We start from the raw sequence: 576716 nt of genomic DNA, 5'->3' as shown, positions 1-576716 counted from the left end.
GAGCAGCTTCTTTACCTCCGTCATCAGATTCCTGAATGGTCCATAAACCCATGAACACTACCTCATTGTTCCTTTTTTTTGCACTATTTATTTATTTTGTAACTTTTTTTATGCCTTTGCACCGTACTGCTGCTGCAAAACAACAAATTTCACATCATATGTCATTGGTAATAAATCTGATTCTGATTCTGAATGTGGAACTCACTACCACAGGGAATGGTTAAAGCAAATTGTACAGATGCATTTAAAAGGAGGCTGGACAACCATACAAAGGAGAAGCAAATGGATGCTTCTGCTAATTGATATAGGTGATGAAAACTGGAGGAGGCTTCAGCGGAGCATGGATGGTCGGACCAAATGGCTAGTTTCTGGGCCATATTTCCTAGGTAATCCAAAGATCACAAAAAGCAGAAATCCACATTGCATGGATCACAGATAAAATTTCTTTTTTTATATAAGGTTTCTTTATTAGTCACATGTACATCAAAACACACAGTGAAATGCATCTTTTTGCGTAGAGTGTTCTTGGGGCAGCCCGCAAGTGTCACCACTCTTCCCGGCGCCAACACCTTAGATAGACACATGAATGATAGAGAAATGGAGAGCTATGTGGGAGAGAAGGGTTAGATAGATCTTAGAGCAGGATAAAATGTCGGCACAACATTGTGGGCTGAAGAGCCTGTACTGTGCTGCAGTGTTCTACGTTCTATGTATAGCATGCCCACAACCCCTAACCTGTACGTCTTTGGAATGTGGGAGGAAACTGGAGCACCCAGAGGAAACCCACGCAGTCACGGGCAGAACGTACAAACTTACAGACAGCAGCCAGAATTGAACCCGGGCCGCTGGCGCTGTAATAGTGTCACACTAATCCAAGGCAACTGTAGGTGTCATCAACATTTACAAGGTCCTGGCCACTGCAAATGTACTCCTACTGCCCTTTAGGAAGTACATTTCAGATAGTAAGACTTTATGGCTTGAAAACATCTCTCTTTTGTGTCAACTATTCAAAAAGGAACTGAATAAGTAATTAAAAGGAATGTATTTGCAGATCAATGTTGAGGGGGCTGGGGAGGAAGAGTGGGACTGGTACCAGCATGGATTTGATGGTTCGAATGTCCTCCTTGGGTGCTGGGATATTTCTGTAATTCTGATTTCACTCCAAAATGGCCACTTATGGCAGGTATAAGTTGGCAGCAGATGCTTGTGTGACGTCCCAACATCAGTCAATATCTTTGGGTGCAGCTGGCAGGAACAGAAAGGTGGTTCAGCCCTCGGACAGTTCTCCTCACCACCACGTCACCATTCCTTCACCCACCAATTACGCTTGACTCTGAGCCCATCAACCATTAGCACGGAATATTACATACAAGCTTTCCACCATGAAGCCTTGGCTTGAGCCCAAGCTCAAACAATGTAGTGATATTTCCTCAGTATTCTGACTAAAGATTTTGCATGAGTTGTGTTGCCAAATTTCACCTCACTGTGCAGAGGGCTGTGTCACATGTTTGTAATCTGGAGCAAAGGCATTTTTTGTACTTCTGTTTGTGATTTTGTTACTGAGATCAAACAGAGGAACACTTCCTGCTAAACTTGCAAACTCATTCAGAAAGGTCTGAGGATGATTGCTACGGGCAACCGAAAAATTCATATGGGGGCAGTAAGTCTGGAGCTGACATAGACTGTAGAGGTAGAAGAACTTTACCATGCGTGTTTTACCTGACCTGGGATTGCACAATTCTGACACATCGGTTCCAAAATTAAAAGCACTCCCTTCCTCAGATATTATTCTTAAACTAAATGGCAAAGATATTTAAGTAAAAAAGCAACTTTGTTCTCCATACCCAAGGAAGGATACACAGCAGTAAAGTGTAGATTCATTACATTGGGAGTTAGATGGGTGAGAAGGAATCCCACTGGGACATAGGAATCTGAGGGAGATTAACAGGGTAATTGCTGAAAGGCTGTTTTCTCTGACTGAAGAATCCAAAACCGTCAGTCATCGAGCATTACAGCACTGAAAGGCCTTTTGGCCCATCTAGTCCATGCCACCTGATCATCTGCTAAGTCCCATCTACCTGCACCCAGACCATATCCCTCCAAACCCCTCCCATCCATGTACCTGGGTGGGGTATAGGGAGAGGAAGAGTAATAAGGTCAGCCATGTAGGACTGAAATAAGGAGAAATTTTACTATCAAGCAGGTAAAAGCAGTTAAGAGCAAGGTCAGATCAGCCTTGAACTTATTGAGTGCCAGAGCAGAATGGAAGGTCCGATTCCAGTTCTGTTCTTATGTCGTAAGTTTTTTTCAGTTGAAATCTTTTGGCATTTTCTCATCATTGGGAATATTCAAGACTACGATTCTTTGGAAATTGAGGGAAATAAAGGATGGGAGAATCAGGCAGGAAAGTGGACCAGTTACAGGATCAGCCGGCATTTTTCTAAACAGAGCAGAAGGCTCAAGGGGTCTTGTGGCCAAAAACCTATCCTATTTCCTTTGTTTTCGTGAGGCTCTGCATCGATTCCTGACATGCTTCCAAAAAAGTTACAGCAGAAAACCAAATAAATTTCTGTTTCAGTTTTTACCAAAGCTCTTGGTTTAGAGGTGAATTTCTTACCAGTGGTGCCAGAGATCAATGCCCTGTAGTGGGATCTTGCTACATAGAACCAGGGCAGTTGAGCTTTCCTGCAGTACAACAATGACTAGGCTTCTAAAAGGTAGCATTTATCTGTAAAGAACCCTGGGAGCTTTTGAACCTGTAAAGAGAATTATATAAATGCAAGCCTCTCTTCCTTTTTATAACTTGGTTTACATGTCCCTACTGCTGAGAGGAAGCATTGTGTGGAACTGGTGTCAGAAAAGCAAGGTAAATGATGCCTATCACAAAGCCACACTTAATGTGCACCCGAGACCCAAGAGCTTGACAGGAAGACCTGGCAGTTGTGAGTCATTCCACCACAACCGGCTGAGACATCCTGTGACTGCGGAGCTGTCAACATTCAACTACTTCGTGAAAAAGCTTTCAAAAGAGTTTACTGAGTAAGAGTTCTTAATCCTGTTGATTGCAACATACTTTAATGCTATAAAAGAGGTGCAAGCAAAAAGGTGTTAGCAATTCCTCAGCAGCATTTACGATTTCAGCACACCCCAATATGAGTTATAGTCAGTGAAGTACTTTTGAGATGCAGTCACAATGATGCTCTGGGAAATATGGCAGCCAATTTGTGCACAGCCATCTTCCAAAGAAAGCAATGTGATTAAGATCAGATAATCTGTTACGAGTGATAGAGTCATAGGATTATACAGCACGGAAATAGGCCCTACAGCCCAACCCCTCCATGCTGACCAAGGTTCCAACCTGAGTTAACCCAACTTTGTTCTTCCTTTTTTTGCACTATTTATTTATTTTGTAATTTATAGTAACTTTATGTCTTCGCACTGTACTGCTGCTGCAAAACAACACATTTCACATCATATAAGACAGTGATAATAAACCTGATTCTGATTCATTTGCTTGCATTTGGCCCACATCCCTCTAAACCTGACGTTAGTTGAGGAATAAACATTGGCCAGGATATTGGGGAGAACACGTTTGCCTTTCTTAACAATATGAGATCTTTTATATAAGATATCTTTATTAGTCACATGTACATTGAAACACACAGTGAAATGCATCTTTTACATAGAGTGTTCTGGGGGCAGCCTGCAAGTGTCGCCACGCTTCCGGAGCCAACGTAGCATGCCCACAACTTCCTAACCCGTACGTCTTTGGAAGGTGGGAGGAAACCGGAGCATGCAGAGGAAACCCACGCAGACACGGGGAGAATGTATAAACTCCTTACAGACAGCGGCCGGAATTGAACCCGGGTCGCTGGCACTGTAATAGCGTTACGCTAACCGCAACATGATCGTGCCTGCCCTCCACCCTACCATGTGCCTGAAGTAACACAGGATCCCGTTTTGCATATTATTTAATTAGTTTTAATGGCTCATTGTGATTTTGAGTATAATTTCCATTCAGGATTATTCAAAGTATAATTTCCGTTTCTGAGATAACATGGCTGGTTGAAAGCTACAGGCATTACATGACAAACGCAAGAGACGACAGCAAGAGAATAAATGCCTGGGGCTAGTTGGCCTTTTCACGCACACCTGAGCTTGTGTTTCCAACAACAAGAGATAGGAGAGAACATTGACAACCATCTACTATTACAATTGAACCATGCAATGAATTAAAACAAGCTTGGTTCCTTTATTCCAAACAAGCCAAACAAGAGAAACTGCAACAACACAGAAGGGTTTGCTGTAATAACTTACTTCATGGTGTGGCACATCGTGGGTGGAGATTTGAGGGAAGTCTAATTTAGAAAACAATGTTAAGTGCTCTATAGAAGCTTGTGGACCCCACCTTGTTTTTCATTGAGGCAGCTTAATACCATTTCACCCAAATTCAGCTCGCAAAATAGGCCTATGTTCTTCAAAAATATGCGCTCGCTCATGAGACTGATTCTATCCCATTTCGTCCATTGCCACACCAACCCCCGTAGCTGTAGGGTTACCAAAAGTCCCAGGCAATACCAGGGACAACCTCAAACCCTTCAAAGGATCTGGCAAAAGCAGATGGGGACAACAAGGGGTGTTCGTGTTTGGCACTCCCTACCTCAGAGGCCTGTGGGTGTGCAGCTCCTGGGACTATTCCAGGATGAGATTTTAGGGCAGGGAGGAAGTCAAAGGGATCATGCAGGAAAGCAGAGACCAGAGATAAACCTTAACTCTTTCCCCTACTGTTGACCACCTGGGTCCCCAGGATCTGCTCGATGCAGAGCCCAGGTGTTGTGAGAAATTCACATGGCTGTCACGTGACAGTAACGACACTGACCCCCGCTGACCGGAGGACAGCATTGCTCCTCTGATCGGAAGTCATACCACTGTCAATCAAGGTGCAGCTCCACCCATCCCTCAGGTGTGAGAGTACCCTTTGCCTCTGAACTTGCCTGACCAGTACCCTTTGTCCCTGAACCTGCCTGACCATTGGCTGTGGCAGGAACCTTTGTCTTTGACCGACCCCCCCCCCCCCATACCATTGGCTCTTTTAAATCACAACAGTGAGGCTCCACCCAGCCTCCTAGCACCATAAAAAGAGCTGCATCCACTAGCCCTCCCTCTTTTGACGACCCCAGGAGTAGTGAGACAACGCTGCAGAGATCATTGGTAAGAGTGCATCACCACATGGTCAAGGAGCATTTCACTCAGACTCAGGGAGCGTTAAGGGCCAATGCTAGTGTGGGACAGGAATTGAAGTGTTATATCCTGAAGTTGTACATTGCTATTGTGTGCTTGTTTGTATCAGTGTGTGTGTGTGTGAGTGTATTTTACCCCAGTTGCAATTTCCCTCTCATGTTCGTGATATCCTGTGCGTGAGTGGGCTTGTGTCTGTTCCCATCCATTCTGTCCCGCGTTTGCCTTTGTGATTAAACTAGTTTTGGTCTACAAAGCTCGTGTTCAGAGTCCTTGATCCTTAAGACAGAAAAGAACGATTTCACACAACACCAGGTCAACGCATAAGTGCTGGGGATCAGTACTGGTGAGCACTGGTCTCTCACTGTACAACACTGGGTACAGTACAGGTTAGCACTGGTCTATCACTGTATAACACTGGGGTACAGTACTAGTGGGGACGGGTCTGTCACTGTATAACACTGGGGTACAGTACTGGTATGGACAGTCTGTCACAATATAACACTGGGGTACACTACTGGTGGGGACGGGTCTGTCACTGTATAACACTGGGATACAGTACTGGTGGGTACAGATCTCACATTTTATAAAACTGGGATACAGCACTAGTGGGGTCGGTTCTGTCACTGTATAACACTGGGTTCAGTACTAATAGATACAGGTCCATCATCGTATAATCCTGGGGTAGAGGTACAGTACTGGTGGTGACAGATCTCTCACTGTATAACACTGGGTACAGTACGGGTAGAGACAGGTCTGTCAATGTGTAATACTGGGCTTGGTACTGGCGAGGATAGGTCTCTCACTGTATAACAGTGGGGTTCAGTACTGGTGAGACAGGTCCCTCACTGTACAACACTGGGGTACCATACTGATGGGGATGGGTCCCTCACTGTATAACACTGGGGTACAGTACTGGTGAGACAGGTCCCTCACTGTACAACACTGGGGTACAGTACTGGTGGGGATGGGTCTATCACTGTATAACACTTGGGGTACAGTACTGGTGGGGTTGGGTCTGTCACTGTATAACACTGGGGTACAGTACTGATGGGGTTGGGTCTGTCACTGTATAACACTGGGTGCAGCACTGGTGGGGACAGATCTGTCTCTGTGCAAGCCTGGGTAAAGTACTGGTGGGGACAGGTCTGTACTGTATAACACTGATACAGTAAAAGTATAATAAGTAATCACTTCACCTTTACACTGCAATATTGATAGTTATTCTGCTATTCCAATTTACATCCCCTCTAGCCTCACTTTTGATCTTTCTCTTGTCCCATTACCCTACCTTTCTGTTTTGCACCATCACCATTTCTGTTATTTTTCCAGTTCATCACCCGTTTTGATCTTTCCTTCCCCTCCTGTTTATTTGACCTGCTACTTGCTAAAAATAACGACTTCTATTTCTATAACCCCTTCAATATAGCAAAACATTCCAAGATGCCTCACCGGAAAGTTAAAAAGAAGAATTGGCACGAAGCTACATAATTTAGCATTAAGGTAGATGATCAAAAGCTTGTCGAAGAAGTGAGTTTTAAGGAACATATTGAAGGAAAGAGTGCGAAAGAGGTGGAGAATTTTAGGTCAGGCATTTCAGAAATAGCGGATCTTGTTACTGAATGTGGCACAATTAAATCTGGGGATGATCAAGGAAGGGACCACGGTGCAGCTAATAGCTGCCGCCGCAAAGTGTCAGTGGCTGGGTTCAGTCTTGAGCTCCGGCACTGTGCGGAGTTTGTACATCTTCCCTGTGATCATGTGTGATCATCCTCCATTGTGGAATTCCCAGGGGTAGCCAATAAATCAGACACATATTGCTAATACAATATTGAAAATCTATGAGCATGATTCCTTTTTAAGAATGCCTTCTATACTTGCTGAAAATTACATTACAAAGTTACCTTTGTTCCCTGACACTTGAGTACCTTAGTTATAATGGGACATCTCAATTGAGTAAAGCATTGTGGGATTTCTAGTCACAATGAGCAAACTATTCTACTTAAACAGAGGATTGTTGGATGGAAAAGTATAACCCTTACAAATGTTTGAGAAATCAAATCCCAACATTGTTTTGCGAGCCTTTTTGCCTTCTGTGACCCAAAGTTTCCAATTCCCAGTAATGTTCTGGGCCATACCATCTTCCCGCAGCTACCATCGGGCAGGAGGTACAGAGGCCTGAAGTCCCACACCACCAGGTTCAAGAACAGCTACTTCCCTTCAACCATTTGGTTCTTGAACCAACTGCCACAACCTTCATCACTTTGCACTAAAATGGACTTTGATTTTTTAAAAAAAACTTAAAATCTTTATTTATACAGCAGGGTAACAGGCCCTTCCGGCCCAACGAGCCTGCGCTGCCCAATTACACCCATGTTAACCTACTAACCCGTACAACTTTAGAATGTGGGAGGAAACCGGAGCACCCGGAGGAAACTCACGCAGTCATGGGGATAACATACAAACTCCTTACAGACAGTGGCAGGAATTGAACCCGGGTCACTGATGCTGTAATAGCGTTGCACTAACCACTACACTGCCATGCCACCCACCCAATTTTGTTTTGGTTCCGTTCTTTCTTCTAAAAAATTGTGTATAATTTATGCTTAATTTATGTTTTTCTTGTGAATGCTGCTTATCTGATGCTATGTGCCTGTGATGCTGCTGCAAGTAAGTTTTTCATTGCACCTGTACTTGTGCAGATGACAATAAACTCAGCTTTGACTTTGAAATTATGAGAGACCCAATGTCAAATCTGCACAGTTTCTGGGTGTGGTGGTGGGAGGTGGAGATGAGAGTTACTCGGGGAACTGGCACTGTATTACTGGATCACATTAATCTTCTCTAATCTTTCCTAGTTCTGAAGAAAGACTGTCCACCTGAACCATTAACCTTGTTTCTCCCCAGATGATCACCATCACACTGACTTTCTAACATTTCCTGTTATTATTTCAGATTTCCAGCTTCTGCAATATTTTGTATTCCTTCCTATATTAATCTCTGTTTACAGCAATGGAAGGTTAGAATCAGGCAACACGAAGTCAGGCAGGGGGCAAAATTAGCACTCAAACCAACACGTCAGGACGACACAGTGGCACAGCTAGTACAGCCACTGCCTCAGAGCACCAGAGACCCGGGTTCAATCCTGACCTCAGGTCCTGTATGTGTGGAGTTTCCCCGTTCTCCCTGTGACCGCATGGGTTTCCTCCCGGTGCCTCAGTTTCCTCCCACATCCCAAATATGGTGAAGAGAATGAAAAATGGGATTAAGATAGGATTAGTGGTTGATGGTCAGTGCGGGTTTCAGGGACTCCGGGAAGATACTGGCTATGAAAGTACCAGTCGTTTCTGTGTTCTATCGTGGGTTGCAATGCAAGAGGATGTCTGCTGTTATAGGACCTCTTGAACGATAAAAATGAACTCTTGATCTCTCAATCTACCTCGTCGTGGCTCTTGCACTTTATTTGTCTACCTGTACTGCGCCTTATCTCGAACTGTAACACCTTATTCTGCATTCTGTTATTGCTTTTCCTTTTATACTACCTCAATGTTTGGACTGATCTGTCTGGATGGCATGCAAAGCAAATCTTTTCACTGTATCTCAGTACATAATAAACCAACTACCAGTTACCTTGACCAGATAATGTCCTTCGCATCTTATCCCCATGGTCACCCTGGTTTTACCCTATCGGACACCACCCCTCCCCTCACTTTCCCTGCAGCTTCACGAGCTTCTTTAGTTTCCTTCCCAGATCTGGTGGGTCTTCAACCTGAAATGTTAACTCTGTTTTTCTTCCCACAGATGCAGCCCAAACTGCTGTGTATTTCCAGTATTTTCTGCTTAATTTTAGATTTCCAGCACTTACACTTTTTTTGATTTTCACAATAAAAAAGCTTGTATTCTTATCCTACTTAATGGGAAAGGAAAGGGTTGAAGCAAGAATATATGATTGCAGGTGAATTGTTAACATCAATGAAATCGCAAAGGAGCGTTTGAAGAGAAGACAGCCATGAAGCTAGACAAAATGTCAATGTTGAATAACAGTGTCAGGAGACGGAGTGTTAACCAGCATTGATTGGATGTCTGACCATGACTTTTCTATTCATCTCAATGAATACATACACTACGGAATGGTAGTGTAGCGGTTAGCATAACACTATTACAGCGCCAGCGAACTGGGTTCAATTCCAGCCGCTGTCTGTAAGGAGTTTGTACGTTCTCCCTGTGACTGCGTGGGTTTCCTCCGGGTGCTCCGGTTTCCTCCCACATTCCAAAGACATATGGGTTAGGAAGTTGTGGGCATGCTATGTTGGCACCGGAAGCGTGGCGACACTTGCGGGCTGCCTCCAGCACATTCTCAGTAACGCAAAAAGATGCATTTCGCTGCGTGTTTCGATGTACATGTGACTAATAAATAAATATCTTATATATGCCATTTCTACTCTGTCCCATTTACTTGCCTGTGCTCAGTGTGTGTGGAATAAGGAAATAAAAAGACTTTTTGCTTTTGCAAAGAGTTCAAGATAACAACAAAGTCCAAAAATATTACACTACTTTGTAATAATATTTGTAATAATATTACATGAAAATCACCTGGGCAAATTGGACTGGGGTCTGCACTGACAGGGCCGTAACAATGTCCTGAGCCACTCTAGTGTGACGCAAAACCTAATTGGCTCTTGCACACATTGCCTTTTACACAGAGAGGTACATGCTACGAAAGATGTCGAACCAGTTCATCACAATGTTGCATACATCACAAGAACCCCACCTTCAAAGAAGAGTTATGTAATTTTATAGCTGATTGGAAACCTGAAATTGCTGAGGTGTTGAAGGATGATGTTCATGTACATAAACTGAGTTAAAAAGAATCTACTGGAGGAACTCAGCAGGTCAAAGGAATTTCCTCCCACAGATGCTGCTCGACCTACCAAGTTCCTCCAGGAGATTGTTGTTCCAGCTTCCAGCATCTGCAGTCTCTTGTGTCTCCAATGTAAACTGAGTTACCTTGCAGGCCTATGCGGTGGGATGAACAAGCTGTGTACAGTTATGCAATGTGGAAGAAATGTTTGTCCCCAGCCAGACTGAAATAAACTGATGCATTCAAAAGGAAACTGCAAGTCAGGGAAATTCTTGCCTGTTGGTAGACTATTTCATTCAAGAAAGGAACGTTATCTTTGAAGTAATCAAACCACAGCTGGTAACACTTCCTTCTAGCCTATTCAACAAATTTAAGAATTACTTTCCGGAATCTGTTGCAGCCCTCCACTGGGAACATTGAAGCTGAACTGCTAATCTCTGTCCCATCAAAGAGCTTGCTGGCATTTTATCAGACAAATCCAAGTTCAGCAAATTGTTAAGAACATAGAACATAGAACACTACAGCACAGTACAGGCCCTTCGGTCTACAATGTTGTGCCAACATTTTATCATGCTCTAAGATCTATCTAACCCTTCCCTCCCACATAGCCCCCCGTTTCTCTATCATTCATGTGTCTATCTAAGAGTCTCTTAAATATCCCTCATGTATCTGCCCCCACAACCTCTGCAGGCAGTGCGTTCCATGCACCCACCACTCTGTGTAAAAAACATCCCCCTTGTACCTTCCTCCAATCACCTTAAAATTATGTCCCCTCGTGTTAGCCATTGTCACCCTGGGAAAAAGTCTCTGACTGTCCACTCAATCTATTCCTCTTATCATCTTGTACACCTCTATCCCAGTTTGTTTCTGCTTAAGTTTGTTCATGGGGTGTGGACATCACTGGCAAGGCCCCCATTTATTGCCCCTCCTTTATTGCCCCTGAGTTGAAGAAGCAGTTAACGAGACGGCCTGGAGACAATTATAGATGGGCAGATTATATTTCCTGAAGGACATCAGTGAGTCAGATGAGTTTTTAAAACAATCATAGTCCATTGTTACCAACACCATTATTTTCATCCAAAACTTTTTGTTACTTGAATGCAAATTTCCCAGCTGCTCTGATGATATTTAAACACCATGGATCTAAATCTCTGGATACCAATTAACTGCTCTACTAATCTAATCCCACAATGAGAGTACTCTGATGAATATACCTTCATTTCTGTGCAGTTAGAGTGTGCTATTTAGGCTAAGACTGTTTTCCCTGGAGCAAAGGGTGCTGAGGGACCTTATAGAGGTTTATAAAATATGAGAGCCTTGGCTAAGGTGGATGGTCACAGTTTTGTTTTCCCTAGGGTAGGGGAGTCTAAAACTAGAGGGTATAGATTTAAGCTGAGAGTGGAAAGATTTAAAGGGGACCTGAGAGGCCACTTTTTTTCACAGAGGGTGGTGGGTATATGGAACAGGCTGTCAAGAGAAATGGTGGAGTTGGGTACAATTACAATGCCTAACAGACAATTGGACAGGTACATGGGTAGGAAAGGTTTAGATGGATATGGGTCAAATGCAGGCAAATGGGACTAGCTCAGGAAGACACCTTGGTCAGCATGGACAAATTGGGCTGAAGGGCCTGTTTCTGTGCTGTATAACTCTATGACTCTAGTGTAAACAATGTTGGATTTTTTTACCATTGAAAACAAAGTTCAGAGTCAGGGAACAGTGACAATAAGATGGGCATGTGCTTCTCAAAGATACCTGCCTCTACACCTTGATGGCGTCAAGTTTAACATTAAGTAAGTCAACATAGAAGAGGACAGTGGTCTTTGCTCTCTGATGTTAACTGGCTGTGAGCGTTGGTGTGAACACCCACCACAACCTTGGTTGCATTAAGTTCAGTAGAATTTTTATTACACAGGTGGAGGACCGCAGAAGCAAAAAGATTCGGAACCACTGGTGTTCAATTCAAGTCGAGTTTATTGTCACGTGCACAGGTATGGTGAGGTACAGGCACAATGAAAAACTTGCTTGCAGCAGCATCACAGGCACGTGGGTACAACACACAGAATACAAGTTATACATAAGTTATGTAAGACAATGATGAGAAAAAAAAAGACTGCGCAAAAACAAGAGATTAGTGCAAAAAGAAAGACACAGTCAGAGACAAGTCCATGGTAGTGCAAGAGGTGGTCTGTCCATAGTGTTCCACTGGTGAGATAGGGTTGGGATTGTGCAGGTTGGTTCAAGGGCCTGATGGTTGTAAGAAAGTAGCTGTTCCTGAACGAGGTTGAAAATAGAACATAGAACATTACAGCACAATACAGGCCCTTCAGCCCACGATGTCGTGCCGACATTTTATCCTGCTCTAATATCTATCTAACCCTTCCCTCCCACATAGCCCTCCGTTTTTCTACCATTCATGTGGCTATCTAAGAGTCTCTTAAATGTCCCTAATGTGGGACAGTTGGGTTGTGTGGGACTTCAGGCCTCTGTACCTCCTGCCTGACAGTAGCAGAGAGAAGAGGACGTGACTCGGATGGTGGGGATCCTTGATAATCAATGCCACCTTCTTGAGGTAGCACCTCCTGTCGATGCTGTCAGTGGTGGGGAGGGCTGTGCCTGTGGTGGACTGGGCTGTGTCGACTAACCCCTGCAGCCTCTTGTGTTCCTGTGCATTGGAATTGCCGTACCAGGCTGTGATGCAACCGGTCAAACTTCCATGAAATGCTACACTGTGCTATCAATCTAAAATAAAGAGAAATGAGACAACCAGTCCTTTCATGGTGGTTCAACTAATTTGTAGCCATTGTTTCAAACAGTTACATTTGGCCTATAATTCATAGAATCATAGGATCTTACAGCACAGAAAACTGATTTCAAGTGTGTACCAGTAGCTAATGTGAACTAGGTTGGCCTGTTTTTAACTTTCCTCTGGACAAGATCAGGAGAAAAGAGGCGGGACAGGTTAGACGTTAACTGTAACAACTGTACTCCAGACCTCTGAGCAATGTCATCAGATATTTTCCAGTGTTTTAAACAGTATAAACCATAACTGGGGAAGGGAGAGAAGGTCTGGAGGACTATTCTGTGGAATGAATAAGGGAAAAAAAGTCAGAGAGCAGAATGAAAAATGTAAAGTCCGTATTAATCAGTTTTTTTAAGTGGGAGTGAAGTCGGGATTTTGCAAATCGCTTCTTGGCTTTCAGTTAGCCCTGCTTTTCACAGCACACCCTCTGAAAAGATGTCTTTGCAGTTGCTGAAGAAAAATGTTACGTGGCCAACTCAGATGATTGATGACGATAGCAACGAACGTTCTGCCCCGAAGGAGGAATGTGCTTCAGTTTTCTCAGATACCCCTCCCTTCTCAGCTTTGACTGGTTCAGACAATTTAACTCATTACTCCACAGATGAACTGCAAAAATCTTTGCAAACACTTCCCATGATGAAGCGATTCTAAATCACATCTAAAGCTGTGCATAGCTGTGTATGGATTATACAGCCTGCCATAATCAACATTCAACTCAAAATACATGTGCTTTTGAAAGTGAAACCCACAGCTTTCTTAAGTAAATAAATAGAATATTCTTCCCATGTAAGTACATTTGATTGCAACGCCCGTCAGATGCAAGTACTTTAGCCTAGAAATTCACCTGCATGCCTCAAGCATGCTGAAGTATCTTTGCACAGCCCACCAATTGTTATTCAGTCTTCAACCCCTCCAACCTCTTCAACCTCACCAATTTTCATAGATGCACCATAGAAAGCATCCTATCCAGATGCATCACAGCTTGGTACGGCAACTGCCCTGCCCAAGCCCGCATGAAATTGCAGAGAGTTGTGAACACAGCCCAGTCCATCACGCAAACCAGCCTCCCCTCCACTGACTCCGTCTACACTTTCTGCTGCCTCGGGAAAACAGCCAACATAATCGAGGACCCCTCCCACCCTGGTCATTCTCTCTTCTCTCTCCTCCCATCAGACAGAAGATGCAAACACTTGAGAACATGTACCACCAGACTCAAGGATAGCTTCTTTCCTGCCATTATCAGGCTCTTCAACAGACCTCTTGTACGCTAAAGATGAACACTTGATCTCTCAATCTACCTCATCATGGTCCTTGCAATTTATTTGTCTGCCTGCACTGCGTTTTTTCTGTAGCTGCAACATTATATTCTGCACTCAGTTTTTGTTTTCATTTCTTACTACCTCGATGTACTTATGTATGGAATGATATGTCTGGATGGCACACAAACAAAAGCTTTTCACTGTATCTCAGTACACGTGACAATAGTAAATCAATTACCAATAGTCCTCCCCTCCCAACGACAAAATCTGGAGACTGCACATTCTCTCTGTGACCACATGGGTTTCCTCCGGGTGCTCCGGTTTCTTCCCACATCCCAAAGATGTGCAGGTTGGTAGATTAATTGGCGGCTGTAAATTGCCGACCAGCGTAGTAAAATCTGGGGGGAGTTGATAGGAATGCGGAGAGAATAAAAATGGATTAGTGTAGGATTGGTGTAAAAATGGGTGTACTTGGGGTGCACGAAGTTGGCATTGGGATGGTGTGGACAGTGGGCCTGAGGGTCTGCTTCTGTGCTGTATCACTCCATGACCCTCTATAACTATGCTTAGGTAGTCCCAAGGCCTCAAACAACACTAATTGTCTGCAGGACATTTTCTTTCATGCACTGTGAAAGGATAATGTTAGGCCTTGTCAGAGCCTGGGAGAGAAGGCCAGAGGTCAGGGGCCCACTCAGGGCCAGGGAGAAGATGTGATTGGTGACTGGAGATCAAAGCCTGATTGGGTGTCTAGAAATCAGGAACTGGAGGGTGAGCGTGCCTAGAGACCAGGGCTTTGTTTCGGTGAGGTGAGCAAATCTAGGCCTGGCCTGCCAAGCTCTTGTGCCTGTGGGAGTCACCAAGAGGACTGAGGGGTGTGCATCAGGACAATGAGAAGCCTGAACACAGAGGGTAAATCAGAAGATTACAGGAGACATACCCAGGTCAGGTGCTCAGAGCTGGGCTTGGATCTGCTCCAGGAAACATGGTTGTTTCAGGAATGACCTAAGATGTACTCCTCGGTGCTATTTTATGGAGATACGAGAGACTGCAGATGCTGGAAATCTGGAGCAACACACAAAGGTGCTGGAGGAACTCAGTGGGTCAGGCAGCATCTATGGAGGGAAACAGACAGTCGATGTTCCGGATGGAGACCCTTCATCTGGACTGGAAAGAAAGAGCGGAGAGAGCCGGTATAAAAAAGTGGAGGGGAGGGGTGGAGCAAGAGCTGGCAGGTGATAGGTGGATCCAGGTGAGGGGGGTGATAGGCAGGTGGGGGAGTGGGGAGAGTGGGAGTGATGTTAGAAGCTCGGAGGTAATGGATGGAAGTGACAAAGGGCTGAAGAAGATGGAATCTGGTAGAAGAAGATGGTGAAACATGGAATAATGGGAGGGAGGTGGGGAGGGGAACCAGTGGGAGGAGTGTGTGGGCGATGGGCAGATCGAGAGGATGGAGAGGGGATAAAAGATGGGGTGATGGGGCCAGTTGGATCAAGGGGGATAAAGGGGGGGGGGCAGGGGCAGAGTGGAGTAGTTACTGGAAGTTAGAGAATTTGATGTTCATGCCATCAGGTTGGTGACTACCAAGGCAGAATATGAGGTGGTGTTCCTCTAATTTGCATTTAGCCTCCACCTGGCAGTAGAGGAGGACCGTGGACAGACATGTCGGTATGGGAATGGGATGTGGAATTGAAGTGGGTGGCCACCGGGACATCCTGACTGTTGCAGCGGACGGAGCAAAGGTGCTCGACGAAGCAGTCCCCGAATCTGCGTCGGGTCTCACCGATGTAGAGGAGGCCGCACCAGGAGCACCAGATGCAATAAATAACACCGAGGGGTTCACAAGTGAATGACTGCTTCACCATGAAGGACTGTTTAGGGTCTTGGATGGTGGTGATTGAGGAGGTGCAGGGGCAGGTGTAACACTTAGCATGGTTGCAGAGTTATATGCCTGGAGAAAGCAGTTTTACCTTATTTCACAGCCAATGCTTCAAAAGTAATGATACTGTCCCGTGTGCGACTGACACACAAATTGTATTGTCAGTGGAAGGATGAATTGCAATGGCCAACTTTCTGGTATAACTCGATTTGACCCAGAAATGGTAACAATCATGGTTCACTCTGAGAAATAAATGATTTTCTTAATTTCCTATGTCCTTGATAGAACGTCAGTGAGTATGTGAATTATCCCAGACAGATTACTCCCTGTACAACTACCCTTCCAACACCATCAGCAATGTTGGAGACCCTGGAAAAAAATGTATGAATTATATCATAGCACAGAGTTAGTGCTAACCAGTGAGGGTTGTTTTTTATGTTTTATTTGAGAACTGAGAGTTAAAAAAGTGAAAATTATTTACCTCGAACAACAACCTCTAACTCCTGTGCCTCTAAGATAAGATATCTTTATTAGTCACACGTACATCGAAACACACAGTGAAATGCATCTTTTGGGTCGAGTGTCCTGGGGGCAGCCCGCAAGTGTCGCCACACTTCCGGCGCCAACATAGATGCCCACAGCTTCCTAACCCGTACGTCTTTGGAATGTGGGAGGAAACTGGAGCACCCGGAGGAAACCCATGCAGACACAGGGAGAATGTACAAACTCCTTACAGACAGTGCCGGGAATTGAACCCGTGTCGCTGGTGCTGTAAAGTGTTACGCTAACCGCTACACTACCGTGCCTGCCTTCTATCTCTACGTCTCCACCGTCGCAAGACAACTCAAGATGCTACACAGGAATGCCATCAAGCAAGATCTGGCACCAATCTTAGGTGACCACAGGCTTAGTCAAGGAGGTAGGTTTTACAACAGGAACAATATCATCATGTATTTTCAGCTCAGCATCTGCTGATTCCAAGGGCAGTCAGCAGTTTCATAATGTAATCTGGTTGCTTAGGTTACATATTCACCCAGCTTTTCCTAGGGGAAAAATTCTTGAACCTGTATGAACATCGTGACAGCTGTGCCTTTGCCTTTTTGTCTGCAGTTGCATCCAAACAGCTGCTGGAACACCTTATAAAGTCAGAGGCTAATACAACTCATCAAGATTGCAATTCTAGGAGCTGGGTCTAATAAAATGTTGGCCTTTTGATTCTCATGCCCCTTATTCTTTGATGTTAGCGGTCGTCTGTTGCTTTCTCGGCAGCATCCACAGAGAGGGATGCCTGCGATGTTTTATCCTCACAGTCAAAGGTCCATTCTGTACAGTCGAGAGTGGGCTCCCCCTAGAGGAGCTGCAGCACCTCACTCCCTTGTAAATCATTTCCCTGTCTGGGGAATCTGTTCTCACAAGAGACAGGAGCTGCCCTTGCAGTGTTGAAACCTTGAAGCTGGGCAAAAACAGATTAGCCCCACTCTGCTAAGTAAAGACAGTGGGGATGTGAGTGTGAGAATTTAGCATAAAGGGGATGGGGGGGGACTCTGTTATTTAAACTAGGGGACAATTGTAAATAAGTAAATATGCAAATAATCATACCATTTAAGACAGCAGATACATTGCTGTGGGTCAAGTTGAGTTTATTGTCATGTACACAAGTACAGTGCGGTATACATAGAACATCAGATAAGAATAAAGATATCTTTATTAGTCACGTGTACATCGAAACACACAGTGAAATACATCTTTTGCATAGAGTGTTCTGGGAGCAGCCCACAAGTGTCACCAAACTTCCGGTGCCAACATAGCATTCCCACAACTTCCTAACCCAGACATCTTTGGAATGTGGGAGGAAATCGGAGCACCCGGAGGAAACCCACGCAGACACGGGGAGAACGTACAAACTCCTTACAGGTAGCAGCCAGAATTGAAGCCGGGTCACTGGCGCTGTAAAGCATTACACTAACTGCTACTCTACTGTGTCTGCCCATAGAACAGTACAGCACAGTACAGGCCCTTCGGCCCATGATGTTGTGCCAACATATATAAACCTTATCCACATTTTATCTACCCCCTCTCTACTTCACCTCCCATAACCGATTTTTCTTTCATCCATGTGCTTACCTAAGAGTCTTTTAAATGACCCTATCATATCAGCCCCTACCACCACCCCCAGCAGTGCGTTCCAGGCACCCACCACTGTCTGTGTAAAAAAACCTACCTCTGACATCCCCCCTGAACTTTCCTCCACGCATCTTAAATGGGTGACCTCTAGTGTTGGCCATTACCACCTTGGGGAAAAGATGCTGGCAGTCCACTCTGTCTATGCCTCTCATAATCTTATATACCTCTATCAATTCTCCTCTCATCCTCCATCTCTCCAAGGAGAAAAGCCCTAACTTGCTCAATCTATCCTCATAAGACATGTTCTCCAATCCAGGCAGCATTCTTGCAAATCTCCTCAGCACCCTCTCCAAATCTTCCACATCCTATGTTCTATGTTCTATCCTTCCTATAGTGTGGACTAACCAGGGTCTTATAGAGCTGCAACATTACCTCTCTGCTCTTGAAATTAATCCCCCAGCTATTGAAGGCCAGCGCACCATACACCTTTTTAAGCACCCAATCAACTTGCGTGGAAACTTTGAGGGATCTATGTACTAGAACCCCAAGATCTCTCTGTTCCTCCACACTGATAAGAATCCTGTCATAAACCCTGTACTTTGCCTTCAAGTTAGATCTTCCAAAGTGTATCACTTCACACTTCTCCAGGTTGAACTCCATCTGCCACTTCTCTGTCCAGCTCTGCATCCTGTCTAACTCCCGTTGCAACCTACGACAACCTTCTGCACTATCTGCTACACCACCAACCTTTGTGTCATCCGCAAAATTACCAACCCATCCTTCCACCTCTTCATCCAAGTCATTTATAAAAATCACAAAGAGCAGGAGTCCCAGAACAGATCCCCGCAGAACACCACTAGTCACTGACCTCCAGGTTGACTACCCCCCTTCAACAACCACCCTCTGCCTTCTATGGGCAAGCCAATTCTGAATCCACTCAGCCAATTTTCCATGGATCCCATACCTCATGACCTTCTGGATGAGCCTACCATGGAAAACCTTGTCAAATGCCTTGTTAAAATCCATATATACCACATCCACTGCTCTAGCTTCATCAATCTGTCTTGTCACTTCCTCGAAAAAATCTATTAGGCTCATGTTGACTATCCCTTATAAGACTATACATCTCCAAATGCTCATAAATCTTGTCCCTAAGTATCATCTATAATAGCTTGCCCACCACTGACGTAAGACTAACTGGTCTATAATTCCCAGGATTATCCCTTTTACCTTTCTTGAACAATGGAACAACATTTGCCATCCTCTAATCCTCCGTTACCACTCCTGTGTCCAGGGAGGACTCAAAGTTCATCGTTGATGCTCCAGCAATCTCTTCCCTCGCTTCCCATAGTACCCTGGGGGGATATCCTATCCAACCCTGGGGACTTAACTATCTTTATTTTTCAATCTTTTTATTAGTTTTCAAATTAATACAGATTGATATATAGCATCAATATTTATACATGTAATACAAAGAGATCAGGATAACAATCATAGCATATATAATCATAAAGAACAATAAAATATTTTTTAAAAACCTGTAGATCCAACGATCTCTTAGTAAATGAATATAATATAAAAGAAAGGAAAGAGATAGATTTATTATATAAATTTTTAAAAAACCCAAATCAATAGAAAAAAAATTATAAACAATATAAACTAAACAAAAAAAAACTTTTCAAAAGAAAAACAAACAACAAAAAAAAGGGGAAAAAAAACTGGGCTAAACTTTCTCAGTAGAAACAGAACAATATTATGTCGTCAAGTCCGTTCCTCCAAGTTGGAAAGTTATTGAAAGGGGATCTACATCATGTGAAAATATTGAATAAATGGACTCCAAATATCTTCAAACTTAAGCGAAGGATCAACAGTACCACTCCTGATTTTTTCCAAGTTTAAACATGATATAGTTTGAGAAAACCATTGAAAAGTAGTAGGGGGTATTGGATCCTTCCATTTAAGCAAAATGGATCGTTTGGCCATTAATGTAACAAAAGCAATCATACGGTTAGCGGAAGGAGATAAATGGCCAAACTCTATCCTTGGTAGTCCAAAAATTGCAGTGATAGGGTGAGGTTGTAAATCAATCTTCAATACGTTTGAAATAATGTTAAAAATGTCTTTCCAATATTTTTCCAGAAGAGGACAGGACCAAAACATATGTGTCAAAGAAGCCACATTCAATTTACATCTATCACTTATAGGATTTATATGGTTATAAAAACGAGCTAACTTATCTTTGGACATATGGGCCCTGTGGAGGGACTTATCTATCCTAGTGCTTTTTAGTAGCTCCAACACTGCTTCTTTCTTAACGTCAGCATTTGCCTGTTCTACGCTAACCTCCCCTTTGTCTAAGTCCCTCTCCTCGGTGAACACTGAAGCAAAGTATTCATTTAGCACCTCCCCTATCTCCTTCGCCTCCGGACACATTTTTCCCCCCTTATCCCTGAGCAGTCCTACCCTCACCCTAATCATCCTCTTGTTCCTCACATATGTGTAGAATGCCTTAGGGTTTCTCTTAACCCTACTTGCCAAGGCCTTCTCATGCCCCCTTCCTAGCTCTCCTAAGTCCCTTCTTAAGCTCTTCCTGGCTTCCTGATGAAAAATTTGCAGCAGCGTCACAGGCATGTGATATATATACACACAGAATATAAATTATACAAGACAGTGAAGAGAGAGAGATAAAAAGGGCTGTGCACAAACAAGATCTTAACGCAAACTAAAGACAGAATCAGAGGCAGTGCCTCCCGTAGATGTTGTCAGTGGCGGGGAGGGCTGTGCCTGTGACGGACCAGGCTGAGTCCACTAGCCTCCGCAACCTCTTGCATTCCTGTGTATTGGAATTGCCGTACCAGGCCATGATGCAACCAGGATACATTGTGCCAATTTTAAAAGAATTTCAAATTGTGCTAAATAAAAATCTGTTTTGCATAAATATTAAATAGGAATAGGACTCTAAATTAATTATACAGACAATTTAGCAAAATGATTGGACAGCTGTGAGCCATTATCTGTAAAATGAGAACTTCAGGAATTTTTCATGCCTCTTGGACAAGCATGTGATCAGAAAGTATCTTCAGTTGCTCAAGGTCAGGATTTCTAACCTTAAAAGGTGCCTGGAGGCTCCACAGGCAACACGAGGAGGATCTGAAAATTAATTGACGATCCGATAAAGCTGTTGCATGGGACAACATGCTGTGTAAACAGTGGACGCAGTGTGCCATGAACTGATCTCAGCAATCCCAGAGTTTATCAGAATTCACACTTCAATAAATTCCACGCACTCAGTGATGGTACAGCCCAAGATGTCATAGAGTCATGGAGCACAAAAACAGGCTCTTCAACCACCGAGTCCACATTGACCATTGAACACCTATTAACACAAATCCCATTTTATTCTCCCCACATTCTCAGCAACTCCCCCGGATTCCACACTCACTTTACAATTTACCAACCCAAAGATGTGAATGCCAAAGACAAAGCTGAAGCTGTTTCTAGATGACCTTTCTTGGCTTCACCCCCAAAATCCCCAGCATCACAGCCAATTCAATCCACTCTACATGGCACTTTGACATGGTTATGTTCATTCAAGCTCATTTGAAGATTTGTGCTTCAGAGTTACCTGCACCTCTAGTGCAATACAGACGCAATTGTTAGAAATTTGCTTGGGTTGTCTACCCATAAAAAACAGGACAAATGTAAATATTACCCATCAGTTTACTCTTAGTCATCAGCAAGGTTGTCTAAGGTTCGGAATCATACAGCATGGAATCAGGCTCTTTGGTCCACTGAGTCCACACTGACTATCAAGCACCCATTCACACCAAACCTTCTATAATCTCATTTTGCTCTCCCACATTCCCATCAGCATCCCCCAGTTTTTACTACTTACCTCCACACAAAGGGCAATTTACAGCAGCTAACTAACCCACCATCCAACATGCCGTAGGGATGTGGGAGGAAACCGGAGTACCCGGAGGAAATTCACACAGTCACAGGAAGAACAGGCAAACCCCACATGGAACGAACCCAGTTACCAGGCTGCAGTTCTGCTGGCTGCACCCTTGTTTCTGCATGTGTTTGCATTCGACATGAGCCTTCTCCTGTTCCTCATCTCACCTTGTTCTATTCCCATTCCCATTCGCGTGCATATCCAGCTTCTCCTATCCAAATCACCTCAACAATTTTGTTTAATCACAAGTTTCCACATCATAACTTCTCTCTGAGTGAAAAAAATTCCTCCCACATTTGCATCTGGACTTTTCATGGCCATTTTACATGTGCGTCCTATTTAGCAATGTCTTCTCTGTATCTAATGTCAAATCCCTTTTAATAACTGGATTAGTAAAACCAGTACTGAGAGAATACTTACATTGGAGAGATTAAAGGTCAACAAAGTGCATTGGTTTATACTAAAACATAATGCTGTATATCTGAGTTTGGTTACTTAACAGTGAAGCTACTGTCAAATGAACAATTGCATCTTTGAAGGTGCAGGTGCTGGTATTGACATCATCCCACACACCGTACAGCTTTAGTATTGGTACTGGTATTGGTATTGGTTTATTATTGTCACTTGTACTGAGGTACAGTGAAAAGCTCGTCTTACAAACTGATCGTACAGATCAATTCATTACACAGTGCAGTTACATTGAGTTAGTACAGAGTGCATTGATGCAGTACAGTAAAAACAATAACAGTACAGAGTAAAGTGTCACAGCTACAGAGAAAGTGCAGTGCAATAAGGTGCAAGGTCACAGCAAGGTAGATCATGAGGTCATAGTCCATCTCATTGTGTAAGGGAAACGTTCAATAGTCTTATCACAGTGGGGTGGAAGCTGTCCTTAAGTCTGGTGGTACGTGCCCTCAGGCTCCTGTATCTTCTACCCGATGGAAGAGGAGAAAAGAGAGAATGACCCGGGTGGGTGGGGTCTTTAATTATGCTGGCTGCTTCACCAAGACAACGAGAAGTAAAGAGAGTCCAAGGAGGGGAGGCTGGTGTCCGTGATGCACTGGGCTGTGTCCACAATTCTCTGCAGTTTCTTGCGGTCCTGGGCAGAGCAGTAGCCATACCAAGCCATGATACATTCTAACCACTCCCAAACCGGCAACTAGTAAGAAGCTAATTATCAGGTAGTAGGACCCAGTTATGTTTACTAGGTCTCCAACCTTTGGTCAATCATGTTTTACTCATGGCTCACTGAGCAGCTCTATTGTGAATGAAATTTGGAAACTCTGATCCCAGTTAAGTGCAAAATCAAAGCTGATACTCTTCTGTAATAATGATTGGAATGTTTCACTGCAGGAGGTCCTGTCTTTCATATGAAGTTTTAAATTGAATAAGGTACAGAAATGATCCACTGGATCTTCTTTGAAGAGGAGCAGGGGAGGTTTCCTGAACAATAGCAGCAAGGGACAAAAGAGAGGGTAGATACTGGAATCCAGAGCAAAAAGCCGCTGCTGGAGGAACTCAGCGGGTTCAGCAGCATCTGTTGGGGGGGGGAGGGGGTGGGGGGATGCAGGTGGAAGGAATTGTCAATGTTTTGGGTCGAGATCCATCATCAGGACTTTTCAGCCCTTAGAAAACTACTCGAGAGCAGATTATTCAGTCTTGTGGAAGCTTGCTACATTTCTTCATTGGAGTAAAGTCCATTGGGATGTCCCGAAGTCATGAAAGCCACTGCATTGATGTATGACTTTTCTTGCTCTTTACATTGCTCAAAGTCTTCATGCCACCTACATTACGAAGAGTAGTTCAAACAGGGTTAATTACAGTGTACATTCAAATACACTGTAAAGATTCACCTTTGTGCTAAAAAGTATCCCTGGGGGGAAGTGTATGGTGGACATATGACCATATGATTTAGGAGCCAGAGTAGGGCACTTCGTCCCACGACCTTGATCTGCCATTCAATAAGATCTGATTGTATCCTCAACTCTGAATGGGATTAATGTAGAATTAGTAAATGGATGGTTGATGGTCAGTGTAGACTAAATGGGCCGAAGGGCCTGTATCCATACTGTATGTCTCTATGGCACTGCCTTCCCACCTACTCCTGGTAGCCTTTCACCCTCTTGTTTGTCAAGAATCTTTCTACCTCTGCTTTTAAAAATATTCAAAGGCTCTGTTTCTGCCACCTGCTGAGGAAGAGAATTCCAAAGACTCACAACCCATTCGCCTACATTTTGTGGCACGGTGGTGTAGCGGTTAGCGTAACGCTATTACAGTGCCAGAGACCCAGGTTCAATTCCCACCGCTGTCTGTAAGGAGTTTGTACGCTCTCCCTGTGTCTGCGTGGGTTTCCTCCAGGTGCTCCGGTTTCCTCCCACATTCCAAAGACGTACGGGTTAGGAAGTTGTGGGCATGCTATGTTGGCGCCGGAAGTGTGGCGACACTTGCGGGCTGCTCCCAGAACACTCTATGCAAAAGATGCATTTCACTGTGTGTTTCGATGTACACATGACTAATAAATAAATATCTCATCTTACCTCCTTGCTTAATAAAAATCTGTCTACCAGTGCCTTAAAAATATTCAAAGACTGGAACATCAGAGGCTGAGGGGAGACTTGATAAAACTTTATAAAATTATGAGAGGCATAGATAGGGTAGGCAGTTGGAGTCTTTTTCCCAGGGTAGGAATGTCAAATACTAGAGAACATGCCTTTAAGGGGAAAGTTTAAAGGAGATGTGCGGGGCAAATTTTTTACGCAGAGAGTGGTGGGTGCCTGGAACGTGCTGACAGGGGTAGGGGTGGAAGCAGATATGATGGTGGCATTTAAGAGGCCATTAGACACATGAATATGCAGGGGATGGAGGGATATGGATCATGTGCAGGCAGAAGGGATTTAGTTTAATTAGGCATTGTGCTCGGCGCAATGTTCCTGTGCTGCACTGTTCTATGTTCTATGACTGCTTCCACCACCCTTCAAGGAAGAGAATTCCAAAGACTCATAACCTTCTCAGAATGAAGGTGATAGGCAAAAAAAACATATTCATCATTCCGGTAACCCCATCCCTTCTTTTTCTCCCCCCACCCCCCACCCCTCTGTCTTCCCTTATTCCTGTGGCTCCCTTCCCCCGCCTTGATGACCTGCCCATCTCCTCTCCTCCCCTCCCCCATCCTTCATTCCACGGTCCACTGCCCTCTCCCACCGGATTCCTTCTTCTTCAGCCCTTTGCCTCTTCTACCGATCACCTCTCAGCTTATTACATCTTCTCCTCCTCCCCCACCCACCTACCTTCCCCCCTCACCTGGACTCACCTATCAACCTGAACTCACCTGTCCCCTGCCTGCGTGTGCTCCTCCCCCTCCCTCCACCTTCTTATTCTGGCTTCTTCCCTCTTCCTTTCCAGTCCTGATGAAGGGTCTCAGCCGAAACGTCGACTGCTTATTTCCCTCCATGGATGCTGCCTGACCTGCTGAGTTCCTCCAGCACTTTTTGTGTATTGCTCCAGATTCCAGCATCTGCAGAACTTTTTGCGTCTCTGCATCCATTCATACGTATATGTTCATTCAAGGGATGTGGGCTTCACAGGCTGAGCCAGCATTTATTTACCCATCCGTAATTGCCCTTGAGAAGGTGGTGGTGAGCTGCCCTCTTGAACCACTACAATCCTTAAGGTGTGGATATACCCACAATGGTTCGGGAGAGAGTTCCAGGGTTTTGACCCAGTGACGGTGAAGGAACGGTGATATATTTCCAAGTTGGGAATGGTGTGTGGCTGGGAGGGCAACTTCCGAGTGATGTTTTTGTTGCCCTTATCCTTTGAGATGGTGGGAGGACTTTTTTATGGGAGTGTAATGCATTGCCTGGGAAGTAGTGGAGGCAGATTCGACTGAATGGCCTCCTTCCACTCTGTAATCATTCTTTGATTTTGTGATTATGTGTGAGAGTATTCAGCTTCCACAAGTGCAGCTTCACTGAAGTTGGAATAGAGTATAACTGGCCAATACTCCTACATATGTCTAATCTGGCAATGAGAGACGTATTTCTTTCCCAATAATCCATAAATAGATTTTTAACGAAACATATTATCCAACAGGATGACACAAGGGAAGCAATAAAAATAATTATTTTTCCACCCTGTCCCTTGCCACCCTGACCCACTGCCCCCATCTCTGCAGTTAATTCTGATATCAGGGACAAGCGCAGGGAGGCTGCAGTTTGAATGGACATTGGGGAAAAAATGCAATTGGAATTCTTTAGTGGGTCAAATAAATTATTCATTTTGAGAGGCAGAAGCAGACTAGTCTTCCCTGCGAATGTATCAATTAAAGCAAGATCTTGAGGGCAAAAGAACATTACATGGAATGCAAAATTCCAGCCACTGTGTGAGGTGCCTGCTCAAGAGCAGCCATGTAAGATGTCATAGCAAGGTGTCAAATAGCAATTTCTTTTGCTAGCAAGGTGTGCAAGCAATAGAAATAGCTGTTCTATTTACAGTAGAACAGCTACTCTTTAATCATTTCCTTATGTAAATGTAAATTCGGCAATAATGATTAAAGAGTAGCTGTTCTACCGCAAATATGAAGATTCAGAAACCTTTATTGAATTTCAGAATAGGAACACAATGGCTTCAAATTTCCCAGACCATTTTCTATATGCATGAAGCACAAGATCAGGGTGAGTACGTTCCTTGGAGGAGAAGGTTTTCAGCCTCAAAATCAGTCACCCAATATTTGCTCAGGTGGCTTGTCTGTGCCAGCTCTGCAACAGGAGATATTTAAATTCAAAATCTTCACCATTGAGTTGGACAACTTGGGTTGTTTTCTCTGGAGTGGTGGAGGCTGAAGAGAGACCTGATAGAAGTTTATAAGATTATGAGAGGCATAGATAGAGCAGACAGCCGGTATCTTTTTCCTCAGGGTCAAAATGTCAAATACCAGAGGGCATGCATTTAAGGTGAGAGGGGGTAAATTCAAAGGAGGTGTTGGGGGGGGGGGGGGTAAGGTTTTTTTACACAGAGGGTGGTGGGTATCTGGAATGCGCTGCCAGGGGTGGTGATGGAGGCAAATACGGTGGAGACATTTAAGAGCCTCTTCGATAGGCACATGAATGTGCAGAGAATGAAGGCTTATGGACATTGTGTAGGCAGAAGGGATTAGTTTAGTTAAGCATTTAATTACTAGTTTAATTAGTTTTGCACAACATCATGGGCCAAAGGGCCTGTTCCTGTGCTGTACTGTTCTATGTTCTATTGTTTTTAAATCCTTCATTCCTGCCTTTCTCACTAACTTCCTTTAGGTTTGCAATGATGCCAAGCTCTCCACAATCCTTTCCTCTTGCACATCTCCAGTTTCATTTGCTTCGTCACCAGTGGCTGTGCCTACAGCTGCCAAGGCTTTAAACCCCGGAATTCTCTCCCTAATTCCATCTAATCTATCTCATCTCCTTTCTGATGGTCCTTAAGCTTTTGTTCAGCTGTCCTAACATCTCTCAATGCCACTCCATGCCAGATTTTTGTCTGATTTCCCGTGAAGGCCCTGGGAAATGTTACTGTGCTTGGGGTGTTATATAAATGAAAGTTCCCTCTGTAAATTGGGCAAAGTTACACAGGAGTTCTCTGGGGAAGCTGCTTGAGGAGGTCTCCATCATCCAAGCATTCCTACCAATCTGCTGATTCTGTATCATTATTTTCAAAGACAGTATCTGTATTCTAACGTCAGAGCACTCTGAGTGAGTTACCTTTGTTCTACATGGAACTTAAACTGAAGCCCTCCATGAGAAATGTAAACGACTTTCTCCTCAGTTACAGCATCAACTTGTGCTCGGTATATCTTTCCAATTTAAAATGAAGTAATATAAACCATTTAATCACAGTTACATTAAATCTATAAAATATGTAAAATCAACATTATTTATTAGATATACAAAGGAATTCTGTAAAAGTTGAATGAACCTTTCCCTGGAATGAAGGTAAAAAAATTCACCCGCATGTTCCTTGTTTCTCAGCCTTTGGGATAAGGGATAATATCCATTATCAATAGAGTCAATGGAAACACACAGCATCGAAATAGGTCCTTCAGCCCATCTGTGTCTGCACTGACTGCAAACCAGCACTTTGCACTAAACGTACATTAATCCTGTTTTTCTCTTCTCATTATCGATATTCTCATCAACTCCCCCCAGATTCTGCCACTCACTACCTACTAGGGGCAATTTATGTTGGCCAATTAACCCACAGAGAGAACATGCAAACTCCACGCATACAGCACCCAAGGTCGGAATCGAACTCGAGTCTCTGGCATTGTGAGGGTCTACTACCTGTGCCACTGTGTCACCCATATAAGAATATTCTTCCAGCTTCGGGATACGTTCCAAATATCCATCAGGGGAGGCTGGTTGGGCACATAGGGAGAAAGGAATAGAATGAGGCATTGAAAGGTTGAGGTGAACTGGCGAAGAGGAAGACAGGAGACACGACAGAGACTGCAGATACTGGAAACAAAATGCTGGAGGAACTCAGCAGGTCAGACAGCATCTGTGGAGGGGAATGGACAGTCGACGTTTCTGATCGAGGCCCTTCATCTGGACACAATGAAGGGTCTTGTCCCGAAGTATCGACTGTCCATTTCCCTCCACAGATGCTGCCTGACCCGCTGAGATCTTCCAGCATTTTGTTTGTTGGCAAGAAGGAAGCTCATGCAGAGTTTTTAAACACAATAAGCAGATGAGCCAAGTGACCAGCTTCTATTCCATAAATCTAATACAAATTTCCATCAGTTAGTTATGTGAACTTCTGTCATATTCTGGTCAGCAAACGAATAGTGGTAAACCAAGCAACGTCCATGAGAAATGCCACAAGAAATCTAACGAATGCGTCCAGCTATAAAGCAGGTACCAAATGCAGCTGTCGAGATCATTTCAACCAGTTCACAGCTTTTACTACCAAGGTTAATCGCACGTTAATTTTTGTAGGTCAACTTGTTTCTTTTTCCTTCTCCATTAAAGTAATTAAAGTAATCCGTCAGACGCTTATCTTTCACCAAAATAACGGAACGTACCCTCTCCCATGCAACCGTGTCCAATGGCAAATTTACTACTGCATTCTTTTGCTAATTCAGTCTTCAAAACCAGCACAAGGATTCAATCCACTATGATGCCACTCTGGCCTAGATCCACTCCGTTAACCACCACATGCACACAGCTGAAGCTGCCATACATTAAGTTCTGGTTTCCACAAAGACAAGGGCGATATTTGTGAAGTTGGTGTTGCGTTTCAGCAGATGGGGAACCAGCAAACTGAAAATCCAGCACACCTGTCAAGTTCCTGTCTGACTTGCAATGTGATCACACTTCCACTGGGACTTTTCAATTCACTCCTGCTCCTTTCGAGTGGAGCCTTAACTGTACGTCCACCCGGTATATAACGAAGGCCCTTTAAGCTGCATAGTTCCAATATTTGGACCCAGCAGGGCTTCTGCCTGTTCTGAGCTGCTTTTAAGAGAAGCATCTGCTTTAAATCACAGCTTTAAAAAGAAAAGAATTGTAAAAATGTACTTTAAATGTTTCTGATTAATTTATTGTTGGAACATTCCTTTTTATATTGCGTTCAACAGGGGTGGGTTTGAGTTCAACTTGAATGAAAGTTAAGGAGATTTGTAATGGCTGCTGATAGGTGTACACCATTTTAGTATTGTCTCCCAATCGTTGAACTTAAACTGCTCCCAAAATTTCTTTGAATTTTATGAATAGTGTGTGTGTGTTATGATGTTTGCATGAGATTCTGGAGAATTTTTAAAATGAGAGAGATAACAGTGCCATTGTTATCAGCATCACAGAGAAATTGTCTATAAAGAAACTATTTCCAAGATCTGTTGAACCAGAACATAGAACAGTACAGCATAGGAATAGGCCCGTCAGCACACGATGTTGTGTCAAGCTAATTAAACGTAATTAAATGCCTAACAAGACTAATCCCTTCTGCCTATACAAAGTCCATATCCTAACATTTCCCTCACATTCACTTGCCTATCTAAGAGCCTCTTAAACACCTCTATCATATTTCCCTCCACTACCACACCTGGCATCGCATTCCAAGCACCCACCACTCTCTGTGTAAAAAACTTACCCTGCACATCTCCTTCAAACTTACCCCCTCTCACCTTAAATGCATGCCCTCTAGTATTTGACATTTCTACCCTGGGAAAAAGATACCGGCTGTCTATCTGTCTCTCATTATCTTATAAGCGTCTGTCAGGACTCCCTCAGCCTCTGCCGCTGTAAAGAAAATAAGCCAAGTTTGCCTAACCCCTCCTTATAGCACATAGCCTCTAATCCAGGCAGCATCCTGATAAATCTCTTCTGCACCCTATTCAAAGCTTCCACATGCTTCCTTTAATGAGGCAACCAGAATTGAATGCAATACTCCAAATGCGGCCTTACCAGAGTTTTATAAAGCTGGAACATGACTTCCTGACTCTTGAACTCAATGGTTAGCCTAACACTATTATAGCGCCAGCAACCCAGGTTCAATTCCGGCTGCTGTCTATAAGGAGCTTGTACGTTCTCCCCGTGTCTGCGTGGGTTTCCTCCGGGTGCTCTGGTTTCCTCCCACATTCCAAAGATGTACGGGTTAGGAAGTTGTGGGCATGCTATGTGGCGCTGGAAACCTGGCGACACTTGCGGGCTGCCCCCAGAACACTCTACGCAAAAGGTGCATTTCACTATGTGTTTCGATGTACATGTGACTAATAAAGATATCTTATAAAGGCAAGCATGAAGATCATTGATAAGGGAATACGAAAGGAGTCTCCAGAAATAATAGACCCGATCATGCTGGCCTAATTCCCTCACCTAAAATTGCTGCCCGCAGGTTCCTTACCCCTTCTTTTATCTGGGTTGGACTCAGTGGATCTACCTTAATGGTCTTCCACTCCCTGGAGTCCAACAGCAAGCATCCAGATATGATGAGCCTCAGTGACAGAGTGGGCAAGCTCAACCCCCCGAAAGCCACTGACAGGGCATAGGTTTTAGGTGAGAGGGGAAAGATTTAAAAGGGACCTGAGGGGCAACTTCTTCACACAGAGGGTGGTGCATCTATGGAATGAGCTGCTGGAGGAAGTCCTAGAGGCAACAGCAATAACGGCACTTAAAAGGCATTTGGAAAGGTACATGGATAGGAAAGGTTTAGAGGGATATGGGTCAAAGGTGGACAAGTGGGACTAGCTTAGATGGGCATCTTGAACAGCATAGACCAGTTGGGCTGAAGGGCCTGTTTCCGTGCTCTATAACTGGATGACTGTACGACCCTACGACAGCTTGGAGGCGGGACTTGCCAGTTGAGAAGGTTGACATTGATTTTAGTGGTTTCTAACTATCTTGAATATCCAAAGACATTTAAAAATAGATAATGATGAAGTAAATAATTAAAAAATAAAAAATTATAAATATTTAAAAACCTTAGCAAAGGGCTAAAGCCTCTTCTACCTATCACCTCTCACCTTCCCCCCTCCCCCAACCACCTATCTTCCCCTTCTCACCTGAACTCACCTATCACCTGCCTGCGTGTGTTCCTCCCCCTGCCCCAACTTTCTTATTCTGGCTTCTGCCCTCTTCCTGTCCAGTCCTGATGAAGGGTCTCGGCCCAAAACGTCGACTGTTCATTTTCCTCCATAGATGCTGCCTGACCTGCTGAGTTCCTCCAGCACTTTTTGTGTGTTGCTCCAGATTCCAGCATCTGCAGAATCCCTTGTGTCTCCATACTGACAGACAGTCTGCATTGATTGGGTGGTGCATCTTAAACTGAGGGAGGCGATGCCAATGTTGTCCTGCAATTCACAGGCAGTTTTGATCTCTTTTAGAAGGATGCACTGATGCTTATCATCAGTTCAAAGGATATGGTTTGGACTTTGCATCATGATTGGAGCAAGGTTGACCCATTTTATGTTTTTTACACAGATGAATGACGAAACCTAGCTACACAGTTAAAGCTTTTGGGTGCAGCTCACACAGGAGGGGTGTGGTATCCCGAGGATCAATAAACTGAAAGTAGAAAGGAAAGGACTAGTAACATCTGGGCAATCCTGCATTGTGATCTAGTGAGCTTCTGGCAATCATCTAGCTTTCTCGGGACAGGACTAATCAGTCTCAGTGTCCTGTAAATTCATGCACACAATTATGGCAGCAGGCTGTCTAACTAATGACTAAAGCTACAATGCAGACTTCAGCCTTGTAAAATCAGGCCCCAAGAGAACATGAGATCCATTCACATTGCTTTACAATTCACACATTCCTGTGCACACCACACCTTGCTCGGTGACTGTGTGTCTCTATATAGGCACAGGTCATATACGAAGTGTTCACCTTTTGAGCTAAGCACATACCCTTCTGAGCTATTGGTGTAGCAGATTATCTGACATTAGACAGCTAGTAACTTGTTTCTGTTTGATAGAAGTAGATGCTTGGATAGGGAGAAATGCATTTCACTGTGCATACCTTCTCATTAAGCTGTTATCCACGCTAGAGGAATAGTCTGTTGTTATTAATGGTGAATTGCATCAGAATTGACACCCCAGAATCCAGAAAGGCAATGTTTCATCAGAGTTTTTATCAGAGCATTGATCAAAACAAACTTCTGAAAATATCACTGCGGCAATTATCGAGAGAGGATATCCTGTTCTGTATAATCAATTACGAGACACTAATCAGGGCTCAAATAGAGAACCATCTTATCATATCTTTAATATTTATATGCCATTTCATTCTCTAGTCAATTTTTAAACCCACCCGCAATCTGCTCAAAACATCACTTGAGTGTTGTAACGATTGAAAATTAAACTCATTGCAATGGATCATGCTGTGTACTGTGTCTGTCTGTTTGAAGTCTACTGACAGGAAGTCTGTCTGTAAACATGACCTCATCCAAAAGCCTTTTGCCCCTGTCCTAACTCACTGAGTGCCATTCACCCATGGCCCCTGGACTCAGTGACCTGTATTGACTCTCAGTTTGGCAATGGTGCAGCGTTAAAACTCTCCGTCTTATTTTTAAATCCTTCCGCATGCTCACGTCTCTCGATTTCTGGAAATTACTCCTGCGAATGTCTGTGCTCCTCCGAATCCAGACTCTTGCCCTTCCCATATCCATCACTGACAGACAGCCTTCAGCTGTCAAGGTCCACAGCTCTTAAATTCCCTCCCCAAACTGCTACACCTTTTTCTCTTCCTTTAACGTGCTATGTCTTTAACCATGATTTTTCTCATTATTCCTTCTTACCTAGGAGATATTTGACCCATCAGGTCTATGCCAGCCCATAGAGCAATCGCACCCTGCCCTAATTTTCCCCACATGCCCATTAGCTCCCACCTCTACCACCCACTTACACACCATGGGATATTTACAGTGGCTAACTGATCTACCAACCCGCACATCTCTTGGATGTGGGAAGAAACCGGAGCACCTGGAGGAAAACCACATGGCCACAGGGAGAATGTGCAAACTCCACACAGACAGCATTGGAGGTGGGATTTGAATCCAAGGCTCTGGAGCCGTTCTTGTTCACAAGTCCTAATATTTTCTTACAAATTCAGAATCAGCTGCATTTGACAGTACTTCTGCAAACCACCACAGGATGTTTCATTATAACAAGATGCCATATAAATGCAAGTTGTGGTTGTAATTGAACTATTGCTGCATTATGTAGCTATTTTTAATTGTGTGGTTTGACACTAAATACTGGCACCATCTGGCTGGGCAGATTTTTGAGCTTTTAGAAAAAATATTTTTACCGTCTTATATTTTGGGGGGAAAAGTATTTTTCACATCAACAGTCAATAATGTTTAACATGGCTGAATAACATTTGCTGACTTTCAGTGCAACTGAATGTAACTGTAGCAGGGCTAAAAATTAACAACCTGTTTGGCTTTAAAAGAGAGCAAATACATTAATTGATCATTGCAGCAGGAAAAGATGAAAGAAAGCATGAAAGTGAGATCAGTAGTGAGATCAGAGGTGAGCTATCTGCACTCAGCTATAGGTCAACATATCAGCAGGCACTCACTGGCCTTCCTGTAAACACTGAGAGAGACTAACCCCTTAAAGCTCTAAGTCAACAGACCCTTTAACAAAAATAACAATAACCTTTCATTTACATTATGCCTTTATAGTGCTTTTGGACTTTATTTCAAGACAGATGGACCACAATTTTTTACAGGGCTTTTGCGAGTCGGTACCAGGGTGGAGCGTACAGCTTTGATCTCCTTATTTAGAGAAGGGTATATTTGTACTGGAGGCACTCCAGAAAGGATTCACCAGGATGATTCCTGAGATGGGCGAGTTATCATATGAGAGACAGTTCAGTGGGATGGACTGGCACTTGTAGTTGTGGACACAGCCCAGCGCATCACAGAAACCAGCCTCCCCTCCTTGGACTCTGTCTTTACCCCACCCACCCGGGTCATTCTCTCTTCTCCCCTCTCCCATCAGGCAGAAGATACAGGAGCCTGACAGCACATACCACCAGGCTCAAGGACAGCTTCTATCCCACTGTGATGAGACTATTGAACGGTTCCCTTATATGATGAGATGGACTCTGACCTCACAATCTACCTTGTTGTGACCTTGCACCTTATTGTCTACCCGCACTGCACTTCCTCTGTAGCTGTAACATTTTACTCTGTACTGTTATTGTTTTACCTGTACTGCCTCAATGACTGTACTAACTCAATGTAACTGCACTGTGTAATGAATTGACCTGTACGATCGGTATGCAAGACAAGTTTTTCACTGTACCTCGGTACAAGTGACAATAATAAACCAATACCAATAAACCAATACTCATCAGCATGTAGAGGAATGAATGATCTTAATGAAACATGTAAGATCCTAAGGGTCTTTGAGATCTTCAAGGTCAACAGTGTAGATGCTAAGATGACGGGGAGAATCTAGAAATAGGGGGTCCACACAAGAGGCTGCAGATGCTGTAGTCTGGAGCAAAACAGAGAGTCTGTCCTCGGCCTTGTCCACAGCCAGGTTGAGACCAAATGCAGACTGGAAGAACAACACCTCATATTCCACCTGGGTGGTCTACAACCCAATGGTATGAACGTTGAATTTTCCAACTTCAGGTAATTCACACTCCCTGTGTTCCTTTCTCTCTCCTTCTGATCTACACAGGTTCTCCGCTCCCTCACTCGGCTCTACCTGCCCATCACCCACACACCTTCTGGGCCTTCTGCCCCCTCCCCCAACTGGTTCCAAATGCCCATCATCCCTCCCTTATCTGGTTCCACCTATCGCATTCCTAACTTAACATATTCCGGCATCTGCAGCCTCTTGTGTTGCCTCTTATCACCTCCCAGCCTCCATCTCCACCTCCACCCTTCCCCTTCTCCTGCCTGGCTCCATCTGTCCCCATTTGTTCTCTCTCTATCTGTCTCTACCTATCACTTCCCCCCCCCCCCCCGCCCCTGTCTCCCACCTCCACCTCTCCTCTCGCCCTCATCCTCTCTGCCCATCATCCCCCTCCTAACCTGGTTCCACCTATCACCTGCCTGCCCCTGCCTCACCCCTCCCTCACCCCTCCCTCTCACCCTGGCTACGTCTCCTCTACATTCTCAGTCCTGATGCACGCTCAATCCGAAATTTCAACCATCCCATTGCCTCCACAGATGCTGCTCAACCCGCTGACTTCCTCCAGCAGTTTGTCTTTTGCTCTAAAACTAGGGGGCATAGTTTTGCCAGTTAAGAAGCAACTTCTTCTGATAGAAGGTTGCAAACCTTTGGAATTTTCTACCCCTGAATCATTCAATATATGCAAGGCCGAGACAGACACATCTTTGGACACCAGGGCTGTCAGAGGTCATGAGGAAAGTGAAACAGAGACCAAGATCAGATCAACCATGATATATTGAAGAGCAGAGTAGGACGAAGAGGGTGTATGACAAGCTCCTGCTCCTATTTCTTATGTTCATATGTTACTCTGTTCTTTAACACAGAAAACATGTCCCAAGATACTTCACAGGAGCATAAACAAATAATAAATCACTAAATCACATAAGGAGATATTAATGTAAATGGCCAAAAACTTGGTCATAGAGGTAATTTTCTTTTTTACTTATTCTGGGGATCTGAGTATTGCTGACAAAATCAGCATTTATTGCCCATTCCCAATTACCCTTCTTGAAACCACTGAAGTCCTCCTGTTGCAGGTGTTGGGGAAGAGGGTTCCAGGATTTAGACCCAAGCAAAAATGAAGAAACAGCACTTCAGGTAAGTGTGGGTAGAGAAGCAGCAAGCTCAAGTTGCCAGCCACTCTGAGGCAAGCCCAATTTAAACATCCTGTGGGCCAGAGGTTGTGTGCTGCTAGACTAAGGCATAAAGGGACACTTCTAAGTCACAATGATGTGTAAATGGAAGGGAACCTGCAGTGCTGGTGTTCCTATGTATCTGCTCTTCTTGTCCAGCTTAGTGGTAGAAGTCATGGGTTTAGGAGATGCTTTTGTGGAGGTTTAAGTGAGTGACTGTAGTGGAATTTGTAAATGGTACACACTGCCATCACTGAGTACCTGTAGTGGAGGGGATAAATTGCTAAGGTGTTCGATCAGAATCAGAATCAAATTTATTATCACTGACTTAGGTGACGTAAAATTGGTTGTTTTGCAGCAGCAGTACAGTGCAAAGACATAAAAAACTATAAATTACGAGATAAATAAATAGTGCAAAAAAAAGGAACAATAAGGTAGTGTTCATGGAATCATGGACCGTTCAGAAATCTGATGGCGGAGGGGAAGAAGCTGTTCCAGAATCATCGAGCGTGGGTCTTCAAGCTCCTGTACCTCCTCCCCGACGGGAGTAATGTGAAGGGGGCATGTCCCGGATGGTGAGGGTCCTTAGTGATGGATGCCGCCTTCTTGAGGCACCGGCTCTTAAAGATGTCCTCGATGGGGGACTAATCAAGCAGGCTGCTTTGTCCTGGATGGTTTCAAGCTTCTTGAGAGAGGTTGGAGCTGCACTCATTGAGTGGCAAGTGGAGAGCCTCCATTACACATTGAGAGTAGTTATGTGGCCATCCAGGCAATGGATTCTTCATCTTTCCCTGCAAACCACTTCCTCCTTCTGTTTCATGTAGTGTGATCCACTCCTAATGCTTATTAATTGCAACTAGGGTGTATGTAGTTGGCCAATAGTGAGAAGGAATAACTCTGGGCCAATGGCAGTGATGATAAGGTTCTCTGTGAGGTCTACCGTTACAGAAGATCAACAAAGGTCAAAATGCTGACCAGGAGACAGCTTCATATAGAACTTGTTTCACACAATCTGTTGCATTTGTGCAGCATGTATGCCTGGGAGCAATGGGGAACCAGATAAGGGTCTTGACCTGAAACATTGCCTATCCTTTTGCCTCCCCAGATGCTGCCTGACCCGCTGAGTTCCTCTAGCATCTTATTTTTTTGCTCCAGGTTCCAGCATCTGCATTCTCTTGTGTCTCCAGATGTGATAATTGGCTGGCTTAAATTCTGAGCCAAGAACAACCCATTCACGGCACCTTACCCCCAGTTTTTCCATGCTTTTATATTAAGATCAAGATGAAGATATCTTTATTAGTCACACGTACATTGAAACATACGGGAAATGCACCTTTCGTGTAGAGTGTTCTGGGGGCAGCCCGCAAGTGTTGCCATGCTTCTAGCGCCAACATAGCGTGCCCACAACTTCCTAACCTGTATGTCTTTGGAATGTGGGAGGAAGCCGGAGCACCCGGAGGAAACCCACGCAGACAGGGGGAGAACATACAAACTCCTTACAGACAGCGGCCGGAATTGAACCCGGGTTGCTGGCGCTATAAAGTGTTACGCTAACCGCTACACTACCATGCCTGCCCTCATTTACTATGGTGTGGATTTACTGGAATGGTCCCAGAGGAGGGGGACTTGTGGATAAACTGGAGAAGCTGGAATTGTTCTTGTTGAGCAGAGGAGGTGGAGATATGATTTGACAGTAGCGTTGAAATTCATCATTATTACTTTATGTGCAGCTGGTGATTTTCAGTATTAGGTTCTTGACAACCTGACTCTTTTTTGTGGATTTCGTTACAATCCTGCTCTCAGACAGGAGATTAAAATCAGGGCAGTGACTGAAAGTTCAAAGTTCCCCGTAACCTGTCCGATTCACTCATTAGGCAGGATCTGGGACTGAGAACAAAGAGGCACAATGGCGTCTCTATCAAACTAAACAAAGGGACGAGTAATGATCAAATGAGGGACTCATAATTTCTGACATAACGTAATGTTTGGTCTAAGGCTTTTGACCATCCTTGTTTCAGCATAGTGATGTTATTACACAAATGCGTTATCATATGTCTACAGTAAGAATGCTTTTGGATAAATAAAAGGTTTCAAAAGAATAAGAACATAAGGAACCAAAGCAGATGGAGGCCATTCGGCCCCTTAGGCCTGTTTTATCATTCAGTGAGATTGTGGCTGATCTAAAGCAACAAACAATCTTGCTGGAGGAACTCAGCGGGTCGAGCAGCATCTGTGGGAGGAAAGGAATTGTCGATGTTTCACGCTGCATCAGGTTGAAACGTTGACAATTCCTTTCCCCCCCACAGATGCTGCTTGACCTGTTGAGTTCCTCCAGCAGATTGTTTGTTACTCCAGATTCCAGCATCTGCAGTCTCTTGTGTGTCCTCTGGGGCTGATCTAATCTTGGTTTGAGCACCACTATCCCACTCTCTCTTTGACTTCTTGTAGTCCAGATGTCTGTCATTCTTTGACTTGAATATATAGGGTCAGAGAGTCATACAGCAGGGAAGCAGGCCCTTCAGGCCACTGAGTCCACACTGACCATCATAGGGCGGCACAGTAGTGTAGCGGTTAGCGTAACGCTATTACAGCGCCAGTGACCTCGGTTCAATTCCTGCCACTGCCTGTAAGGAGTTTTTACGTTCTCCCCATGTGTCTGCGTGGGTTTCCTCCGGGTGCTCCGGTTTCCTCCCACATTCCAAAGACGTACAGGTTAGGAGCCGTGGGCATGCTATGTTGGCGCCGGAAGAGTGGTAACACTTGCGGGCTGCCCCCAGCACGTTCTCAGTAACGCAAAAAGACGCATTTCACTGTGCGTTTTGATGTACATGTGACTAAATAAATATCTTAAATATCTTACCTCAAAGCATCCATGTTACACCAATCTCACACTATTTCCATTTTTATTCTCCCCACATTCCCAAAAACTTCCTCCACATTCTAGCACTCACGTACATACCAGGGGCAATTTACAGCATCTGCAGTCTCAGGTGTGTCCTCTGTGGCTGACTCTGACTCTGACTCTGTAGCTCTATTTTCAAGGCATACCAGGGCAATTTACCAGGGGCAATTAACCTGTATGTCTTTGGGACGTGGAAGCAAACCAGAGGAAACCAGTGCGCTCACAGAGAGAAAGTGCAAACTCCACCCAAGGTCAGGTTTGAACCCAGGTAGGTAGAGCTGAGAGGCAGTGGTTCTACTAGCTCACAGAGTTGCACAGTGTCACAGTGATTCTGCCTCCACAGCTCTCTTGGGGAGACAATTCCAAAGTTCCATGGTCCTCTGAGAGAAGAAATTCCTCCTCGTCTAGTGACACGGTAGCGTAGCGGTTAGTGTGATGCTATTACAGCGCCAGCGATCGGGGTTCAATTCCCACTGCTGTCTGTAAGGAGTTTGTACATTCTCCCCGTGTCTGCGTGGGTTTCCTCCGGGTGCTCTGGTTACCTCCCACATTCCAAAGAAGTACAGGTTAGGAAGTTGTGGGCATGCTATGTTGGCGCCGGCAGCGTGGCGACACTTGCGGGCTGCTCCCAGAACACTCTACGCAAAAGATGCATTTCACTGTGTGTTTCGATGTACATGTGACTAGTAAAGGTATCTTATCTTATCATCTCCATCTGAGATTGGCATCTCCTTATTCTGAAACAATGACCCCAAGCACTAGATAATGCCGCTGAGGGAAACATCTACACTGTCAATCCACTGCAGAATCAGTTACTTTTAAATAATATTGCCTCTCATAGAATCACAGAGTAATACAGCATAGAAAGAGGCCCTTCGGCCCAACTTGTCCATGCTGACCAAGGTGCACATTTAAGCTAGTCCCATTTGCCCATGTTTGGCCTGCATCCCTTTGAACCTGTCCAAATGTCTTTTAAATGTTGTTATTGTACCTGCCTCAACCACTTCCTCTGGCAGCTCGTTCCACATACGCACCATTCTCTGTGTGAAGAAGTTGCCATTCAGGCTCCTTTTAATCCTTTCCCCTCTCACCTTAAACCTATGTCCTCTAGTTCATGATTCCCCAACCCTGGGAAAAAGACTGTGTGCATTCACCCTATCTATGTCCCTCATAATTTTACACACCTCTATAATTCACCTCTCAGTCTCCTACTCTCCAAAGAATAAAGTCCTAGCCTGCAGAAACAAAGGACTGCAGATGCTGGAATCTAGATGCCAAACACTATGATGCTGGAGGAACTCAGCAAGCCAGACAGCATCTGTGTGCTACCTGTCCTGCTGAGTTCCACCAGCATCATTGTGGTTTTCAAAGTCCTAGCCTGCCTCACATCTCCCGATAACTCAGGTCCTGGCAACATTGTCGTAAATCACCTTTGCCCTCTTTTCACCTTAATGCTCATCGTATAACAAGGTGACCAAAACTCTAATTCATCACTCTATTGAACCTGTTCAGTCTTTCTTCATACATCAGCTCCAACATCCCAGGAGTGAACCTGGTGAAGCTTCTCTGCACTGCACCAAATCAAGTACTTCTTCCTTTAAATGAGGAGACCAAAACTGTGCACGGTATCGTACACGACACCATTACCCCCAATACCATTTGCTCTTATTTTGTGAGTAACCTTTAAAATGTACCTTATTGAATCCCTTCTGGAAATGCACATACACTACACCTACGGGTTCCCTTTAATCCAGTCTGTTTAAGATTTCTTTATTAGTCACATGTACATCGAAACACAAATTGAAATGCATCTTTAGTATAGAATGTTCTGGGGGCAGCCCACAAGTACTCTACCACATTTGTCAAACACAACGTCCCTTTCATAAAATCATATTGTCTCTGTTTGATTGTCTTATTATTTTCTGACTGCCCTGTTACTACCTCTTTAATAATGGATTCCAGAATTTTACCCAGATGTAAGGTGAGCTGATTTCTGTCACCCCCTTTCTTGAACCATGGCATTATATTTGAAATTTTTCCAATCCTTTGAGAGTTCTCAAGAATCCAGTGAATTTTGATACATTCCAATCAACATATCCACTCTCTCTACAGCTGCTTCCTTTATGACCCTAGGGTGCAGGCTATCAAGGTTGATGAGACTTCTTGACCTTTAGAACCATTAGTTTAGCTAGCATTCTTCATCTAGTGATAGAGATCGTCCTCCCTTTCAAAGTCCCTTGATTATCTATTTTGTTGGGACGTCCTTTGTGAGTTCTGTTGTCAAGATTGATCCAAAATAATTATTTAGAATCTGTGCCATTTTTCTATTTCCCCTTATTAGTTCCCCAGTTTCATCTTCTAAGGGACAGAAGACTTTAGTTTAGTTTTTCTTTTTTTATACATGCAGAAGCTCTCTTTATATTATTTGCTCATTTACCCATTCTCTCTTCTCCCCCTTCCCATTGAGCAGAAGATACAAAAGCCTGAAAGCACGTACCACCAGGGTCAAGGACAGCTTCTATCCTACTACCCTCCTATTCTACCCTTCTATAAGACTAATGAATGGTCACCTGGTACGATGAGGTAGAGTCTTGATCTCACAATCTACCTCGTTATGCCCTTGCACCCTATTGTCTACCTGCACTGCACTTCCTCTGTAGCTGTTACACTATATTGTGCATTCTGTTATTGTTTTCCCTTGTACTACCTCGATGCACTGTTGTAATGAAGTGATCTGTATGGATGGTATGCAAAACAAGTTTTTCACTGTATCTTGGTATATGTGACAATAATAAACCAATTTACCAATTTACTCCAGCTTCTTCTTTTTCTAATTTTTTTTAGTCATTCTTTGTTGGTTTTAGTCTTATTGCATACCACTAATCTCCATCTTTGTGAAAGATTGGGGGCTATGGGGACCTGGCAGAGAGGAGAAGGCCTAGGGTAGATCAACCATGGTCATATTAAATTGTGGGGTAGGTTAGAGGGGCAGAATGGCCTATTCCTGCTCCTATTTTCTTGTGCTTGCAGCATTTCACAATATTGCATGCCTTCTCTTTCAGTTTGACATCATCCTTCACTTCCTAGGTTATCCACAGATAGTGCATCCTGTTTGTAGAATCCTTCTTCCTCTCTGGAATATACCTTTGCTGACATTTATGAAGTAGCTTGTTCAATGTTTTAATGTAAGCAAAGGGATGGCGCATTCACAATGGGCTATGATTCTAATGGAAGATTGCGCTTCAAGAAAACAATAATGGTCCCACAAAAGATCACAGAATTATAAGATAAGATATCTTTATTAGTCACATGTACATCGAAACACACAGTGAAATGCATCTTTTGCGTAGAGTGTTCTGGAGGCAGCCCACAAGTGTCGCCACACTTCCAGTGCCAACATAGCATGCCCACAACTTCCTAACCTGTACGTCTTGAGAATGTGGGAGGAGAACGGAGCACCCGGAGGAAACCCACGCAGACACAGGGAGAACGTACAAACTCCTTACAGACAGCGGCTGGAATTGAACCTGGGTCGCTGGCACTGTAAAGCGTTACGCTAACCGCTACACTACCCTATAGAATCATAGACTAATATTGCACAGAAAGGAGGTGCTTTAGCCCTACAACTTAGTGACAGGTCTTTCAAAGAAAAAATCCCCTTTGTCCCACTTCCGCTTTTTCCTATTTAATAACAGCATTTAAAAGACAATTGGACGGATACATGGATAGGAAAGGTTTAGAGGGATACGGGTCAAAAGTGGCCAGATGGAACTAGCTTAGGCGAGTATCCTGGTCAGCATGGAGAAGTTGGGCTGAAGGGTCTGTTTCTGTGCTGTATGACTATTTGACTCTATTTCCTTATAACTTACTTAAAGACTCGTCAAAATCTATTTTGAGAGCGACTATTGAATCTGAACCACCACCTGTTCAGGCAAAGAATTCCAAACCTTAACCTTGTGTTACATAAATGTTTTCTTTCCTTAGGGCTCTCCGGTCCTTTAGCCAATCACCCTAAATCATGTAGAGAAACAAAGGACAACAGATGCTGGAATCCTGATGAAAAAAAATAACACGATGCTGGAGGAACTCGGCAGGCCAGGCAGCATCCGTGGAGAAAAACAGTCAACATTTCAGGTCCTGCTTCGAGGGTCCTGACCTGAAACGTTGACCATCTGCTTTTCTCCACGGATGCTGCCTGGCCTGCTGAGTACCTCCAGCTTCTTGTTGTTTTTTCACCCTAAGTCATGTACCTTCTTCTTATTGATATTTCAACCATTAGAAACAGTTTCTCTAAGTCATGATAACTTAGAACACTTCTATCAAATCTCTAAGCCAGTTCAACATTCTTGAGAACAACCCCCAGCTTCTATATTCTACTCACACGATCATAAACTCAGCTTCCTCTTACCAAGCCATACTTGGCACCCAAGCCACCATCCTAAATGTTCTCTCCCTCTACTGCCACTGCATTGCGGTTGCAGATTGTGACAATTTTTGTTCAGTTCCTATTACTCTATGAAATTTCCTCTTAGCTTCCTCTACACTAAGAAGAACATCTTTAGTATCCCTCTCTCCACAGGACTATAATTCCTGGACCTACATTTTAGGAATGCTTTGTGTAGGACAATCCGTTTCCGAAACAAAACATTCCTAAAATGTAGGCCCAGGACTTGGCACAGTGCTCTGACTGGGGCTGAACTTGATTTAGTATAACACCCTGGCTGTGGTACTATATCACTCTATTTGTAAAGCCTGAGGTCACATGTCCTTCATTAACTGCTTTATAAATCTGTCCTGCTGCCTTCAAAATATTTCTGTACAAATGTCCACTGTTTTCTCTCTCCTTGGACCCCTTTAAAACATTAATTGTATTGCATTGTCTTTCCTCCTTTTTTCTACCCTTATAATTTTTTGATAAATTTTATTTGTCATCTGCCCACTAATCCATCAGCATGGTAATGTTCCCTTTAAGTCTGTTACCAGCTTCCTCACTGTCTACTTCTCTGTGCCATCTGCAAAGTTGTGTCCTGTAATCTGAAGTCTAAGTCACTGATAAATATCAAAATCACCAATGGTCCTAGTTTTGAATTTTATGGAACTCCATTAGTTACCGACTTCATGATAAGTTTGTCATTCACCAAAATTCTCTCTGCACACTGGTGCAACAAGTAGAGCCACTGCCTCACAGCGCCAGAGACCCGGGTTCAATCCTGACCTCGGGTGCTGTCGGTGTGGAGTTTGCACGTTCTTCCTATGACTGCATGGATTTCCTTTGAGTCCTCTGGTTTCCTTCCACGTCCCAAATTTGTGCAGGTTGGTAGGTTAATTGGCCACTGTAAACTGCCCCTAGTGTGTTGGTGAGCAGTAGAATCTGGGAGAGTTGACGAGAATGTAAGGAGAATAAAAAAATAACTCTGTGACTATACCTTAGTCAATCTGCACCTACATTGCTCCTACCTCTTAGTTATTTCCTTATTCATTTTTTGGGATGTGGTGATTCCTGGCAAGATGAGAGTTCATTTCCCATCTCTGTCTACCCCAGAGAAGGCGCCGATGAGCCATTTCCCAAACTGCTCAAGTTACATAGCAGTTATAACAAAACTAAATGGTTTGCTGGGCCATTTTGGAGGGCAGTTGAGAGTCAACCACTTAAATGTAGCTCTGAAGTCACACATAAGGCACACTGGTAAGGATGGCAGAATCCCTTCCTTGTAGGATATTAGTGAACAAGATGAGTTTTACTGACAATCCAGTAGTTCTCTGGTCACCAGAAGAGTTTCAAGTTCCTAGGTGTAAATATCACCAATAGCTTGTCCTGGTCCAACCACGTAGCTGCTGGGGTCAATGAAGGACAGTTTCCATTCTTGAGCCTGATGGTGCATGTTTTCAAGCTTTTGTGATAAAACTCTTAAACAGACCTCTTGTGCGATAAAGGTGAACTCCTGACCTCACAATCTACATTGTCTTGGCCTTGCACCTTATTGTCTGCCTCCACTGCACCTTCTCTGTAACTGTAACACTATCTTCTGCATTCTGTTGTTGTTTTTGCCTTTGTACTACCTCAGTGTACATGTTTGGAGTGATCTGTAGGGATGGCAGGCAAAACCAAGTTTTTCACTGTATCTCTATATATGTGACAATAATAAACCAATTACTAATTACTGAGACTAGTTTTTTTTAAAATTCCAGTTTATTTAATGTTGAATTTTAAATATCACACTGCCTTGGTGGGAATTAAAACTACATCTGTATTACCCTAAGCCTCTTGATTACTTGTCTCAAGCTTAAAATGTAATATTTTAATGGAGTATAGTTCTTTTAGCCTTAGAAAATGGAGCATTCATCAGTGTCATTCATGATCTTGGTGGACTTCCTCTTGCTGGCCTGATAACCCAGTATAGAATTGCTGCTAATGGTCTCATGTATACATATGACACACACCTAGTGTGGACGTGAGGACCATTTCAGCAGCCTGGAGTCCAGTACCATGGTCTGTGTGACAACAAAGCCTCAGTGGCACAATGTGAGGTCTCCACCCCAGAAATGAGGAGGTTCAAATTGTCACCGAACACTCGAACAAACCTCTACAGATGTACTGTTGAAAGTATCCTGACTGGTTGCCTCCTGGTCTGGTACGGCAATTTGAATGCATAGGAACGTAAGAAGCTGCAGAGAGTAGTGGTCTCAGCCCAATGCATCATGCGTACATCCCCCCCACAGCCTTAAGTAGGCAACATCCATCATCAAGGACCCCCACCATCTGGGCTGCGCCATCTTCTCACAGCTACTATCAGGCAGGAGGTACAGAAGCCTGAAGTCCCACACCACCAGGTCAAGAATAGCTACCTCCCTTCAACCACTGGCTTCTTGAACCAACCGGCATAACCCTAATCACTACAGTTTAGCAACACTATGACCACTTTGATCACTTTGCACAAAAATGAACTTTGTATTTTTGTGTTCCAATATGTAAAAAATGTATATAATTTACATTTAATTTATGTTTTTCTTGTGAATGCTGCTTATCTGATGCTATGTGCCTGTGACACTGCTGCAAGTAAGTTTTTCATTGCACCTGCGCACACATGTACTTGTGCAGATGGCTATAAACTCGACTTGAAATGCTTTGACATCTGGAACAACCCACCTCCAGTATATCCCCTTTTACCTCCTAATCCAACATCTGAATGTATCTTGTCTCTCCAGGCAGTGTTGACTGGCAGGCTCCTCCATCACCAGAGTTCTGTGATTCAGCAGACAGGCAGATTCAGCTTATGGCTAAATGGCTCTAGGTAGGCAGTTCCAAACAATCTGCGAGATTTGGCCCTATATTTCTTAAAGCGCTTAACAGCAGATGAAATAGGTTTGAAGTGTGGCTGCTGTTACATGAAAGATATGCAGGAGACAATTTGGGCAGAGCAAGATCCGTAAACATCAACAGATAAACTGTTTTTGTGAGCAAGAAACAGTCTGCTGCAGGAACTCAGCGGGTCAAGCAGCATCTGTGGGGGGAAGGGAACTGTCGATGTTTCAGGCCATCAGGATTGAAAGTGGAGAGGCAAGATGGCCAGTACAGAGAAGGAGAGGGGGAGTGGTGAGATAGGAGCCCGGGCTGATTGGTGGACTGAGGAAGGATGTGAGGTTTTTGTGATACAATGCACACAACATGCTGGAGGGACTCAGCAGGTCAGCAACCATCTATGGAGGGAAATAAACAGTCGACGTTTCGGGTCGATGAAGGGTCTCAACCCGAAACGTCGACTTTTCATTTCCCTCCATAGATGGTTGACCGGTCACGTTCCTCCAGCACTTTGTGTGTGCTGCTCCAGATTCCAGTATTTGCGGAATCTCTTGTGTCTCCGTCAAGGTTTTTGTGATGTTAGCTGAGGGATGAGTGTTGGCCAGGACATCAAGTATTAGTCCTGATCAACAAAGAGTACCGTGGGATCTCTTATCAAGAGTATAATGGATGAAAAAGATCCCTTGGTACTATTTTGAAGAAAACCATTGGAGTTCCCCTTGGTGTCCAGACCTATGTTTATCTCTCAGTGACATCAGTAGATAGATTCCCTGACCATTATCAAATAGTTTTGTGGGAGAATCAGCATTTGGTGGTGTAAACTGTTTGTCATGTTTCCTACACTGTGACAAAGTCTACTGTTCAAAAAGGTCTTCGCTTGCCATAAGATATTCTCAGATGTGAAAAATCCTTTGCAAGTACAAAAGCAGAATGCTGCAGATGCTGGAAATCTCAAAATAAGAACAGAAAAATGCTGGAAATCCTCAGCAGGTCAGGCAGCATTTGGGGAAAGAGAAAAAGAGTCACCATTTTAAGTCAAAGCCAGAATACGAGCAAGTTGCAGAGAAGGGGGAGGGATGGAGAGGGTATAATGAATGTGTATGACAGGGTAGGGACCCAGACTGTGATGCAAATAGACAGCTCTCTGGTGCTGTCTAAGAGAGTGTGATGAAGGCTTGTTGCTTGCAGGTCACCTCTCTGGAGATGTAAAGGAGAGACACAAGAGACTGCAGATGCTGGAATCTAGAGCAACAAATAATCTGCTGGAGGAACTCAGTGGGTCAAGCAGCATCAGGCAAAGGAAAGGAATTGTTGACATTTTGGGTCGAAACCCTGCATCAGTCCTGATGACGTCGACAATTCCTATCCTCCCACAGATGCTGCTCGATCTGCTGAGTTCCTCCAGCAGATTGTTTGTTTCTCTGGAGATGTAAATTGAGGAAGGAGGGAACAAAAAGTTTTGGAACTGTGTGATGTTAAACGCTGCAGTTGCTGGAAATCTGAAATAACAGAGAATGCTGGATATCAGACTTAAGGACAGCTTCTACCCCACTGTGATAAGACTATTGAACGGTTCCCTTATACAATGAGATGGACTATGACCTCACAATCTACCTTGTGACCTTGCAGCTTATTGCACTGCACTTTCTCTGTAGCTGTGACACTTTACTCTGTACTGTTATTGTTTTTACCTGTGCTACGTCAATGCACTCTGTACTAACTCAATGTAACTGCACTGTGTAATGAATTGACCTGTACGAACGGTTTGTACGACAAGTTTTTCACTGTACCTTGGTACAAGTGACAATAATAAACCAATACCAATACCAATACTAATCCTCGGCAGCTCAGACAGCATCTGTGGAGAGAGAATACCATAGTGATACCACCTGACCTGCCAGGTATTACTAGCATTTTCGTTTCTTTTTTCTATGTATATAAATCTTCATTTGGGATCAGGGTCAGACCATTTAATCCCTTGAGTTTGTTCTACCATTCAACTGGATCAAGGTCTATCCATAATCTTAACACCCTTTAACTGCTTTTGATCTGTTACTTTTAACACACTTGACAAACAAAAGGTAACAGCTTTTCAAGAGACAGCAAGTGCTATGTTATTGCTACCTATAACTTTCAGGGAAAAGATTAAGTACTTTTACCATTCCAGTCTGCATAACGTGATATAATACAAAATGTAAACACACATATCCCGTTCACTGGTAGAGGTGTTGATTGGCAGACATTCCCTACCCATATGTTTAGAAACTCATCACCGCATTTTGTTCTTCACGAGAATGTGATCAAGTATTTCCAAGGAACACTCAGAGTTTTTGCGCAATGCTTTGTTTCGAGTGACTATCTGATTTTGTGATTGGCAATGCTATCAGTGACGCTCCACAGAGACACGATCAATGGATCAGATAACTGCGACCAGGGCAATGATTATTGCAACATCTTTACAAAGGTGAATGCTTTCAGGATTTCTGTGTAACCAATTGCTTAGGACATGTTAGTAAACTAGTTTAATTCAGGGACATCTACATGGGGGCAATGGAGAAAGAACTATAAATACAGTATTATAGTCAGGTCAAGTTTGTGGTCACATGCACAGGTACATGTGTGCACAGGTGCAATGAAAAACTTACTTGCAGTTGCATTACAGGCACACAGCATTAGACACACAACATTCAGAAGAAAAACATAAATTAAACATAAATTATGCAAGAATTGTACAAGAAAGAACACAGTTAGAACCAAAAGAATAAACAAGGTCCATCGTAGTGCAAAGTGGTCACAGTGTCACTATACTGAGGTAGTGATTCGGGTTGTGCAGGTTGGTTCAAAGGAAGTAGCTGTTCTTGAACCTGGTGGTGTAATAAAGACCTACTGAAAATACTGTCCGAAACAGTGAACTCATTCAAGACCCAACGGCAAGGTTCCTTGCGTTTCCCCAGTCTTGGAAGACATGGGCGATTCCAAACAGGATCCAATGTGATGACAATGTGTAAATGACAAGTCACAAGCCACCTATGCCTGTGAACGTGGCAACCTGGAACAAACCTTGGACTATATCTTCACACCCTGCCCTTGATATAAATTCAGCAAAGATATCTTGGAGATCAACTCCCTGTCTAAAAAGGCCACACAGTGGTTTATGAAACTCAGTTTATAAAGGCTTCTCCAGCTAGATGCAGGAAGAAAATGTACACTGAAATGATTATTAATAGAAAGGAGGGGGTTAATGCAAGATGGGCATGTGCCTTTAAACTGCTCTAAACCTTGTTTCACTGTTATTGTGTCAGTGCATAAATAAATCTTGCACAGTAACCATTTTCTGAGGCCAGCAGCTTTAAACAAAGTGTTAACAGATGTCTCTTTAAGTCTATAAAGTTTAACTGCCAGTAAGTAAATAGTGCTGAATTCATAAAAATGTCAATTACGAGACTGCAGACATAAAGGAGGGAACTTTAACCAGATTTAGAGTATTGGGTTGGATGGGATGATAGATTTTTAGCCCAGGCCGCCATTATTTTCTATTGATTTTGACTTGTAATGTGAACCCATTTATTTTTCAGTGTGTGGGCTGGGTTAAAATTATTCCCTCGGTTCTATATTTCTCGATCTGTTCCTTTATTTCTTTTCAGAGGTAACACGCAGAGATATAATCTGTACTTTCTGATTCCTACAACGGGAGGTCTACAGCGGCCCTGATTTTTCCTGAGAAATCCAAGCAATTCCAGGTGGAAAGGCAGACATTTCCCTCTCTGAATCTCAGGAATTTTGGGCATCCCAAGGAAGTGTGAACCAATGAGAAGCTCCCGAACGTCCTCAGTGATGGTCACTGGCATTTTCACATTTGTGGTCTGACTTTGGTCTTCTCATGAGATCCAGCGGTAGAGGGTTACACTGGGAAATCCATCTGCTGAACCAGCTCCTGGTGTCAAACTGTCAAAGTAATGACACTCATTCAATTGAGTGGAATAGATGCACAGGAGAGGGGTGAGTTTCAGGCAGTTTACCCTTTTCTCAAATAACTAAATTAACTGAAATATATTGAATTGTGTTAGTGTTTTCCAATGTCTTTGTGCCTTTAATTTTTTATTTAATTTTTAAATTTTTCAAAACTATTTAATGGTTAATTTTTAATTGATTTTGACTATCAGAGACACTCAAATCATCCCAATTATTTGACAGCTGGTTGAGCCTGTTTGGATTGCTTAATCACCTGCAAAAGCATTTCCATGGGCAGGGCTTGTTGAAGTTCATCCATGAACAGCCCATTCTGCATAAGGCCTCACCAATCATGTTGGAGACAGATTTATTCTAAAAGTTGCATGCCAGGTAAATGAAGACTCAGCAGGCAGGAGACCAGAAAGCAGCTGGTCATGGCCATGAAAATCCAGGCCAATATCTTATACTCATGTTGACATAATGTCTTTCTTAATCTCAGGAAATCCCACAGCATTTTAAAACCAATCAATTACTTTTGAAATACAGCCATATTTGTAAGCAGTAATGACAAGGTAATCTATTTAATAATGTTAATTGAGGAGTAAATATTGGTTATATGTGCAGATTTATTTTTGATAGTGCTTTTACTCCTACCTGATGGGGCAAGAAGTGCCTTAGAGGGAATAGGTTTAAGGATAGATAAAAAAGATTTAAAAGGGCAATCTTTTCACACAGAGGGTGGTTGGTATATGGAACGAGTTGCCAGAAGAAGCTGTAGAGGTGGGTACAATTACAGGTTAACAGATATTTAGACACGTACATGTATTGGAAAGGTTCAGAGGGATATGGGCAGGTAGACAGGTAGACCTAGCTCAGGTGGACAACTTGGTCAGCATGGACGAATTGGACTGAAGGACCTGTGTCCATGGTGCGTCATTCTATGACTCTATGACTCCATTTTAACATCTAATCGAAAAATCAGCACTTTGAACAGCACAGCACTCTATCAGTCCAGCAGTGGAGCACCAGGATAGTTTTTATGCTTAAGTTATTGGAGTCCATCTTGAACTTAACAACCTAGAGTCTGCAAGTCCATTCACTGAACATAGTGGGCACTGTCCACTGTGGTAGAGGGGAAGCCACAGTTCAGGAAGAAGGAAGACACTTCAGAGGCATTTGTGCAGAAAATATCATGATTGGAGCAAATGTAACAGAAACAAAGGATCTAGGAATGTATCCTTTATTTGATCAGGAGAGCAAAATCATACACAATACTCCTGGTGTGGTCTCACCAAGGCCTATATAATTGTAGGACGTTTACACTCTTATACAGAAAAACTCTAACAGTAAAGGCCAACACACTATTTGTCTTCCTAACTGCCTGTTGCACCTGTATGTTGGCTTTCAGTGACCGTGTATAAGGATGCCTTGCTCCCTTTAAACATCAACACTACCCAATCTCTCACTATTTAAAAGATACTTAGTATTCCTGTTTTTTAGCTTTTTGTTTTATCCTGTGATTTATCATGTGCTTGGCAATAGGGAAACATGGTTCAAATATCATGAACATGATGAATCTTGTCATTTTGTGGTCTGCAACTGATAAGAAGATCATTGTGAAAGTCATTGTGAAATCTAAACGAATCCTTCTATGGTAATCTGACCTATCAAGGGCATAAGTGAATATCACCAATGGCCTGTCTGGGTCCAACAACATGGACACCATGTACCAGTGTACCAGTGCCTCTACTTTCTCAAGAGGCTAAAGAAATTCGGCATGTACCCGTTGACTCTCACCAACTTTTATAGATGCACTATAGAAAGCATCCTATCCAGATGCATCATGGCTTGGTACGGCAACTGCTCTGCCTGAGACCACAAGAAACTGCAGAGAGTTGTGGATGCAGCTCGGCACATCACAGACACCAGCCTCCCCTCCATGGACTCTGTTTATACTTCTCGCTGCCTCGGTAAAACAGCCAACATAATCAAAGACCCCACCCACTCCAGACATCCTCTCTTCTGCCCCCTCCCATCGGGCAGAAGATACAAAAGCCTGAAAGCATGTACCACCAGGCTCAAGGACAGCTTCTATCCCACTGTTATGAGATTATTGAATGGTCCCCTTGTACGATAAAATGGACTCTTGACCTCACACTCTACCTCATCATTGCCTTGCACCTTATTGTCTGCCTGCACTGCACGTTCTCTGTAACTGTAACACTAAATTCAGCATTCTGTTATTGTATTCCCTTGTGCTACCTCAATGTACTGTTGTGATGAAATAATCTGTATGGATGGCATGCAAAACAAAGTTTTTCACTGTACCTTGGTACATGTGACAATAATAAACCAATTTACCAATTTTTTAGGTAGTTAACTCTGGTGAGCCACTAGTTGTGCGGCCTTGCCCATATCCTGGGAACAGATGCTAAAAGTCGAATGTTTAAATTTTATTTTAGAACACGACAGCACAGTACAGGCCCTTCGGCCCACAATATTGTGCCGACATTTTATCCTGCTCTAAGATCGATCTAACCCTTTCCTCCCACATAGCTCCCCATTTCTCTATCATTCATATATCTATCTAAGAGTCTCTTAAATGTCCCTAATGTATCTGCCCCCACAACCTCTGCAGGCAGTGCGATCCATGCACCCACCACTCTCTGTGTAAAAAGACAGTCTGACATCCCCCTTATACCTTCCTCCAATCACCTTAAAATTAAGTCCCCTCGTGTTAGCCATTTTTGCCCTGGGAAAAAGTCTCTGACTGCCCATTCAGTCTATGCCTCTTATCATCTTGTACACCTCTGTCAAGTCACCTCTCATCCTCCTTCTCTCCAAAGAGAAAAGCCCTAGCTCGCTCAACCTGTCCTCATAAGAAATGCTCTCCAATCCAGGCAGCATCCTGGTAAATCTCCTCTGCACCCTCTCTAAAGCTTCCACATCCTTTCTATGAGGCGACCAGAACTGAACACAATACTCCAAGTGTGGTCCGACCAGAGTTCTATAGAGCTGCATCATCACCTCGCGGCTCTTGAACTCAATACCCCGACTAATGAAGGCCAACACTCCATACGCCTTGTCAATTAGGCCTTGTCGATTAGGCCTTCAATTGTCAATTAGGCCTTCAAAGTTGGGCATTGTGGCTGTGGTGGGATTAAAGAAAGAAAAAAAGAAACAAAGGAAAAATTAAAGTAACTTTCAGTTATATAACAGCTCAGATTATTCCATTGAGCTTCACAGCCAACAAGATATTTATGAGCTGTGGTCACTGTTGCAAAGCAGGAAATTTTGTGGTCACCATGTGCACAGCAAGCTCCCACAGACCAGAATCTGACAATCATCTGCTTCCAGCTATTAGTTGAGAGGTAAGATATGGGAAAACCCCTTTCAGTACACAAAACAAGCACTTTTAAAAGCTTGAGTTGCTGTGAGTCAGACACACCTAAAAAATGGGGATCTTCTGCCGACAGGAAATTAAGAGGCGGTGAACCTCTACCGCAATTTGCAAATGTTGGCAGAACCAATGAAACAGCTAATGGTGCTGATTGTGACCTGCGAACTTTATTGAATACATCACGTAACAAAGCCACTTCAGTTTGGTTGCTGCAAACAGCTTTGGAGAGCAGTGATTTATGGCCAGAATGTTGAGTCATTACTTAGATATGCAGTCACATCTCGTTAACAGAAACACTAATGTCACACATTCTGGTCAAACAAGTCTGTTGTTGACTGCTGAATAAGAGATAATCACAGGAATTTATGGCAATTTTTTTTAAGTTGGTGCAATGTGTATTAAAGTCCTCTCTGTGCTGACATTGAAGCCCTTCAAGGGCTCCCTCTGATGGTTCAAGTGAAGATGACAAATCTCAGACTATTATCATGGAGACACAAGAGATCGCAGATGCTGGAATCCGGAGCAATAACGAAGTGCTGAGAAACTCAGCAGGTCAGGCAGCGTCTATGGAGGGAAATGGACAGTCAATGCTTAGGGTCGAGACCCTTCATTTGGACTGGAAAGTTAGAGGGGAGAGAGCCGGTATAAAGAGGTGGAGGGAAGGGGTGGAGCTGGCGGACGAAAGGTGGATCCAGGTGAGGGGTGGGGGGGTGATCGAGGGGGGAAGAGAGGGAATGGTGTAAGAAGCTTGAAGGTGATAGGTAGAAGTGACAAAGGGTTGAAGATGATGGAATCTGATAGGAGAGGAAGGATATGTTATTGGTTATCATAAATTATATTATTTTATCATTATCGTTTATCATAATTCCACCTCCTGAAGCTGCTCCACTTATAGAGTCATAGAGTTATACAGCAAGGAAAAGGGCCTTTCGGCCCGACTGGTCCATGCCAACCAAGATTCCCATCTAAGTTTGTCTCATTTGCCAGCGTTTGGCCCATATCCCTCTAAACTTTTCCTATCCTTTCCAAGGGCAGGCACGGTAGTGTAGCAGTTAGCGTAACGTTATTACAGTGCCAGCGACCCGGGTTCAATTCTGGTCACTGTCTCTAAGGAGTTTGTACGTTCTCCCCGTGTCTGTGTGGGTTTCCTCCGGGTGCTCCGGTTTCCTCCCACATTCCAAAAGACGTACGGGTTAGGAAGTTGTGGGCATGCCATGTTGGCGCCAGAAGGGTGGCGACACTTGCGGGCTGCGCCCAGAACACTCTACGCAAAGATGCATTTCACTGTGTGTTTCGAATGTACATGTGACTAATAAAGAAATCTTATCTTATCTATCCAAGTACCTGTCCGAGTACCTTTTAAATGTTGTTAATGTACCTGCCTGAAACATTTCCTCTGGGAGCTCATTCCATGTACTGACCACCCTCTGGGTGAAAAAGTTGCTCCTCAGGTTCCCATGATACAATGATCCTATGATACTGTAAAAATCAGTTTATGATACAAGCAAACTGATTTTTACAGTCATTTTCAGAACTTTGTCAGCCTAAAGAAAGAAAACAAAAACATGTATTTAAATGGAGATTTTCACAGCTCAGGCCTATGTAAATTGGTCCTCAGGCTATGTTTTCACACAGGAGTAATGTTAGAAATGCAGCGACTGACATGTACAAACTAGTGTGACATATAACAGAAAGTCTCATTTAAGGTTTTGGTTGGTAAATATTAGGGGGATATTGGGCAGAACAGATTGAACAGGGGCAGCAGGTAGAACGGCTGCCTCACAGCTTCAGAAACCTGGGTTCTGTCCTGACCTTGTGTGCTGTCTGTGTGGAGTTTGCACGTTCTCCTTATGACCGTGTGGTTTTCCTTCAGGTGCTTCAATTTCCTTCCACATCCCAGGGATGTATATTTGGTAGGCTAATTGGCCAGTGTAAATTGTCCCTAGTGTGCTGATAAGTGGTAAAAATCTAGGGCAAATTGATGGGTGTTTGGGGAAAATGAAGTGGAATTAGTGTAAGTGGCTGCTTGATGGTCATTGTGGACCTGGTGTGCTGAAGGACCTGTCTCTGTGCTAGATGATTGTATGACCAACTATTGGCTTTCCTTAAAATACCTCATGGGAACATCTGACATTCATTGGTTACACCAGACAGGACCTTGGCTTAAGGCCTCATGTGAAAGACAGCACCTCTGAAGCTGCAGCACTCTGTCAGCACTGCCCTGTAGTATCATCTTGAGTCAGCAATGCCAGAAGTGAAGGACTACTGGTCTAGAGTAAGTGAGGAGCTCAAAGAAATCAGAACTAGTGAAGAGCTAGCATTGGAGAAATGAATGGGAGTGAAGGTGATAAATCCTCAGATGACATGCACCCTAGGGTTGTAAAGGAGGTGGTTATGGTGAAAGTGGATGCACTGGTTGTCATGTTATAAAATTGTGCGGATTCTAGTACAGTTGCCACAGATTGGAAGAAAGCGAATATAACCCTACTTTTTGAGGCAGGAAGAGGAAAGAAAAAATGGGAATTATAGAATGGTTAGCTTGATGTCAGTGGTAGGGAAATTGCTGGAATCTATTACTAAGGAAGTGGTAACAGGTTACTTAGAAAGTAGTAGTAGGATTGGATAGAGTTAACATGGAGATCATGTTTGACAGACCTGTTAGGTCTACTGAGGTTGGTGCTCATAGAATAAATAAGGGCAAACCAGTTAATCTGGTATATTTGGACTTTCAGATACTTTTGATAAGGAACTACACAATAGATCATTGAACAAAATTTGAGCACATAGTGTTTGAGGGAGTACACCTGTGTAAGTTGTAGATTTGGTTAATGGACAGGAAATAGAGAATAGAAGGAAACTGGTCATCTTCAAGTTGAGAGGCTGTGACCATTGGGATGACAAAAGGGATCAGTCCTGGACCCCGGATGTCCACAATCTATATCGACGATTTGGATGAGGGGATCAAATATAACATATCCAAGTTTGCTGATGAGGCAGTGTGGATTGTGAAGAGAATGCAGAGAGGCATTGGGAGATAAAGACAGGCTGGGTGAATGGTATTGGTATTGGTTTATTATTGTCACTTGTACCAAGGTACAGTGAAAAACTTGTCTTGCATACCGATCTTACAGGTCAATTCATTACACAGTGCAGTTACATTGAGTTAGTACAGAGCGCATTGAGGTAGTACAGTTAAAAACAATAACAGTACAGAGTAAAGTGTCACAGCTACAGGCAGGTGGACCGTAATGCGGAAATATCTGAGGTCATCCACCTGAATAAACAGTAAGGCAGAGTATTTTTTAAATGGTGAGAGATTGAAAAGTGTTGGTGTTCACAGGGAGCAGGTGCCCATGTACCTGAATCGCTGAATGTTAATGTGGGCATTATCGCAAGCAATTAGGAAGGCAGATAGTACATTGGCCTTTATTTCAAGAACATTTGAATAGCTGCATAGAGATATCGTGCTCCAATTATACAAGGCCCTGCTGAGACTACTTCTGGATTACCAAGCACAGGGTCTGGTCTCCCTACTTAAGGAAAGATATACTTGCCATTCACAGAATGAGCAACCACTAGATTGATTCTGGGGATTGTAGATTTGTGAGAGATTAAAAGCAGACTGCCTTGAGTTTAGAAGAATGAGATGTGATCTCATTGCAGAGTTTCTTTGACTGGGATGTCTTGAACGAGAGACCACAGTCTCAAAATGGGAGATTGGCCTAGTAGGATCGAGATAAGAAGAAATTTCATCACCCACAAGGTGGTGAACCTCCCAACCAAGGTGGCTGCAGAGGTTTGGTCCCTGACAGAGAATAATGCATTTCTAGACTGAGAAAATCAAATGATATGTTAGTGCAGGAAAGTATTGCTGAGGACAGATCAGCCATGGTTTTATGGGATAGCAGAGCAGCACTTCAGTCCAAATGGCCTACTCCTGCTTCACTTCCTGTTGCCACCAATATGGTTGACTCTTAGCTTCCTCCTCAGCTCAAGGGCAATTAGGACTGGCAAACAAATGCTGGCATTGTTGGAGGTGTCCATATCTTGTGATTGAACAAATAAAGAGAAGAAATAACACGAAGAGTAGGTCATACAGCCCCTTGAGCCTGCTCCACAATTCAACAGGACCTTGACTGAACTGATATCTCTGGTCTATACTGCTGCTCCCTCCTCATCTGCAGAGCAAATGATGTAGAACATCCCTTGGTTCTTTCGCTGGGATCTAAGGGACACGCAAGGACTCACTGTTGATGCAAATTGTTGGTTTCCTAATCTAGATATAAACTTGCAAAAGTTTTTGCAAGGCATGTGGAAGAGGAGAAAGAAAGCCTGCAGGAAATAGGGAAAACAGTTGGGATAGTGGGAACAGAATAGGACCAAAGATAAGAGAAGATATAATGAGCGGTAATTATGCAGCGAAGATTTAATGGTTGAAATTAAAAATAGAAAATAATTTAAGACGCTAATAGGAATTATATACAGGCAATCTGGTAATACTGTAAACTGGCAGAAAATATAAGTGACTCAATTAAACAAGTGTGTAGTAAAGTCATGTTTGTTTTAATGAGGGATTTTGCAGGTACAATTAAGGCATTTAAAAGTCATTTGGGCATTTGCACGGATAGAAAAGGTTTAGAGGGATATTGGCCAAATATAGGCAAATGGGACTAGCTCAGTGAGGCAACTTGGTCAGCATGGATGAAATGGGCCGAAGGGCCTGTTTCCGTGCTGTATAGCTCTATGACTCTATCTTAACTTTCACATAGATTGGAGTAAGCAGACCAACTCATGCCAGAGAGGCAGTCAATTCCAGGAATCTGTTCTGCAAGAATATGCCCTAAAACCAGGAAGGTAGTGATGAGTAATGTCTTAGATAATCAGTTTATATCCCTAAGGGGCCACAATTTTACTTGCCAAAAGAAAAACCCTGTTCAACTAAAGAGGGAAGAGACAACATAAAATTAAAAGTAAGTGAATGTATAAAAGATAAAAAACTGATGCCAGATCCTAACAAATGGGAGGGAAGGAAAGAATCCTTGCTGATACCTCACTATAATCTTCCAAGGTTCTCTCAATTTGGGAATCTCTCCCCTAGATTAGAAAATTCCACATATGTACTACTTAAGAAATGTAAGGGAGGGATATCACGGAATCATATATCAACTAACCCAAGTCTAGATATGAATTTGCAAACGTTCATATCTAGACTAAGTTGGGTAATGACCAGAGTCTACAATTAAGGATGGAGCGTCTGAACATCTTGAAAATTTTCAGTTGATTAGAGTGTCAGCTTGCATATGTGAAGGGTAAATCATGCCTGATGAACCTGATCAAATTTTTATGAAGAGATCACTAAAGTAGTGGACAAGAAATGTCTATGGATGTTATTTATATGCACTTCCTGAAGGCATTCAGTGATGATCCTCATAAAAGACAATAACTAAGTTTGAAGATCAGGGAACTGGAGGTAATTTATTGACCTGATTAGAAAATTAGCTAAGAGGCAGGAGACAAAGAGCAGGGATGTGGGCAGATACCAAAATTAATAGTATATCACGAGAGGTGCCTCACAGGATTCTGTGCTACAGTCAAAACTACTCATCTTATTCATACATGATGTCAATGATGGGACAGAAAGGTACATATTGGTATTGGTTTATTATTGTCACTTGCACCGAGGTACAGTGAAAAACTTGTCTTACAAACCAATCATACAGGTCAATTCATTACACAGTGCAGTTACATTGAGTCAGTACAGAGTGCATTGATGTAATACAAGTAAAATCAATAACAGTACAGAGTAAAGTGTCACAGCTACAGAGAAAGTGCAATGCAATAAGGTGCAAGGTCACAACAAGATAGATTGTGAGGTCAGAGTCCATCTCATTGTATAAGGGAACTGTTCAATAGTCTTATCACAGTGGGGTAGAAGCTGTCCTTAAGTCTGGTGGTACGTGCCTTCAGGCTCCTGTATCTTCTACCCGATGGAAGAGGAGAGAAGAGAGAATGACCCAGGTGGGTGGGGTCTTTGATTATGCTGGCTGCTACACCAAGACAGCGAAAGGTAAAGACAAAGTCCAAGGAAGGGAGGCTGGTGTCCGTGATGCACTGGGCTGTGTCCACAACTCTCTGCAGTTTCTTGCGGTCCTGGGCAGAGCAGTTGCCATACCAAGCCATGATACACCCAGATAGGATGCTTTCTATGGTGCATCTGTAAAAGTTGGTGAGTGTCAAAGGGGACAAACCAAATTTCTTCAGCCTCCTGAGAAAATAGCACTGGTGAGCTTTTTGGCCATGGCCTCTACATGATTTGACCAGGATGTTTGCTGATGACAAAAAGATAAGCAGATTTGTACGTGGGACAGATTTAATCATTAAATTATGATTGGATAATAATAAGTGAATGGCCAGAATGGGCAGCACAGAGACACAGCAAGTAAAGCTGCTATCTCACAGCTCCAGTGACAAGGATTCTGGTGCGTCTGTGTGGAGTTTGTATGTTCTCCTAGTGACTGCATGGGTGCTCCAGTTTCTTCCACATCCCAAAGGTGTGTGAGTTGGGAGATTAATTGGCGACTGTATATTGTTCCTTGTGTGTAGGTGAGTGGTAGAATCTGGGGTGAGTTGATAGATATGTAGAGAAAATAAAGTGGGATTAGTTCAAGTGAGTGCTTGATGGTTGGCATGGACTCAATGTGCAGAAGGGCCTGTTTCCATGATGCAAATTGATTTCAATGTACGGAAATGTGACGTCATCCACTTTTGACCTAAAAGTGAAAGAACAGAATATTTCCTATAAGGTGAAAAGTTTGAAGCAATCACAATCCAAAGACATTTTCTGGATGAAGTGGAATTTGGAGAAAGGAAGGAAGAGCATATGGACATAGATCACCATGGTGTCATAGGGAGGTCCAGCGGAAAGTCATAACTGCTGGAACACAAGGGGAAAATGGTTAAGGCCCTGGGTAGAACACAACTGGAGAGTTGTGATGAGCAGTCCTGGGTACCACGGTTTGGGAAGGATACTGCAAATTTAAGGATTCCCAGCGGAATGAAACCCTGGACAATATGGCTTGAATTATAACATGAGATTACACAAGCCAGGGTTGTATTCAGTGGATTTTGGAAAGTTAAAGAATGATTTGATCAAAGGTTTTATCATGGGCAGTTGATACGGTGGATAGAACATTACTATTTCTGTTAGTTGGGGAGTGTTGGTTTGGGGGGGGGGGGGGGGGGGCTGCAGAATCAAAATATTCAAGCTGTTAGAACCAGGCCTTTTGGAAGTGAAGTCAGAAAGCTTCTGATGCCAGATCCATTTTAAATCTGAGATGGACAGATATTAGTTAAGGGATATTCGGAAGAAGCAGGCATATGGACTTGAATCACAGATTTGTCATCACTCCAGTGAAAAGTAATGCACAACAAACTCATTCCTTTTGCATTGTTCCTAAATGTTTTACTCAGAGTTGCCAGATCCAGAATGCTCCACGCAGCACATAAATCATTTTTAAAAGGAATTGAACAGGTTCCGTAGGATGGGGAACTAATAGAACTATGGAGAAAAGAATAAGAGCATGGGACTAGGCATTACTACTGCCTCCAAGAGTAGGCAGACTGCAGTGGGTCAAATGGGCTTCCTTCGTGCCGAATGATTCCATGAGTTGCTCAGATGAACTCATTCATAGACAGTACAGCTCTCCCTTTCCAGAACAAAATTGAGGTGGTGTTGGCGGCTTGCGAATGTCTTTTGCGATAGAAGCTGAACACATTACTTTGCTCTTCTCAATAGTTGGAGGACAGTTCTACGTCCAGTGAGCGATACCTTGATATTTGTGAGGATGGCATACAACAGGCTGATACGCTGGGGCACGTCGATGTGAGGAAAGAGGATGTGCTGGAACTTTTGAAAAACATTAGGATCGATAAGTCACCGGGGCTGAACAGGATATATCCAAAGTTATTATGGGAAGCAAAGGAAGAGATTGCTGCGCCATTGGCGATGATCTTTGCATCCTCACTGGCCACAGGAGTAGTGCCAGATGATTGGAGGGTGGCAACCGTTGTTCAAAAAAAGGGAGTAGGGATAACCCTGGGAATTACAGACCAGTGAGTCTTACATCAGTGGTGGGCAAATTACTGGAGAAGATTCTTAGAGACAGGATTTATGACCATTTGGAGAAGCATAGGCTGATTAGGGACAGTCAGCATGACTTTGTGAGGGGCAGGTCGTGCCTCACGAGCCTGATTGAATTCTTTGAGGATGTGACGAAGCACATTGACGAAGGTAGAGCTGTGGGTGTAGTGTACATGGATTTTAGTAAGGCGTTTGATAAGGTTTCACATGGAAGACTCATTCAGAAAGTCAGGAGGCGTGGGATCAAGAGAAACCTGGCTGTGTAGATTCAGAATTGGCTGACCCACAGAAGACAAGAGGGTGGTGGTAGATGGAGTGTATTCTGCCTGGAGGTTGGTGACCAGTGGTGTTCTGCAGGGATCTGTTCTGGGACCCCTGCTCTTTGTGATTTCTATAAATGACTTGGATGAGGATGTGGAAGGGTGATTAGTAAGTTTGAAGATGACACAAAGGTTGGTGGTGTTGTTGATAGTGTAGAAGGTTGCTGCAGGTTACAACAGGACATTGATAGGATGCAGAGCTGGGCTGAGAAGTGGCAGATGGAGTTCAACCCAGAAAAGTGTGAAGTGATTCACTTTGGAAGATTGAATTTGAAGGCAGAATATAAGGTTAATGGCAGGACTATTAGTAGTGTGGAGGAACAGAGGGATCTTGGGGCCCACATCCATAGATCCCTCAAGGTTGCCATGTAGGTTATTAGGGTTGTTAAGAAGGCGTATGGTGCGTCGGCCTTCATTAGTCAGGGTATTGAGTTCAAGAGCTACGAGGCAATGTTGCAGCTCTATAGAACTCTGGCTAGACCACACTTGGAGTATTGTGTTCAGTTCTGGTCACCTCATTATAGGAAGGATGTGGAAGTTTTAGAGGGTGCAGAGGAGATTTACCAGGATGCTGCCTGGATTGGAGAGCATGTCTTATGAGGATAGGTTGAGTGAGCTAAGGCTTTTCTCTTTGGAGAGGAGGAGGATGAGAGGTGACTTGATAGACGTGTACAAGATGATAAGAGGCAGAGATCAAGTGGACAGTCAGAGACTTTTTCCCAGGGCAAAAATGGCTACACAAGGGGACATAATTTTAAGGTGATTAGAGGAAGGTATAGGGGGGATGTAAGAGGCAAGTTTTTTTTTAAAAACACAGAGAGTGGTGGGTGCGTGGAACGCACTGCCGGCAGAGGTTGTGGGGGAAGATACATTAGGAACATTTAAGAGACTCTTAGATAGCCATATAAATGACAGAAAAATGGAGGGCTATGCGAGAGGGAAGGGTTAGATAAATCTTAGAGCAGGATAAAATGTTGGCACAACACCGTGGGCCGAAGGGCCCGTACTGTGCTGTAGTGTTCTATGTTCGTCCAGCACAGAATCCATGTGTCTGTGATGCTGCTGAAAGGAAGTTTTTCATTGCACCTGTACCTCACTGTACTTGTGCACATGACAATAAATTCAACTTAATCTAGTCGGTGGAGACATCTGAAGGAGTGTTGATGAGCCAGAGCTGAACATCTACACCGTGCGTGTGAGAACTGATGCTGTGTTTTCTAATGATGTAACTGAGAGAGAGTTTCTAGATGAGAAATAGGAGGAACATATAGAGGGGCCACAGGGGGTCTGCAAGTTGGAAAGGAAATCACTGCTTGTGATTCCTTTTTGTTCTCATTGTTCTAATTAGAACAAAAATGCTTCTTCTTGTTCTAATTGTGTCCTTTAGAACATAGAAAATAAAACAATTACAGCACAATTCAGGCCCTTTGGCCCACAAAGCTGTGCCGAACATGTCCCTACCCTAGAAATTACTAGGCTTACCCATAGTCCTCTATTTTACTCAGCTCCATATACCGATCTAACAGTCTGTTGAAAGACCCTATCGTATCAGCCTCCACCACCATTTCTGGCAGCCCATCCACGCACTCACCACTCTGAATAAAAAAAACTTACCCCTGACATCTCCTCTATATCTGCTCCCAGCACCTTAAATCTACGTCCTCTTGTGGCCACCAATTCAGCCCTGGGGAAAAGCCTCTGACTATCTACCCCATCAATACCTCTCATCATCATCTTATACACCTCTATCAGGTCCCCCCTCATCCTCCATCTCTCCAAGGAGAAAAGGCCGAGTTCCCTCAACCTGCTTTCATAAGGCATGCTCCGCATCCCAGGCAGCATCCTTGTAAATCTCCTCTGCACCCTCTCTACGGCTTCCACATCTTTCCTGTAGTGAGACGACCAGAACTGAGCACAGTACTCCAAGTGGGGTCTGACCAGGGACCTATATAGCTGCAACAATACCTCCCGGCTCCTAAATTCAATTCCCCGATTGATGAAGGACAATATACCATATGCCTTCTTAACCACAGAGTCAACCTGCGCCACCACTTTGAGCGTCCTATGGACTCGGACCCCAAGATTCCTCCAATCCTCCACACTGCCAAGAGTCCTACCATTAAGACTATATTCTGCCAACATATTTGACCTACCAAAATGAACCACTTCACACTTATCTGGGTTGAAAAATTTCTTGTAAAAATTGTGTATAATTTATGATTAATATGCTTTTATTGTGAATGTTGTATATATGATGCTGTGTGCCTGTGATGCTGCTGCAAGTAAGCCTTTCATTGCACCTGTGCATGCATGGACTTGTGTATTTGACGATAAACTCAACTTTGACTCTGTGGGAAGTCAGGATTGAAACCAGTTCACTGGAGCTGGGAGGTAGCCTTCTCTTGGTGTCCACCCTATCACAGACATTGTTCTCCCCACCCCTCCAATACATAAAACATGCTGGATTCCTAGTTCTGATGAAAGGTCCTTGACTTCAAACATTTTTTTCTCTCCACACATGCTGCCTGACCTGATGAATATTTGGTAATTGGCAATTGATTTATTATTGTCATATGTACTGAGATACAGTGATAAGCTTTTGTTTGCATGCCAGACAGATTATTCCATACAGGTACATCGAGGTAGTAAAAAGAAAAACAGAATGCAGAATCCAGTGTTACAGTTACAGAGAAAGTGCAGTGCAGGTAGACAATAGGGTGTAAGGGCCATAATGAAGTAAGTTGTGAGATCAAGAGTTCATCTTTATCGTATAAGAGGTCCATTCAAGAGTCTGATAACAGCAGGAGAGAAGCTGACCTTGGGTCTGGTGGTATGGGGTCTAAGGATTTTGCACCTTCTGCCCAATGGAATTGGTAATTAATTTATTTCCAGCTTGTCCAGTTTTTATTTCATAAATTCAGCAGCTGCAGCCTTTTGCTTTTCAAACCTATTTTAATAATGCTGGCAGAGGGATAAATATCGGACAAGACACTGCAATTACCCTCCTACTCATCTTCAGCATAGTTCTGCAAGACCTTTCACATTTGTCTTGAGGCCTCAAGTTTAACGTCTCCTTCTAAAGACTGAAGTGGTTATGGAAGGTGGACAGGAAGGAACTGTATCCAGTTTACTGAGGTAGGAGTGGGAAAAGTTTACCTCTAAGAGGAAGGAGAAATTGTGAACAGCTAACTTTCAAAACAAAACACTTAGCTTTTATCTGAATGGCTGAGAGTATTCACAGAGTTTACCACTGGATATATAATAACATACACTTTGAGGTCTGCCTAGGTTTCAAGAAGTGGTTGACATCAGGAAAGGGTAACTGGCAGAATTCATATTTTCTTCCCCCTCTTATTTACTATCGTTTTATACAATGTCCACAGATACAGGAAAAACGATGGCTTTTGGAGCTTGTGCTGTTCCTGGGATCTCTTGGGCCCCACCTGCAGCAAGCTTCACACACAAACCTTGCCTGCAATTAGGGGGTGGGGCTGTGTTTGGGGGTGGGGTTGGAGGGGGCTCCTTCAATTCATTAGAAAAAAACTAGAGAAACAAAAGGACTGCAGATGCTGGAATCCAGAAGAAAAACACGATGATGCTGGAGGAACTCAGCAGGCCAAGCAGCATCCGTGGAGAAAAGCAGGCGGTCAACGTTTCGGGTCAGGACCCTTCTTCAGGACTGAAGATAGGAAAAGGGAACATAGAACAGTACAGCACAGAACAGGCCCTTCAACCCACAATGTTGTGCTGACATAGCTATTCCCTCCTACCTACAGAATGCCCATATCCCTCTATTTTCCTCTCAATCATGTGCCCATCCAAGCCCCTCTTAAATGCCCCCAAAGAATTTGCCTCCACCACCCTATCAGGCAACACATTACAGGCACCTACCACTCTCTCAGTAAAAAAAACATACCTCTCACGTCTGTTCTGAACCTACCCCCTCTCACCTTAAATGCATGCCTTCTGGTATTGGATCGCTGATCCAATGAAAAACACGATGATGCTGAAGGAGATTCTTACCTTTTCTTCACCTTTGACCCATCCCCCGGTGGATCTGCTCTCCCCTCCTCCACCACACCTGCCTATCACTATCTCTTACCTGCATCTACCTATCACCACCCTGTGCCCACCCCACCTCCCCTCTTTTGTCCACCTATCGCTGCTCTGCTTTTCCCTCCCGTATATTGGGCTTCCCCTTTTCCTATCTTCAGTCCTGAAGAAGGCTCCTGACCCGAAACGTTGACCACCTGCTTTTCTCCATGGATGCTGCTTGGCCTGCTGAGTTCCTCCAGCATCATACTGTTTTCAATTCTTTGTTTACTCAGGGCCCCATTTAAACCTTAATCGAACACTAACTGTGCTACATCTGTCAAAAGAACAAGATAGAGAAAGTACTGGGAAGAAATTAATTTCATTCTCAAACAAAAATGCAGCAGACTTGGTAACGGGTTGGAAGCTCCTGTGATATAAAAATACAATATAGTTCTACTCAGGTGTACACAGAGTCATCTAACGGCTTGTGAAAAATGGAATGTCCAATCCACAAAAATTCTTATCTTCAACAAAAACAGAAATGTTGGAAGAACTCAGCCAGTCAGGCAGCACCTTTGGAAAGAGAAACCAATTAATGTTTTGGGTCATGGATCCTTCTTCAGAACTTCCTAATCTTTAAAAACTCAGTTAAAAGGAATCTTCTAAACAGGTTTGCCAGTGTTGAATTGAAATATACAACCACATAGTCCCATTTTACTTCAGAGGACGTTGTAACCTCATTTTACATGCACGGCGTACACTTACAGCTGTAAAGGAAGTAATAACAGGAAATAGCCAGTGCAGGTTGCTACAATCCTCCAGCAGTGTGCAGCTTTGCCTCCAGAGGGCACCACATAGTCAATCAGACCAGAGCAATCCTGGCGTCTGTTCCAGTTAGAAAATCTGCAGCCAATTAGTCAAGTGTCTACCTAGAGTGGATTTCTTTTTCTTTCCCCTCCCCCTTTCTTGGGTGCAAGTCAGAAATTAAACTAAGTCATAACGAAAGACTGCAAAAGAATGCTCTTTTTAAGACTTAAGGCAGCAGAATTAAAATGACAAAGTCAGAAGATAAATCACAATGAATGTCAAAGTTTATACAATGGGGATTGAAATTGGAGAAGTGTAAATCTAAGAGTGATAATTGACACTTAAAATAGATTATCTGGTCATTATAACATTGCTGTTTATGGGAGCTTGCTGTGCACAAATTGGTAGTATTGGTAGTAAAGCACTTTAGCCAAGCTGAGGTTGAAAAAGTTGCACTGGTTGCTTGGAATACCCTAGGAGGCAGGATAAACACTTTGGTTGCATTGGAACAATTGACATTGTCCAAATTGGGTTAGCTAGATGGGCTGAATGGTCGTTTCTGGCCCCTGATCTCTCTTGATGTTCTCAGGACACTTGATAAAGGGTTTCAACCTGAAACGTCAACAATTGTTTTTCTCCCACAGATGCTGCTCGACCAACTAAGTTCCTCCAGCAGATTGTTGCATCTGCAATCTCTTGGGTTTCCTAATGTTCTGACTGATGGTGAGTAGGCAGAGAGTGAACTGAGAAATCTTGCCTTGACTCTCCGCAGCCTGGTGTTGACTGACCTTCCCTGGAAACATGCCTAATGATCAGAGAATATCCACAACACCAAATCAAGGGACTGACCTGAGTGTGGACAGTTACTGGGAATGAAAGGGATCAGCCAATCAGGGTTGTTGCTCTGGGAGAACCAGCAATGGAGTCACAACAGAAGGTCAGAAGAAAGACAATGGGCTTGTTCAAAATGGATCTGATATTTTTCTTTCCGAAGAACACCACTCATAATTTTTGTACAACAGCCCATGCTAAAGAGTACTCCATTAAGTAACCATTGAACCAAAATAAAATTGTTTCACTGCAAGAAGAAATAGATTGAACTTCCAATCTGCCTCAGCAAGCTTGATTCGGGACAGTCAGTCTGGATCCACCCTGTATTGACCACTGCAGTTCTCCCTTTTTCAAGTAACTTTTCATATTGCAAAGATAGTCCATAATTAAGGCAGTTTCCTGCCCTATCTATTGCTGAAACCATCAACCATTTTTTGGGACCTCCAGTACTAATTCAGTGCTCTTCCAGTTAGCATCCTACCTTCCTCTCTCCATGGATTTAAACTATTCCAAAACTACATACACTCTAACCTTACTCACAGCAAATCCTTTTTACCAATCGCTCCTGCAATTGCCAGTCCATTTTGGTTTCTGGTTCAACCATGCCTCTATTTTAAATTTCTCCTTCTTGTATTCAAAATGCCTCTTGCCTTGCCCTCTCTATTAGAGAAACAAAGGACTGCAGATGCTGGAATCTAGATGAATAAACAAGATGCTAAAGGAATTCAGCAGGTCAGGCAAAATCTGGAGGAAAAGCGGTCAACGTTTCAGGTCAGGACCCCTGTTCAGGACTGAAGATAGGAAAAGGGGAAGCCCAATATATAGGGGGGAGAAACAGGTTAGTGATAGGTGGACAGAAGAGGGGAGGTGGGGTGGATACAAGGTGGTAATAGGTAGATGCAGGTAAGAGACAGTGATAGGTGGATGCGGGGGAGGAGGGGAGAGCAGATCTCTCTCTATTTGTTTAATTCTAGCCTCATGTGCAGCTTCACTGCAGTCACTCCACTATTGACGGCAGTATCTTCAATTATCTTGGATGTCAGAATTCCTTCTTCAGACCTCTTTGCTTCTCCATGTCCATCAAGATCGTGTTAGAATCTCACCTCATTGACCAGCCGAATATCACCTGCCCTTCTTCATCTTCCATTTAGGCAGTCCTTACTTCCACTCTGGTATTGTGGGTTCTGAGGTGGTTATTAAGATTTGCAGATGGGGTAGGTGCTGTCCAACAGGGTGGCAAGTGAATAGTGTATGAGATGGTTGGACCACACTTGGAGTATTGTGTGCAATTCTGGTCACCCCATTACAGGAAGGATATGGAGGCTTTGGAGAGGGTACAGAAGAGGTTTACCAGGATGCGGCCTGGATTAGAGGGTATGAGCTATAAGGAGAGGCTGCACAAACTTGGGTTGTTTTCTCTGGTGCATCAGAGGCTAAGCGGAGACCTGATAGAAGTTTATGTAATTATGAGAGGAATAGATATGGCAGACAGTCAGGATCCTTTTCCCAGGATAGAACTGTCAAAAGCTAGAGGACATACCTTTAAGGTGAGAAGGGGAAAGTTTAAAGGGGATGTGTGGGGCAAGTTTTTTTTTGTTTTTACACAGAGGGTGGTGGGTGCCTGGAACAGGCTAACAGGGGTGGTAGTGGATGCAGATACAATATTGACAATTAAGAAGTACTTAGACAGGCACAAGAACAAGCAGGGAATGGTGGGGTTAGACCAGTTATCTAGTGGTGGAAGCAGATGTGATAGTGGCATTCAAAAGATTTTTATATAGGCACATGAATATGCAGGGAATGGAGGGATATAGATCATATGCAGCCAGAAGGGATTAGTTTAACTTGGCATCATGCTCAGCACAGATATCGTGGGCTGAAGGCCCTATTCCAGTGCTGTACTGTTCCATGTTCTATGGAGCTGTCTTCCACTGTTTACGCACAATTTCTCTGGTGCTCGCACAGCAATGGTCTCGAGGTTCTCAATGCCACCCTGAACAGCCCTTCTCCACTTTGAGTGGTCATGGGCCAGAGATTCCTTGCAGTCACCAGGTTTGAGTACATCCTTGAATCTTTTCCTCTCTCCACTTGGTTATCCCTTCCCTTTGCAATCTGTCTTCTGAAATCTAACAAACTTTCATCTGCATTAAAATTACTATCCAGCTGTGGGAGTACCTTCATTGACTTACACACAGTCAATAAATGTCAGTAGAATGTCAGTACAACTAACATCCTATGTCCTCTAGACGCCTCTGCTATGGGAAAGAGTTTCCGGCCATCTATGTCCCTCATGGTTTTGAATACCTCTATTAGGTTCCCCTTCAGCCTCCTACACTCCTAGGAAAACTAATCCTGTCTGCCCTACATACTCACTTTGCTTACACGGCATTTAGCACAGGTGGCTGGATGCACCATGATGGCATCGTTGAGGTCCAGCATCCTATTTGTCAGGTCTGGGCAGGTAGACATGTCTCATCAAGGATGTTAAGAAGAATTCAAGACTTAAGGACAGCTTCTACCCCACTGTGATAAGACTATTGAACGGTTCCTTTATACAATGATATGGACTATGACCTCACGATCTACCTTGTGACTTTGCACCTTATTGCACTGCACTTTCTCTGTAGCTGTGATACTTTATTCTGTACTGTTATTGTTTTTACCTGTACTACATCAATGCACTCTGTACTAACTCAATGTAACTGCACTGTGTAATGAATTGACCTGTACAAACAATATGCAAGACAAGTTTTTCTCTGTGCCTCAGTACAAGTGACAATAATAAACCAATACCAATGTTGCGCAGATGTTTTCCAGAGAGGGTATTCTAGGATAACAAAACCCTTTACACCCACCTCATAAATCCACTGAATGGACATTGGCAATGGAGACTTTCAATGCCAATTCACCAGTCACGTAGATGTTGTCACTCAACTGAACTAGAGGGCATAGGATGCTGGTTCTACTGACAACTCTCATTGACTGTGTGAATAACTGTGCAATGAAGGTACTCCCACAGTTGGATAGTAATTTCAATGCAGATAAAAGTTTGTTAAATTTCAGAAGTCAGATCAACAATTGCAAAGGAAAGTATCTGAGCTTTGTGCTCCACACCTGTCCCCTTCCATTCCTGCGACCTCCTCAAACTTTCAGCACTTTTTCCACTCTTTTTTCTTTCATCCTTCTGAAAGCACCTGTGCTTTGTCCTTGTGGTACCAAGTCACATGTCCTTATCATTCTCCACATTGCTCCTCTGCTGGATTAGTTGGTAATTAAACCCGTATCTAGAATCTGCGGCAATTTAATGGCCTGATTTCTATTGCAATATTCTATTGCTGACTTCTTGTACGTCGATACAACTTAACATTTAGTAAGTACATTTACAAGTACGTAATTCCCTGAAAATGGAAACACAGGTAGACAGGGTGGTGAGAAGTTATATGGCATCCTTGCCTTCGTCGGCTGAGGCATTGAGTATAATTGGGACACCATGTTACAGTTGTACAAAACGCTGGTTCTGCCGCATTTGGAGCATTGTGTGCAGTTCTGGTCACCACACTAGAGGAAGAATGTGCTTAAGCTAGAGAGGGTGCTGAAAAGATTCTCAAAGATGTTACCTGAACTTCCTGGATGTTACTGTTTCTTCCCCTCTGCCATCTGATTTTTCAATGATCTATGAACCCTACCTTATTATTCCTTTTTTTTTTGCACTATTTATTTTATTTTTTATAATTTATAGATGTTTATGTCTTTGCACTGTCCTGCTGCCACAACACAAATTTCACAACATACGTCAGTGATAATAAATCAGGAGAGATTGAATAGGCTGGGAGGTGACATGATAGAGGTATATAAAATTATGAGAGGGTAGATAGCCAGTGTCTGTTTCCAATGGCAGGGATGTCTAAAACTAAAGGTCTTCAGTTTAAGGCAAGAGGAAAGTGGTTTAAAGGAGATATGAGGGTCAACTTTTTCCACAGTTAGAATCTGGAATGAGCTGCCAGAGACTGGAATAGTAACAACATTTAAGAGGCTTCTGGGCAGAAACTAGAATGAGTAGGGCAAAGTCAGATATGGTATTAATGCAGGCAAGTGGGATTAGTATAGATAGGCATGATGGTCAGCATCGATGCAGTGGGCTGAAGGGCCTGTTTCTATGCTGTGCAACTCAATGACTTTATTTAGTCACTAAGTACCAATATCTGAATGGTCTATATGCCAGTTTAGTAAGTCCTTTAATCTGTTGTTAGCTGGCCATTAATTATATCATGAACCAGTATTTTACCAAATAAATTAACAAACCAACAGTGGCACTGTGAAGGAGAAGAAGAAACTTAAGGGGGTTCAAATTTGACAAGAAACTATTCAAACACAAGACAAATTGCAGACACGGGCAGCAGTTGGTTCAGAACACTGGAACAGCCACCTGCTCAATGAAAAGAGTTTATCCGTTTAAGAGGATTGTGTGGAGACTATGCTGCAGTGGTATTGCTAATTTATTTGGTAAAATACTGGTTTGCAATGTAAATAATTGGCCAGATAACAGCAGATTAAAAGGATTTACAAAATTAGCACATAAACTGTTTAGGTATTGGTGCTTAGACACTAATGGAATGTTAAGTTGTATATACTCATATGAACTTGGCAATAGAATATTGGCAAATTGAAGCCATTAATTTGCTGCTCAGGAATGGATTATGCACATTTACTGAAAAGCACTAAATCTGATGATCTCAAATATTTGCCTGTGTAAAAATTGACTCCTTAAGTTCAAAACAAGGTTTTGAAACAAAAATGAGGGTTCAAGATGTTTTCTTTAATTTCCAGTCATTTTTAATAAATCTTCAGACGAAATAATCGTTTCTCTCTTACTATCACTCTGTCTGTTTCTGATAATCTCTTCAGACTCTTTCTTTAACAATGTATGTGTATCTACACTTGATTATTGCTTGTTCCTGTATTTTTCTGCACTCCAGCTTCCTCCTGAGATCCTGACCACCACCGAAGCCAGTCTTCAGTCAGTCTGATCTACTCCATGTGATATCAAAAAACAGCTGAGACAACTGGGTGCAGTAATGGCTACAGGATCAGACAACGTCCCAGCACTGAATATTTAACTCCAGAACTAGCTATGTCTCTAAGTAAGTTGTTCCAGTACAGTTACAATACTGGTATCTATTCAACAATAGAGAAAAGTTGCCCAGGTATGTCCTGTTAACAGAAGCAGGACAAATCCAACCTGGCTAATTATTGCCACTTGGTCTACTTACAATCAAAGTGATGGAAGCTGTCATTGACATCAAACAGTACTTACTCACTGATAGAGACAAGGAATTCTGCAGATGCTGGAATCTGGAGCAATACGCAAAAAGTGCAGGCACAGTAGTGTAGTGGTTAGCATAACACTATTACAGAGCCAGCAACCCGGGTTCAATTCTGGCCACTGTCTGTAAGGAGTTTGTATGTTCTCCCATGTCTGCGTGGGTTTCCTCCGGGTGCTCCGGTTTCCTCCCACATTCCAAAGACGTACGGGTTTGGAAGTTGTGGGCATGCTATGTTGGCGCCAGAAGCGTGGCGACACTTGCGGGCTGCCCCCAGAACACTCTACGCAAACATGTATTTCACTGTATGTTTTGATGTACATGTGACTAATAAAGACATCTTAAATGCTGGAAGAACTCAGGTCAGAGGATGATGTCTGACCTGCTGAGTTCCTCCAGCACTTTGTGTATTGCTTATTCACCAATAGTCTGCTCAACAAATGGCTGATTTGGGTTTCACCAGGACCACTTGGCTCCAGATGTCATTACAGCCACATCACATCAACGTGGACCAAGGAGTTGAGTTCAAGAAGAGAGGCAAAAGTGATGGTCCTTGACATCGAGGCATCCTGGTAAAACTGAAGACAATGTGTATCGGAGGGGGGAAAACACTTCAGTAGTTGGAGTCATACCTCGCAAAAGGAAGATAACCATGGTTGTTGGAGGTCAATCAACCCAATCCCAGGATATTACTGTAGGAATTCCTTAGGGTATTGTCCTAAGCCCAACTGTTTCATCAATAACCTTCCTTGCGACGCAAGGTTAGAAGTGAGATTGTTCACTGGTGGTTGAACAATATTCAATTCCGTTCACAAGGTGCAGCTCATGTCTGAATACAGTTTGACCTAGATAATGTTTAGGTTTGGGCTGATAAGTAGTAAGTGATATTTGCATCACTAAAATACGAGACAATGTTATCTCCAATGAGAGAAAGTCTAACCACCTATCCTTGACATTCAATGGCACTGCCATTACCAAGACCCTCATCATCAATATCCCAGGGATCACAACTGACCAGAAATCCTACTGAACCAGCCACACAAATCACAATGGTTACAACAACAAGTTAGAGGCTGGATATCCTGTGGCAAATGACTCACATCCAGATATTCCATGACCTTTTCTCCATCTACAAGGCACACGTCAGGATTGTAGTGGGATTCTCTTCACTTGCCTGAGGAGCACAACAACAACAACTCTCAAGACACTGTCCAGGACAAAGCAGCCCACTTCTTTGACACTCCATCAACCACTCCATCCCTCCACCATCAGCTTACAGTGGCTTAATGTGCGCCATTTACAAAATTCATTGCAGTTACTCACCCAGGCTATTTTGACAGCAATCCCAAACCATGATCTCCACCTCCAAGGAGGACAAGGGAACATCACCAGCTGGAGCTTTCTATCCAAGTAGCACACTGTCCTGACTTGGAAATATGTTGGCAATCCTTTATCATCTTTCAGGCCAAATCCTGGATTGAGGAGCATTGTGGAAGAACCTTTACCAGAAGGACTGCAGTAGTTCACCTCCTCCTTTTCAAGGGCAATTAGAGATAGACATTAAATGCTTGCCTCACCAGACATGCCCGGATCCTGAAAATGAATAGAGAAAAATAATATTTCTCTATCGGCTTGACCCAACTTTTTCCTGCGTTTCTCTTACGTTACTGCAAAACCTTGTGCCCTTTCTTTCTCAGACCATTGACTGTAAATGTCATAAAAAAGCAAACAGCTGGAGGAACTCAGTGGGTCGAGACCCTGCATCAGGACTGGACTAGCGGTCTCGACCTTAGACGTCGACCATCTCTCCGCTTCCGCGGATGCTGCCCGAACCGCTGAGTTCCTCCAACAGTTTGGTTGTTGCTCCAGATCCCAGCATCTACAGTCTTTTGTTTCTCCCTTTCTCTTGTCCCTGTCCTGGTTTTAACTGTAACCCTGCAATTATGAAACACATAAGCAAAGAAAATGCAAATTTAGAACATAGGTACATTCGGTAAGCTTAAAACTAGATTTCTTGTTGACCTCAGGAGCAAGTTGCCAACTCACGTTGTGAGCGAGTATTCGTCACGACGGTTAAAATGCTGGTCCTGAGTGTGGTCAACACCACTGAGGATAGAAGGTAGATGCCTTCCACGTGTCTTTCTTTATCCTCAACTCTGGATTCTCTCAGGCTCGGCCAATAAGCCCTTTGACTGTTTCCAAGATGCCAAATAGTGAAGACGTTGGAAATCTGAAATAAAACCAGGAATTTCTGAAAATACTCAGCAAGTCAGAGAGCATCTGTAAAGAGAGAAACAGAGTTAACATTTCAGGCTGGTGACCTTTCATCAAAAGAGACATTACCTCTGTTTCTATCTCTACAGATTCTGCCTGACCTGCTGAGTATTTCCAGAATCTTCTGTTTTTATTTTTGATGAATGAGATATTACCCAATACAATGATCTGGAGCTGCCTTGATCACCTTTAAAGGGTTGGAGGAGAAGTTCCCAAAATTTGATGGAGGCATGACTATTTCCAGTCAGAAATCAGAGGACTGAATAACATGCGTATCTGTCTTGCTGTGTGAGTGACAGGGATTGATTCATACAACTTGCACCATGTAGTTCCTCTCCTTTAATGCATTATTTTGCAGAGAATACCATTGGCAGCAGTTTCAATCACCCTTGAATTCAATTTTCTGCTGCTGTTCTTAGAGACTCTCTGCATTGTTTGCTCTTTTTTTTGCATAGCTTGCTATAAATTAACTGTTTGCTATGACCCTGGTATAAGGACAAACCCACCTGCCAATCATTGATTGACACAAAGCAACTTATGGATTGACCCAGTGCAATATATTGAGTAGCACTGTGGAACACATTGAGACATTGCAACTTAATGGCTAATGCAATCCAATTCATTGATTGATCCAATTCAATGGCTAATAGCCCAACTCAATGATTGGTGTAGTACAATTCATTGACTGACACAGAACAGTTCAATGTGTTGCAGTGTCATTCATTAACTGGCCCAGTGTGACATTCTAGTTTGCACAGTGCAACTCATTGATTGCAATCCAATTCAGTGACCGATCGATGTAGTGTGACTGAAAACTTACAGTCCAATTCAATGACTGATACAGTGCAACTCAGAGACATGGTGAAATTTATTGATTGACATTCCAACTCAAATCACCAACACAGTGCAGCTCAAGTCTGACACAGCACAATTCAATAACTCTGCAGTGATACTCAATGATTGGTCCATTTGATTGATACCTCATTGATCAATGCAGCACATCTTATTGGCTAACACTCCTAACTCCTGTTGACAAAATGCATCAAATCATTGAGAACCCAATTCAATAATTGACACTATTCAACTCATTGGCAGGTACAATTACTGGCTTGACTGACATGGTATGTGTAACTTATTGGCAAATACATTGGATGCAAATACCATCTTGTTAACCTAATGCTTTTTGGCTGTCTCTGTTTTGCCTCTCCAAGAACATCGTGTGGCTGGAAAATGGATTAGGCCAAGTATAATAGAACATGGAACATATTACAGCACAGCAACAGACCCTTCAGTCCATGAGGTCTGTGCCAAATTAAACTAATTCTCTTCCACCTGTATATGATCCATATCCCTCCACCCCTGCATATTCATGTATTTATCTAACAGCCTCTTAGACGGCACTGTCGTATCTGCTTCCACCACCACCCCTGGCAGCCTGTTCCTGGCACCCATCACTCGCTGTATACAAAAACTTGCCCCACACATCTCCTTTAAATTTTCCCTCTATCACCTTAAATGCATGTCCTCTAGCATGAGACATTTGGACCCCAAGTAAAAGATATTAGCTGACTACTTCTATCAAGTTTCCCCTCAACCTCTACCGCTCCTTAGAAAACAACCCTAGTATGTCCAAGCTCTCCTTATAGTATGTGCCCTCTAAACCTGACAGCATCCTGGTAAACCTCTTCTGCACCCTCCCCAAAGCCTCCGTGATTGAGCAATACATATGATCACAAGATAAGGGAGCAGAAGCAGGCCATTCGGCCCATCGAGTCTGCTCCAAGGAAAAGGGAAAAAGAAATGGGGTGGGAAAAAAAAGAGAGAGAAAAAAAAACTATTCTAATCCCATTTGCCAGCCTTATCCCCATATCCCTTGATACCCTGACTATTTAGATATCTGTCTATCTCCTCCTTGAATACCCCCACTGATCTGGCCTCCACTGCTGTGCGTGGCAAGGAGTTCCACAATTTCACCACCCTCTGGGTAAGAAACTTCTCCTCATCTCTGTCTTGAAACTGTACCCTCTAATTCTAAGATTGTGCCTCTGGTCCTGGACACGCCCACCAAGGGAAAACAGCCTAGCCACATCTACTCTATCCTTACCTGTCAACATTTTAAATGTCGCTACGAGGTCCCCTCTCATCCTTCTGTACTCCAGCGAGTACAGTCCAAGAGCCGACAAACGCTCATCATACTTAAGCCCTTTCATTCCTGGAATCATTCTCGTAAATCTCCTCTGAACCCTCTCCACGTCAGCACATCCTTCCTAAGATGCGGGGCCCAAAACTGCGCACAGTATTCCAAATGAGGCCTCACTAGCGCCCCGTAGAGCCTCATCAACACTTCCTTACTTTTATACACTATACCTCTCGAGATGAATGCCAACATAGCATTCGCTTTCTTAACCACCGATCCAACCTGGTGGTTAACTTTTAAGGTATCTTGTATGAGTACCCCCAAGTCCCTTTGTACTACCGCACTATCAATCTTCTCTCCTTCTAGATAATAATCTACCCGCTTATTTCTACTTCCAAAGTGTACAAACTGCACATTTCTCAACATTGAATCTCATCTGCCATTTCCTTGCCCATTCTCCTAAACTGTCTAGGTCCCTCTGCATTCTTTCTATTTCCTCTATGCTCCCTACTCCTCCACTTATCTTGGTGTCATCCGCAAACTTAGCCACACAACCATTTATTCCATCATCCAAATCATTGATGTACAAGGTACAAAAGGAGGAGGCCCCAACACCGACCCTTGCGGCACACCACTAGTAACCGGTACCAACCAGAACGAGATCCTTTTATTTCCACCCTTTGCTTCCTGCCAACCAGCCAATTCTCCACCCATTTTGCTACCCTGCCCATAATTCCATGACCTCTCATCTTATTAATCAGTCTCTCAGTGATCTCAGTAACCAGTAATCTCAGTGATATGTCAGAAATTTAATATTTGGCCAATGCCAAATGAAATTGGTAAATTGTAAAAAAAATCCAAGATTGTCCAACCTCTCCTTATAGCTCATACCCTCTAATCTAAGCAGCCTCCTGGTAAACCTCTTCTGCACCCTTTCCAAAGCCTCCACATCCTTCCTGTATTGGGGCGACCAGAACTGCACGCAATATTCCAAGTGCAGCAAAACCAAAGTCTGATAATAATGGCGTGATAAGACTGGTAAGATGGGAACAACAGGATGTCCAGGATCCAATCAATTGTAAAGTTGATTCTGGACTGGAAACATGTCTAAAAGGAAAAGAACAGATCTGCACATGTATGATTCAACAAAAAACTCATGCCCTAAGGAACAAGTGGTGAGAGGTAATAGCACAGAAGATCCAGAAAATCGGTGATAACCTGGACACGTGTGGATTCTTCTGCACGGTCAAGGCATCTGTATCTAAACCCCTGAAGACCACCCTGCTGAAAACCAAGAACAGAGGAGACTTTATCAAAGACAGAGGCAGTCAGTGGCCCCTGGATGGAGCACCTTGAGGCTCAGCTGAGACTCGTCTTTGACCCAAGTGTCTTTGAAAACTATCTTTCACAATCTTGGTACTACCCCAGTTTGGCAAGGTGCCGAAAAAGAAATCCAGCTATTGAAAAACAACAAAGGTCTTGCAGCAGATGAAACATTAGAACATGGTGCAGAAATACTTCTGACACAAATTTGTCAGCTCATCTCCCTCTTCTGAGGAGAGTTCAGTATGTCATGGGTGCTCAGAAACAGTATAACTACAACCATCTTCAAGGAAATGTCCAATTACAATGGCGTCTCCCTGATGCCCACATGGATTCTCCTCCAGCATCTCCTCCTTATGGCCACAGAGTTCCTCCTGGAATCACCGTGTGGATTCCACCCATCAAGAGATACAACGCTATCATATACATGGTGCAACAAATATAAGAAAAATGCAGAGTACAACGACAACCACTGAACGTGGCCTTTCTCAACCTCAAAGGTCTTCAACTCCGTCAGCCATGTGGAATCCTTCTCAAATTTGGTGGTCCTCAGAAATTCATTACCATTTCATCTTTGCTACATGATGACCTCAGCCTCGGTCCAAATGGGTCCATCACAGACCCAATCCCCAGAGGGGAAATGTGGCCAAGGAAGATTGTGATATTATGCCAACCTTTGCGAACAAGCTTCCAGCTGAAGTGGTGTTAAGCTATGGAATGAGTGGGAAACCCTCATCAGCTCCACTCTTCATCATCCCCGTAATGTTAAATTACAGTGCACAATGTTTGCAAATGAGTGCGCAGATACTGAAGTCAAAGCCATCATTGATTGCGTCACTGACGCATAAACAATTATGGGCCTTAACCCAAAAGTTCTCTACTGACCTGCTTCTGCAGCACAACACGATCCCCTAACAATTGAGATTCTTGGGGAGACACTGGGATGTGTAGATCATTAGAGTCATAGATTGGTAAATTGGTTTATTATTGTCACATGTACTGAGGTACAGTGAAAACCTCTGTTCTGCACGCCATCCATACAGATCATTTCATTACAACAGTGCATTGAGGCAGTACAAGGGAAAACAATAACAGAATGCAGAATATAGTTTTACAGTTACAGAGAAAGTGCAGTGCAGGCAGATAACAAGGCCATAATGAGGTAGATTGTGAGGTCAACAGTCCAATTTATCATATTAGGGGACCATTCAATAATCTTTTAACAGCAGGATAGAAGCTGTCCTTGAACCTGGTCATATGTGCTTATAGGCTTTTGTATCTTATGCCTGATGGGAAGGGGGAGAAGAGAGAATGTCTGGGGTGGGCGGGGTCTTGATTATGTTGGCTGCTTTACCAAGGCAGTGAGAAATGTAGACAGAATCCATGGAGGGGAGGTTGGTTTCCATGATGTGCTGAGCTGTGTCCATAACTCTCTGCAGTTTCTTGCGGTCACGGGCAGAGCAGTTGCCATACCGAGCTGTGATGCATCCAGCTAGAATGCTTTCTATGGTGCATCGATAAAAATTGGTGAGGGTCAAAGGGGACATGCCGAATTTCTTCAGCCTCCTGTGGAAGTAGAGGCACTGGTGAGCTTTCTTGGATGTGGTGTCTACGTGGTTGGACCAGGACAGGCTACTGATAATGTTCACTCCTAGAAACTTGAGCAAGGAAACAGGTCCTTCAGCCCAACTCGTGTGCCAACCAAGATGCCCATCTAAGCTAGGCTCATTTGCCCATCTCTCTAAAGCTTTCCTATCCACATTCCTGTCCAACAGTCTTTTAAATGTTGTTATTCCACCTACCCCAACCTCTTCTTCTAGCAGCTCATTCCACATACACATCACCCTCTGCATGAAGTAGTTGCCTCTCAGGTCCTTTTTAAAATCGTTCCCCTCTCACCTTAAACCTATGCCTTCTAGTTTTTGGCTCCCTTTCCCTGGGAAAAAGACTCTATTCACCCTATCCATGTCCCTCATGATTTTATACACCTCTAAGGTCATCCCTCAGTCTCCTTCATTCCAAGGAATAAAGTCCTAGCCTGCCCCAACCTCTCCCTATAACTCAACCCCTCAGGTCCAGGTAACATTCCCACAAATCTTCTTCGCACTCTTTCCAGCTTAATGACAACTTTCCTATAACAGGGTGACCAAAACTGTACACAAAACTCCAAGTGCAGCCTCACCAACATCTTATTCAATTCTTAGGAGCCATTACTCGGAGAGAGTTGACAATGATAATAAAATTCACTCCAGTGGACCAGCACAGCTCTCAGCTGACCAAGGGAAAGGTTATTCAAATACAAGGACTTCAAATATGATGCTAAGTTCATGGTCTGCTAAAAAGCAGTGAACCACACCCTCCTGTCTGCTTAAGAGTCATGGACAAATTACACAAGACAGTTCACAACACTGGAGAAGTACCATCGATGCAGCCTCCACAAGGTCCTCCAAATTGATTGGTAGAAGAGGTGAAGCTACATTGGTGTCCTCTCCCAAGTAAATGTCCCCAGCACCAAGGTTCTGAGCACCAACCAGGTCCTGCAGTTGCACAAATTCCTCAAGCCCCACTCCCAAAATAAGGACTATACTGAACTCTGTCACAGGAGAACATATCTCAAGCCCCATTTATAAAACGTAACATCCTCACTGAAACATGGTAATCTCTGTCCCATTCCTACCATAGCTTAACACCACTTCAGCTGGAAGCTTGTTCGAGAATGTTGGAATAGTATCACAATCTTCCTTAGCCACATTTACCCCTTGGGATTGGGTCTGTGGAGGACCCATTGGACCAAGGCTGAGGTCATCATGTAGCAAAGATAGCACGCTATCTCTTGATGGGTGGAATCCACACTGTGATTCCAGGAGGAACTCTACAGTCACAAGGAGGAGATGCTGGAGGAGAATCCATGCAAACCCGGGTATCCGGGAGACCCCATTGTAATTGGACATTTCCTTTCTTGACAATGGCCGTGATTATACTATTTCTGAGAACCCATGTCATACCACCCTCTTCCCAGCTGAGCTGACAATTTTGTGTTAGAAGTATTTGGAAAGGCACTGAGCTCCTCAGATCTCTGCAGTGGGAGCATACATAGCCATACACAAACAGTGGAAGGGCCACACAATATCCCAGACTACCTGTGCTGTCAGCCACCACCCAATCCCTTCCTGAGGCACATTCTGTGGATTCCACATTGGGCTCCTCATAACCCACAGAACAGAGTGGGTGCAAATCATCCTCAACCCCATGTTTAAGTAGTAAAGGTTACATCATAGCATGTGTCAGTACTTTTTTTAAAAATCAGCCACTTCTCCCAAACTTTAGCATGAACCAGACAAAAGAGAAAGCCTTCATCTTGGTGAAGCAGCCAGCATAATCAAAGACCCCACCTACCCAGGTCATTCTCTCTTCTCTCCTCTTCCATCAGTAAAAGATACAGGACCCTGAAGGCAAGTACCACCAGACCTAAGGACAGCTTCTACCCCACTGTGATAAGACTATTGAACGGTTCCCTTATACAATGAGATGGACTGTGACCTCACGATCTACCTTGTTGTGACCTTGCACCTTATTGCACTGCACTTTCTCTGTAGCTGTGACACTTTACTCTGTACTGTTATTGTTTTTACCTGTACTACCTCAACGTACTCTGTGCTAACCCAATGTAACTGCACTGTGAAATGAATTGACCTGTACGATTGGTATGCAAGACCTGTACCTCGGTACAAGTGACAATAATAAACCAATACTACTCAGAAATACTTCTTAATTATTACAAATGGATAAAGAAATTTTTAAGCATTTAAAAAAGTTATTATTTACAAGAAAAATCACTTAAAATTACTTGATGTAATTTTAATCACTCAACACACCACAAATAATTTTCACAAAAGGAACGCATCCTTTCATCCCCGCAGCCCCCATTCAATCAATGGGGCAGCCAATCTTGCACGCGTTTATACCTGGCATAATATGCTAGAGCTAATTCCCCAGCGCAAGCTTGTCGGACCACAGGACGTGCATTTCAGCAGCTATAATAAGTAGACAGCGAGTCATGATATTCCTTTAACACTTTTTTTAAAAAAATGCTCCGACAATGCACAGATCACAGCCACTTGCTGCAACTCTGCCTCAGTTTTAAATGAATTTCATCTGCTCCTAAATTGGCTTGAGGACCTTTGCAGAATGCATGCATCTCATGGGGATGGGAGAGGTGACGTCAAACATCAGATTTCCAGTCAGCTGATTGTGGCATTCTCCTGGCAGCAGCCTTGATTGGACGTGCCCTCCCCCCCCCCCATACCAATCCTCTATCCTGGTAAATAAGCGTTAGACACCAGAGATAATGACAGAAATCAATGCTAATTAAACGTGAGCTTTGGCGAGTGTAGAACGGCTGCTGAGCTACATCCGTTGTGTGTCACATGAGATGCAAGAGGCTTCAGACAAAGACATTTTTCTACCAGTTGAAAAGCAATGATTCCTGGGGTGTTCAAGATTTGAAGGAAAAAAAGGAGTATCGAGAATCAAAAAAGTTAGGAATGAGTCCAGTGATGACAAGGAGGTTGTGGGAGTGTTAAAGGGAAAGGTATTAATGGACATAAAGGCAGGTTAGACATATATATATATAGAAGGCTTTGCAATTGGGCAAAATGAAGTAAGGTGGGGGCTGGCAAACGCTGAACAAAAATGCTGATACTGTGGTATGCACAGAGACAAAGAAATCGTGTTTTCTGAATTTTTCAGAGCCATGTTATTGGTCTTCCTACCTGGAGGTGGCGTCCACCTCATTATTAATTCTGGCTGCAGCTTGCTCACAGTGGTGTTAAGGTAAGGTGATTTTTCAAAATATGTTTGCCTGAGAATCAACAACACTCTTATTTCCTCTCTAATAAACCGGAGTAGAATAAAGAGTGTGGGGGCAGCGTAGCTCTTATTCTGGTGCATAAAGTAAACACGCATGTTATTTCTAAACTGTGAGCCCTCACAGCCAGACGCGAAAGCAGTGAAGGGGTTGTCCTGCAGATGCTGCTGCACAGGGAACAGCTGGTGCACTTATCCACAAGTCTCTCTTTTTCCTGGATGTGTCAGACATACCAGACCTGACTGATGGTGTCTTAAGATAATAATCTCCTTTTGTCTAGGCTGGGAAGTTAAAGCAATGGGGGTCAAACTGTAGGGGGACTGTTACCAGTTAAATCCTTGAAAACGTGGTTATTTCTTAACAACTGTTAATTGTTAACTGATCTATAGTCAGCGATATGCTTCCTGTCCTTTAAAAGTAGGCATGAGATTTATAATAATATTCAACTGTTTCATGCTGTATGGTTTTTATTTCCATTTTAAGTGCTTTACATGAATGCAATGAGCTGCTGAACAAGAGACCTGCCATCTGTACTGAAGAGAACTGTGGCACTACATTGTACCCCACTGCAGCTTTTTCATTCATCTGCACTGAATGCTTTGCCAAGTGTCAAACTGTTTCAGCCAGCTTTGGAGTTCAGGGCATCCCCTGTTTCCTCTCAAAGACCTTTCTGCATAGAATTTACTTAAAATTTAGAGCGTAGAAACGGGCTGTTTGCCCGTCTGGATAATGCCAGTGTACGTGCTCCACATGGTCTCCTCCCAGTGTTATCAACTCACCTTATCAGAATAACTTTCTCACCGTCATAGGTCTAATTGCTTGCTCCAATTCCTGGAACTCCCTACCCAACCGAATTGTGGGAACACCTTCAGAGGTTCATAGGGTCAAACGGTGCAGAAACAGGCCCTTTGGCCCAACTTGTCCATGCTGACCAAGATGCCCAACTAAGCTAGTCCCATTTGCCTGCTTTTGGCCTATATCACTCTAAACCTTTCCTTTCCATGTAATTATCCAAATGTCTTTTAAATCTTGTTATTGTACCTGCCTCAACCACTTCCTCTGGCAGCTCGTTCCATATACTGACCACCCTCTGTGTGAAGAAGTTGCCCCTCCGGTCCCTTAGAAATCTTTCACCTCTGACCTTAAATCTGTGCTCTCTAGTTCCCTCTCCCTGGGAAAAAGACTGTGTGCATTCACCCTATCTATGCTCATGATTTTTTTTAACACCACTATAACGTTACCCCTCAGTCTCCTATGCTCCAAGGAATGAAGTCCTAACCTGCCCAACCTCTCCCTATAACCGGTCCTTGAATCCTGGTAACATTCTCGTAAATCTTCTTTGCACTCTTTCCAGCTTAATGACTCCTTTCCTATAACAGAGTAACCAAAACTGTACACAATACTCCAGGTGCAGCCTCACTGATGTATTGTACAACTGCAACATAACGTCCCAACTGCTATACTCAATGCCCTGACTGATGAAGGCCAGCACCTTCTTCACCACCTTGTCTACCTGTGATGGCACTTTCAGGGAACCAGGTACTTGTACTCCACGGTCCCTCTGTTCTACAACGCTCTCCAGGGCCCAACTGTTCACTGTGAAAGTCCTACCCTGATTTGTCTTCCCTGTGACACCAAACTTTTTGTTCCTTTCTACCTCATGCACATAGAACAGTGCAGCACAGGAACAGGCCCTTTGGCCCACAATGTTGTGCCGAACCAATTGCATTAGTAATAAAATGCCCAATTAAACTAATCCCTTCTGCCTACACAATGTCCATATCCTACCATTTCCCTCACATTCATGTGCTTATCTAAAAGTTTCTTGAATGCCCCTATCATATCTGCCTCCACCACCACAACAGGCAGCATATTCGAGGCACCCACCACTCTCTGTGTAAAAAAAAACTTGCCCCACACATCTCATTTGAATTTGCCCCCTAATACCTTAAATGCATGCCCTCTGGTATTAGACATTTCAATGCTGGGGAAAAAGATACTGGCTGTCTATCTATGCCTCTCATAACCTTATAAACCTCTATCAGATCTCCCCTCAGCCTCCGCCGCTCCAGAGAGAACAACCCAAGTTTGTCCAACCTTTCCTCGTAGCACATGCCCTCTAAATCCAGACAGCATCTTGGTAAACCTCTTCTGCACCCTCTCCAAAGTGTCGACATCCTTCCTATAATGGAGTGACCGGAACTGAATGCAATACTCCAGATGTGGCCTAACTGAAGTTTTATAAAGCTGCAGCATAACTTCCTGACTCTTGAACTTACCTAGCTTCTTCTAAATTAGAGATTAGCAATAGATTGCCCACACCCAACAAGTCAGTTTTAAAAAAAACAGTATCCATATTATTTGCCCAGTTCACAAAATGTGGTGGTAATTTCCATGTGCTCGCCACTCTCTGGGAACAGAGGTTTTGCCTCAGCTCTCAACTGGTTATATAAATGACTATTTTAGGTTTAGAACTCCAGGTTTTGCACTTCCTACAAGTGGAATCCTTGGCTCCAATATTGGAAGGAGCAGAATTTTGTTGAGGTAAAGCTCCCATGACGTACAACGTTAGTTGAAGTAGATCCCCACCCAACGGGTCAGCAGTTGCAGCCAGCTGGCTTGGATGCTGACTTCGGGTGCTGGATGTGTGGGGTTTGCATGTTTCTCCCTGTGATGCCTGGGTTTCCTCCAGGCACTCGGGTTTCCTCCCACATCCCAAAGTCATGCTGGTAGACTAATCTGTTGCTGTAAGTTACCCCCGGTGTAGGTGGGTGATAGGAGAATCTGTGGGAGATCTCGGCCAAGTGAGAGATACAAGTTGGCACGTGGAAATTGCCACTACGTTTTGTGAACTGGGCAAATAATATGGATACGGTTTTTTAACTGACTTGTAGGATTGAGTAGGTTGCAGGGAAAATAAATGAGGGAATGGGACTGATGGGATTGGTCTGAGAGCTGGCACAGACTATATGAGCTGAATGGCCCCCTTCTATTCCATATATTGGTATTGGGTTATTATTGTCACTTGTACCACGGTTCAGTGAAAAACTTGTCTTGCGTACCGTTCATACAGATCAATTGAGGTAGTACAGGGTAAAGTGTCACAGCTACAGGGAAGTGCATTGCAGGTAGACAATAAGGTGCAAGGTCATAACAAGGTAGGTTGTGAGGTCAAGAGTCCATCTCATCGTATAAGGGAACCGTTCGATAGTCTTATCACAGTGGGATAGAAGCTGTCCTTGAGCCTGGTGGTACGTGCCCTCAGGCTCTTTATCTTCCGCCTGATGGGAGAGGGGAGAAGAGAGAATGACCCGGGTGGATGGGGTCTTTGATTATGCTGGCTGCTTCACCAAGGCAGCGAGAGGTAAAGACCATGGAGGGGAGGCTGGTTTTTGTAATGTGCAGAGTTATATAGCACAGAAACAGGCCCATGTAGTTAGACAATATCAGTCTGATTGACAGGCTTGGATCTCAGTCAAATGAAGTGTACTCTGGAGCAATCTGCAGCCATAGATGGGACCACAAGGGTAAATTGGTCATTCAGTACATGTAGCTTGTGCCAGCACTTTGAAAGAATTAATCTCACTCCTCTGCCCTCTGCACACTGCAAATTTTTCCTTTTTGACTGTACATCCACTTTCTCTTTAAAAGTTACTGGTAAATCTGCTGACAGTTTGTTACAGGTCAGAACAACTCACTGGGTAAAAAAGCATTTTCCCCATCCTTTCTGCCATTTATCTTAAATCTGTGCCTGCTAGTTTTCTCTGTTTACCCATGGAAACCCCTCCTAATCATCAACAGCACAACTATAGATAAAATAAGATTTCTTTATTAGTCACATGCACATTGAAACACACAGTGAAATGCATCTTTTTCGTAGCGTGTTCTGGGGGCAGCCCACAAGTGTGGCCACGCTTCCGGCGCCAACATAGCACGCCCGCAACTTCCTAACCCGTACGTCTTTGGAATGTGGGAGGAAACCGGAGCACCCGGAGGAAACCCACGCAGACACGGGGAGAACGTACAAGCTCCTTACAGACGGCGGCCGGAATTGAACCCGGGTCGCTGGCGCTGTAATAGCGTTACGCTAACTGCTACACTGCCATGCCTGACCCCTTAAACATCCTTGCACACTTGTGTCATGTATCCTCAGGTGAACCTTGCATGCTGCTGGTGGTCTGGTCGTTTCTGTTTACTGTAATAATTGTAGAACACAGGAGCTTAAAGCAAATGTGTTTATTCTAACTTCAACAGTAAGGAAACCAACTGAAAGTGGTTCTTACAGATGTCATGATGTCCTCCTGACCACATGACTTATTAACATAATTATTTACAAATGCAGTGCATCTAGTTTCTCCAATCTCTGAAGTCTCTGTCATCCATAGTATCGTTCTCACAAGTCTCTTCTCCACCCTCTCAAAGGGCCGGACATCCTTTGTAAACTGTGGTACTGAGAATCAGATGCAAAAATTCTAGCTGAGGTCCAATCAGTCACTTGTGAATAATAAGTTATTTATTAGTGGAGGACTCCATGAGGAAAGACATCATCACCTTCATCTACAAGCAGAAGGGGGAGAGGGAGGACATCAGAAATTGGAGACCCATCTCACTGTTGAATGTAGATTATAAGATCCTGTCCAAGGCCATCGCCAACAGGGTCAATCTGCTCTGGGACAGGTGATCCACCTAGACCAAAACTGTGCTATACCAGGCAGGAAGACCTTTGACAGCCTTGCGCTGCTCAGGGATACCATCGTCTACGTGCAGGACAGAGGGATGGACACCTGCCTGGTCAGCTTGGAACAGGAGAAGGCCTTCGACAGGAAATCACGCACATACATGTTGGACATGCTCTCAAAATGGACTTTGGGGAGAGAATCAGGAATTGGATCCAACTGCTCGACACATAGCTGTAGCGCAGTCCAAATCAATGGGTGGGAAACAGATAGCTTCCCCATCAAGTCTGGAGTCAGGCAGGGCTGCCCTCTCTCCCCTGTCTTGTTTGTATGCTGTATTGAACCCTTTGATGCTCTCGTCCTTCCTGATGGATTTGGCAGAGGGGTGACGTTGCCAGGCAGTGGAAGCACCCAGGTGAAAACCTTCCTGGACATGGATGAAGTCGCCGTCTTCTACTCGGACCCAAGGTCACTTCGCAGATTGACCAGCATCTGCAACCAGTTTGAGTTGGCATCGGAGCGAGAGTAAACCGCGTGCCCATGCTCTTCGGCAACTGGCCCGACCGATCCAACGTCCCCTTCACCATCAGGCCTGACTACCTGAAGGTACTGGGGATCTGGTTCAGAGGGGCCAGGGCGTGCAACAAAAATTGGTGGGAGTGGATTGGGAAGGTGAAGCAGAAACTGGGACTGTGGGAACGGCGCTCCCTATCAATAACTGGGAAGAACTTGGTCATCAGGTGTGAGGTGCTCTCAGGGCTGCTATACTTGGCGCAGGTGTGGCCTGTTCCTTACTCCTCTGGCTTGGGAATCACCCATGCTGTCTTCCGGTTCATCTGGGGATCCAAGATGGAGCAGGTCTGACGGGTCACCATGCACAAGTCCCTGGACAAGGGGGGCAGAAGTGTCCTCAATGTCGCCCTCATCTTGATGACCACCTTCATCTGTGGCTGCATCAGGCTGTGCGTGGAACCAAAGTACGTGGGCACCCAGTGTCACTACGTGCCGAGGTTCTACCGGTCCCCGGTGTTGTGAAGGATGGGCCTGGCCCTGTTGCCCCGCAACGTCCCAGTCAGCTGGACGCTGCCGCACTACCTGCCCTTCGTGAAAAAGTTCTTCCAGACCAACACCTTTGACCACAAGTCCATCAGGCAGTGGTCAGCACAGAACATCCTGCAGACACTGCAGGAGAAGGACTCGATGGATACTCTGGGGTGGTTCCCTGAGCAGACTGTCCAGACCATCTGGCAGAATGCCTCATCGCCAGAACTCACCAACAAGCACCAAGATCTCACTTGGCTGGCGGTGAGGGGGCCCTCCCAGTCAGATCCTTCCTGCAAGGTCGAAACATTAGTCCCAGCGTGCACTGCCCCCGGGACGGTCGCCCACCACTTTGCGGGCTGTGGCTTTGCGAGGAGGGTGTGGGGAAAGATTCAAGGGTCCTTGTCACGTTTCATCCCCAGCAGCTGTGTAACAAAGGATTCTCTGGTCTATGGGCTATTCCTGGGGACACACACGAAGACGGACATCAACTGCTGCTGGAAGTTCATCAACTTGGTGAAAGACGTCCTTCGGTCTGCCCGAAACTTGTTGGTCTCCCAGCACTGCGAGATGTCCGTAGGGGAATGCTGCTGACTGGCACATTCCAGGCTGCAGGAGTACGTGCTGAGGGACACACTGAAACTGGTGGGGAAGGACAACAGTTTAGGGTTCTTCTGCCACTGGAGAGGGAGGGGTGGGGTCAGGCGAGGAAGCCCCTTAAATATTGTAAATATGGGATTGGGGCAGCACCCCAGGGAGCCACATGAGTGGCATCGGTGCTGTAGTTTTTTTATAAAAAGGTAACACTAATGATGGATCCATACATGAATGTAAAGGTTTGCACTGTTTTATTGTTGTATATAGTTCGTTTTTTATGATGAATAAAGTTTATTTTGGAATTTTAAAATGCTGCAGACTGGCACAGTCTGGGCTGCAGGAGTGCATGCTGAGGGACGCACTGAAGCTCAGTGCAGCCAATGATAAGGCTCTGTGGGGGAGGACCACAGTCTCGGCTCCTCCTGCCACACACGGAAGGGCTGAGTATGGTGGGGAATCCCCTTGAACAATGAAAGGGGTATCACCTCAGGGAGCCACATAAATGGCAATGGTGCTATGCTTTTTTTTGTGTTTTTTTTCTCTTTCCTTACGTTTTACGTTACTGAATGTAACAACCATGAATGTTAAGCCTTTTTATTTTGCACTGTGTTCTTCCTTTGTATATATTTTATTATGAATAAAGTTTATTTTTGAAATTAAAAAAAATTGCCCAGAGCTTGGAACTCAGCTGTGCAGAAACTGATTAGGTGTACATGGACTCATATTGGGTAAAGCAACCATGCCGAGAGCATCTGACACATTAACCTTCATAAAACAACAATGGTAATCTAAATGTGGTACGTGGTTCTGATTGCAATATACACTGGTATTTGTTGCTTAGAAGACAGTTTTCTACAAGTTAAATTAAGCAATAGTGCACTATTGCAATTTGAAGCTGATTTCACATTCTAAGCTTGAAACAAGATGCTCCTTATACTCTGCTGATATTCTGTTTCTGATTTGATGACCAAACTGGAGTTCAAATGTGTAGGAACCAAATTGACTTCGGTATCCCTATCCTGGGCAAACCTAGTTTCCTACATGCATTATGCTGAATGCACCAATAAAACAGTTTAGCTGAGGGACGTCTCCAGAGACAGCCCAACAATCAAAGTGTTTCCTTTACAATCTTTTAAATATATTTGACAATGACTTGCAAACCTTTCCACTTTTTGTCCTCTGTATCTGGACGGGCTGCTGAAGGAAGGCACAGAGTAGTTAATGTTCTTTGTTTCTATACCCAATATTTTCTAAAGATATTTGTTCACTATGTTCAAATGGTTACAGAACAAGAGGCTGGCAAAGTATTTATTGTCAAAGGTTTATTGTCAAATGAACCAGGGTGCAATGAAATTCCTTGCTCGTGTGAAGCTCACAGAGTAAACAGTATACATGCTAATAGTAAATACAACAATGAGTGCAAAACAACAGGATGGTGCAAAGATTGTAGAGTATTAGGAATGTCCCACTGCACTGTTGACTGCTCCCACTTAAATGTCAATGCATATTAGTCAATCATTTCCAATGCTTAACACTCTTAGAGCTGTTTTCATATTGGTGAAGCCAAATGCCTTTGGATCAGTTATCACCCATATGAAGGTGGAGATGGCGTACTGCAGAGATATTCTAATCTTCCTTAATCCTGTTCCTGGAACCATTCAGATATGCAGCATTATACAGTGGCCCTCACATCAGCAAGCAGCCTCCATGTCTGAAGCCAACATATTACAAAAGCCAGATAATTACTTCTAGAGTAAGACAGTGCCTGCTTTCATGATTCTTCAGAGGCAAGCCCAGATAACCTCTCCCTTGTTTGGGTACAAAGGGTAGAGGTTTGTCCTCAGATGCTTGTACTGAACACACAAAGAAGCTGCTGTTTATTGAATTCTACTTCCAAAACTTAGGTCCATTGATTTTTCACTAACAAGCCAGAGATGGTATAAGCATGCACATCCCCCTACCCAACCCCATCAGCTCACCACAACCTCATTCTCATCTCTTCCCCCTTTTCAGGTACCTGTGAACTACAACATGGTAAAAAGATGGAAATCTGAAATGGAGACAGAAAATGCTGGAAACACAAAGCAGATCGGGCAGCATCTGTGGAGAGAGAAACAGGATTAATATTTCAGCTCAACAATCTTTCACCAAAACTGGGAAAGAGAGAAAACAAATTAGTATCAAGTCACATTTCACACTGACTACCATTCAATAAATTTGGTAAATTGATAATTTGGTTTACTATTGTCACGTGCTAAGGTACAGTGAAAAACTTGTCTTGCATACCATCCCTACAGATCAATTCATTACAACAGTGCATTGACGTAGTACAAGGTACGTCAATAACAGAGTGCAGAATAAAGTGTTACAGTTACAGAGAAAGTGCAGTGCAGGTAGTCAGTGCAAGGTCACAACGAGGTAGATTGTGAGGTCAAGAGTCCAACTTCTTGTAGTAGGGGACCATTCAATAGTCTTGTAACAGCAGGACAGAAGCTGTCCTTGAGCCTGGTGGTACATTCTTTCAGGCTTTTGTATCTTCTGCCCAATGGGAGGGGGGAGAAGAGAAAGTGTCCAGGGTGGAGTCTTTGATTATGTTTGCTGCTTTACCAAGGCAGCAAGAAGTGTAGACAGAGTCCATGGAGGGGAGGCTGGTTTCTGTGATGTGCTGAGCTGTGTCTACAATTCTCTGCAGTTTTTTGCGGTCTCGGGCAGAGCAGTTGCCATACCAAGCCATGATGAATCTGGATAGGATACTTTCTATGGTACATCAATAAAAATTGGTGAGGGTCAAAAGTGACATGCCAAATTTCTTTAGCCTCCTGAGGAAGTGGAGGTGCTGGTGAGCTTTCTTGGCCATGGCATCAGCGTGGTTGGACCAGGACAGGCTATTGGTGACATTCAGTCTCAACCTTTTCTACTTCAGCACCATTGATATGAACAGGAGCGTGTGCATCGTACCCCTTCCTGAAGTCAATGACCAGCTGTACTCCGAGTCATCGTTATTTGAGATACGGCCGACCACGGTGGTATCATCTGCAAACTTGTAGATGGAGTTGAGCAGAATCTGGCCACACAGTCATGAGTGCATAGAGATTAGAGTAGGGGGCTGAGGACGCACAATAGAGTAGTTCGTTGATACCAAATGATTAGGAGTTGCCCTCAAGTCATGAAAGGCACTGCATAAATGTAAGTTCTCTCTCCAAAGTACAGGCCATCCCCAGGTTATGAACACCTCACTTATGCACACTCCCTACATACAAATGAGGTCCCATAATATAATTAAATTCTAAAGTCCAATGTACAGTACATACATACTTTCGTTCTTAGGAACAGCAGAACTGGTTTCCTCTCTCTCTCCACTTTTAGTAATTGTTCTTTCTTATCAGTCTTATGTACTTTTGATGCCATTCATTACAATAAACTGGAGGTATAGTTACCATACCAAGTGATCTTTGTGTATTTTCTGACTTATGGACAAATAAACTTATAGACATCTGTAAGAACAGAACCTTTCATTACCCAGGAATGCCTGTAATATCTTACTGTATTGTTAGCTGAAGTTCTTTAACAATACAGAAGGACATTACAGACCGTCCCTGGTTAACAAATTGGTTCCATTTTTTACAGATGTCAATCAGATGATTTTGTTCACAATTTGGAAAGTACACAGAAATCACTCAATTTGGTCAGGCAGCATCTGTGGAAAGAGAAACAGTGTTAACATTTCAGGTCAAAGACCTTTCACCAGAATGGGGAAAGAGAGAAAACAAGTTATAGAACAAGAGGCTGGCATTAGGGACAGGTCCTCTAGAATTTTGTTTCTTCTAAAGGATCTTGTACGTACCAAATACATTATTAGGAATATCTCAATGCATTGTGGATCACTCTCATCTAAATGCCAAAGTATGTTAGTCAATCATTTCCAATGCTTAACACTCTTAAGACTGTTTTCATATTGGTGAAACCAGATGCCTTTGGATCAGTTATCACCAGGCTTAAGGACAGCTTCTACCCCACTGTGATAAGACTATTGAACGGTTCCCTTATAAGATGCAATGGACCCTGACCTCACGATCTACCTTGTTGTGACCTTGCACCTTATTGCACTGCACTTTCTCTGTAGCTGTGACATTTTACTCTGTACTGTTATTGTTTTTACCTGTACTACATCATTGCACTCTGTACTGACTCAATGTAACTGCACTGTGTAATGAATTGACCTGTACGATTGGTATGCAAGACAAGTTTTTCACTGTACCTCGGTACAAGTGACAATAATAAACCAATTCCAATACCTATATGAAGGTGGAGAAAGTGTACTGCAGAGCTATCCTAATTTTCCCTATCCCTGTTCCTGGAATCATTGAAACATGCAACATTATACATTCCCAAGACTCTGCTAATATCATTCAAGGTAAAAATGCAAAAAAATAATGTAAGCAATGGATATTGTTTTGAAAGATATTCCAAAGTGAATTTAAGGGCCAAGTTTTCTGGACACTTTCCCAGTACATTCAGCCTGTTTTTGGTGGAATGTTGCTTTGTCTGCTTGTGCTACTTTTTTTTGAGAACTTGGTTTCATCAAATGCATCAACCCCATAAAATATAAAGTGTATATAATGAATATAGGTGGGTATTTCTGGGCAAGGCATGAGTGCTGATGCAATTGCTAAGGGAATAGTCCAGGCTTTATGATTTCTTAAGTAACGGTAGCTTAGATAACCCAATGGAAGCCCATCATTTAAAATTGGATTCAAATATTAGTGCACTTGGCCACAGAGAGACAGAGCTCAGAAACAGGCCCTTCGGCCCACCGAGTCCGTGCTGACCATCAACAATCCATTTACACTAATCCTACATTAATCCCATTTTAAAATTCCTTCCACATCCTCGTCAACTCCCCCCCAGATTCTATCACTCACCTACACACTGAGGGCAATTTACAGTGGCCAATTAACCGACCAACCCGCACGTTTTTGGGACGTGGGAGGAAACTGAAGCATTCGGAGGAAACCCGAATCGTGGAGAATGCGGTATCTCCACAAAGACAGCACCAGAGGTCAGGATCAAACCCAGGTCTCTGATGCTATGAGGAAGCAGCTCTACGGAGTGCGCCACAATGTCCCTCATCCATGAGTCAATCTATGAGAATCTTACCCTGGTGGTGTGATGATCACAGTGTAGATCACAGTGGCTTTTAGTATGTGTAAATATTAGATTTTTTGTTAATTTATGAGACAAGAATTTCACCAGCAAGGCCCTACATATATAAAATATGCAAATCTGAGACATTTAGGCTTTTGGAACTTAAGGGCAATGGGATTCAGTGAGTTGAGGCAACAACTCAGGTCAGCCACGATCTTACTGAATGGTGGAGCTGGTTCAGCTGGCCTATGGGTCACTCCTGCTTGCGTTTCCTGTATAAACATACAAATTAAGAGCAGGATTAGTTTCCTCATCCCCTCGATCCTGCTCCACCGTTTAATAAGATCAGAACTGATCTGACTATAATCTCAATCCCACATCCCAATCTAGCAACAGTAACCTTTCACCCCCATGCTTATTAAAAGTTTGTCTACTGCTGCCTTAAGAATATTCAAAAACTCTGCTCTTATTTTTAAACAGTGACCCCTAGTTCTAGATTCTTCCACAAAAGCATTCCGATGGTGTCTACATTTTGTAAATGAATACATTAGAAAGGATACCAAGCATTATGTAAGCAGGTGCTCCTAGATTTGATCACTTAATGGAGATTGTGCTGAGTCTTTCTGAGGTAAAGAGCCAAGGGTATGAGTGCGATAAATTCAGCGAAGCCTCAGGCAGTCAATAAGATTACCATTTCTGTAACTTTTATGACTAATACAACTTTTTAAAAAATGTCACAGTTTGCTCAATAACTCAGCAAACAGCTGAGTCACACAGATCGGGAAGGAGTCTGGTTTAATGTGCTGATGTTAGCTGGACTCTAACCATAGTGAGAGCACAGGTACTAAAACTGGCTACAAGGAGCTGTTAGCTGAATTTTTCCCCCTGTTTTATTAGCATCTAATGCTCTGACAAATTTCACACTGCAGTGTCGTAACTTGAATTTAAAGAGTATTGCTTTTTGCACAACTTCATTATCTTCTGGTTCTCTGAAATAATCTTTCTCACTTTATCATCTTTACCTCCTCTGATAAGTCATCTATCCTCATTTGTTACCAGAGCACAGCATTTGCAGGTTGTAGCTTCCAAAATTCTGGAGTAGAATGCATAAAAGCTGCCATACCATGACCTTACATGACCTTAGTTCCCTCAACCAAGATCAACTTTCTTATCCAAATGAACTTAAAAATTTTCTGCTCTGTGGAGGACAACCAATTGCCTTAATGTATTTTAAAGACTTAGACCATACAGGGCACAGTTTCCAAATTTGCAGATGACACCAACCTGGAAGTGTAGCAAACTGTGATAAGCCTTGTAATAGATTTCAAGAAGATATACAATGAGTAGGTGCACGGCAGATGAATTTTATTGCAGGAAAAATGTAAAGTGTTACCATTTGATAGATGCTGTGGAGAAGCATAGGAGGGGCATAGATAGGGTGAATGCAAACAGTCTTTTTTCCCAGGGTTGGGGAATCAAGAACTAGAGGGCATAGGGTTAAGGTGAGGGGGGAGAGATTTAATAGGAACCTGAAGGGCAACTTTTTCACCCAGAGAGTGGTCAGTATATGGAATGAGCTGCCAGAGGAAGTGGTTGAGGCAGATACATTTACAACACTTAAAAGGTACTTGGACAGGTACATGAATAGGAAAGGCTAAAAGGGATATGGGCCAAACACGGGCAAATTTGACTAGCTTGGATGGGCATCTTGGTTGGTATGGACCAGTTGGGCCGAAGGGCCTGTTTCCGTGCTGTATGACTCTATGTTTCTGTAAGCAATATAAACCAGAGGGTACAATGTTAAAATGGGTACAAGAACATAGTGGTCTGGGAATATTTGTGTGAAAGTAGCAAGGCAGGTTGAGGACGAATAGGCTTTTGGCTTAACACACCTTCCATGACACAGTTTTTCCAATTGTACAGTTTGCAATCGAATGTGCTCCTGGATTTGGTGTCCAGGTTCGTCAGCCAGAACTTGAACCCACAATCTCTGTTTCAGAGAAACACTGGACGAAAAGAGAATCAAGTTATGATACCTATGGAACCATTCCAGAATGGGATACAACCCAAACCTGGAGGGGCAATAATACAGAAAATAAGAGAATAAGGAATCCAAAATTAAATAAAGATACAGGAACTTGAAAGCCCAGATGTCCAGACTTAAGAACAGCTTCTTCCCCACTGCTATCAGACTTCTGAACCAATCATCTCTTTCACACATCCCCTTCTTGGTGAAGCTGCTACATTCCCGTACTCTTAATTCTGCTTCTCTTGGTTCAAGTTCAACTTTATTGTTGTCGTAGGCATACGTACACAGGGTATAAAGGCCAGGAAAATTAGCTTTATGCAGCAGCAGCACAAAGTGTCATGGTTCCGAGTGCTGGCCCTCGTTTCAGCCCCATTGATGGTGCCTTGTTGTGCAGCACATGGATTCCATGCACCACTAATTGCATAATGACACACACCTGAGTCCCATCAGGAGACTAGCATAAGAACCCTGGTTTCACTAGCACTAGTTGCCAGAGTATTGGTTCATTTCTGGGTGTCCTGTGTCTCCTGGCTGCTCTAGAGCAGTCCTGGTTTTGCTGTGTCTCCTTGAAAATTCTGTTTCCATGTCGGGACTCCATCTCAGAGCCCTGAGGCAAGATTCCTTCTGGTCGCTGCCTGCGTTCGGTTCCGAGGAAGCATCCTGACTCCAGTCTTGTACTGGGGTTCTGCATTTTGGGTTCTCTGTGATCTCGTGACACAGTCTCAAAGTACAAGGTGAGAACAAACACAAGTTCAACTTAAATTAACATGCACAACAAAATAAACATAACTTGTGTATAACAACATTAGTGCAAGTTGAGAGGGAGAAAAAGAAAAATAGTCCAAGACAGCATTAGGGTTTTTCAGGTCAGTTCAAGAGCCTGATGACAGTTGGTTATTCTGTTCTTGTCTCTTTAGTGTTCCTTTTTGCATCACTTCAAGTTACACTGCAGCCTTTGCACCATTCTGCTGTTCTTGAGCTTGTCATTGTGTTTATTGTTGTATTTATAATTACAATGCACTGTCTACTCTGAGCTTCACACGAGCAAGAAATTTCATTGCACCCTGGTGTATGTGACAATGAACTAATTTGAATCTGCATAAATAAAAACAATGCTATTACAAGTGACTCTAACAATCTCTTCAAGCAATGATATATTTAGTATATAATGAATCTATTTCTGATAAATGCTCAAACATTTTATCAATCATGTTCATTACTGCTTTGTGATTGTTCATCAGTTATTAATGGAATAGTCCGCAACTGACAACTTCACTATAGTTACTAAGTAGAGATAAGCTTTTGCTTCAGATTCTGATATTATAAATTTTAATCCACAATTTTAATTTGTACTCTTGCATAATCTCTAAATTCTGATTGTCAGAGCAATCTGAATTTGGACAATGCATAGTTCAGTTGGATTTTGAGTCCAATCTAAATTTGACATAAGCCTTTGCCATCAGCCTCAGCTTGCTGCACTCCAAATTTCATTCATGACGTCAGGGAAAGTGTCCTCCTTTTGTAGCCAGATTTTTCCGTACATGGCAACTGCTCTGCCCAAGACAGCAAGAAGCTACAGAGAGTTGTGGACAGCTCAGCGTCATGGAAACCAGCCTCCCCTCCATGGACTCTGTCTACACTTTTCTCACTGCCTTGGTAAAGCAGCCAGCATAATCAAAGACCCCACCCACCCTAGACATTCTCTCTTCTTTCCCCTCACATTGGGCAGAAGATACAAAAGCCTGAAAGCACGTACCACCAGGCTCAAGGACAGGTTCTACCCCGCTGTTGTAAGACTATTGAACGGACCTCTTGTATGTTAAGATGGACTCTTGACCTCACAAGCTACCTCATCATGGCCTTTGCACCTTATTGTCTGCCTGCACTGCACTTCCCTGTAACTGTAACACTGTCTGCATTCTGTTATTGTTTTCCCTTGTACTACCTCAGTGCACTGTTGTGATGAAATGATCTGTATAGATGGCATGCAAAACAGTTTCATTGTACCTCAGTACATGTGACAACGATAAACTGACTTAGCAATTTACCTACTTTATTTACCAATTCCATTTGGTATTGGCCAAGTATTACATTTCTTACATGTCACTGAGGTTACTGGTTAAAGCTCATCAGCCACGGAGGCTTTGGAGAGGGTGTGGAAGAGGGTTACCAGGTTTAGAGGGCACGTGCTATAAGGAGAGGTTGGACATACTAGGTTTGTTTTCTCTAGAGTGTCGGAGGCTGAGGGAAACACGATAGAAGTTTATAAAATTGAGAGGCACAGATAGAAGCCAGTATCTTTTTCCTAGGGTCGAAATGTCTAATACTAGAGGACATGCATTTAAGGTGAGAAGGGCAAAATTCAAAGGAGATGTGTGGGCAAGTTTTTTTTTAAAAGAGTGGTGAGTGTCTGGAATGTGCTGCCAGGGGTGGGGTGGAGGCAAATATGATAGAGGTTTAAGAGGCTCTTAGGCACATGAATGTGCAGAGAATGGAGGGATATGGATATTGTGTAGATAGAAGGGTTCAGTGTAATTAGGTGTCATTAGCTTAATTAGTTTGCCCCAACATCATGGGCCAAAGGTCCTGCTCCTGTGCTATGTTCAATCTCCGATAGGTGACTGCGCAAATCTGTTTCCCAGGGTTGGGGAATCAAGAACTAAGAGGCATAGGTTTAAGGTGAGAGGGAAGAGATGTAATATGAACCTGAGGGGCAACTTTTTCATCCAGAGAATGGTCAGTATATGGAATGAGCTGCCAAAGGAAGTGGTTGAGGCCAGTAAATTAACAACATTTAAAATGTACTTGGACAGGTACATTTACAGGAAAGGCTTAGAGGGATATGGGCCAAATGTGGACAAATGGAACTTGCTTAGATAGGAATCTTGGTCAGCATGGACCAGTTGGGCCAAAGGGCCTGTTTCCGTGCTGTATGACTGTGACAATCTCCATTTGCCTGCCTGAGTGCAGCTTCAGAATCAGATTTATTATCACTGACATATGACGTGAAACTTGTTGTTTTGTGGCAGCAGTACAGTGCAATAACACAAATCTATAAATCACAAAAACAAATAGTGCAAGAAAAAAAGGAATAACGGGGTAGTGTTCATTGACAGTTCAGAAATTTGATAGCTGAGGGGAAGAAGCTGTTCCTAAATTGTTGAGTTGAGGAGCCTGGGTCTTCAGGCTCCTGTACCTCCTCCCTGATAGTAGTAACAAGAGGGCATGTCCCAGATGGTGAGGGTCCTTAATGATGGATGTGCCTCCTTGAGGCACTGCCTCTTGAAGATGTGTTTGATGGTGGGGAGGGTTGTGCCCGTGATGGAGTCTACAACCCTCCACAGCCTCTTGCTGTCCTGCGCATTGGAGCCTCCATAACAGGCTGTGATGCAACCAGTCAGAATGCTCTTTGCCGTACATCTATAGAAATTTGCAAGGGTCTTTGGTGACATACCAAATTTCCTCCAACCCCTAATGAAGTAGAGCTGCTGGCGTGCCTTCTTTGTGATTGCATCAATGTGTTGGGCCCAGGATAGATCTCAGATGTTTAAGCCTAGGAGCTTAAAGCTGCTCCAACACTCAGGGTGCTTGTCATCATGCAGGACAAAGCAGCCCACTTGTTTGGGATTCCATCCACCACTGAACATTCATTCCTTGTCCCAGCATCACACCAAGGCTGAAGTGTGTATCATTTATAAAACACTGCTGTTACTCACCTAAGCTATTCCAGTAACATCCCCCAAATCCACAGCATCTGCCACCTAGAAGGGCAAGGAGAGCAGGCATATGGGGACTCTCCACCTGTAGATCTGCCTCCAACTTGCACACCATCCTGACATGTCAATATAATTTAGCTCTTTCATCATTGCTAGCTCCCATTCCTAGCATCCCCTACCCAACCAAATTGTGGGAACACTTTCACAGATTCATACAGCACGAAAACAGACCCATTGGCCCAACTCGTCCACGCCAACCAAGTTGCCTACCTGAGCTAGTCCCACTTGCCTGCATTTGGCCCACATCGCTCTAAACCTTTCCTATCCATGTATGTCTAAATGTCTTTTAAAATAGTAATTGTACCCGCCTCTACCACTTGTTCTGGCAGCTCGTTCCACATACCCACCACCCTCTGTGGGGGAAAAACTTGCCCCTTTAAATCTTTCTCCTCTCACCTGCAACAATGTGGCCTCTAGTTTTAGACTCCCCTACTCTGGGAACAAGCCATCCACCTTATCTATGCCCCTCATAATTTTATATGCCTCTGAGGTCACCCCTCAGCCTCCTACACTTGAGAGGAAAAAAAAGCCTGAAGAAGTGCAATATTTTCACATTTCATATTTATTACAATATAGAAGGGGACAATTTTGGCCCATCAAGATGTTGGTTCCCTCTCTTTGAAGAGTCAATAGACAGTAGACAGCTGTAGAATCAGAGACCAGACCAATCTCATCCCCTCACTTATTTTCCCTGTAGTCTACTCTCCCCACGTTCCCATCAGCTACCCCAGATCCTACCACTCACTGGCGCACCAGAGGTAATTTACTCTGCCTGACCAACCTGCATGTTTTTGGGCTGTGGGATGAAACTGGAGCACCAGGAGGAAATCCACACAGTCACAGGGAGAACATGTAAACTCCACACAGGATGAGGTTGTTAGATCAGTGTGACAGCAGCACTGGTTGGCAACAGCAACAGCTGCTGCAATGGTTCAAGGTGTCTCACCACCACCTTCTCAAGGGCAATTACAGATGGGAAATGTAGTGGTTAGCATAATGCTATTACAGCACCAGCAACCTGGGTTCAATTCCAGCCACTGTCTGTGAGGAGTTTGTATGTTCTTCCCGTGTCTGCGTGGGTTTCCTCATACTCAGAATGGCCCAGGGCTTGAATATATCCCTGCCATATCCCAGTTGGATTTAGCTTTGGTGGACACATGACTCACAACGTTCTCAAGGCCTCCCTGCTATAGCTGTCCTGGGAAGTGGAATGGTCCATGAGGGGTAACTATGCCTGAGGCAGCAAAACTCCTGTATGACATCACATGAAGGAATAAGGTGAGGTTTCTGTCTGGGATGTAAAGCACTGCACAAGATGTGAAGAGGTGTAATTTAGTCAGACTATTAAATATAATACTTTAAATTAACCATAAACAATTTGGGCCTGTCTAATTATTTTGTGATCGGCACAGCTGCATACTGTCTATTGACTCTTCAAAGAGAGGGAACCGACATCTCCCAATATGATAAAGCAAGGATATATTATCTGCTCTGCAATCAGACTGTGAAGTGGTGGTGTGTTCACCGTGTAAGCTCAAAATTATTTGATTTGTCAATACACAACGTGAACATTTTCTCGTTTACCTTTCTGGTTTAGTCGCACTAATTATCACAAATCCTAGCCTAACTGTTAATGTAAGTTTTGGGCACCAGGCCAGTGAAACTGTGAAGTTTTACCAGGGGTTTAATACTTCAAAGCCGTCATATTACTTTTAACATCTCAACTTTGATTTGCACTCATAAATCAGTGAAATTAGTTGAATAATGCAGCATCTGTCAATGTGGGATTGCAGAGGATATTAATTGTACTGTCCATCAAATCTTAAGAATGTAAACTTGGGAAATTTAGTCAGGGATTAGCTCACCATGAGGTAGAGGGAGCTAAGTGATGCCACAGCCAATGGATCAGATCACGGCTTTGCACATCAGGCTGTGAATGACGGAATACAATTAAATAGCTCAGAGGAAAAGGAGACTCCAGGAACATTACCATCCTCAGCAATGGCAGAGACCAGTGTATGAATGCTGAAGACAAGGCTGAAGCACTTGCAAGCATTTTCACCAGAAGTGCTAAGTGGATGATCCACCTTGCTTCCTTCTGAGATGCCCACTGTCATGGAAGCCACTCTTTAATTTACTCCAGTTGTTAGGAAAAGCACCGGATCACTCAACAATATGACTGTAGAATTGGAGACTTGGACTCCAAAATGAGCAGCATTTCCACGTAATCTGTTCTAGTTCAGTTACAACAGTGACACTTACAGACAATGTGGCAAATTATTCAGTGATGTACTGTCAACAGAAAGTAGACAGGGTGAATGCACACAGTCTTTTTTCCCAGGGAAAGGGAACCAAAAACTAGAAGGCATAGGTGTAAGGTGAGAGGGGAAAGATTTAAAAGGGATGTTAGGGGCAACTTCTTCATGCAGAGGGTGGTGTGTATATGGAACGAGCTGCCAGAGGCAGGTATAATAACAACATTTAAAAGACATTTCTCTTATATCCAGGAGGACTGTATTGCTTAAATGGAAAGAAACTACTCCCGCCCCCCCCCCCCCCCCACTCATGCTCAATGGTTACGGGATGTTATGTCATATTTAAATTTAGAGAAGATCTGTTCTATTTCTGGATCTATTCTGAACTTTCAAATATTATGGGGACCTTTTTTGAACTACTTTCAAAATCACTGATTTGGTGCTTATAGTACAGATATTGGCCAATACTACTATGTCTTTAGGATGTTACTAAACAGCTTCAGTTTTGGTAGTGGGGTTAGATTTTTTTTATAACAAATTATTCCAACTTATCAATACTAATTATTTTTGTTTATTAATATGAAGCATTATGATTTCTAGTGTGATTCAATACAATTTATTTTGTAACACTTTGTTTTCCTTTGTTTCATGCATTTTGTACTTTTTGTTTGGAATTAATAAAAATATTGAAAAAGAAAGAAAAGACATTTGGATAAGTACATATATAGGAAAGATTTAGAATACAGGCCAAACTTGGGCAAATGGGACTAGCTTGAGAGGGCACCTTGGTCGGCATGGACAAGTTGGGCTGAAGGGCCTGTGTCCTTGCTGTTTTATTCTATGACTCCATGACACATTTACATCCCGCAAATGGATACTCCATCTAGTCTTTCAAGATGACCAGTGTTTTGGTGAAAAGTCTCATGAGAACAGCTCCACCCCTACCTCACTCACCCCGCCCACCCATTGGCCGATGCCATCTAATCAGTCCAGTTGCCCAGTCTGTCTCTTCTTAGCCACCTATTTTGTTCATAACATTTTATCATACTGTCAGATGCAGGACGTGACGTCAGAGAATCTTGACTTCATTTTTACCCCCAAGAGAAGCATGTGGATGACACTGGCAAGGCCAGTATTTATCCAATGGCCCTGAACTGATTGAACTGTTGAACATTTCAAAAGACAACCAAGTATCTACAACATTGATAAGTCTAGATTCATGTAGAGGCTAAAGAAGACAGATTTCCTTCCCTTAAGGAAATTAGTGAACTCGTTCAGAGTTCTTTACAAGGGGCACATTACTGGTGCTAACCTTTTATTCTCGATTAATTTAAACTCTAAGATAAAGTATCTTTATTAGTCACATGTACATCGAAACACACAGTGAAATGCACCTTTTGTGTAGAGTGTTCTGGGGGCAGCCCACATGTGTCGCCACTCTTCTGGCACCAACATAGCATGCCCACAACTTCCTAACCCATACGTCTTTGGAATGTGGGAGGAAACCGGAGCACCCGGAGGAAACCCATGCAGACACGGGGAGAACGTGCAAACTCCTTACAGACAGTGGCTGGAATTGAACCTGTGTTGCTGGCACTGTAATAGTATTATGCTAACTGTGCCTGCCCTACAGCTGCTGTGGTGAGATTCAAAATCATTGCTCCATGCTGGTCCAATAATTTAGCCACTAGGCTACTACATACTGGCTCAGAGACCATGATTACATTGGTTAACTGTATTGGCTGTAAAGATTCACATTTTGGCTTCTGATTTCCAATGTCAGAGCAAGTGCTAACAGTGTTCTTGTTTCTGGCCAAACTGAGGAAGGAAGAAAGAAAACAATGAACTTTCATGTATTTATATAGCATCTTTCACAATTTTAAAGTACTGTTCAACAGCCAATCTGTGCAAAACAGAAAAGCGATAAATGACTGCATCATGGTGTTGATTAAGGGTTAAGATTGGCATTGACACCAGGAAAAATTCCTCCATGAGGGAAGATAGGGTCAGGATATAGGAACACAAGAAGTAGACCATTTGGTCACTCAAATCTGCTTTGCCATTCATCGATGATCTTCTACCTTGGCACCATTTTTCTGCTCTGTGCTGGCTTTTCCTGATTCCTTTAATATCCAGCAACTCTATCTTGAGTGCAATCACTGACCCAGCCTCCACTGCCCTTTGGGTTAGAGAATTCCAAAGATTCCAAAGGTTTTATGCATTTTTTCCTTAAAAAAAATAACTCTGACACCCCAGTGGAATTCCCCGTCGCTGCACTGAAGCCAAATCAGTTATAATGTATTTTCTCAATGATGAGGACATATTTTAAATTCATCAGGAAATGACTTGCCTTTCTTTTTTTATATATGCAACTAGCTGATGGATCTGTTCCAAAATTCTATTCATAATCAGACAGATTTGGCTCTCGTGAATTTCTGGTGCTGTTCTTCAAATATAATGCAGTTCTACAATATTTTGCTTGTTTTTTTATTTTCCTATTAAGGAGGAACTGTATGTATTCTATCCAAATACCATTTGAACCACAAAGTTGTATTTCTATAAATAAACTATATTTAAGGTCAGTTCGGGTGCATTTTCTCAACATCTTTGAAACCATCTGGTTCCATTTCTTTTTTGATATGTGTGACACAGATCTGCTAGACTGACAAACAGCAACAGCTGAAGTGTGGCAGATAAATCTCCAAATGTATTGGCATGGACGGGCATTCCCTTTCACTGATATTTTTCTTCCTTACAATTATACCACCACTTTAAGCCTAACTTGCTTGAGAAACTTTGTCAGGTAGGATGCAAGGGTCAATGTGCAAGTCATGGAGTAGCGGGAAGGAGCTTCCAATTTACATGAACATCAATTATACAAGTTCCTTTTAAGCAGAGAGGCATCTCAAGGGGCTTCACAGGAACAAAGAAACACAAAACCATGAAAAGGCCATTTATCCTCTCAAGCCTGCCCAGCCTCTCATTAAAATCAAGGCTGACTTGTGACCTTACTTAACGTATCTGTATTTTCTGACATTCCTAGATTCTAAATCTCTCAATCACAGATTTACAATTGGTAAGTTGGTTTATTGTTATCACATGTATTGATATTGGTATTCATACCAAGGTACAGTGAAAAACTTTTGCATGCCATCCATACCAATCATTTCATTACACAGTGCATCAAGGTAGTACAAGGGAAATGCAATAACAGAATGCAGAGTAAAATGTTACAGTTGCAGAGAAAGTGCAGTGCAGGTAGACAATAAGGTGCAAGGGCCATGACGAGGTAGATTGTGAGGCCAAGAGTCCATCTTATTGTACTAGGGGACCGTTCAATAGTCTTACAACAGCAGGATAGAAGCTGTCCTTGAGCCTGGTGGTACGTTCTTTCAGGCTTTTGTATCTTCTACCCGATGGGAAGGGGGTGAAGGGAGAATGTCCTGTGTGTGAGGGGTCTTTGATTATGCTGGCTGCTTTACCGAGGCAGCAAGAAGTGTAAACAGTCCATTGCTGTTTAAGGAAGAGAATTCCAGAGCTCCAGTATTTTCAGAGTGTATCCTAACTTCACTTCCTGAAGGGTTGGGTTTAATTTTCAGACTGTTCTCCTTAGTCCTAGACTCCTTTGTGGAAAGGAATAATATCAGATATAATTTAATGCCAACCCTCCTGGGACAGGTGACCAAAAGAGTTAGGTTTTTAAGGAACAATTTAACAGTAGACAGAAGGGAAAAGGGATACATGGAGGGTATTCCAGAATGAGACCAAGGATGCAGAGGAAATGGGCATGCACGAGGGGCCAGAATTGGGAGACATCCTGAAGGATTATACAGATGGACGAGTTTAGAGATAAGGAGGAGCGATGTCACTGTGGAATTTGAACACGAGGATGAGAACTGTACTCTAAAGGAGGAAAAAAATGTGAAAAGCACAAAGGTCGCAGCAGCCCACAGAAAAATTAAGGCAATGGAACATATTTTAAAAGCTTTCTCACAGTTCCTATTGAGTTCCCTCTTAGCTTGACCAATCACACAAAATCTAGGATGGTTCAATGTCTAAACAGATGTTTAAAAACTGATTAGTAGTAGTGGGAAGGCTTTTAAACTGTTTGCTATCCCAGTTAATCTACTTTTTTCCTTCATTTATTTACTGAAAGCTTGTCAGCTGGTGTACTTGCATGTAAATATGTAAAAGTCAAAGCAGAATGATATCATACAAATGATATAAGCACGTGTTAGTTTTATGTTCATCTTCACCCATGTTCTGAAGATCTTGGTGTCTTCTAGAAATTATTACAGATAGTACTAATTACAAATACAACACTGGTTCACAGACCAGGTTCAAATACTCTGTAACAGAAACAGAAAATACTGGAAATATGCAGAATGGGTAGAGATATTCTTTGAAGGGGTGAGACAAAATGACTATGTAGCAGTTAGTCAGTTTATCTGACTGACTAATTTTAGTCAAAAGTAGATAGCTGAATTTCCTGCTGTTGGTATTGGTTTATTGTAGTCACTTGTACCAAGGTACAATGAAAAACTTATCTTGCATGCCATTCATATAGATCAATTCATTGAGGTAGTAAAAGGTAAAAATAACAGAATACAGAATAAAGTGTCACAGCTACAGGAAGTGCATTGCAGCTAGACAATAAGGTGGATTGTGAAGTCAAGAGTCCATCTCATTGTATAAGGGAACCATTCAATAGTCTTATCACAGTGGGATAGAAGCTGTCCTTGAGCCTGGTGGTACGTGCCCTCAGGCTCCTGTATCTTCTGCCTGATGGGAGAGGAGAGAAGTGAGAATGTCCCAGGTGGGTGGGGTCTTTGATTATGCTGACTGCTTCACCAAGGCAACAAGAGGTAAAGACAGAGTCCAAGGAGGGGAGGCTGGTTTCCGTGGTGTGCTGGGCTGTGTCCACGACTCTCTGCAGGCTCTTGCTGTCATGGGCAGAGCAGTTGCCATACCAAGCTGTGATGCATCCGGATAGGATAAGAGTTGGTGAGTGTCAAAGTAGACATGCCAAATTTCTTTTGCCTCCTGAGGAAGTAAAGGCGCTGGTGAGCTTTCTTGGCCGTGGCGTCTACGTGATTGGACCAGGGCAGGCTATTGGTGATGTTCACTCCCTTGGAGCTTGAAGCTCTCAACCCTCTTGAGCTCAGCACCAATGATGTAGACAGGTGCACATACACCACCCCCTTTCCTGAAGACAATGACCAGCTCTTGTGTTTTGCTGGTATCTCTGTCCATGGAAAATCAACACCTGTCCTTTCACTTCTTCCCTGTCCATCACTCAGGGAGCTAGTCTTTCCAAGTGACTACCAGACTTGGATAGGTTGGGAGAGGACAAAGAACTGACAGACGGAATACAGCATAGGGAAATTTGGTAGGAAGAACAAAGGTGTAGACTATTTTCTAAATGGGGAGAGAACTCTGAAATCAAAGGTGCCGAGGGATTTCGGCGTCCTAGTTCAGGATTCCCTTAAGGTTAACTTGCAGTTTGAGTCAGTAGTAAAGAAGGCAAATGCATGTTGGTCAGACCGCATTTGGAATATTGTGAGCAGTTTTGGTCCCTGTATCAAAGAAAAGATGTGCTGGCCCTGGAGAGGGTCCAGAGAAGGTTCACAAGAATGATCGCAGGAATGAAAGGCTTAATGTATGAGAGTTTGTTGTCTCTGGGCCTGTACTTGATGGAGTTCAGAAGGACTAGGGGGCATCTCATGGAATAATACCAGATACTGAAAGGTCTGAATAGAGTGGACGTGGAGAGGATGTTTCCAGTAGTAGGAGAGTCTAGGGACTGAGGGCACAGCTTCAGAATAAAGGGACATCCCTTTGGAACTGAGGTGAGGAGGAATTTCTTCAGCCAGAGGCTGGTGAATCTGTGGAATTCATTGCCATAGAGGGCGGTAGAGGACAAGTCACTGGGTGTATTTTAAGGCAGATATTCATGGGTTCTTGATTGGTAAGGGGGTTAAGGGTTACAGGGAGATGGTGGGAAAATGGGGTTGAAAAAAAATCAGTTATGATTGAATGGCACATCAGACTTGATGGGCCAAATGGCCTAATTCTGCTCGTAAATCTTATGGTCTTGTGCTTCTTTGTGTTAAGTGTTGCTCATAGCAGTGCTGTGGGACATACCCAGCAGGCCAGACTATAGTAATAGAGAAAAAAATTGGTCGGCTTGGATGAGTTGGGCTGAAGGGCCTGTTTCCATGTTCTTCTACTCAGTGACTAAAGGGAGCTGAAATCACAGATGGTCTTTCTGTATCAAAACTGGCCATTCCTGCCAGTCATCCGAGTTACTGAAGATAGCAAATTCTACACTGAGTCCAGAGGGATCCAACGTGAATAGACCTAAGGTGAGGTGTTGCTCCTTAAGCTTGAGTTGGATCAGCAGTGCAGGGAACCACAGGCAGATTGGTCAAAGTGAGAGTGGGTTGGAAAATTAAAGTGACAGGCAACTAGGAGCTCAGAGACACTCATGCAGACTGAATGCAGCTGTTCCACAAAGTGATCAGCTTTGTGACCAGACGTCGACTGGCGGAGTCTGTCAGGAAAAAAACAACCAAAGTCTCCTCCTCAGATATAGAGGTGGTGGATGTGATTGCTTCGAAGAGCTCACTTTTTTTGTCTGAAACACCATGATAATGTTCTATTCCTTATCATTGTTTATTCTAAATTGATTGAAGTCAGGCATGTGTGCTCATGCACAACAGCAGAATGCACAATTGAAGAGCTGGGATTGATTTTTGGAGCCCAAGATATAACATAAAATGTTGGTATTGGTTCATAAGCATCAATTCGCATTGTATCTGTTTGAACACTTCATGTGGTGTCATTAATTGCCCCATTGCATCCAGCCTCTACCAGCACAGCTGTAAGTCTCTACACATTCCTAAAGAAGCCCTTGAGGAGTCCAGTTTTCCTGTTTGCTAAGTTTTACCACGAACCATCACTTTTATATAACTTTCCACACAATGCCACATACTATGACAGGATTCAGCCGGAAGAAGTATTGATGCATCACAGTTTCTCACAGCCTAGTTTGGAGGAGAGAATGGAGAGACGGCAATTGAAACAAAATAGAGATCATGATCCTCATCCTTGCAGAAGAGGTAAAGAAAAGTTGTTCCAGCAACACAGAGTACCAAGACTCATGGAGACAGAAGAGACTGCAGATACTGGAATCACGAGCTGCTGGTGGAACTCAGCAAGTCAGACAGCATCTGTGGAGGGAAATGGACAACTCACGTTTCAGGTTGAGACCCTTCATCTGGATCCTTCAAATCCAAATGAAGGGTCTCAACCTGAAATGTCAACTGTCTATTTCCCTCCACAGATGCTGCCTGACTCACTGAGTTCCACCAGCAGCTTGTATGTTTACCAAGACTGATGAACAAGAAAAACATACAAAAGCAGTATACTGCTGAGATAGCACAGGTCTGCTGTATGAAAAAATATCTTGTGTGCCATGAAGTACCACCAGGCTTACAGACCCCTCCCACCCTGGACATTCTCTCTTCTCCCCTCTCCCATCAGGCAGAAGATACAAAAGCTTGAAAACATGTACCACCAGGCTCAAGGACAGCTTCTGTCCTACCAAGACTTTTGAATGGACCTCTAGTATGATAAAGATGAACTATCGATCTCAGTCTACTCATCACGGCCCTTGCACCTTAGTGTAGCGGTTAGCGTAACGCTTTACAGCACTAGCAACCTGGGTTCAAATCCAGCCGCTGTCTGTAAGGAGTTTGTACGTTCTTCCCCGTGTCTGTGTGGGTTTCCTCTGGGTGCTCAGGTTTCCTCCCACATTCCAAAGACATGCAAGTTAGGAAGTTGTGGGCATGCTATGTTGGTGCCGGAAGCGTGGCAACACTTGTGGGCTGCCCCCAGAACGCTCTATGCAAAAAGTTGCATTTTACTGTGTGTTTCGATGTACATGTGACTAAAAGATATCTTATCTTACCTGCACTGCACTTTTTTCTCTGTAACTATAACACTATATTCTACCTTCTGTTCTTTTTCCCTTTTGTATGACCTCAAATGATCTTTCTGGATGGCTTGCAAACAAAGGCTTTTCACTGTATCTCGGTTCATGTGAAAATAACAAATCCATTTACCAATTCCCAGATTTCAATTGTCAATGAGGACCAAATGATTGCAGCTAGAGATAACACAGAACATAGAGATGGTCAGCAGAGTCGAGGTGGGCCAAGGGACCTGTTTCTGTGCTGTTCTGGCTCTGTGACTGAACATGTGATGGTGAATTTGTTCCAGAAATGGATATAGCACCAACTTCCAAACAGGAGGCATGAGTCAACAGTGAGGTGAGTCAGGATGTCACACATTTGTCAGATTAGAAAGTAACTATAATGCCAGGGAGCTCAAGTACAGTTAAGTTCAAATCACCTGAGAAAGCTAGCTAATAGATCAAACATCTAATTGCTATATTTGTGTGAAACATTTTTTCAAAGTGGGAAAGCCTGATGAAATGTTTGCATATAAATGAGACCTGTGCACATGGCATAATGTTGTCATCAGATATATGACAAAAACATATTTGTCCGTTGTCATTAGGCTTCAGTCGTCGTCTTCATCTTAGGCCACCCCTGGGGATTGAGGGTGACTTCTTTGCATTCCATTTTTCTCCTCCAGTGCACAGATGGGGCTAAGTGATGGGTATAGGATGAGTAAGTGTGGGGATAGTTTGTGAGGTGTTGCGCTCTCTGCTCCAACTGCACGGCCTCAAGGTTCTCAATACCATCCTGAATGTTTCTTCTCCACTTCAAGTCAGCATGGACCAGTGATTCCCAGGAGGCAGTGGGGATGTTGCATTTCTTCAAGGAGACTTTGAGCACACCCTTGAGTCTATTCCTCTGCCTGGTAATCTCTTTCCATGATAACTCTGAATAGTTGTCTGTTTTGGGAGTTTAGTGTTGGGCAGGTGCCAGTGAGTCTGCAGTAAAATGTATACAAATGTTCTGAAGCTTCCTCGAGATAGATAGTGGTAGTATCTTGATAGATCAGATAGGTAGATAAATCGGTAAATTGGTTTATTATTGTAACACGTACCAAGGTACAGTGGGAAAAACTTGTCTTGCATACCGTTCATACAGATCAATTCATTACACAGTGCATTGAGGTAGTACAAGGTAAAAGCAATAACAGAATGTAGAGTAAAGTGTTACAGTTACAGAGAAAGTGAAGTGCAGGCAGACAATAAGGTGCAAGGTCATAACGAAGTAGATTGTGAGGTCAAGAGACCATCTTAAAAAAAAAACTAGTGCTTACCAGCACCGGAAGACCAGCTCACAGACTACTTCCACATACACTCCTTACGTGAGTGTACAAAGTGTACATGTGTACATCAGCTGGCTTATCACATCTCTTGGAAGCATCCATCTCAATAAGTTAGCTAGAAGTGGAGTGATAATGAGAGAAGAAGCGATAATGATAATGAGTCTTGAAGAAGGGTCCTGTCCTGAAACGTTGACTGCCTGCTTTTCTCCACGGATGCTGCCGGGCCTGCTGAGTTCCTCCAGCACCATCGTGTTTTTCATCAGTGAAGTGATAATTGTCAAAATAAATGATCAGTGCAGGCAGTAATATTTCCCTTGCGTGTGATTGAACTACTCCTATGAAGATGTAAACAACTGATATCGGCACAGTTGAGAACAGGTTTCCAAACAGGGACTGGGCTACCTCTAAATGTAAGCTGTTCGAGCACCACCTCCCAGAGAGCAAACAAACTCATTTGTAACCCCTGCCAAGTCCTGGCTGGCAAAATGTCTCTTCTCATTGAATGCATATTTTTACAATAATGTGATTATATTTTTGTGCTTTCAACTGTTTGATTTAATGGGATCTTCACTTTGGATTGTTGTTTCTGGATTTCGTCTCTGGATGCTTTGGAGTGAGTGTCAGAGGCTGAGGGGCGATCTGACAGAAGTAAGGGATAGGTAGAGTGAATTATCAGAGTCTTTTTCCCAGGGTGGAAATGACAATTACTAGAGGAGATAGCTTTAAGGTGAGAGGGGGCAAGTTTTGAGGAGATTTTTGAGGAGTTTTTTTTTACATAGATAGTGGTAGGTTCCTGGAATACACAGCAAGGGAGGTGGTGGTAACATTTAAGAGGTGTTTAAACAGGCAGAGAATGGAAGGATATGGACCATGTGCAGGCAGATGGGATTAGTTCAAATTGGCATCATGGCCAGTGCAGACATTGTGGGCTGAAGGGCCTGCTCCTGTGCTGTACTGGTCTATGTACTTATGCACAGAGGTGAAAATTTGGGACCAGACCTTCAATCAACCCCAGGTTGCCTGTAGAAGCTCTGGTCAATTGGAAAATTGGAAATGGTTGTAGATCTTAAGGGTTTCAAGGGCTATAAAAGGAAAAAGGACCAAAGTAGTTAAGGTAATGATCATCCATGATCAAAGTAAATGGTGGAACAGGTAATTGGTATTGGTTTATTATTGCCACATGTACTGAGACACAGTGGAAAAACTTGTTTTGCATGCCATCCATACAGACCATTTAAAAACGTAAGTGAATTGAGGAGGTACAAGGGAAAAGCAATAACAGAATGCAGAATATTGTGTTGCAGTTACAGAGAAAGTGCAGGCAGACAATAAGGTGCAAGGGCCACAGAGGTAAATTGTGAGGTCAAGAGTTCACCTTTATCATACAAGAGGTCCCTTCAATAGTCTTATAACAGCGGGATAGAAGCTGTCCTTGAGCCTGGTGATGCATGTTTTCAAGCTTTTGTACCTTATGCCCGACGGGAGGGGGGAGCAGAGAGAACGCCTGGGGTGGGAGGGGTCTTTGATTACGTTGGCTGCTTAGAAGCAGCGAGAGAGGAGCAGAAACATTAACTGTTTCTCATCCCACAGATGTGGCCTGACCTGCTGAGCGTTTCCAATATTTTCTGTTTTTATTTTAGATTTCCAGCATCTGCAGTTTTTCTTTGATTTTATAAATGTTATTGTTGCATTGCACAGAGAATTCATGTGGCCTTGCACGTCTATACCATATTACCATGCGAGTCTCCTCCCGTCTTACTTCATTTCACCGCAGTACCACGGTCTTCAATCCCTTTTGGATTTATTTATATAGCATTCCTTGGTTTTGTTGAGGTTGCCGGTCTAAATGGCTTTATGTGGCTCTAATTCTAATTGCTTCCTATATATAGTGTGGCTGCTCTGATCAAAGGGTAGTTAGTTTGATTTATATCCTTGAAGATGTTCCATTTTCTGTGCTTTCCCTGAGTGAAATGCCGCATGATATTCCATCTGGCAGTGTAATGTTAATGCACGGAAGAACAAAAAGTTAAATTATTTTATCACATGATTTGGATTGATGGATCACATTCACAAGGCAGGATTCTAAGCGGTGTGGAGGAACGGAGGGATCTTGGGGTCTAAGCCCATAGATCCCTCAAAATTGCCATGTGTGAAGAAGGTGTATAGCATGTTGGCCTTCATTAGTCAGGGGATTGAGTTCAAGAGCTGCCAGGTAACATTGCAGCTCTATAGAACTCTGGTTACTCCACTCTTGGAGTATTGTGTTCAGTTCTGGTTGCCTCATTATAGGAAGGATGTGGAAGCTTTAGAGATGGTGCAGAGGAGATTTACCAGGATGCTACCTGGATTAGAGAGCATGTCTTATGAGGATAGGATGAGCAAGCTAGGGCTTTTCTCTTAGGAGTGGAGGATGAGAGGTGACCTGATAGAGGTGTACAAGATGATAAAAAGGCATAGATCAAGCGGACAGACAGAGACTTTTTCCCAGGGTGGAAATAGCTAATAGAAGGGGTAATAATTTTAAGGTGATTGGAAGAAAGTACAGGGGGGATATCAGAGGTACTTTTTTTTTCCCCACACAGAGTGATGGGTGCGTGGAACGTGCTGCCAGGGGTGCTGGTAGAGACAGATACATTAGGGACATTTAAGAGACTCTTAGGCACATGGATGATAAAAAACAAAAATGGAGGGGTATGTGGGAGGGACTGGTTGGATTGATCTTAGAGTAGGTTAAAAGGTTGGCACAACATCGTGGGCCGAAGGGTCTGTACTGTGCTGTTATGTTCTATGATTTACATGTTCAGTAAAGAAAAAGTTACATTTTTATCTTAATCTTAAATGGTTGCAGTGACTTTTGCTTCACAATACAATGCTCTTTTTGCAAAAACAATGATCTGGTATTTCATTGTGTTGACTCAAAAAAGCATGAGTAAGATTAAACTGATTCCCAATGTTTATGCAATGATCCAAAGTGATTCTTTACGATGTGTAAGTAAAGGTTTCAGGTAACATGATGGAATGTTTATAGAACCTTGCCAAAGCACTGTTAGGAATAATATTTAGTCCACGTCTTTCGAATGAGTCATGAAACCAACATGTGTCATCTCAGCTCTGTACAAAGCAGAGGCTCCCAAACATTATACTTTGTGCACCATTTCAGAAAGGCTTCTTTTTAAAGGGCTCCTGCCACAGCCTCCAACTCTCTCTCCTCCAATTATAACCACTAATTAAAAAATATTGAGTTATAATTGTCACTCACTCTCTTGCTTCTAACTGTACCACAGGGTGTAAACGATCCCACAATATTACTTTGGAGGAGAGCAGGGGAGATCTTCCTGGAATCCTAGAGATCTTAACATCACTGAAATAAGTGGTCTGTTCTTTACCAAATGGGACCTGTCCATCTACGAATTGGTGACCATGTTAAAACTTAAGTACTTCATACTTATCCTTTTTCAACACTCAAGATCTATCAAGGTAAGGTAAAATGTAAAGTGCAAGGCATTAAAAGGGGGAGAAAGAGAGGTGGAGAGGGTTAGGAATAGATGTATAAAGTTTGATAATGATTAAGAGGCCAGAACTGAAGAAACTTAACAGAATTATATCTCAGAGGACTGTACAACTGGAGATTAGAGGTAAAAGTGGGAGAGATCATCAATGGATTTGAAAATAAGGATAATTGTAAAATTGAAGCATAGAGTTGTATAGCACAGAAAAAGGCCCTCAGCCCATATGTGACCATGCCAGCCAAGATGTACATTCAAGCTAATCCCATTTCCCAGCACTTGGCCCTTATTAATCTGAACTCTTGTCATCCATATACCTGTCCACATACTTAAGTGTATCTAATGTACCTGCCTCAACCACTTCCTCTGGCAGCTGGTTCCATATATCTACCACCTGCTGTGTTTTTAAAGTGGCTGCCTCAGGGAGGTGGCATCTATCATCAAGGATCCCCACCATCCAGGCCATGCCATCTTCTCACTGCTACCGTCAGGCAGGAGGTACAGAAGCCTGAAGTCCCACACCATCAGGCTCTTGTTTTGCAGTCTTTTTTCTTCACTGTCTGGTATCATTTATGTATAATCTATATTCTGTGTTGTCTGTACCTACATGCCTGTGATGCTGCTGCAAGCAAGTTTTTCATTGTACCTGTACCTCACTGTACTTGTCCACATGACAATAAACTCAACTTGAATTGACCCATAGCAATATAATTGTCTCTTATCTGCTGTCTTAAATATTAATGAGGTAGGAGCAATGCTGGTCTTGCCTGTGCCAGAACATCCCATGAAGGAATATTTTAATAAAAAGCTAAAAATTTGAGATGAAATTTTCAGCCTGGCTTCTTGGTGATCAGATGCTTAGCTAGGGAGATTTTAAGGACAAGTTAATAAAACGCTTCATAAATAATGGGGAAAGATGCTGCCTGTAAACTGAACAAGAAAAGTTCTGTGTTCCAAGATAACCCCTGGGACTACAAATCAATTACAATCCTTTCAATGGTGCACTTTAGAAAACATTTAATCAGTCTTTGAAACAGCTGCAGAGAGCTTGTGACCAGATACCATCACAAAGTAAGAGTAGCAAATCTAGCACCAGTGGATCATCAACCAGAAAAAAGTATTCAAAATAAGGAATTGAATTGATAGCGACAAGCTATCTACTGGAGGAACTCAGCAGGTCGATCAGCATCTGTGGTGGGAGAGGAATCGTCAATGTTTTTGGTTTGAAACCCTGCATCAGGACAAAGAGTGGAGAGGGAAGGTAGCCAGTATAAAGAGGAGGCAGGGGGTGACAAGAATATGGTCGAAGAACAGGAGAGCAGTTGAAACCATAGAGGGGGAGAAGTGATGGAAGGTCTAACAGATCTTGCATTGAAGGGAGAAGAAAATCTTTGCTTTCATTCAGGATGTTCCATAGTGCTTAGAAATGAAGCAGCCAAATTTCCCACAGCAAGCTCCCACATACCGACCAAATAATCTGACTTTGTGTTCTTGCCAATAGTTATTCCAAAACCACTGTCACAAAGGACAAATAATTAATTATTTAAAAGTGCCACGGGGTTCTCTACATCCATCTGAAAGCAGAACTGGGGCCTCAATTCAACATCACATCTGAAAGATGGGCAGTGAAGCAATCCTTCACTATGTTCCTGTTAAATCAATGCGGCAAGTCAATGGGTGCTATATTTAAACTTGACTGAGATTCTGTCAAAGCACTTCAGTGCTTTGTCCTTTCAATCATTGTGATTCGGAGAAGGAAATTTGGGATGAATCAAAGGAGTGCCACTGTGCTGACTTTTAATGTCAGTGGATAAAGTTATGATGAACTAGAAAAAATATCTTTCAATGCCTTAAATTGATTAGAGTTAAGAGTCCAAATTTGTGGGCTTAAACTGCCCATATATGGAGTCATACAGCACAGAAACATGCTCTTTGGCCCACAATGTCCATACCAAACATTGAGTAGCCATCTGTTCCATTTTCCAGCACTTGTCCTGTAGCATTCTATGCATTGGTGATTCACGTGCTTATTTAGGTAGTTGTTAAGTGTTGTTAGAGTCTCTGCTTCCACCACCCTTTCAAGCAGTGTGTTCCAGGTTCTGACCACTCTCTGGGTGGAAGAAAACTTCCTATCCCATACCATAAGCCCATTCCCTCTGGTTTCAGGCACATATGCCATGAGTTAAAGTTTCCTACTGTGTACACTATTTATATCCATAATAATTTGGTATACCTTAGGTCCCCCATTAAAATTTATTTTTTATTTTGCTTAAACTTTTCATTGTTTTTAACTAGTTTTACATTCAATTATCCAACCTTCACTTGCATCATATTGGATAGTTCAAGGAAAATGTTCAATTCTAATTTGGGGATGTACGCTGTTGAAAGAGCATTCTTGGCATTCTGACAAGTGAGAATCACAAGGGAATTTTAGCAGGAGAGTGAGATTGGGTGCACTAGTCTCCTATGTGGGACCTTGTCATAGGCCTTACTGAAGTCCATATATATCACATCTACCTGGACAGGTACATAGATAGGAAAAGTTTAGAAAGATATGGGTCAAATGCGGACAAATGGGACAAGCTTAGATGGGCAACTTGGTCAGCATGGATGAGTTAGTGCTGTATTGCTCTATGACTCTATGGATGGGGTTGAGGTTAGGTGCAAGGTTAGCTGTCATAAGGTAGGATTATGGAGCCAGATTAACTGTTTGGTTTCATGTGTGTCAGCAGTGTATTACTGTAACTGCTATAACATGATAGTGATATCTCAAAAATACCACACACACACACACTTACAAACACACTCACGCACACACTAACACAATCACACACACTCACACAATACATAGACAAACACACCCACACACACCAAACACACATTCACTCGCACGCACACACACTCACCCAGACAGACACACTCACAGACACACACACACTCGGTCATACACTCACAGACACACACACAAACACACTCACACACACAAACAAACAGAATCATATGCATGCCCAGCTGAAAAGGAGATAGAACATTCTAGTGCCCCCCATTTTACAAACAGAGTCTCCAATTCTGTGAAAACCAATTAAGTTAATGATGTATTTAAAAGGAGTGCAGCCTGACATTCAAACCTGCACACATATTATTTGGTCTAAGTCAATTTCAGATAATTGCTGATGAGACAGAAAATGTAAACTTTGCAGATCAATTTGGACAAAGACCAAATTAAACCATCTGCTTGCTGTTGTTGTCAACATAAGTTAGGATTCATCTCAGACAGCACCTGCATTAGAAAAGCAAACCAAAGTGTTTTTATTTAGAAGATAAATCTTCAAGTTGCACAGAAGAGTTGGGATAAACTGTACATATGGGGTCTTCTCTATTTTGTTTCCGGAGGGTATTAGTGTAAAGATAACAAGACTTGGGTGAGGATCTGAAATCTCATGGGCTGAACCAAGACATTAGTGGTATTGGTTTATTATTGTCACTTGTACCGAGGTACAGTGAAAAACTTGTCTTGCATACTGATCTTACAGGTCAATTCATTACACAGTGCAGTTACATTGAGTTAGTACAGAGTGCATTGATGTAGTACAGGTAAAAACAATAACAGTACAGAGTAAAGTGTCACAGCTACAGAGAAAGTGCAGTGCAATAAGGTGCAAGGTCACAGCAAGGTAGATTGTGAGGTCAGAGTCTATCTCATTGTATAAGGGAACCATTCAATAGTCTTATCACAGTGGGGTAGAAGCTGTCCTTAAGTCTGGCGGTACGTGCCCTCAGGCTCCTGTACCTTCTACCTGATGGAAGAGGAGAGAAGAGAGAATGACCCAGGTGGGTGGGGTCTTTGATTATGTTGGTTGCTTCACCGAGGCAGCAAGAGGTAAAGACAGAGTCCAAGGAGGGGAGGCTGGTGTACGTGACGCGCTGGGCTGTGTCCACAACTCTGTACAGTTTCTTGGGGTCCTGGACAGAGCAGTTGCCGTACCAAGCCATGATGCATCCAGATAGGATGCTTTCTGTGGTGCATCGATAAAAGCTGGTGAGTGTCAAAGGGGACAACCTGAATTTCTTTAGCCTCCTGAGGAAGTAGAGGCGCTGGTGAGCTTTCTTGGCCATGGCATCTACGTGATTTGACCAGGACAGGCTGTTGGTGATGTTCACTCCCAGGAACTTGAAGCTCTCAACCCTCTCGACCTCAGCACCGTTGTAGTAGACAGGTGCATGTACACCGCCCCCTTTCCTGAAGTCAATGACCAGCTCTTTTGTTTTGTTGACATTGAGGGAAAGCTTGTTGTCATGACACCATTCCACCAAGCTCTCTATCTCCTTCCTGTACTCCGAATCATCGCTGTTTTAGATACGGCCTACAACGGTGGTATCATCTGCAAACTTGTAGATGGAGTTGGAGCAGAGTCTGGCCACACGGTCATGAGTGTATAGGGAGTAGAGGGCTGAGGATGCAGCCTTGTGGGGCACTAGTGTTGAGAATAATCATGCTGGAGGTATTGTTGCCTATCCTCACTGATTGCGGTCTGTTGGTTAGAAAGTCAAGGATCCAGTTACAGAGGGAGGTGTTGAGTCCTAGGTCTCGGAGTTTGGTGACAAGTTTGAGAGTGGAAGTAGACAGTCTTTGTGATGGAGAAGGAATGGAGTCTGAAATTCAACTCTATGTCAAGAAGGACCCCAGAGGGCAGGTTGTTCTGGTGATCCCGAGATAGCGGCTGGGGAGGGAGACGGAATGAATACCTTACATACTGAATTTGTGGCAGGACCAAAGATTCTATCTTCCTCTGCTTAATGGGAGTAATTTTTGAATGATAAACAACTTACAGAGAGAGCACAAGACCATGAGAGGTGGTAGGAAGGAGAAGATCAATATTATTAGTGTCAGACAAGGTCACCAGAAGCATGTGGCTGAAAAATAGGAGGAGGTCTTTGCAGGACTTCAGAAGCAAAGGCGTGGGTAGAGAAAGGGACCAACAAGAGCTGCAATTTGCACTTGTGTAACATCTCTAGCATGACAAAACTCAAAAGTGTTTCAGAGGAGCATTATCAAAGACCTTTTACAACAAGAGGTATGAGAAAGTTTCAGTGCAGATGAAAAAGATAGCCTGGTGAAAGGCAGTTTTTATGGCACTTCTTGGAAGTAAAAGTAGAGATGGAGAGATTTAGGGAGGCAATTCCAGAGCTCTGGTAACTGAAGGTTTACTTACTTGTGTAACACGACACCGAAGGAGGCCAGTCAGCCCTTCAAGTCTATTCTGGCTCTCAGCAGGGCAACCTCATCGGTCCTATTCCCCTTCCTATTTCCCCGTAATGTATTCTCTCTCCCATGCCCATCAATTCCTCTTTGATACTTTTGTTTTGGAGCAATTAAAATTAGGAAGCACTAGAGGCAACATCCATCATCAAAGATCCCCACCATCCAGACCATGCCATCTTCTCGCAGCTACCACCGGGCAGGAGGTGCAGAAGCCTGAAGTCCCACACCACCAGGTTCAAGAACAGCTACTTCCCTTCAACCATTCACTTCTTGAACCAACCTGCAAAACCCTAATCATTACAGTTTAGCAACACTATGATCACTTTGCACTAAAATGGACTCTCTTTGGTTCTAATTGTGTTCTTGTAAAAATTGTGTATAATTTATGTTTAATTTATGAATGCTACTTATATGATGCTGTGTGCCTGTGATGCTGCTGCAAGTAAGTTTTTCATTGCACCTGTGCATACATGTACTTGTGCATGTGACAATAAACTCAATTTGAGGTCAGAGTCAGAGAATACAAGACACAAAATATTTATTTATTAGTCACATGTATATCGAAACACAGTGAAATGCATTTTTTTGCGTAGAGTGTTCTGGGGGCAGCCCACAAGTGTCACCACGTTTCTGGCGCCAACATAGTATGCCCACAACTTCCTAACCCGTATGTCTTTGGAATGTGGGAGGAAACCGGAGGAAACCCACGCAGACACAGGGAGAACGTACAAACTCCTTACAGACAGCAGCCGGGAATGGACTTGAGTCACTGGCGCTGTAATAGCGTTACGCTAACCGCTACACTACCGTGCCTGGAAAACTACCATGCAGGTATCACAGAATTACAGGACATGGAGGCAGGATGAAGTCACGCAAGGACTTGGATGAGAATTTTAAAACTGGGGGCAGTGAATGCAGGTTAACAAGCCCAAAGGTGATGGTGTGACTTAGGACCCAGGAGGCACAGGTTTGCAGGTTTACGAAGGGTATCTGAGAAAAGGGAGGCCAGAAGTGAATTGGAATTGTCAAATCCAGAGACGACAAATGCATTGATGAGGGCTTCAGCAGTGGACGAGCTGATGAGGTGGTGGGGTCTTGGGATAGGAATCGCTTTTGCAACAAAACCCATTTGAATTTGGTGTTTTCAGAGTGTTTGCCTGAATTGCTGAATGCGTTATGTCCGTAGGATGGTACTATGATTTTTAGATTGTTATTCATGTTTATTCGGCAGAAGGGTTGATCCAGGAGAGTAGTTGATACCTGAAACGTGCTGCCGGAGGAGGCAGTGGAATCAGATACAATCACTAAAGAGGCATTTAGACAGACACTTACAAGGCAAGACATAGAAGGATACAGACCTAATGTGGGCAAATGGGACTAGTGTGGATGGACAAAAAAAGGGTTAGGATGGACAAAGTGGGCTGAAGGGCCTGTTTCCGTACAGTTCTATAAGTCCATGATTCCCTGACACTTACTGGTTAAAGTTTTTCCCAGTGATAATTAAGATTCAACTGTTTCCCTTCATTATCAACCATCAGCGCACAATATCTGACCCTATTAACTTGTTAGTCTGCAAGTCAATGACATGGTGTTACTCTTGGCTGTAAATTAGAGCCCAGCACAAGGCCGGAGCATTTCAAGGATTGTGGGAATCAACATAATAGAGACTGGCAAAAACACAGATTATACCTTACACGCATAACACTCTTGCAATCACAGTGCAAATGATTGGAGTCCATAGCATAAACAACAAGCATTAGCCTTGCATGCATGATGACGATTCAAAACACATCTATTACATGTGGCTATAAATGGAAATGAACCTTTTTTTTCTATTATGTTTTATTTACGATTATTTTTATTCTTCATAGTGGAGGGTAGCAACATTGGAGGATCCGATACTTTTCAAGGCAAGCTCCCATTGTGAGCATCAGTTATTCACAGCTCAGGCCTATGACTAATGAGTGATACTGAGAAGTTAAAATGTGCTATATGATGTCCTAACAACTTAACTCACCAGAAACTTGAGGTTAAATATCCCACTGACTTAGTGTGGCATTTCCAATTGCTGTAGTATTGAGTGAGGTTGATGATTCATTGCACTTACTTAAGTTAAGGCATGGCTATGGACATGTAAAACTGGGAACAGGACTGAGAATGTTTAAACTAATTTTGTTTGGATGGGAGCATTTATCAGAGGGAGCAGTTGTTCAGATGGATTTAAGAGCTCCTTGGATGTAAGATGGAGAGGTGGTGGGGATGGGAGGATCTCCTGTAGACCATAAATACCAGCATTGATTAGTTGGGTTAAATGGCCATATTCTACTGTAAAGACTATGATTAACATTCTCCCATTTATGGAGAATTTTACTCTCAATTTAAAAAATGAAAGGGCAGTGTTCTAAACAAACTCATCAGCTTTTTCTTGTTCTGTGCCATTGTTTTCCATACATCGGAGATTATCATGCAGAGCAATGTAATTCTTAAAAACAGTGTGGCAAATATAATTGACTGTATGTAATAAACAGCGTCCCATGTCGTCAGACAAAAGATACAAGCAACACCATTAGTTTTATTTATTTGCTGATGGTAAGTGTTGTTATGTGGGGCAGGGATCTGTGACTCAAGGCTTCAGCTCTTCTGTTTATTTGATCACAGGATGACATGGGCTGGCTGAGTCAGCATTTAATCCCCAATCCAACCTAGATGTTTTGCTAGGTCACTTCAGAGTAAAGGGCAGAGTTATTGTGGATCTGGGATCTCAATTAGGACAGATCAGGTAAGGACAGGAGAGTTCTTTGCCCAAAGAACATCACTGAGCAAGAAGTGTCTTTACAACAATTCAGTAGTATCATGATCACTGTGAGTGAAACAATTTCTTTTATTCAGTATTTATTTAATTGTTCGTATTCAAATTCTCTTGTGGTGAGATTCAGACAATGGATCTTTAGTCCACCATTCTGGATGCCAGAAAACTGCACTGTGAGCAGTTTTGGGCCCCGTATCTAAGGAAAGATGTGCTGGCCCTGAAGAGGGTCCAGAGGAGGTTCACAAGAATGATCCCAGGAACGAAAGGCTTAATATATGCGGAGCGTTTGATGTCTCTGAGCCTGTAATCAATGGAGCTCAGAAGGATGAGGGGAGATCTTACTGAAACCTACTGTCTACTGAAAGGCTTAGACAGCATGAACGTGGAGAGGATATTTCCAGTAGTGGGAGAGTCTAGGATCTGAGGGCACAGCCTCAGAGTAAGGGGACGTCCCTTTAAAACTGAGATGAGGAGGAATTTCTTCAGCCAGAGGGTGGTTAATCTTTGCCACAGAGGGTGGGGGAGGCCAAATCATTAGGTGTATTTAAGGCAGAGATTGATAGGTTTTTGATTGGTAAGGGGGTTAAGGGTTAAGGGAGAAGTGGGGAGGATGGGGTTGAAAAAAAAATCATCCGTGAGCCAAATGGCCTAATTCTGCTCCTATGTCTTATGGTTTTACAGATGCTGGAAATAAAAACAGAAAATACTGTAAACACTCAGCAAGTCAAGCAACATCTGTGGATAGTAAAAAAGAAACAGAGTTAACATTTCAGGTCAGAGTTCTGATGAAGAGTCTCAAACCTGAAGCATTAACTCTGTTTCTCTTTCCACAGATACTGCCTGACCTGCTAAGTGTTTCCAGCATTTTCTGTTCTTAATGCCCCATGGTTTAGTTAGCTAATTACTAGTACTAGTTCACCAAAAGGAGCAATAAAATAAAGTTAATGTAATGAATATTACGTAATGAATTGATCTGTACGAACAGTATGCAAGACAACTTTTTCACTGTACCTTGGTACATGTGACAACAATAAACCAATACCAATGAAGGAATTTGGCAGGGTAGATACAGAACAATTTTAAAGTAAGGTCAGCTCTCTCTGGAGTGATATCAGGAAGCACTTTATTCACAACAAAAAGATCACGTAAATCTGGAACTCTCCCCAGCTAAAGGTCAATGGAAATTGTCAAGACCAAGGTCAAAAAATGTTTGCCTTAAAACAAGGAAAGTAAATGGAGTTGAGGGCCAGATCAGTCACAATCTAAATGTCCAGTGAAACAGACTTGAATGGCAAATTCCTTTTTCTTACAACTATTAAATAATAACTTTCAAAGGTGAATTAGTTTAATGCTTGGCAGGAACATTCACCAGATAATGAGGAAAGAGAAAGGATTGGGTGTAGTTGGATAGTTCACTTAAAGTTCAGCATGATGAGACAAATGTCTTTTTATGCTGCATCACTCTACAATTCTGTATGACGTGCCTAAAGAATTACCTGGAAATATTTTTCCCTTGTCAAGTATGAGATCTAAAAAGTAGAAGTGCAATAAACAAAAACAAGCACAAAGAATTTCCATACCAGCGGAAATGATGGAGCTTAGAGATGAATGAGAGAGAATTATCCGGTTTTGCCCATTTTCATATCAAACACAATATTATATAAACATTCTCCTGGACTGTAGTGAAATTAGAATGTAGACCTGAAAAGGATAGTTCTGGAACACGTGAAGGAGTCACAGCTTCACAGGGTCTGCAAGTCCTCCAGAAGAATATTCACACAAGAAGACAAAAGCACGGACATGGACGTTGAGAGCAGAGGGAAGAGGAACTGGCACTCAGTAACCACACTCCCAACCCCTCGGCCTGCAGGCAAGTCTCACATGAATTTGTGACACGCCAGGCATTCTCCCTTTTTCCTTCCCAGTTCTTTTGCCACCCTGCACGCTGCATCTTGTGAAAAGTACAGTGCCCAACTAGCCTGAATAAGCTGAGGTAGAGTAAGTGGGTGGGATAGAGGTGGCAGGATGGGAGGTTGGTGCAGCTTTAACTTAGCATCCCGCCCTAACAATCATTCAACCAACACACAACCTTTCCCCACTTGATCAGATGAAAACTTCTACATATTTTACTTTGGCTCACCAACAGCAAGGGTGCAATTCTACCACACATGCTCAATCCTCCTTCAAACAACTACAAACATGGCCTTTGAGAGAAAAGCTGTACATATCTTTAAATACTTCACAGAAATCAGATGAGGTGCTCCATGCCTTGTCAAATTCCCTTTCGGTTGGGTATGTTTAAATGGATCGGGGTGTGACCTTGCACCTTATTGTCTACCTGCACTGCACTTTTTCTGTAGCTGTGACACTTTATACTGTTATTGTTTTTACCTGTACTACTTCAATGCACTCTGTACTAACTCAAAAATAGCGGTTTATGTGGGAGGGAAGACTTAGATAGATCTTAGAGCAGGATAAAATGTCGGCACAACATTGTGGGTGAAAGGGCCTGTACTGTGCTGTAGTGATCTATGTTATGTATGTAACTGCACTGTGTAATGAATTGACCTGTATGATCGGTTTTTCACTGTATATATAAGTGACAGTAATAAACCAATACCAATACTATGATACAATTAAATGGTAGAGCAGGCTCGAGCCAGCTCCTCTACCTACACTGCCTCCTCCAGTAGAATATTGGGCTAGGATTCTAATTGCTGGCTTCGTTTGACAACATCCTCTCCACGTCCACTCTATCCAAGCCTTTCAGTATTCACTAGGTTTCAATAAGATCTCCCCTCATCCTTTTGTCCTCCATTGATTACAGGCCCAGAGACATCAAACGCTCTGCATCAAATCAATTCACTGAGAGAAGAAATAATATCAATGGTTAAAGTGATCCCTGTCTTGCAACTGTTTTGCCTCTGGACTTTTCCACAGTTTACCTAGAGGGGAACCTGTAGATGTAATATATTTGGATTTTCAGTAGGTGTTCAGCATCATGCCACACTAAAGAGAGGTGAAAAACATGATGATGCTGGAGGAACTCAGCAGGCCAGGCAGCATCCATGGAGAAAAGCAGGCAGTCAAGGTTTCAGGTCAGGACTCTTCCTCAGGACTGAAGATAGGAAAAGGGGAAGCCCAATATATAGGAGGGAAAAGCAGAGCAGTGATAGGTGGACAAAAGAGGGGAGGCGGGGTGGGCACAAGGTGGTGATAGGTAGATGCAGGTAAGAGATAGTGATAGGCAGGTGTGGGGGAGGAGGGGAGAGTAGATCCACCAGGGGATGGGTCAAGGGTAAGGAGAGAGAGGATAAAAAGGTAGAAAAAAGAGGCTGGGAAAGGGAAGAAGTGTAGTGGGGGGAGGGGGGGTTGTGGGGAAGTGGGGTGGGGATTACCAAAAGTGGGAGAATCCAATGTTCGTACCATTAGGCTACAAGGTTCCAAGATGGAAAATGAGGTGCTGTTCCTCCAGTTTGCCATACTAAAGGTTACTTTGCAAGATAAGTGCAATTGGTAACTGGTTTATTATTGTCACATGTATTGAGATACAGGGAAAAGCTTTTGTTTGAATGCCATCCAGACAGATCATTCCATACATAAGTACATCAAGGTAGTACAAAAGTAAAACAATAACAGAACAGTAACAGAATGCTTTGTTGGCACCGGAAGCGTGGCGACACTTGCGGGCTGCCCCCAGAACGCTGCGCAAAAGATGCATTTCACTGTGTGTTTCGATATACATGTGACTAATAAAGATATCTTATCTTATCTTAAAGCAGGATAGAACATAGAACAATTACAGCACAATTCAGGCCCTTCGGCCCACAAAGCTATGCCGAACATGTCCCTACCCTAGAAATTACTAGGCTTACCCATAGCCCTCTATTTTACTCAGCTCCATATACCAATCTAACAGTCTCTTGAAAGACCCTATCATATCAGCCTCCACCACCATTTCTGGCAGCCCATTCCACACACTCACCACTCTCTGAGTAAAAAAACTTACCCCTGACATCTCCTCTATATCTTCTCCCCAGCACCTTAAACCTATGTCCTCTTGTGGCCACCAATTCAGCCCTGGGGAAAAGTCTCTGACTATCTACCCCATCAATACCTCTCATCATCTTATACACCTCAATCAGGTCCTGCCTCATCCTCCGTCTCTCCAAGGAGAAAAGGCCGAGTTCCCTCAACCTGCTTTCATAAGGCATGCTCCGCATCCCAGGCAGCATCCTTGTAAATCTCCTCTGCACCCTCTCTATGGCTTCCACATCTTTCCTGTAGTGAGGCGACCAGAACTGAGCACAGTACTCCAAGTGGGGTCTAACCAGGGACTATATAGCTGCAACAATACCTCCCGGCTCCTAAATTCAATTCCCCGATTGATGAAGGACAATAAGAAAGTGGAGTGCAGGCAGACAATAAGGTGAAAGGGCCACGGTGAGGTAGATTGAGAGATCAAGAGTGTATCTTTATCGGACAAGAGGCCCATTCAGGAGTCTTATAACAATGGGATATTAGCTGTCCTCAAGCCTGGTGGTACGTGTTCTCAAGCTTTTGTATTTTCTGCCCGATGGAAGTGGGGGGAAGAGAGAATGACCAGGGTGGGAGGGGTCTTTGATCATGCGGGCTGCTTTGCAGAGGCAGTGGAAAGTGTAGACAGAGTCAATGGAGGAGTGGCTGGTTTTCATGATGTTGCAGACAATGTATTAGCATGGATAGAGAATTGGATAACTAGCAGGAGGCAGTGAGTAGGGATAAGGGGATCATTTTCAGGCTGACAACCGGTAACAAAGATACCACAGGGGTCAGTGCTGGGATCGCAGCTGTTTACAATGTATAGTAATGATTTGGAGGGAGGAAACAAACGTATATAGTCAGATTTGCAAGGGGTACGGGAAAAAGCAAGTCCTGAGGAGGGTACAGACTGTTTACAGAGAAATATTGATAGGTTAAGTGAGCAGGCAAAAGGTTGGCAAATGGAGTATAATGTGGGAAAATGTGAAGTGGTTCACTCCAGAAGGAAAAATGATAAAATAGATTAAAACTTAAAAAGCAGAAGGGGATCCTCATACAGGAAATGCAGCAAGATGACAAATAGGTGCAGCAGGTAATTATGAAGGTCTAAGGAATGTTGGCTTTTATTTCAAGAAGGATGGAGTATAAAAGTAGGTAAGTCTTATTTCAGCCGTATGAAGCACGAGTGAGACCACATCTAAAGTATTGTGTACAATTTTTATCTCTTTATTTAAAGAAATATTATTATTGGAGATAATTCGAAGAAGGTTTACCGGGATGATGCTGAACACGGAGGGACTGTCTTATGATAAGATTTCTTTATCAGTCACATGTACATCAAAACAGACAGTGAAATGCATCTTTTGTGTGGAGTGTTCTGGGGGCAGCCCGCAAGAGTTGCCATGCTTCCGGCACCAACATAGCATGCCCACAACTTCCTAACCCATATGTCTTTGGAATGTGGGAGGAAACCGGAGGAAACCCACGCAGTCAAAGGGAGAACGTACAAATTCCTTACAGACAGCAGCCAGAGTTGAACCCAGGTCACTGGCGCTGTAAAACGTTATGCTAACCGTTGGACAGGATGGGTCTGTACTCATTGGAGTTTAGAGGAGCTTTTGACATCCTTTCTGTTGCCCTATCACATCGAGGTAGAAAGCACCTTGGGGGTTCAAATCACACTCCACAGATGAGCACAAAAATCTGAGCTGACATGCCTGAGCCACACTGAGTTGGTGCAATAGTCTTTCAGATGAGAGGCTAATCCATCGCCCCATTGCCTCTCTTAGGTAAAGGATCCCATAGCAACATTTTAAAGAGGAACAGAGGAGTTGAAAGCTTCCTCTGCACAAATTGGCTATTGCACTACATGGCAACAGTGATTAAACTTCAAAAATTAACTTCGTGGGTTGCAAATAAAAGTAAAAAAAAACTACAGATGCTGGAAATCCAAAATAAAAGCAGAAACAGCTTGAAATATTCAGCAGGTCAGACAGCAACTGTGGAAGGAGAAACAGTTAATATTTTGTATTCTCTTTCCAAGGATGTGCCTGACCTGCTGAGTGTTTCCAGCATTTTTTGTTTTAATTTCATTGACTGAAAATTGCTTTGGGACATGTTGAAAGAGAAGTAAATGGTGCGATATAAATTTCCTTTTGCATGTGGAAATGTGGGAGGGGGTCAAAAAAATTTCCTTCTAAAGAAGTCAAACTTAAGAAAATAAACAGTGGCATCTGCTGATCTTCCTTGAAGACCACTGGAACTGACCATACAGCAGGTACCAGTCACATGTGAATGCGCTGTTCAAGGTTTTACTGGGACTGGTAGCCCTATTTAAGACTCAGTTAAGCCTCAGAAGCCCATGAAAGGATAATGCTAATGCTGAATCTGCAAGGCATCTATGCAGGCAGTAAAAACCACTACCCTTGCCACCTTATTACTACCATGTACATTGTTTACTCAGTGAGCTTCATGCAAGCAAAGAATTCCATTGTACCCTGGTGTATATGACAATAAACTAATCTGAATCTGAATCTGCATCTAAACCATTTAGTAACACCTCATAGCACCTTGTACCTTGTAGGCACAGTAGTATAGCGGTTAGCGTAACACTATTACAGCGCCAACGACCCGGGTTCAATTCTGGCCAAGGTCTGTAAGGAGTTTGTACATTCTCCCCGTGTCTGCATGGGTTTCCTCCAGGTGCTCTGGTTTCCTCCCACATTCCAAAGGCGTACGGGTTAGGAAGTTGTGGGCATGCTATGTTGGCGCCAGAAGTGTGGTGACACTTGCGGGCTGCCCCCAGAACACTCTATGCAAAAGATGCATTTCACTGCGTGTTTCAAATGTACATGTGACTAATAAAGATACCTTAGCTGTAGTTATCTTCTGGACTGTCCTAGCTACTCTACAAAATGTTACAATGAGGCCTAATTGAAGCTTAAAGGACATCACCTTTTCTTCTGTCTGGTCACATTGCAGCTTCTGGACTCAATATTGAATTCTACAATTCAGGCAGGTTAATTTCTCTGTATCAGCCATCCATTTGTGATTAGCTCAGCTTGTTGTTCCTTCCTTCTTGTTTTCTCTCTGGGAGTGGAGGACATGCCCAGCCTGACCCACACCAGGCATGTCTTCCTGCTGTCTCATCTGCACCACCTGCACATGAGATCGATGCTCTTTAATCACATAATCGATGCTCCTTTATATATCGTTAAGTCAATAGGTCCAGCAACTGCCTCTGAAGCAAACATTTTGATATTTTAATATAATGGTGACTCTGATTTGCTGCAGAGATTTAATAATTAATTTTGGCAAGGGTGTAGTTATTGAAGCTGGCTGAAATTTAGATGAGGCGCAGTTTTAATTGGATGGAATTCACTGTTTGTGCTGAGCTGCAATGATAACCAACGTATTTTTTCTAGATTCCAATTAAGATGCTCCAACGTGCAGGTTCCTGTACACATCACATACCATCCAAATAGTGCCTTCACCAAATTTGCTGCACCCTAACCTTAACCCTAAGGCATTTACCTCAAACAAAAATACTAAAGTATTCGATATTCTGATTTATGGTTTACCAATCAAGTGAGGCCCTTCCAAACCTCGAAGGCCACAAATTCCAAGTGAACATGTAAATTTAACTGAACATCACAAGGACTAGTAATGCACATAAGGTCATAGTCTGGGAATCCCAGGTGCGAATGGTATAAAAGGTTTCTCCCAGATCATGGGCAATGGCCTATACAGGGTGTGATCTACCTTTAACCTTTGCTTCATTTATTTTGAAATGACATTTCTAGTTTTTCTTTTTCTCTTAAGATGTTTTGTAATTCATTATACTTATGAAATAATATTTCACAATGCAATAAATGCCTCAAAATGTACAGGTCATCTTGGTGACGCAGCCAACGTAATCAAAGACCCCACCCACCTGGGTCATTCTCTCTTCTCTCCTATTCCATCAGGTAGAAGATACAGGAGCCTGAGGGCACATACCACCAGGCTTAAGGACAGCTTCTACCCCACTGTGATAAGACCATTGAACGATTCCTTTATACAATGAGATGGACTAAGACCTCACGATCTACCTTCTTGTGACCTTGCACCTTATTACAGTGCACTTTCTCTGTAGCTGTGACACTTTACTCTGCACTGTTATTGTTTTTTACCTTTACTACATCAACGCACTCTGTACTAACTCAATGTTAGCTCACCACCAGCTTCTCAAGAACCATTAGGTCTGGACAATTAATGTTGGTATTGCCAATTATGTCCACACCATGTAAATGAATAGAGTAGTTTGGCCGACAGAGGATATTAAGCTGGCATCAGAGTTGACTGTCCAAGTAGGATCAGTTCATTCATTTGTTGAACAAAAATACAGGATTTAACTTTTAGTGTAACATTAAAAATACAAAATTGTGAGAGGGGGTAGAGTAGATAGAAAGAATCATTTTTCCATGATAGGGGTGTCTAAAACAAGAGGACAAGTTTAAGCTGAGAGGTAGGAGGTTTAGAGAGGCTCTGAGGGGAATCTTCTCACACAGGTGATTGGGATCTGGAATGCACTGCCTGAGAAGAGGCAGGTACTCTAACAACATGTAAGAAGCAACTAGACAAGGATTTGTCCTGAAGAAGGGTCCTGACCCGAAACATTGACCGCCTGCTTTTCTCCACAGATGCTGCCTGGCCTGCTGAGTTCCTCCAGCATCAGTGTGTTTTTCATCTAGACAAGCATTAAAATTGCCAAGGCATAGAAAACTAGGGACCAAATATGGGTAACTGGGATTAATATAGATAAGTGCAATGGTCAGCATAGACATAGTGGGCCAAAGGGCCTTTTTCTGTGCTGTATGATTCTATGACTCTATTACACCTGAACTTTGTCCCCCAAATGGAAGTTGATTAATTGTCCATTATATTCAGGATATGTCAGTTGCCCTACCAGAATAGAAGCAAGGAGACAAGTTCCCAAGAGCTCTCTTAGGTAAATCCATGGAACCTCGCATTCACATATAGCATTTAGATCAAGAACACCAAAAATCAATGCTTCCATTAATTGGTATTGGTATATTATTGTCACTTGTACCGAGGTACAGTGAAAAACTTGTCTTACAAACCGATCGTACAGGTCAATTCATTACACGGTGCAGTTACATTGGGTACAGCAAAACAACATTCCAGCACCCAGAGTGTCCAGCATCCAGCACACCCTGTACCCTGTCCCACACTCCAAACCCTGTCCCACACTCCGTACCCTGACCCACACTCTGAACCCTGTCCCACACTCCGTACCCTGACCCACACTCCGAACCCTGTCCCACACTCCGAACCCTGTCCCACACTCCGAACCCTGTCCCACACTCTGTACCCTGACCCACAATCTGAACCCTGACCCACACTCTGAACCCTGTCCCACACTCTGTACCTTGACCCAAACTCTGTACCTTGACCCACACTCCGTACCCTGACCCACAATCCGTACCCTGACCCACACTCTGTACCTTGACCCACACTCCGAACCTTGACCCACACTCCGAACCCTGTCCCACACTCTGTACCTTGACCCACAATCCAAACCCTGTCCCACACTCCAGACCCTGACCCACAATCCGAACCCTGACCCACACTCTGAACCCTGTCCCACACTCTGAACCCTGTCCCACACTCTGTACCTTGACCCAAACTCTGTACCTTGACCCACACTCCGTACCCTGACCCACACTCCGTACCCTGACCCACACTCTGTACCTTGACCCACACTCTGTACCTTGACCCACACTCCGAACCCTGTCCCACAATCCGTACCCTGACCCACACTCCGAACCCTGTCCCACACTCTGTACCTTGACCCACACTCCGAACCCTGTCCCACACTCTGTACCTTGACCCAAACTCTGTACCTTGACCCACACTCCAAACCCTGTCCCACACTCCAGACCCTGATCCAAACTCTGTACCCTGACCCACAATCCGAACCCTGACCCACACTCTGGACTCTGACCCGCACTCTGTACCCTGACCTATACACTGTACCCTGACCCACACTCCAGACCCTGACCCATACTCTGTACCCTGACCCACACTCCAGACCCTGACCCACACTCTGAACTGCGGCCTATATTCAGCCACATACCCGAACCACACTCCAGATTCCAACTCCAGTGCACAGCTGACCCACGCTCCACTTCCCTCTGGACCAGTGAGTGAGCCAGATGCCGAATCATTGGGAATTCCGAACAATCAGATACTGGACTGTAGGAGTTTTATTGCACCATTAATGCAAAAGCTCCTCACCCTAGGTTGGCATATTGGAAAATCAATGGACTGTGTTATTGATTTGTAATGATAAAAAAGATATCCCAACTGTTTTACAACCAAGGGATTAATTCTGAAACTGTAACATCGAAAATACTGCAAAGAATTTGCATATAATGAGATCCCACAAGCTCTATTTAATGGGATGCATAGTTTAGCCAAGCAAGTTGTGATGCTTATGTGCAGGGAAGGCAGTGAACTTGGAAGAAAACACATTCTGGTCAATTTTACACTTTCCTGATGTCGCTTACATTATGAATTTAGGAGCCTGAATCCTCTGATCCTTGCTTATTCCCTCAACTGGAAAATGGGTACAAAGCAAAAAAAAAGCTGAACAGTAGAAATAAAAGTAACTTATCATCCAAAGTGTCCCACCAGAAAAATCATCTTGTGTTAATTTCTCACATTTTATCTAGTTGTCTTGATTTGCTTATTATAAGATCTCTTTATTAGTCACATGTACATTGAAACACACAGCGAAATACATCTTTTGCGTAGAGTGTTCTGGCGGGCAGCCCGCAAGTGTCGCCATGCTTCCGGCGCCAACACAGCATACCCACAACTTCCTAACCCATATGTCTTTGGAATGTGGGAGAAAACCGGAGCACCCGGAGGAAACCCACGCAGACACGGGGAGAACGTACAAACTCCTTACAGACAGCGGCGGGAATTGAACCCGGGTCGCTGGCGCTGTAATAGCGTTACGCTAACTGCTACACTCCCATGCCTGCCCACATTATGACAAGAGTGAGGCTATTCGGCTCATCGGTTTCATGATCCACTCCACTCCACTCCCCTTCTCTTTATTTCCCTGTAGTCCAGTAATTTATTTCCCCTGACATCATGCTCATCAACTCCCCTCTGGTCCTTTTTGCTACTTATGACGAGAATGAGGCCTTCACTGAAGGGTAATTTACAGAAGCTAATTAAAATACGAGCACGTTTTTGGGATGTGGGAGGAAACTGAATCATCCAGGGAAATCCACATAGTCATGAGGAGGGAATACAAACTCCACACATACCGCACCGGAGATTAGGATCGAATGTGCATTACTGAAACCATGAGGCCGCAGCACTAACTGCTGCTTCACCATACTGCCCTTAATTTCATAAAATAAATTTGAATATTACAATATAATTTTAAACATTATTTCGTCAAATGCTTTCAAATATTTTATGCTCTGGGTTTAAACTTTCTACTAAGTATCAGTGTCGTAATTCAGGTCTCATTCCACGTCCCTGTATTAGAAGAAGGTGCAGATGGAGTATGGGTTGATTTTCAAGCAGTGCTTGCTGACAGCCAATCTCAGGCAGAGGTCACATCTGTGTGCCAATAGTATGTGGTCTACGTTCAATACTTCGACCATCAAAGGTATCTTGTTTCCAGCACGTGAAAAATGACTCTGACTCCAGGATGAACCAGGGATAGAATGACATTTTACTAGGCAAATCTGCAATAAACATCTCCCCTCTTTCCCATCTGCTTGGTGTAATCCACATTTGCTAGCAAAGGTCACATGGTTCATTAATAGTTGCTAATGTCATATATTAGCTTTCATCTAATCTACTATAGAGCTCAATCAGTCGTAGAAACATAAATAAGAACAAGAGTGGGAGTAGGTCATGAGGAGGGAATACAAACTCCACACAGACTTATACCCTATTCCACCATTCAATTAGATTATAGCTGATACTTTGCTAATAATTCAGTGATATTTACTATTGCACATTTTTATTACTAAGACAAGATTTCTTTATTAGTCACATGTACATCGAAACACACAGTGAAATGTATCTTTGGTGTAGTGTTCTGGGGGTAACCCGCAAGTGTCGCCACGCTTCTGGCGCCAACATAGCATGCCTACAACTTCCTAACCCGTATGTCTTTGGAATGTGGGAGGAAACCCACACAGTCACAGGGAGAACGCATAAACTCCTTACAGACAGTGGCCAGAATTGAACCCTGGTCACTGGCACTGTAAAGTGTTACGCTAACTGTTACACTACCGTGTACTATAAGTGAATTACAATAGAGGTGGATCTCCTACTTTATATGACACTCCTAATATTCTTTAAATATTATGAGCGTCATATTAAGTATGTTTCTAAAAGTTTTAAAAGCTGACAGTTTTACTATCAGGGGTGCTGTATCCTGTTGTGGAAAACAGTCTATGTGATACAGTCACACCGAGCAGTTGAAGGAAACATTTGCTCTGCTCCGACTTCTAATGCCATAGGAAAGGCTGCCCAGCTCCAACAGACAATACTTTGAACCCATTGCCCAAGTTTTGAAGTGTAAGTATCCATCATCATTCCATCACGATACCGGTGGAACATTCTGATGTATATGACCAGTTATACTGAGCTGAGCATCTGTGTCAGAAATTCCTGCTACTTCCTAGGGTATGCCTTCTCCAGTGTTAACTCCACAAACTGCTGAACTAGTGAGAATTTCAGGTATTTATAACTTTATGTATAACTTTAATGGCATGCAAAGTAATAACTAGAACTTAACAAACTTCCTGGCCCTAAGGTGCTAATATTATGTGTATGGACAGTAGTTCCCTTAGATAAATATGTCAAACTACAATGGATTTTAAAGGTATGAGGCTTATTACTCATTATTTTTGAAAGGTTATTATATTTTATCTTCTACCTTTATTTCATGTGTATTTTCTAATCTTTATTTAGTAATCTTCAAAAGATTAAAAAATCAAGTTTTTTTACCTCCTGGCTTGCTGTCTGAAGATTCTTCATTGTGATCGGCTGCTGAGTTGGTTTTGTGACATTGCTATTGCTGGACACCAGAGGTCCCCTAGAACTGAGCCCCAACTGCAAACAGTTCTAGAAAAGGACAAGTCCACCTCACTACCTTCTCCAAGGTCATTGGCAAGCAGCGTGGTTTCACCATTCACTGCAAAGGTCATGTCACGGGGTTCATTCTGTAAGCTTTGATTGTTTCCACCAAGTACCTTCACTGTTATTCTTCAAGGAAATTTTAATGAAGTTCTTGCCTGCATGAAGTATCTGCTTTCTGGGGATGACTACCCATGAGTAGTATGTCATCAAATGCATGCACAGGAAGATAAATTTAAATGCTTTTTCAAAGGTGCATTATAGACATATTATCTAGATATGGGCACGTTATAGAGTCAAACAGCATGGAAACAGGCCCTTCAGCCCAACTGGTCCATGCCGACCAAGGTGCCCCATCCAAGCTAGTCCCATTTGCCAGCGTTCAGCCCACAACCTTCTAAACCTTTCCTATCCATGTACCTGTCCAACTGTCTTTTAAAATTTGTTATTTTACCTGCCTCAACCACTTCCTCCGGCAGTTCATTCCACATATATACCACCCTTTGTGTAAAAAAGTTGCTCCTCAAGTTCCTGCTTAATCTTTCCCCTCTCACCTTAAACCTATGCCCTCTAGTTCTTGATTAGCCATCCCTGGGAAAAATACTGAATGCATTCTCCCTATCTATGCCCCTCATGATTTTATAGACCTCCAGAAGGTCATCTCTCAGTCTCCTACACTCCAAGGAAAAAGATCCTAGCCTGCCCAATCTTTCCCAAAAACTCAGTACCTCAAATCCTGGCAACATCCTTCTAAATCTTTTCTGCACTCTTTCCAGTTTAATAACATCTTTCCTATAGCAGGGTGACCAAAACTGAACACAATACTCCAAGTTCAGCCTCACCGGTGTCCCGTACAACCATACCATGATCTCCCAACCTTTATACTCAATGCTTCTGAAGGCCAGCATGCCAAAAGCCACCTTCACCACCCTTCTATCTGTGACTCCACTTTCAGCCAACCATGTACTTGTACTCCAAGGTCCCTCGGTTCTACAACACTCCCCAGGGAGTGCACACAATGGTGAACGATTATTAACAATCACTGGGGCCCTGCACCTGTACCAGCTATGGTAAGTGTTCTTCCTGAGACAAGTTGGTGAAGATATTCCTACTGTACCATTTCTCGTCAACAAGGATGATTTTGGAGCAAGGCTGATGCTTGATATTCTCTAACAGTTCCCTGTGACACTGTCCTTCAACACTTGTAGAGAAGATTAATAGTATCTTCACTTTTCCTTGACATTTCCAAATAGAACATAGAACATAGAACACTACAGCACACGACCAGGCCCTTTGGCCCATGATGTTGTGCCAAACTAATTAAACTAGTAATTAACTAGCTAACTAAACTAATCCCTTCTGCCTATATAATGTCCGTATCCCTCCATTCTCTGCACATTCATGTGCCTGTCTAAGGGCTTCCTAAACACTTCAGTTGTATCTGCCTCCACCACCACCCCAGGCAGCACATTCCAGGCACCCACCACTCTCTGTGTAAAAAACTTAGCCCGCACATCTCCTTTGAACTTACCCCCTATCACCTTAAATGCATGGCCTCCAGTATTAGATATTTCGATGCTAGGGAAAAGATACCGGCTGTCTACTTCATCTATGCCTCTTATAATCTAATAAACCTCTAATAGATTATCTTATTTACTTACTTATCCATTTTTCAGAAGCTGAGCGTTGCTGACAAGGCCAGTATTTATTGTCCATTCTTAATGCCCTTGAGAAGAAGGTGGTGAACGGCCTTCTTGAACTGCAGCAGTCCTTCTGGTGAAGGTATTCCCACAATGTTGTTGAGTAGGGCATTCCAGGATTTAGTCACATGTGCATTGAAACACACAGTGAAATGCATCTTTTGTGTAGAGTGTTCTGTGGGCAGCCTGCAAGTGTTGCCACGCTTCCAGCGCCAACATAGCATGCCCACAACTTCCTAATCTGTACGTTTTTGGAATGTGGGTGGAAACCGGAGCACCCGGAGGAATCCCATGGGGACAACATACAAACTCCTTACAGACCACAGCAGGAACTGAACCTGGGTCGCTGGCGCTGTAATAGCATTACGCTAACCGCTACGCTACCATGCCTGCATAGACCCAGAGACAATTGAAAGACTGGTAATCTACTTTCAAATCAGTGTTGTAAGTTATGTATTGGTATTGGTATTGGTTTATTATTGTCACTTGTACCAAGGTACAGTGAAAAGCTTGTCTTACAAACCGATCGTACACATCAATTCATTACACAGTGCAGTTACATTGAGTCAGTACAGAGTGCATTGATGTAGTACAGGTAAAAACAATAACAGTACAGAGTAAAGTGTCACAGCTACAGAGAAAGTGCAGTGCAATAAGGTGCAAGATCACAACAAGGTAGATCGTGAGGTCAGAGTCCATCTCATTGTATAAAGGAACTGTTCAATAGTCTTATCACAGTGGGGTAGAAGCTGCCCTTAAGTCAGGTGGTACGTGCCCTCAGGCTCCTGTATCTTCTAACCGATGGAAGAGGAGAGAAGAGAGAAGAGAGAATATTGTGGGGTCTTTGATTATGTGAAGGGGAACCTGTAACTGGTGGTGCTCCCATGCACCTCCTGCCTTTGTCCTTGGTGGTAGAGGCTATGGGCTTGCCAAGTGCTGTCACAGTAGCCTCGGCAAGTAACTGCAGTGCATTTTGTAGATGGTACACACTACAACCAAAGTGTGACAATGGTGGAGGAACCACTAAGGGTGGTTAATGGGCTGGAAATGAAGGGGGAGGCTGCTTTGCCCTGGATGGTGTCAAATTTCCTGAGAATTGCTGGAGTTATATACTCATTGTCGGCGAGCGGAGAGTCACCCTCCTGATTTGTATCTTGCCAATGGTGGAAAGGCTATGAGGAGAGTCAGTCACTGCAGGATACCAAGCCCTTGACCTGGTCTTGTACCTCCAACAGGATCCCCACTGAAAATCCACAGAAAGAGCAGGAAACTATTCATCTTTTGCCACCTCCACTCCAGAACCAAAATGAATGCAACCTCAGTCATTGAGTTGCAGTATGCAGAAAAATCTCGTGAATGTGCACACACTGAGGCTGAGCTCCAACTCATTGCTGATTCCTCCATCAAAGCTTAGAAGAGGATGGGCATCACACAGAGGCAAATGCCCATCATAAAACTGCTCTCACTACAAAACACGACCCCCGAACAATAAGGATCCCAGTCAACGTAGATCACTTTGCATCTTCTTGAGAGCTCCCCTCTCAGCAAGGGCAGGCATCAGCGATGGAATCCACCACTCTCTCCATAGTGAATGCACAGCCTTCAGCTGTCTCTTTGGTTCAGTCCAACAATACGCCTGTGACATTGCCTTGGGATGTTTTCAAGGCTAAAGGAGCACAATAAACATGTGCTATTGTTATGGCATAACTTTATTGTTTTGGGCTTGCTGTCAGCGCTAAGTGTCAACTGCCAGTACATTATTTAACATCGTTGGGTGATGACATTAACACTGTGGATTAAAGACTTTGCACTGAACATCTTTGCTACATTATCCTTTTGCTGATTTTACAGAACAGGCTCATGAAGCATATTGGTATTGGTATTGGTTTATTATTGTCATTGTACCGAGGTACAGTGAAAAACTTGTCTTGCACACCGTTTGTACAGGTCAATTCATTACAAAGTGCAGTTACATTGAGTTAGTACAGAGTGCATTGATGCAGTACAGGTAAAAACAATAACAGTACAGGGTAAAGTGTCACAGCTATAGAGAAAGTGCAGTGCAATAAGGTGCAAGCTCACAACAAGGTAGATGGTGAGGTCAGAATCCATCTCACTGTATAAGGGAACCATTCGATAATCTTATCACAGTGGGGTAGAAGCTGTCCTTAAGTCAGGTGGTATGTGCCCTCAGGCTCCTGTATCTTCTACCTGATGGAAGAGGAGAGAAGAGAGAATGACCTGGGTGGGTGGGGTCTTTGATTATGCTGGCTGCTACACCAAGGCAGCGAGAGGTAAAGACAGAGTCCAAGGAGGGGAGGCTGGTGTCCATGAGTCAAAGTGAATGACCTATACAGAAGGCACGTGTTACAATGAATAGGTGCACTGCACTAATTATTGTTGCATAAGGAATGAAAGAAATGAAGTTGCACGATGGAGCTCTGAAGTTTCAGATATAATGATAGGGAGCAACTCGTTTTGTGTAGTGCCTTGTCTTGTGGCAGATTATAATGAGATCGATAAGGGGCTGGAACAGCATCAAATCCCACCCCCACCCCCACTGTTGTCATAGAATCACAGAGTAATATAGCACAGAAACAGGCCCTTTGGCCCAACTCATCCATGCCAAACAAGATATCTTTATTAGTCACATGTACATTCGAAACACTCAGTGAAATGCATCTTTTGCGTAGAGTGTTCTGGGGGCAGCCCGTAAGTGTGGCCACGCTTCCGGCGCTAACATAGCATGCCCGCAACTTCCTAACCCGTACATCTTGGAATGTGGGAGGAAACCGGAGCACCCGGAGAAAACCCACGCAGACACGGGGAGAACGTACAAACTCCTTACAGACAAAAGCTAGTCCCATTTGCCTGCATTTGCCCATATCTCTCTAAACCTTTCCTATCCAAGTACTTATCCAAATATCTTCTAAATGTTATAATTTTATCTGCCTCAATTACCTTCTCTGGCAGCTCATTCCATGTACACATCACCCTATGCGTAAAAAAGTTGCCCATCAGGCCCCTTTTACTTCTTTCCCCTCTCACCTTAAACCTATGCCTTCTAGTTTTTGGTTCACTTTCCATGGAAAAATGACTGTGTGCATTCATCCTATCTCTTCCCCTCATGACTTTATGCATCTCTACAAGATCACCTCTCAGTCTCCTACACTCCAAGGAATAAAGTCCTAGCCTTTCCCAGTCTCTCCTATAACTCAGGCCCTTAAGTCCTGGCACCATTCTCGTAAATCTTCTTTGCACTTTTTCCATCTTAATGATGCCTTTCTTATGACAGGGTGATCAAAACTGTACAGTCACAAAGTCCCAGTCAGTTAACTTTGTTGCAAGACACATTGACTGACGGAGGTTAAAACTTTTTTGTTTAAAGTGGTTCTTTGTTTTAAAATGACTGAATGAGCAAAGTAGTGTCACCTGCGAAGGAGCATAAGGGTAGATTTTCAGCTTGTGTCTCAATACAACTTGCAACACAGGTCTGCCACCCATTGGTTTATACTTTACATGATAATAAAAAGCACTGAAACAGGCTATTCACCCCAACTGAGCAATACTAGCCACTAGATACTGCGTCGGTAAAGCAGCCAGCATAATCAAAGACCCCTCCCACCCCAGACATTCTCTCTTCTCCCCTCTCCCATCAGGCAGAAGGTACAAAAGCCTGAAAGCACGTACCACCAGGCTCAAGGACAGCTTCTATCCCACTGTTATCAGACCATTGAACGACTCTCTTGTACAATAAGATGGAGTCTGACCTCACAATCTACCTCGTTATGGCCTTTCATCTTATTGTCTACCTGCACTGCACTTTCTCTGTAACTGTAACACTTTACTCTGTACTGTTATTGTTTTTACCTGTACTACATCAATGCCCTCTGTACTAACCCAATGTAACTGCACTGTGTAATGAATTGACCCGTACGATCGGTATGCAAAACAAATTTTTCACTGTACCTCGGTACAAGTGACAATAATAAACCAATACCAATACTTTATTCTGCATTCTGTTATTGTTTTACCTTGTACTACCTCAATGCACTGTGTAATGAATTGACCCGTACGATCGGTATGCAAGACAAGTTTTTCACTGTACCTTGGTATAAGTGACAATAATAAACCAATGTACCAATCTACACTCTGCAGAAGCCTCCTCCCACTTCATTAAATTTCATCAACATTTCCTTCCAATACAAGACATAAATTCCTGGAAATATATTACAGGTGAGGCAGCACCTACTGAGAAAGAAACAAAGTTAACACTTCAGGTCGATGACTTTTCTAATCTTCTAATCTTCTCTCCTGTATCTATCTAATATCCCTTTGAATGCATCTCTGCCTTCCCTATAACATGAATTAGTAACTATCTTTAATTTGCTTATTGATATCAGGGTGCAAATGCCTGGCTATGTCTGCTAAGTATCATTGCCTCATGGAAATTATAGAAACAGATAGTCCATCATGTCCATGCTAATCAGTAATGTAACTATTTTGGGGTAATCCTGGTTCCCAGATCCCGGTCCATAGCCGTGCAGAGCACAACACTTCAAGGGTTCATCCTGGTGCTTTTCAAACGTGGGTTTCTGCTTCCAGTCCCCTCCAGACCCACTATATTCTCTGGATGAAAAATTCTCCCTCAACTCGAAGGAGTGTAGGGGAGGTATCCTGATGGTTGGCCAATATTTAATCAGCAGCTGAAATGGGACTAGCTTAGATGGGAATCTTGGTTGGCATGGACCAGTTGGGCCGAAGGGCCTGTTTCCCTGCTGTATATCTCTCTATGATGATGAAACCCCCCTCCAATCCCTCTGCCAATTAGTTCACTCAAACATCGCTGAGTTATCGAAAGTTCTGCTGAGGGAAACAGGTCCTTCTGGTTACCCACATCAAGGCCTCTCACCATTTTATACAACCCTAATACCCTCTCCACGACTAACCTATCAAATCCCTTCATAATCTCGGAGACTACTTCGATCTTCTCTTTTCTGCAGAAAAGAGTTACACCAAACTGAATTCTTCCTGATGCATCGAACCTCTCTGCATTTATTGCTTTGATCCATGGTCCACTGATTCACATGTCAATGGAACACTGGAAAAAGAAGCAACAGAAGTATGTCATTCAGCATTCAGCCGTTCAACCTATCATGGCTGATCTATAGATTAACTCCATTGACTTGCTTTAGTTTTGTAACCCTGGTTTGCACAACGGCGTATAAGAACTTTAGCTGCTGCTGAACATGTTTATACCTTTAGTGCAGCACACTGAGTACTGCACTTTCTTCATCCAACTCGGTTTTGTACTAACCCTGCACTAATTTTGTATTCTGTATATACTGTTTTTTTGCACTATTTGTACTTGCAAAATTTTTTTTGTCTGCGTTTATTGTATGTCCTCTGTTCTATGTAGGTCCTCTGTTGTGTGAGTCTGGGGGAAATGACATTTCGTTCCTCCATGTGTTTTTATAGCATATGGGTGAATGACAATAAAGTATAACTTGACTTGACTTGACTTATCTAACAATAACAGTTTCAGAACTTGAAAGCCAATGTGTGAAGAAGAGCTTCCTGACACCACCCACAGTAGCTTAGTACTAATCTTTCAGGGTTACACCTCTTTAAACTGGAAGCCCTCCTGGAGAAGATTTATATTCTTCCATCTTGGCTAAGCACCTAATCACTTAAGCATCTGAGTTAGATCACCCCTTAATCTTCTATACTCAAAATGAGTAGAAGCCCCAGCGTAAGCAACTTGTTCACAATTTAACCTCGTCAGTCTTGGTATCATTATCGTGAAGCTATTCTGCTTCCAATCCAAAGCCAATGTAGTTTCCCTCGGTCAAAGGTCCAGGATGGACACAGTACTTTCAATGGGATGAAACTAGATCCACGGAGAGCTGTAATAATCGCCAATCTGACTAGTGTGGGAGACTGCTGAATGAAATAAGTGGAGCTCAAGGCATAATAAGTTCCATTATATGATCTGTATTATTGAATCTGAACTGAGTGGCTTGTTAAGTTACTTCACGAGGTAATTAAAAGTCAACTGTGTTGCTCTAGGTGTGAAGTCACATACCAGACCAAGTAAGGAAGATAGATTCCCTTCTCTAAAGGACATTAGTAAATCAGATAGTGTTTTATACCAAAAAGCAAACTGCTGGAGGAACTCAGCGGGCTAAGCAGCATCTTTGGAGGGAAAGGGATGGTTGACATTTCCAGTTGAGACCCTGTATCAGGATTGATGCGGCGGGTTTATAACAGTCAGATAAATTTGATGTCCTCATTACTAATTTTTTTCTCAATTTAATTAACGATTTAAATCCCCCAGCTCTTAAGGTAGTGTTTGAACTCCTCTGGATCATTAATCCAGGCCTCTGGATTTTAACCGCTGAGCCACTGTAAACTTGGTTGCTAAAACTCCCGAAACAGACACTCTTTACTATGCACAGTGGTGGGAGGAGATTATCAGGCAAACAGAGAAAAAGATTCAAGGATGTGCTCAAAGCTTCCTTGAAAAAGTATAACATGCCCACCAATTGCTGGGAACCTCTGGCCCATGAGCACTCAAAGTGGAGAAGGAACATTCAAGGTAGCATTGAGGACTTTGAGGTCATGCGGAGGGAGCACACACACACCCTGTATAAGCAGTGGAAGGAGTGGACCACCTCACACACCACCCACCCACCCCATCAGCTGCTTCACAGTACCCCATCTGTGGAGAATTCTGTGGTTCCTACATTGGTCTCGATGGTCACCTCAGAGCTGGTCAAACGTCAGAGTGGAAGTAGGTCATCCTCAATCTTAAGAACATAGAACAGGACAGCACAGCAACAGGCCTTTCTCATGATGTCTGAGCTGAACATAATATTGAATGAAACTCATTCTAACAACGAGTGTCTGTCTAACACCCTCATAAACACCACCATCGTATCTGCTTCCACCACCACCCCTGGCAGTCCATTCCAGGCACCCACCATTCTGTGTGTAAAAAACTTGCCCGCACATCTCCTTTAAACTTTCCCCCTCTCACTTCAATGCATAGGGGCAGAATTAGACCATTCGGCCCATCGATCGTGGCTGGTTTATTTTTCCCTCTCAACCCCATTCTCCTGCCTTCTTCCCATAACCTTTGACGCCCTTACTAATCAAGAACCTATCAACCTCCGCTTCAAATGAACCCAATGACTTGGCTTCCACAGCCATCTGTGGCAATGAATTCCACAGATTCACCACCCTCTGGCTAAAGAAATTCCTCCTCATCTCTGATCTAAAGGGGCGTCCTTCTATTCTGAGGCTGTGCCCTCTGATCCTAGACTCTCCCACCACTGGAATCATCCTTTCCACATCCACTCTATAGAAGCCTTCACGTCCTCTAGTACGTGACATTTCTACACTGGGAAAAAGATTCTGACTGTCAACTCTTTCTCTTAATTTTATAAAAGGTTGATAAGAGAAGATAAGATATTTACTTATTCGTCACATGTACATCGAAACACATAGTGAAATGTGTCTTTTTGCATTACTGAGAATGTTCTGGGGGCAGCCCGCAAGTGTCGCCACTCTTCCGGTGCCAACATCGCATGCCCACAGCTCCTAACCTGTACATCTTTTTGGAATGTGGGAGAAAACCAGAGCACCCGGAGGAAACCCATGCAGTCACAGGGAGAACAGACAGCGGCAGGAATTGAACCCGGGTCGCTGGCGCTGTAATAGCATTACACTAAGGTTTATAAGAGAAGCAAAGGTATCCTGAGGAGTACGGGGAAGATGTTAGTGATTGCTTTCCGATTTTCCCTTCTTCCAGGAGTGGAATGTTCATGGCCTATTGCTGAACCACTTGAATAAGGTAGTTGGTTAATGTGACTGCAAGCCCAGGTGCCTGATGTTCTATTGTGCAGTAACCTATAGCTCCACTTGTCCCTCACCACCTTTACTCAGCAATTTCTGGGGCACTTAAACTCAAAATAATGAAAACCATAAAAATATAGCACTTAACAAAATTACCAGATCTAGGCAAAGTCAACACACTGTTGTGTGAAATATAATTTCACAGATCATTTGTGTGGAGTTTCATCAGCACCATAAAGTAGAATTGAGTTTCATTGTCTACTTTATACTGCTGGCCATAAGACTGGTAATCAGCTTGAAAAGGCAATGATAACGTTTCAGCCCTAATACAATGTTGATTCAAGATGAAGTATTTAGAAATGAATTTTACTGTAAACCAGTGCAGCAACTAATGCTGTCACTGCAGTAACGTTGAGAAGAAGAATGATAAACGTATCCAGGACCGTGAGAAGAAAATGGCAATAAATTGGTGATGTTTCACAGCTGCTGGCAGAGGTCATAAGTATCTGTGTCAAAGTTAGCACGACATTCACATGAATTCAGTCCTGCTTGAGGTGAAACCTTTAACACTTGAATACCTGACATTACTCTAACTGTGGATTTTTACACCAATCCTACCCGAGCCCATCTTCTTCTGCCCACATTCCCAGGGTGCACTGGTATGGAGGGAGGGAGTGATTAAGATGACGATGGGGTGCCAATCAAGATAGCAAGGTTAATATGGAAATCTGTCATTCTATTTCTGACATATCTCCCCCACCTTCTCTGCTCCTCAGACTAAATTGCTTTCTCTCTTTCTCAGTTCTGATGAAGGGTCTTTGACCTGAAACGTTAACTGGTTTCTCTTCCCACAACAGCTGTTGGGCAGGCTGAGTTCTTTCACCATTTCTGTTTCTGCTTCAGATTCCAGCATTGGCAGCTTTACTTGTTTTCCTCTCGTAGCATATTTAAGTTCAAATAATCTTTAGAAATGCAAAATGCAATCGTCTTGATTCCATCAAACCAGAAAGTATCTTTCTTGAAATCTTTGAATTGTGCTGAGGTATAGGGTGACATTTCCAAATATGGCCCGTCCATGGATTTCCATCTGTCAGGAGCACTCACTGGGAAAGGGCAACCTTTTTCTCTCTTCTACCTTCTGGGAGAAGATACAGGAGCTTGAAAGCCCAGACGTTCAGAATTAAGAACAGCTCCTTCCCCACTGCTATCAGATTCCTGAATCAATCACCTCCTTCAGTGGTGCTGTCACATTCTCAGACTCTTAACTCTCCCTCTCTCAGTTATTCCATTATTGTCATTTCAGCATTTCTTTTTGCACGACTTCAGTTTGCCCTGCAATCGTTGCACCATTCTGCTGCTTTGCATTCACTGTTGCACTTATTATTACCAAGCATACTGTGAGCTTCCTGAGGGCAAGGAATTTCATTGCACCCTGGTGTATATGACTGTAAACTAATCTGAATGCACTGTCCACTATTTCCACTCTGTGAGTTGCACTAGCAGCACACTCACAGGGGCTTAATTTCAACCTGACTCACAATTCTAACCGGGAATAGACCAAGCTTGAGTCCAATGGCCAGTTTGGATTGTGCCCACCATACCTCCCCTCTTTAGTCCACCTATCACTGCTTTGTTTCCCCCCATCCCCCCCCTTATATTGAGCTTCCCCTTTCCCATCTTCAGTCCTGAAGAAGGGTCCTGACCCGAAACGATGACCGCCTGCTTTTCTCCATGGATGCTGCCTGGCCTGCTGAGTTCCTCCAGCATCATCGTGTTTTTCATGTAGATTCCACCAGTCCTTGTTCCTCTGCCTCTTTTTCAACTTCATTGGCTTCACTGGAGCCATGTAACCCAAACTAAGCATGCCCCCCTTGGTTGGAGGAATTACACTTAAATCTGCAATTTTGGTGGCACAGGTAGAGGAGCCACTGGCTCACAGCTTCAGCAACCCACAATGTTGTGCCGACATTTTATTCTGCTCTAAGATCTATTTAACCCTTCCCTCTCACATAGCCCTCTATTTTCCTATCACACGGTAGTGTAGCAATTAGTGTAACACTATTACAGCGCCAGTGACCCGGGTTCAATTCTGGCCACTGTCTGTAAGGAGTTTCTATATTCTCCCTGTGTCTGCGTGGGTTTCCTCCAGATGCTCCGGTTTCCTCCCACATTCCAAAGACTTACAGGTTAGGAAGTTGTGGGCATGCTATGTTGGCACCGGAAACGTGGCAACACTTGCGGGCTGCCCCCAGAACACTCTATGCAAAAGATGCATTTCACTGTGTGTTTTGAGATACATGTGACTAATAAAGATATCTTATCGAAGAGTCTCTTAAACGTCCCTAATGTATCTGCCCCCACAACCTCTGCAGGCAGTGCGTTCCATGCACCCACCACTCTCTGTGTAAAAGACTTACCTCTGACATCCCCCTTATACCTTCCTCCAATCACCTTAAAATTATGCCTCTCATTTTAGCCATTGTTGCACTGGGAAAAAGTCTCTGACTGTCCACTTGATCTATGCCTCTTATCATCTTATACATCTCTATCAAGTCACCTCTCATCCTTCTTCGCTCCAAAGAGAACAGCCCTAGCTCACTCAACCAATCCTCAAAAGACATGCTGTCCAATCCAGGCAGCATCCTGGTAAATCTCCTCCGCACCCTCTCTAAAGCTTCCACATCCTTCCGGTAATGAGGCGACCAGAACTGAACACAATACTCAAGTGTGGTCCAACCAGAGTTTTATAGAGCTGAAACATTACTTCACAGCTTTTGAACTCAATACCCCGACTAATGAAGGCCAACACACCATACGCCTTCTTAACAACCCTATCAACCTGCATGGCAACCTTGAGGGATCGATGGACGTGGACCCCAAGATCCCTCTGTTCCTCTACACTGCTAAGAGTCCTGCCATTAACCTCGTATTCTGCCTTCAAATTCGATCTTCCAAAGTGTATCACTTCACACTTTTCCAAGTTGAACTTCACCTGCCACTTCTCAGCCCAGTCTGCAACCTATCAATGTCCTGTTGTAACCTACAACAACCTTCTACACTATCCACAAGACCACCAACCTTCGTGTTATCTGCAAACTTACGAACCCACCCTTCCACATTCTCATCCAACTCATTTATAAAAATCACAAAGAGCAAGCGTCCCAGAACAGATCCCTGCAGAACACCACTGGTCACCGACCTCCAGGCAGAATACACTCCATCTGCAACCACCCTCTGTCTTCTATGGGCGAGCCAATTCTGAATCCACACAGCCAAGTTTCCCTGGATTCCATGCCTCCTGACTTTCTGAATGAGCCTTCCGTGAGAAACCTTATAAAACGCCTTACTAAAATCCATGTACACCACATCCACTGCTCTACCTTCATCAATGTGCTTTGTCACAGTCTCAAAGAATTCAATCAGGCTCGTGAGGTACGACCTGCCCCTCACAAAGTCATGCTGACTGTCCCTAATCAGCCTATGCTTCTCCAAATGCCCATGAATCCTGTCTCTAAGAATCTTCTCCAGTAATTTGCCCACCACTGATGTAAGACTCACTGGTCTGTAATTCCCAGGGTTATCCCTACTCCCTTTTTTTGAACAACGTTTGCCACCCTCCAATCATCTGGCACTACTCCTGTGGCCAGTGAGGACGCAAAGATCGTCGCCAAAGGTGCAGCAATCTCTTCCCTCGCTTCCCATAATAACTTTGGATATATCCCGTCCGGCCCTGGTGACTTATCTATCCTAATGTTTTTCAAAAGTTCCAGCACATCCTCTTTCTTCACATCGACATGCTCCAGCATATCAGCCTGCTGTATGCCATCCTCACAAATGTAAAGGTCTCTCTCACAGGTGAATACTGATGCAAAGTATTTATTAAGGACCTCTCCTACCTCTTCCGACTCCAGGCACGTTTCCTCTTTTATCCCTGATCGGTCCTACCTTCACTCCAGTCATCCTTGTATTCTTCACATACGTGTAGACTGCCTTGGGGTTTTCCTTAATCCTACTCGCCAAGGCCTTCTCATGCCCCCTTCTAGCTCTCCTAAGTCCATTCTTAAGCTCCCTCCTGGCTACCTTAAAGCATGTCTGATCCATGCTTTCTAAACCTCAGGTAAGCTTCTTTCTTCCTCTCGACAAGATATTCTACATCTCTTGTCAACCATGGTTCCTTCACTCTACCATCCTTATCGTGCCTCAATGGGACAAACCTATCCAGTACCCCATGCAAGTATTCCTTAAACAACCTCCACATTTCCGTTGTGTGCTTCCCCAAGAACATCTGTTCCCAATTTACATTACAAGTTCCTGCCTAATAGCATTATAATTCCCCCTCCCCCAGTTAAATACTTTCCCATATTGTCTGCTCCTATCCCTCTCCAAGGCTACGGTAAAGGTCAAGCAGTTATGGTCACTATCTCCAAAATGCTCTCCCACCGAGAGATCTGAAACCTGATCAGGCTCATTGCCTGGTACCAGGTCCAGTACGGCCTCTCCTCCAGTTGGCCTGTCCACATAAGACACTACAGAGGTGCCAATCAATATTAGGGAAGTTGAAATCACCCATGACAACAACCCTGTTATTTTTGCACCTCTCCAAAATCTGCCTCCCGATCTGCTCCTCAGTGTCTCTGCTGCTATTGGGGGGTCTGTAGAATACTCCCAATAGAGTGATCACTCCCTTCCTGTTTCTGACTTCCACCCACACTGACTCAGTAGACATCTTCCCTTTCTGCAGCAGTGATACTATCCCTGACTAGCAAAGCCACTCCCCCACCTCTTTTACCTCCCTCCCTGTCCCTTTTGAAACATCTAAACCCCGGAATATCCACCAGCCATTCCTGCCCTTGTGACAGCCAAGTTTCTGTAATGGCCACAATGTTGTAGCTCCATGTACTGACCCACGCTCTAAGTTCATCACCCTTGTTGCTGATACTTCTCGCATTAAGGTAGACACACTTCAGTGCATCCAACTGACTGCAATTTTGCCCTATCTTCCTCAAGAGTCTTTCTACAGGCTGCATCTACTTGTACACTAAATGCACCAACCTCTAACCTATCACTTGGGTTCCCATACCCCTGCCAAACTAATTTAAACCCTCCCCAACAGCTCTAGCAAACCTGCCCGCAAGAATATTGGTCCACCTCTAGTTCAGGTGTAACCCGTCCCTTTTGTACAGGTCGTACCTTCCCCAGAAGAGATTCCAATGATACACAAATCTGAAACCCTGCCCCCTGCACCAATTTCTCAGCCACGCATTCATCTGGTAAATCAACCTATTCTTACCCTCACTGGCACGTGGCACAGGCAGCAATCCAGAGATGACTACCATTGAGGTCCTGCTTTTCAGATTCCTACCTAGCTCCCTGTATTCCCTCTTCAGGACCTCATCTCTTTTCCTACCTACGTCATTGGTACCAATATGTACCACGACCTCTGGCTGTTTACCCTCCCCCTTCAGAATGCTGTGGACCCGACCCGAGAAGTCCCAGACCCTGCACCCGGGAGGTAACAAACCATCCGGGAGTCTCTTTCACGTCCACAGAATCTCCTATCTGCGCGCCCCCCCCCTTGCTATTGAATCCTCTAACACTACCGCCCTCCTCTTCTCCAAACTCCAAAGGTGTGTGAGTTGGTAGGTTATTTGGCAACTCTAAATTGACCCTGGTTTGTAGGTGGGTGGTACAATCTGGAGGGAGTTGATGGGATTGTGAGGACAAAATGCTATTAGTGTTGGATTATTATACAAGGGTGCTGGATGGTTGTTGCAAATTCGGTAGCCTGTTTCCATGCTGTGTGACTCTAATTCCCTTATGATGCAAACTGATCTACAGAAGAATTATAATCCTAATTCTACTGTGTGGTTTATTTCGATGGCCATCTTTCATATAACAGAGTATCAGTAACAGTGAATGGACTATTTAGTAATGCAAAAGTGCACAAAGCATGTGAAGTCAATTCATCGGAATACAACACCTCAAGGCCTAATGCCCAGCAGAATTCTGCAGTGCCAGGCCATTAAACAGTTATTCGTCCATCATGCAGTGCTGAGCTAATGTGCCTTCCCAGATGTGATATTATTTCTAGATCCTGATCTTTTGATAGCGATGGTTAACCAAGGCTTCATCTGCTTTTCCAGTGGACAAGAAAGATTTCATATTCAAGGATGAGCTGAGGACTTCCATTGGTGTCCTGGCCAATATGTATTCCTCAACCGAATTTGCTGTGTTCCACGTGTCTATACAATCCCATGGCAGCTACATTTGAGAAGTTCTTCATTAACTGTGCAGCACTTTGGGACATTCCAAGGACATGAATGGCACTACATCAATGCAAGTTAACTCTTTAACTGTCTCTTGAGAACTTGAATATACAGCTAAGCAAATTTAAAAATTGACGGCAAGAAAAAAGATCTTTTCTGGTAGACACTGCATCTTTTATTAGTGGCACCAGATTTTTGTTTCTTGCTCTTAAAAGTCCAGCACAACAAGGACTGTACATATTTTGTGCCATTATATCAAAAGACAAATAACAAGCTTTTTTGCAAAACATAGTTATGATACTGGTCCGGGGTTTTTGCAGTCTTAGCTCACAGGAGTAAGATTGTTACCTAAATAAAACAACATTCATTTTTGTCAGTTGGATTTATTTAGTTAATTATATGTTCATCTTTCCAGATGTCAGTGGTGCTGTCAATGCCAGAATTTATTGACTGTCCATAATTACCCTTCTGGAAGGATGACGATGGTAAAGGTTCTTGAACACATGCAGTCCTTGCAGTCAAAATATTCCCACTCTGTTGTTAGGCAGGGTGTTTCAGGTTTCGGACCCAGTGATGAGAAAGTACTGGCAATATACCAGCAGAGGTTGTGGACTAGGGAAACGCTGTTTGGATGGCACACACTGCAACCACATTGCAATGGTAGTGGAGGGAACAAATATTGAGGGTAGTAGATGGGGTTCACATCTAGCAGGCTGCTTTGTCAAGTTGGGTTTATTGTCACACACACGTCAGGCACGATTATTCTCAACACTGGTGCCCCACAAGGCTGCGTCCTCAGCCCTCTACCCCCTATATACTCATGACTGTGTGGCCAGATTCTGCTCTAAATCCATCTACAAGTTTGCAGATGATACCACCGTTGTAGGCCGTATCTCAAACAGCGACGAGTCAGAGTACAGGAAGGAGATAGAGAGCTTGGTGGAATGGTGTCATGACAACAACCTTGCCCTCAATGTCAACGAAACAAAAGAACTGGTCATTGACTTCAGGAAAGGGGGCGGTATACATGCACCTGTCTACATCAATGGTACTGAGGTCGAGAGGGTTGAGAGCTTCAAGTTCCTGCGTGTGAACATCAACAGCCTGTCCTGGTCAAATCACGTAGAAGCCACGGCCAAGAAAGCTCACCAGCGCCTCTACTTCCTCAGGAGGCTTAAGAAATTTGGTTTGTCCCCTTTGACTCTCACCAACTTTTACAGATGCACCATAGAAAGCATCCTATCTGGATGTATCGTGGCTTGGTACGGCAACTGCTCTGCCCAGACTGGAAGAAACTGCAGAGAGTTGTGGACACAGCCCAGCGCATCACGGACACCAGCCTCCCCTCCTTGGACTCTGTCTTTACCTCTCGCTGTCTTGGTGAAGCAGCCAGCATAATCAAAGATCCCACCCACCCAGAAAATTCTCTCTTCTCTCCTCTTTCATCGGGTAGAAGATACGGGAGCCTGAAGGCACGTACCGCCAGACTTAAGGACAGCTTCTACCCCACTGTGATAAGACTATTGAACGGTTCCTTTATACAAGGAGATGGACTCTGACCTCACCATCTACCTTGTTGTGACCTTGCACCTTATTGCACTGCACTTTCTCTGCAGCTGTGACACGTTACTCTGTACGGTTATTGTTTTTACCTGTACTACATCAATGCACTCTGTACTGACTCAATGTAACTGCACTGTGTAATGAATTGACCTGTACGATCAGTTTGTAAGACAAGCTTTTCACTGTACCTCGGTACAAGTGACAATAATAAACCAATACCAATACAAGACTTACTTGCAGCAGCATCACAGGCACAAGGTCACACAACATTCACAAGAAAAACGTAAATTAAACATAAAAATTTATACAAGAAAGAACACAATTAGAACAAAACAAAGTCCATTGTGGTGCAAAGTAGTCATAGTGTTGCTAAACTGAGGTAGTGATTGGGGTTGTGGAGGTTGGTCCAAGATCTGAATGATTGTAGGGAAGTAGCTGTTCCTGAACCTGCTGGTGTGGGACTTCAGGCTGCTGTACTTCCTGCCCGATGGTAGCTGCGAGAAGATGGCATGGTCTGGATGGTGGGGATCTTTGATGGTAGTTCCTGCCTTCTTGAAGCAGTGCCTCATGTAGATTCTCTCGATGGTGGAGAGCGATGTGCCTGTGATGTATTGGGAGATGTTGAGCTTCTTGAATTTTGTTGGAGAGTATTCTGGTATGTATTCTAAGAAATATTAATAAATTGTACAGTGTTTTCAAATGCTTGGCATATCTTCAAGGATCATGTTGCTCTTTTAGTCCTAAAGCAGTTATCTGGCCCAGCGGTGAAAGACCATACATTATCGACTAGCACTTAATTTCAGAACCCATTTGATAGGAATTCAATAAGAAGCCTGAAATGCTGGCAGTCACATTGTAATGTAAATCCCAACAAATACAGCAAGGCAAAAAGGGAGAAAAATTCTTGACAGAAGGCTAAACACGGAAGAAAATTCCACAGAGAATCAAAGGCCCCAAGAAACACTTGCATCAAGAGAAACAACTGTGTTTGAGCTGGTCTTTCCCCAACAACAGAGACTCTGGGGGTCTCTCTTGTAGAAATAATGGATGTTTTATTATACTTAATTTTCAGATTTGGGGTAAAAAGAAATGAGCTGCATTGAGGCATACAAGCTAAAGACGTACAAAGGATGTGGCCTTGCAACTTCATGGCAATTTCCAGGTGTTAGATGGATACGTAAACTTCAACATGAACCAGATGTGCTCCACCCGATTTATCTGTTACAGGCAGGAATGCCCTAAATAGGAATTAGTAGTTTTGCATATGCAGAAAAAACTCAGTGAAAGACGCCCTTTGGTCTGCCCGAAACTTGTTGGTCTCCCAGCACAGCAAGATGTCCGTAGGGGAATGCTGCCGACCGGCACATTCCAGGCTGCAGGAGTACGTGCTGAGGGACGCACTGAAGCTGGGTGCAGCCAACGCGGCTCGGTGGGGAAGGACTACAGTTTAGGGTTCTTCTGCCACTGGAGAGGGAGGGGTGGGGTCAGGCGAGGAAGCCCCTTAAATATTGTAAATATGGGATTGGGGTAGCACCCCAGGGAGACACACGAGTGGCATTGGTGCAGTGTTATTTTTAGTAAAAAGGTAACACTAATGATTGATCTGTACGCAAATGTAAAGGTTTGCACTGTTTTATTGTTGTATATAGTTTTTTATGATGAATAAAGTTTATTTTGAAATAATAAAAATAATGCAGAAAAAGGCACTTAATGCTTTGGGAGAATTCACAGTCCTGTAGCCAACAGTTCAGAAGGAGGTTGCTTCTCTACAGTTTATGGAGGTCTGACTCACTTTCCTAAAATGAATTTATCTTTCTGATCTTTATGAAAAATAATTTGAAACTAACTAGTTTGTTGACTTAGAACTTGATACAACTGCATGTGAAAGAGTTAGAAATCCACAGTCTAATTTGCTTTTGTCAAATTTAAATACATGGGCTTCTGATACATTTGTGGGTTAAATACCATACCCAATATATTACAGAGGCACTGGCTAGAATGTTCTAATATTCAATCTGTAGTTCTCTTCTGGAGATCTAGTGATGTGATTGTTGCATCTCACTGCTACCATCAGGCAGGAGGTACACAAGCCTGAAGTCCCAAACCACCAGGTTCAGGAACAGCTACTTTCCTACAACCATCAGGTTCTTGTGGTATGTTGGCGCCGGAAGTGTGGCGACACTTGCAGGCTGCCCCCAGAACACCCTACGCAATAGATGCATTTCACTGTGTCTTTCGATGTACATGTGACTAATAAAGATATCTTATCTTATCCTACCTCAGCAACGGAACACTATGGACCACCTCTTGCACTACCATGGACTTGTCTTTGATTGTGTCTTTGTTTTTGCACCAAGGTCTTGCTTTTTTCTCATAATTTTATGTATATTTTAAAGTCTGTGTGTTGTCTGTACCAATGTGCCTGTGATGCTGCTGCAAGCAAGTTCTTCATTGTACCTGTAACTCATCACACTTGTGTGACAATAAACTCGACTTGACGTCATTTTCACTGAGTAACACACCGCAATTCCCAGTCTCCACTTGAGTGACAGATGGCACTGCACCTGCCAACCAATCCTTTGTAGACTCAGCAGGGGAGTGCAGACCAGCATTACACTGAAGAATCTCCACCTACATCCTACAGCAGGTCAGACTGGGCAAAGGATTAGAGACCCCATTCATTTCAACTGGAAATCTCAACTTGCGCAGTCGAATGGCTGTGTGAAAATCAAAAAAACTGCAGATACTGGAATCTGAATAAAGAGGTATGTGAATTTTCTTTAAAAAAGTAATTTAAATGTTTTAATAATCTTTAAGCAATTTTATGCTTTCAGTGAATTTTTTATACGTTGAAAATATTTTTCACAATTCTTAAACTTTTTATTTGTTTACAACAATATGGTTGTTTTTAAATGTCCCTAGATGTCAGAGATGTTGAAAAATTGCTTAATCCCTTGACACTTTTCTGAGAAGACTATGCTCTCACCCCAGCCATGTCTCCGTCAAAACCCCCGGACACGTCCTGCGGCAGGGCCTCAGCGGTATGCTGCCTGAGTCTACTCACTGCTGAGACTTTGTTACGTTTCCACAGGATCCAGAGACCCAGCTGAACCCCACCTTCCACTCTGTACCAGGCTGGTATGTGTACAGAGAGAGTGGGATTAATTCTCTTCGAAGCTTTAGATCAAACACATCTTGCTTGATTTATCACTGCTTCCATCTACCACCCCCCCGCCCCCTCCACCACCACCCTCCCCCTGCAAAACCAGCTGGCCCTGAACCCAACTTGGGCTCAGGACGTGCCTGCTGAGAGACATTTGGAAGGCAGTTGAAAGTAGGCCCCATAATTTCAGTGTGAAATTCTCCCATTCCTTAACATTGCAGTAGAGAGACATCACAATCAAAATCAGATTTATTATCACTGACTTATATGACGTGAATTTTGTTGTTTTGCAGCAGCAGTACTCTGCAAAGACGTAAAACTTCTATGAATTACAAAAATAAATAAATAGTGCAAAATGAAAGGAATAACGAGGTGGTGTTCATGGGTTCATGGACCGTTCAGAAATCTGATGGCGGAGGGGAAGAAGCTGTTTCTGAATAGTTGAATGTGGGTCTTCAGGCTCCTGTACCTCCTCCCCGATGGTAGTAACGAGAAGAGGGTGTGTCCCGGATGGTGGGGATCCTCAGTGTCAAGATCATCTAATATTACTTCCTCCAATACACATTCACTTTGCATAGGACTTACAGAGCAGCAGTGAGGCTTTATACTCAAGACAGGACTTTTCACACCCTTGGGTTATCATATAGATCTTCAGTATTTATTAGACTATTGGGAAGTCAAGGAAAGAGAAAGTTGCAGGTAGCAGGTAGATTTGATCCTGACCTCCTGTGTTACATGTGTAGAGTTTGCACATTCTCCCTGTAACTGTGTGGATTTCCTTCAGGTGTTGCAGTTTCCTCTAATACCCCAAAGATGTGCAGGTCGGTAGATAAACTGACCACAGTAAATTGCCCCTGGAATTAGAGCGGAGTTAATGAGTACATGAGAGACTGTGGGTTACAGGGAAATAAGTGGGATAACACGATGGTGGGAATACGCTGTGAGCCAGCATTGACTAAATGGTCCAAATGGTCTTCTCCTTTGTTGTTAGCAGATATATGAGGAATGGTGGAGAAAGCTTTGGGATGGGGGATGGGGAGGCCTTATGGCTCTCCTGCCCCTTTTGCTTATATTCTTCCCTTATGTTTATTGCTTTATCCAATCTGTGCAGAGCAAGGTCCCACAAACATCAATGAGATAATTAAACAATGATCTATTTTCATCATAGAGATATACAGCAGGGAAACAGGCCCTTCAGCCCAACTGGTCCATGCTGACCAAGATTCCCATCTAAGCTAGTCCCATTTCAGCTGCTGATTAAATATTGGCCAATCATCAGGATACCTCCCCTACTCTCCTTTGAAAAGTGCAAAGGGACCTTTTATCTGCACTTGAATGAACAGAAAGAGCTTTGGTTTAATGTTGTACTCAGGGAAAGGAACATCCCTCTGTGCAGCGCTGGAGTGTCAGCCTGGATCTGCAATGGGACTAGGAACCCACAGCTTTCTAACTCAGAGCAGGGAGTGCTACCAACTGAGCCCTGCGTGAATATACTTAAATGGAAAAATCCCGACTGAGCCCTTTCCTGCTCATGACGTATGTCCCACTGTAATTAACCTGACACATTAAGATCATATATTGGTGCACACTAATGTGTGCTATTCACTAGGGAATGATACAGAAAACAGAGAAGAATGGAATCATATGGTAACTTGATATTTTGCTTACTTTGTACAGACAACAGATACACACACACGCACACACATGCACACACACATGCACACACACACACACACGCACACAAACACACACAATGCATATTTCAGGTAATATTACATACTGAACATTTGCAAGATTTTTCTCTTCATTCTTGTACTTAGAATCAAGGACAATAAGTCCTTACACCTTCCGATCCAAACTGTGAGCATAAAATTCTTCCACCACTGCTCAAAGTGTTAACCAAAAATCTTTGTTAATATATTCAGCTTATGACACAGGTCTTCAGGCAGTGGAACAATAACTATTGGTCAGTAGTCACGGTAGTAAACTATGGAACATATTTATTTATAGCAACAGCAGCAAAAGCTTGCATTATACTGCACCTTTAACAAACAAGATATCCCAAAGCATCTTACCAAGAAATAAGAGAGACAGACAACAATGGAGAAAGACTGGCAGAAACAGTTAGAGAAACTGTAGAATCTTTTATAGTTGTATGATAAAGTAAATGTTAGAAACACACATGGGTTAAGGAAAACTCTTATTAAAAGTATGGTATGAAGATTAAATCGTTATTTTGCATCAGTTTTTAACCATGATGATGGATGTGAGATTATTAACATATTAGACCATGAGATTAAACAACAATTAAGAGATATGGAGACATTATTTAGATATAACTGTAAAAACTGAGTCATTCTTGTAATGTCTTTAGAATGGATTGAGACATAGCAAATATATCTTCAAACAGCAGAGACTTATTTACAAGACAAGACCTATTTACATTCTAAGACTTTAAGACTTGCTATAAACTGGATGGTCCTTACCAAGAAACAGCTGCATTATTTGAAGAATGCACACTACATGGCTCTACTGCCCAGTAGGATCACAATATAAGTGCATACGCAGATACAGAGAAAGTTGCATGTTCCATGCTTAAAGGTAGACCATAAGACCATAAGACAAAGGAGCCGAAGTCGGTCATTCGGCCCATCGAGTCTGCTCCGCCATTCTATCATGAGCTGATCCATTCTCCCATTGAGCCCCACTCCCCCACCTTCCCACCATAACCTTTGATGCCCTAGCTACTCAGATACCTATCAATCTCTGCCTTAAATACACCCAATGACTTTGTCTCCACAGCCGCCCGTGGCAACAAATTCCACAGATTCACCACTCTCTGGCTAAAGAAATTTCTCCACATCTCTGTTCTGAATGGGCGCCCTTCAATCCTGAAGTTGTGCCCTCTTGTATTAGACTCCCCTACCATGGGAAACAACGTTGCCACATCTGCTCTGTCCAGGCCTTTTAACACTGGAAATGTTTCTATGAGGTTCCCCCCTCATTCTTCTGAACTCCAAGGAGTACAGCCCAAGAGCCGTCAAACGTTCCTCATACATCAAATTTCTGAAGGAATTAACAGAGCTCAGGTTGATGTGGGAAGTGACATGGTACTAATGGCATGCAGCACAGACTGTTGCTAAAGGGACATCACAAGTTGTGACTGCTACATTATAGTCCCTCAGGAAGTTGCAAATTGTACTGCAGAGGGGCTAATGCAACATCTGTGCTCAAAAAGGAAAATCCAGGTAACTACATCTACCTTGATGAATATCAAGTGTCGTCAAACTGTTAAACTCCAATTTTATCTTGCCCTGCTCAATGAGAATGTGGCAGGTTTGGGGCAGACAGCCAATTTAACATTCCACTGAAGGCACTAGGACATAAAATGGATTGGGTGTAAATTGACCTTACCTGAAATCACCACATTCTTACCAGGCAGGCTAGGGTAAAATTATCCCTCTAGTAAATGTAAATTTAGATGAAATTAGCATATGTTTCAAAATGCATGGCTTTAGGAAAGACAGCATTTCTGAGTAAATTGCTCACTGACCTCCATAAGCAAGGCAGACTTGCAGATCTGGGTGGCTCGGAGGGTTTCACTAGGGTCACAATATGGAGACATCAGAGCAGACTTCACTTTCCTAATGTTGGTGGGATGGAAATTCCAGCACAATAAACTGCTTGTTCTTCAGGACTCCTCTGTAAACTTGAGTTTAGTTCAGTTCAGATGCATTATGCTATTGCAGCCAACAGGTTACCCTGGCCTTTGCCAGCAAATGTTTGGAGATACACTGAACACTTGCTGATAGCTACCTCTGTGTGTTAGTTATCTTAGCTAGCAGACCATTATCTATTTCAGTTGTAATGGAGGAGCGCACATTCAGAATTCAGGGAAAGAAGGTATGCTTCCCCACCAAAATAATTGTATTTTTATTGCTTCTTATCAATTGAACACATTGTGCATTTTGCATTTCACCATTGTCTGTGGTTCAGTCAGCCACACTCTCCCCTCTAGTGTCAGCTGGTTGCAGAGTTAAATCCCACCCGGAGGCCCTAACACAAAGATATAGTCTGACACTTCAATGCATTACTGAGGGACTACAGCACTGCTGCTGGAGACTTTATGGATGAGATATTAAACTGTGAGACCCAGACTAACTTCTCAGGTGGACTTAAAATATTCCATGGTACTCTTTTGATGAAGAGCTGGGTATTTCTTATCTCAGGTTAATATTTGTCCCACAAACACCAGAAAAGCTGATTATCATGCCATTGTCATATTGTGTGCAAATTTCATCCAAATTTCCCACATGCAATAGTGTCTACACTTCAAAGGCCCAGTAATGTAGCGGGTAGCATAACGCTATTACAGCGCCAGCAACCCTGGTTCAATTCCGGCCGCTGTCTGTAAGGAGTTTGGACGCTCCCCCTGTGTCTGCGTGGGTTTCCTCCAGGTGCTCCGGTTTCCTCCCACATTCCAAAGGCGTACGGGTTAGGAAGTTGTGGGCATGCTATGTTGGCGCTGGAAGCGTGGCGACACTTGCGGGCTGACCCCAGAACACTCTATGCAAAAAAATGCATTTCACTGTGTGTTTCGATGTACATGTGACTAATAAAGGTATCTTATAAGAAAAAAATAATTGGCAGTAAAGCACTTTGGGATCATCTGAGCTTCTAAAAGGCACAATATAAATATAAATCCTTCCTTTAATTCAGCCCTTTTCCTAAAATACATTAGTGAATAATAATTTTCTTTTTCAAAACTAAAATAATGTGGGTTATGGAACTATGAAGAGGGAAACATAGTTAACCTTTGGGGTCAATGACTATTTATTAAAATTCCTTTACAAAGCACAGTTATGATACTGGACCAGTGTTCTTGTGGTGAAAGGTCCATAAGGATGCTGCCTGACCTGCTGAGTATTTCCAGTCTCATTTGTTTATATTACTCCTATTTTTTTCTTGAAAATATTTCAAATAGGGGTGGAGGAGGTGGGGGGAGGAATTCAGAAATTCCAGACAGTGGGGCCCCAGTGGCTGAGGGAGGATTGGCCAATGGTGAAACGAGGGGAGAAGTGAAGATGTGCAGGAAAGGATCAAATGAAAAACAGAAAGCTGTTTTATTCCTTTAAGAGCTTTGCTCATTAATTTCCAAAATGGCAACTAGAAACAAATACTGCTTATTAGGAGAAACACGCAGTTGGAGCCAGCAGCCGCAAAGCCAGAGGGACCTGCATTCTGCACTGGGTCGCATTCAGCTGAGGCAGAGGCCATCTGCTCCCACAGAGTGGAGATGCACATCCTTTTCGAGCTGATCATTAATAGTAATGGATTCTGTAACTCAGTGCCAGCTAACTACGCTTTACATGATGCTGTGTCCACAGTCACATGGGGCTTTGTAAAAAAATTGTAAGCAAATAAAAGAGGGAACAAATGTACTTAACATGCCTCGCTCACCTAGCAGCAGAGGATTGTCTCTCTCACTGCAGGAACTGCAGTGGTTCAAATTATAGTCCGAATCGTGCAGGTTTTGAACCACTGGCGTTCAGGTGCTGCCGGTCAATAAGTTCTGGTCTCGCGTGGTCTTGCTCAAAGTCCAGGATGACCATAATGACAGGTTTCATGGTGATTCCCCATCACTATGGTAAGGAATCCACCTCTGCAATCCTACACCAGCCGGAAGAATTTACTCCGCAATCCTACATTACCTACATAACATCCAAAACCCCATGCATTTAAACGAAGATTCCTGCTTTAGAAACTCAGAAGAAAAGGTAAGTTCAATTATTAATGTTTTATTTATATTATTTTCTTTTATCTTATTTTAGTGTTTAAATTATTTATTAATGTTTTATTGTGTATTAATATTTTTGATATTAATTTCATTTTTATTAATTAAAACAGTTACAGTGGCTCACAGACTTTGATGGGAGGTGAAGCTCTGCCTTACCTCCTGACAGGCTGCTCTTGGGAAGGGCCTCAGCAGTGTCTCTGTATACAACACAAGGACAGGCCATTCGGCCCATGATGTCTGTGCCGACCAGGATGCCAATTTAAACTGCATGTCTGCTTGCAAAGGGTCTATATCTCTCCATTCCCTGCAGTAGCTCACTACCCCTCAGTGGGCGACTCCAGGGTCAAGAGCCCAGCACAGTTGGTCTCATACAAGGTTAGTACTGGCAAGGAGGAGCCCAAGATGAGTTGAGGGGGGTGGGGGGGGGGGGGTCAGGTACGTCAGGACAGGAGAAAAAAAATCAAACACAATTAAAACAACTGAAAAAAGCATGTCCGTGTACAAACAAATTGGGAAACATGGTCCCCTGCCTATTTTGCAACTCACCAATATATGATGCAGGGTTTCCACCATGTTAAACAACACTTGGAAGGATCTCCGTCTGCAGCAAGAGAACAAATTACACTCTGGCTGTGGACTTCATTGCTCATCACCAAGATTAGGTTGGTAGCGTCACTACTGACACTACTGTCCTGAAGGAGTTGCCGAAGGACTAAGTTTGTGGCAGGTGGTGAGCCAACCAACATGAGGGATAAGCCTTCTTGTGCATTCCTTTCTGCACTACTTCAGATTTTGAACTACAGTCTGTGCACCATTCTGTTGCTTTGCACTTGGCATTGTATTTATTGCTGTACTTATTATTACCATGTTTACTCTGTGAGCTTCATGCAAGCAAGGAATTTCACTGCATGCTGGTGCACATGACAATAAACTAATCCAAGCTGAATCTGAGTTTGAACTCGTCCTCACCAATCCACCGCGGAGAGATGCATCTGTCCTTGGCGGTGTTGGCTGAGTAATCTCCACACAGATCTTCTAGAGACAAAGTCTGCTCTTCACACCGCATCATGTTGTGTGATGCCATAATCATGCTAAGCAGGAAAGAATGAGAGCAGTTCCAAATTGGACATCCATGAGGTGCTGTGGACCATGATCTGCAGCCTCAGAGCCCAGCATTTCCTTCACCCTACCACTGAAACCAAGTCGGGGGATCAACACTATTTCAAAAAACCATGCTGAGAGCAGCATCAGGCATATCTACAAATGAGGTGCTAACCTACTGAGGCTACAGTATGGGACTACATGTGCGTAAGTCAGCAAAAACAACAAGCAATAAACAGTGTTAAATGATCCCAGAACCGACAGTCAGATCAAAGCTCTGCAGCCATGCCACATCCAGCTGTGAATGGTGGTGGACCAGTGAATAGCCAAGAACGACCCCAGACCTAATGATAAAGGCAGGGCCAAAGCATGGACAACCATGTTCATTCAGAAGTCCTGAGTGGCTTCTTTCTGAAACCTGCCCTGTCACAGAAAGCTGTCTTCAGCTAATTTGATTCACTCCATATACTAAGAAACTACTAAAAGCCCTGGACATGGGAAAGGCTGTGGCATCAGACAACATTCCAGCTGAACAACCGAAGGATCGTGCTCCAGAACAAGCCACACAAATAACTAAGTTGCTCCTTAGAGTACTGTGTCCAGTTCTGGTCACCTCATTATAGGAAGGATGTGGAAGCATTGGAAAGGGTGCAGAGGAGATCTACCAGGATGCTGCCTGGTTAAGAGAGTATGCATTATGAGGAGAGACTAAGGGAGCTAGGGCTGTACTCTTTGGAGAGAAGGAGGATGAGAGGAGACATGATAGAGGTGCACAAAATATTAAGAGGAATAGATAGAGTGGACAGCCAGCGCCTCTTTCCCAGGGCACCAATGCTCAATACAAGAGGACATGGCTTTAAAGTAATGGGTGGGAAGTTCAAGGGAGATATCACAGGAAGATTTTTTACCCAGAGAGTGGTTGGGGCATGGAATGTGCTGCCTGGGGCAGTGGTGGAGGCAGGTACATTGGTCAAATTCAAGACATTACTAAATAAACATATGGAGGAATTTAAGTTAGAGGGATATGTGGGAGGAAGGGGTTAGATAGTCTTAGGTGAGGTTTAAAGGTTGGCACAACAAGGTGGGCTGAAGGGCCTGTATTGTGCTGTACTGTTCTATGTTCTATGATTCCAGTACGGTTATAACACCACCGCCTTTAGGTATTCCTCCATATCAGCCACCAACCTGACTTGGAAACATTTTGCTTTTTCTTCATCGTCACTTGATCTAAATCCTGCAACTCCCTTCCCAACACCACTGTGGGAGCAATTTTGCCAGAAGGACTGGAGCAGTTCAAAAAGGTGGCTTACTACCACCAAGGGCAGTTCGGGATGGCCAATGAGCATAACTAAAAATTGATTAATAAAATAAAGCGTTTTTATTTTGCAAATATGACTGTAATGCAAGTATCCTCAACTGATATAAAATTAAAATACAACATTCCACTGTCAAAATTTATCCAAGTTATCCTGACTGCTTCACATCAAGTGATTGTTTCTCATTGCAGCCACCGCTACTTAATGATACTGTAACAAGCAACTTACTGCCATTTCAACTATGCTCAATTCTGCCCTACTAACTTTCAGCTGGGCAATACAGTTTGATGAAGGCAGTGGCAACACTTGTGTGCAGCAAATGTCCCTCGAGTTGAAAATCAGACTTTTTCCCCCCTAAAATGGAACTACCAATGGGAGGAAATTGTTGCATCTTCTTCCACCGTCAACCGTGGTGTTGCAGATCGATCCACCTTTGACAGAAACTGCCCAACTTCTCTCCCTATTGACTTCAGTGGAAATAAAATCTGGGCAGTTTCTACAGTGATGGCTGATTTCCAGTGTAAACTGAACATCTCTGCCAATGTACTGACTGTTCCTCTGGATTTTGGAAATAAATATTCCTTACCACTTCAGAATTCCAGTTCATGCTACATTAAATAATCTACTTTTCACCTTATGCCAATAACAGAACCAGGGAATTATAAGGTCCGAATTCCATGACCCCTGAAGTAAGATGAACAAAGATAAAAGAAGTGAGTTAATCCAACTTGTCTGAATGGAGTTCAATCCACATCACATCCTGGGTTACAGGTAAAATCCATGAGTAATTTTCATTCCCTGCTGTTCACCAAACTCTAAGCATTCTTCCCTTTCTTTCTGTTTAAGAATGCACACAGGGTAATGTATGCTTTTAACTGATGAGGTATTAAATTGGATATTTCCTGCCCGTATATCAATATATCAAAAATGTGTCGCTTTCATTTTGAGTCATTCTAAACCTGGCAGGACTTACCAGTTGTCTTATTTTGGCTATTGAACCATGACCTTCTGCTTTATGACATACTAATTTGATGTGACGTCCATGATAAGAACAACATGAATTTATATAGTGCCTTTAAAGTCCAAAGGCAATTATCAAATAAAATCTGAAACCAAGCTATTTGAGGAGATAGTTAAACAGGTGGCCATAAACATGCTCACGGAGGTAGTTTTTTGTTTAACTCAGAAATGAGTTTTGGAGGCTTGTAACAAGGGTGGGATCTTGCTGAGAATGTTGGACTGTGAATCTGCATGCTCCAGTAATATACATATCATTTTCATAGATGCACAAGCAACAATACCTATTTAGGCAATGTTACAAACATTTTCTTCATACCCCACAATGTCTTTTAGGAGCAATTTTATCATTTTTCTATGTTAATCATAGCTCAGTGACAGTGCTCTGTTCCAGAAGGTTACGGGTTCAAGTCCCCCTCCAGAGATTTGGACCCACAATGTCAGGTTGACACTTCAGTTAAGTACTGAGAGGGTGCTTCATTATTAGCAGCAGCGTTTCTTGGATGGGATGTTAACCAAGGCACCACCTGCCTCCTCTGGTGGATATTAAATACCCTGTCACACTAATTCAAGGATGAGTTCTTCCCGGTGACCCAGCCAACATTTATCCCAATATCATTTATCATGGCACGGTAGTGTAGCGGTTAGTGTAATGCTATTACAGCGCCAGCGACCCAGGTTCAATTCCCGCCGCTGTCTGTAAGGATTTTGTATGTTCTCCCCTGTGGGTTTCCTCCGGGTGCTCCAGTTTCCTCCCACATTCCAAAGACGTACGGGTTAGGAGCTGTGGGCACACATGTTGGCGCTGGAAGTGTGGCGACACTTATGGGCTGCCCCCAGCACATTCTCAGTAACGCAAAAAGATACATTTCACTGTGTGTTTTGATCTACATGTGACTAATAAATAAATATTTTATATCTTATATCTTATCTACATCACTAAAATCTGTTTATCACCACATTTCCGTTTGTGGGAATTTTCTGTGAATGTCTGCTACAATGTCTGTTATGGCAATGACTACAATTCAGTACCTCAAGGCTGTAAAAAATTTGGGAATATCCTGAAGTTGTGGAACATGCTTTGTAAATCCAAGTTCTCTCTTTCTGTATTACATGCAGGGAAAGAAAAGAGAATTCCACCATCTCTTTAAGATTACAGCGTTTGAGCTCAGCGGGGAGCCTGTACCCAAGCCTTTGCAGCTTTACTTGTCAAATTAAGTTCATGCTTCTTGTGGACTTGTCATAATCAACATGACAAGTAGGCCAAGTGTGCCGCGGTACCTTCAACGGCATTGATCATCTACGCAGTCTGGAAGAAGCTTCAGATGAGAAAGGCACTGAAATTAGCACCTTGGAGCATGTACAATGTGAGGGCTATTTGCAATCACGAAAATTGGTATGCAGGCTTTATGTAAAATTTCATTGCCATTCTAGACAAAATAAGACCACTGAAAAATAATGAACAGTTAAATCCATATCTCTGCCTTATGTTGTTTCTGAGGAAAAAATTAGTAACTTTAGGAGATGAATTACATGTTGGAAAACATGCATTCAATTAATTTCATTTTCAGCAGGAAGGAATTAATCTGGCTCACTTACTAAACTCCACCAGTTCAAAACTCTGGATGCCAATGGTCAATGAAGAAGTAGCCTGATGATCTATAAAATTCTTCAAAATGCTTGGCGGGGTAGACGTTCATTGGTTTACCCCAGCTGGAGAGTCTAGAACTGAGGATGACGGTCTCAAGATGAAGGACTACCCATTTAGGAAGAAAAATTAAGAGAAATGTCTTTACTCAGAAATCTTTACTTCAAAGGATTGTGGGCATTCAGTCTTTAATATATTCAAGGCAGAGGATAGGTTGGGGAAACAGAGTTGAGGGAGAGAATTAGCCATAATGTTGAACAGTGGAGCAGGCTCAAGGTGCTGTGTGGCAATCTCCTTCTTCTAATGTTCCAAAAATAGTGTAATATTTAACTTGGAAGGGATAAACCATTAGCTAGAATGGAGACACAAGAAACTGCAGATGCTGGAACCTGGAGCAAAAAACAAGCTACTTGAGGAACTCAGCGGGTCAGGCAGCATCTGTGTTGGGAAGTGGACAAACAACGTTTCGGGTTGAGACCCTTCATCTGGTCTTGCCCCAGAACGTCGGTTGTCCATTTCCCTCTACAGCTGCTGCCTGATCCGCTGAGCTCCTCCAACAGTTTTACTTCTGTTCCATTGGCTAGAATGTCTGCTATCATATAAATTTCAAAATAAATGTATTGTTTAAGTGTTTGGCTGAAGGTTGGAAAAGAAATAAATATCCGGAAACAAATCTCAAAGCAGCTTTATGCCACTCTCTCAGTTGAATGAGTTCACATAGTCCAATGGCAGACCATAGTTTATGTTTCAAGTAAACCTTCCTCCCTGTGACACGAATCATATTCACCTTCACCATACACACGTCTGGTGGAGAAGATTGGCTGCCATAATAGAACCTATCCACCTTGTTCCCTCTTTCTTGAAAAGTCCATTTAAGGTACAGAGATACCCATAGGTAAGTCTTCATGCTATTTAACAAGAAATGGATTCTGTGTCAAAGGAAGAGATTCCAGGTTTAGTTAAAGAGGCTTTAAGAGGAGCGCAAATATAGCCAATGAGATTCAAGATTTACAGAGGGAATTCCAGAACATGGGGTTAAGGTACCCAAGGTCAAGTGTGATGGTGCAAAGGGAGGGGAGCAATGCACAAGACCCCAGGCTCGGGGGAACAGTGGCCAGGAAGTTCCAGAGACAAAAGTCGTTTAAAGTGCAAGAATGAGCATTTTAAATACTAAACACCGGGGAACCAGCAGGCAATGCACATCAGTGAGGACGAGACTGATGGATGAGTGGGATGGAATATGAACAGGGAAGCTTTAAGTGAGCTGAGGGCTGACGGGCATGCGGAATTGGAGGCGGAGTGAAAGAGCATTCGAAGCATCAAGATGGAAGGTTGCAAAGGAATGGGTGATGGTTTACACGGTGGATTAGCTGATGCCGAGGTGAAGGTAGCAATATTTCTGGAGTGGAAGTAGGTGTGTTTCATGATGGAGAGGATAAAGGGTTGATTGATCTGTTTATTTTGCAAAAAACCTTACAAAAAATATGCAAAATCAGATCTAAACACAAAAGTAACCAACAAGATATAGATAAGTTAATATAAATGTCTAAACACGTAACTTAATCACTGAAAATTTAAAGTCACATCCATTTTTGTTGCTCCCCTTTCGACACTTCCATTGAGACACCTACAAAACCCAAAAGGCGACCAATTATTATAATTGATAAGTTTGCACTATCTGCTTCCAATATCCCAGCATTTATTCTGTTATAGCCAATTTTGTAACAGCCACAGTAAAACTCAGCAAGATCAGTGGAGTGAGGAGGGGGTTTGCAGAGAACTGGGGCTCTTGTTTTGTTCTGTTAATTATAGATGGTAAAATAGTAGTTACAAGAATATAAATTATAGGGTTGGAAATGGCTTCACTTTATGCAAGACAAAAGGTAGAGTGAGTGGTTAAATTACTAGACCAAACATATAAAAAGGAAGAGGTCAGCTAAGGTAAGTGTGGAACCCCTGGAAGGTGAGACTACTGAATTAATAATGGGAACCAAGAAATGGCAGATAGTTTAAACCAGTACCAGTTTAAACAGTGGAGGATGCTGCCAAGATCTCAAAGATAATAGATGTGCTAGTTTAAACAACAAAAAACTTATAACAATCTCTATTATGAGGGATAATGTAAAGTAAGGGGACTAAACGTAGTGAAGTCAGCAGGACCAATGACCTGCATCCAAGGGTTTTAATGGAAGTGGCTGCAGAGATAGTAAAGCCATTGGTTGTTTTTCAAAACTTACTGAGTTCCAGGGGATTATCAGAATGCAAAACCATAAATGTTCAAGAAGGGAAGGAGACAAAGAGCAGGAAATTAAGAAGCCAGTTAGCTTAACATCTGTTGTTGGCAAGTTGCTGGAGCCCATAATCAAAGAAGAAATAGTTAATCATTTATAGAGACTTAATGCAATCAAACCAAGTCAACATTCTTTTTATGACAGGAAAATCATGTTTCACAAATTTACTTTAGTTCTTCAAGGACAAACAAGCAGAGTTAATAGAGTGGAATCTGTACTTGGATAAGAGCTCACAGTATTGTGCTAACATGGATGGAAGACCAGTTGTAACATAGAAAACAACAAGTCTTAAGAAATAGCTGGAAGGATGTAACTAGTGGAGTGCCCCAGGGATCAGTTCTTGGCTCTCAGTTATTTAATAGCTACGTTAATGACTTTGAGTACAGTAAGGTATCCAAGTTTGCTTATCACATGAAAATAGGTGGGAGGTTATTCCTCAATGAGGATTTTTGGACTCCATAACAGGATATAGATATTGAGAGTGAGTGGGCAAAAACTTGGCAAGTAGAGTTCAATATGGGAAAGTGTGAAGCCATGCATTTCAGCAGGAAGCATCACAAGAAAGATTATTATCTAAATGGAGAGAGATTGCAAATGAGTGGAGTACAGAGTGATCCAGTGGTCCTTGTGCATGAAACACAAAGAATTAGCAGTTGCAGCAAGTTGTTAGGAAGACAAATGGTACATTGGCCTTTATTGCAAGGAGGTTGGAGTGTGAAAATAGAGAAATATAATTGTAATTGTACAAGGTGTTTGGTAAAGCCGCACCTGGAGTACTGTGTACACTTTTGGTCCCCTTATTTAAGAAAGGATATACTCGCATTCATAGGCAGTCCAGCGGAAATCCACTAGGCTGATTCCTGGAATGAGAGGGTTGTTCTAAAAAAGTTATATTGTTCTTAGTTATAAAGCTGTTATTAATTATCTTTATAAAGTTCTATAATTATTCTATTGTTATATAGTTATAATTATAAAGTTCTATTCTTTGGAGTTTAGAAGAATGAGGGGTGATCTTATTGAAACATATAAGATCCGAAGAGGGCTTGACAGGGTAGATGTTGGGATGTTTCCACTCGTGGGAAAGTTTCAAAGAAGGGGAATTAGTTCCAAAATAAGGGGAAATCATTTAAAACTGAGGTGCGTAGGAATTTTCTGCCCCAGAGGGTTATGGAGGCTAGATCACTGGAGTTAGTTAAAGAGGAGGTAAATAAATTTTTGAAAGGCTCAGGGAATTGGCTATGTAGAACAGGCATTGAAGAAGAGATGAGGCCTGTGGCAGATCAGCCATGATGATATTGAATGGTGGGGCAGTCTTGAGAAATAGCCTTGAGAACCCTCTGAAATAGCTAACTAGTGCACTCAGTTGTCAATAAGGCAGCTCACCATCACCTTATCAAGGGCAATTAAGGGTCAGCAATACCCACATCCTGCAAAGTAATAAGGGACATAAAAAGAAAGAAAAACATTGAGCAATTGGAAAATAAAAAAGGCTATTTTAAGGAATTTTATCCATGGAAAGCTAAAACGGGACAGGCACGGTAGTATAGCAGTTAGCATAATGCTATTACAGCACCAGCGACCCGGGTTCCATTCATGCCGCTGTCTATAAGGAAGTTGTAATTTCTCCCTGTGTCTGCGTGGATTTCCTCCGGGTGCTCTGGTTTCCTCCCACGTTCCAAAGACGTACGGGTTAGGAAGTTGTGGGTATGCTATGTTGGTGTCGGAAGCGTGGCGACACTTGAGGGCTGCCCCCAGAACACTCTATGCAAAAAGGTGTATTTCACTGTGTGTTTCGATGTACATGTCACTAAGAAAGATCTTATAAAAATATTCTAGCTTGATTGTAAATAAAACCTATATTTTTTCTTTTATTCAAGAATAGTGCCCAAACTTGGAAACCTATGGGACACTTCTTTTTCTGCTGAAACATTTCTGTGTAATCTCCTACAAAGATAAGGTCTTGTTTATTCACATTTGTGATACACTACTTTGTTTTAACCAGCTGCAGGAAGCAATGTGGTTTTGTGGTCTTGCAATGAAAGAGCAGCAACAATCTGTGCAAACCAGCATACGGCTGCTTTTATGAAACTGTGTGTATATTCTGTACCAAACTTTTCCTGTGTAGATTAAATGATAACAGTAATGATTTTAAAGTGTGAAACAGAACACGAGGGAAATGAGCCCGGCATTGTCTGCAGTTACAGTTAACTACCAGTTTTAAGTAGGCATCTCTAGGGCACAGAGTAGAGAGTTGGCATTGGCTCAGTGGCAGCACTCATGCTAGATCAGAAGTCTATGGGTTCCAGATCCATTGCAGATGTTGAGAACAAAGTAGCTGCTAGCCCTCATGTATGTAGCAGTGAGATAATGCTTTGCTTTCAGAGTTCTTGCCTTTTAGATTTGTTGTCAAATCACCATCAGGTGATATAAAAGATACGATGGCAATATTTGAAGAAGAGCAGTAGAGTTCTCTGTGGTGTCTTGGCCAACATTTATGCCTCAGCCAATTTCACTAAAAAAAGATTTACAGTCACCATCACATTAGTGTTTATAGGACTTTGTTGTGCAGGAAATAACAAGAGTATTTCATACATTACAATCACGACAATACCTCACAAGTAATCCACTGTGGATGTTTTAAGAAATCTTGAGGTAGTAGAAGATGATATGCAAGTCCTTTTCTTTTTGTAGCAGGCAGTCCAAGCAATAACTGCACCTTCCACATGGCAAGGGAGATTTGTACAAATGATGTTGCATAAATTCTAATGGAGTTCAGCTTGCCCATTGGGCTCATTAATTTTCAAAACTTGATGCTGTAGTGGGACTGCCTACCTGTTCCTTCAAGCGCATGCCCATTGGAACCTGTGCCCTGAAAGATCCGAGTCCACCTGAGTCCCTAGGTCAAGTTCCTAAAGATAGGCCTGAGGCTGGATCTGCACATCAGGCCTAGAGTCAGGGGTCCATGCGCAAACCTGGAGGTCAGATGATCCGGAGTTTTGCTTCAAATTCTCTGAAGTCCCTACAAATTATCAGAGAATCTGGGTTAACCCGGACAGTCCTCAGGCATGCTTGACACCAAGTCGTTAACCATGCTCACAAGTTATGGTGGATCTTTTAAACATTCATTCTCCATGCAATACATTCTCCATTTCAAGACAAAATTCTTCTCCAAACTGCCCCAACCAAAAAACATTCCTTTCAATGTCGGAACCCAACAATGGAAATTTATACCACAGAAGGAAACCATTTGATCCACCACGTCCATCTTGGATGGAAGTTGATAGGATGGGGTTATTAAATTCAGGGGAGGACAATGGGTGGGTATGAGTCAGCACGCCTTTACATACTCAGCAAACCACCAATGGATGTTTCCTAAGTAGCCAAACAGGCTGGAGAATTATTCCCTGACCTCCACCAACTCCATTTAATTCATTGTTCGATGGGAGGTGCAGAGAGTGTGATGGTTCACTCTCCTCCCACTGCACCCAACCTAGGAAACCTAGGAAGCTCTGCCAATATGTAACATTCCTTATCTGTCCCAATATCTTTTGGCATAATATTATCATTGACATAATGAGCGAAGATTCATTTTCCTGTGTGTAAGCAAATGACCCTTGACAAGCAATATTAGTCACAAATGTTAGTGTTTCAGGAAACTATGTGGCCTATAAGACCTATGAGCCATTTTAAATGGATGGGAATTACAGAGGTGGCTCATTTATGTGTTTTGATATAACCTGTATTGTTACATTTTCCATTTGAATCAACCAACGTGTGTTTCTCAATATACTTTTGAGAGAAACTTCTCTCAAAAATGCTATGCATTTTCAATGGCACTAATAGACTAATAAAATCATCGGCATGCCACGATGTAGAATCTTGTTGTTCATAATGCCTTTGGAAATTACACTTAAAAGGTACTATCCATCAGGCTGCAGAAGTTCAAAAAGGCTGCTCACCACCATCTCAGGAGCAATGAGGAATGGACAATGAATCTTGGACTTTACAGTGCACCCACATCTCATAAATGAATTAAAAAAATTAACTTGCTCTTATTCTAACCACAATATTATTACCACTACAAGCCATCATTATTCTTAGCACCGTCAACATTAATAACACCACCATGAATGTAACTGCACCCCTGCATTGCTGATGCCATCCCTAGAACTGATGTACCACTACTGCCACTATAACCAACATTCTCATTCCATCATTACCAACGATTTTACCATCACATCATCAACATCAACATTAATAATAACAACAATCTGCATTCATTTATAACTTCTAACATTGATAACATTTTCCAAGGCAAGTTGAAGATGTATCAGATGAGTTGCTGAGAATCTTCGTTGGTGGAGGAGATTCAAGGATGTTAGATGGAAAGAAGGGTCAGAGCTGAGATGACATTAAGTCAATTGAACTTGTTTCCAAATAGTTTCTTCACACTGGCTTAGGCCTCACAAATAAGCTTCTGGGAGATCTGAAGTGTTGTGGGCAGAAAGCTACCCAGCAATTAGCTCGACGTGATCCCTCTTCATTGGTTCCTGAAGGCCAGCCCAGTTGTTCACTTATGCTAAGATGGAAATGTGGAAAATGTAACCTCTGTTCCCATGCCATGCTTCCTATTCTTTGCCCACCAGAAGGACAGAACATAGGATCTGCTTGTTCAGTTCCAGCTTCAAAATATATTTGGTGTTCAATAGATGGTTTTGTGTGGGGAGGGGTGCATGAATTCATAGAATTATACAGAACAGAAACAGGACCTTCAGCGCAACTGGTCTATGCTAACCAAGATACTCATCTAAGCTAGTCCTATTTGCATGCATTTGGCCCGTATCCCTCTGAACCTTTCCTAGCCATGAACCTGTCCAAATGCAAGGGCTTGTGCACCCTCTCAGACCTTCCACATTCCTGATTAACTAAAAGAAAAATATTTAGTAATTTTTTCAAAAAGTGTCTTTGTCTCAATTTGATAGACTTGCCAAAGCTCCCCCCGAAGCTTTAAGGTTGAGGAATCTCCCTCTCACAAATGACCTTGGGGCTGGGAGTATGACTTGGGCTTGGGAATATTGGAAAAATGGCATTTAACCTATTCCCAATACAGTGGGATTATAGCTAATTTGCGACCATATATTCACTTTATTACATAACGTTTATTGCTTCTGGTTAATCATCGATTTCAGAATTAAATAAACAACTGACATCAATTAACAACTGTGGAAGAGCTGAAAAACACGATGATGCTGGAGGAACTCAGCAGGCCAGGCAGCATCCGTGGAGAAAAGCAGGCGGTCAACGTTTCGGGTCAGGACCCTTCTTCAGGACTGAAGATCAGAAAAGGGGAAGCCCAATGTATAAAGAGGGGAGGCGGGGTGGGCACAAGGTGGTGATAGGTTGATGAAGAGATAGTGACAGGCAGGTGCAGGGGAGGAGGGGAGTGCGGAACCACTGGGGGATGGGTCAAAGGTAAGGAGAGAAAAAAAGGGGTTAGAATAAAGAGAGATAGGCTGGGAAAGGGAAGAAGAGACATGGTTGGGGGGAAGGGGTGTGGGGATTACTTAAAGTGGGAAAATTCAATGTTCATGCTGTTAGGCTGCAAGATTCCAAGCCGGAAAATGAGGTGCTGTTCCTCCAGTTTGCGCTTGGAATTCTCCCAGCAGTGGAGGAGGCCGAGGACTGACATATCTGTGATAGTGTGGGAGGGGGAGTTGAAGTGACTGGCAACGGGGAGATGCAGATTGTGAAGAACTTAAGGTTATGGAAAAGTTGGAGAGCTTGTGATGTTTCACGGACGTAGATGGGAAGGGATTGGACCGGGGGGACAGGATAGTGTCCAGGTACGAGGATACGAGCTCCATGGGGTAAGAGCATGCGGAGACAATAGGTCTGCCGGGACAGTCCTTCTTGTAGATTTTGGGGAGGAGATAAAAGCGGGCAGTCCTAGGTTGCGAGACTATCATGTTGGTAGCTGTGGGGGGGGGGGGGCGGGGGGCGGGGGTGGTGAATCTCCTGAGGTCAGTGATGGTGTAGGAGATAATGTCCTGGTCGTCCTCGGTGGGGTCCTGGTTCAGGGGTAGGTAGGAGGAAGGGTCCAAGAGTTGGCGTCTGGCCTCTGCAAGGTAGAGGTCAGTGCACCAGACTACCACGGCACCACCTTTGTCAGCTGGTTTGATGACAACGGCAGGGTTGGTGCAGAGGGAGTGGAGAGCAGAGCGGTCAGAAGGGGTAAGGGTGGAGTGGGTGAGGGGAGCAGGAAAGCCAAGACGGCTGATGTCGTGCCAACAGTTGGCTATGAATAGGTCCAGGGAAGGTAACAGGCCCGGTGGGGGAGTCCAGGTGGAAGAAGAGGTCTGGAGGCGGGAGAACAGGTCATTCGAGGGGGGAGAGGACTCCTTACTGAAGAAGAAGGCACGGAGGTGGAGGCGGCGGGAAAAGAGCTCGGCCTCGTGCCAGGTTGGAATTCTACACCCCCACCTCCACGAATTCCAGCATCTGCAGTCCTTTGTTTCAACTGTGGAAGAGGGTTCCAAACTTTTGCCATTATTTGAGTGTGAAGGTGCTTTGTAACTTTAATCTTACATGATCTGGCTCAAATCTTCAGATATTCCTCTGGTCCAAGATTCCCAAACCAGAAATAGTTCCTGTTTATTTAGTTTATCAGTTCTCCTTAATATAGTTAACATGTTAAAAACTTAACTGTCAAATTTTTAATATAACTCCTGTAGACCAAGTATTACTTTAGTAAATCTACACCACCCCTCTATTCCCAACATGCAGGCAAGTCCTGCAGTATGGGAGGGTTATCTCCCTAGAAAACAGTCTGTACTGCAAAGCCGCGTCATTTTCACATATGTCAAGAAACACGAGTTGAAAATAAAAAAAAATTGCCTTTATTAATTTACTTCTTGTTCCAAATAAGTTCTGTTATTTTATTCCCTATCTTATAGTTTTGGGTATTGATTTGTCAATTCTGTAAGGACAAGCTTGCGTTACCTGATTGGTAATAATGTCGAGTCACTTGGAATTGGAATTGGTTTATTATTGTCACAGATATAGAGGTACAGTGAAAAACGTGTCTTGCATACCGTTCATACAGATCAATTCATTACAACAGGGCACTGAGGCAGTACAAGGTAAAACAATACAGAATGCAGAGTAAAGTGTCACAGCTACAGAAAAAGTGCAATGCAGGTAGACAATAAGGTGCCCAGGATTGCTCACAGTACTCCTGGTGTTGGCTAACCAAGACTTTGTGTAGCAATGGCTTTGGAGTCTGAGAAGTACTTCAGGAGATGGGGCCCATTTGTGGAGGACAAAATGGAAAACTTAAGCCCTATTGTCAATCCTCTATAAGTTCATGGAAAAAAAAGGATGACGCACTTGGCGTAGCAAAACACTGCGCTGAACAAATATGATCATGTCCATGGTGGTATGAGGGTCATACGGCAGCACTGAGCCACAATTTAAAGAGTCTATAGATTTTGAGTACATCAAAATTGACATACCCCTCGCACAACTAAGCAAGTGCTACAGTCAGAGCCATCAGCTAGGGGATAAGGTTTTAAACCAATGCCCCAACTGCCTGTTGGGTGGATGAAGAAGATTCCATGGGACTAATCCAAATAAAAATTGAACAGTCTTACCAGATTCCTAGCTAATATTTAACCTTCAACCATCATCGCTTAAAACAGATTATTATCATGTTGCTGTTTGGAGGAGCTTTCTAAGTGTAAGTTGTCTGTCATGTTTCCAGGAGTAAAATAACTTTGTAAATAAAGTACTTTATTGACTGTAAGGTGCTTGGGAACATCCTAAGATGATGAAAGGCACCATACATAGTCAAGAAATTTCTCCTTCATGAAAAGAAGAAAAAGACAACCAGATCCATCAAACAGACACAACAATTTTGGTGCAACTGCACAGAATCAGAATCATGTTTATTATCACTGACGTATGCCATGAAATTTGTTGTTTTGCGGCAGCAGTACAGTGCAAGACATAAAAATGACTGTAAGTTCCAAAAATAAATAATAATTTAAAAAATACATCATTAACCCCTCCATCAACATATCATCACCTGGCTGAGACAAACATAAATAAACCATTTCCAATTCAAAAGAACTTGGAGAAGTTGTTTATCCATTTCCCAAGGTTGCAAGCACAGCTCAAGGAGCCTGAGATCTCCTGTAATTCTTCACAATCAGAATTAAGTGGTTGGGTACACATTCTGTAACCTCTTTCCTCATAAACCTGCCTTCTACAGGTTGGTAGTGAATTTGTATCAATCACACGTTGGAAATGATGGATTAAGTAAAGTATGTTGAAGTTGGGGAAAGATTCTTCAAAGGTAACAGAAATATCACGTGACCTTACAACTACAAATGGAAAACATCAATGAATTAATAATATCAAGGTATTTCTTTGGTCTCCCTCAGGTTCTCATTCCATGCACTTCTATATACAGAACATAGAAAAGAATTTTAACAATTATTATTTTTGCAAAATAATCACAGTCAGATCTTCTGCACTTATTAACCAGCTATTATTAATTATCTTATTCATTGAATGCTGCCTTACTTAGAAATTTACGCCACAAAAGCAAGGAATTTCTTGGACTGGTATCGATCCCAAGAGGTTCAATAAAGAATTTCCAGAGATTTGAGTTCCTTTGTTGTTTTTTTAAATTTCCCTGGGAATTTTGTCTTTTGTGGAATATTATATGCATGACAGGGTTGGAAAATGGAGTGTAGCAGGGGGTGTGTGAATGGGGTATTGGTAATAATCTATTATTGTCACATGTACCAAGATACAGTGAAAAGCTTTTCATTTGCATGCCATCCCGACAGATCATTCCATACAGAATTACATCGATGTAGTAAAAAGAAAACAGAATGCAGAATATAGTGTTGCAGTTACAGATAAAGTGCAGTGCAGGTAGACAAATAAAGTGCAAAGACCTCAACAAGGTAGATTGGGAGATCAAGAGTTCAGAGCTCATCTTTTAGTGTATGAGAGGTCCATTCAAGAGCCTGATAAGAGTGGGACAGAAGCTATCCTTGAGTCTGGTGCATGCGATCTCAGGCTTTTGTGTCTTTTGCCTGATGGGAGAGGGGAGAAGAGAGAATGACCGGGGTGGGAGGGGTCCTCGATTATGTTAGCTGCTTTCCTGAGGAAGCGGCAAGTGTCGATGCAGTCAATGGAGGGGAGGGTGGTTTGCGTGACAGACTGGGCTGTAGGTGCAGCTATGGATGGAGGTCGTAGATGGGATGTGTTTACTCAAGATGATTCCACTCCTATGAGCCGAGTTCTGATCACCAATCCTGACCCAGTAAAACCAAAATAAATTGTAATTGATTTTTGGTCTGTACAGAAGTCTATTCAAATAATGAAGATGCTTTTTAACAATTATTAATTGGAAGAAAGAATTGTAGGCGATGAGGCTGATTAGGATGGCCAGGCATACTGATCCTATCGAGTTTAGCTAATTCAGTACAGTGAAAGAATCGAGCAAGGAACCTTCTTGCTACAGTGGAACCTACACTTATTTATTAATTACTGCTGGATAAGTTCTCAACTAGTAACTCAGCAGCAACCATACGTATTCACTCATGTTGGTGGGTTCTGAATTAGCAGGTGTACTTTGGTTATTTTCTGTCAGAAGTTATTATCATCAGCTGGACATAGAGCCTTCAAAGAAATTCCAGTCATTTCCATTCTTGCAACATTGCTATTATGTTTCCTATATCATAAAAGCAACTGGACTTTGCTGGTCTTAAGTTAATTTGGAATGTCCTAAGGTGATGAAAGGCATCATAACAAGTTGGATCTTCTATGTGTTTAATAATCAGGTTTATTAATGAAAAAGATGCTGACACCCCAAATCTATGAAAAAAAGAAATTTGAAGAAGCTATTTCCACAGAATTGATCCACACCTTTTCCTTTTTCTTACTGGCTGGTATTTGGCAGTTTGGAGGGTGAAAATATGCCAGAGTTTTGTTTACAATTGGAAAAGTCCTTCACTGAAAATTGGATGTAAACTTCCCACCAAGTGTTTGAAATTGTTCACTGACCCGTTTACCTCACACTATTTGCATCTTTAAAGTTGTCATCAAACTCTCATGAAAAAGACAAGACCTTTTACTGATATTCACCTAGAGTTACTGATATTATGGGTCTTCTCTATTTAATATTGAGGTAACATCTTCATATGCAAGCATATGTTGCTGCAGGATATGTTGGTAGGATAAGATTAAGTAAGGTGGGAGGAAGTTCAGGTGGAGCATAAACACTAGTATAGACCTGTTAGCATAATTGACTGTTTCTATGATGTAAAACTATACAATGCAACGTTCACTGGGAAAAAATAAACTAATATAGCTGTTCTCCAACCATCCTTGAACTTAAAAAACTACTGGCTCCAAACATAAATCCAACTCTACAGACATAAAGCATTCTTCAAAGCTATAAATAACTGAGTAATACTTCCAAGTGTAGGTCATAAATCCAAAATACCTTCAGGACTTACATAACCAGTTCAATAAACCATTACTTCACTTTAATCTTGAAACTGAGACCTGTCTTTGTGATTGAAAAATAATTCCCAACAGTGTTGATATTATGGACAGTAAGCTGTAATTCCAGGTGTACCTAAAGCAAACTCCCTTGAGTTATGTCAGAAAGATGGATTGAAGAGGACAAAGCAGCTCAGGTGGAGTGTATATACTGGCTCAAATCAGATGGCCAAATGACTTGCTTCAGTGCTGTTCACTCTATGCAATACTTGTGAAACATAAACGACAATGATAGGGGAATGAAAATTTAAATGGATGAATGATCGAAAGAATTGGGCTGTGCAAAAGACAGCATCATCCTTATGTAAAACCCCACAATGATCTTAACTTCAACTGCTTCTTTTGAGCTATTGTAAAGCAGACTATCAATAACCAATTCGGCCTATTGCAAAATATGTTGTGACCTTGCACCTTATTGTCTACCTGCAATGCACTTCCTCTGTAGCTGTGACACTTTACTCTGTATTCTGTTATTGTTTTTACCCTGTACTACCTCAATGCACTGTGTAATGAATTGATCTGTACGAACGATATGCAAGACAAGTTTTTCACTGTATCTCGGTACAAGTGATAATAATAAACCAATACCAAAATGAACTAGTAAGGAAGGGATAAGGAAGCTGAAAGAAGTAGCATGGAAAAAATTTTAATGCATTTTAAATGAGTTTGTGTTGGTCATTGAGGCCCATAAATCAGCAGTTTCTATCTCAACATTCCCTTATCATTCCTCCTAAATGATTACGTGAATGGAAAGCTTTTGGTTGAGAACAAACTGGGGATATTGTGTTCACCCTGGACTTTTTTTTTGGCAAGTTTAAACCATGATAGGAAAAGACATCCCCGGAAAATGAGGTCAGTGTTAAAGAAATGTGGTCAGCTTGTGAGTAAACAGGCAGACTAAAATTTTACCAATCTGGTGCAGAGTAAATAGCTCATCTCAGGATAATCTCTGGAGTGGTAAATTCTGGAGCAAGGTAAAGTGCCCTGCTTGCTAACATGTTACATAGTCCCAGCTTTTGGACAACAAGAACATACGTCAGGCTGCTGTTCATTGACTACAGCTTGACGTTCAACACAATTATCCCCTCCAATCTTATCACCAAGCTTCAAAACCTAGACCACTGTACCTCCTTCTGCAACCGGATCCTCGACTTCCTCATTGGCCGACCTCAATCAGTGAGGACTGGTAACAGCATCTGCTCCTTGCTGACCATCAACACAGGTGCACCTCAAGGCTTCATGCTCAATCCCTTGCTCTACTCTCTATACACATGTGATTGTGTGGCTAAGCAGCTCCAATAGCATATACAAATTCACCAATGACACTACTGTTGTTGGACGAATCAAGGAGCGAGATAGGACACTTGGTTGAGTGGTGCCACAACAACAAACCTCTCGCTCATGGTCAGTAAAAGTAAAGGACTGATCGCTGACTTCAGGAAGAGGAAGGACAGGGAACATGTGCTAGTCCACATTGATGGATCAGCAGTGGAAAGGGTCAGCAGCTTTAAATTCCTGTGCGTTAACATATCAGATGAACTGTCCTGGGCCCAGCATATAGATGCAATCATGAGGAAGGCATGCCAGCGTCTTTACTTTCGTAAGAGGTTAAGGAGGTTCAGCATTGTCACTGAATACTCTCAGAAAATTCTACAGATGTACTTTTGAAAGTATCCTGACTGGTTCCATCGTGGTCTGGTATGGCAATTCCAATGTGCAGGGGCATGAGAAGCTGCAGAGAGTGTTGGACTCAGCCCAACACATCACGGGCACTCCCCACCATCGGTGGTATCTACAGGAGGCGCTGCCTCAAGAAGGCAGCATCATCATCAAAGGTCCCCACCATCTGGGTCATGCCATCTTCTCGCAGCTACCATCAGACAGGAGGTACAGAAGCCTGAAGTCCCATACCATCAGGTTCAAGAACAGCTACTTCCCTTCTACCATTCAGTTCTTGAACTAACCTGCTCATCATTAATCACTAAGACGAGATATCTTTATTAGTCACATGTACATCGAAACACAGTGAAATACATCTTTTATGTAGAGCGTTCTGGGAGCAGCCTGCAAGTGTCGCCACACTTCCGGCGCCAACATAGCATGCCCACAACTTCCTAACCTGTACGTCTTTGGAATGTGGGAGGAAACCGGAGCACCTGGAGGAAACCTACGTAGACACGGTGAGAACATACAAACTCCTTACAGACAGCGGCGGGAATTGAACCCGGGTCGCTGGCGCTGCAAAGCGTTACACTAACCGCTACACTACCGTGCCTGCCTACCTCAGCATAGTAACACTATGATCACTTTGAGTACTTAGCACTACAATGAACTTTATTTTTTGGTTCTAATTGTGTTCTTTCTTGTACAATTCTTGTATAATTTATGTATAATTCATGTTTAATTTGTTTTTCTTCTGAACGTTGTGTGTCTAATGCTGCTGCAAGTACATTTTTCATTGCACCTATCCATACATGTACTTCTGCATATGACAATAAACTCGACTTGACTTGACTCTGTTATGTGTTTGGCATCACATGGCAAGATAGAAAGAGCTTTTCCCATGATCTTCCTTTCATGTAAATCATAAACTTCTCATCCTTGTTTTCAAATCCAATCATGTTTCTGGGTCCAATCTATAACCTGTTCTAATAATTCCTACCTCTGTAACCACATCCTATTCCCCTCCAGACTCTTTAAGACCTCTAGCCAGACTTCTAGACCCAGTCAAGCTTGCTATGTTTACCCAAATGTCACTGTTCTACTGTTGTGGTTGTGCTTTCTGCTGCCTGGACTATAAGCTCTTGAACTTCCTTCCTAAACCTTTCCCCTACTCTACTTTCCTCTTCTGCTTCAAGGCACGTCTTAACGCTTATTCCTTTCACAAAGCTTTTGATCCAGAATATTAATATTGCTTTCTGCGGTCAGATCTCACATTTTGTTTAACATAACTCTTGTAAAACATACAAGCGAGGAATGTTTATCTATGTTAAATCATCGTTGTAAATCAGATATCATTATCCTTTACATAATTATAGTGCTGAAACATATTTACTTTCAACACTAAGTCCTGGGGTGGAGTACAAATGGATTTAACACTTCATACCTGGCCCTCCAGCTTTTCACAGCCACAGCTGGTTTGTCAGGTGCATCTCCATTCATTTGAATAGGTTTGTTGACCTAGGGATGGGGTAAGTGGTTTGTTTTTCATCATAGTTTTAATTAATATTTTAAATTAATTACTATTAGTGAAATATATTTAAATATATATTTTCTTGGTTACTTAAATCTGTTACTTTTAACTGTTTTTAAATTGCAATTTTCATTGACATTTGAAGAAGTTGAAAGGTCCCTTAACGGCACAGCCTTCAAAAGGCCACAGGCCAATCAGGGCAGGGCCTCAGGATCTGAGGTCCAGTCATTCCTTACTGGCTGCTGTGACTAAAGCTTGATGAGACCCTTGGAGTCACAGAAGGTTTGTGCAACGGTGGGGATCACACAGAGGAATGGAGTGGGTGGATACTGAGCAAGATCTAGCCTTTTGCTTCTTCACTTGGCACCATTGCCTTTAATTTTCTTCACAATTAAAATCAGTTACTTCAATGTCAATGCATCAGTTCTTAATCAAAAAGGTGAGCAATTAAATGGTCACATTGTTCCTGACCTTGTATCAGTGCCACTTCGTATGGGGCCGCCAGGTGCACATACCTGCCCCAGGCTTGCATTTTAGCTAAAGCCCTTCAGGAATTTGTCATATGCATCATTTTCTTTTCTCCTTCCCATTGTTTAGGAGTTTGTAAAGAACTTCAATGAACAACAGATGAAGGCTGAACTGTGGTTTCTTGGAGTGGTTGAATAGCTTGAGACTGACACCAAGTGAGTTTATAGTGGCTATTTTATCAATAATTGAAACACCAATAGACACAAGTAATAAAGTAGTAGTTACCAGATTATGATTGGAATTGATATCGCAGGGTCTTATTCAGGGTAAGGCCAAATGCCCTGTTAGGGGGTCATCCATCAAATGGTACCTTAGTCTGTATATTTACTCCACAACGTGGATGGCATGCAAAACGAAGTTTTTCACGGTGCCTCAGTACATGTGACCATAATAAACCAAGTGACTGTTAGCTTTGACCTTACAACTTGATCTGCAAACTTGCCTCTGCCTTTAAACCCAAGGAACAAGTAGGTGCAGATTGTATTCCTGCTTCCGGCACCTATCTGACCTCTGGAATGGATCGCTCAATCGCACAACTTTAATTATCATTTCTGGCCAACGGATAATACCCACATTCACGTCTCTTGCTCAACTTAGTGCAGCTTCCTCTTTGATGCTTCTAACATGAGGGAATGTTGGGGACATCTAGCTATTTAATATGATCATGCCAATTGCATTAGCTTTGGTGCTGGCTAATATGACCTTAATAACTTACATTAGACAACGCATGTTGTCTTTTGGTTCTTCATTCCCCATGTCCTGACTAATATTCAATATTATCATGTTGAGGTAATATCCCCACAAAGTAATTTACTTCTCACTTGTGTCAACAGACCATGGGTTTAAATTGAATTGCCCTGAACGACTGGCTCTGTAGAATGCTTACTACAGCCAAACAAAACATGATCATTTTGGTTTTATATGTGATATTGTTATGGAGTTACTCCACTAACTCCATCCAGATATTTGTCATGCTCTCACTAAAGGTAATCTCCTGAGCCATCCTTTTTTGGCTACACCTCCTTATTAATATACTTTGTAGTAATTAACTTGAAAACAAATCTGACTGTTATTTTTAACTTGTACATTTTGGTCTGATCATGGGATATCTCCAGGTGGCAGGAGAAACAGGTTGCCATAATTAGGGGAATCATTTTTGATCCTGAACTGCTACTTTTGTATATACCATGTACAAGGCTACAAGTTCTAATTGTCCGTGACTTGTTCTCTTCACTTTCACAAGGCAAAAACATTAGGATGACATCTGATCTGTAATGAAAGAATCAACTCTTGTAACGGACTTACCCCTCAGTAGTGCCATTAGTAAAAGTTGGAAAGAAATCAATGTTGTCTGGTCTCTCAATCATTGTGTAACAGGAAGGAGCTTGCCCAAGAAAAAAGGTAAGAAAAATGGGATTAAAAGAAAGAAGGAATGGGTCCTTCTTTTACTGATGTAATTATACCTTAGTAAAAGGTTTCAAAACAATAATGTGTTATCCATAAGTCATGCTTCCAACATGTATGCACAATTATATTTTCCAAAAGCTAAAAAGGACTTGTGTTACTGTTCAAATAAGCCACACATTAGTGTATTGGAATGCCATAATACAGCTTAGTCATCAAAGACTCAGGCAGTATACTGAAATCTGTTGCTGTCAAACCAAACAATGCAACCTTTTATTTTGTAATACCAGTGCACCCTGATTAGTTTCTTGTAAGCTAAGTGCAACAACCACTGAGTTTCCTGTTGGATAATGATTCTGCTTTTAATTCTGAAAGCAGCATGCTCTTTTCTCCGTCCAAGTGAACGTTTGCTTCACTCGTCTGTCACTGTTGCAGCTGGCTTAACCTCAGATTGGCTGTGACGTGTAACTGGTACTTAAGAATAATTCTACTGGATGGAAGTAGTCATACAACTGTGGATATTTTACTATAATTCTGCATAAACTGCACATGAAGATGTAATTGTCTTGTCCATGAGCTGCACACTAAGAAAACTTTTAGTCGGCAGCAGAGTTTTTACACAGAATCAGGTAGGTAGTCAGAGGCTTTTTCCCAGGGCTGAAATGGTTGCCACAAGAGGACATAGGTTTAAGGTGCTGGGAAGTAGGTATAGAGGAGATATCAGGGGTAAGTTTTTGAGTCAGAGAGTGGTGAGTGCGTGGAATGGGCTGCTGGCAACGGTGGTGGAGACGGATACGATAGGGTCTTTTGAGACACTTTTGGATAGGTACGTGGAGCTGAGAAGAAGAGGGCTATGGGTAAGCCTAGTAATGCCTAAGGTAGGGACATGTTCAGCACAGCTTTGTGGGCCGAAGGGCCTGAATTGTGCTGTAGGTTTTCTATGTTCTAAAACTGCACTCATTTCTCTCTACAGGCAGAAATAAATAGAAATCATGTCTGAAGGAACATTTGTCATGTCTTATTTTGGGTGGGTGTGGGGAAATTACTTTTCCTTCTCCTTTTCAACTTGCAAACCTCCTTCAGCGTGATGCCACTGTTGGCGTGTAGCTGAGAATCCAGGAGGCTCACAAGAATGTCTCTATTCTATTCTTAACACCTTCTAATGGGGAATTATTTGAATCCATTAATGATGGATGATGTATTTTAGAAGGAGACTCAGAAGGAGAAAGGTGCATTAAACAAGGGAAGTTTGAAACCAGTAGAGCAACATCTTGCAGCACCAGGGACCCAGGTTCAATACTGACCCTCAGTGCGGTCTGCATAGTTTACACATTCCCCCTATGATCGCATGGATTTCCTCTGGGCTCTCTGGTTTCCCTCTACATCCCAAAGATGTGCAGGTTGGTAGGTTAACTGGCCACTGCAAATCGCCTCTTTTCTGCAGGTGAGTGATAGAATCCGGGAGGAGTTGATGAAATTGTGGGGAGAATAAAAAATGGGATAAATGTAGGATTGGTATAAATGGGTGGTTGATGGTTGGCACAGACTTGGTGGACCAAAAGGCCTGTTTCCATGCTGTATGATTCTATAACATCAGAGTAAGGGTTCAGATGTAGAAATAGGTGTGTCAAGTCAAGATGCTAAAGCTGAAGTAAGGGTACAATAAAATTCAAAATAATAAATATAAAAGCAGTGCAAGAAATTGCTTGGAATATAGCGGAAAGATGGGCCATCAATTGTCTCCTTCATTTCTACAGGCAAGGAAAATGTTGTCATAGAAGCAAATATTCCATCCATTGCGTCCACTTTTGGGCACTTGTATTGTGGAGGGTCGTGGCTGTCACGTGACAGCACTGCCCACTACCTGGTCGGAAGACACACCACTGCCAATCAAGGTTTGGCCCCGCCCCACCCATCAGCGCACACCTGACCATTGGCCCCTTTAAGTACCTTTGTATTTGGCCTTGGGCTATTGACCTTTGTAATCAATTAGTCCTTGCTGGTACCGAGCCATTGGCCCCTGGTAAATTACCTGGGCTGGACCCCCCAGCCCTCCAGCACTATAAAGGGCACCACGTGTGCTCCGTTTCCTCTCTTTTGCCATCTTCGAGGGACCACCCTGCTTCAATGTAGGCTGAGTACCGTGGAATGGTGCTGGAGAAATCGTTGGTGAGGTGTGCACTGTTAAAGGGTTGGGAGGGTTTTAGTTAGTGTCCCTAGTAGCATAGAGCCATGCCTGCACTGAGTCAAGGGGTGGCGGGTATCGTATTGTTTTTCCCTGATTGTATGTACCTAGTTCGTTGTTTGTGTGTGTGTGTGTGCGCATATTTTATCCCCGGTGCAATTTTCCCACGCTCATTATAAACTGTGCGCGTGTGTGTCTTATCCCTGTTACTATTTTTCCCGCTCGTCTTTTGTAAATAAAATTATTTACTGCCAGACTGTGTTCAGGATCCTTGGTTTTGAGACCCATCAAATCTGTTTTCTCACTCACAACAGCACTGTACATCAGGAAGGTGACAGGAATGATCACAGCATGTGCTTTCCTGCACAAGCAGTCACTTTTCACTAATGTTTTCTCACCTATTCCTGTCATGGGGGTGGAGTGGAGGGAGGGCTCCTAATGGTTTGGCAATGCAGAGCAGATGTCTCTACTCACCGTCATACAACCTAACTCATATTTCTCAGCCTCCTGGAATAGTTCAGTCTTTAGAGGTTGCCATTGGTATTATACCAGCAGGACAAGGAGAGTATCCAAAAAAGTAATCAACTTTGCATTGAAGGTTATATATAATCAGTGCTAGAATAACATGACAGCTATAGCATCATTCAGATATATAGATATGGATGTTTATTTATTAGTCACATGTACATCGAAACACAGTGAAATGCGTCTTTTTGCATTACTGAGAATGTGCTGGGGGCAGCCCACAAGTGTCGCCACTCTTCCTGCGCCAAAATAGCATGCCCACAGCTCCTAACCTGTACGTCTTTGGAATGTGGGAGGAAACCGGAGCACCTGGAGGAAATGCATGCGGACACGGGGAGAACATACAAACTCCTTACAGACAGCAGCGGGAATTGAACCCGGGTTGCTGCCGCTGTAATAGTGTTACACTAACTGCTACACTACCGTGCCGCCAGCTACACTACCGTGTCTTTATCAATCATGTAGTCCATGCAGTAGGGCTATAATTTGTAATTTCTAATGGCAATCATGGTTCTGCTTGAGTACTTTCACGTGACATACATAATACGAGTATCCTCTTTAGGTGAGGCACCACAGGGTGCAGCTATGTCAGCAGCTGCCAGTCCAGTGTGACTGATCTATGCATACTTCTAATGAGAAGGCATGTGAGCAGAGCTAGTGTCTTGAAAATAGTTTACCACAAAGCCCTATCATTAATTTGTCTCTACAGTTACACATGCAAGTGCCTTTCTAAACAAGAGCTTCACTTGGATTATCAAGGACGTCCAGCAGCTATACAGAGGATACAGGGGATATGGTGCTAGGAAATGAAACCCCCCTACAAGGTTGCCAAATGGAAAAGGCACTCAGATATATAACTGTAGAAACAAATGTCACCGTTTTCCATTTATGTATAAGGATATGGAATGCCCTGTTAGAAAAATATCATGATAACAGAATGCACGATCGCTTTTAAAGGGAAGGTGGGTCAATACTTGAAAAAGATTTTGTGGAGAGATAATAATGGCATGGAATAGAGAAGGAGATCTTTGAAATGGATTGTCTCCTCCAGACTGGTGAAGACAGAACCATAAGACAGAATGGCTCTCATTCCTTGCTGTGTTAGCCATGAATGAGAGGTAGAGTGGCTGTCTGTGCAGTAAAATGCTATACTTTAAAGGATTCAAAGATTGGCAGAGGAGTTAAACCTCCCTGAAAGTTTGTCAGGATGTTGGCCCATATATGCTTCCCATATTATGTTGCCTAACAGCTTGCTCCATATTTATGAAAGGATCTTTTGAAGCCTCAATACTATTCAAGTCTTTCATTGGTATTGGTGTTGGTATTAGTTTATTATTGTCACTTGTACCGAGGTACAGTGAAAAACTTGTCTCACAAACCGATCTTACAGGTCAATTCATTACCCAGTGTAGTTACATTGGGTTAGTACAGAGTGCATTGATGTACTACAGGTAAAAACAATAACAGTACAGAGTAAAGTGTCACAGCTACAGGGAAAGTGCAGTGCAATAAGGTGCAAGGTCACAACAAGGTAGATCGTGAGGTCATGAGGTCATAGGTCATAGCCATCTCATTGTATAAGGGAACTGTTCAATAGTCTTATCACAGTGGGGTAGAAGCTGTGCTGACCATATCATACCTTCCAGGAAAACATACATTTAATGGAGAAACAAACAATTGCTGGAGGAACTCAGTAGGTTGAGCAGCATCTGCAGGAGGAAAGGAATTGTCAACGTTTCGGGTAGAACCCTACGTTAACTGGAGATACAACAGACTACAAATGCTGGAACCTGGAGCAAAAAACAAACTGCTGGAGGAACTCAGCGGGTCAAGCAGCATCTGTAGAGGGCAAAGGGATGTGAAAGTGCTCAAGCAGAACCATGATTGTCATTAGACCTTGAGTAATGCTCTCCCATTACAAATTATAGCCCTACTGCATGGACCACATGATTGGTAAGTAATTTGATTGATGCTATAGCTGCCATGTTATTCTGGCATTGGTTATATATATAACCTCCAATGCAAAGTTGACTACTTTTCTTATCCTCTCCTTGTCCCACTAGTACAATAGTTATGGCAACCCCCAAGGGCTGGAAGCATACATTTAAACTGCCTTGATAAATGAAAGCCTTGGTGCGTTCTTATTTTCAAAGGGTTCATCACATTAAAGCATTAGAATGATACTCAGCTGTATCGTGCATGCTCACTTATTGGCATATAAATTGTGCTGCAGTTAGGGCATGTGGGTGTCACTACAAATGAGTTCTTTCAATACACATCATGTCAAGACCACTTCTCTACTTGCACATGATGATATGTGAAGCAAGGGAACCGAAATGACAAGCTCGTGATTCCTTTGGCATAGCCCACTTTGGACACTTTTGCATACAAAAGCAGTTGAGGGAGTAGGCATGTAACCTTAATGCTCTGAAGAAATTACATTAATGCAAGACCAAATCACATTTGTTTTTCAATTGGATCTTAGCAAGGACTACAGCAAGTGTCTATTTTCTAATCATTCATTGACTTTCTTCCTGTTGGCAGAACTCATATTGCCAGTAGGAATATTAACAATTTAATCCATGCTCAGTGTACGCTATAATTACATAGATTCATCAAGTACCCAATAACTTTTTTATGTTAATAAAAATAGTAAATATGTAACAGCAGATGCAATCAGAAAATTACAGTCATAGATTTCATTAGGTCACTGCAACCTAACGGTTATGTCACACAATAATTAATCCAAAGTCTTGGACTAATAAGCAAGGAAAAGTATATTCAGATATCACCATGGCAGGTTAAAATTTGAATTCAGTTTTAAAAATCTGGAAATAAAATTTTGGTATCTGTAGAATCAACCATGAGGTGGTGGATTGTTATAAAAATGTAACTGGTTCACTGGAGCGATGTTAAGAACAAAAGAACCTATGAAATAGAAGGCGGACCAGGCCATACAGCCCTTTGTGTTGCTTGTAATTCATCAGCATCACGGTTGATCTTACTGCACTAGCTCCATATCTCCTAATTCCTTTAATACCTAGAAGTTTATTGAGTCCCGTTTTGCATAAATCCAACGACTGAACTTCCACAGCCCTCTTGGGCCGAGAATGCCAAAGATTCGCCACCTTCTGGGTGAGGAAATTTCTACTCATCTCAGTCCCAAACAGTCTACTCCTGATTCTGAGACTGTAGCCCTTTGTTCTGGACTCCTCGGCCAGGGGAAATGTCTTCCCTGTTTACAGTCTGTCAAGCCCTGTGACAATTTTGCAACTTTCAATAAGATCTCTTATTTTTCAATACTGGTTGAGTGTACTCAATCTCCGCCATAGAGCAAACCCACTATTCCTGGAACCAGTCTAATGAATCTATGTCCTACCAATGCCATCCACGCAAAGACTTCCAGACCCGCTGACAGTCCTATCCCAGGCCAACAACCCCAGTATTAGAGCCATAATTACACTCAGTTGGCTCCATTGGACAGACTATGTCATTCACATGCCCAATACCAGGCTCCTAGAATTCCAAGTTCTGACATGTAAGAGATTAAAGGCTTCTAGGATGTCCTCAAAGTCTCCTTGAGAAAAATGCAACATCCCCACCAATTCCTGGGAATCCCTTATCCATGGCCACTCAATGTGGAAAAGAAAAAAAGTCAAAGTCAAAATCAAAGTCGAACTTATTGTCAAATGCACAAATACATGCATGCACTGGTGCAATGAAAAACTTACTTGCAGCAGCATCACAGGCACATAGCATCATATAAGCAATATTCACAAGAAAAACATAAATTAAACATAAATTATACACAAGTTTAACAAGAAAGAACATAATTAGAACAAAAAGGTCTATTTTAGTGCAAAGTGATCATAATGTTGCTAAACTGTAGTGATTAGGGTGGTTCTGGTTGGTTCAAGAACCGAATGGTTGAAGAGAAGTAGCTGTTCTTGAACCTGATGGTGTGAGACTTCAGGCTTCTGTAACACTGGGGATTACACAGAAATTCAGCAAAGGTGGCAGAAGGAACATGTCACCTCTCAAATTAGCCACATGTCCACCCAATCAAGCAACCCCTGCCCCATCTATGGCAGAGTCTGCAAGTCTCACAGAACTGGAGTTGAAGCAGATCATGTGCGAAATCAAGAGACTGCCAGAAACTGTTTCACCAGTGTCCTTTAGAAAGAGGAACCCAGTCTAGCCACCAAGTGACTCCAGGTACAAGCTTATTGGCCTTCAATTGCCCTCTGACGTTGCCTGGTAAGCTGTATCCGGCCATTCCAAAGAAAGCTGCAGCATTTCTATAGGTAGGCCTCCATCATCTTCTCAGGGCTCGTAGGAATTGGGTGTGAACGTCATCCTTGCCAGCCTCGCTACAGCCCAAAAATGTGTAATTCAAAAGGCTATTACATTCCATCTCTGCACCTGATCAGGAACTAACCACATCATCTGTCAGGGAAGTATGTGGAACTGAACGTTGAACTATGATGGAAGAACATAAAAATCCCCATCAATCTGACCTCAATCAGAAGTAATACACAACTAGGTAGTTAACTAAATAAAGCTTATAAATATATGCAATATAAATCACACCCTAATCTTCTACTTGTACAGGAATACAAGCTGCATCTATGCCCGTTTCCCTTTCACTTTCAGTATAATTCTGATTAAACATTTAAGGATTAAGGAGTTCGGATCTTTAATGGTAGTGTCTACAACATTAACACCAAAAAGAACTTCAGCTGTAGGTGATGGTTTCTGTATGTTTCTTGTTGGTTTCTCATACAGGATTATCATCCATTGTTCATCATTCACAATTAGCAAAGGGCTAATATATCTAATTTCTTGGTTGTAATATGAGCAGCTTGTTATTGAATAGGGCTGTATATGTTGGGCAGATGTTCGAAGTCCAATTAAACAGTGGTTGAGTTCTGATCCAATTGATATGCTACATAAAGAAGTAAAACATGTGAGATAAGACAAGATCTCTTTATTAGTCACATGTACATTGCAACACACAGTGAAATACATCTTTTTGCGTAGAGTGTTCTGGGGGCAGCCCGCAAGTGTTGCCACACATCCGGCGCCAACATAGCATGCCCACAACTTCCTAACCTGTACGTCTTTGGAATGTGGGAGGAAACCGGAGCACCCGGAGGAAACCCACGCAGACACGGGGAGAACGTACAAACTCCTTACAGACAGCGGTGGGAACTGAACCCGGGTTGCTGGTGCTGTAAAGCGTTACGCTAACTGCTACACTACCGTGCCTGCCCACACTGTACTTATCAGTAAAAAAGAGGCATTGTACCAAGCTGAATTGGAACTGGTGATAAGATATAATTTTTCAGTGCTTCACACTATGATTGTTAACACCTATACCTCATCTGTTTTTTTTTCCATCTAGAGAACATTCATATTTGATTCCTGCTCTTTGGCTGGAGCAGAGCCAAACTTAAGTTAAAATTCTGGCAGAAGAACAAATTACTCAACACAAATGGGTAGGGTGGTAACAAAGGTGTAGTGCATGCTTCCCTTCCTTGGTCACGGTGTTGAGTATAAAAGTTGGCAAGTTATGTTGGAGCTGTATAACTTTGATCAGGCCTTGGAGTACTGTGTGCAGTTCTGGTCGCCACACTACAGAAAGGATGTGGGAGGTTTTGGAAAGGGTACATCTATTATCAATGATCCCTACCATCTGGGTCATGCCATCTTCTCACAGCTACCATCAGGCAGGAGGTACAGAAGTCTGAAGTCCCACACCACCAGGTTCAACAACAGCTGCTTCCCTTCAACCATTTGGTTCTTAAACCAACCTGCACAACCCTAATCACTACTTCAGTAATAACAACACTATGACCACTTTGCATTGCAAGGGACTTTTTTTTGTTCTAACTGTGTTATTTCTTGTAAAAATTCCGTATAATTTTTGTGAATGTGAATCCTTGTGAATGACACTTACATGATGCTCTGTGCCTGTGATGCTGCTGCAGGTAAATTTTTCATTGCACCTGTGCAGACATGTACTTGTGCATATGACAATAAACTTGACTTTGAGAAGAGGTTCACCAGGATGTTGCCTGGATTGGAGTGTATTAGCTATAAGGAGAAATTGGACAAACTTGGATTGTCTTTTCTGGAGTGTCCGAAGCTGAGGGGAGACCTGATTGAAGAATATACAATTATAACTAAAGAGGTATAGATAGGCTGGATAGAGTCTTTTGCCCAGGGTGGAAATATCAAGTACTAGAGGGCATCGCTTTAAGGTGAGAGGAGGAAAGTTGAAGGGAGACGTACGGGGCAATTTTTCATTTTACACGGAGAGTGGTAGCTCCTGGAACGGACTAGTAGGGGAGGTGGTGGAAGCAGATACGATAGGAACATTTATGAGGCATATAGAGAGTAGCAGGGGCTAACATCCCTGGTCTCAAATAAGGCAGCAAGAGATGACAACAAGCAAAGTCCAGGATAAAATGAACTAAATGGCAATTTGGGTAGCTCCATCTGCAGAATGAAAGTATTATCTGGTGATGAAGAAAACCTTGGACTTGCACAGTGTCATTCATGCTCACAAGGCATCTCAAAGCACTGGACAGCCCACAAGGAACTTTAAATGTCTAGTCATTGTTGTAATGTGGGGAACATAGCAGCCAATTAACACATAGCAAAAGAAACTCCCATTCATATAGTTAATCATATAGTCATGACATCAAGATGTTCCAAATACTTCCCAACCAATGAAGTACTTTATTAAGTGTAGGCACTTTTAAAATGAGGAAGAATGACAAGTACTTTGCATCTGGCAAGCTCCCTTTAAACCAATGTGATTATGACTGAATAATCTGTTCTTAGTGACATTGATTGAAGGAATAAGAATCAGAATTAGGTTTATTATCACGGAATTCATTGTTTTGCAGCAGCAGTACAGTGCAAGTAGTATTCACGGGTTCATAGCCCGTTCAGAAATCTTATGGCGAAGGGGAAGAAGCTGTTCCTAAGTTGTTGAGTGCGGGTCTTCAGGCTCCTGTACCTCCTCCCCAATGTTAGTAACAAGAAGAGGGCATGTGTAAGTCAAGACACCAGGTTTAACATCCTCACTTTTCTTCAAAAGAGTATCATGGGGATCTTTACATCTACCCAAGAGGGCCAATGAGATTTTTATTTAACATCTCATCCAAAAGATAGCTCTTCCAAAAATGAATCCACAACTTCCAGACTCCATCTGCCCACCATGCACACACTTCTTCTACTGGGTCTCCTCCCCCTACTTTCCCATATGCTCGCCCCGCCCCTCTTATTTGATTCCGTGCTCCATCTTTCCTTCCGATCAGATTCCATCATCTGCAGCCCTTGTTGCCTCCACCTATCACCTCCCAGCCTCTGTTGCTATTTCCACCCTTCCCTCCTCCATCTGTCTATCACCCTCCTCACCTGGATACACCTATCATTTGCTGGCTCTTCGTCCACTCCACCTTGAAAGAAAGATTATTTGGCCAATTTTCAATAGCTCTCTAGTGAAAGCTGTGGCTCGGTTGGTAGAACTCTTTCACTGGATGAAGAATCCTTGATCCAAATTGTTTGGCCCAACACAATGATGCAATCACAAAGAAAGCACACCAGCGCCAGGAGATTCGGTACGTCACCAAAGACTTACAAATTTCTGTAGTTGTACGGTGGAGAGCATTCTGACTGGTTGCATCACAACCTGGTATGGAGGTTCCAATGCACAGGATCACAAGAGGCTGCAGAGGGTTGTAGACCCAGCCATCTCCATCATGGACACAACCCTCCCTCCCATCAAGGACATCTCCAAGAGTCTGTGCCTCAAGAAGGCAGCATCCATTATTAAGGACACTCACCACCCAGAGCATACCCTCTTCTCACTACTACTATCAGGGAGGAGGTACAGGAGCCTGAAAACCAAACTCAACAATTCAGGAACAGCTTCTTCTCCTCCACCATCATATTTCTGAATGGTCCACGAACCCATGAATATCACCTCATTATTCCTTTTGTTTTGCACTATTTATTTATTTTTGTAATTTAAAGCAATTTATGTCTTTGCACTGTACTGCTGCCGCAAAACAACAAATTTCAACAAATGAGGTCCTCATTTTCAGTCTGAAGCTCCTTTATAGTGCGTTGCTCCATCTGACTTGATGCTAAACTGGATATGATGTGATAATACATCTGATTTTGATTCTATTTCTCTGCCCACTGATGCTGCTTCACCTGCTTCCAGCATTTTATGTTCTTACTCCAGCTTCTCCATTCTAATCTTATACATGACAAATCATTAATTGTTCTGATGAAAGGCCACCAACCTGAAACATAAACCTATTTTCTATAGAAACACTCAGCAAACAGGTCAAGGCAGCATTTGTGGAAAGAGAAACAGAGTTAATGTTTCAGGTCAAAACATTAATTCTGTTTCCTTCTCCACAGTTGCTGCCCAGCTGGCAGAGAGTTTCTACCATTTTTATTTTTCATTTCCACCATCTACAGTTTTTTTTTATTTTCAACCTTTTGTTTCTTTCCACAGATACTGCCTGCCTCAGTATCTGTGACAATTATAAACCAATTTACAATTTTATTCCAACACGGTCTTTGCATATGCCTTATAGATGTATTTTCTGTTTCATTTCTGATCTTCAGCTTTTAAAACAAGTTTGGGTCCCTTGCAGACATTAACCAGGGATTTTTACTTGCATATGTCAACGAGGGGATTAACACGTGTTTCAGAATACCTCTCTGTGATTGGTCAGTGTCACAACACTTCCTTCATTTGTGATCTAACCCACGGAGGAAAAGGTACTTCCTTAAAAAAAACTTGTACAGATTCAGTGGGACCAGCTACATAAATACTGTGGCTACAAGAGCAGATCAAGGCTGGATATCCTGTGGCGGGTGACTCACTTGCCATCCCAAATCCTTTTCAGCATCTGCACGGACCGTGTTGGAATAATTGTAAATTGGTTTATTATTGTCACATGTACCGAGGTACAGTGAAAAACTTTGTTTTGCCTGCTATCTGTATAGATCATCTCATCACATCAGTGCACTGAGGTAGTACAAGGGAAAACAGTAACAGAATACAGAATAAAGTGTTGCACTACTCTCCACTTGCCGAGATGAGTGTGGTGTCAACCACTCAAGCTCAACACCATACAGACAAAGCAGCCTGCTCGATTGGCTGTTCCCTCAACCACTGGTGCAGTTACTGCAATGTATACCATCTACAAAATGCACTGCAGTTCTTGGCTCAGACCACTTCAATGACTTGTGACCCCTACTTCCCAGTGGTACAAGGGCAGCAGGTGCTTGGGAACATGACTATCTGCAGGTTTCTTTCCAAACCATCCTGACTTGGAAATATATCACCATTCCTTCATAGTTGCTAAAGTTAGACCTAGACTCTCTTCCCAACAGCACTATGGGACTACCTTTGCCAGAATGCTGAGCAGTTCAAGAAGGTGTCACACTACCACTTTCTCAAGGACACTTAGGGACCCAAACACCTAGGTTCTAAAAATAAATATATTAATGAAAAAGACCTAATGATAGGTCATGGACCTAAAATGTTAGCTCTATTTCTCTCTTCATGGATGCTGCCTGACCTGCTGAGTATTTCCAGCAATTTCTGTTCAATTAAAATTTGTCTGAGATGGCCGATAGCCTACCTAACCATCCAGTACCCCAGTATGGAACTAAATGCTTTTCAGGCATCCTTAGGATGTGGATATAGCTTGACAAAATTGGGAACCCCACCCATTTTGTGGCTCAGAAACAAGCAGAACGCAATCTGTTTTCTCTGCTGGTAATCGTGAGTATTATTTAATACTGCATTTATGAATTGGGACCATTTTTACCAGTGTGTGTAATTGCATATTTTCACGTTAACAATTAATCACATCAACTGACATTTTTATTTTTCTGCTTAGGGAAAGTTTAATGTGCACCATAACATATTTCAAAAGCAGTCACTCAGAGTAACTATGACTTTGAGGCAGGACAAACAAAAAGAATTTTTGTAAATATATTGCAAAGTGGGCAATAACAATAAAAAATGTTGATTTTTGAAATATAGTATAATTGCTACCTAGAAGTGATTACAAGGCCTTGATCTAATCAAGACATTCAGATCATTTATATAGAAAGAAATGGATGCCTGGGGGCAATTATAAAGCAGTAATTGAATCAAGGGGTTCAGGCAGTTTACATAGATAAAAATGGATACCTTGAAGTGATTACAAGGTGGTAATTGAATCACAGGGTTCAGATGATTTATAGAGAGAATAATGGATCCCTTGGGTGAGCAAAATCTCATGATTAAAACGAGGGGTATGCATTGAATCCAAAGCAATATGAATGAATGGCTTGCAATGAAGGATAAGTCTATGAGTAAATATGGTGGAAGGATTAATAATGAGATTAATTAAACGAACAAAGCAGTCTAAAATTATTAACTCATGTGAAACTGAGATGTATCTTAAGGCAGACAGAAAATCAGATATGAAGGTTAGTATAGGAAAGAATGAGGAATAATCTTGTACCTCATTGGACTGAAGACAGTACTCCCAGATGGAGCTACCCAGATAAGTCATGAAGTTCAAGCCATCTTTAGGAATAGAGCAGCATACAGATAAGTGATTAGAACAATGATATTAGCTTGGCATAGCTCTAGCAATCAGCCAGCAGTGACACAATGAATTCAATGGTCCCCTTCAACATTGGAATATTCTAAGGATTTTTGGAAGTGATTAAGTCATCAGGGACAAGTGATTAAGAAATGTAATTTCAATTTCTCTCTGGCCATGCTCCAAAAAGGAATGTCTGAAGGCTCATAAGTTTGAGCAGTAAATGCCAATCTATATAGGATGGCATAGTGATTGGGCTATTGTTCCAACATTTCAGGGATTTAGATCAATAATCCAGAGAGATGAGTTTGAATCTCACTATACCAACTGAACTTAAGAACAGTTTCTTCACCACAGCTATCAGATTTCTGAACCAATCACCTCTTTCACACACCCTTCCCGGTGGTGCTGCCATGGTCTTGGACTCTTAATTCTATTTCTGTTATTAATTCCATTATTGTCACCTTAGCATTTCATTTTGTACTCCCTCAGATTGCACTCCAACCTTTGCACCTTTCTGTTGTTTTGCACTCGTTGCTGTGTTTATTGCTGTATTTATTATTACCATGTATACTGTTTACTTTGTGAGCTTCATGCAAGCAAGGACTTTCATTGCACCCTGGTGTACATAACAATAAACTAATCTAATCTGGGGCATTTAAATTCAGTTTATTAAATAAATCTGGAATTAAAAATCTAGCACCTTTAATGGTGAGCATAAAACTACTGCATTGTTGTAAAACCCAACTGATATACTTGAAGAAAGGCGATCCTACGTGATCTACAAATGAATACCAGACCCACAGCAATGTGGTGACTCTTGACTGCCCTCTGAAGAAGGCCAACAAGCCACAGAGTTTAATGAGAATTCATTCAAGGACAACAAATGCTGCCTTGCAAGTGTTGTATACTTTTCAGAATGGATAAAAGAAAAAAACCAGCAGTTTAGTTACATTCTTGTGTACATTGGGCAATTTAGTTTTCCTTGCTCCCTAAGGTAATTTAGTAACTTAATTTAACAAATAAATAGACAATGTTGTAATAGACAATTAACAATTTATTAAATAATAATTTAACAACTTTCTTGTCATTATTCTGGCTGCTTTCATACGCCACATGCTAGTCTCCTCTGACACCTTTTGAATATAGCTTGTCAGGCTAAGTTAGAATTCATACAGCATGGAAACAGACCCTTCTGCCCAATTGGTCCATGCCAACCAAGATGCCCATCCAAGCTAGTCCTATTTGCCAGTGTTTGGCCCATAACCTTCCAAACATTTCCTATCAATGTACCTGCCCAACTGTCTTTTAAAAGTTGTTATTGTAATTCAGTAATTTATAATAACAACTGTAATTCAGTGAATAGGAGAGTACGTCTGACTGAGCAAATGGTCAAGGAGCCGGAAAGCAGTCTGAGTGAGCACATGGTCAAGGAAGTCTGCTGGCTGTAATTCAGAGAAGCTGTTGGCTTTGTTGAAACAACATCAGGTCATGGAGCAGGTAATGTGCCAATCAATTAGAGGCTGGCTTTGTGCCAAGCTGGCCAAATATTGTGAAATTAATGAATCACAATTGTTTGTTATAGATAAAGAGCTTGCCATGATGCATATTTTGAAAGTTTGTCACTGAAGTTGGTATTATAAATGGGTTCAAAAAAGCCACAATATTTTCTGAAGGCAGAGACTGTGAGTGATAAGGTGTCGAGATAAAGAATTGGTATTAGTCAGTGAGGAACAGATGGACTGTCCTTAAAGAATATTTTATCTTCTTTCCATAGGGAAAGTTATCCTTCCTTAATGCAGACCTCGATAGCTTTACAGACTATCTGATCTTAGCGCCATTTGGTCTCCAGAACTGTATTTGAAGTTAGCAGTGAAGAGTACAGTATAATTGTGTGTGCATTGTAGCTTATCACCTGAAGTAAAACACACCCATCTTAATCAGTGGGTTGTGGGTTAAAGTCTAGCTCCATGGCTTTTGTGTATAATCTAAGGCTGACAAATGACTGAGGAACTGGTCCAAAATTATAGTGCAATATGACTGGTTATATAATAAGAACAGAAAATCCTGGAAACATTCAACAGGTCAGGAAGCACCTGTGGAAAGAGAAAGATATAATGTGTCAGGTTCAGGACCCTTAATCAGAACTGGTTCTCTTTCCACAGATGCTGCCTGAACTACTGAGTGTTTCCAGCACATTATGTTTTTATTTCAGATTTCCAGCATCTGCAGTTTTTTTAAGACCATCTGTTTAGAATTCAATGCATTATTTGAAAAGTATCAATTTTTCTGGATGCCTTGACTTTTAACCAATCAGACCAACCACAACAAAATTGAACTCATCTTCTATGTGTGCTTGAGTCACTTCTTGCATATAACTGTGGCTGTCTTTCACTACATAAAAATAATTAATGCACTCAAAGATACTCATCATCACTTAAGCCCTCTCAAATTGCTTCACACAAAGTGCTATGTGAATAAAAGTATTGATTTCCCTTGTTTATCCAGAGAACTAACTCCGGGTGCTCCGGTTTCCTCCCACGTTCCAAAGACATACAGGTTAGGAAGTTGTGGGCATGCTATGTTGGCGCCGTAAGTGTAGACACTTGCAGGCTGCCCCCAGAACACTCTACACAAAAGGTGCATTTCACTGTGTGTTTCGATGTACATGTGACTAATAAAGAAATCTTATCTTATTCAAGAAGCATTGATGGTTTAGACCAATGTTAGAATGTATCAGTTAAAATTGGGAGTCTTTACAACAAAGCCATAGGTCAGCTTGCTTTGGTGTTCATTTACCCACACCCCTCACTCAAAACTGCTCCACCTCCCAATGTTTTTCCCCTCTTTTCCACGCTTGTCATGATGGCAGCTCTCTAGGTTATTGCATAAGTTTGTCATGTGTGATCCTACACCACCTCCATAAAATGGCATGGCATTGTAATAAACCAAAATCCTGTCCTTATCCAGTCATATATATCTCCATGAAGGGTCCAGAACAAGTCACTGAATTTGAGAAGAAAACCCTTCCTCAATTTCCCATTGCCTGTCAAGGGGAAGGAGGCTTTAGCTATAATTCACTTCTGTCCTGCATTAGCTAAATTAAGTTCAGCACAGCTTAGGAGTAGAATTTAAGGTTTTCATTAGTTCTGATGAAATGCCATTAACATAAGACGTTATCCCTGTTTCTCTTTCCACAGATGCTGCTTGAGCTGCTGAGTATTTCAACATTGTGTATTTTTATCTAAGATGTTTATTGCCTCCAGTGTTTAGCATACATTGAATTTGTTGCTGAACATTGAGAAACTCCCATTTTACTGGTATAAATTATTTCATTAGTTGGTTTAGTAACATGATTGTTTCTGCAGTAGACGATGCTTTTTTTAAACCTTTAATGCAAGTACTCAAATCCTCATTTCAAAGTTCTGTACAAAGTCCAACAATGCATTTTTTTCAGGAAAGTGTTTTCCTACACTTAACTATACTAAATACTCCTCCAGTGCATATGTAAGGTATTCAAGTTTGTACTGATCGAGGTCTTATTCCGTGATTGGCCAAATCAATCAATAGATTGCCCAGAGATTCACCCAGATCCCAGACTCTTTCTATAGTCTGAATAGGATCTCTTGCACTAGACACTGACAGAATGAAAGATGCAGTGTGGTTTTGGTAGGCCAATGAAATTAGTTTTATTTCTAAGAAAGCAAAATTGTTAAGAACAAATCAACTTGCATTTATATAGTGTTGTTAATAGAGTAAAATGACTACATGTGCTTCAAAGGAATGATTAGCAAAAAAAAGTTGATACTGAGCCACATATTAGGGCAGGTGTCCAGTATCTTGGTCAGAAGTTTTAAGGAGCATAATTTTTAAAAAAGGCTGAGGTTTAAAGATGGAATTCAAGACCTTAGGGTCAAGACAGTTGAAATGGAAGCTGCCAAAAAGACTGAAATAAGGAAAACTAATGTAAAAAAATCAGCCAATATTCGTGATCTTTCAAAAATTCCCACTTTTGTAACTATGAATAGTTCCTTTCACAATCACTGTAGTGAATGAAATGTCCTTCCCCTGATTTCTCCACTATTGCACAAATGACCAATGTTTTGTTCTTGTGATCACTGACACCACTACGTGCGATAATGGAGGTAGTGCCATATAAATTAGAAAACTGATTTGGACATGCATTTTAAAACAACATTAAAATAGTATTTCGCTGTATTTTTATGACATAGAAAGAAGTGCTATATAAAGTTAAATTATGTCTTTTCAGTTGACATATTGAATCAATTGAAAATATTAAAATGCTATCACATCAAAGGTTGTATCTTGTTACAGAACATGGCAAAATTATGTTGTTCATTCATCTATCAGGGTGGAGCAGACCACAGTAGGAAAACTACAAATCCAAGTATTTCCCTTAAGGGTATAGTGCCCAACGATTAAATAATAAATGTACAGTGCACTGTTTCTGAGTGGAAGGAATCAGTAAGCAGAATCACATTGATGCCACTAGTTGACAAACCTTGCAATTCATCAACTTAATCAATGCCCTTTGTCACTGAACAGACTTACAGCTGTAACCAAATCCAAGTAGTGCTAATATTTGGGTCAGTCACCTGACTATAAAAAGAACGTACTTTGATTTTTGGGAGTGGTGGTCATATCCGAGTTAAGTTCTATATTATGACAGGCAGGTTATACAGATGCACAGATACCCCACCTCCAAGACTTTAATATGGGGAGCAACACACAAGGTGCTGGAGGAACTCAGCGGGTCGGGCAGCATCTGTGGAGGGAAATGGACAGTCGACGCTTTGGGTCCAGATGAAGGGCCTTAACCCAAAACGTCAACTGTCCATTTCCCTCCATAGATGCTGCCTGACCCGCTAAGTTCCTCCAGCACTTTATGTGTTGCTCCAGATTCCAGCATCTGCAGTCTCTATGAGGAGTTTCCTGAACCAATTACTCATTCAGTTTGTAGATACAGGTCAACTTTCAATGCGTAGGCACCAAGAGTCAAAAGGACAGCCCTTAGCACCATGATACTAATGATATCCAACACCACATGTGAGAAACTATTGATCAATTATCTGAAAGATACCTTTTGGAACCATTAATGATAGCTAATTCAACATGTGATTAGCTTTTGACCAATGTATTGAAGTTGCTTAAAAAAGTATTCTTCATTAATTGTCTTTGTCAAAGAAACCAGGTGGCTTCAAGACTATAATATTAATGCTTCGCAGGTTGATGTAAATCTCAATATTAGAGCATTACCTCTCTCTTGAATTTGCTTGTCGTGGTGGGAGGGGGGCTCTGACAATCTTTAGTAAGATATGAGGAAAGGAGAAACCAATGATTATTTGTACAAGTAATCTGTTTCGCTACTTCCAGGTGGTATTGTAGGAACAAATAAATTGCCAGCAAATATGATTGAGTGTTGCATTGTCACAGACATGCTTGAAGCAATTTTCACCTAGTGCTTTAGGTACTAAAGTAGCAGCCAAAGTAGGATCTTAAGTTACTTTATCCTCTATTTAGCATCTGGTAAAGGAGTTGAAGACTTAATATGAAATACCTGCCCAGAGGCTTATTACACTACTGGCGACAACTTAAAATGCTTGCTGGTGCTCATTAAAGAGGCTGTATGGTATTTTGATGACAAACACTTCAACTAATGCTCTCTTTCTCAACTGTGACCAATTGTTTTAGCATAAACACACTATTGATCATGACTTCAGGTGTTCTTTACATGGATGCTCTCCATTTTATGGTCATTCTGCCTGGAGATGTGGGGGAGACCATTGAAAGAGATTGGAAGTTTCTGGGGTACAAAGATTCACTAACACTGAGCAACATTTACTTCAGAAGTTCTCTGAGGACCTCACCTTTCTCTATTTTTTTTCAGGATCTAGGCATCACTGGCAATGCCAGAACTTATTTTGCATCCTAACTGCACCTGAAGAAATGCTGGAAGTTTGCCTTCTTGAACTGCTGAAGTCCTTCTGGTGAAGGTGCTCCCACATTGATGTTGGCTAAGGAGTTAGACACAGCAACAATGAAAGAATGGCAATATATATTCTCCAAGTCTGGTGTGCAGCTGAAGCCCTGGTCTTTCATGGCGGCAGAGGCAAGAGGTTTGGGAGGTGCAGTCAGAATAGCCGAGGCATGCAACTACAATGCATTTTGTAGATAGTGCATACTGAGCCAAGGTGCACCAGTGGCAGAAGTTATCAACGCTCTGGGTGGCAGATGGGGTATCAATCAAGCTGGATGCTTTGTCGTGGATGATGTCTAGATTCTTGGTGGGGTTTTACTCATCTAGGCAAGTGGAAAGTACTCAATCATGCTCCTGGCTTATGTCTTGAAGCTGATGGAAAGACTTTGATGTGTCAGGAGGTGAATCACTTATCACAAGATGCCCAGCCTTTGATAAAACTCTCATTACAACAACATTTATATGGTTAGTCCACCTGAGTTTCTCGTCAATGGTAGCCTCTGGGATGTTGAAGGTATTGCCACTGAAAAATGGTGGTTGAGGCTGGTCATTGCCTGGAATTTTTATGTTGAGAATATCACTTGCAACTTATTGGTCCATGGCTGAATGTTAAATCTAGGTCACGATCCGTGCATATATGGATTGCTTCATTTGCTAAGGAGCTACATGGAATTGAGCATTCTGCTATGATCAATAAACATCCGTACTTGTTAGATAATGGAAGGAATAGGAATCAACTGGACACTGTTGGATTTAGGACAATGTCCTGAGGAAACCCTGCAGTGATGTTCTGATACTGTTATGATTGACCTTCAACATCCACAACCATCTTCATTTGTGCAAGGTACGCTCCAATCATTGGAGTATTTCCCCCTTGATGCTTAAGAGCTCCTTGATGCCACACTTGATCAAATGCTACATTGATGTCAAGGGCAGTTACTTCCACCTCACCTCTGGTTTTCAGCTTGTTGTTCCATGTTTGGCCCAAGGCTTTGATGAGTGACCTGGCCTGGTGAAGAGCAAACTGGGCACTGGTGAGCAGGTTACTGGTGAATAAGTAGCGCCTGACAGCACAGTTGCTGACACCTTCCATCAGGTTAATGATGATTGAGAGCAGATGACTGAACTGCAATTGGCCAGACTGGACTTCTCCTGCTTTTTTTTTTGTGACCAGTACATAACTGGGCAATTTTCCCAGACAGATGCCAGTGTTGTAACTGTACTGGAACAGCTTGACTAATCAGTTGCTGTGCAACTTCATCTTATCCACCACCTTATGAGTATTGACAGAATAAAGGAGTGCATGTCTGTGGCACTTTGGGGGAAGGAAGGTGTTTTCTTAATCGGAGTAAGACGTAGGAAGACATTTGGCTAAACATAGAACCACCAGCTGTTGCAGCAGAGATGGACAGAAGGACCAGAACAATAAGAGGCATCCTTCTCCCCTGTGAGTACAAGATCACAGATTCTCTATTGGTCCCTGAAGTGTGCAGTGGACTTCCCAATTTAGGTGGAAGTGGCATTCTGGAGTCACAGACTCTAGTCCATGAAAATTGCACCTAATCAGCAATGGATATACCTGGTGAGCAGCCTCAGGCAAATTCAAATTATGGTAATTAGTAAATAGGACCAAATATTATGCACTAAATCTAGACTTTGAAATAGATTTGTCTTATTTGATTTAGCACCTCTTTTCATCCTTTGGCAAAAATAACCTCCCTCCTCCTTTTGGTTTGGAGAAGATGTTAAACTTGGGCACCTGCTGGCACTTAGATAGATGCAAGAGACTGTATGGCAGCATTCAAAGTGCAGTAGAGTAGGGATTTCCCTTGATGTCCTGGCCAACAATCCTTTCTTAACATTGCTGTCAAAAGCTGAAAGATCATTCTTCAATTTGTAGACACAAAAAACTGCAGATGCTGGAACGTGGAGCAACAAACAATCTGCTGGAGGAACTCAGCGGGTTGAGCAGCAGCTGTGGAGGGAAATGGACAGTCGACGATTCAGGTCAAGACCCTTTACCAGGACTGCTTCCAGTCCCGATGAGGGGTCTCAACCCAACACATTGACAGTCCATTTCCCAACGCAGATGCTGCCTGACCTGCTGAGTCCCTCCAGCATTTTGTCTGTATTCAAGTTGTTGTTTGTTGGAACTTCATGTGTGTAAAAATGGCCACCATATTTCCATACATAACATGAAGTTATAATTAAATAGCAAGATTTAATATACTAAAATGTTCACAAGAATGTTGTCAGACAAAATTTGACAACATATCACATTAGGAAAGGTAGGGGTCAGGCACAGTAGTGTAGCAGTTAGCACAATGCTATTACAATGCCAGTGACCCGGGTTCAATTCCAGCCACTGTCTGTAAGGAGTTTGTACGTTCTCCCCACACCTGCGTGGATTTCCTCCGGGTGCTCCAGTTTAGGAAGACGTAAGGGTTAGGAAGTTGTGGGCATGCTATGTTGGCGCCGGAAGCGTGGCGACACTTGCAGGCTGCCCCCAGAACACTCTACGCAAAAGATGCATTTCACTGTGTGTTTCCATGTACTTGTGACTAATAAAGGTACCTTATCTTATCCAAAAGGTTTGCTCAGAAAATATATTTTAAGGACCACCTTAAGTGAAGACAGAGGGATATAAATGGCAGAAATTTTGGTGAGAGAATCCCAGAAGCTTTAGACGTAGACACTTTGAAGACAATAATTGGGGTAGTGACAGTCAGGGTAACATGAGGTTAGAACTGGAGGAATAGATAGGGCTGGAGGTTACACGGAAAGGGTGCCTTGAGACCATTGATGGACTTGAGCTGACAATGAAAATTTTGTACTTAAGATGTTGCCAAAGTGGAAGACAATGTAGGGTAGTAAAGTGGGTGAAGTTGAAGGTTGGTGCAAAGAAAAGCCATGTAACTACTGTACCTAAAAAGGTCAGGGTATAGCCATCCAACAATGTGTGACTTACCTCTTGGGTTCCCAATGACTTTCCTCCATTTACGAGGCACTCCTCAGGATTGTGATGAAACACTGAAAGTCAAAAAGAAAACTGCAGATGTAGGAAATCTGAAATAAACACAGAAAATGCTAGAAATGTTCAGCAGGTCAGGCAGCATCCGTGGAAAGAGAAACAGAGTTAACGTTACAGGTCAAAAACTCTTCTTCATTGTTATTGGACATTCTGATAAAGTTCCACACGATCCTGGACAAAGCAGCCTACTTTAGGCACTCAATCCACCATTCTAAACATCCAGTGCACTTGTACAATCGACAAATTATGTGCAGAGACTCACGAATATTTCTTTCAAAATGCTCCCAAACCCATGACCTCTACCTAAATGGGCAAGGAAGTCAGGCAAATTGAAAGCCAACCAAGTTCCCCCTCCAAATCACATACCACTCTGAAATAGATTGCCCTCCTTTCACCACTGCTGGATCAGAATCCTGGAACAACCTCCCTAAAAACACATTGGGAGTACCTTTCCCATACATAATTTTGCAGAACGTAGAAGGTTGCTCAGTGTTGTCTTCTCAAGGACCGTTTGTAATGTACTGTGCCACTGCTGCAAAAAGCTAATTTTCATGGCACTTATATCCTGTGTATGTATGGCTTAACTTGAAATTGGACTTGGACTATTACGAATAGTCAGTGAATGCTCACCTTGGCAATGCTGTCTACATGAATTAAAAATTAAAAATGCTTTAAGTTACAGCTACAATGTACTTTTCATATCCCAATGATTACCTGATGTACGACTTTAATCTTTATGAGGTACTTCTGAAGTGTTTTCCTGGAGCAAAGGAGGCTGAGGGGTGACTTAATAGAGGTATATAAAATTAATGAGAGGCATAGATAGTTGGAATTTTTTTTAAGGACCTTAAATTTTTAGGGATTTTTTTCCCCATGGTAGGGATATTGAAAACAAGAGGACATAGGTTAAGGTGAAAGGAAGGAGTTTTAGGGAAGATCTGAGGGATTTTTTTGTAAATAGTTGATATCTGGAATGTGCTGTCAGAGGTGGTGGTGGAATCAAACATTATGTTGAGGAGGCACTTGGACAGAGACTTACCATTAGGCATACCATCCTAATGCAGGCAAATAGGATTAGTGTAGGCGAGCAAAAAGGTTGGCATGGACATAGTGGGCCGAAGGGCCTACTTCTGTGCTGTATGACGCTGACTCTACGTAGTCACTGTTGTAATGTAGGAAACAATGGGTCACTGCACAAAATATAATTTGGTTAGCAACAGAATGCCTATTGACCTATTGCAGATTATTTTTTGAAAGGATTTATTAGCTACATATTTGACATTAGTCCACATTTTCTCCCCTCACAGGGTAACAATGGAAGCTCTCCTATGCATGCAGAAGTCACACTGACCAATCGGAACTGAAATTTGTGGCCTTCACTACAGCCCCCATTGTTTGCAGTAGAGGAGAATTAAATAGTTGTGTCCCAGTGTAGAAACATGCACTGCTTTATTAAAGCTTCTAGATTTACAGATCACCACAGAAATCATATTTTCATAATGCTGTAGCATATTGAAACAAAAAAAATAGATTTTTCAGGATTATCATAATTCATTTCTTTTTAATGATAGAAAATTGATTACCGAGTAAAAGAAATGGCTTAAAGTTCCTTTTAAACCAAAAACTATCAAATCTTACACAATCTGCAAAAGTAAAAAGTTACAGTACTCCAAAATTAATAGAATGTATAAAATACCCTGAGCCCTTACAGACCTCATAAGGCGCCATATAATAGCAACTGTGATCATTTCTTTTTTGGGCGGAGAGGCTATTTCTGCCTTCTTTTCTCCCCCAAATTTCTTTGACTCTTTCTTGTTACGTTTCCGTAATAAGGAAAGGCATTGGAAACAGTTGCTTGCAATTTTAACGGAAGAAGTCAAAATAATTTCCGACAAACTTTTCAAAAAATATTTCCAAACATCGATGGAGGGTTCTTTGTCGGAGTTGCATCGTTTCCATTGCATGTACGTTGCTGAAAGGCTTCGTCTGAGAACTGCAATCCGTTCTGAACCGTGTGGATGAGGGGGATGGGAGATCAGACGAGCCTTGTCTCATTTAATGTATTATTTATCGTTCTCCTACATCGGGGGGGGGGGTGGGGGGGGTGGAAGTGTGTAGAATAAAGTCTGGCGATTGAAAAAAGGTTGCGTTGTCGTACAATGCCGCACCGAAGTGCAGAAGCTTTTCTTTTGCAATCAGCTGGTTAAATTCCAACCGGATAATCCAATGCATTGTTTCGCGCACGTGGATTGTGTGACGATTCCAGCCCCGTTGCACAAAAAAAGTGTTTGGAGAAAGGAAATTAAGTCGCTTATGTTCTTGTTTGTACGTGTCCAATGTGCGGGTTATGCGACAGTAAATGGACCTTATAAAATCATCTGAAACTAAAAGGGTTGCGGGGCTTTTTTTGCAAAGAATATATGCATAAAGTAGCCTCAACATATGCAAAAGAATATACATAGAGTAGCCTCAAACGTTTGCAAAGAATAGATGCATAGAGTAGCCTCAAGCATTTGCAAAATAATACATTTATTTATATAACACAAAGCATGCAATCAATATGACTCTTTCCTATATTTAGTGCAAAAATAGGGAATGCGTCCAATTAGCAGTCAGACGCGTGCACCGTTCCCTGTATTAACTTGAAGCAAACAAATCGGTTTCTACCTTTTCTCCCCCCTTCCCCCACCCACCCCTCCACCTTGCTTTTGCATTTCAGCCACTTACCGTTACCAGGGCCGCGGGAGCGCGCCCGCGTGACTCAGCACACTGACGTTATCCACCACCAAAAGGGGAAACAAAAAAAGAAATTCTTCCGCCTCTGCAGCGAGTCCCTCTCCCCGCTTGGAAATCACGTTTCTCTCAATCTCTGCAGATGCAGCGTAATTAAACGCTCCAGCCTTAAAAGAAATTATTAGCGACGAGTTCATTTGTCTGTGGCTTTGATGCATGACATCAACTTCTCGTCTCGCTCATTCAAAAAAAATAACGGCACATTCCTAGACAATTTAGCCTTTCAATCTATCTACTGCTAGGGGCATGGAAATGACTATGCCCTGTTTAATACCTATAGTTCACATTTACAAGGTAGCCTGTTCTGACAATTCAGTTAAAATATAGGGTATTGTTAATAGATAATAGCAAACATAAATTAGTGGTTTTGATATCAATATTTGTAGGAAGCATTCCATTACTAAATGTGCATGTGAGTATATATGATAGTTCTGCAGTTTGTTAAGATTCATCCTGTGACCACAATTACATTTGAGGGTGAGAATCCAAGTGGCACATGTTTTAAGACAAATGGACTAGGAAAATTAATTGTTCTTAACATAAGAGCAAGCTATTTTATTGATTATACATTTGCTGAGAAGTACATGCAGGACACTGCAAAACAGGCATACAATTAAATACACTGCACATCTTTGAAGAGCTTCTAAACATCTAATTTACAAAGTGTGGAAGACCAGAAACAAATTTCATATTCAGTAACTGTAGGTAAATGTGTAATTGCACCATGTGTTATGATAATATATTGTGATATGTAATTTCCACTGAACAGTTTCAATTTTTTTGTTTGGTTAAAATGTATACACTCATCATGATTTGCTTATTTCCAGTGCACCATGAAACCAAATATACCACTTGAACTGATAAGCTCACCTGTAAAACAAGTTAATATTATCAGGAAATATTTCCATATTTTAAGAAATGGCACCATAAGGATATTACTCAATAGTTGATGCATTAATGTAATTTCCAATTGAAGTTAAAGATGCAACATTTTCTTTAGAATTCAGACAGTGTGTAAAATTGCCCAGGTATGTCCTATTCAGGAAAAGTAGGGCAAATCTCATCTAGCTAATTACTGCCCAATCATCAGCAAAGAGATGGAACATGTCATCAACAATGCTCGTCAAACTTAGTCACCAATAACCTACTCACCAATATCCTGGAAATCACGATTGACTAGAAACTCAACTCAACCATCTATATAAAAACAATGATACATGAGCAAGTCAAAAGATGAGTATCCTGTGGCAGGTGACTCAATTCACGAACACCCAAAACCTTCCGACTATCTACAAGGCTCAAGCACGATGGAGTACTCTCCACTTGCCTGGACGAGTGCAAGTCCAACAACTTTCAAGAAGCTTGCCACATTCCTGGACAAAGCATTCGCTTGATTGACACCCCACCAACCACCCTAAACATTCATTCCCTCCACCACTGGCGCAAAGCAGCTGCTGTGTGTACCATCTACAGAACGGATCACAGTTACTTGCCAAGGTTACTCTGACAGCATCTCCCAAACCTGCAGCCTCTACCATCAAGAAGAATGAAGGCAGCAGGTGCATGAGAACCCTAGAGGTTGCACAGACCATCCTAATATGGAACTGTATTACCCATCCTTCATTGCTGCTGGGTCTAAATCCTGGAATTTCCTACACAACAGCAATGATAAGATCTTTATTAGTCACATGAATATCGAAACACACAGTGAAATGCATCTTTTGCGTAGTGTTCTGGGGGCAGCCCGCAAGTGTCGCCACACTTCCAGCGCCAACACAGCGTGCCCACAACTTCCTAACCCGTACGTCTTTGGAATGTGGGAGGAAACCGGAGCACCCGGAGGAAACCCACGCAGACACGGGGAGAATGTACAAACCCCTTACGGACAGCGGCTGGAATTGAACCCGTGTCGCAGGCACTGTAAAGTGTTACACTAATCGCTACACTTTGGAGTTCCTTCACTCAAATGACTACAGCAGCTCAAGAATGCTGCTTACCACCACCTTCTCAAGGGCAATCAGAGGTGGCCAATAAATGCTGGCCTTGCAGGTGATGTCCATTCTCTGAAAAATGGTTGAAAAAATAATCTGAATAACTTTATTGAAGTGTGGAATAACACAAATGATTGACCTACAGTGCAATTCTTTTCATTCAAATACCATCCTTCTAATAAATTATTAAGCAAAATACCTTTTTGTGTATTATGCATCTAGCAATGTTTGTTCATATTACAAGTTATGAATGAGTAGCAAAATACTATTGCCTCTTGTAATTATTTGCAAAAAGTTGTTGAAAAAATGCTAAATGTTCATCATCGCTGGTTCTTTATGTATCACAATTGAAAATTAATTCAGAAAATGAAGATAGAAATAATTAAGATATTTATAGGTTCAGTTGTCTGTAGCTAGTTCCATTAATTAGAATCCACATATACTTATGCAGAGTTAATCCTTTTTTTGTTTTAACATCAGGAAGGTATTGTAGTAAATGGTTACAAAGGAGCTCATGTCCATAAAATATTGTATTTTTATAATGAGTTTTACTATTGCCAACAATCACGATTATAAACAATGCTCTACATATGATACACATTAGCAGATGGTTGCGGTAAAAGAAGAAATTGCTTGAATTATGGTTGGATCAACCCCTAATTGTTTCATTATGATAAATACCCACAAGAGAGGGAGGGAGTGGGAAGAAATTCACTTGTTACACCTGTATTCTTTAATGAAACATTTAGCAGGAATGTTTAATAATTGTTAAGTCCAATTGCTGAATATTTTTTGCCTGCACGTACAACATTGCAGTGCAATGGTACTGGATGATGATAAACGTTTTAGGTGACATTAAGTTGAAATAATGAAGAGAGAAACGTTGGTTAGATCGAAGCCGAATACGTATCGTTGTCTACAATGCGGCATTGCAATGTGTTTTCTCCTCCGGATGCCACATCAGTGAAAGTTGTTGCTGCCGCCACCGCCGCCGCCACCACCACCACCGAGCCGGGCGTCCTCTGTCCCCGCGCGCTCCCGCGCCCTCCACCTGCGCGCGCTCCCCGGGACACGCGCGCGGCCGCCCCGGCGTCGCCGGCCGCGCGCGCCGCGCTACCCCCCCCCCCCCCCCTTCTCTCTCCACCCCCTCCCCCTTCCTGTCTCGGCTCATTTTAACCGACAGCCGAGCCCACCCTCGTCCCACAGACCCAGCGATAGCGGCGGCCGGCGGTAGCAGCGAGAAAAAGCGCGGGGGGAGGAATTAAAAAAAAGACCCTTTCTTTTAAAACAAATAAAAAAAAATCCCCTCAGGTTTCTGTTGGTAGTTTTATTGCGGCCCACCCCTTTTTTTTTACCTCACACACTCACACCTCACCACCCCATCATCCGTCGGCTGGGAGGCTCTGCCTGCCCGTTATTATCCGAGCAGCCGAGAGAAGGCGAGCCTGTGTGCGGGAAGAGCGGCGACAGGGGCGATTATGGCTGGCTGGAACGGTTATGTCGATAACCTGATGGCCGATGGAAACTGCCAGGACTCCGCCGTGGTCGGCTACACCGACGCCAAGTACGTGTGGGCAGCGTCGCCCGGAGGCACCTTCTCGGTGGTCACGGTAAGAAATAAAGCGGGGGGAGGATAACAAAAAAAAACCGGGCCCCGACGGAGCAATTTTATAAAATCTCTCAATAAAAAAAATTAAATCTCAATAAAAGATATTAAATCACCTCAATATCACGTCGTCTTCCTTCCTTCGTGATTTTTCCTTTTCGTTGTTAATTTTTTTTGAAGGGAAAAACGTTATTTTTTTGAGGTAGATTTTCGACACAGGCGGGTAAAATCTGGAGATTTTTTTTCTCTGGTTTCCCCCTTTCCCCCCCTCCTCCCCCCCACCCCCCCACTAGTGGCTGGATTGGGGGGTATTTTTAATCTTTTTTGTTTGGTGTAAAGGTGTGAGGGGGATTTTTTTTGTTAGTGGGGGGTGGTTGTTCATTGGGGAAGGGAGGGCGAAGTTGGCGGTCGCTGCCGCCCCCCGGCTCCCGCCGCCATCACGCCGACCGCGACGAGCGACTCAGGGCTGCAAGATGGCGCCGGCTTCCCCCCCCCCCCCTTCCTTCACACCCCGGCTTCTTCCCCCCCCCCTTCCTTACACCCCAATCTCCACCCCCCCCAACCCCTTCACTTCCTTCACACCCCGGCTTCTCTTTCCCCCTCCTTCACACCTCTGCTCCCCAACACCTCCTTAACCCCGCCCGTCCCCCAAACAACAGCCCAGGACCCCCACCTCGCCCTCCAGAAAAAACCCACCTTCCTCCCCTCCATCGACCGGTTTGCAAACCCCAAGGTGAACTGAACAATTGTTTCTCCTCGTTGCATTAATTTGTTTTATTTTTTGAGGGGGGGTGGTAGGTAATCGTATGTTCTTATTTTCCAATACCTGAATGTACCCTGTTTATAACATTTGCAAAAGAAAAGGGATTATTCATTACTTTTCTGCAGCAAGGAGGTTTTTTCTTCTGTTCCTCCCCAGTGCAAGGCAGATTAGCGGTCCTGATGGAAAATTCCAGAGAACTTGCTGTGTGTGGCCAGCCCATCGTCTTCAATCAGAAGATCTCCGCCCGTTAAATTCCTTTTAAACCGCTCAAATGCAGCATTTTTATTATGCAGGCAATGCTCTTTTCTCCCCGTTTTGCCAACTTTTTTTTGTTTTATTGCATATTTGAGTTCTTTTAAAATTTTACTGCCCTTTTAATCCTGCAGAAAGGTCGATAAAAGAAGGAAAAAGCTGTCCTTATTATTCCCAAATCCAAAGGGAAATTGTATTGGCCGATCAAGCCTTTATTTTTACATTAAAAAGAGCCTTGTACCCATTGGAGGTCTCGAGTAAATTGATCACTTTCGGGGCAGGTCATTTGTATAAAGTAGTGTATCAGACTTTCCCTAGAGCATGCAGAGGTTTGCTTCAATTCGAATTTGTAGTTATGCAAATATATTTGGGGGGAAAAAAAGTCAGGGCTCATTTGAGCCTGACCTTTTTTTGCTGAGTCCTAATCTTTGCTCGTACGAAATTGCTATTTGTAACAAATTGCTGAGTAATGAAACTGTCTAGGAATCGGTCTTTGTGCTGTCGATGCCTTTAGTGCAGCTAATAATTTCCTTCCTCTTGTGGTTTTTGTCTGAAAATGTTGATTCTTTTCCCCTTTGCCTTCAGGCCTGTGTGGCATGACTCTGCAATTCAGTTAAACTGTGGTGGGAGGGCGCTATCTTCCATATCAGGGAACCGGCACAAATTTTCCCAAAAAAAGAGTTGGTGCCTTGAAATCAATCAACAGACGAATCCCAGCTTCAATTTAACTTTTATTACTTTTTTGCTGTCAAAATATCTTGAATTTTAAAATTATAATTTTCATGTATAAATTTGTGGAAAAGCACATTTCAAATTGCCTTTAGGGTTTTGTGATAAACAGGATTGTTGTGACTGATTCCAGTTATGGAAAGTATAGGGATCATTGAATCGCACCAAATATGGTAAAGCCAAAGCTTAACATGAGGTATTTTGTGCTTCCAGTAGGAAGAGCTACCAAGCTTCCTTGTTGAGGTTTCCTTCAGTGAAGAATGATTCTTAAATGTACTTTTCATCTCAGGTGTTTTTCAACAAGAGAGTTGATATCCCTTATGTAATCTTAACAGGCTTTGTGGAACATTGTAGCCTCCTGGAAGATATCATTGAGACTTCACACACATTTGGGTGCAGTTTGGTTCTGATATTGCTGTTTGTGTATCTTGTTTTGTGTTTCAGCTACATTTCCCAACTCCATTTTGTTTTCTCAATTGGGTGCTCACAAATGTTCTCACTTTTGCCATGATCCTGGAAGGAAGTATTCACAATTGTAAAAAGTTGTAGATGTAAAAAGTTGCATTTTCAAGATAATCTAGTTGTCTAATGCCAGTAATTGCACCATGATTGGTAAGTTAAACTTTAGCTTGTGTTGAAAATACAACTTTACTGCAACTTCTTAACTACTTACTAAACTTGATTAAAGTATATGATCAACATTATTGCAAGTGGTGAGTACAGGAGTGGTCTCTTGATGGTTACTCAATTGAGCTGTTCAGATCTGGTGTATTGATTTTCAAATTGAAGCATTTGGTAAACTGCAACTGCAATTAAATAGTTGATTATTTGATCTAAAGGAAATGGGAAATTCAGGTAAGTCAGCATCTGTGGGGAGAAATACGTTTCTGGTAGATCTCTCAACAGAACTTTACAGATTTTTCAGCTTTTCTTTGTAGCATTGGTCACTTGCCCTGGTGTTTGCTACAAATGTGAGTCCAGTGATTGGTGACCTATTCACCATGCTTTTTATCTTTTAATCTAGTTCCATTAGCTTTTCCTCAGTGTACTGGAGCACTCTGTTCTATGGCTGAAGAACTAAATTTAAAATCTTCATGATAGTGACCCTTAAACTGTAAAGGTATTTATTTTGCCATTGTGAAGTTTTGTGGTGGAATCTTGGGAGGATGGGCTGTAGTATGGCTATAAAGCTAGTCTATTTTTAATGTGAAGCACAATTCAAAGGTGTGATTGGATATAACCTTGAGGTGGGACAGGGTTGCAGGTAAAGATTTTTCAGTTGAAATACAGATTCATTAACAAGTGAGACTTGTCTTTAGCTTAAAGCTACTTTGTGATCTTTTGGAGAAAGTGGAAGAATGGTCAAAATTAAGTTGTAACTAACACATTCTTGCAGCAAGATGTGAACCACCTTTGATGCACCAGTAACCTAATTTGTCCATCACTAGTAAACAGCCATTGTGAATTGACCTTTTAAAATGTCTTTATTAGTCACATGTACATCGAAACACACAGTGAAATGCATCTTTGCATAGTGTTTTGGGGGCAGCCTGCAAGTGTCGCCGTGCTTCTGGCACCAACATAGCATGCCACAACTTCCTAATCCTTACATCTTTTGAATGTGGGAGGAAACTGGAGCACCCAGAGGAAACCACACAGTCGTGGGGAGAACATACAAAATCCTTACAGACAGTGGCCGGAATTGAACACAGGTTGCTGGCACTGTAATAGTGTTGCACAACTGCTACGTGTAGATTTAAAAATTCAAAATCACATAAACAACTGCAGAAAATTACTTGGCCTCTTCATTTCATCTCCCTCTATATGAATACTCCAACCAATAATCATTGTAGCTTTTGATCTTGCAACTTCTCATTTCAATCAATTTCCTTATGGTATGGGAAGGGGCATTCAGCCCATTGTGTACACTATTTCTAAGAGCATTCCCATCTATCCATTCCTATACTTAGTTCCCTTTAATCTATTCTCTCTCAGATGCTCATCAACTCCCTCTAATCCTGCCACCCACCTACACTAGGGTAATTTTACAGTAGCTAATTAACCTACTGACCAGCAAGTCTTTTGGGTTGTGGGAGGAAATCAGGAAACTTCACACAGCACCAGAGGTCAGAATTTAACTGGGGCTGCTGTTGCTGTGTGTGAGCAGCTTTACTGCACAACCCAATCGCCTTCCTGTGCAGAATTTAAGAACAAGGTAGAGAAGCAGATGTGGGCTGTACAGATCCTCAAGCCAACTGTCATTCATAAAATTATGGAGAACCCTTTGTCTTTAGTTTAATATCCCACCTCTTCCTGATTTCCTGTTGGTCTCTGCCTTGAATATACTGAAATGTTCATTCATAGCCCTGGAGATAGAAATTTACAAAAATGTCTAACCTTCTGAGCAAAGAACTTTCTCCTCTCTCACTACCAGATGGAAGATCCTTTTATCCTAAGACTATATCCCTCACAACAGTACTACGTCCTCCAAACAGGAAAGTCTCTCAATCTCTAAACAGTCCCATTAAGAAATCTTCACTCATTTTGAGTATGACCAGTCTTGCTCGGTCTGCTCAAAAGGTAATTGATCTATGGATCCATTCAAGTGAATTTCTGCTTTTAGCTTGCTTTTTGGTGCCATTACTTCCACAGCAGTTGATTTGCTCAGGTGTCTAGCAGTTCTCTTTTAGTGACCTTGCCTTAAGTAAAAGCTTTGATCCCTTACTGATTCAGAATTTATCTTTGGACTTGAAGGTATAAACCAAACAATGCAGTCTTGAACATTCTTTCAGATGCATATTATCCATTCTTTTCCAGATCTGGATGGTTCACCTAGGCATTTTGGGTTTGACTTTCTTCTGTCAAAACTACCAATCCTGGTATGCAAAGAAAATCCCTGATGACTTTCCCCCCAGAATCTTGGATGCCACTCCTCTCCTATCTCCACCTTCACTTCCCAATGGTATGAGAGTTCATGGACTACCTCTGTCACTAAATTGGACTATCTGTTGGGTGTCCTGTCTCCAAACCCATCTTTTAGTTTTTCTAGCATTTTGTTTGATGTGAAACCTACCTCTTACAGTTTTGACCAATTTCCTACAAAACACACTGTCCAACTTCCCTCTCCTGGCTGTCATTTTAAATCTTAATTACTGATCCATTCTCTTTTGCATGAGCACAGAAAATATTGTTGGATTAGATCACTTTGCTTCTCAAGCCTGCCAGACTATCAAATGTCATTGTTGATCTGTCCCAAGCCTCAACTGTTCTGTGCCAGTTCCACATAAGCACCCCATTCCCTAATCTTTCAAACATTAATCTACTACCTCTACATACTTGTCTCCATGACCTATGGGATAGAATTGCATGGATTTGCCTGGCTCAGAAACTCCTATATACCTCAGCTGTAAATAACCATCCCTTTGTAACTATGTCATCTTGTTTGAGACTCTACCACAAGTGGAAACATCTCAACATCTACATTGTACCCTGTAGATCTGTATTTTAGTAAGAACCCCCTCATATAAATTCAAAGTATTCGGATTTAATGTTTTTTAGCTGTTTATGACGGGACAGCCCCCTCATCCCAAGAGTTAGCCTCATGAATCTTTGCCTCCTTTGTTGTATAAACTTTAAGGGATCTAAAACTGCATAAAGTATTGCAGGTGTGGTCTCGAGACTGCCCTGTACTATTGTTACAATACCACTCCAACCTTTGTGCAATAAAAAACAATATTGAATTTGCTGCCTTGATTACTTGCTACACCTGCATGTTAACTTTTTATTTGGTGCACAGGAACATGTAGATTCCTCTATACTCCATTTAGGTAATCTGCCTTTTGGTTCCTCTGAACTGTATGACCTTACACTTTCCTATATTAAGCTCCGTTTTGTTAAGTTTTCATCCACTTGGTCAACTTATCAGTAACCTGCTACAGAGTCCAAATATCCTCATCACGGTATGGCCTCCTGCCATTTTAGTGCGATCAGCAAACTTGGACACCAAGTACTCTGCCCTCTCCAAGTTATTTTGCATTTATAAAATTAAATTCTTTGTAACTTAATGAAGAAAACTTCATGTCATTTGGGGATAGATGGGGGTGTTAGTGGGGGCAAAGTATCTTCTTTAATGTTTAAAAGTGAAGAAAATGGAGTCATTGCAATTATCCTATCATTAGAGAATCTTGAACTTCCTGGATGTGGTGGTAAGATACTGAAATCCCTATTGAATTCAAAATGGTAGTGTGAGCTGTAGCATGTTTGAAGAATATTTCTGGATGGCCACCAAAAGCTGTGAGTGAGTATACAGAAGCTGCTCTAACTGACCTGCTTTTCAATCTCCTCCTGCCTATTGTGAGCCAGATCCACAAGCTGATACTTTCCCATTCCTTGACATCTTTGATTAGGGATTGTTTCTTGGACTTAAAATTAAATTGATATTGGTGGTTTGCAGCGCGAGTACAAATTTCTACCACCCTGTGTGTGTGTGTGAATGTTTCTTGACCTTGCTTCAGAAGGATCTCGATCCAATTTTCGGATTATTTCACTAGTCCTAGACTCTAGACCTATCTGTTCATTCCCTTTGTATGGTAGTTATACTTGATGCTTCCAGTGCTACCTATCCTGATGTCATGGGCAAGGTTTCATATGAAGCTTTCAATCCCATCATTCTAACCATTTTATGGTTTGTGGTATGGTACCAACGCAGATCCTTGAGGGACATTGCAAGTCATGCTCCACCAATTTGAATAGTTGTACCCTTTTCTAACTCTCCCCTGTTTTAAGTGTTGCAAGCTTGCAGTCCCATACCAGAAGCTTCAGGTCTAAACTTCTTTCGAAAGTCTATAATTAAAAAAATAATCTGGGTATTTCCCTGTCTAGACAACCTGGGTGGAAATGTATTCGGATGCATCAATCTAGATCTACCCATCATAAATCCATGCTAATTCTCATCAGTTGAGTTTTCAATCATACTATAATTGCATTAATTTTCTGACAAATGTTGGGATGACTGGTTTATAATCTGGTTTCTTCCCCTTGCCTTTTTAAATAGTTTTCCAATTGAGGGAATTATTCCAAAATTGAGAGCTTTGGAAGGCTAAGGGTAGAGCAATCTGCATTGTTACTGAATGGATTGATCCAAGGTGCTTTTGAGTGCTTTGGACCTGAACATGCTTGACATCTGGTGAGTGGGTCTATAGACAGCTGTTGGCCAGCTGCTGTACATGAGCATTGCCTTCTGGACTTCCAGACATGTGGCCTGCAGCATGAAGTCTGGAATGAACTTGAAATTAGATGTTTGTGCCTAACTCTGTTCTGCCCTTGAACTTGTGAGTCCAGGGGTATGTAATGAGTTGCTGAGTGAGGGGCAGATGCACTTTGTCCATCTCAGTTTAATACCAATTATGGCCGATACATGTAGCATAGGCCCATTCATTTGAATTGGCTGTTGATCAAACACCAGAATCTGCACCAATTTTTGCAATGTTTTGTATTTGTTTCTGAATACATTCTAGGATCTTGACAAGTGGAGCTCCTGTCATTTAGGAATATGCGTGTTATTTTTAAAACTCTTGCCACTTCATTAGATAGAAATCGCCTTTGCACAAAGCTCAATCTTGGTAAACGGTTTCATTTTTTTCCTCTTTTTAGGAAACTATTTAATTGCTATTAAATACATTAGGCTGGTAACTAAATCTGGCTCCAAATTATTTCCTTGTTCTTGAACATGGTGTTCACACAATAAAATCCGAAACAAAGTTTATTACCTTTCAGGTTTAAGTACGTCTGCTTATCTAATTCTATATGAAAACTAACATTCCTTCCTAAAGCTATGTTGCTCTTGCTACACCCTTGCCTAACTGCTGGACTTTGCAAAATGCAGTATGCATGTGCAGATTTTTAAACTCAATGTGCATCTCCCACTAAAGTATTAAGTTGTTTGCTAACTGTGGTAACTACTGTCTGCATATGCCTTGGCAAATTCACCATCATGAACTTACTTCATCCTTTATTACCAATGTTATTTGTGTATCACTTCCCTCTTCCTGCAAAGCTTATCTGCTATATTATTTTCCTTATCCTGACAGCTTTGTCTCAGTAATTGCTCATCCATTCAGCATTTGTGCCTGAAGTTTATTCTTTGTACTTGAGCAAAAGATGCTTATTTTGTCTTTCTGGGATATTTTATTTGGACATTTATTTTTCCTGCTATGTAGTGATAGGGTGGGAGACAAATAGGCTGCTTTGTCCTGGATGGCATAAGCTTGTGTTGGAGTCGTTTATCCAGGTAAGTACAAAGTATTCAGTTACTCTGACTTGCCTTTTGTAGATGGTGACTAGGTGAATCACTCAGTGCAGCATACCCAGCCTCTGGCTTACTTCTATAGGTGTAGTGGTTGTGGCCAGTCCAGTTGAGGTTTTTGGAGAATGGTGACACTAATGAATTGTCACTTATCAGCCCATGGCTCCGTGTTGCATAGGTCTTGTTGCACACTGACAGGACCTGCTTCATTTGCTGAGATTTGTAAATGGGATTGAACATTTCCACTTGCATTGGAACAGATCATTGAAGGTCTAGAGCGAACTGTCCTGATGCTCTTATACCAATGCCCTGTCCTAAGTATCAGTCTCTAATTTGCATGAGTAATCTAATGTATTCCTTCTAGTTGAAATATTTTTTAGATTAGGAGAACCTTTCCTCATAATATCTCATGTTTCTGATTTATAGGTTCTAATGTTAAATTTAATGACGTTCAGCTAGGTAAATCAGTGTATTTTGTCAGTGTGGCTGCAGTGTGCCTCTACATAATGCTCTGCAGTTAATTGCCAAAGTTACTCATGTAACATTCAAACATACAGCCTCTACCATTAGAAGGACAAGGCAGAACATGCTTATGAGCAATATCACCTGTAGGTTCTGCACCATCCTAACTTGGAACTTCATTATCCCTTTTTCTCATTGCTGAGTCTAAATCCTAAAATGCTTTTTCAGCACTGAGGATACCATTTCCACTCTACAGCAGTTCAAAAAGGTGCCTAACCACCATCATCTGCAAGTGGGATGATTAAGTCCTTTTGTTTTTAAAAGTGATGCCCATTTCCTGTGAATATACCCTTCATCAAGTTACTATATTGGTAACAAAGTATAGAAGTCTATAGTACAACTTGACTGGCTCTCTGGGAGTGAGAGTGGTAGTGGAGGGAAGAGTTAAATAAGGATAGAACATGTATACCATGAATGGTAAGTGCTCTAAGGAGTATTGAGGAGCAAAGAGACCCTGTGTACAAGTCCAAATATCCTGAAGCTGGCAGCACAGGTGGATGGGTGGCAAAGAAGTCATATAGGATGCCTCATTAGCTAGAACATAGAATACAAGTGTAGGGAGGTTTTGGTTCAACTTTAGAAAACTAGTTATGCCACAACTGGAATATTGTTTGTGGTTCTGATCACCACACTAGATGAGATGTGATTTCACTGGAGAAGATGCAGAGGGAATTCCCAAGGGTGCTGCCTGAGGTGGAATGTTTCAGTTATGAGAAGAGATTATATAGGCTGGGTTTGGCTTCCTTGGAGCAGGGGGTGGGGTGAGACCCTGATAGAGTTGTACATAATTATGAGGGGGATAGATAGTAAGAAATGCTTCCCCATGATGGATGCTAAATGTCGGAGGACGTAGGTTGAAGGAGAGGTGTAAGGCTTAAAGAGGTTCTGAGGAAGAATTTCTTTTGCACCTGAGGGTTATTGCAATCTGGTGCACATTCCTTGAGAGGTAAAGGCGGTTATGCTCAACATTTAAGACTGGATCAAGTGCTGGTAAATGGGATTAGTAGAGATAGGTACCTGATTAGCATAGATTTTTCCATATGTTTCCTGCTGTTCCTTACTGTTCACATAATTAATACGAAGTATAGTGTCTTGGTAAATTCAAGTTCTGCACTGCAAAAATTGAGGAAAAAAGCATCCACTGTTAATCACCAGCTAAGACACGTTTAGTATTATTCTAATAGCATGTCTAATGGCTTTTCCCATTACTGTTGAAGTTGGCTGACTCTAACCAAAGATTATAGCTGAGTTGTAGGGCCTTATTCAAATTTCCAATGAGGATTATTTCCTTTGGGTTCAGTTAGGTGGCCCATGTTAGCATTAAGCTGGTGCTCTGCACAAGAACCTGAAGCAATGTAGCTGAGAAGATTTCTTTCATGTGTTTACTTGAAGTACTAGAATTTGCATTTATTATTCATCAGAGCTGGGTACGTGTGCCAGCTGTTTTCCAGTATGGCAGAATATAGCACACTGGGGAATCTAGTACAGGCTGTAATCACTTTGTGCTCATACCAAGTAAGTATTGAGAGTATTGCATAGTGGTGGTGACGATCTACATTAAAATGGAATGGTGGGTGAAGTTGTGGTGACTGAACTCATTAACCAGTTTGTCCTCTTGATTACATTCGTCTCTTCCAATTGTCTAGTGTATTTAGTCTGACTTCACTGCCTGACTTTTGCAGGCAGAGAATGAGCTATTAATTCCAGGACTAGGTGGTCAGAGGGCCATTGTTTATTGGTCCTTTTATCCCATGTCTGAAGTCCCTTCCATCTAACCTCTATTTGTCTGGTATTTTCAATAAAACTTCTGTGCAAAAACTAAGCCTCTTCTTCACTGAAGATTATGAAAGTGTAGAAGGCAAATGATAGGTCATTCTTTTGATCTATTGATTGGATGACAAGTAAATATGCAGTATAAAATAAGTTGCTTATTAGCTATATTTTCATAATCTGAACTGCAGAATTAGATTTTTGGAAGGGGAGTTAAGTTGCATTTATGTGATGAGTTTTTGTTTTGTTTTTAAAGTGCCTCAGAGCTAATGGAATTTTCTTGAAGTTTAGTCACTTGTGACCTCTGGAACTGTGCCAACCAGGTCTTGAGATTAATGACAAAACTGTTTATCCTTCAACATTACTAAAACATTGATCAAGACACTAGGAGAATCTTTCCATCTTAAAGTTCTGCTTTGGTTTTTGTCCACTGAAGTGGATGCATGTACCAAAAAAGGATACCCTGAGCATGCCACAATTCTAAGCACTGCATTGAAGTGTTGGATGAAATAATGTAATCAAAAGGGGGAGACAGTATGATACCTCTGAACCAGTTCAGAGATTGTACCAATCTGTGTGAATTTGTTTATTTTAGTGGGCTACTAAATTTTTTTTCTTACCATTTAGGATCATTGAAACTTGACTATTGAAATAGTTGTAAGATTATGCCCATGTTATAACCTAATGCAGAGTTTCATGTGGAGAATGTAAACATCTGAAGTTCAATTTGGCTATCCAATGGTTTGAAGAGTATTTTAAAATTAAAAGTAGAAGTTGATAGTAAGGGATATCTATATTTTGTTTTCACCTTGTTTTGATCCTTGGTTTTCATATGTGCCCATTTATCTTTCTTGAGGGAACAGTTGCTATGATAATTCTCCATTCTTTACCATGCAAGGGGCATCTTGGGAGTAGAGCATAATAGAACATTCATTTGACTGGTACTTCATGTTGAGGCTATTGAAAAGATGCAAAGGAGTGCTTTATCCAAGAATGTAAGTGTGTAGTTTTCTTGCACATAGCAAGAAATGTTTCAACATTATTTTCATCATTCACAACCTGAAGCACAAGTTGGTCTAATTTCAACAGTTGTTAACCTTGTGTTTATTATATACTTTTCTAGTAATTTTGTAAACTGTGAAATGAGCCAACTTGTTAACCTAAGTTTAATGCATGGCATTAGAAAGATTGAATTTATGGAACTGAACCATTGACCTTTTCCAAGAGCAAAAAGCTGCTAGAGTAACTCAATGGGTTGAGCAGCATCTGTGTGGTGGGGGGGGGGGGGGGGGGGGGGGTGCTGAGAAACTGGGAGGAATTGTTGACATTTTCGGTTGAGTCCCTATATCAGAACTGAGTGCAGAGGGAAGTATAAACAGGAAAGTGGAAAGTGTGAGACAGGTAGACCAAGGGGGTGAAGGATGATGGTCAGATGGAGCCAGGGGAGGGTGAAGATGGAGACGGCTGAGCCATTGCTGATTCCCATTGTTCCCACTTATCACCCCTCCAGCAGCTGTCTTCACCTTCACCCTCTCCTTCCCCTACTTTTTTCCCTTTTGTCTGCTGCCAACTTTCACCTACCCACCTCTTTCTCCTAACTCTACCCCTCCCCACCTGGCTCCATCAGTCAGTTGTCATTCACCCCACTTATATACTAGCTCTTGTCTCACCCCTCCCCCTGATTTAAACAGGCTATCTTCCCTCTGGGCTCTCAGTCCTGATGCTGGGTCTCAATCTGAAGTACTAGCAATTCTTTCCACTCCTCTCTCCATCCCACACCCAGAGGGGGCATAAAGGAAGGGGGAAGTGCAAAGCTGAACTAATATTATGGATGATGACTAATATAGATTGAGAAATAGTTACCTGAAGTGCTAGAATTCAATATTGAGTCCATGTGGAAAATGAGCTGCTGTTCCTCGAGCTTGCTTTGGGCGTCACTGGGACAGAACAAGAGGCCACAGACCGACAGGTCATGCTGGGATGGAGCATTAAAGTGGTAGGCAGTGGGAAGCTTGGGTGCCCCAGTGGGCTGATGCAGGTGCTAATGCAAAGTGATCACCCAGTCTGTTTGGTTTCTCCATATAGAGTGCACCATATTGTGAATGCTGAATGCAATACACCAGATTGAAAGAATAGCAAATAAATCTCTGCTTCACATGGAAAGACTGTTTGGGTCCTTGGATGGTGGGAAGAGATGAAAGGATATTGCCTGTGGTTGCAAGGGAAATTGCTGTAAGAAGGGGTGGTTGGTGGGAATGAAAGAGTGGACCAGGGAGTCACAAAGCAAACAGTCCTTGCAACATGCTGAAAAAGGAAGATATCTGTTGGTGGAATCTCTTTTGAAGGTGGCAGAAATTGTGAAGAATGATCTGTTGAATGTGGAGGATGGTGGGGTTGGAAGATGAGGACCAGGGGGATTCTCTCCTTGTTCTGTCCTGGGGATGAGAGTAGAGGCACAGGAAATGTATGAGATGCAGTCAAGGGGTTTGTTAACAATATTAGAGGGAAGCTGCAGTTCAGGAAGACATTGTGGAGACACCTGTATGGGAAGTATCATTGACATAAATATGACTGAGATGCTAAATTTGTTTATTATTGTCACGTGTACTGAGGTACAGTGGAAAAACTTCACTTTGCATGCCATCATACAGATTACTTCATTACAACAGTGCATTGGGGAAAAAATAAACTCCCCACCTACTATGGTGGGATTGAACTGGAATAGCTCTTGCAGAAGATAGGATGGGATGAAGAGTAGTCAAGATAGCTATGGGAGTTAATAGGCTTGTATTGGATGTTAGTAGCTAGCCATCTCCTGAGATAGACACCGATCCAGAAAAGAAAGGAAAGTCGGTCAGAAGGTGAGGGTAGGGTGGAAATAGGCAGCAAAAATAATGAAACTGTTCTGTATGAGTGCAGGAGGCAGACCAATAAAGTCATCAATGTACTGGTAAAGAGTTGAGGGTGTATTCCTGGGTACAAATGAAACAGTTCCATGTATCCAGTTTTTTTTTAAATGGCAGGCATAGTTTGGGCCCATGCAAGTGCCCATAGCTGCACCTTTGATCTGGAGAAAGTGAGTGGAGTTGAAGGAGAGGTTGTTCAATGTCAGTTCAAGTTCAGGCACGTATGTGTTGGTCGAGGGGAACTAATTGTGCCTCTGCTCAAGGAAGAAGTGGAGGACCCTCATCAATCCAGATGTGGCATGGAGATGTATAGAGATTATGGTAAAGATGAGTATGGTACCAGGGAATTGGAAACTGTCAAAATGGCAGAGAGCATCAGCGGTAGCTTGTTATAACAATCAACTAGACATGTCTACATGGTTTGCGATGACCTGTGTGGCTTTGACTGTACTACTTGGCCAAGCTGGACCTAGAGCCTTCTAGGTATTTAACCATCATTGGTGGCAAATTTTGTTTGTTTTTAAACTGGGCTTGATCTGTTTTATGCAACTTCATTTGGTATAATATCTATGAAAGATTTGATTTGGAATAGTATCACTGACGAGTCTTGTGCTCTTCAGTGGGTATATGAAGACATTCACATGGTTTGAAATAGTAGTCTGTCGACAGGAAAATTGGTAAAGCCATTAGCAACTGGCATAAACTGAGACTCAATGAACTAGTTTGTAGGAAAAGGCAGAAGTGGGACATTAAAGATAAAACATACAACACCCAAGATCACAAGCACAAGCTTCATTACTTGGAGCCACGCATTCTACCCCTGCTCCATGATATGTAAATAATGTATGTGAAATTGCATTTAAGTTAATTTGGTAATGAAGTAGTTGTTACTGTGTTACTGAATTACCTTGGAAAATACTGAGACAAAGCTGAGCCAAATGTCCTTTGAGTAGAATGAAACATTTTGCTGGTAATGTGCTATTTATGATGGGTTGAATCGTGCTTGATGTGGCCTGTTGCAAAGTGTAGGGTCATGCACATTCCTTCAGCTATACCTTGTGACCCTGCATGTCCAAAGCTTGATAACTGGCTGCTGTGGTCACTTTGCAAATATGCTTCAAGTGGATTTTGAAGCCCTGGAGTTCCCCGATCATGTCAGTTTAAACTAAAAAAGATATTGAACTGTTTTCCATGATTGTGGTAAGTAGAGACATTTAAAACTGTTGAGATGTTTAAGTGATAGAAATTTAAAGACAGTAGGATAAAGTGTATGTATGTGTACACGATATATACCTATCAGCACTTTGAGATTAGTGACCATCATTCAGATGATAACCATCTCTGATATAAAGCAGAGGACCTGAATGCAAAGTGCATTCTACCCCTTGGCTCCTCATTCTTCTGCCCCTCTGTTGCCATGCATTGGAGATAATCTGACCCACAAAGAATTTGTGGGTGGTGGTCTCTACAGATCTGCTGGCAAAAAGTCTTCCTGATTTGAGCCATAACATTTGGTCTTGAACTGTCCATAGAACCATACAGCACAAAACAGGCCCTTTGGCCCACCATGTTGTGCCGTCCATCAAACCACCCTCACACTACCTAACCCCTTCCTCCCGCATATCCCCCTATCCCACACTCCTCCATATGCCTATCCAACAAGCTCTTGAACCTGTTCAATGTATCTGCCTCCACCACCACCCCAGGCAGTGCATTCCATTCACCAACCACTTTCTGGGTGAAAAACCTCCCCCTGACATCTTCCCCTGAACCTCCCACCCATAACCTTAAAGCCATGCCCTCTCGTCTTGAGCATTGGTGCCCTGGGAAGGAGGTGCTGACTGTCTACTCTATCTATTCCTCTCAGTATTTTATATACTTCTATCATGTCTCCTCTCATCCTCCTCCTTTCCAGTGAATAAAGCCCTAGCACCTTAAGCCTCTCCTCATATTCGATACTCTCTAATCCAGGCAGCATCCTGGTTAATCTCCTCTGCACCCTCTCCAACACCTCCACATCCTTCCTATAATGAGTTGACCAGAACTGAACACAGTACTCTAAGTGTGGTTTAACTAGAGTTTTGTAAAGCTGCATCATCACCTCGCGGCTCTTAAACTCAATCCCACGACTTATGAAAGCCAACATCCCATTGGCCTTCTTAACTGCTCTTTCCACCTGTGAGGCAACTTTCAATGAACTGTGAATATGAACCCCCAGATTCCTCTGCTCCTCCACACTGCCAAATACCTTGCCATTCACCCAGTACTCTGCCCTGGAGTTCATCCTTCCAAAGTGTACCACCTCACACTTCTCTGGATTGAACTCCATCTGCCACTTGTCAGCCCAGCTCTGCATCCTATCAATATCCCTCTGTAAGCTCCGACAGCCCTCCACACTATCCACAACACCGCCTATCTTAGTGTCATCCGCAAACTTACTAACCCAGCCCTCCACCCCCTCATCTAAGTCATCTATAAATATCACAAAAAGTAGAGGTCCCAGAACCGATCCCTGCGGGACACCACTAGTCACTGCCTTCCAATCCGAGGGCACTCCTTCCATCACAACCCTCTGCTTTCTACATGCAAGCCAATTCCTAATCCACACAGCCAAGCTTCCTTGGATCCCTTGGCCTCTGACCTTCTGAAGAAGCCTACCATGAGGAACCTTATCAAACGCCTTACTAAAATCCATGTAAACCACATCCACCGCACTGTCCTCATCAATCTTCTTGGTCACCTCCTCAAAGAACTCTATCGGGCTTGTGAGGCAAGATCTTCCCTTCACAAAGCCATGCTGGCTGTCCCCAATCAGTCCATGATTCTCAAGGTGTTCATAAATCCTATCCCTTAGAATCCTTTCTAACAGCTTACTCACCACAGACGTGAGACTCACCGGTCTATAATTCCCTGGCCTATCCATCCAGAAAAATTTTGTTAAATTGTCAAAACCATTTTCTTAGAGGACTGTTGAACAGGAGTTTCTGAAGGGGTAGGGTGGGTTCAAAAATTTTGAGGTTCTATCTTACAGGATAGATGCATTCATTGTATCTTTAGTGAATTGCGAAGTGGACTTGGTGATAATTACAGGTAAATGCTGGGCACTGTACTTAAGAGTTTGAATGTGCAGTGGATTCCAAGGAGCCCAAAACCATTGGGGAAGTCTACGTAATCATTTGATCAAAATGAATATTGAATGTCACAGAGCAATTGAAGCTTCCCTTTAGTGGAATTTGACAAATTATATGAAAAGCAGCCATTTTAGTTAGTTTGGCTTGGTTAGCAGGCAATTGAGTACAAGACCAATCTTTGATATAGTCCAATGTAATACAAAGTTCATCTTTTAGATAAGTCATTAGCCACAGCCTATCTACCTTTGAGGTTGTGGAATTTGAAAATTGGGCTTTGTTCTGTCAAAACTGGATCAAATAGTCTTTCCAGCAACAGTTTTCCTGCATATTACCACATTTGTCTAAGTTCATTTAGAAGGAAACTTTGGAGAATTCTAAAGCTGTGTCGTTGTACAATAATTGCTTTGACCTGCAATGTTGGCAGTTAAGTGTGCATATATTTTTCTAATTTGACAACTGTACTGGCCTGTGGTAGTTTGACTACTGTTCTTTGCCTATGATCCCTAATTTTCACATCTTTAAAATGTATATCTGGAATAAAATATCGAAAGTGTAGAGCCCGTCAAATATTCCAGTGTATAAATTAAATTTTTAAACTGTCTAGTTAGCTGATCTGCAGTGTTTATTCTTCAACATTGAGAATGATAGATATTCAGGAATGTTTACATTTTAGTTAGTTATCCTTTGTCCAGGGTGGATCTGTTTTTCTGTTTGGAGACCATATTTATCTTGGTGATTTCACTGCAGTAGTGGGGAAGGATGGACAAAGGAGCCTTGGCCAGATCTTGCAGTTCTAAACAGGTGATTGTGGAAGGTCAGATGTCAGTAACAATATCAATGGGCTTAAAATCAACATTCCTTTGGTGAACTTGAAGGATGATGTGATGTAAAAGCCAAACTATTCAGTTTTAAAGGATATTGCTTGGTTAACCACTTTAACTTCAAATGATAACTGCTTCATGAATGTTGATCTGTTTCTGGCATGGATTTAGATGCATGGGGTTCTGATTGAATAGTCGTGATGCAGCACAGAAACGAGGCCCTTTGCCCACTGAGTAAGCCATCAAGCACCCATTTACACTAATCCCATTTTTATTCTTCCCTCATTCCTATTGACTTGTCTCCATACTAAAGGTAATTTAGTGGCCAATAAACCTACCAATCCACACATCATTTGGAACATGGGGGCTGGGAATCCACAAAGTCACAGGGAGAATGTGCTAATACCATACGTACAGTTCTGGAGGTCAGGATTTAACCTGGGTTTGTGGCACTGTGAGGCAGCAGTTGTACTGGAAAACTTCAAAAAGGCAACTTTGGGTTGCAGTTGTCAATTATGCTTTGTCAAATTAAATTGTAAAGCAGTTCAGGTTTTCAAAATTTTGGGTCTAGAGAGCATTTTGAAGGACATGCTTGCTAAAGAGGAATGTCTGGCATAATTGCAATGTGCAGATCTGATACTTATGCTAACAATTTATTGGAGGACTGCCTTCTGGTAGAATGGGTTACTTGCATTGTAGTTTTTCGCTACTCAGTGTGGCTGGTTGTTACTATTCATGAGTTCTGTGAATGTGTTATGATATTTGAGCTCACCTTTTGGGATGTTGGGTCTGGTTTATTGTAGTATCTGGATGTTAATTTTAACCAAATTCTGCACCTTTTGCATTTTTGCTTACTTATCACCTAAAGCTTGCATTTGAGTTGACTAGATTGCCTGGAATGTTTATTGGCTATAAGAGGATCTCCCAAACCTATTATTTTCTGCCATATTCCAAGGGTGATTATTTTGGTTCTGACTTTCTTTCCATTCTTTCTGCCTGTGGACCCACCCATTCTCTTAAGTTATTTATTTTGTAACTGTTTTCTCCCTTGCCCTGCTTCTTCCTCTTCCCCAGCCCCCCCCCCCCCCCAAAAAGTTCGAAAACTAGATTTTTGTAATTTGTGGGTTATGAAAGGTTAATGTAAAATTTTAGACATAATGTGTGTTGCCTGTTGTAGTGTGACTCAAATCAAGTTTGTGCACACAGAGCAGTATAAGCTATTAACACTTAAATTTTCTTCAACAGCCTCCAGAAATAGATGTGCTGGTTGGAAAGGATCGTCAGAGTTTCTTCACCAATGGCTTGGTCCTGGGTGGAAGGAAATGCTCCGTTATCAGAGATAGCCTGTTTGTTGATGGTGACTGCACAATGGACATCAGGACAAAGAGCCAAGCTGGAGAACCAACATACAATGTTTCTGTAGGCAGAGCTGGCAAAAGTAAGTAGTACAGATCCAATGTATCGGAGTTGTCCACCTGGTTGATTACTGAACCTCAAGGTATTGCTGCTTAAATTTCATTTTGAAGGTAGTGTGGAATTTCATTAACATCTTTATGTAAAAAGAGCATAGTGATGTAAAGGATGAGGGAAAAGTGATCTAGTAGTTTTTACCATTCTACTGATAATACAAGTAATTTCATCAAGTTTAACTTCCTTTCCCTCTGAAATAAGGGAAGCTTTCTAGATTTGTTTTCTGTACAGAAGTTAATTTTAGTTTTGTCAGAGCTATTCATTTTGCACAATAAAAGCAATACTGATGGCCAAAAAGCTAACAATTACCAATATTCTTATCTCCTATTATAATTAAAACTAACCATACAGTAGCCTGAATGTTACTAGGTTTTTCCATCTGTTCTTTGGCAGTCTGTAATCATTTACTTGCAATGCAGTGAGTATTTTGCATGCATATCCAAACATGGAAGTCATGACCTTCCTGACATTCATAAGGTGGAATCAGGCACTAGTTTTGCCATTGGACTCCGCACTGTAACTATAGTACTGGGGTACAGGACTAGTGTGTACCAGTCTGACACTAACTGTTTTGGTATTGGTATATTATTGTCACTTGTACCGAGGTACAGTGTAAAACTTGTCTTGCATACCGATCATACAGGTCAATTCGTTACACGGTGCAGTTACATTGGGCTAGTACAGAGTGCATTGATGTAGTGCGGGTAAAAACAATAACAGTACAGAGTAAAGTGTCACAGCTACAGAGAGAGTGCAATGCAATAAAGTGCAAGGTCACAACAAGGTAGATCGTGAGGTCACAGTCCATCTCACTGTATAAGGCAACCATTCAATAGTCTTATCACAGTGGGGTAGAAGCTGTCCTTAAGTCTGGTGGTACATGCCCTCAGGCTCCTGTATCTTCTACCTGATGGAAGAGGGGAGAAGAAAGAATGACCTGGGTGGGTGGGGTCTTTGATTATGCTGGCTGCTTCACCAAGACAGCGAGAGGTAAATAGAGTCCAAGGAGGGGAGGCTGGTTTCTGTGATTTGCTGGGCTGTGTCCACAACTCTCTGCAGTTTTTTGCAGTCCTGGGCAGAGCAGTTGCCACACCAAGCCATGGTGCATCCAGATAAGATGCTTTCTATGGTGCTTCAATAGAAGTTGGTGAGAGTCAAAGGGGACAAACCAAATTTCTTTAGCCTCCTGAGGAAGTAGAGGTGCTGGTGAGCTTTCTTGGCTGTGGCATCTACGTGATTTGACCAGGACAGGCTGTTAGTGATGTTCACTCCCAGGAATTTGAAGCTCTCAACCCTCTTGACCTCAGCACTGTTGATGTAGACAGGTGCATGTACACCGCCCCCTTTCCTGATGTCAATGACCAGCTCTTGACATTGACATTGAGGGCAAGGTTGTTGTCATGACACCATTTCACTAAGCTCTCTATCTCCTTCCTGTACTCCCGACTCATTGCCGTTTGAGATGCAGCCTACAATGGTGATATCATCTGCAAACTTGTAGATGGAATAAGAGCAGCATCTGGCCACACAGTCATGAGTGTATAGGGAGTAGAGGGCTGAGGACACAGCCTTGTGGGGCACCAGTGCTGAGAATAATCGTGCCGGAGGTATTGCTGCCTATCCTCACTGATTATGGTCTGTTGGTTAGAAAGTCAAGGATCCAGTTACGGAGGGAGGTGTTGAGTCCTAGGTCTTGGAGTTTGGTGACAAGTTTGCTTGGGATTATAGTATTGAAGGCAGAGCTGTAGTCAATAAATAATAGTCTAACGTAGGTGTCTTTACTGTCCAGATGCTCCAGAGCTGAGTGTAGGGCCAGGGAGATGGCATCTGCTGTGGACCTGTTTCGGCGATAAGCGAATTGCAATGGGTTCAGGTTGTCTGGTAGGCTGGAATTTATGCGTGCCAAGACCAACCTCTCAAAGCACTTCATGATGGTGGATGTCAGAGCCATTGGTCGGTAGTCATTGAGGCACGTTACCTTGTTTTTCTTCGGTACCGGGATGATAGTGGTCATCTTAAAACAGGTGGGAACCTGAGATTGAAGCAGGGAGAGGTTAAATATGTCCGCAAATACTACTGCCAGCTGATCAGCACAAGATCTGAGCACACGGCCAGGGACACCATCTGAACCACATGCTTTCCTCGTATTCACTCTCTGGAAGACTGATCTTACGTCTTCAACAGTGATCATAGGTTCGATTGCATTTGAGGCTGCTAGGGCGGGTGGTGACAGTCCACTCCCCTTCTGTTCAAAACACGCATAGAATGCGTTAAGTTCATCAGGAAGGGATGCACTGTTGTTAACTATGCAGCCCGACTTCGTCTTGTAGCCTGTTATGGCATGTAAGCCCCGCCATAGCTGATGGCTGGTCTGGAACTCTATCTTGAGTCTGTATTACCTCTTGGCATCCCTGATAACTTTCCAAAGGTCACATCTGGATTTCTTGTACAGATCAGGATCACCAGATTTGTGTGCAGCAGTCCTCGCCTTCAGTAGGGAGTGGATCTCCTGGTTCATCCATGGTTCCCTGTTTGGGAACACCCGTATTGTCCTCTGGTACATAGTCCTCCACACATTTGCTGATAAAATCTGTGATGCTGGTGGCATACTCATCAAGGCTGGCAGCTGAGTTTTTGAACATGGACCAGTCCACTGTCTAAAAGCAGTCACGTAGGAGCTCATCTGCTTCCTCAGACCAGCAATGCGTGACTCTCTGTACCAGATCCTCCCGTTTCAGTTTCTGTTTGTATGCAGGGAGGAGGAGCACAGCCTGGTGGTCTGATATTGAGCAGACAGAGGTCTGTAAGGCTCTGAGCTGCCTGCTAATTTGTAAGATTTCTCATTGGGCAATTTTCAGACCACCTTGTCTTCTCATTCCTGGTAAGTAGTCATACCACATTGGTAGTGGAAGGGGTGGATGTTTAGGAAAGTTGATATTATTAAAGCATTCTCCAGTGTCTCTCCAGTTGAATCTATCTATGCTAATATGGAAAAATCACACTCCTGACTTCTACTTTGCAAGTGCTGAAGATGCTTCAGGTCATCAGTGATCTATTAATGGAAATACTTAATCTCTCACCTGTCTAGGAGCTACATTTGGGTGACTAATGACTGGTCCAGTTGAACTTCAGTTACTGACTTCGGATGCTGGTGATATTCTGACCATATTGAAGTGATTAGTCCCTTGAGTTGCTGTGGCCTCATTGTTACTAATTATCAACTCAAAACTGGTGGTTGATTATATTTTGCATGCTAGAACAAACTGTTGTTAAGGAATTGTGAACAGAGATGAGTAGTAAACAAATCAGCCCCACTTTTGACCTTGTTGGAGGTAAGAACATCAGTTGAGAAAGTCTTTTAACACACTGAGGAATTAGTCTGAGTGAGTTAGTTTGATGTTTAATGTAAAGCCTGTTCATAAGGTCTTCAGCTTAGCAGTCCTGGAAGAACTAAACTGGCCTATGAGCAGGTTGTTTTCCTTTAGTTTGAAGCATTGATGACTACTTCAGCCACTTTGAATGAAGCTGGACAGTTTTATGAATAGAATATTCCTGGACAATTTTCCAGAATGTCTGGTAAATGCTGATGGTGTACAGGTTTCTAAGAAGTTGGGTATTACAGGAGCACAGGTCTTCATTACTGCTAGTATGTTCTTTCTCCTAATTTGCATTGGAAATGGCAATTTCTTGATGGCATGTGAGGTGATTTGAGTAGACTAACATCTATGATAGCAATCTTTGGAGGAGACCATGAAAGTTTTTTCTAAATAACCAGCCTGTTTCCATACTGAGGAATCTCTCAGTTAAGTTGTCCACCAATATGGAGTTGAGGGCTGCAGAGTTTTGACTTAATTTGGTTGCAAGATTGCTTAGCTATGCATGTTCTCCTGTTGTAACCTTACAGGGTGATTCTTCATTTTCGTGTACATTTGGTGCTGCTCCCAACATGTTTTACATTCTTGAATGTTTGGCATGATGAATAAGGAATATGCCCTTGATGCCTCATGGCATTTGTTTGTAATTTTTTTTTGCAGGATTGTCCTTGACCTCTGCACAAAGAAATTTCTCATCTAGCCAGAATGGATGAATGCTCTTGGATGTTTGCTTGCTAGTTATAGACTCACCATGGAAAAAGTACCTTTGCTTCTAGCTTGTCAGTCCTTCTCAGAATCTTGTACATTGCCAATGAGATCACCACCTCCTAAACTCCATTAAATTGAGGCACTTATTCTCCAATTTATCCATACAACAAAATTCTCATCTGGGAAGTGAATAAAATAAATCTGCATAACATTGATTTTTTTTAAGAAAGCTGTATACCCTATACTTGAAGTAGCTTCAACTTGGCATTGTAAGAATCTCGGTAGGATTTCCCTCCCAAAACAAAATGTTCACTTAACTCCATTGCAAAAGAAGCCAGCATTCTTTCCTAATTCGTAGGACTGTATGGTATTCTAGCCACTGGTGCCATGGCCAAAGTTATTAAAGTGACTGGGTTTGCAGTGTCAAATGGCCATGGAATCTTGACGTATATAAGCAGTTACAACTGTATCTGTTCTTCGTGGTGTTTATCTAAAACTGCTAGTCCTATTTGTCCTGGTAATCTTTAGATTGGTTACCATTCATAATCAGTGATTCTGATCATGATTCCGAGTGGCAATTGACCTTAACTTGAAACATTTAAGGGTATAAAACTTAATTGTACAATCATAAAACTGTATTCTACCTGGTAAAATGTGTATAATGCTCTTAGTAAATTTATTTGATGTCATCAAGTCAGGAGAAAGACTGGTGTATGTCTGGTCTGCATTTTCACTATATTTCAACTGTGGCCAAAAGTCCTGCAAAATACCAGACAGTTAACAATAAAATGTAAGGTCATTCAGATCAGTCTCAAACAATTTTTTTTACTGCCTCAAGGTTTTGACCTTCAACCTGAACAACTTAATTTACCTGCCTCGTAGTAAATTAATAATGTTAAAGAATGTTAAGTAACACCAAAGCTTGCTTTGACAGAACAGTGCAAATGCTTCAATTACATGCTTCTAAGGGGATAGTTCCATGTTCCAGAAGATCTAATATATCATTCGGTATGCAATTCCTGTAAATGTCATTCTTATTTGGGGTGGGGAGGGAGGGGGAGAATTGTGTATCTTTGCAAATTTAACTGTAGAAAAGGTCAGTCGATACAGCATGGAAACAATCCTTTGGCCCACTATATCTATGCTGGGCAAGTACCTATCCATACAAATCCCATTTTTTTTGGCACTCAACCCATAGTACTTGTCTGTATTTAGATGAACACTTGACATTAGGGGACCCTGCCTACAATCACCCCAGGGCAGTGTGTTCCAGATCTCGACCATCCTCCTAGATAAGGAAATTCTTCATCCCTAGATTTCTCGACAACTCTAATAGGAAAATAGTTTTTCTCATTATCTACCCTATCCTTTGCCCCTCTTTTTATATACATCTCATGCCATCTACTGGGGTGTGCATAAACTTCAGATTTCTACCTTGTGGTTTTAAAAAAAACTTCAGGAGCTCTGGTGGATATTCAGCCTCTGACTGCTTGTTATGACATATTTTGTGACTGTTCCAGTTACATTTCTAGTCTGTGTAATCCCCAGGTTATTGACTGGAGACTAAGCAATAATAATGTTGTTGAAAAGTGAAAATATGTGGTTAGACACTTGCTTGAGATCATTACCTGTGTGGCATATGTGTTGTGAATGTTATTGCAATTTATTGGCCCATGCCTAAGTGTTTGGGTCTTGCTTGGTGTGTGCAGGCATGGTCTGCTTTAGTTGTTTAGGTCACTTCCAAATGGCTGAATAGATTAAATGGAATTTCTGAAGCTAGGGTTAGGGTGGAGTTGATGCAGTTCAGCCATGATATAATTGAATCTTGAAACAAGTTTGAATTTGGGGTGGGGGTGTGGTGTCTTTAAAAAGTGTGAATGCTTCACGTATGTTTCCACTTGAATTAACTCTTATTTATGGAAAATTTACAGAATTCCATTGTAGAAGTGTTCTGACTTAAAGTGCAAGGTTGATTATTGTTCTGCTTGTCCAATGATCCTGCTCTAATCAAACATGCTTGTTGTCTTGTATTTTTCAATGATTCAAGCAATGAAAGCTGCTGAAATGAATAGGTGTAGGTGGGAGTTAAGTCAGCCATTAGCTTTTGGCAATTTTGTAAATATTTTAAGATTTACTGTTGTGAATAGTATTAGAAGAATTAAACTTATGAAATTGTCTTGTCAAATTTCCAAGTCCCCAAAGTTCTACTAAACAATAATCTTGATGTCATATTCAGATTGCCCAGTCAAGTGTTGCAACAATGTGACATTTTCTAGATGCTTCTGCCAAGATTTGAAGCAGAATTTTAATTTCTATTTGCAATTGTCAATTCCAGAAATCTGTAGCTCCATAAATTTACTATGTTTGTCCTATAATTGAGAACTTGTCATTTGACCAACTAAATTTTGGAGTTGCAAGTAATTAAGTTCTCTGCAAAAGCTCTCAGCACTGCAATAAAACTGATAACCCAGCACCCTTGGCACTTTGGTACTAGGCTCATAGATTCTTTGGACCATTGTATGTTACTCCTATTACTCCACTTTTATTACCTTAACACATTAATATACCAAATTTTTCTTTGAACCCAGGAGTTTAAAGGGAGCAGGAAATGGAGTCCCGGTGAGTTTACTGGGAGTTTGGGAGACAGAACCCCAGTGAGCTTCAGCTTGTATTACCAGGATTGTATAACTAGAGCTGGGATCCAGAATGCATGTTGAATGTGCAGTTGGAGCATGTGTGTTTCAGCTTGTTTTGACAAATCTACAGATAATGAGAACTTGGTGCACTGAAAGAGCTAAATGCTTAACTATTAGGATTTCTGAACAATTAGATATCGGGTTAATGGAGTTCGGTATTTCAGATTTGCAACAGAATTTACTTGGCTTTGGTGGATCTACGCTCCCCAAGTCACCTAACTTGTGTTCAGCCCAGGTTGGTTTTGAAGGAAAAGACATCCTCAAGCTGGGTTGGTAGCTGCAGGCTCTTTCATGAATGTGCTAATGAGATTTCCAAATGGTGCTTTTTAATGCAAGTTACAAACATTACTTTGAAACAGTTATTGTTCTCTTGTTAAGCTACCCAAGTCAGTAGTGGATTTAGCATTGAGGGTACACCCTCTCAATGAAGGTACCGTGAGACAGTCTTGAGTGAAGGACAAGGAGTCGTTTGGGTGAACCTAGCCAGATGCTTGGGGGGAATTATCAAATGCTGCAGAAGCAAATTGGATTCAAGGCCAGAGCTGGTGATCTTGACCAGCAAAAGAGGTAAAAGTAATATGCCTATGCAAAGGGTATTGATTGAGGGGAGCTGGTACATATATTGCACAAACTGTATACTACTTGGGACAAGATTCTTGGCAGTGTGGGTCTGGGATCAGATGAGTCCTGGGATCAGGATTGTGTTTTAATTTTGTACCTGAGAGCACAATGCTCACATTGACCACTTTTAAAATCGTAAGCATCTTTTTGGAAGTTGAATCTCCTGCCCACTGCTTAAAATCCAGTATTGGAATTAGACTGTAATGAAACTTGGGTTCTACACAGATTTCTTGCATCAGTGCACTTCCCTAGCCTCCTCAAAGGAGGTCAGTTAACATTGGGTGTGGTAAAACAATTCATTTGACAAAGTACTTTATTCCAGAGAATAAGGTAATGAAGTATTTGGTTTATTATTGTCACTTGTACCGAGGTACAGTGAAAAACTTGTCTTGCAAACCGATCGTACAGGTCAATTCATTACACAGTGCAGTTATGTTGAGTTAGTACAGTGTGTATTGATGTAGTACAGGTAAAACAATAACAGTACAGAGTAAAGTGTCACAGCTACAGAGTGCAGTGCAGTAAGGTGCAAGGTCACAACAAGGTAGATCGTGAGGTCGGAGAGGCCATCTCACCGTATAAGGGAACCGTTCAATAGTCTTATCACAGTGGGGTAGAAGCTGTCCTTAAGCCTGGTGGTACGTGCCCTCAGGCACCTATATCTTCTACCTGATGGAAGAGGAGAGAAGAGAAAATGTCCTGGGTGGGTGGGGTCTTTGATTATGCTGGCTGCTTCGCCAAGACAACAAGAGGTAAAGACAGGAGGGGAGGCTGGTGTCCGTGATGCGCTGGGCTGTGTCCACAACTCTCCGCACTTACAATGGTTCACGTGAGAGACTGGAAATCTGGAGCAACACAAAATGCTGGAGGAACTCCGGGTCAGGCAGCATCTACGGAGGGAAATGGAGTGTCGATGTTTCAGGTTGAGACCCTTCATCAGGACCGGAGAGAAAGGGGACATGGCTGGTATAGGAAGGGGGAGAGATGGCCAGTATAAAAGGTGGGGGGGGAGGAGTGAAGCAAGAGCTGGCAGGTGAGAGGGGGTTGATAGGCAGGTGATAGAGAGGGAGAGTGGAAATGGTGTAAGAAGATTGGAGGTGATAGGTGGAAGTGACAAAAGGCTGAAGATGATGGAATCTGATAGGAGGACAGTGGACCATGGAATAAAGGGAAGGGGGTGAGGAGGGGAACTGGAGGGAGGAATGTGTGGGTAATAGAGGGCGGGGAGGGAAAGAGATGGGCGGGTGGTGAAGAGACAGGAGTAGTTACTGGAAGTTAGAAATCTGTTTGTGCCGTCAAGTTGGAATACGAGATGCTGTTCCTCTAATCTGCATCTAGCCTCAACTAGGCAGTAGAGGAGACAGACATGTTGGTGTGGGAATGGGAAGTGGAATTAAAATGGCTTGCCACTGGGAGATCCAGGCTGGTATGGCAGATGGAGTGGAGGTACTTGAAGTGATCCCACCACCTCCTCCACCCCCCCACCCCCAAAAATGTGTTGGGTCTCACTTGTGGATTCATTGTGGAAAATGTGTTTTGGGCTCTGGTGGTGAAGGACCAGGTGTAACACTTGGCATGGTTTCAGGGGTAACTGCCTGGAGGGGGACTGGTGGGGAGGGACAGTGGCCAAGGGAGTTACAGAGAGAGTGATCCCTGCGGAGGGAGGGGAAGAAGTGCCTGGTGAAAGAGGAACAAAGGACTGCAGATGCTGGAATCTAGATAAAAAAACACGATGATGCTGGAGCCACTCATCAGGCAAGGCAGCATCTGTGGAGAAAAGTAGGCAGTCAGTGTTTTGATTCAAGACCCTTCTTCAGGATTTGGGTCCTGATGAAATGTTGACCGCTTGCTTTTCTCCATGGATGCTGCCTGGCCTGCTGAGTTCCTCCAGCATCGTGTTTTTCAAGATGTGCCTGGTGGTGGGAATCTGTTGGAGATGGAAGTTGAGCAGAAGTTTATTTTACAAGTGTAGGCTCATGGGGTGGTAGATGAGGACAAGGGAAACTCTATCGCTGTTATGTCTGGGGGGAGGGGGTGGAATAGAAGAGACACATGCGAGGGCTGTATCGAGGGGTGGGGGTAAGGAGCCCAGTTTTCTGAAAAAAGACATCTTAGATGTCCTGGAGTGGGAAGCCTTGTCACGAGAACAGATGTGGCAGAGGTGGAGGAACTGAGGGAATGGAATTGGATCTTTGCAAGTGATAGGGTGGGAAGAGTTGTAGTTGATGTAACTGGGAGTCGCTGAGTTTGTAGATGTCAGTAGATAATCTGTCTCCCAAGATGGAGCCAGATTAAGAAGGGGGAGAGGGGTGTCGGAGATGGACTAAGTGAATTGGAGGGCGGGTGGAAGTTGATAGCGAAGTTGATTGACAAGCTCTGCACTGATGCAGGAAGCATCATCAATGTAGTGGAGAAACAGTTGGGGAGCGTTGCCCGTGTGGGCTTGGAACATGGATTGCTCTATGTAGCCAACGAAAAGGCAGACATAACGGTGATCCATGCGAGTGCCCATAGCTACACCTTTGGAGAAAGTGGGAGCAGTTGAAAAGTTGTTGAGGGTAAGCACCAGTTCTGCCAGATGGAGGATGGTGGTGGTGAAGGGGAACTGGTTGAGCCTGTTATCCAGAAAGAAGCAGAGAGCCCTGAGGCCTTCGTGGTGGGGGATAGAAGTGCACAGGCACTGGATGTTCATGGTGAAAATGAGGTGGTTGGGGCCAGGGAACTGGAAGTTGGTGGAGAGCATGTGAGTTATCACAGATGTAGGTGGTAGGGGACTGAGCCAAGGGGGACAAAATGGAGTTGAGATAAGAGTTCAGTAGGACAGGAGCAGGCAGAAACAATGGACCTACCAGGGAAGTTTGGTTTGTGAATCTTGATAGGAGGTAGAAACAGTGTGGGGTTGGAGAACAATGAGGTTAGAGGCTGTAGAATGGAGATCTCCAGTGATGAGGTCGGCGATGGTACAGGAGACAGTGGCCTGATGCTTCAGAGGTAAGTAAGAGGAGTTGTCCAAGAGCTGCTGTCTGGCCTCTGCAAGGTAGATGCAAGTCTGTCAAACTACAATGGTATCACCCTTATCTGTGGGTTTGATGGTGAGGTTGGGATTAGTGCAGAGAGAGTGGAGGGTAGTGCATTCAGAGGAGGTAAGTTTGGACTAGGTGAGGAGAGTAATGAATTCAAGACTGTTAGTGTCCTCTCGGCAGTTAGAGATGAAAAGATCCAGAGTGGGCAGAAGGCCAAAGTGGGGTGTGCAAGAAGAGGAGGAAGGCTTGAGGTGGGATAAGTGGTAATTGGTAGGAAGTGGGGTATCCTTGCAAAAGAAGTAAGTGTGGAGGCAATGGATCTACTATATCTACTTTAAATTCCAATGATCTAGCCTCCACAACATCTGGGATACGAATTCAAAGATCCACACCCCTTTGTGAAGTTTCCATGCACCGTAGTGGTAAATGATTATCCCCTAATCTTGTAGCTATGTTCCCTCATTTGAAATACTCCCACTAGTGGAAGCATCTTGACATCTACTTTGTCATGCCACCTAAGAACCTAGTATGTTGTTAGGAGCTCCCAAGTTGACCTGAAGGTCTGCTTCACTGCTTTTGGTGGTATTTGATTGAATGACAACTCTGCATCATTTAGCCCTAAAATGTCCCATGATACTTCAGGTGGTGTAACCAGGCAAAATCAGACACCTGAAACACAACTACTGGAGAGGCAATCAAACATCCTGGATCAGAGTATTTCAAGTATTTTAAAGATTTGGCAGTTTATTCACATAAGCAAAAGACCTTGCATTTATTTAGTGCTATTTGGTGCTTTACACAATGAAGTTTTTAAGTTCATCACTTGTGGGCAATGTTGATGGCTTCTGAAGCATTACAATACTTGAGCTAGTTAATTTTTTTGTCGATCAAGAAATCAAAATTTTTGTACGCAGCATGGTGAAGGGGGCATACATTTCACAGGAAATGTTTTCCACTCTTTGGCACATTTGCCTTCATAACTAATAGAACAGTATTAATATGGTTGAGGTTGTCAAAAAAAAGGTTCCACTGTGTGAACTTGTAATACAAATGTAAAGTTTTAGAAAAGTTTGTCAACTTGGTCACTGTAGCTTAAAATTGTGTAACTTTTAATAATCATTCCTAAACTTTTGGATTTGTTTTTCCCACTTCCCTCTTCCAAACTAAAATCATGATCAGATAGATAGAAACTACTATTTTGGCCAGTAGTTTGATTTTGCAGCTTGCCACCCTAGTTTTACAGTGTGGTATCTGACTGGCTGGCTGAGGACTTGCAAAGCTGCCGCCTTGCCATCACACTTTAAGGTTCTAAATGTGGCTTGATGTTGAACGTAGTTATATGTGCATTTTTAAGTTTAATACAATGCACACATTTTAATTGGCCAGACATGATTTTCTCTCTGACTTTCTGCATTCTGGTTAACTGAAGTGCTCAGTGTGAACTAAATTAAATCTTTTCTGCAATGAAAGGGTTGCCTATAACAGTTAACATTTAAATACTGTTCTGAGATTTGTGGTTATTTTCCACATTGCACAATTTGGGCAGTATGATTAGATGTAATTGGGTCTTACAGCATTGTTAATGCTTGTAATTAGAATTTTAGTGGGGCTAAGGTATGTGTAAGTCAAACTCAAATGAATAGTACAGATTATGTTTGTACTCTTGATTTCATGAAACCTCAGAAGTGAGCCTTTTTTTACTCTGGAAATGTTTTTTATAGACACTTGCTCACTATGTATTTGATTAAAAATTTGCATATAATGGACATTAATATAATGTTTTTTCTTTCTCTTTCAGTCTTGGTCTTTGTAATGGGAAAAGAAGGGACCCACGGAGGAGTCTTGAATAAGAAGGCATTCGCAATGGCAAAATACTTGAGAGAGACTGGGTTCTAGTTGGCCAGGATTGCTATTCAGTAGTTTAAAAAAAAATTGCTATTAAAGTTTCCTTTAGCAGTCACCTACTCTTTCACGTTGAAGTTACGGAAAGTTTAATAGCAATGCAGGGTTTTGGGGGTATGAGCCCATGTCTCCTTTGTATCCCTGTACTGGTGGGGAAAGTTTAAATTTTCATTTTTTTTCCTTATGTACTCCAGCATTGGTTGTAGTCATGGGAAAGAAAAGTGTCCATGGAGGGGTAGTCAACAAGAAAACATTTACCATGGCTACATACCTGAGGAATTCTGGATACTAAGCAGCCTCTCCCCATCCACCTAGCAACTCATTCACCCTTGCCACCACCCAGTTGCATTGGCAGTGCTACCAGACTGTAGTTGGTTAGATTTTTTTTAATTTATCCATTTAATTCCCTTTGCCCCTTTACCACTTAATTGTAATAACATTGTAGATGTAATGGAAAGTAAATCCCCTGTTTTGGCACCATTAGCACAATAACTAAATGGTGATATGCATGTTATTACTTTTGATATTGTTGCAAACAATTGGGCTGACTTGCTAAGCCTGGGCATTGCTTTGTTTTAGCATTTAGAAAGTTTATTGGCATCCAAAGTCACCAAACCAGGTTCTGATTATTCTCTATCTCCCTTCCCTTCCCCATTGAAGTACTTAGTGAAAATAAATTAAAAGGTGCTGGTAGTACAATCTTAAATTTAAGTGTTGCTGAGACAGCACTTTCAGCAGTTGCGTAGCTTTTTTAGTCTTCCTTTTTGTTTGAGCATGTTGGAAGAGAGAGTGCATGCATATTTTTTGCCATAATGTTCCTGACTTAGGTTATACTTTCCTTGTAACTTCATTGCCCATTGACATTGCTAAAGCACCTGGATTTTTAGTTTCAAAACCTGTTTACGTCTGTGGATAACTTTCCAGCAGCTTTGAAGGTGCACTCTTCAATATAAACTTGACGAGTATTAAATTTTTTGCATCTTAACCTCATGGGATGTGATTACAAAATTGCTTTTGGAATGTGTAAATTATTTTCCCATGGACATGCCACAATTCTGACTCCGATCAGTTTATTCTCCAGGAACATTCCATCTTCGCAATAGCTCAGGCACTTAAATGTTGTTTTGCCAGCTCCTTTAATGTGAGTTTAACTTTTTAATAAAGGTTGCCACTTTGGACAATAAAAATCCCAACGTAACCATCACAAATGTGTCCAGTTTTGAGTGCTTCATAGGACCAATTAACTTGCAGCTTGGGGGATCTTAAGAGGGCAGACTGCTGTAAAATGATGATGTAAAGGATTACTGCCACCCCTCAATACTATATTGGCAATTTAGATAAAGATATGCTAGCATGTCCATGAATGTTGATGATTTGAAAATCAAATACTTCTGTTAGTATCTGATAAAGGGTGGCAGTCTTCTATATAGAAATCAAACTGTTGAAAAATTTTCAAATCAAGGGAATTGATGCATTAGACCTGGTAAGCTCATGCTGCAGAAGGAAACTGTGGAAGAATTGACTTGTGCTCCTAGTTGTTTTGAAATCTGTGGAAATGTCTGTTTTGAGCACGGTACTAACTTATGTTCAGTTCAAACAAAGCTACAAAAGTTCTGTATTCACAAATGAATAAAATGGGAGATGGTATTGGTTGGAATAATCACACTTGGCTGTCTTGTGAAATTATTTTGCAATTGTTTGTGTATCCTGTGCCATACATACTGCATAGAGATTTGCTCTTGTGAGATGGATTTTAACTGCCGCTGCAAGGCTTTCAGTTGAACGGCACTTCCTTAGGGGCGTTACTCTAGCATATACTAAATGTTCAGGCCTTGTGAAATATGTACAGATTTAAAAATTCTTGTTGCTGACTTGTCCATTTTCTTTCCCTGCACTTTTGTTACATCTGGGATACAGTCTAACTCATCTGATTTTAAAATGCATTTACAGAATGCCATAACTGTTAATCCACCTTGTTTACAGACAGATGAAATAAATTTATTCCAACCATATGTTGGCTGTTTGTTTTATGTGGACTGGGGATGTCACTTTTTAGCTTGTGGAACATGAAAATATATTTGGTCATGTCCAAACTCTGAATGCCTGCCATTGTTATAACTGAAAGTGTGTTTCTACATGTTTCTTATTTATGTAGGCATTGCTGGCCAGGCCTGTATTTATTGCTGATTTATAATTTCCTTAGATAACTGAGCTATCACTTGAACTGCTAAAGTTCTTTGAAGGTACTCCAAATACCATTTGTCTAAGGAGTTCCAAGGTTTAGACTTGGTGACTTGGGGAGAAACTGGCAAGTGGTGGAGTTCCCATTCACCTGCGCAGTCCTCGGTGTTAGGGGTTCCACTGTGACAGCTGAGTTGTGTGTTTTGTAGATGGTATGCCCCACAGTCACAGAATAATGGAGGGGGATGAGAGAATGTTTCTGGATAGTAAATAATGTCAAGTAAGATTTACTGGATTTATTTTTCTGTCCTGGGTGATGTGCTGTTGGAATAATCTTGAGCTTTGCTTATCTGGATACATGCAGCATGTTCCATAATGTGCCTTTGTAGGTGGTGGGAAGACTCTGGGAACTAGGAAGTCATTTACTTATCACAGGATATCCACTGCTTGTATTTGAGTGGCCCTGAAGTTGCACACTTGGTGTGTCTCTCTCCCTCCCTCCTCATTCTATGCGCCCCCCCCCCCCCAACTTTCCCCTAGTTCCCCTAGCGTGTAAAGATAGGAATGCCAGAGGGGGTCAGGGTATTGGTGCTTATTGCCAAGCACTTGTGTGGGATGAATTGTAACTGCCACCTGCCCATGTTTGAATATTGTCTGGATCCTGCCACATGATATGGACTGCTCCACTGACCTGTAAATGGAATTGAATATTGTGATCAATGAGATCATCTTTGACCAACTGAAGCAGCTGGAGGTAATTGGGCCAAGGCACTGAGGACCCCTGTAGTGATGTCCTGGGGCTCTGTTGATTGTCCTTCCAACAACCACAACTTTTAGTTCCGGCTATGATTACAGTCAATGGAGAGCTTTCCAATTCCTATGGATACCTGTTTTCTCATGGCCTGAAGGGGATGAGAGAAAGTAGACCTCTGATGCAGGCAGTGCATAAAGGGAACGTGGTAGGATTAAAGGTGAGTGAATATAGTAAAAGCAGGGGATGGGAATAGGATTAGAGTGGGATAATTTCCCTGCACCCCAAAGTGGAACAAGTCCAACTGTAAGTAGCTGTTCCCTGCCAGGCTTGTCCTTTTTTTAAAATCTGGGGAGAATTGCTTTTGGAAATTGAGAAATTAGACTTTTAATTTTCAGGACCTGGGTGTCGCTGTCAAGCCCAGCACTTATTGCCCATGTTGATTGCCCTGGAAGGAGTTAGTGTGGTGCTATTCTCTCATTGATGGGTGGAAATTTGTGTGGGTTTGGGAGGTGCTGCAAATATTTTGAGTAACTACTGTATTTTGCAGTCACTCTTGTGACAGGAAATCAACATTTAGGGTGATTTGATGGATGCCTATCAAAGTAGTTTTAATATTAAATAGTCTGGTTTAAGTTGTTGGATCTGCACTCAAGGCAAATGGAGAGTATCTGAACTTGTGATTAAGGTGATTGGGCGGCACAGTAGCGTAGCAGTTAGCGCGATGCTATTACAGCGCCAGTGATCGGGGTTCGATTCCTGCCGCTGTCTGTAAGGAGTTTGTATGTTCTCACGTGTCTGTGTGGGTTTCCTCCGGGTGCTCCAGTTTCCTCCCACATTCCAAAGATGTACAGGTAGGTTAATTTGGGTTTTAAAAAAAAGGGCAGCATGGACTCGTTGGGCTGGAAGGGCCTGTTACCACACCGTAAATATAAAAAAAAATCAAAAAAAGATAGTGGAGAGACCTTTGGGTTTTGGAGGGGAGTAACTTTTCACAGAAAACCTAGCCTTAATCTGCTTCTGTAGCTACAGTATTTGGGTGGCTGATCCAATTGATTTTTCTTAATGATATTTCGCCAGCACAGCCCCATAATGATGGTTGAGGCAGTGGGTGTGCTAATACCATTGGATGTTGAAAGGAAGTGGTTAGATCCTTGGTTACTGCCCTCGCACCTTTCGTCCAGTACTTATCAGACCCCTCCTGCCAGAGGTTGACAATTTCTTGCTTCATTTGTTGAGGAGTTGCAAATGGAATTGCATATTGTGCAATCACTGGTTTTAACATTTGAAAGGACATTTGGTGAAGCAACTGCCCTGAGGAACTCCTGCAGGGTTGACCTGGGACTGGGATGATTGACATCTAATCATGGCCATCTTTCTTTGTGCAGTGTATGACTCCAACCACAAGTTTTTCAGAATGCTTGGTCTCTAATTTTTTTTAGCCACAATGTTTATACAACTGTTCTAATGAGATTGATTTTTTTTTAAATCACATATGCATGCACTTGGGTGCAAATTTATTTGCTACTTATCATCCATACCTGAATGGTGCCCAAGACTTCCTGCATTCAAATGCAGGCTGCTTACTGTAAGCTGTTGAAAATCGGCAGGACAACTTATTCTAACCTTATGGAAGGTAGGTTATTGAAACAGTTGATGACTGAACTTCTGGTACTACCATCAGGAACACTTTGTCTTTTCCTAGAACTAATTGGCTTCTCAACACCATCCTGCTGATCACAATAATCTAAAAGCAACCACCTTGTTACTGTGGTTAAGAATATTCAAAAGCTAGGTACACAGCTGCAAGTAACTCCTGACCTTTTTCTTCACCGGCCACCACCACACCCCCCCCCCCCCCCCCCCCCAAAAGACAAAAATGTAAGTGGGCTGATCAGTAAGTTTACAGATGAGACAAAAATCAGCAGAGTTGTAGATAGTGAGGAAGGTTGCTAAAGGATACAGTGGGATATAGATCCATTGGAAATATGGTCAATGAAGTTTACTCTGGCACATATGAGGTGTGCACTTGGGAGTTCAAATGTAAGAGTATACAGTAAGTGGCAGGAGCTTTGATGTACAGAGAGATCTTGGTGCAAGTCCATAGTTCATTGAAAGTGGCAACACAAGTAGATAGGGTGGTAAATAAGGCATGCTTGCCTTCATTGGGGCATTGAGTACAAAAGTTAAATCTTGTGGCAGCTGCATAAAACTTTGGCTACTCCACATTTGGAGTATTGTGTGTAGTTCTCGTCACCACACTACAGGAAGGGTGTAGAGGCTTTGGAGAGGGTGCAGAAGAGGTTCAACAGGATGTTGCTTGGATTAGTGAATAATTTGTTACTGTCACATGTACTGAGACGGTGAAAAACTTTGGTTTGCATGCCATCCAGAGAGATCATTTCATACACAAGTACACCAAAGTAGTACAAAAGGAAAACAAAACAATGTAGAATAGTGTTACAGTTACAAAGTACAGTGCAGTTAGACCAAGTGCAAGGGCCATGACAAGGCAGATTGAGAGTTCAAGTTCATCTTTATTGTACAAGAGGTCTGTTCAAGAGTCTTGTAACAGCAGGATAGAAGCTCTCCTTGAGCTTGGTGATACAATTTCTCAAAGTTTTGGTATCTTCTGCCTGATGGAAGAGGGGGGAATGAGAATGAGTGAGGTGGGTGTGGCCCTTGATTACGTTGGCTGCTCATCCAAGGAAACGGGACGTGTAGAAAGAGTCAATGGAGGGGAGGCTGGTTTTTGTGATGGACTTGTAGTATCATCTATAAAGAGACGCTGGACAAACTTGGATTGTTTTATCTGAAGCATCAGAGACTGATTAAAAGTATGTAAAATTGAGAGGTGTAGATAGGGTAGGTAGAGCTACTGGAAAGCATAGCTTGAAGGTGAAAGGGGGAATGCTTAAAGGAGACTTCAAGGAAGTTCTTGTGCAGAAAGTGGTGGGTGCCTGGAATGTACTGCCAGGGGAGGTGGTGGAAGCAGATATGATAGCAATATCTAAGAGACAGATAGGCACATGAACAGGCAGGGAATGGATGGACATCAGCCATGTGCAGGCAGATGGGAATAGCTTAAATTGGCATCATGGTTGGCACACACTGGGTTGAAGGGCCTGTTACTGTGCTGTTCTGTGAGTGCAAGAGATGGAACAAATTAGTTAACACATTTGAAGATGGTTGCAAATACTTCAGCCATGTTACTTGTGTACAGGCTGCACTCTTGAGTATGGCATTGTTCATAGAATTGCCTCCTTGCATTTGCTGTTTAATTGCACCATGTGGCAGAATTGTTTATGGATCAATTGGCTTTATGTAATATGCTGCTTCATGTAAGGATACATTCTGTTGGCACCTCAACATGAACTTGTGCTGATCCTAGCAAATCATCTGCATTTGTTGAACCAAAAATGCTTTAATTGTAAGTGAAGGATGTGCCTGACCTTTAATTTACAGACAGGGAAATATAATTTGGCTGTTTTTAATGGCCATGGTGACACTTAGATGTCCAGGTTTGAGCTGATTGTCTGAATCCCAGTGTTACACACAATGGCTGTCTTTTGTATGGATGCTGAGCTTCATCTCTTGAAGGACTTGCCAAAGCCACCAATACCATGGTAGGCAAGTACATTTGCACAAATAGAATGGTTCTCACTGCCACAGCTGGTCTGGCAACTACATCTGCATTGGTGGTGATGCTATCTTCCACCAAAATCTGCATTCTGTGTCCTTGCTACTTCAACTGCTTTTTTCTAAGCATTGTGTGGAGGACTGATTTATCCCCAGATGAAAGCTGATGATCAGTAGGAGGCTTCTTAGCCTGAGTTTGATCTGATACAATCATGTGCTAAGGGTTCTGGAGTCGTCACTGAGGACAAGTCAGAGGCCCAAGCAGGCAATGAGTGGATTTTGGAGAGACAGACTGTAGATGTTGGGATCTGGAGGAACAATCAGTCTGCTGGAGGAACTTAAAGCAGGTAATGAGTAGATTTTTGTTCCATAAGGGACATTAATAAATCAGGTGTGCTTACAGCAATCTAACAGTTCCATAGTCACTCTAGGTGATTTAATTAACAATCTAAATTCCTCTGTCATGATGAGATTAAAATAGTGGCTCCAGATTATTAATGCAGAGTTCTAAATTAATGGTTCAGTGCATCCTGTCTACTTCCTATTTCTGCTGTGTAGTTTCACAGTAATTCCTTGAACTTTTGCAATAACTTTGCACATACAGGATATCAAATTCTGAAAATGCCCCCAAATCTTAGTTTCTTGAGGAGGCGACCAAGTAGATTCATGGGAGGTGGATGTTATCTACAAGAACTTTAGCAAGGCCTTTGACAAGGTCCTGCATGGTAGGTTGGCCTGGAGAGTGAGAATACATGGGAACCAGGGTGAGATTGTAAATTGGCTACCAAATTGGCTTGGTGGTAGGAGACAGGGTGGTAGTGGAGGGTTACTTTTCAGCTTGGCGACCTGTAACCAGTGGCGTGCCACAAGTATTGGTGCTGGTACCTGATTTATTAATGTCCCTTAAATGATTTGGATGAGAATGTAGGTGACATGACACCAAGACTGGTGATATAGTGAACAGTGACCTTATTGAGGTTTATAAAATTCTGAAGGGCATTGATAGGGTAGATGGTCTTTTCCCCTAAAATGGGAGGGCAAAGGCTTAAGGTGAGAGTGAAAAGATTTAAAGGGGCCTGAGGGGCAGATTTGAGGGTGGTGCATATATGGCCAGAGAAGGTGGTAGAGGCAGGCATAATTACAACATTTAAGAGACATTTAGATGGATAGGAAAGGTTTAGAGGGATGTGGGCTAAATGCAGGCAAATGGGATTGGTGTAGATGAGCATCATGGTGGACAAGGATCAATTGGGCTGAAAGACCTGTTTCCGTGCTGTACAACTCCTTGAATCTTTTAGCATGGATTATTTAAATTATTCCTGTTTCATAGATGTTCTGACTGCTGCCTTGCCCAGTAATATGGGTGTATTTTCTCTCCAAATAGGATATTTAAAATGACCAAGTATCCCTGTTAATTTGTCTTTGTATAGATGATATTCCAAAAAGTCCAAAATTCTCAATTTTTCTTCAGTTGGTTTACTGAAAGCTCATTAAATTCATTTCATAACTATTCCATTGACAAAACTATAAGGCACAAAGCTAGAGTAATTCTATCAAAGCTTGTACTATGAAATAAAATTGGTGCATATTTTGTCAAAGAGCACTGTGAAACAATGAATGTGCTCTTGAAATCTTTTAAGTATACATTAGTGTGGGGAAAGTGTCCAGTATTGAAGATAAACATTAGCTCTTTGGCACCATTTTCTATCATTAACTGAAAACCATGTTGTACAGATCCCAGCCTTTTCCTCAAATTCTTGCAGGACTGCTATGGACAAAAGCTGAAGGGTATTATCAACTTTTATATCCTGGGTTTGAGCTGGGAACTGAGGGAGAGGTTATTCTTCAAGCATTGATATTGCCAAATATGCCCCCCACCACCCCCAAGCAATTCTTACTGTTAACTTGCATCCTTATTTGCATAGCAAAGATGGTCTTGCAAGGTAGGTTTTAGTGGGAGCATTTTGATTCCTAAAAAATGAATTCTGTACATTTTACATTTTTAACTTTAGTATGAAATTCTGTGCTACTTGCAATGGTATTAGGAGCAACACATGATGCTGGATGAACTTGGTGGGTCAGGTAGAATCTGTAGAGGGAAATGGACAGTTGATGTTTCAGGTTGCCTTAAATTTAATTGGAAGCTAAAGATAACATACCAATCTGATTTTAAATGGGCAGTATTGTGTTGGTGTAATTTTGTTTCTACAGGCTGATTAGAAATAACAACTGTTTATAATGGCCAATGTTTTGCACCCATTTCAGTGAATTCATTTTCTGCAATGAAAGCAAAGTTACATGAACATCAGCAAAACAATTATAAAAGAAACAAATCCTAAACCTACAACTCAACAAAGAATTAATGTCATCATTGATGCTAATACTTCCTCATCCCAATTCTGCATTTGCAAGGTTGATAGTCCTGCACTAGTTGTCTGAGTGGAATAGACTCCAGCATTATACACTGAATTCACAATTTGTGCCGTTTACACAAAAATGCTGCAAGCACCCAGCATCTGTGGAAAGAACTGATTCTGACAAAGGGACTTGGACCTGAAATGTTATTCGGTGTTTCTTTCCAAAGATGCTGCTTGACCAGCTGAGTGTCAATGGCACGGTAGCGTAGTGGTTAGCACAGTGCTATTACAGTGCCAGTGATCGGGGTTTGATTCCTGTTACTGTCTGTAAGGAGTTCGTACGTTCTCCTGTGTCTGCATGGGTTTCCTCCCACATTCTAAAGACGTAGGGGTAGGTTAATTTGGGGTTTAAAATGGGTGGTGTGGACTTGTTGGGCTGGAAGGGCCTGTTACCATGCTGTAAATAAAATTTTAAGAAGTTAGAATGGGTGGGTTGCTTATGCTGAATGTAGATTGAGAATAAACTGAAATATCTTACCATGAATTGGCTGATAGCTGTTGGTGAGTGAATATGCTTACTAAGCCCTCCCCAGGTTAACTCCCACAAATGTTATTAAATTAAATGTTTCTATGTAACCTTCCACCCGACACCATCGTCTCAAGAACACTAGCTGCCAGTTTCACCACAGGATGCCACTTGCTTTGGAAATTGACAAGCAATTGCTTCTATTAATACATGTGCAATCATACTCTATTAAACAATGTAACATTCACTGATTAAGCCCATCGAAATTGGCCAGTGAATGTGGGACATTGATTCTGTACCATTGTAACTAGGGAAGGTAAGATGATGATTGGCCCTTTCATTAATGGTAACCATAACTCCACAGTATTGTATGAAGTGATGTGTATTTTCTGACCAATGAACAAAATCAACTTACAGATGCCTGTAAAAACAGAACCCATTAGTAATCAGGGGCCAGCCTGTAATTGCAGCATGGTTACATGGTATAGGCTTGATGGACTCTTTTTTCACTATTTTGTAACTCACTCCTGTGACCCCTTCTACCATAAGCCTGAATTGACATGCAATTGATTCTGTTCAATAGTATCTACACAAGAGTCATCAGAAAGCAATAAAGCAGTTGAAAACCCTAGATTATTCCAGTGACAAGGCTCCTTGTATGTGTGCAAGTAAAACTATACACCTATACTAAAACCATGGCAAGCATTTCAACACACCATTAACTCAAACATTTGGAAATATGTCTTTTATTCTATGAAATGATTACAATATTATAGCCTCAATTGAAAAGAACTCAAAAAATAGCTTTGGAGTGCAGTTTTCTAAAAAAAAATGTGTATGTGTGTAGCATCTATAGAGGATAAGTTAAATGAACACTAAATTTTGCATGTGTGTTTGGAAATGGGCATGCCTCTCAGACATTAGAAAGAAACATATTTAATTCAATTAATCCAAAATTAAAGTAAACCAGAAAGATGCTGACTGCTAGGGTGGAACAACAGATATTTGAGACACATTCCCTTAGTAATCACATTAGTGTCACTCACATTTTTAAAATGCAGGTTAAAATGAAATGTCTTAAGATTTTTTGATTGGAATAAATTTACAAATTTGTAATGGTCAGAACTGAATATACAATATTAGAGCTATGTATCTTAGTAACTCATTTCGAAATACAACATACAAAGCAAATCAGATCAAAAATATTGTACTTGGTAATATTTTGTGGTAAAGGAAAATAATGTCTAGTTAGATCAACAAATGTTGATTATGAATTTAAAAAAATTCCTGTTCTCAGTCATTTACCTTGAGAAAACAGGGTACCATGGGCTGTGATGGCTGTGTATTATCCACGGAAAAGAATTTTAAACATCTTTAAAGAAAAAAGGCATTCTTGTTCTAAAGCTGCAAGAGCTTATAAAGCGATTTTTATGGAAGCCAGCTTTATTTCATTTAAAGTGTTTGCAGCTGTGTTATAATGAAGTAATCTTGGGTTTTTCAATGAGAAGGTTACCTGACAATATAAGAACAGCAAGTTTGGAAATAGAGGCATTAGTTGTTACATCATACAAGTTCATAACAGATTGGAATTACCTAAAGGAACCACCAAGCAATAACAAGCAATGCATGCTCCTTATGAAACCACAGCAGCTAACAAGTGTCCGAATGTATCGAAACAAACTCACCTGTTATCCAGAGAGTTATTTTACTATCTCAAGCTACCACAACCAAATATCATCATCAGGTAAGGTAACTTGAGAGCTACTACAGTCTGGCTTAACTAACTTTAATTTTGAAAAGTCCTTGGGAATCATCTCCAAAATGTAAAGTGAATTGCTGAGATAAACTGACTCTCAGGCTCACAATGCAAACATTCTCACCAATCATTTCTAAAGTTGATTACTTTTGTCTCCTGTTCCAACTTTCAAAGGAATGTTGTCAAGAAAATATTTCTTGAAGTTTAAATTTACTTTTAATTGATCAAGATTCAGCTGTGCTTGCATCTAGGAAGCTGAGGATGAACAAATCCTCATTGTAACAGAGTGGATTCCTTTTGGTAACAGAAATATGATCTAAAGATCTTTATAATTTCCATCAACAGTGCAAGATGTAACTATTCAGTTAACATTTGCAAGATTAGAACACAAAGCAACTGACATTAAAATAAAAGTACTACTGCTGTTTTGTGAGGAGTTAGAAGAGGAATTTGGGATCAACTTTTCTTAAATTTAATACAGTGCTGTGCCCCAACAGATCACAGGACAGCAATTTGTTAAAAACATTTCAAGGAAGATCAAATGAATGAAGTACACCCAAGGGTTATATTCAAATCCAATCACTTCCGGAATGAAATGCCCAAACAGTTCTGCTGTATGACCTTAATTGTGCAACAGGATGCATCATTCTGATTACAACCATGTTGCCTACCTGAAAAAAAATATGTACCCACATTAATTAATTCATTGAACAGCACCCCATCATATCCAGTCTGACATTACAGCACTGTTGCAACACAAGTTTCTTTCCCCCTCTAACAATAGAGGATTCAAAACCACTAAAATGGCATAGACTGTCCCTCTTAATCTTCCTACTTGAAGGTAACTATGAGTGATAAACTCCATATAATCAAATCCTCCACTTTATGTAACCTGGTGACATCTCCCTCAGATGTAGAGATAAAGGACCAGGTGAAATTTAAAACAAATTATGCAAAAATCACATTCAGTCAGCATTGGCATTACAATAGGTCATGTTGTAAACTACTTTTTTGTTATAACATTTTTATTAAGAATCTTAGCTTTCAAGGTCAGTGATATATGCACCATCTTGGCACATAATACGTACATACAATTGTAGAGGTGATTGACACAAACTTTGTTCAAATAGCTCAAATTAAAAATCTACCTAAAGACACTCAAAATAAAGTACCAAGCTATTTGCTGGCTCCCTCTTGTAATGCAATTCAAAATATTAAAACAAAACCGGAGACAAATTCTGAAGCATTTATAGGGAGTGTTCAGTAGAAAATTATTAATCTTTTTCTACTTAATTACATGTCAATGTATTGATCTATAGCAAGTGAAATCAGGTGCAGAATTTTCTCTCTTTAAAATCAAATCCAAAAAGAATTGAGAATTTCAGTTGCTGTAATAAACCTGATTGGGGCAAATACATCTAAAATAATTGGCTGGATTCTTGGGTTGAAAGCAGAATACACAAGAAACTAATAAAATTACATGATTTAAGCATTTTTACAAAGGAACAGTCAGACATTCAGCCACCTCAGTATACAAGTTGCTTACTTTGTGTTAAGGTCATTCTATAGGATTTGTCTAACTGGTTCAACCCAGCTACCTGGTAGTTTTCTGATCAATGCAACACTTTTCCAGATTGCCGCAATAATGATAAAACAGGCGGCAGTGATTCAGGGGAAACATTAGGCCGCTCAGCTTTGATCTGTGTTAGATCACCAAAAATCAATGGTTGGCAGCTTTGTATTACTTGAGAACCGCATTTCACTCCAGCAGCCTTGACAAAAGGAAGCTGCGAAAGGTTTTAAATTCATAGAAAATTTGCATATGTGTATTGTGAAGTTGCAATACATCAACTGTGGAAAAGCAAATGGAAAGATTTCCCCAACTTTTAATTTTGACACTCATTGTTTTTAAAGGATGTGCAGATTTTGTGTTTTTAAAAAAACTAAATCATCAAACTACTGCAAATGGCTCTCTGGTTCCTCTCTCTCCAGTGCTGGCTTCAGGGTTTTTCTGTTGCATCTGAATGACTGTTTCTTCATGAATGCCGTCCTCAGCTTCACTGCTGTCATCTCCCTCCTCCTCCTCCTCCTCCTCCTCCTCCTCCTCCTCATACTCGTACTCAGAGGACTCCACAGCTTCTTGGTGAGACTGAGATTCTGTCATAGTGCCGAAGGAATGAGCACTGGTGGAGGCGAGCGATGATCTCAGCAGAGGAGTGTTCTCGGAGGCATCGTCGTTTTCTTCATGGCTGCTGTCCACCTCGTCGGTTTCTGAATCAGACTCCCCCTGAGATGCCACCACCTTTTGTTTGCACACAGGACAGGTTTTCTTTGTTCTAGTTAGCCACGGGTCCACACATTTACAGTGATATGCTGGGAAAGGAATTGAGAGGGAACTGTTGGATTCGACTGTTTTAATTAGTTTTTTTTGACATGTATAGTGTTTAATACACCTCAAGTGGCTGCACAAGGATTGGCCGCTTCCTAGCTTATTGGTTCGTCCATCAGGTGAATGTGTTTTTTCATTGGTTGGTTTGGCCACAAGTATCTAATAGGTTTCCTGATTGGACTATTGTTAGCTAAGGAGTACCTCTTATCTCAGGTATAAAAGGTATCATTTTTTGTTTACCTCTCTCTTGCTCTCTCCCCCACCCCACCCCACCCCACCACCAACCCCCTGCCATCCCCGGCCCTTCAGTTCCTTTTGTCTCGGCTCATCTCCCAGTAGTAAAGCCAGGGCCATGTGCTCTGTGACTGTTTCTTTGTTTTAAACTTTTCCAATAAAACTTTGTGAAGCACCAAGTTGTTTTCAACCCATTCTTGGACTCCTGAAAGAACCTGCAGATTCAAAAATAACCGGATCCGAGAGAACTGAAAAATAATTGTATTAAATTGCATGAACTTTCTTATTTGGAATTTCTACAAAACCACCTCTATTCAGCAGAGGGAGAAGATAGAAAGCAGGAAGCTATTGGGCACCTGGGAATCCAGCATTAGGGAAGCAACAGCAACACAATCAAGCAGGGTCTACGTGTATTTTTATGGAAGGCAAAAGAATATTTGGCAAATTTACCAGAGTTCTTTGAGATACAACAAGCTGGGTAGATAATGGGGAACGAGTGGATACGGTGTATTTGGATTTCCAAAAGGCATTTGATAAGATGCCACATGAAAGGATAATGTACAAGAGCTCATTGCATTCTGGATAATATATCAGCATTGATAAGAGAACAGACTAACAAACAAAAACATAGCAGCAGAATAAAGCGGTCATTTTCAGGGTGGCATACTATAAGTTACAGGTTAGCCACAGGGATCTGAGTCGCCCTAACATTTCGTAATATATATTAATTTTGACAGGGGCAGTGTGTATTGCAGCCAAATATGCATCACAAGGGTAGGTGGGAAAGTGAGTTTTGGGGCAGGGATATGTATAGGTGAAGGGAGTGGGCAAAGGTTTGGCAGGTGGAGTATGATATGGGAAACGCAAGGTTATCCACCTTAGTAAGAATGAAAACCAAGAGAGATGGGCAGGGTCTGCAGAATGCCCTCAAAGAGCTAGTAATTAGGAGGTCACACGGAACATTGAAAAAAAATCAAAAAACTGCAGATTTTGGCAATCTGAAATAAAAACAAACTGCTGGAATCACTCAGCATCTGTAGAAAGAGAAAGTGGACCTGGATCTGAAACATTAAATGGAACATTGCCCTTTGTTAGCGTTATAGAGAGATGTGCATAGAGACGGGCCCTTCGGCTCCCTGAGTCTTGTACCGACTGTCAACCACTTACACTAATTCTATATTAGTCCCATTTTTTAATTCTCATCAACGATTCTGCCAGTTACCTACACTGGTAATTCACTGCAGCCAATTAACCTACCAACCTGCACGTCTTTGGGACATGGGAGGAAACCCAAGCCCCTCGAGGAAATCCGTGTTGTCACGGGGGGAATGTGCAAACTCCACACTGACAGCATTCGAGGTCTGGATTGAACCTGGGGAATTCATATTGGAGGCAGTTCTAAGAAGGTTCACTCAACTGATCCCTGGGATTAATGGGTTGACTCAGGAGGAAATTTTGAGCGGGTTGCACCTATGCTCATTGGAATTAAAAAAAAACAGGGATTGAACACCAGACAAAGGAGTTGGTTAAGATTGACAGACCTTGTAGGGCCCTGATAGGATGTTTCCTCACTGGGGAATGTTGAACTAGGTGGAATAGGTTAAGAATCAAGAATTTCCTTTTTATGACAGAGATGAAGGTCAATCTCTCCTCTCAGGAGGTTAATGAACCATTAGAATTCTTACTTCAGGGAGCTGTGAGGCTGTCATTGAGTATGTTCAAGGCCCAGATTTTAGAACTACTTCTGATCTATAGGGGAGCTGAGGAGCAAGGGGAACAGGTAAGAAAATGGAGCTGGTGACAAAACAGCCATAATGAATGGCAGAGCAGGCTTGAGGGGTCGCATGTCCTACTTCTCCCATTTCATGTGCTTAAGAACATAAATATCCTACAACGTATTGACTGAAGCATGCTCAAGGGCTTGTGTGGAACATAAGTACTGACAGAGACCCACTGGGCTGAACAGCCTGTTTCTATGCTAGGAAGTTAAAATAATGGGCAGCTTAAATTATAAATACCTAGAAATTAGCAGCTTTTTAAAAAAAATGCATAAATCACAATATAAAGGCATTTTATGTTTTGAACTGCTTATGCTCATTTCCTGTTGATGAGCAGCCTTTCAGAAAATTGGACCAGGGACCTCCTGTCACAGGTTACTCGAATGCAATTGTCATTTCCCTTTCCCGATGATAACTACTTGACAGCTGAAAAAGGATCAAGAGGTCACAAACTAACACCTTCATTTATAACTCCCAATAAAACAAGGAATCTAAAATCACACTGAAAACAACCAATCATGCAATCATTTAAAGAGTCCCATTGAGACCTCATTTTTATACGTTTTAAATCCTCTCTTGTTATTTTGGTCATACAAAAATTATGACATCTGGCCATTGTGACTATACTTGTTGAAACGAGCTACCCAACCCCATCACATCACACCTCCTAGTTCTGGGTCCATACCCATCAGGTCAGAGTTCATCACGTCCAAGTAATGTTTAAGTGTGATGGGGGTTCTCCCTCTACCACCCCTTCACGCAGTCGGTTCCAAATCCTACCACCCACTGGATGAAAACGTTTTTCCTCAGCTCCCTTCGGATCATTCTACAACTACTTTAAATCTAATCCATGCTCTAGTTTTTTTTTGACTCCTCCGATTAAAGAAATGGATCCTTCCCATTAACACTATCTAGGTTCTTCAATTACATTCACCTTAATTTAAATACCTTCTCAGCCTCCTCTTTTCCAAAGTGAACAACCCCAGCTCATCCAGACCTTTCCTAGAACTACAATTTTCAGTGTTCTTATCCTGGCATGATCCGCGAGTCTCCTCTGCAGCACCTCCACATCATTCTTGCAGTGTGGTGACCAGAACTATAGACAGTATTTAAACTGTGACCTAACCAGTGATGTGTGCACTTCTACCATAACTTCCCTCTTCTATTCGATGCTTCAGCCAAAAAGGAAACCTCCTTATTGACCTGTCCTGCTCAATCCAATGATCTGTGGACTCTCCAAGGACCTTCTCTTCCTCCATACCATGATCTTCCCATTTCTTGTATATTTCCAGGCCTTGTTGAACCTCCCCAAAAGCATTGCCACATACTTCTGTCATGTGTCGTTTTCCTTCCCCATTGACCAGATCACCTATATCTGACTCCTTCCACCTTGCTGTCAATCACAAAGCCAAATTTTCAATCACCTGCAAACTTTCTGTATCTGCTAGCTTTAGGTCTAAAAATCATTATTACAAAAAAAAGGGGGATTTGAGGAACTCCACTGGTCACAAATAAGTCAACCACCACGATCTTTGAGCCAATTTTGGATCCAGTAGGTTCTTCCCTTCAGTGATCAGCCAGCCATTAGCACCTCGTCAAAAACCTCACTAAAATCCAAGAAAACTACATCAAACATGTTGCTCTCATCAACCCTAATTACCTCCTCAAAAAAGTTCAATTTGATCAGACAGGCCTCTCCCCAACTACGCCTTGCTGACTGTAGCAACAAACAATCTGCTGGAGGAACTCAGCGAGTCAAGCAACACCTGTGGGAGTGAAAGGAACTGTCGACGTTTCAGGTCGGGTTGCTGACTGTTGTGGGTTAGTCTGAGCCTTCCTAAACAAAAGTTTACACTGACCCTTAGAATGAACGCCAATAATTTGTCCACGACTGAAGTTAAACTAACTGGCTTGTAAATACTTGGTTTACCCTTTTTATTAAACAACAGTACAATGTTATCACTCCTCCAATTCTCTAGCACCACAGACGCCAGGGAAGATTAAAGAAAATAGTCAAGGACTCCACTATTTCCTTCCTGCCTCCTTCAGTAATCTGGAACAATTACAAAGATTTAAACAATTTCTCATCTCCACCTCTTATCCTAAGACTACACCCTCTGGTTCTAGATTCTCCAACCCAAGGAAACAACCTCTCGACATTCACCTGATCGACCCCTCTCTCAATCTTGCATTTCTGAATAATATTATCGCTCATTCCTTTAAACTTCAATGCATGTGCCTGCTTTATTAATTATACTGGCAAAGCTTTAAAGCACCCCTTCAGAAGTAGTCAGTGACTCGGGGGGTGAAATTGAATCTCGAAATACAAATTGCAGAAGGAAATTGGACGGTCATTAGTTCTACTGTGTCACCGCCAACCCCTGCCCAACCCAACCCAACCCAACTAACTTAGGCCTCTTTCTTCTAAAAGTTTTTTTGAACTTGTTTCAATTAAAAACTTTATTACTGTTCAGATTTCATTCTTAAAACCTAAAGGCAGCTGAAAGGAATACTACTAATTTGGTGATGTGCAAGCATTTTTGGCGTGCTTTGCATTCAGTACAAGCCTGGCTTTGTAAATCTGAATGGGTGTTACGTTCACTCTGAGAATGTGGAATGGATGAAGAAAGGTGAAACATTTGACCGTGAGGATCATCCAGGGTGGTAATTGTAATTGTTTCTCATATTTTGATGAGTATCTAAGTGAAGAGAGAATTTGCTGGTGGGAAGGTCAACCTAATTTTGACAATTTTACTTGCTTGTTACTGGATTGGGAAGCATTTGCTTACCATGTGAACAGGGCAGGATGCGAAGCTTGTCACCTTCTTCATATTCATCCAGACAAATTGCACATACTTCATATTCATCCCCTGCAGAAACAAAGGGATGGTTATACTTAGCTGCTCTAATGACCACACACACACACTCACATAAGACTAACTGAACATGAAGTGTTGTGCCATTTTTTTCCTACTAAAAGCTCTGTAGGGTGACGAAGAATTACAAGATTTATCTAACAAGCGAGCGGCAATCTGCCTCTCCAGCAGGGTTTCTCCTGGAGCCCACCAAACGGAACCAGACAGCTCAATGTTAACTTTTAATCCTCGGGGCAGAGACTTATAAGCTTTTGGGGATGGAGTTCCTTGCATGTGTACGACGAAAGACTCACGCAGTGGGTAAGCCACACTTACAGCCTTGTTGGCACTATGAACAAGAGGAATGTTTGACGATTTGGAATGTTTCTCCTAGTGACCACTTACAAGATCTTTCAAATTTATCTATCAAAATGGCTTTAGGATTTGGCAGCTGATGAAGATACGGGTCTCAAGAGCAAGAAAATTCACTTGGCAAAACGTGTGTGCATTATACTTCTTCCTCTGTACTCTTCAGATTACTGGGACTATTAAACTCCATGCAAAAACTACACTGAGAGATACTAGAACAACTTCATTATTTCAAGGTGTCCCAGAGCCAAGTTGAGTAAGAACTTCCAGATATAGAATCTCTATACCACTGTATATTGGTTCCTCTTTCAAAAGGAGGATAGAGCATCTTTCCAAAATTATTTTTTGGTACAACTCTGCCTTCATTTGGAACTGCCTACTAATGGAATCCACTTAACAGAACTCAATTAACATATAATACTCTACCATAAGAACCTGTTGTAAACCAAATTCTGTATCACCAAATCATATCCAAAGAACTTAGCACAATGTGAAGTAACACCGTCGCAGAATCAATGGAGGCAGACAGTTAACATTTCAGGCCCTGGACCTTTGTGAAATGGATCCAGGACCCAAAACATTGACCATTTCTCTCTCCACAGGTGCTGCCTAAGCTGCTGAGTGCTTCTAGCATTTTCTATTTATATTTCACCCTTACCATTATCTATCGTGTGTGTGATTCAAGTACATTCTCTTGTGATGCATCAAAATATAAATATTGGAAATCCAGTCTCTGAGCCCTGATCCTCCTGTATCATCATCTGCCTTAAACAGACCAAGTATCCTGCAACAACTTGCATTTTGGTAGATTTAAATGCAACAAAAAGATCACAAAGAGGTGGAAGGAAAACAGATACCCAGCCACAAGGGAAAATTGGGCGGGCAGATCAACAGCTTCCTCTAAGAAAACAAAAATTATCAGAATCATGTCTAAAAACTATTCTGTAGGTAGGATTGATCTTTCTTGGTGTCAGATTATACCAGTGACTGCATTGTAGGGGCTATGATAATTGGTTGCACTAATATTCCACACCTACATGTAACAAAGAATAATATCATCACAAATTAAAACCTCTCTGTAACATGTAGAAGTTTCATCCTATAAATGTGAAGCCCATGAATGTCAGATCACCAATCTCACGGTATAATTCACCTGGGAAATTGTTCACTCCAGTCAGCATTGCACCTTTTACAACCAGAATAAAATTCATTTAGACTACAGATGCGGGAAATTGGAAATAAAAATAGAAAATCTGTGAACACTCAGCAGGCCAGGCAGTGTCTGTTCTGACAGAGTCATCAACATTAACTCTCTTTCCACAGATGCTGCCTGACCTACTGAGTGTTTACAGCATTTTTTTTAACATCTGGAATTAAAACAGTATTATAAGTTTTATATATTTATTTGCATTTTATAATTTGTTAGAAATGGCTCCTGACCCTACTCCTGCTACCAAATGGGTTTATAAATTTGAAAGTTATTCAAAGAACAGATCACAGATCTGGCCCTGAAGATAAAGAGTTATCACAGAAAATTTTCAGATAAACTATTTCTTGTTCCATTTATACTGCAGGAGAATGGTCTATAGTCACCTGTGGTTCCTTTACCATGCAGAAAACTAAAATCACTACATTTAACAATATGTGAAAATACAACTATTTTACCAGAACAGAAAACTTCCACATTATAACTCGATGGTATGCAGTTGCCGATAAACTCAAGACTCAATCTGACTCACATTTGCTTGTGTGGGGATCAAAGTAGCTGACAAGCAGTAACAGAAGATTCCAGAGAGATTTGTACTACTGGGAAAAATGAATAGTATTCCCAGATTTAGCAACTACACAACTACAGGATGCAGCAACTGAACTAAGATCCAAGTGTCAAAGGGAAAGCAGTTAGAACACAGTTACAGAGCCAACTCAGCTTGGAAGGGAAATGAGGAGGCAGTTAGGTGAAGTATAACAGGAAGACAAACCTCATGTTTACGTCAGAAGTATTGCCACTGAATGATACTACATGCAGATTCTCAACACCACAGTTTAGGTTCCCCTGTCCACAAATGCTCACAACCACTTTATTAATATACTCAAAACTCCTGCTCTCATTTCCAAAACTCCACTGTGCTTAATGAACTCGTGTACAGCTATTAGATAACAGAAAATCTCCAATATTTACCAATATTAAGTGTTAAATCAATCTTAGAACTGCAACCCAATAGACCCAAATCATTCTCAGTCAAAGGCAACGTTAGCAGAGGAGGAAATACATTTTAATGATCGAAAACTTTGCCAGATGTTCAGGATGCATTCATTTACAGGCACAAGAGTCAATTGAAAAATAAACCATCTTGCAGTTGGAGGACAGCAAACAGGGTAAAAGGCCTGTTAACGACAGACCTGTGTAGTGGTAGGGAAGGCACTGGAAAAATTCCAAGGGAGAGGATTAACGATCACTTGGAAAGGCAAGGACTAATCAGAGACAGCCAACGTGGCTTTGTCAAGGGCAGATTCTGCCTGATCAATTTGACTGAAGAGGTTATAAAGTGTATTGATGAGGGCAGGGCAATAGATGTGCTTTCTATGGGCTTTAGTAAAGCCTTTGACAAAGTCCCACATAGGAAAGTAGTTCAAATGGTTAGGGCCCATGGGATCCAGGGCAAGTTGGCAAACTGGATCCAAAATTAGCTTGGCAATAGGAGACAGAGGGTGATGGTAGAGGATAGTTCTTGCAGTTGGATTCCTGTGACTTCTGGGATACCACAAGGATTGGTTCTGGGACCTTTGCTCTTTGTGACAAATGTGAATGACTTTGATGTGAATGTGGGAGCAAAATCAGTAAGTTTGCAGATAACACAAAGATCGGCAGAGTTGTTGATAGTGTGGAAGTTAGTCAGGCTGATGGAGCTTAATCCAGACAAGTGGGAGGTGATGCATTTTGGGAGTGCTAATGAGGCTAGAGCATACACCATGAATGGTAAGGTCTTCGGGAGTACTGAGGAACAAAGGAACCTTGGAGTATCCAGAGATCTGTGAAGGTGGCAACATGGTTAGGAAGGCATATGGGATACTGGCCTTCATTTGTCAGGGAACTGAATACAGAATGGGGAGGTTATGCTCCATCTTTATAATACCTTGGTCAGACATCAACTGGAGGACTGTGGGCAGTTTTAGTCGCCAAGGTATAGGAAGGATGCAATAGCACTGGAGGGGGTGCAGAGACGATTGAGGATATTGCCTTGGGATGGAGCAGTTCAGCTGTGAGGAGAGACTGGAGAGGCTGGGTTTGATCCCCCTGGAGAGGAGGTGGTTAAGAGGGGACGTTACTACGGTGTATAAGATTATGAGTATAGATAGGGTGGACTGCAGGAAACATTTCCCCATGTCAGAGGAAGCTAAAACTAGAGGACATAGGTTTAGGATAAAGGGGAAGAGATTTAGAGGGGATATGAGGGGCACCTCCTTCACCCAGTGTAGTAAGTACCTGGAATACACTGGCCTAAAAGAGTAGTTGAAGCTGGGTCACTGACATTTAAGAAGTGTCCAGATTAACACTAGAATCGTGTAGGTATAGAGGGGATGGACCAAGTGCTGGGAGATGGGTTTAATACAGAAGGGTGCGCATTGGTTGGCATGGACAAGTTGGGCTGAATGCCCTAATCCCATGCTGCATGATTCTACGAGTAAAGAGGTCCCTTCACTGTGGTTCTGAATGTGAAAGCAATAGGATAATGTAGCTACAACAGCCAGTATGGATTAACCTTGGCAAACTTACCCTGCTGTATTAAGTTATTTGCTGACTGAAGTTACCAAATGAGTTGAATCTAAGCCCCAGTGAGCTCAGGTGGTGTCCAACTGATACAACATGAGTTCTTGGACTCGACTCAATGGGAGATTTTGAGGGCCACATTGAGATAGAACAGAGCCTGAGTAAAGTGACCCATGCTCCTTACGAAACAAGTTTGCTTTCATGCTTTGACAGAAGGTCATTCTGACAAAACAGTGTAGAACTATAAATTCAACTGAAAATTACAGCTTACAATCACCACAGCAGTACAGCTGGCTTCAAGCGTGTAGACTAGAAAGAACTGTGCAAGGAGAAAACAATGTAAAACCAACCAGTCAACCATGAACATCTGAAAAACAAACTAACAGATTCCTTTCAGGAAAAGTGTTAAATGCAATGCACCAGAGCTGAAGGTTAACTAAACTTGTGACTTACACACGAACAACATTCCCAAGTGTTAACACAACAGGGAAGTAATTCCTCCGATTCGACTGTACTCAGACCAAGGAGGAAGAATTAAACTTCCCATCATTCTGCTCATTTCTCAAAAAAAAATCCCTAAAAATAGGATACAAATGCAGGTTCTATTGTGGTCTTCAAAGGGAAACTAGATAAATATATGCTGGAGAAGAAGTTGCAAGGTTATGGCGAAAGGGCTGGTGAGTAGAACCAGAGAGCTGCTCTGATAGAGAGCCAGCACAGATCTTGTGGGCAGAATGTTCTCCCACTGCATTGGACCATTCTACAATTTAGGTGCAATGTCACAAAAATCCAAAGGCTTATGGATAAATTAATTCACCAATAAACTTATTAATGAAACTAAATTAGTTGAGATGGTTTTGATTGCTTTGCATTTAATATGTTTGCAACATTACAAACCTTCTATAAGAAACAAATGTATAATTCAGAGATTAAACTCCAAGAGCAAACATTGCCAGCTGACGCAGTCAATTCCTGGGCAGAATTCAGCACAAATCTTTTGTTTTAGTAGATGAACACTGGAATACACAACAGATCAGGCAGCACCTGAGGAGAGAGTCAACGTTTCAGGTGAATGACTCTTCATCAGAACTGGACAAGTGAGAAAAGAAGCATGTTATGTATTGGAGAGAGATGGAGAGAACAAAGGGAATGTCACTGATAGGCTGGAGACCAAGATTGTGCAGGTAATGTAATTGCTTTTCGTACCTGCCGTTATAGAAGGGGGAAAAAGAAGAACATGCCAGAACAGAGTTGCAGAGCACAGCAGTTGCTGGAAATCTGAAAGAGTATCCTGGAAATATCCAGCAGATCAGGCAGCATCCATGGACAGAGGAAAAGACAGTTAATGTTAAAGGTGGATGACCTTGCATCAGAACCAGCCATTCCTGTCTCAGGAAACAGCAAACAATCTGCTGGAGGAACTCAGCAGGTCAAGCAGCATCTGCAAGAGGCAATGGTGCTAATGGTTTTTTTAAAAAAGTTAACACTACCGAATGTATTGACCATGAATGTACAAGTTTTGCACCATTTCTTTTGTATTTTTTTTATTATTATGAATAAAGTTTATTTTTGAAATATAAAAAATCTGTGGGAGGAAAGGAATTGTCAAGGCTTGGGGTCAAAACCCTGCATCAGGACTGAGTGTGGAAACCCTGCAATTGCCAAGACGTTGATGATTCCTCCCCCCACCCCCACAGATGCTGCTCGACCCGCTGAGCTCCCCCCGCAGATTGTTGCTCCAGATTCCGCATCTGCTGTCTCTTACCTCTTCCCTGTCACAGGAAAGGCTGGTTATCTGAAACTGAACTCAATATCAAGTCCGGAGGGTTGCAATTTGCCAGATGGAAGATGAGTTGCTGTTTCTCAAGCTACAGCAGGCACAGTAGCGTAGCGGTTAGCGTAACGCTATTACAGCGCGAGTGACCCAGGTTCAATTCCGGCCACTGTCTGTAAGGAGTTTGTACGTTCTCCCCATGTCTGCATGGGTTTCCTCCGGGTGCTCCAGTTTCCTCCCACATTCCAAAGACGTACGGGTTAGGAAGTTGTGGGCACGCTATGTTGGCACTGGAAGCGTGGCGACACTTGCGGGCTGCCCCCAGAACACTCTACGCAAAAATGTATTTCACTGTGTGTTTCAATGTACATGTGACTAAGATCTTACCTAAGGTTGGGCATTGGATCAATGTACAAAGCTAGAGACGAGGGAGGTCAGAATGGGAGTGGGATATGGGATTAAAATGATAGGTCACTGGAAGCTCAGGCTTGCCCTCACTTACTAAACGAGGGTGTTCTGTGGTGTTCACCCAATCAGTGTTTAGTTTCTCCAGCGCAGAGGAGAGTGCAATGTGGGCACTGAACATAAATCAGAAATAGTGCAGGCGAATTGTTGCCTCACCTGAAAGAACTGTTTGAAGCCTTTGATGGGGGGAAGCTCAATGTATTTGACAAGGTCAAGCCAATACTGAAGACCACATTACATTGCCTTGCAATATATAGAGAATGTGTGACAGTGAAGCCATCAAAGCTTGAAGATTTTTTATTCTGTCACTGAGTAACAGATAAGTGGAATAGATTCAGATCAAAAGTTAATCCAAGATAAAATTGTGTGGCTTTTTAGAAATTCAGCAGGGGATGGGGGGAAAGCTACTGTCTCATGAACAAATACTGGAAGTGCCAAGAATTTCAGGTCTTGGCTCGGGAATGCTGCCTATTAGTGCTGTTGTCTGCTCCACCATGATGTGAAGGAGAGACAGTGAACGGAAAAAAAATGCAAGGAAAGAAAGCTAGGAAGAAAATGTGGAGGCCAGGGAAGAAAAGGAGCAAAGCTTAAAACAAAAACCATGGTGAAGAACCTGCACGTATATAATACTTGCACGTATTTTGGAATGTCTTTTGTAATGCAAGTAAAAATGGCAGCTAAGGCACTCCACACACAAAGCGCTGGAGGAATTCAAAGTCAGGCAGCATCTATGGAAGGAAATGGACAGTTGAAATTTTTGGTGGAGACCCTTCACTGCCCAACAATGTTCCACAAAGCTAATGAAATCAATCACCATAGAGTCTCAGTAGCATTGACCGACTAAGGAATCTTGGCCAGGATGGCGGAGAACTCAACTGACTTCCATCAAATATTGCTGCATTATCTTTTCAACCCACTCGAGAGGACAGATCAGACCCATCCAAGAGATGGCACCTTGGACACTGCAGCACTCCTTTATATGGCAAAGTAAGTCTAGATTAATACCTGAAGTCTCTAGAGTAAAGTATGATCTACTGTCTGAGAAGGGTACTGAGCTAAAGACTTTCGTCCATAAAACCCTCCTGCTCCAGAACCGCAGCCAGCTGTTTGCTCAACTGCTTTCAATGACTATTAATAACTTATTCCACATGTACATTACTGTGTGTGTGAAATCTGTCCACATTTCTTACATGTATCGTTCATCCTTTTCTGAATGCCTCGGAGGATCTGGAATCTATTCAGCATGAATAATTGACTGAATATACTTCCTTCCTTACAGAATGTTTAATTGGGTTGCCTCCTTTTTTAATAAGGAGACCTATTTCTTTATCTTTCCACATAATGTAAACCCCAGATATACTGCACCTTTATAGCTACCCATTTGAGAGGGATTCCTTGCCACATTGGATAAGTAGGGGGTGTCATATGACCAAATGATGCTCACTTCCCAGAACCGCACATGGAGGAAGCTGTAAACTGACTGCTAAGTCCCTCAGATATGATTAACTAGACAAACTCACTGTGGCACCATGTCCAACAGATGTCTGCTTTATTTATTACTGCATCGTAACTACTGGACATACTCAGAACTATGCACAAAGTTAAGAGGTAGTACACATTGTATTCTGTAATACAGAAATATACTAATCATAACGGCAACACAATCAAAGCCTGTTTGGACAAAATAATCAGAGACAGCTATAATCCACAAACCTGGTGCTCCAGCTGGGGATGAGTTTAAGAAAGAAATTCAGAAAGACCCACATTATGTATATATAATTGTAGATATACATATTACGTCCTAGAGAGCATTATGAGATTACCGGGAGTGCAACAGTGCAAATTTTCAGGAACGCAGGGTGGAGAAAAATATTTTCCTGTTCTGAAAATTTCAGCCAATGAAGACTCCCAACTCTCAGTCCAAGAGAACAACTAATTGCATCCAATATTCCGGAAAGAGCAAACTCTCCTGGAAAATTATTAATTCTTTCCATTCCATTCCTCCACATATTCTGTGTTTCTATTTCATTTTCAGGTAAGAGTATTTTTGCTAAATGAGGTTGTGGGGTCAATTCTCACTCCAGAAATTTAAGAATTATGGGGTTAACAGTCCAGAAATTGAGAGGGAACTAGCAATACGTACGACATATTCCAGGCATAATAACAAGCAAATGAGGCAAGTTTAATTTACTACAGTGATTTCCATTAGAATCCTTTAAGATTATCAATTACTAGACAAATACTAATACTCTATTCAATTCACAGAGAAGAACATGATCAGCAGTGTACTGCAAAAGGAAGATTCCCAGCTGTCGACATTGAGTAAACTTATTTCCAGGTTTTTCCTCTGAATTTTGACAATTATAAATTTCTGGAGTGAGAAGTGACCCCACAACCTCATTTAGCAAAAATACTCTTACTTGAAAATGAAATAGAAACACAGAATATATGGAGGGTATTGATGAATTAGGAAGATGGGTAGGGCAACGTCAGATGGAATTTATAGGTGTAAGGTGATGCATTTTGGAAGGATTAACATGGCTAGGTCATAGCTAATGAACGGAAGTATCCTATGGAGCACTGAGAAACAGTGACTTTGGTGTATGTGGCAGTACAGGTAGATGAGTTGATTAAGGTGGCACTTCCCGTCATTAGCCAGGGTACATAATACATACAGGGAGGTTATGATAAAACTTTATAAAAACATTGGTAAGGCTGTATCTGTAGTACTGTGTGCAGCTCTGGTCACCACACTATGAGGAGGGCACGATTGCACTGGACAGGATACAGAGGAGATTCACCAGGATCTTGTCTGGGATGGGACGTTTTAGCCATGAGGAGAGACTGGATAGGTTGGGTTTGTCTTCCTTGGAAAATGCCAAGTGGGAGACCCAATTCAGATATACAAAATTATAGGGGCATAGATAGGGTAGAAACTTTTCCCCATAGCAAAGGCATCAAAAGCCAGAGGGCACCGATTTAAGGTAATGGGTAGGAGCACTAGAGGGATCAGAGGAAGAATATTTTTCACTCAAAGGATAGTTGGAATCTGGAATACACAGTTAGAGGGGATGATGGAGGTAGCAGCTAAGAAATATTTAGACAAGCCCTTGCATCTCTATAGAACTCTGGTTGGACCGCATTTAGAGTATCGCATGCAATTCTCTTCACCTCACTATAGGAAGGATGTCGAGGCTTTAGAGAGGGTGCAGAGGTGTTTTACTAGGATGCTGCCTGGATTAGAGGACGTGTGCTATCAGGAGAGGCTGGACAAACTTGAGCTCTTTTCTCTGGAGCGGCGGAGGCTGAGGGGTGATCTGCTGGAAGTGTATAAAATTATGAGGGGCATAGATAGGGTGGACAAGCAATATCTTTTTCCCATTATTGAGAGATCCAATACCAGAGGGCATGCATTTAAGGTGAGAGGGGGTAGGTTCAGAACAGATGTGAGGGGTACGATTTTTACTGAGAGAGTGGTGGATGCCTGGAATGCGTTGCCTGATAGGATGATGGAGGCAAATTCATTGGGGGCTTTTGAGGGGCTTTTGAGAGTGCCGGAAAATAACGAGCGAGTTTTTTTTTCTCTTTCTAGTGTTCGGGACAGCGGCAAGTGACTGCGCAGGCGATTTAAAAGTCGGAGGTTCGCCTTCAGTTTTCTTTCCAGCGCCGAGAGAGCGGAGAGTGCCGGAAAATAACGAGCGAGTTTTTTTTTCTCTTTCTAGTGTTCGGGACAGCAGCGAGTGACTGCGCAGGTGCGTGACGTCACTCGGAAGCGCGCGGGCGATTTAAAAAGCAGACGAGCATATCCAGCGGGCAGCGTCGGAGCGGGCAGCGGAGTGAGAGGGAGCAGAGTGGGTTAGGCTTTGGCTCAACGGGATTCGGCGAGAGCAGGAAAGAGGCGAGATTATAGAGAGGGGGTAAGTTATTAGTTTAGTTTAGTTTAGTTTAGTTTAGTTGTTGAGCTCAGTGATATTCAGCAGTATGCATCTGGGATTAGTGTTGTGTTTGGAGTGTCAGATGTGGGGCCCCTGGGAGACGACCAGACTCCCTGATAACTACATCTGCGCAAAGTGCACCGAGATGCGGCTCCTCAAGGAACGGATTGAGAGTCTGGAGCAGCAGCTGGATGACCTTCGGTTGGTTAGGGAGAGCGAGCAGGAGATAGACAGGAGTTATAAAGAATATGTAGACAGCACCTCAGTGGCGGTCCCCCTCGAAAACCGATATCTCATTTTAGATTCGGTTGGAGAGGATGACTTCATAGAGGAAGACCTCAGCAGCCAGGACCTTGGCACCGTATCTGGTACTGTGGTCCAGCAGAGGAAACGAAATGCAGTGGTTATTGGGGATTCGATAGTAAGGGGTACGGATAGCAGTTTCTGCGATACCGACAATGAGTCTCGGATGGTGTGTTGCCTCCCTGGTGCCAGGGTACGGGATATCACGGACCGTGTCGAGAATATTCTGAGAGGGGAGGGTGAGCAGCCAGAAGTCTTGGTACATGTAGGTACCAATGATGTAGGTAGAAAAAGAGAAGAGGTCCTGAAGGAGGAATACAAGGCATTAGGGAGAAGGTTGAGAAGTAGGACCTCAAGGGTAGTAATCTCAGGACTACTACCCATGCCACATGTCAATGACAGGAAGAATAGAAAGCTCTGGCAGTTGAATGCGTGGCTGAGTGACTGGTGCAAGGGGCAGGGCTTCAGATTCTTGGATACCTGGGACCTTTTTTGGGGGAGGCAAGACCTATTTGCTAAGGATGGGTTGCACCTAAACTCCAAAGGGTCCAATATCCTGGCGGGAATGTTTAATTTAGTTGTAGGGGAGGGTTTAAACTGATCTGGCAGGGGGATGGTAACCAGGATGCTAGGTTACAAGATGCTAAGGTGAGGGAGGAAGTGTATAGAAACGAATCCATTGAGGATGGCAAGAAGGACAGGCAGGTGATAAGTCAGGATAATTTACTGAGTAATAGAAGTACAACAAATCAGGATGTTAGGATACAGAATGTTAGGATCGGGGATGAGGATGTTAGGATACCGAATGTTAGGATAGGGGATGAGGTCTACAGGAACATGTCTATGATAGTAGGTAGCGAAGATAGTAAGAAGGATGGACAGGTAGAAAGTCAGGATAATCTGCTGAACAATAGAAGTACAATAAAATCAATAGCAGATACCAGTCTAAACGTACTATATTTAAATGCACGTAGCATCAGGAATAAAGTAGATGACCTAGTGGCACAACTACAGGTTAATAAATATGACATCGTTGCAATCACTGAGTCGTGGCTTCATGATGGATGTGATTGGGAACTGAATGTCAAGGGGTACACAGTGTATAGGAAGGACAGGCGGGTAGGCAGAGGGGGAGGTGTGGCCATGATGGTTAGTAGTGATATAAAATCAATAGAAAGGAAGGACATTGGGTCAGAGGAAGTGGAATCCTTATGGGTGGAGCTAAGAAATAGCAAGGGTAAAAGAACAGCAGTCATATATAGGCCCCCGAACAGCAGTCAGGAAGTGGACCATAAGTTGCAGATTGAGATAGAAAAAGCGTGCCAGAGTGACAATGTGAAGATAATTATGGGGGATTTTAACATGAAGGTGGACTGGGAAATCCAGCAAGGCGGTAGAACTCAGGAGAGCGAGTTTGTGGAATGTCTAAGGGATGTTTTTCTGGAGCAACTTATTGAGGAGCCCACCAGGGGATCGGCTGTTTTGGATTGGGTGCTATGTAGTGAACCCGAGGTGATTAGGGAACTAAAGGTAAAGGAACCACTGGGAACAAGTGATCACAATATGATTGAGTTTAGTTTCAAGTTTGAGAAGGAGAAGCTGATAACTGGTGTATCGATATTTCAGTGGAATAAGGGAAATTACAAAGGTATGAGAGAAGAGTTGGCCCAAATTGATTGGAGGAGTAAGTTAGCTGGAGGGACGGCGGAGGAGAAATGGAAGAAATTTCTACAGGAAATAAGGAAAATGCAGGATAGATATATGCCAAGAAAAAAGGTTTTGAATGGAAAAAAGGCACAGATGTGGATAACGAGGGAGGTGAAGGATAAAATAAAAGCAAAAGGGGCAGCGTACAAAGTAGCAAAAATTAGTGGGAAAACAGAAGATTGGAAAGTTTTTAAAAATCTGCAGAGAGAAACTAAGAAGGTCATTAGGAAAGCAAAGATGAGTTATGAAAGGAAGCTGGCGGACAACATTCGGAAGGATTCTAAGAGCTTTTTTAAATACATAAGGAATAAAAGAGAGACACGGGTTGACATAGGACCAATTGATAACGGTGCAGGAGGTATTATAATGGACGATAGTGAGATGGCAAGGGAATTGAATGAATATTTTGCATCGGTCTTCACCGTGGAGGACATAAGCAATGTGCCGGTTAGTCAGGAGTCTCACGAATTGGAACTGAGTTCAGTTGAGATTACTAGGGAGAAGGTGCTAGGAAAACTAAAGGGGCTTAAGACTGATAAGTCTCCCGGACCGGATGAGGTGCATCCCCGGGTTCTGAAGGAGGTGGCTGTAGAGATAGCGGAGGCATTGGCGATTATTTTCCAGGAATCGATAGATTCTGGCATGGTTCCGGAGGACTGGAGGGTAGCGAATGTAGTTCCGTTGTATAAGAAAGGTGGGAGGCAGCACAAAGGAAATTACAGACCTATTAGTCTGACGTCAGTGGTGGGAAAATTATTGGAATCTATCCTCAAGGAGGAGGTTACCGAATACCTAGAGGCGCAAGGCAAGATTGGACCTAGTCAACATGGTTTTGTGAAGGGGAGGTCCTGTCTGACCAACCTATTGGAGTTTTTTGAAGAAATCACAGGTAGGGTGGATAAGGGAGAGGCGGTAGACGTTGTGTATTTAGACTTTCAAAAGGCCTTCAATAAGGTGCCTCACAAGAGACTGATTAATAAGATGAGAGGTCATGGAATTATGGGTAGGATAGCAGAATGGGTGGAGCATTGGCTGGTTGGCAGGAAGCAAAGGGTGGAAATAATAGGATCTCGTTCTGGTTGGTTACCGGTTACTAGTGGTGTGCCGCAGGGGTCGGTGTTGGGGCCGCTCCTTTTTACCTTGTACATCAATGATTTGGATGATGGAATAAATGGTTGTGTGGCTAAGTTTGCGGATGACACCAAGGTAAGTGGAGGAGTAGGGAGCATAGAGGAAATAGAAAGGATGCAGAGGGACCTAGACAGTTTAGGAGAATGGGCAAGGAAATGGCAGATGAGATTCAATGTTGAGAAATGTGCAGTTGTACACTTTGGAAGCAGAAATAAGCGGGTAGATTATTATCTAGAAGGAGAGAAGATTGAAAGTACAGTAGTACAAAGGGACTTGGGGGTACTCGTACAAGATACCTTAAAAGTTAACCACCAGGTTGGATCGGTGGTTAAGAAAGCAAATGCTATGTTGGCATTCATCTCGAGAGGCATAGTGTATAAAAGTAAGGAAGTGTTGATGAGGCTCTACGGGGCACTAGTGAGGCCTCATTTGGAATACTGTGCGCAGTTTTGGGCCCCACATCTTAGGAAGGATGTGCTGACGTTGGAGAGGGTTCAGAGGAGATTTACGAGAATGATTCCGGGAATGAAAGGGCTTACGTATGATGAGCGTTGGACTGTACTCACTGGAGTACAGAAGGATGAGAGGGGACCTTGTAGCGACATTTAAAATGTTGACAGGAAAGGATAGAGTAGATGTGGCTAGGCTGTTTCCCTTGGTGGGCGAGTCCAGGACCAGAGGGCACAATCTTAGAATTAGAGGGTACAGTTTCAAGACAGAGATGAGGAGAAGTTTCTTTACCCAGAGGGTGGTGAAATTGTGGAACTCCTTGCCACGCACAGCAGTGGAGGCCAGATCAGTGGGGGTATTCAAGGAGGAGATAGACAGATATCTAAATAGTCAGGGTATCAAGGGATATGGGGATAAGGCTGGAAAATGGGATTAGAATAGTTTTTTTTCCCACCCCAATGGCCTGCTTCTGCTCCCTTGTCTTGTGGTCTTGTGGATGAGCACATGAATGAGAGGAAAATAGAGGGATGTGGGCATCCTATAGGTAGGAGGGAATAGCTATGTCGGCACATTGTGGGCCGAAAGGCCTGTTCTGTGCTGTACTGTTCTATGTTCTATTTATCAAAGCATAAAAAAGCTACAGGCCAAGTGTGGGAAAGTGTGATTCGAATGGTTGGGTACCTGATGGTCAGCATTGACATGGTGGACACAGGGCCTGTTCCACTGCTCTAAGGGATTCAGCACGTCACAACATACACCAACACTGCTGTCGCCACTCTCACCAGGAATTAGGATGCATTTGGAATATTTCCTGAAGGTTAGTTTACAGAAGGAAAGTTAGACATTCCAGTGCCTATAGTGATGGCCGATTCCTTGAAATCCCAGGAAGTATACTACAGAAAAGTTTTCTCAGAGCCCTGCTTAATATTCCATAACTGAATTACAAGCAAATACTTTGCAGATAGAAAGTTCCAGAAACACCCTATGTCTTGCTCAAGCAAAGCTATTGGGTATACTTCATGTACTTTGTTGCGTCTTCCAGACACACACCATTACACTTGCAAATTTCCAAAATTACGATGGTCAAAATTTTTCCCTACATCTCTGGTTGGTCACAACCATTTATTGATTAGGCTACTGATACAGATTCTGCCTTTGATGAACAATGTCTGCAATAAGCCTCTTTCAAAAAAGTGCAAGAGATGAGAATTTGATTGGCCTTTCAAAATGCATGGACCATCCATTCTGTTTGTCATGATAAAGGTGTGAATGGTTGTAAATAAACATAATTAACCAACAAGCAAAATTACTAAAGGACACTTAATGAGTACAAGGAATAGGAGAGCATTCCTAAGCTTTGTGCTTGCCAGATTCAAGTCCTAGTAGCTTTGCTTTGGCCATCCTTGTACTTTAAATGCATATGATGTAATGCATTGGCAGTACACAGACTAACAAAAGCAGCTGCAAAAATGTCACCTCAAGCAATCTGTGAACTGCTCATGGACACGGAGATTTGATACACAATGATAAAGAAAGCCAAGTTAGCTTCTTGCTACCAAACTCTTTATGCATTACATTTTGCCCTGTAGATCATCTGCCAAATTAAATGACAGTTTTGTATTAAAACTACTTTTTAACATTAAAAGAATTTCATTTCCAATCCTGGAAAAAACATGGGCTCTAAAGCTATAGAGCAATTCAGCCAATTAATTGAATATTAGCTTGAGGTTTTTTTGGGGGTGTCTAACAGTAAAGAATTAAATTTTAGAATTAATTTGAATTTATCAAAAAATTAGGCATGTATATTAGGAAATGGCTCAAAGAATAATTCGATATTGAACGATAATACAAATTACCTGCCATTCTGAAAAAGACTTGACCTTTCCAAGTCTAATCTTGAGGAATGGCTTGTTACATTCTATGTATCAGGAACTCTATCACAATCATATATGTCTGATGCATAAAATACAGTGGTAAAATACAGATTTTTGAAAGGGACAGGTGTTGTAACTCCCTGCTTCACTCTCTTTCCTAATGCCATTCTTCAGAGGATTCCCTCACTAGCTAGTCACTTGGCTGCATAATACTTCCCTTTCAGATACTCCAATTGCTTGATCACCGGAAATGTCATAAAGCTACTACATGACTGAGTTTCTGGAGCAGAGCGGGACACTGGGATTGGGAAAGCATGGGGTACAGATCTCTGATTTTCAAGCCTGAAATCGGGTTTTCCTATTGCCAAATCAGCCCCGAAATATCTAGTGTTAACTTGATACTGGCAATACAAGCTGGATCAATCTCAATTTCAGGTCAAAATTTATCTGGGACCTGAAGGGAAAAAAAAAGAACAAATCTGCTCAAGAAGTCCATTAAACCATGGATTTCTTTAATGTTAGTCACTGCTCAAATGCTAACATGAGTCTCAATGAGGGGAAAAAGAGAGCTTTGAAGAAAAGCAGCATACACACATTCTGAACCCCAAGCAGATAACAGGAATCAGGATCGGACAAGTAAATATCATCTGAATGGTTAGAATAATGGTAACTTTTATAAGATGAAATTAGTTGCTAAATTGTTATATTCAAACTCCAACCAGGCCCTCCTTGTTTTGAAACCAATTTGGATTTGGGGACTTTGCCACGTCTTGTTTATAGGCATTTGAGATGTTCTTTTAGTAAAATCTTGCGATTAAAATATTCCACACTAGATTTAATTTTCTTAACATTTATTTATACTTGTGAAATCAGCTAAAAAGAGCAACATATCAAGCAAATTCACATGTCCTCTACATCCTCCAAAACTGTCAAAGTATATTATGTCCTGTGACCGAGATGTGCCAACAAATACCTCCATTATTCCTCTCAAGTTTAAAGGATTCCCAAGTAATTTTTTTTGCTCCGTTGATCAGTTTGCTTATTGCAATGGATCAGGGAACAACACAGACTCAGAAAATACTGGGAATACACAGCAGGCTTGCCTTCGTCCAAGAAGATAAATAAACATTTCAGATGTAGTCTGTTTGTCAGAGGAGGGGAGTGGCAGACTAGAGAGAGCTCTTCAAGTGGAACTGCCGATAGCATATCCCGCAACCCCAAATTATGGTTTTTATTTTGAGTTTCCAGCAGTTGGATTTATTTTGTTCTTTTTTTAAAATGAAATGGTACTTAAACAGTACTGAAGAGTTTGCACATTGTAAAATTAATACAAGTCACTAGGATTGGTGCCATTGCGGTTTCTGGAGGATAAAGAATGAATAAATTGTTTGGTCTGCAGTCACGATGTCAGAGATGGAAGTTGGCTGATGGCAACAAAAAGGGGTGATATTGACTATTTTTATTAAAACCTTCCACAGAAAATGTCAATAACCCTTCCTAAACTGGTCCCCTCCTTCCGCCCCGCACCCCCAGAAAGCAGTATGCAGGTTGAATCACTCAACCTGACAGCAGATTCAAAGACTGTACAGTGGTGAGGTAGGAATGGATACAAAATTCAACCCATAGGGCGGTATCAAGTGACTGATCCAGAGGAATGTTGCTGGGAATTCAATTTTCTGTCAATAAACATAATTTTTAAAAAAGTGGCACATTTAAGATCTATGAGAACTTGTTCCATGTTTTGATAGGATGCAGTCAGCTTTAGCATTAAGCTGTACAGAGAAGTCAGAACCGACTGGGAATATAGGTGACCAGAGGCAGCCAGGAGTGAAGCAACATGCCATGTGTCCAGAGCAACACACACAAAATGCTGGAGGAACTCAGCAGGTCAGGCAGCATCTATGGAGGGAAATGAACAGTTGACGTTTTGGGTTGAGACCCTTCATCAGGACCGGAAAGGAAAAGGGCAGAAGCCAGAATAAGAAGGTGGGGGGAGGGGAGGGGGAGGAGCATGAGCTGGAGGGTGATAGGTGAATCCAGGTGAGATGGGGAAGGTAGGTGGGGGTGGGGGAGAAGGGGGAAAGATGTGAGAAGCTGGGAGGTGAAAGATGGAAGAGGCAAAGGTATGAAGAAGATGGAATCTGATAGGAGAGGACAGTAGATGCACGTGTCTGGCTGTCCACATTACTGTAAGTAGACATTGGTAAGGTCACCATGCTTTAAAACCCATGTCAGACTACCCCTGTCTGTCTCCGTCCTATGCTTCACGATGACGTGCAAGCTGTGCTCTTAGTTAAAGGATTAGCAACTTCTCAGTGCAGGCTGGTGTCAAGCAAGGCTGCACTATCACCCCAATCTTTCTTAACTGTGTGACACCTCACCTCCAACAAGCTTCCAACTGGAATGGAACTAATCTACAGGCCAAGTGGGAAACTGTTCAATCTACATTGAACGGATGGGCACAGGAAAAGATTCGAGACCATTCTCAAAGCTTCCTTGTAAAAAATAACATTTCCTTGATAAATCCATGCAGACCATTTTTGATTAATTCGAGCTTTTCTAAATGGCTTGTACTGTCCCCTAACATGGATTCTCAAACTTGGCCCACCATGGAAGGTAATCTAACTGGCCTATGCTCACTTAGTTTATCCTTTCCTCCCTTTTTATACAACAGTACACCAACAGCCCCCCGATGCTTTAGTATCATTCCTGCAGCTAGAGAGGATTGAAACATTTGAAATGTGTCAGTAAATAATAAAACATGTTTCGACATCGATGTGGACATTTTGACAGGCCAGCAGAGCTGACAGACATGAACACCCTGGGTTTTCTGGCAACAAAACAAAAGGGAAATTTTAAGAAGAGGCAAAAAAAATAAGTTAACCCATGCAAAGAAAAATCAATAGAGTTGTACGCCACAGAAATGGGCTCTTTGCCCCCCCCCCCAGCCCGTGTCTATGCCAACCATTTTGCCCATCTGCACTCATCCCAATTTGCCTGCAATAGGCTCATATCCTTTGATGCCTTGCGTATTTAAGTGTTGTCTAAGTATCTCTTAAACATACTGACTGTATCTGATTGCCTCTGGCAGTGAGTTCCAGATATCAACCACTGTGTAAAAGAGAAAACTTTTCCCTCAAATCTCCTTCCTCTCACCTTAAACCTATACCTTCTTTCTTTTGATACATTTTGAAAATGACCGACTATCTGCCCTATCTATACCTCTCAAATTCTTATACATCTCTATCAGGTCACCCCTCATCTTCCTTCACCCCATAGACAACAAGCCCAGCCTACCCAAACTCTCCCTATGACCAAAGTCTTCCAATCCAGGCAACATCCTGATGAAGCTCTTTTGCACTCTCTCCAGTGCAATCACATTTTTTTTATATAGTGTGGTGACCAGAACTGCACACAATACTGCAAGTGTGGTTTAACAGTGTTTTGTAAAGTTGCAACATAATGTCACAACTTTTATATTCTATGCCCCAACCTATGAAAAGCATGCCGTATGCCTTCTTCACCCTCCTATCTACCTGTGTAGCCACTTTCAGAACTCAAAAGTCCCAGGTCCCTTTGTTCATCAACATTCCTCAGCACCGTACCATTTACTGTATACTACATGTCTGACTTCCCAAAATGCATCATCTTGCACTTGTCAGGATTAAATTCCATCTGCCAACACTCTGCCCAACTTTCTATCCAATCTGTAGTCTGCTGTAGCCTTTGACGACCTTCCTTGGAAGCCATAGCACCAACATGTGTGTCATCTGCAAACTTACTAATCATACTTCCTATATTTGCATCCAAATTGTTGATATACAAGGGTCCCAGCACTGATGCCTGCGGTACACCACTGGTCACAGACTTCCACTCAGAAAAGCAACCTTCCACCACTATCCTCTGCCTACTATCACCCAAGCCGATTTTGGATCCAATTAGTTAGCTCACCTTGGATCCCCTGTGCCTTAACCTTCTGGAGCAAGCTACCATGTGGACCTTGTCAAATGCCTTACTAAAGTTCAGGCAGGAAACATTTACCATCCTGCCGTATCAATCATGCTGTTTCCTGCACAAAAAACTTAAATTAGTGAGGTAGCATTTCCCCCACTCAAAGCCGTGCTGACTTCCCTGATCAGTCCCTGCTTTTTCAAATGTACATAAACCCTTAGCATTTTCAGGCTTACTGGCCTGAAGTTACCTGGCTTATCCCTGTTGCCCTTCTTAAACAAAGGAAGGACATTAACTATCCTCCAGTCTTCAGGTACTTTACCATGGCTAACACAGATGCAAAAATCTCCATTAGGGCCCCAACTATCTCCTCCCTTGCTTCCAATAGATCTCATCTGTCCCTGGGGATCTATCAACCCTAATGCATCCCAAGACATCTAACGTCCCCTCTTTCTGAATACTGACCGGCTCCAGATTATCTATGCACCTCCCCACTGAACTCACTATCTTCCATATTCTTCTTCTTGGTGGATACAGATGAGAAATATTCATTTTGGACCTTGCCCATATTGCCTAGGGGTAACACACATAGATTACCCCTTTGGTCCCCACAAGGACCCATTCTTTCCCTGGCTATCCTCTTGCTCCTGATATACCTACAGAATGTCTTGGTATTCTCCTCAATCTTACTTGTCAAAAATACTTCATGGCTCTTTTTTGCACTCCTAACTTATTTTATAAGTACTCTCCTACATACTTTATGTTCCTGAAGAGACTCCTTCGATCCCAGTTGCCTGGGTTTAAAAAAAATTAAAGGGATACCAAAATGAGAATTTCACCATGGAACCATTATACAATGGTTCTTCACTTGACTGGCTGGTTTCTTGTGTTTTTTTTTCCTCTTTGATAACCACAGTCAGAAATAACCACAGAAATGCCAAGCTTTGAAATTATGAATGAACCAACTAACTGAACAAATTACCAGGAGGGTACTAATGAAATCTGTTTTACATTTCACCCATAACAATGCTACATTTCTTCAATGTGAAGAAGGGCTGAACCTACTTGTACAGGACTGACATTTCAATCTGGAAGAAATCTGTCCGAACTGACAATGTGAAACTGCTTGCATCCTGTTGGTTACCCTGGTTTTAACCCTGCCGTTATGTCAATTTCGTCTTTGAAAGAGTTCATCCTCATGGGTATTTCACAGACAAGTCTGCTCTACGTTTACAGCTTCCTGGAATGAGCAAATAGTTTGGCATGATAGATCAGTTAAACCTTTGCCCTCTGGAATCCAATGCATGTAGCTTTCTAAATGGTCTTAAAATATTTCTTCATTGTTTCATAACAGCCCAATAAAAAACATGCGTATCCAGAAATCTTTCCAATGAGATCCTAATGTTTATCCTTGATCTCTGGCTTTTACTCTGTCCAAATTTACTTGAGCCTGCACATTACCCTATAAGGAAGAATCATATCAGTTACTTTATACGCAGCACTGATGACGCAGTCACTTTGCTGTTACTCCCTCCCAAGTACTGTTACAGCTTGGAACAAGGAAAGGCTTCTACTAACAATAATCTTCACTTCCGTAAAGTGAACTCAAATACAATTTCCACAAAATACTTAAATACAGGCACATTAAACCCAAAATGCAAATCATTTGTGCAACAAAATACTACTTTTAAAAGTAGTTTTAAAAATAGTTTGGTGAAATGCAAATTTATAAAATGGCAGTAATTCCCAACAAGAGTCCTGTCAAAGCTATGAGACACTTGCGGATTCTAGCAAACACAGACAGCAGTAGTTAACATTTATGTTGCCTTACATGGTACATTTCTTTAGACTTCTCTCATGCTGTCTACAGCAGAGCTCCACCGAATAATCTAGGCTCAAAATAGAATTCCAGCTCTGAATGGATTCTACAAACGTCATAATTTGAAAATTAGTATGAAAGATAATGCAAACTTGTAGTCTAACACTAAGAGGAATAAGGTAGCTGAGAAAAGGTGGATGTAATATTGGCATGCAGAGTAAAATGATTTTTTGTTTAAAAAGCAACAAGATGTAAAATAAGCACATTTCATTCTGGAAGAAAACTACAAGAAGTTGTAGAATGTTATGAATAAAAAGAAATCAATTAAAATCAGAGGGCCCGTGAGAAATGGAAGAATGATGACTAGAACTAAAAGAGAAAACGAAAAAGAGATCAACACTAAATTAGGAGAGAGGAAGAGGAAAAAATTGGAAAGGGTACAATATTCTACAAATACATCATTTAAAATAGGGAACAAGAAGAGTGCAATGGAAGTCCTGAGTAGAGAGAATTCCAAACTTGCAATTGTTCATCAAAATAAAATCAGAAGGGATTAATGCTCCCTAATCAACTTGTATTGAAGACAAAGATACTAGAAGAGATACATCCTGAAGTAGTTAAGAACTAGATGAGAATCACGGTGGATAAAATGGAATTGATTTGATATATTGGTTAAGCTAAGGAAAGAAAGAGCAAGGGCCAGAATGAGTCATCCTACGAACTTGTGTCAGATCGCATCAGCTGATGCACTGAAAGTCATCAGATAGGAAACTGCAGAGGTTCATGATATTAGTTCAGGCCTCTACAGTAGAATATTACATGTAGTGAACATGTAGAAAAATACAGACCTGTAAGATGTGGAGATTGAGAGGGAGCACAAGAGATGAAATTTGAGTCATTATTTAAAGGTAAAATTAATACATATCCAAAGAAGAAATTAGCTAGGAGTAACTAGCATAGATCTCAAATGGGTCAGCAATGTTCGACAAAGCACAGAATTAGTTTGCTATGTCAGATCATCTTCAGTCAGGAAGGGGCTCTAGTCCCAGTACTCTCAATAGAATTAAACCTGTGATAAGTAAGCTCCTCTTTCCTCCAGAAAAGATTTACGAGAATGTTGCCAGGATTAGAGGCCCTGAGTTAAAAGGAGAGGTTGGCCAGGCTAGGTCTTTATTCCTTGGAACGTAAGAGAATGAGGGGTGACCTTATAGAAATGTTTAAAATTATGAGAGGCATAGATAAGGTGGACGAAACAGTTTTTGCCCCAGGGTAGGGAAGTCCAAAATTACGGGGCATAGGTTTAGGGCGAGAAGGGAAAGATTTAAAGGGACGTGAAGGGCAGCTTTTTCACACAGAGGGCGGTCAGTATATGGAACGAGCTGCCAGAGGAAGTGGTTGAGGCAGGTACAATAGTATCATTTAGAAAGCACTTGGATAGGTACATGGAGGGTGGGGCTTACAGGAACGCAGGAAATTGGGACTAACTGGGTGGACAATATGGTCGGCATGGACTGTTTGGGCTGAAGGGCCTGTATACTGTATTGCTCTATGACTCCATATTTAATGGTAAGGGAAGAGGGACATGGAGTTCCTTTCTACATATAGTGTTCTGGTTGTGCCTGCCCTTTCTCTTCCTACTTTTGCTGTTTGCCCATATTCCTGTCATTTTCCACTGACATGCCTCTTTCTTAAGGCTGCAGGATGGTCTCATGAGAAGCCAAGTCATTATTCCTCATTATGGAAGTTTAGACAAGTGCAGAAGCTACTCAAGTGCTGGGGGAACACAGCAACATTCCATCCAAAGTCCACAAATGCATCTTTGTTGGATAGTGCTCAGGACAGATACTTAATTCTTTCATTAATTATCAGTATTGATTAGTGTTTCCCACCCACATAGGTGATCGCCTGTAGTTCTAAAATTCCAAAATAATTTTTTGGAACATTATCCTAGAAGACATTCATGAATCTCAAAGATTAGATGACAAAAATAGTTCACATATGTGCTTTAAGACCATTTGTTCTGATCAGAGTGGTTGTAAAAAATAAATATTTAGAAAATATATCAGTGACAGCCAATATGTTAGTTCATTGACACTGCTTCCAGGAATCAAGTGAATACACCCTGGGGAATGGCTGCAATGGGGTGGAAGGAAACCAATTTTATTTAGCTGTGCAGAAGGATATTATAGAGAGGGAAATGTTGAAAGAAGAAAGACAACTTTCTTCTAATTCACCAGCTATAAAGTGGGAGACATTTAACTCAAGCAAAAGACTGCAAAGCAAAACAATGCACTCAGACCAATATCTTCCCATGAAATACTTTGACAAACACCACTATATAGCAGTTTTCTCCTTACATCATATCCTTTCAGGTTGGCTCACGGATTCCCATGGTTCTCAATAAAGATTGGGTCCATCACATTGACTTACCTTAAGTAATTACTCTTACAGAGAACCACCGACTTTGCTTTGAACCCATATCCAACATCTGCAGCCATCAGTTGAGCTAACACGTGTTACATGCAACACTGCTGCCTCTGTGTGACAATAGTTTTCAACAGTATTACCAGCACCTGGAAATCTCACTCTGCCATGCAGTTAAATCAAACCACATCATGCAATGTCATTTGGATTATTCCCCAGGATTTTGGCTGTGATTATTCACGATTAATATATGCAGGTACTGATATAACCTACTAGTCCCTAGGATTCTTTCATGGGACGTGGGTGCCAAAGGCAAGGCCAGAATTTGCTGCCCATCCCTAATTAAACCCTGTATCAGTGGCCTGCCAGGCCATTTGAAAGAGCAGTTAAGAATCAACCACGCCGGTGGATCTGAGGTCACACGTAAGAGCAAGAGAGCAGATTTCCTACTCCAGTGGAGATATATGAACCAGATCTATTTTTGCAATCTGATGGTGTCATTTGCTGCTGTACAGTTCATGTGGACTTCAAATGCTGATCAAAAACCCTCCAAAATAAAAATAAAATTTATGGAAATGTGGTAGCAGGGTAGCTTTACATTCTAACCCACCCCTCCATTATAAATACAATTAAATAAAATCAATACTTTGCCCTTGTCATTTTAACGAGTCGATAATCAGGTAAACAAGGATCATCAGATTATTCACCTTGTGGTATTAACTTTCATGAAAATCAACACTAACATATTACTAATGCTTTCTTAGCATATGCTGAATATCTCACTTTTCACGTGCTTAAACATGGAGAAATGGACAGTGCTCTGAAGGCAATTCAGGGAAAGCAGGAGCCAATGGGAGCCACCCAGGTGAACATCAGACCAAAGCAAACGGCTAGCAGAGTTGTTGTTAACATCCACAGCAAAAGCACCATTTCAAATGTCCAGTATCAATCTGAGATAGCACCACTGTTAGGTCAGGGAAGCCATTTCAAACCATTCCATTGCCCATTTTCTCAATGGCGTGCAGGATTCTGGAAAGGTACCTGCAAAATAGACTGAGCCCAACCCTGGGAACTGTGCTTGTTGCCATTTCTTATGCCTGTGACTTACTGTGGGGCATGAGGCAGAGGCACATTGCTGAGATGCTCCAAAATCATTTGGTGTGCAAAACCGCAAAACTAATTCCATGATGAGTGAGTGTCAGCTCCATGTGATCAGTCAGGTACCCATGCACAATAATGCGCTCCCACTGGGATCAGTCCTGGTATGAATCTTCAATATATACATTAGTTCATTCTCTCCTAGAACAAGCTGACAACTTAGCTCTGGCTCAGGACAATGGAAAAAAAGCATATACTCTAGAAAACTTTCAAGGAACGGAGGCTTCAGTCAACACTGTCAAAACTGTCATTTCAGCCTTTCATCCAAAGAACTTGAAAACCAGGGAGGAACTGCACGTCCAGCTTTGCGACCAGCCATTCACGCATAATCCAACTTCAAAATACCCTGCATCCCCTGTTCGCTGACTTACCAACAACACCTCTCCAGAATGTCAGAACCAAGGTCTAGATAAAAGTGAATCTCATACAGACACTGGTCAGATGCCATCTGGGGCAGCAGAGCCAACACTCTGTACTCTGCTTCACTTGCCCGAGAATATTCAACAGCAAAATCTTGCTGCTCAACCTGGTTCAGGACCACCACACAAACCTGATCGATATCCATCTCCAGGAAGCCATGGGAATGGCTCTTAGAGCAGTAAGAATGCAGCTCAAGTGGCTTTCTATGCTAGCCCACAATGGAGCATCTGATGTCCGCAGAGAAAATATCCTCAAAGACCACCAAAAGCTGACAGCCAACAAAGCAATCCCACTGACAAAGGACCTTAGATCCCACAGCCCCTACAAATTAATAACCACCCCCCCCCCCCCCCCCCCCTTTCAATGGCACACTTCCTGGCTACTGCAAATAGTACCAACTGCAGTCTGGTAATGGAGTCAAACAATGAAGTCCCAGGGTTTAACATTCCAAAAAAAGCCTGGACACAGCTCAACAGCTTGAGGACAGGCCGGGAAAGATGTGGCCCTCTGCTCCACATATGGAATGAGAGAAAAAGCCCAAACCAAGACGGTGGTCACGCAAGTCCGACTGCGGTCCACAAACTCAACTCCTGCCCTGAGACATCCATTTTGGCTGGCTTCACAACCATTCACATTGTCTCATCTGATGTCATTAAATGGACTGCTGACCTTGATATCAAATTATGACTGCATGCCAGCCACATGAACACATTATTGGAGATATCATTAACCCCAGATCTTTCTTTTTCAATCTTTTTATTAATTTTCAAATTAATACAGATTAATACATATAACATCAGTCATTATACACGTAATACAAAGAGATTGGGAGGACAATCATGACATATATAGTCATAAAGAATAAAAAATATATTCTAGGCCGCATGTTTCTTGGTAAGCGAATATATTACAAAAAGAAAGTCAAAAGGAGAAAGGAAAACATTATATAAAAAAAACCCAAATCGAAAAAAAATTGTAAGTAATAGAATGAAACAAACTAAAAAAAATTACAAAAGAAAAAAAACTGGACTAATATTTCTCGATGAACAAAGAGCATTATTATGTCGTCAACACTGCTCCTCTAAATTCAAAGATTATTGAAAATGGATCTATATCATATGAAAATATTGAATAAATGGACTCCAAACTTCCTCAAGTTTAAGCGAAGAATCAACAGTGCCAATCCTAATTTTTTCTAAGTTTAAACATGATATAGTTTGAGAAAACCATTGAAAAGTGGTGGGAGGTATTGGATCCTTCCATTTAAACAAAATGGATCGCTTGGCCATTAACGTAACAAAGGCAATCATACGATTAGCAGCAGCAGATAGGTGGCCAGATTCCATCATTGGTAACACAAAAATTGCAGTGAATGGGTGAGGCTGTAAATCAATATTCAATACAGTTGAAATAATGTTCAAAATGTCCTTCCAATATTTTTCCAAAAGAGGACAGGACCAAAACATATGTGTCAGGGAAGCCACCTCTGAATCACATCTATCACATATAGGATTTATATGGTGATAAAAACAGACTAACTTGTCCTTCGACATATGGGTCCTGTGAACCACCTTAAATTGTATCAAAGAGTGTCTGGCACACATTGAAGATGTATTAACTAAATGAAGAATTTTCTTCCATGTCTCTGTGGGTAAAAGTATCTGGAGTTCTCTTTCCCATTCATCCTTAATTTTATCAAGTGTCTCTGGATGTATTTTCATAATTAGATCATAAATTATTGCTATCAAGCCCTTCTGATAGGGATTGAAGCCTAAAATTTCTTCCGTAATTTCAATTTTATATGGAGTCGGAAAAGAAGGCATAGTAACTTTTTAAAAATTTCTAATCTGTAAGTATCGAAAAAAGTGTGATGTAGGCATATTGTATTTATTAGACAACTGTTCAAAAGATAAAAAACAGATCAATGAATAGATCATGAAAACATGTTATTCCATTTTCCATAAAGAAAAAACTAAGTCGATTTTGGATGGTTGAAAGAAACAATTAGATTGAATGGGACTTGATAAGTTAAATTTATCCAATCCAAAGAATTTATGGAATTGAAACCATATTCGTATTGTATGTTTAACTACTGGGTTAGTCATATGTTAACTTAATTTAGTAAGTGCAAAAGGGAAATTAACCCCAGATCAGAAGCATTCCTGTCATACCTGGTTGTGGGTTTAAGCCCCTAAACTGGAATGTACTCAGTCACTATGCATCGTCAGAGGTGCGTTCCTTCAAATAACATGCCTATAAAGTATACTTTAGCAGTGGGAGCAGGAAACATCTTCAATGTTCTTGCTAATCCTTTTCTTCCCTTATTCAGTCCCTTAGGGTTAAGGATGACTTGCTTCTATTCTAGCTTGGAGTTCTCAGACTATATGTGATCTGCAGTCTGCCACAAATGGACTGGAAGGTGCTTAACAGGGTGGGTGGGTTGGTAGGTAGCATGGGAGGTAGGGCACTCCTTCCACTATTTTTGCTTGACTTTCATCTGCTCCCATGGAGACTGGAGGTTCTCAGCGCCTTCCCCATTTTGACCGATGGTGAGCCATGGACCAGTGACAATGTTACATTTCTCCCCCCAAGAAAATTTTTAGAACATCCTTGGTGCCTTCAGTCCTCCTGGAAACCCCTTGCCGAGACAGATACCAGAGTGCTCGTTTTAGAAGTCTGGTGCTGGATATGTGAACATTGGAGCTGGCCAAGTACAGTTAGAGCTTTGATGTATTGTAGATGTTGGCCAGCGAGAGGATGCTGTCATTTGTTTATTTATCCTGCTAATAGAGTTGGAGAATTTTGGAGCATCTCTCCAATGTTTTGTGGTACCTGCTGTAGTTAATCCATTTCCCCAAAATGCAGAGGAGTGTGAATATCTGGCCAACAATTTCTTCCTCATTCAACTATAAACAGGTTAATTGGTTATCATTTCATGTGACTTTTCTTTCACTAAAATACACTTCAAGAAGTAACGTTTTGGCTACAAAGCACTTCAGGGTGTCCTGAGGATTTGAAAGATGTTTTACAAGTACATGTTCTTTCTGAATTTCATGTTAGTTTGAGAAATTAGTGAATCTCCCACAGGACTGCTTATGGGCAGATGGTATTCTTGTATTTATTCTTCATAATACCCAGGACTGAATTTAGGTTCCCACAAGGTTCTTGCTATTTTTGCTGTTATCATTTTCTTGAATACTGAGACTGCTGACATTACTGTACACCCACATATACACCAAGAAGATGGCAGTTCATTCGATAGTGCTGTTAGGACTGACCAGTGATGATGAAGGCAGAGCAATATACATCCATGTCAGCACAAAATGTGACTTACATTGGATGTGATGATTTCCCTTATTGTAATAGTTTGATACAGCAGGTTAAGGAGACCACTACCCAGGCAAGTTAACAATCAACAGGATTAGTAATAGGCAAGAGTGTACATCTTGGATCTGTAAAGACAGATGTCCTTCCCTATAGGGCATCAGTGAATTAGTTGAGATTTTACAGCAACCAAGGGCTTCAAGTTCATTTTCTACCAAAGCCAACTTCCAAATTATTTCTACTATTCTCTCAATAGTTATTGTGAGACCTGAACTCTCATTCATTTAATTATCAACCCAGGTCTCTGAGTTACTAGTTCAGTAAAATGACACCAACATTAAAATACCTTTGCTGAGCATTTGGTTTAAGAAAGCAAATGAATGTCGAAGACTTGCCAATAAAACCAGTTTCATGGATCCCTGGCAAGATGACATATCTGGGCAGCATGAATGCTTGGGTAAGTTCACGGTCCAACTTTACAATTGTCCTGAGCTGCTGCAAAGATACTAAAAATAATCTGAAGTCCATGTGAACTGAATGAATCCACCTGAAGAGTGGAAGACCACATCACTTCCTGGCCTCCCATGTCTACAAGCACTTTGATCTGGAGCTAGAACTAACATTTTTCATCCAAGCTAAACTGCAGATGAGGAACTCTATTTGACCCCATTGCCAATTTAGCTCCAGGCTATCATCTCCGAGTGAGCCAAAGTAAATTAGTTTCCAGCTGGGTTTTGGTTCAATTTCAATTATTCACATACTCCACAAAGACTTCTTAGTTACGCTGGATGTGTCTTATTTTTGCTTCATGTTGTCTATCTAAAATCAGAGAAAAGTTATGCTTTACTTTATTTGGTGCCAAAAAACAAACTGATGGATCTAGGGTTTCTTCCTAGGGTTTTAAAAGAAATGGCTTGCGAGATAGTTGAGACATTGTTTTTAATTTTCCAAATGGAATTAGAGAAGATTTTCTAGATTTAGAGAAGGTTACAGTATATTAAATTGGAAAATAACAAATCTAACTCCTTTATTCAAAATGGGACAGAGACAGAAAGCAGGCCAGTTGGCTTAACATCTGTCATAGGGAAATTGTTAGAAGCCATCATTAAAGCAGGACACTAAGGAAAAAAGCTAAGTAAATGGGCAAATTATTTGTGAAGGGGAAGTCATGTCTGACCAACGTACTGGAATTCTTTGAAGTAATGAGCTGTGGATAAAGGGGAACCAGAGAACATGCTGTACTTAAATTTGCAGAAGGTACTGGATAAGGTGTGGCATCAAGGGATTTTGTGAGAAATAGAAGCTCATGGTGTAGAAGGTAACGTATTGACATGGATAGAAACTGGCTGCCCAACAGGAAAGACAGTAAGCATAAATGATTATTCTTCTGGTTGGCAAGATGTTGACAAGAATTAGTGCTGAGCCTCAACGTTTTTCTATCTACTTAAATTACTTGCACGATGGTACCAAAGGTATAGTTATTAAATTTGTTGTCGATCACAAGGATAGGTATGAAAGCCTACAAATGGAAGGCAGGTAAGTTGTGCGTGTGGACAAAGATCTGGCAAATGGAATACAACGTGAGAAATATAAAATGGTCCACTTCGGTAAGTAAAAAAGTAAGTCATCTAAAACAGTGAGAGGTTGTGAAGTTCTGAGATGTAGATAGATCTTGGTGTTCTAGTGCAGGATTTGCAAACAGCTGGAATGCAGGTACAGTGAGTAATTAGGAAAGCTAACACAATTTATTACCAATACATAAATAGGGAGGTTTTGCTTCAGTTATAAAAGGCTTTAGTGAGACCTCATATAGACCGCTGTGTATGGTACTGATCTCCTTATTTAAGGAAGGATGTTAATGCACTGGAAGTTGTTCAGAGCAAATTCACTAGACTATTGCCTTATGATGAAAGGTTAGGCTTTTATCCACTGGAGTTTAGAAGTGAGAGAGGGGACAAGATCTGGAGGGTCTTGACAAGGTGGACATGGAGACATCATTTCTACTTGCAATTCTCTACCTCAAAGGGCAGTGGAAGCAGAATACAAGCAAGGTTGTGGGAGTGGAAGGGTAGGAAAGAGTAGGGTTGGTCAAAGGTTACCAAGGCAGACTGGAATGTGGAATTGATGTTACAAGCCATGATCTTAATGAATGGTGGAATTAGGTCGAGGGAATATGGCCTAGTCCTAAGCTCGCATACACATCTGTAAAACCATGTACCGAATTGTTCTCGACATGGCCAGCACCTTGCATTTGCCTCCCTCCAGTCCCCACATTATCTTAGTCGAACAAACCTTCAGAAGTCCACAGGTCTAATTTAGATCAAGGTCTTGCTGCCATGGGCTGTTCTGCTCTCAGTGATCCACAGGCAAATACTAGGCCTCAGGATGCACAGCCTGACATCTCGCTCTTGAACTACACTGACAGCTTGTGCAGTCTAAAGTCTCTTCAAATGTAGGTAAATGTCAATAACCAGAGACATTTAGAAACAGTTGAAGTAATTAAAAAATATAATTTTAAATAATACATTTAGAGTACATTTAAGTAATGAAAGTTAATCTTAAAAGTTAAAGAGAAAAAACTATTGCCTTCATTTACTTTCCCTTACAGGTTGGCTATTCCATTCATGAGGCTGTGCTCAAGCTAATCACAGTAGCTACAATTATTCTCCTTGGAACAAAGAAGGTTGAAGGAAGATTTGATAGAACTGTACAAGATCATAAGGGGTTTACAAAGAGTAAATAGAAAATTGTTCCCATCAGCAATGGCTCAAGGACCTGTGCACACAGATTTAAACTGAAGAGAAAAAATACAGGGAGATGAGAGGGGAAGAAGTTTCTATGCAGGATGTTTATGATCTGGAACTCACTGCCACAATCAATCAGAGCTTTCAAAAAGGAAAGTAAATAAGCATGGGAGTAAATAATTTACTACAAGGAGGGAGGGGGGGGCATAGGCCCAAGTAGACAAGGGGTCAATGATGTCCATGATGGGACAAATAGCCTTCTTCTGAATTGTAACAGTTCTAGATTTATGATTCTCTGGAGAAATGTGAATGAATTACCCACAGATCAAAAACAGATTTTGCATTGGAATTATCCCAACCACACTTTGAATGTACTTGTCAGTTGCCAAAAAAGCCACAACCCAATTTTATGACCCTGCAGCGATGCCAATGTCATGGAGTGAATTAGCACTAACATGTTATTCTGGTTTTGAACAACCAGCACAGCCAACTCAGTACAACTATAGAGGCAACAGAATTTGAGTCCTTTTTTTTTCTATTCCTAGTCAGTGTCTGAAAGCATGGACAACAATCTATCAGAATTATCTTCAAAAACCCATGCTGACTTCTGGTGGAGGCTGCGAGATGCTATCATTTGATGAATTGTTAAATTGAAGCTTCAGTTGAATGACATCTCATGGCAAGATAAACAAGATGATGGTACAGGCAAGTTACTGAGCTAGCATTCAGAGGCCTGGCCCATTGATCAAGAGAAGTTCACGTCCCACCCATAATTGCAATTAAATGAATTTAAATACATTTTGTTTTTTTTTAAGTTAGCATCAGGAATGTTAATCATGAAACTCCTGGACTGTCAATGATCCATTATGTTCAACGTGTTCAAAATCTCCCAGTAATCGAAAAGTACAGATATTGAAAACAGAGATAATGGAAACACTTGCCCACAGCCAAAATGAGAACAATAAATGAGGCATGGGTTTGGACTGGACAGTGGACTGGATAGTACAGTTAGCTGCTTCACAGCTCCAACAACTCCCATTCATTCCTGACCCATGGTGCTGTCTGTCTGGAGTTTGCACCGTGTCCTTGTGACTGTGTGGGTTTACCTCAGGTGATCTGATTTCCTCCCACATCTAAAAGGTTGGTATTGGTATTGGTTTATTATTGTCATTTGTACCAAGGTACAGTGGAAAACTTGTCTTGCATACCGATCATACAGGTCAATTCATTACACAGTGCATTGAGGTAGTACAGGGTAAAAACAATAACAGAATACAGAGTAAAGTGTCACAGCTACAGGGAAGTGCATTGCAGGTAGACAATAGGGTGCAAGGTCATAACAAGGTAGGTTGTGAGGTCAAGAGTCCATCTCAGCATGTAAGGGAACCATGTAATAGTCTTATCACCATGAGATAGAAGCTGTCCTTGAGCCTGGTGGTACTTGCCCTCAGGCTCCTGTATCTTCTGCCTGATGGGAGAGGGGAGAAGAAAGAATGACCTGGGTGGGTGGGGTCTTTGATTATGTTGGCTGCTTTTCTGAGGAGTGTGTAGGTGAAAGGCAGAACTTGGGAACAGTTGATAGAACGTAGGGAGAATGGGATTCAGGTAGGATTAGCATAAATGGGTGGCTGATGGTTGGCACGGCCACAGTGGGCCGAAGGGCCCATTCCTGTGCTGTACATCTCCATGACTCTGTGTTGAGGGGAATGGGGGAGGGGAAGGGTTTAATTAGCAGTAATGTAGGTGTAGTAAATGGATGCTTGCTGGTCAGCATGGACTTGGTGGACAGAAGGATGTGCTTGTATTTTATGACTAACTATGGGAAGAGTGAAAGTTCAGAGGGAAGATTAGGTCAGGGATATATCAGCTATTTAGGGACAGTGGGGAAACAATTGCAATGGGTCAGGCAGTGCTGAAATACAAATGATTACTGTTGGAGAGTTGTGCACAAGATTGTGGTGAGAGAGCAGTCATTCTACTCCAGGCTCCAAGCTTGCAGGCCCTAGGCAGTGGGTTTGTGCATTCACTCAAACACAGGGATGACAAAAACTATAGCCAGTAGTAACCTAAACTTTTACCGCCTTACTTCTAACAACGTAGCACCACTCTCGGCAGCTTACCTTGCATGCTCAAGTTCTGGCAAGGAGCAAAAAAATGTCTAATTTTTTGTGCATCATGGACTGTAATTGTATCAAGCACGAATTTCTTCTAACCCTCATCAACAGAGCACACCAGCACAAGAATAAAGTAATTTATCTCACTGCTGTTTTGGGATTTTATAACAACCACGACAGTTTAAAATACATCAAAACATGCAAAACGATAAGAAGTCACAATATAAATCTTTCTTTCATTAGTAAAGTTTTGTGAGAATGGCTACAGATTTTTAACTGCATCACAAAGAAACTACAAGGTGTGGTGCTACTATTAAAGCATTTCATAATTGTCTTTTACTTTAATTAAGGTAGCCATTAAAGTAGCTCCTTTAAGAGTCAATAGAGTTCTGTGCTTTTGATGGTTACTGTGGTGGCCAAAATAAACAAGAACAAATTACCGACTGACCAATCTGTTAAATAAGGGGGCACTGATTTGGGTTTAACATCACAACCAAGAATCACTGATTAGCTGAACAGTGAAAGCATAAAGCATTCATTGAGTTTGCTAAAAAAAAACCCAGCCAAGAACAGTTATTCCAGCCCCTCAACTGAAAATACTAAACATATTATACAAGTTCAAGCAGGGTATTTCATTTTACTTTTAAAACAGCAGCCAATGTCTTTTAAGTAGGGAGGTGCCACCCCCCGCTCCACACAGAAACACAACATCGATTGAAATAAACACCATGCCAAATAAAGTCAGTCCTCAATCTGAAACTGTCTGGAAGTCAATTGCAAAGAATAGACATCAGCAGAACAGCTGAGTGTAGCAAACAAACTCAAAATGGCAGATCTCACAGCTAAAGATGACATTTCTACAGCAGGGTGTCAGTTTTATTTACAGAAGTATTTTTCTTACCCCACACTTATGAGGTGGAGGGTATGGTGGTGGGACATGCTCACTAACATTAAGCAGATAATAACTTGTATTAATGCAAAAACAATAAATCTCCATCTTTATTATTCACAAGATCACAAGACAAAGGAGCAGAAGTAGGCCATTTGGCCCATCAAGTCTGCTTCACTACCTCACCATGAGCTAAACTATTCTCATCTAGCCCCAATTCCTGGCCTCTTCCCCATGTCCCTTGATACCTTGACTAATTAGATACCTATCAATCTCCTCCTTAAACACTCCCAATGATCGGGCCTCCACAGCTGTATGTAGCAATGAATTCCATAGATCCACGACCCTCTGGCTAAAGTAATTTCTTCTCATTTCTGTTCTAAATGGGTACCCTCTAATTCTAAGATTGTGCCCTCTAGTCCTGGACTCACCCACCAAGGGAATCAACCTAGCCACAACTACTCTGTCCAGTCCTTTCAACGTTCGAAATGTTTCTACAAGGTTTCTATTTTGGGATTTTACAATAGATAGAGTGATTTAAATATCTCAGCACAGTTGAGAAATGGATGGCACAACGGGGCAGCAGGTGACGCTGCTGCCACACAGCTCCTGCAGAAGGAGTTCAATCCAGAGCTGTCTGTCTGGAGTTTGCACATTCTCTCCGTCCCCTTGTGCAATTCCTCCAGATGCTCCTGCTTCCTCCCACATCCCAAAGATTTGCTGTTGGTACGTTAACTGGTTACTGTAAATTACCTCTCGTGTAGGTGTGCGGTAGGAGAATGAGGATGGTGTTGATGGGCATATGAGAGAGAGAGAGCGAGAATGAATAGGTTACAGGAAAATACATGGGGGAATGAAATTGGTGAAATCGTTCTGAGAGCCAGCAAAGACTCAATGATTGCCCTCCTAAGTCATAAAGAAATAGGGGAAAATAATGCACAACATAATTGATTCTTTGCTTTGCTAGGATGGCCATAGATTTCTAACTGAATCAATAATATTTTGGGGTATTTTTGTTAGAGTTCCCAAAATATCCAAAAAAACATTTGCAAAAATGCATAGAAATTTGGTTTCATGAACTCTTCAGTTCTAATGACTCATATGATTTTTCTTTTACTCCCCAGAAGAACCTCATGCAAAACCCCAGAACAATCCATTGCAGGTCTAAGTTTAAACTTTGACAGTGCAAATATTACTGTAAGGGCAGGGGGCTGGCAAAGAACCAAAGGAACTTAAGGGGGAAATACTTTTATCTGACTAAGGCAAAGACATTCTTAATCACATTTCTTTTACAACTTTGCCTTTAACTGAATACTTCGCATTTTCAAATACTTCTAAATTAAAGTACAAGTTTATGTTCCAATAAATTTATCTGTGGACTGCCAGAATACATCTTATGAAGAAGCTCATCCATTTATTTTATGAGTCTGGCACAGAAGTCCCAGATCCAAAATAACTCTTCGTCAGTGGCAACACCTAGTTTCCAAGAATCCATAGAGCAATCATTTAAATCAGAAAAGGTTTATACCTGTGGCAAAATGAACCTAAATTGCCTTTCTAAAGAACAGCTTGCAATTTATACTGCTCAAACACAAATTTTGGTAACATTAACTACCTATTTGTTTGGAAGCAATTTGGATTGCTTTTCAAAGCAGCAAAAAAAAACTGCCCTTATCTATAAGGAGAATTTGCAATAAAAGTTAGGAAATGAATCTTTTTACTCAAATTACTCCCTGCAGCAGAAACTTACACAGCATAATCACTTGCTGACTAAAGAATTTATCAATGACAATCTACATTTATGGGGACCAGCTTTAGCGCATCTCTAATTAATTCCTTTGCACAGGAGCTTGCAAAACCCTGGACAATTTTAAAAACTGGTTGAATGCAGTAAGGCCAAGAAAGCTCTGATTCTTATCCAATATCCTTTATTTTTTCTAGCCAGCAATAACAAGAAGTGAATGATCCAATTCTTCTCTATTTGCTTGGATATTGATGAAAAGTTGAACTGGCAAATAAAACTTGATCTTTAATTATATACTTAGGAGACTACTGATTTTTTGGGTATCAATGGAATCAATCACCAGCCTTGATTTTTTTTGTTTTATATACTATTAACAACACAGAAATGGATCATTTGGCTCAACTGATCCAAACTGGTGTTTGTTCCACACAAGTCTCTTCCGATCTCTTTATGTAACCTTTTAATTCTTTCTCTTCCCCCCACTCCCCCAACCCCATCTTCCCTAATTGACGCATCTACCTAAATATGCTCTCAGGTACGCTAGTTGTCTCAATGTCTTCCTATGGAAGCAAACTCTACATTTTAAACGTTTTCTAGGCAAGTTGATTTCACCAGAACCCTCAGTGACTACAGTATATAGTGAATATGTTCCTGACTTTCTTCATCCCCACACAAGAAAACCTTTTCTGAATTAAATGATTGTTTCATGTCTACCTGATCAAACCCTTTTACATGACCTCTAACTTCGTGTTCCAAAAAGAACTCCAAGCCTGTTTAATTGTTCCAGATAATTATATTCTCTCACTTCTGGTACAATTATAAGTATTTTCTTCACTTTCTCCAGATTGCCTTATGACAAGGAGACCAGACTATACTATAATTAAGGGTGCATACAACAGAACTTCTGCTTTTCAATTTTATCCCTCTAGAAATAATTTACCAGCATTTTCATGGCCTTGTTAACATGCACTGCTGCTTTTAATGATGTGCATGTGAACTCTTAAATTCCTTTGTTCTTCTATCCAACTAGGATTCATTTTCCAATGAGCTTATAGCCTCCTTATTGTTCCAGCAAACTGCACATCATACTTATCGATAATGAAATTCACTTGGTAGTTTTGTTGTCTGCTCATCAAGGTTATCATGACATATTTTATTGCAATGTTCCTCATTATTAAGCACGACCTTCACTTTATGTTTGCAACTTTAAAACTACGTCTATCTGATACCCTGACAACAACTTGCAAAGCAAAATATGAACTTCAATTATTCATTACGTTCACATCCAATGCTGGGTTCTGATCAATTTCAGTTATAAAGCAAGAAAACAAAATGCTGCAGATACTCAGTAGGTCAGACAGCAGCCTTAGTAAGAATTAACACTGTGGTTTTTCCCTTCAGAGATGCAGGCTGTCCTGCTGGGCATTTTCAGCATGAGCAGTTTGCTTCTGGATTAATTATAAGGATATCACAGCACAACAACTTTAAGATATCTTTATTAGTCACACGTACATCGAAACACACAGTGAAATGCATCTTTGCGTAGAGTGTTCTGGGGGCAGCCCGCAAGTATCGCCACGCTTCCGGTGCCAACATAGCATGCCCACAACTTCCTAACCCGTACATCTTTGGAATGTGGGAGGAAACCGGAGCACCCGGAGGAAACCCACGCAGACACGGGGAGAACATACAAACTCCTTACAGACAGCGGCCGGAATTGAACCCCACTTGCTGGCACTGTAATAGCATTACGCTAACCGCTACACTACCGTGCCTGCCCCCACTACACTACCTTAACCTCATGCTGAGTTTTCAATCTATCAGCTAATGCATGTGCCCAGGTAATATCAAACATTTGTCCACAGAATTCCAAACAAAAAAAAACACAAATATGCATAATTTATATCATTTACTTTACTGGTAAGGTCACTCTGCAGAAATGGGGCCATTGCGTTTAAAAATCACTGGTGACTAAAGATTAAATTGCAGTGACAATGTTCAACAGGGCAGGTAAGAGAATATTAATTAGCATATACACCCACGAACAAAATATAAAATCTGAGCACAATCAAAAACTTGATTCTCCAATGTCAGTAACATAAAATTTTAGTCATTAAATTTAAACTTAATGTCAATATTTGTGTTTAAATAAGGAATGATCTCAAGGATATCCAACTAGACCATTCAACTTAAAGTCACCAAAAGTCAGCAGAAGTGCCCATTAAAAGCTCATCAAAGTAATAAATATAACTTGCAGACATATGCACAATTTCAGACCTAGGGTAGAAGGAGAAACTTTTCCAAGTAGTCAGGATCTAGAAAATCCTGACTGCCTGGAGATTTCTACCTCATATTGTGCAGCAAACTTCTATATTTGTTTTACAATATGTTCATAGAAAAACTGATTCCATAAATTACTCCTTATCAAAGGAAGCTGATAAACATCCCAGAAATGGGTACATTTTGTTGAAGCACTCCAGAATCTTCTTCAAAATTCCCAAATATCCTGTCTTTGACTGCTGCTTACTGGTCCTAAGAACTTTATATTTAGATGTAATTGACACCAGTGAAACAAAGGACTGCAGATGCTGGAATCTAGATGAAAAAAAAACAAGATGCTGGAGGAACATGTGGGCGCAGATACATTAGGGACATATAAGAGACTCTTAGATAGACACATGAATGATAGAGAAATAGGGGGCTAGGTGGGAGGGAAGGGTTAGATAGATCTTAGAGCAAGATAAAATGTTGGCACAACATTGTGGGCCGAAGGGTCTGTACTGTGCTGTAACTTTCTATGAAATCAGCAGGCCAGGCAGCATCTGTGGAGAGAAAAAGACTGTCAACGTTTCGGGTCAGGACCCTTCTTCAGAACTGAAGATAGGAAAAGGGGAAGCCCAATATATAGGAGGGAAAAACAGAGCAGTGATAGGTGGACAAAAGAGGGGAGGTGGGGTGGGCACAGGGTGGTGATAGGTAGATGCAGGTAAGAGACAGTGATAGGCAGGTGTGGGGGAGGAGGGGAGAGCTGATCCAACAGGGCATGGGTCAAAGGTATGGAGGCGGGCGCCCCATGAGGGGAGGAGGAGAGAAAGAAAAGGTTTTAAAATAATATTTAAAAAAAAACACTAGTACTGGTTTTGATTGATGTATCTGTGAAAGGTCCATGATGTGCACTCTTTAACTGGCAGCTTCTGGAAGGGAAATGCATTGCAAGTGTGGAATATGCTAAAGTAACAGTAAAACGACAGAAGAAATGCAAAGGTAAAGTACAATGCAAATGAAACCAATATGGTTCAAATTCAACTTTGCCTTATGTGAAGGATGATTGCAATAGCTGTTCACATATCTTAAGTAGGCTTGAGAGAAGTACTTTAGCATTGTGACAACAGAAAAAAAATTGCTCTAGACATGTTGCCTTGGAATGAAGCTGCAGAAGATAACATGCCTATTCACAGTGATTCCTTTTTCCTGACCCATGGCTTCCCTTCTACCATTGTTAGCAGAACCGTTGACCACATCTCATCCATTTCTGACACCTCTGCTCTCACCCCCTCTTCCAGGACAGAACAAGGAGAGAGTTCTCTTCGTCCTCACCTTCCACCCCACAAGCCCCTACATTCAATAATTATTCTCCACAAGTTCCGCCACCTTCAAAGGGATTCCACCACTAGACAGTTTCTCCTCTCCTCCCCTTTCAGGATTTCACAGGGACTGTTCCCTTCGTGACTCCCTGGTTCACTCTTTCATTCCCACTAACCACCCCATCTTCTTACGGCACTTTCCCTTTACACTGCTTGTCCTTTCTCCTCTTGCGTACTCACCATCCAGGGGCCCAAACAGTCTTTCCAGGTGAAGCAGCGATTCACTTGCACTTCTTCCAATCTGGTGTGCTGCATTCACTGTTCACAATGTGTTCTTGTGAACATTGGACAAACCAAGTGCTGATTGGGTGATTGCTTTGCGGAGAACTGCACTCAGTCCACAGGGGTAACCCTGAGCTTCTTGTTACCTGCCACTTCAACCCTCCATCCCACTCTGGCCTATTGGTCTGTGGCCTACTGTGCTGTTGCAATGAAGTCTGACGCAAGCTTGAGGAACAGCATCTCATCCACTGACTGGGTGCATGGTTGGCTTCTGGACTTAAATACCGTATTCTATAACTTCAGGTAACTTGATTTCTGTCTGTACGAGTTGTCCATCCATGATACTGACTTAGCTTATTTGTTTTTTTCCCTCTCTGGAAGCAGAGGATATGTCTAGCCTAATCTGCCGGGCCCAACTTCCTGCTTTGTATTTCACAACTCCTTTCTTTTGTCTATGTTCTTGATCTCTAGCTGCTCCCATTCACTCATTGACCAGATAACCTTGTTTACAGTTTATCCCCATGGTCACCCTGGTTTCTCCCCCCATCAAAGACATTCCTCTTCCCCCCAGCCTTCCTGCCACATAACAAGCTTCTTTTCTCTCCTCCCCAGTTCTGACGAAAGGTCTTCAACTCCAAACTTTAACTCTATATCTCTTCTCACAGATGCGGCCTGATCTGCTGTGCACTTACAGCATTTTCTGGTTTTATTTTAATTTCCAGCATCTGCAGTATTTTATTTACAGTGATTATTAATCTTTCTGTTAGGGACTGATGGTATGTGGAGAGTACTTCTCAAACTGCTTTGACCTTAACCCTTGGAAAATTACTGCAGATAGCATCTACACACAAGCTTATAAAAGGCATTATTATATGACTAGGTTTCATAAATCTGGCTTGTATTTCCTTTACAAGCTTTAAATACACTGATTAGAACACAATTTAAGAAATAAAGGAATTCCTTGGGGTAGATGGAATTAACTATTTCCCCTGGCGAGAGAAACCAGAACAACAAGACATAATGATCACAATGGAGCCAGTCGATATGGTCAAGATGAAAAACACTATGATGCTGGAGGAACTCAGCAGGCCAGACAGCATCCATGGAGAGATGCAAATGGTCAACGTTTCACGTCAGGACCCTTCTTCAGGCCTGAAGATAGGAAAGGGGAAGGATATGTATAGGGAGGAAAAGCAGAGCAGTGATAGGTGGACAAAAGAGGGGAGACAAAGAGAATAGCTCCAGCTTCCCTAATCTATCCTCGTAACAGTAGTTTCATTCCAGAAACCATTTTCATAAATCTTCCTGAACTCTCTCTAATGTGTTCACATCCTTGCTATGAGGATGTTAGAACGTCTCAAACTACCTCACATTCAACAAAGTAATTTTGAAATGTCATCACTGATGCAGTGTACAAGCGAAAGGTTGTACACGTTGAACCAACTGATGTTTCAGGATGGAAATAGTTTTATATGATGTCTTATATCCCTTGAAACCAAGATGTGTTGTACACGTTGAACCAAATGAATGTTTCAGGATGGAAATAGTTTTATACGATGTCTTATATCCCTTGAAACCAAGATGTGTAACTGAAGTTCACGAGTAGATCAGTCAAATATTAGAACGCCCACATAGAGTCAAATTACTTCCTCTATCCCAGACAGTTTAGAATACTGTAATTTTTATTTTTTCACCACAAAGATCAAATTAACAAAAATCTGTTGCTTCATGGAATATTTCAATTACGTACCAGCCTGGAAAATCCAATGCAGAGTCCTAATACAATGAATTGATATTTTCTTCACTGGGGAAAACACTTGGCTTGCATTCAGCAGGCATTTTATGTTTCCTGTCAGACTAACTACTTCCACTGTTACTTGAGTTATGCTTTATCTGTCAAAGCGCATTCAGAAGAATCTGTCAGTTTCAAATGCCAAGATCCTTTTTTTAAAAATATATTACAGCTGCAGGACTCCCAACACTTGGTTACGCTATTGTGCCTCTCCAGTCCAGTTACCCAATGCCTCCTTGCATGCTATAGAAGCCTTTCATCTTCCTTAGCAACCCAGATCATGCATGTCCTTCTACCTCCCCTCTTAAACCCATTTCCTATGGGTCCTTTCAGCCACTTCACTATCTTCCCATTCCATCTCCCAATACGAATAACAATGCTCTACATCACTTACTATTATACATTGCTTTTGGACTTCTTTGACCCATCTGCTTCCCTGCTGTGTTAAACCCTGTTCCACCTCCTTCCTCTCTGCCTGGCCCCACAACTACTTCTCTTTCAAGCTCATCCCCTTGCACTAATGTAGACAAATACAACGAAGTTTAAACATTTTTCATTTTTGCAAAGAAATACAGCACATGAATATATGAATGTTTCATTCCAAACACTTAACATGATTTTACAGTTGCTAACGTGGTTTCTTAAGAGGATCAATTAAAAACGCATGTCACCAATTTTGTAAATAATCTGAACATTAGAAATCAAAGAAAATTTACAAGAGGCCATTCAGCCCATCATGTACAGCCAGTTGAGAAAGAGATACTCAAATTTCCTTCGCCCTCCAATACATGGTTTGCAGCTTGCAAGAAGGTCACAAGTGCACATCCAAGCATTTTTTTTTTAATGTGGTGGGGGTTTCGAGGGGGTAGGTTCAGAACAGACACGAGGGGTACGTTTTTTACTCAGAGAGTGGTGGATGCCTGGAATGCATTGCCTGATAGGGTGGAGGCAAATTCTTTGGGGGTATTTAAGAGGGGCTTGGATGGGCACATGAATGAGAGGAAAATAGAGGGATATGGGCATTCTGTAGGTAGGAGGGAAGAGCTATGTCGGCACAACATTGTGGGCCGAAGGCCCTGTTCTGTGCTGTACTGTTCTATGTTCTATGATTGTACGAACAGGCAGGAAAGTGAAAATGAAGCCACAGTCAGCTCAGCTCGGATTAGACCAGTGATGATCTTATTGAACAGTGGAGCAGGTTCGAAGGGCTACCTAGTTTGCTCCTGGTCCTTTATCCTATGTGTTGCCCTTTGGGGAAGAAACATCCTAATCTAGACTGGCATAAAATGAGATTTCAATGCAGTTAACTCTTAATTGCCTCTGCAAACATACCACTGCTTTCTTAGAAATAAATGTTAGCCTTGCTGATGAAATTCATACCCTGAGATAAACCATTAAAAAAAAATGCATGACCACAGCCTCTGTCAGAGATAAATGTGAGAACATTAATTTTTCCGCTACGCACTTGATGGGATAAGCGCCGTGGATGAAAGTCGTGCATGGTAGTCCAGCTGATCTGACAACTTGACTGCCACTCTACAAATGCACAGAAAGCATGCAAGCATAATAAAACAGGCATTGGAGTCCAATACATTTTGTTTGAAGATTAACTTTGTTGTGTAACAAATAATTATGCACATTGGACTTAAACACTGCTGTATGTTGGGGATGGAAACTTGTTCTATATTTCTACTGCTTTTGCTCCAAGATGTGTCCTATTGTTTGAACCCACTGTAATCTGCGATATATTTTCTAGATGTATCATTACCTGAGATAGTGGTTCTCCTATTTACATTTTATTGCATAATTACAGCTGTTCTCATCCAAGGAGCACCATGAAAATTTTGTAAATTAATCCATCCAGTCAACTGCCACTTACTGCGTACTGGGTTTTATGATGATATGATGGAAGTGAATTTAAACTATAGTAAGATAGAGATTCAAATCACTGATTGCCTCCTGCCCATCTGCATATGATCGCAGCTGCAAATTACATGCCAGGTTTACTCCAAAGGTGTGTGATGGGCAAGGTGATTAATGTAAAATGCATTCTTGCATTAGTAAATGTAGCAGAGGGAATTTGAAAGTTTCTGCACCTTTATGGCAGCAACAGGACAAACTAGTTCTCTCAAACATTCCAATCCATTCTGTAGATCACACATTCTGTGATATTCTGCAATTAATATCTTTGAATATGACAAATATACAGTGGCATGCAAAAGTTTGGGCACCCCTGGTCAAAATTTCTGTTACTGTGAATTGCTAAGCAAGTAAAAGATGACCTGATTTCCAAAAAGCATAAAGTTAAAGATGACACATTTCTTTAATATTTTAAGCAAGATTACTTCTTTTATTTCCATCTTTTACAGTTTCAAAATAACAAAAAAGGAAACAGGCACAAAGCAAAAGTTTGGACACCCTGCACGGTCAGTACTTAGTAACACCCCCTTTGGCAAGTATCACAGCTTGTAAATGCTTTCTGTAGCCAGCTAAGAGTCTCTCAATTCTTGTTTGGGGGATTTTCGCCCATTCTTCCTTGCAAAAGGCTTCTAGTTCTGTGAGATTCTTGGGCTGTCTTGCATGCACTGCTCTCTTGAGGTCTATCTACAGATTTTCCATGATGTTTAGGTTGGGGGACTGTGAGGGCCATGGCAAAACCTTCAGCCTGTACCTCGAGGTAGTCCATTGTGGATTTTGAGGTGTGTTTAGGATTGTTATCCTGTTGTAGAAGCCATCCTCTTTTCACCTTCAGCTTTTTTTTATATATACAGACGGTGTGATGTTTGCTTCCAGAATTTGCTGGTATTTAATTGAATTCATTCTTCCCTCTACCAGTGAAATGTTCCTCGTGCCACTGGCTGCAACACAAGCCCAAAACATGATCGATCCACCCCCGTGCTTAACAGTTGGAGAGGTGTTCTTTTCATGAAGTTCTGCACCCTTTTTTCTCCAAACATACCTTTGCTCATTGCAGCCAAAAAGTTCTATTTTAACTTCATCAGTCCACAGGACTTGTTTCAAAAGTGCATCAGGCTTGTTTAGATGTTCTTTTGCAAACTTCAGACGCTGAATTTTGTGGTGAGGATGTAGGAAAGTTTGGAGAAAAAAGGGTGCAGAATTTCATGAAAAGAACACCTCTCCAACTGTTAAGCACGGGGGTGGATCGATCATGCTTTGGGCTTGTGTTGCAGCCAGTGGCACGGGGAACATTTCACTGGTAGAGGGAAGAATGAATTCAATTAAATACCAGCAAATTCTGGAAGCAAACATCACACCGTCTGTAAAAAAAAGAGCTGAAGATGAAAAGAGGATGGCTTCTACAACAGGATAACAATCCTAAACACACCTCAAAATCCACAATGGACTACCTCAAGAGGCATAAGCTGAAGGTTTTGCCATGGCCCTCACAGTCCCCTGACCTAAACATCATGGAAAATCTGTAGATAGACCTCAAAAGAGCAATGCATGCAAGACAGCCCAAGAATCTCACAGAACTAGAAGCCTTTTGCAAGGAAGAATGGGCAAAAATCCCCCAAACAAGAATTGAAAGATTCTGGCTGGTTACAGAAAGTGTTTACAAGCTGTGATACTTGCCAAAGGGGGTGTTACTAAGTACCGACCATGCAGGGTGCCCACACTTTTGCTTAGTGCCCTTTTCCTTTTTTGTTATTTTGAAACTGTAAAAGATGGAAATAAAAGAAGTAATCTTGTTTAAAATATTAAAGAAATGTGTCATCTTTAACTTTATGCCTTTTGGAGATCAGGTCATCTTTTACTCGCCTAGCTATTCACAGTAACAGAAATTTTGACCAGGGGTACCCAAACTTTTGCATGCCACTGTACACCTACAATACTGAATCCCCATCTACCTTCTTGAAGCATTGCCCAACTCAATAAAAATTCCCTAAATACTATTTTTACAAACGAAGAATGTGTTAGAAATATTTTTGCAGTAACTCCAGCCTCCTTTATAGAAAACAGAGGTAAATATTTAGAAAGCGCTTTCTCTGAAAAATTTCACACCTCTTTATTATGCTTTAAAAACTCCTTGTTTTTCTAAATAAAAATTACCTCTATTATATGCATTCTTGTTTCTTTCCCACTTAATCTGGGAATTAAACTTTTATATTTCTAGGTTTTCATCTGTCATTGAAAAACAGTGCAACTTGAACCCACCTTCAAACGAAATTGTCTAATCACAGAGATATAGCAGCCACCCATTGCAGAAGATTTAGGGGCTCCACACCACTGTTCTAGAGGGACTAAAAGGCATTTGAATGAAGTAACTAAAAGGGGAAATAATACTCTAGTAGAAAATGAGGCATAAAAAGAACTATTTCCTGTCAATAACCCAAATGATATAAAGTGACTTTGATCTCTAGAATCCATATGATGTATCTTTCATTGAGGTGTGGACCCAAGAAGCTCATAATGTGCTATTTTAATGGGCTTGTCCTGTACTACCAAATGCTTCAAAATATTATTTAACCTGCGGAAAAGGCCTTTAACATTAAGACTATGAATATACTTATAATAAATGGTATGAGGCACAAAACTTGTTAAAAACATCTATTACCCCGTGTAGAATAACTTTAGATTGAAAACAAAGCCTTGATAAATGTCAGTCTTGTGAATACTAAATTTCACCGACTTATCTTGTAGCAAACCTTCAGAACAAGTCAACTCCAATAGTCAAGTTATCTGGATAGATCTCTCTTATTATCAAGACCAGTAGATACAAAGAAAACACTACTTGGTTGCCAAGTTTATTCTAAGACATGGTTTGAGGGAGAACTTGATTAAGATTCAAGTACAACTCAATTGCATTGACACCAGCATGCTGGTCATCAGATGGTCTATCAGAGAACATCATTATTCTTCGCAGATCAGATCAGATACCTAGTTCCAGTTTACCAGTTATAAAAGCTACAGTTACAACTGCAGTGGCAACAAAATGAATGCAGTAAGATGAGCAGTGCTATTCTAACCGGGAGAATCAGCTCCACCTACCCAAACCTTTGTCCAACTCTTGCAACAATTAGTTAACCCTGAATGAATGCAAACTTTCAAATCATACAATCCACCCCAATAATCCAGTTGTCAGGATTGATCTTCCTTGTTATCAAGACCAGTAGACAGTAGATTGTCAGGTTTATTCCAAATCAAACTGAAATTAATTATCCAAAACACACTATCCCACGATGAAATCTCACTGCAGGCAAAGATGTTTTAAGCTTCAAACAATTCCAGGCTGCAACAAATTCAATAAAGTCGGACCAAAATTAGCTAAACCTATATCTTGGACAAATTTTGTTTGCCTAATTGAAATGTTCGTCGATAATAAATTTAGTTGCCTCATTAATTGTGGTTAAACACTGCACTGTAAAATCAGTACAGCTGCATCAGGCTCCATTTCATTGAGACAGACTCTTCTTGTTGGCAGCAACAGTAGCATTCAAGGTCACATCCTACACCAGCAGTAATCAATCACTCGCTCACCATATTTAAACTCTGAGTTCACATAGAATTCATGGTAGATTCACATCCCCACTTTTGAGCCAGCTGCAAATGTGACAACCACGATTAAAAGTACAAAAAACAAATGCAGGATGAATTTACTTATTTGCAAACTGATTAACAAATCCAAACAATGGAGCTGGGCCAGGAGCATGCTTGAAAATCTCCTTGTGTGTTACTTGTAAATAAATATGTTTTTTTTGAGGAAACAGAAAAGTAAAATTGGTCTAAAAGACAAGTATTGGTTGGGTGGGGAGAGGAATTGACCAAAGAGTACAATGAGATTTTCCATTAAGAAAATCAAAAGATAAATAAAGCTATCAGAAATCTTCCACTTCAGCAGTGCAATTCACAAGCTTGGTTTGCCCAACAGTACCTTAGCAGCAATTAAGTGCTTTATGAGCTGTACTTACTGACGAAACGTAGGAAACGTGGCAGCCAAAGTTAATCAAGGGATAAATATAGGCCAGAACACTGGGGATAACCTCCCTGCTTCTTTTCAAAATATAGCCACGTGACTTCAGTCCACCTGGGAGCAGATGGGAACTCAACTCAACTGCATCTAGAAAATACTACTTCCTCAGAACAGCATTCAAGTTGCCAGCCAGTTTAGGTAGAAATAAAATACATTTTCTCCCTTTCATTGCTTGTGAAGAATGATCTCAGCAATGTTTTAAGCAGACAATTTGAATTGTGACAGGGTGGTAGGAAGAATAGAAAGTAACAACAACTGAACCATAACAAATTTGTACACAAGATTTTGATGTTTGTAATAAATTTGGTTTAGATGCCAGTTCATTAGATTAGTGTTAATTCTCCAAACCTTCTATAGGGAGCTGGACCAATTTCTATCTGAGGTGAAAACCTTGGGTCCTGGGACTCAACACCTCCTCTTGCAACTGGACCCTTGACTTCCTGACCAACAGACCACAATCAGTGAGGATAGGCAGCAACACCTCCGGCACAATTATTCTCAACACTGGTGCCCCACAAGGCTGTGTCCTCAGCCCCCTACTCTACTCCCTATATACTCATGACCGCGTGGCCAGATTCTGCTCTAGCTCCATCTACAAGTTTGCAGATATTACCACCATAGTGGGCCGTATCTCAAATAACGAGCTTAGTGACATGGTGTCATGACAACAACCTTTCCCTCAATGTCGGCAAAACAAAAGAGCTGGTCGTTGACTTCAGGAAAGGGGTGGTGCACAAATACCTGTCTACATCAAGGGAGCTGAGGTTGAGAAGGTTGAGAACTTCAAGTTCCTAGGAGCGAACATCACCAATGGCCTGTCCAACCATGTAGATGCCACTGCCAAGAAAGCTCACCAACGCCTCTACTTCCTCAGGAGGCTAAAGAAATTTGGCACGTCACCAACACTCACCAACTTTTATCGATGCACCATAGAAAGCATCCTATCCAGATACATCACAGCTTGGTATGGCAACTGCTCTGCCTGAGGCCGCAAGAAACTGCAGAGAGTTGTGGACACAGCCCAGCACATCACAGAAACCAGCCTCCCCTCTATGTCTATACTTCTCACTGCCTTGGTGAAGCAGCCAGCATAATCAAGACCCCACCCACCCGGAACATTCTCTCTTCTCCCATCAGGCAGAAGATACAGGAGTCAGAGGGCACATACCACCAGGCTCAATGACAGGTTCTATCCTACCGTTATAAGACTACTGAACGGATCCCTTATACGATAAGATGGACTCTTGACCTCACAATCTACCTTGTTATGACTTTGCACCTTATTGTCTGCCTGCACTGCACTTCCTCTGTAGCTGTGACACTTTACTCTGTAGCTGTGACACTTTACTCTGCATTCTGTTATTGTTTTTACCCTGTACTACCTCAATGCACCATGTAATGAATTGATCTGTACGAATGGTATGCAAGACAAGTTTTTCACTGTTCCTTGGTACAAGTGACAATAATAAACCAATACCAATATCCCAGCTTATTAAAGGCAGGTGAAATATCAAGCAAAATATGGATGAATACGAACTCCTGGTCTAGATTCTGATTGCCTGATGTTTAACAATAAAAATTTCAAATCTTCTCTCTTCAACCTTTCCCTTCCCCCTCTATTATATTAGACCAACTGAATGACTCCTGAGTGAGGAATACTACTGGAACCATGTTCTGGTGTGACAGAGATGTGTGTTCTTAATGAACAACATCAATACAATATATTTATCTGACTGTTTCAGTAAGGAGATATTTTACTCATGCAAGCTTCACACTCAGCTGGCAGAATTAAAATATCACTGCTGTTACGGACAGTGAAAGTCCCTTTAAGATAGAGAGTGTGTGTGTATGTGTGTGGGGCGTGCTTACGTCAATAGAAGATAAAGGACGTAATGACGTTGTTGAAGAAGAAGAAGAAGGAGAGAGAGAGAGAAGGGAGAGAGACACCAGCCTGCTTGTTTTCTCTATCGATGGATGAGAAACAATAACTGTGTTTGCCACTGAAATCCATGTATGGAAGTTGGAAGTAGGAAGTAATCCGGTGGAGTTCACTTTGTTGCTGACCTGTAGAAGGAAACAGGTATTTGTGTGTGGACGACCACGGTTCGGATGCTTGTGGGGTGAGGAAGTCACTACTGAGTAAACACTGAAGTGTCGTTTGGGTTCCATCGTGGAACATTTGGATTTCGTATGTACTCTCTCTATGTTTTTCTACATCTACATCTTATCTTCAGACAACGGTGGTTGTTGAAGAAGCCCTTGCTCATGTTTCACCTTATGGCTTGCGGAACTGAACTTTAAGAACCATTCCAGAACTGGGAGTTTTGGACTTTGTCACACACACACACATGAAGAGTTTAGTTTTGGGGTTAACGTTCGAGGTTTAACATTTTTGAATTCTAACATACTAACATTTTTTTTACTTTTATTTTACGTATTATCATAAGTAGTGATTAATAAAATAGTTTTTAACACTGAATCATGCTCAGTGTGTTTCTTTTGTTGCTGGTTTGTGACACTGCTATTTGAAGAACTTTCAAAAACTCTGTGATACCACATATTGACTTCAAGCAGTCTGCTTTCGACATGCTTAGCCAGTGGGCGAACCTATAATCGCACATTGGTGGCGTGGCAGAACAGAATATTCACTCCGTGAGCCAACAACCTCTTTCTAAATTGTACTATTCAAACATGTCCAACAAGGCACAAGACCATCAGCATGTGCTAAAATACAATCTACTCCATATATGCAAATCACGTCAGTGATACACACACTAAGAAAAGGGAGCAGCAAATTTGTATAACTAATTTAGCAATCTCAAAGATAAAAAACGGTAGCCATGATGCAAGTGACCATTGCTTTTGGAAATATTAGTTTACATTTAATGATAGATTTAAACAAAAAAGGTCCTTAACAGAAAACGTTTGTTAATGCAGCTTCTATAAAGTTGAAGACAGCAGCCAATAATCACTTCTCCTTCTGGATGAGAAATTAATCTGCAACATTTATTAATGTTTAAGCTCGAGGAGGTTAAATAATTCTCTAAACTTTACATCTTAATGAGTGAAAGGAGAGGGTTAATAAGCAGAGCTTCCACATTTTATTAACTTTTAGTAAAGTGAGGCTGTGCGAAAGCTTGAAGGCAACTAGCCTCAAACAAAGAACTTGAATATCATTATAACAGTATAGAGAGGAGGAAGCCAGACAACCCAATTAGAAAGAATATAGAAAATTATCCACAGTACTGCCAAATTATTAGTGGTCTTAAGCTGCCACCTACAACATTATAAATCACGTGTTTATCTGTGTACACAAAGCAGCCATTTCAGTCTCTTCACTGGTTAACGGTTAAGGGCTGGAGTAAGGGGTTCTGGGAAGCTGAGTGAAATAAATTAAAATCTTAATATTTTAGCAGATATATATTTATAAATTTCAAAGCTTTTACAGTCAAATATTGCAATGAAATAAAAGTTCCAGCAAAATGTGAAAATAAGCTCACAGAAACTGGTCTTCATACAACCAGGGAATAAAAATGTAGTGGTTATGTCTCTGGTTTAGTATTCCAGAGAACTGGATTAATAGGCAAGTTTCAATTCCATCACAACAAGGAATTTAAATTAATTAATTTGGAGCAAAAACCAGCATCCACAATGATGACTAGGGTACTAAGGACAGTCATAAAAAGAAAAAAGAACAAGTTTACAAATGTCCTTTTCGGGAAATCTGTTACTCTTACCCAGTCTGTACTGCATGTGACTCCAGACCCATAGCAATATATATGAAACTCTAATTTCCCTCTGAAATTGCCACTATGGAAAAGTGATGAAAATGAGCAGATGGCCAACTCAGCATCTACCAATGGACTAGGTTCACAAGTGACAAGGGACATCTTCCATCAGGTTGTGTGGCTCTACTGTCACACAGAAAGAAACAGGCCTGCAGCTCAAATCTGGTCATCTATGTGCAGAGTTGTATTCCACCATGATCTCTGATCTCATGCTTGGCATATCTCATTCGTTTGTGTATCTCAAAATCAAGGTAGGGGACCAAGTGTAGAAGGGTATGCAGGGAATAGTACACCCAAAGAGGTCTCAGCCTGGAAGAGCTACCTTCACACTAAAGAGTAAAGGCAGCACACAGCAGCTTTTGATCCTGCAATCCATGGATCAGATCAAAGCTCTGTGGTCCTGCCACATCGAATCACAAATAGTGGTGGGTAATCCCTAGAACATCCTCATTCTCAGTGATGGCAGACCCCAGCATTAGTGCTGCAATGGAAGTTGAGTTACTTGTAATCATCTTCAGCCAACAACACCAAGAGGATGACCCATTTCAGCTTCTTCTAGAGATCCCCAATATAACAAAAGCCAGTCTTCAGCCAACTTGGGACCCTCCACATGCTGTCAACAAATGGTTGAAGGCATTGGGTACAGCAACTAGCTATGGAACCAGACAACAAGCTGCCCAAATAAAAAGGAGCTAAAATTCCAGAGAAGAATACAACTGACTTTAACATTAAGAGGTCCTGGTGAAACTAGAGTCAATGGGAATGCTAGGAAAAAAAACTCTACTGAATGGAATTATATGGAAAACAAAGATAACTTAAATTGTTGGAGCCCAATCATCTTAGCCTCAAGTCATCGAAGCAAGAGATCCTCAAAGCAGCAACCTAGGTCTATACCCTAAGTAGCTTTAATGATCTTCCTCCATCATAAAGGTTGGGAGGTGGTCCTTTGATGATGATTGAACAGTGTTGGGATCCATTGAGAGTTCCTAAGATTATAATATGGTCTTTACTTAAATGCAAGGCTTGGACAACATTCAAGTATGGGTGGTGAGTGGCAAGTACGATAAAAAGCCAAGAAATGTCTTCAACAAGAGAGTCAATCACACCTTGACATTCCATGGTATTACCATCGCTAAATCCTCCAACAACAACATTCTGGGATCACTATTCACAAGAAATTTAATTAGACCAGCCACTTAAAAACTGTGGCTGCAAGTGGTCAGAATTTGGGTAGCCCTGGAGTGAGTGACTGACCTACTGACTCCCCAAAGCCTTTCCACTATCCATAACGTACAAGTCAGGAGGTGCGATGGAATACCCTTTAAATGCTTGGATATGCAACTTCAACAAGTAGCTTGACACCATGTAGGTCAAAGTGTTCATACGTCTAGCACTCCATCCACCAGTTTCGCTCACATTACCATTTGCGGTTGCAATGTGTACAAAATAAAGCAACAACTCACCAAACCTACAAACTACTACCAAGAAACACAATGGCAGCAGACAAACGGGAAAACATCACCACCTACAGGTTCCCCTGCAAGACACACCACCCTAACCTGGAAACATCCTGTCGTTTCTTCATGGGGCCACTGCATCACAATCATCTAACTCCCCACTCAACGGATCAGAAGGAAGCTAGCTCATCGCCACCTTCCAAAAGGCAATTAGAAATAGGCATTAAGTGTTAGTCTTGCCAGCACCCTGGCATACAGTGTGAGAATAAAGAATAGAGGTTCAATTAAAAAAGTCAAAACTAAATTCTATTTAACCTTTGAAACTAATTCAATGGTGACATGTCTCTTTACAGAAAAAATTAAACACTGTAGGCCAAAAACACTAATGCAACAATCTGGTCACAACATATTGGCAACATAAAACAGATTCAAAATGATTACCAGAAAAAAGATGAAGCAGCAACATGGAAGGGCTGCAACAATTTAAGACTATCTGCCATGGGGTACTCTAATACTCTTGGGGAGTTAAAGTATATTTCCAACAGCCGTTTGAAAAGAAATTGCCACCATATCAAATCACCACTTTATAGTGCAAGCTCATATCAAATGTCACCATGGATGCTTACAGCACTTCAAATAGTCAAACCATAATTAAAGTATTTGATTTTTAATCATATAATTGTAGTAATTATAAAATTAGAAAATCTACTACTTTCAACAGCTAGGACACTGGTATTGACGGCATGGTAGCGTAGCGGTAAGCACAATGCTATTACAGCGCCAGCGATTGGGGTTTGATTCCCGTCACTGTCTGTAAGGAGTTTGTGCGTTCTCCCGTGTCTGCGTGGGTTTCCTCCGAGTGCTCCGGTTTCCTCCCACATTCTAAAGATGTACGGGTAGGTTAATTTGAAGGTTTAAAATGGGCGGCGTGGACTCATTGGGCCGGAAGGGCCAGTTACCACACTGTAAATAAAATTTAAAACAAAAATTTAATTTAAAAAAAATTGATGGAAAATCTATGGAGTGGACTTGGACATTCTGTTGGTGGAACTTGAGCTCTGATAACTTTTCAATGACATCACAATCTCCTAGTAGTTACCTCAGGACAAATAAAAGATATTGCTCCAACATCCATAAAGATTTTGTCGTACATTATAAAACAGCTTTCTGGCCTCACATTCTAAAGTAAAATTTGCTACCACATTAAAGATTAATGTTTAGACCATACTTGGCGTCCCTAATGTGAAATCCTCTCATCAAAAAGTAATCACAACAGTTAAAGATGAAATATAGAGAGATGACTTTATATGTGCCAACTGCAATTTTAATTATGCTGAACACTGTATTGACTTGAAAACAAAGCGGCAATACAAAACATTACATTCAATAATAGAAACAAAGCATTTAGTGATCGAAGCAGTACATGCCATTTGTGCTCTAATCTCAGTTACTTTACTTCTATTCTTGTCTCACCTCATTCCAAGGCACTATGGTTTTCATCCACAATATCTGCTGCCCCATACAATCACATTGTCTTATATCTCTTGTTTCAGACTGAAGCCTTCAACTTGCCCTTGACTTTTTTTTTCTTCATGAAGCCACGAAGGAACCTCAATCTCTATCATACCTTCTTCTGACCTCTTCCTCTTAATTCTTCCCTCTCCCATCCATTTCTTGTAGTCTTAAACATTCATCTAATCATCCACAAAATGTTCACTTGTTTTATTCCATGCAATAGTAACACTGGATGTGTTACCGTGCTTTGGTCTACTCTACACAACTTACTCATATGGCCACCCTCTCTAATTTGAATTCAACTTAACCAACTAAGCATCAAAAGCACATGGTGAATGTTTCACTAGTGTAGCATTGGGTCACAGGCTACATCACACCCATTTCTTAACAAGGAAAGCCTCAAATTAGATAAGTTTTTCAAATAAGTGGAAATAGAAACCCAAGTTAATATTTCAAATAGATTAAAAACTAGAATCACATACCCTTTTTGAATTTATGTACTGGTAGCTTCTTCAGCTGATCTTTACGCAACCTGTTTCTTCTTGCCCTGTGTCTATCTTGAATAAATTTTGAAATCTAGAAAGTGGGAAAACAGTGAGCAGATTTTGAGATATTGGTTTATTCTACAGTAATTGCACACCAAAAATAAAAGTCTACTTTTTGTCCATTTAGGAGAAAATGATCCCATTCTGGCGATCAATAACATTCAAGTAGCATTCACATTCAAATAACAAATGCTACTTTTAACATCGTCTTAGTAGGTCAAAGAGCTTAAAAGCCAATTGAGTATTTTTATAATACAGAAATTATGGCAGCCAATCTATACACATTGGGAGCCCACAGACAATGTATGAGGGCAGAATTGTGTGTTTTTATTGCTTTTCCCTAATAGTACAAGTCAACCCCTAGTGTGGGGGAACAGACCCTCTTGTACCAGTGTACTATTTCCAATACAAGCCGGACCCAAGGGCTCGCAAATTAAAACGGACAATTCTGTGCTAAACTATGAACAAGTGAAATGCTCAAAAGATGGATAGGAAGGAGAGTGCAATGGTCCATTCAGTGATTTAAGGTTCAGTTACGCATTGTTGGTTGCAGGTGGAACACAGCAAGTCAGTGTAGGATGAGCAGTAGATTTGATGGGTTATAGGGCATATTATTCAGAATAGAACTGGCTGGTTAATGGAATAATTGAGATGGTGGATTTTAAGGTCAATGTACAAGGTACAGTAATGGAAAGGAAGCTGGTGTGGAAGGATTCTACAAAGGCTGGAGAATGGAAAACCATTAAAGAGAATACAAGAAAACAAGACATGACTATTTTCTGCAGATGGCAAAACTTGGATATACCGTTGATATATAGGAGTAATCAATCTACTAAATGTACAGGATGCAATGTTCAGCTCAAAACAATTACAGCACTACAATTCTGTATGTGCTGTTGAGTTCAGCAGATAGAAATTAGACAAAATCCACCAAGGTAATAAACTGAAGTTCCAACCAATCTTATGTTTAAGTGAATCTTATGTGGCTGAATGGTTTACAGTCTTGCCCTGAGTCACAGCAATTTGGGTTCAAGTCTGACTAGAGGCTTGAGAGTGAAATCTTGACTTATACTGCAGACAAAAAGTGCTGCACTTTTGAGACAAAAAAAGCCACGTGACATCGGACATTATTAAATCAGTAATGTAATTTCTAATAATAGTGTTTACTGTTCTGAAAGGGAAACTATTCTCTTGAATAGCTGTCTACGGGTAATGAACTACAGTTTAATACAAAAGCTTATTGACTTCATTTATTACTTTGAACTTTTTTTTGTACAGAAAAAAAACTTACTAATCAGGAATGGCAGTTTGCTTTTTTTTAAAAGAGCAACATCATAGAGTCATAGCATTGTTCAGCACAGAGACAGGCCCTTCAACCCACCACGTCCATGCCTACCCTTTTGCCCTCCTGCATGCATTAGGTCGGTATCCTTCTCTGCCTGGCCTATTTATGTGCCAGTCTAAATGTCTCCCAAATGTACTTTTTGCATCCGACTCAGATCTCCTTTAGATTTCTCCCCTCTCACCCTAAACCTATGCCTTCTAGCTTTAGACTCCCCAGCCCCTAGGAAAAAGACTATCTACCCTATCCATGCCCCTCATAATTTTATAAACCTCTATAGGGTCACCCTCAGCCTCCTACACTCCAGTGAGAATAAACCCAGCTTATCCAATCTCTCTTTATGTAAAGCCCTCCGTTCCGGGCAACATCCTGTTGAATCTCTTCTGCACTCTATACTGCAACCACATCCTTCCTGTAAGGTGATCACTAGACCTCTACACAATACTCCACACAGCACAACCTGAGGAATTATTTGTACAGCTACAACACGACATCCCAACTCTCATACTCAGTGCCTTCGTCCATGAAGGCAAGCATGCCTAATGCCTTTGTCTCTACCCTATCTACCTGTGTCACCATTTTCAGGAGGTGCAATGAACTTGCATCCCAAGGTCTTCTGTACATCAACACTCCTTAGGTCCTTATCATTTACTGTACAGTTCTGTTAGTATCTGACATCCCAAAATTCATTACCTCACACTTGTCTGAATTAAGTTTCATCTGCCATCCCTCAGCCAAACTTTACAGTTGATCTATGTCCCTCTGTATCCTTTCATGACCTTCTTCATTACCTACTACTAAACCAATTTTTGTGCCATCAGCAAACTTGCTAATCATTCCACCTATATTCTCATCCAAGTCATTTATATATATAATAATGGTCCCAGCATCAATCCAAGCAGGAAACCACTGGTTACAGACTTCCAGTCAGAAAAACATCCTCATTGCTACCCTCTGCCTTCCACCTCCAAGCCAACTTTGGATCCAGTTTGCCAACACCTTGGATCCTACGTGCTCTAACCTTCTGGATCAGCATATCATGTGGGACTTTGTCCAATAACTTACTAAAGTCCATGTAGGCAACATCTACTGCCCTGCCTTCATCAACTCTCTTAGTTAGCCCCTCAAAAAACTCAGATTTGAGGGGTAGGATTCCCTTAGACAAAACCATGCTGACTCCTCCTAATCAGTCCCTGCCTTTCCAAATGGACATAAATCCTGTCTCTTCGAACTTTATTTTCCTAATAACCTCCTTACTATTGATACAAGGCTCACCTACTTTTATACTCAACACCCTGACCGATGAACACAAGCATGCCCTATGCCCTAACCAACCTATCTACTTGTGTTACCACTTTCAGGGAACTATGGACTTGCACCCCAAGATCTCTCTGTATATCAGTGCTCCTAGGGGTATACCATTTACTGTATACTTTCCTCTTCTATTTGACCTCCCAAAATGCAACAACTCACATTCACCACCTATCCCCGCTCTCACCCAGACTTGCCACCTAACACCTGTCAGCTCTTTCTCCACCCCTTCCCTCAGTCTTTCAGTACAGTTGAAGGGTCTTGACCTAAAGCATTGACTGTCCACTTCCCTCCACAGATGCTGCCTGACCTGCTGAGTTCCTCCAGCATTTTGTGGCATTTTCACACTTGGTTGGATTAAACTCCATCTGCCATTACATTTAACCACATTTCTAGCTGGTGAATCCTTTGGCAATCTTCTTCATTATCCACAACTCTGTCAATTTTTTTGTGTCATCGGCAAAGTTACTAAGCAGCCCACCTATATTTTCGTCCAAATCACTTATATATAATCACAAACAATAGAGGCTCCAACACTGATCCCTGAGGAACACCACTGGTCACAGACTGCCAATCAGAATAATACCCCTCCACCACTATCTTCAATGACCAAGCCAATTTTGAATCCAAGTCACCATGGATCCCATGTGCCTTTATCTTCAGAATCATCCTACCATGAGGGACCTTGTTGAAACCTTTACTGAAGTCCATGTATACAACATCCACTACCTTGCCCTCATCTATCATCTTTGTCACATGCTGGCTATCCCTAACAAGTCTATGCTTTTCCAGATGCCAGTAGATCCTATCCCTAAAAATCTTCTCAAACAATTTCCTTACCACTGATGCAAGGCTCATCAGCCTATAATTTCCTGGTTTGTCTTTACTGCCCTTCTTAAACAGAGGAACAACAGTGGCTATTTTCCAATCCTCTGGGACCTTGCTTGTGACTAAAGAGGATACAAAGATCTCTGTCAAGGCTCCTGCAATCTCCTCTCTTGACTCTCTCAACAATCTCAGATAGATCCCATCAGGTTCTGGGGATTGATCCACCTTAATGCTCTTCAAGAGCCCCAAAACTTGCTCCTTCTTGATATCAACATGCCCTAGAATATCAGCATATCCTTCCCTGACCTTGCTATTGTCCATGTCCTTCTCCATGGTGAATATCGATGTGAAGTACTCCTATGGTACCTCGCCCATTTCCTCTGGCTGCAGGCATAAAATCCACCCCTCCCCCCCCCCACCCCATGTCCATGAATGGTCCTACCCTCTCCCTAGTTACACTCTTGTTTTTAATGTATGTATAAAATGCCTTGGGATTCTCTTTAGTCCTACTTGTCAAAGACATTTCACAGCCTCCTTTAGCCCTCCTGATTCCCTGTTTACATTCTCTCCCGCTTCCTTTATGTGCTTCAAAGGTCCTGTCCGGTTTTCTAAATATGCTTCCTTTTTGCCTAAATTTGCAACATCTTTCCATCCAAGGTTTTACTCGCCATCCATGATTCCGAAACCTTGCCATCCTCATCTTTCTTCCTCACAGAAGGATGTTAGTCCTGAATTCTGACCACTTCCTCCTTCCTGATACAGACATATTCCAGAATATCAGCATACCTCTCCCCCAACTTGCCATCCTTCACATCCTTCTCCCTGGTGAATACCAATGAGAAATATTCATTTAGGATCCTGCTCATATCCCCTGGCTCCACACAGAGATTTTCCTTTTGGTCCCTAAAGGGACCTACTCATTTCCCAGCTACCCTCTAGCTTCTAATATACTTAAAGGTTTGGCGGTTTTGGGATTCTCCTTAATCCTGCTTGCCAAGGCCATTTCATGACCTCTTTTTGCCTCCTAATTTCTTCACGTTCTCTCCTATATCCCCTATAAATGTCAAAGGACTTGCTCAATACTAAATGCATATGCCTGACATATATTTCCCTTTCCCACGCTAACACTGACATCTGTCCGTAACCATGATCTGCATCTCCCTGTTGCCAGTCACTTAAACTCCCCGACCCACACTATCACTGACATCTGCCCATAACCACGATCTGCATCTCCCCGTTGCCAGTCACTTCAACTCCCCATCCCACACTATCACTGACATGTTTCTCTCATAATATATTACCTTCTTATTTCCGATCAAACCTTCAATTTCCTTTGTTAACCAAAGTCCCCTAATCTTACCATCTCTGCCTCTTACCCTTACAGGGACGTATCAACTCTAAACTCTTGCCTTATCAGATGATGTTTTCCTCTCTCGCAGCCGCTCCCAATCTACTTTCACCAAGTCCTGCCTCGTATTGTTGAAATCAGCCCTCCCCTAATTTATGACCTAATTCTACAACCAACTTTATGTTTTTCCATGACTATCTTGAAATTTACTGAACTGTGGTTGGTGTATCCATGAGGGCTCCTCCACAGACATTTTCACCACTTGCCCATCCTCATTCCCCAAGGTCGAATAGAGTGCCTTCCCTTTAGCACTCTCTACACACTGCTTTAAAACAAAACCCTCTTTAATAACCTTTTTACAAATTCCATCCCATCTAAACTCCTTACACTAAAGCAATCCCAGTCAATATTGGGAAAGTTAAAGTCCCCACCACTACAACCCTACAATTTTTTTACACCCTTTTAGGATTTGCTTTCTCATCTGTTCCTCTAATTCCTGCTGACTATTGGGAGGCCTATAGTATAATCCCAAAGTGATCGCCCTTTCTTATTCCTAAATTCTACCCAATCCCTCCAGGATATCCTCCCTGAGGACTGCTGTAATGCTCTCCCTCTTCAGTGGTGCAACACTAACTGCACTCTACTAACAAAGAAAAACATTTGGCTGGCTGCTTCATAAAGCCCTTTAAAAAACAACTAAATTTACATGCCCAGTTCCTCAAATTAAATTAGCTAGATGTGAAAATCCCAAAGAAAAGGTCTGAAGTTTTTGATAAAATTTGCACTATGTCAAGACAGAATATCCCATGCTAACTAACACTTGCCAATAATTTATGGTTAAGTTCAAAATAACTACTTAACAACTGCATCAAAAACATTACAACAGGGAACACGTATAAATGCATGCCAGCAAGGTTTTGCACGATTTCAGCTAAAATGACTAATCCACTTACTGGAAAACCATATCCAAGCACTTCAAATTATGAAGCCAAAGTAAAAAGTGTCAATAATCACTCAAAGTAGATTTAATCATTTAAAGTTAAAATCAGCAATGATGATCTTGAAAACCTTAAGTGTACAAAAATTGTTTTACTTAAATAAAAACAGAGCCAAAATCACTTAATTGAATATTGACCTGGATATTATAATATTTGGGATTAATTCAAGATGCACGCTGAATCATTAAATCATATTAACCTGAACCCCTTGATTGTGTTTTAAAAGATAATTATTTCTTGGTTTTTCATAATTCTGTAGAGACCCAAGAATGATTACTAGATTAGCAAAATCAAAAAAAGTGCAGACCCTTACCGAGTAAATAGGTACCCAGAAAGGATTTAGGAGGTAGTCATTTAATCGAGACACCGAGATCATATCAATAACCAAAAGAACAAAGCCAAATCCAATTTACAATGGATACCTGGTTCTTGAGTTTAGATGAGAGTGCATTAATCTTAAATATTCTGATTGTGAGCACTGAGAGAAATAAGTAACTCATTGTTCTTTTGGGTGAGAGATCAAGGCTCTGAGCGACTTCTCAGGAAGACAAAGTTTGAAGAATTGCCTTGGATTTTTTTCCCCAGTATCCAAGATAACATCTTTCCTTCAATCAACAATGCAACCTTTTCATGCACAAATTGGCAGCTATGTTCCCTACATGTCAACGAACAGTGGCTACACAAAGTAACTCATTTGCTTTAAAGTCAGCAAAGGTGTTACATAAATGCCTTTCCTTTTGCTTTATTCTGGGACCCAAGAGCAGGCCAACCCCAACAGAAGTGAAGCCTCTACTTATTTAGATTTGGCTTTTTAATAAATGTAACCCCTTCCTGCACTCAACTAAGTTAAAGTGTAAAATCCAACAGGACCGATCTATTTGCTAATTAAATCCATTCTTTTAGCTCCGTTTTAAAAAGGACCAAACTAAATCGTCTTCCTATACCTGTAACATCTTCAGCACAAAAAAATTGGACCATTTTACATTCATATTTTAACCACAGAATTCCTAAGGTGCAAGGAAGATTTGGTATAACTTACTACAGGCCCTCCCCAGGTTATGAACATCCAACTTATAGACATCCCGTACATATGAATGAACTCCCATAAATATTATTAAATTCAAATGGGAACCATTCTTGAAAAGAAACGTTTACACGTAACCTCCCCGTTGTCTCATAAGAACACAGGCTGCCAATTTCACTGCAGGAGCCACTTAAAAGAGTTGCTTTGGAAATTGACAAGCAATCACTTCTATTGATACTTGTGCAAGGGTACTCTATTAAACAATGTAACATCCACTGATACTTCAAGCTCGCTGAATCCAGCCATAGAGTGTGGGACAGTTTAATTGTGTACCATTGTAACTAGGCTGGGGAAGACAATAAATAAATGTTCATGCTAATTGGCCTTCATCAACACTGTCACTACAATATTGTGGAGGTGTGGTTACCATATCGAGTGATTTTGTGTATTATCCAACTTGTGGACAAAATCGACTTATGGACATCTGTAAAGAAGGAACCCGTTCATAACCCAGGGCGACCTGTACGTTTAATTTTGTTATTAGATGCAAATGTGAACAATGTTAAGTTCCCAATGCTTTGACAGATCACAGGAATTTTCTTATAAACTGCAATATACATGTAAGAGTTTCTATTACATTAGTTATCGTGCCACAAACACACTTGTGTATTGAACATTCAGCCCACAATGTCCTCCAGTGTATCATCCATATCCCTCCATTCCCTTCATATTCATGTGTCTATCTAAAAGCCTCTTAAACTCCACCAAACTGCCTAATTCCACTATTACCCATGGTAACCCATTCCAGGCACCTGCAACTCTCTGCACAAAAAAACTTGCCCCTCACGTCACCTTTAAACTTCCCCCCTCTAACCTTAAAAGCATGTCCTCTGGTGTTTGATATTTCTACCCTGGCAAACAGATTCTGACTGTCTACCCATCTATGTCTCTCATAATTTAAAAAACCTATCAGGTCTCCCCTCAGCCTCCAACACTCTAGGGAGAATAACCCAAGTTTGTCTAACCTTTTCTTCTAGCTCATATCCTCTAATCCAGGCAGCATCCTGGTAAATCTCTTGTGCACCCTTTCCACAGTCTCCATATCCTTCCTATAATGGGCAATGAGAAATGCACACAATACTCCAAGTGTGGTCTGACCAAAGTTTTATGTAGCTGCAGCATGACTTGTATTCAACACCCCATCCATGCTTTCTTTACCACCTTATCCACATGCGTTGCGACTTTCAGTAAACCATGGACCTGGAACCCAAGATCCCTCTGTACCTCAGTGCTATTAAGGGAACTGTATTACTTTCTCCTTTCATCTGACCTCAAAATTCAACACTTCACACTTGCCCGGATTAAACTCCATCTGCCACTTCTCTGCCCATATCTGTAACTGATCTATATCCCGCTGTATTTTCTGATAGTCCTTTACACTGTCCAGAACTCCACCAATCTTGGTATCATCCGCAAACTTACTAATCCACCTATCTATATTTTCATCTAAATCATATATATCACAAACAGCAGAGGTGCCAGCACCGATCCTTGCAGTACACCACAGGTCACGGACCTGCAGTCAGAAGAACAGCCTTCAACCCCTACTCTCTGTCTTCTATGGGCAAGGCAGTTCCGAATCCAAATTCACCCTGGAGCCCATGCATCTTTATCTTCTGAATCAACCTGCCATGAGGGACCTTGTCAAATACCTTATCAATATAGATTATTCATTTTGTATTAAAAATAAGATATCTTTATTAGTCACATGTACATCAAAACACACAGTGAAATACACCCTTTGCATAGAGTGTTCTGGGGGCAGCCCGCAAGTACCGCCATGCTTCCGGCGCCAACATAGCATGCCCATAACTTCCTAACCCGTATGTCTTTGGAATGTGGAAGGAATCCAGAGGACCTGGAGGAAACCCATGCAGACGCACAGGGAGAACATACAAACTCCTTACAGACAGTGGCCAGAATTGAACCCAGGTCGCTGGCACTGTAATAGCGTTACACTAACTGCTGCACTACCGTGCCTTTCAAAGGCAATAGTCCCATGAAAATACAGTTAAAATATTCATTATGGTACTGTTACGGACTCAGTGAAAGTCCCTTTAAGATAGAGAGTGTGTGTGTATATGTGTGTGTGGGGCGTGCTTACATCAATAGAAGATAAAGGACGTAATGACGTTGTTGAAGAAGTCAGAAGGAGAAGAAGAAGAGAGAGAGAGAGAAGGGAGAGAGACACCAGCTTGCTTGTTTTCTCTATCGATGGATGAGAAACAGTAACTGTGTTTGCCACTGAAATCCATGTATGGAAGTTGGAAGTAATCCGGTGGAGTTCACTTTGTTGCTGACCTGTAGAAGGAAACACGTATTTGTGTGTGGACGACCACGATTCGGATGCTTTTTGGGGTGAGGAAGTCACTACCGAGTAAACACTGAAGTGTCGTTTGGGTTCCATCGTGGAACATTTGGATTTCGTATTTACTCTCTCTATGTTTCTCTACGTCTACGTCTTATCTTCAGACAACGGTGGTTGTTGAAGAAGCCCTTGCTCATGTTTCACCTTATGGCTTGCGGAACTGAACTTTAAGAACCATTCCGGAACTGGGAGTTTTGGACTTTGTCACACACACACTGATTCAAAAAGTACAGCTAAAGCTCTGCAACATCTTAACATTACAGCATTTTCATATAGAGTAATTACACATATAAGTATGAATTAATACATACCATAAAAATAGCAATCAGGATTAAGCAGATTCCGACTATGATGAGGAATGGAATTAGATAGTACTCCAATGGAAGGCTAAAATCAGGTAGTATCACTATATGCCCACTGTGGAGAAAGACAATAACAAAGAATGTTTGCAGATAATTACGATATCGCAACTGATGATGGCCATCAAAGCACAATTCCAGAAACGCGGCTAGAATGCACATGACAACAATGATCATCATATTGGTTTGTTGATTACATTGTCACAATAGCAATGATGTAGGCAGCACAAGTTGACAAAAATAACAGCTGCACAAAAAAAGGGAAGCCCAGATTTTATGAACTGGCATTTATGAACTGATGCCATTGTGACCCTTTGTCCTGATGCAGCAAGATAGTGAACATGCAGCTGTACCAAGTCTGATGTCACGCTGACCACACTGGAGCTAGACTGTGATGTAACTGTGACAAGCCCCACAAGCATAATTGTGATGAACCTTAAGACTTTGGACTTTTTTGTGTTTTGTTTTGAAAGCAATAATGGTGCTTCAGTAAATTCTACATTAAAAATTTGAAGTTATTGCCTCAAAAAAAAACTTCAGATTGAAATTAGTTTTTTATTTATTCATTTTTCGAGATGTGGGCACCACTAGAAAGTCCAGCATTTATTGACCATCCTGAATTGACCTCGAGAATGCAGTGGTGATGGTCTTGAATTGCTGCAGGTCTTTCTGGTAAACAAAAGTAGATTAATGTTTTAATTGTTCCAAAATCTGCTAATTTTTGTTTGCAATTGCTTAAGTGCTTTATTTCAGCAAGCACACTCTATCTGTGGCTATTTTGGGAAAGGAAAGAACACGTAATTAAAGCTGAATCTACTAAAATTGTGCCAAATTCAGCTCAATGCTGACTCAGGGTTTAACTTTTCATTTTTAAGTTTCAAATGTTCTAAGTCCCTGACAATGATGTGGCCACCTTGATGCAAAGGAGGTGCAATTTTTTTTGTGAAGATTTGTTTGCCGATGCCCATTTCAATCATGTCCTTTATATACAATACAGTACATCTGAGGTATACAGAGGTTTGCCAAAAAGTGGTACAAATTGTTTAATGCTATCATGGGTTTTCAGGCCCAGGTGACATCACATCATGCTCCTTCAATAAAGGAAGAAAAAAGTGCCAGTAATCTCAGTTGCCATATTAATTCATGATTTGCCTTTTCCCCTTCCCTGCACCGCGCCCCCCCCCCCACCCCCCAAATTTCATGGTGGCTGACAATAGTGAAGCAATGGATTTCTGCAATAATTAAAAGTCATTCATATTAACATTCATATTATCATAACATTCATATTATCAATCTAACATTTCATTTTATTATATCTTACCAACTTATCCATTTACTTAAACGTGTAATATTTAATTGAAATGCTTTATCATCAAGGGTTTAGACACATAAAATGGAGGGAAACCGTTTCCAGTGGTGGAAGGGTTGGTAATCAGAAGACACGGATATAAAGTGACTGGAAAAACAATTATAAATAAGAAAGAACAAGTAACAGTGACTACAAGAGATGCACACAATACTCCAAATGTGGCCCAATCAATGCTTTTACAGCTGCATCATGACTTCCCAACTTTTATACTCAATGTTGCACCCATGCATAAATATACTTGTGCACGTGACAATAAACTCAACTTGACTTGAAGGCAAGTATGCCGTATATCACTTGTGTTGCCACTTTCAGGGTGCTATGGACTTCCACCCTAAGATCCCCCTGTATATCAATGCTCCCAAGGGTACTGCCATTTACTGTACATTTCCTTGTGCATCTGACGTCCCAAAATGCATCACCTCACACTGTCAAGATCAAACTCCATCTGCTGTTTCTCTGCCCAAATTTCCAACTGATCTATATCGTGCTGACAAACTTCCTCGCTACCTACAACTCCAATTTGTGTCATTTTCAAACTTACTAATTATACCACCTTCACAAACAGCAAGTGTCCCAGCAATGATCCACTGGTCACAGACCTCCAGTCAGTAAAACACCCCTCTACCACTACCCTCAATCATTTACATAAGGGTTAATCTTCAGACTCACCTAAAGGCCAGTTTGCAGATTCTCAATTTTTGAGTGTAAAAATTCATTAATTCTATGACCAAGCCAAATTTGGATTCAATTTACCAACTCACCGTGCATCTTATGCGACTTAATCTTCTGGAGCAAACCATCACGAGGGAGCCTATCAAATGCTTTACTAAAATCCATGAAGATAGCATTCACTGTCCTCCCTTCAATCATCTTCAGACTATATTTCAAATCTTTTCGATCACTTCAGTTCAGGATGCTTCACATAAATTTCGCTAAAATTGTTCCATTAATTTGTAGACATTTAAAAAAAAGTAGACTAAAACATACAAGCAGCAGCCGGTCAGATTTCCATTCAAATTTGCTCCACCATTTAAGAAAATAATGTTTAATTATGTGCCTCATGTTTACATTCCCACCTCATGCAACACCTTTCATTTCTTTAGTGTCCAACAGTCTGTTACTCTCTGGGTTAAACATACTCAGTGATTGAGCAATTAAAGCACTCTGGGCTAAAGAATTCCAAAAGAAAACCAATCACAACTCACTACATTAAAAAGATCCTCCTCATCTCAGTCCCTTTACACTGAGACCAAGCCTCCTTTCCCATTTTATGTCCTCTTCAGCCACAGCAAACAGTTTTTCAGTATCTCCCTCCTTCTGGCATTTGGTATTACGTCAAATGAATGAGCTACTCATTCAGATCGAAAGACAAACAGATATTTGTCAGAGTGTAACATTATTAGTTGACAAAAGTTTAACCGATTTGCAGAATAAGCCTCAATTAATTTGAATTGAATAATTTCCTGATATGTATTATTAATCAGGTTACATTGATCACGTGGTCCACCAGAACCCACGCAAGCACTATGCAGATATTAAATATAAAGCTGTCTTTATCCAGCCAATGGGATAAAAATCAAAAACAAAAACAGAACAGACGGCAAAACAATTAGACTATACCCTCATTGTAGCAAAGAAATCTAAATCTATCGTATTACCTGACAGGCATCTATGTGCATGTTATTAAGTACGTGTACTGGTACAAGGTAATAGGTCATGCTTGGTGTAAGATTTACTACATGAAATTAAGTGAAAATATCTTATGTCTCAAAGGAGGCCAGACTTGATTTATATTCAGCTGTAAGATTTCAAAGTTGTTGGCCATGTACATTTATTTAGGAAATTCTTTATAAAGCTTTCAGGAAAGCCACAATTCCATGTATTAATTAAGTTTTACACTCAAAAATTGAGAATCTGCAAACTGGCCTTTAGAGAGTCTGAAAATTAACCCTTAGATAAATGATTTCAAACACACCATTTTGTAAGTTACTGAATTGCTCTGTAAACTATTAAGTTTAAGGTGCACTTCACTTCCAACAAGCTTCCTATTGGTGTAGAACTCATCTACACACCTAATGGGAAATTGATCAGCCTTGGTTGTCCACTCCTGAACTAAGTTCACACTGACCTCAATAAATCGAGCTGGAGTACACAGTCAATGCTTGCATTTACACATGTTCAGAGACAGAGCTCTGAGCTATCGTCGTTCCAATAAACTGAAATTAAATGATGGGTCAACTTCAGCAAAACAAAAGTCCTTAACCAACCTATCCCCACTGTACAACACTGTCCCCGAACAATAAAGGACCACAGAGTAACTCTGGAAAATGCAGACCAGTGCCATATAGCAGGAGTCACCTCTCAGTGAAGACTGATATTGCTGATGAAATTCTGCATCACCTTCAGGGTGCTATCACAGGTTTTGGTCAGTTGGGGAAAAGGGGGCTTGAAGATCAAGGCCTCAAACACAGCACAACGCTCATGATCTACCAGTCAGCAGTGAACCGTGTCCTATATGCTTCTGAGGATTGGACTGTCTGCAACAAAAGGCACCTCAAAGAGAAAGAAGTACCACCTGCATTGTCTCTGCATAGTCCAAATCCACTAACAGCATAAGCAAACCAACATTAGTGTCCTCTCACAGGCCCACAATCCCAGATTGAGACTCAGTCTGTCCCATTGGGAATGCCACATTGTTTGCATGCCCAACACCAGACTCCTAAAACAGACACACTTTTCCAAGCTCTGTCAAAGGAAGAGGTTACCTGGTGGACAGTGGAAAAGATTTAAGGATGTTCTCAAAACCTCCATGATAAAAGAAAACCAACATCCCCACTGGGTCCTGTGAATCCCTGGCCAATGACTTCTCAAAGGCGAGGAGCATTTGGGATGGCACCAAGAACCTTGAGTCCACGTGTTAGGAACACACAGAAGCCCTTCAAACCATATGCCGCATCAAACACCACTGCTTGAGTGTATATTAATTGCTTTTTGGATCCAAGCCCATTGCGACCTGACAACAGGTGTTGGGTTCAGGTCAGATCGAGAATTAAGTCCTCAGGTGAACTGGGACATGTTGGCACTAAGGCTCCGTACTTTATTCTAGAGCCAGGTTACAGCTGGGTCCAATGAGGCAGGACCTAACTGTATCCAAGTCAGGTCTCAAAACAAAAAAAGTCCTCAGGCTCAAGTCGGATTTAGATTGGATGTGGTAAAGTTCAAGTCAGGTTTTAATTTTGTACCCAAGCTCATCTTCAATTCACAGCAAATCTGCTTTCCTCACACACCTCTATTTTAGTTTGACATTGTATAAAAATAATTTTCTGCAAACGGAAAAGGAATTCCACATTAGATTACGTTTTAGGAAAACTATGGTTTAGATCAGTTGAGGGTAAACTGGAGTGAAAGAAAACAGAATGGCAGAGATAACCCCAGTATATTTTAGGTTGATGAACTTTTATCAGAACAGGTAACAGCAAGAGATATAATATTTAATTTGCAGGGAAGTGGGGTGGAGCTGGAGAGAACACAAGTTAAGAAGGTAATAAAGATTACTATGTTAAAGACAAAAAAGCACAGCATTTAGTTTTTGTATTAGGATGCATAATTTCACTCATTTTACACTATTTTGGCAGAGAATCCTCTCCCAACCAAAAAATAATTCTACAGCTGTTTGACTGCTGTATAGAAGCACTATACTTTATAGCAGAGATCACTTTCCGAGGTTATGGAGTTCCCTTGAAAAGTTATTCATTTAGTTAATCCCTCTGGCCTTTACAAATATTGCACATTGTTTCTTATTTATAAATATTTATCCAATAGCTTGTTAAAATTTATTACATTTTCTGCTGCTTTCATCATTTTCCATCTCCTAGCTGTATGAAAAATCTGTGCCGCTCTTAGATTTATGCCCCCTAGTGTTTGATTAAATGTTTTTTTCCCTATTTACCTTCATCTCAGAATATTAATCCACTCTGTTCTATGTGCTCAGTTTCTCTACTCGTTCATTAACTATAATCTCAGATCTAAATCATCTCAGTGAATCCCTTATGCATCTTTAAACAAAAAAAATTCCCAGTTCACCTGTACTCCTCCATCATCAAACCCCTCGACAGAAGTGGTGCTGTTGTGGTTTGGTGAATTGATCTCCATCCTCCATCTCACAGAGGTTAAACTCCTCAACTCTTAGACACCTCCTCACACCTTCCTCTGGACCATGAGCCCCCCCCCCCCCCACCCCCCCCCCCCCAATAGAACATCAGACAACCGACAACAATAAACCTTCTTTCTTCAGGGCAATCTTTCCTCCAAAGTTTCCAACCTTGCAGTGCCCCAGCCCTGCAGAATCCACTTCTACTTTCTGCCCAAGACCCACAAGCAAGACCATCTGAGCAGATGCATCGTTTCAGTCTCCTTTTGCTCCACTGAATTTCTTCCTAACTTGACTCCATTCTTTCTCCCCAGTCTAGTCCCTTCCCACTTCATCCTCGACACTTTGGATGCCCTCCTCCACTTTGACGGTTTCTGATTTCCTGGTCTCCACCCTATCAAAGATATGCCCTTTGTCCTACCCTCCACCATCTTCTCTGCTACTGAAAACAACCATTTTCTTTCCCAGTTCTGATGAAGGGTCTCAGACATGATATGCTAGCTATTTCTTTTTCCACACATGGTGCCTGACATGCTGAATATTCTCTATATTTTGTTTTTCTTTCTATCTTCTTTACAGCGACATCATTCTTACCTAAAAAATAAGTAGGGGTTTTAAACTACACATATTCTAACTGCAGCTTAAATGGTAATTAGTTCAGAATAATACATTTACTGTAGATATCTTTAATAATCCATGGGCAATTTTAATTTTGATGACTGCAGATAATAATTGCAAAGATAGGAAGAGGTTGCATGATTTTAAAAAAAACTTCAAAGTTTACCTTTGAGTAGTCTTAATGGCCAGCACCCAACTAAGGCATATAAGGAAAAAGTTTAATGGTTTTGACCCACAATGTCAGGCGCCAAGATTGAACTGGACATGGGAGAAAAGTCGACTGCAATTAGGTGGCCGAGCTCATGGAATCAAAGAAACTTACAGCACAGAAAATGGGTTCTCAAGGCCCACCTCGTCCATGCTGACCATGATGCCTATCTACGCTAATCCCATTTGCCCACATTAGGCCTGAATACTTCACACAAGTTGAAGCTTAGAAGCCCACAGATTGTTCTGAGGACCTGTGAAAAAATATATTACCACAGGTAGCAGAACAAGTGAGGAAGCAGAGAGGAAGTTCACTGTGTAGGTGGATATACTTCAGAAAACAAGGAAAATCATAGTGTTACTGAGGAATAATATTGCAACAGAGAGATGTAACTTAATACAAGGATTCTTTACAAAAATATACATAATTAGATACACTAACTTTGAAAACTTTTGTTCATAATTTTGCTAGCTTACTAAATTAAGTGATTTTTAAATTATTATGAAAGGACTAAGTCAAACAGAAAACTTAGCAAACACTTACCCTCTGAAATAGCTGAATTCTTCCAGGTACTTAGCTGATGCTGCCCCAATAAACACGGATGGAATGGTGATTTTGTTTAAAAATATCAACTGTAAAACAAAACAACACTATGTGAAATTCAGCACTGAGATGAATCTACTAGTCTGGAAGTTCAAATCAAGGAAGTTCAAATTCTATTGTATTCCCCTCAGGTCTACAATTGCTATCCCAATAGAATTTGGGACAGCAATTCTACTCTGGAATCATTGGAGGCATGACCAAATCTGCAGGGGTATAAATTAAGTTAGCTAATAAATTGTGCAAGATCATGCGCCATGTTCCTCTCCAACAAGGCTGCTGCATTAGGTTTTAGTTTGGGGGATTGAGACTAGATTGAGACATTTGTTGGCAAGTGATTCTCTCCTCCTGGGAATTTAAGCTCAAGAATTGAAAATTACAAATTTCAACAGGATGCCAATATAGTTTGTTTCAAGATCTACGACAGTCATTTTATCTAATAGTGCTGGAAAAATCATAAAAGTTGCAAATATTTATAAAGTACACAGTTATAATGGCAGGACCCTTAACAGTAATGATGTCCAGAGAGATCTTGGGCTCCAAGTCCATACCTCCCTGAAAGTGGCCACACAAGACAATCGGGTGCTAAAAAGGCATATGGCATGTTTGCCTTTATTAGTCGAGGCATTGAGTTCAAGAGTCAGCCCTATTCCTGCGCTGTACTGTTCTATGTTCCATGAATAAATGCTACCTAAGAGTTCAACTTGAAAAGTAGTCCATTCTTCACACCAGAAATGGAATAATCATGTACACCTGGTTCAGTCATCACCACATCAGTTTCAGAATTCTGTACTGTTAGTACCACCATATCTACTGTGAAGAAAGGCCATCAAGTAGGCAGGCTGCAGGGTTGATTTGATTGAGGAGGAGCTGAAAGATCCAGGCCTTAATGGCTCAGAAGTTCACTTAAATGTTGTATCAGAGCTCGGAAGAACAAATCTCCATTGGCATTTGGTAAAATGGAGATTGGAGACTGCAAGTTGTAGTGGAGAGAATGCAGTCATTCAAAGGGATACGCTGGTAAGCTGACAAGAATACAGCTCAGTTTAAAGAAAGCACTAAACGTACAAAAGCTACGTACACAACGACTTAGCAGTTACAAGTTATAAGTAAGTTATTTCACACTTTTGGATTATATTTCCATATTATTTTCTATATTTCCAGACTACATAGAAAGAAGCCATTTAGCCCATCGGGTCCATGCTGGTTTACAGAGCAAGTCATTTCCTCCAGATTCCAGCACCTGCCTACACTGGGGGCAACTCACAGTGGCCAATTAACTTACCAACTTGCACGTCATTGGGAAGTGGGAGGAAATCAGAGTACCCAGAGGAAACGCACACGGTCATGGGGAAAACATGCAAACTCCATACATAGGGGGAGGTCAGGATTGAATCTGGTTTGCTGGAGCTGTGAAGCAGCTGCTCAACTAGTTGTGCCACTCTGCTGCCCTAGTTGAACGTATGAAGGAAAAGCTGTGTGAAGTATCATTTCTATTTCTAATGGAGAACACATCTCATTACTCGTGAGCATTTTGTTTTAAATAATATAATTACACAGAGATAAAGATAATAATTTAGAAGAAGCAGTTTTAGCTGTGAGTGCCTGTGGGAGAACGATATTAATACTACGCATTTTTTAAACTTATGGAAAATTTTCCTATATATTCATCCTTCATACATTTCACTTTTTGAAAACAAGTTCCCAATTAAAGTTCTTGAATTATCAAATGATTTGCCATTACCAAAATTATCATGAAAACTACTTTTGTGTTTTTCAAACACTTTACTCAATGACTACTTCCCTCATTCTATAAAACATGTTTTCACATATGACCAATTTAAAAATGTGCATTAACGCCAATGATATTTTAGTCCATTAGAACAAGCAAATATATCTTTGCTAATAAAGTAAGGATTTAATGGGAAAGGTTCATTATTAAAGCTGATCGGGGGATTGCACAACAAGGGATGACAAAGAATTTAAAACTTGCACCATCAACCAGACAACCATTTCATTAAAAATTAATTCTGTTTTAGAGTTCAAAAATGATTCAGTGCAGAAACAACCAACTGATATGCTACAGATCAAGAAAGTTCCAGCTTCAAATTCCTGGTATGTGTGGAATTATCAAAACTCAGTTGAAACTGTGTAGGGAACAATCTAATTGGTCACAGTATTCCTAGGTTAGACAGTAGAAACAAAAATAAGCCACCACTATTGACATGCATCCTGTTACCCTACGACAAGAACATATGCCTCTTTTGCACCATATTTATTTTTGTAACTTATATTCATTTTTATGTCTTTATGTCTTGCATGGTACTACTGCCACAAAGCAACAAATTTCATGACATATGTCAGTGATATTAAAACCTGATTCTACCTGACTAGCTATAAAAATGAGACTAGGATTAGGTTCAGCTGTGACATTACATTTCATTGTACAGCCTAATGAGGCTCAGTCTAGACTTACATCACCTGTATGCCTTCTTTACCACCCCATCTACTTGTGTTTCCACTTTCAGGGAGCTATGGATTTGCATCGCAAGATTCCTCTGTGCATCCCTCTGTATGTTATTGAATCAGATGGTTTATTTGAAAAGAGCTTAACAGCATAAATCCATTTGAAATCAATTACTCATGGAAACAAGGAAATGCATTTCACTTTACCAACTTCACTTTGGAGATTCTAAAGCAGAATCTAAAGCATGTGTTCTTGTGCAAATATTTAAAAGCTGGTACAAATGACTCAGTTCAAGCAAGGCTCTTTAACCACTTCCCTGTGTGAAACAACCATGGTTTCGGTATGCTGCAATACAACTATTTTACATCTTGACAAAAAGATATACCACTGAATAAAAATCTCAACTTCTCAAGTGCCACGAGAGAACTGGAGGAGGACAAGATAATAAAACAATTGCATTCACCATGTCCCACCCAAATATTACTGGTACTATGATGTGCACACAGGCAGGTATTGGTATATTATTGTCACTTGCACCGAGGTACAGTGAAAAACTTGTCTTGCATACCATTTGTACAGATCAATTCATTACATAATTCATTAGTGCAGTTACATTGAGTCAGTACAGAGTGCATTGAGGTAGTACAGGTAAAAACAATAATATTACAGAGTAAAGTGTCACAGCTACAGAGAAAGTACAGTGCAATAAGGTGCAAGGTCACAACAAGGTAGATCGTGAGGTCATAGTCCATCCCATCGTATAAGGGAACCGTTCAATAGTCTTATCAGTGGGGTAGAAGCTGTCCTTAAGCCTGGTGGTACGTGCCCTCAGCCTCCTGTATCTTCTGCCTTATGGAAGAGGAGAGAAGAGAGAATGACCCGGGTAGGTGGGGTCTTTGATTATGCTGGCTGCTTCACCAAAGCAGCGAGAGGTAGACAGAGTCCAAGGAGGGGAGGCTGGTGTCCATGATGTGCTGAGCTGTCCACAACTCTCTGCAGCTTCTTGCGGTCCTGGGCAGTGCAGTTGCCATACCAAGCCGTGATACATCCAGATAGGATGCTTTCTATGGTGCATCGATAAAAGTTGGTGAGTGTCAAAGGGGACATGCCAGGAATTGGACAGCACAATGGACCCTTCCGCCCATAGTGTCAACCTTTTCGCCCATCTACACTAATCCCAATTGTCTATAATAGGAAAGTATCCTTCTAAGCCTTGCCTATTTAAGTGTCCAAATGCTCTTAGACATAGTAATTGTATTGGATTCCTGTATCTCTTCTAGCAGAAATACTAACTGCTCTGTATAAAAAAAGTTACTCCTCAGATCCTCATTGAAACTCCTTCCTCTCACAGTAAACCTACATCCTCTTGTTTTTGATACCCCTACCATGGGAAAAATATTTTGACTATCTAATCTATGCCTCTCATAATCTTACACACTTCCATCAGATCACCCTTCAGCCACCTTTGCTCCGGTGAAACCAAGCCCAGCCTATCCAATACCTCCCCATAACTAAGGTCCTCCAATCCAGGCAACACCCTGGTGAATCTCCTCTGCACCCTCTCCAGCACAAACATATCCTACCTATAATGTGGTGATAAGAACTGTACACAATACTCCCAATTGTGGCCTAATCAGTGTTGTGTAAAGTTTTAACATAACATCTCAGATCTGATATTCTATGGCCTGACCTATGGAAGCAAGCATGCCATTTGCCTTGTTCACCATCCTATCAACCAGTGTCACCACTTCCAGGGAACTATAGATTTGGACCCTAGGTCTCCTTGGTGCCTATCATTTCCTACATGCACCTTACCCCTATTTGACTTCCATCACCTCACACTTGTTGGGATTGAACCCCATCCTCCAACGTTCCTCCCAAACTTCCATCTGATTCATGTCTTGCTGTAGCCTTAGACGACCTTCCTCGCTACCGACAACACCACATGCCTTAACCTTCTGTACCAGCCTACCATATAGGACCTTGTCAAACTGAAGTCCATGCAGACAACGTCTACTGCCCTGCCTTCATCAATCTCCTTAGTTACCTCCTCAAAAACCTAAATCAAATTACTGAGACAAGATTTCCCTTGCACAAACCATACTGACTATTCCTAATCACTCTCTGTCCTTCCAAATGTACTTAAGTCCTGACCCTCACAATTTTCTCCAATAATTTCCCTACTACTGGCATAAGGCTCAGCAGCCTGTAGTTACCTAGCTTATCCCTGCTGCACTTCTTGAATAAAGGAACATTAGCAATCCATTGAATCGACTGGTCAGATGTTAAAAAACTTTCAGTACCACAAATATAATTTTTTTTTAAAAAGCAGAAGCTTGATTGCTACAGATGCATCAGAAATGTGCCATAATTGCAGTTAGCAATTTTCTGCATGTGGTTGCAAATTACGTGGGCAAGTGATCCATTTTAAGCTGAATTTAGTTATAAGGGGATTGAAGAATAAACCCTAGATCCTATTGGCACTTATTTATAGGGTTTTTCCTTTTTTATGTCCCTGAGTTACATATGTAGAACTGAAAAATTGTGACTGATAAAGGATCAGGAATTGATGGCTTTGTGGCCAAGTTTGCAGAGATACAAAGATAGGTGGAGGGGCAGGTAGTGTTGAAGAAGCAGGGACTCTGCAGAAGGACCTGGACAGGTTGGGAGAATGGGCAAAGAAGTGGCAGAAGGAATACATCATAGGGAAGTGTATGGTCATGCACTTTGGTAGAAGGAATAAAGAAGCAGCCTATTTTCTAAATGAGGAGTGAATTCAGAAATTGGAGTTGCAAAGGGACTTGGGAGTCCTAGTGCTGGATTTCCTAAAGGTTAACTTGCAGGTTGAAGCAGTAATAAGGAAGTCAAATGCAATGTTAGCATTCATTTTGAGAGGACTAGAATATAAAAGCAAGGATGTAATGCTGAGGCTTTATAAGGCATTGGTCAGACCACATGTGGAGCATTGAGAACAGTTTTAGGCCCCATAGCTAAGGAAAGATGTACCGGCATTGGAGAGGGTCCAGAGGAGGTTTACAAGAATGGTCCTGGGAATGAAAAGGATAATGTATGAGGAGCATTGGATGGCTCTGGGCCTGTACTCACTGGAGTTTAGAAGGATGGGGGGGGGGGGGGGGATCTCATTGAAACCTACCAAATATTCAAAGGCCTGGATAGAGGAGACGTGGAGAGGATGTTTCCAGTACTGGGAGAATCTAGGACCAGACGGCACAGCCTCAGAATAGAAGGACGTCTCTTTACAGCAGAGATGAGGAGGAATTGCTTTAGCCAGAGGGTGGTGAATCTGTGGAATTCATTGCCGCAGGCAGCTGTGGAGGCCAAGTTATTGGGTATATTTAAAGCGGAGGTTGACAGGTTCTTGATTAGTGAGGGCGTCAAAGGTTACGGGGAGAAGGCGGAAGAATGGGGCTGAGAGGGAAAAATAATTCAGCCATGATCGAATGGCAGAGCAGACTCGATGAGCCGAATGGCTTAATTCTGCTCCTATGTCTTATGGATCAGGTGGACTACGTATGTGCACATCAATTGGATTTAATGAAACTATATTTCCTTCCCAAGTAGTGCACTCAGGAGGATCTGTTCCACTGCTTATTCGTCAGCTAGCATGGCAGAAAGTCCTCCATCACTGCAGTGATGGCATCTAATGTTGGACAAATTTAACCTTTGTCTGCTTATGAAAAGCATAATTTTTTTTACAAACTTAGACAAAGGAGGATCAATAAATACCTAGATTTGCCAAGTTTATTGCCTTATCTAGATGGCATTGTTAATGGGAGAGTGGGAGGCGTCTAGTCACATTGCTCTCATGTGGGGGATAGACTTGATAAACTTCCCATTTGAGTCAGGTTTATGTTCTGAATAAATCAGTGGCTCTGGGGTTTTTTTTTAGAGAAACAACAGACTTCTTATAATTTGTACAAGATAATATACAACTTGTAAAGTGAAAGCAAAACATTTTTAGTCAAACTATTTGCTTTATGTTTTACTGCCATATTTTGCTCAGAGGCTGCATTATTTCACAAAAAAGTTTTTAAGAAGGAAATTAGAAGAAATTAATGGAAGACCGCATGATCTCATAACACAAAAATATCCTGGAAACAGATACATTGACCGTGAATTTGTGGTCGGTGGTGAGCCAACTGCCCTTGCAATTAACCACAGAACAAAGAGTGAACTTAACTGATGTGGACGTCTAGCAGGAACTTGTGGCTGGAAGCTGCTTCAGTCCATCATGGCAAAGGCCCATTCACTGTCTAGGCCTTTTATGACATAAAAGTGGGAGAGCTAGAGCAAGTCTTAACCATGGAGGTATAAAAACAATGATAGTGAACTCAGCCACATCTACTGGCTTACCTGGCTGTCAAATACTAATGATTTTTTTGCATTGAGAAATACATGCAAAAACTCAAAAATAATTAACTTAAATTAAAATATCATAAACCTCACATCAAATACAGTTTAAAGCATTCAATTAAACAAAAAGATCTCACTTAGTCTTTGCACGAATTTCATCTATTATAATGAATGGGGAAGTACTCTATTACTAGGTCGTTCTTGCAGAGTGGGACAACTGTGCCCTTCCCAGGAACTCCATTCACAACAGCAGCAGCACATTGCTAATTAAAAAGCTCAAGATTTCAGGAGTTCACATGAAAATCTCAAGGTTGCTGGATTTGTCAGTAGTTTGCAGGTAGATGCTCACACTTTCCAGCAAAGTCTGGGCACCACCATGTGCTTTTAAATGTTATTCCACACTTTGTATCATTGCTCTTCCATCACGCCTACAATTGGAGAAGCTGATATATTGCTAGGATGCCAAGGCAGAGGTTTATTTTTCAATGGTACTGCACACTCTTAGTTTAGTGTTGGTGCAGAGGAGAAATTCATTTTGCGACAGCTGCGGTATAAATTGAGTGAAATATTTGAACTTTACAAACTAAACTCAGATTCCATCTGCCAGGATTATTCATTTCTTTTAGTTCTGATATACTATTGGGCCAGGCAACTGTTTATACACAAATTATAATTTAGGAATGCCAATGGAAAAGAGAAACCTCAATTCTTTATGCCTATAAATTATCACTTGGACTATCGCACATTCTAAAAACAAATATTTTTCAAACAAGAAATATTTAGCTTTGATTGGTAATTATAATTCAACTTAAAGAAGGTCAAGAAATAGTTGCAATAAAATTATTCCTCCCACACCTGTGAAGACCCAATAAAAATGTTTGCTAATATTTGGAGAAGACAGAAAACTATTTATTCTATTACTCTGATTATTTCCTAGCTAATCTCAGAATAATGGTACAAGCACTGTACAAATATATTATAAAGTCCTTTTTCCTTAGGTGACTCAAAAAAGATTGCTTCTAATTTCAGCACCATATTGCTTACTTTTCTTTTGAAAGCATCAAGGAAGTCTAACTTTCAGGAAATGGACCTCAAAAATTGCAAAATGAAAACCCTGTGCGACCAGACTTCCTGGATCAATAGAGGTTCTACTTGATCTAATGCTTTTAACACAAGGCCTTCCTTACAGAAGAGAATACTTCATCTGTTTCCTAAAATTTCAGAAGCGAATAACACTGAACTCTTCCTTGAGGGTTGGGGAAGGGGCTGTACAAATTATGCAGGGAGAGTTTCAGCACATGAATAGTTGCTCACAGCCTCATTTCCTTGTTGCAAATCGCAAACATCTTTTTCAACTGCATGACAAAAGCTGACTATTGGCACAAACAAGCAATCTCTTAGTTGGCATTAGAGTTGTATATTTATAAAACTAAAAAGACATGCTCAGTAAATATGTTGTACAATCTTTTAATAAAATGAAGAGCTGGCAAACATGCAAATAAAGGTCTAGAGTGTGTTGGTAGCAGTAAGGAAATAGTGATCTAGATTAAATTTTCTCAGATTATTGGAAAATTGAATGAGTAACAAAAATATTAAATTTGTAAAAGAATCTAGAGAAATGCAAATATAATCTGCCATGTCGATGTGGCAAGACAAAAAATATCAGCTTCATGTTGCACTTTTATGAAATCTAGTTAGGAAAAATAAACTAATTTTTTTTCTGTGAAATAAAGCATTACAGAAATAACTTTCAAAGCTCGGTATTACAAATGAGAATATTAAACAACGCAGATTCTTTGAGGGCTTAGCCAGTGGTTCACAGCAAGGTCACCATGAACAATGGGTGGAAAAATCTTGTGAGGTAATGCAATTTAATCTCAGCAGATTGAGCAGAAACAATCTTCAAGGAATGTGAGAGCATAAATCCCTTAGAAACTAGTTTGAGGTGCAAGATGTCCAGTGGTACAATTGTTAAGTTTAAAAACAATCTTGAAAGTCAAGCATGTTTTCAACCTGATTGTTGGAAGCCGAATGACATTTGAATTTATGTTGAGATTAAAGTTTCACCAGGATGCAGTGAAGCAAAACATTCATGCATAAAGTGCAAAATTCTCTGGGCAGAATAAAAAGGGCACTGAGAAAAGGTTTTCTAGTTACTCTTGGGAAAGGATGTTAAACAGCAAAGATAGTCACAATATCCGTAATCACAAATCCTAAATCTAAAGGCATGCAAATCTTTCCAGTTACAACTAGATATTTATTGAATATCTGAAAGTAAACTGAATGAGACTTGAATACTGTGGACACTGCAAAACAAACAGATAATGCACAACTTCATCACTTTAAATAGTTTCTATTTTTATTTTATATTTTCAATTTAAGGGCAATTTTCCTTCATTTTCTGGGATTTTTCTTTAAACTTTTGCAATACCATGGCATCTTCTGGTTTGAATTAACTTGCCATTAGCATGCAATTCACGAAGTCTTAACAATCAAACAAAACAAAAAAAAAATCACAATTTTCTTAGTAGCCAGAATAAGATTCGGGGATACAGTTTGGCCCTGTTTACTTGCGTACAATATTTTTATCGTTGTAGCGCAGCAGCTGGAGATGCGATCCCACAGACCCAGCAACTCGGGTTTAATCCCAATTTTCGGTGACGTCTGTGTGGAATTGCATGCTCTCCTTATGACTGGGTGGATTTCCCCTGGCTACTCTGGTTTCCTCTCATATCCCAAAGAAATGTTGATTGCTAGTTTAATTGGTCAATGTAAATTATTCAGAAGGTTGGTGAGAGAATCAGTGAGGTGTTAGGGGAACGTGAGAGAGAATAGGTTACAGGGAAATATGGGGGGAAAAATGGGATTGATGAGATTGCTTGGAGTACTGGTATTGACATGAAAGGCCAAATGCTCTTCTATATCATGAGAAATAAGAAATGCAAAATTCAGTGTTGGTAATGATTTTATTTTATCACCAATTCCTCAACTTAAACCAAGTACATACTGCAATGAAAATATGTAGTACAGAAGGAAGTGTGTGCAGTGTACACATATGGGACCAGAGTCAGGGGGAGAATGGAGATTGCGGGAATGGTGAAAAGGAGAGCACATGAATGGCATTAAAAAACATAAAGCAGTGAATAGTGGAGGCATAAGCAAACACATTACAATATCTTCCCTCTCCTGGAGAGTCAGCATCTAATACAGGCATCCAAAGTCAACAGATAAGAGACACAGACTCTGAATTCAAAAGGACTAAAGATTACAGGGATAAGCATAACGATCAAATAAGTAAAGCAAAAAGATCATCTTTGTTCTTTTGGAACCAAAGGACAACATATAGGCAATGAAACTGGTCAAACTGATATCCTGGAAATGTCTTAGAGCAGGGAAATCTGGGAGTGATTTTGCATTCTCAAAAATGTTAACTCTTTCCCCACCTCTCAAGAAAAAAAATATAATAGAACTGGGGAAAGTATATGACAATACAAATTAAAAGTTCCTTTAGAAGCAGCACCCTACATGCTTTTTTGTCTGCCATGCCCTTGTATATCAACATGTAGCTTATGAAATGTCACACTAAGTACAATCAGCAAATGTCTTAAATTCAAAATACTGGTCTATGATCTAAAGGATGAAGAAATCTCTCCCTGCTTCACTCCAGAACCTTAAATATTTACACAAAACTAAAGCTGGTAGGAGGTGGGACAATCTGGGATACATGCTACTATTATAGTACAAATATACCAAGAGGCCAGGTACAGCAAAAGATAGGAGGATCAATGAATCCACTGTGCTTTCCCATACAATGTAGCCATACTGACAGAGTCAAATTGTAGGCCTGCAGACTTAGTGGGCTGAAGCTCCCATTTCCATGCTGTATGAGCCTAAGAAACAAAAATTGCCTGTCAAAACCTCTAATAGATATGCAAAAAGGAAAGGACTGTCAAAAGCTGGTATGGGTCTCTTACAGATCCAGACAAAGAAAATTATGAATTGATGGGGGGGGGGGGGAAGCGGGGAAGAGAAATTACAGAGGAATTAAACAGAATAATTTCAAAAGAGTGGAAATGGAGAGCATGTCTCCAGTTGTTGGAGAGTCTAGGACCAGAGGGCACAGCCTCAGAACAGAAGGACATCCCTTTGGAGCAGAGATGAGGAGGAATTTCTGAATCTGTGGAATTCATTGCCACAGACAGCTGTGGAGACCAAGTCATTGGGTATATTTAAAGTGGAGGTTGATAGGTCCTTGATTAGTAAGGGCATCAAAGGTTATGGGGAGAAGGCAGGAGAATGGGGTTGAGAGGGAAAAATAAATCAGCTATGATCGAATGGCAGAGCAGACTCAATGGACCGAATGGCTTAATTTATGGGATGGGTGACAGAGCCTCATAACATTCATATCATTGATGCAGGTTATCCTCTGTGCCCTGCCACCCAGTGCAATATATCCACGTCCGACAACGATACAAAGCTGGGTGGCAGGGCTCCGAAGACAGCGCAGAGCAGAGAGATTTCGGCAGATATAGTGAATAGCAGTGTAAGTGAATGGGTGAAGATATGGCAGATGAAATAAAATGGAAAAGTGTGAGGTTATCCAACTTGGCACAAAAAGTAGAAACATGGAGTATTTTTTCTTGATAGAGAGACTTGGGTTTCCTTGTACATGAATCACTAAATGTTAACATGCAGGTTCAATAGTAATTAGGAAGGCAAACAGCAAGTGCAACAGTCGAAATGATTTGGTCCCAATATATAGAGCATGGTGAAATACTATACACAGCTATGGTCATTCTACACAAAGGATATAATTGTGATGGAGTGAGTGTGATTGATTGATCCTGGGTTGGCAGGTTTATGGTATGAAGAAAGATTAAGCAGATTGATCGTATCTGCTCAAGTTTAAAAGAATGAGAGATGATCTCACAGAAATGTACACGCCTTTTTGCCCAGGGTTTGACAGGATAGCTGCAGGGATGAAATTTCCCTTGCCTGGGGTGTCTAGGATCGATTATCATCGTCTCAAGGGACTGGCCATTCAATATCAACATGAGAAAAAATTACTGCACCATGAATTTATTGAATCATTGGAATTCTCTACTCGAGGGGGCTGTGGGGGTTCAGTCACTGAGTATATTTAAGATAGAGATGGAAAAGTTTTCGGACATTAAGGGAATCAAGGGATATATGATTTGTGCAGGAAAGAAGCGCTGAGGTAAAAGAAAGTCATGATCCTAATGAATGGTGGAACGAGCATAATGGGCAAAATAATCTACTCTTGCTTCTTTTTCATACATCATATTCTATAGTAATTCCACTCCAACTATATTGTGGCCAATATGTACCATGCTTCACTCTTCCCTTATTTCTTACCTTTCTGCTAACAAGGCACTGATTTCTTGTTGATGTACAATTAGGCATGTGATAACTTCAAGAATTCCCTGTAACCTTTGCTGCATTGAGTGTATGGACTGTGTGCTAGCTATCTGACTAACAGCATCCTAGTCGGGTCAATCCTGTTCTCTTTTAGGATTCATCTGTGCACTCCCAGCAGAATTCTCTGCACAGTGATTCGGATCAGATATCCTGACCCTTTTATATTTTCTGTAACTCCACAGTCTGCTACCGCTGTCCCAGCAGAGATCATGGGCTTGAACTCCTTCCACTGTGCATTTAATGACATTTAACAGCTTACTTACCATCATTGGACCCCATACTAATAAGATCATCAGAATCAACATTGTATACAATGGCAGCTTTGTATCCAGCTCGTTGAGCATTCAAAACCTAAGGACGGCAAGAAAAATTACAGGAAGGTTAACCTGCACATCTGAAGAACATCTCTGTCCAATTATTAACTTGAGCTAGATGAAAAAAAATAAACAGCCAACAACATCAGTATTCACTTTCTCACCAAGACAACGTTTATAGTTCAGCACAGCACGGGAACTGATGAAAGTTCCCACTGCACATCTGGTTGATCAATTTCCCCAGTAACTCTAAACTTGAACACTTCACCCTGTAAGCTAGAACTCACAACACATAACATTTGTCAACACTGTGCACTTGAAACTAGAATTTACAACCTTTCCCCATTACTGATCTTTTGGAACACAATATAACATTGTGTTCAGTATTAAAACACATCTGAACAAAATGATAAGTTGCGCCATCTATCTGCCTCCGCTAACCGTACGATTGCCTTTGTTACATTAATGGCCAAACGATCCATTTTGCTTAAATGGAAGGATCCAATACCCCCTACTACTTTTCAATGGTTCTCTCAAACTATATCATGTTTAAACTTGGAAAAAATTAGGAGTGGTACTGTTGATCCTTTGCTTAAATTTGAAGAAGTTTGGAGTCCATTTATTCAATATTTTCACATGATATAGATCCCCTTATAATAACCTTTCAATTTAGAGGAACGGAGTTGACAACATAATATTGCTCTGTTTCTATTGAGAGATTTTAGTCCAGTTTTTTTTTCTGTTTTTTAAAAATTTTTTTTTCCTTAGCTTAGTTTGGTTTGATATATTGTTTATAATTTTTCTTATTGTTTTGGGGATTTTTTTTTCTTTCTTTTATATTTTATAATAAATCTTTTTATATTATATTCATTCACTAACAGATCGTTGGATCTACAGATTTTCTTTTATACTTTATTGTTCTTTATGATTATCCATGTCATGATTGTTCTCCTGAACTCTTTGTATTACATGTATAAACATTAATCTGTATTAACTTGAAAACTAATAAAAAGATTGAAAAAGAAAGATAAGTTGCTCAAAAGGGCACGTGTGCATCCTGAATTGAGATCCAAAGTGGCTAAATGTGCCCCTCTACCCCAAAGAGCTACAGTCAAAATACTGTTAAATCCTCTGATGAGGATACTTTAGACTTCCAGAAATTATTCAGTTTTTTTTTTGTTATTGGTCTTCCTTTTTGAGGTTAATGGTTCTGTGTCAGGCATATGCCTGCTTGATAGAGTGCAGCATGTAGAGGCAGTAATCAATAATGAAAATGGAACCCAGTATGTACCCATGTAGAGGCCTCCCCCACCCAATCCACAAGGATATCAGTATTATTATTATTATTATTCCTTTACTCTAACCAAAATCAGGAACACAGCAAAAATAAGCAGCTAAACCATCATTTTTGGCACATTAAAAAAGAAAACTGTCACATTAAAGATTGATTTTTTTTATCTTCAATAAAAATGACCTTCATTCACACAACATGATCACCACTATATTTATTTCAGTCAACGTAATATTTTACTCAGCAGCATTAAAGTAATTGCTCAGCTCTACCCTGATACCACGGCTGTTAACTCTAGGTTTGAAAGTTTGAAATGTGACACTCTGACCACAAGGCACCTGACTATGATGCCTGATCACATGCATCTTACCATGTATCTGCTTACATGATCTGCACAACCATTTTGACTTTTACCTTATAAAGATTGGGTCCCTTGTGTAGTTTAGCATTTGTTTGTTTTGTGACAGCAGCAACTGTACTCCTATCAAGAATCACGAGGCTGCCGTAATCAGAGGAAGGAAAAAAGAAACGGAACCACTCATTTAGGAACCACCTCCACTGATATCAAATGCCGAAAGCTGCAATTGCCAGTTTTCCCAAGTGCAAGCCGCCAATCTTGGGCAACATCATTGAGCCTGAGTCTTCTTGCAGAGCACCTTAGTTCACATATTGAGGTCACGCTATATCAGACAGTAAAGTACCGAATGTTCCAGCTTAGGGAAGGAACACCTAAATGTGGGTACCTCTGACATTGAGAGAGGGTTGGGGACCCCAAAATATACTTGGGACTTTTAAACAGTTGCAAAAATAAAACTGTAGTCACCTTTCTTTTCCAGTCATTCTCCAATACGTTTATTTTGTGAAGTATGGTTACAGACAAAAAAACCCAAACGAGAAAACTGAAGTGTCGTTTTAAACTGCTCTGTCAATTGTTGAAATGCACGAGGCCATGAGAATTCATTTACTTTTGATAAAATCATTGTTCTTTACTCTTAGTCCTTCTGAGATTACATGAGGATAACAAAACCCAGCATGGGAAGAAAGGTCATCTGCTCCCAGGTCTCTGTCAACATAGTTTAGTCAGGAACTATGCAGAGGTTTTGGACACTTCAATCATATTTTTTCTATCCCATGGCAAAACAGTCTCAAGCAAAGCTCTTTGACTCCACCATCTTCCTTTTTTGACTAATAAAGGAGCAAAATGACAGAAAATCTCAAACCAGGCAAGCTTGCCACCTCCACATCACAGTAAAACCAGTCCGCAGTAACAGTGCCATTTCCAGTGCATTCTCCTATCACTCTGACTGATGGCCAAAGTATAGCGATTTGCTGCAGCAATGAGATCCAGATGAGAAAACATTAATTAAAACATGAAGTAAAAAATACTACTGAAAATGCAAATTATATTCCTTGAGAGGTTTATTAATGAAACTACGCTAGATTAGACACAATTACCTGCATTTATAGCTACATAAACACAAAACAAAATGATAACATAAAAATTCTAGAAAAACAGCAGGTCAGGCAGCATCTGTGGAGAGAGAAACAATTAATGGTTCAGGTCAAAGGCCCTTCATTGGAACATCAGACTCATCTGACCTGCTGAGTCTTTCCAGCATTTTATGTTTTTATTTCAGATTTCCATTCTGTACAGCCTTTTATTTTCAAAGCAAAATGATAGCTGATTAAAAGGTAGATTCACACAACACATCTCAACTTTCAACCCTGCACAATGATTGAAGGCAGCAGGTTTTCTCGTGACCTCAGCTCTCTTAGCACAAACTAAAATTCCAGACACCCATAAAACTTCATTGGTATGATGGTGGTAAATCAACCCATTTTCTGGGCAGAAAAAGCATCAATCTGGGATTTCAAGAGTAGTTGCTCTAAAGGTTCAATTATACAGCTACAAGCATTCAGACAGCAAGGGAGTGCAAAGGCAAAACAATGAAAAGGGGTCTTAATGCCGAAAAGCACGATCAACTTATTTTGCTTGCTTCCTTTTCAAGTCAATTATTTGATAATTGCCAAGGGCTACAAAGCTCTCATAAAACTCATTCTGGGGTGGAAAAGAGAAATTCACTTTACCCATGAGACATTCCTTCAACGATCGAAATGTAGAGTTCAAGGAAGGAAAATTTAGAACAATGGTAAATACACATGGCTAATGTTTTAGCTGCTGATTTCCTGCTTAACAATTAGGAAACTCTGCGATTACCACATTAACAATCACCTGCACTATTCCTCCAAGGTTTCCACTGAAGATCGTTTCCAAGATTCCAACACATCTCGTTTGTGAACTGTTTAAAATGTACAGCATAGAAAGAGGCAATTAGGCCCAAACCATCCTGACTGCGTTTCTGCTCTCCACATATTTCCTTCTACCTCCAATCATCTAACTTTCTATTCTTTACTATTCTTTCTATTGTTTTCATCTAGCTCCCCCCAAATACGAGGTGACACTCCCTTCAACCATTCCACGTGGTAGCAAGTTCTACATTTAAAACTTCTGTGTAAAGACCATCCTCTGAAATCCCGATTGGACTTATACTTCTGGTCCTAGTCTTTCTCACAAGTGGAAGCAGCTTTACATTTACCGTATAAAACTTTAATTTTCAAGACCTTTGTCAGTTCGCCCCTCATTTCTTCCATTATGAAGAAGCCCAACCCATTGCATCTTGTATTTTGAACAATGTTCCTAATATTGAGTATTAAAAATATTGAGTATATTAAACGTAGAGTACTGGGGCAGTACAGAGAAACTTGTTATATTAATTTTTAATACCAAATAAACAAACAAAATCAAGTTGAGGATCCAGGGTTTGAAAACAGTAGGATTGAGTCAACCTCTTGCCTTGGCCCTAAAATACTTGAGTTACAACTCCAGGTTTGTCGGCTTAATCATGTAAACCTTCATTGCATAGATCCAAACAACTAATTCTCCACTACAAATTTCTGATGGGGGATTTAGCCTGATATTGATGTACGTACTTCAAACGTTGATATCTATTGATTTTATACTTCAGACTTCCAGTATTCCAAGATGTCATTTCACCTCTTCATCTGGGAGCTGATATTTCCATAATGTATGAAGGACAAAGGAATACTATATTCCAGTCAGTGGTTGACCATTTCGCTAGCAGTGTCCTTAATACCTTTCAATCGTATTCTTAATCAAATAGTTATTAAATATTTTCTAAATTAATCTATTGACAGTATTAACTCTTTGTTGCACTGATGCACTGTTTGTTGCACTGGGAAATAAAATCCTGCAGCTTATCCCTGACTTCTACATTCTAGTGCACAGCTGTGGAAGTCAGCACTGGACAGAGAGGAGATTCCCTGCAGTTCGCTGTGGATCTGCCGGCAAGAGGCAAGCATGACCTGGCCCGGTGTGGACCCTTTCTAGCTTGCTAGTCACATACATAAGTTACTACACAAAGTAAGTTAGTTGACTTTAAAACACATGGAAGTTTCCAAGGTCATGAAAAATGCTAAATAATTGCAAACTCTATTTTCAGTAAGTCCCATCTGTCATAACAAAGTAGTACCCAACATTGTATGTAATCTGGAGTTGCCAGTGTCAGAAGTACTACTTCCACTAGGAATCAAATCACATCACCTGGCACCACTTAGTTTGGGAAAGTGAACAATGTGAAAGAAGAAACGTCTCAGAAGATCATGAATTGCAGTGAGATATTGAAAGGTTTTTAGGAAAATTGCCAAAGCTTGGTAAAGGTCTGTTGATTTTAAGTTCTAAGATTTTTGCATAAAATGTTGTAGATGAAATCCAGAAAGGAGCTGACACTTTGAGAGTTTGGATTCTGATTAAGTGCTTTCACACTTATAAACCTGCCGACAAAATGCTTTCAGCTATGAGAAATTAAAAGGAAACCCAATATAGAGCTGTAGTTATTTTAGTTTTAACAATATACTGGCAACAGCTACAAAGGAATATTGAGCACAAACAAAGAAAAAGAAATTGAGTGATTCCACCTCAGAATAGAATGCTTAGTTATGGTGTTGAACAATTAGTAGAGTGGGACTGGTTACTACATCTATTATTCATCAAAGTCAGTCAGCAGCATTATTCAAGACTTTTCTATAAAGGGTGGTGCAGTCTTAAGAAACCAAATTAGTTCAGAAACACAAAGGCAAAACATACAAAAAAAACCTGATGCAGTCAATCTAGATAGATGAGCAATGAGAGAGGGGAATAGAACGTTATGTTAAAAGAGTTGGGTCACCACTTTAGAGCATTAGAGCCATTAACATGATACTGTTAAATGTTCTATAGTCTTATAACTTAAAAATTTGATTCCTACCATCAATTTAGTTGCTCTTTGCTGTCTTCTGGCAAATACCTGGGTCAGAAGACCCACTATGCCATAGGTGGGATCTGACCAGTGCCATTTGTATACTGGCCGAGTTTTCTTTCCTACTCATAATAAGGCTGCCTTTGCTGAGAGGTGGCTCCAGATATACGGGAAGTGGTCCAGGCTTTCCATGCACCTTTATTACCTTGGGCAGTGTTCTGTAGCAGGGGTAGGTTGGCAATGACCTTTTAGGGTTTCATTTTTTAAAATGTCGTAATGACATTCATCCAGCATAATCCAGCAAGGGGCTTGCTTTTAAGTCTAGATTTTCTAAAACAAAAAATCAACTTTATCAAAGTGTAGCTTTGGAAATCGCTTTGTATTAAAATGGACCTGTTCTAATTGTGTTCTTTCTTGTAAAAATTGTGTATAATTTATGCTTATGTTTTTTTTTGTGAACGCTGCTTATATGATACTATGTGCCTGTGATGCTGCTGCAAGTAAGTTTTTCATTGCACCTGTGCATATGACAATAAACTCGACTTTGACTTTAGTTAATGATAAATTAAATTCAATCTGCAAACATGGGCTTGCTTCTTAAGTCTAGATTTTCTTAAAAAACTTTATCTAAGTGTAGCTTTGGAAATCAGATATCCTTATCTGAATGACCAGTTCATGAGGCTCGTCAGTTTAATCCTGGGAAACTTTTGCCTAAAAGCTGGAGCAGCTTTTGACACATTTCAGAAGACGGTTGAAAGCCAAAGAATGGAGAACATTGTTTGAATGAATTATTTAAGCGGCCATCCACCACCCTATCTGCTTTATCAATTTAGGAATGGGATGAGTTTCAGGAAGAAATGGCAGGGCAAAGCTGTACATTTAATTATGTTTTCTAAGAAGCTGCAGAGCAGCAGACTGCATTCCTAACATTCCAGCAGACCACACAAGCCTGCAATCTGTCTTACTTTGTGGCCACCATCCAATTTCCACAGATCAATGCACATTATCGCAATCAGAGTTTGAGAAACTCCAGGAATCACAGTGGTTTGATAGATCAATGCATTGTGCCAGGGAATGATGAAGTACAAGCGACTTAACCACAAATTCCTCATTAGAGTAGTCTTGGTCCCAATCAATGAATAGGTCTCTTTTGGGAAGAGAACACCACAAGGAAATAGCAGGGAGTATGCCTGTCAGCCCCTCAAGCCTGCAATGCCGTTCAAAATGATCATGGCTGCTCTGCCCCAGGCCTCATCTGCTCTTCTGTGCCCTCAGTTCCCTGATCTTTCAACAATTTATCCACTTCAAATACCCTCGACGATCTAGCCTCCAAGAGAAGCACTCAATTCTACAAGTAACTCAGCAACCGTAAGGTTTAATTTGGCCAGTTTCAGAGTGTTATGGACACGGTTTTACAACAAAGGAAAATGATGCAATCACATGAAAAGAGAGAGAATTATTTGAAAGAAACTGGAGGGCAAAAGAGGGAAAAATACAAATTAAAATTACATTTTTGACATTAATCTGCAGCAACATTGAAAATGTATTTGTGTGGGAAATCCCCGATGTAAAATGGACATGTGTCAAAACCTCTATTTCTTTGCTAGTGGCACTTTACTGAAGATCACCAAAATGAATTCATCTTGGTTACACGGGACTGCTAATACTTCAAAAGTTTTAAAACCTGAACAAATCAGGTTTTAATAAATCAATTTAAAATGTATACATAAACCTGTGGTCCCACTTAGTGCAAGTTGGGTGATGGTGTGAAATGTCACCACGTGGAATCGATATTGTTCAACAAACCTTCTCTACTTTCATCCAGGGTTGGCAGCATTCCAGTACTGTTGTGGAATATCGAGAAATTAATCTTCTCTATATTACTGCAGGTGACAGGACAAATATCATAATGGCATTCACCAGACTTGAATATTAGTTCAAAAAAAAGTACTGGAATTGGGAAGGAGATGTCCATCTGGGTGGGAAGCTGTAGATGGGAGATCATGTGATGAAACCTCCAGAAATGCATCCAACTAGAGTTGGCAACTCTACTTTCACTCCAAACCAAAGGTTTCATTTTGTAAATGAATAACGTCCTCAAAACATGATGCAGGTGACCTCCATGTTGTGGCCATTTTGGTAACAAACAAATTCGCCCTTACAGAATTCACAATCACTACACAAAAATTTGAGACACAGAATAAAATTTGCTCTCACAGAATTTATGTGAAAAAAGTAAACAAATAAACAATTTTTTTTCAACTGTTTCTTGACGCATGCACAGATGATGCAGCTTCACGTTACGGAGGATCAGGATACAGACTGTTTGCTAAGAACATAACCCCCTCCCACCAATGACGAGGGCGTTCTCTGCACTGTGTTGTAGAGTAGAAAGTGATTAAACCATTTGATGGGAACTAATTCATTAAAAACAATATTAAAATCAGACCCCCGGCAAAAAAAAAGCTGTAAATGAGACAACATTCATATCCCATTCTACATTCACTGGTATTTCTTGGATGTTTTTAATTGCTTTGAGGAGAACAGTGTTTCAGTACTATATTAAAAAAAATTCATCCACCTTTATGATTCAATTATTAATTTACATGATCAGAGACAACAAAAAGGATTTCACTTTGGACCACGAAAATTTTTGACTTGTTAATCTAAAAGTTCAAATCAGGCTAGCAAGATGAGAAGAGTAAAATAAGCTCTGGAAATACACAAAAGAAACTGCGGTATTTTAATAATCAAGACAAATGATGTCTGAGTGGATTTCGCCCCCAATTTCATCAGCCGTGCCTCATCAACATGCCTTGATCTTCTTGAAGCAACATTTCCCAGGATAAAAGTGAAGCATTTCAACTGCATGCAACTTGACTTCAGTCACGAGCCTTCACCAGCGATATTCAAACGGCAGCAGCACAATAGCTATATTAAATTATTTTACTGAACTTGCAAATCAGGCAGAGAACAATAGTATTAAGTATGAGCTCAAATCCCTCTACCGTGGTTTAAGAATGTGAATGATTTAAAAGGCCTAGAAATCAAAAGCTGGCAACTCTAAAAGTGACAAATTACCAAAACAAAAAACAACTTGCTCAGTAACATCCTATAAGAAAGGAAACCAGATGTTCTTTTTATTTTTGACCATATAAAATATCACAAACGCTACAAGAGTTTACAGTCGAGAAACAGGCCATTTAGCCCAACAGACACAAACTGCTAGACGAATTCAGCAGGTCAGGCAGCATCTATGGAGGGAAATAAACAGTCAATGTTTTGGGTCAATACCCTTCATCAGGACACAAACTATTTATTTCCCTCCATAGATGCTGCCTGACCTGCTGAGTTCCTCCAGCACTTTATGTGTTGCTCCAGATTCCAACATCTGCAGAATCTCTTGTGTCTCCATTTAACCCAACCAGCTTATGCTGATGTTTATGGCTCTAATGAACCCCCTCCCACCCCATGTCATCTAATTACCTCAGGAAAACCTCCTTGGGTGAGGGTCTTCAACCTACAACCATCTGACTTGGTGTGTTACCACTGGTCCATAGCTGACAGCTTAAGATTTATATCCACTGCTAAACCTACTGTGGAATCACATACTTCCGCTGTGATCCACAATAATATCATTCAGAAAGAATTGTCCAAGAAATAATTCTCCAGAAAAACTTCCTCCTATATTTTCCAGAACTGTATACTCTTGCATTTATCTTATTCTAATCAATCCGTAAATATGCCTTCCCCATTGGTAAAATATTAAACAGAAAAGAACCAAGCCACATTCAAGCAACCACATGCTACATAAATTTGCTCAAATTATGCATTATGACAGCGAGTTACTTTTGAAAGTAGAATAAGTCATTTAAATTCTGGAAGTCTTGGCAATTGTGCTTTGGGGTTACTTAATGAATTTCAGTTATTCACAAAGATGGCTTTAATTGAATCAAGGTTTAAAAGCTCAGCAAGCTACTGCAGATAGGGACTAGAAAGTGAAAAATGAACATCAAAAATGTTACAAGATACACCACCACATAATTTGGAACCTGCTTCTTTCTAGTTGCCTGTTCAAAATATGCTCGATCTAAAAACTAGATCTAATGATACAATGCTCTACTGCCTGTTGAATCTGGAAGATATTTCCTTTGGAGTTACACAGTAGCTTCTCAGTCTTAGACAGCAGTTGAAGTTCAGAGTAATTGCTTCCACTCCGGTTATGGTTCTGAGTTGCTTGCAAAAGTACTGCATCCACTGACTCTGCCACAGACAATGTTTGATGGGGTGGACAGTATGGGTAGTACACCATTTTCACTGGGCTTACACATGCTTCCAAAGAGACTCAAGGTTCTCCGAGCCTTCCCAGATGCTCCTCCTCCATTTTGTTCAAGAATCTCCGACCTGTACAAGTTAGGAAGTTTGACAACATCCTTGAAGCATTTACTCTGAGATCCTGGTAACCTCCTGCTGAGATGAAGCTGACCAGAGTCTCTATTTAAGTTACTACAATAACCAAAATAACTATAAGTACTTCCTACTTATTGCAAACACCATGATGAATTTACCAAGTGGCAAGGAGCTATGAAAATTCTAAATACAAAAGTTGAAGTGTCCAGAGTGAAAGTTGCATGAAACATACAACAACAACAAATACTCCACTCTGCGGGACAGCATCTCAGCACAAGGCTATTTAGAACTGAGATGAAGCAATATTTAATTAGTTGAGTGTCTTCAGAATTCTGCACCCTATAGGGCTGCTGTTGCTCAGTCCACAAGTATCCACCGCAATAGAGATTATTTTTGGAGGATAAGGGGATCGATCAGGAAAAATAGACGAGGCACTGACCATAATGTGATAGAATCTTTGTACAAAGTTCACCTACTATGCCAATGGATTTGGAGGATTTTGTACAGACAAGGTTGGTGGGATTCCTCTAGTGCTTTGAGGCACCTACTTTAGGTTGTCTATGTCTCTAAACAGTACAAATATTACTACTGCTTAGGAGACAAACAGCTCAGTGAGGTTTTGGCTTCAAACATTTTTTTGCCTCCAAGGCCATACTGGCCTGCTGAAGGTATTAATGAATTTCATCACTGTGTGGTGAAGGCAAGTCAGCAAGGGAACTTACTGCAAATTCTATATTCTCATATGCTAATGAGAAAGAATCAGTCATCTGCAAACTGTGCATGAGTAATGGTGATTAGTGTGATCTTAGTGGAGATGAAGGTTGAATAGAGCACAACAGAGTCATAGAGCACAAAAAAAAGACCTTCGGCACCCCCGAGTGCATGCCGATGATCAAGTATCTGTCTAACCTAATCCCAATTTTTTTTTAAAATTCTCCCCACATTCCTATCCCCTCTCCCCAGATTCTATCACTCACCTACACAAGGCACAATTTACAGTGGCAAATTAATCAACCAACCTGGACGTCCTTGGAATATGGGAGGAAGAGCACCCAGAAGGAACCCACATGGTCATAGGGAGAACGTGAAAACTCCATACAGACAGCACTCTAAAACCTGGGTCACTGGAGCAGTGTAGCCCTACTAGCTGTACCACTGCACCGCCAATAGCTCCACTCCAGCAGAAAGCTTGCTGGAGATGAGAAGAAAACAGCCAAGTTACACGAAAATAATTCACATTGATACAATAGAGAATACCATTCTGCAGCTTGGACTAACCAATGCAGGTACAGTAATTGGTGATTTATCTTTCATTTACACTTACACTGTCAGAAATGGAAGGTTATTTTTCTTCAAGTTGACAATACAGAATGAAAAAACATGAGAAGCAGCAATGCAAGAGTGAATCAATATTAGAATACTAAAGCATTGTTCCTTCAAGAGAAAATTTATTGTGTGCATTTGTATGATTGTGTTGCTGAGACAGACTTAAAGAACTATATTAAAAATGGAGTGGGGGGAAATATTAAATGGAGAAACTGGGTTTCAGTGAAAATCTAGGAATTATTTATGAAGTGTATTTACAAAGCATGAAAAATTTCTCTTGTTGCATAAAAAAAAGTGGTGCATAAACTAGTAGGAAAAAGAAAAATCACTTGATGTCTTTATACTATGGACCCAATTTCTCTGAACAATTGCAATGAATCATTCAGAAACCAAAAGAGATCTTTGCCTTCAAAGGAATGAAATTGAGGTTGATTGCTCTTTCCAAGAGCAAGGCACACACAGTACGTTAATGGGAGATTCAGCAGAAAAGCATTCCCTCTTCAAAAATCAATGCATTAGGAAACAGAATAACAATAACAATTTTTGATGCTGATGTAATATTTTGTTCCTATTTCTTGGGGTCAAAGTACCTCTCGTCAGTTAAAATTATGGAGAGGAACAGTGGCTCAGCTGGTAGAACTACTACCTCAAAGCTCCAGCAACTGCAGGTTCAATCTTCACCCCCGGGTGTTGTCGGGATGGAATTTCCACAATTCTCACTGTGATTGCATGGGCTCCCTCTGGGTGCTCTGATTTTCTACCGCATCTCGAAGACGTGCTGGTCCCTAGGTTAATGTGTCACTGTAGAATGTCCCAAGTATGAAGGTGAATGGTAGAATCTGGGGGGAGTAGATGCGGAATGTGGAGAGAACAAAAATGGGATTAGTAGAAATGGGTGCTTGCTGTTCAACGTGGACTTGGTGGACTAGAGGGCCTGTTTCTGCACTGTATAGCTCTATACCATTTCAGCAAGCTGTTAAGAATGTGGAAAATAGACACAGCGATGTAAAATACTATAATATTTCGGGCAACACCCTTCATCAGAATAGTTCCTCTCCTTGCAGATGCTTTGCCTGATTGCGGAGTTTCCAGAAATTTTTGTTGTTTCAGATTTCCAGCATCAGCAACAGTCATTTACTTTAGTCCATTTGGTCAAAATTTATTCCTGCTTGTTTCTGCAGAACAATGGTAGCTCATTGCTCAGGCAGCACAACACCCAAGCACTATGTCCAAAGTAAGTTCTGCAATATTCATTTGGAGAAAGGAACACCTGCTACATGCTTTTGTTCCTGAGCATTTTGTATAGATCAGTAGTCTAACTCACAGAAAAAGGGACAATTCAACAAGTTAAAACAATACACAAATTGGTGAAGGGTCTTGGCCCAAAACATCAACTGTTTATTTCAGGATGCTGCCTGACCTGCTGAGTTCCTCCAGCACTTTTTGTGTATTGCTCCAGATACATCCAGCGTCTGCAGAATTTCTTGTGTCTCTGAACAAATTAAAACATTTCACGTAGTTTGTATCCTAGAAGTCCTTTTAGAAATAGAGGTGACAGCAAGTCTGATAGGCTCTGAATTTTTCAAAGATATTTTACCAGAAGCTTCCAAGACTGAGGTTTTATTTTCTGACCATGTCCAATGTAATCTGAGGCCATTAGATGAATCAAAGGGTCCAGTGTTAGCACATAGCCAAATAAAATATTTCAGAATCAGAATTTTTAGGATCGACGTTAAATATTAGTACATTGGAGACTGCACCATACACCTTAATATTCTGGAATATTAAAATTTTAGACATCTTTATATTGTATAAATTAAATATTGCATTACTGATTTATTTGTCAAATTCATTTGTTTTTTTTAACTGCTTGAACCCCTTGTTTATAAATTCAACCTGAATTACCCAGGTTAAAAGTTTGATATTTGTACTTTATCTTTGACCGGCTGGCAACCAATAGCACTAAAGAAGAGGTTAAAGACTAATGATCCAACCTGCAAAAGAACTATTCCTTTTCATGTCAAAGTGAATAATGAACACTTCAAGTCCATAGTTGAGAAATTATATAAACTGTTCTTGTTATTCTGGCAAGTCAAAGTTTAGAGCACTGGGATAGAAACTGAATGCCATCAGTTTATTGTTGGCAGTTCCTAGAATCAATTCTTTCCTACCGGCTCAACTTTACTCTCACAAACTATGATTTCAGATTGTATTCTGCATCTCAATTCAATAGGTCTTTTCCACAAGTACAAAGAACAAGTACTTTAGGATGTCTTGGGAGGATTTCTGGGGAGGTTTCTGGTTGGCAACTGAGCATGATGACTTTCATACACATATGAATTTTACAGTAAAGGTTACTGAACAGCCATCAGGAGTACAGCCTGTGGTTGATTTTTGTTTCCATTCCATAAACCCAACAAGGTTAACAGTCTTTCTCAACTATATTTGATGAGCTGCAGAGCAGAATTTCAAACTAAAGGTCTTGCTGAGAACTAATGAAATACAATTTTAAAAGGCAAAATCTTAGTGCTGTAAGATGATAAGCACATGGAGGTTGACAGAGTCTGCAAGCAAATATAATACAAATTTCAGAAATGTACAATCTGAAATGTTACTTGTTTAGGGCCTTTTAAATGCACAGTGGATACTGTTTAGGGAGATGAGGATACCTATTGTGCACAGCTTTTTCCCATTGACTTTAGCAAACTAAGGCCCATAAATTATGAGAATAACAGCTTATTGAAGGTTCTCTTAATTTACTTGCAAATTGCAGTTTTATAGGATATTAACAAATGTAGAGTTAGATGTTATTCTCTGACCAATTATTTCTGCTCAATGACATTAACTCAGTTTCTCTCTGCACAGATGCTGCCTGTCCTGCTGAGCATTTCCAGCACTTTGTTTCTATTTGCAACTATATGCAGCTGTCAGAATTACACCACTCTACCATTCGCCAAAACCACATTCCTCTATTTATCTCACTACCATCATGCATCAAATGTCATTAAATTGTCTACTTGCATCCCAGGTACAAACTGTACTCGTTGGAAATTTTTAGGTAGGCTTTTAAAAAGCATGAGCATCTTTTGATATATTATGACTGCCAATTAATTGTGGAATTCATTTCAACAGTCTTGGACTTGAAAAATAGCATTAATTTTTATTACTTTTGTTCTCTCTCGCAATCTATTCTTCTGTGTAATTTCCTCCATATCTGATTTAGCTTTAAATTCACCCTCCCTATCGATCATCCTCATTTCCCTTGCTATGCTGTTAGTACCGTGCATCTTCAGCAAGTCTGTATAAAAATATTTTGACCATCTAATGCACAGCATATGCCATTAGTTGTCCTGCTACAGAAAAATATAACCTGATATTTTATAAAAGAAAATACAAGTTTTGTGTCACAGCTTCCAACGTTATACTAGTTGTGGACTACAGTGACCTTAACCAGTCTCAACTACACCCTATAACAACTAGCCGCATGACTAATCTTATGCACGGATAGTTTTTGTTTGCAATGTTTGACAACCGATATTAACTAAATGTTGCAGCACCTGCTAATTCTTACAAAAGGTAAATACTTTAAACTCTTCAAATACTCTTCTGGTAAGTCCCCTTTATAAAACATTCAGACTTCAAAAGCAAACGCATCTTCGCCACATAGACTTCTACTCCAAAGCTTTGCTCCAATGCCAAATTTAGGCACACCAAAAATTGGCAAAATTGGGACTTCTCACTTTACTTGTGTTTTTTCTCCCTCCAATTAGCAAAGAATGTGACTTGCACATTCACAGAAGGCAGAAGTTACCTTAGCTAGCAGCTAATGTCTTAGTTGCACACATCCCACTGAGAAGCAGGGCAGTACCTTTGAGGTGATCTCATTGTCAAAAGGAAGCAGTGTGGGGAGGAGGATAGAGGGCAAGAGGGAAAAAAAGAGGCAGGAGAAGGGTATAACAATCACTGACAAAGGGCCTCTGTTGTGAAACAGAGTCGAGGTGTCAGAGGACAAGGACTCTGAACACAGTCTTAGAGATAAACGATTTATTTACAAAGACAAATGCAGGGAAAAGATAACGGGAACAACACACGCGCACAGTTGATAGCAAGCGTGGGAGAATCACAACAGGGGTAAAATACACACATGCACACACAACAAACTGGGTACATACAATCAAGGAAAAACAATACGATACCCGCCACCCCCTGACGCAGTGCAGGCACAGCTCTATGCTACCAGGGATACTAACTAATTTTTCCAGTGCCGTTCCACGGTTCTTCGGCCTGGGATTAAGCAGATGCTCCTAACCCTTATTAAACAGTGCGCACCTTTCCAATGGGGGATCCCTCGGAGACAAATGAGACAGAGCCAAGCACATATGGCACTCTTTATAGTGCTGGAGGGCCGGTGGATGGGGTCCAGCCCAGGTAATTTAAAAAGTCCAATGGCCCGGTGCCAGCAAGGACTAATCGATTACAAAGGCCAATGGTCAGGTGTGCACTGATGAGTGGGGTGGGGCCAAACCTTGATTGGCAGTGGTGTGTCTTCCGACCAGGTAGGGGCAGTGCTGTCACGTGACAGCCACGACCCTCCACAATACAGCCTCCCACCCCACAAATAAAGTGGCTTGCCAATTACAGATGACTGGGGTGTGGGGAGGGTTGGGAGTGGGTAGACAGCAATGTCACAAAGGTCTCTAGATCACCCTAACACATGAAATAAGCCAGAATAAGTCAGACCCCATGCCAAGGGCATCCCCAAGCTACCACAAGCAGTGTCAACACCTGAGCCATATCCGACACCCTAATGTATCAGCGCACAGATGCTTTGAGCTATGTTCGTAACCACCCAACAATAAGGCAATTTGGAATGGGATTAAACCGAGCTCAGTGCAACATGTCCTGAAGGCAACAAAAGTAGCTGCAACTTTGATCATGGGAACCTGCTGACTCAGCATAAATGAGATGATGATTGGGGATGGTGGCTGGAGTAGGAACAGGTAAAACCCATGTCCAAGCAGGGAGACCAAATCTGCACAATGCACTCAATGTTCTATTGAGAATTAATAAAGGCTAAAAGGTTGCAATCTTTTCACCCAATTTTTCCAAGTAATGGGTGTCACAATGACTATGTTATTATGTGCAGGAAATGACACCTGCACTGAGTGAATCACAACAGGGAATAGTTTGTACAATTTTCTGATGAGCAGGACTTGAGGAAATCGGCACAAACAGTGCAAAATACACACCATAATCACTTTTGTTGTATGTATAATAAAAACAAATAAGTACTTCAAAAGCAAGGCTTCAGCTATCTCATTTTTTGTACATGTTGCTGTTGCATGAGCCATCTTCTCCCATTTCATTCAGCTGAATTGCATAATCTCTCTCTTCTCCATGTTCTGAAGACACAAAGCCAGTGGGCTCACTCAGCATTTTCCTGTGAACCAAGCTACAGCCACTCTTGTTGTCTTTGGGACAAGTTGTGCTGAACTTCATTTAATCCCACTGAGTCCTGATGAAGGGTCTCGAACTGAAACGTCGACTGTTTATTTCCCTCCATAGACGCTGCCTGACCTGCTGAGTTCCTCCAGCATTGTGTGTTTCAAGCTGCCTTCAGTGCACTAACTGCTGATATCTTTCTTGTGTGTGTCCGGCAGAGATGGACCAAGTTGGTATAAAGATTTCCAGAGAGGGAAGCATTTCACGTTAAGCCGATTAAAAAAAAAATCACCAAAACAAAATTCCACTCAAAAAAACTGATGGAATGGTGACCACGAACTTATGCACATCATCATCAACATGTCCTACACATACGCTTTGGGACATTTTACTCTCTTCAATGTAATATCTAAACAGAAGTCTTGTAGACATATCACTATGCTCCCATTTCAGTTAAGATATTAAACTAATAGCCTGTCTGCAATGGATGCAAAAGATGTCATGGCACAATTTTGAAGAGCAAGAAGTTCTCATCAGTGGTCTTTCCAATACTTATCCACCAATCATCATCATTAACAGCTTATCCATTTATTATCACTTTGCTGTTTTTGGGATTTGCGGTGCACAAAATGGCAACCAAATATCTCACACGATAACACTGAAAACACTTCTTAATTGCAACTGAAAAGGATAGGGAAGGTACTAAATACATGCAAGACTTTCTTTCCAATTTCTACATAAATGCAAGCTATTTTGGCATTGTTGTAGTGGCGAGTCTACATTTTCAAAACACGGCAGAATCATAATCCTATTGTTCTTTAGTCTGATACATTACCAGAAAGATTAATTATAGGTGAAACTTTTAGTTAAAAACATGACATGCTGCAAAACAATCAAAAAAGAAACCTTGGTGCCAGTGAGTACAAACATGCCATCTCTAGACTGTCAAGAGCTCTTTGGTGTAATGTCTATTATTGAATTCTGTCACTGTCCGGGTATGTCACTGCTAGAACAGTCTGCTATTGTCTGAATCAGGGACAAAGATTCATTTGTTTGAAATGTATTTCCTGTGGCAATAACTTACAGAGTTGACTCTCCACAGTCTCAGTGTCCATCATTACTTTGCTGCAAGAATCATGAATTTGTTATTTCATTTACAGGAATTCTCAGAAAGGTTATTACTTGTTGCTGATGCTTCTCCTATTTTCTGTGCATCAATACTTCCACAGCAGTCAGCTGTTTGAAGAAACTTTGCAGCTTCTGAAAACTTTCATTGCTAATATGCTTCATCTCAACTGCAAAAACATCCACCAAAAAATTAGTGAGATGCACAGCAAAACTGAACTTTACGTTATTATACTTCCAAGTCTGAAGCCAAATTTACCCATTGCATTGCTTTAAAAAAATGAAATAGACTAAGTAGCTCAAAAAGGAATTATTTAATGAACTGCAATTCTAAAGAAAATGTTGTTCTCAGAGCAGACAAGGAAAAACCGAAAGCGGGTATGTGAAGGTATGATGATTAACAGCCAATTGCAAAATGCATCAAAACAGCTTACAAGCATGCACGTAAATCACTTCAGTAATGCTGTTGCTTGAACAAAGAACCTCACTGTTGTCACCAATGCTGGGCAATCTTGAGAATGGATTCCAACAAATCCAGTTTCAGTAAAATCATCTACCTACCTACCTACCTCCCTATCCCACTTCCACAAGAATCAACTCCACTTCTGGCTCAAGAAACAACTTCTACAGCACTACTTCCTTTTCCAAAATTCAACCTATGTAAATTCCAACTTTTGTGAAATTACACACTTCGCCCCTGCTATTTAAAGCCCATCACTCTACCTTGAACAACATTTTCTGGCTTCCCATTCCTCACTCTCACATTTGCTTTTCTAAACTCTTATAAATGCCCTGCCCCAGCACTACATCCCAGCACGCACACATTGCTCTACCATTATATCTACTCATGTTCCCACCTCCTCCATTCCATTAATGATAAGTCATTATCCAAAACATTCCAGCACTCCAATATTCCCTTTCTAAATCCCTTGCTTATATTTAAAACACTATTTTAGTGTCCTCCGGTGTTCCTTTCACATCATGTTCTCAAATCCCCTTACCAAATATCTGGCTTAATTTTTGAGACACCATGCAGAGCTGACCTGGCCAAATCATACTGTTACACAAGACTAAATGAGCACAGTTTGAAAATAGTTCTTTTTTTTTTGCCTTTCATTAATAACATTAGTCTCTCATTGTATCTTTCCATAAGAAAACAGCAAAGATTGAAAGCAAGCTGAGGTATGGTGATGTCAGTCAGAGTAATACAGCACGGACACAGGCCCTTCGGCCCAACTCACCCATGCCAACAAAGATTCCCATCTAAGCTAGTCATATTTGACCCATATCCCTCTAAACCTTTCCTATTCATGTACCTGTCCAAGTGCCTTTTAAGTGTTATTGTACCTGCCACAACCACTTCCTCTGGCAGCTCGTTCCATATACGTACCACCCTCTGTGTGAAAAGTTGCCCCTCAGATTCTTATAAAATCTTTCCCCTGTCACCTATGCCCTCTAGTTCTTGATTCCTCAACCCTGAGAAAAAGACTGTGCACATTCACCCCATCTATGCCCCTCATGATTTTGTATACCTCTATAAGATCATCCCTCAGTCCCCTTCACTCCAATGAATAAAGCCTACCCAACTTCTCCCTATAACCCAGTCCCTCAAGTCCTGGCAACATCTTCATAAATCTTTTCTGCACTCCTTCTACCTTAATGGCATCTTTCCTATAGAAGAGTCACCAAAACTGAACGCAATGCTCCAGGTGCAGTCTCACCAACATCTTGTAGAACTTCAACACAACATCCCAACTTCTATACTCAATGCCCTGACTGATGGATGCCAGCGTGCCAAAAGCATTCTTCACCACCCTGTCTACCTGTGACGCCACTGTCAGGGAACTATATACTTGTATGCCCAGGTAACTCTCTCACTCTCATGTGATGTATATCAATGACTTGATGTGAAGGTAGAAGGTATGATTAGTAAGTTTGTGGATGACATAAAAGTTGGTTTTGTGCATAGCGAGAAATGTTGTCTAAGGCTACAGCAGGATGTAGATCAGACAGAAAGTTGGGGGAAGCATTAGCAGGTGCAATTTAATCCTGACAAGTACAAGGTGATGCATTTTGGGAAGTCAAATAGGGGTTGGACGTATACAGTAAATGGTCGGGGGCTAAGGAATGTTGATGAACACAAGGACCTTGGGGTTCAAATCCACAATTCCCTGGAAGTGGCAACGTGGGTTGATAGGGTGGTGAACGCAGCATTTAGCATGCTTGCCTTCATAGTCTGAGGCTTAGAATATAAATAATGGAACGTTATGTTGCAACTTTACAACACTGGTTAGACCGTCCTTGGGTGTACTGTATGCAGTTCTGGTCGCCACACTATAGGAAAGATGTGGTTGTGCTGGAGACAGTACAGAGGAGATTCATCGGGATGTTGCCTGGACCAGAGGACTTGAATTATGGGGAGAGATTGGACAGGCTGGGTTTGTTTTCCCCGGAGCAAAGGAGGCCAAGGTATGATAGGAGGTGACATAAAATGATGTGGCATAGACAGGGTAGATAGTCAGAATCTTTTCTCCCCCCTATAGGAGGGGTATCAAAAACAAGTGGAATAGAGGAAGGAGTTTTAAAGCGGTTTGATGTGGAAGGTTTTTTTTTTAAAAAGAAATACAGAGTAATTTATATCTGGAATTTGCTGCCAGAGTTGGTAGAGTCAGATGTAATCACTACGTTTAAGAGACATTTAGACGTGCATTTAAACAGGCAAGGCATACAAGGATACAGACCTAATGCAAACAAATGGGATTAGCATAGAAGGCAAAAAAAGGTCAGCATGTATGTGGTAGGCTGAAGGGCCCGTTTCGATGCTGTACAACTCCATGACTTTCTGGCATTGCATTACATTACATTATGGCACCAATATGCTAAGCAATGATCTAAATAATTCCATGCTTATAAAAAAACAAGCATACAGTGAAAGGTTATAGAGTATGATTACTGTGAAAGCAGTAGGCCCTCTGTCTGCGGAAAGTCTACAATGCACACTTGAGTTGTCATTGCATGGATACTGGCTGTGCATGCTACAGCACTGAGTGCCTAAACTTCAGTTATGACAGACTTGTATAAAAAAATTTGCCAGCTGAAGTCTGCATCTGTCTGTCCATTAATTTGCATCAATAATACTAGATTTTTTCTGCCATACAATTGAAAGATCAGAAAAGGTGCTTGTTTCTTATAATTGTGCTTACCGTCTAAAATAGGCTGTGCTAACAATATGAATAGGAGCATTCAGAGGAAGAGGCAAAACAATGAAAGCAGTCAGCCTCCTGCTCTTGCCACTTTCCAAAGACTACTGACCTCCTGTCATAAACCTACACACAGGAAAAGTTAATGCTTGTTTACTTGACACTGGTTTATTTGAAAAGATGTGAACCAGCAAATCTGTTTCAAATCCACAGAATAAAGATCCTCCCCAGTTTTGTGGAAAAGTGTAGCGGTTAGCGTAACACTATTACAGCACCAGCGATCCGGGTTCAATTCCGGCCGCTGTCTGTAAGGAGTTTGTACGTTCTCCCCGTGTCTGCGGGGGTTTCCTCTGGGTGCTCTGGTTTCCTCCCACATTCCAAAGACGTCTGGGTTGGGAAGTTGTGGGCACGCTATGTTTGCACCAGAAGCGTGGCGACACTTTTTTAAAGATTTTATTTACAGCGTGGTAACAGGCCCTTCCGGCCCAATGAGTCCGCGCTGCCTATTTTAAACCCAAATTAACCTACCCGTACGTCTTTGGAATGTGGGAGGAAACCGGGGCACCCGGAGGAAACCCACACAGACACGGGAGAACATACAAACTCCTTACAGACAGCTACGGGAATTGAAGCCCGACCGCTGGCGCTGTAATAGCGTCGCGCTAACAGCTATGCTACTGTGCCGCCCCCAGAACAGTCTACGCAAAAGTTGCATTTCACTTTGTGTTTTGATGTACATGTGACTAATAAAGATATCTTAAAATAAGGAGCTTCAGAAAATCCATCCTATCACTTGCAAGTGATTATTTTGACAAATTATGCAGAGTTATTTACAAAAGACAATCCCATATCTCTTGGCTTATGTTAAATTCATCTGAATGATGTATATTGAAATAAGCTGTTAATCTTTCATCAGGTGATTTAGATTGGGTGAAAGGACAAAGAGAATTCCTCCAGAAAATTTTAATTTAAAAATGTCGGATTTAAATATGATATTTTATTCACTTCTCACAACATATTCTTAAAATTATTAGAAGCATTACAAGTACAGCAACACAATGGAAGTGATTTCAGTGGAGTGATCAAAGGCTTTAATGTACTGGTTACCAATTATATGTTAATCAAGGAAGGACAGATTTAAAGCAAATGATCCATTTTGAAACAATAGATCTTATTAAAACTAAAAATCTGCTCCATTTGCTTGGGGCTTCAACTTATACTGCCAATTCCACATACATGCAAAGTGGTATGGGATGCTCAATGACATGACTGCCATTCATTCCTAACTAAAGGCAAAAGGTGCCAGATTCTCTTCAGGAGGTTGTCTCACACTGGTTGAGTTCTAAAACGCAGAATGAACCCTTGAGCTTTCAATTCTCATCCATTAAAAAAAATCAAACAGAGGCTGCCCTCTACAGCTTTAAGTATTGTTCTTACTCCTGAGATTTCAACAGTTCCCCAAGGGACAAGCTTTTACGAGTTTTAAAAGCTCCTTATCCAATTTTCTTAATGTTCCTGCAAGCAAGCTAGTCCTATTCATTACCACCGTTGATTACTACATCCTCCCAGCAGACACCAAACATCCTCCTTTGCACAGCATCTTTAAGTGTGCTCAGCATCAAATTTAGGTCTGTCAGTACACTTCATGGGCACACAGACAGAATATCAGCCTCCCCTGGATCAGCTTAAAAGACAACTTGGGACAAAACGATCCTAGCAGTGTCATTTATAACAAACATACAAGCAGGAGAAAAAATAATTTCAGAAGGTAACAATGGTATTTTTCTCTCTTGTTTCTATCACTGAGCACTGGCTCATGTTTTAAGAAATAGTTTCAATATCATGACTGATCCTCTAACGAGAGAGGATCCCTACCCTATTCCCCTATCCTTTGATTCACTTAAAATAAAACAAAAAACAAAAACTGATACTTGCTTTGTATATACTCAACAACTAAGCACCTCTAATGTAAAAAAACTCCAAAGATTCACATCATATGAAGAAAGCTCTCATTTCAGTCCCTTTCAGGGGTAAGTTTTTTTACTCAGAGAGTGGTGAGTGCGTGGAATGGGCTGCCAGAAATGGTGGTGGAGGCTGATACAATAGGGTCTTTCAAGAGACTGTTAGATCGGTATATGGACCTGAGTAAAATAGAGGGCTATGGGTAAGCCTAGTAATTTCTAGGGTAGGGACATGTTTGGCACAGCTTTGTGAGCCGAAGGGCCTGAATTGTGCTGTAATTGTTCTATGTTCTATGTTCCCACAGTAAGTCTCTCGACACATTTCTCTCCCTAAGTAATCCCGCTCTCAACAACATATTTCAGCTCATTCTGTCTATTGCCACGGGCTTGTTGGTGACCAAATGCTTTTTCCCCCTCCTTTTTCCACATTTTCTGACCCATATTAACTATAAAACCTGGAATGGGAGAATATATTAGAACCACTTTCAGCTCCTGTCTCCAAAGCTGTCTCGTAGATGGCTTTGTGCAGGGTAGGTCATGTCTTACAAACTTGATTGAGTTCTTTTTTTGAAGAGGTGATGCAGATGATTGACGAGGAGATAGTGGATGTTGTATACACGGACTTCAGTAAAGCTTTTGACAAGGTTCCCAATGGTAGGCCGAACCAGAAGATTAAGGTACATGGGATCCACGGTGACTTCACCAAGATGCTGCCTGGATCAGACAGCATTAGCTATAAGGAGAGGTTGGACAAACTTGGACTGTTTACTTTGGAGTGTCAGAGGCTGAAGAGCAAGCTGATAGAGGCATAAAATTATCCATGCTTCTCATAATTTCCATAGGGTAGATAGTCAGAGTCATTTTTCTGGAATAGAAAGGTCAAATACTAGAGGGCATAGCTTTAAGGTGAGCGGGGAACAGTTCAATGGAGATTTACAAGGCAATTATTTTCTTTTAAAAAAAGAGTGGTAGCCTGGAATGCACTGCCGGGGGAAATGGTGAAAGCAGATACTATAGCAATGTTTATGAGGCATTTAGACAGGCCTATGACCAGGCAGGGAAATGAGGAATATAGACCATGTGCAGCCATATGGAATTAGTTTCAATTGGCATCATGGTTGGCATTGACATTGTGGGCCGAAGGGCCTGTTCTGTACTGTTCTATATTCATAGAGTCAGAGTCATAAAGAGTCCAGAAATGAGCCCTTCAGACCACCATGTCCACGCCAAGCATTTTGCCCATCCACACTATCATTTGCCCTCATTGTTCTATGCCTTGCCTGTTTAATGCCTCTTAAACATAGTAATCATATCTGAATCCACCACCTCCTCTGGCAGCACATTCCAGATATCAACCACTCTGTTTAAAAAAAAACTTACCCCTCAGATCCACTTTAAATTTCTTTCCTCTTGCCTTAAACCTATGCCTCCTGGTTTTGATACACTACCATGGGAAAAAGATTTTGACTACCTACCCTATCTACGCCTCTTATAATTTTATAAACCTCTATCAGGTAACCCCTTAGCCTCCTTTGCTCCAGAGGAAAGAAAAGCCCAACCTATCCACTCTCCTCATAGCTGAAACCCAGGCAGCACCCTGGTCAAATATACGCCATCTTCAATGCAAGGTTTTTCTGAATATGTATTCCTTCCAGGGCCTGTATTTTCTCACATTTGCCCCCCTACCTGGTACGAGCTTTTTTTTTTGTAAAGCAGATGTTATTACACACTTCAGAAATGGTGTGAAAAGCTCGTCCCTTTTGCACAAATTGAGCACCTAAAAGCCATTTCCCAATATTGCAACTAGGTTTCAGTAACTGCTTCATAATATGTAATGTGCTCCCTCTTAAAAAGAAATCACTATTTTGCTCCATCACAAATATGATTTTAAGCAAAACCGTTTACAGTTAGAAAATTTTTTTAGATTTTTGATATTTGTTTATAAAAAGTACCAAGTTTAATACTTTTACTTTCAACTCAGATTGCTATAGATCATGACGAACTTACTGTGCCAACTCAGAAAAGTCGGTCTACCAGGCTGCTGCGAGCCCTGCTCTCCCATATGCTGCTGAGACCTGGACTATGTGCAGCACTGGAAAAATACCACCAATGCTGTCACTGCAAAATTCTCCTAGTTCACCAAAAAGAACAAACAAACCAATATCACCATTATCCTCCAAGGAAACGTTGCCAGTATCAAAGCCATTGTTAACCTTGTCGGCTACGTTGGGCCAACCATGGCGCTCACATGCCCAACACCTGGCTCCTGAAACATTCTGCCAAGCTCTGGCCTGGCAGACAAAGCAACAGATTCAAGAATGTGCTCAAAGCATCTTTGCAATACCTCTGCTATTTCCTGGGATCCTCTGGCTCATGACTATTGAAAACGGAGTATTTAGGACGTCAAGAATCTCAAGGTCATGCAATGGAACATAAAGATGCCCTGTTCACGTGGGAGAAGGAGCACACCACCTCACAAACTACCGACCCACCAAGTCAGCCATACACCTGCCACATCTGTGGAGATGAAAGTTAAGTCATCTTTGTTCCCGAGGGAAAATCTCAAAAGAGGATTAATGACAGAAGAAATGCACATTTGGTTGAATTAAAAAAAGATTTTTCGTGGTGCAAAATAAGACAGTATTTGTAAATTCACTGATAAGTATTGCATTGGCTCTATGTATTTTTTGTTCACAAGAAAAACATAAATTAAACATAAATTATACACAATTTTTACAAGAAAAAAAGCTCAATTAGAACAAAAAAAAAGTCCATTTTAGTGCAAAGTGGTCATAGTGTTGCTAAGCTGTAGCGGTGATTAAGGTTTTGCTGGTTGGTTCAAGAACAGAATGGTTGAAGGGAAGTAGCTGTTCTTCAACCTTGTGGTGTGAGGCTTCTGTACCTCCTGCCCGATGGTAGTTGCGAGAAAACAGCATGGTCCGGATGAACACAAGAACACAAGAATGAAGTACTTTTAGTGTGATTTTTGCTGTTATGTATGAAACTTGGCTGCCAATTTGAGCACAGCAAGGTCTGACAAATTAATGAGATAATGGAAAAATAGGTTAATCATTTCAGTGAGCTAGTTAAGGGATAAATATTTTCCTCTTTGAAGCAGTTTCACAAGATCCTTTACATTTGAAAAGTAGGGTAGACAGGGCCTCAGTTGATTGCCTCATTTGAAAGACAGCAAATCTGACAGTGCAATAATTTTTAATGCTGGGTTTTATATGCAAGTGTCTAGTGCAGGAGTGGGCCTTGAAATTATGATCCTTGGGCAGAATTGTTACCACCGATCCACTTGGCTGATACCATCTAATAATTAATTTCAAAACAACCAGAGTGGCTTTTAGCTTGCATGCAGCTTTAGATAGGCTTCTATAGGTTCACCTTGCACGGAATGCAAACTTAAACGCAAGCAAAACTCCGGATTCCATTGCACACCAACTTCTGTTTACTCTGTTACTTCTGTGCCACTCACTTACACTGACTCATGATGCAGTAATACAAAATTTTAAAATACAGTCATTCTTGTTTGCAAATCATTCCATGACCTTGCCTCTTCCAGTCTTTTAACCCTCCAAGGTCTGCGTGCTTTCCTCATTTCTGGATTCTATGCACCCACAATTTACACCACCTCACCATCAGCTGCCTTGACATCACTCTTGAATTCCCTCTGACCCTCTTTCAGTATCTCTTCTACGTTGACTCTTAAAACCTTCCTCTTTAATTAAAGAGGTGGGAGGGTGGTGAAAGTTAGTCCTGGTTTTCTTCACAACCTGTGTTTATATATAAAAAACTGCTGATACTGGAAATCTGAAACAAAAGCAGATTTTCTGTTTTTAGCTCAGATCTCCATCATCTTCAGTTTTTATGATTTTCACTTGTTTAATTGACTACCACTTCTCTTCCAGGAATGCCTAACCTGAAGTAGTTCCACTCTGCTCTCTAATGGGATTTCCTTCGGGCTCTCTTGCCTTGTTCACTCTCAATGGTACTTCTTTGGCCTGCTTGTCTCTCTGATAAGGTATTGACCAAAACAAAGGGTCTTAGACCTGAAACATTGACCATTTCTCTTCCTTCAGATGCGGCCTGACCTGCCGAGTATTTCCAGTATTTTCTGTTCTTTTTTTATTTCAGAGCTTGGTAAAATCTGCTCACACAAGTCAGCCTCACTTGCGATTAGCTGGTGTACATTCAATGTCTAGGAACATAACACAAGCTTATTAAAACTTAATGAATTGAAGTAAGCTTTCTGGAGCTTTCCTAGCCTTCAGAAAGACACCAATGAGTTTTAGGCTTTAAACTACTGTTTACCCAAAGTGAAAATGACATATTATTAAAGACAAACAAAAGTCACAATTACAGAAGCAAGAAAAAACAAACTGCTGGGAGTAACTGAGCAGGTAGTGCAGCATCTGCGGGGATGGGGGTGTGGGGGAAAGAATAGTCAAGGTTTTTAGTCAAGACCCTGCGCCACGACAAACACAGGGTCTCAACCCGAAATGGCAATTTATTTCTCCCCCCTCCCAGAGAGATGCTGTTCCATCTGCTGAGGTACCTCCAGCAGTTTTTTGCTCCATATTCCAGCATTACAGGGGGATCTTGATCAGCTAGGCAAGTGGAAAGGCAAATGACTTTCAATTTAGAAAAAAAGTGTGAAGTGATGCGTCTTGGGAAGTCAAACCAGAGTAGGACTTATCCAACGAATGGCAGGGCCCTGGGGAGTGTTGTGGAACAAAAGAACAGAGGAGTACAAGTACATGATTCACTGCAAGTGGCATCATAGGGAGACAGGGTGGAGAAGGGAGCATTTGGCATACTGGTATTCATTAGTCACAGCACTGAGTATAGGAATTGGGACGTTATATTGCAGTTGTACAAGATGTTGGCCAGGTCGCACCTGAAGTATTGTGTACAGTTTTGATCACCCTGTTACAGGAGAGACATCGTGAAGCTGGAAAGAGTGCCAAGACTTACAAGGATGTTGCCAGGACTTGAGGGTTTGAGTTATAGGGAGACGTTGGGCAAACTAGGACTTTATTCCTTGAATGTAGGAGACTGAGAGGTGACCTCATAGAGTTGTATAATATCATGAGGGGCATAGATAGGGTGAATGCACATAGTCTTTCTCCCTAGGGAAAGGGAATCAAAAACTAGAGGGTACAGGTTTTAGGTAAGAGGGGAAGAACTTAACAGGAACCCCAGGGGCAACTTCTTCACACAAGGGGTGGTCTGTATGTGGAATGATCTGCTGGAGAAAGTAGTTGAGGCAGGTACAATAACAACATTTAAAAGACATTTGGATAAGTACATGGATAGGAAAGGTTTAGAGGGATATGGGCCAAGCACAGGCAAATGGGACTAACTTGGGTGGGAACCTTGGTCGGCCTGGACAAGTTGGGCTGTAGGACCCATTCCCAAGCCGTATTCCTCTATGACACTATCTGCAGTCTTTTGCATCTCCATCGGGATTACAAAATGTGTTTCTAAACTATTATGATTATGAACCAGACAATTGAAAAACAAAGATATCAGATAACAATGCAAAAGAGCATCTGGAACACCCAACTGTAGTTAGTTGCTCTGAAAGCCTCCACACATCCATAATTACAAAGGTTGACATACAAAACAATAGAAACACATGACATCACAAGACTGCCAACTCACTAAAGGGTGATTTGAGAAAGTCATCATACACACTGGGACACAGCAATTTAAAAGGCAAAGTACACTTCCAGAAATACATAACAAATCCAAAAAGAGTCAAAACACACTTCTTGAATGATAGACAAAAATCTATTTGTCACCTAAGTTTCAATATGCAACACAGAGGTTCTCTTAAAGTGAAGCAGATGTCAAATCTAGCCATAATCTTATGCCTAGCACATGATTTATTCCAATATAGATACAAGGGGAAGAGCATTAGTAGCATCCTATCAATTTGACTATATACCCATTAAGCATACTCATCCACCTCTTTTCCAAGTCCCTTTTGAAAGCCATTTTATGCTCCTGCTTTAAGTTACAGAGTAGGTACCCATTCAACAATCCTAAAGGTTTTTTGCAATATCTGATACAGGAATTGAGTAGCTTAAAGTCAGGACACTTATAGGCTTCAATTGATTTATAGGAACTGCTACTAGGAGGTTTACAATCATCTTCACATTCTCTCCCCAAGGGAAGGACATAGCCCATTCACAGGAAACTGAGGAATGATATCACATCCTATCATTGATATGGTGCGACAGTTGAAGTCCCCAATAACTCAGTAACATTTTTGTAATTAAAAAGATTAAACATTGATCTTTAACTATATAGTGCCTTTAATAGTGAAAAACATCAAAGCTTTTCACAAGAGCCCTATCAAAGATATGACACTGAAACCATATTGGGGCAAATGGCCCAAAGTCTGGTCAAGAAGACAAAGTTTAAGGAGCATCTCAGAGAATGAAAGAGAAATTGAGGTGGTTTGGGGTGGGAATTCCACAGCACAAACAACTAAAGACCAATTTAAACAGAAGGACTGGAACCTAGGGATAACCAAGAGGCAAGACTTGGAAGAGTGCAGATATCTGAGGGGGTTGTAGACTGATGAAGGTTGATGAAATGAGGTGTACCATGGAAGAACTTGAAAGAAAAGATGAGAATTTTTAAAATGGTGCCGTTGCTTCACCAGGATCCAAAGTAGGTCAGGAAACACAAAGGAATGGGTGAATGGGAGGGTGCAAGTTTGAGAGACAAGCTAGACTTTATGGAGATGTTGAAGCTTCCAAGGGTTAAGCAAGGGAGGCTGGCCATAAGTCTGAGAGTCTGCAAAGTACTGGGGAGAGGATATCTGAGGAGATAGAGTAATACAAGGGGAAGTGGAAGGGAGAATAAGTCTTTATGTTCTCTTTCCTTTCTTCTTCTCAACAAGAAACCAGCCTCATCATTGATAATCAATGGTCCACTACAGAGAGAAGCAACATGCTTGATTTTTTAAAAAATCTATTTCAAATAGGACAACTCCATATAAAAGTACACCATCGTGGATTTTATCCACATGTAATACGAGCCATAAAATAGCCTGAAAAGCTGAGATGAATACAATGTTAGTAGTACCAGCTGATTACAGTAATCATGGTCTTGTAATTTGAAAACAATTCAATATATTATTTCTGCTCAAGATCTAATATCAGTCCATGCTGAATAATTTAAGAACATTATCACTTTCATGGCTAAGCATACTGGCTACCATGTTGAACTGATTTTTCAAGTGTTTAACAGATCCTATTCAACAAAGTCATGGATCATTTAAAACACTGTGGTGTAATCTCATATCATTATTAATTAATCAGCATTTATTCTACTCAGATAACTCTTTTACATAGTCTTTGCACACAAACACATTAATTAAAAGAGACTGGACTTCTTGAGTGGGAGGAAAGTCTGTGAAATTGGCATTTTAGTGATCAAATAAAAATGAACTCAGTTTTTGTTTACTGCAATATTAGAATTGGAAAAATAAACCATATGATCCTTTGAGTCTGCTCTACCGTTCAGTAAGCCCACGGCTGAACCTCATAATACAAATACATATTCCTTCTCAAACCCGTAACCCCCGATTCCCAGAAATCAAAATCAATCTTAGCTTTGTTTATACTCAGTGGCCAACAATCCAGGGTCCTTTGAGTAAAGAATTCAAAGATCCACAAAAATTCTTCAGCTGAAACAATGTAACTGCCAAAGGTGCACCAAGGTTAGAAAAGACAGAACTGATCCGAGCTCCTGCCTTTCGTCTCTTTAAAGCTCCCTGAGGAAATGGGTATGGACACCAGTTGGGACCAGGATCGAGTACAATCGCAACATTACCGGAATTAAAATAAACCGCTAATGCCTACTTTGCGCAGTTACAAGAATCAAAGATGTGAAACTACTTTTGAGGAGAAATGGGAAAACTAATATTTTAAAAAGTCCTCTCATATACTTACACCTCAACAACTGGAAGTTTAATCACTGTTACCTTCTTTAGAGTTTAACTATACACTCAACTGACCTCAGAAAATTTATAGAACAGGACAAAGTATGAACAATCGTGGAGGGTGGTGACATGAGAGGAAACAGTAGACCTCCAAGAGAGGAAATTTTTTAAAATGTGGAAATCCTGAAGAAGCAGAGTATTTTTTTTTAAAAGAGCAAAAATTCAGTGACGGGAAAGAAAGCATGAAACATTCCATAGTAAATGCACCTTTTGGTACAAAAAGGATGAGCGTTAGAAAGTGCCGCACAACTTCAATTGTAAAGATTATTTAAAAAACAATGAGTTAATAACCCAAAACTACTTGCAAAAGAAGTTGGACTACAAACTCATCAGGCAACATCAATCTGCAGTTATTTTAATAAAGAATGTACTTCTCTGTTCACTTTGATCTTAAAACTTTCTCAATGAATAGCACAACTGGCATTTACAACATTTTTCAAAAATCTCCTTCTCTAATCAGCTTTCAACATTTTTTATTCACACTCCAGAAGAAACTTAATAATAATTGTATAGGGAACAACAAAATGATAATTTATTCAGGAACTTTTATATAATAAAGTGCCCTAAGGAACTTCATTGAAGTATTATTACCACAAAATTTGATAGGATCCACAGATTAGGGCAAAGATGAAAAACTGAACAAAGTAGGTGAGTAGCAAGTAGGTGAGAGGTATCGATGGAGGAGTGGTATACGTAGACAATTCCAAGGGAAGGCCCAGGCATTTGAAGACAGAGTTTCCAATGATGAAGCAAAGAGGCCAAACAGGAGGAGCTCCCCCAGTTTATTCAATTTTTGGTGTATGTGCATCACCAGCAAGGCTAGCATTTATTGCCCATCCTTAACTGCCCTTGAAATGCTGCTGTACCATCTTCTTGAATACTGCAGTTCTTCTCATGAAGGTACTCCCAGAGTTGAGCAAGTTCCAGAATTTCAACCAAGCAAAGACAAATGATCGATGAGAATTTTCCAAATCAGGATGGTGCATGACTTGGAGGGGAACCTGCAGATGGAGGTGTTCCAATGCATCCACTGCCTGTCCCCTTCTTGGTGGTAGAGGTCGCTACTTTAGGAATTGCCAAGTGTTGCAGAATAGGATGAGGTTGCAGACATGCACACAGGTGAGCCAATGGAGTGATTTGAAAACAGGGGTGACAATCTCCAAATGGAAAGTATTGCTAGATCAGAATTCAGAGCACGTCAGTGTATAGTTCTGACTGGTGAACTGGTGAAAAGTATTGAAGAGAAAGAAGACTGCAGATGCTGGAATCTAGAGGAAAAACATTATTATGCTGGAGGAACTCAGCAGGCCAGGCAGCGTCCGTGAAGAAAAGCAGGCGGTCAACGTTTCAGGTCAGGGCCCTTCTTCAGGACTGATGATAGGAAAAAGGGAAGCCCAATGTATAGGAGGGAAAAGCAGAGCAGTGATAAGTGGACAAAAGAGGGGAGGCGGGGTGGGCACAAGGTGGTGATTAGGTAGATGCAGGTAAGAGATAGTGACAGGCAGGTGTGGGGGAGGAGGGGAGAGCAGATCCACTGGGGGATGGGTCAAACGTAAGGAGAGAGAGGAAAGAAAGGTAGAAAAAAGAGATAGGCTAGGAAAGGGAAGAAGAAAAGAAGCATGGTGGGTGGTGGGGGGGGGGGGTGTGGAGGCTGTGGGGAAGTGGGGGTGGGGATTACCTAAAGTGGGAGAATTCAATGTTCATGCTGTTAAGCTGCAAGGTTCCAAGACGGAAAATGAGGTGCTGTTCCTCCAGTTTGCGCTCGGAATTCTCCTGGCAGTGGAGGAGGCCGAGGACTGACATGTCAGTGATGGAGTGGGAGGGGGAGTTGAAATGACTGGCAATGGGGAGATGCAGATCGTGGTTATGGACAGAGCACAGGTGCTCTGCGAAATGGTCCCTTAGTCTACGTTTGGTCTCATCAATGTAGAGGAGGCCACACTTGGATAACCGAATTCAGTAGATGATATTAAGGGAGGTGCAGGTGAATCTCTGTCTCACCTGAAAGGACTGTTTGGGTCCCTGGATGGAGGTGGTGTAGGGGCAGGTGTTGCACTTATAGTGGGGGCAGTGGAAAGTCCCTGGGGTGGGAGTGGGATGGGTGGGAGGGGGGAGGAGTGTCGGGAGTAGAGGAGAAAGTGGTACATGCGAAAGGCAGAAAGGGGTGGGGAGGGGAAGATATGCTTGGTAGTGGGGTCCCGTTGGAGATGGTGGGTGGCAGAGAATTATGTGTTGGATACGTAGGCTGGTGGGATGAAATGAGAGGACAAGGGGGACCTTATCCCTGTTGGGTCTGGGAGGGATGGGGGTGAGAGCAGAGATGCAGGAAATGGCAAAGATGTGGGTGCGAGCTCTCTCGACCACAGTCAGGGGAAGGCCCGGTTAGAGAAGAAGTGGGACATCTTGGATGTCCTGGAGTGGAAAGCCTCATCATGGGAGCAGATGCGGTGGAGGCGGAGAAATTGAGGGAAAGGGATAGCATCCTTGCAAGAGACAGGGTGGGAGGAGCTGTAATTGAGGTAGCTGTGGGCGTCGGTGGGTTTGTAGAAGATGTCGGTGGATAAGGAATCTCCTGAGTTGGAGTTGGAAAGATCGAGGAAGGAGAGGGAGGTGTCAGAGGTAGTCCAAGTGAATTGGAGAGCAGGGTGAAAATTTGTGGTGAAATTTATGAAACTTGAACTTGAAGATAATTTCACAGAGGTGGATGCAGCTGATTTTGGTGATGTATTAGGTTCAAATAGATCACTAGGCGTGCAAAACATATGGTTAAGCTAAGGCCACAGAAGGAGAAGGAGAACCAAATTTGTAGTGAGAACTGAAGTTAATGACCCATCTTCTTAATATCAAGAGGAAAATTTTGCTTGTTCAATTTTGGACACAGAATGATGAGGTCAGCCTGACCTTATTGAGCAAATCAGAGTCTGTAAAGCTCACACTTGCTTATTTTCTTACATAAATTGGAAGTGGAATTTCTTCCTTTGTTCTATACTGCACAAAATCTGCCATGCTAAGTTTCTGCTGATGGCAAGCAAAGGTCATAGTTTCCACTGATTTTAAGGACACAAGCTGGCTGGGAGTTACATGGCCAATGATCACCCTCACTCCCATCCCCACCCTTTCCTCCAGTCATCTCCTCTTTAAAAAAACTCAATTAATTACAAATATTGTACCTTGTGTCTGACTTTTAAGTGTTTTAAACCTCATTCTATTGAAGCATGCTGTCAGACCAGTGCCCCAGCATTTCCCAAGTACCGTCCTAAAGTTATAATTCAATTCCAACTTGTAATGTCCCCTCATCCAACACATGCCTTGGTGCAGGTCCAAACATACACTTGGTGTGATTCAGTTCACAGCTGTGGCATAATCCTTCAGTCAGAGATTCAGTTGATTTACAATCAGTTTCACTAAATGTTAAACAGGCTGTATCAACACGAGTGCTTTCTTTTTTTAAAAAAAGTCAACATGAACTGGAAGCAACTTTAAATACCTTATGTAGCTTCCGAATGACTCAATGTATAATACATCATGAGCAATACTACCCAAGCTATACAAGCCAGAATTCCCAGGGATTTGGTGCCCTGAGCTTTAGCAGGGGGAAAACAACAGCCAAATTTAGATTCTATCCAGTGCCATCCAGTGTCACCTGCTGGATATCAGGCCATTACAGATTTGGCTGTGTTTCTTTCTACAGTCTGCTACGTGCAATGTTTGGTTTTAGGCGTCTGAGGCAGGAGAGAAAAATCTGAAATCCACTGAATTGTATGCTTGCAAAATAGGGGAAGGGGAAGGGGGGGAGAATGTTCTTCTCTTTGCACAACTCACCACCAGTTTAAGTTTTTTTAAAAAATCTAATGAATGACCATTGATGAGGGGATGACCTTGAACAATGCACCCTAAATGACTCACTGATGTAACGGAGTCAACACAAGGGGGGAGGGGTCAAATGAACATGCAATCCTACAAGCCTAGTTTATTGTTGCATGTTCTGAGTTAACATTAATGTTGTACAGAGCAGAGTACAAGTATATTTTACAAGGCCAAATGTTAAACTTAAAAAACACTAAGGACCCTCACCATCCGGGATATGCCCTTGTTACTACCATCAGGGAGGAGGTACAGACGCCTGAAGACCCACACTCAATTCAAAAACAGCTTCTTCCCCCCGCCATCAGATTTCTGAATGATCCATGATCCCATAAGCACTACCTCATTATTCCTTTTTTTTGCACTATTTATTTTGTAATTTATAGTCATTTTTTGTCTTTGCACTGTAGTGCTGCCACAAAACAACAAATTTCACGTCATTAGACAGTGATAATAGATCTGATTCTGAATGCATTTTACATAAAGATTTTCAAAACTGTTAGAAGTTTTCCAAAAGATGAACCAAAATGAATCATCAACAATTTCCCATGCATTCTCAATTACATTTATGTGTTGTCTCTACTCTGATCCACACCCATTTCACCTCCTTCATTAACTACTTGAATCCCTTCATCCATTACTCCCCTGGTCACAGTGGAGGATAGGTGAAAGTCATCAATGGAACTGCTGAAATCAAATTTCTATTTTATAAATGGCACATTGATTTTGGCTTTTGCTGTAGAAGTCTCCGTATTGTTTATTTGTCTGGAACTTTTATCGTTCATCACAATGCTCAAGTAGTGGAATGTTAACAGTACTTTTAAACAATTCTCTCAGCATGGTAGTGTAGCGGTTAGTATAACACTATTACAGCGCCAGCGACCCGGGTTCAATTCCTGTCACTGTAAGGAGTTTGTAAGTTCTCCCCATGTCTGCGTGGGTTTCCTCCGGATGCTCTGGTTTCCTCCCACATTCCAAAGACGTACGGTTAGGAAGTTGTGGTCATGCTATGTTGGCACCAGAAGAGTGACAACACTTGCAGGCTGCCCCCAGAATACATTCTCAGTAATGCAAAAAGACGCATTTCACTGTGTGTTTTGATGTACATGTGACTAATAAATATCTTATCCTCCCTTAGGATCTGAACTGAGATCCCTGTGTTTGTTGTACCATGAAATATTAACGCATTTAATTGTACATTTCCTTGCCTTGTTGCACCTAACCAAAAGCATCACCTTCCACTTCTCTGGATTAAATTCTATTTGCTGATTTTCTGCCCAACTGACCAGATCATCTACATCCTGCCGTGAAACATAACGCAGTAAGTTTAAACTGAATGGCAGAAGAGACAGAGGCAGAAGGGGTACACTTTTTCTTTTACAAATAAAGCAAGCTATTATGATTTGAAACGCAGTGTCTTAAAGCACGGTGGAAGCAGATTGAAAATCAACTTCCAAGAGCGAATTGTATAAAAGGAAAAAGCTGTGGAGCTACATAGGAAAGAGCAGGGCAGTCAGATCAATCACAAAGCTCACAAAAGTTAGCAAAAGCATAAGAAAGTTGTGTTATTTTCTTGGTCACAAATTAAATTTGTTTCAAAAGATACAAAATTGTATTCAGAACTCCTTTCTGAACATATTAGAGAGGGTGCAGAAGAGATTTACCAGGATGCTGCCCAGATTGCAGAGCATGTCTTATGAGGATAGGTTGAGCGAGCTAGGGCTTTTCTCTTTGGAGAGGAGGAGGATGAGAGGTGACTTGATAGAGGTGTACAAGATGATAAGAGACATAGATCGGGTGAACAGTCAGAGACATTAAGGACATTTATGAGACTCTTAGATAGGCACATGGATGATAGAAAAATGGAGGGCAATGTGGGAGGGAATGGTTAGATAAATCTTAGAGCAGGATAAAATGTCGGCACAACATCGTGGGCTGAAGGGTCTGTAATGTTCTAGGTTCTATATACAGAGTTGACAGTGATAATACCAACTGTTCCATAGGGGCAGCAACAGATCAACTGAAGTGCACGTGAGAGATTTGTTTAACTGACCATGTTGATGGTGTTTGCAACAGAAAACAGTTCCCTTGCTATAATGAGATTATAGAAGGTTTTTCCTAATGCTCCTATTCTGTATCTTGCTTACGATGCTAATTCACACTTGATAGCTCGGCAAAATTTAAAAAAAACACAATGTAAAGTAATCTTATTTGATACATTGTACAAAATCTGACCATCGGATGTGGCGGATGTAAATGAGCAGGGAACTGAAATTAGATTGCACATTAAATGATCCAGTGCACTATCAGAAGGAACTCATTGTATCTTAATACCGATTGAAACCAAATTTAATGAAGAAACAACTTTGCTGCTAAATTGTACATTTCAACTCAAAGGGTCGAGAGGGTTGAGAGCTTCAAGTTCCAGGGAGTGAACATCACCAACAGCCTGTCCTGGTCAAATCATGTAGACGCCACAGCCAAGAAAGCTCACCAGCACCTCTACTTCCTCAGGAGGCTAAAGAAATTCGGTTTGTCCCCTTTGACTCTCACCAACTTTTACCAATGCACCACAGAAAGCATCCTATCGGGATGTATCGTTGCTTTATACGGCAACTGCTCTGCCCAGGACTGCAAGAAACTGCAGAGAGTTATGGACACAGCCCAGCGCATCACAGACACCAGCCTCCCCTCCTTGGGCTCTGTCTTTACCTCTCGCTGTCTTGGTGAAGCAGCCAGCATAATCAAAGACCCCACCCACCCGGGTCATTCTCTCTTCTCTCCTCTTCCATCAGGTAGAAGATACAGGAGCTTGAGGGCACGTACAACCAAACTTAAGGACAGCTTCTACCCCACTGTGATAAGACTATTGAACCGTTCCCTTATATGATGAGATGGACTATGACCTCACGATCTACCTTATTGTGACCTTGCACCTTATTGCACTGCACTTTCTCTGTAGCTGTGACACTCTGTACTGTTATTGTCTTTACCTGTACTACATCAATGCACTCTGTACTAACCCAATGTAACTGCACTGTATAATGAATTGACCTGTACGATCAGTAAGCAAGACAAGTTTTTCACTGTATCTCGGTACAAGTGACAATAATAAACCAATACCAATACCAAAGCTACATGCGCATAAACAAAACTGAACTTGTAGCCATCTAGAAAATAACTTTAAATGAATCCATGCCCTATTTTTGACCCGTCACGTTACCATCTGACCAGTTTAAGTGTCATCATGTGTTGATAGCATCGTTGCCTCTCAAGCCTGAGAATTCAGAGTTAAACATCACAAGTAAAACAGTTGTAAGCTTATTTTACCTCCTACTTTGTTCCTTTAATCCAACCTGACCACCACCACCCCACTCAGACCTCACCTATACCCCCACCCTGCCCACCTCTTCTGAAAGCACTTCTGGAAGGTGAAAAAAGATCAAAAAGACTGCTGATGCTGGATATCCAAAATAAAAAAAAAACAGAACATACTGGAAATACTCAAAAAGTCAAGCCACATCTCAGGAGGAGAAACATTTCAGGTTGGAGTCCCCCTTCCACAGGTGCTGCTTGACCTGCTGAGTATTTCCAGTATTTTCTGTTTTTACCCTGGAAGATGGATCTCCTGATACACAGTTCCAAACATACCCATCTACTAGACTGGTTACTCCGCCACATTAAATAGCCATGTGAAGAATCACAACGAAACCGAGAGTCCTGAAAGCACATCCTGGGTTTACTTCCCCTTCTTAGCACATGGCACAAATTGAAGCTTTCAAGACTTAGTTAGATTATTAGATAGGAGTATCTAGTTGAGAAGAAAAAGGGAGAATATCAGAGGAGACTCAAAAAGTTGACTAGCTTAATCTTGCCCCCAAGACAATTATAGTGCTGCTTTAATGGGCCAATTGAGAATATATCAACTTAAAAAAAGACTATGTATCAAACCAGAAACCTCCTTTACCTATGAATATCCACTGGTTTTTGTTTTAAAAGAAGAAAATCAAATGACATGGGGGGGGGTGGGGTTGCATTCCTAGAAAACTGTCTGGGTATCGTGATTTTCCATAACATGAAGCCACATCATCTGCACATATGTCAAGAAATGAGTTGAAAAAAAAATGAATGTTTATTTCCCACCACAAATTCCATGAGAGCAAATTTTATTCATGCCTTAAATTTTTAGGTAGCAATTTGTGAATACCATTCGGGAGAATTTCCATCATCCAAATGGCCGTAATACGGGGGTCAACCTGTACCCAACTACCACATTAACCAGATGGCACCAAATGCACCATTTCACCTGGACAACTTTGACTCAACCTCATCTAAGTTCTCTCACCCGCTTACTCTTTACAACTTAAAACACAATTGCTTTCTTATTTTACTAGTTCTGAAGATAGTTGATGTGAAACAACCACCAACATCTCTCCATAGTTGCTGTCTGACCTACTGTTTTTGTACTACATTTTAGTGATGTGTACAGAAGGTCCAAAATCTTTTAAGTTCTACTTTCTTGCTTTTCACCATTTAAAATACTCACATCTGTTCTTTTTTCATGCAATTGAAGGCAAATTAATTACCTGGTTTGGCAGTAAAAAAAAAGTATCGTTGTTGACAGGTATGTTCTCAAGTAGCAAGGGTCCTTCAAGGATCTGTATTGAGGCCCAACAGCTGTGTGTACTAAAAACTTCGACAATACAATAAAAGAGTCATTTGTCTACATTTACAAATGACACAAAATTGGTGGTATAGTTTGTCATGCAGACTAAAAGTGTAGAATTAGAGAGACATTAATAAATTGAGTTGATAAAACTGTATCAGAAGAATTTCAACACAGATTTAAGGGTCAGTATTATTTAAAGACAGAAAAGCTGGAGAAAAAGAAGTTATGAGTCCAAAAAGCACTGATATCACAAAAAACATATCAAAAAGCCTAATGGAGTGTTTGCCCCTGTTGCTAGAAGATACAGAACAATTTTCTATAAAGCCCTGGCTTGACCACATCATCTTGGAAGAAATTCAATGCAGATTCACCAGAGATCCAAGGATTAGATTATGAGAAGAGGGAATAAATTAGAAGAATCTTCCATTCCAGGAGAAACAAAAGAGCAAACTGATGGAAGTTTTTAGGACTTTGAAAGACAGGACAGAGGACACATTGCTACAGGTGGGGGTAATCTAGAACACTCCTTTAAAATTAGAGTAAGGGAGATGTTAGGAAATGCTACTTCATGCAAAGTTCAACAGAAGTGCGGACCCTCTCCTACAAAAAGCAGTAGGTGCCACTTAAATTAACAATTTTGAACTATGATCCATTGAGTTTTGCTGGACAAAAGAATATGGAGCCAAGGTGGTAGGTGTATGAAGCCAAGATAGTGATCACTCATTGAGTGTTTGAACAGGTTTATAAGGCCGAATGGCCTATTTATGTTACTAAGTTTAAAAAAAATCACAGATGCCAAAAATGCTGGAGGATTTGTTGATTGCAGAAGACGAAGAGAACACATTCCCTAGAGGGATGATTGCTGTAATGACACTTGAAGTACGGAGTCCAAGCCATTTCTTTTTCCTTTGTGACTCATTTAGCAAAATGTTCAAACAATTATTTCCAGAATCTGTTTATAGTTATGTGCAAAGAAATACAGAGAAAGCTTGATCACACACTGAGAATATTGAAGTTTTATTTCAAAGCATGAAAATGTAATATTCCATATCATAAGTTCACAGGGTGTCAGTAAGTAGATGCAATTACAGATAGCACTGCATGGATTTGAAGAGAGCCATTTCTACACAAAACAAATGACTTAACTATCCAATTTTTGCAGAGTTAGACGAATATGTGAAATGCCAGCATTACAATATGTATATTATATTCTTCACCTAGTTTATGTAAAGCAAAGCAAAGGTCCTGCATATATACAGTCTTCAACTAACTGACACTGTGACAATAGCAAAACAGCTTCAACAAGCATTAGCAGTCTAAAATACAAAATTGATGCATTCCATATTATGAGATGGTCTAAAAAAAATTCTGACATATTTCACATACCACAGAGTTAAAGGCCTTGACAGCAGAGAGGAACCCAATAGTTCTCACTCTTCTCTCACCAATTGTTTTTCTGAAATATTTTCCAGGATTCACTGCTGCCTGGGGATCAGAAGCTGATGCACTGAATGTGCATCTGTGTGAAAACAAGGCACAATTTGCATCCACTCACTGACATCCTGTGAACGTTGCAGACTTATGATGATATGGAACATTGTACTCTCGTGCTCTGAAATGAAACTTCACAGTGTGTGATCAGACTTCCTCTGACTGAAAACAGATTATGGAAACGATTAAATTGGTTTGTCGTTTTGCTAAACAAGATGACAAGGAAAAAGAAATTGGCTCAGAATGTGCATCTCAAATGTAATTTCAGCATTCAGCTCTCCAGGGAAGAAGCTATCTTCATCTTCTGCCCAATCGCCTTCCACAATCAACGGTTCATCATCCACCATTTCAGACACTCTGGCCTAATGATGCTGCCACCATCACCAAACACCTCCTTCCAGCTTTCTGAAAAGACCTGGTTAATTCGTCCATCTCCAATACCCACAATTCTCCTCACAGCATCTTCTATGCAAAAGAATCATGAATACAATGGCTAATAACAACACCCTTCTTTCAGCTTCTCCCTTCTCAGCATCCAGGGTACCAAACACATTTTACAGGTGAAGTAATGCTTAGGACAATAAAGTCTTTCTCATATATTGAGGAAACAAAATACAGATTGGCCAAATGCTCTACAGAACATCTGTTAAGTCCACAACTGTAATCCCAAGGTATCACTTTAAATTTGCCATCCCACTCCTGACCTTCTAAACTGTTAGAATGAAGATCATAAACACAACCCACCTTCCAGGTGTGCACATCACAGCCTTCCAGGCAACATCCATGCCCTTTTCCTTTTACAATCTCTGAATGAATCTGTTCCTCTTGATTTGTACCTCCCTAACCTTAAGCAAGGAGTTGGGAGAAGGGTGGGCATGGAGATTGAGTAACAAAGAAGTTCAGATGAAGAGGGGCTTGGAGATTAGGCTAGTTGCAGAGGATGGAGAGGTTATTCTTTGGAATCTCTTGCTTTGTTCATTATATAGTCACACACTATCCCTTTTGTTATTTAATCACTCCCACCTTCCACATAAGTCACCGGCATTCCACTTTTACCCTTTCACTGCATTTTAAAAAGGTTTTTAAACTTTCAATTATGATGAAAGGTCATCAATCCGAAATGTTAACCACTTCTCTCTACGCAGGTGCAGCCTGGCCAGAGTTTTTCATATTTCCAGGATCGACAGTATCAATTCAGGTATAAAGATCTTTAATTCTTAAATTAATTGCCTTTTATTAATTTTTGAAGCAAACATTTTTCTGTAGCTACAAGGAACAAGTATCACTTTGCCTTAGCTTCCTCATCTGTCTCTTTCTTACCATACACAACCTGCGTCAAGACTCTACAATAATCCAATCTTTCCATAGGATTCATTCTTTCCATAAGATGCCTCATCTGCTCATTCATCTCTTTTCTAATGTCTCCCAATTTCCTTTCTTCAATCTAACATTCAAACATGATCAAAAACTCCTTCTTTCATATAACATTTCAATCTTTAGAAACTACTATAACCACTCCATCTTCTGCAACTATTCTCCATCTCCAATTCCTCCTCCTCTTACATTCTAGAATCAGTATCACTCAATCTCCATGCCCACCCCTCTTCCCACATCTTGTTCAAATCCATTTTCTCCTTGCAGCAATATCATTTACTGGTCCCTAACTTTCCTTGTGTGTCTTATTGCCCTCTCAACTTGTAATTACAAATGCAAGCACAAGTCTTATTTATATAGGGTAGTTAGCACAACATGTCACACTCTAAATCCCATACGTTGGCAGCGTGTACTCAAAGTTAAATAGGAACACGGGGATCATTTGAACCTGGCCTGTCCATGTAGGCTTCTTCAAGGTATTTTCAGTTGTTGCTAAAAATTTTTTGCATTGTCAAGTACATTTTCACTCCATTAGTTCGGCATGGACGAGTTGGGCTGAAGGGCCTGTTTCCATGTTGTATTTCTCTATTAGTTCTGTTACCCTGTATTTTTAATAAAAATTTAGATTTAAAGGGCTTTGCTGATCGCAGTTATAATACATTATAGAAAGCAGTGAGCATGGGTGTATGATTGAGATGAGGAGGAAGAGTTCAGGAAGGTCAAGTTAAGCAGGTGATTTTCTCCCCCAATACACAGGACATTCTTACAGGCCCTTCTACATAAACGTTAAAATTCAAGAGGCTTCCTTTCACAGTCTCTCCTTCACAATTCAAACACTCACAATGCTGCAACACATGCTGAATGAGCTAAACTTAGCATTCAGAACAGGATGTTTCTTCATGTAGAAGAAGTTTGCCACAGCATGAAGCTACCAAGTAACTCCAAGGGTCATCTGCCATATTTGTCAGTCATTCTGCATTGTCCCAGTGTATCAAGCGGTAATGTTACACTTGCAAGTGATAATGCTTTTCTGGTGAAAAGACAGATTTAAAAAAATATGGAGAACATTCACTGAACGATAAGATTACTTTAAGTTAAGGGTTCCAAAGATGCTGCAATATAGATTTGCAATATTAACTCTGGGCCCAAATAACAGTGTTTGGATTCAAAGATTTAACTGGTATCTACCATCATGCACATCAATAAGCATTATGCCTTCATTATATAGTACTTTTCCACCAAAGGAAAAAAAGAACTAGAATTAGCTCCATGATAGCCAAGATTAAGTTCTGCTTTGAGGATGTTGATACCCTAATACCAGAGAGCCTCAGGACAGAACTCTCATTATCTCTAACAGTTTAGTTTCTTTAGTGAATGCTTTCAACTGCAAGAATATGGAGCCACAAGGATGAAACACTTGGTTGATGACATGCCTCTAGATAATGTTTGAACCAGTTCTTCAGAGGTAAGAGAGCCCTCTCCCCAATACAAGTTTGGCTGCAATCGTAAAATCATTGGAAGTTTATGACAAGAGATCATTTGGCCCAGTGTGGCCATGCTGGTTGATAAAGAGTTATCCAGCTTAATCCCACCTTCTCACACTAGGACCACAGCTCTGCAAGTACACATCCAAATACATTTTAAGTGTAATGAGATCTTCTGCTTCCATCTCTCTCTCTAGTAACTAGATCCCAGTCAGCCCCTGGTTGAAAAACATATACTCATCAAATCCTACAACCAAATGCTTTAAATCTGTGCTCCCTGGTTTTTGACCATTCTGCTGAAGGAAGTATGTCCTTCCATTTTCTTTTAAGCATCCCTTTGAGATCAAAAATGATTTGTTTCTGCTCCAACCCCAGAGTGTAAAATGCTTGTGCAGGAATTTTTAAAGTGGGTGGCCACTGCACACCAGTTACCACTCAGGCTTGAGGCAAGGTCTTAGTCCAATGACAAGAGTATTCAAGGTGATTGGAGACCACGCTCTGCCACACAAACTTGGCTCATGTGTATGCATGCACAAATACAGAGGAACTCTGATCACGTGCATACTATCTAGCCCACACCATCTTCCTTGGACTCCTCACCCTGATTCCCTCCTTCAGTCGCTGAACCTCAATACCCCTCCTCCTCACTTCCCTCCCCCTTGGCTCCTCCATACTTCTCCAACTACCTGCACCACCATTCCCTTGGCCTGGTAGTCTGTTTGCTCTTTCCAATTGATGCTGCCCACCAATTGTCATCACTTGCCCTCCTCAGTTCCAGTTATTCCATCTAGGCCCCTCATACTTTATACACCTCAATTAAATATCCCCTCACACTCCTCCAAAAGAAAGACACTAACCTACCCAAATCTTTCCTCATAACATTCTTCCATTCCTAGCAATTCCTTGTAAATCTCCACTGCATCCTCTCAAATGCAATCACACTTTTCCCATAATGTGCTGACCAGCACTGTACACAGTGCTCAAACTGTGGTGTAACTGGTGTTATATTAAGTTTTACATTCTAAGAGCAGGAGGTTTATGCTATGCCTCAGCTGAAGGGAAAACGCCTTCTTAGCCAACTTATTAATCCATCCTAAGAATCTGACTGATGTGCATTATAGAAAACATGCAAGAATAAAGTGGCACAAATCTTTCTCCAAATTTGTCTACATGTCCTCCTTACTTCCAACCAGGGATTGGCAAGTGTGGCAATTTTATTAGTGATCTACCTCTGTGCAACTGTCTTTATTAAAGATGGCCTTCCATCCCCAACACCACTAATTTCTTTAGGTACATTTCCAGTAGGACCTACAGCAATTCATAATTGCAAACTGAATTAATGCCAGGATTGCCACTGTGAACACTCAGTCGTGCTCTGCCACATAAAACTCTTTACAAAATATCGCTGAGCCAGAATTTAAATTACTCCCAGTCAAGCAGGCAGCCGGCCAAGTTCTTTGGATCAGCATTTCACTAACCAATAATACATTTAGTTGGGGAAGGGTTTCCATTTACAAAGCATTTTCTGCCCCATTTCCCAGCCCTATAAGCTTACACGAGTTATTAGCTAAGCTACACTTCTGTTAGATTTACAAAACTGAAGGTACATACAGTATATTTGTCACAGTCCCAGATTATTTATTAAACTGACTACAACATAAAGTTTGTGTAATCATCAAGAGCTGAACTGGAAACATTCAAGTCAATGTAAAACACTGTAAAAATCTGTGCAAACTTTTCAAATATCCCAATGGCAACTTACCTTGATATCAAAATTGCAGTCAAATCTTCTAATCACAACAATGAAGTTGACGGAGGAGTTTTCCATTGTTGGTGGGGAAATAATTGGTTCACAAGCATTCTTTGGTTTTGAATACACAAGAAACCCCTAGAAGTAAACAAAGAACAAAAACAGGGAAAATATTTAAGTATTCTCAAACCAAAATGCACACCTTAATTTTGGAGGACTGACAGGCAGATAAGAATAATTATTCAAAATGCACTCAAAATTATTTCTTTCCCTGATCAGAAGATTTTGCTTTCCTCATTTTCTATCTTGCTTGTCCAAATCTGTTGTAGTTGATCACACATATTTTTGGGTAAGTGCCACCTTTTAGTTATTCATAACTACTACTTGCAGTTTCAAATAACACAGATCCATCCTGGTCAGATAATGCCTCAGTCAACACAATCAAAGTGAAGTTAAGCTGCCTCAACAGTATCAAGCAGCATTTACTCAACTATGACGTACTCACTAATGCTCTGTGTGAGTTCCACCAGAATTACTCAGGTCAAGGCCTTATTACAAACATAATAGCAGAGTTCCAAGGATAAAGCCAGAGCAACTTCCCTCCACATCAAGGGAGCATCTTATGTCAGGGGATGAAAGGTGAAGTATGCCTTTGACTGGAGTCATACCTAGCAAAGGGATGTTTGAAGCCCATTCATCCCAGCCCCAGGACATTGCTATGGGAGTTTTTCAGGTCAGTGACCCAGGTCAGAATTTGACGGAATCCTCTCCAAGTGTGGAAACTGTACTCATCCAGACTCGAAGCTCATCAACATCCAGGATGATGCAGCCTGCTTGAAGAGGCACCATATCTACCATTATAAATACGCACTTCTTTACCAGTACTACATGGTTGCAGTGCATACCATTCACATTCTACAAGGTGAACTGCAATAGTACTGCCTCCCAAACTTGAGTCCTCAAGCAACTAGTTAAAGGGCAGCAGCCACATGGGAAAGCAAGTTTCCTACCAATTCACCCACCATCCCTACTCAAGAAAAAAGCTTGGACCATTCCTTTATTGTTGCTGGGTTAAAATCTTGGAACCATCCATCTAATTATCTGCACCTCAGTGCACAATTGTCTCACGGACTGCAATGTTTTAAAAAGGCAAATGTATTAAGACAAACGTTGATCTTCATCTGATAGTTTTCAATGTGCACAACTATAGTTACTGTGCCATTATTTATGTAATAATCTATAACTAGCTCCTTGCAAACCATTTCTTTCAATCTATTGTGGACATAACATTCCTTTTAACAACAGCACATCATAAATAGATAAACAAGATAACGAGATGGTTACAATAACATTCATTTCAGAGAGAACTAATAGACTTCCCATGGCAGAATTCAGAAATGTTTAAGCCGAAAATCTGTCGGGGCTTGACAGACTGACTATGGGGATCTAGAACCAGAGGTCAGTCTCAGGATATGCAGCGAGGGATTCAGGATTGATACGAGGAGACATTTCGCCATTCAGAGGGTGGTGAACATGTGGAACTCTCTACCACAGAAAGCAATGGCAGCCAATTTCCTGAATAGAGAGGTAAATTTCTAGATACAAAGGGGCATAGGGGGAAAGCAGGAATATGGCATAGAGATAAAGGAGCAGCCACAATTATACAAATGACAGAACAAGCTCAAAGGGTCCATTGCCCTAGTTTTTTTTCTATTTTTCTATGTTCTATATGTTTTCACTTAAGAAAATGCAGGCATTTATACGCGTGTCTTTAAATCTAGTACAATGTTTCTCATCGTGCGATGTTTCTCATGAAGGTAATAAAAGACAGAGGCTGGCAGAATGGGTAGGCGTGTGGCAAATGAAATTTAAAAGAGAAGTTTGGATACATTTTGTCATAAAGAATAAGGGTAGACAGTATAGACCATTGTAAAAAGTTTGTAGGACGGAGGGACGTCAGGGTATACATGCATTAATCCTTTAAAGTGGCAGAGCGTACTGAGGAGACAGTAGGAATAACACACACAAAATGCTGGAGGATCTCAGCAGGTCAGGCAGCATCTATGGAGGGAAATGTACAGTTGACATTTCAGGTCGAGACCCTTCATCAGACAGTAAGAATATGGTGTTGAGAAAGAGGTTAGTAAGGATATGTGACCCTGAAATTTATAAGTAGAGATGCAAGGTACAAAAGGAGGAAAGTTACGTTGAATCCATATAAAACACTGGAGTATTATGTCCAGTTCTGGTCACCTGATTTTGGGAAGAACGTGAAGGTCCAAGAGAATGCAGAAAAACTTTAAGGGATGATAAATTTCAGTTTCAAGATTAGAATGAAGCAGCTGGTAGGGTTTTTTCTTTGAGCAAAGAAAATTGAGAGGAGATTGGATTGAGATATACAGGGATTCCCCAGGTTACAGAGGACCTAACTTAATGGAAATTAAACTTTACACAAATTCTCCAATACATTTTTAAAGCAGTTTCAAGCTAGTAATAATTGTTTCATGGTATTCATTAATGACTGGATGCAGTATATATTCCATTAGTTTAATTATGGGTAATGTGAAGGTAATTATTGAATAAAACTAAACTCTAGCACATGTATGTACAGCAATATGACATGGGTTACTATAAAAAACAGATGTTTCTGACAGAGAAAAAAAAAGTCAGCTTACAGACAGTTCCCAGGAACGGGAGCCCTTACGTAAGCCGGAACTGCCTGTATGAGATCAGGACTGGTTCAGATTCCATAAAGCCGGTTAAGATTGCCTGGCTGCATTTCTAGACTCATCATAACTGCTTGCTCCACAAAAAGTGGTCTATTGGCCCAATCTCTGCCAGCTCAGAGCAATCCCATTTCCCCACACTATTTCCCTGTAGCCAATTCTCTTTCATACGCCCATTAATTTCACCCCGATTCTTCAACCACCACCCCTGCGCCCCCTCCCCGCCTATACTGGGGGCAATTTACATTCCACCTACCAACTAGCGTGTTTTTGGGATATGGGAGGAAACCGGAGCAGCTGGGGAAAACCTGCTCTGTTTCAGGGAGAACATGCAGACTCCACACACACACAGCACTGTAGGTCAGGATCAACCCCTGGTTTACTGGCGTTGAGGTATCAGCATTAACTGCTACACCATTTTACTACCTGCAAACAAACATTAAGCAGGGCAAGTTCCAATCCTACAACATATGCCTTCATAACTGGCTCAAATATGCTCTTTAAGATTAGCATTATTATTTTTAATAAGAGAGAAAAGTCAAAATGTAATGAAGTGTCACCACAGGCCTGCATCAATATATGCAAATGTAGGACAAAAATGGACAGGTCCATGGGGGCAAAACAAAATTGAACCAAGAGGTATCTACCTTCTGTGGAATTGGGAAAAGACTCAAAATAATCTAGAACTGTGATGTATTAAAAAAATACTACCATCCTCCAAAATAGGTCCTGGACGAGATTGGATCCAATCATTTGGCCAACCTTTAGTATTTCATTTAATCTTCATGTTCAGTCTACACTTGTTTTAGTCACAGTAAAAACAAAGTATGATAAAAATGTGAAAGGGTTCTTCAAAACTTTGAACTCACGTAGGGCTTTAATTCTGGCTAATAATTGATTTAGATTATAGAGAAGCCACTGTGCACAGTAAAATAATTGTATAAATGAAACTGATTTTGATTACTTATACCATTATAAATAGCTCCTAAAATGTCCTTTTACAAAATTAATCTCCTTTGTATGTGCAACTGATTCTGCCAAGATGGCTCTTCCAATGACTTTCTTTCCTTGAAGAGAACTAACCTATTGCCTTTATAAAGCAGCGCTCCCACAATACAGCTCAACCAGTCCTAGGAACTCCAGGCAAGTAATTATGTTAGCATCTACCGTACAGTTCCCTCCCACCACCCGATTTCGGACATGAAGTAAATTTGCCCCCTTTAATATATTAAACATAGACTTTACTACAATCCATTATGCATAAAACTAGAGAAATGGTCATCAGTGTGACAAAATTATTGAACCCAATATAGAACCTTGAGATTGGTTTATGTTAATGGGACGGAGGATATGTGCAGCTGTAATTTGCGATTATAATTAAAAATCAAATAGTCACATGAAGAAATATCACTTATCAACTCTATGTTGATTATAACGCAGCCGACATAAACCATGATAAAAATGTAATAGTAAGGAATATTAAAAGAAAGTAATGTTCATTTATATCCTTTCATTTGTATTCAAAGTGATTCTAGTGTAGCTATTACTGAACACAAGGAAAATGTGCAGTATCAATAATTCATGTCTCACAACTCACACAAATCAATTATTGAGATGTAATCTACCAACAATCATTGGAAAAAAAAAGCATACATTTATCTTCTCCTTAAGTAGTGAAGCAACATTAAATGGAGACTGTGGGAAGTGGCGAGCAGTTTCTGGCTTTTCTCAGATTTACACGGGCATCTTCATTAGCAGAATTAATGAAAATGTCAATTATAGAGGTTACGGTTGTAATGCTGAGTTCTCAGTCATATGTAAAATCAGGACATCTGTTCTATTCAGCTCAACAGGAAACAAGCGATTACATCACTATGATTCATATAAACACTTGAATCCCCTTCTTAGAGAAATGCCATTATCAAACTCATTACATCTCACTGTAGCATTTCAATATTTCAGACCAGGTCACATCTATCCCAAGGTACCAATTATTGCAAAATCTGTGTGTTCCCTTACTCTCAAAACAGATTCACTTCAAAGTCCGTGGGTTTCAAACTGCTAGTCTGCAAAACATTAAAAAACTTAACCTAGGAAAATTAGCACTGATTATCATAATAGACTGAAGGTTAGGGAAAAAGGATCTGTTGATTTTCATGATTTAAGTGCTGATTTCATACATTGTAACTTCTTAGTTTTAACCAATACAGTGTACTATTAAGTTATGAAAGGGACCCTGTTTATAGTCTCTGTATTTTTTATTCTATGCTCATGTGAAGGTGCTCAGGGTATGCTGCCACAAGTGCTCTGGTCACCTTGAATCATCCAAGCTTGCACGTCATCTGTGTGCACGTGAAACAGAGCCACGTGCAGTCATGGGTTTTGACCATATCCGAGGTGATCATCAAATATTGGAAAAATGCATATTTGAACAATGATCACTTCATGGCAATTTAAAAAGCTGTAGCTCACTTTTCCATTTCTAGCCCAGGTCAATATTTCCACTTAGATTAAATAGCTCAGTACATACCAGAAATTGACCTTGGATTTTCCTGATCTGCATAGCTATCATACTTATTTTATTTTAATAGGAGACTTCTAAGAATGTAAAAACTATAACCCTATGTAAAACATTGTTGGGTTGTTGTTTAGTCAGAATGATGCTAAACTATATCACGATGTTGACATTCTTGCCAAATTACGTCACTGGAGAAGAAATCCTGAACCTGACATATTCAACTCCTACTGCTGGAAATCACTGCTCTGAAGCTGTAACATTTAAACTCAATTAATGACTTCAATGAGTCTGTAATTTAAAATGCTATTATCATTAACTTGCTAGACTACAAACCTGCCAAAAAAACCTGCTATCTTTACTCAGTGTGACTCAAAATCACAGCAATGTGGTTGACTATTGACTATCCTCTGAAACAACCACTCAGTTGTATCATATAGCAAAGCACCACCTTTTCAAGGGCAATATGTGCTGGGCAATAGGGAGTAGAGAGACACCTGCCTTTAAACTGCACCCAATGAATGTATTGATACTAACAAGTGATCAGAGTTTTAAAAATCATAAGATGAAGTGCAACTGTGTAAACAAAGACTGCTCTCTATTAGGATTAACTCTATTAACATATCTGCTATGTTACACAGCAGGGAACCACTTAATACAAGTGGTCTAGAAACTGATCATAACATTTATACAGAGGACCTTTGGTTCCTCAACCTACACACACACATTTCCTCAATACTGGAGCAGAGCAAATGTGACATGACCATGAGGCATTCTGGATGATTGGCCAAACGTCAGGGAACATGATGGGCTACGTGGCAAAAGATGAGACAAAGGGCTGTGTTAACAGGATGCCAATCAACTCTGAGAGGAACTCAGTGGGTCAGGCAGCATCTGTGCAAGGAAATGGACAGCTGACATTTCAGGTCGAGATCCTTCATCTGGACTGGGTACAAACTGGATAGATTTCCATCATACAGAATAGAAACAGGCCCTTTACCCCACTGTGTGCCAACCATCATACCCATCTATACTAATCCCATTTACCAGCATTTGGTCCATAGCTTTGGGATTCAAATGCTTGCCTAGATGCTTCTTAGATTTTGAAGTAACTCCATCACCTTCTCAAGCTTTACATTCCCAATTCAACCACCACAAGTGGAAAATAAAATTCTTCCTTTGATCCTCTCTAAATCTTACTCCTTTCCTTAAACCTGTCCTCTGGTCTTAGACACTTATGCCGGGGGGGCGTAGTTTCTTATTGGCTAGCCTATCTGGGCCTCTTATAATTTTGTATACTTTGAGACACACATCAAAACTTCAAACCAAACAGTGGTGAGATCAGGATAAGGGAGGTCAATGTACCATGTGGTTTAGGGCAATAGATGTGTAGGCCAGGCATTAGAACCACTAGACATTTTAGAGTTAGAGTTAAAGATTTGGCACTAATGAAATAAATGCTCACTGCCTCAAATTATGCATAGGATCAGGGGAGGTCCCAGATTGCTACTTAACCACCTAGGGTTACCAAAAATAATCAGTCACACTTGATGGGTTGTCAATCACCTCCTATGTATTATCATTGCACATATAAAGTTTAAAAATAAATGTTTTTGATTTTCTGAGAGAGATTCTTCCATTTCATCTACTGTGTCAATGCTTGCACTAAATAAAGGCTTTTCACATGTACAGCTCCAGACTCTGAGTGGCTCTTCAACTGGCCCTGGAAAAAATGCTCCATCCCATGAATAAAGTGTTCTTAAGTGTGCAAGCAACCCAAGGTCAACCACCAATTTCTAACCATAAGAATAGTGCTGCACACCACTTAGATGTGCAAACAAAAAAACTTCCAACACCAGCACAGCATCACTATCTAAACCACCCAACAACGTAAAAATTTTAACTGTATGCAAAAACATTGTTAAAATGTCCTTATTGGGAAAAACAAAGTCAAGAAAGGTCAAGTTTAGCAGTACATGAACTTCCTTGGAAAGAGGTCTTCACTTTACAATTTTTTTTGACTGAAAAGATAAATGATAAAAGATAAATGGGGGCAGCACGGTAGCGTAGCGGTTAGCGCAACGCTATTACAGCACCAGCGATTGGGGTTCGATTCCCGTCACTGTCTGTAAGGAGATTGTATGTTCTCCCGTGTCTGCGTAGGTTTCCTCTGGGTGCTCCGGTTTCCTCCCACATTCCAAAGACTTACAGACAGGTTAATTTGGGTTTAAAATGGGCGGCGCGGACTCTTTGGGCCAGAAGGGCCTGTTACCATGCTGTAAATAAAAAAAAGGGAAGAAAAAATATGCCAGATGTTTCAAGAGCTAGATTTTCCACTGATGGTGTAGTAAATCTGCCCCATCACTGTCAAAAGAAAACCAACAAATAAAATCAATAGTAGAAGAGTGATGGCAGCTGTTGGGACCTTAGGAAAATTGGCAAAGCAGTAGCTGCTGAAAATTTATGAAATTTTGCAGTGAGTGGGTAGAAGAGGAAAAAAATAGAAGATTGAATGAAAATAATAACCATTTAAAAATAAAATTTTTGCCATCAGTATATGCCAAGAAGCAACTCAAGATTTTAAAATAATTAAAATTCAGAACAATGTGGAATAGCTGTCTGATGGGACGACATTTTCAGCAAAATTGCAGTCAAACACATCTGAAGTATTCGATTAAGGGGCAAAACAAAGAATCACAGTATATCTGACAAAATATCTAGAAAGTCTGCACTTACTACATTTTTTTTGCAAATAGATGTAAAACTTTCTCCCCACTTTTTTGTTCTGTCATGAATTATTAAAATATTAATAATTCTGGGAACTTTAATTAGCAAGTTTGAGCTTCCATTGGTTGAGCCAATGAACCACATCATTCGACTGGGTCACGGTATAATCAACATATCTTGATATTGACCAAATGATCATATTTTTCTAAAGACTTGTTAAAACCTTACATGTTCATATGAGGCATGGGAACACATTGTCTCCGGAAGTCATAATTCAATCAGAAAGCAAATCAGTACATATGGAAACACTGAAGTGAGTGTCAAAGAAAGAAAATGCAGTTGAGTAAATTTTAAAAAAACATATCTGAAACATGAACAAAATCTCCATGGTTACACAAAAAAAACTCTTCATGAAATGCACCAAGTACTCAAGAGAAGGCTCAATAGATGAGCAATTAGACTTCGAGTCAACCTTATCAACAGATAGTCACATAATGCAGTCTGTTGGTGGCGCTCGATGGACTAAGTCATAACTTGGCTTTGGTCCAAGCACTTTTCAATTTATTATTTACCACTCTTTAATAAGTCTTTTACATTACGGGCACAAGTTTAATGTTGATTTTTAACTACTAAAATGAATACCAGATCTAAAGCGTTAGCTAATGGTAAAGGCAGGCAGAGTAGCATAGTGGTTAGCATAATGCTTTACAGCTCCAGTGACCTGGGTTCAAATCCGGCCACTGTCTGTAAGGAGTTTGTACATTCTCCCCGTGACTGTGTGGGTTTCCTCTGGGTGCTCCGGTTTCCTCTCACATTCCAAAGATGTACAGGTTAGGAAGTTATGGGCATGCTATGTTGGCGCCGGAAGCGTAGCGACACTTGCGGGCTGCCCCCCCCCCCCCAAAATCACTGCGCAAAAGATGTATTTCACCGTGTGTTTCGATGTACATGTGACTAATAAAGATCTTATCTTATCTTGTCTAATGGAGGCCAATCTACTTTGGAAGCTATTTCTAATCTGGATAGAAAGTTTTACTGGAGCTTTGCCGAATTGAAGTCCATTTTACAGGACTTTGAAGAAAAACAAGATACTCTTATCAAGGAGAATGCCAAACAAATGCAACTAATTGCTGAACTCGACCAAGCTGGTAAAGAGAGAGATGCCAAACTTAATTCACTTGAAATAGCTTTAATTATGACCAAGCAAAACCTGGAGAAGCAGCAACAGAGGATCATCGACCTGGAAGGATGCAGCAGGAGGAAACATTTAAGAATCATCAATTTTCCAGAAAACACCGAGACTGGTAACCCTGCAGAACTCTTTTCTAAACTTTTGGTCAATGTGTTCAGTTCCGATATGTTCGCTGCTGACCCCATTCTGGACAGAGCTCATAGGGCTTTAAGATTCAAACCTGCTCTGGATCAAAAACCTCGGCCAGTAATTTTGAGATTTCATTTTGTCAGTGTCAAGGAACTCTTGATTCGTACCGCTCGTCGACATGGAATGATTCAATTTAAACAATGGAAGTTTCGGATAGTTGAAGATTACACCCCAGAAGTTATGAAAGAAAGGTTGACCTACAAACCAATTATGGCTCGTCTCTATCGAAGTAATTATCATCCTGCATTATTATTCCCAGCAAGGCTGAGAATTACACTGCTTGATAAATCTCGTAAATGGTTTAAATCTGTCCAAGAAGCCGAGCAATTTCTTTTGAACTAGCTTTTAGTTTTAAAAGCTAAGAAATGCAAAAGAGATAAAGTGTTTTCCCTTTGACTTACTACTTATTCGCTTTATTATCTAATTAATTTTTAGATTTAAATCTTTCTTTTAGTATTTTTAATGTTTTGTTTTTATAATAATTAAGAATTTCACAAAATGACTGATCATTTGCTTTCTTTTTGAAATAATTATTAAACTATATTCTTTAAATGTTGAGTGTTAACGCCCTTTGGCTCTGTTTTAATTCCACAACTTGGTTGTTACTTCAATATCTCTGTTTGGGTTATCTTGTTCATTCTTAGTCTAAACATGAGTGGTTTATATATTTGTTAATTTGGACTACCGCCACCAAAAGAATTGCGGTTAATTCAATTAGAGGGTAGATTTCTGGCTGTCTATTGGCCAGTTTTCGGGCTGTTGGGGGAGGGGGGTGAGGCTGTTTTTAGGTTTTTTTTCTTCTGGGCTAAACTACAAATTTTTCTAAATTGTCATCATATCCATTTCCTCTTTAAACTTTTTTACTTCTTCCTGTTGGTAAGATCCGTATATACCAAGATTACCCCTTTACATACCATATGTTTTTTAATCTGTTAAAATGGATAAGACTATTAATTTTATTTCATGGAATGTTAACGGCTTAAACAATTTGCTTAGGCGCAAGAAGATCTTTAAAGTTTTTCATAGATTAAATGCTCAGATCGTTTTTCTTCAGGAGACTCACATCAGGAAGGAAGATAATCAATTTTTTTTTCGATCTTGGAGGGGTCAACAGTTCCATTCAAATTCACAAGCAAAGGTGAAAGGAGTTTCTATTTTTTATAGACTCCTCAATTTCGTTTGTCCATCATGAGACAATATCAGACCCAAATGGTAGATTTTTATTAATTACTGGTCTACTTCATAATAAAAAATTTGTTATGGTTAATGTTTATGCACCCAATGAAGATAACCCTGAATTTTTTAAACATCTGTTTGCATTATTTCCTAATTTAAATGAATACACTGTGATTATGGGTGTAGAGTTTAACTGCTGTCTAAACCCTTCGACAGATAGATCTGTGTCAAATCCCACACTTCCAAACAAATGCGCTGTCTTTATTAATTCCTTTTTAGTTGAATCCGGAATTTTAGATGTTTGGAGATTTCTACACCCACTTGATAAAGAATTTTCATTCTTTTCTCATGTCTACCATAATTACTCGAGGAGTGAATATTTTTTTTATTGATGCTAGACTAGCTCCACTTACCATGGACTGCAAATACGATGCAATTGCCATTTCTGATCATGCACCATTGAGATTATCAATTAAATTACCAGATGTATCCTTTGATGTCAGACAATGGCGATTTAACCCTTCACTATTACAAGACTTAGATTTCGTCCAATTTATTAAAGAACAGATTTCATTTTTCTTTTTAACTAATTTTACAATCTCCAGTGGGATAATATGGGATACGTTTAAAGCATATATCCGTGGTCAAATTATTTCATATTCCACTGGATTGAAAAAATGAACTAATAACAAAATACATATATTGGCTGACAAGATTAAAGAAATCAATAAAACATATTCTGTTACTCCTATTCTGGAGCTTTTTAAAAAGAGAAGAGAACTCCAACTACAACATAGTTTATTATTAACATCTTCAATTGAAAATCTACTACTTAAAAACAGAAATCAATGGTGACATGGTGACAACTCTGGTAAATTATTGGCCAACCAATTGAAAGCTACTATATCTAAACATCAGATTAATAAAATTCATAAACCAGGTGGTACCTACACGATAGATCAAGTTCAAATTAACAAATCCCTTCAAGAATTTTATGCTTCTTTATACCAATCAGAATCCCCTGAGAATCCTACATTAATACATTAATTTTAAAGAGATTTGAAGACTCCCCAATTATCTTTAAATGAACGCTCTACATTAGATGCTCCCGTTTCGGAGGAAGAAATAAAGAAAGTAATATTTTCAATGAATTCGGGTAAAGCACCCGACCCTGACGAATATACAGCTGAATTTTTTAAATCCTTTTCTGATATTCTTGTTCCCTGGTTAGCAAAAATTTTTAAAGATGCCCTATCAGTGGGTAAACTACCACAATCTTTCTATGAAGCAACTATTTCTTTAATTCTTAAAAAGGATAAAGATCCCACTGATTGTGCATCTTATAGACCTATTTCTTTATTAAATGTAGATTTCAAAATATTTTCCAAAATATTGGCCTTTAGATTGGAAAAGGTTCTTCCACAAATTATCTCTGAAGACCAGCCAGGATTTATTCAGAATCGTTATCTACATTTTAATATTAGGAGATTAATGAATATTATATATACCCCTTCATCCCAAATTCCAGAATGTGTTGTTTCACTAGATGCTGAAAAGGGGTTTGGCAGATTCGAATGGGAATATCTATTCCGTACACTTCAAAAATTTAATTTTAGCCCTAAATTTATACCTGCGATTAAAATGATTTATTATGCACCTATGGCTTCAATACTTACTAATAATCAAAGATCTCCTTTGTTTAGGCTTTTTTGAGGTACTAGACAAAGCTGCCCGTTAAGCCCTTTATTATTTGATATTGCTTTAGAACCCTTGGCTATTGCACCGGGATTCTTCGAATATATGTGGTATTACTCGTGGACAGAAGATTCATAAGATATCTCTTTATGCAGATGACCTGTTACTTTATATTTCTAATCCGGAGGAATCTACCCCTGCAGTACTATCACTATTAGATCAGTTTAGTGTTTTTTCTGGCTATAGATTAAATCTTAATAAGACCGAACTCTTTCCATTAAATATGCAAACCCCAATTTATAGCCGATTACCTTTTAGATTGGTAACGGACTATTTTATGTACTTAAAATTACCAAGAGACATAAGGACTTATTTAAAGCTAATCTACTACCTTTAATTGACCATGTTAAACAATTATTTACTAAATGGTCCCCACTGTCTATCATTGGCAGGCCGAATTAATGCAGTTAAGATGAATATTTTACCAAAGTTATTATATTTATTTCAAGCGATTCCAACTTTTGTTCCGAAATCTTTTTTTTGACACTATTGATTCTAAAATTCTTTCATATATTTGGCAGAATAAAAACCCAAAGTTAAGTAAGAAATATTTACAAAAACTAAAAAAGGATGGTGGTATGGCCTTGCCTAACTATAGATTATATTATTGGGCAATCAATATTAGATATTTAATTTTTTTGATACAAGATTCAGATGTAATTCAACGCCCTAAATGGGTACACCTTGAGTCCCAATCAGTACTTGAATTTTCATTAGTTTCTATTTTAGGAGCTCCACTCCCTTTTGCACTTACCAAATTAAGTAAACATATGATTAACCCAATTGTTAAACATACAATACAAATATGGTTTCAATTTCGTAAATTTTTTGGATTGAATAAATTTAATCTATCAAGTCCCATTCAATCTAATTTTTTCTTTCACCCATCCAGAGTTGACTCAGCTTTTTTCCGTATGGAAAAGGAAGGGAATAGTATGTTTTCGTGATTTATTCATTGATAACTGTTTTCCATCCTTTGAACAACTGTCTAACAAATACAATTTGCCTAGATCACACTTTTTTCCATATTTGCAAAGTAGAAATTTTTTTAAAAGCTACTATACCCTCTTTTTCGACACCTTACAAAACTGAAATTACGGAAAAAATTTTGGTTTTAATCCTTGTCAGAAGGGCTTGATAGCAATAATCTATGATCTAATTATGAAAATTCGTCCAGAGCCACTGGACAAAATTAAGAATGAATGGGAAAGTGAACTCCAGACATCTTTACCTACAGAGACTTGGAAGAAAATTCTTCATTTAGTTAATACATCTTCAATGTGTGCCAGACACTCTTTGATACAGTTTAAGGTAGTTCACAGGACCCATATGTCAAAAGATAAGCTAGCTCGTTTTTATCAACATATAAATCCTATACGTGACAGATGCAAATCGAATGTGGCTTCTTTGACACATATGTTTTGGTCCTGTCCTCTTTCGGAAAAATATTGGAAAGATATTTTTAACATTATTTCAAATGTATTGAAGATCCTATCGCTGCAATTTTTGGATTACCAAGGATGGAGTCTGGCTGTCTATCTGCCTCCGCTAACCGTATGATTGCCTTTGTTACATTAATGGTCAAGCGATCCATTTTGCTTAAATGGAAGAATCCAATACCCCCTACTACTTTTCAATGGTTATCTCAAACTTTATCATGTTTAAACTTGGAAAAAATTAGGAGTGGTACTGTTGATCCTTCGCTTAAATTTGAGGAAGTTTGGAGTCCATTTATTCAATATTTTCACATGATATAGATCCCCTTGTAATAACCTTTCAACTTAGAGGAATGGAGTTGACAACATAATATTGCTCTGTTTCTACTGAGAAATTTTAGTCCAGTTTTTTTTTCTGTTTGTTTTTTTAATTTTTTTTTGTTTAGCTTAGTTTGGTTTGATATATTGTTTATAATTTTCCTTATTGTTTAGAGACTTTTTTTTCTTTCTTTTATATTTATATAATAAATCTTTTTCTTTCCTTTCTTTTATATTATATTCATTCACTAAGAGATCGTTGGATCTATAGATTTTTTATATTTTATTGTTATGATTATTCATGCCATGATTGTTCTCCTGATCTCTTTGTTTTACATGTACAAACATTGACGCTATACATCTGTATTAATTTGAAAACTAATAAAAAGATTGAAAAAGAAAAAAGATAGTCACATAATTAAACACAACTTAGCAGAAAGCCCTGCAGCCAACATAATCTTCTTACTTAACCATTTTACCTCCCTCAACCTATTTGTTTTAATTCCTCTCCTTTATAAACACTGAAGAATTTATTCAGTGGTGGGTACAGCAATTGTATCAAAAGTTCAGCAACCCAGTGAATCTAAGGTCATACACATACCAGGTCTGTTTCACAATATATTTACTTTGGATTGCAAGGCTGAATTTGAAGTCAATTTTGGTCAGTTTTGAGTGGCTCACTAATCGCAATGGAGAGACTTGTAGCTTTTCTTCTGTTCTGAAAATAAAAAGGCATCTCTGGATGGGGCTCCAAAAGGACTGCCCAATGCATTTGCAGCCAAGACAACTACCCTGTAGCCCAAAATAATTGGAGATTGGGAACCAATATGACAAGCAAAGTTTACTATCACTGTTTTTTGCATTAATACCCATCACCGAAGGTGGGAGGATATTAAGGCAGCATTTGTACTGACTAGAATCATCTTGAGCAGATCAGGTGATCACTTTGGGGAACATCTCCATTCTGTCTGCAAGCATGATTGAGCTTTAGGTCACTTGTGACTTTAGTTCTGTATCCCCCTCTGACTATCCTTTGTCGACTGCACCATTTCAATGAAATGCATTCAGTGCTTGTTCCAACAACATCTTTCAGCTTGGATTATTACAGACAACATCGAATTCAACAATTTCAGATAATTCTGCTAACTCATTTACATCTGCTGAGACCCAGCTTATTTCTGTACGTCTAATTATCACCCTTTGACTTATGCCTTAATTCCTAATTTTAACCTCTCAAGCCTTTCATCTGCTGCAGACTGACCCTCGTCTTCTTTCCTTCCCTGCTCCATTTTCTATTTGAAAATCTGTTTCTTTCAACTTTCTGCAGTTCTGATGAAAGGTCATCAAATCGAAACATCAACTCTGTTTCTCACCACACACACGCTGCAAGTCCAGCACTTTCTGTTACTACGTGGAACAATTTGCTTTACTAATAGAGGGACAAAGTACAAAAAAGCAAAGTTGCATTATAAAAGACAGGTTTAATTCAGCCATTCAAATTTGAGTGCCATTTGTGCAAGAGAGATCCTGGGACACAGGAGGTCACAAAGTAACTGTGTGGAACCAGGAGAAACACTTCTGCTCTTCCTGACCAAAGTCTATTTAGAGGGAATAAAAGCCTCATTCATCAATCCTAAACATCACCATATACTATTTTCATTTTGCAGAGCAATGGTAAACTAGAGAAATATCCTCCAAAGCACACCTCCCTATTACATTAGCACAAGGCCATGACACAAGATCAACCATAACCAATAACTTGTTTTTCTCCTAGCATGGATGCTGACTATCCTGCCAAGTATTTCTAGAAAGAAAATACTATGAGAAAGATGAATGCCAGTGCTTAAGCAAATTCAAAATTGATGTGAAAACCAAAGTAGACTACCTGCATAGCAATCTGCATAAAGACCATGTCTAGAAATGAAATTCATAAGTAAAACTTGAAGTCAAAATGAATTTGAATTATTTCCTGGATGACATATCCTTGTAAAGGTCAATCTGGGCATGTACAACATGTACTAGCCAATGACAGTCTCATCCAGCTTGCCCACAGGACTTGTCCTAGTGTACAGATTGGCAAGAAGATAACCCTTCCATGCTGTTAGAGTAGGAAACAAGTTAAATACTCAGCCACTGTCACCTATCAGCAAGTGGATGCCAGGCAGCCAGCACCAAAATCCTCTGCCATTTGGTGCACTGGATCACAAAAAGCACAGAGAGTGCAGGGACAACAGGTTTCTATACATGCTAAGGATACCTAATGGCTTCAGGAGGATAAAGCAAACCTGAGCAAACAATTAGTTCCAGAGTAACAAGGCCTAAAGGAAAACTTTTTTGGGAAACAAAAGGAAGGCAAAAGGCCAGGTGGATCAAAGGTCATTTTGATTCAAACTCTTCAATAGCCTAAAATAAAATTTCATGGAAGCTTGTATCTGGCCTGCATCATAATCACTTCATTATGAAAACTGCTTGGCCAGTAGTAGCTAAACCAGATAAAATGCAAATCGCTTTGATTTATGTAGACCTTTAACTTCTTTTAACAGGGTGTGGTGAAAGATTCACTGAACTAAGCTAATAGGTTACATTTTCTTCCCCTTCTGTTGTATTAAAATCTATCTCATTGGATACTGCATGATCACGTTATGATGTCGGAATTTTTATCTATAACATTGTGCACAAGTCATCACCATGGACAGACAGGTTGCAACTGTCTGTTAGTCAGTTGCAAGATAGTATGTGAAATTGTTTGGTTCTCTTTATCCAAAAACCAGCCTGACTTAAAAACATAATGCCCAACTTCTTAGGGATTTAGTCGCAGACCAACCAAGTAAATGGGGTCTGCTGCTGCAACCAGTTGCACTTCTGGTGTTCAGAACTCATCAACAGTTACAAACTCAGCCTATGTAACAACATAGGAAACATTTTGATTGCCACTGCAGGCAGACAGAAGACAGTCTTTCCTCACATTCACTCTTCCTCAAGGATACAAGACACGTAAAATACTTTAGAAAATCAACGCAACACCTGACCTTGTATTGTTTTGTAAGATTTATTTTTAAATTAACATCAATCTGTGGTTTATTCATCTGCGCACTACATTTTGATTCTTGGTAGACTAAATGTGCAATTTCAGAAAGAAAGTCAGTGCATTAGTTTTCCAAAGGCTGGAGAAGTCCATAGTTAATTCCAGAGCACACATAAATACTGCTGTGGTTTACTGTTCTGCAGCATTTGGTACCTCACAGATTACTTTGCAGACAATAATAAGAAAGCAAATTACTGCAGATGGTAAATCTAAAAGGAAAGCAGGAATTCTGGAAATACTCCCCAGGTCAGAATGCATTTGTAAGGAGAAAAACAGAGTTAACCTCTTTGGTCGATGGCTAATTATCAGAATTCATTTGTTTAGAGGATTTGAAACTATTATTGACAGAGGACATCAGAAGAGACTGGCCAAGGACAGAAAAATAAGAGAAAATCTGAAAAAATGAGTTCCATGCTTTAAGAAAAGCTGAAATAATGTCTACTGCAACATTCTCATTTTAATGGATCTTGGGTAGAAGGTGAAAAGGGGTTACATGTCATTAGGTGACAAAATCGAAGGCTATTGAAAGACGAGTTCTGTGATAATCTGGGAAACAACGGCCTAGTAAGGTTCTGTTCTGGTCAAGAGATGGATATATGGAGGTTCAAGAGAGTTTTGCAATACTTTTGCATCGTAAAGGTCACCACCAAATAACAATGCCAGCCTTGCCACAGGTTTAATGACAATGTTGGGATTGGCTCTTCTTTCGAAGAATGCGGCAAATTCACAGGTTGAACAGTTATAAAGTGAAAATAATTAAAACAATATTGCCCCCTCCCTCCAACTACCTCCTTGCCCCCTTTCAAGGAAAATAAATACCAGAAACATTCTTATGACATGCATCAATAGCTTTGTTAATAGAGGTGTTTGCAGCCAATTGGACTTGCCAGTTGATGTGGATGGTTAAGTGCTATTTCCTTTTAACTATTATATTTTGGTTACTAAAATTCTAATCGGTATAACCACACATTACGTCAGTAAGTCGCAAACGCAAAACTTCACACAAATACAGAGCACCTTCGCTCCGTCCGCCACTAAAGCAAAGATCTCCCAGAGGCCATCCACTTCAATTCCACTTCCCAGTCCCATACCAACGTGTCTATCCACAGCCTCCCTAACTGCCACGTTGAGGTCAGATGTAGGTTGGAGGAACACCACCTCACAATTCGCCTTGGTAATCTCCAATCTGACGGCCTCAGCATCAATTTCTCTAACTTCCAGTAACCACTCCCCTCTTCTCCCACCTCCCCACTTTTTTTTTTCCTTCGTCTTCCCTCCCCTCTTCTCTTTCCCCTTCCCCCACCCTCATGACCTGCCTATCTATTCCCCACCTTCTTCCCTTTATTCCAAGGTCGACTGCCCTCTCCAACTGGATTTCTACTAGTTCTTCAGTCCTTCTTCTCTTCTACCCATCACCTCTAAGCCTCTTACATCTTCCCCCACCCTCCTACCTTCCCCCCTCACCTGAATTCACCTATCACCTGCCTGCATGTACTCCTCCCCCTCCCCTGGCCTTCTTATTCCAGCTTCTACTCTCCCTATTCCTGATGAAGGGTCTTGACCCAAAACATGGGCTGTTCATTTCCCTCCATAGATGCTGCCTGACCTGCTGAGTTCCTTCAGCATTTTGTGTGTGTTACATCACATAAATAAATGGTCCTGTCATACTGAAGTTATCACCACAACCCACCATCCCCTAACTCTTTTACATCACAGAGATTAGGGCTCATGCTCTTTATATTCAATAGTCGACCAGCAAGACGGAGGGCCAAAAATGCACTGGACTCAATGAGGTGTATGGAATGCATTTTAATCTATCAATCCTTAGTGCAGTCAAGAACTACAGTCACACCAACTGTACTCAAGTATTTCTGTAGCAGGAATTCCAGCTCTAGCAGCAACTTGTGGATGGATGATAGGAGAGGAAATCCCATCACCAACAATTTCCGCAGAGATCACTGTGTCTCCCTGGTTCACTCATCCCTCCCCACCATCCCCCTCCTTCCCCAGGCACTTTCCCCTGTAATGACAAGAGCTGCAACACCTGTCCCTACACCTCCTCCCTCACCATTATCCAGGGCCCTATACAGCCCTTCCAGATGAGGCACTGTACTTGTAAGTTTCACCTTGCAGGAGTCGGGATTTGGAGCGGGAGATTTGAAACGAGGCGAGTCTCTATGCTTGTGCTCGTGAGTTTCACCTTGGAGGAGTCAGGAATTGGAGTGAGATCTGGAGTAGGAGATTTGAAAAGAGGCCAATCTCTGTGCTTTTCACCTTGCAGGAGTCTAAAAGAGGCATATTTGCAAGTTGATAGTTGATTGGCTCATTGGCTAGTTAACAGCAGCCAATAAAAAGAAGTAAGGGTCAAGCAGTGTGGCACTTTGAAAGGGGCTGCTGTCTAGTCAAAGTGCTGCTGGTTGTCTAGGTGTGTGCTTTGGTGAATACCAGGCTTCAGTGAGGAGGGTGAGCAACACTAAGGTAAGGTGAGGGTAGGTTCTTATTCTTTTTTCCTGTTTATTTTCCCTCAAAGCATTAGTCATGGCAGGTGAGCTCAGACCTGTGTCATGCTCCTCCTGCGCAATGTGGGAACTCAGGGAGGCTGCCAGTGTCCCTGATGACCATGTGTGCAGGAAATGTGTCCAGCTGCAGCTTCTGGCAGACCGCATGATGGCAATGGATCTGCGTATGGATTCACTTTAGAGCATCCGTGAGAATGTTGTGGATAGCACGTTCAGTGAGTTGGCTACACCGCAGTTTAAAGGACTAGGGAATGGGTGACCAACAGGCAGAGCAGTAGCAGGAAGGTAGTGCAGGAGTCCCCTGGAGTCATCTCCCTCCGAAACAGATATACTGCTTTTGATACTGTTGGGGAAGATGGCTCGTCAGGGGAAGGCAGCAGCAACCAGGATCATGGCACCGTGAGTGGCTCTGCTGCACAGGAGGACAGGGAAAAAAAAGAGTAAAGAGTGGCAGAGCTACAGTGGCAGGGGATTCCATTGTAAGATTAAGATAAGATACAGGAGCTTCTGTGGCTGCTAATGGGACTCCTGGTTGGTGTGTTGCCTCCCAGGTGCAAGGGTCAGGGATGTCTCTGAGCAGCTGCAGGGCATTCTGGAAGGGAAGGGTGAACAGCCAGTTGTTGTGGTGCATGTAGGTACTCACAATATAGGAAAAAAGCAGGATGAGGTCCAACAAACTGAATTTAGGGAGCTAGGAGATTGATTTAAAAAGTAGGACCTCAAAAGGTAATAATTTTAGGATTACTACCTGTGCCATATGCTAGTCAGAGTAGGAATAGCAGCATAGGTAGGATGAATATGTGGCTTGAGCAGTCCACTGAATAATAACATTACAGTGGCACAGACAATAAACCAGGAAATATCTGATTCATGTAAGAATGGAATGGCAGTTGTCATGGGAGACTAACTTCCACATAGATTGGGCAAATCAAGTTGGTCGAGGCAGTCTTGAGGGGGGACTTCATAGAATGCATCCGTGACAGCTTTCTTGAAAAGCATGTTAGGGAACCTGCTGGGGAAAATGCTATCTTACATCTGGTCCTGTACAGTGAGCCAGGTAAAATTAACGATCTTATCCTTAGGAATCCTCTTGGAAAGAGTGATCATAGTATGACTGAATTTCTCATACAAATGGAGGGTGCATTAGTTTGATCTAAAACCAGTGTATTATGCCTAAACAAGGGAGACTACTATGGGATGAGGGAGGAGTTGGCTAGAGTAGACTGGAAACACATGCTATATGGTGGGACAGTTGAGGAACAGTGGAAGACTTTCAAAGATTTTTCAATGTTTGACAAAAGTATACTCCAGTTAAAATAAAGGACAGTAAAGGTGAGGAGAGCCAGCCTTGGATAACTAAGGAAATAAAAGAAAGCATCAAGCTAAAAGCTCATGCATTCAAAGTCACCAAGAGTAGTGGGAAACTGGAAGATTGGGAAAACTTAAAAGCAACAAAGAACCACTAAGCAAGCAACAAGGAAAGGGAAGATAGATTATGAAAGTAAACTAGCACAAAATATAAAAACAGATAGTGAAATTTTTTATAATTATACAAAGCAGAAAAGGGTGGCTGAAGTGAACGTAGGTCTCCTGGAAGATGACAAGAGGGAATTAATATTGGGTAACGTGGAAATGGCTGAGGCCTTTAATGATAATTTGGGGGTCGGTCTTTACAGTGGAGGACACGTCTAACATGCCAAAGAGATGTTATGGATGTGATGGGAGGTGGCAACCTCGATACAATGGCTGTCACTAAAGAGGTAGTGATGAGCAAACCTGTGGGCCTAAAGGTGGACAAGTCCCCTGGTCCTGATGGGATGCATCCCAGGGTACTGAAAGAAATGGAGGAAGTTATAGTAGAGGCACTTGTGATAATTTACCAAAATTCTCTGGACTCTGGGCAGGCCCCAGCAGATTGGAAGATAGCAAGTGCCATGCCATGTATAAAAAAGGATGTAGGCAAAGGCAGGTAACTATAGGCCAGTTAGCTTAATGTCTGTAGTCAGGAAAATGCTTGAAGCTATCACTAAGGAAGAAAAAGAGGACCGCAAGAAGCTGCAGAGAGTTGTGGACACAGCCCAGCGCATCATGGACATCAGCCTCCCCTCCTTGGACTCTGTCTTTACCTCTCATTGTCTTGGTGTAGCAGCCAGCATAATCAAAGACCCTACCCACCCGGGTCATTCTCTCTTCTCTCCTCTTCCATCGGGTAGAAGATACAGGAGACTGAAGGCACGTACCATCAGACTTAAGGACAGCTTCTACCCCACTGTGATAAGACTATTGAATGGTTCCCTTATACAATGAGATGGAAAATGACCTCACAATCTACCTTGTAGTGACCTTGCACCTTATTGCACTGCACTTTCTCTGTAGCTGTGACACTTTACTCTGTACTGTTATTGTTTTTACTGTACTGCATCAGTGCACTCTGTACTGACTCAATGTAACTGCACTGTGTAATGAATTGACCTGTACGATCGGTTTGTAAGACAAGCTTTTCACTGTACCTCAGTACAAGTGACAATAATAAACCAATATACCTGGATAGAAGTGGTTCCATCAGGCAGACACAGCATGGATTCAGGAAGGGCAGGTCCTGTTTGACAAACTTACTGAGTTCTTTGAGAATATAATGAGCGCAGTGGATAGAGGGGAACAGGTGAATGTTGTATACTTTGATTTTCAGAAGGCATTCGATAAGGTGCCACATAAAGTTATCCGTAAGATAAGGATGCATGGAGTTGAGGGTTGTATATTAGCATGGATAGACGATTGGTTAACCAATAGAAGGCAGAGTTGGGATAAATGGGTTGGCAATCAGTGGTGAGCAGGGTGCCGCAGGAGTCGGTGCTGGGCCCACAACTGTTCACGATATACATTAACGATTTGGAAGAGGGGACAGAGTGTAGCATATCTAAGTTTGCTGATAACACTAAGTGGAAAAGTATACTGTGCCAAGGATATGGAGAGTCTGCAGAGAGAGATATAGGTAGGTTAAGTGAGTGGGCAAGGGTCTGGCAGATGGAGTACAATGTTGGTAAATGCGAGGTCATCCACTTTGGAAGGAAAAATAGGTCAGATTATTATTTAAATGGTGAAAGATTGCAGCATGCTGTTGCCCAGAGAGATTTGGGAGTGCTTGCACATGAATTGTAAAAGGTTGCTTTGCAGGTGCAACAGGCTATCAAGAAGGCAAATGGAACGTTGGCCTTCATTGCTAGAGGGATTGAATTTAAAAGCAGGGAAGTTATGCTGCAACTGTACAGGGTACGGGTGAGGCCGCACCTGGAGTACTGCATGCAGTTCTGGTGTCCTTACTTGAGGAAAGATGTACTGGCTTTGGAGGTAGTGCAAAGGAGGTTCACCAGGTTGATTCCAGAGATGAGGGGGTTAGTCTATGAGGAGAGATTGAGTTGCCTGGGACTATACTCACTGGAATTCAGAATGAAAGGGGATCTTATAGAAACATAAAAAAATTATGAAAGGGATAGATAAGATAGAGGCAGGAAAGTTGTTTCCACTGGTTGGTGAGACTAGAACTTGGAGACATAGCCTCAAGATTTGGAGGAACAGATTTAGGACGGAAATGGTAGATGCAGGTTCACTCGTAACATTTGAGAGAAGTTTGGACAGGTACATGGATGGGAGGGGTTTAAAAGGGATTATGGTAAATGGGACTAGGCAGAAGATCAAATCGGCTTGGACTAGATGGGCCAAATAGCCTGTTTCTGTGCTGTAGTGCTCTATGACTCTCAGGAGGAACTGCTTTTCCCAGAGAGTAGTGAACCAATGAATTCTCTGCCCAGGGAAGCAGTAGAGGCTACCTCATTAAATATATTTAAGACAGTTAAACATAGAACATAACAACACAGTACAGGCCCTTCAGCCCACGATGTTGTGCCGACATTTTATCCTGCTCTAATGTCTATCTAACCCTTCCCTCCCACATAGCCACATGAATGATAGAGAAATGGAGGGCTATCTAAGAGTCTCTTAAATGTCCCTAATGTGTCTGCCCCCCACAACCTCTGCAGGCAGTGCATTCCACGCATCCACCACTGTGTGGGGGGGAAAAAAAATTACCTTTGACATCCCCCTTATATCTTCCTCCAATCACCTTAAAATAATGCCCCCTTGTGTTAGCTATTTTCACCCTGGGAAAAAGTCTCTGACTGTACACTCGATCTATACCTCTTATCTTGTACTCCTCTATCAAGTCACCTCTCCTCCTCCTCCTCCTCTCCAAAGAGGAAAGCCCTAGCTCACTCAACCTATCCTAGACAGACTTAGTTTTGCATAGCAAGGGAATTAAGGGTTATGGGGAGAAGGCAGATAGGTGGATCTGAGTCCATGGCCAGATCAGCCATGATCTTATTGAATGGCAGAGCAGGGTCAACAGGCCAGATGGCTTCCTTCTGCTCCTATTTCTTGTGTTCTTGACGTGCAAATCCACCGGTGTTACTTATTGCATCTGGTGCTCACGTTGTGGCCTCTACATTGATGAGACTGTACACAAACTGAGCGACCACTTTGCCGAGCAACTTCACTGTGCACTGTAGCCATCTGGATCTCCCTGTTGCCAGCCATTTTAATTCTCCTCCCTATTCCCACACCGACATGTCTGTCCTTTACTTCCTCCACTGCCAGAGTGTGGCTGAATGCAAACTAGAGCAACAGCACCTCATATTCCTCCTGGGCAGCCTTCAACCTGGCGATACGAACAATGAATTCTCCAATATCCAGTAAATGCTCCTCCCTCTACCCCATTTTTCTTTTCTCTCTTCCTGATCCACCTGGCCCCTATCACCATGTCTCCTTCCCCTCCCCTACCCTCTATCTGCCCATCACCCATACACTCCTCCCACTGGTTCCCCTACTTCTGCCCTCCCCAGCTCCCTCCCTTTATTCCATGCTCCACCTTCCTCTCCTATCACCTTGAAGCCTTTGTCACTTCTATGTATCACCTCCCAGCTTCTGTCACTATTCCCACTTACCCCTCCCCAATCTGCCCATCACCTGGATCCACCTATCCCTATTACCTGCCAGCTCTTGCCCCGCCCCTTCCCTCCACCTTTTTATACCGGCTATCTCCCCTCCACCTTTCAGTCTAGATGAAGGGTCTCAACCTGAAACATTGACTGTCCATTTCCCTCCGCAGATGCTGCCTGACCGACTAAGTTTCTCCAGCATCTTGTGTTCTCCTTGTGGATGGACATTTGGCTTAAAGGCTTCCGAGCAGCAAAAGGATAAAAAGGACTTCAAATAAATTATGCCTGCTGTCAAATCTATAAAATCAAAGTCATAATTTTCTGCATTCCAAAATGAGGAAAACAATAACATTCGCTGTGATTTGAACCAAAAATAAGTTTTTAATAAATTCCAATGTTTGCCTGTTCATATTAACCAAAAACATAAGAATCCAAGTCATGTACGGTTAGAGTAAAATACTTTTGATGTGACTATCCCTCATTATCGATTCCAATCGTCTGTCTTCCAAACCCACCAAAAAACAATATTTCTGCAGTACCATCTGCTGTTAAAACAAGAACAAGACATCTTATTCAGCAAAAGTATTTCTCAGCAAATCCTGCAGAGGGCCATCAATCCATACTCAAAGTCATTTATATGCAAGCCCACAATTTACAAATGCATCAAATTACAGACCACATATTTTAGCTGTACTGCAGAAAACAAAGGTTTCAATCTACCAAATCTAACAGCCAAGAATGAAACAATTTCTATTTGGGCCTGTTTTATTTTTAAGCATTTAAAAGAAGAGAAAATGCTTTAAATAATCAGATCAGGCAGTATCTGTGGAGAAAAAAAGATTAAGGTTTTATGTTAATGACCTTTCACCAGAATAGGAAAAACTTCTCTAAGCTTTGAAAATAGAGAAATGGGGTGGAAAAAAACAAAATATCTGCGATGGGGTGGAATGCAAGCAAGATTAAATTAACCATTGTCCAAGGCGAAAAGAGCTGGAACTGAAACAAAGGAAAATGGATTGGTGTAGAGGTGTGGTAACTTGAAATATCTTTTACTTGCATCGTAGACTCAACACTTGAGTTCATAAGTGTGCCAAATGTTACAATGCAATGGTGACCTTGAAATCAGTAGAAGGTTAAAGTGGGGATGGGATGGGAAGGAAACTTAAGTGAAGGGCATCTGGACATTCTGATTCATACTTGCAGACTCAAAGGAAATGTTCTGTAAATTAACCATTCAACTATATTTGGTTCCACCAAATGGAGGGGAGACCACATTATGAGACTTACCCCTACTTCCCTTATCTGGTTCTACCCATCACCTACTAGCTCCTGTCCCACCCCTCCCTTGTACTGCTATATACAGACAATCTTTCCTCTTCCCTCAATCCCGATGCAGGGACTTGACCAGAAACATTGACACACACCTTTTGCCTTCACAGATGCCACTTGACCGGCTGAGTTCTTCCAGCGTTCCCTTTTCCAGATTCCAGCATCGGCAGTCCCTTTTGTCTTTGTAGAGTTCTATATCAAGTTCTACAGACTTTAACATGCCCAGATAGAAGTAAGAAGTGTTGCTTCTCAGACTCACATTCAATCTCCTGACAGCAGTGCAGAAGGCCACAGGTAGATAGGTCAGAGTGGGATGGAGAATCAACATAGCAGACTTGGGTTCATCCCTCCAGACCGAACATAGATGATCCATAATGCAGTCACCCAATTCATATTTGGTTTCTCCAACATTATGGAGACCACATTGTGAACACCAAATGTAGTAAACGAGATTGGAAGTAGTATGTGAATCGCTGCTTCACCTGGAAAGATTGTTTGGGAAGGGAAGATGTAAAACCATTTGCATCTCCTACAGTTCCAAGGGAAGGTACGGTCAGAGTAAAATGGTTGATGGGAGATAGAAGAGCGAACCAGAGTCAAAAAGGGAATAATTCCTTCAAAATGCTGGAAAGGGGAGGGGAGGACAAGCATCCTTTGCAACATGGAAGAAGAGATATCTTAAGTATGAAATAAAAAGAAGGTAGGGTCAAGCAGAGCGGCCATTGTTGGAGTGGACCAGTGTTAGAGTGGGGATCTGAGGCTTTAGCTCAAGAGGCTTCGGTGAGAAGAGGATAAGGTAAATTTCTGGCAAGTTTCTTTCTTTCTTTGTCTATTAGTGCTTAGTTAAGATGGTGACAATGGATCCAGGGTCAGTGGTGTGTTCTTCCTGCCAGATGTGGGAGGTCTCTCTGATAGCTACATCTGTGGTAGGTGCATCCAGCTGCAGCTCCTTACAGACCGTGTTAGGGAACTGGAGCTGCAGCAGGATGACCTTCAGCTCATACTGGAGAATAAAGTGATAGGGAGGTACAGGGGAAAGCCACAGGGAGGTAACCACACCTAAGTTGCAGGAGGCAGGTAGCTGGGTGACTGTCAAGAGAGGGGAAGGGAATAGGCAAATAGTGCAAAGTACCCCTGTGGCCATTCCCCTCAGTAACAGGTATACTGCTTTGGATACTGTTTTGAGGGGGGAAAAACAACCTACCAGGGGAAAGCCACAGCGGTCAGGTCGCTGGCACTGAGTCTGGCTCTGTGGCTCAAAAGGGAAGTGGGGAGAAGAGGAGCAATAGTGATAGGAGACTCTATAGTTAGGAGAGCAGACAGGAGATTCTGTGGATGTGACAGAGACTCCCGGATAGTATGTTGCCTTCCAGGTGCCAGGGTCAGGGATGTCTCAGATCAGGTCCACAGCATTCTAAAGGGGGAGGGTGAACAGCCAGAGGTTGTGTTACACATTGGTACCAATTACATAGGTATAAAAAAGGATGTGGCCCTGAAGAGGGAATATAGGGATCTAGGTAGGAATCTGAAAAGCAAGACCTCAAGGGTAGTAATCTCTGGATTGCTACCTGTGCCACGCACCAGTGAGGGTAAGAATAGGTTGATTAGGTAGATGAATGTGTGGCTGAGAAATTGGTGAAGGGGGCAGGGTTTTAGATTAGTGGATCACTGGGATCTCCTCTGGGGAAGGTATGACCTGTACAAAAGGGATGGGTTTGGCAGTGGGATGGCAACCTGAGTGACAGGTCAGAGGATGGGGCAGTCGGTGTACAGGTTGATGCAATGTGTAAAGAGACTGAGGAAGGATAGGCAGTTGATTGGGCAGAATTGCAGTCAGTTGGATGGGTTGAAGTGTGTCTATTTTAATGCAAGTAGTATCAGGAACAAGGGTGATAAACTTGGAGCATGGGTCAGTACATGGAACTACGATGTTGTGTCCATAACAGAGACATGGCTGTCACAAGGGCAGGATTGTCTGCTGGATGTTCTGGGGTTTGGATGTTTCAAAAGGGACAGGGAGGGAGATAAGAGGTGGGGGGGTGGCAGTGCTAATCAGTGATAGTATCACAGCTGCAGAAAGGGAAGATGTCCTGGAGGGATCATCTACTGAGTCAGTGTGGGTGGAGGTCAGAAACAGGAATGGAGCAATCACTCCATTGGGAGTATCCTATAGACTTCCCCCCCCCCCCCCCCACCCCCACAGTAGCAACAGAGACACTAAGGAACAGATCAGGAGGCAGATTTTGGAAAGGTGTAAAAACAACAGGGTTGTTGTCATGGGTAATTTCAACTTCCCTAATATTAATTGGCACCTCATTAGTGCAAAAGGTTTGGATGGGGTGGAATTTGTTAGGTGTATCCAGGAAGGATTCCTGACACAATATGTAGACAGGCTGACTAGAGAAGAAGCCGTTCTGGATCTGGTACTAGGCAATGAACCTGGTCAAATCTTTCGGTGAGTGAGCATTTTGGAGACAGTGACCACAACTCCCTGACCTTTACCCTTACCTTAGAGAGGAATAGGAGCAGATCATATGGGAAAGCACTTAAATGGGGGAGGGGGAATTATGGTGGTCAGAAGGCATGGGATCCAGGGAAACTAGGCTGTGTAGATTTGGAATTAGCTTGCCCATAGAAGGCAGAGAGTGGTTGTAGATGGAGCATATTCTGCCTGGAGGTCGGTGACCAGTGGTGTTCCGCAGGGATCTGTTCTGGAACCACTGTTCTTTGTGATTTTTATAAATGACTTGGAAGAAGTGGAAGGGTGGGTTAGTAAGTTTGCTGATGACATGAAGGTGGTGGTAGAATTGTGGATAGTGTAGAAGGTTGTCGGGGGTTACAACAGGACATTGATAAGAGGCAAAGCTGGGCTGAGAAGTGGCAGGTGGAGTTCAACCCATAAAAGTGTTAAGTGATTCACTTTGGACGGTCAAATTTGAAGGCAGAATACAGGGTTAATTGCAGGATTCTTAGCAGTGTGGAGGAACAGAGGGATCTTGGTACCCACGTCCATAGATCCCTCAAAGCTGCTGCACAAGTTGATAGGGTTGTTAAGAAGGCATATGGTATGTTGTCCTTCATTAGTCAGGGGATTGAGTTCAAGCACCGCAATGTAATGTTGCAGTTCTATAAAACCCCGGTTAGACTACACTTGGAATATTGTGTTCAGTTCTGGTCGCCTCACTATAGGAAGGACGCGGAACCTTTAGAAAGGGTGCAGAGGAGATTTATCAGGATGCTACCTGGATTGGAGAGCATGTTTTATGAGGATAGGTTGAGCAAGCTAGGGCTTCTCTCTTTGGAGCAAAGGAGGAGGATAAGTGACCTGATAAAGGTGTACAAGATGATTAAAGGCATAGATCGAGTGGACAGCCAGAGACTTTTTCCCCAGGGTGGAAATGGCTAACACGAGGGGGCATAATTTTAAGGTGATTGGAGGAAAGTACGGGGGGGAGGGGGGTGGGGGTAGTAGGACGTCAGAGGTAAGTTTCTTTTTACACAGAGTGGTGGGTGCATGGAATGCGCTGCTAGGAGTGCTGGTAGAGGCAGATACATTAGGGACATTTAAGAGACTTAGATAGGCACATGGATGACAGAAAAATGGAGGGGTATGTGGGAGCAAACAGTTAGATTAATCTTAGAGTAGGTTAAAAGGTTGACACAACATCATGGGCTGAAGGGCTGTGATATAATATTCTACGTATGGAGTGACACTTTGTGCTTGTGTACCCAAGGTCAAAGCACAGCTTGATGCAGAAACATACAAGGATAACTGTAAGAATGAGGGCCACATTGAGTACATTTATCCCTTCTTTCTCTGGAGATTTCTGTACTCTGCCTCTACGGATGCAATCCATTTTCAATCTCCAGAAGAAATGGAAAACAGCTCAGGTGACTGTGACCTTCCCAATGGATTCAGCAAGACAGGGGAGAGGGTGCAGCCTTGACTAATTCCAGATCTGATCAGAAAGCTTTCCATTTCCTACCCCTTAACTTGGACTACACTATCAAGGACTTATCCAACTACAAATTCCCTCCCCAAACCCAATATAATTTAATGTCCTATTCAAAAGGCCCTCTCCAGAAGTATCAATCTACATCATACATTCATGTCTCCAGGGTGGGACAGACCACATGACTACGAGGCAGGAGTGCTGTTACTGAGCAAAAGCCAGCACTAATTTTTTTCTCCGCCACCACCTCCCCCTACCTGCCACGTCAGCTAACAACTTCTCAATGACCAAAGTAGTACAGAAACATGGCTGTAAAAATAGAGCTTTTAAAGTTTGGAAATTAGTTCATTAGCAGGACAGTTTTCATTATTGGTCCAATCAGTTTTATTATTAACATACTGTGATGATTTTTACTGGACCGTTGCCATTCTTGCAAGTAATCAAACCATCTGACGAGCAATTCTTTACTCCAGCAATACACGTGGCAAAACAAGGCTACCACATCAACCTAACACGCAGATTAGCACAACTAAATATACAATTTTCATTTGCTTGCAGTTGACAAGTTTCTGAATCCAATAGCAAGAAAAAAATAGTTTACAATGCAAAGTTCTCACATTCATTATTCATGAGTCACTAAGCACAGCTGGAAAAATATATTGGTCTGAACCTCTGCTGGGTAGCTGCAGTGGATATGATGGTTTGGCTCATTGTGGCATATTGCTAATGGAAAATGCAACAGCAGTCAGAGACTGCTGAACTTTCTCCTTTTCCTAATGAGTTCATTGATTTACCAGGGACAACCTAATCGTACTCTCAAGGCATACAAGGCACTACCAAAAAGGCAGTATCAGCCTGTACCATAACATTAAATTTCAATTGATCCCCAACATTTGAAACTTTTTGGCAGAAAAATATCTCCACCATCTGTTGGGTTTAAAAGAAAGTTTTCCAATCTTACCAATGACCAATCTCTAACCTTTAGGTTTTACTCCCTTATTCAAGATTCAGGCAGAGAAAATAATTATAATTTATCATTTTGGAGACTGTTAGATGATACCTTCTAAACTCAGGACAAGACAAAATCAAGTCTAATAACCTTTCAACTTAGAGGAATGGAGTTGACGACATAATATTGCTCTGTTTCTACTGAGAAATTTTAGTCCAGTTTTTTTTTCCTGTTTGTTTTCTTTTGAGTTTTTTTTTTCCTTAGCTTAGTTTGGTTTGATATACTGTTTATAAATTTTCTTATTGTCTTGGGGATTTTTTTTTCTTTCTTTTGTATATTATAATAAATCTTTTTCTTTCCTTTCTTTTATATTATATTCATTCACTAAGAGATCGTTGGATCTATAGATTTTTTTTAATATACTTTTTGTTATTTATGATTATCCATGCCATGATTGTTCTCCCGATCTCTTTGTATTACATGTACAAACATTGATGTTATATATTAATCTGTATTAATTTGAAAACTAATAAAAAGATTGAAAAAGAAAGACAAAATCAAGTCGTTACAATCAATCTACAATTTAAAACAAATCCAGTGTAAATCTGAAACTGCTTCTGTGGATGGGTTACATTGGTAGGCTTACAAATGGTGCCAGTTAAGAGAAAAATACTGGAATCAAATTTTCATTCAAAACCTTATTTCATTTAAAAGGCTACCATGAAGAAAGTACAGCAAAGAATAAAAAAAACTCTCTCAAGTGGTAATTAGGTTTATTTTTGGCATGAGTAGCAGGAGTCAGTCATTCAGTCCCATGTATAAGCTCCAACATTCATGGCTAATCTTTTGTCACAGCTACATTTCCCTCTACCAATTTCATATCAACATACTATTTGCCTTCCTCATTGTTTGCATCAACTGCAGGTTAATTTTCAATGACTGATGTACAAAGGCACCCAACTCCTTCTGAACACCTCTCAATCTCTCAAACTTTTCTGGATCTTTCTACCCAAGTGGATGCCCAACATTTTCCTACTCCTGTGTTCTTAACCATTCACTTAACCTTCCCCTCTATAGCTTCTCTGGATCCTCCTCAGAACTCACATCGGCACCCAGTTTTGTATAATTAGCAAACTCAGATATTACACTTGTCCCCTCAGCCAAATCATCAATGTAAACTCAACAGCTGGGGTCCTAGCACTGATCCCTGCAGCACCACACTAATCATAGCCTCACCACTGTAAAATGACCCATTTATTCCTTCTGTTTCTTGTCCATTAACTAAGTGCCCTAATTTTTGCTTAAAGACAAAAATTGACCAACACTTTTCTATGAGAAATGAATACAGAAAAGCATATAACACTGGGAAACCTTGTTAATGATTTTTCATAATTTTGATCTGAAAGATTACTTCACAGGATTACAGAACATTTACAACATAGAACGAGATCATTTTCTCATTAGGTCTGTGTCAATCAATAAAGAGCTACTTTATATAATACTACTTTATAGCATTAGGTGACCTGCAAGGATGCTAACAGCTCATCAAATATATATCCAAGTACTACTTAAATGCAATGAGGGTTTTTGCCTCTACCACCCTTTCAAGCAGCACAAGTGTCTGACCACTGCCACCCTCTGTGTGAAAAATATTTTCTTCATCTCCCCTCTGATCCTTTTACCAAGTGCTTTAAATCGGTCCACCACGGTTTTTGACACCTCTGCCAAAAGAAATCAGTCCTACCTATTCAACTTTATACAACTCGGTTATGTTGCCCCTCAGCCTTCTCTGTTCCAGTGCAGTCACATTTTCCGAAAAATATGATGACCAAGTTACATGTTTTACTTAAGCTGTAGCCCAACTAGTTTGCACACAGTTCCAGTATAACCGACTTACCCTCATATTCTATGCTTTGACTACAGAAAAGACTTCCATATGCCATTTTAACTGCCATATCAATCTGTTACTATTCACAATCTATGAACATGTACACCTCTGCTTCTTACAGTCCATCCTGTATATCCTCTTGCTTTGTTGCATGTCTCCAAATGCATTTCCTCACATTTCTCTGGATCAAAACTGAAATTCTTTGAAGAAATCATGGTCAGGATGGTTGATCTTTGCACTTCTGATAGACTACAGATTCATACCTGTAGTCTACCAAAATGATCTCCCAAACTCATCTCTGCACCTGAGAGGATGTAATAAGCAGGAAATGGGAGCTTCTCCAGAAGGTTTCAGAATAATTTTAACTGTCGGAGATCTGGCATCTAGGCAGAACTGATGCTACAACAATCTGCAATTATCGAATGCATTTAATGTGGTAAAATATCCTAGAAACAATCCAAAATAAAAATTCACAAAGCCACTTAAGGAACTACCACAGCAGGTGACAAAGTCTTTCCATTTTAAGATATATGCCACAGGACGGGGATGAAGAAGCAGATATTTGGCAAGGAATTGCCGAGCTTATGACTTGTGACAGAGCTTACAACAGTAAAAAGAAACCAATTGATGGAATTTTACTCTAAATTGACAACAATTTTCTTAAAACCCCTTCACTAATCCTCTAATGAATTATAATATTTTACCTTTAAGCCATCTTTAGGAAGACGGTAACCAAATCTTGATGGGAGATCATCAAAATTCTGTGTTTGATTATCAATGGAATACTGAAAAAAACATTAATCCAAAGAATTAGAACCCCAGGTAGTCAAGCTAACAATTACATTTATACTTATCATTTAGACACAAAGCTAATCATTTTGAAATCTGTAAGCTAGCCTTGTAACAATGCAAGAGGTATTTTTGTAACATCAGTACATTCCAAAGCACTTTACAGTCAATTAACTATTTTCTTTAAATACGGCCTGTTGTAATACAAGAAACCCAGTGGTCAATTTGCATACAGCAAGGTCCCACAAACAGCAGTGATAAAGTGATCAGAGAAACTCTTTAGTGATATTATTGAGGAATAAATATTGGCCAGGGCAGCAGGAAAATGTACCCACTTTTCTTTGAAAGTGTCATGAGATTTTTAGATCCACCCAGAAGCGCTTCATGATCAAGGAAACAAATAACAAATGCACGTTTTAATTAAGAAACATCTTAAAATAGTGGTAAGAATTCTGCAACCTTCTTTAACAAATTTATTCTTGGGATGACAGACAACACAAAAGGAACTATTTATTACTTATTTCTAGCTGCCCTGAAGATGGTCACTCTCTTCTCAGGCAGTCCCTTGAGACCGAGAATAACTAACCTATCCAGATTTTGTGGATTCAGAGATGATTGAAGAAGCTACAGCAAGAAACACAGACTCTTCCACAGATGAGGTTGGTGGTACCTGACAAGATGGGCAGGTTGGTGATTGAACACTCCTTCCACTGGGCCTCTATGGACTTGTGATGCATAGCCTCAGAGTTCTCAATATCATCCTAAATACTACTTCTCTTTCAGCAGTCACGGGCCAGAGATTCTCAGGAGTCAATGGGAATGCTGCATTCTTCAAGGAGGCTTTGAACACATCCTTGAATCTCTTCCTCTGACTGCTAGTAATTTCTTCCCATAGAGACTGGAATAGAGTGCCTGTTTCAGAAGTCTGACATTGGGCATGCCAAAGACATATCTTGCCTCAACGTAGCTGACTGATTGTAACTAGGGCCTCAAAACTGGGGGTTCGGATTCTGGCCTGGGAGAGGACGCTAGCGTTAGTTTGTTTAGTGTTGGTATTCTATTTCCTGTGCCTTGAGGTGCTTGCTGCAGACAGTCGAAGTCTCATAAGTGTTCGGGATGACAATGATCACTGCTGCCTGATAGACCATGAGTTTTGTACCAAGTCTGAGGGCTTCATCTTCAAATAGCCTTCAATGATGACAGACTTCACCACCATTTTCAACCAGCCGTAGGTTGATTGATGGAAAAGGGGTACTTGGAGACCTGAAGACCTGAAATGTAGAATCTACCATATGGAATGGGACTCTGTTGCATGTGGGTCGGCTCAGATGGCCATGGGAGTCTTCAAGTGTTATATGGACCAGTTTGATTTTCACAATATAACAAACATCATGATCATTTTTGTTTCTAGCTCCAAACCAGAAATTCTTAAATTGTACTAAAGTGCAATTTACAAGTTAATTTGGTGAAACCCAGGAGCCTTGGATTGCAGGTTCATAATCCAAACCACTGAAGTACTGCCCATACTTAATTTCATAGAGCATAACTGATCATTCCTCCCTTCTCAACTCAGTGACTGATGCCAACAACAACATTAAAATAGAATCAGCCAATAAAGCAAGTTATCAGGGACCCTAACAGGCTGTTTAGGAATTCTATCCATAAAAATACAGTCTACAGTTTGACACACACAGTTTCTGAAATTGATGCAGTAAGAATTATTCTAAGAAATTTTTGCAATTTATTGGTTTTCCTTTTAATTTTAAAAAAGGTCATACTTACTGCTATGATGTCGCCTTCCACAGGCCACAAATGGAGTAAAGCAACAAAATACACCATGAAGCTTACATGAATCTGCGAGGCAGATAAAATCAATAACCCCAATGGCAAAATCATCTTCAGAAGTGGTTGCAATACCTATTCAAGAGAATTAAAGAACAAATATGAAATATTACATTTGGACACATCATTCATAGCTATACCAGCTCATCGATACACACATGACAATGCATTACTGCTCAGTGGAATGAACAGGTGAAGTGGTGTGCCACATGTTTACATTGTGGGAGTCCAGTTGGAATGAAGAGGGAAATTAAGGGACTGTGATGACAAAGTAGTGATGCAAAAGGAACCCAGTCAAGTGAACAATCAGATACTTCAAAGTTTAATTGCATCACATCCAAATGAGATTGATAGCCAGGCTGTCATAAGCAGTAAAATGTTTACCCCTTAAATGTTCATGCATCAGAAGTCTGTCAGTTAAAGGTTATCAGTTTCAAGAATAATTTGAATTTTGCATCCAAATTTATTTTTTGTTCCACTGAATCAGAACAAAGTAGTTGAACAGGGAGTGGCGGGGATGGGGTGGGGTGGGGTGGGGGCGGCGGGGTGGGAAAAGAGTCTGTATGCGAACAGAATAAAAAGTTAGCATTACTGCAAAGTACCAACAATGTCCTCTATATTAAAATATAAAGGCTCAGTTTATAAATCTCAAATAGGGATTTTAGGTTTCTTTTGATTTAACCTGCAGTGAGTAGAGTGAATAGGAAGTACTGGAATAAGACATTAATAATAGTGATAGCTTTTTACTGTCCACAATAAGCACTGAAGGTTTAATAGCGCAAGGAGATTAGACTGGTTGCGTTTGCATTAAAGAGATGAAGATTACTCAAAAGCAATAACATTAACAACAGCTATGTAACATTGTTCAACTATGTAAAATGCAATAGCCCCAAAGGACATTTCATTACATTGCTATTGACAACATGGCTATAGGGTAGCATGCATCCCAAACACCTCCAATTTAACTGGGTTTGATTATCTTTCAAAAGAAATTAGGGTGGCCAGTTCACTAAAATGGTTTAGTTGTTCTTCAAACATCTTTTGGAAAGTAAAATTGTACTGAATGAACAAATGGACAGTTCTACTTCAGGGACAGATTATTTTCTTTCAGACCGTTAAATTATTTGCTGAACCTAACAACAAATACATTGCCTTAACCTCACAATTTAGACCAGCCCTAGAAGATTTCTTCATATCATGTGAAAGTCTGGAGACACAAGAGATTGCAGATGTTGGAATCTGGAACAAAAAACTGATTGAGACCCTGCATCAGGATTGCGGGTGTAGAGGGAAGATAGCCAGTACGTAGAGATGAGACAGAGGGGTGAGACGGAAGCCAGTAGGTGATAGGAGGAAGCAGGAGAAGTGGGGGATGATGGGCAGATGAAGCCAGGTGGGGAAGGGGATAGGAAATGTGAACTCTAAAGTATTCCCCCAGGATCAAGGATGACTTGCTTCCACTTTGATTTTGTGGTTTCTGGAGTGGTTAATTAGGTCAATGTGGAAACCACAAACTCCTCCACAGATGGGATAGGCAGTGCCCAGTGGGGTAGTTTGTGAGGTGGTGTGTTCCTTCCACTGCTTATACAGGGCCTCTGTGCTCCTCATGCATGGCCCCAAGATTCTCTGAACAACCTTCTCCACTCTGAGCAGTCATGGGCATGGGGCAGATATTTGCAGGAGCCAGAGGGGATTTTGCATTTCTTCAAGGAGGCTTTGAACAAAGTTTCCCACCGCGCGCCCCCCCCCCCCCCCCCCCCGTGTCTATCTGGTAACTTCTTCCCACAGCAGAGCTTGGAACACAGTGTCTATTTTAGGAGACTAACTTCAGGCATGCAAACAACTAGGCCTGCACAACACAGTGAACTGAGTATAACTACGAGCTCATTCTGGGAATGTTGGCCTGGGAGAGGACACAGTCAGTGTTACTTATTCTGCCCATGAACCTGGATGATTTTGTGGAAGCAGCTTTGGTGGCATTTTTCAAGAGCCCACTGAAGGTTGTCCAGGTGTCAGAAGCACATAGGAGGAGAGGGATCACTGCTGTCTGGTAGGCTGCAAGTTTTCTGCCATGTCCGAGGTCTTTGTTTTCAGGTAACAAGTCAAAATTGGCTTGGAGGTTGGTCTCTGACCATGCACAAACACAAGCGCCAGCTGCATACTTCAGCTCAACTCCCAAAGCTCACCATAGTCAATGCAAGTTGAACAATTTTCCATTAGTTCTGAAGATTAGCTCCACTCTCATGGGAGGTTTGTTGGAGGAGTACAATTTCAGTAATGTTCAAGAACTTCAACACCACTCAGGCCAATACATCCCATTTGAATGGCACCCCAATCACCCTTAACATTCATTCCCTTACACCCCAATGTACCATGGCTGCAGCATGTCATCCTCAACATGCATTACTGTCATTCAGTGAGGTACACCAAGACTGCAATCTCTACTACCAAGAACAAGGATCACATGGATATGGGAATATTACCAACTGCAACTTAATCTGCACATTATTCTAACTTGGGAAATAGATTAGCACCACCTCATTGCTAGTGGGTTTTAACCTGGAATTCCCTACCCAACAATATTATAAGAATACCTTCAGTAGAAGGACTGCAGCTGCTCAAGGATGATGGCTCACTACTGTTACGGACTCAGTGAAAGTCCCTTTAAGATAGAGAGTGTGTGTGTATGTGTGTGTGGGGCGTGCTTACGTCAATAGAACATAAAGGACGTAATGACGTTGTTGAAGAAGTTAGAAGGAGAGAGAGAGAGAGAGAGAAGGGAGAGAGACACCAGCCTGTTAGTTTTCTCTATCGATGGATGAGAAACAATAACTGTGTCTGCCGCTGAAATCCATGTATGGAAGTTGGAAGTAATCCGGTGGAGTTCACTTTGTTGCTGACCTGTAGAAGGAAACAGGTATTTGTGTGGACGACCATGATTCGAATGCTTTTCGGGGTGAGGAAGTCACTACCGAGTAAACACTGGAGTGTCGTTTGGGTTCCATCGTGGAACATTTGGATTTCGTATGTACTCTCTCTCTGTTTTTCTACATCTACGTCTTATCTTCTGACAACGGTGGTTGTTGAAGAAGCCCTTGCTCATGTTTCACCTTATGGCTTGCGGAACTGAACTTTAAGAACCATTCCGGAACCGGGAGTTTTGGACTTTGCCACACACACACACACGAAGAGTTTAGTTTTGGGGTTAATGTTCGAGGTTTAACATTTTTGAATTCTAACATACTAACATTTTTACTTTTATTTTACGTATTATCATAAGTAGTGATTAATAAAATAGTTTTTAACACTGAATCATGCTCAGTGTGTTTCTTTTGTTGCTGGTTCGTGACACTACTCTCTTCTTAATACCTATTAGGGATGGGTAATAAATGAAGGTGAATTGATTGAACTCTTTAATTAATATTTTGAATAATTCATTGTTTACATGTCGTCAGAATGGCCAAACGCACAGACAGCAGACCAAGTACCTAGTCAATCATGATTGACAACATCTGGATGACTAGTCCCAAACAAGATGCTGTTCTGTTTCTTTGATAGGCCTCTGCTCAAGGCCAAACAAAGATAAATGATGCATTAAGCCTTCAGCCAGTTCAGTCATTCATATGATTCAATTTAGTAATTTGCAATGTACAGCATAATTAAAATTCAATTATACTGAAAAAGAAACTTGGCATTCTTTCCTCCAAGTTAGAAGGACAACCTATAATGAACGTTGTAGTGTCAGAATTTCGGTCTTCTGGATGAAGCATTAAGCTGAGGCCCTATATACCCTGCATGTTGGATATAATAGTATCATTGAATCTCCTCTGAAGACAACTGGAGAACAAAATTCCCAGTATCCTGGCCAAGATGTATCCCTCAACCAATAAAACAAATTGTCTGGTCATTATAACGCATTGCCATTTGCAGTAATTAGTTGCATGCCACATTTTCTGCAATATAAAAGAGCTAACATTTGAGAAGTACATTACTGTAACATGCTTTGAATCATCCAGAATTTGTAAGACATTTCATAAATAAAAGTCTTTGTTATGCAGTTCTCACTAAAGCTTCAATACTTGAGAGAATTAAGGGGTTCATTGTTAATCCTTGTATTTATTTTTGCTTCCACATAATTTTAAATAATTACCAAATGAATGTAAGCCATAGTTTGACTGATTGCCAAAGAAATATCAGAAGGAAATGAATTTGTCTCAATTTTTCCCCTATAGCCATCCCACTTTATGGAACTAAATCATTTTCATGGCCTGTTGCTACCAAGATCAAGTTCAGTCTGAAAAAAGCTTGCAGAAACAGCAAGAGGATAAAATTTAGAATCAGAGGTAAGAGGCATCCTACAACGTCCTAAAGTACCTTAAGAAACAACACCTCCCGACTTAGCATATTGCAGCTTTCCAGACTAAACATCAAGTTTAACATTTTCAGATAAAATGTTAAGTGATTGTCACCAGCTCTTTTTCTGGTTATTTAGCATAATTATTCTGCTTCCCTGTTAATAACTCCTCCAGACTTACCCTTTGTTCCATAACTTGCCCTATTACCAACGTTTTACCTAGCAACATCACTTCTACTATTCACCCATCTTGCACCCTATTACAGAACTTACCTTGAGCTCTCCATATCTCTCTTCTTTCCATGCATCTTAAAATCAAAATACCATTTTTCCCCAGTTCTGATGAGTCATTATCCAGAAAATCGAGCCAGATCACGTTGATGCCTAGCAGAAGTGCTAGCCTCAGCACATTCCAGACTTCAATGCATTATGGATGTGCATGCATTCTGAAGCAACTAATTTTAATTAGGCATGTTGAAATAAAAAAAACAGAAAATGCTGGAAACATTCAGCAGGTCAGGAAGGACTGTAGAAAGAAACAGTTAACATTTCAGGTCGAAGACCCATCAGAAGACAAGTATTTCCCTTTCCACAGATGCTGCCTAACCTGCTGAGTATATCCCGAAGGCTTCCATTTCAGACTTCCAGCATCTGCTGTTTTGTTTTAAATTTTGATTCTGATCAGGATTCTTCATACAAAAAGTACGTGATGTGCCTTTTTTCCTTTATTTTAATTAATGCAGTTTTAAAGACAGATGTTTTTAAATCTACATCTTTTCCAAAATTTAAAAGCACTTCAACCATTTTTAAAAAGACGTGATTATCATGGAAACATGAAGAGACAGAAGAAACATTCAACGGTATAAGCTTCAGAAAGCTATCTAGAAGGCCTAGGACAGGGCTTTGGATTCCACTGCCCAAAACTTGGTCACCACTTGCAGACTGCTCTGTGGGGTTGCCAAAGCAACTTGGAAATGACTTGTAAAATGTAATTGCAACTACTGGCATCCTGTTGGAAGCAAATACAAGGCACAAACCAGGTTAGGCCTAATCCAGCACACTAAGTGTTTCTCCCTCTACATATGCTACTTAAACAAAATACTTCCAGAACTATTTCAAATTTTTTTTAAACATTTACGATATTTTGCTGTTGGGTAAAATTCAATATTTTCCCCTTTTCTTTAGGGAAAGTCAAGCCTCTGCAAATCTAATGCAAGACACAAAAATTGCAAATCAAATCATTGCTTCCTACAATTCAGCAGCATAGCTGCCATATCCAAAAAAATGTCCTTACCTAAATAGTGCATCATAGCAAGATAAGTTCTTTAGTGAAATTTCATGGCTGCGTTTTGGATTTGATGAGCTTTTTAAATAATGAACTTTTAAAACTCAATAATATAGAATGTTTTGACCACCTGTAATCATTTTCTATCCTGAACAATCATGATTATTTCCCAAAGGCTATGTCGCCTGCCTCACATCAATGTTCAGAATAGCCACTCAGGGATAGACAGAAACACTGAATGGGAGGGGAGGAACCAGTAGTCATGGTTCATGTAGGAACCAGCCACATTGGCAGAACTAGCTTCTGCTGAGAGATTTTGAGGAGCTAATGGCAAAATTTAAAATAAATCTTGGAAGGAAATAAGGTCAGCATTATTAGCAAACCATGTGCAAATTAACAAAGTGAATTATGCATGGCTCAAAGAGTTTAGTGGGAAACAAGTATACTTTCTGGAATGGCAAAGGAAGCAGCCATTCCGTTGAGATGGCTACAACTTAATTGGGGTAACATCAGGTGGTCTCGGCGGATCAGATAAATAGCACTGCACCGAGATTTAAGCTAATACTGTACAAGGGTGGGGGGTGGAAGGAGGTCAAGTGATAGGGCTAACAGGTGGCAGATGAGGTACAATAGGACAGTAAAAAAAATTGTGAAAGCATTGCTGAGCAGGAGTATATTTGGGGTCTGTGTACAATATTGCTCTCCATATCAGAGGAAGATATTAACAGTGAATGCACCATAGGATTTATTCCTGGAATGAAGGAGCTGTCTTAGGAGTGATTAAGCAATCTTGGCTATATCTTGGCCGGGAAGATTGCAGAGGGTTACTTCCTCTTGTTGATAAGTCCGGAACAGGGGCGGAGTCTCATTGAGAAGTTCCTTAACCATTTAAGAATAGAGTCATAGTCATAGAGCAATACAGTACAGATATAGGCCCTTTGGCCCAACCAGTCCATGCCAACCACAGTGCCTACCCAGCTAGTCCCAATTTCCTGCATTTGGCTCATGACCCTCTAAGCCCCACCCCTCCATGTACCCATCCAAGTGCTGCTTAAATGATACTATTGTACCTGCCTCAACCACTTCCTCTGGCAGCTCGTTCCATATACTCACCATCCTCTGTGTGAAAAAGTTGCCCTTCAGGTCCCTTTTAAATCTTTCCCCTTTCACTCCAACTCTATGTCCCCCTAGTTTTGGACTCCCCTACCCTGGGGAAAAGAGCCTGTTACTGTCCACCTTATCTATGCCTCTCATAATTTTAAATATTTCCATAAGGACACCCCTCATTCTCCTTCGTTCCAAGGAATAAAGACCCAGCCTGGTCAACCTCTCCCTATATCTCAGGCCCTCAAGTCCTGGCAACATCCTCAAATCTTTTCTGCACTCTTTCCAGTTTAACCATGTCTTTCCTGTAACAGGGCAACCAAAACTGTACACAGTACTCCAAGTGTGGCCTCTCCAACGCATGAGATAAGACATCATTTCTTTCGGTTTAGAATTGCAAGTCTTTGTAACTCACTAACTCAGTGTTGTGGATTTTCAGATATCAATAAGATTTTTAAGTACTAAAGGGTAATAGAGATATGGTGATTGGATGAAAAGCTGAAGATGGTTAGTCAGCCACGAATCTTTTCAAATGGTGAAACAATTCAATGCTTTCGTGGTCAGCTCCTACTTTTTTTTTTGAAAATTTAATACAAATGAGGATACAAGATCCTAGTGGCAGACCTAAAAACCCACTTTTGAAACACCATTTGTCCTTTCCAATAATTGTTCAATTTCTAATGCTGGAAATGTACATCTATGAATGGTTGGCTGTGACTATACTTCATTTTGATGCCCAAGCAGTTGGATAGCATTTAAATCTTCAATATTTTTAAAATGTGAACAAAAGTGATCACTTTGAAGAGCTTTGCAAGATCTATTCATAAAATGATTCTGCTGTATAAGAAAACATTTGCATGAGTGTAACAGTTTAAAACAAAAAACTTGTATTTCCATTAAGCTTCTGTCAATGGACTGTGGATGGAGGGGATGGGGGTGAGGAAAGGGGCACTGGAGAAGATCAGAGAGAGTGGAGGACACTGAAGGAAAGAGATTCCAGGACAGAGATAACTGAGGGTGAGAGAGATTAAGAGGAGGGTGGATGGGGGCAGTTGGTTCAAGAAAATTTCAGAGGTCACAATGCCCGTAACCATGTCTGCCATGTGCGTACATGAGAGTGTACCTGCCGACAGGCACCTACATATAAATGTCTACTTGGCATGTCCATGCAGCAGAGCCTGGTTTTCAGTCATTTCGGCTCCCCTTTGTCACTTGTCCAAGACCTCTCTGGCAAACCCTTGTAGCAGCTGGTTTGTAGAGACCATTCCCACATTACGTCTTACACAGGCAAACATAACCCATGAAGTCGAATACACTGACACTGAGCGAGAACTCAGTCCAAGCTGTTATTGGAGATTTGCAAGTGGACAGAGGAAATGATTTAAGGATATTCTCAAAGCTTCCTTGCAAAGTTGTAGTGTACTCATGGGAATCCCTGGACCATGACTGCTCAAAATGGAGGAGCATCAGGACACCAGCGAGTTCACGTTTCTTCTTTTAGAAGCTCACAGAAGTCCAGTGTAAACAGCAGAAAGGACAGACGACTTCCCAAATTATCCATCCTGCCCCACCTTTGGCAGACTCTGCAGGTCTCAATGGCCTCAACTGCAACATTTTACCCATAGAAATAGAGTAGAAGTCATCCTCAGCCGCAAGGGAGTGCCTTCAGGACCACACATGGGGTTTTTCCCCAACGAATATTTTGAATGGACATGATTTAATGTAGCATAGCACTTTATAGTCAGAGAGGACTCTGAAGTGTAATCAGATGTTGCAGTGAAGGAAGCATAATCAGTCAGTGAGCACACTGCAACTTCCCACAGTTTATGATTTTGACTGAAAAGGTGAATATTGGCCAGGATACCAGAAATCCTCATCTCTCTTCAGAATTTTACCTGGGAATCTTTAATGGCCCATCCACGAGAGGGAGTAGGTAGGGTATACTTAGTGTCTCATCAATAAAACAGCATCTCCAACAGTGCAGCAATTAATCGTTACTTCGTGCCAACCCAAATATTTGCACAAAAATCTCTGGAGTGGAACTTGAACCCACAACCAAGAGAAGAAAAATATAGTTAAGAGCGAATAATTGTACAACTTAAAATCTCATGGTTACAGATTAGAGAATGCAATTAAAACAAAAAGATGCAAATCCTTGCATTTGTTACAACAGGAAGATCAGGTTTCAGTTTGAAATTCCACTTGAAAGCTGGTGTTTCAATACTCCACTGAAGTACAGGCCTAAATTTGCTCTGGATGGGATGAAAAAAAAGCGTCCTTTTGGAACTTGGTTCACTCTTCGAATAAAGAAGCCTAAATCTTTAGGCAAGCCATAAATAAAATTTGAAAGTTCTATATTATAAACAACCAGTTGCAATATTAAAGCTGCATACACTGTATTTGACAAATTTGCCCACTCACTTGATCACATGGAGCAAATTCTACTAAATCTACACAAGACTTAGTTTGAGGAATAAAAAAAATCAGTTACATATTGTCACATGTATTTTTAGAAAATTTCCCTTCGAGTCTATTTGAGTCTTTGAGACTAGTTGCAAAAGGACATTATCCACGCTAGAGAATAAATATCAATTTCTACATCATAACAAATTAAAATCCTGAAATTTCACTTTGGAAATAGCATGCAAAATCTGCCAGCTAGAAATTCAGCTTAATTTCTCTCTTGAATGGAATCATGCATACTGAGCTTTAAAACCATAGGGAACAGTGTGTACTGTACTAACTACATGAAGTTCATGTTTAGTTCTAAGGGAGGGAAAGTTCCAGGGCAGTGTTGTTACTATGCGAAGTAATCTTAAAAAAAACAGATCTCTGTCAGCCAGCTGTATCTTAAATGCTGCAGTTATATTCATCTCCAAATCCTTATTACAACACTTCTCCAAATCCCTACTAGTATGCAGCCATTTCTTGATGAACAAAAATGTAGGCATCTCTGGAAAATATTTTATAAAGCAAAATTTCATAAATTAAGGCCAGGCAAAATGCATTATGAAGATTTTGGTAAAATGCATTTATATGCATGGAGAGTGACTTGCCATTCATTGGTAGTGAAAATACCTTCATAATAGACACATTCCCTAGCCCCCAAAGAGTCAATCGTGTTATAGCAAAAATTCATAAACCAAAGAATATCTCAAGGCATGCATCCTAACAAAAGCTCCTTCCACTCTTACCATCTTTTTCATTTATTCTATCTTTGCAGCAGGACTTTCAGCCTTCATATTTCTTCACTAGAATTCCCTCCCCCAAAGTTTGTAAAAATCAATTATTGTTTTAATTGCTCAACTTTTGTCTCTACACTATCCAACACCCATTTTGTGTCAGCTGTATCCCATTTTACAGGGGGGTCATCTACATACAAGCTAATGAAAGAAAGATACATCAATAAAATACAGAGATGTACAACATCAAATCTCCTTCTCTCCTGAGCTATTTGACAATTTCTGATATCAATAGATTAGCCTGAAGGCAGCAGCCTGGCACAGCAGGTTGCAGAAAACGTATATTTGAGACTGTTAATATCGTATTCAATCATTTTCTCAGGATCCTTATAGTGGCAATTCACACCAAGGTCTGAGGTGTTATCTCCAATCTGCGACAATCAGGGTAACAGCTCATGACCCAAATAATCTCCCAAAATTTATGTTAAGAGAAACCTGGCCTGACCAATGTCCCCAATTTCCATCCATTTTGTCACTGGAGAGAAGAGGCAAGAGATTCCAATACTTCATGGAATACCAGCATTAAACAAAGCAACACAGCTCTTGATCAAGCCAATAGAAATGCAGAGCCATGGAGGGTGGAAACCTCGAACTAGAAAGGCTTGTTTTGCATTTTCAGGCAAAGGAAAATCTACTTCGTCTCATGTTGGAAAACTTCCTTAAGTCGGCAACCTTTTCAATTGCATCACAAGGCTTTAAGGAACATCTGTTTCAAGTCATGGGACATATAAATACATTCAGTTTGATGGCAATCCCCCAAAATACATTTCGGTGATTACAAGAATTAAATAAACTACTCATCTCAAGCTCACACACTGAACAATTTCATGATCAGACATTTAAAGAGCAAGTCATTATTATTATTAAAAAGGCAAGTTTTTAAAATACCATTTGCAATATACTTCACTTCTTAACTCATCTTCCTGGATGGAACCCCCAAGATCAATTAAGGGTCTATGAATATACAATCGTATACAATTGGACTCGCCACCCACTGTCAGAATTTATACACCTCATTGCAAAGCTTGTGAAATTCATGGGAGGGAAAAACTGGGCTCAGCAGCCATGGCCTTCATTCAATTAGCCCTCCAAATGGTTAAATGCATGGTTAAGACATGAATAGAACTCTCACAGCCTGGGGTCAAGAACAGGAAAGAAAGAATCCAAGGTGAAGACTAAGAAAAATAGTTTGAAACGACCACGTCCTAATAAAAGCTCAATACCAAATGAAGCATTAATATAATAGAAGCATTTCTCCTTACGAGAGAGAACAACTGCCCACAGCATCAGAAGCTGAGTTAGCCTAACTAAATTCTCATTGTTGGATCAGAGCAATTCTGTGACAGATCCAACATCTGTCAACATGGCCTGGTTTGAAACCTCAAAATCTGAAAAGATATCAGAACCAACCGTATCAAAGCCTGCAGGAATCATTCTTACAAAAAGTAAATCAATGATTATAGAATTATGACTAGAATAGAAATGGGAAAGTGAAAGGAAAGAAAATGCTAACAAATTCCTGCTTCTGCAACAATTAACTTCAAGGAATCAATTAAAGAAAGGCACTGTTGAGATTGTGGATGGGTTCCTGGAGATATTATACAGTTACTCAGACAAGAGCAGATTGATTTTCTTATATATTCATTTTGGAATAAGGCAGCATCTCAATTCAGCAACTCTGGTATCCTGCAAAATTAGCTTCCTGTGAAATCGAGACAATAACTGGTAGTTTGCTCAGTTGTGGATTAGTTATTCCAAATAATGGCAATGGCCTCATCTGGAACACATTTTCTAATGTGAGCCATTAGAGAGGAATGAGGAGAGAGCTTTGCTTCCGTATTTGTTTTAAAGATCTGTTTATCTAGGGATAATAGGAAATAAAAGAGGGGCAAAGAGCAATTGCACCATTCCAGCCATAGGGATCAAATCTTTACAAAACACATGTCAAACTTCTTGATCTATGTGTCAATTCATAAAAATTTGTTAATGGCACCTGGGCACTGACATTGCCAGCATACATTACCAACTGTCCCTGAACTAAGTGGCTTGCTGGACCATTTCGGATTATAGTGTCTGGTTTTACATACTGGTCAGATGGAGTGAGGATTTATTTTTTTGAAAGACGTCAATGAACCAGATTGTTTTGTTTTTAAAGCCACACAATAATCCTGTGGATTCATGGTAGCCATTACTGATAGCAGTTTTTCCAGATTTTGTTACCCAAATTTACCTTCCAGCTGCGAGAATGAGATTTGAATGAGTCACTAAATCAATGGTCCAGGCCTGTGTACGCTAGTTGAGTAATAGCCTCGGCAATTTTTAATATTAAAAAAAGTGATGGTATTTGATCCAAAAAAATAGCTTGAAGGATCACACACATAAAATGGTTGTTCTGCAAATAAGTGATTAACTACACAAGACTATGTTACTTTACATTCTCCATAAACCACTGTAGCAAATCTACCTACTTGAAATGTAAAAAAAAGCCAATCCTTACAAAGGTCAATTGGCGGGTTATCCATCAACTTCATAGCTGCAGCAGTGAAATATTTGAGACACAAATACATGCAGCTGCTGTATACACTATTGCTACAAATCATGGTAAATCGTACTGAAAGAGCAGAATAATATAGCTGAAAAGTTACCAGGATCAAAACTGCCAAAAGCCTAATCCCACTCTAACAATAAAGATGCACTTTCATATAGTGCCTTTCATTATCCTTTCACGATATCCTAAAACACTTTACAATCAATGAAACACTTTTAAAACATACTCACTGTTGTAACGTAGGGAAGACTGTAACAAAGTTACCCACAGCAAGCTCCCACAAAAGCAATGGGACTTTATTTGCAGGCATTTGTAAAGTCTAAGGGACAGAAGCGATCTCCTAATCCTGGAATATTTTAGAAATTTTATTCAGAAAATCTATCCAAACAGTGAGGTTTGGAGATCCATCTATTGGCATTAGAAGCTGATTGATATGCATATCTTAGAAACCCCCATGACCATAGTATTCAATGATTATACTTCACCTTTGCAGCAAGGCAATTGCCTTACTTTCAGTTTATGAAGGAGAACGTTTCAACTGCTTTGTGTTGTTGAAATGTGATTAAATGCAACTGAAAGTCTTCTGCCAAGTTGAAGTCACTCCTATATGGAGTCTCCAATTACATATTTTCTTTCAGGTGTGACAGGCCATTCAGCTTCTACACTGCCAACTGCTGACATCTTCTTTGATCAATAAGTGACACTGCTTGATTCCAGAAGAGGTTGCAAGACTTTAGCTGACTTGTTATACACATTTCATCTCCTGGTGTGTTGTTGTTGTTGTAGTATAACTAGAATCTCATAGTATTCTTGCAAAATAGACATCTCATCTGATTTTCAATGAGAGGATAATATGGAAAACCGGTGGCTTTTATAGTAGTGGGAGATTAAGTGCACAGATGATCAATCCCACTGAAGCATAGATTTTTTTTTGAAGAATCTTGTATGTGAATTGGTTATCCCTGATAGCTTAGTACTACATCTACCAGGGACTTTGCCTTGTTCCCATTTTCACAACATTAATAACCGAATGTTGAATCTAACGTGACTTCCAAGTACTTTAATTAGAAATGGAATACAAAAGAAACCATAAAATTCACACTGAGGGATCTAGTAGCCTCAGAAGTTATAGAGGAATATATGGAGCCCATGATCTGAGCTGCATTAGGCTTCAAGAGCCAATTCTTTAAAAAAAATCATCTATATCTGGAGATCACCTTTAAGTGTTTGTCCTACCACCTCAAAAGGAGATATGGTACATGAAACCCAACCTCTCACCCACATAGATAAACTTGTGTGACATGGTCACAGAAATTCCACTGGTGCAAAGATCAAGATTGGTGCAGGATAAAACCCTGAACAATCCGATATTTACCTTCTGTAAGTACTTGTTTCATCTGTCAGATGGACAGATTTTGATTACCATTACATGAAAATGTAACAAATATCTGAAAACCGATGTTAATTTCCCTCAGTCAGGAAAATGATGATGATGAGATGTGTTTTAGTTATCCCTCACCAACACTACCAATAGGCACAAAAGCAAATATAACTCCCTTGTTCTGTAAACTAATGCCAAGGAATTATTCACCTCAAACCAACAAGATTTTGTTTAGTACTCTCCTGGAGGATCACCCTTATCTCATTCCACCAGGACTTCAGCCAAGGGCCTTAATTAGTACAGCCTTAACCAGAGACCCAATGCAGGGATTGCATGGCTTCATCTTGCACAGAAAGCTATCAATTGTTTGAATTGACCAAATACCAATATAGCAAAACTTTGATAATCTATCATGGTAGTGTAGCAGTTAGCATAACGCTATTACAGCGCCAGCGATCTGGGTTCAATTCCGGCCACTGTCTGTAAGGAGTTTGTACGTTCTCCCTGTGTCTGCGTGGGTTTCCTCCCACATTCCAAAGACGTACAGGTTAGGAAGTTGTGGGCATGCTATGTTGGCGCCAGAAGCATGGCGACACTTGCAGGCTGCCCCCAGAATATGCTACTCAAAAAGATGCATTTCACTGTGCGTTTCGATGTGCATGTGACTAATAAAGGTATCTTATCTTTGGAACTTTCATGGTGTCAGACTAGCAGATTTCCCAGACTGTTGGATGATACTCCAATTAATACTCAAGTTTTATTTCACTTTTATTTGACATAGTATAATAAATTTTCCAGCGAGTTTAAAGGGAGCAGGTAAAATACAGGCATTCTGGACCCTGACTCCTATCACAAACCTACTCACATTTCCCTGGTTTTCCAGTCCCAGCTCTGGTCATTCTGGACTCATTCCAGACTAATGATTGAGCCAAGTACCAGACCATCAGGATTTCCAAACAATCAGATGCTAGATTATCAGTGTTTTACTGTACTGAACTGTATTTTATAGCTGACATATCAAGATGCCCCTCTTTGCATTTACTACTGAAAAGTTTCTCATCTTGTCTACTGAAGTATATCACTGGGAAATGTTGTAAAAGTTTAGTTTTTTTACTTCTGTACTATGTAGTAGAGAAAACCTTCTGCAATGAATACAGTATTTTATTCCAATATAATTTCCTGCCTTCAGCATCAAGAAGTTCTTAGCCTCGAGCTCCCTTTAATGACTTTGCTGAGATCAGTAATTTTGCAGCTTAGATTGGTGCTCGAGACCAATCAACAGTCTATTTGTCATTGCATAGCTACTTGAAGATGTAACGTGCTGTGCCATTATGCAACTCCTCCATCAGCATTTCCAGTACTCATGTTAAAAACCCATCACAAGCACTAAGCATTCATCTGGTGAACTCAAAACCGAATCGGTGACAAGTGCTCTGTCTACCAAATTGCATGTGCACTCTAATAGAATTAATTTCTATTTAAACTTCAGAGTATAATATTTTTCTTTATATTGAAATAAACTAATTTTTCATAAATCTTTGGGTGCTTTTACAATGTAACGTTAGCTAGGATCCCCTTTGATTGTGTACTGTATCCTAGAAGGCTTTTCGCCACCTACATGAGTAACAATGTGCTACATCAACATTTTCTATTATAATCGTTGTGCATGGTTGCGATATAAATTTCCAATTTTCTAAGCATTTATGCACAGTCCAGTAAGTATTATTGCAGGAAAAAAATTCAATACAGTTAAAGATGACAGCAACTTTCACCTTACCCCAAAATCCCATTATAAATCAGTTTAATTAAACAACTACACTCCAAAAATCAAGGCTGACATTTTATTAGGCATCAAAAAGCCCCATTATAACAATTGACTCTTCAGAAGGATCTATCTCAAGTGGGCAATGGTAATCCCTGGACACACACAAATCTTCTGAGCCATATGCTTATGGTGGTGAGGATCCTAGGGAAATACTTAAGGTGTTTAAAAAAAGATCTTGTCTCAAAATAAACAGAAGCAGCAGGTCCCAATTAAGCGAGTGGCTGCATGCTAGGCCTACAGTGAATATTGCTACTGTTACCCTGGATATGGAAACAGAATCTAGGATTCCAAACTGCTGACGTTAAAGTTGGCAGCTGTAATTTGAATATGATCAAAGAGGTTCCAGTTTCTGCGAATCAGAAATTAGAACTGGACCACCACCTCACAGCTCCAGTGACCCAGGTTCAATCTTGACCTCCCACATTATCAGAGTGGAGTTTGCATATTCTTCTTATGACCGTGTGGGTTTCCCTTGGGTGCTCCAGTTTCCTCCCACATCCCACAGACGTGCTTGTTGGTAGGTTAGTAGAGAAAATAGAGGCTGGCTGGTGATAGGTGCAACCAGATCAGGGGATGATGGGTAGAGGGAACTGGGCGTGGGAGGGTAGGTGGGACAGAGGCACCCACATACTTGACCCACACAGTCCCTCATCAGATCCCATAATCTGCAGCCCTTTGTTGTTTCTACCCATCATCTCCTCTCCACCCCTCCCTCCTCCACCTGGCTCCATCTGCCCATCAATCCTCTCCTCACCTGGATCCACCAATCACTTGCCAGCTCCTGCCTCATCCACCCCCCCCCCCCCACCTCTTTATACCAGCTATCACCCCTCTACTCTCTCAGTCCTGCTGCAGGGTCTTGACCCCAAACATTGACTATCCATTTCCCTCCACAGATGCTGCCTGACCCTCTGAGTTCCTCCAGCAGCTTAATTGTTTTGCTTCAATCTCTTGTCTCCCCAACTAGGGAGAGGGTTATTTTGCACAACGAGGAAGAGGTTATTGAAAATCTTGTTGTGAAGAAACCTTTAGGGAAGAGTGACTATAATATGGGAGAATTTTGACAAGTCTGAAAGTGATGTAGTGCAATAGGAAACTAGGGTCTAAAATCTTACAGTAGTCTATGAAGATATAAGGAGCAAGTTGTCTGTGGCTATTTGGAAAATACAGCATAAAGTTTGGCAGCAGACAGGCAATGGTTAACATTTGAAGAAATAATATACAAATTGCAAAAACAACACACAGATATTGACCAGTAGTGACAACTAGCACATTGCTAACGATTTCAGGGTTCCAATGAACCTGCCTGGGCATCCATACACTTACAAGTGACAGCAGCCAATATAGGTGCAGTTAAACCATAATTATAGAAATAACATGTAGAATAAAGTTATATGATGGATCATATGAATAGGACTTGGAGATTCTTTTTAATGTTGCAATACTGAGACAGGTGTAGTGAGTAGCAGGGAGATGGTGGAAAACTCAACGACAATAGTAAGGGATACATTTTCTAGACAACTATTCTGTAGTGATGAACAGAAGCCTTGAATTATCATTGTCTAGTCGTTGTCAGGAAATGGAAGTCAAAGCAACCAAAGTTTCTGATTCATATTGAAACTGATGACGCAAATCAAAGACCATCAAGATTTCAAAACTACTAAGAAATTAAGTGCTGAACTGAAAAACTTCAAAATAATAACTACTTGCTGTACCATCTACTGTACCTAATAAAATAAATGGGCAAAATGATGAGCAACAGTTGGCAAATCAGTATTTTTGATCAATATGCAAGAATAAAATAAACATCATTCTGAAATGGAGATGCAACAGTGTAGACTAGAGAAATAAATTAAAACTAACATTAGAACCAACAATAAAGATATTCATGAAGGATTAAAATACAGTGAGAATGTGAATAAGGCAAATGAGAAATCTGGTGGATGACACAAGTAAATAGGGTATATTTGTAACTTTTCCAAATCTAGCATATGACCAATTCTGGGATAAATAAGGAAATTTACTTGTATAGGGTAAAGAGATTAACATTTTATTTAAAAGAACCAGTGAAGGTGGAACTGAGGACACTGGGGTGTCGTAGAGGAGGCTGCGTGACAATTAATTGAGTAGCTGCCAAAAAGGAATATGATTTGAAACACCAGTTCAATTGGCAGAGATAAGCATGCTTGACTATTAATGTTAGAAAGGAGATTGATGAGAGACTACCAAAAGTTCCATAAATATGCAACAGTATCACTAGACTGACGAATAGCTGATATTACACTGGCTATTAATCCATTATTTTTGTGGGACCTATCTATTGACTACTGCATTTGCTGCCTTACAATGTGACTACATCTCAAAAGTACTTCATTGGGTTTTGGGACTTGTGAATACCTCTGAATGAACCAATTGTGCAGACTTCCTGAAAAGTATTCAGCCCCCAAGTGGAATATTGGGAAATGCTCCACAATGAATGGGAGGACATGGGGGGGGGGGGGGGGGGGGGGGGGGAGTTTATCATCTAGCTTTATTATTCTTTCCCACTAACACCAAGGTCAGGGGGTTCTACAACTCAGATGTCATCAGGCAGAACTGGGCAAAGCAGCTGCCAAAGGTGACAGACATTTGCACAGACTGTAATTGTTAGCATGAGCAGTTTCTGGATAATCAGCCAGAATCAATGTTGTTAGCATAAACTGGGTGAGCAAGTCACCTGGGTGATGATTGACATGACCATCAGTCAATCACTCCCAAACATACCAGCATACCCAACTAAGACTGATCAGTTAGTTGTGGGCAGTTCTTAAATTCCATAATTTTCAGGTAAAATTAGTAAGCATTTAGTAATGCAAGTGTTGATAAAGGCAGTCAACCTGGAATTGAAGTCTGCAATGTGCTGCCTGGGGCGGTGGTGGAGGCAGGTACATTGGTCAAATTCAAGAGATTGCCAGGTAAGCATACGGAGGAATTTAAAATAGAGGGATATGTGGGAGGAAGGGGTTAGATAGTCTTAGGTGAGGTTTAAAGGTCAGCACAGCATTGTGGGCTGATGGGCTTGTAGCGTGCTGTACTGTTCTATGATTCTATGAAGTCAAACCAAAAATTTAAATTTTGTAGTGAGTAATTGAATGCAGTAGATATGGAAAATACAGACTTCCAGATATCAAAATGGCATGTCACAAGATGCTTGAAATAATCAGGTTGCGTAATATTGGAGAAAATCCTGCAGTTTAGATAAAAGGTTAATTACTGGACATAAGCTCAACTGAGGTATTGCTCAGATTGGCGAAAGCTTGGACAAGGTATTTGATGCTGCAGTATTGTTTATAAGGATGAGTTGGATTCTCTATGAAAAATTACTAATGACACAAGTGGGGGATTTAGCAAGAGTGAGGGTGATTTTTAATTACAGAGAGACTTGCTTCCTTTCCAACTATTGGCAGCAATAGTTTTAGACTTCTCCCCAAACCTTTCTGCAGATAGTTTAGGAATAGGCCCTTTGACCTACAATGTTCATGCTATTAACTATCCATCTACACTAATCCCATTTGCCAGCACTTGGTTATAATCATCTATGCCTTGGCAAGTCAAGTGCACAGCCAGATACTTCTTAAAATGTTATACAAGTCTCTGCCTCCACCATCTCCCCAGACAGTGCATTCCAGACTCCAATGACCTCTGGGTGAATACATTCTTCCTTCTATTCACCACCTCTTCTTCCTCACCCTAAACCTACATCCTCTGGTCTTAGACACCTGCAATAAGGAAGGTTTGCAACTATATACTGTCTACTCCTCTTAATTTTATATACCTCTACTAGTTTTTCCTCAGTCTCCTCAGCTCCAAAGAAAGCAAATCCAACCCAGCCAGTCTATCCTCAACAGTGAACTGTCCACGCCAGACAATGTCCTGCTGAAGCTGTTTTGCACTGTCTCCATTGCATTCACACCCTTCCTATAATATGGTAACCAGAATTGCACATAGTACCCCAACTGAAGCCTCACTTACACAATAGGAGCTATTTACAGTGGCCAATTAGGCTACCAACCTGCATGGGAAGAAACTGGAGCACCTGAAGGGAATCCATACAAGCACAGGTAGAATGTGCAAACTCCACACAGACAGCATCAGAGGTCAGCATCAAATATCAGTACCGGGAGCTGCAAGCCAACAGCAGTACTAAACTCTGCCGCTTCCTTCTTTATTACATGTTCTTTGGCTGACCATTTGTTGGGTTTTCTGTTAACACATTACAAAATGAATGAAAATATCCCAAGGCAAAATTGTTAATATAGTTTATTTCTTTTATGATCAAGGTCTCCATTAGATGCCTCTCACTGACAATGACCAGCAATTCTAGAAGGGAGAATACTCTCTCTCTCTCTCTCTCTCTCTTCCCCCCCCCTCTCTTTCTCCCTCATTTCTGTGCCACAGGAACACCCAAATTTTTGATTGGCCTATCAAAGGATCTCCAATATTCTACCATTTATGAACCCCATAATATGCCCTTTCTTTCTGATATCCTGACAATTTGGAGTTCCCAACCCTGTCCTCATTTACCTTGTGAAGTAGAGAAGGATCTGCTTAGCAGTTGAAGCTGAGTAAAGAGCAGGTACTTTAGGGGAAGTGTGACGAAGACCCTGGCAATGAGTGTAGGGGAAAACAGGAAAGGTGGTGCTGAGTCAATTAGTAACAATGACAAGATAAAGAAATCTCCCAACTAGAGGAAGATTGATTTCTCAGACTCTTCAGCATGACCAAGGCAGTCTCCAACCCTGAGGACTAGGTTCAGTGTTTACTTGGGCTACATGTATGCAGTACAGTTTTGCACAAGGTTAAACTAGTTTTGTATGCCATGCAGCAATACTGTACAAATGCAGCAATCTCCTTAGGCTGCCAGAACACCTGTGCAAAACCGCTAACATTTTCCAATCTGATTAGGCATTCCAAACCAATCTGGACACCTCTGGTTTAAACGGTATATTATTCCAACATTTTTAGCTAAAAATCTTGTTTTTTTACTCTCCAATAGCCTATGGCCTTCATCCATTTTGCTTTAAAAAAAGACCACAAATATTTATCTTCCTCTTTATAATCCACTATGATCAATATTGCAGCTTGACAGAAATATGTAGCTGTATTATCATAAGCTAATGTGATATACAGGAGTGCTGACTTAGTAATTAGATCACATTGTGGGCAGAGTTTCCCAGAAATTCAAGACCAAGTTCTAAAGAACCATACATCCTGGAGCTCAATTAAGTTCCTAAAATTAAAACTCTCAAGGCAGTTAATGGAGGATTTAATAAAACAAAAACTTCCTTTTGGTGCCATTCACATTCTTGGGATTTTCCAAGAGTCTTTCACAGACAATAAAGTACACTTGAAACACAGCTACTATTGTATGGGTGCAAGAGTCCCAAACCAACTGGGATTTTAAAAAAGTTGCCGGTGCTTCCTACCTTTTAATGTTGAGACGGGAACATTGGTCAGGATTTTGGGGAAATCTGATATCCACCTGAACTCTAGTTTTTGTTTTATATCATTCTCAGGATGTAGGTGTTGCTGGCAAGATATTTATTCTCCATCCAAAATTATATTTTAAAACAGAACGAGAAAAGTTAAGGGCAGCCTCACTGGTTGGTTTGGAGTTGTGCACAGGCCAGAGTGGGTGAGGTCAGCAGGTTTCCTTTCTTGAAGGACAGTGATGAAATAATACGTTTGAATCTCATTGGTTTTATGGTAACTATACAGAGAGTAGTTTATTTTTAATTCAGTATTTAACCAAATTTAAATTCCCCAGTTGCATGAAGGGATTCAAATGTGTCTCCTAATAATTAGTCCCATAACCCAACAAACTCACTACCCATCTTATCCAAACAACCCATTCCTTTTCTCAGCACTGCACTAATGCGACAGTGCAAGCTGTGTTCTCAAATCCAATAACAGGTTTTACTAATACCATTGAACTGGGCTGATATTTGGAAAATGTGGCAACTGGTAGAGCACAAGACAGCTGAGTGATCAAGTACAGTGTGTGGGACAGTAATACTTCTTTAGTCACACTTGCCTGGGACAAGTTTTTCAAGCCAGTTCTTGAGGAGAGAGGCCCACACAGCAAAGGACCTTCCTGTTGTGAAAGGCAAGCTCTACCCAGAAATGTTTTGACACTTGGCTAAGGCAATCCCCCAGGGTTACAAGGGAAAACTTGAACACAATTAAACGTATTTAAATTAACTCTCAGTAAATTACCTGAAACTTGTCCTCTCCCTTGCAGTTGTTCCTCTGAATGGAATTGTTGAAACTGCACCTGATTTTAAAGGCAGATTTCACATTATAACTGGGAAACTGGAAGTTGTTGGCATTTCACCATTGGACTTCAAGAGCAGTCCAACCTTGGAGCACTAACTAGCAAGGATATCAGAGGAAGTTCTGGATTTGTTTTCAAGTGGGGTGCCACCTGAAGCAATGCAGATAGTCTGTTTAGCACCACCTGTGATAATGTTGTGCAGCACTGCCCCAGGGAAAGACTAAAACCTTTCAGCTGAGTAAACTGAAATCTGGCTTTGAGTACTTCTCACCACTACAGAGCAGTTTCATTTAAGAGTGCTTGTTATGTAGAGCAGTTTGATTACTTTAATGTTCTTGTTGCCCTCCCAGCATCCACCTTCTGAAACTTTAATCCAAATCCCTTCAACTTGCTGTAAAGTATGTGTATAAAATCTTGCTTGCCCACTTTACCCCCTGCTTGCTGACCAATATGGATGCCTTTTACTCAACTTCAAGTTTAATTCCTGCAACAGACTACCTATTCCTGAACACCCTACATTCCTTATAATTCTGCCTGTCCTAGCTTTTGTGCACCCATCCCTTTGCCAAGAAAACGATGCTTTCTTCAGCAGTCCAAATTCCTTTCTCCTGATATTCCTACTAAATTCTCACCGCCTCCCCACCTCTCCCTTTAGGATTCTTTTAAGCTTTTGGTCACCCTAAACTTTCCCTCAGTTATCACCAACCATTTTCCTTCTCTCACACTTCCATCAAATGTTTTGGGATACCTTTCTACACTAAATCACCTTATGAATGTTGGTGGATTAACATAAACCAAATGGTTTTTGTCTTGTATTTTGTGACTAAGCAAATCATGAAGCAATTTTTGTTTCATTAACTTGAAGCCATTCTTGTTATGGGAGATTGCACACTGGCACCTTCTTTCTTCAGTGCCCATAAGTACAACTTGCCTTTAAAGGAATTGATATGGTCCAGTCTTGCATCAATTCTTTGTGCACTTCCAAACAAGACTTTATTGATTATAAACCACAATTGTTCAAAACTGGATCCATGCAGTGGAAAGCATTTATTATTTGTTTTTTGATGCTACCATTAGCCGAGTTGAAGCCAAATTTATGGACTTGAATTTCCCTTTTATCCCTTGGGTAATAGAGCAAGGCACCTAGATTGCATTCTCCATACTTGCAACATGGGAGACTTCTCACTGATGTAATTAGCTGGGATAGGGGCGTTGAGAATAGATATAGCAGTTTTTTTTTAAAAAGATATCTTAATAAATGAGCATAAATGATTTCAAGCTCATATGATCTATGCATTCTTGTTATTTCTAACAATGCTCTCTCTCATCACATTAAGTCACCTTGTATGTAACAGCCCTCCCCATTTATAGAAAGGTAAACCATTGGCATTAGCGACTTGTTTATGGTTGGAAATTGTGTTTTATCTCTGATCTATCTACTGCAACCATCTACTTCAGTGGTCAGATGTCAGCTCTTCCCACTCTGCTGTGTTGTGGTGCAACATTTTCACCCTGTCCGATGTGGCTATATAGGTATCTGAAACAAAATTACAAACTACCAGCACACCAGGATATCCCACTATCCCAATGAACCTATTCCACATAATAAAGATTGTTACTCTTACTCTAAGCCAATTAAGAGAATATATTCATTATTCTGATTTCCATGCACCAGCATTTCGTTCTAGCAATTCCTACCTTTCAAATTTTATGGAGCAGACTAATGTTGCAGTAATTTTCCCAATTAAACAATTTAAAATGAAGACACTCCACGTTTGTCCACCTGCTGAATGTGTCACCTATTGAATTTTCTGACAACAGAGATCAGGGAATTACTATGGAGAAACAAGTTGAATTTAGGGAAGATGTACATTAAGTAGAATGCCACAGACCTTAAAGCACGATTATCTCAGCCATGCATTCTGTTGATTTGGTAATACTGTGCAACATTCTGTTTACTTCATTCACTACAGTCAGCACCCGCGTTACAGCGTTCAGGTAACAGAATTCACAAATCAGAACACAAAAATTTGAGACATGGAATAACATTTGCTCTCATGAAATTAACGTGGAGGGAAAAAAAAACTTTTTTCCAACTCCCATTTGTTGACGCATGCAGACCGTTTTCTAGGAACACGACTTCCCTTTGCTTGTGATGCAATGGAACACGACAGTCTTGCATACATACATTACCCAATTTCTTTAGCCTTATTCTCAGATATGGTGCACATTAAATTTCATAATGGATCAGAGCAGAAGTAGGCCATTCAGCCCTTTGCACTCTACCATTCTTGAAAATCTCAGTATCACTTTCCTGCACTAGCCCCATATCCCTTGATTTCTTTAATAGCCAGAACTCTATTGATCCTGTTACCAATCAAATACAGCATGCAATAAAACACACCAGACAATGCCTTTGCCTAACAACTATACTTCTTATTAATCACGATTAATTCAAAAAACTCAAAATTCACCACGTAGTTTCAAACAATCACTTAATTCAACTCTTTAGTTTACTTTCACAACTTCCAAAACCTACTACTAGTATTCAGATATTACCCGCTCTACAGTAACCTGGCCAGGGTTTGATCGAGCTGAGAACTGTGATCTACAGTTACAGCACCTTCCCAATCATCGTGTGGGACTTCAACCAGGCTAACTTGAAGAAGTCTCTGACCAACTACCACCAACACGTCAGGTACGGTAGTGTAGCGGTTAGTGTAACGCTATTATAGCACCAGCGACCCAGGTTTAATTCCGACTGCTGTCTGTAAGGAGTTTGTACGTTCTCCCCATGTCTGCGTGGGTTTCCTCCAGGTGCTCCGGTTTCCTCCCACATTCCAAAAGGCGTACAGGTTAGGAAGTTGTGGGCATGCTATGTTGGTGCCAGAAGTGTGACAACACTTGCAGGCTGCCCCCAGAACACTCTACGCAAAAAGATGCATTTCACTGTGTGTTTCGATGTACACGTGACTAATAAACATACCTTACCTTACTTACCTGCTGAACCAGTAAGCCGACACACTCAATCACTGTTACACCACCATCATATTCGCCTACCGTGCCATCTCACACCTGCACTTTGACAAGTCCGATCACCTGGTTGTACTTCTACTCCCAGTAGATAGGCAGAGACTGAGGACCGCAGCACCAGTGGTGAGGACCATGAAGGTCTGGTCAAGGGAGGTGGAGGGCCATTTACAGAACTGCTTTGAATCGGTGGACTGGACCATGTTCAAGGATTCATCCTCAGATCTGAATGAATATGCCACAGCCGTCACTAACTTCATCAAGACCTGCACTGGCAAGTGTGTGCCTTCGAGAACATACTGAGTTTTCCCAAACCAGAAGCCCTGGATGAACCAGGAGATTCGCAGTCTGCTGAGGGCTAGATCTGTGGTGTTCAAGACAGGCAATCCGGAATCCTACAAGAAGTCCAGGTACAACCTACAGAAGGCCATCGGGAGAGCAAAAAGGCAATACCATGTGAAGTTAGAGACACAATCGGATGCACGACAGCTGTGGCAGGGTTTGCACGCCATTAGTTCCTATAAGGCGAAATCTAACAGCATAAGTGGCAGTGATGCTTTACTCCCAGAGCTCAATGCCTTTTATGCACGCTTTGAAAGGGAGAATAACACCATACCTATGTGCATCCCCACAACATCCGAGGAAGGAATGGTGAGGAAGGTCCTCTGAATCAGAATTAGATTATTATCACTGACTTCAATTATGTGAAATTTGTCGTTTTGCCGCAGCAGTACAGTGCAAAGAAATAAAATTACTATAAGTTACAAAAATAAATAAATAGTGCAAATAAAAAGCTCCCCCAAGAAAATTCTAAATCTTTCTACATTTATTCTGCAAGGTCACTAGCAAGACCAGGGTATAATTGCTCTTCCCCAATGCGTCCTGGACTGGGAGGTTTGTGGACCAGTTCAGCAGAGTCAACCATATCACTGCCAACGTCAAACTGGATAAAGACAGTAGACTTCCATCCATAAAGGATATCAGTGAGCCCAATGGGATTATACAGACATCCGATAGTTTCATGATCATCAACACTGATTCAAAGCTTTTTGCTTCAGATATATTTAATTAACTTAATGTAAATCCTCCAAGTGCTGTGGTAAGACTTGAACATGTGTCTCCAGCTTGTTGGTGTGGATACATAACCAGGATGTGATCTATCCAGAGATATAAAGGCTGTGGGTAAGCCTAGTAATGTCTAAGGTAGGGACATGTTCGGCACAGCTTTGTGGGCTGAAAGACCTGAACTGTGCTGTAGGTTTTCTGTGTTCTGACCCTGTGAGCTCTGTCTCAGAGGCCAATGTCCAAACATCCTTCAAGAGGGTGAACCCTCGCAAGGCGTCAAGCGCTGGTGTGCCTGGCCGGGTACTGAAAACCTGTACCAACCAACTGGCTGGGATATTCAAAGACATCTTCAATCTCTCACTGCTACAGTCTGAGGTTCCTACCTGCTTCAAAAGGGCAGCAACCATACCAATGCCCAAGAAGAGCAGGGTGAGCTGCCTCAATGACTATCATCCAGTAGCACTCACATCTACCGTGATGAAGTGCTTAGAAAGGTTGGTTATGGCTAGAATTAACTCCTGCCTGAGCAAGGACCTGGATCTGCTGCAATTTGCCCACCGCCACAACAGGTCTACAGCAGACGCAATCTTACTGGCTCTCCACTCAGCTTTGGAGCACATAGACAACCACAAGACATACGTCAGGCTACTGTTTATCCATTATAGATCAGCGTTCAACATCATCATCACCTCAGTACTAATAACCAAGCTTCAAAACCTGGGCCTCTGTACCTCCCTCTGCAACTGGATCCTCAACTTCCTTATAGGGAGACCACAGTCAGTGTAGATTGACAATAACATCTCCTTGCTGAGGCGCATCTCAAGGATGTGTGCTTAGCCCACTTCTCTACTCTCATAACTGTGTGGCTAAGCACAGCTCAAACACCATCTATAAATTCGCCAATGACACCACTGTTGTTGGTAGAATCTCAGATGGCGACGAGGAGGTGTACAGGAGTGAGACAGATCGGCTGGTCGAGTGGTATCGCAACAACAACCTCCCACTCAACATCAGCAAGACCAACTGATTGTGGACTTCAGGAAAGGGAAGTCAGGAGAACACGCACCAGTCCTCATTGAGGGATCAGCGGTGGAAAGGGTGAGCAGCTTCAAGTTCCTGGGCGTCAACATCTCAGAGGATCTATCCTGGGCCCAAGACATTGATGCAATCATGAAGGCGGCACACCAGAGGCTCTATTTCATTAGGAGTTTGAGGAGATTTGGTATGTCAAAGACGCTTACAAATTTCGAGAGATGTACTGTGGAGAGCATCCTGGCTGGTTGCATCACGGACTGGTATTGAGGCTCCAATGTGCAGGATCGCAAGAGGCTGCAGAGAGTTGTAGACTCAGCCAGCTCCACCATGGACATAACCCTCCCCACCATTGAGGACATCTTCAAGAGGCGGAGCCTCAAGAAGGCAGCATCTAGCATTAAGGGCCCTCACCATCCAGGACATTCCTTCTTCTCGTTACTACCAACGGGAGGAGGTACAGGAGCCTGAAGACCCAAACTCAATGATTCAGGAACAGCTTCTTCCATCAGATTTCTGAATGATCCATGAACTCATGAACACTACTTCATTATTCCTTTTCTTTTGCACTATTTATTTTTGTAATTTATAGATTTTTATGTCTTTGCACTGTACTGCTGCTGCAAAACAACAAATGTGTCAGTGATAATAAACCTGATTCCTATTCTGATTCAGAGATAACTGCTCATTTATTTAAACTCGAGAGAATATACTCCCAGTTTACTTAATCTTTCCTGTTACAGAAAACCTGTCATTCCTAGAAGGCAATAAGAGACTGTGGATGCTGGCATCTGGTCCCACTACATTGACTTACACTTCTTGGCTCCTCAGATGCTTGACCTGCTGAGTTCTTCCAGCATTCCGTTTTTTGTTTTGCCATTCCTAGAACCAGTCTAGTAAATCTTTGCTGCACTACTTCTATAGCAAGTACATCCTTTCTTTAGTAAGGAGATCAAAACTATACACAATAGTTCAGGTGTGACCTCACCAAGGCCTTATACATTTACAGCAAGACTTCCTCATTCCTGTAATCAAATATTCTCCCAGAATAGAAACTAATATATCATTTGGCTTTCTAATCATTTGCTACATGATGGCTTTCAGTCACATATACAAGCATACCTAGATCCCTTTAAACATCAAAACTGGAAAGAGTGCGGAAAAGATTTACAAGGATGTTGCCAGGACTAGAGGGCCTGAGTTTATAGAGAGAGGTTGGCCAAGCTTAGTCTTTATTCTTTGGAACATAGGAGAATGAGGGGTGACCTTTTAGAAATGTTTAAAATTATGAGAAGCATAGATACGGTGGATGCTAACAGTCTTTTCCCCAGGGCAGGGGAGCTCAAAACTAGGGGGCACAGATTTAGGGTGAGAGGGGAAAGGGACCTCGGGCTGCTTTTTCCACACAGAGGGTGGTGAGTATATGGACAAGCTGCCAGAGAAAGTGGTTAAGGCAGGTACAATAGTATCATTTAAGAAGCACTTGGATAGGTACATGGAGGGCCAGGACTTGGAGGGATATGGGCTGAACACAGGAAATTGGGACTGGCTGGGTGGGCACCATGGTTGGCATGGACTGGTTGGGCCAAAGGGCCTATTTCCGTGCTGTGTTGCTACATACATGACTCACCATATATAGAAAAAACTCAGCTTCTTTGTTTTGTGCACTGAAGTGGCCAAGCTCGCATTTTTCCCTATCCCCCAGAAGCCCCTTCACACCTTCCTAAGTATTCACAACCTACCTAGCTTAGCATCCTCAGCAAACTTGGAAAAATGACATTCAGTTCCCTCAGCCAAATTACTGCTACGGACTGGGAATAGATGGGGCAGAAGCACTGAACCCTGTGGGATCCAACCAGCCAAAGCTCTGCTCTTGGCTTTCTGTCCAATAACCAGTTCTAAATCTACACCAGTAAACTACTCCCAGTGCTATGTGCTTTAGCCTTGTTGACCAACCACTGTGTGGGGCTTTATCAAAAGCCTTCCAGAAGTCCAAATGTGCCACATCTACTCATTCTATTAGTCACAACCTCAAAGAAGTCCAGCAGATTAGTCAAACATGATTTTCCCGTCATTAATTCATGTTGGCTCCACTCAATCCTGCTTTATTTTTCTTTTAAAAAGAAAGGACTTCTGTTGTCAAATCCTTCATTACAGGTGTCAGCATCTTCCCTGTTACTGATAGTACTCTAACAGGTCAGGAATTTCCAATTTTTCTCTCTCTCTCTCTCTCCTTAAAGATGTTACCCTCCAATCTACAGAAATAATACCAGAAACTGTAGGATTTTAGATGATAACTGGAGCATCTTTCCTCTCTACAGGCAGCCCTTTCAAAACTCTGATGTAGATCATCAGGACTTATTGGCTTCCAAGCTCACAAACTCCGAGGTTTTATTTTGACTAATGTTTATCTCCTTCAGTTCTTTATTCTCAGTTGACCCCCAGAATGTCCAACATTTCCGAGAGGGAACTATTTTTGTGTCCTTCTTGAAGACAGACACAAAATCAATCCTGTCATTTCCTCATGCACCATCATAAATTCTTCTCTGCCTGAAAAAGACACACATTTGCCCTATCAAACCTTTCCGTTTACGTACCTGTCCGAACTCCTTTATGTTCTGCGCAAGCCTCCTCTGATATGCCATCTTGGTCTTTATTTTAAATGAATATCTTGGTCCTCCATTGCCAAATTCAAAAATGCTCCCAATTCACCCACTGTTATTTTACTCATTTACACCCAGTGTCATAATTCGACCCGTGTCCGTTCCCAGCAGAGAAATCCCATCAATCCCATTCCTCTTAATCCAATTCCACCACAGCCTTACAACTTACCCTCTCACATGCCCATCAAGTCATCCTTGATTCTTTTGCCACTTCCTATAACCAAAAAGTAACTTACAGTAGCCAATTAAATTACCAGCAAGTCTTTGGGATGTGGAAAGAAACCAGAGAAAACCACATGGCCATTGGGAGAATGTGCAATCTCCAGACATGTACTAACTCAATGTAGCTGCACTGTGTAATGAATTGACCTGTACGATCGGTTTGTAAGACAAGCTTTTCACTGTACCTCGGTACAAGTGACAATAATAAACCAATACCATATGGAACCCAAGGTCAGGATCAAACCAGGCATTGCTGGAGCTGGGAGGCAACAGTGTGAACTGTTGTGCCACCACACTGCCTTTTCCTGGTAACTTTATAAGCTTCATCCTTTGTCTTAATGTTCTCTTTCATCTCAAGTCTCTTGTGAGAAAGGCCATGCCTATCAGATCTTGTATGCACAGCCAGAGGCTCAACACTACTGTACACTGCCTGAGTTGTTCTGCTTCAGGAACGCTTGTTTGCCAAAAAGATCAGGAAAGGAATGCATTGGTCTTTGTCAAGCAGCTGTGTAACACAGGATCGTGTGCTTTGTAGGCTGATCCTAGGGACACACACTGAGACAAACATCGACCCAGTGAAAAACATGCTTCAATCTGCACAAGGAACAGTCCACAGCCAAATGCTGCAGACTGGCACATTCCAAGATGCAGGACCACATGCTGAGGGAGAGGATACAGCCCACCTCCCTCTTCACAGTGAAGGATTGGACTTGTAAAAAAAACTTCAAACTTTCATGGAAGAAAAATTGATGTCATACTGATACAACACAAATCTTATAAGCAAATGGAATGATCAGTCTTGTACTGTAAATGGTGACACACAAACCATTACAAGTTGTCTGTTTTTGAAATTAAAAAATTATATAGATTAACCACCTTAAACTGGACTCATAATAGTTATTCCAAGTCAACACACCAGAAAAGAAATGAGGTTTATTGAACTGCATCAAAGCAACAATTATATTGCTCATTCTAGAACTGCAAGTCAACAAACGTACCCACCGCCTCTTCCCCTGAACCACTTACATTTCTCAAGCAAATTGGTGAATTTAACATCATATACACACACATATCTACTATTTGAAATACAAATTAATTAGACACGTATATATTTTAAAAAAGTGGAACAAGTACAGCCTTCAGCACTAGTGAAAGAGGCAGAGGAATATTTTAACCATCAATCAACTTCCCGAATGCAGGTTGAGGTATTAAAAGAAAAAATGCTGAAAAAATTCAGATTAGTTAGCATTGGAGGAAAGAAACAATTGACATTCAGGTAGATGATCTTTCATCAATATTGGGAATAGTTAGCACTAAATAAGTTTTAATTGTTAAGGGGGTGGGGAGTGGGAGGGAAGAATGGAATAGAGAAGTAAAGTAAAAGGTCGGAGAAAGGATTATATTTTGAAAGGTTGACCACGAAGGTGGTAATGTGCCAAATTAAAAAACCCAGAAAAATCGCCAAATGAATTGAGTATTCCCTGGATTTTCTGTTTCACTGTGTAGGATGATCCGACCAGAGAAACATCAACAATCCTTCCCCCACTACCACCACCCCCTCCCGACGCTGCTCGACCCACCTCCTCTAGCAGATTGTTTGTTGTTTTCATTACTGTGGGATCTTACTGTACATACACTGGCTATCTTCTTTCATGTTGCAGCCAATACACATGCTTTGGGCCCTTTGGAATAAAAGGCTATGACTGACACTATTTCTGGCTATTAAATGCTCACCATGCACGTTACTCCCCATATACCTTTCAATTTTAAAATATCTTTACTTCCCAGTTGTACACATTCTTGATACAATCAGGAGACATCTGTTACCCTACATAAAGATCTTGCTATCAAATGCAATCCAGTTCCAAGAGGACAATTACTGTACAAAACAAACCACGGATTTTTGGCCATTCCGGGAATTAGTGGTTTCAGGGGGTTAATCTTGTTTTAGAATTTAATTAAGTTTTGCATTTGGCATTTAACTTAACATCGACATTAATTTGCTTCTTTCACATTATTAGCCAGTGGTAAATCAGCTGCTTGTTGTGAAGTTACACAGTTAATTAGGTAGCTGGCTAGAAATGGTTACTAGGTAATTACACTCAGCAGGGATTGATGCAGGTTCTTGCAATTTTAGCTAATGCAAATACAGAAGGGTTTTGCTAAAGCACACTGTAGATAGCATGCAGTCCAGTTCCACAGAATATTGCATTGACAAAGGATGAAATGTTGGATTTTGGGTGGAGGGGTAGTGTTAACGGTGCAGTGTTGGGGAGAGAGATGCTGTTCCGTACTACATTTCTACTTAGTGAGTCAATCTAATAAATAGAGGGATGGCAAGGCACCTCAGACCTCCGGAATGTGCATCCCATGGTACGTGGGAACTCCAGGATGTATCCATGTCCTGCACAACCACAGGTACAGGAAGAGACATCCGCTGGAGGATTTTTTTAAAATTCCAGATTTATTTAGTTAATTGAATTAACAATCTCCAGCTGCACTCACATTTCTGTAGCAGAAGCACAAACCTTTGATTGCTAGTCCAATAATTTAAACACTAGGCTATTGTCTCCTCAGCTCAAGAAGTTGAAAGCAGAGCAGAACTGAGTGACAGTCACACAAGAAGCAAGTAGTTCAGGAAGACTCCCTCCCAAGTGGATCTTCTTCAACCAATATTTGAGCATGAACACCGAGGGAAAGAAGCTTCCCTTAGGTACAGCAATCACAGCCTAGACCACTGCTCCATGGGTGGTACAGCTGCGCAGAGGAAGAAAGTTCCATAGAACCATACAGCACAAAACAGGCCGTTCGGCCCACCATGTTGTGCCGTCCATCAAACCACCCTCACACTACCTAACCCCTTCCTCCTGCATATCCCTCCATCTCACATTCCTCCATATGCCTATCCAACAAGCTTTTGAACCTGTCCAATGTATCTGCCTCCACCACCACCCCAGGCAGTGCATTCCATGCACCAACCACTCTCTGGGTGAAAAACCTGAACCTCCCACCCATAACCTTAAAGCCATGCCCTCTCGTCTTGAGCATTGGTGCCCTGGGAAGGAGGCGCTTCAGTAAAATATTACCTGCAGGAGACTGCATAGTTAAGAAAGCAGAGACGTTTTTGCAGTTGTGTACAGAATTCCAGGACAGTATGCTGTATCACTGATACCATGATCAAGGACATCATCAAATGGCCAAAAACATTTTGGAGGGGAAAAGACTGAACAAGCTAGAGGTCACAGTCCATAATCACACCAACAATGCAAGTAGAATTTAAAAAAAAGGACAAGGTCCTACAGGCAGATTTTAAGGAGTTAGGGGAGAAATAAGCAGGACCTCAAAGAGGTAGCAATCTCCAGATTACTCACTGGTGCATCACTAAAGGACTAAAAACAAACTGGAAAGATGGTGCAGGATGGAGTGCTTTAGACTCTTGGAGCACCAACCCTGGGGAAGGTAGGAGTCTGTAGGCCAGATCAATTGCTCCTCAAGAGAACAAAGACTAATATCTTTACTGGTAAGATTTCTAATGCTGGTGGGGGAAGGTTTAAACTATCTCAACAGCAGGAAAAAGGGAGGAAAAAAAAAAGCAATTGGAAATGAAAGGCAGAAAATTAGTGAGATTTTGGAAGACAAACAAAATTTTCGTTCTTTTAAAAAAAGTCTGTGTTCAATAACATACACCCTAATGCAAGAAAGTTAGTGAACAGTCCAGATGAGCTGAAAGCACAAACAGATGTTGAAGTACGATTTTACAGCTATATCCACAACATGGCTTAAAGGGGGTCATGACTGGCAGTTCAATGTTTCTGGTGACATGGGTTTCAGATCAGATAGATTGGAATTTAAATAAAAGGGTTAAAATAAATGGTTAAAAGCAATCATGATTGTGAGGCAAATACTGGAAGAATCAAACAGGGCAAACCAATCAACAATTTAAAAAAAATGAAAATCACACCACTGGGAATATAAAATAGATTGCCAAACACTCCAAGGGAGATAGAAGAGGAAAATTGTAGACTTAGTCCTGATGTACAAAGCCAGGAGGCATCAATAGTGGGGCATCAGCAGGGAGGTTATACCATATCTGTAAACAACAGAAGTTAGGCCACAGCTTAAGTGGATTACCAGTCTGGCCACCACATTACAAGAAAGATGTAACGGAACTGGAGAGGGGCAGAGGAGATTTACGTGGGTGTTACCAGCTACAAGGAAACATTGGATAGGATAGGGTTTGTTTCTTTAGAACAGAGAAGGCCAAGGGGAGACTCAATCTAGGTGCATAAAATTATGAACTGCCTAGACAGAGCAAACAGGAAGAATCCATTTCCCCGAGCAGAGCATTCAAAAACCAGGGGGAATAGATTTAAAGTAATTGGTATAAGAGTTACAAGGGAGATGACAGAAAGGTTTCATACACAGACAGTGGCAGAGGTCTGGAACCTGCTACCAGCAAGAGGCAGAAACCTCCATCACATTTAAAGTACTTGAATCTCTATTTGAAGAGCCATGAACTGCAGGGCTACAAACAAGTGCTGAAGATGGGACAAGAATAGGTAAATTATTTATTTTAATTCCACAGATGAATGGCCTCATGCTGTGCTGTAAATTTTCTATGATTCTATAAACCAAGGGGGAGAAAAAGCAAAAGTATCAATTTTGGCAGACTGACCTGTAGAAGTTACTTTAACCTAGCTCCCAGTTTAACAAGTGTTAACCTTTTCCAGTAAAAAAAAACAAGCCGCTGGAGGAACTCAGAAGGTCACAGACAGCACCTGTGGAGGAAAATGGACAGTCAACATTTCGGGTCAAGATCCCTCACCTGGACTGGGGCACAAGAGACTGCAGATGCTGGAACCTGGAACAAAAACTGATTCATTGTCCATTTCCCTTCACAGATGCTGTCTGACCCACTTAGTTTCTCTAGCAGTTCCACTTTGGCTCAGATTCCAGCATTGGCAGTCTCTTGTGTCTCCTAAACTTTTCCACTCTGCTTAAAACACAGAACAGTAAGGCCCAGGAACAGGTCCTTCAGCTTATGATGTCCGTGCCAAGCTTGATGCCAAATTAAACTAATCCCTTCTGTCTGCAAGTGATCCATATCCCTCCATTCCCTACATATTCACGTGCTCATCTAAAAGCCTCCTTAACACCATACCATATCTGCTTCCACCACCAACCCTGGCAGCATGTTCCAGGCACCTACCACCTTCTGTGTAAAAAAATACTTGACCTGCACATCTCCTTTCAACTTTCCCACTGTCACATTAGATGCAAGTCCTCTTGTATTAGATATTTCTACTCTGGGAAAAAGATTCTGACTGTCTACCCTATCTATGCCTCTCATAATTTTATAAACTTCTGTCAGGTCTCCGCTCAGTTTCCAACGCTCTAGAGAAAACAATCCAAGTTTGCCCAACCTCTCCTTATAGCTAATACCCTCTAATCCAAACAGCATCCTGGTAAACCTCTTCTGCACCCTCTCCAATGCCTCCACATCTTTAAGAACCATAGAACAATACAGCACAATACAGGCCCTTCGGCCCACCATGTTGTGCTGACCTTCAAACCACACCTAAGATTATCTAACCCCTTCCTCCCATATATCCCCCCTATTTTAAATTCCTCCATATGCTTATCTAATAATCTCTTGAATTTGACAAACATATCTGCCTCCACCACCACCCCAGGCAGCGCATTCCATGCACCAACCACTCTCTGGGTAAAAACCTCCCTCTGATATCTCCCTTGAACTTCCCACCCATTACTTTAAAGCCATGCCCTCTCACATTGAGCATTGGTGCCCTGAGAAAGAGGTGCTGGCTATCTATTCTTTCTATTCCCCTTAATATTTTGTATACCTCTATCACATCTCCCCTCATCCTCCTTCTCTCCAAAGAGTAAAGTCCTAGCTCCCTTAGTCTCTCCTCACAATCCATACTCTCCAAACCAGGCAGCATCCTGGTAAATCTCCTCTGCACCCCTTCCAACAATTCCACATCTGGTCACACCATTTCCCACAATGGTGTGACCAGAACTAATACTCCAAATGCAGCCTAACCAAAGTTTTACACAGTTGCAACAGGACATCCTGACTCTGATACTCAATGCCCCAACCAATGAAAGCAAGCATGGCATAAGCCTTCTTTACCACTCTATCTACTTGGAAATCTTGATTGTCATGGACCAGTTGGGCCAAAGGGCCCACTTCTGTGACGTATGACTCTATGACTCCACTTGTAGTGCCTCTTTCAGAGTGGTAAGGATTTGGACCCCAAGATCTCTTTGTACATCAATGCTGTTAATTGTTAAGTAGAGTAGTGGGAAACTGGAAGATTGGGAAAACTTTAAAAAGCAACAAGGAACCACTAAGCAAGCAATAAGGAAAGAGAAGATAGATTATGGAAGTAAACTAGCACAAAATATAAAAACAGATAGTAAAAGTTTTTATAATTATATAAAGCAGAAAAGGGTGGCTAAAGTGAACACAAGTCCCTTGGAAGATGAGAAGGGGGAATTAATATTGGGTAACGTGGGAAGGGCCGAGGCCTTGAACAACTATTTTGTGTTGGTCTTCACAGTGGAGGACACGTCTAACGTACCAAAGAGAGATGTTATGGATGCCATGGGAGATAAGGACCTTGATACAATTGCTGCCACTAAAGAGGTAGTGATGAGCAAACTAGCACGCCTAAAGGTGGACAAGTTCCCCCAGTCCTGATGGGATGCATCGCAGGGTACTTAAAGAAATGAAGGAAGTTACAGTAGAGGCATTTGTGAACATTTACCAAAATTCTCTGGACAGGTCCTGGCAGACTGGAAGACAGTGAACGTGACACCACTGTTTAAAAAAGGATGTAGGCAAAGGTAGGTAACTATAGGCCAGTTAGCTTAACGCCTATAGTCAGGAAAATGCTTGAAGCTATCATTAAGGAAGAAACAGCAAAATATCTGGAAAGAAGTGGTTCCATCAGGCAGACACAGCATGAATTCAGGAAGGACAGATCCGCTGTTAACCTAATCCTCCCCCTTACCCTAAAACCATGTCTTCTGGTTTTCCAAAATAACTTCATGGGTTTGTAATTCAAACATCTTGTAATGACGAGATGCAATTTCATGTTAAGAGTGTTCATGCTTAATTCAGATTTGCTGAGTTACTCATTATCCATGGCAATTATGGATTTTGCTTGTACACAAACGTAGAATCATTGCAGTACATTCGGCACATTAAGTCCATACTAGCTTCATGGGTCAAACCCCATATCCCTCCCCCTAACTTCTATAAGTTGTAGGGGAGAAAAAGGAGGGGAACGGGGGTGTCAGGAGAATGAAGATGGGGGGGTGGGAAAGGGAAAGGGGAGGGGTGGGGACAGGTGGGGAGGAGGGGAAAGGGGTGATGGGAGGGGGAAAGGGGAGGGGCTGGAGGAGGGGCTGGGGGAGGGGTGGGAAGGAGGGAAGGGGGAGGGAAGGGGAGGGAGGGAAGGGGGAGGAGGGAGGGGGAGGGAAGGGGGAGGAGGGAAGGGGGAGGAGGGAGGGGGAGGGAAGGGGGAGGAGGGAGGGGGAGGGGCGGGGGGAGGGGTGGGGGCAGGGGAGGGGCAGGGGAGGGGAGGGGAGGGGAGGGGCTGGAGCCTCACCCAGAGCCATTCCACGGAGGCAAATCGTCAGACCTCTCTCCCACCTCCAGCCGGGTCAGTGGCCGTTCGGGCCATCGCTTACCTGTTGCACGAAGCTCTGTGTACCGGACGGAGGCGTGAAGAACACACAGACGGCGCCGCGGACCACATGAGAACGGAGGTGACACAACACCCCCCCGTGACACAACAGATGCCGCACTGCTCGGCCGGCCCAGTGCTCGCCGCAGCTGCCAATCACCCGGCCGTCCGCCCCGCCCTTCGTCTTACGATTGGCTGAGTTGACGATCTCCCCGCCCAACTCCGACGGAGGTGTCAATCAGCCGCCGCCGAAGCCCCACCTCCTTCCCCTCGTGACGTGATATTTGTTTATTGTCCGAGACCCGCCCATTGCGTGCTCGTCCGTCGATCACCTGGGCTGCCGCGTCCTCGTTCTGACGCCGAGAAGGGATTGGTTGATTCTCCAGAACCCGCCCACGCCGCCCGCCTCAGCCCTGTTTTACATGATAGATCCTGATTGGTTGGTTCTCCAGACCCCGCCCAGTCTCCCGGGGCGAGCAGGGGGTTCCAACATCTGCAGTCTCCTGTGTCTCCAGCGCTGTGGCATTCACGTTATTGACCCTTCCAACAGCAGCTGGCTATCTCCTCCTGCAGATAGCAAAATATATCAGAAATATGCTCTGATCTACTATTGCATTTATCCTTTTTTAAAAAAAATGATTTCAAGGGTTTTCACCTAAAGAGTAACACCCCTGGATTACACAGTAGGAGGAAAGATTACATCTGGATTACAGATGTGTTTCATCTGTCACTCACTCTTTAGGCGCAAATCCATGAAATCATTTTAAAAAGGACAAATGCACAAGTAAGAAACTTCTGGATAGGTACATGGAGCGGAGAAAAATAGAGGGCTATGGGTAAGCCTAGTAATTTCCGAGGTAGGGACATGCTCGGCACAGCTTTGTGGGCCGAAGGGCCTGAATTGTGCCGTAGGTTTTCTATGCTTCTAAAAGAGCTGAACGCGTATTGGTTTATTATTGTCACTTGTACCAAGGTACAGTGAAAAACTTGTCTTGCAAACCGATCGTACAGGTCAATTCATTACACAGTGCAGTTACATTGAGTTAGTACAGAGCGCATTGATGTAGTACAGGTAAAAACAATAACAGTACAGAGTAAAGTGTCACAGCAATTTACGTTATACTAGCACCGTACCAAATGTTTTCACATTCTTCAGCAATGGAAGTGGTACAGGCAGTCCCTGTGTTCTGTTCCAGAGAACTGTCCATAAACTGATGTTTTCTGAGTCAAATATGAACAATTTCAATGGGGGTTGATTAACATGAACATTTATTTATTGTCTTCAGCTGTATAGTTACAATGGTACAGAATTAGAATGTCCTACATCCGACGACTAGTTTCAATGGCTTCAACGTAACAATGGATGTTACATTGTTTGATTAAGTATTTTACAAGTGTCAATAGAAGAGATAGCCTTGTCAGCTTCCAAAGCAAATCTCTTAAGCGCCCTCCACTGTCAACCGGTACCTGCGTTTTTAATAGGCAAAGGTGTCTGTTTGATTACCAAGGGGAGGTTACATGTAAACAGATTTTGTTTTGAAGACTTGGTTGTCTTTAGAATTAACTGGCTGCTACCCCAATCCATAACTCCTGAAACTGTTTGCATTTCTGTAACTAACTTTCCTATCTTTGATTTTAGTAAGGCGTTTGACAAGGTTCCACATGGTAGGCTTCTTCAGAAGGTCAGAGGCCAAGGGATCCAGGGAGGCTTGGCCATGTGGATTCAGAATTGGCTTGCCTGTAGAAAGCAGAGGGTTGTGGTGGAGGGAGTGCATTCGGATTGGAGGGCTGTGACTAGTAGTGTCCCACAGGGATCGGTTCTGGGACCTCTACTTTTTGTGATATTTATTAATGACTTAAATGAGGGGGTGGAAGGGTGGGTTAGCAAGTTTGCAGATGACACAAAGATCGGTGGTGTTGTGGATAGTGTGGAGGGCTGTCGAAGCTTACAGAGGGATATTGATAGGATGCAGAGCTGGGCTGACAAGTGGCAGATGGAGTTCAATCTGGAGAAGTGTGAGGTGGTACACTTTGGAAGGACAAACTCCAAGGCGGAGTACAAGGTTAATGGCAGGATTCTGGGCAGTGTGGAGGAGCAGAGGGATCTGGGGGTTCATATCCACAGATCACTGAAAGTTGCCTCACAGGTGGATATGGTAGTTAAGAAAGTTTATGGGATGTTAGCTTTCATAAATTGTGGGATTGAGTTTAAGAGCCGCTAAGTAATAATGCAGCTTTACAAAACTCTGGTTAGACCACGCTTAGAGTACTGTGTCCAGTTCTGGTCGCCTCATTATGGGGAGGATGTGGAGACATTGGAGAGGGTGCAGAAGGGATTTACCAGGATGCTGCCTGGATTAGAGAGTATGGATTACGAGGAGAGACTAAAGGAGCTAGGGCTGTTCTCATTGGAAAGGAGGAGGATGAGGGGAGACATGATAGGGGTATACAAAATATTAAGAGGAATAGATAGAGTGGACAGCCAGTGCCCCTTTCCCAGGGCACCAATGCTCAATACAAGAAGGCATGGCTTTAAGGTGATGGGTGGGAAGTTCAAGGGAGATATCAGAGGGAGGTTTTTCATCCAGAGAGTGGTTGGTGCATGGAATGCGCTGCCTGGGGTGGTGGTGGAGGCTGATACATTGGTCAAGTTCAAGAGATTATTAGATAAGCATATGGAGGAATTTAAGATAGAGGGATATGTGGGAGGAAGGGGTTAGATAGTCTTAGCTGTGGTTTGAAGGTCGGCACAACATGGTGGGCCGAAGGGCCTGTATTGTGCTGTATTGTACTATGGTTCTATGGGAAAATTCCTTAAAAATGTATGGGAGGATTTACATAAAGTCAGATTTCCATAAGTCAGGTCTTCCGTTACCTGAGGAACCCCCTGTAAACAGCTGGACAACTGGATGTGGAGGGATTATAACGTCCAATTAATTTGAGTGGGCTTCTGTACAGCTCTCCCTCAATGATGCATTGGAATGAGTGTTATCCTAGGTTATATTTTCTTGGATTGGAGCTTGAGGACACAACACTCCAAGTTAAAAGATAATTTGCTTTGCCAAGTTAATTGTGTTGGTTGATAATGATTAAACATTCATTATTTATCCAGATGTTACTCATGATTTGATCCAGATGTTGTAAGGATTAAATCCTATTCAGAGGACAAAATGGTCACATTCAATAGGGTTTAACTCTTTAAGGTATAAAGAGTTCAAAATTTTTCAGATGGATGAAAGACATTTGACCTAAATCATCAACTGTTTCTCTTTCCTCAGAAGGTGCCTGACCTGCCGCATGTTTCCAGTAATTTCTGCATTTTTAAGGCCAATATGCATCCTGTTTTAACTAACCAGCATTTTAACCGTAATGTGGCAACCTGACTTTTTCTTACAAAGTTGCAAATTGCCCTGTACTTTATGACTCATGATGTCTGTCAGATTTCACAATAAAACACAATATGATCTTGAATAGTGACTTAGTTCCTGAAAGAAATCTTCCGGTATCTTTGAGGAACTAAGAAATCCACAATGACATGTAAAACTAGAGACTTGTGCTCGCATTAACAGCAGGCTGTGTTTCCGGTTTAAGGTGGCAGCCAGCTATACTCCTCTGCTCCTGCCTTAATCATCCACCCTCAGCAAGCAGCTGGGAACATACCTACACATCTGGCAACAAGAACGTGCAGGACGTGGTGCCAGGAGTGTGGCTGGGAGCTGAATATGAGGGCAGATGTGTGGCTGGGGGGTGGTGGGAAGGGAGCAAGGGTGGGAACAGAAGTGGAATCGAGAGCTGTGGACCGGAACGTGTCCGCGAGCGGAGCCAGACATGGGGTCAGTGGCCAGGACTAGACTGTGGGCAGGGGCTGGGCACCGGAGAGTAGTCCAGAATGTGCCCAGAGAGGGGAATAGGTGAGAGGGCTAAATAGAGGGAGCCAGTGGGAGGGAGGGGGGGAAAGTTGCTCAAGGGGTTCAGGAACAAGGAGGCCTAAGAGGGGGAGGGGTCGAGGAGAGGGAGGAAAAATGAGAAGGGAGGTCAGAGTGCAGGGCATTTATGCCCCAGCCAGCACGTGGCTGCTTGAGAGCGAGAAAGCAAAAGCAATTGAATGAGCCATGTGTCATCCACTCAGGTGCCCACCAACGCATGAGCAATGATGCCCATTCCATGCAGCAATGCCTGGTCTCCAGTGTCTTAGTTCCCCTTGCCACAGAGTCGAATCCATCAAAGCAATGTTAGGAAAGGTAATGTAAGATAGGGAAGGTTTAGAGGGACATGGGCCAAATGTGGGCAAATGGGACAAGTTTGGATGGAAATCTTGGTCGGCATGGATATTTGGGCTGAAGGACCTGTTTCCGTGCTGTATGACTCTGTACTATGTGCAAAGGCTACCCCTTCTCCCCTCTCCCATCAGGCAGAAGATACAAAAGCCTGAAAACATGTACAAGGACAGCTTCTATCCCGCTGTTATATTGAATGCTTCCCTATAGTATGATAAGGTGGACTCTTGACCTTGCAATCTACCTTGTTATGACCTTGCAGCTTACTGTCTACCTGCACTGCACTTTCCTTGTAGCTGTTACACTTTATTTTGAATTCTGTTATTGTTTTACCCTGTACTACCTCAATGCACTGTGTAATGAATTAATCTGTATGAACGGTATGCAAGACAAGATTTTCACCGTACTTTGGTACAAGTGACAATAATAAATAAATTCCCAATTAAAAAGCCAATTAAATTCCAATTCCAATCAAAAGAGGCAGGCACGGTAGTGTAGCAGTTAGTGTAACGCTATTACAGCACCAGCAACCCGGGTTCAATTCCGGCCACTGTCTGTAAGGAGTTTGTACGTTCTCCCCGTGTCTGCGTGGGTTTCCTCCGGGTGCTCCGGTTTCCTCCCACATTCCAAAGACTTACGGGTTAGGAAGGTGTGGGCATGCTATATTGGCGCCGGAAGCGTGGCGACACTTGCGGGCTGCCCCCAGAACACTCTACACAAAAGGTGCATTTCACTGTGTGTTTCGTTGTACATGTGACTAATAAAGATATCTTATCATATGAAAGAAACCAATCAATGCAAAATAAGGTAATGATGCTCATATGAGCGAGGAACTGCTTGCCTACCAGACTGTGCACCATGGACACAGCTTCAGATCCAGTGATTGTACATGCCAGATGATTAAAACCAACCAAAATTTTGTCTGCATGGACAGATTCTGAGGAAAACATTTCCAACATATTGGCACCGTTGTAAATTGGAGAGTTACTGTGTGATTTAAAAATGGGTTTGTTTATTTCACTTTGCTTGGATGCATCAAACAGAAAAGTCCACAAACTGTTCCCTGTTCCAGTGCATTAATTTCTTCCAATAACCAGGGTGAAAAAAAAGTCACAGAATTTACGCTTCCACCAAGTGAAATATCTGATTTGCTGAGTTAGGAAAATATCACACAGAACATAGAACATAGAACAGTACCTCACAGGAACAGGCCCTTCGGCCCACGATGTCTGTGCCGAGCATAACGCTGAATTAAACTAATCCCATCTGCCTGCATATGATCATAAGGACATAAGGACATAAGAAATAGGAGCAGGAGGAGGCCTTCTGCCCCATTGAGCCTGCTCCGCCATTCATGGCTGATCTGGCCATGGACTCAGATCCACCTACCTGCCTTTTCCCCATAACCCTTAATCCCTTACAATGCAAAAACCTATCTAACTGTGCCTTAACTATATTTAATGAGGTAGCCTCTACTGCTTCCTTGGACAGAAAATTCCACAGATTCTCTAAGAAAAGCAGTTCCTCCTCAATTCCATCCTACTCCCCCAAATCTTGAGGCTATGTCCCCTCGTTCTAGTCTCACCTACCAGTGGAAACAACTTTCCTGCCTCTATATCCCTTTCATAATTTTATATGTTTCTAGAATGTGTGATCCATATCCCTCCATTCCCTGCATATTTACTGTATGTACCTACCTAAAAGCCTCTGGAACGCCACTATCGTGTCTGCTTCCACTACCACCCCTGGCAGCACGTTCCAGGCACCTAACACTGTGTAAAAAAACTTGCACTGTATATCCCCTTTAAACCTGCCCCCTCTCCCAAAGCTATGCCCTCTAACTATTCGATATTTCTACCCTGGGAAAAAGATTCTGGCTCTTTATTTTATCTATGCAACTCTATTCTATCAGGTTTCCCCTCAGTCTCTGACACTCTAGAGAAGACAATCCAAGTTTGTCCAACTCCTCCTTATAGCTATTACCCTCTAATCTCATTCATAGGTTGTTAGACTTTGTGCGGACAATACCAGTACAGATCTTGCTGATGCTAAATGAGACAGAAAAACAATGTATGACAAAAATTGCAAGTCAAGTTAGAGAAAGAGGTATTGTTCATTACTGCCTACAAACTGCCTTCCACTTGTCTTGGAGTGTTTTGCTGTTAAAGTTTTTCAATACTTTCACACTTACACTATTTGTGTAGAAGAACTGAAAGATTTCTGTCTATTTGGGAGCCTTGAGTAAACTAAAATGCCAGAACACAGTTCCTATCTATCAGTCCAGTGCTAAACAGAATTTGTTGTATTTTTGAAGGACTGAAGGTATATTTTCTGTCACAAGAAGGTGTCCATATGTGTTGAAATAATTCTTGAACCAATCTGTAACTTGCTTTTGCTGGTAACCAAGCAGATGACAGAGGCAGTTGAGAAAAATGAATCATTGGTGACTGAAAATTGCACTGCAAATCCATGCCCATCGAGCAAACAGCAGAGAGTCACAGAGGCACAGATACGATGGATGGTAACAGTCTTTTCCGCAGGGTAGGGGAGTCCAAAACTAGGGGGCATAGGCTTAATAGGTTTAGGGTGAGAGGGGAAAGATTTATAAGAGACTTGAGGGGCAACTTTTTCACGCAGAGGGTGGTGAGTATATGGAACGAGCTGCCAGAGGCAGTGGTTGAGGCAGGTACAATGGTATCATTTAAGAAGCACTTAGATAGGTACATGGAGGGGTGAAGCTTGGAGGGATATGGGGTGAACACAGGAAATTGGGACTAGCTGGATGGGCGCTGTGGTTGGCATGGACTCATTGGGCTGAAGGGTCTGTGCTCGTGTTGTATTATAGTCAAAGACCCCACCCACCTGGGTCATCCTCTCTTCTCTCCTCTTCCATCAGGTAGAAGATACAGCAGCTTGAGGGTACATACCACCAGACTTAAGGACAGCTTCTACCCCACTGTGATAAGACTATTGAATGGTTCCCTTATACAATGAGATGGACAATGACCTCACAATCTACCTTGTTGTGACCTTGCACCTTATTGCACTGCACTTTCTCTGTAGCTGTGACACTTTACTCTGTACTGTTAGTTTTTACCTGTACTACATCAATGCACTCTGTACTAACTCAATGTAACTGCACTGTGTAATGAATTGACCTGTACGATCGGTTTGTAAGACAAGCTTTTCACTGTACCTCAGTACAAGTGACAATAATAAACCAATATACCTGGATAGAAGTGGTTCCATCAGGCAGACACAGCATGGATTCAGGAAGGGCAGGTCCTATTTGACAAACTTACTGAGTTCTTTGAGAATATAATGAGCGCAGTGGATAGAGGGGAACAGGTGGATGTTGTATACTTTGATTTTCAGAAGGCATTCGATAAGGTGCCACATAAAGTTATCCGTAAGATAAGGATGCATGGAGTTGAGGGTTGTATATTAGCATGGATAGAGGATTGGTTAACCAATAGAAGGCAGAGTTGGGATAAATGGGGTTTCTCTGGTTGGCAATCAGTGGTGAGCGGGGTGCCGCAGGGGTCAGTGCTGGGCCCACAACTGTTCATGATATACATTAACGATTTGGAAGAGGGGACAGAGTGTAGCATATCTAAGTTTGCTGATGACACTAAATTAAGTGGAAAAGTATACTGTGCCAAGGATGCAGAGAGTCTGCAGAGAGATATATAGGTAGAGATATATAGGGCAGGTACCACCAGACTTAAGGACAGCTTCTACCCCACTGTGATAAGACTATTGAACGGTTCCCTTATACAATGAGATGGACTGTGACCTCACGATCTACCTTATTGTGACCTTGCACCTTATTGCACTGCACTTTCTCTGTAGCTGTGACACTTTACTCTGTACTGTTATTGTTTTTACCTGTACTACCTCAATGCACTCAGTACTAACCCAATGTAACTGCACTGTGTAATGAATTGACCTGTACGATCGGTATGCAAGACAAGTTTTTCACTGTACCTCTGTACAAGTGACAATAATAAACCAATACCAATACCAATACCAATAGAACATTACAGCACAGTACAGGCCCTTCGGTCCACGATGTTGTGCTGACCTTTTAACCAACTCCAAGATAAATCTAACCTTTCCCTCCCACATTGCCCTTAATTTTTCTATCATCCATGTGCCTATCTAAGTCGCTTAAATGTCCCTAATGTATCTCCCTCTACCAGCATCCCTGGCAGCGAGTTCCACGCACCCACCACTCTCTGTGTGAAAAACTCACCTCTGATATTCCTCTTGCACTTTCTTCCAATCACCTTAAAATTATGCCCTTTCGTATTAGCCTTTTCTGCACTGGGAAAAAGTCTCTGACTGTCCACTCAATCTATGCCTCTTATCATCTTGTACACCTCTATCAAGTCCCCTCTCATCCTCCTTCTCTCCAAAGAGAAAAGCCCTAGTTCGCTCAACCTATCCTCATAAGACATGCTCTCCAATCCAGGCAACATCCTGCTGTATAACTCTATGACTCGTAGAGGTAAACAGCATGGAAACAGGCCCCTTGGCCCAATTCCTCCCTGCCGACCTTAGTGACTTCATGAATTAGTACCATTTGCCTGTATTGGCCCATATCTCCCCATCCATGTACCTGTCCCACTGTCTTTTAAACATTGTAATTTTACCTGGCTCTACTACTTCCTCTGGCAGTTCGTTCCATCCTGTGTGAAAAAATTTCCCCTTAAGTCCCCTTTAAATTTTTCTGTCCTCAAACCTCTCACTTTATTCTCCGCTAACCTGGGAAAAGATATATTAAGATACTTTCAAGATCTTTATTTATTAGTCACATGTACATCAAAACACACAGTAAAATGCATCTTTTGCGTTACTGAGAATGTGCTGGGGGCAGCCTGCAAGTGTCGCCACTCTAACGGTGCCAGCATAGCATGCTATCTAGGTCGCTTAAATGTCCCTAATGTATCTCCTAACCTGTATGTCTTTGGAATGCGGGAGGAAACCGGAGCACCTGGAGGAAACCCACGCAGACACGGGGAGAACATACAAACTCCTTATAGACAGTGGCAAAATTGAATCCGGGTTGCTGGCGCTGTAATAGCGTTACGCTAACCGCTACACTACCGTACTTCCTGTGACCATCCACCTGTGACTGTAACCATCCACCTTATTTAAGCTCCTCATGATTTTATAAACCTCAAAAGGACACCCCACAGCTTCCTTTGCTCCAGGGAAAACAGTCCCAGCCTATTCAGCCTCTCATTATAACTCAAGCCCTCACAACATCCTTATGAATTTTTTCTGCAGCCTCTCAGGCTTAATCACATGCTTCCTATAGCATGGCGACCAGAACTGAACACGATATTCTAGGTGCGGTCTTACCAATGACTTGTACAGCTGTAACATGATGTCACAACTCTTGTACTCAATGCCCCATCCAATGAAGGTAAGCATGCCATACGCCTCCTTCACCACTTGAGTTACTTACAACTGTGGGATTTGGCCCTTGAGTACATGGAACACCTTGTGGAGGAACATGTTAGAGTGGGTTGACATACAAAGCAGCTTTGCCACTTGCCAAACAATAGATCAATAAATAAGAATATTTCTTTATGATGAATAGAAAATACAAAGCCATCTGATGTCCAGCTGGAATGCATGGACATCACTGGTTTCTGAAACGTGGTGCATTGTTGCTCAAGAGATTGATAGAAATGACGGGCAATACTCAGATGGGACAAAGGCAACTGAGTTCATATTTGTGTCCACTGGCAACACATCTCCTGTTGAATGAACCACAATGGACTCAGCCTGGTCACTTGAAAGGATGTGTGTCAGTGTTTCTACACCAAGGGTATTTTGTTTGTGTGGGTAAATTTTGACCTTGTCAATGATCAGCTGTTGAAAGACAAACAGACCTTACAAAAGATTGCTGTGAAAGAAAAATACAATTCACAGGAAGTATTGCACTGCAGGCAGAGAAACAACAGAAGGCTGTGGCTTTCTAAAGAGCAATTTGTGCCTAATTGTAAATGTTGCCATTTTGCAATGTAATAATTAGCAGAGTATATTTTTCTTTTAATCTTCAGATGGAATGTTTGTACAGTATTTCTTTACTTTGCAGCAATTTCTCTTCATGCACAAGTGGAAGATGAAGAGGTTGGGTGTCCAGTTGGAGACTTCTTCCTGTTTTTTTCTAAGTTCCCTTATTAAGAAAATGGTCACCCCAGTCCTAACTTTAGATCTTCGATCTGCAAATGCCTCTGATGCAAGATCTACTTTTAGACAAGAATAGGGAGTGTGTGTGTGTGTGTGTGTGTGTGTGTGTGTGTGTGTGTGTGTGTGTGTGTGTGTGTGTGTGTGTGTGTGTGTGTGTGTGTTTGTGCGCACGTGTGTACGCATGTGTGTGTGTGTGGCGGGGTGGGGATGGTGGGCGAGAGGGGAAATGTGCTTCCATGTGATTGAGAAAACTGCCTTTATATATCGCCTTTCATGATCTCAGGACATAGAAAAGCATTTTACCGCCAACTAATTACCTCAAAAGTAATTTTGTCAGAAGAAGGAAACATAGCCAATATGCATCTGGCTAGATCTGAATAACAGAAATATAAATATGACCAGATAATAGTGAAAAAAATCATTCCTATGTTGGAATGCACTGCAACTAACATAGGTATATTAAACTATGTTTCTAAAGATTGATTTCATTGCAAATTCCAGAAGCAATGTTCAACACATATGTATTACTGTAGCATGCATTCACAACAGAAGATGTTATTTTAGTGATGTTGATTGAAGGATTAAATATTGGGCCTTGATAACTCTGAAGCTCACTTTCTAGATAGTGCCATGGAATAGAACTGAGAGAAGGAAAAACAACACAAGTAAAACGAACCCAAAAATTAATTTTAAGGAATGGGATGCAGAGAGTTTCCCAGTCAAAGATGAAAAGTGAAAATAAACATTTAAGGCTGAAAGATCACAATAATAAATAAAAATACTAAAGTAATATTAAAAATCAATCTGGGCGTAAGCTCTTCATCAGAATGGAAAAAGTTAATAGTGCTCAATTTCACAAGAATGGTGGAAAAAGGTTTAATGGTCTCTCAAGCATCCTGTGGAATTCAATAAAACTTTGGCTTATCCTACACCCACTTTGTAACTCTTCCAGAGGGTGGTTAATCTCTGGAATTCTCGACCTCACAGTTTGTGGAGGTTACATCTTTGGGGTTATTTAAAGATTATGTAGATACATTTTTGAAAGATCAGGGAATTGAGGGTTATGGGGAACTGGTAGAGATGAGGAGATGAGCCCTGGGCAGATTGACCACGACCATTTTGAATGCCAGCTCAGGCTTGAAGGGCCAAATGGTCCATATTGAATGCAAATGTCTCTAATGCAAGATCAACTTTGAGACAAGTAGTTTTTTTTTTATGTTCATATGTTGTTATGATTCTTCTTTCCAATGGCTATGGCTTCAATTTTTTTTGTAGAGCTGGGTTCCTGATTTAGATTGATCCTGCTTGGCAGTGCTGGTGATGTCAAATTTTGGGTGAAGCATTAACCAGAGCCCACCTTCCTCTTTCATAAAAGCAGAAAATGATACCAAACAAGTCGATCAGTATCGGTGAAGAGAGGAATAGAGTTAATACTTCAGCTCAATGACTTTTCACAACTCCCGCCACTCGACAGGGACCTCCAATTCCAGCATCATGTCCCAATGGATATTACCGTTTGCCTGGAATTGTTTGGTAAAGTGTAGGGAGGTCACCTGGAGACACGGGAGACTGCAGAGGCTGGAATCTGGAACAACACAAAAGGCGCTGGAGGAACTCAGCAGATCACGCAGCATCTATGGAGGGAAATGGACAGTCAAGGAACGGGTTGAGACCTTTCATCTGGACTCAGTGAAGTAGTCCAGCTGAAGGGTCTCAGCCTAAAACGTCGACTGTCCATTTCCATCCATAGATGCTGCCTGACCGCTGAGTTCCTCCAGCGCCTTTTGTGTTGCTCTAAGGAGGTCACCTGCTTCATTGGCCAATGTAGACTTTTTTTTATCAACAGTGGAATAATTGATCCTTCATCTAAATACTGTTTCTGGATTATTGTTTTGTACAAATTGGCTGCCACATTATCAAACAGCAGTAACTATGGTCCAAAAGTAATTTGTTGACTGTGGACAGTATGGAATGAGGGGAATTTGCTCTGTAACTCCACGTCCTTATCGCTTATGTTAATTGTGAAGAGTGGAAGGGAAATTCTGATCGTACTAAGAGCCGCACACTTGTTTCCATTTATCACAAGAAATATTGGCAGAGATGGAAAAGGGAAAAAACAGAGTCATTCCGTGTCTGACAGATAATTAAGCCTGATTGCAATGTGTTTGCTGTTTTATCTTGATTCTGCTGGGGGCAAGCCTTGGAATTGGAGATATGCCAATTGAGCAATAACCATTAATTTTCTTTAGAACCATTCCTGTCTCACATACAGTGTGCTGCATTGAAGCATACTTTACATTTGACTTTAATTTTATCATCTTGTCCTTACCTCATTTATCAAAATCCTTTAGTAAAATGTCAGTGCAGTACATAAGTGTTGGTCATGAACTTCATTCATCTCTTACAAATGTTGAATTTTACATTATGTAATATCCAGGCGACTATCCAAACAGTCATAGCAACTCCTAATATGTAGATACATATTAGGCACTTCCTTTATTAACTCTAAGCACCAAGTTTATTGTTCTTCAGTGAGGTTGTTTAATCTAGGCTTGCCTGGAAGTTGCAGGTTCCCATCTGTTGCCTTTGGTTTAACATGCATCAGAGCAACATTGCCTCATATCGCACTCAATGGAAAAGGGAGGAAATTTTCATTGCAACCTCAGGGACAGTATCTGCTGTGTGATTAAGTAGGAAATGTGATGCAGGTAAAGGTCCAGAGTTAAGCTTTGAGGGTCTAACCCCGTACCTCACCAAAGTCGCAGAGGGAGAGAAGACAAAGGGTGAGAGATGCTGGAGATCGGAATAGGAAGAGATAGGAATGGAGAGAATCTGGACCCAAAACGCCGACTGTCCATTTCCTTCTACAGATATTTTTCCAAAAATAATCTTTATTCAGAATAAAAAATATAAGCAAAAGAATAACCACAGTGCAAAGCTCTTTACATTCCTAGTGTCATTTGGTCAATACATTCAGTAGGGTTAGCATGTATTGTTTCCATGGCACCATTACCACTCGAGTAGCCCCCTGAGGTGATACACCCTTCCTTTGTATGAGGAGCTTCTCCGCCGGCCTCAGCCCCTCAACGTCCAGAAGTGGAAGGGTCCTAGACTGTGGTCCTTCCCCACAGAGCCTTTGCATTGGCTGCACCCAGCTTCAGTGCGTCCCTCAGCACGTACTCCTGCAGCCTGGAATGTGCCAGTCGGCAGCTTTCCCCTACGGACATCTACAGATGCTGCCTGACCCACTGAGTTCCTCCAGCAGATTGTCGTTTGTTGGAGAGAATATTGGATTGGGTGGGGCTTACAGTACACATATTAAGATGAAGAGGAAATAAGTGGCACATAAGCCTTACTTAGCAGAGCTAACTAGCCTAGTTTACTTGTTATAGAGGGATTACTGTCCATAATATTTATTTCAGCATTCATCCATTGTAAACAGTAACTGCAGTTTAAAAAAATATTTAATTAGTTGTAAAGTGCTCCAGGATGTTTTAAGTTTGCAACACTAGAAAATAATTGTAAGCTCCTTCTTCCTTTCCATTCATCATAATATAATGTTTGACCACTTTGTTGTTCTCAAACTACTTCAGAAAGTTGATGGCCCTATATCGAAACTTTGCCAAATAGTGAAAAAACTGTGTTTTGTGATGCAAATATTAGTGGAGATAAAAAAAGAACGGACTCATTTAAGGAAAAGTTGTAGCTTTCTTTCAAACAGTTCTGGTTCCTCCTGTATGCTGGTAGTGAAAGCAGATACGATGGAAGTGTTGAAGAGGCTTATAAATAGGCACATGTCTATTCAGCGAATGGAGGGATATGGACCATGTGCAGGCAGAAGAGATTAGTTTAATTTGGAATCGTGTTCAGCACAGATATTGTGGGCTGAACGGCCTGTTCCTGTGCTATGCTGTTCTATGTTCTATGTACTTAAGTATTTACATAGCCTTTGACCTAGTAAAATATCTCCAAGGTGCTTCACAGAAGCCATTATCGGGCAACATTTGTCACTAAGGTATTAGAGGGCAGATGACCAACGTCCTGGCCAGAAGTTAAGGTTTAAGGAGCAATTTAAAAGAAGAGGATAGGCAGAGGGGGAAAGGATTGGGAGGGAATTCCAGAATTAAGGACATAGTGGGTTGATGACGGGACAAAGACAATATGATATGTGCCAGAACTGGAGCAGTAGAAGTTGTAGAACCATTGAAGGATATAGAGGGAGGGAGGAATTTTGAGTATAATTATGTAAATTTTAAAGCAGAAGCAGTTCCAGATCAGGAACCAACATGCATCCACATTAAAAGATCCACAGTTAAAAAAAAGCTTCCTAAAAACTAATGTAATATTGTTTTACAATAGCTGAATTTTACTCAACCTGGTAAGTAGTTTAGATGTTTGTACAATGAATTTTGCAATAGAACAGAGGTTAAAGCTCTGGTCAAAAACATTCTAGTTATGTACTTAAATAGTCTATTTATTTGACAAAAATTGTTGTTCCATCTTTAATTTCCCAAAGACCATTGCATGTCAGTAAAGTGCCGAAAAAAAAGAAAATACAACAGTAAGAAGAAAGACTTGAATTTCTACAGAATTTGGCATTTAACACTCCTGTGAAGGACCTCAGGTTTTTTACTGCATTAAGGGGATAAACTAAATGCAAGTCACTGTTGTTCTTGTTATCACAGACATTAATTCTCAAACCCATCGGCTCCTGTGCATAATATTTGGGCACATTTCCATCAATGTGAATTATAATGTAATATCCTTCTATCAGTGATGCAACCTACACTGTGCAGAGTAATCAATAACCAATAATTACGTTGTATCAAACATGATTCTTTCTCAGGTGAACATTGATCCGATAGCTGAATGTGTATAGTGGACCTTCTGTGACTTTGTGGACACAGTGACTCCACTTGCAAATTTTAAAGCAAGTTTCCACATGCCCTTGTTAATCAGCAGTTTGTCACCCTGATGAAAGGAGGTTGGACTTGTTTGCCAAAGGCCCTGTGGAACACAATAATAGCCACAAACCTAGAGATTACAGCCTTTCTTACTAGGAATGTTGCTGGTGTCTGTGAGTTGCTAGCTAGTATGTTGCCTGACTGAAGATGAACAATAATTGCACGTACCACTTATGTGCAGGTAAATAGACTTAGTCAATAAGGTTCTGAGTCCTCTGGCTAACCGATCGTGTGTGAGCGAAGGAATTTCAGAAAACATGAGAATCTTCTTCACTTTCGAGAAAGTTTGCAAACCTCTTGACATTTTACAGGAGCAGACCGTCTTATCAGTAAAACTGATGATAAAGGTAAGAGGCTTATACAGCTGGTGAAAGAGGCATAACCACACTGTTGAGAAATTGTGCATGTTGAACAATCATTCTAATGGCATTAAAAAAACAACGAACCTCTTTCTCCTTTGCAGCAATATTTTCGAATTTCCTTGACAAATGACAATCAGGGACATAGATTTTTACAGCTGATATACGCGGGGGCAGTGTTAGAAGATGACTGGGTGCTTGCCGATGTAGGAATGACCTCTTATTCAACTGTCAAATGCCTCTTAAAGGTAAAAATGTGCTGTAGCTGTGTTTTGATTACCATGATGGGATGAATTCTTCTGAGTTGTAAGGTTTCCACCAGAAAGATCAAAAAGCCAGTATTTCTAGTTAGACGAAAGAGAGTCTGTCCTCCCTTCGATATAACATTCAATCTCTGGCCTCCCATCCACCCAGTCCTCTTCACTTGTTGTCACATTTGCTGATTTCCAGTTTAATGTTGTGAATGCCATAATGACCTCTTGAGAAATGGAACCAAGTCCTGGCCTGCTGAATTCCTCCAGCATCATAGTGAAATGTGTCTTTTTGTGTTATTGAGAATGTGTTGGGGGGCAGCCCGCAAGTGTCGCCACTCTTCCACTGCCAACATAGCATGCCCACAGCTCCTAATCTGTATGTTTTTAGAATGTGGGAGGAAACCGGAGAACCCGGAGGAAACCCACGCAGACACGGGGAGAACGTACAAACTCCTTAAAGACAGTGGCGGAATTGAACATAAGTCGTGGACTGTTCAGTGCTTACTCTCTAGTTAAAGGATATATTATCTAAAAGAAATACAACCTTTCCCTTTCAGGAGGAGGAGAAACCAATTCTATATGTCTTCAATGCTCTGACAAGGCAAACAATTCCCATCATTGAGAAACCCCAGTTCTTAACAGCAACTGTTTCCGAACTCAAAAGCTTGGTATCACTGAGATCTGGCCTTCCTGTTAGTACCTTCCGCTTGAGTACTCAAAAGGGGACAGAACTGTACAACTGCAACAAAATCGATGACTACAAACTAGAGATAGGTAAGATTTGAAGAAGACAGCATTTCAATATAGTGGTAACTTTATAAATTGTTTTATTATTGTCACATGTACCGAGGTTTGTTTTGCATGCCATCCATACAGATCATTTCATCACATATCAGTACAAGGGAAAACAATAACAGAACGCAGTATAAAGTGTCACAGTTACAGAGAAAGTACAGCACAGGCAGATAATAAGGTGCAAGGCCGTGACAAGGTAGATTGTGAGGTCGAGAGTCCATCTGAACATACAAGAGGTCTGTTCAATAGTCTTATAACAGTGGGATAGAAACTGTCCTTGAGCCTGGTCATATGTGTTTTCAGGCTTTTGTATCTTCTGCCCAGTGGGTCGGGGGTGAAGAGAGAATGTCCGGGGTGGGATGTGTCTTTGATTATGTTGGCTGCTTTACTGAGGTAGTGAGAAGTGTAGACAGAGTCCATGGAGGGGAGGCTAGTTTTTGTGATGTGCTGAGCTGTGTCCACAACTCTCTGCAGTTTCTTGTGGTCTCAGGCAGAGCAGTTGCCATACCAAACCGTGATACATTCAGATAGGGTGCTTTCTACGAAGCATCGATAAAAATTGTCGCGGGTCAACAGGGACTTGCTGAATTTCTTTAGCCACCTGAGGAAGTAGAGATGCTAATGTGTTTTCTTCGCCATGGCGTCTACATGGTTGGACCAGGAAAGGCTACTGGTGATGTTTACTCCTAGGATCTTGAAGCTCTCAACTCTCTCAACCTCAGCACCGTTGATGTGCATTGACCCCTTCCTGAAGTCAATGACCAGCTCTTTTGTTTTGCTGACATTGTGGGAAAGATTGTTGTCATGACACCATGCCACTAGGCTCTCTACCTCCTTCCTGTACTTGGACTCGTCGTTATTTGTGATTCGGCTCACTACATTGGTTCATCTGAAAACTTGTAGATGGAGTTAGAGCAGAATCTGATATGGGGAAACCAATGACTTCAGATGCTGGAATCTAGATGAAGAAACAACAAGACGCTGGATAATCTCAGCAGGCCAGGCAGCATCTGTGGAGAAAAACAGATGGTCAACGTTTCGGTTCAGGACCCTTCTTCTGAACTGAAGATAGGAAAAGGGGAAACCCAGTATATGGGGGGAAAACAGAGCAGTGATAGATGGACAAAAGAGGGGAGGCGGGGTGGGCACAAGGTGGTGATAGGTAGGTGCAGGTAAGAGATAGTGAGAGGCAGGTGCGGGGGAGGAGGGGAGAGCAGATCCACCGGGGGATGGGTCAAAGACATGGATGCAGGCGTCCATGGGGGGAGGGGAGGAGAGGGAAAAAAAGAAATAGGTGAGGAGAAGAAAGAGAGATAGGCTAGGAAAGGGAAGAAAAAGTTCATCAGTACAGAATTTGACCCAGAATTCTATTTCCAGCAATAGATTGACGGAAAATCCTGATGTCATGAAAATGACTCAGGAACAAATCTGTACAGGGTTAGAGTGCTTCAGCACATGGCCTGTAGTTCTACAGAACTTCTCGGAAATTAACGACAGTTGTGCAGAACATGGACCTATAGAAGTTTTCTCCACAAAAAGTTGAGTGGGGTAAGTTTAAAGGAGGTGTGTGGGGCAGGTTTTTTACACGGAGAGTGGTGGGTGCCTGGAATGTGCTGCCAGGTGTAATAGCGGAGGAAAATCTGATAGAGGTGTTTAAGAGGCTCTTAGATAGGCAGATGAATGTGCGGAGAGTGAAGAGATAGGGACGTTGTGTAGGCAGAAGGGATTCATTTAGTTAGGTGTTTAATTACTACTTTAAATAGTTCGGCAAAACATCATGGGCTAAAGGGCCTTTTCCTGTGTTATACTGTTCTATGTTCTACGTTCAGTCTTTTGGACAGTCAGAGACTTTTTCCCAGGGTGACAATGGCTAACACAAGGGGACATAATTTTAAGGTGACTGGAGGAAGGTATAAGGGGGATGTTAGGGGTAAGTTTTTTACCCAGAGAGTGGTGGGTGCGTGGAACGCACTGCCGGCAAAGGTTGTGGGGGCAGACACATTACGGACATTTAAGAGACTCATAGATAGGCATATGAATGATAGTGAAATGGAGGGCTATGTGAGAGAGAAGGGTTAGATAGATCTCAGAGCAGGATAAAATGTCGGCACAACATTGTGGGCCGAAGGGCCTGTACTGTGCTGTAATGTTCTATGTTCTATGTTCAATGTTCTAAGAGGTGGTTATTCAGAGGCCAACACATCTATGTCACATTTTTAGAATCATCCAAACTTATTCCCTCTGCCATGTTGTCTTCCCACTGCCCTGCATCTCCCTGTACTTCAGATATACATTTTTTTTCTCTCTGACAGTTCCATGATCTCAATCCCCAGATTTTCAGCGACAAAGTATGCCAGACTCCAAAAACTTTCAATTGCATTGGAACATAAGAAATAGGAGCAGTATTTGATGGTACAGCTCCTTGAGCTTGCTCCACTATTCAATAACTTACAGTTGATCTGATCGTGGTCTTAACTCCACTTTCTTGCCTGTTCTGCACAACCTTTGACTCCAAAATTCCATCTACCTAGGCCATCAATCTCCACTGCTCTTTGAGGCAGAGAAATCTGAAGATTTACTGCATTCTGACAGAGAAGAATCCTTCTCAAAAAGGCAGTCCTTTATTCTGAAACTATGCTCCAGATGGGGAATCATCTTCTGAGCACTGATCTTCTCAAGCTCCTCGAAAACTTATATGTTTTAAAACATCAATGAGTATAGGTCCAACCTGCTTAACTATTCCTCATGAATCAAACCTTCATCCCAGGAATCAATCTAGTGAGCTTTGTTTGAAGTGCCGACAAATCTCCTTAAATACCAAAACAGTGTGCAATACTCCAGATGTTGTATTGCTACCATTGTGGCAAGATTTCCCTACATTTAAAGACTATTTCCTTTGCAATAATGGCAAACATTCCTCTTGTATTCTTAATTACTTGCTGTACCCTGCACACTGTGTTTTATGTCCAACAACACTCATATCCCTCTGCAAAGCAGCATTCTCTATTACTCCCCGTTTAAACAATATTCTGCTTTTCTATTCTTCTTAGCAAAGTGGATAACCTCATATTCAGACCACTTAGAGTACTGTGTCCAGTTCTGGTCGCCTCATTATAGGAAGCATGTGGAAGCATTGGAAAGGGTGCAGAGGAGATTTACCAGGATGCTGCCTGGTTTAGAGAGTATGCAATATGAGGAGAGACTAAGGGAGCTAGGGCTTTACTCTTTGGAGAGAAGGAGGATGAGAGGAGACATGATAGAGGTGTACAAAATATTAAGAGGAATAGATAGAGTGGACAGCCAGCACCTCTTTCCCAGGGCACCAATGCTCAATACGAGAAAGCATGGCTTTAAAGTAATGGGTGGGAAGTTCAAGGGAGATATCAGAGGGAGGTTTTTTACCCAGACAGTGGTTGGGGCATGGAATGCGCTGCCTGGGGCGGTGGTGGAGGCAGGTACTTTGGTCAAATTCAAGAGGTTATTAGATAAGCATATGGAGGAATTTAAAATGGAGGGATATGTGGGTGGAAGGGGTTAGATAGTCTTAAGCGAGGTTTAAATGTCGGCACAACATGGTGGGCTGAAGGGCCTGTATTGTGCTGTACTGTTCTATGATTCGATGATTCTCCACATTAAACTCCATCTGTGAAATCTTTTCCCACTCGCTTGTTCTATCTATATCTGCAGTCCCTTGGCACCCTCTTCACAACTTGCTTTCCAGGCTACCTTTGTATTATCTACGACATTCCATCCTCTCGTCTATGTCATGAACCTAGATCACAACTGATCAAGGTACAAGATGCTGGAATCTGAAACAAAAAAGCAAACTGCTGGAAGAGCTCAATCGGTCAAGCAGCATCTGTGGAGGTAAAGCGGTGGTCGATGTTTTGGGTCAAGACCGTGCATCAGGTCTGAGAGTGCAGGTGGAAGAAAGCCAGTACACAGAGGTAGGCAACTGGGTCGGTGCGGACGAGTCGGGCTGAAGGGCCTCTCGACTCTATATGACTCTGTGTGAGAGGGCTTGGGGGGCTCGGAGGGGGGAGCCAGAGGTTGGTAGGTGATGGACAGAGGGAGCCAAGTGGGGGATGGGGAGGTGGGGGTGGGTGGGTTTTAAGACAGAAGCCTGTAGGTGATAGGTAGAAACAGACAAGGGAAAAAATATTAGGCAGGTGGAACCGGGTAGAGACAAGAGGCTGGTGGTGGAACCAGACAAGGGAGAGATGACGGGCAAACAGAACCAGGTGGGGGAGGCGTTAGGAAAGGTGATCCCAGGGAGAAGAAACCCAGGAGGGTAGGTATGTTGGTGATGGGCAGATGCAAAGAGGGTGAGGGAGGTTAATGAGGAAGCAGGACTGATCCCTGTCGTACACCACCTGAGAATTACTGTTTTATTCCAACTCTCTGTTTCCTGTTAGTCAGTCAATACTCTCTCCACCTGATGTGTTATTCCCAACACCATGACTTCTTGTCTAGTGCAGTAACTTTCGAAGCAGCACTTCATTGAATATCTTCAGGCAATGCAATCACACTGCGTCTACTTGTTCCCCTTTATCCATCCTGCTTATTATCCACCATAACATTTTCAAAACAATTTCCTTCCGTCATCAAAGATCCCCACCATCCGGGCCATGCCATCTTCTCGCAGCTACCATCGGGCAGGAGGTACAGAGGCCTGAAGTCCCACACCACCAGGTTCATGAACAGCTACTTCCCTTCATCCATTCACTTCTTGAACCAGCCTACACAACCTTAACATGGTAACACTATGACTGTTTTGCAGTACGATGGACTTTTTTTTGTAATAATTGGTGTTCTTTCTTGGAAAAATTGTGTATAATTTATGTTTTTTTCTTGTGGATGCTGCTTATCTGATGCTACGTGCCTGTGATGTTGCTGCACCTGTGCAGACATGTACTTGGGCCATATGACAATAAATTCAACTTTGACTTTCATAAAGCCACATTGACTGTTTAATTGTATTCTAATTTTCTAAATGCCCTGCTAATACCACCACCACCACTTCACAATGAGTGTTCCCAATGACTGATGTTAGGCTAGCTGGCTAGTTTCCTGCATTCTGTCTCCCCCCTCACTCCTGCCTGTCTCGAAATAGGCCATTACAGCTTTGATTTTCCAATCCACTGGAACCTTCCCAGAATCCAGGGGAAATTGCAAGATCACAGCCAATGCATCCACTATGACACAGATTGTCAGGTCCAATGGTTTTGTCAGCCTTTAAACTCATTAGCTGGCATAATCCCCTTTCTCTACTGATTGTGATTATTTTGATTCCCTCCCTTCTGCCCCTGGATATTCTACTACTATTAGAAAGCTTTCAGGGTGTTCTATCATGAAGGCAAATGAAAAATATTTGTTCAAAGTCCTTGTCGTTTCTTTGTTTCGCATAGGAGCTCCTATTGCTTATCTTATCTTTGTATTTTTTTCTTTTAATGCTTCTGAAACGTCATTGTAACATCATCAAAGGAGGAAAAAAAAATTAACCTGTGATTCCCCTCATTCTTAAAACCAATTACTGACCCTGTCAGCTCTGCCTGTGACAGCATTAGGCCAGAAAATAATTTTAGATCAGGTGTGATGTAAAGTTACAATCAAACAAGGCCGAGATGCTGGAAGGTTGCATTACTTGTGGAATGATATCTGATGAAAAGTGCACTATTGCAATAAACCTTTGTTGAAAACAATCAATAAAGTGCTCTTAGGAAACAAAATAGACAAAAACTGGAATATGTCTGCTCTTTTGCCTGCTGGAGTGGTAGTGCTAACTATAAAGTAGGATTTTAAATCAGAAAGATGATACATTCACCTGAAACACATGATTGCATTACTGTGACCCCATTAAAAAGAAAGAATAAATACTTGTATTTATGCAGTACCTCTTATGTCAAAGGTTTTGCAGCCACAGTTGAAACACAGCCAAAAGCAGCAATCTCTGTGCACACAGCAAGGTCCCAGAGATAGCAAAGAGATTAATAATTATTTTTGTGGATGAAGGTTCTTCAAAACAATTCTTTTGCTCTACTTCACATTGGATATTTTTTACATACTTGCTTGAACATCTAGTCTGAAGGAAAATTCATCCAAAAAATGCGAGATGTCCTCTTGTGTTTGAATGCTGGAGTAGGTCTTGAACCCATGACCTCCACGTTAGAATAGAAGAGTTATACGGTTGAGCTGATCTCACTGCTTTACATGTGCCAACATAGGAATCAAATATCTGTCAAATGCTAATGTTTGGGCATGAAGAATAGCCACTTAAACCTGGTACCAGAGAGTGCTCATGAAACTCAGCAAGAATTGATGTCCCCAGGGCAGAGCTGCTGTGTTGATGGCTCCTGATCATATTGAATAATTTATACATGTGTTATATCATTGTAAGAGCCAATGCTTAAGATACTAAAACTAGTCAGCAGTAAATTAGTCTCCATGAGGCACACTCACATGAATAGAGTGTGGGAGCTCTACTGTTGTAGTGTTGCTGTTGTGTTTAAGCTATATTCTGTATGCCATCTGTAACCGTGACAGGAAGTACTCTTCGTCTGGACATTTGGGATGGATGGAAAGAGTATCTGACAGGATGCCTGCTGGGGCACAAACATATCGTCCAGCACTATCTGTCTGAAGAGGAACCTGTAGCAAAGTACGTCCATCATAGTTTGTTACTTACTGTGAATGATGCCTGCACCCCTGGCCATTCCCTGTTCTCTTGAAAGCCCGGATGGCCAGATTCAAGAACAGCTTCCTCCCCACTGCTACCAGACTTCTGAACCAATCACCTCTTTCACATCCCCTTCCCAGTGGTGCTGCCACTCTCCTGAACTCTTAATTCTACCTCTCATGCTAATTCTGTTACTGTTACTTTAGCATTTCTTTTTGCGCTATTTCAGATTGCACTACTATCTTTGCACAGTTCTGCTGGTTTTAGACTTGGCACTGTATTTATCATCATATTTATTAATACCATGAATACTGTTTTCTCTGCGAGCTTCATGCGAACAAGGAATTTTATTACACCCTGGTGTATATGACAATGAACTAATCTAAAACTGAGGAACAAATTTCTGAATCTTTGTACAAAACTTAATAGAAAACAGGGAACTTGCGTTCATTTATTGAACAAAGAATATGCCAAAGTGCTTTATAACCACGGAAGTCTTTCTGGTTTGCAGTCTATGTTAACATGGAGAAAACATGGCAGCCAATTTGTACATACCAAGGTCCCATTTTACTATATTCCACCTTTCATTGTACACATAATGCCATATTTTCTGACCATTGTTTTGCTGACAAGATGAAATAATGATATAATGGGAATGAATAGTATAAAATTCTCTGAATGAGCACAGTGCTTATATAAGGGGCACCATCAAATATCCTTTCGTTTATATGCTGCCCACTATGAAACTGAGCCACACAGGGCAGTGACGTCAATGGTTCTTATCCACGTTATGAGCTGGGATCAGGTTACCTCACTGTGATTCACAACAGGAATGCTGTAGTTTGGCGTCAGTATCCCTTCACCACATCCTGCTCTTCACCCCCATCCAGTGACTCACAGCACAGTACCTTTTACATTCAACTGAGAGAGCCAATGGTAATTGGTAATTAGTTTATTATTGTCACATGTACTGAGATACAGTGAAAAACTTTTGTCTGCATGTCATCCAGACAGATCATTCCGTACATAAGTACATCGAAGTTGGACAAAAGGAAAAACAAAATGCAGAAAGTGTAAGTGTAAGTGTAACAGGCAGACAAATGAGGTGCAAGGGCCACGACAAGGTATAGAACATAGAACATCGAACAATTACAGCACAATTCAGGCCCTTCAGCCCACAAAGCTATGCCGAACATGTCCCTACCCTAGAAATTACTAGGCTTACCCATAGCCCTCTATTTTACTCAGCTCCATGTACCGATCTAACAGTCTCTTGAAAGACCCTATCGTATCTGCCTCCACCACCGTTGCCGGCAGCCCATTCCACGCACTCACCACTCTCTGAGTAAAAAACTTACCCCTGACATCTCCTCTATATCTACTCCCCAGCACCTTAAACCTATGTCCTCTCGTGGCCACCAATTCAGCCCTGGGGAAAAGCCTCTGACTATCTACCCCATCAATACCTCTCATCATCTTATACACCTCAGTCAGGTCCCCCCTTCATCCTCCGTCTCTCCAAGGAGAAAAGGCCGAGTTCCCTCAACCTGCTTTCATAAGGCATGCTCCGCATCCCAGGCAGCATCCTTGTAAATCTCCTCTGCACCCTCTCTATGGCTTCCACATCTTTCCTGTAGTGAGGCGACCAGAACTGAGCACAATACTCCAAGTGGGGTCTGACCAGGGACCTATATAGCTGCAACAATACCTCACAGCTCCTAAATTCAATTCCCAGATTGATGAAGGACAATACACCATATGCCTTCTTAACCACAGAGTCAACCTGCGCAGCCGCTTTGAGCGTCTTATGGACTCGGACCCCAAGATCCCTCTGATACTCCACACTGCCAAGAGTCCTACCATTAATACTATATTCCGCCAACATATTTGACCTACCAAAATGAACCACTTCACACTTATCTGGGTTGAATTGCATCTGCCACTTCTCAGCCCAACCCTGCATCCTATCTATATCCCTCTGTAACCTCTGACAGCCCTCCAAACTATCCACAACACCCCCAACCTTCGTGTCATCCGCAAACTTACTAACCCACCCCTCCACTTCCTCATCCAGGTCATTTATAAAAATCACAAATAGTAAGGGTCCCAGTACAGATCGCTGAGGTACACCACTGGTCACCGACCTCCACTCAGAATACGACCCCTCAACAACCACTCTTTGCCTTCTGTGGGCCAGCCAGTTCTGGATCCACACTGCAATGTCCCCTTGGATCCCATGTCTCCTCACCTTCTCCATAAGCTTCGCATGGGGTACCTTATCAAACACCTTGCTGAAATCCAAATACACTACATCTACTGCTCTCCCTTCATCGATGTGCTTAGTCACATCCTCAAAAAATTCAATCAGGCTCGTAGGGCAGGACCTGCCCTTAACAAAGCCATGCTGACTATTCCTAATCATATATTAGACCTCTCCAAATGTTCATAAATCCTGCCTCTCAGGATCTTCTCCATCAGCTTACCAACCACTGAGGTAAGACTCACTGGTCTATAATTTCCTGGGCTATCCCTACTCCCCTTCTTGAATAAGGGAACAACATCCGCAACCCTCTAATCTTCCGGAACCTATCCCGTCTTCATGGACGACACAAAGATCATCAGCAGAGGCTCCACAATCTCCTCCCTCGCCTCCCACAGCAACCTGGGGTACATCTCATCCGGTCCTGGTGACTTATCTAACTTGATGCTTTCCAAAAGTTTCAGCACCACCTCTTTTCTAATATCTAAATGCTCAAGCTTTTCAGGCTGCTGCAAGTCCCCACTACAATCCCCCAGATCTTTTTCCGTGGCGAATACTGACATAAAGTATTCATTAAGTACCTCCGCTATTTCTTCCGGATCCATACATACTTTCTCACTGCTGCACCTGATAGGCCCTATCCTTTCGCATCTCATCCTCTTGCTCTTCACATACTTGTAGAACGCCTTGGGGTTTTCCTTAATTCTGCCCACCAAGGCCTTCTCATGTCCCCTTCTGGCTCTCCTAATCGCTTTCTTAAGTTCTTTCCTTTTAGCCTTGTACTCCTCCAGATGAAGAGATCAAGAGTTCATCTTTAGCGAATAAGAGGTCTGTTCAAAAGTCTGATAACAATGGGATAGAAGCTGTCCTTGAGCCTAGTGGTACTCTCGGGCTTTTGTATCTTCTGCCAAATTGGAAGGGAGGAGAAGAGAGAATGACCAGGGTGGGAGGGGTCTTTGATTTTGTTGGCTGCTTTCCCGAGGCAGCAGGAAGTGCAGACAGAGTCAATGGAGGGGAAGCTGGTTTGCGTGATGGACTGAGCTGTGTCCACAACTCTCTGCAGTTTCTTGCGGTCCTGGGCAGAGCAGTTGCCGTACCAAGCTGTGATGTATCGGGATAGGATGCTTTCTATGGTGCGTCTGTAAAAATTGGTGGGAGTCATCGGGGACATGGAGCTTCAGTTTAACACTTCATTCAAAAGTGGTCACATTTGACAAAGCAGCACACCCTCCATGCTGCAGTGGAGTGGAACCCTGCATTTTGTGCTCTAGCTCCTGAACTGGGACCGAAGCCTACAGTCTTCTGATTTTGCGACTACAGTAAGCTTCACTTGATGTAAAACCTGTGTCATATTTTCAGGTTCCAGCAGCGAGTGGCTCTCCACATGGCAGCCTTCTTTGGTCACCTGGACCTTGCAGGCTGGTTACTGCAGCAAGGCGTCCGAGCGGATAGGCCAGTTGGTATTCATCCTTACCGGGAATGGTGCCAGGAAATCGAACATCCTGATGTTAACAAGTGCCCGGTTCACGCAGGTGCTGAGGCAGGACAACTCCTGGTGCTGAAAGTGTTGGTGAACAACAATGTCCTGTGCCTGGATTGTAGGAATCCTCAAGGACATGACCCCCTGAAGATCTGTATACAGCACAGGCATTTGGCTTGTGCCTTGTACCTTATCGCAAAAGCATGGTCTGTGGTTTCATTCCAAGGCCTCTCGTTCCCCATCCGTATCTACATTAAGATAAAGCAGTGGCTCCATAAGGTAAAAAGATGTGTGCGCGCTAGGAAGAGGATGACTTACAAAACTTGTGTTGGGGACACCATTGTGGTGGATGGTTTTACTGAGGTTAAAATGAGTTCCAGGCCAAAGGTGAGACGAGGCAGAAAAGACAGCAAGGGTAAAGTAGCCACCTTGCCAGCGCTAAGCACTCAGGTGCCAAGTAAAAGACTCAAGCCCCCTCCTCTGAATACCAAGCAGCAGGACAAAGGTTTGATGGATCTGAACCTACCAGCCATAGGGAGCCAAAGGAAAGGAACAGCACCTGTGGCTCCCAAAGCTAAGAGCAACCTAGAAAAAGAAAGAGTTAACATGCCCCTCCCAGCAATAATCAGAGACACAAACCCACGGCCTAAGTTCTTCTACTCAACGCCAAATGCTGCTGGACTTCTGACATCATCATTACTTTCATTTTCTGAACACAATGGAAGAACAACAAGACAGAATGCCATTTACTGTTTGGCACTGGCTAGGTGTGTATCTTTAATCAGATTTTTCAGCCTCAGTATGTTGCGTACTCCTTTCCTTTTATTGCTCTTCCTCTCCATTCACTAACAAAAATATTACTTGTGCAGTACCTATGTCCCAATGTGAGGCTGATAATTAGGTAGTAGGGTCACTGTGGCAGTATTGGAAACATGACAGCCAATTCTGACACAGTAAGCTCCTGTAAACTATAATAACATAATGACCACATAACCTGCTACTTATTGATATTGTTTGAAGGATCAATGAGTGCCAGGAATAATTCTTTTGCTCTTCTTCAGATCTTCCATGGGATCTTTTCCCTGCAAATGGGAGCACATCTAATCTGAAAGGTACTGCAGTACTGCCAGCTATGGTAGGTTGAAGAGTGAGCCTGCATCATTTGCTGTTGTGACCTCAATCTAAGCACAGAACCCAGCTGCACCTGGACCATTGCCATTCAGGAACCAGGTGGAGGGTCTCGGCCTAAAACATCGACCATTCATTTCCCTCCACAGATGCTGCTTGACCTGCTGAATTCCTCCAGCTGTTTGGTTTTTGCTCCAGATTCCAGCTTGGAGTATTGCGTTCAATTCTGGTCGCCTCATTATAGGAAGGATGTGGAAGCTTTAGAGAGGGTGCAGAGGAGATTTACCAGGACACTGCCTGGATTGGAGAGCATGTCTTATGAGGATAGGTTGAGCAAGCTAGGGCTTTTCTCTTTGGAGAGAAGGAGGATGAGAGGTGACTTGATAGAGGTGTACAAGATGATAAGAGGCATAGATCGAGTGGACAGTCAGAGACTTTTGCCCAGGGTGAAAATGGCTAACACAAGGGGGCATAATTTTAAGGTGATTGGAGGAAGATATAAGGGAGATGTCAGGGGTAAGTTTTTTACACAGAGAGTGGTGGGTGCGTGGAACGCACTGCCGGCAGAGGTTGTGGGGGCAGATACATTAGGGACATTTAAGAGACTCTTAGATAGACACATGAATGATAGAGAAATGGGGGTTATGTGGGAGGGAAGGGTTAGATAGACCTTAGAGCAGGATAAAATGTCGGCACAACACTGTGGGCCGAAGGGCCTGTACTGTGCTGTAGTGTCCTATGTTCTATGTTCTGCAGTTTCTTGTGGCACCAGTGTATGGACTGGTTGATGAGAAGCACTGATAGAGTCTACAACTAACTGCTGGAAGTACTGAGTAGATGATCTGTGATTACTGATCTTCCCTCTCCAGCAGAGGCATGTAACACATCTTCTTGACTAGCGGAGCAGGCTCCAGAGGCTGAGTGACCTACTCGTGCTCCTAGTTTGCGTGCTTGTATGTAGGAGAGAAGTGGTGTGACTAAAGAATGAAAGCCTAAGCAATAGGACAAGCCAGATCAGGCTGCTACTGTCTACCATGTCCGCTCGTTTCTGAATCCAAGATTTAAACACATCATCTAGGGTGATAATTCAGTGCAAACGAAGAGGACTGCTTCACTGTCAGTGATGCCATCTTTTGGGATGAGGCATGAACTGGGGTCCTATCCACCAACCTCAGGTGAAAGTAATACGTTCCAGAGGCAGTTCTCACCAGTATCCTGACCAATACTTATCCCATGTTCAACACCACAACAGGTTATCTGGTCATTTACCACATTGAGGTTCATGGGAGCTTGCTGTGGGCAAACAGGTGATTATGTTTCTCTGCATTCCCACAGTGGCTAAACTTTCAAATGTTCTCCAGTGACCGTGAGGTGCTTTGGAATCTCCTGAAGCTATGAAAGGCTCTATAGAAATATAAGTGCTTTCCTTTTTGTGCCTGAGGGACTGAATAGGCGTGTGTTTCATTTTCAGCTCATTTAAAGAGAAGCCTTGGCTGCAGCAGCTCAGGATGGCAAGGAACCTGGCCAGAAGAACCATACGGAGGCCAGTCTGCTGAAGATCTCAGCTCCATGTTGTGTTTTCATTGACAGAGATTATATACAGATGCACCAATTGGTGCAACTGCTTCCTTTAGGAGTTGGGGGTGGGGGAAAGGGAGTGTGCGTGTGTGTGTGTGTATTTGGGTGTGTGAGAGCACATGTGTGTGTGCATGTGTGTGTGTGTTTGTTTATGTGCGTCTGTGTGTATGTATGTGTGTGTGTGTATGTGCACATGCCTCTGTGTGTCTGTGTGTGTGTGTATGTCCGCGTGCCTGTGTGTTTGTGTGTGTGTGTGTGTGTGTGTGTATGTGTGCGTGCCTGAGTGTGTGTGTGTGTGTGTGTGTGTGTGTACAGTATGTGGCCGCATGCATGCGCATTCCCGCGTATTTGTGGGTATGTGCGTGTGTGTGTGAGCGTGCAGTACGTGCCTGTTTGTGTGTGTGTGTGTGTGTGTGTGTGTGTGTGTGTGTGTGTGTTTGTTTCTGTAGTTTTAACTTTAATTGTTTTAAGTGAATGTTGTAACCAGAAGGGCTGCCACTGGGTAATTCGATTCTTCCCCTTTGACACTCACCAGCTTTTATCGATGCCCCACAGAAAGCATCCTATCTGGATGTATCACGGCTTGGTACGGCAACTGCTCTGCCCAGGACCGCAAGAAACTGCAGAGAGTTGTGGACACAGCCCAGAGCATCACGGACACCAGCCTCCTCTCCTTGGACTCACATTGTCTTGGTGTAGTAGCCAGCATAATCAAAGACCCCACCCACCCGGGACATTCTCTCTTCTCTCCTCTTCCATCGGGTAGAAGATACAGGAGCCTGAGGGCACGTACCACTAGACTTAAGGACAGCTTCTACCCCACTGTGATAAGACTATTGAATGGTTCCCTTATACAATGAGACGGACTCTGACCTCATGATCTACCTTGTTGTGACCTTGCACCTTATTGCACTGCACTTTCTCTGTAGCTGTGACACTTTACTCTGTACTGTTATTGTTTTTACCTGTACTACATCAATGCACTCTGTACTGACTCAATGTAACTGCACTGTGTAATGAATTGACCTGTACGATTGGTTTGTAAGACAAGTTTTTCACTGTACCTCAGTACAAGTGACGATAATAAATACCAACATCACGGTAACCAACATTGCCACTATGCAGCCACACTCACCCCCATCTCCACCCCCACATATTTTGCATCAGACAAACTCAGTGTCTGCTCTCTGCTGAATTCTAAACCAGATCTATGTGACGATGGAAGTTTCAATCCTGTACCCTCCATCACCAGTAATTGTTTTTTTCAGATTCTTGTCCTCACTTTAACATCCTTCTAAAGCCTCAACTTATGCCCCTGGGACATGGCATGTGGCAAGTGCAGCTTGCTTGGGAGGTCTTGTACTTCCCAAAATTTATCACTATTGGAATTTTACTTGTATTCTATTAGGTCTGTTGTAGAGTAGCTGATTGCTATAAGTCATCAGAACTTCATCTGACTATTCTAATGTTCTCCCCCTGACCTTCCTTGTTCCAAAGTTTGGTACTATTGCAATTTTCTTGATTTATAGAGGGTCTAATGTAGACTAGTTATAGAGTCATAGAATCATACAGCATGGAAACAGGCCCTTTGGCCCAAATCATCCATGCCAACTGTGTTGCCCAGCAAATAATTCCCATTTGCCTACGTTTGGCCCACAGCCCTCTAAACCCCTCCTATCCATGTAGTGAATTATAGTTGACCAGCTGATTACTATAATTAGTCAAAACTCCATTTGACTTTTCCAATGCTCTCACACTGGCCTCCCTTGTTCTACCCTCTGTAAATGTAGTCATTCAAAACTCTGGTTCCTGTGTCCAAACACCCATTCACCCTCCACCCTGCAACTGCTGTTCTGTATTGACTCTGTGTTAAGCATATGTAAAAGTTATTGTAAAATCCTGGTGTATAAATTCCATCTGAATATAAGTTACACAGTTAAACTTCAATATTGATTTTAAATCAGAGATTGATAGATTTTTGAGAAAGATATTAAGAGTTAGAGGGGAAAGGCAAGGATCTGGGGTGAGGTCATATATCAGCCATGACACCATCAGACAGCAGAGTAGATGCAAGAGGTTAAGTATTTAAATTGGATCAAATAGCCTTTGTTACAAGGAAGGAATTAATGCAACAGAGAAGTCCCTTTAATTCCATCTGCTTGGAATATCTTCCACATTGTGATAAAATGGGAATTTCCTCAACGCAGGAAGAAACCCAACAAAACTCAAGGCTGGTCTGGAGCTTTCATCTTTTAATTGTTTTCATTTTATACATCGTCTTAAAGTAGATGAGATAAAATAAAATCTCATTTCCAAGATGAGATACAATCTTAGGACAATAAAATTGCTCACATCTTGTTGATTTTATTTATGCAGCAAAGTATTATGTAATATCTTTAAAAGTGAATTCAGCACAACATAATATAAATTAATGGAAGGTGTTCATAAAATGTGAGGTTTTTTTCGTTGGAGATTAGATTCTACCAGCATTTATATTGAAATCCTAAATGTCCAAACATTAAAAGGAAACATGGAATTGTGGATTCTGTTTCTAAATGGTGGAGGAATAGAAGATTTATTGTTGAATCATTAAAGGTATACCCTGATCTGAATTTTACACAATTGTTAAGCACAGCACTGTTAAAACTACCTTAAAATTTTCTAAGACCTTTCCTGTCTATTCAAGGAATTATTAAACATGATGATGCTGGAGGAACTCAACAGGCCAGGCAGCATCCGTGGAGAAAAGCAGGTGGTCAACGTTTCGGGTCAGGATCCTTCTTCAGGACTTTTTGTGTATTTCACTCCTTAAATAAAAAGGCCAAATATTTCCTATTTTCATGAGCTACACTTCAAACAAAAAGCACACACAGAGCAAACTGATAGGCGCTAATGTGACTGGTAAGTTCATTGTATATTCCATGAAAATAAAAAGATGAAGGCAACAAAACGATTAAGCTCTCTAATGTTTTTAGTCTTTATTTTGAATAGTTTCAGAAAAATTATGAAGCAATATACAACAGTTTAAAACATGTGCTGAGAGCCCAAGGTGGGAATCTTTCATTTAACTTTGTAATTGTGCAACTAATCAAATAAAAGATATTTTATACACGCATTTTAAATTTAGTAGGTCACCTTTCATTTGTTTTGGATTTACAATTTTCAAAGTATTATAATGAAGTAATATGTTTCTTAAAATAATGCTCTTTAAGATATGTTCTTATTTTTATGTGTTTTAATCTGGTGTTAATACCTCACTGAAAAATTGCATAAAATTATTGGTTGTCCCTTGATTTAAATCAAGGAAACAGGCCCCTTTGTTCACTGCATTAGCACCAGGCTGAACATCATTTGTTTTATATTCACAGTGAGTCCCTTAATGAGTGCTGAGACCTATTTTTGTTTGCAATGGGAATCCACAGATTGAATAATAACCCAGATTCTTGAGGGTGAGACTTTTAGTTTCCAGGTGACGCTACCTTGTCTGTTGTTTCCATTCAGTATCAGTATTGTGACTAATCTAATAACGGGAAGTGTCCTGGTGACTCTTTTTTGTCCTTGTTTTCATATCTCTGCTAAATTGTTCGCATTTACAGATGTCTCTTTCGCACTGTGTTCAAGCAGTATTAAGGGCCCACACACTAACGGGTGGGTTGCAGGGATTTGGACAGAATACCGAGGTATCTCATGCAGTGTGGACTGCATCCTAATGTCTTTGTCATCTTGCCTGATTGACAGGCTTCACCTTCAATCAGCCAGAAGGAAATCTACTGCAGATCATATCAACATTTTAGTTTAATCCCTAATCCAGTGAGGGTGGGTCTGATATGGCCACAGAGGGCCTTTATTTGAGAGTGTGCACAGGACAAGAGGGAGCACTCCAGCCCCGATCCTGCATGAAGTGTTGTAGAGTCATGTACCTTCTCCTTGAAGTTGTCCTCATCTCCTTTCAGCTCTTTGCTTCCCAAGACTTGGGAAATGTAATAAGTGGAAGTGGTAGCCTGTATAGTCCTTCAACTATGCACTTAAAGCCACAATGTATCCAGTCACATGTCCACTTTTCCATTCAATCCCCATATCTTCCATTTGTGTTCAGAAATCTATAGGGTGTACACAATATTTGAATCCACAATCGTCTGTGGTAGATAATTCCAAAGATTTGCAACACTCACATTAAGAAATTTCTCCTTATTTTAATTCTAAATAATCAATCTCTTATTCTGAGATTATGTCTCCTTATTTCACTAAAGGGAACAGAATCTAGGCATCTACATTAATCAAACCTTCTCAGAATCTTGCATTACTCAATGAGAAAACTCATATTCATTGAGTTTAGGCCAATTTTTCTCAAGGCCCCTCATAAAATAACTCTGTCATCCCAAGATTCATTACACTGAGTCCAAGCGAAGTACACTATATCCCCTCTTAAATACAGGGATCAAAACGACACACTGTACTCTGAGTATGATATCACCAAACTCCAATAAAAGCTCCTTACTCTTGTAGTGTAACTCTCTTGCAATAAAGGCAAATAATGATCTGATAATGACGCATCAGATGTACCCACGTCTTGGCCCTGTCCTTGTGGAAGTGAAGATTGGGACTGTATCAACTGAAGTAATCAGAAAGGGAGAGGAATGGCTTTACTAGTACCAAATGGAATGTTAGCCTTAAAATTTCGAGGGATTGAATTTAAGAGCAGGGAGGTTATGCTGCAACTGTACAGGGTACTGGTGAGGCTGCACCTGGAGTACTGTGTGCAGTTTTGGTCTCCTTACTTGAGGGAAGATATACTGGCTTTGGAGGCGGTGCAGAGGAGGTTCACCGGGTTGATTCCGAGGATGAGAGGGTTAGCCTATAAGGAGAGACAAAAGTCACCTGGGACTATACTCGCTGGAATTCAGAAGGATGAGAAGGGATCTTGTAGAAATGTATAAAATTATGAAAGTGATGGATAAGATAGAGGCAGGAAGGTTGTTTCCACTGGTTGGTGAGACTAGAACTAGGGGACATAGCCTCAAGATTCGGGGGAATAGATTGAAGATGGAGATGAGGGGAAACTGCTTTACCCAGGGAACAGTGAAGCTGTGGAATTCTCTACCCAGGGAAGCAGTGGAGGCTACCTCATTAAATATATTTAAGACACAGTTGGATAGATTTTTGCATAGCAGGGGAATTACGGGTTGTGGGGAAAAGGCAGGTAGGTGGATCTGAGTCCACGGCCAGATCAGCCATGATCTTATTGAATGGAGGAGCAGGCTCGACGGGCCAGATGGTCGACTCCTGTTCCTATTTCTTATGTTCTTAAACGTACCAAAGGCAATTGTGGGAGATTGGTTGAACAGATCAACAATAATGGACCAGATGCCTGGCAAACTTAAAATGCAATGGCATGTGAGGTAGGAGAGAGCTTTTACCAGTGAAGAAGGTGAGATGGGATGGTGATATGGGCGATGGGTGGTGATGGACTCCACGGGACAGTTGTAGATAGAGTCATAGACTAATACAGCATGGAAGTAGGCCCTTTGGTCCAAGTCATCCGTGCCGACCAAGACGCCCATCGAAGCTTGTCCCATTTGCCCATGTTTGGTCCATATCCCTCTAAACCTTTCCTATCCATGTACCTATCCAAGTGTCTTTCAAAAGTTGTTATTGTACCTGCCTCAACCACTTCCTCGTTCCACATACTTAACACCCTTTGTGTGAAGAAGTTGCTCATCAGATCCCTTTTAAATCTTTCCCCCCTCACCTTCAACCCATGCCCTCTAGTTTTTGATTCTCTTTCCCTGGGAAAAAGACTGTGTGCAGTTGATTGGAATGGAAAATTTACATGAGATGTTAATGTTGCAACGTGGCCATATATAATGGTGGGACAGTGTATATGTGAGAAAGACTTTGTAAGAATACTATCACAAAAACAGCAGGCAGAAACCAGGATGAATTGAGATGGGTATTAAAATGGTGTTGAAAATCCCATCGAAGTAAAGTCAAAGGAAGGAATGTAAAGATGATTGCGAGAAATTCGTTCACACAATTCCAAAACTGACCAGACTGTACTGTTGAAAACCGGCTAAACTGGCAGGCATGGTAGTGTAGCGGTTAGTGTAACGCTTTACAGCACCAGCGACCTGGGTTCAAAACCAGCCACTGTCTGTAAGGAGTTTGTACGTTCTCCCCATGACTGCGTGGGTTTCCTCCAGGTGCTCCGGTTTCCTCCCACATTCCTAAGACGTAAGGGTTAGGAAGTTGTGGGCATGCTATGTTGGCGCCGGAAGCGTGGTGACACTTTCGGGCTGCACCTGAAATCAGTACGCAAAAAGATGTATGTATTTCGCTGTGTGTTTTGATGTACAGGTGACTAATAAAGATCTTATCTTATCTTAGTAGAGCAAATTTTCTGCATATTTCCAGGTGTTTCAGTGCCCGCTGGGAAATTAGTCTCATTTGTAGTGGGATTTTCATTCACCCGAGCATATCTTGTTCTGGTGTGAAACTCCCTCAGACAATATCAGAATCAGAATCAGGTTTATTATCGCTGACATATGTTGTGAAATTTGTTGTTTCACAGCAACAGGAATGCAACATGCGCAGTTCATCTGGAACAGGATTTTTAACTACACTGGTCCGAAAATTGATGGTTCCGGTAATTGGTTTATTATTGTCACATGTACCGAGATACAGTGAAAAGCTTTTGTTTGCGTGCCATCCAGACAGATCATTCCATATGTCAGTACATTGAGGGAGTACAAAAGGGGAAAAAATGCAGAATAGTGTTACAGTTACAGAGAAAGTGCAGTACAGGGAAATAAATAAAGTTCTTATTTCCTTTCACAACCACTAGGTTTTACTAACCCTAATCGCCTGAAACTGTGCATTTACAGGACCAACACTCAAACCTCTTTATTATCCTCACTGAGATCTGTAACCACCTGTGACTTCAAATATAACCCCACAAATGCCTGGATTACTTTGCCAGCAGAGGGCAGAGTCACCCACACTGCCCTTGATACTGTAAGTACATCATGAGATAGAGTGGTAAAGAAGGCTTATGCCATGCTTGCTTTCACTGGTTGGGGCATTGAGTATCAGAGTCAGGATGTCCTGTTGCAACTGTGTAGAACTTTGGTTAGGCTGCACTTGGAGTATTAGTTCTGGTCACACCATTGTGGGAAATGGTGTGACCAGATGTGGAAGTGTTGGAAGGGGTGCAGAGGAGATTTACCAGGATGCTGCCTGGTTTGGAGAGTATGGATTGTGAGGAGAGACTAAGGGAGCTAGGACTTTACTCTTTGGAGAGAAGGAGGATGAGGGGAGATGTGATAGAGGTATACAAAATATTAAGGGGAATAGAAAGAGTAGACAGCCAGCGCCTCTTTCTCAGGGCACCAATGCTCAATGTGAGAGGGCATGGCTTTAAAGTAATGGGTGGGAAGTTCAAGGGAGATATCAGAGGGAGGCTTTTACCCAGAGAGTGGTTGGGGCATGGAATGCGCTGCCTGGGGTGGTGGTGGAGGCAGGTACATTGGTCAAATTCAAGAGATTATTAGATAAGCATATGGAGGAATTTAAAATAGGGGGATATATGGGAGGAAGGGGTTAGATAATCTTAGGTGTGGTTTAAAGGTCAGCACAACATGGTGGGCCAAAGGGCCTGTATTGTGCTGTATTGTTCTATGGTTCTTAAAGACGAAAGTGTCAACACAGGTAGGTAGGGTGGTGAAGAAGGCATATGCCATGCTTTCCTTTTGGGGCATAGAAAGTAAAAGTTGGGACATTATGTTGCAACTTTACATAACGCTGTTAGATTGCAGCTGGAGTACAGCTGCCGTTCTTGTTGCCGTACTATAGATGTGGTTGCACTGTAGAGAGTACAGGGGTGATTCACCAGGATGTTGCCTGGATTAGACGGCTTTCATTATAGAGAGAGATTGGATAGAGTGGGTTTATTTTCCCTGGGGCAAAAGAGGCTGAGGGGCGACCTGATAGAAATATATAAAATTATAAAAGGCATAGATGGGGTAGATAGTTGGACTCTTTTTTCCACTGTAGGAATTTCAAAAAGAGGTGAGAGGTCTGATATCTGGAACTCGCTACCAGAGGAGGTGGCGGAATCAGATACAATCGCAACGTTTAAGAGACATTTAGCAAGCACTTAAATAGGCAAGGTGTAGAGGGACATGGACCTACTGCGGGCAAATGGGACTAGTGTGGATATTAATAGCTTTAATATAATGGATATGTAGATATTAAGATGTCAACATGGATGATGGACTGAAGAGCCCATTTCTGTGCTGTACAATTGTATGACTCTATAAATCCTTGGCATCAGGATCATTCCGGGTTGCTGCTGCTGTTGATCTCTGAATAATTTGCTCTTTTCCAATGCAATAGGGAGGTCACCCAAACTCCATCGTCAAGGAGGAGAGACTTCACCTACTTTCCCTTCAGCCTAAGGAGCAGGCAGAACAAGTGTGGCATATCCCCAGTATGTGGACATTCAGAGAGCGAGAGAGAGAGAGAGAGAGAGAGAGAGAGAGAGCGAGAGAGAGAGAGAGAGAGAGAGAGAGAGAGAGATCTTTATTAGTCACATGTACATCGAAACACACAGTGAAATGCATCTCTTTTTGCGTAGGGTGTTCTGGGCGCAGCCCGCAAGTGTCGCCACGCTTCCGGCGCCAACGTAGCACACCCACAACTTCCTAACCCGTACGTCTTTGGAATGTGGGAGGAAGCCGGAGCACCCGGAGGAAACCCACGCAGACACGGGGAGAACGTACAAACTCCTTACAGAGAGCAGCCGGAATTGAACCCGGGTCGCTGGCGCTGTAAAGCGTTACGCTAACCGCTACACTACCGTGCCTGGCTGACAGAGATCTGGGAGTTCCTGACTGTAGCTGTTACCCCAATGCACAAACAACATACTTCCTACAGTCACTGTTTTTCACCACCTACCAAGCTTCCTCTGACTGTCTGGAAGCATTCTCCTAATCCCTCTCTCATCACTGCAGCATCCATTCATTCAGTGGTAACAGTGGCACGTTTTACAATATGTCTCTTTAAGACAGGAGGCAAAGCTTGCATGTACTGAGCTAAATGCTAAGGGCCGTGAGAACCTGCAGCACATAAACAGTGAACAATGTCCGTTTCAGCACAGTGTTAGACAAGGAAACCTGACAAAGCAGTTCTGTGACCCTTGCAAATAAACTTCCTGTTATATAAACAACAGCATTAGGGTGACCTGAAATGATATTCTAAAGCAAAAAAATGGCAGGGAGATTTTTTAGGCAACTATCTTGGTGAGATGCACAAAAAGGGTCTAATGGACAGTAGGAAAATATGTTTAAAGGGAGGCAAAGAGCTGAAACATTGAGAGGCAAGTTACCAGAGATTAAGGGAAAGATATACTGTATGATCTTGGGGTCATGTCCGTGGTAAACCTTCTCATTGGCACCAGGTTGGTTCAGACAGAGAACAGGTGGTAGATTACAGCAAAGTGGGCAAGTATCAAATGGGCCATCACTAATCCTAGCCTACCCATCATGGCCTACTTCATTCGTACATTCCTATTACAACAGGAGATACATTTCATTTCTTGTATTAACCTTTAATTGTCAAAAAATAAATTTCCTTTGGTCTGAGCACAGTGGGACTGAGAATATCAAACTTAAAAATCAAAGTCGAGTTTATTGTCATGTGCACAATTACATGTGTGCACAGGTGCAATGGAAAACTTACTTGCAGCAGCATCACAGGCACATAGCATCAGATAAGCAGCATTCACAAGAAGATAAATTAAACATAAATTATATACAATTTTTACAAGAAAAATCAATTAGAACAAAAAAAAAGTCCATTTTAGTGCAAAGTGGTCATAGTGTTGCTAAACTGCAGTGATTAGGGATTTGCAGGTTGGTTCAAGAACTGAATGGTTGAAGGGAAGGAGCTGTTCTTGAACCTGGTGGTGTGGGACCTCAGGCTTCCGTACCTCACGCAAAGTGGGTGATAATTGTGATCAGCTAAAGTGACAGCAATTGCAAACCACTTTCAAGGCAAGGATTACATTCTTGTTTTTGAAGTCATACTGCTTCTCCAAGATTGGAGGAAACCACTGAGTTCTTGCATCAGAGGCAAACGGTGCTTTCCACTGAATCATATTCTGTTACCTATTTCTAAAATTTAAACTATTCATTTGGATTACAGATAACATATATCATATTTTGTTTGTTTCTATCATAACATTCCATGTTCTACATTTAGTGTGAATAAAACAAAATGCTTAGCCACTGCCTTTATTCTTTGAATAAATACCAAATTTAATATAAATCAGTGTTCATAAATTTTTCCTCTGATTTATTTCACCAAAATCTCTCCTGATTTTGAACCCTTGAGATTTCTTCTTAACCTTTTTGCTCTAATGAATAAATTTGTATTTTTATATGCTTCATCGCAACAAAAGCTTCTAATCTTCATGAAACTCTTCTGCAGCCACTCTATAATCTTGTATCCCAGATGGAGACAGAGCAGAGGTAAATATTTTAACAAACAATTGTTCCTTTCCGATAAATGAAGTGTGAGAAGTTGCAGTGCGTCAATTGTGGACTCTGTGTTGAATGTTTCAATTTTTGCTTCTTATGGTTGGTTATCTCCTACTGGTAAAAAGAATCAGAGGGGGAGTTGATCCATGAGGGAAATGGGACGGGTTGTATTTCCTCTGGTTGTGGTTGAATAATCTTGTCTGAAAAGACTCACGCAATAGAGTCATAGAGAAATATAGAGAAAGGCCCTTTGGCCCTGAGTCTGTACCAGCCATCAACAACCCATTTACACTAATCTTACATTCTAATCAACTCTCACTCCCCGAGATTCTGCTCCCCACCTATACACTAGGGTCCAACAACCCTGCTAACCAGAGCGCCCAGGGCAGACCCATGTGCTTACAGGAAGAACATGCAAACCCCACACTGACAACACCTGAGGTGAAAGCCTACAATCTCTTATCTCACAGCAGTCATTGGGCATCTTGAGTGAATTACAAACCTCTGACATGTCACAACGAAGTTCACACAAGATTATACCTCAAGGACAATTAACAAAGGGCAATTAAATGCTGGCTCAGCCTGTGAAGCCCACATACCTTGAAAGTAACAGATGTTAAAATAAGCTCACTGCAAAGGTGAGACACCAACTCTGCACTTTAAAACTCGTGCTTTGCAAATGGAAAGAAAGTTCACCAACTGGAGGGTTTGCCTTTGGAAAACTTTAATTAGGATCACGTTGCAGGGCGAATTCCACCACTGGATGGCGCCTGGTTTTGCTAGTTGGGGACAACCTGTGAAGGCGGAACCTTTGTCGGGGTTCTGTGTTTCACACGGAGGTTTCCGGGGGCCGTTGCCGGTGGAGCGGGGCGGAAGTGCTGGGTGTGTGGCGGCGGCCCCTCTGCCGAGGCCCGGGCCCGCGGGAAGATGCTGCTGGTTCTGTCGGAGGAGCACAGGGAGCACCTGGGCTTCCTGACGCGGGTGGACGCTGCCGGTCAGTGATTCCCGCCGCCCCGGTTAGCGGGTGGGCGCCGGGGGTCAATGTCCCTCCCACCTCCCTACCGCCAGCTGCTTCCTCCCCTCTCACCTTCCCCCTCTCCCCCCTCCCCCTCCCCCCTCCCTCCCCCTCCCCCCTCCCTCCCCTTCCCCCCTCCCCCCTCCCTCCCCTTCCCCCCTCCCTCCCCTTCCCCCCTCCCCCCTTCCCCCCTCCCCCCCCTTCCCCCCTCCCCATCCCCCCTCCCCTCCCCCCATCCCCCCTCCCTCCCCCCTCCCTCCCCTTCCCCCCTCCCTCCCCTTCCCCTTCCCCCCTCCCCCCTTCCCCCCTTCCCCTTCCCCCCTCCCCCCTCCCTCCCCTCCCCCCCTCCCTCCCCTCCCCCCCTCCCTCCCCCCTCCCTCCCCTCCCCCCCTCCCTCCCCCCTCCCTCCCCTCCCCCCCTCCTCCCTCCCCTCCCCCCCTCCCTCCCCCCTCCCTCCCCTCCCCCCTCCCTCCCCTCCCCCTCCCTCCCCTTCCCCCCCCTCCCCCCCTCCCTCCCCTTCCCCCCTCCCCTCCCCCTCCCTCCCCTTCCCCCCTCCCCTCCCCCTCCCTCCCCTTCCCCCCTCCCCTCCCCCTCCCCCCCCTTCCCCCCTCCCCTCCCCCTCCCCCCCTTCCCCCCTCCCCCCCTTCCCCCCTCCCCTCCCCCTCCCCCCCTCCCCTTCCCCCTCCCCCCCTCCCCTTCCCCCTCCCCCCCCTCCCCTTCCCCCTCCCCCCCTCCCCTTCCCCCTCCCCCCCTCCCCTTCCCCTTCCCCCCTCCCCTTTCCCCCTTCCCCCCTTCCCCTCCCCCCTCCCCCCTCCCCCCCCTCCCCTCCCCCCTCCCCCCCTCCCCCCCTCCCCTCCCCTCCCCTCCCTCCCCTCCCCCCTCCCCCCTCCCCTTCCCCCCTCCCCCCTCCCCTTCCCCCCTCCCCCCCTCCCCTTCCCCCCTCCCCCCCTCCCCTTCCCCCCTCCCCCCCTCCCCTTCCCCCCTCCCCCCCTCCTCCCCTCCCCCTCTCCTTCCCAACACCCCCATCCCTCACCACTGTAAGGAATTTTTCTTTTCCTTTTGTACTGCCTTGATGTACTGGTGTATGGAATGACCTGTCGGGTGGCACACAAACAACAGCGTTTCATTGTGTCTTGGTACATGTAGCAATAATAAACCAATTACTAATTGCAGGCACTAAATATACGGGTTCCGGTCAGATATTCTGTCTTCATGTTGATAAATGTTACTTTGGTCATTGAGTGATGATCTTTTGCTTTCTGGAGATGGCAGATGGGACTTTTTTAAGTTTCACCTGAAAGACAGCAGCATGCCTGACACTGAAATGTCAAAATAGTGCACAAAATAAATAGTCCAGATGAAGGGTTTTGACCCAAAATGCTGCCTGATGTGCTGAGTTCCTCCAGCAGCTTGCTTTTTGCTTAAGATTCCAGCACCTGCAGTCTCTTGTGACTCCAGTGCACACTAATTTCATCCTGTATCTAATGACATAAGTGCAAATAAGCTGAGGTCTGCGCAATATTTCTCTCTATCGGATATTAGCCCATTTATTAAATATACCTACTGACCTTAATTTACCAATTCAGCTTTATAATTTACTGTGATAGGATTTGAGTTGTAGCACTTACTGGTTCAGTACTAAAACCATTATACATAGTGTTTTATATCAGACTGATTGCAAATGAGGTTTTCAGAGTAGTTTCCCTCTCCTTGAAAAGATGCTTGACATTTAAGATCCTGCCATGTGACACAAGATTGCATCCAAATAGTGGCGTAGAACAACGCACTGTTGTATTCCAACCCATAAACCAGTCTGATGGAAAGCAAGCAAAATGGGAAAGAGTAAATAATTAACACAAAGGGAAAAGAGTAGTTTTGTTGTGTTTTCAATATTGCGGAGTCACATTTGTACAGCATGGAATCAGGCCCTTCAGCCCAACTGGTCCATGCTGACCAAGATGTCTCGTCTAAGCTAGTCCCATTTGCCAGTGTTTGGCCCATAACCTTGTTAAACCTTTCCGATCCAACCTCTCCCTATAACTCGGTCCCTCGTGTCCTGGCAGCATCCTTGTAAATTTTTTCTGCAATTCTCCTTAAATCTTTTCTTGTAATAAGTCAATCGTTTGTCCAATGAACTTTTCATTGTTCAGTTGTAGGAGAATTCTGTCGAATTGCTGTGGAATTTTTGAAGAAAGGCTCAAATCCCAAAATATTTGAAGGAGCGGCAAGTATGTCATATTTGAAGAAACAATGTGCTTTGAGTCGTGAATTTCCTATTGTTGATGTTTTTCTATCTGTAGTTAGGGAAGCAAACATGTCTTCCCATTGCCCTACATGTCAAAGGTTAGAAGCTTTCCTCTCACTTATTTTCAATTTTACAATGTTCCCCAATGTAGGTGGAACCATAACATTGTAGATTTTCCACTAAAAGAACCAGTGCAAAAGTAGAATTTTGCAGAACGCTGCTACTTTGAAGCCAGTGTGATACTAAATACAACATAGTATTATGGTCATGTGGGTTTGCACACCTGGTTAAACAGGTGAGTGATCAGCTAAGAACTGGGGAGAACATCCATTTCCTTGTCAACTGATGCAGATCTAGCAAGAAAGTTTACATAGTTTTCTTTGATTCTGTAGGGTATCATGGCAGTTATTTTGCACTGAATTTTAACTCTGTTCCTGTACCCACTGCTAATAGAAGTTGCTGAATCTTGCTTGCTGGATGTCACTAAATGGGAAACCAATTCTCATCGTTGTTTTGCCCACTGTTGTGATATTGCTTTGGAACTGCACTAACCCCTCTGAAGCACAAGGTGTGTCCACTTTTCCAGTTGTTGGTTTGCTTTTTTTTCCTGCAGGGAAGCTGAATGTGAGTACTGAAACAGTGCAACATGGAGTGGAGGGACTGATGTATCTGATGACGGAAAGCTCCAAAATGATGGTAAAGAAATTTAATTTGTGTATTTTTGGCCTTCACTTTTGATATCCCGCACTCTTTTCAATCTCTTGAGGGATTTGCATGTAATTTTTTTTCACGCTTTCCTCAGCTTTAGTTTCAGTTATGATTCAATTGGTTTCACTTGCCTCTCGTGGGTGATGGGTTTCAAATACTACCTCAGAGGACTGGATCTCAAACTGTAGGCTGCTGGTGCTCTTCGGTTCTGTGGGCATTCTGTACCATTGAGTGCAGACTTTCAATGAGATGTTATTGAAATAAAAATGACATTATTTTGACAGAGTTATCCTAGAGTCCTTTCCAATATCTAATTAATATTACTTTTTAAAAAAATGTCGGTGATTATCACATTGTGCTTTGTAGGAGGTTTGCTCTGTGCAAACTGGCTGTGGCTTTTCAACAGGAGTGACAACATCTTCCATTTATCTTCATCTTTTAAGATGGCAAATGTCCAAAGATGCTTCACTGGAGTGTTACCCAAAAAAAAGTTGATTTCAAGCCACATAAGTTAGTAGTACAACTTGGTCAAAGAGGTAGGTTTTAAAGAACTTCCAGACAGCGATAGAGAGGCAGAAAAGTTTTGGGTGGGAATTTCCTGTAGCCGTTGTTTCCCTGACATCTGGCAATCCAGAATGGGTGTTAAACCTATGATTTTTTTGTTTCTTTTTCCATGTTTCTGTAGCTTGCATAATCACTGTCTTATTCTAGGAAGGAGAAATAATTTCACTGTTAAATTTGAATGTAATATGTAATAAATATAATTTGTGGTTAGATTTCTGAAGTGGATTTCCAGGACTCTGTGCTTGTCTTGGGGTTTTCTGAAGATCTCAACAAGTTGCTGCTTCAGCTATACCTGGACAACAGGAGAGAGATTCGGCACATTCTGAGTGAACTGGCTCCCGACCTCCCTCATTACCACAACTTAGAATGGAGACTCGATGTACAGGTAAAGAATTTAAATCTGTTACAAAACCCAATTTTTCCAAACACAAGTGTATTTTCATTTTCCTTTTCCTTTCCCTTGCCATGTTTTGATTTATATCGCCATTCGTAATCATCAGAAGGACTAATGTTTTGATGAAGTGAGTTGCTATAAACGTGTACCTCATTCGAGGTTTGTCGAGGTTTTGCCAGGCATTACTCTGTTGTTAAATTCCGCAGTAATGGGATTTAAATCAACGGTATACATCAGTCAAGTGGGGAGGACCAGACTGATGATTCAAATCACTGCTGTGGTCACGTGCAAATATGGAGAGGTCTCTGCTGTTGCTCTGATGCTGGACTCATTGTGGAGTCTGGCAGCGGCTTGCCGACCTCCTGCAGTCTCCCAGCAGTTAAGCTGATAAATCTACCTGCTGAACTTGTGCTAAATTAGACCTGGTGTGAGGTTAGCACCGTGGAAAGGAGCAACTCGGAAAGTCAAGTTTCAGGTTATTAATATTTTTTTGAAGTGAGTTAATTTAAATGTATTTAATTCTTAATCTGTATTTAAAAATGCTCTATTGTTTTTTTTAGTGCTACTTTTACATTTTTGAAACATGAAGAATGATTAACTCTAGTGTTTGACATTCACAAACAGTGAAAATAATGCAGAGGCTGCATCAGTTGTCGGGGATTTGCATCTTGCATTAAATTCTTCTTTGTTTGAATCCCTGGTCCTTATCTATACAAGGGTTACTGTGATACTCCCATCTTCCTTCCTAGTCTGGCTGAACCTTTTACAAATACACTTCACCATTTTGGTTTTATTCACTCCTAGATTCTGCACTAAATTCCCATGCTTTTTACTTCCCTCATACTGGTTCTTGTGAGGTGTGTATTGGAGGTCTAAATGAACCGTGTTGTAGGGACGACTTCTGTATAGCGTCTATAGGTATTTGGTGGGGGTTACACTGAGCATGCCTTTGCTGTTCTAATTGCATTGTTATTAAGGTAATACATTCCAAAACCATAAACAAGAGTTTTCTTTTTCTGTTTGCTGCTCTCCTATGATGTTGGGATGGTTCTAAATGTTCACTTATTTCTTCCATCAGTTAGCCAGTCGTGCTTTGAGGCAACAGATCAAACCACTTCTGACCCTGAAACTGCACCTTGAACAGAATGGTTGTCAGAATGCCAGTGTATTTCAGACTGACCCTGCAACCCTGCTGCACCTCATTCGCAAGCTGGAGCAAGCACTGAGTGAAATGAAGACAAACCACTGTAGGAGGATTGTGCGCAATATAAAATGAGATGATCAGCGATTGGCATTCCTTGTGCCAAATTGAGGTGGCCGAGTGAAATCGGGAAACTTGCTAATTTGTGTACTGGATCTTTATAATTGGAAGCACTTTGTAGAATGACAGTGGTTTTACTCTTGGTATTTATTGAAATGTTTCAACACAGGAAGCTACCCATCAGTAAAATGTGTAAGAGTATTATTAGCTGGAGTTGTCACAATGCTCTCCATAAAGTGCTTTATATTGATTGCTATTCACTGTTAAGATCTGCACTCTGGCTGGTCACACACTAGTGTTCTTTTTTGGCCAGATAAATATTGCCTTGGGTAGAAAGAAAAGGTTGGGAGGGGGGAAGAAGAAGAAGTAGGGATCAGTAGCAGAAGAATGATGTGCAGAGAGGACTGAAATAATCATAAAAGACAGCTAAACTTAATCAGCACGGGGGGTGGGGGTGAAATAATAGATGTTGGATGGGGACGGAAAGAAGGTATTGGAACCATTGCTTCCTGGATAATACGTACTGCCTTTCTACCTCTGGAGGTTGAGCTTTAACCAGTGACAGCCTGACAGGATGCAAGTCCCTCCTCTGTGTGGAGGCTGCCATGCTCTTGCATGCAATGAATTTGGGCTTTATCTGTCCACTTGATAACTCACAGCACAAGGTTCTTCACAAAAAAGGCACTAAATTGGCAGCCTTGCCTAGCACAGAAAGGGAGCTTGACGTCAGAGGTTAGTGTGAGGCCATTTACTGGAATGGCGTTGGGAAAGCTGTACTCTGGTTGGCATTTGACAGGAAGCATGCTGGATTTGCTGTCATTGAGGCTTATTACTTTGTCTAGGATTAGAAGATGGGGAAGAAAACAATCCCAAGTATAAATCTATGAACTTTATATTGCTTGACCATTTAGAAAGACCATCCTTTTTATATTTTTGAGAATTTTGAAGCTCCTTGTCAGTGCATTTAATATTAATATTTTTTCCAATTGTGGTTCTTTTGTGACAATCATTGCTGGTGGCTGTTAGATCAAAGTCGTAAGCTAAAAGTTTATTCATAACTGCCATATCTAACTTGTAGGAGTCCAGTGTTGATTTAATTTAACTTGGGGTGTGAGTCTTGCTTTATCCATAGAAGACTAAAGAATGCTTTGTAAATCAGATGCAGTGTTTACTGACTGTTAGTAACAGTTAATTCAGAGTATTAGTACTATTGAAATAAAAAAATAATTTCAGTGCAATATAGTGTAGATAAAAGTACTTTGCCTCTGGGAGGGATGTCAGCTGCCTGTTGAAGCTGATTGAACTATTTGGTTTCATCATTGTAACATGAAAGTTTGCATTGCCTGCTGTCTGCTCTTTCTTTTACCTTCTGTTGCAAAGTCCCTTCTGTCCCTCTAACTTCTCCTTTGACATGAGCGTTTTGTTAGCTTGGGTAACTGGGAATAGCTGTCGAACCTTGGTAATGTCTCTGCCAGTCACGTTCCATTGCATGAGTGGAAAGGAAACAGAGCCAGCCACATGACTGGCATCTTCACATCACTCTTAGAGACGTCAATATTAAAGTGAACATTTTGATGTAATGACAATGTTTGGGGAAACTTAATAGGAAAAGTGAATAGTATCTGTAGATATACAAAGGGGTAGTAATACGCATTCATTTCTCCCTGGCATCTCTTCTGTTTTCCTTTTACATGATTGAAATCAGATTGAAAATGAAGCCTTTTTGGGTAGAATGGCCTTTCGCTGAATAGGGAGTGCTGTTCATGTTTTTTCATTACCTGTTCATATGCCATAGATGAGCTCCATTCTAAAATGGTTGTTTTCAAATTGCTGAATAGCAGCTGTAAAGCATTAAAGTGGAAAAATGAAGGATACTGAGAATTGCGCTTGCCTACAATCTCTAAAATTTGTACTAATGAAACTATTCAGGCATCTGTACATTCCCTTTTGAGTATTTAAAATTAATTCTAACCAGCAAAATCTAAAATGGTGATTGAGTTACTGGGGAATTTCACTCTAACATGTATATTTGGTCAGATATGCTTTCTTTTTAACCTTTTTCTAACATTTTTCCCTACTGCTCAAATTATTTCATTTTCCTAACTTTAAAGCTGGTTTTGTACTGTGATTAATTTGATGCAAGCCTATGAACTGTGATTTTTATTATCACTGTTTAGTCCAAAATAACTGGAACCAGATTTATGAAATGTTATTGAGAAAGTCAATATTTGTACCCGATATAACAGTACTGCCAAACAAGCATTTGTGCCAAAATGTTATGCAGTATGAAACATTGTGGTTCTGTTTGTACTTGATTCTTAATTCGTCACTCTGGTGCCTAAAATGTTATAAAATGCTTCTGGATTGTTTACTTTTGAATTTCCCTCCTATATTTTAGTAAACACACCAGATATTGTGATGACTACCATTTAGTTACTAAGCTAAACTTAATACACATTGTGCCTGCACTTTGTTGTACCATAATGTACTGTACTTTGAAATTAATTGCTGGAGCAGATCTAGTGAAATCTGCCTTGGAGACCACCATGGTTTCACAGTGTGTCTGAAAATACATGGATCTTAGAAATGCTTATGTTATATACTGTTAGAATTAATTCTCATTTTAAATATTTAGACATGATATACAGAATTTTGTTTCAATGTTCTGAGCCATATTTTGAAGGCTGGCTTGCATGCTTCTCTAAGGTTCTTCAAAACTTAAGTTAAACTAACAGTTCACCAGTACAATAGTTGAACAAAGCTTTCTTTGACAGAACCTGTCGTCACCTAGCATTTGTTTTCCACGATTGCTAGGAATAGGAAAGAGCTCTAGAATTACGGAAACCATTTGAGGAAGGATCTCCTATGAAGGAATTATAAATTTATTTGTAGCAGTTGGCAAACCCCTTTGTGCAATGTGTGGACCATTTCAAAGCTGACAAACCTTGGTTCCAGGTTTTTACTGCATTCTGATTTCTATTGTGTAAACGATTAAGCATCCAATATGAATGGCTATTCTGTTAAGTATTCCTTAAAAGATGCTGAGGATAATAAGTGTGTGTCAGTTTGGGGAGGACAGGTACAATTGGCAGCAGCGGATCAAGGCTGATGCGAAAGATTACTTGTCTGCAGGATCAAGTGTGATTGAGTTGAATTTAATTCTTTGCCTTTTTCAGGTTGACTGAAAATGACTGTTTAATAGGTGCAGGTTTAAGATATTAAAAGCAATCTGGGTATAGCAATCTTGAGCTGATTGGAGCTTTGCTTATGAGAACAAGTAATTAAATGCAATTTTTGTTTGACTTTAAGTGTGGCTAATGTCTTTATTTGAACGTAGAAGCAGGAGCAGACCATTTGGCCCCTTTTGGCTGCCTCACTGTTCAGTAAGCTCATGTCTTTAATTGCAGCTCTACTTTCCCCCAAAAATCCCTTATCCTTTTGATTCCCTTATATCCAAAAAATAACCTCTTCTTGCATGTACTCGAGACTGAGCCACCATGGCCCTCATGGGTGGAGAATCCAAAACATTCTCTATCCTCCAGTTGAAGTTTCTTATCTCTCTCCTGAGTGTCATCGCAAACTAATTGGACAACTTGCACTCGCTTCTCAATCACAGTTTATTTAGTTGTGCACAAGGAGTCTGGCCCCTGTCACTGAACTATTTTAAAGTTTCAACAAAGAACTCTCATTTTTATACAAGAATTGACTAATTGAAATCTTGCGCACCTTAGAATTCCTTGTTTGCATGCATAAAATACCAATCACGTTAATGGCCAGTTATACCTTAGTGTGGAAGTAAAGTAATTGTCCGATAATTAGTGTGTACCCTGCAATCCTTCATTTGCATCTTTATCTTGTCTTGGTCTGCCTGGTGACCTTGGCTCCCGTGCTGTACCAAGAGGAGCTGTGTCTCAAGGACCTTGCTCAGCATGGGTGACTGCACACTGTCTGCAAACCACCTCTGCCTGCACATTATCTTAACCCTTGCCTTGCTGCAGCTTCCAGAGTGGCTGACTCCTAGGCACCCCAGCCAGGTGTAGCCTTTCATACGCTCTCTTCGCAATTTACTTCTGCTACTTTGTGTCATTCAGCAACCAGACCTTTTGGTGATTTCATCTCCTTGTAAAAAAGGTGAGACCTTGACACTGCTCTGTGGCACATGGCACATTACATCTTGCCAGTCAGAAAAAGACTTGTACATGCCCACTCTCTGCTGTTAGCCAGCTAATCTATCCTTACCAATAGTCTACCTCCTGCATGTTGTGGAAAATAGAAGCACAATATCAAATGCCTTCTGAAGATAATTAAAGACATGAGCTTACTGAACAGTGAGGCAGGTACTAGCTAACTTCCTGCTTAAGAACACAGGGGTTACCTTCATCATGTGGACTGCTGTGGTTCAAGAAAATAGCTCATCAATATCTTCTCAAGCTCACCTACAGGTGAGCAATAAATGCTGCCTTACAAACAATATCCACATCCTGAGAATGGATTAAAAAAAATTCCACACCATGGCTTCAACACCTAGAATAGATGATCAATGGTGCCTTATTACATTTGTCCACATCACAAGAAAACATATACTTACAAAATTATAGTTTAGGTTGCAGGTGCTAGCTTAATTTTGTGGAATCTACTCCCACCCTAATTCTTCTAACCCTATGAATGGAGACTTCTACTTCTTCCTATTTCATGTCATTACCTAGCTTTTTCTTAAATGCACCTATGTGTTTTGTCTTAACTAATCCCTATGCAAACAAATTCCACTCCTGGGGGGAGAATTTTCCCCTGAATTCCTTATTGGATTTGGCAGTGACTATCTTATTTAAGTGGCGGGTGATCTTTGGAACTTCTCCTTCACTGGAAACCTTCCCATCTGTCTGCTCTCTTCAAACTATTCAGAAATTTAAAGCTCTTTATCAGGTTGCAGGCAACCTTAACTACTCTGCAGCCAGACAAAATGGGGTCCTTGAAACACTCCCAAGATAGGACACCAGCATCCTATTGCCAGCTAAAATGTTGAACTTGATTGGACAGCCAAACTGCCAAGGAGATTTTGACCAGCATGCAACAAAGGAGATGTGTGTAGCAATTTTACACGGAGAGTGGTGGGTGCCTGGGATGTGCTGCCAGGGGTGGTGGTGGAGGCAGATACGATAGAGGCATTTAAGAGGCTCTTAGATGGGCACGTGAATGTGCAGAGCATGGAGGGATATGGACATTGTGTAGGCAGAAGGGATTACTTAGGCATTTAATTACTAATTTAATTAGTTTAGCCCACTATGTTGTGTCAAACTAATTCTATTCTCAAGGCATTCTTGCTCAGCCTGGATAAACTGACCAGGGGATTATATTATTTTAGTAATGAAAATCAGGTTTGAAATAACCTGCAACCTTGTGCAGCTGAAAACTCTGCTTGTTATGTTCACCTCTGCCTTCGAGATACATATTTATCATTTGAGGAGAGCCATGTGTTTCCCCAATTTCTTTTAAAAGTGGGGGATTCATAAAGGATTGGCTGGGGCATTGCCAGATCAGTACTGTGGGTCAGAGGGGATTATTTAACTGAGCATTCCTAAATTGGTTACAAATCTCCAGTTGCTTCTGCCAAGAGTAGAGAACGAGAGGTTTGCAACAGCTGATCAAATCAGCTGAAGGGTAGGGTGAATATGTTTAGGCTTGTCATATGAGTTTAAAACAGCATTTGCCCAGTGTCACATGACCAAACATTTCAACGGTAACAATCTCTGACAGATTTGATTAATGCAGATAAATCATTCTAAAAAGTTGCAAATGCATGGAACGTGCTGTTAAATACCTCCTAATACATTGGTTTAAGTTAACTGTTATCAACATACATTGTCACTCCTGATGGAGTTGCCACAAACTTTTTCCAGTACAGCAGGGTGTAATTAGTGCAAATATTGGTATTGGTTTATTATTGTCACTTGTACTGAGGTACAGTGAAAAACTTCTCTTGCAAACCGATCGTACAAGTCAATTCATTACACAGTGCAGTTACATTGAGTTAGTACAGAGTGCATTGATGTCGTACAGGTAAAAACTAACAGTACAGAGTAAAGTGTCACAGCTACAGAGAAAGTGCAGTGCAATAAGGTGCAAGGTCACAACAAGGTAGATCGTGAGGTCATAGTCCATCTCATTGTATCAGGGAAATGTTCAATAGTCTTATCACAGTGGGATAGAAGCTGTCCTTAAGCCTGGTGGTACGTGCCTTCAGGCTCCTGTATCTTCTACCCAATGGAAGAGGAGAGAAGAGAGAATATCTAGCGTGTAGATAACAGGTGATAAACCGTCATCTTATGCCAGTCAGCAGAACCCATGCCCACGAGTCAGAAGAGTCCAGGTTCAAGTCCTACGTCATGTCCTTAAATCTAGATGGATGGAACAGTGTGAATGGACTGTTGGAGGTGCTTGTTTGTTGGGTCAGATTTTAACCTGATGCTCTGCTTCTTCCCTTGGATGGATATTAAGCATTATTCCAGAGAAGAGGACATCGTACATGATGACCTGGCCAATATTTATCCTTCATCAACATCTCTGAAAAGTCTGATTTTCTGTTCTTTTCTCTTTCTTGGGTGGAAGCCTGATGTACCTAAACAGGTGCATTGCAACTGTGACTGCTCCTAAAACAAAACGCTGTATAGTGCTAAGGGAATTTTGAAGGAATATGAAAGGTACCTTATAAATGCAAATCAAAAACAGAAAATAATCTATTTTTTTCAGTTTCCAAGCTTTTTATATTTAGTGCCATTTAATCCATATTTGTAGCACCCTTACCTTGAGATAGAAGTTATTTAGGCTCAAAATAAGCATGTATTTGATTGTAACATTTGGTATTGGTATTTGTTTATTATTGTCACTAGTACCGAGGTACAGCGAAAAACTTGTCTTGCATATCAATCGTACAGGTCAATTCATTACACAGCGCATGGAGGTAGTACAGGGTAAAACAACAACAGAATACAAAGTAAAGTGTCACAGCTACTGGGAAGTGCATTGCAGGTAGACAATAAGGTGCAAGGTCATAACAAGGTAGATTGTGAGGTCAAGAGTCCATCTCATCGTGTAAGGGAACTGTTCAATAGTCTTATAACAGTGGGATAGAAGCTGTCCTTGAGCCTGGTGGTATGTGCCATCAGGCTCCTGTATCTTCTGATGGGAGAGGGGAGAAGAGAGAATGACCCAGGTGGGTGGGGTCTTTGATTATGCTGGCTGCTTCACCAAGGCAGTGAGAGGTATAGAAAGAGTCCACGGAGGGGAGGCTGGTTTCCATGACGTGCTGGGCTGTGTCCACGACTCCCTGCGGTTTCTTGCAGTCCTGGGCAGAGCAGTTGCCGTACCAAGCCGTGATGCATCCAGATAGGATGCTCTCTATGGTGCATTGATAAAAGTTGATGAGTGTCAAAGGGCACATGCCAAATTTCTTTAGCCTCCTGAGGACGTAGAGGCGCTGGTGAGCTTTCTTGGCCGTGGCATCTACGTGGTTGGACCAGGACAGGCTATTGGTGGTGTTCACTCCAAGGAACTTGAAGCTCTCAACCCTCTCGACCTCAGCACCATTGATGTAGGCATTTCAATGGAGTGCTGCATTACTGAGTGCAGCAGCTTTCAAATGAGGCCAGAAGTGAAGGTCTCAGCTTCTTGGCCACAGACTGTAAAAGATCACTTGAACCGTTTATGGAACAAGAATGGAGTTCTTACAGTGTCTGTGCTGACAGGACCCCCTGTAAAAACAGATTACCTGATTATTAATCTGCTGTTTTGGAGATGTAGCTTTGTGCAAATTGTATTAAAACAGTATTAGACTTCAAGGGTAACTCAGGGGTTGGAGAGCAATTTTAACCATTTCCAGTGTGCTATACAAATGCAAATTCTTTCTTAATTTGCAAGCTATAAGCTATTTATTTAACTTCTACTTTTTTCCTCTTTCCTACTTCTGTCAAGGTGGCAGATGGAATTTAATGCAGACAAGTGTGAGGTGTTGCACTTTGGGAGGACAAACCAGAGTAAGACCTACATAGTGAATGGTAGGGCTCTGAGGTGTGTGGTAGAACAGAGGGACCTGGGAATACAGGTCCATAATTCCTTGAAAGTGGCATCACAGGTAGATAGGGTCGTAAAGAGAGCTTTTGGCACTTTGGCCTTCATAAATCAGGGCACTGAGTACAGGAGTTGGGATATTATGGGGTCTTTGATCTGTCATGTTAGTCCATAGACGCGCCTGACCTGCTGAGAGTTTCCAGCATTTTCTGTTTTTATTTCAGATTTCTAGCATCTGCATTTTTTAAATTTTTGTTTACTGTTAAATTCACTGCCACTTCTCTTCCAGGAGTGCCAACCTTGAAGAAGTTCTCCCGCTGGCAGAAACCTCAGTGGTTTCTGTTTCCCTTCTTCCATAAGGTGTTGACCAAAACTCACTGTCACTGCCACATCTCTTTATCATTGTCCTATTCATCCTCCCCAATCCTACTTAGCAACCTAAAACTAACTGGTGCTTCTCTTTCCAACGATGCTGCCAAACCTGCTGATTATAGAGTCATGGCGCACTACAGCACAGAAACAGGCCCTTTGGCTCATCTAGTCCATGCCGGCCTGGATTTCTGCCTAGTCCCATCTACCTGCACCCAGACCATAGCCCTCCACACCTCTCTCATCCATGTACCTATCCAAACTCCTCTTAAATGTTACAACTGAACCCGCATCCACCACTTCCGTTGGCAGCTCGTTCCACACTGGCACCACCCTCTGAGTGAAGAAGTTCCCCCTCAGGTTCCTCACCCTAAACCTATGACATCTAGTTCTAGTCTCACCCAACCTGCGGGGTAAAATCCTATATGCATTCACCCTGTCTATCCCCCTCATAATCCTGTACTCCAGGGAACAAAGTCCCAACCTATTTCAACCTATCCCTGTAACTCAGATCCTCAAGTCCCGGCAACATCCGTGTATATTTTATCTGCATAGTTCCCAACATTGTCTACTTTATTTCAGGCTTCCAGCATCTGCAGTTTTTTTTCTTATTTTTTTTCTTTCTCCATTCTCCACAATTGGTTCATTAATGTCACAGGTACAGTGCAATCAGTGAGGATAGGCAGCAATACGTTCGGCACGATTATTCTCAACACTCGTGCCCCACAAGGCTGCGTCCTCAGCCCTCTACTCTACAGTCATGACTGTGTGGCCAGATTCTGCTCTAACTCCATCTACAAGCTTGCAGATGATACCACTGTTGTAGGCCGTATCTCAAACAGCGATGAGTTGGAGTACAGGAAGGAGATAGAGAGCTTAGTGGAATGGTGTTGTGACAACAACCTTTCCCTCAATGTCAACAAAACAAAAGATCTGGTCATTGACTTCAGGAAAGGGGGCAGTGTACATGCACCTGTCTATATCAATGGTGCTGAGGTCAAGAGGGTTGAGAGCTTCAAGTTCCTGGGAGTGAACATCACCAACAGCCTGTCCTGGTCAAATCATGTAGATGCCACGGCCAAGAAAGCTCACCAGCGCCTCTACTTCCTCAGGAGGCTAAAGAAATTTGGTTTGTCCCCTTTGACTCTCACCAACTTTTACAGATGCACCATAGAAAGCATCCTATCCGGATGTAGCACAGCTTGGTACGGCAACTGCTCTGCCCAGGACCACAAGAAACTGCAGAGAGTTGTGGACACAGCCCAGCGCATTACGGACACCATCCTCCCCTCTTTGGACTCTGTCTTTACCTCTCGCTGTCTTGGTGAAGCAGCCAGCATAATCAAAGACCCCACCCACCCGGGACATTCTCTCTTCTCTCCTCTTCCATCAGGTAGAAGATACAGGAGCCTGAGGGCACGTACCACCAGACTTAAGGACAGCTTCTACCCCACTGTGATAAGACTATTGAACGGTTCCCTTATACAATGAGATGGACTCTGACCTCACGATCTACCTTGTTGTGACCTTGCACCTTATTGCACTGCACTTTCTCTGTAGCTGTGACACTTTACTCTGTACTGTTACTGTTTTTACCTGTACTACCTCAATGCACTCTGTACTGACTCAATGTAACAGCACTGTGTAATGAATTGACCTGTATGAGCGGTTTGTAAGACAAGCTTTTCACTGTACCTCGGTACAAGTGACAATAATAAACCAATACTAATACCAATACCAGAACTTGTCTTGCATACCATTCATCAGATCAATTCATTACAACCTGAAGATAAGGAGTAGCCTTGCTCTCAGCTTTGTCCTAACATGACTAGGATGATTAGTAATCAGTAAGCGAGGGATTACTGTTTAAATACCTGATTTGCACTAGTAATGCTTATTATCCTTAATTATTAATAACATTTAAGGCTCCTTAGTACTTAGGACAACTCTCTCAATTGCCACCAGAGGGCACTTTGAGGACACAGAGGAATATGAATCCCTAATGCAATTTAGCTACAGATCAGCTCAAGAGTTGCAAAGGAGTACACAGCAGGGTAATTTGTTTCTTTATTTCTGTAAATTCATTTTTATTCTTTTCTTCATCCTTTGAGGCTGTTCATACAATTGTCACCTTCCTGTGACATCCAGGACGTGAGAATGGGAGCCATGGGTTTAAGCTGAGGGTGAAAATTGATTCAGAATAACCCCAATGGTGAGTTCCTTTCCATCGGGTGAAGTAAAGCTGCAATGGATATTCAACTCTACACTGTTTAGCTGCCCTTGATCATCTGCCATATTTTCACCACAATCCGAGGGTTGGTTCAGAAGTTAGTAATACCTCCAGCTTCCAACAACAGAGGCCTTTATTAGTTTGCTTACTTTGGAACTCTTGAAGATGAATTTCTATTTTAAAAGTCAAGTCTTGTTGGTGTTCATACCTTGAAGATTTCTGGGCAGATGGGTGGGTGGCATCATCCCCACTTCCCAAAGCCGTTTGCCAAGGAACACTCCCTGCCAGTGAGTTTTGGCACTTCGAGCCTATCGCAGTTCCCCAGGGAACCTGTTAGTGAATGCTGCTCCTCTTGCCGCCTTCTCACTGCCTCCCAGTTTCTGGTGTGTGACTTGGCCCAAGGTCAGGAACTTACCACAGTGTCCACTTGTAAGCTTGTTCTCCATGTAAGATCTGCTGCTAGACCTTGCCAACTGGTGTGAACAAGCTCACCGCACCCCTTGTGCCAACTCCAGTCTATTGTGGCTTGGAGCGATAAAATGTTGATCTTAGCCATAAAATGTGGCAGAATATGGAAGTCAGCAATCTGTCTTTTTCCTTTCAGGGAGGGAGGTGAGGTGAAGGCATTGCTCCAGGGTCACTGTCCACGCCTCCTATTGGCAGTTTCAGGTTTTGGCATTCACCTGCCTGGTGAATGGGTCGAGGCTGGTTTGAGGGGTGCAGTGAGCAAAGAGGGGGAAGGAAAAGCGAGTAACTGGGTTTATTATTGTCACACGTACCCAGGTACGGTGAAAAACTTTGCATGCCATCCATACTGATCATTTAATTACATCAGTATATTGAGGTAGTACAAGGGAAAACAATTGGAACGCACTGCCTGCAGAGGTTGTGGGGCAGATATATTAGGGACATGTAAGACACTCTTAGACACATGAATGATAGAAAAATAGGGGGCTATGTGGGAGGGAAGGGTTAGATAGATCTTAGAGCAGGATAAAATGTCAGCATAACATTGTGGGCCGAAGGGCCTGTACTGTGCTGTAGTGTTCTATGTTCTAGAACACAGATGTGTAACAGTTACAAAGAAAGTGCAGTGCAGTCAGACAATAAGGTGCAATATAATTCTTTATTAAAAAACAAACTGCTGGGGGAACTCAGTCAAATTTTCTCAAAGTTCCTTCAGCAGTTTGTTTTTGCTCCAGATTGCAGCATCTGCAGTCTCCTGTGTCTCCAAGTATAATTCCTTACATTAAAAAAGAAGAGGGGCTGTTGCATACCACTTTTGTGAACGTAATTGTTAATGGCTGATGCCTTGCACGGGCTGAGAAGACTCGAAGAGGACTTTGAGATCCACGCAAACAGCTGGAAGCATATTTTGTGCATAGGTAAGAATTTATCTTCAATCATGGATGCTGTTTGACTTTGGTTGCAATTGTTATTGGCTCCCATGGAGTTGCTGAGTTGGCCCAAGTCATTAAAGCGGGAAGTTTGGAGCCAAGTTCCTCTCTGAATTCGAGACATTAGGAAGGTTGGTGCTGAGAAGCCAAATATTGGAAATGAAGAAACAGACCATGTTGGAAATACTCAGCAGGTCTCCTCTACGTTGGAGAAACCCAAAGCAGATGAGGTAAACACTTTGCAGAACAGTATCATTCCGTCCACCAGGGTGTCAGTTTAATCCTTCACTCTGCTGCCACTTTGATCTCCCTGTCTTTTACTTCCAATGAAGCTCAACACAACCTCAAAGAACAGCGTCTCATCTTCTGACTCGGCACATTATGGCCCTCAGGACTCAACAATATTTCAACAATTTCAGATAACCAGCACTTCTATTTGTGTCAGAGCTGGACAGTTCCGATAGAAGGTCTTTAAGCATCAGGTCTGTTGGTCTCTCTCTACAGATGCTACCTGACCTGCTGGGTATTTCCAGCATTAAATCGCAGTGTTCTTAATCTCACAATTCCAAACATTTTTATTCTCTTCCCTGTCCTTACCTGTTTCCTATTTGCATCTTCTCCAGACAGCTGAGTTATAATTAACAAGCTATCACCACCCTCCCTCAGCCAGTGACACCACCCTGGTGTTATTCAGTCTCTCAGTCTCCAAGGCATGGTAGTGTAGCGGTTAGCGTAACGCTATTACAGCGCCAGCGACCCAGGTTCAATTCCGGCCGCTGTCTGTAAGGAGTTTGTACGTTCTCCCTGTGACTGCGTGGGTTTCCTCCGGGTGCTCCGGTTTCCTCCTACATTCCAAAGACGTACGGGTTAGGAAGTTGTGGGCATGCTACGTTGGCGCCGGAAGCGTGGCGACACTTGCGGGCTGCCCCCAGAACACACTACGCAAAAGATGCATTTCACTGTGTGTTTCGCTATCTTATCTTATCCTCTATTCGCTCCACCTCTGCCACTTACGTGGGCTCAATTTCTAACATTTCCCAGAGCCAATGAAAGGTCATCATCGTGAAATGTTAACTCTGCTTCTCTCTCCACAGCTGCTGCCTGACCTACTGAGTGTCTCTCACATTCCCTGCTTTTATTTCAGGAGTACTGGTGCTGCTGCTCCAGACATTCTCTACACGGAGCATATTCCAAGACTTCCATCAAATTCTGACACAAAGGAGCTGAGGTGAGAGACACCGAGGACTAAACTGAGCCAAAAGAACATCAGAACATATAAGAATTAGGAGCAAGAATAGGCCATCTACCCCTTCAAGCCTGCTCTGCCTTTCATCAAGATCTTGGCTGATCTTGTGCCTCAGCTTCACTTTCCTGCTCTATCCACAAAATCCCTTAGTCATGGACGCATGGATTTGCAGAGTCACACCGCACAGAAACAGGCCCTTCAGCCCACAATCTCCATGCCGACCAGGCACGGTAGTGTAGAGGTTAGTGTAACGCTATTACAAGCGCCAGCGACCCCCGGGTTCAATTCCGGCCGCTGTCTGTAAGGAGTTTGTATGTTCTCCCTGTGTCTGCGGGGGTTTCCTCCGGGTGCTCCGGTTTCCAAAGACGTACGGGTTAGGAAGTTGTGGGCATGCTATGTTGGCGCTGGAAATGTGGCGACACTTGTGGGCTGCCTCCAGAACACTCGACACAAAAGATGCATTTCACTGTGCGTTTTGATGTACGTGTGACTTATAAAGATATCTGATCTGATCTGATCTTTTGCACATCTACACTGATCCCACGCCTGCATTAGGTCTGTGTCCTTCTCTGCCCTGCCTATTCAAGTACCTGTCTACATGCCTCTTAAAGTAGTGATTGTATCTGACTTCACCATCCCTGGCAGAGATTTCCAGATATCAATCACTCTCTGTCTAAAAACTTACCCTGCAAATCCCCCTTAAAACTCTTTCGTCTCACCTAATAGCTAGGCCCTCTTGTTTTTGATAACCCTACCACGGGAAAAAGATTCTGACTATCTACCTCTATCTATGCCTCTTATAATTTTATCTACCTCTATCAGGTCACCCCTCAGCTACTCTTGCTCCTTCGAGCTAGGAAAAGCAAGCCCAGCCTATCCAATCATTATCAGCCTACCCATAACTAAAGTCCTCCAATCTTGGCAATATCCTGGTCAATCTCCTCTGCAGTCTCTCCAGCACAGCCACATCCTTCCTGCAGTGTGGTGACCAGAACCCATTTGGTATTGGTTTATTATTGTCACTTGTACTGAGGTACAGTGAAAACCTTGTCTTGCATACCGATCATACAGGTCAATTCATTACACAGTGCAATGAGGTAGTACAGGGTAAAACAATAACAGAATACAGAGTAAAGTATCACAGCTACTGGGAAGTGCATTGCAGGTTGACAATAAGGTGCAAGGTCATAACAAGGTAGATTGTGAGGTCAAGAGTCCATCTCATCATATAAGGTTATAAGGTTCAATAGTCTTATCACTGTGGGATAGAAGCTGTCCTTGAGCCTGGTGGTATGTGCCCTCAGGCTTCTGTATCTTCTGCCTGATGGGAGAGGGGAGAAGAGAGAGTGACCCTGGTGGGTGGGGTCTTTGATTATGCTGGCTGCTTCACCAAGGCAGCAAAGGTATCGACAGAGTCCATGGAGGGGAGGCTGGTTTCTGTGATGTGCTGGGCTGCTCTGCAGTTTCTTGCGGTCGTGGGCAGAGCAGGTGCCGTACCAAGCTGTGCTGCATCCAGATAGGATGCTTTCTATGGTGCATCAATAAAAGTTGGTGAGTGTCAAAGAGGGCATGCCAAATTTCTTTAGCATCCAGAGGAAGTAGAGGTGCTGGTGAGCTTTCTTGGCCATGGTGTCTATGTGGTTGGACTAGGACAGGCTATTGGTGATGTTCACTCCTAGGAACTTGAAACTCTCAACCCTCTCAACCTCAGCACCATTGATGTAGACAAGTGCATGTACACCGCCCCCTTTCCTGAAGTCAATGACCAGCTCTTTTGTTTTGCTGACACTGAGGGAAAGGTTGTTGTCATGACACCATGTCACTAAGCTCTCTATCTCCTTCCTGTACTCCAACTCATTGTTATTTGAGATACTGCCTACTACGGCGGTATCATCTTCAAACTTGTAGATGGAGTTAGAGCAGAATCTGGCCACTCAGTCATGAGTATATAGGGAGTAGAGTAGAGGGCTGAGGGTGCAGCCTTGTGGGACACCAGTGTTGAGAATAATCGTGCTGGAGGTATTGCTGCCTATGCTCACTGATTGCGGTCTGTTGGTCAGAATGTCAAGGGTCCAGTTACAGAGGGAGGTGTTGAGTCCCAGGTCTTGGAGTTTGGTGATAAGTTTGCTTGGAGTTATAGTATTGAAGGTGGAGCTGTAGTCAATAAACAATAGTCCAATGTAGGTGTCTTTACTGTCCAGATGCTTCAGAGATGAGTGTAGGACCAGGGAGATGGCATCCACTGTAGACCTGTTCCGGCGATAGGCGAATTGCAGTAGGTCGAGGTTTTCTGAGAGGCTGGAGTTAATGCATGCCATGACCAGCCTCTCAAAGCACTTCATGATGGTGGATGTCAGAGCCACCGGTTGGTAGTCATTAAGGCACGTTACCTTGCTTTTCTTAGGTACCAGGATGATAGTGGTCTCCTTAAAACAGGTGGGAACCTCAGATTGAAGCAGGGAGAGGTTAAATATGTCTGCAAGTACTCCCACCAGCTGATCAGCACAATATCTGAGCACTCGGCCAGGGACACCATCTGAACCAGATAATTTCCTTGGGTTCACTCTCCGGAAGGCTGATCTTACGTCCTCGACGGTGACCATGGGTTCAGTTGTGTTGGAGGCTGTCAGGGTGGGTGGCGACAAACCAATTGCCTCTGTTCAAAACATGCAGAGGATGGGTTGAGCTCATCGGGAAGGGGTGCGCTGCTGTCGGTGATGCTGCCGGACTTCATTTTGTAACCCGTTATAGCATGTAAGCCCTGCCACAACTGCCACAACCATTTACGGTCTAACCAGTGAAATTTAAAATTGCAGCATAATGTTCCAACGTTTATATTCTTTGCCCTGATGTCAGAAGGCAAATGTGCCACATACCTTCTTCACCACCCTGTCTACCTATGTTGCCCTTAAGTAAACCAGATATCCCTTAATTAACCAGAAATCTATCAATCTTTGTCTTGAGTGAACTCAATGACTGAGCCTCTACTGTCCTTGAAGTTAGTGAATTCCAAAGATTCACTGCCCTCTGAACAAAGAAGTTTCTCCTCAACTCACAGAGAAACAGGCCCTTCAGCCCATCAAGTCCATGCCAACTACTATCCTAAACCACTCCCCAGTTTTCCCTCATTCCCGTGGCCCCATCACCTCTTCTCTTTCCCCTCCCCCGCCCACATGACCTGCCCACGTCCTTCCCTTTATTCTATTGGCTTACTATCCTCTCCTATCAGATTCCATCTTCTTCAGCCCTTTGCCTCTTCCACCTATAACCTCCCAGCTTCCCTCATCATTCCCTTTTACCCCCTCCTCCCCCACCTACCTAGCTTCCCCCCCTCACCTGGACTCACCTATCACCTGCCAGCTTGTGCTCCTCCCCTTCCCCACCACCCTTTTATCCTGCCCTCTTCCTTTCCAGTCCTGATGAAGGGTCTCGGCCTGAAAAGTTGACTGTTCATTTCCCTCCATAGATGCTGCCTGACCTGTTGCGTTCCTCCAGCACTGTGTGTGTTGCTCCAGATTGCAGCATCTGCAGTCTCTCTTGTGTATCCTAAGTTGCCCATGCTTTATTCTCGGCAAGTGTCCCCTGGTTCTGGACTCCAGAGGCAGGCAAAACACCCTCTCTAAAATCAACCTGATGAGCCTATTGAGAACGTAGCAAGTTTCCATTGGATGGCACTGGATTCTGATGCCTTGGCGCCATTTGCAGCACAGTTTGCATTGGTATAAAATGCATGGGACCAACATTGCAACTTCAACTCAGATGCTGAGAGGCAGCTATTGGGTCATTTCCAATGGCGCTCATTGCCTGATGCCAGAGGTTGCTAGATAAGATAAGATTTCTGTACTAGTCACATGTACATCGAAACACACAGTGAAATGTATCTTTTGCGTAGAGTGTTCTGGGGGCAGCCCGCAAGTGTCGCCACGCTTCCAGTGCCAACATAGCATGCCCACAATTTCCTGACCCATACATGGAAACCCAGAGGGTAGTGAAATTATGGAATTCTTTGCCACGTACAGCTGTGGAGGCCCAATCATTGGGGGCGTTTAAGGAGGAGATTGATAGGTATCTAATTAGTCAAGGTATCAAGGGATATGGGGATAAGGCCGGAAATTGGGGCTAGGTAGGAATAGTATTAGTTTAGTTCATGGAGCAGACTCGATGGGCTGAATGGCCTACTTCTGCTCCTTTGTCTTGTGATCTTGTGATCTTTGGAATGTGGGAGGAAACCGGAGCACCCGAAGAAAAACCCATGCAGACACGGGGAGAATGTACAAACTCCATACAGACAGCGGCCGGAAATGAACCCGGGTCACTGGCACTGTAATAGCGTTACGCTAACCGCTACACTACCGTGCCCTATGATGGATAAGGTTATTCACATTTTGTGATTGTCTTTGAAAAGAGATGCTGATGTGATTGAGGCAAACAGATGTGAAATATTGGATGGGATAAATAAAGTATGAAGGGGATATAATTTAAAATAGATAAATCTCCAGGCCTCAATGAAATATATCCCAGGCTGTTTAAAGAAGCAAAGGAGGAAAGTGCAGGGGAAGATCAGAGTTTTTCAGGCCTCCCTGACAACAGAGACAACATGCCTCTTAGTTTTGACTCTCTCCCTTCCCCTGTGTGCTCTTTGTTTCTGTTGAGACTACTTGTCTCTATGACTTTATGAGCTGCTCAGGGGCATTGATGAAAACTCTGTTGCTATTTACAAGGACTATTTCCCAGGGGTAAGGGGAATAAGGACTGAATTACCACTGGTTTTCAATCAAGGCAGGATACCCCCAAATATGAGATTGAGAGGGCTGAGAGCTTCAAGTTCCTAGAAGTGAACATCACCAATAGCCTGTCCTGGTCCAACCATGTAGACACCATGGCCAAGAAGGCACACTACTTCCTCAGGAGGCTAAAGAAATTCAGCACGTCCCCTTTGACCCTCAACAATTTTTATCAATGTACCATAGAAAGCATTTTATCTGGATGCATCATGGCTTGGTATGGCAACTTCTCTGCCCGGGACTGCAAGAAACTGCAGAGAGTTGTGGACACAGCTCAGCACATCACAGAAACCAGCCTCCCCTCCTTGGACTCTGTCTTTACCTCTCGCAGCCTCGGTAAAGCAGCCAGCATAATCAAAGACCCCACCCACCCGGGTCACTCTCTCTTCTCCCCTCTCCTGTCAGGCAGAAGATACAGGAGCCTGAAAGCATGTTCCACCAGGCTCAAGGACAGTTTCTATTCCACTGTTATTAAACTATTGAATGGTGCCCTTGTATGATAAGATGGACTCTTGACCTCACAATCTAACTCATTATGGCCTTGCACCTTATTGTCCACCTGCACTGTAACTGTAACACCTTATTCTTCATTCTGTTACTGTTTTCCCTTGTACTACCTCAATGCACTGATGTGATGAAATGATCTGTATGGATGGCACGCAAAACAAAGTTTGTCACTGTACCTTGGTACGTAATAAACCAATTTACCAATTCTTAATTTACCAGTTTACTCTCTCCTTCCCAGCTTTTATCCAGCTCCTTCAGACCCAGCACAGGTTTACATAGTCCTGCTGCATCATCAATCCTGTGCAAAACAAATCTGAAACATTTGTTCCTTGCAATAAATCCTTTCCCACCCAAGCACTTCGTAGAAAAACTTATTTTACTCTGGGAACTTTTCCAACAACAAAAGACCGGGAAAAAAACTCCCCACGTTCTACTAGTAAAAGAGTAACTGATCCAAAATATTATTTATTGCTCCACATAGTTTAGCAGAGCTAAATAAGGTAATCATGCTTTTTGTGGGAGTAAATTCAGAATATTTTTTAAAATGGCTGGAAAAGCTGCCTGAAATATATTCATGATGATAGCTTATAGTGCATGGATTTTATGTTTCTTGCACTCTGAACAGAAACATGCCCAGCTATTCTTTATAACTCACTTAAACCAGTTGGCTTTAATGTTTCTACGTGCTCCCAGTCACCAACATTAGTCACTGTGTATAAACAATCGCAGAAGTAGGCTGTTTGGTCCAATGTTTCCATGCTGGCCAAGAATGGAGTTATAGTGGCATCTATTACCCACTCTTGGAACGTCAAATTCCCCCATGACTGGGCATGTAGTTTTTGAAGCCTAGTCACTGTGGGAAAGACTACAGTTACTGCACAGGTAGCAAAGTCCCACAAATGGTAATCAGGTAAATGAATTGTCAAGCTGTATCAATTGGTGTTGTGGAACGTATGTTAGCCTGGAGGGGGGATCTCGTTGAAACTCACCGGACACTGAAAGAGAAACCAAGGACTGCAGATGCTGGAATCTAGATGAAAAACACAATGATGCTGGAGGAACTCAGCAGGCCAGGCAGCATCCGTGGAGAAAAGCAGGCGGTCAACGTTTCGGGTCAGGATCCTTCTTCAGGACTGAAGATAGGAAAAGGGGAAGCCCAATATATAGGGGGTAAAGCAGAGCAGTGATAGGTGGGCAAAAGAGGGGAGGCGGGGTGGGCACAAGAATGTGATAGGTAGATGCAGGTAAGAGATAGTGATAGGCAGGTGCGGGGGAGGAGGGGAGAGCAGATCCATCGGCTGGTGGGTCAAAGGTAAGGAGAGAGAGGGAAAAAGGCTAGGAAAGGCTGGAAGAGAAGAGGCATGGGGCGGGGGGGATTACCTAAAGTGGGAGAATTCAATGTTCATGCCATTAGGCTGCAAGGTTCCAAGGCGGAAAATGAGGTGCTGTTCCTCCAGTTTGCACTTGGAATTCTCCTGGCAGTGGAGGAGGCCGAGGACTGACATATCAGTGATAGTGTGGGAGGGGGAGTTGAAATGACTGGCAACGGGGAGATGCAGGTCGCGGTTACAGACGGAGCTCAGATGTTCGAAACGGTCACCTAGTCTGCGTTTGGTCTCGCCAATGTAGAGGAGGCCACACTTGGAAAGATACCGAAAGACCTGGATAGAGTGGACGTGGAGAGGATGTTTCCAGTCATAAGAGAGTCTTGGATCTGAGGGCCTCAGAATGAAGGGACAGGCCCTTAAAAGTGAGATGAGGAGGAATTTCTCCAGCCAGAGGGTGGTGAATCTGTGGCATAAGAGATACTGCAGATGCTGGAAATCTGGAGCAACAAACACAAAGTGCTGGAGGAACTCAGCAGGTCGGGCAGCATCCATGGAGGGAAATAAACAGTTGACGTTTCTGGCCGAGACCCTTCATCAGGACTAGAAAGGAAGAGGGCAGAAGCCAGAATAAGAAGGTGGGGGGGAGGGGGAGGAGCACAGGCAGGCAGGGGACAGGTGAGTTCAGGTGATAGGTGAGTCCAGGTGAGAGGAGGAAGGTAGGTGGGTGGGGGAGGGGGAGAAGATGTAATAAGCTGAGAGGTGACGGGTAGAAGAGGCAAAGGGCTGAAGAAGAAGGAATCTGGTAGGAGAGGGCAGTGGACCGTGGAATAAAGGATGGGGGAGGGGAGGAGAGGAGATGGGCAGGTCATTAAGGTGGCGGAAGGGAGCCACAGGAATAAGGGAAGACAAAGGATTGAGGGGTGGGGGGAGAAAAAGAAGGGATGGGGTTACCGGAAGTTGGAGAAATCGATGTTGATGCCATCAGGTTGGAGACTCCCAAGGCGGAATATGAGGTGTTGTTCCTCCAACCTGTGTCTGGCCTCAACGTGGCAGTAGAGGAGGCCGTGGATAGACATGTCAGTATAGGAGTGGGATGTGGAATTGAAGTGGGTGGCCAGCGGGAGGTCCTGGCTGTTGCGGCGGACAGAACGAAAGTGCTCGAATTCCGGAGTTTTATTGTTTTTATTACAAGAGAAATCTCTGCTCCTCTGCAAAATACTTCTTCCCATACATCAACCCTGTGTGGGCGGATGGGGCCTGGACTTAACCTTTCAAAAGGTGGAACTTCTGACAAGGCAGACTTCTCTACAGTCCTTCACTGATCTATCTAGTTTAATAGCTCACGTTCCTGCCTCAGGCTCGAACTCTGACTCAGTTTTAAGAGTGCAATCATGAAGTGAGGCCCACACCTAACTACAGCTATCAATACATTACAGTATCAACACTAATTCCATGTATGTACAGTTTGTTGATCTGCCTATATTTTATGATTTCAACATCTTAGTAACTGGAGCAATCAAGTTGTTTTATTCCTGCAGCACCTGAACTATATTTATGTTAGTTTACAACCACGAAACAAAAATTACCTTGGAGATCTCAGAGAGAAGTATCATGTACAGTTTTGGTCACCCTGTTATGGGAGAGATGTTATCAAACTAGAAAGAGTGCAGAAAAAATTTACCAGGATGTTACCTGGACTCGGGGGCCTGAGTTAGAAGGAGAGGTTGCCTAGGCCAGGACTTTATTCCCTGGAACGTAGGAGATGGAGGGGTGACCTGATAGAGTATATAAGATCATGGGGGACACAGACAGGGTGAAAGTGCATCGTCTTTGTCCCAAGGAGGGGGTGCTAAAAACAAGAGGGTGTAGGTTTAAGATCAGAGGTGAGAGATTTAAAAGGGACATCAGGGGCAGCTTCTTCACACAAGGGGTGGTATGTATTTGGAATGAGCTGCCAGAAATAGTGGTTGAGGCGGGCACATTAGCAGGATTTAAAAGCCATCTAGATAAGTACATGGATAGGAGAGGTTCAGAGGGCGATGGGCCAAATGCGGGCAGATGGGACTAACTCGCTGGGCAACACAGTTGGCATGGACAAGTTGGGCTGAAGGGCCTGTTTCTATGCTATGTGACTCTATCACTCTATCCTTTAACAAAAGGAACAAACAATCTGCTGGAGGGACTCAGCGGGTCGAGCGGCATCTATGGGGGAGGGGGCGTGTGGGAAGGAATTGTTGACATTTCAGATTGACATTGCAGGGTTTTGTCCCAAAACGTTGACAGTTCCTTTCCCCTCACAGGTTCTGCTTGACCCGCTGAGTTCCTCCCGCAGATTGTGTGTTGCTCCATATTCCAGCATCTGTAGTCTCCTGTGTCTCCACCCTTCAACAAACCGTAACGGTCAGAGTAGGTAGGGTCAATGACTTTCCCTGTTGAGCATTTCTTGGGCCCAGCAACCTAACAGTGAGGTTAATGTCATTGGATGTTACTTTCCTCTTCTTCTGCAATTTGCTCCTACTCTGGTTCTGCAGGTTCTGAGGTGGTTGATGGAGCCAAAGTGAGTACCACAGATGGGCAGGAGCTGCCTGATGTGTTGGGAAGACAAGAGAACACACACCAGTCCTCATTGAGGGGTCAGCGGTGGAAAGGGTGAGCAGCTTCAAGTTCCTGGGTGTCAACATCTCGGAGGATCTATCCTGGGTCCAACACACTGATGCAGTCACGAAGAAGGCATGCCAGCGGCTCTACTCCATTAGAAGTTTGAGGAGATTCAGTATGTCTCCAAAGACTCTTACAAATTTCTATAGACGTATGGTGGAGAGCATTCTGATTGGTTACATCACAGCCTGGTGTGGAGGCTCCAATGCACAGGATGGCAAGAGGCTGCAGAAGGTTGTAGACACAGCCAGCTCCATCATGGGCACAACTATCCTCGCTATCGAGGATACCTTCAAGAGGCGGCGCCTCAAGAGGGTGGCATCCATTACTAAGGACCTTCACTATCCGGCACACGCCCTCTTCTTGTCACTACCATCAGGGAGGAGGTACAGGAGCCTGAAGATCCACACTCAACGTTTCAGGAACAGCTTCTTCACCATCAGAATTCCGAATGGTCCATGAATCCATGAACACTACCTCCTTATTCCTTTTTTGAGCACTATTTATTTATTTTGTAATTTATAATAGTTTTTATGTCTTGCAATGTACTGCTGCCGCAAAACAACAAATTTCATATCATAGAAGTCAATGAAAATAAATCTGATTCTGAAAGAAGGTAGATGCGAGGTGGTGCACCTAATTGAGCCAACGTTGGTGTCCTCTCCCAGGCCAAAGAACCCCAGTATTAAGGACCTAGTACCACTCAGTTGGCTCCACCGGACAGGTCACATCACTCATATTGCCCAACACTAGACTCCCAAAGCAGATATTCTTCTCAAGTTCAAGTTTATTGTCATGGGCAAACATACCCATGGTGATATCTCAGGGAGGTGGCATCCGTCATTAAGGATGCCCACCATCCGGGCCATGAATCCGGGCCTGAGAATTAGCTCTTTGCAGCAGCAGCACAGTGCATTACAAACATTAATTACATAATGTTAAATTAACATGCATTATATATAACTTACATGACAAAGTAAACAAAAAAACATAACGACAGTAGTGCAAATTGAAGGAAATGTAGTCTGAGGTAGAATAAGGGTTTTTCAGGTGGGTTCAAGAACCTGACGACAGTGGGGAAGAAGCTGTTGTTGAACCATGAGGTGTGAGTCTCCAGGCTCCTGTACCTCCTGCCTGATGCCAGCAATGAGAAGAGGGCACAGCTCGAATGGTAGGGGTCCTTAACGATGGATGTCGCCTTCCTGAGACATCACCTCTTGTAGATGCCCTTGATGGTGGGGAGAGCTGCACCCATGATGGAACTGGCTGAGTCCACCACTCTCAGTAGCCTCTTGTGTTCCTGTGCATTGCAGTTCCCATACCAGGCCGTGATGCAACCAGTCAGAATGCTTTGCACTGTCCATCTGTAGAAGTTTGTAAGAGTCTTTGATGAAAGGGCAGGCACAGTAGTATAGTGGTGAGCATAACGCTATTACAGCACCAGCAACCCGGGTTCAATTCCGGCCACTGTCTGTAAGGAGTTTGTACGTTCTCCCCGTGACTGCGTGGGTTTCCTCCGGGTTCTCCGGTTTCCTCCCACATTCCAAAGACGTACAGGTTAGGAAGTTGTGGACATGCTATGTTGGCGCTGGAAGAGTGGCGACACCTGCAGGCTGCCCCCAGAACACTCTACGCAAAAAAGATGTATTTCACTGTGTGTTTTGATGTACATGTGACTAATAAAGATATCTATCTAAAAATGCCGAATCTCCTTAGAACGTAGAGATGCTATTCTGAACTCTGTCATGAGAAGTGGATACAGAGAAAAAGATTCAAAGATGCATTCAAAACCTTCTTGAGTACATACAATGTTCCCACTGACTCCTGGTATCTTCAGCCCATGCCTCTCAGATACCGGATGAATGATTAGCAGCCACTGGTGATGTGCTGCTAAATGAGACCCAAAGGTGGTTGACTAAGTTGCAGCACCTCACAGTTAGTATTGCGCCTATCTCTCACCACCGAAGTGCATTGAATGGTGTAAATTTCCTTCGGCTGCACAATGGTTGCAAACTAAACTTTCCATTGAAGTAAAGTCAAGTCATCTCAAGCCTGAGAATCCTTGAAGAAATGTGATATGTGTTTTTGTTTCCAACTGACAGTCAACTCTCAGGCACTCTTTCCTTCAGGTGGTAAGTATTATTGGAAGTTTTTGAAAAATGTCAGATTTAAAATGAATTGCTATTTTCTGCTTACTTATTCTATTGTGTTTTGTATTAATTACTCACTTTTTGTTTCCTTCTCATTCTTTATCCTGTGGTATCGGATTTGGCATTGGACACACCCACCCTAATTACAACTAAATTTCCAGTTCTTTATTTCACAATCCTGCCATCGATTGGTTGGGAAACAATTGGTTGCTTTTCCTAATCGCAGAAATCTCTGCCTCCTGCCCATTTTATTCGCTCATGCGTGGGACGTCAAAAAATGCCAAAAACCTTGATGTGCCAGATATGGCGAAAGGTCTTGACCGTGAGTGATGGGGTCACACAGCACAGAAACAGGCCCTTCGGCCCACCAGATCCCTGCTGACCTTCAAGCACCCACTTACACTAAATCTCATTTTACTCTCCCCTCACTCCTATCAACTCCCTGCCCTGCTGCACACGAGGGCAATTGATAAGTGGGCAATTAAACTACCAACCAGCACGTCATGGAGTCATAGAGTAACACACCACTTCCTCTGGCAGCTTGTTCCATGTGTGAAAAAGGTGCCCCTCAGGTCTCCTTTAGAACATAGAACACTACAGCACAGTACAGGCCCTTCGGCCCACAATGTTGTGCCGACATTTTATCCTGCTCTAATATCTATCTAACCCTTCCCTCCCACGTAGCCATTTCTCTATCATTCATGTGTCTAGGAGTCTCTTAGATGCCCCTAATGTATCTGCCCCCACAACCTCTGCCGGCAGTATGTTCCACGCACCCGCCACTCTCTGTGTAAAAAACTTACCCCTGACATCCCCCTTATACCTTCCTCCAATCACCTTAAAATTATGTCCCCTCATGTTAGCCATTTTTGCCCTGGGAAAAAGTCTCTGACCGTCCACTCGATCTATGCCTCTTGTAGTTTATGCCTTTAGAACATCACTCTCTGCCTTAAACCAATGACTCTGACCATCCACCTTATCTAAGTCCCTCATGATTCTTTAAACCTCTATAAGGTCACCCCTCAACTTCCTTTACACTTCAGGGAAAACAGTCCCAGCTTATCCTGTCTCTTCCTTATATCTCAAGCCCTCCAGTCTTGGCAACATCCTTGTGAATCTTTCCTGCACCCTCTCTAGCTTAATCACAACCTTCCTGTATAATACAGGGACCATATTTAAGAGGCATTCAGACAGGCACATGAGCAGGCAGGGAAGTGAGGGATATGGACCACGTGCAGGCAATTTTAATCGGCATCATGGTCGGCACAGACGTCGTGGCTGAAGGGCCTGTTCCTGTGCTGTACTATTCTATGTTCTACATTTGGAAGTAATGTCAGGGTCAGTGGAGCAATACATACCAACACACAAATTAGGAGCAGGAGTAGGCCACTCAGACCCTTCAGGCCTACTAACCATTGAAGGCATGCTTGATCTGATTGCAAACTTAATTACACCTTCTTGTCTACCCCAGTAACCCTTGTCCAGCAAACGTCTATATCCCTCTGTCTTAAAAATATTGAAAGGCTCTGCTTCCACCTTTGAGGAAGAGAGTTCTAAAGACTCACAATTCTCTGAGATGTAAACACTTTGTCTCATTCCTGTCTTATATAGAAAACCCATTTTATTTATAAACAGTTACCCTTGGTTCTAAATGCTGTCGCAAGAGGAAACATCCTTTCCACATCCATGGCGACAAGACCTCTCAGAATCTTATATGTTTCAGTCAAGTCCCCTCTCACTCTTGTAAACTCCAGCATTGGAAGCTCAGTCTGTCCAACATTACCTTCGAAGACAACTGATCTTTTCAGCTGGAGACACAAGAGACTTGTGGATGCTGGAATCTGGAGCAATACACAAAAAACTTGAGGAACTCAGCAGGTCAGGCAGCATCTACAGAGGGAAATGGACAGTGGACTGCAGTCCACATGAAGGGTCTCAACCCGAAATATCAATTGTCCATTTCCCTCCATAGACCCTTCCAGGGGAAGTGGTTGAGGCAGGTACAATAACAACTTTTAAAAGACAGTTGGACTGGTACATGAACGGGAAAAGTTTGGAAGGTTATGGACCAAACGCTGGCAAATGGAACTAGCTTGGTTGGGGCATCTTGGTCGGCATGGACCAGCTAGGCTGAAGGACCTGTTTCCGTGCTGTACAACTCTATGAACTCTACCTATGAATTCTTTGCTGCCTGACCTGCTGAGTTCCTCCAGCTTTTTGTGTGTTGATCTTTTCAGCCATTAGTTTAGTAGATCTGAACTACTTTCAATGCATTCAAATCCTTCCTTAAATAAGGAGATCAACACTGTATCCAGGACTCCAGAGGTGGTGTAATGAGTGGCCTCTGTAACCTTCCTCCTTTTGTACTCAGTTCACCTTGCAATAAACAATAACGTTCTGTTAGCTTTCCTGATTACATACCTGCCTTTCACAACTTGTGCACTGGGACACTGTAAGAAGGATGTGAGAGCATTAGAGTGCATGCAGAGGAAATTTATAAAGGTGTTTCCAGGGCTCAAGAATTATTGTTACAAGGAGAGATGAGCAAGTTGTTTTTCTCCTCTTTGTAACAAATGAGACTGAGGGAGATTTAATTTAGACGTACAAAATGATAGAAGACTCAAACAGAGCAGACAAAAAGGACCTATTCCCTTGACAGAGTAGGATAACGATTTAAGTTCATTTGTAGAGAGTTCAGAGGAAAGTTGAGGAAAAATGCTTTCACCCAGAGTGTGGTGGGTCTAGAACCCACTGCCTAAAAAGGTGGGGGAGACAGAAAGCTTCATTGCATTTAAAAGATGTGGACAGGGTAGACAGGGTGGTGAAGAAGGCATTTGGCACGATGGCCTTCGTCAGTCAGAGCACTGAGTATAGGAGTTGGGACATTATGTTGTAGTTGTACAGGATGTTGGTAAAGCCTATCTTGGAGTATTGTGTACAGTTTTGGTCACCCTGTTATGAGAAAGACGTCATTAAGGGGGAAAAAGTGCTAAGAAGATTTACAAGAATGTTGCCAGAACTCAAGGGCCTGAGTTATAGGGTGAAGTTGGGGAGGCTAGGACTTTATTCCTTGGAGTGTAGGAGATTGAGGGGTGACCTTATGGAGATGTATAACATCATGAAGGGCATAGACAAGGTGAATGCACAGTCTTTTTCCCAGGGAAAGGGAATCAAAAGCTGGAGGACATACAGTAAGTTTTAGGTGAGAGGGGAAAAATTTAAAAGGGAGCTGAGCTGCAACTTCTTCACACAAAGATACATTAACGATTTGGAAGAGGGAACAGAGTGAGGTGTATCTAAGTTTTCTGATGATACTAAATTGAGTGGGAAAGCAAATTGTGCAGAGGATGCGGAGAATCTGCAGAGAGATATAAATAGGTTAAGTGAGTGGGCAAGGGTCTGGCAGCTGGATTACAATGTTGGTAAATGCGAGGTCATCCACTTTGGAAGGAAAAATAGAAGATCAGATTATTATTTAAATGGTGAAAGGTTGCAGCATGCTGTTCTGCAGAAGGACTTGGGAGTGCTTGTGCATGAATCGCAAAAGGTTGATTTGCAGGTACAACAGGTTATCAATGGAACGTTGGCCTTAATTGCTAGAGGGATTGAACTTCAGAGCAGGGAGGTTATGCTACAACTGTACAGGGTACTGGTGAGGCCACACTTGGAGTACTGCGTGCAGTTCTGGTCTCCTTACTTGAGGAAAGATATACTGGCTTTGGAGGCAGTGCAGAAGAGGTTCGCCAGGTTGATTCCAGAGATGAGGGGTTAGCCTATGAGGTGAGACTTGAGTCGCCTGGGACTATACTCACTGGAATTCAGAAGGATGAGAGGGGATCTTATAGAAACATATAAAATTATGAAAGGGATAGGTAAGGTAGAGGCAGGAAGGTTGTTTCCACTGGTTAGTGAGACTGGAACTAGGGGACATAGCCTCAAGATTCGGGCGAATAGACAGAATGGAGATAAGGAGAAACTGCTTTTCTCAGAGAGTGGTGAATCTGTGAAATTCTCTGCCCAGCGAAGCAGTGGAGGCTACCTCATTAAATACATTTGAGACACAGTTAGATAGATTTTTGCATAGTAGGGGAATTAAGGGTTATGGGGAAAAGGCAGGGAAGTGGATCTGAGTCCACGGCCAGATCAGCCATGATCTTATTGAATGGCGGAGCAGGCTCGACGGGCCAGATGGCCTCCTCCTGCTCCTATTTCTTATGTTCTTATGACAAAGGATCTGAATGCAAGGTAAGGATTGAGTAAGGATAGATGAAGCACTTAGATTAGGCCCTGGTATGGGGCAGGACACAGGGATCAGAATTTTGGATGAATTGAAGTTTATGCAGGATGACACTCAAGAAGTTGACATTGGCGAATGTTGTGGCATTTTTCATAGTATCTGAATTTCAATGAGTACTTGGCTGTGAAGGAAACATAACTGCTCCAAATGGAAGCTTGGAATATCTAAGACATGGTGAAGATGTAAACTTCTTTAGAAGGGGGGCAGGAGAAGGAGACAATGATTATCATTATTATTGGGTCAGAGATATTACATTGGATTTTGTCACATACACACTCACAATATGGCAACTGCTCTGCCCAGAACCGCAAGAAACTGCAGAGAGTTGTGGACACAGCCCAGCGCGTCACGGAAACCAACCTCCCCTCCTTGGGCTCTGTCTTTACCTCTCGCTGCCTTGGCGAAGCAGCCAGCATAATCAAAGACCCCACCCACCTGGGTTATTCTCTCTTCTCTCCTCCCATCAGGCAGAAGATACAAAAGCATGAAAGCACGTACCACCAGGCTCAAGGACAGCTTCTATCCCGCTGTTATAAGACTATTCAATTGTCCCCTAGTAAAATAAGATGGACTCTTGACCTCACAGTCTACCTCGTTCTGGCCTTGCACCTTATTGGCTGTCTGCACTGCACTTCCTCTGTAGCTGTGACACTTTACTCTGTACTGTTATTGTTTTTACCTGTACTACCTCAATGCACTCTGTACTAACTCAATGTAACTGCACTGTGTAATGAATTGATCTGTACAAACGGTATGCAAGACAAGTTTTTCACTGTACCTCAGTACAAGTGACAACAATAAACCAATACTAATACCAATACATACAGACACAAACACATATAAGTACACGTGCATACACAAAACACAGAAATATAAATACACACACTGACAATGTATACACTGCCAACACACATGCACAAACATGCACACACAAACACACGTTAACACAAACACGTGTTAACACACATACACAAATGTGTGCTAACACACACAGATGTGCTACCACACATACAGACATGCACACACAAACACATGCTCACACAAACACGTTAATGCACACACACACATATGCTAACACACACATTAACACATGTTAACACACACATGAACACATGTTCACACACACACACACACACACACACACACACACACACACACACACACACAGAGCGAAGATTGTTCATTCTCGCTGGACAAACATATGCAAGTTACAACAAAGTTTCTCTGGCACAGTGCTCGCATCATTAAGCAGGTCATTAGTCAGGAGCCAGCCATTTTAAAATCCTTTTGTCTGTTTGACATCAAAATGTCATTATAATTGTGAGACGCCAACAAAAGAAGATCCACCCACAAGAAAATGTGATAAAGTCAACACCGTGGTCCTAATTTATGAGCCAGCTTGGCAAGTTAAAGCTTTAACTTACTAATGTGAGCTGTCTCCTCTTCCTAGACGCTATTTAATTGCTCTAGCTGCCTCCCTGTACTTTAGTCAGTTAAGTTGTCAGCATTTGGTGCCAGATCACTGCTAGTCTAAATACTCCAGGAGCTCTTTCCAACCCACAGGTGGTTTCACAGTTATAAAGAAAATGGGTAGTAATTAAAGTTATGGTGTGTCTACCCTGCTCCTTTCAGCAGACCACATAGATTTAGTTAGAAACTGGGCTTAATTACTCTTGTGAGTGATACGACCTCAGTTTAGGTTTAAGTTCCAACCCCTTTAAAACCAGTTGCTGTACATTAACTAAAATAAAATTATGATAACCCCACTGCCTTGGGGAGTTATATCAAAAAGACTGCAGAGGCCAAGAGTGGGGAAGCAAAGATTTTTGCCAGAACAAAAAGGTCTGGGCCAGCCCTGCTGAGATTCGTTTATTTTAAGGAGTTTTGATGATCAGTTCTTTCACAGAAAGGCACCCAGAGAGAAGGGAACACCCTACTGGGTTCACATCTGGAAATCTCTTAATAAATTGTTCGGTATTTTGGATGGGGAGCAGTAACCGGAATACAAGATCCATATTAGCAGTTTTGGTTGCTTTAGTTTCAAGGACCACAAGGAGTTTAACTGCATGTTTAATTTTGTGGCTGGACCAATTAAATTATTTAAACCCTTCTTAGATTTCTGTAAAATTCCCATTAAGATGGTTCTGGTGAAATTTGGAGTGTTGGATTAAGAATAAATAAGTTTGCTTTGCTTTATATTTCTACCTGTTTTTTTGTTGTGAATACTACTCATCCACTAAAAACATTACCTGTCTCCAGTTGAAAATCAGATGAATCTCTCTTGGAATTCTTTACACTTCCTTGTGTAGCAGATCTGTAATATCTTCCAATTCTGACAAATTGTCAAAAGATCTGTTATGTTTCCCTTCTTTCTCTATAGAAGCTGCCTGGACTACTGAGTATTTCTACTTCGGTAGTGTAGCAGTTAGCGTAATGCTATTACAGCGCCAGCGACCCGGGTTCAATTCCTGCCACTGTCTGTAAGGAGTTTGTACGTTCTCCCTGTGTCTGCGTGGGTTTCCTCCGGGTGCTCCGGTTTCCTCCCATGTTCCAAAGACGTACAGGTTAGGAAGTTGTGGGAATGCTATGTTGGCACCAGAAGCGTGGCAACACTTGCGGGCTGGCCCCAGAACACTACGCAAAAGATACATTTCACTGTGTGTTTCGATGTACATGTGACTAATAAAGAGATCCTATCTTTTACTTCAGATTTCTGGCATCTGCAATTTTTGGGATTTTTTATTAAGAGAACAGGAATATACTGCAGATACTGAAGTAAAAACAGAATATCCTGGATCAGACTCAGGATCTGAGGAGACAAACAAGACCCTTTTACAGACTGATGAGAGGTCATTGACCTGAAATATTAACTCTATTTCTCTCTCCACAGACGCCGCCTGACTTCCTGAGTGTTTCCAACATCTTTTTCTTTTTATTTCAGTCTATCACAATCTGCAACATTTTAGTTTGGCTCTCCTCAAGCTTTGAATCTGATTTTAATGAAGAGTAGGTTTGGAGCTGTGATTTGTTTCCCTCCACAGATGCTGGCTGTTGTCAATGTATTTTGAGGTTTCTTTTTTGGTCAAAAATTGACCCAGAGTAAGTGTTGAATCTTGACTATCTGGCAATTGGCATCCACCACATCGACAACAGACGTACAGGTGAACAATGTCAGCTGTAGAACATTGAACATTACGGCACAGTACAGGCCCTTCGGCCCACAATGTTGTACCAACATTTTATCCTGCTCTGATGTCTATCTAACCCTTCCCTTCCAAACGTTAACCCTTCCCTCCCATTTCTCTATCATTAATGTGGCTATCTAAGCGTCTCTCAAATGTCCCTAATGTATCTGCCCCCACAACCTCTGCCGGCAGTGCGTTCCATGCACCCGCCACTCTCTGTGTAAAAAAAACCTACGTCTGACATCCCCCTTATACCTTCCTCCGATCACTTTAAAATTATGTCCCCTCATGTTAACCATTTTCGCCCTGTAGATTCCCCTCTGAGTCACACACCACCTCGTCCTTCCTTCATTGTTATAGGTTCTCATCCGAGAACTTCCTGCTCAACAGCACCTTCACCAGGAGGACTGCAGCAAATCAAGAAGGCAGCTCACCGCCAGCTCCTCAAAGGCAGTTAGGGGAAAAACAATTAATGTTGGACTTGCTAGCAATGCTCACATCATGTGAATGAATAAAGAAATAAAAAGTTAAACCTTACTGAAGGAATAGTTTCATTGAAAATTGGGACGGTCCTGCAAGTGGTGGACAAACCATTCCGTCAGGTGACAGAGGTTAAAATCATTAAAGAAAGAAAGGAGGTACTATATTTATATAGTGCCTTGTCACTGCCCTCTGTAGAACAGAGGGACCTAGGAGTACAAATACATGGTTCCCTGAAAGTGACGTCACAGGTAGACGGGGTGTTGAAGAAGGCTTTTGGCACATTGGCCTGCATCAGTCATAGCGTTGAGTATAGAAGTTGGGATGTTATGTTGCAGTTGTACAGGATGTTGATGAGGCAGCATTTGGAATATTGTGTTCAGTTTTGGTCACCCTGCTATAGGAAAGATGCCATTAAGCTGGAAAGAGTGCGGAAAAGCTTTATGAGGATGTTGCCGGAACTCAAAGGACTGCGTTATGGAGAGAGGTTGACCAGGCTGGGACTTTATTCACTGGAGCGTAGGATACTGAGGGGTGATCTTATAGAGATGTATAAAATCATGAGGGGCATAGGTAGGGTGAAAGCACACAGTCTGATTTTCCCAGGGTTGGGGAGTCGAGAACAAGAGGACATGGGTTTAGGGTGAGTGTGGAGAGATTTAGTAGGAATCTGACAGGCAACTTTTTCATCCAGAGGGTGGTCCGTATATGGAACGAGCCACCAGAGGAAGTGGTTGAGGCAGGTACATTAACAACATTTAAAAGACACTTGGACAGGTGCCTGGATAGGAAAGGTTTAGAAGAATATGGGCCGTGGGCAAATTGGACTAGCTTAGATGGGCATCTTGGTTGGCATGGACCAGCTGAGCCCTGTTCCATGCTGTAGAACTCTATGACACTTCCCAAAGCATTCACATCCAGTGAAATGCTATTCAAAGATCCATCGCCATTGTAATGTAGAAAGCGCTCCAAGTAATTTTCACACTGTAAACTCTGAATACAACAAGCTCTTAATCATTGTGGTGACAAAAATTGAAAAATGAATATTAGCCTGGACGCCAACAGAGAACTCCATACTCTTCCTTAAACTAGTTCCATTGGACCTACCATGATGACCTGAAATGGGGGGGAATCAACCTCATCCAAAAGGTCCAAATCCCAACAATGGCACTCTGTCTCCGCTGAAGTGTCAGGAGAAAACGTATGCTCAAGCCTTTGGAGTGGGCCCAAATTGAGATGGCCACCATTGAGCCAAGGTATTATAGCTCAGAGCTTGAGAGTTCTCATTCTTTTGGTCTTTACAAGGGATATAAAGGAAAAGAGTTGCTCCAGTAAAATGTCAGATGTAAATCTTTATTAAAGAGCTGTGTTGGCTGGTGAAATATTTCCATGGCACTTTGCTAGGTCTGAAAACAGAAATGTGCCTTGGCCTGTTAGGTGACAGGACCATGATATGTTACAATTACTTCACTCTCTTTTGATCACCAGTACAGCACCATGGTTACAGTACCCTTGTAAAACAAAAGTTATTAAAGGGAAAGTCCTGCTAATAGAACTGGGTTTGGGATTTTATTTGAAACTGTGAAAAGAAATCAAAGTAGTGTGAGTTTTTTGACACTACACCATCGTGCTTGCACCACAATGTTTCTCCTGTATTTCCAGATGTCCCACTTTGTTACTATGGAAATCAGCTAGAAGGTGTACGGATCAATTCCCATGCAGGTCCAATGTTACCTGTCTTTTGCTTATTCTCCATTGGATAATCCAGTGCAGAGGTCCTCAGACTGTGGGGTCAATTGGTAAAATTGGTAAATTGGTCTATTATTGTCACATGTACTGAGGTACAGCGAAAAACTTTGTTTTGCATGCCATCCATACAGATCAATTCATTACACAGTGCATTGAGGTAGTACAAGGGAAAACAATAACAGAATGCAGAATAAAATGTTACAGTTACAGAGAAAGTGCGGTGCAGGCAGGCAAGCAATAAGGTGCAAGGCCATAACAAGATAGATTGTGAGGTCAAGAGTCCATCTTATCATACTAGGGCACCATTCAATAGTCTTATAACAGCGGGATAGAAGCTGTCCTTGAGCCTGGTGCTACAAGGAGTAAGTGGGGGTGTTGTCCTTGGAGTGGGTGGTGGGTAGTGTGGAGGAATGTTTACAGGAGGTGCATTGTGCAAGACACTTTTTTTACATCAGACATCGAACCTTAGACCTCCTTCAATTGGGCAGGACAACCTCTCCCACTCCCTCTCCCTGCAGATCCATGTCAACTGAGGTGTAGGAGCAAAGACAGAACCTATCTGATGGCATCTGTCAACCCCCAGGGCGGCAGTCAGTGCTGCCCTGGGCTCTGATTCCTGCTGCCGTCTGCATCCCTGTGGAAGAGACAGTGAGTGAGAGGAGAGTGGGTGAGAGGGAGAGAAGGAGGTGAGTGGTAGACAGGGTGAGGAGGAGAGTGAAAAAGAGGAGGCATGAGATAGACCAGGAGAGAGGTGTAAGGGAGATCAGAATCAGGTTCGTTATCACTGACATATGTTGTGAAATGTTGTTTTACGGCAGCAGTACAGTGCAAGATATAAAAATCACCCTAAGTTACAAAATAGTGCAAAAGAGGAATCACGAGGTAGTGTTCATGGGTTCATGGACCATTCAGAAATCTAGTGGTGAAGGTGTAGAAGCTGTTCCTAAAACATTGAGTGTGGGTCTTCAGGCTCCTATACCTCCTCCCTGATGGTAGTAACGAAAAGAGGGCATGTCCCGGATGGTGAGGGTCCTTAATGATGGATGCCATCCCCATTCTGCCACTTTTTCCCCCCTTACTCTCTAACCAGGATCAGACCTGGACCCACATTCCAAGCTCTTTGCTCTTGTCATCTGGCACCTCGCTCTTCTTGCTTTGTGATATGTCATCCAAGAAAAGTTATTCTTATTGGCATGAATTTTTACACAGGGAGTGGCGGGTGCGTGGATTGCACTGCTGGCAGAGGTTGTGGGGGCAGATACATTAGAGACTTTAAGATAGCCACATGAATGACAGGAAAATGGAGGGCGATGTGCGAGAGGGAAGGGCTAGATAGATCTTAGAGCAGGATAAAATGTTGGCACAACATTGTGGGCTGAAGGGCCTGTACTGTGCTGTAATGTTCTACGTTCTATGTCTATGAACGTAAACAACCTACCTGACATCAAGCTACATAGCCACCATTTGTGGGTTGAGACAAACTGCGCTGCCAATTTAGAAAACGAGGTCTTTGCACTGGGGCTGGTTCAAGTATCCTGTCTCTGCTTCTGACTAATGCACAACCGGAATGATCAGAATCAGTTTTGGTGCCAATTAAAAATCACTTGACTTCTCTTAAAGCCAGTTTGGAGAATTTTCTCCTCAAAGGAAATGCACCCCAGAGTGAAAAGGTTTTAGGGAGAATGTTGGCTCAGAATTCCCTATGTGTATTCGAAGCTCTTTAACCATTTGGTTCATATTATCGATGTGAAATCAGATTTTCAGCACTGACTGTTTTAATGACAAATTGGTATTGGTATTGGTTTATTGTCACTTGTATCAAGGTACAGTGAAAAATTTGTCTTGCATACTGATCGTACAGGTCAATTCATTACACAGTGCAGTTACATTGAGTTAGTACAGAGTGTATTGAGGTAGTACAGGTAAAAACCATAACAATATTGCCATTTGGGAATGTAGGCGAAAAACACGATGATGCTGGAGAAACTCAGCAGGCCAGGCAGCATCCGTGGAGAAAAGCAGGCAGTCAACACTTCAGGTCAGGACCCTTCTGTCCTGAGGAAGGGTCCTGACCCAAAACGTTGACCACCTGCTTTTCTCTACAGATGCTGCCTGGCCTGCTGAGTTCCTCCAGCATCATCATGTTTTTTGCCCTACATTCCAGCATCTGCAGTCCTTTGTTTCTCTGGGAGCATAGGTTATCTGTTTCAGTATCTCCCCACAACTAGCCCACAGAGAAACAACACCTCACCTTGCACCTGGGGATCTTGCAGCCTTCCAGACTCAATACTGATCTCTCCAGCTTTAAGCAGTCCAGCCTTTCTTTCTCTTTGTATCAGAACTGGTTCTGCCTGTCACCATTTTGGCTCATTTCTGTTTGTATAGTCTGCCCTACCAGGTATCTCCCACTGTCTCACCATTTACAGCATGTTCAGCATGGACTACGACCTCATGATCTACCTTATTGTGACCTTGCACCTTATTGCACTGCACTTTCTCTGTAGCTGTGACACTTTACTCTGCACTGTTATTGTTTTTACCTGTACTACCTCAATGCACTCTGTACTAACCCAATGTAACTGCACTGTGTAATGTATTGACCTGTATGATCAGTGTGCAAGATAAGTTTTTCACTGGACCTCGGTACAAGTGACAATAATAAACCAATACCAATACCAATACCATGTTGCACATACAAAGAAGCTTAATGAGCTGGTGAATGCCCTCATTAACCCACTTGGACTCACCCGATCAGACATATCCCCTTTGTTCTCACCACCTCCACCTTCTCCTACTGAAGACTAAAGTTATTATTCTCTCTCTCACAGTTCTGATGGAAGATTCCTGACCTGAAACATTAACTGTTTCTGTTTCCACAGATGCAGCCTGAGCCACTGAGTGTGTCCAGTGTTTTCTGTTTTTATTACCACTGAGAAACATGAACACCTTTTGCATTAACACAGAGGTCTTCATATATATGTGTGTGTTTGAAACTTATATGTGTAGGTAATAAAGAGTTGTATGGCTGTTAAAATCTCAGGTATATAATATTCCCATCTACGTTTATTTCTCTGAGTTTGGATGAAGTAAGCAATAATCCTAACAAGCAAGTGTAAACCATTGATCTTGAACATCAGGCACCCACTGTCTATCCCAGGGAAAAGGAGGAGCATAACTGGATACTGTTCAATATCATTTAGATAAAATAAGATATCTTTATTCGTCACATGTATATCGAAACACACAGTGAAATGCATCTTTTTTGTGTTGAGTGTTCTGGGGGCAGCCCGCAAGTGTCGCTACACTTCCGGCACCAACGTAGCATGCTCACAACTTCCTAACCCGTATGTCTTTTTTTTGGAATGTGGGAGGAAACCGGAGCGCCCAGAGGAAACCCACGCAGACACTGGGAGAACGTACAAACTCCTTACAGACAGCGGCTGGAATTGAAACCGGGTGGCTGGCGTTGTAATAGCGTTATGCCAACCGCTACACTACTGCCTGCCCAAAGAGAACGAGAGAGAGAGAGAGAGGGAGAGAGAGAGAGAATGAGAGAGAGAGAACAAGAGAGAGGGAGAGAGAACAAGAGAGAGGGAGAGAACGAGAGAGAGAATGAGAGAGAGAGAGAGAGAGAGAGAGAGAGAGAGAGAGAGAGAGAGAGAGAGAGAGAGAGAGAGAGAGAGAGAGAGAGAGAGAGAGAGAGAGAGAGAATGAGCCATAACTGAATAAAGGCTATGTATTGCAACATTTCAGGAGAAGTAAACATCCTGGTTTAAAAATTCCTGGTTTGCTTTTCCAAATGGCCAGTGTCTCAGCCAGGGTCATGTCCAGGGGCAATCAGCAGGGACATAAACCCCCTATCCCACAGCAATCATTAACATATTAAGGATGGAGACACAATAGACAGCAGATACTGGAATCTGGAGCAACAAACAATCTGCTGGAGGAACTCTGCGGGTCAAGCAGCATCTGTGGGGGAAAAAGGGATTGTCGACGTTTCAGCTGTGTGTGTTCATGAATGTGTGCACAATATGTCTGTGCTTAACAACATTAAGCAAACTTCATTTCCTGCACAAGCTTGTGACCTTAGCTGAAAGGACAAAAGCAAAATGCTGCAGCTGCTGGAAATCTGAAATAAAAGAGGAACTGCTCAAAATTCACAGCAGCTCAGGCAGCATCTAGAGAGAGAGAGAGAGAAAGAGAGAGAGAGCATTTATACAGCGCCCTTAGTGCCTCAGGTCATCCAAAATGATTTAACACCAATGATCTGTATTTGAAATGTAGTAACTGTAGGAATGTTAGAATCTCCACAGCCAATTTATGCACAGCATGATCCCACAGGCAGGGACACTAACATTATTTTAGTTTAGATGTCAGGGCTCAGGTATCCAGAACTTAGATCCAACTTTTGACAGTGGAATTGCAGTCCACTCTTTTTGTGGTGTTAGTTGAGGGAGATATTCTGGTTGAACAGTTATTGTACGAAGGCTGGGAGAACAAATCTAACCATAGCAATATTTCTTTATCTATTGCAAGCAAAACAAAATACTGCAGAAGCTGGAAATCTGAAATGAAAACAAAAAAATGCTGTGGATGCTCAGAAGGTCAGGCAGCAGCTGTGGAGAGAGAAACTATTATTATTTCAAGCTGATTTCCCATCATCAGAACTGACATACGACATGCTGATTTTTCCTAGAATGTTCTGCGTTCATTTCTTCACTGGACGTGGCATCACCGAGAAAGTCACCATTTATTCCTCATCCCTTGAATGAGTTTCTAGGTCATTTCAGTGCTTAGTTAGTAGTCAACCATATGACAGTGGTTTGGGGTCACACACATACCAGACCAGGTTAAGAAGGTGGATTTCCAGCCCTACAGGGTGTTGGTGACTGGTTGAAAATCTAATTTCATCATGGTCACCATGTCTCACACCAGCTCCTTAATTCCAGGATCTGGCACAACCCTTATCACTCGAGTTTAGCAACACTATGACCAATTTGATCATTTTGCACTAAAATGGACTTCTTAAAATTCTAATTGTGTTCTTTCTTGTAAAAATTGTGTTTAATTTATGTTTCTCTTGTGAATGCTGCTTATATGATGCTGTGTGCCTGTGATGCTGCTGCAAGTAGATTGGTAAATTGGGTTATTATTGTCACATCTACTGAGGTACAGTGAAAATCTTGTCTTGCATACCGTTCATACAGATCAATTCATTACAGAGTGCATTGAGGTAGTACAAGGGAAAACTATAACAGAATGCAGAATAAAGTGTTGCAGTTGTGGAGAAAGTGTAGTGCAGGTAGACAATAAGGTGTAAGGTCATAATTTTCCATTGCACCTGTGCATACTTGTGCATATGACAATAAACTCGACTTTGACTTAATTTACTGAATTAAATGTCCCAGCAATAGAATGGTATGAATATTGAATCTTCCAATCTCAGGTATTTGAGAAATGTCTTTGAATGTTTGACTACCTTAAAGGTGCTGTGTAAGTGGAAGGTGTTCTTGTCATCAAGCAGCACACCTTGCGATTAGTGCTCTGGTTGACGATGTTTCTTTGAGTCAACCTTCTGATGTTTGCTCCTTTTCTGGAAAGTCTGCTCAGCCGAGAGCATGGCATTTTCCATCAAGCTGGCATGTAACACTGTGCACTGGCATAAGTGGTATACGGTGTTATTAAGTTGCCTTATTATCGTTCCACTTCCTGCTGTGCCTGCCTCATGTTATATAGATAGCGTAAACTCTGTAGGCCCTGGACAGCACCCCTTGCCTGCTGCCCGCTGTAGACACCAAAGAGGGCTACCTTCTTACACCTATCTCATGGGGCCACACTTCCAACTTGCCTTCGAGCCAACAGAAGGGATTTGTTAATCTACTTGCAGCCTTTGTTGTAATGGCAACATTGACACTTGTGGCTTTGTTCCAGTTAAATTAGTGGCTTCAGAAAAAGAGGTAAGACTAGGAATAAATAGAAGGGTCAGGCAGAAAAGGGCTGGCTACTTTCTTGGAGAAATCTTGATGAAGACATTTACTCCTCCTGTCATCCTTAGCATACAAGGGTAAACCGAGGAAATGCAAAGAATTAAGGCAAAGTTGAAAGAGTTTCCGTCTTCACCTGTATCAGTGCATATCGCAAAATCACAAACACTCTGATACTTGCTGTTCGTGGGTGAGAACTCTTTAGAACCAGTGAGAGAAGCCATTACGCTTGACCATCTTGGTTGTGTAAACACATTAAACAATCAAACCACTTGGTTCCATTCCAAGACAAGGAAAATGTTGAAATGACAAAGACTACATTAAAAATTTGTTCCTCTGTCGTAAGCACAGTGTGGCTACAGGATATGAGCCTCTCGCAAGATGTGCTGAGCAATTTGTTGTTCCTCCAACAATATCCCACAAACGCACAGCTTCTATCCCCTAGAAGGGCAAGGACATCAGGTGTAAAGGAACACAATGACCTGCCAATTCATCTCAAGGTCACACCACCATCCTGACTTGGGAACGTAATGCCATTCCTTCACAGTTGCTGAGTCAAACTCCTTACTGTAGTGTGTTCATTGGCTGCAGTGGTTGAAGAGGGTGGCTCACTCCCATGGTAGTGTAGCAGTTAGTGTAACGCTTTACAGCGGCAGCGACCCGGGTTCAATTCCAGCCGCTGTCTGTAAGAAGTTTGTACATTCTCCCTGTGTCGGCGTGGGTTTCCTCCGGGTGCTCCGGTTTCCTCCCACATTCTAAAGACGTACAGGTTAGGAAGTTGTGGGCATGTGACACTTGCGGGCTGCCCCCCAGAACACCCTATGCAAAAGATGCATTTCACCGTGTGTTTCGATGTACATGTGACTAATAAAGATCTGATCTGATCTGATCTTATCTTATCTTACCTTATGGGCTGCAATGTTAGCCTTGCTAATGGCATGCACATTTCAGGAATGTAACATCTCTCTGTCCAGCCTCCAAATATCAATGTCAATCAGATTGCTAATTCAAATATCCTGCAACAGGGATTGTTGATAGAGCTGATCTCAGAATCATAGAATAGTTACATAGAACACAGAATATTACAGCACAGTACAGGCCCTTCGGCCCACGATGTTGTGCCGACATTTTATAATAATCTATCTAACCCCACCCTCCCACATAGCCCCCCCATTTTTGTATCATTCATGTTTCTATCTAAGGGTCTCTTAAGTGTCCCTAATGTATCTGCCCCCACAACGTCTGCAGGCAGAGAGTCCCACGCACCCACCACTCTCGATTGTAAAAACTTACCCCTGACATCTCCTTATATCTTCCTCCAATCACCTTAAAATTATGCCCCCCCTCTTGTGTTAGCCTTGTTCTATCACAGGATGCTGTTTGGCCCATCAAGTCCATACGGGCTCTAACTCAGCCATTCCCACTCCCCTGTCCTCTCCCCAAAGCCCACACATATCTTTCCTTTCAGATACTCATCCAGCTCCCCTTTAAACAATCGAATCTGCCTCCATCGCGACCTCCAACGATTCATTTCAGATCCCAACTACTTGCTGCCTTTCCTCATGTCACTTTTAGTTCTTTGCCAATCACCTTTGCACCTACTTCTTCACCTTTTTGCCATGGGAAAAGTTTTGCTTCACCTACTCTTTCTAGACCCTTTCTAATTTTAATTGCCCCTGTCAGATCCCTTCATAACTTCCCCTATTTCAAGGACACTTTTTCACTCTATCTGTGTAATCAGAAATGGGCAGAATTTTGTTTTATTTCAAAAATAAAACTTTAAAGATATATGCCAGAAATACAAAACAATACATGACTTTCTTTATATTCATACAGTTGTCCTTTCCATATGTTCATAGTGTCAACCAGTCCATATGTTCATAGCATTGTCAAGTCTATATATTCGTGGTGTATTGGTATTGGTATTGGTATATACATTATACATAAAAAAGCAGCAGTGCCACTCATGTGGCCTCTTTGGACAATACTCCCTTCCAGTGTTGGAGACACAAGAGATTGCTGTTGGTAGTTTTCCCCCTGTTATTTGTCTGTTAAGCAGTAGCATCAAAGAGCTTAAGGACACAACACAGGTCATCAACTCAGTCCAATCATGTTCTGCCTGGCATTCACTGAATGCATGATCTGCTGTTGAAACCCTGGGGGATTTATCTTCACTGCATGGAGAGGCGAGCTAATTATAGGGTGACAAACTACTTCCCCCACTGAAAGGAACTAACACTAAGACTGTATCAATGCTGGGATCTTCCTTAATGCCGCTGAAAAACACTGTGATGCTGGAGGAACTCGGCAGACCAGACAGCATCCATGGAGAAAAGCAGACAGTCAACATTTCGGGTCAGGACCCATCTTCAGGACACCTTAATGCTGTAATCTGTTGAAACTTTGTCATGGTAGATCAGGTCAATTAAATATAAACTGAATCACATGGAGTGTGAGAGGGAGCTGGGGAAGAGGGGAGGTAAAACCACATTGACGGAAAGTAGTTCTCAACTTATAGCCATATAGTCATGGACTTGACTCTGTTGATTACTGTGCTTACTTTCCACTGCAAGCCAGATCTGACCTGTTCATACTGATTCTTGCTTTGGTGCATCACTGGGTTGTTGTTACAGTAATAGCAAAACAAAAGATAAAAGAATTATATTCTGAGTGTAAAATCCTTGAAACAGTTCACTATCTGTACCACTGCAGAAATATTTAATAGATCCTTCCTTTCAAGTCACTTTGCCTTCTAAAACTGTACGTTTTTTATCTCTGTAAACACCATTCGGTAAAAACATAAGTTGTCTGTCACAGATTCCATTGTTTCAATCTACATAATAATTCAGGAAAGTATTTTACAATGGACAAAGGGTCCGATTATATATGTGGAGGATCTCCAATGTGTTCAGCTTCATTGTTAAGGTTAAAGCATTCTGTAGGTCCAATAACTAAAGGTAACTAATTAGCATGTGAATATGATTACCAACATGTAGTTCCGTCTGAACAGAATTCACGACTAACATTATAATCATGGAAAAAACACTTAACCTCATGCCCTCAAACATCTGCATTATATTATTGTATAGCGTGTCTAACATGTCCATAATTCGGAGAAGTTTAAGTAGGTTTTTAATTTGCTGCTGTAGTGATTTGTTATATGTTGTGTCTTGGAGTGATAAGGCAAGAGTTTTTGTCCTTAGTACAGTTCTTGATTCAAAGCAATCAAAGAATCCACCGAATGGATTGCTCTTTGTGTCAACAACTCTCAGAAGAATGACTGACCTTGGTGACGCAGTTGTGCCTTTACACTAGGAGTTGCAAACATTTGGCTTGGGAACTGCAAAGTCAACCGAGTAGCACTGATAGACTGAAGAGGTGGCAGGAGGGATGAGGGAGGTGGGAGGAAGGTTGGGGGAAGGGGAGACAACAAACAATCACTTTAATTTGAGCAATTTAACAAAGGATAATGTTCCGAAGTTCTTCACAGAAGTAAAATTATCCAAGAGATTGACACTAAACGAATAAAGGGCATGAAACTAAAATTTTAGTCAAAGATATGAATGTTGTGGTGATTTCATGGAGGAGATAGTGGAGGCAAGGTGTAGGGAGGATATTTTAGGGGCACGGATCCGGACAACACAACAGCGGAGAAGGAAAGAGAGTGCATAATGTGCAGGGGAATGGAGGGCACTTGGAGAGTGCTCAGCTTGGAGGAGGTTACAAAGCATGATTTGGACACGAGGGTGAGAAATTTAAACTGAGGTATGAGTGGACTGAGGCAATGTAGATCAGTATATATATTGTTTCTGAGTGAACTGGATAACGTGGGCTAAGATTCAGACAGTAATGTTTTGAATAATCTCAAATTCATAGAGTGTAGAAGCTTGGTTAGCCAGGAGTATCCTGGCATTGTCATTTAGGGGTAAATTATACTTAAATTATACACTATCTTTCATGACCTCAGGACATCACAAAGAACTTTACAGAACTAATTTTGTACATTTTAAGTGTAGTTACTGTTTATGTTGGAATCCCAGCCTTCAATTTAAGGTCCCACAAACAGCAATCTGTTTCAGAAGCATTGGTTGAGATGGCCCAGATAGCATGGGTGGCATCAAATTAACAGAGTGGTGCTGTTGGATATTTTACATCCTGCCGTAGTTGTCCTCACCCCCAGTCTATCACTGTAACCTCTTCCATTTCCATCCTACTCTCCTCAATCCTGGCACTTCCCCTATCCCTGATTTTACTCCCTCCATCACAGGTGGTCGCAATTTCAACCCCCCTAAACCCGAACTCCAAAATTTTCTCGCTAAACTTCTCCAACTCTCTATTTTCCCAACTCCTTTGAAGGTGACTTTTACAACCAAACTTTAGGTCGCTAGCCCTAACATCTCCTTAAATGGCTAAGTGTTAAATTCTGTTTGGTAATAGTCTTGAGATATTTCCCCATATCAAAGGCACTAAATGAATGTACATTTTGTCATTATGAAAAAGTTCTCCACCAGGATTTCTGCTGGACTTGCACAGTGTTGAGAGGCCATTCAACCCAACCGGTCTATGCTGGGATTTGTATTCCCCAGAACCTCCTGATAGTACTGTTCATCCAATTTTATAGCAAATTCCTCAGTTTCTTCTTCTTTCATATGTTTGTTCAGCTTCCCTTTACATGGGTTGAGGCTGTTTCCCTTAATCACCCATCAACATTGTGGGAGCACCTTCACCAGAAGGACTGAACAGGAGTTTCAGAAGGCGGCTCACCACTGCCTTCTTAGGGACAATTAAGGATGAGCAATAAATGCTGGCCTTGTTGGTGATGATAACATCCCGAAAGATGATAAAGTGAAAAAAATTGGTATTGGTATTGGTATTGGTTTACTATTGTCAGTTGTACCGAGGTACAGTAAAAAACTTGTCTTGCATACCATTCATACAGATCAATTCATTACACAGTGCATTGAGGTAGTAGAGGGTAAAAACAATAACAGAGGAAAATGTCACAGCTACAGGGAAGTGCATTGCAGGTAGACAATAAGGTGCAAGGTCAGAACAAGGTAGATTGTGAGTTCAAGAGTCCATCTCATCATATAAGGTAACTGTTCAATAGTCTTATCACAGTTGGTTAGGAGCTGTCCTTGAGCCTGGTGGTATGTGCTCTCAGGCTCCTGTATCTTCTGCCTGATGGGAGAGAGAAGAGAGAATGAACCAGGTGGGTGGGGTCTTTGATTATGCTGGCCGCTTCACCAATGCAGCAAGAGGTATAGACAGAGTCCATGGAGGGGAGGCTGGTTTGTGTAATGTGCTGGGCTGTGTTCACAACTCTCTGCAGTTTCTTGCGGTTGTGGGCAGAGCAGTTGCCATACCGAGCTGTGATGCATCCAGATAGGATGCTTTCTATGGTGCATCGATAAAAGTAGGTGAGTATCAAAGGGGACATGCCAAATTTCTTTAACCTCCTGAGGAAGCAGAGGCACTGGTGAACTTTCTTGTCCATGGCATCTATGTGGTTGGACTAGGACAGGCTATTGGTGATGTTCACTGCTAGGAACATGAAGCTCTCAACCGTCTCAACATCAGTAGACAGGTGCGTGTACACTGCTCCCTTTCTTGAAGTCAATAACCAGATCTTTTGTTTTGCTGACATTGAGGGAAAGGTCATGTCACTAAGCTCTCTACCTCCTTCCTGTACTCCTGGTTATTTGAGATACAGTCCACTATGGTGGTATCATCTGCAAACATGTAGATGGAGTTAGAGCAGAATCTGGCCATGCAAAAGTGAGTAAAAGTAGAGGTGAGTATGCCATCAACTCACCAATAGATGTTCACCTACTATAGCGATAGTGGAAACCTAATTGAGATGTGGACCCAACCCTCCAGAGAAAACAATTCAAATATATCCAACCTCTCATTATAGCTAATACTCTCTAATCCAGGCAGAATCCTGGTAAACCTCTTCTGCACCCTCTCCAAAGCCTCCACATCCTTCATGTAATGGGGCGACCAAAACTGCACACAATACTCCAAATGCTGCCTGGGCAAAGTTTTATACAGCTGCAACATGATTTCATGACTCTCATTTACAGCTATTGAAGTACTTGTGGAAACACTATTATTGTAATGTTGGGAAAATAGAAGGAAATGAGTCCACTGCCAACTCACACAGACAGCTATCTGATAATAACCAGCTAAAGGTGTTAGATTGAGGGATAAATATTTGTTTGGTCACTAGGGATATCTACCTTACCTATCAAAATGATGCTATGGGAACATTTACATCCACGAGTGAGCAGATGAGACTCCATTAACATCTTATTCCACTGAGTGGTACTCACTCAGTACTTCATTATAAAATCAGTCTGTATTATTGTACTCAAGTCACTGGAGCTGGACTTCAAACGCAGCCACCAGCTTGACTTGGAAGTACATTGGTCTTCCTTCATTGCTTCTGGGTATAAATTCAGTTTCTCTTGCTCTCCACCCTATCACAGACATTACCTTTATTCTGTCCACCTTTCCCCCTCTCTGCAACTTAATGTTTGAGTTCTAACTTTTCCTCCATCTGATGAAAGATCCTCGACCTCAGTTCTTAATCCTGTTTCTCTCTCCACAGATGCTGCCTGACCTACAGAGCATTTGCAGCATTTAAGATAAGAGATACCTTTACTATCTTTATTAGTCACACGTACATCGAAACATACAGTGAAATACATCTTTTTGCATAGTGTTCTGGGGGCAGCCTGCAAGTGTCGCCACACTTCTGGCACCAACATAGCATGCCCACAACTTCCTAACCTGTACGTCTTTGGAATGTGGGAGGAAACCGGAGCACCCGGAGGAAACCCCTGTAGACATGGGGAGAACGTACAAACTCCTTACAGGCAGTGGCCGGATTTGACCCTTGGTCGCTGGCACTGTAAAGCATTCTGCTAACCGCTACACTGCTGTGCCTGCCGTTTCTGGATAATTGTAGTGAAGAAGGCTGACTAGGCTGGGATTGAAACAAATCTCACTGAGCAGAGAATCAGAATCAGAATCAGGTTTATTATCACTGACAGATGTCGTGAAATTTGTCGTTTTGCGGTAGCAGTACAGTGCAAGACATAAAGACATAAAAAAATTACCATAAGTTAAAAAATAAATAAATAGTGCAAAAGAGGAATTATAAGGTAGTGTCCATGGGTTCATGGACCGTTCAGAAATCTGATGATGGAGGGGAAGAAGCTGTTTCTGAATCGTTGAGTGTGGGTCTTCAGGCTCCTATACCTCCTCCCCAATGGTAGTAACATGAAGGGGGCATGTCCCGGGTGGTGAGGGTCCTTAATGATGGATACTGCCTTCTTGAGGCACCGCCTCTTGAAGATGTCATGGGCAATAACTGAGGGACATAAATTTAAATTAATTGGTGGAAATATTGGAGTTCAGGAAAAGGCTTCTCACCCAATGAGAAGTAAATTTCTGGAACTCCCCATCTTAAGGGTAAAAGGGGCAGAAAACACCCAAAATATAATTACCCAAAGTGCTGTAACCTACAGCCCAAGACTTGGGAGGTGGGAATAGCTCAAATAACTCCTTTATTTTGCTCAGCATCGACTTGATGGGCTGAATGGCCTCTTTCTATTGCCATAAGTTTCTATGATACCTAAAACTGAACATTTCTGGAATTTAGTTTAGTTTTATTTGTGCTGTGCCTCAGACAAGGCTTGAACTCCAGTCCAGTCATAACCTCTCATCATGACGAGCAGAAGTGAAGAGGAAGAACAATTAGTCAAAGCAGATAGTTTCCTTTAAGGATACGGGAATAACGTGGACTGATTATGGAGAATGAGGTAAAGGTCCAGGTGTAGAATACATTATACACAATACATGCCAAACTTACACATGTCCCTGGAGCCTCGTTCAATCCACTTGGAATCAGACTGTTATTCTTAAATCAGTGATTTTTGTTTGCTGCTGGCAGTATTTATAAGAAATGAGATCCAATAGCTACTGGGTATACAATTAATGTCTGATTTTTACTATATTGCTGTCTGGAATTTTTTTGCACCTATCTTTACATTTCTTCACCATTTGTTACCTAATAACTTATTAAGAAACATTTCTTAACTAATAATTAGTTTGACACCATGAGCTCATGAAAATAAATTGACATTACTGGTTGAATAAACAGAATTTTTTAAATTTGAGACAATTATTTACATCGACTGTGCGACATTACTCAGTTTTCTGGAATTTAGTTTGGTTTTATCTGTATTTAGTGCTGTACTTTAGACAAGACTGAATTCCTAGCAATTTTTTTCTTTAAAAAATGCAAATCTAGTCCAGAAAATCCTCAGATGATTCAGGTAGTGCTTTTGCATTAGTTTTTTTTATTCATGGGATGTAGGGACAGCTAACAAGACCAGCATTTATTGCCCATCCTTATCTGAGTGACTTGCTGGCCACTTTGGAGGGCAAATTAAGATTCAACCATTTTGCAGTGGAATAATAGCAAACCAGAAGAACTTTTAAACAGTATCCAGTGATTCCTGACAACAGCAAACTAGATGAACTTCACACGGTGTCCAATGTTGGTTGTTATTTTAAAAAATTCCAGACTTTTATTTCCTCTGATTTACTAGTTCACTTCCGTGAGCCCTTTCCACATTTTGCAATTAATCTTTGCAAATTCAGGTTTAAAAAAAAATTTCTTCATTTGCATATTATTTGCAAGGACGCAGATATTTAAATCCGTGAAGGGGGAGTAGCCAATCAAACAATGATTGCGCAGATTGTGTTATAAATCTGTTTCATGTTCAACAGGGTTTGATTGATATAAACCACATAGTCGAACGGATTATTTAGTCAGTTAAAACCCAAGGATGTTTAACAACCTTGGTGACCCTCCCACACATTGATTATTTTATCAGATAATGTTATTAGCGGAGGTTGCTTTGAAATAATACACTTTATGTTCCTTCAGTAATCTTGAAGAGGACAAACCATTTGATCCCAGAAAGCATCAGAGCCAAACCCAACATGTAATCAACAAGATTATGAGATGTTGATCAGGAATGGAAACTCCAACTGGCTCAGGGGCAAAATGATGAATTTTAAAGTACCCCCTTCACCCACTCCCACGGTCTTTTTCAGATTTCATCCTCTGCACTCAGTTGAGGTTGTAGTTTCTTCCTTTCTCCCGGTTTCCCCTTTTATTAATGTCCCTTTTTCTTTCCTTCTCTCTTGCCCTTTTCTCCTCTCTCTTTTCCCCTTGTCTCTCTCGTTCCTTATTTTTCTTTCTCCTACCCCTTTATCTTTCTCCCTTTCTTTTTTTTTGGTTCCCTTTTCGTTCACTTTGTCTCTTTCTCTTTCTCTGTTGTCAATGAGACTTGGTGGACCAAATGGCTTCATTTTGTCGATGACAACTTTGTGAGACAATGTTTCAACTTTTGGTTGCATCTCCCCTGCTGGCAAAGTCAGAATTTTTGCTCTTCCTTGGTACAACACAACAATTTGCTAGCCCACTTCAGAGTCAGTCAAAGGTTGACATGTTGGAGCAGGCCAGATTGGGTAAAGAGTTTAGACCACTAGTCTGGTCGGGGTCAGGAATTCACAACACTACCCTACCCTATGGTTACTACCTGTACCAGGAAATGGAGCTGCCTACCCAGAAGAGGCAGACCTCAGAGTTACTCTGTACTTTAATCCATTCACTCCCATGCTGTTAGAGCAAGGTTTCACCTTCCTCAACCCAGTACATTTGCAGCTATAGCTGTGTTCTGCTGCCACTCAAACTTCCAGCAAGGTAACTCACAGAGAGGTCTGCAAACATCCTCGGAAATGCTGAAGGCGGAATGTAAAAGATTGAGCAGAGCTCTGAAGGAGAAGAAACCCACCACTTGGTATTGGTATTGGTATTGGTTTATTATTGTCACTTGTACTGAGGTACAGTGAAAAACTTGTCTTGCATACTGATCGTACAGGTCAATTCATTACACAGTGCAGATACATTGAGTTAGTACAGAGTTCATTGAGATAGTACAGGTAAAAACAATAACAGTGCAGAGTAAAGTGTCACAGCTACAGAGAAAATGCAGTGCAGGTAGACAATAAGGTGCAAGGTCACTGTATATCTGACTTCATCCCAAAAGGAAGTGAGGATATGTTTAACTACCACACATTCATAGAGTCACAGAGTCATCGAGTCGTGCAGCATGGAAACAGGCCATTCAGTCCACTATGTCCACATCAACCGGTGGGCACCCATCCATTTTAATCTCATCTTTCAGCACATGGTCCTCAGCCTTCCATGCCTGGGCGATTCAAGTGCTCATCTAGACACTTCTTAAAATGCTGTCAGCAACTCTGTTTCTACCACTCCCTCAGCTACTCACCACCCTCTGGATGAGGAAGGTCCTCCTCAGATCCCCCCTAACTCTCTTACCCTTTACTCTAAACCTATGTCCTCCAGTTTTATTCACCTCTAATGAGGGGGAGTTTCCTGCATTCTATCCCATCTATACCCCTCATAATTTTATAGATCTCAATCATCCCTTCTAAACCACCTCCTCTACAGGGAAAACAGACCTACCTTCTCCTGCCTCTCCTCATGACTACAACACTCCATCCCAGGCAACATCCTGGTGAAACGGTTCAGTCTTGATGCAGGGTCTGAACCCAAAACATCAGCTATCCCTTGCCTCCGCAGATGCTGCCTGACCCGCTGAGTTCTTCCAGCAACTTGCTTTTCATTCAACATCCTGGTGAATGTCCTCTGCACCCTTTCCAGCGTTATCACAGCTTTCCTATTAATGTGGTATCCTTTACACGGTTCAAAACCAGTCACTGCCTGCTGATCTGATATGCCGCACTATAGATGAGGAAGAGATTGGCTCGGTTGAAAATAAGAGTTGTGAGTTTTCCTGCTTGAGAAATCCAGAGGAAGGAGGCAGGCATGGTAGTGTAGCAGTTAGCATTACACTTTACAGCGCCAGCAACCCGGGTTCAATTCCGGCCGCTGTCTGTAAGGAGTTTGTACATTCTCCCCGTGTCTGCATGGGTTTCCTCTGGGTGCTCCGGTTTCCTCCCGCATTCCAAAGATGTACGGGTTAGGAAATTGTGGGCATGCTATGTTGGTGCCGGAAGTGTGGCGACACTTGCGGGCTGCCCCCAGAACACTCAACACAAAAAAGATGCATTTCACTGTGTGTTTCGATATACATGTGACTAATAAAAGATATCTTATCTTCTTCTTAGCCCTTGGGATCAAGGGTGATTTGCTTTCACTCTGGTTTTGGAAGTTCTGAGGCGACAATATGGGAACCACAGATTCTTCCACAGGTGGGGCAAGAGGTGGTTGACGGGTGGGTGGGTAGCTCGAGAGGTGGACCTCCCCTTATGTGGGGGTCCTGTATGCATCCAATGCATGGATTTGTGGTTCTCTATCCCATCCCAAAAGCTCCTCCACTTTCAGTGGCTGTGGGCCAGAGGTTCCCAGGAGTTAGATTTGGATTCAGACTAGTTTATTGTCATATACACCAGGGTGCAATGAAATTCCTTGCTCATGTGAAGCTCACAGAGTAAACAGTATACAAGGTAATAATAAATACAGCAATAAACACAGCAACGAGCGCAAAACAGCAGATTGGTGCAAAGTTTGTAGTGCAAACTGCAGTAGTGCAAAAAGAAATGCTGTGACAATAACGGAATAACCGAGAGAGGGAGAGTTAAGAGTCCGAGAACGTGGTAACACCACCGGCAAGGGGATGTGAAAGAGGTGATTGCTTCAGAAGTCTGATAGCAGTGGGGAAGAAACTGTCCAGGCTTTCCAGCTCCAGTATCTTCTCCTAGAAGGTAGAAGAAAGCAAGGGAAATGTCCAGGGCGGCAGGTATCCTTGACGATACAGTGAGTGACGAATCAGTGGGGATGTTGTATTTCTTCAAGGAAGCTTTGCGCACATCCTTGAATATTTACCTCTGTCCTCCTGCTACTCCTTTCCCAGTGCAGAGTTCAAAGTAAAAGGAGAGGGAAATTCATGTTCAGGCACAATTGAGAGGGAAAAGATTGGGAGAGAGGATAAATTAGGAAGCGGTGATTGGGCAAGGATAACTTGTTACAAAATCTGATGATTGCAGAAGGAAAGGAATACTGTGGGAGACCTGAGATTTGGCAACTTCAGGGTTGTTTGGAAATTGGTAAGAGATGTTGCAAAAAACAATTTCAAAATGTGAAGGAGGAAACACCAAACAAAAGATCAAGATCTGATTTACCTTTCCTGCTGTAACTTGAACTTAATTGGATTGGGATGTTGTTCATTTGGAAAGCAAAATACTGATGATTGGTCATATACCAGAAACTAACTTTGTTTTACTCTGCACGGATGCTGCCTGACCTTCTGAGCATTTCCAGCATTTTTGCCTTATTTGATACTGTGGTAGTTCCATTTAGTCTTTGTGCATCTAACCTCCTGATCAAAATACGGCAGGTGATGGACTAGTCAATGTTTTCCGAAGTTCAACATTCGTAACACCGAAGCTGCTGGGTTTAATTTCTACCAGAAACTCCAGATGCTCATCTTTGAACACTGCTGGCATCTGATTCAATATATTCATTAGTCTGAGCTTTTCTCAGTCATTCATGGGATGGGGCTTTTGTTGGCGAGGCCAGCATCTATCATCCATCCCTAACTGGTGCCTGAACCTAGTGGGATGCTGTTTCAGAGGGCTGTTAGGAGGAATCAGAATCAGATGTATTATCACTGACTTATGATGTAAAATTTGTTGTTTTGTGGCAGCAGTACAGTGCAAAGATATAAAAATCCATAAATCACAAAAATAGTGCAAATACAAAAGGAATAATGAAGTAAGAGTCAACTACATTGGTAGGTTTGAAGTTACATAGAGGCCAGACTACAAATTTCCTTTGCTGAAGCATGTCAATGAAACAGATAGGTTTTTACAACGGTCTAATAGTCCAGATTATAGCAGTGAGCTTTTTAATTAGAGATTTATTGAATTATTTGAATTTAAATTCCCCAGCTTTGAAGTCACATCCCTCAATCAATAATCCAGAGCTCTGGACACGGGCCCAGAAGGTTAACTATGAGGCTATTGTACTCCAAGTATGGAGTGTTGTCTCTACTGTTCTCTTCTGGTTTTGAGATGAGCAGCAAATCCATTTTCAGACCATCACCAAGGCTGCCATCTCCACTGCTGAACTTTTGCGACTTAATTCCCAGCGTCACTGCAACCTCCACACACAACCTCTGCAGTACGTTACTTGCTGAGGTCCCAAGCTCAACAATAAGTAAATTCCAAATTGTCCCGAGCACTATTCACACCTTATTCTGAATTAGGTCTCACTCACCTATCGCTCTTCGTCTGTGGCTTCCTTCCACTGCTTATTATGTTCACTTGCCTTTTCCTCTGAATTTGGTCTTCTGCATCATCTCACATCCCCATCAGACAGTTCCACCATCTTGCCCCTAGAATCCAGAATTTTAACCCTAACCTCCAGCATTTTGCCACATCTCTGCAATTTCAAAAGACTGCCTATCCTGTGATCTCCTCCACCTCCTTCCTAACTTTTCTTTGGGTCTTCACCCTTTGTGCCTCAGAAAGATTCAATACATTAAAGAAGCTGTATGGTTGTAAATTACTGTTGGCAAGTTCATTAAAATGTTCAGATTAGGACAGGATTTTTGGAGATAAACTTTCCAGTTTATTCAGGAATGCATTAGCTGAAAGCTTCTGAGGCCTTGCAACAACCCACATAAATCATTCCGAGTACCATATCCAATTTAATCTTCCCCTCAATAATAAAGTCAATAATAAAGTCAGTGAGTGTACTTCAAAAATTACTTCATTAGCTGTTGAACACTTTGGTCATCCTGAGCTTGTGAAAGGTATATAAATGCAATCCTTTCTTTCTTTACTTTTGACAGACAATATTGAATAAAAGCTAGTGTTGTGCACAACCATACTGCTTTCTCTGGCTGAAACATAATAGCAGCTTTATGTGTTTTATAAGTATAGTGCTTACTGTGTAGATAATTACACCCCATATCATAAGAGAACCTGTTATACTTGGACTGGAGGTTTCTGTTTTCAGAGTTAAGGGGCTGATTTCCCTTGCTGCATGAAAATTGATTTTGCATTTCAGCAACTGTGACAACCCTTTGAAAATATTAATTAATTGCCCTTAAAATACTTTGGAATCTCTCAAAGCTGTGAAAAGTGCAATCTAAACCTTCATTTTTTTCCTCTTTTGGCCTGGAGAGTCTAGCGTTGGAAGCCCATGGTCTCATGATAAGGGGATAGATATTTACCCACATGGGTACAGTGGTGATGGAGCTGTTAGATTACCAGGAACAGCAATTGAGAGGTGTGGGCTAACAATCTAGAGACCCTTGTTCAAATCCCACCATGGAAAGTTTGGAATTTAGATTAAGTTAATAATCTGGAGTTATTTTTTAAAAAATACAGTCATTAGATAAGTTAAGATTTCTTTATTAGTCACAAGTACATCAAAACACACAGTGAAATGCATCTTTTTGTGTAGTGTTCCGGGGGCAGCCCACAGGTGTCGCCACACTTCTGGCACCAACATAGCATGCCCACAACTTCCTAACCCGTACATCTGTGGAATGTGGGAGGAAACCAGAGCACCCAGAGGAAACCCATGTAGACACGGGGAGAACGTACAAACTCCTTACAGACAGCAGCCAGAATTGAGCACGGGTCGCTGGCGTTGTAAAACATTACGCTAACCGCTACACTACCGTGCCTGCCCTTAGTTAAGATGACCACATTCGTTAAGATGACCACAAAACTACCAGATTGTTGTAACACCCACCTAGCTGATTAATGTCTTACAGGGGAGGAATTCTGCCTTCTTTACCTTCTCTGCCTTATATGTGCCTCCAGACTCACACATGTACTTAAAAAGTTGATTGCTTGGTCCAATCTAGTTAATGGGTAATTGAGGATAAATACTGGCCTTGCCTGTGACACCTGGATCCTGAAAATGGATGCATTAATAAAAAAATAAGACTGAGATTAAGGGAAATGGCTTCACTCTGCAGGCTGTGAATCTTTGCTGTTCCCAAGTGCACACAGCGGTCGCACAATCGCTGTTAAGTGTGATTGACTTTTACACTAAAAGAGATGTTGATGTGGTGGGAGACTGGAACATTCGCAATGATATTGAATGGAAACCAAGTTTGAGGAGCTGATGGCCCATCCTTGCTTCTGCTTCTTATGCCCTCGTGAGTTTTTGGTTTTATCAAGGGAAGACACGGCAATCCAGGAAGTGGATTTCTTTTCATACAAAACCCAAACAAAAATGAAGAAAATCATGCAACCCACCTTGGCTATGGAAAGCCTGGTAATCACTTCATTGTAACATCTAGTTTTTGTTTTCATACTTCTTCTGTGAGACATTAAAGCAAAATTCTTCTTTGCTTTGAAGTAGATGTAAAGGATCCTGTGTTCTGAAGAACAGGGGGCTGTGAGTGGGCTATCCCGGGTGCACTGACCAATACAACTCAGATGTAGGGTCAAAAACACGACGATGCTGGAGGAACTCAGCAGGCCAGGCAGCATCCGTGGAGAAAAGCAGGCGGTCAACGTTTCGGGTCAGGACCCTTCTTCAGGACTGGAGATAGGAAAAGGGGAAGCCCAATATACAGGAGGGAAGAGCAGAGCAGTGAGAGGTGGACAAAAGAGGGGAGGCGGGGTGGGCGCAGGGTGGTGATAGAAGAGATAGTGATAGGCAGGTGCGGGGAGGAGGGGAGAGCAGATCCACCAGGGGATGGGCCAAAGGTAAGGAGAGAGAGGGGAAAAAAGGTAGAAAAAAATAGGCTAGGAAAGGGAAGAAGAGAAGAAGCATGGTGGGGGGGGGGTGTGGAGGCTGTGGGGAAGGGGGTGGGGATTACTTAAAGTGGAAGAATTCAATATTCCTGCCATTAGGCTGCAAGGTTCCAAGATGGAAAATGAGGTGCTGTTCCTCCAGTTTGCGCTTGGAATTCTCCTGGCAGCACAGGAGGCCGAGGACTGACATATCAGAGATAGTGTGGGAGGGGGAGTTGAAGTGATCGGCAACAGGGAGCTGCAGATCGTGGATCTCCAATAATCACAGCCATCTTCCTCTGTCTGAGGTACATTTTGACTACTTTCCCTTTGCTGTTCATTTTCATTTTCTAAATTAAATTTTTAAAATTTTATTTACAGCGTGGTAACAGGCTCTTCCAGCCCAACGAGTCTGTGCCGCCCATTTTTTAAACCCAAATTAACCTACCTGTACGTCTCCAGGGCTCCTCAATGTCACACTCAGTGTCAGGGACAGGCACCTTCACCTCACCTCTTGAATTCAGCTCTTTGGGCTCTATTTGGATCAAGGTTGCGATGAGATCTGGAGCAAAACCCAGACTCGGCATCTGAGAGCAGGTTATTGGTCAGTTAATGCTGCTTGATGGCACTATCGATGACACCTTCCATCATTAGCTGATAATTAAGAGTTAGACTGATTGGGAGGTAATAAGCCAAATTGGATTGTTCCTGCATATTGTGAACAGGACATACCTGGGCAATTTTCCACATTGTAGGGTCAATGTTGTAATTGGCAATTGATTTATTATTGTCACGTGGGTGGAGATACAGTGAAAAGCTTTTGTTTGCATGTCATTCAGACAGATCATTCCAGACATAAGTACATTGAGTTAGTACAAAATGGAGAAAAAAAGGTTAAAAAAAAAGAATGCAGTATATTAGTATATAGAATATAATTTGAGTCCTGATGCAGGGTTTCGACCTGAAACATCAACAATTCTTTTCCTCCCACAGAGGCTGTTCGACCCTGAGTTCCTCCAGCAGATTGTTTGTTGATGTGTTACAGTTACAAAGAAAGTGGAGTGCACAGAGCCTAATGAAGTGCAAGGGCCACGGTAAAATAGATTGAGAGATTAAGAGTTTATATTTAGCATTTAGGAGGTCTGTTCAAGAGTCTGATGCTATGGGAAGACCTTGGCTAGCGCTGGAATACAGATGTTCTGTGCTTCAGCTGGGATGGTGCCTGGTTCCATAGACTTCCTGTCTCCAATCCTCTCAGCTGTTTCTTGATATCATTAACTGTAAAAGACAGGAAAAAAGCATTATGTGAATGTAAATCCTTTCTTTGTAAACAATTAAAACTGGGGATGCTGGAATCTGAAATTGAAACAGAAAATGCTGGAAGAACTCAGCTGGTCAAGCAGCATCTGCGGAAAGAGAAATCAGTGTTTCTTTAGGGTCAGGGAACCTTCCTCAGATTTTTCTTTCTTTCTTTATTAGTCACGTGTACATCGAAACACACAAACAAATAATTGGCAGGCATGGTAGTGAAGCGGTTAGCGGAATGCTATTACAGCGCCAGCGACCTGTGTTCAATTCCGGCCGTTGTCTGTAAGGAGTTTGTACGTTGTCCCCATGTCTGCGTGGGTTTCCTCCAGGTGCTCTGGTTTCATCCCACATTCCAACGATGTACGGGTTAGGAAGTTGTGGGCATGCTATGTTGGCGCTGGAAGCGTGACGACACTTGCGGGCTGCTCTAGAACATTTTACGTAAAAGATACATTTCACTGTGTGTTTTGATGTACATGTGACTAATAAAGATATCTCATCACATCTCTGGGCAGCCCACAAGTGTCGCTGCGCTTCCGGCGCCAACATAGCATGCACACAACTTCCTAACCCGTACATCTTTGAAATGTGGGAGGAATCAGGAGCACCTGGAGGAAACCCACGCAGACACGGGGACAACGTACAAACTCCTTACAGACAGCGGCCGGAATTGAACCCGGGTCGCTAGCACTGTAATAGCGTTACGCTAACTGCTTCATGACCATGCCTGCCTCAGAACTAGGGGAAAAGTGGACAGTTAACAGTTTTCAAAGCAGAGTTTGGAGCAGATTACGGTGTATACAAAAGACTGTATGGAGATGGGTTAAGAGAGCAGGTGATAAGGCGCATGAGTACTGACCATTAGCAAGGCACTTTAAAGAAAAGGGGTGTGAAAGGGACATCAACATGATAATGGGAAATGATGAGCGAGCAGTTTACCTGAAGTTGGAAAGTTCAATAAGAGGAAAGTATACAGTAAATGGCAGACCCTTAGGAGCATTGATGTACAGAGGAATCTCAGAGTGCAAGTCCATTGTTCCCTGAAAGTGACAACATAAGTAAAAGATACGATAAGATAAGATTTCTTTATTAGTCACATGTACATCAAAACACAGTGAAATGCATCTTTTGCGGAGAGTGTTCTGGGGGCAGTCCACAAGTGTCGCCACGCTTCCGGCGCCAACATAACATGCCCACAACTTCCTAACCTGTATGTCTTTGAAATGTGGGAGGAATCAGGAGCACCCAGAGGAAACCCACGCAGACACGGGGAGAATGTACAAACTCCTTACAGACAATGGCCGGAATTGAACCTGGGTCACTGGCGCTGTAATAGCGTTATGCTAACTGCTACACTACTGTGCCGTATGATGGATAAAATTATGCACATTTTGTGATTGTCTTTGAAAAGAGATGCTGATGTGATTGAGGCAAAGAGATGTGAAATATTGGATGGGATACATAAAGTATGAAGGGGATATAATTTAAAATAGATATATCACCAGACCCCAATGAAATATATCCCAGGCTGTTAAAAGAAGCAAGATAGGGTGGTAAAGAAGTTGTATGGTATACTTGCCTTTATCGGCTGGGGTGTTGAGTATAAAGGTTGAGAAGTCATTTTGCAGCTGTGTAAAACTTTGGCTAGGCCACATTTGGAGTATTGTGTGCAGTTCTGCTCACTGCATTACAAGAAGAATGTGGAGGCTTTGGAGAGGGTGCAGAAGAGATTCACCAGGATGAGTTTGGACAAACTTACACTGTTTTTCTGGAGCATCAGAGGCTGAGGGGTGACATGATCAAAGTATATAAAATGATGAGAGTCACAGACAGGGTAGATCATCAGAGTCTTTTTCCCAGGATGGAAATGTCAAATAGTGGAGGGGATAGGTGAGAGGGAGAATGTTTAGAGGAGATTTATGTGGCACGTTTCTTTTCATGGTTAGCATAACGCTATTACAGCGCCATTGACCCGGGTTCAATTCCCGCTGCTGTTTGTAAGGAGTTTGTACTTTCTCCCCGTGTCTGCGTGGGTTTCCTCCGGGTGCTCCGGTTTCCTCCTACATTCCAAAGACATACGGGTTAGGAGGTGTGGGCATGCTATGTTGGCGCTAGAAGCATGGCGACACTTGCGGGCTGCCCCAGCACATTCTCAGTAATACAAAGAGATGCATTTCACTGTGTGTTTCGATGTACATGTGACTAATAAATAAATATCTTATCTTATTATCTTATCTTTTACATAGCGAGTAGTAGGTGCCTGGAACACACTGCCAGGGGAGGTGATGGAAGCAGATCCGGTAGCAATGCCTCAGAGGTATTTTGACAGGTATGTGAACAGGCGGGAATTGAGGGATACAGACCACATGCAAGCAGATGTGCAGTTTAAGTTGGCTGGGGACAGCTCACAAAAGAGTTGCCACACTCTGAAGCCATCTGTCCTGTGTTATCTTACCTCTCCTACACTAAAGACGATTTCTTGATCTCCCAATCTACTCATGGCCCTCGAACTTTATTCGTTTACCTGCACTCCACTTTCTCTGTAGCTGCTACACTCTTTTCTGCATTCTGTTTTCTTTTTACTACCTCGATGTATAAATATATGGCGTGATCGGTGGTATGCAAACAAGAGTTTTTTTACTGTATCTCAGTACAATAATAATGCAATACCAAATTTTGTAAATTGGTTTATTATTGTCACATGTACCGAGGTACAGTAAAAAACTTTGTTTTGCCTGCCATCCGTACAGATCATTTCATCACATCAGTACATCGAGGTAGCACAATGGGGAAGCAATAACAGAATGCAGAATAAAGTGTTATGGTTACAGAGGAAGTGCAGTGCAGGCAGACAATAAGGTGCAAGGCCATGACCAGGTAGACCAATAGCAATACCAGTGGAGGAGGCCACAGACAGACAGGTTGGATGGGAGTGGGATTGAGAATGAACATGGCAGGCAACAGGTAGCTCATCATCTCCCCTGCACACTGAGCCCGGGTGGTCCGCACAGCAACCACCCACTCTATGTTTGGTATCTCCACTGAGCGGAGGCCACCTTGTGAACACTGAATGCAGGAGACTAGACTAGAAGTGCAAATGAATCGCTGCTTCGCCTGGAAAGACTGTTTAGGTCCCTGGATGGTGGGAAGGGAAGAGGCGAATGGAGAGGTGTTTCATCCCGTCCGGTTGCATGGAAGGTGCGATGGGATGAGGATTGGTGGGTGGGGAGGGAAGGGTGGACCAGGGAGTGAGCAGTCCCTGTGAAATTAAATTGGTAAATTGGTTTATTATTGTCCCATGTACTGAGGTACAGGGAAAAACTTTGTTTTGCATGCCATCCATACAGATCATTTCAGCACATCAGTGCATTGAGGTAGTACAAGGGAAAACAATAACAGAATGCAGAATAAAGTGTTACAGCTACAGAGAAAGTGCAGTGCAGGCAGACAATAAGGATGCAAGGTCATAACGAGGTAGATTGTGAGGTCAAGAGTCTATTTTATTGTGCCAGGGGACCATTCAATAGGCTCATAACAGTGAGGTAGAAGCTGTCCTGAGCCTGCTTCTGAACTGCAGAAAGCAGTGGAGAGGGGAAGATGTAGGGCAGGCATGATAGTGTAGCGGTTAGTGTAATGCTTTACAGCACCAGTGATCCGGGTTCAATTCCTGCTGCTGTCTGTAAGGATCTTGTACATTCTCCCTGTGTCTGCGTGGGTTTCCTCTGGGTGCTCCGGTTTCCTCCCACATTCCAAAGACGTACGGGTTAGGAAGTTGTGGGCATGCTATGTTGGCGCCGGAAGCGTGGCGACACT

The 576716-nt window shown here is 41.9% G+C and overlaps 4 protein-coding genes and 1 long non-coding RNA gene across 6 annotated transcripts; 3 read left to right on the top strand and 2 right to left on the bottom strand.

Moving 5' to 3' along the window:
* Window positions 1-169977: 169977 nt before the first annotated feature.
* On the bottom strand, window positions 169978-209405 carry LOC127571746 (uncharacterized). Its single transcript, XR_007956507.1, has 3 exons — window positions 209352-209405; window positions 186943-187021; window positions 169978-174357 (listed from the first exon to the last, which is right to left on the bottom strand). It is a non-coding gene; the product is annotated as an uncharacterized LOC127571746 (long non-coding RNA).
* Window positions 209406-215357: 5952 nt separating this feature from the next.
* On the top strand, window positions 215358-248808 carry LOC127571744 (profilin-2-like). 2 transcript variants are annotated; one of them, XM_052018403.1, is made up of 3 exons: window positions 215358-215808; window positions 234248-234440; window positions 246693-248808. In XM_052018403.1, exons 1-3 carry the CDS (start codon window positions 215677-215679, stop codon window positions 246788-246790), a joined length of 423 nt encoding a protein of 140 aa, XP_051874363.1. In that variant the 5' UTR covers window positions 215358-215676; the 3' UTR covers window positions 246791-248808. The 2 variants fall into 2 exon arrangements, with proteins under 2 accessions (XP_051874363.1, XP_051874365.1); XM_052018405.1 differs by having other exon boundaries at window positions 246991-247833.
* An 8172-nt stretch (window positions 248809-256980) lies between these two features.
* Window positions 256981-468789, bottom strand: LOC127571788 (E3 ubiquitin-protein ligase RNF13-like). The gene is given in 11 exon segments (XM_052018493.1): window positions 256981-260379; window positions 265197-265277; window positions 320519-320612; window positions 330172-330277; window positions 337108-337178; window positions 337180-337196; window positions 349708-349795; window positions 395497-395622; window positions 428937-429017; window positions 430804-430938; window positions 468647-468789. Coding segments are annotated over 10 exon segments (1200 nt in total). The 5' UTR covers window positions 430918-430938; window positions 468647-468789; the 3' UTR covers window positions 256981-259957.
* Window positions 468790-484279: 15490 nt separating this feature from the next.
* On the top strand, window positions 484280-498652 carry LOC127571895 (protein ANKUB1-like). Its single transcript, XM_052018644.1, has 6 exons — window positions 484280-484434; window positions 484551-484694; window positions 485258-485474; window positions 492039-492153; window positions 495791-496678; window positions 498511-498652. Exons 1-6 carry the CDS (start codon window positions 484345-484347, stop codon window positions 498593-498595), a joined length of 1539 nt encoding a protein of 512 aa, XP_051874604.1. The 5' UTR covers window positions 484280-484344; the 3' UTR covers window positions 498596-498652.
* Window positions 498653-509943: 11291 nt separating this feature from the next.
* commd2 (COMM domain containing 2) lies at window positions 509944-518645 on the top strand. Its single transcript, XM_052017730.1, has 5 exons — window positions 509944-510146; window positions 512318-512395; window positions 513026-513108; window positions 513896-514069; window positions 515157-518645. The coding sequence occupies exons 1-5, from the start codon at window positions 510080-510082 to the stop codon at window positions 515352-515354; spliced, it is 600 nt and encodes a 199-aa protein (XP_051873690.1). The 5' UTR covers window positions 509944-510079; the 3' UTR covers window positions 515355-518645.
* The last annotated feature ends 58071 nt before the right edge of the window (window positions 518646-576716 follow it).

Source organism: Pristis pectinata, chromosome 6 (genome assembly GCF_009764475.1).
Source record: "Pristis pectinata isolate sPriPec2 chromosome 6, sPriPec2.1.pri, whole genome shotgun sequence".
NCBI classification, from domain to species: domain Eukaryota; kingdom Metazoa; phylum Chordata; class Chondrichthyes; order Rhinopristiformes; family Pristidae; genus Pristis; species Pristis pectinata.
This window is presented reverse-complemented; position numbering and strand designations above follow the sequence as displayed.

Bases quoted from the DNA above. Each gene is read 5' to 3' on its own strand.
- LOC127571744 (XM_052018403.1), top strand. From the start codon at position 215,677: ATGGCTGGCTGGAACGGTTATGTCGATAACCTGATGGCCGATGGAAAC. The intron at 215,809-234,247 runs GTAAGAAATAAA...TTTCTTCAACAG, and splicing joins GCACCTTCTCGGTGGTCACG to CCTCCAGAAATAGATGTGCT. The intron at 234,441-246,692 runs GTAAGTAGTACA...TTTCTCTTTCAG, and splicing joins TGTAGGCAGAGCTGGCAAAA to TCTTGGTCTTTGTAATGGGA.
- LOC127571895 (XM_052018644.1), top strand. From the start codon at position 484,345: ATGAGAATCTTCTTCACTTTCGAGAAAGTTTGCAAACCTCTTGACATT. The intron at 492,154-495,790 runs GTACGTCCATCA...TCATATTTTCAG, and splicing joins GAAGAGGAACCTGTAGCAAA to GTTCCAGCAGCGAGTGGCTC. The intron at 496,679-498,510 runs GTGTGTATCTTT...TTTCATTTTCAG, and splicing joins TACTGTTTGGCACTGGCTAG to CTCATTTAAAGAGAAGCCTT.
- commd2 (XM_052017730.1), top strand. From the start codon at position 510,080: ATGCTGCTGGTTCTGTCGGAGGAGCACAGGGAGCACCTGGGCTTCCTG. The intron at 513,109-513,895 runs GTAAAGAAATTT...ATTTGTGGTTAG, and splicing joins CGGAAAGCTCCAAAATGATG to ATTTCTGAAGTGGATTTCCA. The intron at 514,070-515,156 runs GTAAAGAATTTA...TTCTTCCATCAG, and splicing joins AATGGAGACTCGATGTACAG to TTAGCCAGTCGTGCTTTGAG.